Source organism: Emys orbicularis, chromosome 5, assembly GCF_028017835.1.
Source record: "Emys orbicularis isolate rEmyOrb1 chromosome 5, rEmyOrb1.hap1, whole genome shotgun sequence".
Lineage (NCBI taxonomy): Eukaryota > Metazoa > Chordata > Testudines > Emydidae > Emys > Emys orbicularis.
The window spans coordinates 27,100,355-27,677,070 of record NC_088687.1 but is presented as its reverse complement, the minus strand read 5'-3'; the positions used below and the strand labels follow the sequence as shown (position 1 = coordinate 27,677,070).

The 576,716-nt window shown below is 41.4% G+C and overlaps 3 protein-coding genes across 3 annotated transcripts; 1 reads left to right on the top strand and 2 right to left on the bottom strand.

The window, feature by feature from the left end:
- Window positions 1-124,824: 124,824 nt before the first annotated feature.
- On the bottom strand, window positions 124,825-130,248 carry NKX6-1 (NK6 homeobox 1). The gene is made up of 3 exons (XM_065405500.1): window positions 129,693-130,248; window positions 127,946-128,118; window positions 124,825-125,076 (listed from the first exon to the last, which is right to left on the bottom strand). Exons 1-3 carry the CDS (start codon window positions 130,246-130,248, stop codon window positions 124,825-124,827), a joined length of 981 nt encoding a protein of 326 aa, XP_065261572.1.
- A 47,999-nt stretch (window positions 130,249-178,247) lies between these two features.
- CDS1 (CDP-diacylglycerol synthase 1) lies at window positions 178,248-231,808 on the top strand. Its single transcript, XM_065405146.1, has 13 exons — window positions 178,248-178,358; window positions 197,236-197,363; window positions 199,965-200,061; window positions 208,838-208,935; window positions 209,133-209,272; window positions 211,099-211,157; window positions 216,101-216,183; window positions 219,110-219,197; window positions 222,852-222,920; window positions 223,840-223,992; window positions 228,378-228,497; window positions 229,709-229,812; window positions 231,670-231,808. Exons 1-13 carry the CDS (start codon window positions 178,248-178,250, stop codon window positions 231,806-231,808), a joined length of 1,389 nt encoding a protein of 462 aa, XP_065261218.1.
- An 11,041-nt stretch (window positions 231,809-242,849) lies between these two features.
- Window positions 242,850-484,456, bottom strand: WDFY3 (WD repeat and FYVE domain containing 3). The gene is made up of 66 exons (XM_065404726.1): window positions 484,382-484,456; window positions 448,877-449,087; window positions 438,475-438,598; window positions 416,243-416,352; window positions 413,277-413,438; window positions 410,700-410,892; window positions 407,187-407,373; window positions 403,218-403,384; window positions 399,007-399,474; window positions 396,558-396,659; window positions 383,716-383,909; window positions 377,227-377,684; window positions 375,658-375,741; window positions 370,153-370,330; window positions 368,348-368,562; window positions 366,120-366,232; window positions 363,740-363,971; window positions 359,344-359,444; window positions 357,546-357,764; window positions 354,470-354,651; window positions 351,461-351,692; window positions 348,317-348,477; window positions 346,364-346,475; window positions 345,756-345,946; window positions 342,463-342,615; window positions 338,162-338,235; window positions 337,901-338,062; window positions 336,267-336,361; window positions 334,129-334,249; window positions 332,291-332,508; window positions 324,792-325,027; window positions 321,521-321,655; window positions 317,792-317,971; window positions 314,806-315,039; window positions 313,525-313,624; window positions 309,960-310,120; window positions 307,971-308,200; window positions 307,187-307,296; window positions 298,442-298,624; window positions 292,720-292,877; window positions 291,222-291,299; window positions 289,345-289,572; window positions 282,690-282,743; window positions 280,139-280,307; window positions 279,000-279,163; window positions 274,014-274,162; window positions 273,400-273,520; window positions 272,860-272,945; window positions 270,256-270,336; window positions 268,733-268,787; window positions 268,260-268,379; window positions 266,325-266,442; window positions 261,942-262,048; window positions 260,946-261,099; window positions 258,515-258,606; window positions 257,975-258,187; window positions 254,416-254,563; window positions 253,057-253,211; window positions 251,626-251,784; window positions 249,484-249,663; window positions 248,108-248,290; window positions 247,319-247,415; window positions 245,067-245,396; window positions 244,286-244,397; window positions 243,693-243,890; window positions 242,850-242,970 (listed from the first exon to the last, which is right to left on the bottom strand). Exons 2-66 carry the CDS (start codon window positions 449,054-449,056, stop codon window positions 242,850-242,852), a joined length of 10,587 nt encoding a protein of 3,528 aa, XP_065260798.1. The 5' UTR covers window positions 449,057-449,087; window positions 484,382-484,456.
- Window positions 484,457-576,716: the final 92,260 nt, after the last annotated feature.

Sequence of the window (576,716 nt, the reverse complement as noted above, 5' to 3'; positions counted from 1 at the left end):
CCCCGTCCGCTAACATTTCCGACGAGGAACCGGCCGTGGACAATATCCCATCCTCAGAGTCCACGGTCAGTGGTGGGGTAGTGGTGGCGGCCGCACCTAGGATGGAATGCAGTGCCTCGTAGAAACGGGATGTGTGGGGCTGGGATCCGGAGCGTCCGTTTGCCTCTTTGGTTTTTTGGTAGCCTTGTCTCAGCTCCTTGATTTTCACGCGGCACTGCGTTGCATCCCGGCTGTATCCTCTCTCTGCCATGGCTTTAGAGAACTTCTCGTAGATCTTTGCATTCCTTCTTTTGGAGCGCAGCTCTGAAAGCACGGACTCATCGCCCCACACAGCGATGAGATCCAAGACTTCCCGATCAGTCCATGCTGGGGCCCTCTTTCTATTAGATTGCACGGCCATCTCTGCTGGAGAGCTCTGCATCATTGCCAGTGCTGCTGAGCTCGCCACGCTGTCCAAACAGAAAATGAGATTCAAACTGCCCAGACAGGAAAAGGAATTCAAATTTTCCCGGGGCTTTTCCTGTGTGGCTGGTCAGAGCATCCGAGCTCGAACTGCTGTCCAGAGCGTCAACAGAGTGGTGCACTGTGGGATAGCTCCCGGAGCTATTACCGTCGATTTCCATCCACACCTAGCCTAATTCGATATTGCCATTTCGAATTTAGCGCTACTCCTTTCGTTTTCGAGGAGTACAGAAGTCGAATTTAAGAGAGCTCTATGTCGAACTAAATAGCTTCGTGGTGTGGACGGGTGCAGGGTTAATTCGATGTAACGGCGCTAAATTCGACATAAACTCCTAGTGTAGACCAGGCCTCACAGTATATAAGACCGACAAAGGAAGCATTATTTATCCCCCTCTTATAGAGGGGGAAATGAGGCATGGAAAGACTAAATGACTTGTCCTGGATCACTCAGGCAGTCTGTGGCAGAGCTAGGAAGTGACTCCACACCTTCTGAGTCCCAGTCCAGTGTCTTCTCCACAACACCATCCTTCCTTTCAATATTCATATTTACATTCAAAATGAACTAAGTTAATAATTACAATTGCCACTTAAAAATGGAACCTTAACTTGTCCATTCTATGTTTCAGTTTTATAGGGCTGTATATTGTAGTTCTGTGGACATTAAGTCTTCTGTGGATTATAACTCAGTTAATGGTGTGATCACTGATGATCGGGGCTTAAATTCAGCCAGAGCTGTTGGGAGCAGAATGCCGGTAAATATTTTCAAACCTTCTGGAGTTTTTATAGCGGGAGGGGCGGCTCCAGGAAATACTCTATAAGAATTTAAGCCCTGATGATGATGACTGTCAGACCATACATCTGAGCCAGCATCCCATGAAATGTACTTGTCTGATTTAAACTTTAACTTTCCTTCTTCTGCATTGTCAAAAAATGATGAGTGATTATTGGATGCCTCCATTTTGGGGTGCCCAATTTGAGAGACTTTATTAGGAGCCTGACTTTTAGGAAGTTCTATCTAAGCAACCACCCTCTGAAAAATGAGTTCTCCTTAAGGAGGATCAAGTTGGGCAACCAAAAACCAAGGCACCCAACATAATTTGTCACTTAAAAAAAAAAATTAGACCTTTATTTGTTATTTGGAATCTTACAAGTTAATTATGTTTTTGTGTTTTTCGAAAGTGACATGTGCTTGTATGGCAGTAGATAAGTAATACTACTAATAATCAATGTTTAATTGTAAAAATTAATGCAAAATGCTGACACACTTATGTTGGATATGTCTATAGATTTAACTTTAGTTTGTACAATAGCTCCCTGCTTGAGCAAATAACTAAGAGGGCTATTTGAATACTGAGGCTGACGACTGAATTTTTATCTCAGCACATAGTTATTATTGAGTTAAATCCATCTTATCTGATTGGCTGCTGTCCATATGCCCTCAGCAACATGGCCACCTCATTTTTTGATGCCTCCACACCGTGTCATCTCATTCAACCTTTTCTCAGGCCTCCACTCCCAGCCAACCACCCAACAGGAAGTAATTAATTTTAAATTAAATTGCACTTAATATCTGGTGTTGGGTACAATGACTGGGTAGGGAAAGGATGGGAAGTTCAGGAGGACATGTTTGTTCTTGGTATTTAGATGAGTAGTTTTGAAGGCAATATCAATAAACAAATAGAGCAGTTCCTGAGGTCTCACTGACTGAGGGCCATTAACAGCCAGTCAGAACATAGATCTGCATTATTTATGGTAACAGACAAATAAACCTGCCATTGTTATGCAAACCAGAACCCTCTCGAGAATTTTTAATTTAGTCTCTCCGCATGCTGTGTATTTAGACATTTAGGTGCATTTGAGGGATTTTTATGCCTTGCCACAAAGAATCAATGCTGTCCACTTCTAGACACAGGATACCAGACTAGATGGACTATTAGTCTGTTCTGATATTGCAACAATTCCTGTGCTCATCTCTAGATAAGATTTCCTTTTTCAACATACCATTGTCCTCTTTTTATTGAAGTTCTTCCACCATAGCTGGAAAGATACAGACAATGCCCTATGTGCCATTCCCTAGCCCCCCATCAGAAACAAAGCTTCCTACAACAAGAGAAAGATGAAGAGCTGAAGATTCCATGAAATCCACTATGGACTTCGTTCTGCCACTGTAATGAACATAGGAAGTACATAACTATATTGATGGGTGCTAAACAAGACCCTGAAGACTAGTTTACATTAGGAAGAAAAGGTGTGTTCTTATCATGTGTTAGCTAACACATGGTAACTAATAAATTGTAGAATCCTAGTGAAGACAAGGCAGCCATAGTTTCAATGTATGTTCTAAAGCTGCCTTGTCTTCACTAGGACTTTACCACTTATTAGCTTACACATGGCAAGAATACATTTTTTGTTCGTAGTGTGGGAGCACCCTAAGGTCTTCTCTGCATCCAAAAGTTATACCGTGATAAGTTCAGGTAAGAATTTAAACCAGTATACTTATACTGGTATAACCCCAGCATGGACACATTTTATTCCTGTATAAAAGTGCCTTTTTATGTTTTGTTTGTCATTTGGGAAGAGGTTTAAGGTACTCTTATACCAGAATAAATATGTCCACACTTGCTAAAACCAGCAAAACTTTCCTGGGTAGAGAAGGTGTAAGATAGAGAGAGAGAGAATAACAGATAGCCAGTGGTTTGTAACAATTCAGAATCAAGCCTCACACAATTCCTGCCAATATAATTACCCATATAATTATGTACAGTCTGATCCTGCAGCAGTGAAGTCAATGGGTACTTTGTCATTTACTACAGTGGGCTCAAAAGGAAGCCCTCCATTAACATTAGCAAAGTATTTAAATTAAGTAATTGACTAGTGTTGGGAATGGTAGCTTGTAAATAACAATAGAGGGGTTTTTGTCCAAGGGAGATAGTTACCCAAATTCCATTGAATTTCAGTGTGAGTTTATGGCATGCCGGTGTACAATCCGGACCAGTGGGGGGCTGTGTCACCCTTGTCCTGTAACCTGAGGTGCCTTGCAATGCCTTGCTGTTGCAGCTTCCAACCTGGACTGCTCACAATCAGCCACCAGCATGCAGTTTCACTCCCAGATGTGTTTGTGTAACTGCAGCCTCTCACCAGCCTTGGTTATATTGCAGGGTGACTCCAACACACAGCCATTCCTGGACTTTCCCCCAAAAAATGTATGTTTTGTATTGCCCAGCCCTCTCCTGGACAGTCTAAATATATTAAGTCTGTTATTCCTTTAAGAGAATAATATACCAGTTGATTTCCTTAAATGGAGTTGCCCAGACACTTCAACTTAAACACATTGGATTAGGTAAAACAATAAAACAAGTTATTAACTACAAAGAGAGAGATTTTAAATGAGTACAAGTAATGAGGCATAAAAGTCAGAAATGGTTACAAGAAAAATAAAGATAAAATGCTTTCCAGTTCCTGCCTTAACAAACTATATTAGATTCAAGCAAAGTTTCTTATGACATGCTTCCAGCAAGATTACTGACCAAACTTTCAAGTCAGTACCACCACCCCCACTACCCCACAAATGCTGTTTCCTTTGTCTTCTCAGATGCAGCCCTTTTTGCCAACTTTTGCCTGGGCAGGACTGAGGGGTTTGGAACATGTATTATAACTTCACATACAATGTTGCCACACCTATTTTATCAGGACAATACTGACCAGCAAATTATGAGTTTTCAAATGATAACTTACAAGTCATGCCTTGTACAAAGATTGTTACAATAGTGTGTAGGGGTGTGAATACACAGTTAGGCACCTAACTCCCTTAGGGTATGTTTTCACTGCAAAAAGAGCTGTGTGTTTACATCAAGATAGCTAAATTGAGTTAGCCATCTCCATGTAAAATCCTAGTGGAGACAAGGCACAGGGAGGTTTTACCTCAATGTAGCTAATTGTGGTCAACTCCCTCTACCACCACCACCTGGGGCTTATCTTCATGAGCTACATCAAGGTAACATCGACCCATGACTTGTCTTCACTAGGATTTTACTTCAAGGTAGCTATCTTGAGTTATCTATCTCAATGTAGAAACACACCGTTTTCACCTTGAAGACATAGCCCCGGGTTCTTTGAAAAACCCAACCAATAGCAATGTATTATACTTTGTTACCACCCCAAATGTGTTTGGTACTGTAAAAATACATAGGAAAACCCAGTCTCTGCACTTAAGAGCTTGCAATCTGAAAAAATGAACAAAAGACAGAGATTGGGAAGAAAGTGGATAATGTCTTCAGGGGATAAGGTGATAATAGGCCTTGCTAACTCGGTTATTGCTTATTTTAATGTATTTATTTCCATATTTGTTTTTTTTATATGATAATGGTTTATATTGGAGGAGACGGCCTCTTAGTGGAGTTGAAGAGTGGGAGAGGAATGCTGAAAAGGGATTGTGGGAACAGGACTCTGATCCCACAACTTGTTGAGTGTAAGTTGTCCCCTACCTCTGTGCTCAAACTAAAGCTCCCTTACACCACTCTGGAACCCAAATCATAGTAACAGCTACTCAAAGGCCCCTTCACACTGCTAGAGTGGCGCAAAGGGCCCACAGCATAAATGAGAACCAGACCTCATGAGGCTCAGCACAGTGAATAAAGAACTCAGCACACAATTTGCAGGATGGGTGCCTCAGAGAGGAGAAGGGGTAGAAGGCCAGGGAGGGAGATGGAAAGGGGAGAGGAGAAGTGTGCAGATAATACAGCAAGCCTGCTGTAATTTGCTGATTCTGGGGTCTTTTCAGTATCCCATATGTTTTGGCTTTTTTTTTTTAAGGCAGAATTGTTGACTGCTTTCACCAGCTCTGAATCAAATGCTTAAGTGAGTGATAATAACTCATCCCTTGCGGTGTGAGGTGTTTTTTTTCTCCTCACAATTATAATTTGTCTAATCTGAGCTCTTGCAGCCAGAGCTTAATATATTTAACTTTATTGCTTTTCATTTTTGTGGAAATAAATTCTTGTTCACATTCTGACATTTAAATTAAAGGGTGCACACTAAATCTCATGCACAACAATAAGAAATTAAGAGAACGTTCCTCACTAAATGAGCGATGTTGTTCTAGGGCCAGAGCCTTATGCATATTTAAACCACTCCACATGAGGCCAACCTGTGTTCAATACGTCCTTAGAAAACACATTTTCAAACCTAATTCCGCAAACGTAGTTTCCAGCCCCATGTAGATTGGACATGAGACATCAAGGGAGATTAGTACTCAAATCCCAGTGCTGGAACTGCAGTATAGGAACCTAATCAATGAAACTCCATGTGGGTGTGAGGATCTGTCTGCACTAATCCCTTTGCAGATTTGGGCCCTAGGCCACTGAATCATTTTGACAGAGAGACAATATGATGTAACGCAGATCTAAAGTGACATGGGGAGAGAGCCCAGTCTGAATGTGTTAGAACTGCTGCAGTATCAGCAACCCAAGCATTTAAAAATAATGAGTCAGGAACCAATCATGAGATTGGCTTAAAAATCATGAGCTTTTCAAAAATAATATAGGTGGTGTTCTTTTTTAATTGGCCCTCTAGATTCTAAGCCATTTGGGTGCACTCTGGTCATGATTTCCAGCTGTGATCTGCAACTGCTGGAAACTTTCTCTTTTTTTACTAAATGAAAACAGAGATTCTCATATAATCCCATCTCTCCAGGAGCTGGGAATTTAAGAAAAACAGCAAATATAATGAAACTTAGATTGAGTGTTGACAGCGCTGCAGCAGCATTATTTTATGCCAGTGGGGCCTTAGGCAGGTTTTTTTTTTTTTTTTCTTTCTTCTTTCAGGAAAACTGGTTTATCTGGTCACAAAAAATGTGCATCATTTTCGGGAGATCCTTGGGAGGTTGAGAGCCATTCGAATGGCTCCTAGGACTAATTCATTCCCTACACCCCTGCGATCGCTGGCTGCCATGAGGGCCTTTGGTGTAGTTGATGCAAGTTAGATTACTGAAGGAGCAGCCATGGACACAATAACCCCCAAGATCAGGGAGGCACAGAGATAGCTAAAAGCCACCTCCCATAGGCTGAGCACTCCTTGTCCAGAGCCAAGGGTCAGGGCCTTAAATTTTGTCACTGGTTACCTAGAAAAATATAGTGGGTAAAGCACATGTTTGGATAAATAGTTTATCCTAAAGTCACTCATTTTCAAGTTGAATAAAACAAAACATATATTCCAAGATCACCTCATAATAAGTATTGACATTATCCATCTCTCTAACATGTATAAAATAGAACAAGCTTCATAGAACAAATTTCATGGTTTAGAATTACAAGAGGAGCTGGTAGTCATGCATTTAGTTCAGGTCGCCTGACACTTCCCATTGTTTCCCTTGTTTTCCATAGCTTATAGCTTTGCCAAACTAACCATTTGGGCTGAAATGTTCAATGCCAGGTATCTGCTTTGTTCTGAATATTTTGGAAAGTTTCAATTAAAACAGTTCAAATGTTTCCAAGAACAAGATTGGGGGGAAATATGTTGTTTTGCCCACATTAATAAAAGCCCTTACAACCATTTAATTGAGAAGTCTCTCACTCCACTGCATTAGGCCCGGCTTGACAAAGTCCTGTCTGGGATGATTTAGTTGGAGTTGGTCCACCTTTGAGCAGGGGTTGGACTAGATGACCTCCTGAGGTCTCTTCCAACCCTAATCTTCTATGATTCTATGATTAGAGCAGGGACTTGAAATTTGGCGGGCAGGTGGCCCTTGTGTTAAAAATATACATTTTTCTGTGAAAAACTGATCAAATATGGCCAAGTGATAAGCCTCTGCAAAATCTAAGTTTGCATATGCTCAGTAGAGGCTAGTTAGAGTTTGGTAGCCAAATTCTCTGAAGATTCCATTTGTAGTGAGCCAGAACAGAGGGGCCCGGGCCCCATGGCCCCCACACTTCTTACAGGGCATATGGGAGAGTGGGGGGAAGGGGCCTCGGGGAGAATGGGTGGGGCAGGAGCAGGGCCACGGTTCAGGCGGCAGTGCCCCCTACACACTTTTAGGGTGCTTCCGCTGCCCCTGTACTGAGCATGCTCCATCTCAGGGATGCAGGGACTGAGCAGGACTTTCCCTGCACTTGCAGCTCCGGGGCTGGGCACAGGGACACAGGCACTGAGAGCAGAGACTCTCTCTTCTGTGCTTTCAGTGCTCTGTTTCTCCCCCTCTGCCCCACCCCACAGCCCGGTACACTGGCAACATGGAGGGGGATTCAGCCCGAATTGTGTGCACAACAGGCAAGATCTGGACCTGTAGGTAGAAGCTGAGGGAGGAGATTGAGACAAGTAGCCTGTGGGTGGGAGACTGGGAATGTGAGCTGACAGAGTGTGGAGGAACAGGAAGTCGGCAGAGGGGCAGAAACTGGGACTGGCTGGGGAAGAAGACTGGGAGTCAAGGGGTGGGAAATGGTAGTGAGGCCCTGGGAGCCAGTGGGGGAAGGGTGGAAATAGCTGTGGGAGAAGTGGGAAACAGGGAGAGGAAACTGAGATAGGATGAGGAGCTGGGGGTGGGAGAAAATTGGGACTGGCTGGGCAAAGAGATTAGGACTGAGATGAAGAGTGGAGGATGGAGATTAGGACTAGCTAGGTGAGGAGGCTGGAATGAGGAGTTGGGTGGAGAGAGGAAGGAGGGACTGGGATGAAGGGAAATAGACAGGGGCAGAAGGGTCTATGACCACTCCGGCATACTGCCCACCAGAACCTGGAATAGAACCCAAGGTTCATGAAGCTCAACATTCTTCTGCTATTAGTATATATCTGAAACCCACTGACAAAATGTGTCTCATCCCCCTCTAATAGTGGTAGTTGATCTACATAGAGGATGACAACTATGATGAGTTATCCACCCCCAACAAGGTGTGAAGAGGTAAAATAGGCCAATTAACCAGGCTGTTTGCAGAGCATAGCATCCCTGGGCTGGAACCTGGAATGGGGGTGGGAGGGCAGGTTCCCCTCCGGGCCACTGGGAAAGTGGAACAGACTGAGAAGTGGATCAGAAGACTGCCTGGAGACAGTTTGTCTAATGGGACTTTGTTACCCCAGAAGAGGAGTACGATAGTGACCTGGCTGGAGGGCTGGGTCACGAAGAGGGAGTACCCTGAGTGTAGAGAGAGAGAGACACATTGGTGTGAGCACTGATACCCAGATGAGCCACAAGGAGGCAACCCAGTGGTGATGAGTAGTGAAACCTTGTGACAATAACCTACTACTGTTATCAGTTGTTTCATTAGCTCAAATGGCAGGGCTCTGTGCATTGGAGCTAACGTTTCAAAACCATGCTGATAAACCATGTGGGTGTCAGCATGATTCCACATGATGGAATTTGGGGGTTTTCGGATTTCTCTTTTAAAAACCTGGGATGTTACATCAAAAACATACATTAAACAAACAGCAAAGTGGAAAAACCAAGTACTCAAAGTCAGGAAATGCCTGAATTAAGGTTGCATCTCAAATAGATCATCAAAAATTAGTGAACGCTTTTGACCTTCGTATCTCTGTGGGTATGTCTACACTGCAATAACAGACCTGTAGCAGGGGAAGGTCTCTCAGCCTGGGCTCCAGCCCCAGCCTGCATGTCTACACTACTATATTTTAACCCGGTGAGCCCAAATCAGCTGAGAGTTGATTCCACAGGTTTTTTTATCACTGTATAGACATACCCTGAGTATCAGTTCCTTATCTATAAAATGGGAATAATACCATCCTCTTGCCTCTCAGAGGTGTTGTGAAAATAAATTCATTTCTGCTTGTGAAGTACTCAGACACTAGTGATTATTAAAGACTGAATCATAATGCGCACACACACAAAAGACAATTGAACTAAGGTGGCACAGACAGGAGATGCCAGAATTAAGGGTAACTTTGGAGTGTTTGACTTTGCAACCCTAATGTTCTTTTAATTTAGTCTTTTGTGTTGTATAATAAATGTTATTGCACCTTTATATAAATATATTTAAATTCTAGCAGCGCAAGGGTCTTAGAGTGTGATGCCAAGAAACATCTAATTTTTGGGTCCCAAGCAATGCAATAGGGCCTATGAGGCCATGATGTGCTTTTACTCTTGAGATGTAACTGACCAAACTGTTAATAGCTTGACGAGGGGAATTATCCATCCCTTAACTTAAATAGAGGTTTTACATTGTCCTCCTGGCTGATGTCTTGGCAGATTCAGCTGCAGACAAAGTTATTGCCTAGAAAAGTTGGTCTTTCCCCACTGATGGTTGTCCTTTCCATGTGCTCATATAATGTGTATGTGAGAGAGTGGCACACAAATATCAAGAAAAGACTGTACTCCTAGGAAGCTCCAGTTAACAAAAATGTTAGGCCAGAATTATCATAGGTAGCTAGTGCCACCAAAATGGTCTCTGTGATACTATCTACTTTTCATAGATTCCAAAGCCAGAAAGGACCATTTTGATCATCTACTCTGACCTGTTTAACACAGGCCATGGAATTTCCCCAAAAAAATTCCTAGAGCAGATCTGTAAGAAAAACATCCAAACATATTTGCATATCTTGGGTCAAATTCTCTGCCTATGTTACTCCACTGACTCCAATGAAATTATTCAGCAGAGAATTTTGCTCCATTAGTATAGGGTAATTTGATCCCATCCCTTCCCTCGTCCCAAAAATATTAATATACTGTAAGAGACAATCACCATGATTTTAAAAATTGGGTCTCCAAAGTCAGGCTCCTAATATAATGTTTAGGCATCTACCTTAGTAGCTTGCTTTTAAAGGTTTGTGTCAGAGTCTGGGTGATTAGGAGTTTTAAAAAATCAAGATGCTGATTGAGATGCCTAAATATGGATTTAGCAGCCTAACTTTAAACAACCATCTTGTCCAATAAAAAGATATGCCAGTCATCAGTTACTTAGTTCCCTCTCGTCATTCCTTATCCTCTTGCAAATATAAACTGGCTGAATCCCTGCGATAATACTACCTTGGCCACTTGAGGGCATCAAAAATAAACACAACATTAAAGCTACAGTGAGAGCAATTACTAGCCATCCCTAGGTTTACTTAAAGAATGGCACTCAATGTTTGGGTATGAGGTTTTTCCTATACTTTCTTAAAGACTGCACAAGAAAAAATAGAGGAATTGCTCCTATGCCACCTAACTTTATTACTGTGTCATAGAGGATTACACATTCAAATCAAATTCACAATGTAACTGGATTTCAGGGTCTTAGTTTTGTTACGTTTCCAAATACAGAACAAAGTGGTGAAAATTCAAGTTGACTTTCAAAATATTTAATATATTTCATAGTAGTGTAATGATACATTTAAAATTTGAGTTAAAAAGCATGACTAAAATCCAGAATCCAGTGTTTTTCAGTGCAAGCCTCTGTTGTCTATGGTGTTTGGTATTTAGAGAAGGATTTTGGTAGTTTTTCCATCAAGCAAAATTGTGGATCTAAGTGCATTTCTCTGGCTATGTGAGCTAGAAGATGAACACACTGGTCTCACTGCATATTCTGTCTCTCCAAGATTTATCCCTTTGAATGGTTACAAAGAAGATGCATTTTGAATCACTACATGATTGGGGCAAATCTTCTAAATCACTGCATTCTCTTAAGCTACACTCTGACAGTGAAAACAATTTTTTTTTTTTTTTGGTCAGCCAGCCAGCTAACAGCAGTAGCAATCTTTGCAACCAGTAATACCCATCATCAGCCCAAAATCAATGGGTTAGAGGGCACCCATTGGATTATCAACAATATTAGAGGCCAAAAGAAAGGAGAATGTTATTAGGAATCAGTGATGATAATATCTGAGAAGTGCTGGGGGGAGAGGAAGCCCCCCCAGGAAGGGGAGAGGCTGGGAACTATTTGACTATAGCATACCAGGGTATAATATTTTTTTCCTTTCATGACTGCAGCTCACTGGGGAGGGGGGGAGGAGGGGAAAATAAAAGTTTAGCTTTAAAAATTGATTCTGTGTTGCAAAGAACATGAAGTTGAAGGGCTATTAAGAAGTATTCTTTAGAGAAAGTATATTGCATTACCAATCCCTTGTGGTTCATGTGAAAAAACCAGTTGCATATCTGAATGCAAGAGTAAATTAACACGTGCCTGTGACGACTAATGCTGCATAATAACTCCACTTTAAGCATCTAAAAACTGAGTTCAGAGATAACTAAATGAGAGAGAAAATGTAGAAAGAGAATTACCACTATTATTTTGATGTTTTCAAGGACAAATGGTAGACTTTGTACCTAATATATTTGAATGAAGGACTAGATAGTTTATGATACTGGAAATGAACTCGAGGGACCTTCACCTCTAAGTTGCTGGTTCAATGCCTTTCTTGATGCTTTGGCTATTTTCTACATGGTTAAAGATGCAATTGCTTATGTAACTGGGTGTGATACAAGAGATATCATTTGGCACAAACAAAACTCAGCCAGAAGAAAGCCTGATTGTTTATGAAAAAAGAAAAGGGGGGGGGGGATAATCCTCTTAATTTGAGGGGTATTCGTTCGAACATGGCCACAAGTCTCGTGGAAGTGAGGCCAATGCTGGTCACAGTCCAGCCCAGGTAATAGGAAGGCATTCCCCACGCCATTTTAAAGACAGGCTTGGGTGGAGGGCTTGATGAGCCTGGCGCAGAAGAATGGAGCAAATAGATAACTAGGGAATACAGCCCAGGGGGAATTGTGAGAAGGCACTGGAGGACTATCTGCACCCGAGTTGCTTAGCCTGCGTCCACACTGCAAAGAGCGAGGGTTACCAGCCCACATGGCAGTGCACACTCCCAAGGGTGCACCATATTCATACTGAAGTTTAACAGCAAATCATGTGTAAGAGCCGTAGATATGCCATTGTCTGATAACTTGCTTGTTACTACAGGAGCACCTACTGGTGCCCCACCTGAGATCAGGGCTTCGTTGTACCAGGGGTATGCATATGCATAATGAGACAACCCCTTCCCTAAAAAGCTTATTCTCTAAATAGACAAGAGATCGGGGGGCAGGGGAAACAGAGGCACAGAGAAGTGAAGTGTCTTGCCTAAGGTCATACAGAATGTCAGTGCCAGAGCTGGGAACAGAACCTGGCTTTCCTTACTCTTAGTATGTTCCCTGTTCACTGGATCAGACTGTACCTCAAGCTTAATGAGTATGTTCTCCTTTCTTTCCCCCTGCCTCTATCCTCTCTATAAATGTCACTGCACTCCATAGTGCTTTAATACACAAGGCTTTCACTTCTGAGGACTTGTGGTCGACATGGGCCTGGGTCACACGGGTGAAGAGGGCTCAGCTTAGGGTCTAGTGCAGGGGCGGGCAAACTTTTTGGCCTGAGGGCCGCATCGGGTTTCGTAAATTGTATGGAGGACTGGTTAGGGGAGGGGGTCATGGCCTGGTCCCCACCTCCTATCTGCCCCCCCCCCGGCACTCCTGCCCTATCCAAACCCCCCCCCCTGTTCCCTGACGGCCTCTCTGGGACCCCTGACCCATCCACACACACACTCTCCCTGCCCCTGACTGCCCCCGGGCCCCCGCCGCTCCATCCAGCCTCTCCTCTCATTCCTGACGCCCCCCTGGGACCCCTGCCTCATCCAACCCCTCCTCTCATTCCTGACGGCCCCCCTGGGACACCTGCCCCATCCAACCACCCCTTCTCCCTGTCCCCTGACTGCCCCCTTCTGCCCCGTCCAACCCCCCTCCTTCCTGACTGCCCCCCGGGACCCCTGCCCCCATTCAACCCCATTTCCCCCCGACCACCATCCACACCCCCGCTCCCTGACCACCTACCTGAACTCCCCTGCCCTCTATCCAACCCCCCCGCTCCCTGCCCCCTTACCGCGCTGCCTGGAGCACCGGTGACTGGCGGCGCTACAGCCACACCACTCGGCTGGAGCCAGGCCACGCTGCCGCCGCCGCCACCACCACCACGCAGCACAGAGACCGGGTCAGGCTGGGCTCTGCAGCTGCACTGCCCCAGGAGCTCATAGCCAGGGCCGGCTTTAAGCCGATTCACCCGATTCCCTGGAATCGGGCCCCGCGCCTAAGAGGGCCCCGCACTCGCACCTAAGAGGGACCCACTCCGGGGGTCTTCGGCGGCATTTCGGCGGCGGGGGGTCCTTCGGTGCCGCGGAAGACCCGGAGCGGACCCCCCGCCACGAAGTGCCGCTGAAGCCCCGGACTGCCGCCGGGTATTGGAATCGGGCCCCAAGGGTCATAAAGCCGGCCCTGCTCATAGCCCCGCTGCCCAGACTATTGCACCGGCGGCGGAGCGAGCGAGTTGAGGCTGCGGGCGAGGGGGAACAGCAAGGGAGGGGCCGGGGGCTAGCCTCCCTGGCCAGGAGCTCGGAGGCCGGGCAAGATGGTCCTGCGGGCCAGATGTGGCCCGCGGGCCGTAGTTTGCCCACACCTGTTCTAGTGAATATTAGTTACCATCACAAAACCACTACACGGTTTGGCATGGTTTCTGTGCTAGCACACCAGGACCAGAATTAGCAGAGGTTGTTTGCAGATCAAAAGTGAGGTGTGTTGGCAGGATAGCATGAGGAAGCTTTTTGTCTGCCTGTATCATGCTTAGTTCAGTATTTTGCTATTGGTCTGTCACTTAAAAAGAAAAGTGATCCCCCCACACTTCCACCCTTTGTGCATGAACTCTGTATAGTGACATTTGCTGGTATAATCAAATCTGCAACTCTGATACAAGCTTGCTCACAGCAGTGTTCTTCCAGTGTATGTGCCCAGACAACAGCCCCAAGCTGGGGCAAAGAAAGTGGATATCTACTTCTTGAAGGTGAATCCTCTGTCCCTTTAACTCCTGTTTTGTTTTCTCTGTTTGGGATCCCAGGATTTTACAGGCGGCCTTTCATATTCTAGTGTGTTTGCCAGATTGTCCCCTCACAGCCTCTAATTGTGGAAAGAACATTGCTAATCAGCTGGAATCCTCAAGTCACTATTTTATCTTCATTCGATGACATTGACAATTGACCAAAATAGCAACATCTGTTAGTGCAGGAGAGAATATAAGATCGCTAAGTACAGGGATTGTGTGCCTGGGATTTGTGCTGAGCTCTGGCAGTTTCAGAAGCCAATGGGTCATGTAAGATTCCTACATAACTACTCCCTTCTAAAAACTAGTTTTCAGAAATCCAGAACCTGTTTGGTTTAAAAAAAATGCATTTTAGAAAAGCATCGATAAGGGGGGGATGTCCACAAGGAGATTTGGGTGTAAGATTGAAAGCTGTGTTATTTCATGATCTATCCATGTCCTCTACATGAAGCAGCCTTAAAGGGAAGGGTTTACTGACACACGGTTATTATCAGAGGCCTGCTCACCATGGAAAAATCCTACATTAAAAAAGGAGATCTGTGTCTCTCCCTCCCCACAGTTTCACAAACAATTCTCCCAAGATCTGTCCCGTGCCAATAAAACCAGTCATCGTTGATACACTGGCTACTGAGACACTTAACCTGCTCGATCGCCTTTCTGAAGACACCTGCCTGAGCAGCAGACTAAACAAACAGGGATTCTCAACAGCACAAAACTTGGCCTCTTTCACTAGGACTCCCATCTGTTAAAAACCATTGTCTGAGAAAGTGTTCAGTTAGCTGGGGAGGTAGAGCTATTGCACACTGAACTGCCCCCATTACCCATAAAAAGTCCTCTTTAGCATTTTCTTTTCTCCCCTGTTTTCACTGCCTGATTTATTCATTGGTTTCACCTCTTCTCCCCTCCCCCTTTGGTTCATAAGGAGGGCCTCGTTGTCTTCTGTACCTCGGGGGTCATGTCTTTTCAGTCACTGGGACAATACCCGCTTCTGGCATCTGCTTCCAGATCCAATCAGCCATATTGTGATCACATCCTGCCAGAGAATTGTTCCTGCTTTTGCTCGGCTTTGTTGCCAATTTCATGCCATGTATTGCTCCGTGTTTTGTGCTTCATGAAGCTGTCACTGGCATAAAAGTGGCCTGACCAGGGTCGTAGTAAAAGGGGTGGGAATGAAACATCCACCAAAATGTTGAGCAGGCCACCCACTGGCCGCACACACATACACATACATACACACACACACACACACACACAGAGGCATGCAGACACACAGAAACACAAACACCATGCTGGGCTAAACGGGCAGCCTACCGAGCTGCTTTATGCCACTCTGAAGGAGTGAGAACTCTTACAAGGAACCATGGGGTTTATTAGGGGAAACAAAGATCAAGAGCACCTCATTTTCCTGCTACTTCTACTGGCTCTTGCCCGTCACTTACATCATTTCTATAATACTTAAAACTGAGTGCTAGATGGGATTGATTCCAAGGAATGAGAATCCTCCTCCCTAATTTAAAAAGTTGAGTTAAAAATAGTGATTACTGTTGTGATTAGTTCAATTAATTCATGTTTTCAGATACAGTAACTACTTTTGGATGTAAGGGGAAAATAATATCTCAGTTGAAAAACAAAACAAGAAAAAATTGACACCAGTCGTTTGCATCCCTGCGTCCAATATACCAATATCCCTTCTGCTGTGCCACTCAGGGGTTTCAATGGGATATGTCAGAAATCATAGGTCTGCTATGCAGAATCCTAGATACTCTGGCAGTTTGGTCTCAGATCTGCCTTCAGGGAAAGTAAGCTTTAGTGCTGCATTTTATGTCAATAAATATAATTGGCCAAATTTCTCTGCTGGAGTAAATGGATTCTTGGGGGGGTGGGGGAGTGGATTGTTTTTTGTTTGTTTTGTTTGGGGGTTTTTTGGGTGGGGGGATGAGGAGGTGAGCTAATATTCATTGGATTTTATCTTGTCTTTCTCCATTTGGTGGGTTTCCTGATAGTTCCTAATAGTCTTTCTATCTCCTGCCTTCTAAACCAGCCTCCAAACCTTTGGGTAAAGAGCTCCTCTTTCCTGAACATAAAACTAATCTAAGCAGGGTCAGAAGATTTTTACTCTAGGTCCTCCCTTATTACTCCCCACTGCATCTCCTCTCTCTGGGCTAGAAGCTGCCACTCTTATTCAAATTTTGTAACACCTTACCTTGAAAGTAGCCCTAGTGAAACCCTAGTCCACAACAGCTATGTGTGGACTAGGGTACTACTACTCATTGTGAGTAAGTGGGGCAGAACTGGCCCTTTGCTAAATTGCCTCATGTGAGCCAGTTCATCTGCAGCTGAAAGTGAGCTGGGAAGCACGGGTAATCCATGCTTTCCCGAGAAACAAGTGCTAGGTACCAGACAGTGACCCACATGGCACCAACATGAACTCAGCCCACGATCGCATCCCCTCCATAGTGCTTGTAGTTTAAACCTCCTCACAGAGCCAGAGGGCCTGATTCGCTTTTCACTTGCACAAATGTAAATCGGAAGCAACTCCAGTGGAGTTGTACCAAGGCTTAATTGTTGTAAGACCGAAGAGAAACAGGGCCAGAAGTTGGACTTTCCACAAACACCTGAGACCTTAATCGTGCACCATAGAAGTTAATGGGACTTTTACCATTGACTTTGATGGGAGCAGGATCAAACCCTAAGAGACTTAGAAGAACAAACCCCAGTGATTTCCAATGGGATTTGTGCTCCTAAATCATGTAAGTGCTTTTGAAAATCAGCCAGACTTTAAATCCCTCTCACTGAAACCAGTCTCCTTTCCGTCTGGGGACATTGGCCACATGAGTCCATCTCTTGTTTTAATTACAGTTCTGGAAGAAAAGAAAAGGCAAACAAATACCAAGCTCTCAAAATGACCAGATAAATGATCTACCTTCATGATTCTCACAACTTAATGTCTTTTAAAAGCTCACTAGCAAAGGACGTAATTACTGCAGAAACTTCTGATCTTCTCCACATGCTCAAGATTTCTAATCTTGCTGCTATAGGTTTTATTTATATTTAATAACAGCGTTGAACCTGCAGCAGGAGACCTAAGGAGGTGTAGGGGAGTAAGAGACAGCTTTGTGTTCTCTCTGTGGGTGTGCATGTGTGTTAAACAATTTCATGGACATCTGTCATGCACAGTTAACTGTGCATTGCTGCATTTTAAGTTGTGGGCCCAGGCTTGGCCGGCAGTGATAAAGTAGCTGGCAGTTTTCAAAAAGCCACTGGATAACAGAGCATGAATCATAAAACACACTACTGTGTAGCAATATCCAAGTTCATTCAATGCAATGAAACCATGCAGAGGACCTTTATTCCCAGCTAATTATGTGGAAACGTCTAAGACAATAAAGCATCTGGTGGTCTTTCTTCCCCATTTCAATTTTTCTCAATATTGTGACAGGGGAAAGCATTGTGCCTTTCCCAGGATAGTTGCTGTGAAGAGGAGTAAAAGCAAGGGTCAGGGAAGAGCAAATAGATGAATTTATAACTTTCTTTTTATTTATTCCTTTCCCATTGTTTCTCTGGAGACTCTTCCTTCACGGCTGTATTTTCAAACCACTATTCTCACTGCACTTTGCCTGAATACTTTTTTTTTTAAATACCACCCAAACTGCCAAGCTCCTCTGTGTTCTCCTCCTTTTCCTTCCCCCGATGCATCCAAGAATCAAAATCCAAGTTTGTGATCTCAGGTAAAAAGAAAATAATGGATGAAGTTAAAGTATGTAGATGTTTTTAAAAAGGTGTCTGTTTAGTTGAGTGGAGAGTGGGGAGTTTTACATTTATTTATTGCAAAGGAGGTGTAGGCAATATTATCTTTCCATCAAGCACATTTATCACGCACAAAAAAGTTGGTAAGTTGCCTGATTAGAGTCTGAAGAATGACTAAACAACTAATATAAATGTATGCAGTGTTGTTATAGCCGCGTTGGTCCCATGATACTAGAGACAAGGTGCGTGAGGCTAATCTTCTATTGAACTAACCTCCTCTGGTGGGAAAGACAAGCCTTCAAGCTTACACAGCACTGAAGAAGAGCTTGGAAGCTTGTCTCTCCCACCAACAGAAGTGGTCCAACAAAAGACACCACTTCACCCACTTTGTCTCTCCAATATAAATGTGACAGTCATTTATTTCTAGGTAGGGAATTACTTCTACACCACAGAATTCCCCCCCCCTGCCCCAAGCTATTTTGTTTGTTGGCCCTCAGGCCAAGATTTTCAAGAATGGGTGCACAAAATTAGGCTTCAAAGTCTTATATAGGCACCAAACCATTGGCTTGATTGTCAGCATAACACTTCCTTGGATCAGATCAGTGAATTTATTTTTTTTCCATTCCACCCTAGAGCTATTATGATGAAAGGAGACAAACCAGTCATATTCAAGCCAGAAGCCAAGCAGCAAAGTGGGGATCTTTTGGGAAGTGAATGATTAGCTAATTGTTAAGGTATCCGGATGAAATTAAAAAAACAATGTAAATTTGAGTATCAGAGGGGTAGCCGTGTTAGACTGGATCTGTAAAAAGCAACAGAGAGTCCTGTGGCACCTTTAAGACTAACAGATGTATTGGAGCATAAGCTTTCATGGGTGAATACCCACTTCATCAGATGCCATGTAAATTTGAGACCAGTTTGTGTGGTGCTATTATAATATCACGTAACAAAACCAGCGATTAGCATGCTAGCCTGTGACTCTGGAGCCTGGGTTCAACTCCCTGCTTGTCCACACACTATGTGACATTGGGTAAGTCACTTAGGGCCAATTTTTTTAAAGGTTTTTAGGCACCTAATGGGCTTTTCAAAAGCATCTAGCATCATACCCATTGACAGACACTTAGAGGGTTTTGAAAAATCCCATTAGGTACCCAAATAGCTTTAAAACCTGGTCCTTAGTCTCTTGGTACCTTAACTCCCCATCCGTAAGATGGGAATAATGAGTTCCCTACTTCGCTGGGCTGTTACGAGGATAAATACATTAAAGATTGTGAGGCACTCGGATGCTACAGCAGCAAGTACCTGAGCTAGAAAACAAAACTGATGTGCCTCAAACTGCTTAATCGACTGGTTCTTTTTGAAGCATAAATATTATTCCACATTTGTGCAGAGCTTCCTATCTATTTGGGTGACCCCCTCCCACTACCCTAATATCTGAGTATCACAAACATTCATGACGTGAACCTTGCAACACACCTGCAAGATAGGAAAATACTTTTATCCCCATTTTACAGATGGAGACCAGAGAACAGAGATTAACACTTGACTTGCCCAAGGAAGTTGGGGATTTGAAAACAGATCTTTCATTCCAGACCTGAACTACAAGACCATGTTTCATGTTTCTTGGCTTTCATTATATTCTTCTCTTGCTTTCTCTCCTGCATTCCCCCCCCCCGCTTCTCTGGACTCTTGAAAAACTTGCCTTCTTTCATTTTGCCAAGAAACCAGGTTTGCAGCCTACAGACTGTACAACATTCAGATGTGCCATTAGTATTGAGACACCTACTGCAGCCAGACGTCCCTGATAACCTTAAATTGAAAGACTATGCTGAAAACTGTATTGAAGATGATACACCTGGTCCTCTTTTGAACTAAAGAACTTTGCCTCCATTCACAGCTGCCTGGTGCTGACTAAAGAATGGATGTCACGTCAGTGTGGACTGGAGCCTGATTCAAATCCCATTGAAGACACTGGGAGCTTTTCCATTGTCTTCAATGGGCCTTACAGAGCTAAGTGGAGCTGACAGGGCTGGCAAGATGCCTGCTGCCTAGATGGATGCCCAAAAGGAGGGAGGGAAGGGCCTGACTCACAACCAGAGCTGGTGTTCAGCTGATGGCTCCTGATTGCTTGCTCTTTGTTTCCTTTCTCTTTCATTTTTCTGTGCCTTTGTCTGGAACTAAAGGTTATAATTGTGGTAAATGATATGCATGAAGAAGGGTTGGCTCTGGCTAAACTGTGACAGGACCGCATACTTGTGGTTTTCAAACTCCCCTACTGAATAACAGAACTGAACTTTTAATATCAACATGATGGTGATAATACCTAACTCTTGTATAGTGCTGTGATGGAATGTGTACCCCACAGCAGCCCTGAATGGGCTAATGTGGGCCTGAGAGGCCAATTAACATACATAACTGCACCTGGAGGGAGAGCCAGGCTTAATTGATCATGAAGCCCAGCTGGGCAGGAGTAAGCTGCTTAGTAACTTAGACTAAAGAGAGGAAGTTTGTAGCAGAAAGGGGTTTCAGGAAGAGACTACAGTCACTTGTCTGGAAATAAAGAGGTAGTGAGGAGGAAGACCTGGGATCCTAGCCAGACTAGGAAAAGGTGGGGAAGACAAGCTGGGCAGCAGGGGAAGGGAACACCCATGGGTGATAGCTTTGACAATGGAGTTACGCCCAGAAAGAAGCATAAGGCTTGGGAAACTGTGCTATGGAAGAAGGCCCAGGGGAAAGGGAACAATAGAGGGGCCTTCAGGAAGGAGCTTGTACCCTGAGACTGTCCCAGGAGAGGAGGAGACTTCTAAAACAGGCCTGGAAGAAGAGAGGCTCCAGGGAACAAGCCCTGAGGGTCAGTGGCTTGGTAAAAGCTGGGCCTCTAGGGAGAAAGCCCTGGGTGACAGAGTGAGGAGGCACTCTGCAGAGCCCAGGAGTGGGGTGAAGAGTGTGCACAGGATTGATTCTGAGATGGATAGAGCTTTCTAGTTTCTTTGAGTTGGGACACTAATACCACCCAAGGCAACCAAACTTGGCTGGAGGGCCAAGCCACAGGAGAACCCAGCAAGGGGCAGATGGTCAGTAGGAGGTGCTGCACATGAGGACCGTCTACAACATTGCATCCTGACCCAATGGGGCACTATGCTTGGTGAGTACCTGACCTTACAAGTGTTTTTCATTAGCTGTCAAAGCTCTTTGCAAAGGAAGCCAGTATCATGATCCCCATTTAACAGATGGGGAAACTGAGGCACAGAGCAATGAAGGGATTTACCCAAGGTCATGCAGCAGACTGGGGCAGAGCTGGGAATAGTATTCAGGTCTCATGAATCCCAGCCTAGTTTTCCTTTAGCTTGGTCATTTTATCTAAACTCATGTCCCTGCATGGCCTGAGCTTATGAGGACAGGGTAACCGTTGTTCCTTTAGTCAATCGTTCGCTAGTTAAATGTATAGCTCTCCTGGGATTTTTCAAGACTGCTTTATTAGATAAGTGGCTGAAATCCAACCCTGAACTTTGTGTCCACTGTCTGCCTTCCTGATATCCCCTCCTCCCCCTGCATACATTTACCTCCACTTCTCCCAGCCTCTATCACAGCTGAACACACCACTGTTTGTTTGCTCAGTGCCAGAGGATCACCTTCAACTCCTCCCTCTTCGCTACCCCTCACATCCAACTGGTGTCCAAGTTTTGCTGCATTTTCACCCCATTTTCTCTCCGCCCACACTGCCTCTCATTCATGCCTGCCTCATGTCCCATTTTAATTACTGTAATCTCCTCCTCATTGAAGTCCAGCACCACATTGTCCGTACAGAATGAGCCCCTAAGATCACCTTCCTCATCCAGGGTACCAAGCACATCACCCTCCCTCTGCCTGGCATCAGATAGAATTGTCCAGCTGGGTTGTAGCTTGGTGGGTGGAGGTGTGTATGGGTGAGTTGGTTGGCTGCACCTCTCGATCCTAGTTTAAAATAAACTCTGTCCAATGCTTAAGTTTCACTACAGGAACTTAACTACCAGCTTCCCAAAGGAGAATGCAGCAGCTGCCCGTGCAGAAATACTTATTCACGTGGCTCCTCAAAAGCTGCCATTTGCCTATTGGAGATGGTTAGTGAATGGGGAGAATGCACATGTGAGTTCCCTTTGCAAACCCCAGAATCCAGTCAGTACGTGGGAATGCTTGGTTTTGTTTGTTTTGGGGTGGTGTGTTTTTTTTGTTTTGTTTTGTTTTTTAGAAGCACGTTGAGTGGCTGTGCATTTCTGCTGCTGGCAAACCCATTTCACCCTTCTTTGCAAATTTGACCCTAAATGTATTGGTGTTTCATCTGTGATCCTCCCCCGCCCTCTCTGAACACTTAAAGGGGTAGAATTCACATTTCCTCTTATTTGGCTGTCTGTTCTCCCCCCATCTTTCCAAATGAACAATTACAATTCTTTACTATGTTATTTCTTGTCACACAGATTGATTCCAATTAGTGTCTGCCTGGGAGGCTTGGGTGTATGAATCGGTTTGTTTGATGGAGCTACTCTCAGGTGATTGTTTCGGGTCAAGATATTTATAAAGCTTTTTGAAACTGTACCAAAGGGAAATGAAAGCTCCCGCATCCTGGACTAAATGACAATTTCTCCTTTCAGTGGGCCAAAGAAGGCAGGTTGTTCTTAATTAATAGTGACTGAATGTGCAGAATACCTCTCCAGTGAGTGTACATGTCTCACTTCCACAGCACTTCCCAATGACAGGCAGCATCATGCTGAGCCTTGTTAACAGTTTCATGGCATTAGGCAATGGCGCACAAGCATATATCACCGAGAATCTCATTACAATTAACTCCTTCAAGGCAGTGGACAAATGGATTGGGAAAGATAATGAAGACCTGTGCATTCTGATGCAAAGTAATTTTGGATTCCTGCAATGGGGGAGTCCTACTGTCACCAGCCTTGTTCCATTATAGGGTGGCATTCTAGAATGTACTGTGGGTACACCAAGGACCTGATCCACAGCCCACTGATGCCAATGCAAAGGCTTCTACTGATTTCAGGTGGTGCCTCTGCAAAAGCTGTTCTTTACCCTTCACTTTTCAATGTTTTTGCATGTCAATATCCCTTAAAGCCCACTGCTGTGTTATCTAGCATAGCCATGGGGAAATAAGAAGCTCATACTAATGAAATGCAATATAACTCAAACCTTAAACCACGGAGGAAAACAAACTGCAAAAAATAATTGCTGATCTGCACTGCAGCTCTCCCATCCAGTACAGATCTCGCTTGTGATCACAGCATGAGTGTAGAGCGTGCACCATGGCAGATCTGGTGGAAAATTGTGCCTACAAGTAGAGAAATAATGGTAGACAGGGAGCAAACTGTGTTGAGATAAACACTTCGGCCCTGTCTACACATTTGGAAGCCTTTCTATGAGAAGTGGGCTAGAAGGGTGACAAAATGACTTCCAAATGAAGAATAAGCAGGGTCAAACTCTGCTAGGAAATCATTTTGAAAGTGGTTTTACAGCATAGCTATGGGCTCTCTGTGTTGGCCAGATAAACCATCTTAGCACCTCTTGAGCAAGAATTGTAACTTTATAGCAAATATATATAATAGTCACCGCCATGGGGCCCCTCTGCTCCCACGTAAGTTGAATCAAACTCCCATTGACTTCAGTGAGGACTGGGTCTGGGGTTTCCAGACTCAGTTTATACAGGCCTATCAGTCTAGACAACACTTTGCATTTTAAACTCTTTTCCTTCAGGCTGGGCTTTGGTTCATTTGCTTCCAGTGCTGAGTTTCATAATTAAATGAAGAAATCCATTTTCCTTGAACTTTCTAGTTCATTATAACCTTGGGTTATATGGCCATCACTAGAATTCTCTGAATCATCACTTGGCTGTGGTCTTGTCTTTGCCAGTTCTACTAGTAAAAGACCTAGGTGGCTTCTCTCATACACAGGTGTGTACTTGTCTGAGAAAATGGGATAAAGCAGAGGTGCTCAGCTGGATTTTGTCTTCTCTTTTCCCCTTGCTACTCAGAATCCTCCTAATCATGCCCCTGTTAGTTTCCGGAATAAGTGGATATACTGCAATTGCAGGTGAAGGCAGAAGCACTCTCCTGTGACATCATTGTCCTAGCTATTAAAGCTAGACCGTTAAGTATTATTGTCCTCAGCATTCTCACTCTGAGACACAATTCTAACTGCATGGGGGAAGGCGGGTACTTGGACTCTGTCAACATTCACGACACAATTCTGTGTATCATTAATTGCCTCTCCTTGCACAATGCAGGAATGCTGAGCCATTATGAGTGGCGACTTCTCTGCTCTGCCAATGTCCTTGCTGCCTGCATTCTTAATACTTGCCTCTGGACATTGGCCACATTGGGTACTCTGTGGGATTTTTTTTCTGGGAACTAGCTGTTTGGAGTGTGTGTGGTGGTGTGTGGTTTTTTTTTTGTTGTTTTTGTTTTTTTTTTTGCTTAACAATCATAGGACTGGAAGGGACCTCGAGAGGTCATCTAGTCCAGTCCAGTCCCCTGCACTCATGGCAGGACTAAGTATTATAGGATGGAGCATGCTAATGGAACATGCTATTGGACCACAGTGTCATCTCTCTATGCATGCAATGTGGTACATGCAGATGAAGAGGGAGATTCCTCAGTGCTGGACAGCAAAGATGCTTGTGTGACTTTCACTTCCCTTCCAATAATGTAAGAAATATTAAAAGAACATTGACATATTTAACAACAGTTAAAAGCCAGAGAATTCTAAGGTAATTTTAAAAAAAAATTGATCAAAAAGGCAGGTTTTTTGAAGGGAAAATATTGGTACATGAAACCTAAATTATTTGTTTTCCAAAAACTACCTAAATTAGTTCACAGTTTAGATAATAGCTGTGTTAATTTAGTATATGGTAGTCTCTTGCCTGCTGGAATAACACCAAACTTTCTTCTGAGTCTTTTAACTGCACTGGTTCAGCATAGGCGCGCTGCAGGAATACTTTCTGCTTTAAGAGCTGCAGGAGTTCTGTAGTCCTTAGAAAATCTGCCTCAGTGCACACCGAGGTCAACATTTCTGTAACACCTAATTCCAAACATCCAATATTCAAAGGCACTATTTTTATAGAGGGTTGATGAATAAACTACACTTGGCATTTATGCCAATGCAACATACCACTCCAAAAAGACATCAGAAGACTTTTCAAAAAGTATAAGCCTCTTTTTCTTCTTCTTCCTGTATCTTAAAAACACCATGTCCAATTTATTTCAGTTTTAACTTATTTTTGGCCAAAATATATTCACCCACCCGAGGACCACACATGAGAGGTTTCAGATGGGTTGGTTTCCTTCTGGCAAAGTGATGGGATGCCTGGGCGGGCATGTGAGTGATCACAATTGGGCCTATAATGGAAAGCTAAATGAAAATTGCTTTTGTTTTAAAACCAGATGACTTCCTCTGTATCTTGAGAATTCGTGTTGGGTTCTGAAATCCAACAGTGGCTAAATCTGACTCCCCTAGATGTTATCCTGAGTTTAACAGAGCACCTAGAATGCCTGTAACTTGTCGATGGACTTTTCTGATGTTCCTATTTCTGTAACTTCAAAATATGATGAACTTTGGCCACATTTTGAAGAAGGTTCTCTCAGTTCCCAAAATCAAATGAATAAACCCAATGTGAAGCTTCTAAACCTCCTTGCTATGATATAACCAACACTTCCCAATCGGGGAATAGAGTGAGGCTCAGCACTTCACACTGGTCTGCCAGCATAATTTGGCCATAAAGCCAAAGTAACCCAGTGAAAGTGTGCTCTTCTGGTGGCACAGAGCCAGCATCCAGGCTTTTTCACTTTGTTGCTGGTAGCATGGTCCAGACACTCCTATGCTATGCCTGTTGCGGCTGTTTGCAGCTGGCATTAGTACGAGCAGCCCTCCAGCTGCTCTGACTTCACTCAGGGCACTGGCTGCAGTAGGACAGGGGGGATACAGAAGTGCACTGGAGGCTTCCTTTGTAGGCACACGCCTTGACCCATACGTCTGGCAGATCAGCCAGACCCTATGATCTGGCCCTGAAATGTTTATACTCCTCTCCAAAATGGCTCAGCCAATTCACCTCAAATTCAGCACCAAAGATCACCTCTGCCTCCTTTTTTTGGCCATCCAATTATATTTTTAAAAAGCCTCTCTGGGGGGTTTAGAAAGGCTGTTCTCCCCACCGGACCCTCATGAAGATGTGGCTTGCAAGTGAATTCCTCCCATCAGCTGAGTTTGCAGCTCAAAGCAGAAGGGGAGAAGGGAATGGGGGGGGGGGGGGAAACCCTAACAAGGAGGATCTATCCTTATGCTTCTTAGGCTCTGGGATGAAAGGATGACTAAGTATAAGCAAAAGATCCCCAGCTGCTTAGCCTGGGTTAGCCCTAAAGGGCATATAGCACTTATTTATTATAGAAGCTTCTATTACTTTTTGAAACTTAAGATTATAACTCATTTGTAAGTAGGTTTACCTGTTTTAACCATGGAAATGAGTTATTTATGTTCCCTATTAACAAACTATATACAGTTTTATTATAGGCTTGGTTACAAACATTTTTGGTGTGAGATTTAAGGTACAATTGACCTGTGGTAAGTGACTGGTCCTCTGGGACTGGGAGTAACCTGAATATTGCTGTGATTCTTGGGTGGGGCGGGGGTGTGTGTGTGTGTGAATATGGGAATTGACCTATAAAGTTGTCATGAAACTATATTTTAGTATGATCATTGGAATAAGTTTACTGATCGAATGACTGTATGAAGTTTAGAGAGACAAGGTGGGTGAGGCAATATTTTTTTTTGACCAGCTTCTGATGGTGAGGGAGACAAGCATTCAAGCTACACACAGCTCTCCTTCAGGTCTGGGAAAGGTAATGCCTCAGCTAACGACAAGATCAAACAGATAGAATATGTTCTAACTACTTATGCCAAACTAAGGGACCATTCAAGGTGAAGTTCAAATTAATAAGTAATAACAGCAACTGTTCTGTCTAGAAGCTGGGTACCAGAACATCCCTGCTGTACTTGTTGTATACTCTGGCTCTGTTCTTTTTTGAAAGTAGGAGGAATGTGATGAATTAGGGGGGTTCTGTGTGACTCTTCTGAATTGTGGATGACTCTATGAAATTACTATCATGGAAAGTCTGTATACATGTGGATCCACCATGAGTTAGCAGGCTTGTATCATATGTCTGCTGGGGCAGAGACAATGGTGAGTGATCAGCACTCAATGATTGTCTATTCAAAGTAAAACACCTTTGGGATAACGGGTTTGCTTTAGCTGGGAGAAGACACTTTCCCCTTTCTGAAGGGAGGTGGGTTTGGGAGCAGTGGAAAATTACCAGGAGTAGCACAGAGGAATTGAGTGACCCAAGTAGATAAATGCCCTCACAAGAAGAACTGGAGGGGAGAGCGGTTTTTGCACCATGTTAAGATGAGAGAGGCTGCTGTAGGAGCAGAGTAGGCAAGAGGGTAGAGGACCCTGTCTGATGTATGGTGCATAGGCAGTCCCCAAGGATTTCCAAGGGAAGGGTGGGCTAACAAGGGACATTGCCTTTGGGATGTTCTATTGTTTTTGTATGATCTGTACTTCTGGGCTTCTTTACATGATTAAATATAAAGAGCATAAAGGTGTTAGGCTGTACAAATTGTATGTATATTGACTGCTTCATAACTACTGTGCCCATGAGAGAGTTACTCTGGAAACCAGAAGCTTCACACCTTCTGGGTGGAGCTCTGGGACAGGAGTGTGTTTTAAGGCGTGTCTGGGTCAGTGCTGTACCCAGAGGGGCTAGGTGGCTGGACAGCAGGTTGGTTCCAACACTCACAGGGCATGCCAGATAGATGAGCTGTGCCCTGAAAGTGTGCTTAGAGTCCCCGAGAATGACACGGTGGATGGGTTCCATTCAGGCTCCAGGAGCTCAAAACACCCTGGAGATCCAGAGTGCACAGGCTTGGATTCCTCTCTCAACAGTCCTAACGGGTGGCCAGGAAGGGGCTCTCGCTGGGATCTGTGGTGAGCCTTGTAGGAGTGTAAACTATCACAGGTGGCATCAGCAGCAGTCTAGAAGCTGGAAGAATGGTAGAGGAATGGAGATAATCTATTCCAGCAGCCAAGAAACTAGGGGAGTGGAAGAGTATTGGAGGCCTTGCATGCACTTGCAGCAGTAGGAGGTTGAATGTAATTAGCATATGAACTTGCATTCAGTGTTTTTAAACAAAAATAAATGGGCACCGCCAGAGCATTCCCTTGTAGCTGGACCTCTTCGTTATACAAGAGCAAATCATTTATTTGAGATCGCCAGGAAAATGAGCCTGCAACTGATCAGCTTTGTCCTTGTCCATCTTACTAAGGGAACAAGGACTAGGTTTGCGCACCCTGTGAGCCCTATATCTGGCTGGTGGCTGTGCCACTTCTTTGTTCAATTGGAGATTGGCTATAATTAGGGCCCTACCAAATTCACCGCTGATTTTTGTCAATTTCCCAGTCATAGGATTTCAAAAATTGTAAATTTTTATTATTTCAGCTAATAAATCTGAAATGTCAGTGTCGTAATTGTAAGGGTCCTGATCCAAATAGGAGTTGTGGTGGAGTCGCAAGGCTGTTGTAGGGTGGGTTGTAGTACTGCTACCTTTACTGCTGCTGGCGGTGGCTCTGCCTTCAGAGCTGGGCAGCTGGAGAGTGGCGGCTGCTGTCTGGAAGTCCAGCTCTGAAGGCAGAGCCGCCGCCAGCAGCAGTGCAGAAGTAAGGATGGCATGGTATAGTATTACCACCCTTACTTCTGCGCTGCTGCTGGCAGGGCACTGCCTTCAGAGCTGTGCACCCAGCCAACAGCTGCCACTCTCCGGCCACCCAGCTCTGAAGGCAGCACAGAAGTAAGGGTAACAATACCGTGACTGCCCTTAAAATAACAGTGTGACTGACACACACACACACACACACCCCGCAACTCGCGTTTGGGTCAGGATCCCAATTTGAGAAACGCTGGTCTCCTCTGTGAAATCTCTATAGTATAGAGTAAAAGCGCACACGACCAGATTTCATGGTCCGTGACATGTTTTTCACGGCTGTGAATTTGGTAGGGCCCTAGCTATAATATTCATAAAGGAGACTACTTTAACAAGAGTGTTGTGGGAAGGACATACAATTTGGAGAGAAAGAGAGAGACTTCAGTTTGTAGACACTGCTGTTAGTGTATTTGTTAACTTTACTGTTAAGATTTAGTTCCCTGATGTATCTCAGCTCACATAATAGTCTTTGTACAACTATAATGCATTGCCCTCACATTTCTCTCCTCTCTGCATTCTCTGCTTAACCTCTTCACCCTTCCCCTCATCCTTGCCTTCTCAAGATTTCTCCCACTGTTTTGCTGCTAGAAAGCACTTTGCTCACTCTGTCAGCTACTTACTTCTCTCTAAGTCACTTCCTCTTATTTTACTTTTCAGAGTCCTCCACTTTTTTAAAGTAGTACCTGTGTGTGTATACATTTTTATTCCTTTGGTAGAATTTTTTTCTCCTGCTGCTGCTTAAATTATTATTATTATTCAGTGTCTCCACTCAGGGATTGTTCCATGTTGTCTCCTGCAGTAGATTTTTTTTTTTTTTGCATGTTTCTTGTATGTTTCATAAATGTCATCCTTGTACCTCTTTCCCCATAGGTCTCCATTCCACAATATTCACATAGTCAGAATATTCACTGACTTCAGTGGAATTCTTGTTGCGATAACGACTACAGAATTAGGTCCTCTGTTTATTTGTATCCCCTTTTCAACCTCTGTTAAAACACTGTGCTTATTTAGCGTTTTATTTCACTCTTTCTTTTAACATATTGAGTCAGGGTCTGATTCTGGGGCTGCTCTGTGCATGGAACTCCTGTTTCCCATTATCTGTTTCTACACTAGCAGTTTTCTTCTATTCTTCCGCCTCTGCACTAGAGACCGTAGTAGCAATATTGGAAGTATTAAAGTAGACAAGTCAGAGGTATTACCACCAATGTGTCACCTACAGCTGCTCTGGATTACCCCATGGCAAAACCACCAGCTGCTACCATTGGGCACAAGTTAGACCTTATTTGCTCTAATACTGTTCAAATTCAATTAGCTCCACTTAGCCTATAAGCAACATAGGGAGCTATTTAGGTGAGTGTAGGTCTCCCTGCTCATGGAGCTGCTTTGGTAGAGCACTTCTGGTGGGAAGATTGTGCCACCGCTCTCATCTCTAAGTAGTCCAAGGAGCCTGTGCAGATCTGTAGGTTAGTACCATGGTAATAGGGCCAGGTATTGGTATTAAAATATAAGCCAGGCCCTATTGGAAATAAAAAGTAAAACAAGTGTTTGGTTTGAAAAGAGTCACCGCACACAGGCAAGGGTTTGGAAGAGTAGAAAGCTCACAGCATTCAGTAGCATGGAGTCTGAGTGTAGTGGTACAGAAGTCTACATATCCACACCAGGACTGCAATTTTGAAGGCATGGTTTTAGTCTTGAAATTAAGTGGTGCTATTCTGGCTTTCTCAGCTGTGAATGGAGAGACCATCCCTGGGCCTCAGTGGCCCATCTGTAAAATGATAAAATATTTGCCTTCTCCTACCCTTTGTCTTGTCTACTTAACCTTTTGGGGCAGGGACAGTCCCTTTTATTCTGTTTGTGCAGTGGCTAGCACAAAGGCATCTTGATCTCAGTTGCTGCCTTCAGGTGCCAGTGTACTGCAAGTAGTAGTCATGATTATGGATTGCAAAAAAGTTTTTAAAGGGAAATTGCTGAAACATGTAAGCTTTACTGACCTATCAAAAGCAAAATTAAGTCACAGGCCCTGCTTTCTGACTTGCACGAATGTAATTCCACCAGCGTCAGCGACTCCTGATTTGCATACTTCACAGCAGCATGTCAGGCCCATGCTTCATTTCCTCTCTCATATCCTTGCTCATGCTGGAATTTATGGGTTCTCTTGCCCTCAGTGTTTTGGGGGCAGGGGGCTCTTACACTGTAGAAAGGTTCGATTTTCTTTTTTTTGTGATGCTGTCTCTGACTTTCCTCCTCTATCACTGGTGTTTGAATAGTACTTAAGGCCCAGGACTTAACAGGCCCCTATGGTGTGTGAACAGTACTCCGTATCTGGGACTCTTAGTAGGTGTGGGGCCTATTCAAACTTGACTAAACCTTTATAGGTGTTCCTCTTGTCTTCGATAGCATGGCAGTCCCCCTTCAACAGGTGACTTTTTCAAGTGAGCATAACAAGGGACTGCATGTCGAAGAGGGGGGTGGAAAATTATGCTCCCCTTCCCATCCTCTGGAAGGAAAGAGGGGGTTAGTTTTAGTCTTCCCACACACACACACACATCAAGATGGTGGGAGTTGGCAGTGTGCCAATGGAGGTAAGAGTCTGGCACAGTGAGAGCCCCTGTGTGCGTGGATGGGGGAGGGAGAATGTGCCATTGTATGTCATGGGGAGGTGGGAGCACAGCAGAAATCTGACAATGTGGGCCAGAGCCTAATCTGGTGTAAATCAACATTGCCACATTGAAGTCAATGGAGCACCACTGACTTACACAAGCAGAGGATCTGGCCCTGAGTTGGCATGTGCACCCCTGATTCCCCCATTCCATGCCAAGATGGCTCAATGGGCCCAGAGAATCTGGTCTAGATCATCGACCTAACCTCACCCCTACAGGAGCAGCCCATCTCTCTGGCTGGGGCATGCCCCCATCTCACAAGCCGAGAGACCTCATCTTGGTTATGGCACACTGAGCAACAAAAGAACTGATACTCTCTAGCTCTCTGAACTACAAGAGAGTGCTCATCCCCTGCTTCCTTCAGAAGCACCAGGGCAAGTCCCTACCCCTTTCCCTCCCCTGTGCACCTGAGCTGCAGAGGGCAGGATTGTGTCTTTGGCAATTACACAGCAGCTGTGGGAAATATTTCAGCAGGATTTATTTCTATTTATGTATATGACAGTAGTGCATAGAGAGACCCAACTGAGATCAGGGCTTCATTGTGCTGCCCTCCATCACTGACAGACCCTTTCCCTTTAATTTGATTTCAATGACTTTGGGGCAGAAAGTAAAGTTAGTTGGAGGGGAGGGGGGAAAAGGAGGGGTAGGAAGGAACAAGGAGTAAGAGAAATGAAATCAGGCACGAAGGCTACATGGAGTCTTTTATCAGGTACATCTTAGTTTTTCAAGTGCCTATCATATCACACAAACTGCTCTTGAAGAGCCCTCCATTTACCCTCTCCCCTAATTAAATGTGCACTTCATTAATGTAAATTGGGGGTTTAATGCTCTTGTTGAAATTCTGAAGAAAGTGCTATGGCCTTGCGAAATGCTTAAGCATCATTGCAAATTAGATTAGGGACCAAGAAAGGCAGTAAAATTAGAATGATAATGGTTGATGTGGCTTCCTGACAGGCATGACTATTCAGGGATCAATGGGATGGAGAACAGTTTCCCGAGCCTAAAGTGAAAGGCAGGGACAAACGTCAGCCTACAGATGTGGCTTTTGGAAGCTCTTTCAATTAGTTTAATTTGGTAAATGGTGGGGATTTAGAGGCTCTTAGCCAGTCATACAAGACCAGAATACATTGAAATGTTTTTCACTTTTTAACATAAAATAGGATTGGCTACCTTTGCATTTCTTAAAGCTGGAGGGGGGCGGGTCTCAAGTGTTTTTTGCAAACTTAAGATTTAAAATAGAAATGCTGATTTCTGAGCTCATTAGACTTTTTTTTTTTTTTTTTTTAAATGGAGGTAGGACCAGCAATTCTCCAGCTCTACCTTTCTCTCTTGAATTCTCTCCATAAGAGAGAGAGCTGCTTATGGACCAGCATCCCCTCCCAAGCACCCCAAAGCCTCTCAGAATGATTTATTCTGCAGACCACCAAGAAGGGCTCCATGGACCATAGCTTGGGAAGCACTGATGCAGGGTGTTTCTTCCAAGCTCCTTTCATTGCAATGCATGAGGAAATGAAACACAAATGCTTCAAGCATGAAACACGACGATGGGCTTAATCCAAGTCCCATTGAATTAAATGAAAAGACTTCTGATGCTATTTTTATTTTACTTAATTTTTTTAGCTTTACATAACTCTGCACAGCAGCTGAAAATAAGTTGCCCTTAAGATTCACAACAGCCCTGCTAGGCATGTAAGGATTTTTATTCCTATAGGCTCTATTTTCCAGATTGGTAAACTGAGGCGTAGAAAAATGAGTTTTCCAAGAATGCACAGCATGTTCGTGCCAGAACTAGGAGAAGGACCTAAAAGTTCTGACTGCTATTCTTACTTCAATCACTAAAAAATGCTATCGCATGTTTTCCTGAAAAGCTAATGTCCCAGAATAGACTCTACATGCAACACATCTTTGGAGGCTTGAGGTCTGGAAACAGCAACAGCCCGATATTCCATCAGAGGCACATGCATATCATTGAGATCAATAGGATTTGCATATGCCAGAGTAGGCTGGTGTAAATTGGTGTGGCTAGCTCCACTGAAGTCAGTAGGATCTAGCCTTCAGAATTTAGTTCTCTGCAGGAGTTTGGCTAATAGTAGGTATTACCCACCATCCTCCAAGCCTCTCTTGACAAAAGAAATCAGGCTGATGAGAATGTTTGCAAGCATGGCAGATTCTAGTCACAAGACTTGTTTCCTATCTGTCATTTTTGACTGAAAACCTTGACTTGCTGGATGCTGATAATGATCCTTTAGCTTTACCTGAAGACTTCTGCATCTTTCATGAGAGGAGAGGTAGAAGACAAAGCATTGAGAGAGTAGGTAAATATTCTCATCTCCCTTGTGGCTTCCAATACATGTTCAACCTCATGAAAGTCTTCACGTTTTGCCTTACCAATCCATATATTCCTTTTTATAGATTCACTAAACGTTTACTAATGGTCTCACCTCAATCTCTTTTAAGATAATATTGCAGAGCTGCAACACTGAAAGAGACAAAGCACTAATTGAAAGCTGATTGTCAAACATCTTGAAACAGACACACACAGCTTAAAATAAAAAATTAGATCTTATCATGTGTGTCCAACTTGCCATATCTGACAACTAGTTCTCCCTTTATACAGTACCTTAACATACTTGCCTTTTAACGACGTTTTGGATTTAGCTTTGGTCTCCAGTTAAAGGAATTAGTTCCCAGAGGACATTTAACCACATCACCAAAGAGAACCTCCCAGCTGGCAATCCTAGCTCAGGAAAGGCCTGGGTCTAAGACAGCAGTATTTTTGCAGCTCAAGAATGAGATGCATTGTCAGCAGAATGAAGGAAACTTGCACAGTGCCTGACTCTAGCTAGCGCTATTGGTCTTTCAATTTCATTAGCACTAAATTCACCTTTAAAAAATTTAATTTTTAAAAACTGCTTGACTTGGCAAGGGCACCAGCTAAAAGATCAAGTTACTGTTTGTAAATGCCAGACATGAATTAATTCTGCAGTGCACTTGTTCTCTGACTTTATGAAAACATATCCCAATTATTGACTACCTTTTTTAAGCTTCAGTCCTTTGTCCACAATGAAGCTTCTGTCTGGCACAATCAGCTGGCCTTCTGAGTAATTCCAAACCTTTTTCTGGGACCCCTCTGGCTGTTGTCCTCAAACTATGTGCAATGAGTTACCAAATCTCTGCTGGCTACTAAGTCAGAAAATAAGGAGTTTATTGGTTGCTTTCTACAGGCAGTTACTTTCAGGGCAGTTAGGGGAAACCCCAAGAAGGTAGGAATTACATGATCTTGTAAGTTTACATTGAGTCAAAAAGAGTGATTGATCATGAACTTGGAAAGAAAGTTGACAATAAGGTGTAGGGGTGTGTGTGTGTGCTCCATTTAGCTTGCATCTTTGAATTATTGAACAATGGAGGCAACTGGGGTTTTGCCCAAGGGGAGGTCAGCCATATCACCCCCAGAGAGAAAACTGTGATTTAAAAAAAAGAGGCACATGGTTGGTGGGGTTTTTTTTTGTTTTTTTTTTTTTAAAGCTTAAAAATGATAGAAAAGAATTTGAATGTGTCTTTTGAGTCACTCACTGTGCTGAAAACCATTGCTACAGAGAAACAAAATAGGTGAATGTAAGCCATATACAACAACCAGCAGGCAGAGCAGATGGAAAAATAAAAGGAAGGGGACTATTTATCCTCAAGTGTTCTTTACACAAGTGGTAAATAATGTGGTGTTGTACTGTCTCCCCTGCTACCCTAAGATGGTCTGCTCTGCAGGACTGAGGTTCTCCCTTCTATTACTGGATGATTAGGTGTGGCCCTGTGGAACACTCTCACTTATTCAGCTGTTAAAGCAGCTTAAACCCTCATAAGAACATTAACATTTGGGTGCCAATACCAGATTGACCTTTATTCATAAAGTGCAAGTAGTTTGGAAGTAGAACAGATTGGTTGCCAGCGATTGCCTTTTATGTGCAGTTTAGAGGCTTTGATTTCTCTCCCCTTTCTTCCTTTAATCTGACATCACTGGCTTGAATATGTTTGTGCTCTAAGTAAACAAGGCCAATCCAGGCCTCCCTTTTTGAAGAATAGGTGTGGGTGGTGAGATGACTTTAAAAAGGTTTGCCTTTGGAATTAAATGATTTAAGAATGGATTGGAAACACCAGCCCTGAATGGAGCTGTATGTAGATCTTCAATCTGAACTCCAAATGAGTCCTTAGCATACCCAGCTATTTAGTGAAAATAGCCACGTACATGGAGAATAAGAATGTAAGGATTTATATTAACTTGCCTGAACTCTTTACTTCATGACATACACACAAGAGAAACTGAGACTGAAGTATAACAAAAAAGGAAAAAGTATTTGAAATTGCATAGAATAGCTTTGCCTTGCATTCCTGCTATCTAGAAGTATTGTGTTGCTTAGTTAACTGCTGCTTAACAGAGGGTTTCATTCTGTTGTCCCTAAGGACATGTTTACATTTACTGCAGTCCCTGACTCCTTACTTCTCTCCCCCCCCCTCCCCCACCTTAATCATTTTGCATGATAATAGGGCCAGGTCATGGCTGTCCCTTATGCAGCTGCCCAGGGAGTCTTTGAAAGTCAAAAATAACATTCTGAGTTAACCAAAATTAACTATGACTATTTCAAAACTGATAAACACGTTGGCTGGATTGTCAAACAGCCTATGAGAATTAGATGCTCAACTCCCATTTACTTTGTATGATTTGGGTGTCTAACTGCTAGAGGCTCCTTTAAAGTTCCAACCTTTAATAATAATTAATTAATACCTAGTTTTTATATAGCACTTTGCATCCATAGATCTCAAAGCGCTTGACAAAGCTGCCCTTTGGCAGGGCTTGACTGTCTAGGAATTTACACGTGAACATGCATCCTGCGGACAATGAAACTATTTACATGTTTGAAGTTAAGCATGTGCTCTAGTGCCTTATTTCACTCTGTTTTGGTTTAACTCAAACTGTAGGAATTTTTTCTCAGAATAAAAGTATATTTATTCATGCATTTTGGCAGTGTTTTGCTCTTTCCAGTGCATCTAACTGCAGTGTCTGCAATTATCTCCAATGGGGTTAAGGTTAGAAAAATGTCTTCACCACCTTTAACTTACTAGTTTTTCTTAAGATCATCATCAACAACCCTTCTGACAAAAGCTTTAGAAGCACTGAATAATTTTGCCGAACATTTCATTGCAAGAAGCACATAGTAGCACCTGCCACAGTTAAGGTTTGTTTCTGTTATAATCCCTTTATAGCCACGTGTTACACTCCTTGGGGGTATGCAGGGTTGTGAGGCACCTCGCTACCACCCGTTCTTAGTGGGTGTAAAGCTTGTCTATGCCTGCCAGATGTCAGCTACTGGCCATAGGCAGCACAAGTTACTCCCCTCTCAGCCTATGCAGGCTCTGGTCCCTCTTGCAGGCTAGCAATAGGCACGCTCTAACCCCTGCATCATCAGAGCATTCCCCTGTGGTGACCAGCCCTACTCCATTGGACACTCTCAGAATTTCCAGCTCCTCTGTTCCTAAAGAACAGTGCACGCTAGCTTACCGGTTATACTGAAGGCCAGGGCACAGATCAGCTTAACTCACAGCACTTCAATTTGCTGTCTCTAAAGAAATCAGTTTGTTTAACGAGGAACAGAGATTCCAATGAGAGGAAGTAGGATTAATGGAAACACAGGGTTGTATATAAAATCATAACTTATATTCTAGAGCCTGAACATAACTAACAAGATGCCCTTTTGGCTGAAATACTGCTTACCCAAAGTCCTCCTTTCAGCATTTTTCAGCTGGGATGGCTGAGACTCTCCTTTCATGAGAGCAAGCCCACTGGCAGCTTGACTCCCCAGGTCAAGGATATCAGAGCATCTCTCTGCACTCTGGGATAAATTAGACAAGTCCTTTGTTCTTCCCCAGTAAACAGGGTCTTTTCTCTACCAGTTCTCCTGAACTTCCTGCAGTCTTGTCATTTAGTATTTGACTTTGTATGCAAATAAGACTTCCATTGTAAGGGACATAATGGTCAGTTAGGTGGGAATCAGTTAGCTCCCTGTCTGGTGGAACCTGCCTTAAGGTATGTTACCTATGGGTGACCTTTCTTAAACTACAAGGCTTTAAGAACATAATTTCCAACATGTATACATATCTCCTTACATGTTATCTGTACATACATTTCACAAAGAAAATGATCAATGGGACAGTGGCTTTCAGTAGAAACTTACATGACACTTTTTGGTGAACTAGAATGTAAACATGAGATCATGGGGATCCCTGTAACCCTTGTACATCCCTCTACCAGTTGGCATCAGGTGGGTCCTGGGGTCATAGTAGGACTACAGCAAATACAGCTGAAGTTTAATATTAAGCATGAGCACAGTCTTCAGTGAGGTTCAGTGCCTTTGTTTGGTTTACCAAAGACATGACTATCTGAAAATAGCAGTGATTCTGTTCATTTTTATATAAATTAAAAAAAAATAAAATAAAAAAAGCTACCCCAGAACCATTCTGCCTAAGTGGAATGTAATGTGATTTTTCTCCCCTCGATCCCCTAGTAAAAAAATTTTATCCCACTGTAAAAAAGTTCCTCTATTCTAAACTTTGGACGGAGTGGGGGGGAGAGGATCGTTGTATATCCATGGCTGTTTAGTCATTGGTCTTTCTATAAAGCCTGTGCTCCTTATTTTCATTATAGATTCATAGCATTTAAGACAATAAGGGACCATTAGATCCTCCAATAAAACACAGGCCATTAAATTCCACCCAGTTATCCCTGTCCTGCATCTTCGTTTGACTAAAACATGTCTTCCAGAAAGGCCTTTAATCTTAATCTGAAAACCTCAAGAGATGGAGAATACATATCAACTCGCTTTTAGACCAGCCCTATGATCGTTTCTCTCTCGTTTTGACTCACAATGATATAGGAGTGGTATTCATTGCTCCAGAATTCTGTGGACAACTGCACAATGAATTGTGATACAACCTTGACTCTTAGTTCAAACCATAAGTCCTGCCCCTCCTTCCTCATCCCCACACCCACCCCACTGCTTTCTCAGACCACGTTATCCTCTGCAGATTCTTAGCAAGACTGCTGTGAAAAATATTCATTCCACTAAAAGGGTTTTTTTAGAACTGAGGGAATATATCTACCTAGCTGAAGGGAAGGCTTGAATGAACATTTCAAGTCTTACTTGTCACAAGCCATTAGCTGAATTGCCTAAAGAAATCCCCTGACAAGTGTAAGTGCTGGTTGTGTGTTACAGAGCTTCATGATATTGCCCACAAGAAGAAATTATTTTACAGAAGCCCCTTCTGTTTAATAAAGTGATTTGTTCCAGTAACAGTGATAATAAAATTGCTGAAATGAAACAGGATTGTTCAGTGAGGACCTGAATCCAATTTGCTGAACTAGTACGATTACACTTTTATCTCTCTGTTTACTCATTTGTAGAACTGCTACCAGTCTTTTTATATGCAATTAATAGGATTAACGGTTCTCAGACCAGGAAGACCGTATCCAGGAGTACAGCACATTAGTTTGCATGTCAAAGACATGTTGGCCTCACTCAGGATATCTTGCTAGAGTACAGTGCAGAGTAACATGCTGCTTTCCTCATTACTCTCCATAACCAGTAGGAATGTGTCATGGAAAATTAAATTAGGCCAAGGAGATCGGGTCAAATTCTGTTCTTGGTTAGATCAGTGTAACATCAGTAGAGTCATTCCACATTTGTTCCTTTCTGCTGTACCTGAGAGCAGAATGTGGCTCATTTTTTATTAGCTCTTAAAGAGGATAATATATCATTTTGGGGGGGAAGTGATTACTCCCATAGGAATTGCCAAGTACAAGGCCTAGGAACCACTTAAGCCCTTTTTGGAAACTTAAGTGGAACTCAAGTGGTTCCTAGGGCTTGAGCTATCCCTCTGCACGGGAGTCAGTTTTACCCATGGTGAGTATGAATAATTGGGGGGCAGGGGAAGGAATTTTGATGCTGAAATTGCTTCTTGAACAGTATTATGCTATAAAGCATGATCGTTCTGGTGGCCTCCATGTTCGTTGGAAGGTTTGGTAGCCTGAGAATGTGCATCAAAAACAAAGTACATCCCACCCATTATCACCTCAGAAAAGACATAACTATGCCAGAGTGCGTATAGCAGTCAGAGGAGTCTTGTGATGTGCACTGTGCCTGGGGTGGGGGGAAGACATTGGAGAAAGCTACTGGGTGTATAGGCACAGCTAGAAATGGTTCCACTTGCTCTTGTTGGGAAGATTAAGGGGCAGGTAACTGTCAATTATAGAGACAAGGGAATTGTCTCACCTAGAGGTGGACTTCACCACCACTGAAGTCAGTGGAAAGACTCCCATTAAATTCAGTGATGGTGGATCAGACCCAGAGGCTGGATGAACTTCCCAGCTGCTGTAAAGTTGTATAACTCCACTAAAGTCAATGGAGCTATGTTGATCAGGTTGTTGTTGGAGATGATTTGGTTGGAGAGTTATACTGGCTTCAGAAGGCCAAGCGAGAGAGCAAGCAAAAGTGCAGTACGTTATCCTGTGGCTGGCCCAGGTTTATTAGATTTGTTTCCATAATAAAATGACATTGCATATTCTCCCTGCAAATTCTTGAACTTCAGCTAAGATTGAATTTCTCCAATTTGGGAGCTGGAAGCAGATACACTTCACCTTCCACGAATGCCAGCTACCTGTGCCAAAGTGTACTTATGTTTATGTTGTGATCCTCATCCAATATCCATTTGCTGGCCCACTCTTTCCAAGTCCAATAGCTATGGGATGGATATTTGAGCATTTAAGTTGGCAGCATTTGGGGCTTGAAAAACAAAAGCCGCTACTCTTATGGTATATTGGCAGAGAAATGGCAGCTTACCCACTCTATAAAGCTTGCTATGAGCTTACCTTTGATACAAGACCCTTGTAATCCATCAATCACTTCAATCCAATTTTAGTTCCTAATGAAGGAATGGAGAAACAGTCCAGTTAGTTATTAATATTTACTTATATTCTAATAGCACCCACAATCTATGAGATACTGCCCACGCTCAGCAAGACACAATCCCTGCCCCGAGGAGCTTACAAGGTCAGAAAAAGTGAACAATCCAAAAGCTTAAAGTAACAGACGCCAACCTGGAGCTCTGATGGGCTCCCATATTAACCCTGGGTATATGCATATTTAACTGTCAACTTGACAGGTTAAGCTGTTATCTTTCATGAGCGTATGTTTGGGCCCATATTTGCAATAGACCTCTGTACCCAACAGCTGCCATTTAGGTACCTAAATAAGTGGATACATTTGCAGAAGCTCAGCTCCTGCTGAGTTCAGTGGATGCTGTTGAATGCTGAGCACTTTTGAAACTTGCCCATTTCATTTGGGCCCAGAGCTCCAAGGACAGGTTTTCAGACATGCTCAGCGTTCAATGGGATTTAGGCTCTGTGAGTGTGTCTACACCGAAAAATAATAATAATCTACACTGGCCTGTGCCAGTCAACTCCAGGCTCGGAGGGATCAGGCTGCAGGGCTGTTTCATTGCTGTATAAACGTCCAGGCTCAGGCTGGAGCCCAAGCTTTGGGACTCTCCCCCCCTCGGAGGGTCCTAGATCCAGGGCTCCAGCCCAAGCCTGGAAGTCTATGCAGCAATGAAGCTGCAGTGAAGCAGCCCTGCGAGTCCAAGTCAGCTAGCACGGGCCAGCTGTGCGTATCTAGTTGCTGTGTAGACATACCCTAACACACAGGCCCGTTGGTCCAAACGGGAAAAGGGTTCAATGTTCTTTACAAGCAGCTCCTGTCTGACTTCACAAACTCCCTACCCCTAATACTCCATTTTCCCAGCATTTATTCATAAAGGGTAGCATGTGAGGTCTCTACTGAAAGCTTGTAAAGTATCTATACTCCTAATCATTGTGAGATGGGTGTACAGGTAATGTTTAAGGCAGAGGTGGGCAAACTGCAGCCCGCGGGCCACATCCAGCCTGCGGGACTGTCCTGCCTGGCCCTTGAGCTCCCGGCCAGGGAGGCTAGACCCCGGCTACCTCCCCTGTGGTCCCTCCTCCCCCCGCAGCCTCAGCTCACCATGCTGCCAGCGCTCTGGGCAGCGGGGCTGCGAGTTCCTGCCGGGCAGCGTGCCTGCGAGAGCTGCCAGCCTGCCCCGGTGCTCTAGACTGTGCGGCAGTGTGGCTGGCTCCGGCTGGGCGGCGCGGCTGCCAGTCCTGGTGCTCTGAGCATCATGGTAAGGGGGCAGGAGGTCCTGAGGGGCAGTCGGGACAGGGAGCAGGGGGCGGTTGGATAGGCATGGGAGTCCTGTGGGGCCTGTCAGGTGGCAGGGGTGTGGATAGGGGTTAGGGCAGTCAGGGGACAGGGAGCGGGCGGATGGGGTCCTGGAGGGACGGTTAGGGGCGGGGGGTCTCAGGAGGGGGTGATCAGGGGACAAGGAGCAGAGGGGGTTGGATGGGTCAGAGGTTCTGAGGGGGGGCAGTCAGGGGGCAGGAAGTGGGAGGGGGAGGATGGGGGCAGGGGCCAGGCTGTTTGGGGAGGCACAGCCTTCCCTACCCGGCCCTCCATACAGTTTCGGAACCCCGATGTGGCCCTCAGGCCAAAAAGTTTGCCCACCCCTGGTTTAAGGACTAACTTAACTTATTGATGATTATGTCCTTATGGTCTTGGAGTGAAAATGAGTCACTAGGGAATCGTGTCCCTCGGTAATGAGGGAGATGTCACCCCTCCCTGGCTAGCCAATTATGTCCTGTATTTCACAATTGTCCACCATTCCAACAATCTAGACAACTCAACGGAAAATCATCAAAGACAAACTATAAACATCAAAAGCACTTGGACGTGAAAAGGAATCGTATGACAGTGAGGGGAGTGCCATGTCTGTGAATTAAGACAAAAGGCTGATGCAGTATATCATTTGTGGCCATTCACTGAGGAGACATCTTGTTGAGCAGGGTGGTGGTCCATGAAAGACAGGATCCTGGTCTCTGGAAAACCAGCCAGCTCTGCAACACACATACCTTTGGGAGAGGGGAAAACCTACTTTATTAGATAGGAAATGTAACTATTAATAAGCGTTGGCCATAGTTTGCATTTAATAGTTTTGTTTAGTATTATAACCATTTGTTTCCATCACTTTCTGTTTATTTCTATTGGAACCTCTATTCTTTCTTAAACAAACCTTTTGTTTTATTATACGTGCTCACAAATACTGCATGTTATACAGGAGCGGCGATTTAAGGTAAAACTGGGGTACACTGCTCCTTTGGGAGCTGAGGATCTGGGCTTTCTGAGAGTTGTCAGTGTCAGGGACTAGATATCACAGGGCAAAGCTTCAAGGACATGGGCTGCACCTCTTGTTAACTTGCAAGGCATAGACTGTGCTGGCATAGCCAGGAGGAAAGTGCTTGAGTGGCTAAAAGGCTGGTGGTTTTGGGGACCTAGTACCCCGCCACCATAGGCAAGAGTCTCTCACTAGAGGCAAGGGATAACAAGGTGACTTGCAGTCCTGGTTACCCTGAGAACTATCACAGGCACCTAAATGTCTTTGAGGAACCAGACCTTAGTGTCTAAAAGGGAGCTGACTCCTTTTTTAAATCTGGCCCTATACATACAGTGCAGCCACAAAACAAGACACTCTAATCACAAAGCTGCCTCTGCTATAATCTTTCTGTACTATAGCTCAAGTCTTCATTCAAACACATTGTTTCCCTACACTTTTTTTTAGCAGGGAAACCCCTAAGATGCCCTAAACAGCTTAATGTGGTCTCATCCAACTCACTGAAATCAGATTCCCATTGACTTCAGTGGAAGCTGGATCAGTCTAAGTTACAAATTACAAAATACAAAAACTGGTTTTGTGGCAGCACAAGATGGGGATGTTCGCTCATGCTTCCACAGCCCGGGCTGGCAGAAGATGAGAGTTCTGAGAAGGCAATGTATTCAACCTTCTCTGGCAGAAGGAACCAATCAGATGGGCCACCATTATCCCCCAGGCTCATGCAACATGTGCTTTTTTTTCACTCCTCATTTTTCTTAAGCCTTGAACATGGAATACCCTCTCACATGAGTTCTCTACATTGCTGAGTCGTCCTGTTACCTGATGGGATTGCTCACATGAGCTCTCGTCAGTAGGGGTTGACAAGGCCATCGCCTCAGCTGTGAAGATGATTGCTGTGTTTAAAGTCTACAGCCGTGATTTACAAAAATGACTTGTGATTTTCAGTGCCCAACTTCAGAAGCCTGATTTTCATAAAGCGCGTTGCTCGCTTTTTTAAAATGTAGAGCCCATTAAGGTGTCTCAAGTTGAACAACCAAAATCACTAGTCACTCTTGAAAATCTCATCCTAACAACGTGCCTAGGAAGTTTAGAAAAAGAGAATTGCTTCAAAAAGCAATAAGGAAACCATGCCAACTTTTTCTACATAGAACTTATCTGATAGTGTGATGATGGAGAGTGGTGGCTTCAGGTAGTGGGCAAATAACTTGCCTGCTATATATTTACTGCAAAGGTAACTAAATAAACTTTTCAGATACTAGTTAGCTGCCAATATTTTCATTTGACTTAATTTCAAGGACCTTAAGAACCTTTAGGATTCTCTGACCAAGAAAAGTGCATGAAAACCATGGCAATGCTGGAGTCCTATAACAAGGGCATATTACACAAGAACAATTTTTTTTTTAAAGAAATTAATAAAAACATCAGAAGCAGTATTAACCCAATGAGGTTGGGGAAAATTCAGCAAATCCTTAGAGAACAGGCAGAAGATAAAAGAAGGTAGGAAAAGAAACAAAAATCCATTCTTCACATTTTGGCTTGCAAGTATTGCATTCAGTGCCATTCTTTAAACAAATTCCTTCTTAGACTTCAAACCACAGATTGGCCACTTCAGCTGTATTGGTTTTAAACATACCTTTATGATTTGATCAAGCAGTAAAATGTAAATATTTTTACTCATGGACAAGGGAAGAAAAAAAGCCTATTTAAGATGGTTGATGTAAGTTTCTGAAATAGCCAAAAGAAAAATGTGTGTGTGTGTGTGTGTGTAAACAAAATACGTATAATAAGTAGCCTATTACTTCACACCACTAATAATAAAAATAAATCCCTTGATCCACTTTCTCCCTGAATGTATGAAGAAAAAATATGGGCTTTAATACATATCTGTAAGTTAACATACCTGGGTTCAATTCCTGGCTCTAGCGCACATTTTGTGTGTGACCTCTGTGCCTCACTTGCCCATGTGTAAAATGGGAATTATAATCTATCCTTTCTACCTTCTTTCTCCTACTTTTTGTCTGTAGAGCACCTAGAACAATGGGACCTCAATTTTGTTGGGGACCTCTCAATACCATAACAGTATTGTGAACCCCAAAGGTTCAAACATCAAGAATCACTCCCTACAAAATCATGATAGGGACGGTTGTCCACCGTTACACTAAGCCCTGTGTACATCTGAGTAGGGAGCTGAAAGATTAAGTTGAGTAGGGAATTGTCCAAGTTGCATTACAATTTGCAAATAGAACATCCTGGATATTTATGGGGGGGAAACTATTAGCCTGTGGGCTCAGGTTTATATGATGCAGCCAGCCTTTGTCAGGTGGAAGAACTTGATTTTTTTTTTTTTTTTAGTTTTAATGTATTTCTGGCATGGGCTCTAACTTTTAAGTAGAGAGCTCGGTGGGGAAAAGATATTATGGCAGGCCACTTCTGAGTTTTGATTTGTTATAAATTGGCTCAGTAATCATTGTCTATGTCAGGGCACTCAGGAACCACCACTGAGGCTGCATAATAGTAAGAGATCACTTTTTGCTGTATACTAATTTCAACTGTTTCTGTGCCCTGATAGAATGATTGCATCTATACCCAGCTCAGAGAAGTCTTAGAAAAAGGATGACGCACATAGTTTAAGCCATAGCTCCAACTATATGGAATTTCCCCCACAGTGAAATCATTAGATAAATCCAGAATGCTATAGAGGCAGAGAATCTATTGGGCTATTGGAGATGGGAGGTCTTAAACAGCTCTAGAAGAACGAGAGTTTTTTTTTTTTTTCACACTCCATGCTTGTTTGTTTTATGATGAGTCAGAAGAGCATTAGAACCATCTGTTTTCTGTCTCCACTGAGATGATGGCTAGTAGATATTCCCTGAACTCCCAGCTTCTTCACAGAATTCATTGGTTCTGTGTTGAGCCATGGGAAGTGACGCTTCTGGGTAGGGAGCTGAAATATCTGTTGAAGGCATTCACAGTCTGAGGGCATACAGGCCATGCAAACGTACTTAAATAGTATGTAGCTTGTGAGAGAATCCGCAACTGCAAAGATATATCAACGGGAAAACTGGGGCACAAACAATTTTAGGGCCAGATTTTTAAACGCATTTGAAAGCAATGGGAGTTAGGTGCTTTTGAAAACTGTATGAGGCACCAATCTTCATCTTTAGAGGCACCTAAATACCTTCAAAAATCTGCCTTTTAATAACTGGTCTGAGGTCATACAGTGAGCCACTGGCAGAATATAGCCCACGTCACCTGATTCTCAGTCTAGTGCTCTAATCACTAGATCATGCTGCCTTTCTGAACTCTAGATTCCTCTTCACTAGTCCATGATGCCTACCATCTCCCATAAAGGTTTTACAATAGAAACCTTACAAACTGATTAAATGAGTAATAAAAATACAGCTTAGAAATTCATTCTAAGTTCAATAAGGCAAGCTACATACAATGCCAGCCCAGTTCTCAGCTATAAGCTTTCCTGGATGGCTATGTTAGAGTGCGGGCAACCTACAAGCCTTGGAGCAGTAGATTACTCACTATAAGATGTCTTCTGTTACCTGGCACTTTCATAAGGAGCTTTACACAGCCTGTCTCCATCATTGTCAGCATTCTGATCAAGAATATTTCTAATTTATTGGTGCTAACTGCCAATATTTTTTTCTTTTTGTACTGAAGTAGTGTCCACTCCGAGTGCTGATATGATGATGGTATATTTGCCAATGTATTCTTATAGCATCCAGTTTAGTTACATTGAAATTAGTTTAATTTAGTCTTATGAATATTGTGCATTATTTATATAGAGTCCATTCCAAAACTCACTGAAGTCATTGAAAAAACTCAGCAGGCCTGGGCCCCTGCTGCCCATAATGAGACATTCCGTTTTGTCAATGCTACAGCTATGCATTGCTTTTGTTCTCTACTCCATTCTGTGTGCTGCAGTGATTCATATGCAGACCATTTCAAGAACTTTGTGACACTTTTGCTGGTGAAGTGAGCTCTAGCAGAAGGAGCTGAGCAGAGCCCTCCTCAGTGAGGACCACATTGGATGTAGGACTAGATGGCTTGCTGCCGTCAGCATCCTTGTTGAGCAGGAGAGTTCATACTAATCTCCAGTGAAATGAAGGCCGCTTCTGGCTCACTGGTTTCAAGCTATGACAGGACTCTGACTATAGATTCTAATAGAAGGTGGCCGAACCAAGGATGTTTGCCAACATAAGGGTGAATGCACAAACATGCTGGGTCCCTGAATATCCACTGGAGAGGCAGTGTGGCCTAGTACATCAGGCATTCAAATGGGACTCGATACCTGATTTATCGCTTCTGCATGAACAGTATAACAAGGTTATACTATACCCGTTGTCATTATTTGTATTACAATAGCACTAACGGGCTGCCACAGAGATGAGGGCCCATTGTGCTAGGCACTGTATAAACACCTAGGAAAAGACAATCTAATTAGACATGGGAGACAAATGGAGGGAGGGGAAATAGAGGTGAAGTGACTTGCCCAGTATCACACAGCAGATCAATGGCAGACCCAGGAATAGAACCCAAGTCTCTTGACTCCCAGTGCAGTGTCTTATCCACTATTAGACTGTACCACCTAACGGGGGGGGACACGCATTTGAAGCTAAATACATGATCTCTGCACACCAGCATGCTGCTTCTCTCTAGGATTTCATACCACTCCCATCACCACTGTATTGAGTACCTTTTAGCTATTCTCATTGGCCTACCTATGTTGCTGTTTGCACAACTTCCTATCTAGTCATTATGATGTTAAAAGAGAGCCAAAAAAACAAAAATAAAGCAATCAGGACCTAGTACATTAGAACTGAAAGGTTTTCCCTGCAGTCGTGTTAATCGAATGGGCTTTCAGTTGCATCCTTTATTTCAATAGGATGTAACTGAGGCCAGAATCTGGTCCTCAGTGTCGCTCTCCCTGAAAGTCTTGGCACTCTTCTGAAAGGCGCACACGCAGCCTTGTTCCTCAGCATGGGCAATAGAAGGTGCTGTTAGCATATTTAAACCCAATCCTCTACTTACTGTCCCATCCAGAGTATCCATACTATTCCATGGAGCTTTTGTGAGCTTGGAGAGCAGGAATCTCAAGGTCAGCCCCAAAATTCAAGTTAAACCTACATGGTAACATGATGTACTGAGCGAGCAAGCCATTGGGATAGGGAGTTGGAGCCTGCTATCAAGAATTAGCTACATTTATTTTGAATAGTTTGTCCCCTCTCTATTTCTATCACTCCATCAAAGTTGTCAGCCAGCTCCAGGCACATGATTAGATATTCAAAGATTCCAAGCCCAGATGCCCAGAACTAAAAGAGAAAATGGGGAAAGAGACCCACTTTGTGCCTTGACATCCTCCCCCTTATCGCATTCTCTCCCAGAATGTGAATAATAATTTGATTGTCCAGCGCCTGAGTGGAAAGATGACACTTTATGAGGTTAAGAATATATGATGCCTAAAAATGTGATAATTAGCTGCCTGAATTGGACCTTCTAAGATCTCACTGATTATTAAGCAGCTTGCTCTAGTTTCCCTTTACCTAGCATGGCAGGAATGGATGGTCCACACAAGGTAGGATCAATTGTAAAAAGTGGAATTAGTCATTCTAAATCATGCAGCTGTGGTCGAAGGGAGCTCTTCTAAAAATCATTAAACAATCATGTATTCCTATTGATTTATTCAAAATACCTTGAGGGAAAGCAGATTAAACACAAGGTAAAAGTAAACTAATGCAGATTAAATGGATGAAGGATGGGCTGATAGTTCCCTAGGTAGTTTTTTGTACTAATGAGAGGAAAATTATATGTACACTATTACCAGGATAAAAGGGTCTATTAGAGGTCTTTTTCTTGACATATTTATGTATTTCAAATACTAAGTAGCACAGTGAATTAAGTTTACTCTGGACATTTGTTATTTTTATTGCAACTCCAAGTGATAAACAGGGTTTTCTGTTGAGGGCAGCATGCTGCTTTGCTCAAAAAGCACAGCCCTATTTACACAGCAAAATACTGAGACCACTACTGCTTTTTGGATGTCATTTATTAGCAACCCAAATGCATTTTTATGGCCATCTCTTAAAGTTCACAAACGGTGTTCAGACTGAGGGTGTGGGGGTGTACACACTGTACATAACCCACTTCCTTTGTATTTCATCTCCCACCTTTTCTTGTGTCAAGTTGAATTCATCCAAAAGCCACCTGACTAATGAGATGATAATACGCTGACAACACCCTTTTTTTTTTTTTTTTTTTTTTTTTAAACCCTCCACTTACAACACATCTCTGAAACACAATGGAATACTGAGTAGATGACATGGTTGGAACAAAATGAAATTATAAACTTACACAAAATCTTTGCTCAACCACTCCTTGTGTTGAAGAACAACTAGTTCAAACCTTTGAAATGGCAGCATCAGATGTAACTAAAAATAGTACTTATTTGCAGCAACTGTATTTAATAAAATCAAACTCCCACTTCAGTTTGGCCAATTTATAGCCTCATTTTTTACACTCAAACAGAATTTTCACTGATCTTTAAATGGCCAAACCTACCTGTCTGTTTTTGCAAAGTCTGGATAGGAAGGTATACAGGTTTTGTTCTTCATAGAAGGACAGGTCAACATGACACTGACTGTAACCTAACTGTTGTATCTACAGTACACCGTATTTTTCAGCATTGTTGCAGTTTGTAACTCTCAAAATCAATCTGTTAAAAAAGTAGAAAAACCTTAATGAAAGGAAATGAATACAGTATAGAAAGTAAAGTCACCAAAAATGGTTAATCAGAAGTTATATTTACCAAACATAATGAACACTGTCCTGCTGAATTAAGCCACATGAGTAAAGCCAGGGTAAATACTAATAAGTTGTATTTTAGCACAAATATTTCCAAGAGGCAAGTGTGTGCCTGATTATGATTATCACAATTCATGTGTGGATTAGTTACATAAAACATGTGGTATCATTTCTATTTCCTTATTGACTGATTTATGCGATTTGGATTGGTCTACAGAAATGTCACATATCGCAACGGAATATAAAATTCAGAATTCACACTGGAATGGTTAGTTAAGTTTCTTATATAAGTTACAATTAAATTACTTACAGATACATAAGCTGCAGATGTTAGTTACAGAACTTGCAGTGTAAACTGTACATCCTCTGTTACATTACAGTATTTTTCAGTCCTTGGCTCATAAAAGATGAAATTTACAGAGCCAGAACTAGGCCTATCCATCACATAAACCCTCAAATAGGGTAAGTATAGTAAATTTCACCCAAGAAATTCAAGAATTATGAATAACAAATACATTATTTGCCAACCGCTAAAGAAGACTAAGAGACAAATTCTTACTACTTTGAGGATTCATGGATGTAATTGAAAGCAGAAATTGGGCCTAAATTAGCCTTAATACAAAGGAACTTTGTTTTACATGAAATTATGACCCCACTGAAGTCAAAGGTAAAATTCCTGTATCTCATTAGTACCATTTTTCTCTTCTGTTGGCAAGAGACCTATTTCCCAGCACCCACAGCTACATTTGTAAGAGAGAATGAGAAAATGGCTCAAGACTGCCAGCGAGAATGGTTGGGGCATGTTCTCTCGCACAGTTCACCCTCGTCTAATGCCCGTTGGTAACGTTATTTCTACAGCTAGTAGAAAAAATTTCCACCACTCTATTTTTTGATGGAAAACTGGGTTTTCATCTAAATGTTTTCATTAAGTGTCTGCTTTCCATGGAAAACTTCTGAGTGTTCATTTAAAACCAAAAACTTTTTGGCAGAAAACCAAAACCTTTTTTCAATGCAAAGTTGAAATTTTCCACAGGGCAAGGATGGGAGGGGAACATTTTCTGACCAGCTGGAATTATTTCTCTAAATTTAAACAAAAATCTAAGGCCAGCTCTACATTACAGGCCTATAATGGTATAACTATGTTGTCAGGGGTGTGAATTTTTCACCTCTGAGTGATGTAGTTATAGCTAACTTCTCCCGAAAACATAGCTACCGCCTCTCATGGAGGTGGATTAACTCTGCCTACGGGAGAAGCTCTCCCATCAGTGTAGGAACGACTTCACTTGCAGCTGTGCCAAGGCAGCATTAAGTGCAGACCTGCCCTAAACCTAATAGTTGGTGAGGTGATGAAATGGTAGGGTTCTATAAACATATGGCACGGGAGTATGGCTTGGTCTACACTAGAAAATTAGGTTGGTTTAATTACAGTGGTCAGGAGTGTGAAATAGCCACACTCTTCTGTTGACCTAGCTTCCTCTCTGAGAGGTGGATAGGTAACACTGATGGCAGCACCCCTCCTGTCAGTGTAGGTAATGTCTACACTGCAGCACTACGTGGGAGTTAAATTGTTGCAGCAGTTACTTGGCGGGGCTGAGGAGTAAGAAGGAATAAAGCCTCTTACTTGGTCCCGCTCAGATGGTGACTACAGCCACAGGGAGGAGAGAGGGCGCTTGACCAGTGCTTCCCACTGCTAGCCAGAGGGCAGGGAGGGGGCAGAGAGAGGTAAGGAGTGAGAGGAGCACTGACTCCACCCCCCACAAGCACACAGTGGGGCACAAACAGCTCTACAGAAAAGGGTGAAGTAAATTACTCCTTCCGCAGAGCAAGAAGGGAGCAGGGAAGGATTTGTGACCAATTTGTTGTCTGGTCTGCTCCTAGGGTAGCACAGCTACACACTGCCCCTTATTCAAGACAGATGTAAACTTACAGTCTAGCTCTGTTCCCTGATGGTTCTTCATAAATATTCATCATAAATATAAAATTATACATAATCCTGTAAAGATGAATAGAGAAGGAAAGGTCTCTGTCTTGAGGATTTTACAATCTAATCTAACACTTCTACAATATGCTAGCATGATTTCTGCTGATTTCTCTAATTTATTCTACCTCGTAACCAAGCTCTGGGAAGCACAAGGACAAAAGTAAAAATGTATACAAACAACTAATATTACTGTGTATTTAGTGGAAGGCAAAAACATAAGACTTCTATTTCCTTGTATCTCAGAGCATCCAGGCAAAGATCCAGTCGGGGTGGGGTGGAATGTAACTTCAGACTGGGAGATATTTAGATGAAATCTCCTTTAAAATAACCTCAAATATAATCTGGTAATGGTGAAAGAAAAAATAACAGCAGCATTTGTGCAACTCCAAACAGCAATTTAGCCACGAGCACTGCCCCCATTTCGGGGAGTTGGGGGGAAACCATGCCAGTTTGTAGGTCTAGATTTTTAGTCAGGTGGGGCCATTCTTGGAAGCTGTCCTGCCTGCAAAGAATCAGCTCTATTCACCACTGTTCTTTTTCAGAGCTTTACTGTTCACATTCCCTTAGAAGATCTCAGAGTTGTAAAATAAACACTTTCAAGATTGTTTTCTTAAAGAACTGGTCCAACATTACCTTTTTAAAAAAAAAAAAAAAAAAAAAAAACACTCACTTTCCAGAGCCCTCTGTTCAAAACTGTTGCATTTAACCTGAAACACATCTTCAGTTTTCACTTCTTGAGCTTGCTCATTATTTTTGTTAGCTTAAGGGCTGGTATTTTCCATCAGATTCCCTCAAATGGCTGTGTTGACCTCGTAAACTCAGCATCTCTGGCATCACTCCATTGTGAGATATTTATTTATGTATTTAAGATCTGTGTACAGACAGATCGGGACCTTGGCTTGCAGGAACTTAGTCAGCAGGCAAGATGTGGTGGCAGCAGCTTGAGCAATCACGTGACTGCATTCCCTGTGCAACACACAACAGGTATTACCATAAGTTAGCAATTATAAACTACCTTATAGGGAGTCATGCAAAACCTCATGGCTGGTAGATTAGAATTCAGGATCCCAGGAATTCCTAGACTGAGGAAGTAGAATGAACAAAAACAGCCACCAACCACCTTATTAAAATCTAGAGACAAGAAGAAGCAAGAGAAAAAAGTAGGAGTTTTGGGATAATTAGTCAAAATAAATCAGCAAGTCTGTAAAGAGATCAACAGCCCAGTGGATCCTGGGATTCACACATCATAAATCGTTTGCCTTTATCCAGCCAATCAGAATGCAATTGTGCTCAACATGTGAGAGTCATTTTTAAAGGCCAAACTCCATATTAAAATATTTGAAACATGTCATTGCTTTTTAAAATATATTCCAATTTTAACATAATTTATTACTGTGTCAGTGGCTGTAGTTTTGTTTCTCTTGGCTGCTCAAGCACCAACCAGCATCAGCTCAGTTTGGATTTGGTTTTTTCATGAAGCAAGGCTGTAGTCAGAAATTACCACTTTGGGTTGCAGAGTAGCAGCCATGTTAGTCTGTATCCGCAAAAAGAACAGGAGTACTTGTGGCACCTTAGGGTATGTCTACACTACGAGGGTAGTTCGATTTCACTTAAATCGAATATGTGGAATCGATATTGCAAAGTCGAACGTGTGTGTCCACACTAAGGACAGTAATTCGACTTTGTGAGTCCACACTAACGGGGAAAGCGTCGACATTGGAAGCGGTGCACTGTGGGCAGCTATCCCACAGTTCCCGCAGTCCCCGCTGCCCATTGGAATTCTGGGTCGAGCCGCCAATGCCTTCTGGGTAAAAAAAAGTGTCGAGGGTGCTTTTGGGTAATTGTCGTCATCCGTCCGTCACTACCGCCCTCCCTCCCTCCCTGAAAGCGCCGGCGGGAAATCAGTTCGCGCACTTTTCTGGTCAGTTACAGCGCGGACGCCACAGCACTGCGAGCATGGATCCCGCTGCGACCATCGCTGCAGTTGTGGCTGTTGTCAACGCCTCGCAGCTTATCATCCACCTTTACCAGAGGCAGATGCAGATAAACCATGCGAGGAGGCTACGGCACCGCGGTGAGGGCCTGAAGTCTGAGAGTAGCACAGGCCTGTCAGAAAGCACGGGACCCAGCGCCGAGGACATCACGGTGACAATGGGTCATGTGGATGTTGTGGAACGGCGATTCTGGGCACAGGAAACAAGCACGGACTGGTGGGACCGCATAGTGCTGCAGGTCTGGGATGAATCCCAGTGGCTGCGAAACTTTCGCATGCGGAAGGGGACTTTCCTTGAACTTTGTGAGTTGCTGTCCCCTGCCCTGAAGCGCAATGACACCCGGATGCGAGCAGCCCTGACTGTCCAGAAGCGAGTGGCCATAGCCCTCTGGAAGCTTGCAACGCCAGACAGCTACCGGTCAGTCGCGAACCACTTTGGCGTGGGCAAATCTACCGTGGGGGTTGTTGTGATGCAAGTAGCCAACGCAATCGTTAAGGTACTGCTCTCAAAGGTAGTGACCCTGGGAAACGTGGATGTCATCATAGATGGCTTCGCCGCGATGGGATTCCCAAACTGCGGTGGGGCTATAGATGGAACTCCCATCCCTATCCTGGGACCGGACCACCAGGCCAGCCAGTACATCAACCGAAAGGCCTACTTTTCAATGGTGCTGCAAGCACTGGTGGACCACAGGGGACGTTTTACCAACATCAACGTCGGATGGCCGGGCAAGGTTCATGACGCTCACGTCTTCAGGAACTCTGGTCTGTTTAGACGGCTGCAGGAAGGTATTTACTTCCCAGACCACAAAATAACTCTTGGGGATGTGGAGATGCCTACAGTGATCCTTGGGGACCCAGCCTACCCGCTAATGCCCTGGCTCATGAAGCCCTATACTGGCGCCCTGGACACTGAAAAAGAACTGTTCAACTACCGGCTGAGCAAGTGCAGAATGGTGGTGGAGTGTGCTTTTGGCCGTCTCAAGGGGAGATGGAGAAGCTTACTGACTCGCTGTGATCTCAGCGAAACCAATATCCCCATTGTTATAGCTGCTTGCTGTGTGCTCCACAATCTCTGTGAGAGCAAGGGGGAGACCTTTATGGCGGGGTGGGAGGTTGAGGCAAATAGCCTGGCTTCTGATTACGCCCAGCCAGACAGCCGGGCGATTAGAAGAGCCCAGCGGGACGCGCTGTGCATCCGGGAGGCTTTGAAAGCTAGGTTCCAGAGTGAGCACAGTTACCAGTGACTTTTCAGTTTGTGTACAGAGAAGCTGAACCTGCCCCCGTTTCTTTAGCCAGTTAATGTTGACTATCCTCTCCAGTTACATACCCCCTTCACCCCCTTCCAAAAAAATAAAATCAGTTTTATTTTGTTAATGAACACCGTTGTCTTTATTACTGTTTTCGCGGGAATGTTTTAAACCTGGGACGCAGACTGTGGTGGGGAGCGGGTGTAGTGTACTGATGCAAATGATGCTTCTAAACTCCAGGAATGACAGGATTCGCAGTGGTGGACTGGTTGTTTCAATGGAGCCTGCCAGCCCTCCTGAGCGGGACTGCGTGTATGTGGGGGGCTATGTGACTTTATGGCAGGGGGAGGAGGGTTACAGATCCCCTGCTGCGTGGCTCTGTGATCCAGGAAAAGGACCGCTGCATAAGATCTGTAACTGCCCTCCCCCGTCACAAAGTCACAGAGCAACCCCCCCACCCCCCCCACAGAACATGAAAACCACCTCCCAGACTGACCAGGGTAACTAGTCACTGCACTGTGTATGTGCCCTGCTGCTGGACCTGCCCCCACCTCTGTACCCTGCTAAAGGTGACTGTCCTGTCCAATTACCAAGCCCCTTCCCCCCCCCTTCAGACAGACTCTCCTCCAAAAGAACATGATGGAAACAGTAATGAACAGAAACGTATTTTTTATTAACAACCAGACAGGAAACTGGGGGGTGAAACTTGGACGGGGGCTTGGGTGAGGCGGGAAGGAAAGGACTTTTCAAATTTTGGGGAATGACAGCCTTCTGGTGCTTGAGCAGTCTGCAGGGGTGGAGTGAGAGTTTTCACGGACTCTGCCGCCCCTCCTTCTTTGGACTTTGGGCGAGGGGGGGTATGGGACTTGGTGGCGGGGGAGGGCGGTTACTGATAGACTGCAGCGGGGCTCTGTCCTCCTGCCTCCGTTCCTGCAGAACATCAACAAGGCGCCGGAGCGTGTCCGTTTGCTCCCTCAGAAGTCCAAGCAGCGTTTGAGTCGCCTGCTGGTCTTCCTGCCGCCACCTCTCCTCACGTTCCATGTGTGTCCGGTGCATTTGGGACAAATTCTCCCTCCACTGGTTCTGCTGTGCTGCCTGGGCTCGGGAGCAGGCCATTAGTTCTGAGAACATGTCCTCTCGCGTCTTCTTCCTCCGCCTAATCTGCGCTAGCCTCTGGGAGTGTGATGCCAGGCTGGGTTGGGAGACAGTCGCAGATGTGGCTGGTGGAATGAGAAAAAGGTAGTGAATTCCTCCGAAAGATAAATGTAGTTGTGAACAAAGAACATAGTCTTTCTCTGTGAACAAGACCATGCACTGCACCTATCACATGCGCACTCAGGACAAGGTCGAATTTTCGGACCTCGCCTTCAGTGCCTGGGGTCTTGCACTGCCGATCTGGGAAGCGGGGCAGGACACCGGAATTTCTGTAGCAGGCAGACATGGTAAGCCGTAGACTTGTGGCTGCTTAAAACTTTAATAGTAGCACTGGCCTCCTTTCACATTGAAAGCAATGCCAGTCTCTGCTGCCAGCAATTGGCCAAGCATGAACTCTGCCCCTGTCCCACCCCCTCGCGGCTGTCCCAGGGAAAGATCCCTGTATGCTGCCCCTCTCCCGCCTCCAGCGCGTGGCTGTAAACCGGCAGTTACAGTTCTGTAAAGGAACGGGCAAGCAGTCCCAATACTAACAGTCCCCTACCTAATTCAAAGCAGGTCATCATGAGCGACATCACACTCATGAGGATCTCAGACAGCGATAAAGAATGAATGCTTCGGGAAAGCCTGCAAAGACCAGGGCCGTATGCCGCCATGCTGTGCAAGGCTATGATCCCGGAGTACTTGAGGATCTCCTGGCGCGGAATCGTCTCCTACTTCGGAGGACCCAATAAGGCCGCTCTCCCCAGGAACCTGATGCAGAGGCTTTCCAATTACCTCCAGGAGAGCTTCCTCAAGATGTCCCTGGAGGATTGCAGCTCTATCCCCGGACATATAGACAGCATTTTAATATAACTGCACTGGCAGGGACTAAAGAGTGGAGCGGCTTGGGCAGCAGAATCATGCAAAACCGGACATTGTTAGATTTTTTTTTAAATAGTTGGGACTGAATAGTTAAGCGCCTAGGGCAAACAAATCATGAAAAACACATTGTTGTTATTGTTAATATTCCAGTTCTGTTAAAAATAAATGTTTAGATGTTTAAAACACTTACTGCTTGATCCTTCCCCTGAATCTGTGTCCGGGTTAACGGCTGGGGACGGTTGGTAGGGGATCTCTGTAAGGGTGATGAAGAGATCCTGGCTGTCGGGGAAATCAGCTTGGTAAGCGCTGTCAACTGCCTCGTCCTCCTCATCTCTTTCCTCATCTTCCCCGTCCGCTAACATGTCCGAGGAACCGGCCGTGGACAATATCCCATCCTCAGAGTCCACGGTCAGTGGTGGGGTAGTGGTGGCGGCCGCACCAAGGATGGAATGCAGTGCCTCGTAGAAACGGGATGTGTGGGGCTGGGATCCGGATCGTCCGTTTGCCTCTTTGGTCTTCTGGTAGCCTTGTCTCAGCTCCTTGATTTTCACGCGGCACTGCGTTGCATCCCGGCTGTATCCTCTCTCTGCCATGGCTTTAGAGATCTTCTCATAGATCTTTGCATTCCGTCTTTTGGAGCGCAGCTCGGAAAGCACGGACTCATCGCCCCACACAGCGATCAGATCCAAGACTTCCCGATCAGTCCATGCTGGGGCCCTCTTTCTATTCTGGGATTGCACGGCCATCTCTGCTGGAGAGCTCTGCATCGTTGCCAGTGCTGCTGAGCTCGCCACGCTGTCCAAACAGGAAATGAGATTCAAACTGCCCAGACAGGAAAAGGAATTCAAATTTTCCCGGGGCTTTTCCTGTGTGGCTGGTCAGAGCATCCGAGCTCGGACTGCTGTCCAGAGCGTCAACAGAGTGGTGCACTGTGGGATAGCTCCCGGAGCTATTACCGTCGATTTCCATCCACACCAAGCCTAATTCGATATGGCCATGTCGAATTTAGCGCTACTCCCCTCGTTGGGGAGGAGTACAGAAGTCGAATTTAAGAGACCTCTATGTCGAACTAAATAGCCTCGTGGTGTGGATGGGTGCAGGGTTAATTCGATGTAACGGTGCTAAATTCGACATAAACGCCTAGTGTAGACCAGGCCTCAGAGACTAACAAATTTATTAGAGCATAAGCTTTCGTGGGTGTAGCCCACGAAAGCTTATGCTCTAATAAATTTGTTAGTCTGTAAGGTGCCACAAGTACTCCTGTTCTTTTGCATATTGGGTTGGACCATTCAGTCAAGAATCCTGTCACCAACAGACCAAAAAAGTTAATTTTCATTTAAGGTTGCAAATTAACAGTAAAGCTAACATGAATTACACTTTTTTTAAAAAACCTATGCATTTAAAAGTATAGAAATTAAGACCTCCTGACACATTTCCACCCTGAATCATATGCATTTCTACAACCCCTACAAATCACCACCTACCCACCACTTATTACCCACATACCCTCTTCCAGTTCAGCCATCCATTTTGGGCAAGAGAGAAATGGAACAGCCCTGAGTGTATTGTTTATGTAGGTCTCTGAAAGGCAGTTGAAATGAAATGTACTGGTGTTTGTGTTGAAAGTAGAGAAGAGCTTGAAGAATCAGCCACAGGAAGAATGAAATGCAGCAACTGTTTAACAGTGCACAGTAACATGGCATGTCAAGAAGTAGAGCGGCAGTAAGAAAGAATGTCATCCAATTAATCAGTTCATAATTAATAATACTTTGCACTTATATAACATTTGCACAACACACTGTACAAAATTAACTAAAAATTTAATCCAATGGACACTGCAAGGGGAATATGGAAATATAAGAGTAGGCAGAATATAGCCAAGATCGCTCAGGCTAACCCTACTCTTGTTGAACGTGCAATGGAGATCTTTTTAATGACACAAAGGCATCAGAACCTTGGTTTTATAACTTATCTACAATATAGCACCTTCTGCAACACAGTGTCCCCTCACACCCTGCTGGGTTTTTATGCAAGTTCATAGTAATTAGCTCAGCACTGGGAAAACAATAGCTGGCAGTTGTCAGAGGTCTGTCATCCAAGTACTGATCTTGTCCACTCTTGATTTGCTCATGAGATCTGCTAGGGATAGCATCACAAGGCTATAAGGTTGTAGTTCATAACAACTGCCATGTATCCACATAACCAATTAAAAAAAAAATCAAATAGCACAATTAACATCAGCTATGTTTTCATGCCAAATGCTTCCTCAATCTCTCTAATGACACCTCCTCCACTTCAGTGTACTGAACAGCCTTTGGGAGAACTGTCACAGCAATGTGAATTATTAGGAAACCTGAAGGATGAAGCTTGATGTTGGAGGGTATATGTTACTCAGCATAACACAGGCAATAATTCTATACACCAGGGCCTTCCATTGAAAGGTTTTAGGCAAAACTCATATTGATTGACAGGAGGTATTTTGTGCCTTATGAGTGAGGCAGTAAGTTGGTCACCGCCATGGCTTCAGTGACAAAAGACATGCTATTTAGGGCTTTTTCATAAAAAGGTATGTTTTTTGTCATTTCCACAGCTCCATGAATTTTCACAGATTTCGCTCTCTCTGTGACCAGTGTACTGGAGCAGGTTGTTCAAATGGTTTTAAACTATTAAATATTGTTAAATGCTTTAAAATATTTTTACTGTAAAACAAAGTAATTTACCTGACTTTTCTTTTAATTTTCCATGTCCAACAACTTGATATTAACTACAAAGTCATGTGCCATGATTTTTCCTTTTGGTTAAAAACTAGAATTACGGCTTTCTTTCTTTCTTGCTGTGACAAAGCCATGACTTTCCCCCCCATTTTTTTACCATGGTAAACAACCAGACTTACTTGTAGTCCATCTTTAGCGGCTATCTTATCAGCAGACAGCACAGAACATATTAACAGCATGTTTTTCTCCGAGTTAAAACTGGCAAGGCTAGTACTGTCTCTGTGATGAGTCAGTGCACCCTTTCCTTCTCATATTTGCGGTTCCTTTCTCAACACATGAGAAATTGAAGGTCTAGCTACTGTGGCAGAACAACTATCCCAGTCTAAAAACTGTCCTATGACATCAGAAAATAAAGGAGTCCGATGCTAGAGTGTGTGTGCTGCTCCACCTCCTTAATCTAGGTCAATCTGAAAGAAGAGATGACATGATCCTCCTGGGGAAAATGATCAAACATAGCATGTTTAGATCCATTCAAGACCTGAGCCAGAGCTTTTTTCCCCATTGACTTCAATAAGCTTTGGATCAGGCCTTCATCTCTCATGTGGTTGTATAGTTTGCTTCTGCCTTGTTGCCAATTATCATAGATATTTGTGTTTGCATAATAGTTTATTTTCCCTCTCAGACCATCTTTCCCTGCTACCCTGATCCTGTGGCATCAGTTGCAATACCAAGTTCTAAGATCCATTCATTTCCATGGTTAAAGACATAAACACATAGCTGTGATCTCACTGCAGATTTAAGAAGCAAAAGCAAACCCTGGCTTGTGTAAGGAACAGAACTAATATTCAAGCAAAACACCTTTAACAATTGCAAAGGGAAGTACTGAAGAAATGAGTGGCAAAGTCAATGACTTCTCATATAAATACGCTGTTGTTTTAAGTTTGTCACTTCACAAACGTCCTTAGTCAAAGTCATCTAACACCTTCTCCTGTTTGAAGGTAAAGACAAGCATATAAAAAGAGTCCGCTTTTTTGATGGAGAGGTAATTCTTAAAGCTCACATTCAACATTCATTGATTATTTTTTTTTTTTTTTTTTTTTTTCCTGCTGTAACTTTAATTCCACCTTCTGATACTCAGTCCCACAGACATGATATAAACTAGCTTGGTAGAGAAGTAGCTTAGCAATGTTCTCAGTACTGAGTGGAAATGAGGAAAGGAGATTGGTGAGGCAGTTGTGGGGGGGGGAACAAGAATGGACTGTTAGCCAGTCTAAGCAAATAACACTGAAAAGGTCAGAGTTGTAGAGAACATCATTGGGTCTAATGTGGGCATTACCAATCTTGAGTCCTATCCTCATTACCAAGGCCTAACAAGGACAGAAAAAGCCACAACAGGACACCGTTCCAGTCCTAAAGAGAATTTGAAATTATGCTCATTTAAAGTGTCATTCTGCTCTGTAAAGGGACTCTCTAAAAATATCATAATGAGGTTCCCTATTTCTCTGGTCTATATCAAATTTGCATACAAGTGTAAAGTTGAGGTTTTTTTTTTTTTTTAATAGCTGCCAGTCAATACAACCTCAGTCTAGGATCTGAAGGACAAGCTGGATCCTTCTTCTTGCCCATCCATCACACACCTGACAAGGGCACATCACAATGTGGCCCATTATTAGGGACAGGCTTTTAATCTGTGTGACAGCGTTACAAATACTTGTTCCAAAGAACATTATTTATGTAGGGCTGGACTGTGACTGTACCTGGAGTCCTGAGTAAAGGGCGTCACAGCTGCTCTCCTGGTTCTCCCCCCTGACTCTAGGGGACAATAATCTGCTGTTGGCCTATACCAGGAGCAGATTAATTCCTCCTCCTCATTGTCTTCACTTCACTGGCCAGTGAGTTGGGGAAGGGGAACCAAGCTGGGCTCAGATCCCACCCCTCTCAGCCCACTCCCTGTCCACCTGCATGCGGCGGGGGTGGGGGGGAGGAGGAGGCAGAGGAACAGCTCATGGAGTATGCTCCTTCCTCTGCACATGGACTAGTGACTCAGAGAGGACACGAAAGGGAATGTATGGGCACCTTACACCCTTCTATTGCTTTGCATGGCAACTCATAATTTTGCTCCTAACATTAAAGACAAGTAAATAGGGCTAAGCAAAGGTGTGCCATTCTTCTCACCTGTATCATATTTAAACGGGGGGGGGGGAGGGGGAGATCTTTTTTTTTTTTTTTTTTTTTCCAGTGCAGCACAAATTATATGGACATTTCAAGTGATTAAAAATAATAGAATAGGGAACTCGGGAGAGTCTGAAGCCAGTTTGCGAAACCTCAGTTCTATTTCAGCCAGGCCATATATTTTATGTTCATTAAGTTTTAACACCTCCCTGTCGCACCTCAGCAGCTTTCATTTTCTCAGAATAAATTGTTAGCATTTGGGGAACATTGAGCCAATGCTTCAGGAAGCAGGCTGAGAGCATCTTGCTATGAAGGGGCTTTTTTTGCCTTTGCAATATAGTTAAAAGGAGAGTACTTTGGCGGGTGGGGGAGGAGAGGATGGATCCAGGGACTGGATATTTATTTTATTTTATTTTTTATTTCAATTTATTTAGAGTGTGCCAGGCTGGTGCTCTGGGTTCATATATGAAATTTAAAATAATAAGGCGAACCAATGGCCAAAACCAGAACTCCAGGCTCCAGTGAGTTATAGTCTTAGGTTTCAAAAACACTAGAAGCTGCTGTAATGTGCAAGCTCTATATGTCCTTTAGGGCTAACCCATGCTAAATACCTGGGGATCCCTTGCTTATGCTTAGAAGTCTTGCCCGGAAGGCCAAGCAGCATAGGCATAACAATTTCTTCTTGACAGGGATTTTTATTCCCTTTCCCCAGAGCTCAAACTGATGGGCGAGCATCTGTGCACATCTCCTCAGTGGAGGAGCAATCAACAAAGTATTTTGTCCACTAGTGTTGCACAATGGCCTTGTCTGATGCCAATGGGCCTTCTTTTGTTGGGCGGGAGATGACCTCTCTTGTGGTAAATTAGTATTTCACAGTTAGGCTTTTCTCCTGACTGTGGTGGCTTCTGGTTTCATAGCAAACATTTTATACTTACAGAGCAAAAAAAAATTACCTTATAACATGAGGTACAGATATTATAAATGAGATTAATGCATGCAGCAACTCCCAAGTGTTTCATAGGCTCTAAACACATTCTTATCATTCTAATATCTATTTTTTAACAATACTAACTCATAGGTGAGCCAGACTGGTTTCCAGCTATGCATTTGTCAGTGTTCAGCGAGGCCTAGGGGCTTTGGCATGAGCTGGCACCTGGTCTGATAGCATCACACACATGTCAATAGTAAAATTCATTAATAATAATATACAATAATAAAAAATTATTATTCCCTTCAAACAGATGTGGTAGGTTGATTCCTGACACCCTTTCAATTACAAACACACACACATTCCCAAATGTATCTCTTCCATGAAACACTATCCTATCTGTAGAATTCTTAAATATCTAGCCAAAGTCTAGCTGTGGTGTCAACTTACTCTAGGACCACCCAACCCTTGCAACTGAGTAAATTTTCAGTGTAGATACTATGGCAGAGACATCAAACATTTTAATTGGCTAAAAAAATGCCAATAATGCAAGTCAAAACTGGACTTTTCCTGGTGAACCAGTGGTGAATTTAATCCTTAAGTATGTCCCTCACCATTGTTTAATTGTTTCTGAGCCAAGTTCAAGATACAGGTGGATAGCCCTCTCTGCCTTATTGCTTCCTTCACATCTAGCTGAAATGGCAATGACTCTGACTTAAAGGGTAGCAAAACTATCACTGAGTAGTAGAGTGCACCTTTAGACACTGTCTGATAGATTTTCTAAGTCTCAGAACCATCATCCTGATGTGTATGTCTCTGTCTGGAACTGTATCATTACTGGATCAACAAGATATGACATGATGCAATCTAGTTAGCACCAATATGATCAAATATATTAAAGGCAGGAAAGTGGGGTGTGGGGAAAAGCTGAGGTTACTGATTAAGGCAGGAAGCATAAATCTGTAAAGAAAAATATATCCTAATACCAAGTATGATTTTGTTCATAAATGAGAGCTTTGTCTTATTAATAGTGTTAGTTATAATTACATGTGGCTGTGGTCAGCTGGGGTACAAGGAGGCTGACATGTTGTAGATTTCCTACTCATGCATTCAATACAGTTCTGGCCAAAGCATGCACACCACATCTCACACACACGCATCTGAAAGCAGAAGAGATGCTGTACGTCAGAGTAGCTCACGCTGTTTGCCAGAGGTCTTAAGGGGATCTTCTATTTCATTCGGTAGTAATGCCCTTTTTGTTGACAAAAGTAAATTGATGACAGTCAAGAGGGAAGCATTTGGTGGAAAAATTCTGTTGACCCTTCTCAGATTGAATTTGACCACAGAACAGGATACCAGCAGTTGCAGAAATGATAGATTATTGTAATGACCGGCAGAATGGCCTTTTGGCATGTTTAAATGGCAATAAATTTCACCAGGAAGAGGGCAATTTAACTACTTTAGGGCAGCAAGGATCCTCTTTGTTTGAGGTGTAAATAAATTGCGGTTCATTAACAACACACACATTACATGCATGGCGCAATGCAAAAGCCAGGGATGTTAATATTTAATTTAATTTAAGCAGATTTGCTTTGCCTGCTTGAGGTTTTCGTTCCAGAGTGTGAATTTCCCTGACTTCTGGATGATCATTTTCAGGGGCCCCTTTCACCCCCAAGCTATACAGAGAGAGAGAGAAGCTGTCTGGTTGTCCCTAATATGGTAGGTTGGACAACAAAGAATAAATATGAAAGCTCAAAAACTCAGGTGGTGTAAATCAGTGTGCTCCATTAGCACCAATTTGCACCAGCTGAGGATGTGGCCCCAAGTGTAGCTCATCAAATACAAGCTGAATTGCCATGAGAAATACACTTGAGAGAAATTGTATGGGGTGACTCCAGATTTATACGGGTGTTAGGGAGGGGAGAATTCAGCCCACTATCTTTTACCTTAACTCCAAAATTCCCTCTGTCCCTTACTCATTAATCTGGCACAGTTTTCTGCTGAACTCTGCCATCCGAGAAGCGGGGCAGAGAAAAGTACCCAATGAAGTTTGACATTTCCTCAAAAGCGATTGTATTAAAATCCACTTACATTTACATCGCCCTCTCATTTTGGAATGCTAATAAGTCATCGCTTCATCAAAGTAAAGGGAGTGAAATCTAATCAAGCCAAAGACCAGCTCATGTTGCTGTTAACTGTGTTCCTAAAACATCATTTTAAAAGGTTGCTTTTAAATATAGCTTAAAATGGAAAACTTAACAAAAATTTATTAATAACCCTGTTACTTGGTTGCTTACCTCCATCTGTAATAAGTGAATTTTATTTCTTTATTAAAGATCTGGGGGCAGAGTTTCAGACAGTATCTTTTGGAGCCATGACAATTTACATCAGCGGAGGATCTGACCCTTCGATTAATATTTGAGATATGCCAAAGCAAGAACACTTCACCAAGCCCCATTCCCACCATTTGAAACAACACTGCTTTTGTTTTGCAACACCAAAGCTCACCTGGGGCGGCTTTCGGAACTCAAACTGTTTCCGATCCAAGTAAGACACCCAGGATTTTTTAATTAACTACATTCAAACAGATTCTCTGTCACAGTGAATTTTGGATATTAAATCATTTACATTAGTGCAAAGAATCAAATCAGAATGGTATTTTTCACACCCCTTTGCACTAGTGCAAATAAGAGTTGTTTGAAATTTTTCCGGCAAAAAGGTGTGTGTGTGTCGGGGAGGGGGGGTGGCTTTTTTTTTTTTTTTTTTTTTTTTGCAACAACTAGTTGACATTGTCAACAATTATTTTTCAGCAAAAGTGTAGCACTTTTTAACAAATACTTTTTGTCATTTTTTTCTATTGAAAACATTATCAAAATAGTTATGAAACATTTTCAAAAAAATTGTAGACAGTCATGTCAATAACATGCTTAGTAAAACAACTGAACATTATTTTTAGAACATTATGGACAATTGGGGGGGGAAATGAAAAGTGGTTCAATTTTGGACACTTGAAAAATTGATTTTTTTTCCAAAACTGCTTTTGGATTTTTGAACCAGCTCTAGTGTAAATGACTCAACAAGGTGCAGATCAATGGAAAATCAGGCCCAATTATTGTAACTAGATAAGGAAAACAAAGTACATTAACAACAAAAACTAATCAAATTAGCACAATGAATGATTGTGCAAATTAGCACAAAGGCATAAACCGTTTGTTTTTTCTTTTAAATCAGGCATATGCATTTCCCTATTTTTTTTTTTTAGCTTATTTTCCTTAACAAATATTATTTGCCATGGCTACTGTGAGGAAAATCTGACCCATTTTGCTGCTTTCCCCTCTGTCTCTCTTGCATTAAGCTACTTCTTCATTGCAAAAAAAAAAAGTGTGTTTTTACATTAAGATAGCTATCTCAATGGAAACAAGACACAGGTAGTTTTTAACCTTGATGCAGCTAGTCAAGATCAACCCTGTACCCACTCCCCGGAGTTTCGTTTCTATCTATTCTAGACTAGTCTATTCTATTCTGTTCAGGTGTTCATACTGTGCTCATCACTGTAGTATCTGAGCATCTTCCAGTAGTGCATTAAGCAATGAGACTAACATCTGTCACAGATTTAACACGTAGTAGCACAGAAGTATGGGAAAGTGGGTTAGAAAGGCAGGAATGAGACTGTAGTTGAACTCTCTCCTGACCAAGGCAAACTCTTGAGTAGGAAGTAAAATCATAGCTCTGATTAATACGGTTTCAAGCAGCTATTACATATAGACATATTCTCCTCTCTGAGAAAGCCTGCATCTGTACTGCCGCCCCTCCTCTCTTAATAGGACTCCTCTGTTAACAAAGTGTGTTTGGATTGGTGGGGGTGGGGGGAGCAGAGGATTGAAAAAGATATGTGGGTTGAAAGGCCCAGACTTAATGATGTCATTAGAGTTTGGCATGTGGGGATAACAAGCAAGGTTACTTAGATAAGATAAGATAAATTCAAAGGGCCAGAACCTCATTGTTTTAACTGGAAGCCAAATGGGCCAAATGTGAATTAATCAATTTGGGAAGTATTCAGATACAGTCACTTGTATCAGTCTTACAAGCCTGCTTATGTTTTATGGACTTGCTTCCACAAGTGTCCTGGCAATATTCTTTCCAGATTCCTGAGTAGGACTTTGCAACAACCTAAGTAGAGACTGCTGCAAGAGACTCTACCCCAGATTTACATTGACTCCAGTGCATTCTGGGAAGGGAACAGCACTTTGGGAGCCTAGTCAGGATGTAAAAACTGTGTAGACACAAAGCTAATTTTTTTTTTTGCTGGTCCAGCATTGTATGATCAGAATTGTGCATAATATTTCGTCTTTTTTTTGCTTATTGTTACCACAGTATCACCTAGAAAACCCAACCAAGCTCTGGCCCCATTGTGCTAGGCTCTGTACATATACATAGTAAGAGACAATCCCTGCTCCACAGATAAATAAAAAAGGCAGACAGAGGGAGAAAGGAATGATCATCATTCCCATTTTACAGATGGAGAACTTAAGACACAGTGAGTTTAAATGATGTGCTCAAGGGCACACAGGAAGTCTGTGTCAGAGCCAGGAAGTGAGTCCAGATCTTCCGAGTCCCAGTCCTGTCTAGGACCTTAGCCACAGAATCATCCTTCCTTTTCATTCTCTGTGTTCCTTTCCTGTTCAGGAGATCTGCCACATTAATCTCTCTAATTAATATGCTTTACCTGTAAAGCCAATAAAACTCTTTAATCATTTAAAACAAAAAACCAACACCAGTCTGAAAACTGAAGATTGATCTCACAAAACTCCAGGCACTTGATGGTTTATAGTTGGGTGCCTTCTATATAGTTCCAGTGAGGAAAATCACATTGTTAGACTCACACCTTTTGGTTGCAGTTTAATTTAATTCATTCTCTTTGTGCCTATCGGTCATTAAAGGCTTGTGCCATCTGAAAGGTCAGGAATTTTTATCCTTGATGATAACATGTGTAAATAAAAAAAAGAGAAAAATACTTGTATTTGAATTTAATTTTTTTCTTCTCCACATTTCAAGAGAAGAGAATAACTATCCGACATGTTGGTTCTGAATATGTGTTTTTAAAATCATTTTGTATTAGATTTCTGTACTGATTCTATTCCATCTCATCTTGAAGTGTATATTTTGTTATTTATTGATGGTTTATATTTATATTAATAATTATTTATATTTGCTATTATTTATACTTATTGTTTATTTATATTTATAACACACTCCTCATACAATATTAACCAAACTATAACATCGACACTGATGGCTGTTTTTTTTCATTACCATCTCATAAATATTTCAGATTAGACTGCCCAATTCTCCCATTTTATAAGCACTTTCAAAAGTGCAATGTTATGAAATACTGTCAATACTGAGTCACATATTCCAAGTGTGGTTTGTTATACCAGTCCATTCTTTTTTTACATGTGTGTTACATTATTCTATAACGTGCAGAAAATGTGTGTGAAATGCTTATAGACACTTTTATAGATTATAATCAGGTTGCTATCAAATAATCTAAGATTTAATAAAACTCCTATAGGGGGTGGGGGACTGGAAATCATCTACGTACTTTTCCGCGTGTTGATAAGAATAGAGGTTTTCATTGCAGACTCTGATTTCCTAGACAGTTCCATATCTTAAAATGTTTCCGACATGCTTTTGACTTCAGCCTTAGTAACATAGGAATTGCCATACCGGATCAGATCAGATCAGCAGTCCATCTAGTCCAGTATCAACTACTTCCTAAGAAGATACAAGAAACCCTGCAGTAGGCAGTTATGTCCCCAGGGAAAGTTCCTTCCTTACCCCCTCAGTTAGTGATTGGCTTATGCCCTGAGGCATGGGGGGTTTATATCCCTTCCAAAAGTCAGTTGTGACTTTCTGAGCTGGAATTATAACGATGGCAGGTTGTTGTCCTGGTCCTTTTCATGGCATTTGCAGACTCAAAGCAGAGGTATCGTCTCCTGACACTGCTTAGCCTGCGTGGAAAATGCTTAGCTTCTAGTTTCAAGAACACTTCTTTTAAGGTCTATGTTAGGAAGAGGCAGTAGCAGCCCCTATAAATTAGGCTTCCTACCTCTTTCCATGGTATAATTCTATACTTCAGTTATCATGACACTATGATTTGGAGCCAAATCCTTAGAGATGCTGGGCACCTGAGACTCCGTCCTACTTCCATTAAAGTCAATGGAAAAAATCCCGTTGACTTCAGTGGGAGAATGATTGGACCACTGCTGAAATTAATGAGAGAAGTTTAGCACCACTCCACATTTGGTGTGTTGCACAGATGTCGTTATTGGAATGTGCCAGGAGTATATGTGGCAGTATAGACCAGATGTGTCTTTGCAAATTAATGAAAGGCCTTTTGAAATGCTTTTAAGCAAATGAGAGTTAAGTTCATGCTAATTGCATTAGCCCCTATGGGGAGCTTTATTTCTTTAGAGCTTCATGTAGTCGTTTTCGGTCCCATTTTCAGAGGTGCTGAGCACCTCTGCAAATCAAGCTGTTTGTGCATCAAAGGGAGACTGTGGCAGGTGTATTCAGTTTGTGCATTCCAAAGGAGGGAGGGAGAGAGAAAGAAAGAAACCCTTTAAAGTTCGTGGGAGTCTTGCCATTGACTTCAAAGAGCTTTGGATCAGGCCCTAAGAGATGAGGAGGAAGAGAGTTAACAAGAAAGGTGGGGTGAAGGAGGAAGAAAGAATGGAAGAAACATGGGGAGATCAAGACAGAAACAAAGAGTCCGATCCTATAAGATGGTCAGCGCTTCCTGCAAGGTCTTCAGCCTCCACCATTCCAACTGAGGTCAACAGAAGCAGAGGGCATGAGCACCTCTTGGGAGATGCTCAGCGTCCTGGAGGATCAGGCCCTGAGAGAGCGAGAGGAAGATGGAAAGAAGGAGAGCAAAATTAGATGGCTTCTCCATCACCAATGCCACCTTCTTCATCTTTGTCTTGGTCTACTTTCTTTTTTCAGATGGCACTTTGACAGAAGATTAATTCAAGTCAGCTGCTGAAAATAATTATTGCATTATGGGAGCAGTAATCATTATTTAGAACATGATTAAATATGTCTGCATCTATTGACTCTGCCTATGATTTATGTGTTTGTTTAGTCAATAGTCTAATGTAAATGATGTAATTAATTATAGATGGTGGTGTCAGGTCATTGGTAAAAACAATCTGATGAGAACAAGGACTCTGGGTTTTTTTTCATGACAGACGCAGAGAGGAGGGAGGGAGGGACGGGCAGAGTTGAGGGAATTCCAGGGGAACTTTTTCATGTGTGAATGGCGGCTTGGCTCTCAATTTGCATGTTGTCTTTCTCTTGTTCAGCATTCGTTTAGAAATTGAAATAACTTGTTAAGCAAAGGGGAAGGGAACACATGATTGCAAAGAGGACACCTGGGACTAGTGACGGCGAACAGCTAAAGAGCCAGCTGCTCCCTAACATGAGAGAGCGTGCCACTATCATTTACCGCTTCATAAAATTAAATGTTTTCCAAATTAAATCAGTAGGCAGCATGCAGGAGGGCCTACTATCTCTAATAACAATTTTTCAATCAATATCGAGGGCCCTGCTGATATGAAATCAGAGCGGAGGAGTGTGGGATTGGCTGAAGGATGGGGGAAGGGAGGAGGTAGGTTGGGGGGAAGGTCTGAGCACTGCAGCTTTCAATCAAACCAAAAGTTTAAAAAAAATATATATGCATGGTGGATTCTCCATCACTGTGAGTCTATTCCCCATAGATTTTTCTCTTAACTGATAATTCGGTCAGTCACATTCCTCAGAGGGAGGTCATAGGTCACCCCAGCCCCTGTCAGGCCTCAGAGAAACCATTTCCATTTTAATGCCACAGCTATAATCTATCAAAGATGTGATGTACAAGATACAATGAATTTAAGTGGTCTTCATATATCACTGAGCTTTCATGCCTTCACCTGGGTAATAGTCTGAATTACTCTCCCTACCTCACAATCTGTCACCCCCAGTAAAATAACTGCCACACTGGTGTTAATGGCAGGTTTGTCCAAATTGGGGCCATGATAGCTGAAGACATTCTACATCATAAACTTTAGCATTCAGTTCTTTGCCCGTAGGCATCAACAATGTAAAGTTATTCTGTAAATACTTTTACAGAGAGTTATTCTGCTCATGATTTTATTTATATGAGCTAAAATAAATTTAATTGGGCCAACACAGAAAACATCTCGGCATGCATGTGCACATATCCCTATAGACACACATGGGCACATATCCACATGCGCGCACACATGCTCACACACACCCGGGTGCGCTCATGCACACACATACATACATGCACAGTCTGACAGAACCAACAGCTTTTCCCTACATTATTTCATTTCGATAGAAATATCCATTAGGAAATAAATTAGAGTTTGCTGGACATGTGGCTTTCCTTCCAATTTAGCTGTTAATCCCTCTTTTTAACCACTTAATTGCAAAAATGGGTTATCCCTATCCATGGGTTATCCCTATCCATCCATCCTTATCAAACTTACTATCTTTATCAGTATCAACTAATATCAACATGTTGAGATGTTATATTAGAAAACAATGGGATAACCTAGGCTGCCTTCCGTAGTCCTATGCAAGATAAATTGATCCCAAATTCAGCCTTGTACTCTCAGATCCCAGAGTTCTATCACTAGGGAGATATGCTATGGCGATCCCTCCTATAATTACATGTGGATGGACGGATTTGGAGTTCTAAACATTGAATAAGCCCCCATCCCAAGCTCTAGGCACCTTAATGCAATTCAGAATTTCATAATATCAAAACATTTCAGTGCCCCCTCTGACACAATGGACTGGGCAGTTGTTCTCGAGGGGGAACCAACAGGAAGCAAAAATACAATCCCCTCCCTGAGGAATAAGGTAGCTGCTATTAGATCACAGAAGGCTAGATCGTGTCTATAAAGCAAAGCAATAGTAAAGGGGCATTGCAGAAGCACACTGCCCCAGGGGGAGCACTGAAACACCCCACCTCTACACCCTTTCGTGGGATTCAGCTTCCTTCCCTCTCTATGCACTGACTTCATTTCTTACTCAGACCTCCCCACTCCCTGTGAGGCACTGTATGCTCCTAGGGGAGTAGGGCGGAAGTACAAACCTAAGGTAGCACGGAAACTGCAATTTTGCCTTACACGTATGCAAACTGCGCAGGAGGCTCCTTGTACCACATCCCAACTTTGCAGCCATGTATAGGCCAGGCAGAAACTGTCCCACTGAGAGTATCCCAACATGTGGCTGTGGTTTTGTATCTGATACTGGAGTTAGGTTACATGCACACCATAGACATCTGTGTACTGAGGATATTTCCAAATATACCATAACATTTGTTACATTGATTATCGCAATGCTGTTCACTCCTTGCACATACTGTGAATATGGGCCCAGCTCTTAAATGTCCCTGAAGTAAGGCAATAAATAAGGTCATTACTGTGAAAGGCCATACCTAGCAAAGACTAGCAAATTCTTTGGTTGAATACATCCCAATGTAGTAGGGAGACACTGGGCCAGATCCTCAGCCTGTAAATTGGCATAATTCCATTGAAAACAAAGGAATGGTGCCAGTTTACACCAGCTGAGGAGGTGTCTACGGGAGACAATTGCAAAGAGCTGCCAGAAAAGATTCTGTACAGTTTTTAATACTACTTAAGTAAAGGCTGCCTACAACTTTGTTGGTTTTGTTGAAATCCAGCCGCCCCAAAAATGCTATTATTTAATGTGGGTTTGGGCAGAACATAGAGCTAGAAGAATTATTTCCTGATACAGTTGTTATCTTTATTTCCTGGTCTAAACCACTGGGTATTGTTGCTGTTTGCTGGTAAACAGTTGCTGAGTTCTAGCCCAGATGTAGCTTCATTTATGTGGTGGATGAAGCCATTCTGATGTATGCAGTTTGCAGAGTACTTTGGTATCTTTTCTGATGGAAAATGCTATAAAAATATAAGATTTTACTGTCATCATTTTATTTGTCAGTCCATACTGAATTCAACTGTGCTGAGTGCCCTGATCTCCTATTGACTTCAGTGGGAGCCCAAACTGTCACCGGAAATGCTCAGCAACTCATGGGATTGGTCCCGTTGCCTTGTGCAGTAATAAGGAATAGCAAATGAGCCAGTGCATTCCATTTTCTAGCAGTGGTTCTATTAAAGGTAAACAGTGCATTGGGCATGCTCAGATACTCCTGCAGTAAGCTCCATTTGTTTCCACTTTATCTGAGCTTCTGTATTGAATTGTAAACCTGAAAGTGACAAATTAAAAATGTGCTCCCAGCTAGTCAAAACCAATGAAAGACCGGTTACTATTTGCCTCAGATTGGGGGTGGGGGAGAAGGCTGGTAGAGTATGCCTTAGGCCAGGAGTAGTCAATTTATTTTTTGTCAAGGTCCAGATTTCTTTGTCAAGGTATATTCAAGGTCCAGAATCCAGAGAAAATTAAAAAAATAATGATGACGATAAGTAAATAAAAAGATTTTGGGGTCTGTTCAAAAGTGTCTGGTGGTCCAGATTTGGCCCACAGTCCATCTATTGACTACCCCTGCTTTAGGCTCTCCATTAGCATCTCTGAACTCACAGTGAGAGCCACTGAAACTTAAGAAGTTAAAGCTCCCTGGTATTTGGGCTCTATTTAAAAAAAATAGACCTTGTAAGATGCTTGTATGTCCACTTATATCTTACTCGAATTGTTCTAGGTGTACAAATATGTATATAGAATGATATATATGCATATGGATATAGATGCATGCCAAGATTTTCATTTAATTTCTGGTGCCCCACTTGAGACATTTCAAAGGGGTCTGTTTTTTCAGAAAGTGCTGAGTACCCACTCCATTAAAAAAAACAGGTCAATTTAAAGTGACTCAAGTTGAGGCACCCAAATTTCCTAGTTACTTTTGAAAATCTTGCACTATACTTATAATTCCATATTCCCTGGGCCTTATTCTTCCTCACCAACACCAATGGAAATCAGGAGTAACTCCTCTGATATCAATGGGTTTACCAAGATAAAACTAGTGGGAGGGGTGAATCAGGACCATTTCTACTCGTATTTATTGAATCCAAGTCCCCCAAAAAGAAATAGGAAATAGAAACAAACTTTGTCTTGTAGTAGCTCAAGGCCAGATTCTTATCCAATTACTCATACTGTGAAACACCTGATTCCACAAGTAGCCCTAGTGAAATTCAAAGGAGCTACTGGTGGAGTAAGTTACTGTTAGGAGAATCAAAATCCAGCCCTGAGAACCAACAGCTAACTCAGGAAGAAGAGGATAAGGATTTAGGTGGAAAGGCTACTCATGAAGAAACAAACTGGTTTGCATTTCCCCTGATAAACACACAGGTTGACAAAGACAACAGTGTGTGCTGATAAAGCTTGGAACTTTTTCCTGTGGGAAAAAAACCTTACCTTGTATTTAAAAAAAAAAAAAAAAAAAAAAAAGACACGATGACTATGCTTCTTATGTGACCCCAATGTTTGCTCACTTTAGAAGTCACAAAGCTCTTCTCAGTCTCTCAGGGTCAAACCTGCAAACAAAAATCAAGTTGGATGCTGTGTTTTCGTCCCCACAACTTTTACATATGTCAGCATTAGATCCCATTATCTGCAACATTCGAGCATCAAAGAAAATATTTGTTGTAACAAATGTGACTCACGGCTTGACAGTTCTAAGACCTATTTTGTCTCAGATATTTCCAAGATATTTTACATTGCTTATAATGTCAGGAGATATCTCTGTGTATATAATGTTAGTTAATGTGATTATTGCGGCAGCAAAATAATGTCAAGGTAAAAGATCCTTTGTAATTCTTTTTTTCCCATAAGTCAGGCTCCAATTTAGTTAAGCACTTTTAGTTAAGTACTTAAAGTTAAGTACATGGTTTAGTTAGTCTTTCCTGATTCGTGATACTTTCCTGAATCAAGGCCTCAGTTTCCTCTATGTTCTTTTACAGCTAGGATATTATTTACAATAAATTGAACCCTTTTCTCTCTTGACATATGACGCTGATCTATGACTTTACTTTCATTTTGTCCTGTTAACTAGAAACCCACTTCATCATGAAATATGTTCCTCATACTTTCTCCTATGTAGTGAGGGAAAAGCATTGATAAGCATCATAAATTGTAAAACATTTCTCAAAAGCTTCCTACAGGAGAGGAAAAATAAATGCTAATCAATGGCCACTCACTCGATAAAATATACTCATGATTCATGGAGGAGTACGTGGTGCTGGGCAGTGGCGGGAGCAGCCAGCGCCACACCCCGCCTCTATCTTTCTTTAATCTAAACGCTGTAGGATGCTGTGGAAATAAATCCTCTGTCACTGGATTAGGTGATGGTGTGAAATGTAGGATTGTCTCACATCTATCTATATTATGCTGCATGCAGTAAGGGATTCCAACTAAAATCATATGAACAGTAGTGGACTTCTCCAAGCAGCCCTCCTCAGCATACCTAAAGGATGCTTTACAATAAACAACTTGTAGTTCCTGTCAGGTTTGGCCTTTCAACCTCCACAGAATTTCAAGTGGGAGTTGTTTCTTTTAAAGTTTTAGGGTTAAACAGACAGATTCACCCCAGGGTGTAAACCAGCATCTGCTGGGTAGTGCACTGACTGAGTCTACTCATGCCGCAGCCTCCTGGGTGGAATGTAAAGCTGCCTGTCATGGCGGGAACTCTGAGGGATGGCGGCAGTGGGAAACATCACCTGCTCTCTCCTGGGAATGAATCTCACCTCTAACACCCAGGCCTGGTCTACACTACGTGTCTAGGTCGACTTTAGCAGCGTTAATTCGAATTAAGCCTGGACACGTTCACACGACGAAGCCCTTTCTTTCGACTTAAAGGGCCCTTTAAACCGGTTTCTTTACTCCACCTCCGACAAGGGGATTAGCGATAAAATCGGCCTTAGGGGGTCGGAATTGGGGTAGTGTGGACGGAATTCGACGTTATTGGCCTCCGGGAGCTATCCCACAGTGCTTCATTGTGACCGCTCTGGACAGCACTCTCAGATGCACTGGCCAGGTAGACAGGAAAAGACCCGCGAACGTTTGAATTTCATTTCCTGTTTGCTCAGCGTGGAGAGCACAGGTGACCATGCAGAGCTCATCAGCACAGGTAACCATGATGGAGTCCCAGGATCGCAAAAGAGCTCCATCATGGACAGAACGGGAGGTACGGGATCTGCTCGCCATATGGGGAGATGAATCAGTGCTAGCTGAACTCCGAAGCAGTAAACGAAATGGCAAAATATTAGAAAAGGTCTCCAAGGCCATGAAGGACAGAGGCCATAACAGGGACGCACAGCAGTGCCGCGTGAAAATTAAGGAGCTACGGCAAGCCTACCACAAAGCCAGAGAAGCAAACGGAAGGTCCGGGGCAGAGCCGCAAACATGCCGCTTCTACGCGGAGCTGCATGCCATTCTAGGGGGTGCAGCCACCACTACCCCAACCGTGTGCTATGACTCCCTCACTGGAGAAACATACAGGGAAGCGGGTTCGGGGTACGAGGAAGATGAGGATGGAGATAATGTAGATAGCTCACAGCAGCAAGGAAGCGGAGAAACCGGTTTCCCCAACAGCCAGGATATGTTTATCACCCTGGACCTGGAACCAGTAACCCCCGAACTCACCCAAGGCGTGCTCCCATCCCCTGAGGGCACACAGGGGACCTCTGGTGAGTGTACCTTTGTAAATATTACACATGGTTTAAAAGCAAGCGTGTTTAATGATTAATGATTAATTTGCCCTGGCAATCGCGGCCAGTACAGCTACTGGAAAAGTCTGTTAACGTGTATGGGGATGGAGCGGAAATCCTCCAGGGACATCTCCAGAAAGCTCTCCTTCATGTACTCCCAAAGCCTTTGCAAAAGGTTTCTGGGGAGGGCTGCCTTATCCCGTCCACCATGGTAGGACACTTTACCACGCCAGGCCAGTAGCACGTAGTCTGGAATCATTGCATAACAAAGCATGGCAGCGTATGGTCCCGGTGTTTGCTGGCATGCAGACAACATCCATTCCTTATCGCTCTTTGTTATCCTCAGGAGAGTGATATCATTCACGGTCACCTGGTTGAAATGGGGCGATTTTATTAAGGGGATATTCAGAGGTGCCCATTCCTGCTCTGCTGAACAGAAATATTCCCCGCTGTTAGCCACGTGGTGGGGGGGAGGGGTGAAGTGATCATCCCAGAGAATTGGGTGTGGGGGGGAGGGGAGTTAGTTGGGTTTGTGCTGCATGTTAACCCTGAAACCGCAGCCCCTCCTTTTACATTGCAAACCCATTTCAAATGGCCAACCCAACGGGTGCTTGGTATGGGAAATGAGAGCAGTACTGTTTGAAACCATTCCCACATGTTAAGAAGGTTAAAAAAGCCAAAAGACTGTGTCTTACCATGGCTGCCTGCAAGCCGAAATCTGTGGCCTGGCACTGCGTGAGTGATCTCTCACACCAAACCGGCAGGCCCTCAATATAAGAGGAAAAATGCAACCTTGTAACGAAAGCACATGTGCTGTGTAATGTGAACAGCAAAATTTAACGTGAAAGAGTGTACCCATTGTTCTCTAAAATGTGTCTTTTTTAACCACCTCTCCCTTCTCCTCCACCAGCTGCAAATGTTTCTCCTTCACAGAGGCTAGTGAAGATTAGAAAGAGAAAAAGGAGGACGCGGGATGACATGTTCACAGAGCTCCAGATGTCCTCCCACGCTGACAGAGCACAGCAGAATGCGTGGAGGCAGTCAATGACTGATTACAGAAAAGCACAATATGAACGAGAGGAGAGGTGGCGTGCTGAATCGCGGGATGAACAGAGCAAGTGGTGGGCTGAAGATGATAGGTGGCATCAGCTTGCAGACAGAAGGCAAGAGTCGATGCTCCGGCTGCTGGAGCATCAAACTGATATGCTCCAGCGTATGGTTGAGCTGCAGGAAAGGCAGCAGGAGCAGAGACCGCCGCTACAGCCCCTGTGTAACCAACAGCTCTCCTCCCCAAGTTCCATAGCCTCCTCACCCAGACGCCCAAGAACACGGTGGGGGGGCCTCCGGCCACCCAGTCACTCCACCCCAGATGATTGCCCTAGCATCAGAAGGCTGGCCTTCAATAAGAGTTAAAGTTTTAAACTGCAGTGTGTCCTTTTCCTTCCCTCCTCCCCCACCCATCCCGGGCTACCTTGGCAATTATCCCCCTAGTTGTGTGATGAATTAATAAAGAATGCATGAATGTGAAGTAACAATGACTTTATTGCCTCTGCAAGCGGTGCTCGAAGGGGGGAGGGGAGGGTGGGGTGGTTGGCTTACAGGGAAGTAGAGTGAACTGGGTGGGGGGGGGCGGAGGGTTCATCAAGGAGAAACAAACAGAAGTTTCACACCGTAGCCTGGCCAGTCACAAAACTCGTTTTCAAAGCTTCTCTGATGCGCACCGCACCCTGCTGTGCTCCTCTAACCGCCCTGGTGTCTGGCTGCGCGTAATCAGCGGCCAGGCGATTTGCCTCAACCTCCCACCCCGCCATAAATGTCTCCCCCTTACTCTCACAGATATTGTGGAGCGCACAGCAAGCAGCAATAACAATGGGGATATTCTTTTCGCTAAGGTCTGAGCGAGTCAGTAAGCTGCGCCAGCACGCTTTTAAACGTCCAAATGCACATTCCACCACCATTCGGCACTTGCTCAGCCTGTAGTTGAACAGGTCCTGACTCCTGTCCAGGCTGCCTGTGTACGGCTTCATGAGCCATGGCATTAAGGGGTAGGCTGGGTCCCCAAGGATCGCGATAGGCATTTCAACATCCCCAACGGTTATTTTCTGGTCCGGGAAGAAAGTCCCTTCCTCCAGCTTTCGAAACAGAGCAGAGTGCCTGAAGACGCGAGCATCATGTACCTTTCCCGGCCATCCCACGTTGATGTTGGTGAAACGTCCCTTGTGATCCACCAGGGCTTGCAGCAGCATTGAAAAGTACCCCTTGCGGTTTATGTACTCGGTGGCTTGGTGCTCCGGTGCCAAGATAGGGATATGGGTTCCGTCTATTGCCCCACCACAGTTTGGGAATCCCATTGCAGCAAAGCCATCCACTATGGCCTGAACGTTTCCCAGCGTCACTACCCTTGATATCACCAGGTCTTTCATTGCCCTGGCAACTTGGATCACAGCAGCCCCCACAGTCGATTTGCCCACTCCAAATTGATTCCCGACTGACCGGTAGCTGTCTGGCGTTGCAAGCTTCCACAGGGCTATCGCCACTCGCTTCTCAACTGTGAGGGCTGCTCTCATCCTGGTATTCTGGCGCTTCAGGGCAGGGGAAAGCAAGTCACAAAGTTCCATGGAAGTGCCCTTACGCATGCGAAAGTTTCGCAGCCACTGGGAATCGTCCCACACCTGAAGCACGATGCGGTCCCACCAGTCTGTGCTTGTTTCCCGGGCCCAGAATCGGCGTTCCACGGCATGAACCTGCCCCAGGAACACCATGATTTCCACATTGCTGGGGTCTGTGCCTTGTGAGAGGTCTATGTCCATGGCAATTTCCTCATCACTCTCGTCGCCGCGCTGCAATCGCCTCCTCGGCTGGTCCTGGTTTCGCTTTGGCATGTCCTGGCTCTGCATATACTCCAGGACAATGCCTGTGGTGTTCATAGTGCTCATAATTGCCGCAGTGATCTGAGCGGGCTCCATGATCCCAGTGCTAGCTATGGCGCCTGGTCTGAAAAAAGGCGCGAAACTAGTATCTGACGGACCAGGGGAGGGAGGGAGGGAGGGGCGAGTGACGACATGGCGTACAGGTACAGGGAATTAAAATCAACAGAGGTGGCTGTGCATCAGGGAGAAACACAAACAACTGTCACACAGAATGCCCCCCCCCCCAAAGATTGAACTCAAAACCCTGGGTTTAGCAGGCCGTTGATTTCACGGCGGGAGGGGGAAGCTAATGAATACAGAACAAATCTATTTTTTACATCTTAAGACGACGGTGCAGCATGACTGATAGCCCTCGGCATCTTCTGGGTGCTTGGCAGAAAATACTGGGCGCTTGGCAGTTAGTGTACTAAGACTGATAGCCACTGCAGTATGATGACGATGGATACCAGTCGTAATATACTATCTACTGCCAAAAGGCAAGGGGCTGCTGCTGTGTAGCAATGTAGCCCCACGTCTGCCAGCCCCACGTCTGCCAGCACCCAGATCGCCCTCGGCCTCTTCTGGGTGCTTAGCAGAAAATACTGGGCGCTTGGCAGAAAATAGCATACTACGACTGATAGCCATCATTGTCAAGACAGTTCGATAGGACTGAGCATGTCTGCCCAGGTGCCCATGATTGACAGCCACTGCAGTACAATGACGACGGTTACCAGTCGTAATAAACCATCTACTGCCAAAAGGCAAAAGGCAAGGGCTGGTGCAATGCAGCCCTACGACTGCCAGCCCCACGGCTGCCAGCACCCAGATCGCCGATGAAGGCTACCAGTCATGCTGCACCGTCTACCGCCAAAAGGCTGTTAGCTGCTGCTGCTGTGTAGCAATGCAGTCCCACATCTGCCGGCACCCAGATGACATATGGTGACGGTGAGCTGAGCTGAGCGGGCTCCATGCTTGCCGTGGTATGTTGTCTGCACAGGTAACCCAGGTAAAAAGGCGCAAATCTATTGTCTGCCGTTGCTCTGACGGAGGGGGAGGGGCCTGATGACATGTACCCAGAACCCCCCGCGACACTGTTTTGCATCATTCGGGCATTGGGATCTCAACCCAGAATTCCAATGGGCGGCGGAGACTGCGGGAACTGTGGGATAGCTACCCATAGTGCAATGCTCCGGAAGTCGACGCTAGCCTCGGTACTGTGGACGCGGTCCGCCGACTAGAGCACTTAGAGCATTTTATGTGGGGACACACACAATCGGCTGTATACAACCGATTTCTATAAAACCGGCTTCTATAAATTCGACCTAATTTCGTAGTGTAGACATACCCCCAGACTCTCAAGGGCACAGGGTGGGATCCAAACCTCCCTGCAGCAGTGGGTTTGAGTCTGCCCCCAAAGTTGCCAATAGACATCTATTTATTTACAACAATATCATGCTTATGACTAAAAAGTTTGAAAATTAGGAAATTTGGAGTTAAGGTTAAGAGCAAATGTGAAATTCAGAGAACTAGAGCATTCAAAGACCAGCATACCAGAAAGTCTGAAAACACTGTGTTATGGCTCCAACAGCAATTGCAATTCAGCCCCCTTTACCTTTATTTGCCCTTCCCATACTGTGGTGAGAGAATCCCACTAGCTGCCCTTCACCCACTATTAATTCTCATGCTGCCAAAACATTTTTGGTATCCGGAAAACTGAAATTTGCTGTCCACAGTGCAATAGAATGAAAAGCCAATTTTAATCAATACTGTAACTCAAGCCTGTAATTCTTGGCCTTGAGCAAATAGGTTCACCATAAGCTGGGGGAGGGGGAGGAAGGAGAAGGTTCATATACACCATATACTTGTCACAAACTTGCTTTTTTCACTGATTGCACAGAATTTAAACTGCAAGTAGCTTATCCCTGTCCTGGCTCTGTGGAGGTATAATTGAGCTAGCACTAATACCATCACTTTCTTTTTGGGAGGGAAAGGAAGCCTGAGAAAGAGACCATAAAAGATGAGACAGCAAATACGGCAATAAAAAAACTGCACATAACTACTTACAAAGAAACAATTTCCATTTACCGAAGTGAGAGCCATCTTTATTAGAATTCAGTATTTCAGTGCAATACAAATATATAGCATGTGTGCTCTTTCCCAGAATTTCACTCTTCGTTCAAATTAGAATTTGCCAATAAAACTCCAGTAGTGTTTTTCTTTTACTAGTGTCACTAAACAAAATAATTAGAAAATTAATTACTAATTCCACAAGGAGCAGCAATCATTTCTTTTTCTTAAAACAAGTAAAAAGCTGTCTCATTTATTGATATTCCATGGCAGAACAGCCCCCTGGAGAAGCTACTCTATATGCTGTGAATGCATTTTTGAGGGGGGGGGAAACAGCTAAATCTTAAATGGGCTTGTTCCGGTATTTTAAAAAAATGCTATTCCTTATTATTATTTATTATTTATATAATGCAAGTGATGTTCATGACACTGAACAGGCAAGTAATAATGACATGTTCCCTGCCCCAAGGATTACACAGTCAAAGGCCCTGATCCTGCAAATGCTTAAGCACCTAAGTAACTTTACTCTTATGAGCCTTGATTCAACAAGGCAAATGAGCACATGCCTAACTTTAAGAATGTGAGTAGTTTCATTGAAGTTAAGATGTCATGTTAAGCCAGTGCTTAAGTACCTTGCTGAATCGGCCCTAAGCAGTGCATGCCTCCCTCTTGCAAATACTCTTTCAGACGCGCACAGGGGACAATCCTCCTAAAGATGCCATTATGAATCATGTTTCTGGCTGAGATTTTCAAGGGAGCCTAAGGGAGGGAGATGCCTAATTCTCATTTAATTTCAATGGAATGTAGGGCCTAGATTCTCAAAGGCCATTGAAACCAATGGGAGTTAGGTGCCTAACTACTTCTGAGGATCTGGACCTAGATGGCTAACTCCTTTAGGCCCCCTAGAAAATCCCAGTATTCCCTTTTTTGGTTTGTTTCTGCTAGGCTCATCTGTTGCCTTTTCAGAAGTTCTGTGGCCCTTTAACCCAGCCTTAAAATAGCAGAGCAAAGATGTGAAATCATCCCTTCCCCACCTCAGTTGTGATTGTTCCCTGGCACCTCATTCATCTTAATGAGATATGAGCTAACTCAGGGACAAGCACAATTTCTTTTTCGCCTTTAAAAAAAAGTAAGAAAAACAAATGCAAAAAACCACTTAATGCAATATTAACATTACGTTTTAAAACACACCATATTCAGGGAATGTGTAGGTTAAGCTTATCTTAGTAACATTCTTTGCCCAAGTTGCATGCTGTGTTTGATTGCTAGTTTGGCTAGTAAGAGTATATCTATGTTTATACAGGATTTATCACTCTGATGGGGCAGTCTGCCCTTTACAGGTAGTACTGCCAACTGGTCAGTCCTTCCCCTCATGTGACATGGTCTTTAAGAGTATGGGGTGGTCTTACACACAAGACTCGAGAAGATAGTGGGAAAGAGGAAAAGAGCCCTGGGAAGAACCAGCAGTTAAAAGGAATCCTGTCAGAGGCAACACAGGAGAGTGGGGGGGGTGTGCACAGGGTCACGTTTCCCCCACCCCCAGTTTCTTGGGTGAGCGCAGCTGAGGGGGACATGCCTGGGAAAGGCACCAGCACCTAGCTCTCCCGCTGTGCACCGCTAGGAGGTGCCCGGAGCAAGGATGAGAGACGGGGCTGGCAGCATGGCTGAACCAGAGGCAGCCCCTTTTTGCGGTGTGAGGGAGACCCTGGCTCACATTTATCTTGAGTGCACCAGGTTGCAGCCCCTATTCCAGCTCCTCCGGAACCTTCTCTTAAGGTTCTGGCTGCACTTTTCCCCGCACTTCCTGATCTACGCACATCCTGTCCGTGGCCCCACAAAATTGCAAGAACTCCTCATCAACCTCCTTCTGGTGCTGGCCAAAGTGACCATCTATGATACTAGGAGGAGAATGCTGGATGGGAAAATGCTTTGCGACTGTGGGGCCTATTTCTGTTCCTCCCTTCAATCATGTGTTTGGGCAGAGTTCCTCAGGGCCACATCCGCTGGCTCCTTATGTACCTTTGAGGAGCAGTGAGCGCTGTCCAGGGTTCTCTGCTTGGTGTCCCCCTCAGCCTCCCTATTTTTGGCTCTATGACCTCACTCCCATTCCTGTTTTCTAGTTAGTTGTCCTCCGGAATCATTTGAGCCCCGGGTTCTATCTCTCTTCCCCTTAGGCTGGGGGAGGGGCCTTCAGATGTGGGCAGGCTTGCAACCACCCGCTCCCAGAACTCAATAGGTGCTCCAGAGGGGCGCACACAGGGAAACCCGCTGAGTCCCATCCCTTCCTTGCCTGCAGCCGCAATTACCACTGCTCAGCAGTAGGTGTCTGAAGCCAGCTCTGGCCCACGCTGTGCCTGCTGCAGGAAGGTGATGGAAGGAGTAAGTGAGGAAGGAGCTGTGAGGGGAGTGGGGGCAAGACAGTGCCAGCTTGGAGCAGGTGTGGGAGGCACAGGGGCAGTAGGAAAGGGCCAGAGGTGAGGCATGGGGTGGTCATGTGCCCCCCTGAACCTTTAAATTATGCCCCCACCATCACCAAGAGTTACGGGTCATCTCTGAATCCTGTTAGTGTATCTTTAAGGGTCTGGGACTTGGGTGACCAGGTGTCCGGTTTTCGACTGGAACACCCGGTCGAAAAGGGATCCTGGTGGCTGGCTGTTGACAGTCTGGTTGGCAGCGCCGCGCAGTGGGGCTGGCAGGCTCCCTGCTAGCCTCCACGCTGTGCGGCTCCCAGGAAGCAGCTGACATGTCCAGGGGGCTCCACATGCTGTACCCGCCCCAAGCGCCACCCCCGCAGTTCCCATTGGCTAGGAACCGCAGCCAATGGGAGCTGCAGGGGCAGTGCCTGTGGATGGGGCAGCATGCAGAGCTGCCTGGCTGCGCCTCTGTGTAGGAGCCAGAGGAGGGACATGCCGCTGCTTCTTGGGAGCTGCTTGAGGTAAGCGCCGCCCGGAGCCTGTCCCTCTGACCCCCTCCCAAGCCCTAACCCCCTGCCCCAGCCCTGATCCCCCTCCTGCCCTCCGAACCCTCTCAGCCTCAGGTAAAAAGGCCCAGCTGGAGGAGAAGCTGGCTAAAGCCCTGCGGCTGGCCTGAACCACAGTGCCAGCTCCACAGAGGAGAGCTGTGGGAAATTCCCACCTTACAGCAGACCATAAGGTCTGACTATAAAGACAGTTTGGAAGCCTGCCTGGTATGTGCCAGAGGCTGAGGGGGAGGCCTCGTTGTGTTTTGTTCTGCCTTTGGGGTTGAATAAACTAGACCCCGGAAGGAGTGCTGTTCAATATACAACCCTTATTGGACTATTAAAGCCCTCACTCAGGCAAACTGAGGCAGGGACACAAATTTCAGTGTGGCGCTGGGATGCCAGGGGGCATTGCATGGGTGAGGGCCCCCACTACAGTCATACAGATTTTGTTGGGTGTTTTTTCTTCTTTCTTTACAAAAGCACCTATCCTTTAGGAGCCTAAATCCAGAGCCAGCCCTAGACCAAATGCCGCCCCAGGCAAGGAGCATCTTCAGCACCCCCTTCGCCTCCATTTGTTAAACTTTTGAATACCTTATTTTTTTAGTGCGTTCATAGCCCTTTTCACGACTGTGATGCGCAATTTGCATGTATTATTTATCCCTGTCATATAAGATGATAAATTTTGCATGCTAGGATCTGTAAATCTGTATTTATTCATGCCATATATAAGCAAATACAGAACACCTGAAACATGTTACTTCAGACATTCTATTTTCCCTTTTGTCGCTAACAACAAAAACAGCATCGCAAGCCTGGAACCCCAACCTGGGTCGCCTGCCCCTAAATCCGGCCCTGCCTAAATCCCATTGAGAATCAATGGGATTTAGGGTCCTAAATGCCTAAATCACTTGTGAAAATGATCCTTAGACTCCTAAATCAGTTAGGTGTTGCAATGCTGAGCACAGCAACATCTTGATACCTCTAAAAATCTGTATCTAAGAACCTAAAGGACAACATAATATAAAAATACTTATTATTTAATATTTGATTATGATACCACAGGCGTGCAGGGCAAGTAAATACACTGCCCCGTCGTCAAATTGTTTACAACCTAAAACACTGATTCTGTAAAGGGATCTGTACTGTTGGACACTTGAGCCCATGCAGAATCCCATTAAAGTCAATTGGACTCTACATGAGGTATGAGGTTCCACTCAGGTGGATGGTTCCCTTTGCAGAATCCGGGTCCAAATTGACTGACAAATACAGCACATTTGGATAAATAAATATCTTAAGACGGACAGAGGACAGAACACTGAAAGAAGATTACAGAGCTGCTAAGGTGGCATATGACGCATACAGTTAGTTCTGAGAGCTATTTTGTTTTAGCTCTAGCTATAAGTGATATAAAATCTCAACCTCTTGGCTAACATATAATCTAAAAACACACCAATGAAGATGATAGCTATAAATACTAGGGCTGCTGAGAGAAACATCCATGGAACCATATTCCATCAGAATATGCAGTTTTGTCAAAATCAAAATGCTGCATGAAATCAGGTCAGCTTCACCACAACTTCATTTCAGAAGAAAACTGGGGAATGGGGGCAAAGGGGGAAGTTCCAACAAAGTCAAAACATCCCATTTTGACATTTTTGGAACAAAACATTTGGATTTTTCATTTTGAAATGACTTTTTTGCTCTGAATTTTTATACAAAAGAAAAAAAAATCTATGATATAAAACTTTTTTAAAAAATGAAATGCAACATTAATTTGTTCCTTTTCGTGTTAATTGGCCAAAACAAAACATTTCAATCAACTCAACTCAAAATGGAAAAAAAATGTAGGGATTTTCCTTCACGAAGAATTTCAAAATGTTGGGGTTTTGTTTCTGTTTGGAACAAAGCCAAATTTCAAAATCTGAAAATCATTCAGGAACTGGAACTTCCGCCCTCCACACCGCTCTAATTGATAGATAGACAGTCCTTTTCTTTCCCGTGGGTTGTGGATATAGCACAGTTTTATTTTAAATGTTGGTTCTTAAATGCCTGAGAAAATGGGGCAGTCACAGAGCCATGGCTTTAAACAAACTTTATTTGGGCGCTTGACTGACTGGCAATTGTGGGCAATCATTTTAGCTGTCACAAGGCCCGGAGAAATGTGTGAGAGCTCTTCCATGAAATGTTTATATTTCATAAACAAAATGATGTGCTTAACAGTCAGAGCGATGGGAGGGTTCCGGCTAATGCATTTTCCAATGTGTGAGGCAGATTATTAATGCGCTCCAGTAGCTGTTAATTTCAGTTTGCTGGAATGATTTATGGGGAGGTAAAGGAGAGAGACATAATCTAATTGAGATCAGAATCACTGTTCTAGTAGAGGAGCACCAGCATGGACCTCAGCCACAGCAGAATGATTAATATCTAATAAGCAAATAATCCATTAAATTATTATAAACATCACTTTTGACAACTCTTTTGTTGGCAAAGGAAAAAAGCAAACAAACAACCAAAACCTGTGTGAATTTTTCAGATTTTTCTAATGTATTATACAAGGATAAATGTTTGCTTGAGAGGAGGGAGAGGGTATCCCGTTAGGAGAAATCATGTGCCATGATCAATTTTAAGTAAGCAGTGGAAGTATTTATGCTATAATATGAACAACAACTGAACGATCAGAACCAAATCAATCTAAAAGAGAGAGAGAAAATAATCCCTCCTATCTGGAAGCTCCGTAGCTCAGTTCTCTGCCTGCAATTCCCTGGTCATTACTGCTCAAGTTAGCAAGACATTCCTATACCTTTTACGCAGTGCTCTTTGTCTGAGAGATGGAGGGATGGGGATGTTCAGTTTCTCTTTATTGCAGACCTTTGTAAACAGTTGGTGGTTGTGCTTAATCTTCAATATGCTGCCATAAATGACTCTGTGTGTATGTGTACATATACCTGCAAACAAACAGTTCAGATGTATTTTTAAAAAAATCACTAGATCCCAATGTAACTAAGGAAATGCAATTGCATGCTTTGGGCCAAATCCTTTTCACCTTCTCCCCATGAACGTCAGGATTATTCACATTCAGAAGGATTGCAGGACTGGCCCCTTCTTCAGGAACTCCAAACATATTACGTCCACTTCTGTATCTTCCTTGGGTTCACCTCCATTCTATACTGAGTCTGGACCTGATGCTCCCCGGCATACTCAGCATAGCTCCATTAAATCAATGTACTCCAGCTATCACAGAGAAAGTCCCAGTTGTGTGTGCCTGACTTTATTTCTCTATCTCTCTATACAGTTCATGTGTGATGTCTATTTCTGTTACAAAGTTTGACACTGCATTGTGCTCAGGAAGGACTTGATCCAAAGCTAATTGAAGTCAATGGGAGTCTATATTTCCTACTCCACCTGTTCTGCTTTCCCCGTCTCATAGAGACATAGGACCTCAACAGCTTGCCATGTTTTTACTTAGTCCATTAAAAGGGAGCATTTCCATAGTTATGTTTTTGTTTTCATTCTTTGACCACTAAAGTAAAAAGGTGATTATGTCTATATCCTACTATTAAAAACCCAACTCTTGAGAGGAGAGGAAAGGGGACAGAATAAGTAGACAATTGATTGTGTGAAATTCAGTTCCCTCAACATATCAATAGTCACTTTTGAAAATTCAGACCGTTAGGTTGATAGAGTAGTTTCTATAGAATCCTGTTAAATTACTATAGAACCCTATTGGTTTCATCTGGATAGATGATGACTTTTTCAAAAGGGTAAGTAGGCCTGATAGAGAAGAACTTTCTGCTAGTGACTAATACATTGGGGAAAACTGTTGAAGAACAGTATGTCTGTGTGAAAATATGATCCTTGTAATGCTGCCAAGATCAGGGAGTTCTAGGGGATGATCACTGAGCTGCCTAAGGGTGGTCATGGAAATTAAATTGTCCATTAGGCTGTTGTAATTCATCCCCTTTTTATAAGATAACCAATACTAAAATAGGGGGGTAACTTGCTATTTCCCCCCTTTCTTATATCCCCTTGCCTTACACCCAAACATTGTGTACCTGTTAAATTTCCAGGGACAGAGGCTCAGCCGGTATAAATCATCATAACTCCAATATCACAGTTTATGCCATCTGAGGAACTGCCCCCCAAAGCCACGTTCCCTGTGTTAGAAAGGAGAATATCGACATTATTCAGCTTTAACAAGAGAGCTGCCTCATGCCAAATTTTCTTTTTAAATCATGCAAAAACCCAAAAGTTATAGGGTAGAAATAAGATCAGTAAAGAGCTTAAAACAATCAAGCAGAGAGAAGGTAGCCTAATCCCAACTACAAAAGTGTCCTAATCCCCAGTAAAGAATAACAAGATAAACAGCAAAATTTTGGCTATTGGTCCAAGCTTCTAGTCTGCTTTACATTAGCCGGATGAATACATTCAAAGAATGAAACACAGGCTTTGGACTAGGGATCAGGAATTCCTGTTTAAGCTGATCTAATTTCACTTGCAAGGAACTTCCTTTCCCTTGCTCCCCACTAAAAAAGTTGTTAGGAATAAAAATAATAAAATTCACACACCACCTTTCTACCTGTGCAGATAGAACACTTCTGCTACCTCGTCCTTTGTGCTGAAAGAGATCAGTCTTTGAGAGGGATGGACAAATAGGGCCTGATCCAAAGTCCATTGAGTTGATGGAATGCCTCCCATTAACTTCAGCGGACTTTGGATCAAGCCAATAGTCACCCCTGTTGACTATTGTCATCCACCGACTTCGAAGAGCAGAAGTGGAATGAGAAGAAGGGAGACGACCTCCTGGATCCACATTCCAGTCTTCTCCAATATTTTTTCTCTTCTTCTGTTATATTTGTAGGGCTGTTGAAATTAAATTGAATATATGTGACTTGAGTCATGGACTTTCCGTGAAAAGCTTTTCTATGTTCTACTTACTGTCTTAGAGCAGGCCAAGGATTATGTTTTTCAGGGCTGTACGTGAAGTAAGAAATGTGTGGGCCCAGCCAGTTCCCTCTCCACCCACCCCAGGGTCCATCCTGCAGTACTATTAGTGGAGCTGTTGCTGCTAGGCCAGATGTGTACGCATGGAGATGCTGGATTGGTAAAGCCCTTTGTGAGCAAATAGGGCCCGATCCAAAAGCCCATCAAACCCAATGAAAAGTCTAGTAATATATGTCTGAGTCCCCCACTGCTTTTAAGATTGAACTGCTGCCCATCAAAGCATAAGTTTACACATTTTTATATGGAGATGTTTTCTGAGAGTCAAGTTTCTACCTTACCTTGGATATGTCCCTATGAGATTTTCATTAGTTTTCAGCTGAATATTGAATCCTTGTGTCCCAACAATGGTTAGATGCAGCCAGTAATAGTTCTCTTGAGGTTAATGAGCAAAATAATCAAGATTTGAGCTCTTTAATGAGCAACACTGTTAAACACACAAAAATAATGGCATGAATGCCACTAATATACATATTTTCCTCTGAACAGCAGGGGCATGCAGCTGTAATCAGACACTGGAATGATTATTTAAAATCATACCCTTGCCTTGTCTGGTTAATTCAGTCTCTGATCCAGTGCGCTGCTCATCCTAGTATTAACTCTGAGAAACTTTTTTTTAATCATGTGGAATTTCTGTTTATTATTCTGAATGTTGCATTTGGCTCAGTTTAGTGTATTGCACCATCATACAGTCATAGAGGTTACAGCTGGAAAAGACCTCGTAAATCATTCAGTCCATTCCTCTGCCAGTGCAAGAGCATTCTGTGCAATGTATCTTGCAGTGTTTTGTCTAGTCTAGTTTTCAAGCCACCATGTGAGAGGTGCTATTGGCTGAAGGTGAGAGGGGAATTTCGAAGTCTAATTGAGATGTGCAGTGTCTTTCAGAGAGGGATTAGATGATTCTCACAGAGCTTTCAGCTAAGCAGTAGGTCACTGGTTCAAATCCAGTTCAGGTTGCTAGTGGCTGAAAGTTGTTACTATCTGATGATTGTTTTGGTGCACTCTGAAATAAGTTTGGTGGTTTCAGTTTGCTTCACTGTAAAGAGTGTCCACATAGAAAAAACAACCACCACCATTGGCATTAATTAGCATCCTTCATAGCAGCCTCACTCATGAAATCAAGGAGACTGAACTACCCTCTCAGCTCTACATTAGTCCCTCCAGACCATAACGGGTACATTAGCAGATCATGGGGGAACAGAGGACTTCCATCTTCAGGACATTCAATACACCACCTTGTCATGAGCACATCATTCAGCCTTTAAAAGGTTGAATTCCAACATTGTTGCACATTCAGAGCCAAATCTCACCCTTGGATCTATGTGAGGCCCCACAGAAGTCAAAGGGACCATGCACAAATTTCCAATGGCTGGATTTGGCCCTGAGGTATTGCTCACATAAAAATGAATGTTATCACTACCCACTACAGGTCCTTTATAAATAACATTAAGACAGGATTTTCTATTCAAGATCATTATTGTTCCAGTACAGACTTGTGATATCAATCAATTTTGTCTTCAATTTTCTGTACCCACAGATCTGAGCTGACGGACAAGACTACAGTGGTTTTAGTACTGAAAATAAGTGTTGGTCCATATAGACTAAGGTAAGTGTATTTATGCACTAACAATGCTATTGAATGTTGCCCTTGAACATAGCCTAGTGGTGAGCAAACTTCACAATGTTTGTAGAGTTCTGGTCCAGTTTGGATAAGCAACACACAAAAGTGCCGAAGTTTGTCCAAAGCTTTTACAAACTTTTCAGACCTTTGGCGTCTGCAAAATATGGCAGAATATCTTTAGACAAAAGGCATTCTTTAGTATTTTCTGGTAGTATCTCATTCTGGTTTGGCCAGCGGCCAGAAATAATGAGGCACAGGAAAATGTAAAATAATGAAATACTTCATTGAGGTTTGGTTCTGATTCATTTCTAGAAATGATGGTTCCACTAAATGGGGGGGGAGGAAAGGGAAGGGACAGTCTGGTATTTTTCTATATCAGTTCATCCTATGAAAGGCATTTTATCTCCTACCTACAACCCCCTGAAATGGAAATATGCTGGGCACAAACTGATTCATAACAAAATTTAGGTGATTTGTGGTCATCAAATATACTTTGACTGACAATTTTCTACATCCAGTAAACCAGTGGTTCTCAACCAGAGGTACGCATATCCCTGGGGGTACGCAGAGGTTTTCCAGGGGGTACATCAACTCATCTAGATATTTGCCTAGTTTTACAACAGGTTACACAAAAAGCACTAGCGAAGTCAGTACAAACTAAAATTTCATACAGATAATTATTTGTTTATACTGCTCGGTATACTATACAGCAAAATGTAAATACAATATTTATATTCCAATCGATTTATTTTATAATAATGTGGTAAAAATGAGAAAGTAAGCAATTTTTCAGTAATAGTGCGCAGTGACACTTTTGTATTTTTATATCTGATTTTGTAAGCAAGTAGTTTTTAAGTAAGGTGAAACTTGGGGGTATGCAAGACAAATTAGACTCCTGAAAGGGGTACAGTAGTCTGGAAAGTTGAGAGCCACTGTGCTAAACCAGTGCTTGTTTTGAATATACAGTTATGGTTATCAAGAACAATGCAATGATCTTCAGTTTCCCCAAAGGTGCATATTTCTCTCACTTTTCTTTAAATATCCCCTGCTGCACAAGAATCTTAGAGAATGGATGAAGCAAGGACAAGCTTCAGGTTATATAAGAAAGCATATCAGAGGCATGAATGGATGTCCATTTGATGTAGTTGTTTTAATTTTTAATCCTGATCCTTATAGAAATGCAGGCTCCATAATATCAAGTACTAAAGTAACGTTCTCTTCGATTAATTCCTGATATAGACATGTATGTTTGATGTATAAGCTTCCAGTACACAGAAAGGTAGAACGCTATTTAAAATATTGACCAGATATACAATAATAGCTCTGCAGAATGAATGAATTTCTAAACTAAAACAATCTATGAATGCAGCAGAGCTTTCTAAAACAAACTCCTCATCAAAATGACACTATTTATTTTTAAGTCCAATTATTTAATGTTCCCCTGGAATTGTGTGTGGTCCATACAGTTGAGAGATAGGGTAATCGAGTAGTTATAGAGCAGGAGGCTGGGAGAAAGGACTCCTGGATTCTGTTCCTAGTTCTGCCACTAACTTCCCCTGTGACGTTGAGCAAATCACTTAAGCCCGACTTTTGAGATGTGGGTGCCTGCAGTCAGGCACCAAAAATCCATATTTGGACACCTGAATAAGTGGCCTAATTTCCAGGGATGCTGAGCACTTGCAGCTCCCATTGAGTTCGGTGGCAGCTGTTAGGACTCATCATCTCTGAACCCCTCCTCACAGTTATTTAGGTGTCTAAATACGGCTTTAAGTGCCTAACTTTTAAGCCCACACTTCTGAAAGTTTTGGCCTCAAATTTTTCATGTCTCAGTTCATCCATCTATATAAGGTAATAGTATTGAATCACTTCACAAGGTACTTTGAAAACTGATATATTGATATTTGTAAAGTGCTTTGAGAGCCACATATATGAGGCATTAATGTCCTAATCCTGCATCTGTTGAAATGAATATAAAAAAAATTCTCTGGCTTCAACAGTGTATCAGTGGGCCTTATATAAGTGCAAAATGACATCATCATTGGTTCATCCAGGTATTTCCACTACATAAGTCTGCTAATACTGTTCCTCCTCCTCTGCATTTCTGTACTTATATTAGGAAAATGAAGTACACTAATGATGGACATTTCCTCATGAAAAGACAGTTCCCTGAGTGCTTTCATGTGAGATTTTAAATAATGCCTATGAGAAACTTACACATTGATTTTCAATAAGGCAGAGACTCCTAAGTCATTTATTTTCTTTTGAAAAATTTACTCTATAATTGTATCTTAGAAGTTGTTCTTAAGTTATTTAGATGCTTTTAAAAATTCTTTTTCTCTTTGAATTCTATAACAGGTAAAAAGTTAAAAACAAAAGGTTTTTTAATTAAAAAATACCTTTTTGAACAGTTAAACCTATTCAAAGAATACAGCTTTGGAGTTTGGTGGGTGCCCATGTATCAGATTCAGATTTCCATTATACTCACAAAGGTCCCAGTTGATGAAAGCACTTAAGCATGAGCTTAACTTCAAGCATGTGATCAAGTCCCATTGTCTTCAATAGGATTAAGCATATAGGAAAGTGTTTTCCTGATTTGTGGCCAAAAGAAACTTTTAAATTGATCTTGGAAATAAAACATGGATTCAGAAATTCACACTCTAGAACTTCTGATTGATTTGCCATGAGGGAAAAAATCCATCCTTATTCTAGGAATCTCACACACTATTTCTTTAAATAACCCCATTCTCACCTTAGCATGTACAGCTCACTAGCACATACACACTGCACCAGGAAATAACACCATTTTCAATCCATAACTACGTTAATTAAAGTTGAATTTGACCTTTAAAATACTAAAAATACAGTTGCTATTAGTATAATTCTTCTTATTCTTAAACTAAACTGTTCCCATTGTAAATTATGGGGCTAACAGCTGGCTTCCAATGAAGTCAACTATTAATTGTATGTTCACTACACTGCCTCGTGTAAATCAATATGAGAAATGAGCAGTCTCCTTCTACTATACAGCACAGATACCCACAGTGTGAAGTAATTTAAGGGTGGCTGTCAAATCGCTTGGATTAGGCACCATCCCTCACTTCTTTACTATAGACATAGTGAAAACAAGAGAATGGAAAAACTTTAACCTAGAGAAAGCTTTCTGTAGTCTATGAATTACAACAGGACACTTCTGTGGCTGTGACCATGAAACAAAAGCAAGGGTTATTTACACAAATATCTGTGTCATCCATTGTCCGCAAACATGCCATTCTAAGTCTGCTGGTTTTGTTGCCATATATATATACACCAGGCACATGGGATCCAAATAGACTGTATCCCTGTGGCGAGGAGGCAAGAGTTTTGAAGTTTAATGATATGGGTTCCGCTGAAGTTAATGGAGTTACTCCAGGTTTACAGCTGTGTGCATGTGATCAGAATCTGGCCCACTGTGGTCCACGTGTTCTGTCACTATTTCATGCTCGTGGTTGAATATGTTTTATAATGATGTTGTTATTGTGGTAGCGCCTAAGGGACCCAGTGATGGGTCAGGCCCCATGGGTCATAGCTGCTGTAACAGAATGAAGAATCAGGCCCATAGCACTCTGTAGCATGTCTATCCTGAATTTGCAAGGAAGAGGTTATAGGCTAATTATATTACATCCAGTGCATTGCAGGCTTTTTCTAAAATGGGCCAACTGCTGAAGTTGTAACTCAATTTTCATTCATTCTTTCAGTGGAAGTTTTGCCTGGAGCAAGAGGAAGGCAGGAACCAGACTGGGGCTCTCAGAGTTACAATCTGGCTCCTGCCCTGCTCCCAAGAGTAGCATTGCTACATGCTGCCAGTTCCTCAGGTTACAATCCAGCCCTCTCTTTTTCCTAAATTTAATTCAGTGCCCTGGGCAAAATGTCACAGAAACGTTGCTACTGAGTCAACATAGTTTTTTCATCAGCCAGGAGCTCCCTGGTCCACTTTCTCAGTTCAAGAAGAAACAAAATATGAGAAAACTATCGAGTTTCAAGTGAACCATTATGATGTACCAGAGCATAACTGCACAAACCATGCTTTCCGTAGTAGATTGGATTACCTGTATATTGTACAATAAATGGGTTAGGAATCCAAGCAGTAGGTGCACTGATCTTTTTCTTTTTGTGAAATTCATATGTCAAGAAGTCTTTGACAGACATTATTTCCATACTTAAATTGAACAATGAATTGAAACTGGCAAAGAGAAAGGGAGGGAGAAGAATATATTCTATAGCTGTATCTTTTAAATTGCTTTATCTATTGATAGTTTTGTCCCATGCTAAAAGCAATTTCAACAGTATAGAAAGCACAGCCTGAAAAACTGAGCTCTAATTAAATCAGTAACGTTACATTATTTCCTGTGAACAATGTGAGTCTAAAGTGATCTTTCCATGGAAAAATTAAATCAAGCTTTATATGAAAGTCTGCCGTTTCATATGTATTTCATATCCTGTGTGTTCATAACAGCTCTGTGCTGTACATAACAGCATCTTTGCTACAAAAATAGCCCTAGAAAAAGAATTCCAGAAACCCATTCTGACACCCTGTTTGGAATTTAATTTATGCTGTGAGCTTCTTAATCTTTCCAATACAGTACTAGAATAATATTTAATCTACAAAAAGGTGGTTCACCTATAAGAGATGTAATTAAGGCATCTGCTAAATTACCAAATAGCCTTTTCTTGGTATTTATTTACAGAGCAACCACTTGAGCAGTACTCAGTTATTATGATATTTTGCTTAGGGTTAGTCTGCACTGGGGAACTACATAGTATGAGAATACGTATTGATTGACTAATACTATCTTAACATGACTTGATGTAATCCACTAGCCAGTGCATTCTGTGCCAGATCCACGGAGGATGTAAGCCTGTTACAGCCCCGAGCTACAGAGTCTGGCTCTTTACCTCAAGCTGTAGCAACTCATGCTTTCCGTTCTGGAGTTCCCTAGTGTGTTGGCCAATATGACTGCCATCATATCAGGTTTGAATCCCAGATGAGCCCCCACTTATGTGACAGTTGCTATCTTGGCTAACACACTGGAGATTGAACGGGAGACCTGCTGAGCTGGAAAGCATGAGTTGCTACACTTTAAGATAGACAGCCAAGCTGTCGAGCTGAGAACCTGTAACAGAGTCCTATACTCTGTGCATCGGGCGCAGAGGGAGATGTGTAATAATGCACACTGATTAGGGGGTCCCATTAAGCACTCACTATAGACGAGAGCTGTTGTGTTTAACTGCAGGGTGACACGACGGTCCTTGTCTACACTGAGTGTTTAACGTATGGGTTAGTTAATGTGCTCCTACATAATGTCATCATTTTCCAGTTGTACACCAGCCCTTAGAGCGAAGTGGAGTGAAATTCAATATGTTTCAAAGCATGTTTGCTCATTTTAAGCCTTGTCTATGCTGGGGAATCCAGACATCAGTGATCAACCATTGGTATATTGGCACTGGTGCATACACCGTGTGATGGAGTTTACAGACCTCACACTAAAGCTAAAGGAGTGACACAGCAGTACTGGGCCAAGAAGGTCCCACCCCTCAGCTGCTGCAGAGCATGCTCCAAATGGAGAACCTGTTTAACAGGGGACTCAGAGTCAGGCAGGAGGAGAGAGACGGAAACATTGTCTGCAGGAAAGAAGGTGTAGCTCCTGGTTTTGAGGCAATTATTCTCAGTGGAATGAGATTTTTTTTTAAATAAATAATAGTGTGTGTTATTTACCACCTTTCATCCAAAAATTTCAAAGTTCTGTACCCACCTCATTTAATCATCTTGATATGTGTTAGGTAATTAACAGTGTTGCAATTTTATCTACAGAAAAACTGAGCTGTGGAGGTTAAGCAATGTGCTCAAAGTGAAGGAACAGGACAGGCATTGCTGGGAATCTAATCTAAGTGTCCTGCCTCCTGTTTTATAAACTAGAATACAGTGCACATACATAAATGCAATAAGGAAGAAAAATGTATAATGAAAAACAGAGACACTGACAAACTTCTGTATTCAGTGTCCCGAAGTTGCCCAAGCACACTTGGTTTGCTAATCCTCCATTTGTGATTCCACAGAAAAAGAAGAAGAAGGGGGAGTTCACAATTCACAAACCAATTTGTGTTGTTTCTGCAACACTGCAAAAGTGCGACTTATGAATATGCTAATGAAATTGCAATGAGAGTTTTGGCACCATTTCATCACCTCATCTAGATTAGAGAGTAATAATATTATGGCTTTACATGTCTTCAAAAAGCGCTGTGGTGGTGCAAAAAAATGTGATCTGCGATATTTATAATTCAAAAAAAATTATACCGGTGCTACCATAAAATAATAATTTTTACATGTAAGGACTGGTTTATGGGTTGACCAAAGGGTAAAAAAAGAATTCATATTAAAACCATATTCCATACCACTGCCACAAAATCAGTACAAACAGCTAGACTCTTACTTGAACTTTGTACTTGCTCAAGGGAGAAAGAACTCCCCTTTTACTTCTGTGCTGGCTACCTGGATTTTAGGTCTAGCTGCACAGAATTAAGTGGAAAAAAGAACTAGATAAATTAATGGAGGATAGGTCCATCAATGGCTATTAGCCAGGATGGGCAGGAATGGTGTCCCTAGCCTCTGTTTGCCAGAAGCTAGGAATGAGCGACAGGGAATGGATCACTTGATGATTACCTGTTCTGTTCATTCCCTCTGGGGCACCTGGCATTGGCCACTGTCTGAAGACAGGATACTGGGCTAGTTGGACCTTTGGTCTGACCCAGTATGGCCGTTCTTATGTTCTTAGGTTCTTATGACCTACGCAATTGTTTATGCTCCTGCTCAACATGTTTATGCATGTAAATGAGTGGAGAAGGGATGAGGAGGGGTGAAGAATGGGCAGAGCACTGACTCCAACCCTGCTACTTACTGTCCAGAGTAACAGAGCCAGAACAGGATAGAAGAGTATTTACTGGTGGGATAGGTCTGCAGAAAATTATTACACATGCCCCCCTGGGGAAAGGAGGAAACAAAGATGAACTGTGATGCAGTGGAATGGCACAGAGATGCAATGCCTCCTGAGGCTACTCCTGGGTTGGCGCACCTAAAGCACCCGCTTTGTACAGGGCTATACCTGAAAGCCAAACATAACCCAAAGTTGGGAGAAGACAGTAGGCTGGGCAAACATGCAAGAAATCAGAAAGCTTGTTTCAGAAAAAAAGGCACAATGATGTATAAGAATTACTGAGCCCTTGGTTCTGATTATTATACACCAGGAATAAAATATTATAACCTAATTATAAAATGGCTTGGATGAAAACTCTGACTGGATTGACTGAAGAGGCTTTCAACACATGTAATCATCTCCCAATAAACACTCTGCTTGGAACTATTCAGCCTCTTGCCCAATCAGATCACTATGTCAGAGCTGTGTCTCTGTCAGAAAAAGGCTAAGATTTTCAAAGATCAGCGACTAAAATCAGGCTTCTAAATCCATATGTAGGCACTAGAAAAGTAGCCTGAATTTCCAGAATGCTGAGCACCCCTCAACAGTGGTGGGGCTAGGCATAAGTAGACTAAGCAATTGCTTGGGCCCCAAGCAGCTCAAGGGGGCCCTGATTTAGTATTATCCCCAAAATATCATTCATCTTATTTAAGGTGGACTTTTTAACAAGTGTACTAGTATGTGTTTTGTTGGCATGTTTTATGGGTTGTGGAAATAATGCAATTAGTATTTTAGAGGGTATGTAAGGGGGCCCCAAAAATATTCCTGCTTAGGATCCCCAGTGAGCTTGTACCACCTCTGCTAGCATTTCCCACTGAGTCTCCTGTCTTTTGTAAGGTTAGAAAAACTTGGCTAAAAGTACTTAAATTAAAATCCTTTTGGTAATTTTAAAAAGTACTTGCCTGCTCTTTTCACTCCCTCTTTCTCCTCCCTCACTCTCCTTCCCCTCTTCCCCACCTCACGCTTTCACTCCTTCTTCAGGAGCACCCTGAACAAGTGTGAAAGAGGAAGTCCCTACTGCTGTTCCCTGAAGTGATCAGCAAGAACATGATTTCAAAGCCTATCCAAGATGCATACTGGTTAATGAACACACACACTGCCATTTATTGTTGCTTACTCATGCAGTGCCAAGAAATGGTTAGTCCAGAGGTTCTCAAACTGGGGGTCGGGACCCCTCAGGGGGTCATGAGGTTATTACATGGGGGGTTGCAAGCTGTCAGCCTCCACCCCCAAGCCCCGCTTTGTCTCCAGAATTTATAATGGTGTTAAATATACGTAAAGGTGTGTTTAATGTATAAGGGGGAGTCGCATTCAGAGGTTTGCTATGTGAAAGGAGTCACTAGTACAAAAGTTTGAGAACCGCTGGGTTAGTCAATCAAACTGCTCAAGTTGCTGAACACTCTTGTGACTCTGGCAGACCAGGTGCCTGTTCATGCCAAGGTCCCTATGCTCCCATATGGACAAATACAGAGCTGAAATCAGTCTGGCTCACTTGTGTGCTAGTATTGTTAAAATAGGTATTAGAGTTATAAGAATGTCTGTGTTTATAGTGTTTAGACTTTATGGCATGCTTATGAGTTGCTGCCTGCATTAATCTCACTTTTAACATCTATATTGCATATTAATATTTGAGAGTTTGCAATGTAAGCCTCTGTAACTGTAAAACATCAGAGAGGAGAGAGAGACATTAACTAGTGTGTTACGTCCTGTCCGACAAGGAAGGCCCATCGACAGCAGACAGACTAGAGTTGAACATTAAAGAGGACAAAAAACTCGTTGTTTACTATCCCCACCACACAAAGAAGATGAGTTTTGCAAGTAAATTCCTCCCATCAGCTGAGTTTGCAGTTCAAAGCAGAAGGGGGGAAAGGAATAAAAACCCTAACAAGGAGGAACTGTCTCTAATTGCTGCTGGGACTCGGGGGGCACAGTTTCTAGGCATAAGCAAGGGATCCTTAGCTGCTGGTTATCCCTAAGGGACATATAGAGCTTGCTTATTATAGAAGCATCTATTACATTTTGAAACTTAAGATTGGAACTCATTTGTGTATGTATGTTTACCTGCTTTAACCTTGTAAATAACTGCCTCTTGTTTCCTTTTCCTATATAATATCTTTAGATAGTTTATTATAGGATTGGCTACAAGTGTTGTCTTTGGTGTGAGATCTAAGGTGCAGTTGATCTGGGGTAAGTGACTGGTCCTTTGGGACTGGGAGTAACCTGAATATTGTTGCGATTTGTGGTGTAAGGGACCATCTCTCACAAAAGCAAGCTTGCCTGGGTGGCAAGACAGATAAGAGTACCCCAAGGGACTGTCTGTGACTCCATGTTAAGGCTGTTAGTGCCTGAGGAGTTCACACTTGATAATGAGTTGGTGAAACCGAACTATAGAACTCACAGCCAATTTGGGGTTTGTGCCCTGGTTCTTAACAGTCTGCCCTGAGATTGGTATTCACACTCTTGAGCCACTGCAGGACAGCTTGACAATTTAATACAGTACTACTGTAGGCTTGGAGAGAGCGTGGTGTGAGAACCTCTGGTCAAATCTCAGACACAGATAGTCTGAGACACTGTGATAAAATGTGCAGGTCTAACAATAGACATACATCTGTCTCAAACACAATAAAGACAACATCAAGACTGCACAATTAAAATCAGGTAATGCAAGTGAAGGTTCTTTCAGCATGCTGCAAATTCTGTACGTTAACACTGACACATTGCCCATCCTTTCTACATTGCACAAGGTGGTGATATATATTTAACAACAAAGGTATGAATCCTGATCCCACGGAAGTCCATAAAAAAACTCCCATGGACATCAGTAGGAGTAGCATTGAGCCTTTAGAAGGAAAACAGAAATAGAAATGATAATATAGATCAACCCTGCTCACCTTGCTCACACAAATAGTCCCAGTGGGCCAAACCCATCCCTTTTGCAACTGCAGATCAAACAGTCAGGAAATGCAAAAGTTAAATTTCCCACAGCAATATTCATTTGGCATATAAGGGCATGGCATTTTTTTTCTAGCCTCCCTTCTTGCACCTTCAATTTGCAACTGTAAACTCCCAATGGAATTATACCAATGATGTGGTTAGCCCCTTTGTTTCAGTGATGCTACCCCCTTGAGCAAGGGAAACAGGAACTGGGCCTCTGAGACAGATTTTTATAGCTTGGCTTCCTTTTTTTGCTCCACAACTTGTGAGTGTGTGCAATGGAGCGAGAGCAATTTATACCAGATGACATCTAGCAAAAATATGTCTACACCAACATTTTCAAAAGTGATCACTAATTTTGAAGGCACTCCAAAAATGAAGGCACCCAAAATCAGTAGACCCTCTTGAAAATTTGGCCCTAATTTTTAACGCTATCAATCTATTAATTTGTTCAGAGTTAAACCTACATACACACACACACAAGACTTAGCATTTTAATATTATAAGAATGTGTGGCATTATATCTAATGTGCCGTTGTCATATCATGGGAGAGGAAAGGAGTCATAGGCTGAATTCAGAAGTGATGTGCAAGGTGATGTAAGTGGGAGCAGGAAAAGCAACTAACAGGAGGATGTAAGAAGCTGTAGGTCAAAGCTTTAACTTACATCTTCTTCCTGCCTTGTGAGGTACACCAACTTACACTACGAGCCTGTTTCAGACGGGCTGAGCACCCCACACATCAATGGAAGCTGCAGGTGTTCAGCATCTCTGAAAATTAAGCCCCAGAGGTCTGATTCTGATGTCACTCACACTGGCATAGAAGCCAATGTAGTTACACTGGGGTAAACAAGTGTGTGAGGAGAATCAGGCCATAAGAAACCCTAAAACATACATAAGACCTATTTACCAATGTATAATTTACTTCACACCTTACACAGCACTTCTGAATTTAGCCCAAGGTTATGCTCTAGCCAGGCTTCTGATCTGAATAAATCTTTTATTGGCCAAGCAAAATTAACATATTCAGTGTGAAGTGCTGTGTTCAGCTGTTATTGGACATAGTTTGTAAGGGGAAAGGTTGGAGAATATATTTGCCTGTTCGTTACTGGGGGGGTATCTGGGGCATCTAATAGAATCATCCTTAGTGGTTTATTTACTAACCAACGTAGTTATTCTTTTCATTACCTTCACAATGTAATAGTTATTTTATGGAAGCTCATTAAATTTAATGAGACGCCACCAGATTTTATTGCCTTCTAATAAAATGCATAGGGGGAGTTGTTTTCTTCCTGATTCATGCAGCTCTAGAGTACCTTTTAAAAAAAAAATCAGGTATTCAGCTGTATTGTGAGCAGGGCCCCTGGAATTCACTCTGGTGGTCTCAGTGGAGCTTTAACAATTAACAACCATTCAAATAAAGATGTGTAAAGGGTTATGCCATGTATGTATGTATATATAAAAATTGAACTCCCTCCATATTAACAGTAACATAAATATTTTACTCTATCCTGGGGATCATTTCAAGCCAATGGAACAAACAGTTCTGCCAACATTGGAACCAAGTTATATAGGTGTACAGGAGACGCACAGTAAGGTGAGACTTATCAACCAGAGGAAAAATAAGTCACAGGTCAGAATCCTCAGCTGGCGTAAGTTGTCATAGTTCCATTCCATACAATGGCCTATTTGAGGTATTTACTTTCTAGTTTTCCAACAGCACTGAATGCCTCTTGTTAGTGAGATTGTAGAGAACTTGATCTTTGAAAAATGCAGAAAACTAACAGAAAGAAAACTGGGAAAATAGCCTTCTAAAAGCACACCCAGCTGCAGCTATGCAACAAAATGGGCATGTATGCTCAGTCACCCTACTGAAAAGTGCTACCACTCTGCAAGATGATTCTATTTAAAACCTACTGAAGGAATAGAATAGAATTTTTTTCAGTACGGTTGAATATAATTCAAGCTGATTAACCTAATGAACATAGAGAAGTGCAACTCAGGTAAATCTTTGTCCCAGATTTGAACAATTTATACCATAGAAGTGCAACTTCAGGGCATGTGTATGCTTGAAGCTGTAGAAGTAGAATATTGCGGTAGAACTTAGGGGACTCAATCAGAAATCAGCACTCTATTGTGCTAGGGGCTGTACAGATACATAACAAAAAGTCCCTACCCCAAATAGCTTATGGTCTAAGTAGGAAACAAAACACCATAGATGGATATGACAAGGAAACAGTGAAAGAATATGATAAGCAGTGGTTACAGAACACCAGCTGCTCAGGTATAAAATGATATTGTTGTAATAAAACCTTATAGGGTAAAGAGAACAAAAGTTCTGAAAGAGCAATCCACTTTTCTATTGTGACTAATATTACTGTGAACTCCAGAAATCAATTTACTGAGACAAAATAGTGATATATATAAATGAACTTTACTGATCATGTTAGCAACTGTGTAGCAAAACAACTGAAATTAGGAAGAGAAAACAACTTACTTAAACGTGTGTAGTGAAACATTCTTATTGATTCCCTGTTGCACAGTCCAAGCAAACTCCTCTCTTTCATATAAAACTGGTTGAATTATCATTCTGTATATATTATCCAATTAATTTAGCCCTTTTTGCTGATCAGAAATGGTTCACAAACCAACCCTGATTTCTGCAGATGTGCTTGTTATGTAGACGTATTCAACAAATAGTTTATGTGAAGTTTCAACCTATGGGTCATTCCCAAATGTTTGTCTTTAGCTATTCCTTAATCATAGTGTGTGACTGGTTGGGTAAGTAACATTCTTATGTTCCTGTTTCCTGGTCAGCTGACTCAGACTTTGTATATACGGATAATAATGAGTAGTGATTAATGCACTATGAACTTGGAAAGACAAAGTCATGCTAAAAATTGTTAAACTTTTGGGATTCAGAAATATTTTCACAAATAAACTAATGGCCATCTGGATGCTGGGAAACAACAAATATTATCACCCCCTGACTAACAGCGATGGTAATTTGTCATATGTATTTATTTATGATAATATTAGTAAATCACATTTTGTATTATTTGACCCATTCTCCATCTATCCTACTGCCAAGAAAAAAATATTTTTGCAACTATTTATTTTTGAGGGGCAAAATGAATATATTTGTTTGCATTTTTTTTCTTAGAAAGAGATGTACCTGTAATTATCATTATTTACTATTACTTGTATTGTAGTAGCTCGTAGAGGCCACTAGTGTGATAGGTGCTATCAAATATATATTACAAAAAGATGGCCCTCTTTCCCAAAGAGCTTTCAGTCAAAGTACAAGAAAACAAACCTTTCAAAAGAAAAAAGGAGACATTGGCTAGAACTGAGGAAAAATGAGTTCCACCATTCTCACTGGAGAACATCTGACCTAGGAGGGAGTATATGATATGTGGCCACTCTGGAAATGTATATGTAGAAAATATATTGTATTGAAATGCAAGTGTGGTCAGGGAAACAAGAAAAATGGATATGTATCATTGTAATGATCTGAACTAATTCAATTGAAAATAATTCTGTTGCATTGATAATAAAAGACAATAAGCATCTCCAGAGTAGAAAGTAAACCAGAGGAATGTGTAACAGGTGCTTTAAAAATATTTAGGTAAATGAGGGAGACATTAAATAGCAATATAGAGAGCACAGTAACCAATATATTAGGGGGGAGGGATAGCTCAGTGGTTTGAGCATTGGCTTGCTAAATCCAGGGTTGTGAGTTCAATCTTTGAGGGGGCCACTTAGGTAGGTATCTGGGGCAAAATCAGTACTTGGTCCTCCTGCTAGTGAAGGCAGGGGGCTGGACTCAAAGACCTTTCGGGGTCCCTTCCAGTTCTAGGAGATAGGTATATCTCCATATATTATTTTATTTATTATTTTTATATATTCTAGTTTATGAGACTAAATCCCAAACACCTCCAGACTCAGAAGTGGAACATTGCTAATCACAGTCAATTATCTATGGATCACTGTTACTTTATATTCCCAATAATAACAATGGCACATTTAAGTTATCATCATCTCCTGTACTGACATCTTTTTTTATCTGCTAAAGTAGATGTAACATTCTAAAGTTTCATAACTTATTCTTTATTTCCTGTCCTAATTGATTCCATACTATTGCGGTGTGATGTTAAAAATTTGCAATCTTTCAGCCCAGAGATGGATTCACTTTCTTGATTAGCCCAATCCTGCTCCCAGTAAAGTCAATGGCACAACTCTCATTGACTTCAGCAGGAGAAGGATTGGACTTAAAATGTTTAAAGTACTTTGGAAGTTCTTTGCAATACTGGCTGACAAGTACCATGTAAATGTAAGATCATTATCATTGTGTGTGAATAATACAACTGATGCAGATAATCCTTTAGTTACTGCAAAAACTGCAGTCATAACAGAAAACAAATGCCTGATTTTTTTTAATCTGAGTGTCTAAAATTAGGCATCTAAATCCACATTTAGACACCTAGATTAAAATGGCCTGATTTTCATTCCGCTCCCAATGTTGGCCTGTGTTTTCATATCTGATCATAACACCCTAACTCACAATAACTGTATAAGTGAAAGAACAGAATATGTGACAGAAATTAGTATGACAGGAAACACAAGGAGGAAACTGATGTGAAAATGAGCTTTTAGCTTCATTCTTCTGTGTATTGTTAAACAAGGAGGATTTAGAACAGTTTTAACAGAAGCATCATTTTTAAGATAAGAAAATGGGCCAAATGCTGCATTCACTTATATTAGTGTAAATCAAGAGTAACTCCAGTACCTTCATTCATTAATTGAGAGCAAGATTTTGCCCAACATCTATATTACATCCTTATCATAAAGGGGGAAGTTAAGAGGTATATAAGACAAACCTGTCCATCCTCATTAGAGTAAAGTTGAGTATAGTCTATTCTTGTTTTAATGCAGTGATCTAATTAACCTTTAGCCAGAATTAAAATGACCTTGATTTGGCCTTGTGACCTCAAATGCTTAATGTAGTTAACTTTAAAGAAGCTTTTTGGGACGGCCATGAGTAGCATCTGTTAAAATGGGCAAAAGGTTGAATCAATTTACTTACATTGCTGGTGCATGTGCTGCTTATGTTTTTTTAAAGGGACATAATCTGTAGTAATAACAGGAGTACTTGTGGCACCTTAGAGACTAACAAATTTAATATACTAATTGCATCTAAGGTGCCACAAGTACTCCTGTTATTTTTGCGGATACAGACTAACACGGCTGCTACTCTGATAATCTGTAGTTTCATTTTAAACATGACCTGAGCCTTGTGTTCAAGAAATTATGTATGAAATATGAAGAAGGAAAAACCATTGCTTCAGAATTGTTTGTATTGTCTCTTCTTTTGCCTTTTTAGCAATAAGCCTATTTTCTTTTTAATCTTAAATTCTGCCTTATAACAAATATTTTTAATGTATTCTGCATATGCTTTGCCTGTTTTCAGAGTAACACATGAGGCCAATAGTACTTTCATTTGCACCAGTACAGCCGCAATGAGGCCCTGATTCTGGCAAGCATCCATATTTAGGAAGGGCACGTAAGCATATGCTTAATTTTAATTTTAAGTTCATGCTTAAGTCCCATTATGGTGGAAGCAATGTATGCATATGCATAAAGTTAAGCACATGTTTAGGTGTCTTTCTTAATTGGAGCCTTAATGTAGTAGAGTTGTACTGGTGAAAGTGAGCAGAATTTAACCAATACATCAACTATCAGGGGAAAAGCTTACTTGAAAGAAAAATGATATCCCAGTTGTTTTCCCTATTTGATATTTAAGTGTTCAGATTTAATGCTGATCATTATTAAGCCACTAATGAGCAGCATAAGCCACATTTATGTTGGGATATTGCCATAGGTAGGGATTGATAACCTACAAACAATGTATGTTTTAATATTTTTCCAGTCAATACAAATATGGAGGTTTATTGCATATTAAGGTGAGGATGAGGGTAATTAACCCATTTACCAAGGCCATGGTGGATTCTCCATCACTGACAAGTTTTAAATCAAGATTGGATTTTTTTTTTCCTAAAAGATCTGCTCTAGGAATTATTTTGGGGGAATTCTATGGCCAGTGTTATACAGGAGATCAGACTAGCTGATCACAATGGTCCATTCTGGCCTTGGAATCTATAAATAGTGTAAGTACAGCAGAGCTTTTCTAACACACAATTAGTATATTAAAAGGATTGGATTTTTGCAGGATTGAGTCCTAAGGGTGAAATTCATTGATGCTCTGAAGGGCTAGAGCGAGGCCTTCTGCTGTTCTTAAACCCTGTATAAGGACTCTGCAGAAGTCTCTCAGTGGTGCCCCCTACACACTACAAAAGGGGTTTCAGCACCAGCCCCACATGGGCGGTACAGAAGGCTCTATTTGGCCCAGGCCAAGGCATCCATGTTTACGTGCAGATCCAGCAACTACAGCACCCCATGCTGCTGGTGTGGAAGGGCTGCAGTTCCAATTCCAGACTGCAAGTTGAAATTGTGGCCTTGGGGGGTGTGGAGGCCTCCCACAATCCACACACACACAGTCTGAACACTCCAGCTTTAAGTAAGATTTCATTCTAATATTCCATCCATACTAGGCTTTTTCTGAAAAGATTCCCACTGTTGATACTGACAGTCCACGGGCAGGTGCAAAAGGGAGAGTGCTAATGTGGACATGGCTCCATGTATGTATTTTATTCAAGATTTGAACAAATGTAGTTTGTTTTAATTACTTATGAGAGGAGCCTGCTAATAAATGTACTGTAGAGCAGCTAAGGGCTAAATCCTCCTTTACATTACTCAGGTGAGCAGTCCCATTGGACAGCATCCTGCAAGCCCTCCCATATGCAGAACTCCCATTGCCTTCTATGGGAATTATATGTCAGAGACTTTGCTGCATCAGGCCCAAACATACACCTAGTTTTGGATGTAAATGGTTGGGTTACTGGATTAGTAAAGTTAGAAATTGTTATGCACAGCACAGATCTGCATACAAGGATGTATATCTCAAAAGAGAAATATTTGTAAAGTGCTATTTTATATATAATAGCACTTTATATATATATATTAGCCTTTGGGCCAGATTCTGTTACCCTTGTACTGAGTAGTACCTTGCTTGTGTATTTGAGTAAGGTGCTACACAGTGGGCCTAATCCTGAGTTCACATACACTGATTGTGTAACACCATAACTTCATTGCACCTCTTGAGTTACTTTTGGTTAATATCAGTTTTAGTGGGATCACAATCAAGCATAGTATGTTTAACAGTAACAGAATCTGGCCCAGTAATTTGCAAGTAAAGAGCATGCTCATCTTACACCCAAAGAAACAGTACCATGACTATGAATTCCTGCCATTTTCCATTCAAAATGGAACATTGCTTTGCAAGACATGCCAAGTTGCTCAAACCAGTTTATCAAATTTCGGAGGATTTAATCCTGCTTCCATTGAAGCCAGTGGCAAAACTCTCATTGACTTCAATGGAGCAAGATGTGCTTGTGTGCATGTAAGCTGAAAGATGTTTCGTTCAGTGGTGCTTTGTTTAGTAATCATATGAAGATGCTTTAAACAGCAACCTACCCATGAATCCTTCAGTCTTTACTCAGGTTAGAGCCACAGGATCTAGTCCTCCATCTAAAAATGCCATCCATGAACTACATACCCACTTCTTTAAAAAAAAATACACACACACCAATGAAATAAGCTCACACACAAAAAATCCCCATATGCTGTTAATATGTATTTGTAAGAGTTCTTATTTGACAAAATGTAGTCTCATGCTTACATATCCTGCTCCTACTGGAGTCATTGGGAATTTTGTCATTGACTTGCATGCAGTGGAAGCAGTCTCTTGCCCAAAGCATCTGCTTATTGGAAACATACCCAGATTCTTCCTCTCCTCTGTAATAATTGTTAAGCTATTTAGTCAATATTTGGCCTGTGTGTTCTTGCCCACATTAGGCAGGACCACTTATGCCTACAATAATCATCTCAGGCCATCACTCTGGCTTCCTGCTTATCTTAGCTAAAATGTTTACATAATTATCTACATTAGCTTCATTCCGAGATCATTTATATCAGTTATTACTTATAGACTGAAAATTTCACTCTGTCTGTTTTGATGGCTTCCCTCCCCTCCGCCCCCCAGTTCCAGACCTATTTTTTCAAATCTATACCGCTGAACTTTTCTTTTCTCTGCAGTCAGACCATAAACGCCAGCTATTTGTAGTACATTAACATAGTACATTAACATTTGTAATGTAGCAATTCTTTTACATAATCGATACCATCAAGTCCCTTTTCTTGGGGACCCTCGTGTTTATTTACATTTATTCCACACACGTCAGTTTCCATCACGAGCAAAACCGATTTTCTTGTCCTACATCTGCTCTCAGGATAACCTTAATTCACCATAAATCTCTTTGTGTTCTCTACATAGTTAGACCCCAGTTTGTTATGATGCTGTAATCTGAGGTGCTCTGGGTCCTTATCTGTAAAACAAGTCTTTAGTGCACTCAAGTGTGAAAGAACAGGATGGTTATGATATTAATTGTTGTTATTATTTACTATTATTTATTTTGCAGCAGTTTCTGTTTATGATGTGATGCATTTGAGCCCAAGCACATTAGGTGCATTATTCATTGGGTACATTTGTCAGAACATGCATGTGTATAAAGAACTAATGATCCATATTAAATTAATGACGCTATAAAAAAGAAAAATACCCCATACATGCAGCTTATGACGGCAACTCCAGACTTTGATAAACCATAGAAAAGACCTAATCAGATGAAGCATTGGACTGTTCTGTCTCCAAAATTACATTTCTTGAAATGTGCTTGTACACAATGTTGGTTTTATTAAAACAAATTAATTCAGTCATTAAGGAATCATACGGCAAGTGTCTCATAAGTCAGGACCTCCAGTGTAACAAATTGATTAAATGACTATGTAATAGTCTCTTTAAACAAATCTAGTGTAACAAGTTAATAGATCTGCTCAATTACCATGCTGGGGTGATGAGGATGTGGGCAACTCTCTCATTAAATCTAGGAGATTGTTCTCGGGTTTGTGTGTGTGTGTGTGTTGGTTTCTTGTTTATTACCCTTGGAAAATTGATTGCTGATCTGGCAAATAAAATAAAAAACCAGATTTGACGGTGCTGACCTGACGATGTGGGATATTCGGGGAGGGGGGGTTATAAAGAAATCTTTTCTTGTCATTCTTGGCGAGAGGGAACTGCGAGGGAAGAACAGCATAGCAGAATCGGGGGAGGGATAAATTCGGAAAAGAGATCATAAGTTGTTATAAAGTTCCCAGGGAGATTCTCTGTACCCTTTGGGTTTTGCATCTGTGCCTTTCTTGTAAAGCCACAAATCTCCGCAGTGACCCTCCCTCCCTGTGCAATGCAATGAGACAGATGTTCAGGTTTTACCTTCCTTACGCCTGTACTAACACACATGATCTCTCTTTCTTCCCAAGTATATAAACTGGAGAGGTTTGTGTGAATGAAACAATTCGCCCGCGGCATGAAATAACAGGTTTGCTTGGGAGGTTAGAGGAGACCGTCCCTAAAACAGCACAAAAACCGCTAGCCTTCTTCCTGGTGTTTGTGACCCTGTAATAAACACAAAAGCTACCGCGTTCCTTAGTTTATTTATTATTTTCTATCCACGTGCCTCATTTTTAACTCACTTTAGGACATCCCCAGAAGGGCGGTGGGTCTAAAAGCGGATAACGTTTGTTTAGGTTCTTTGGTAGTGTTAATTGCATTCAGTACACAGAGGATAGGTAGATTGATTCCATTGTTCTCATAGCAAGTGCATTTGGCTTTCCTCCCACAATCAATAAGAGCTGAAATTGACGTTTCTAAAGCTGTTTTTACTAAAAATGTAACGTCGACTCCTTATGAATGCTGAAATAATTATCGTGGACAATGAAACGCACTAATGGCACTGGCGAAAACCAGCCGATTATATCCATGGTTCATCATGATACACTAATCGATTCAATAGTAATATCTGTGTCTGAGTTCTGGGGAACGCCTCTTTCACACCATTCCTGCAGAATACAGAGACATATGGCGGAATCAGAAGGGAAGGTCCCACTGATAAATCGATGGCAGGATCTGGCACAGTTTGGTATTTAGGCAATTTAGGTATTTTGCCAATAATGCAGCTTTGATTCCTCTGACACCCAATCTCCAAAGGCACTGAAAGAAAATCTATTACCCCACTGCCATTTTGTTAAGTGTTTGCTCCCTGTTGTGACCCTGCCACTTTATCTGTTGATTTTTATTTTCTGAGTGCATGTTGCCCATATGTTATTCTAATAGTTGCTATAATTCTTGAGCAATAGGGCTCCTATTTTACTGAGCTGAATTAAAAAGAATGCACTTTAATAAAAACCTGAGCAATACACTAATGGCTTGACATTGATGTATTTGCATAAAGATGAATTATATGGGCTTGCTTGACACAACTTTTAATAAATGATTGAGGAGGTTATTATAGGGATGCACTATGGTGTGTGTTAACAGGTTATTTTAGTACAGTCAGTGCAAAAACTGTGAGCAATATAGTGTGGTGATAGAAATCTTTTACAGTCTCTGGGGTCCTTTTTTGTTTTTAAACTTATCTCTTATGACATTTATGGGGATGGCTATGCCCCTATACCTCAATCGCAAACTGCATTTTATTAACCATTGAGAACATTAACTATGGGTAGAATAGAGAAAAAACAAATATAATTGTTGTGTGTGTGTGTGTATGTATATGCGCACAGACACATGTCTTATATGTGCACACACATCTTATACATGTATATGTATACCACATATATACAGAGGGAAATACTGTATAGCTACTAATGTATACAGAGACTTGTATAAACTCTAGATAAATAGAGAGAATTTTTCAGCTATGAATAAATAACCCAAGTAGTGCATATGTTCAGATCATAGCTATTTCAAGTGCCAACCATTGGTTGAAACACCCCTTTGTGCAGCTTTGTCTTCCTTATAAATACTCTGCTCAGTATATGAGGCAAGTGAATACAAAATCTTTTTCCTTTACTGCAGAACATTCAAACTTAACCATAAAATTGTTTTGTTTTAAATACATTATTAACAAACTTGTTCTAAATTGTTATGCAGCTCAGCACACCCGAACTATTCTCCTTGGTTAGATAAACTCTCGAGAATAACGATCAGCAAAGTAGTAATACAAGACACGATTTCAAGGAACAGTTTGCAGTGTATTTTCCTCTTCACTTGCACTATATAGCAGTGCGCAAATGCTCTTAACTCAGGCGAATCTCACACTGAAGGCAGTGGGAATTTTGCCTAAGGACTGCAGGATCGGGTCCAGAAATTGTAACATGCCATGGCTGTTTTTGTGTGTGTCGTTGTGATGGATGCAGAATTTTCTTTGCTGCTTTTTTTTAAATTTATTTATTTTAAAAAGTGCCACACACCCGACTCACTGTAAGTTAGCCTCTGTAATTTTGTTTCTTCCCATGGTTAGTGGGCAAGAGATAAAGTAAAGAAGGGTGTGAATCAAAGTTTTCATTTTCATGATGCCTCACTATATCGTTCTGATATAAATAACCTTTTTCTCATAAATAATATTTGATTGACTGAGGAACCTCTCCCTTGACGCTTCGGCTGTGATTGTTCTGGTTCCCAGTAGCTCTGTACCAGCAGCACATCCACTCAGACTGCTACTGAACAGATGTTTGTATCCCTCGCAGAGATTTGTAACTGATGTTCAAGACAGCTGGTAAATGTTGCCAGAAACATGTATCTAGAAAATACCTATCTGTGCAGAAGGTAGATGCTGAACTGAAATTAGAATAGAACAGTTAATCTTACTTTTTAATTTGTTTTAAACAACCCTAGCTATTAACACTGGAATATTCTGCATCTAGATTTATTTTCTCCATTGGCCTAAATATGGAAAATGGGAGGGCAGGGCGTATGACTAAAAGCTCTAAATGTGCATTTTAAACTCCGTTTTCTCTGGGGCACTGGGCAACTTTTGACACGATATGGTTATTAAAAATCAAGCAACCAGATGACTGTCAGGGGGTATAACGAATGCCTTTAATGAAATGACATCACCCTCGCAAACATGGGAGTCCTGCCACGAATGTGGAGTGTGCTTAATATGTAAGAGTTACAAATTAATATCATAGAAAAGTGATAAATGATAATGGGATTTCAGTAGTTCATAAAAGGCAAACATGCATAAGGAAAGGGCGAATGAGGTCAGCACTCACTGAAATAGTCAGATCTGTCCTACCTTAGTTGTCAATCTAGTCATGTCTTTGAATATCAGCACTCTTTACATATGCATTAACTTTATATATTATATATACTAAAGGTTATTTGTGAGAGTTGCAATTAGGATAAATGAATGTGAAGGCCTTGTCCTTGGGATTATGAATGCACTGATTTAAGACTTTGAGATAATACCAAGACATGCCGTTTAAAAGAGATATATGGCTAATTCATTGTTGCAATATGTTTATTGAATAATTTTGATATTGTGCTGAGCTGCAGCTGTAAATAAATGTAACTCTGCCATCAATTTCATCTGAAAGGAATATTTCACTATTATGTTATTCTGTCAGGTTTCATGATTGTCCAGCCTGTTTATTTCATGTTTCAGCCGGGGTATATTTAAAAATTCTTATAATTTCCAGTGGAGCAATTATAGAGTAGTTTCGTATGTCGCTCCTGGGAGGCTCCTTTGATACAGCAAGAAGAGGGGAAATTTTGGTCATCTAGATTCACCTTTAATTTTTACATATCAAATATATTAAGAAAATCTATTGAACAAAATGTAACTGAACTAAAAAGTTCTATCAACCATGTTGATGTTAAAAATTCTGTCGAGGGCCTGCGTGTTTTGTATTCCATTTATTGTGGATGTGAAAGAGCTCCTACAGTAGAGGAAAAATATAGGTCGAATCCAGCCCAAGCATACTAATTTCAAAGGGCCCAATACTGAACTCAAATGGTGAGTTGTATTTGAGACCGGGATTTGGCTCAATCTGTATTTCCTCGGTTTTAGGGAAACTAAGATTTGAATTACTTCTTGGCTTGGACTAGCATTGCTAGTGCTTTGAAGCTTGTCCTGTACCCTTTGCCTCTGGGCAAGCAGGTTTACCTTTTCATTATTCACTTAAAAATGGCTTTCCAGCAAAAGAAAAAAAGAAAAGCCGATTGTGGGGGCTATTTCTAATTTCACATTCCCTTGTCCAGCCTCCTGGATGTAAGAAACCAACTTTTGCCATCAGGGGCGCTGGAACAATTTATATAGTGGGGGTACTGAGAGCCTTTGAACCAAACTGTAATCTCTGTATATGGCGGAAACCACTTCAAGCCAGGGAGTGCAAAAGCACCCCCCTCGCCCCTAGTTCCAGCACCTATGCTTGCCATGCATGTTCTGCCCCTTCCGTTTGAAATCAACCGCTCTGGACCTCACAGGTAGGCGCTGGGGGGGTGGGGGGGGTGCATCCCCACAGTTTGTGTGTCAGAGAGATCGTGTCTAAAATCGTGGGTTTTCTGTGAAAAGGCCCCGCTCTTGCATTCCTTGGAATCATGGAGAACTTGGGGCTCGAAAAGAACGCAGATTCGAGTCCCATATTGGGTCAATTCTTCTCTATTGTGAATGCCTCTGCCCAGAGGGAATACTGTGTCCAATCCTCACTAATTGGAGTTATGCCCTCCCTTGTAATTCCTTTGGTGTCTGTATCATACCTATGTAAAAGGTCCGAGTAAGGTACTCAGTAAATAAAACGCCATCTTCGGAATAATATTTTGTTCATTTTTAAAACGTCTCTTTCTAGGATTTGCCCATAAAACTATTTATTATGCAGCAGCCCTCCTTTCAAAACGAGCAGTCATCTTGGGGAGTGTACCCATGCAATTGTGCAATTTGGAGCATAATAGAGAACAATACATGCATGGCATAAAAACGTTATTCACATTGGTGTCAACATTATTTACAGGGCTGGCTGCGTACAGTGAACAGAGCTTGGATTTTATAGACAGCCTTCCAATGTGTGACAGCTTCAACTTATCTACCCAGAAAGGGACCCAATAAGGATTTAATTAAAGTGAGCATTATTTATTATTTCCAGCAAAGCCACAGGCGATCCGATCTGAAGAGCGATCGCTTTATTTTTTGACAGCTGTTCGCTGTCTCTCCTGGATTTCTAATGTAAACATTCCCTATCCACCCCCTCGCACCCGCTACGGGGGCGGGCATTCCCAGAGATAGTTTTCCCGGTAGCCCAAGGTGAGCAGACATGCAGTGCTGCATGTCAGGATAGACTGACAGCTTACCAGGTTCAACATACCAGAGTTTGGGAATGAAAGTAAATTCTGTATGGGACATGCTGGAGCCTGCTGTTGACGTAAGGCAGTATTATAGAGAGTATTAAAAAAGAAATTGAAAGTTGAGGCTGGTAAAATCACAAGTGGCGGATCATATTGACCTCAGTGCAGGAGGTAGGAAAGTGGGGGGGGGGGGAGGAAGGGAGGGTCGCCTTTGTTAAGAGGGTAATATGACTCTGTTACACATCACTCCAGCCTCCACTCCTTCCATCTAGAGTGGCTACAGCAGGACTCAATGTAATAATAATGGAGTGGCTGGTCATCTCTCCCATTTTTTGTCAGGGAGGAAATGCATTCAGTGTCAGGCAGCCTGTTGGAATTCAGCTAACGGGTCTTGGCAGCTAGCTAGTTGAGAGAGGAAATTGAGCCACTATTAATTGGCTCATATCTTTGATGAGGCACAATTATCTTCCCAGTTGAGGAGGGGTGGGAAAAAAGCGATCCTTGAACTGTTCTTGCAGATTGATAAAAGTAAGAGGACGTTGGGTTGTAAAGTTAGGAGCAATATATATATGGCAATCTTAAGGAAATGCCCTCCGCCCTTCAAAAATACATCCTTGGAATAGACAAGCATATCTGAAGACCACAAATTTAACATACCTCCCTTTTTTTCTTTTTTGAATGGACTTGCTGGGTATTAGGAATGGAAAGCCTGCATTGTTAAGTGGAGGGGCTCACTACCGGATTTCTCTGTTTGTGTATTTAATCCAAGAAACGATAACACTTTTTTTAAAAAGTGAATCCTTCATTTTTCTCGAATTTTTCCAAAAAAGACACACACACCCATGAAATTCGAGTTGGGGGGGTCTTTTAATGAGGAGTCAAGGAAATCCCTCTAAATTTACCCAGCTCTAAGGTTTTTCGATGCTCACTATATATTGCATTATACTCATAATTAAAAGCTGGGCGCGTGTTGGAATGATGTGCATTACTACGAATAGCAATTGAAGATTTTATTTGAAATGGACTGTTTTATGGCTGAAGAAATCTGTATACCTTGCCTTCCGTGTCACCCAGAGAAAACCGCGGCCATTAAAGTTTTGCAGAGAGCTATTTTTCATTTTTCTCTTACAAATCACGGAATTATAGAACTAGGGAAAGAGAACTTCATTTATATCTTTTTGTTTGTTTGCTTGCTTGCTTCTTTTCACTTATTTTCCATGGGCCTGCTCCTGCTAACTCAACTGCAAAAAAAAAAAAAAAAAAAAAAAAAAAAAAAACACCATTGGCTTCAATGGAAGCAGGCTCGAACATTATGTGGATGCATTGTGTACATTTACTATTTAGCTCTTGCTGAATTCTCTTACGCATACAGAGGGGGCTCATCTACTAGACTACAGGGCAAAAATGAGACGCAAATCAAGTAATGGGGCTTTTTATCCCATCATTAACAGGAGGTTGTACATCCAGAATTACTTTGGAATTGTAATATGCTCACTCCCAGTGAAGTCAGTGGGATCAGCAACTGGCCTGTAATTGCCGTTCACACCCTTTGATTCATTTCCAAAAATTGCACGCACAACAGTTTCGTTCCAGGGAATGTTATTTGGCAGTTCCTGGTTTTGGTGCTTTTATTCTCCACTACTCCTGGGAAACGATTAGGGCTGGGAGGTTTAGGTGCTGCCGCCATATTTCCCCACGGAAAACCCACCCTTAGGAAGCTGTCCCATAGCAGAGACGTCACGTACCCCGATCCTTATAGCTTTGTCACTTGATGTTAATTTCTCCTCTTCGGCTCTGTCAGGACACGGAAGGAGTTTGCTGATCACAGCAGCAACAGCGAAACAGGAGGACCCTTGTGCCCACTGACCTCAATTAGCATATAATGAACATGCTCCTGAAGTGTCTAAGCAACCCGGGCCTTCGCTCCAAATCGATACCCAGCCGTCTTGACTTATGGGCCGCTGTTCTTCCTACAGGCGCTCCCACGTCAATAACAAACAGCATCCTCTGCTGGTAGCCCCATCATCCCCCTGGTGAGGAAAACAAGCTTGAGCACATTTCCCCGCTACTCAGAGGAAGCGAGGGAAAGTCGAAGTTGTTGCTCTTTGAATAGCCACACGTTGCAGCAAAACGTTTCTGGTTAAACAATCTGCTTGGACGCAAGTTGATATTTTTGGGATAGCCATTCCTTGTTTCCTAGAAACTCTATGGTCTGTTCCACTGTGAATCTATCCAAAGAGCAACTCTTGTGACCGAGCAGGGTATTCGAGTAAACCTTGCATTTCCCAAATACTGTAGTAACTTTTCTTTCACCGCGCACCACATAAGGGCTCGTTTGAATTGCGCCACTATTTTTACTATGAAAAGACAATCCATCTTTCCAGTCTCTCCGCAGGCTGTACATCCCCATTGGCAATAATGTGAAATTGGCACTGTGCAGGTCAGGAGTAGAGTTTCTTTGGCTGACAGGATGAACTGTCAGGAAGAAAACGTTCTTATAGCGCTTACTCCAGTAATCAATACATATTCTCATGACTTTTCACCATTATTTTGCAAATCGGGGAGGCACTGACAGATTTTTCTCTTTGTTTGCTCGGTTTAAGTATAAGAAAATGAACTACCTCGTTTTTCCTTTAGCCATAGTCTCATCCTCCAACACATAAGAATGGCCCTACTGGGTAAGACCAATGGTCCATTAGCCCAGTATCCTGTCTTCCAACAGGGGCCAGTGCCAGGTGCTCCAGAAGGAATAAACAGAACAGGTAATCATCCAGTGATCCTTCCCCTGTCGCTGGCTCCCAGCTTCTGGCAAACAGAGACTAGGGACACTTCAGAGCATGGTTTTTATCGCATCCCACGGTGCCACCAGGACATTTATTAGATAAAGATTGGGATTCGTGTCACCTTCACTTTAATCAAGTAGCTGTTATTTTATTAACTCCAACAGAGTATGACCAGATCAGTTACCTTGCCCAAATTTAGGGCCAGATTCCGATAACCCATTACTCAGGAAGAGTAACACTACTCCAGGTGTAAGCCCATAGAAATCAATGAGACTACTCCTGGAGTAAAGTGCTATTCAAGTTGAGTAAGGGTATCAGATTCTGCCCCTTGGTCTCCGGTGATCCCAAAGCTCCTTTGAGATCAGTGGTCTCCTGTATCTCCTTATGCCATGAAAAACCATGAGCTAAGATTCCCTAGACTTTATTTACCCAACCAAGACCCTGCCCATGGGCCTATCAGGAAGGAACTCCTAGTCTGTACTTGACTGTAAAGTTTTACTTTGCCCCAAATGTAAATCCTTCAACCCTGCTCTGTGCCTATGTTTTAGGGAACCCAGGGCTACATTTTCCCCATCCTGTGCTGTTAAGGGCTCCTACCATATGAACGGTGGCAATCAAATTCCTAATCTAAACCATTTTGTGTGTACACCAGGTCCTGAAAATGTCAGGTCAATATAACTGTCCCCTGCCACCCATCTCACAGAAGGTGACCCTGGCAGCGAAGGCATCCATCCCATCCCACAATTTAGCATGGGGGCACAACGTCTTTCCCACACTAACTCTGCTCAAAGGGCAAAGACTAGAACACAAGCCTGTTTCTATGTACAGTAATCTTGCCCAGCCACAACACCAATCAATCACCGAGCTAGACCGACCTGATCTGGACAGCAATGCAGAAGGAATGGGGAAAAGTGACATGGTAGAACAGAGCTTGGAGGACCACATACAACGCAGCCCCGGTCCATTGCCCTTCTCACTCTGGCCAGCTAATGTCCAGAGATCTGCCAATCCATCCCGGGGCAAATTCTGGTGCCTCTTGTCTGGCTGGTCTGAAGATGGGAAATCTCATGTATTGAATGGGACCACACCACTCCCCTTGGAGTGCGAATCAGTGTAGCAGTTGTGATGGATCCTGAACATTGAGAGCCACCTCCTGCTTCCATAGATGCCATTGACTCGAGCTGGACTAGAATTTGTCCTCATTATTACATGGGTGCTATGATGAAGTCAATACCAAATAACTCCTGAGAGCTGAATGTGTTTCATCCTCTGCTTTTCCGTTTTCATTTCTTTCCCCTAACCTCCCCCTTGGCACATTAGCTCTATATAAATATGTATGTCTCCACTGGTGGCAACTGCCTCGCACTGGGCTGAGTCCCAAGGCAGCACGGTCACGAAAATGGGGAGCATCTGTCCAGCCTGGCACAGCTCACAGAGTAGTTTACTGAGAGAGATCAAAGCAAAGAGGCCGCTCCAGGGCAAACCGCTTTACCATGCAGTGTCTTTGCGTGTATGAGATGGGTCAGCTATGTGCAAGACCCTACAAGAACAGAGCGCTAAATGCCCTGAGGGGGGGAAAGCACTGTTTTATTCACCAGATCACTGGGACTCTTGCTCTTAGCTGTCACTTCCAGTCATAACACGTTTGTGGTTGACAAACAACGTGCCAAGAAGGGGATGCTTGTGTTTGCCACTGAAAACTTACCCAGGAAGAGGCAGCTCGTTTCACACCTAACTTAAAATGGAACAGACAGGGCCAAAACCCGATACATCGTCTGTTCACTCCAGCACCCCCGTGAAATCCGTGAAACACAGGCAAGCGAGCAGAGTTTGGCCCACAGTTTGAATTATGAGCCCTGATTTGCATGTACTCAGGCAGACGTTCCATTGACTTCAGTGTGAGCTTTGCCTGAAACGAGAATGCAGGATTGGGCCCTTACATGGAATATATATATATATAATTCTAATTTATAACTTTATCTATGCATCTCTATATAGGTACTTTTACAGCTATAGGAACAGAGACATTTTTATATAAGTTATACAGATGCATGCTATAGATTTGTTCTATTTTGACAAATATTTTATGACTAAAGAGTAAAATAATGACTTTACGAAACTACCTTTTCTAATAGACTCTCCAATCTATTTCTGAAATAATCTCCATTGTTGCAGATAGCCATGGATGTTGTATAAATAATATTTGCGTTTGTCAGTTTTTAGATCCCGGGGTATCTTTCATATTGCTGAGAAAGGTAGCCAAATTACAACCCCATTTTAGGATTTTAACACACTAATGAACAGTTTTTCCTGCAGTTTGCCTTGCTATCATCAGTGAGGGGCCTGAGAGCAGACAGATACCCAGTATATACGATGCAACAGCTGTGTCTTCTGTGTAAGATTGAGTATTGTATGTAAAAGAAAGGGATGTTTTTGTTCGGCTCAGAATATTATCGGTGGCTTATGATTGTTTGATCAAAATAATACTGATTTCTTCTAACTCAAAGATTAATTGGAAATTAACGCATGGGGTTTCCGTTGCGACTTCTCTAGCTGATTTGTATAATGGTCGTGTTAAAAAGCATGATGGATCCCATCAAAATACTCATGTTAAACAGTGAGAAGTTTATCTCGCAGTATCTTACTCGTCTGCTCTCAGGAGGATACAAATGTCAAAGAATAAGGCAGGGTAAATACTGAAATAACAGACTTTATTTCCCTCAGTCAGTCAGGAAAACACACAAGATAGAGGAGCTGGGTTTACATCAAAGGTGGCATTAAAAAAAAAAGTTGGCTGTAGACAAAGCTGTTGAGATTAGCCTGAAATAGGGAGTATAGATGAAATCTGCTACTTATCTCGGTTATTATTATACAGCGCTATTGTCAATGATTAACAAAAGAGTTCTGTCTCTTTAAACTGCCGAGTGCTAGAGTTCCCAAGTGGAATTTCACTCCTTTAATGTTTGTGATGATGACAAACTCAATGGACAGGAAGATGTTGATCTCCCCTAAATTGATACTGTTTTAATGTACTCATCTACATAGGATTTCGGATGAACAGTTAGACACTATTACACAACGCTACTTGTCAGGAGCACCGTGCGAGACGGCCATATTAACACACGTCATTTAATTATTTATTTAAGTATTGCTCGGGCTGATTGTAATACAATAAATAGGTACTCATATAACGCACAGCTAAAAGGGCAAGGAAAGTGCGTAGAGTGGGGAAACAAATGGCAACCGACATATTCATCTGCTCTCAATGTTTGGTGCTTCAGGATACCACGGGGGGCGGAGGGAGGAGGGATATATCTAAACAGGCGCATCGTGACCTCTGTCAATCTCTAGAGGAGCTTTCCTCAAACCTCAAATGTTACTGGCTTTAAATTAGCTTAAATTAAACTCTACTTAAATTGAGACTATTCCCGTGAGTCGAACCAGCAGGATTTGCCCCACTGGTGGACAGCGAATAGACACACTGGCACGTCGTGTAGGTGTTTGGTTTAAGCACGATTCTAGCTTATTTAATTGAGCAACATGCTAACTTGGTTGTTCGATTGCTCTCTTCTGTTTGACAAAGCAGGCGTCTATGTTCTGTTTTACTGAGATCTATTCAGTGCCGATCGCAGATTTTAAAATTTCAGCAGGTGTACTTTAAACCTTATAAAAACCACTGACATTTATCCCTAGTTGTTAGCTAGGATATTTGTAACAATGATCGTGACATTATTTATTAGCTTTCTTCATAAAAGTCCTATACTCGATGTGAAGGATGCTTTGCATCCCGCTCTAAGCTCCATTTTGTTTTCAAAGCCTTAACCACAAAGAAAAAAGTGAGATCATATGAATAAACTGTTCTTTTCTCAAATACCCTAGACAAAACCAAACTAACCAAGCGATCAGAGTTGGGCTTTTCCCCCTATAATTCTAGTTTTATAGTGCCAACTGCAAGTGATGGCCAGCTGGGTCTCTGTGTAGAAGTAAATTAACTGGAAAGCCAAAGTCAGTGCTGCAGTCAACTGGAAAAAAAAGGAAATCAGTACAACATTGCCCACTGTATACAAACCATTGCTCAGTGACACACAAAGTGCGGTATCAAGAGATGTACAAAAGGAGTGTTTTTGTCTGATACAGATTTTTTGCTCAGGGCATATAGAATTACAACTGCTCTAGCTTTTGAGGGAAAATAGAATCGCCTTGGGAAATAGAATCGCATGTTTACAAACTAAAATCACATGAATCCTGGTCTGGGGTTGAATAAACACCTTAAAGCAGAAGCAGTTATCTGAGAAAGAAGTTGCTTTATTGAAGCTACTCAAGACTGAGTAAAATGAACAGAATGTAAGACATTTGTGTGGGGGATGTAAAAAAGGCAGCGCGAATTTTGAAATAGTCACACATTTTTCTCTTCCAGATCTGTTGGCTCGGTGGTGTGGTGCCGCTGAACAAGGGGCTTGCCTCAGTGCTAAGAGAGAGTCATATTTACAACTGTAAACAGTGATAGATACCTTGACAACGGTGAATGGGTTGTTTGTTTTTAAATCACCTTGTTTTAAGAATAACTGCAAAACTGGAAGCATTTTGACTTGATGCCCTGTAAACTGCTCAGAGTCAGGTTTTGTATATGTTATAAAGGTTTTAGGAAGAAGTGAAAATCTGAAGAGAATGGCAGGTTTATGCTGCAGATAGTGAAGCAGCAATTTTGAAATATTCTGAAACCATATGCTCCACAGTCTCCTTTTGGAAGAGCAGACTGGAATTTAAATGCTATACCTTGGTACCTGGTAAAAGCTGTGCTGGGGAAATATTGAGAGAAATAAATGCACCTCATCATTTAGATTTGCAAAAATATACCGGTACATAAATTCGTCTGGACCCGATCCTAAACGCCTTACTCAGACAAAAGGCCTACTCAATATACAGCGTCTGGCCCTCTATAGTTTAAGTTAAGATGTTGCTTCAGGAAAGTGTTTCCCTGCTTTTGTTTAATAATCAAATACCTCATATAAACTGACATAATACTAATATTTTTCTAAATTGCAGAATAACTGATTCCTTTGCTCAACTCTCAGCGTTTATATTTGCTTAAATTCAGCCATAAAAGAAATAACAATAGTTATCCACTGTCTTGATATGGAAATGATCATAGCTAAACAATGTGTTCCGATTTAAAACAGTTGTATATTGGATCTAATTATTTACTTTAGCCCCCTAGCTAGACTCTTATTAATAGCTTTCTTCCTGGAAAATAGTATATTTCCCATAATAATGTTAACATGTCATCCCTGATAATGGCTTGTGTTGCTTGCTGCTTAAAAAGTTAATACACCCTATATTGGCCTGAGATTAACCTATCTCGGATATATATGGAAATTATGACTTCCTGAATTCTCCAGAGAGGTTCTACAAAAGGAAAAGAGCTCTCACGAAAAAAACCCCAAAACACCAGGAATAGCAACTTTATATTTTCCAAATAAACGATCGCTTTTTTTATTTGTATTACTCTTGAACCTTCTGGAGCAAGTGACATTTTACATAGTTTTTTTTTTTAAATGCTCCTGAAAATGAACAAAAGAACCCAAATTATCTTTTTTGTACTGTCAGTTTTATTATTTAATCTCTGATGAGATCAGATTATCTGTACCCTTTAGTCGAGGCAACAAACGTCTTTAAATTGGTTTTAATTGATTTATCTTTTTTTAACAGAAAGTGCATTACATTTAACTGGTCTTGCAAAGGGCTCTTCTCTTTACAAACCGAATTATTTTAATATAAATTAATTAATAAATGTTAAGATGCTAATATATCATTATTATTAGCTTTAAAAAGAAAACAATTTACATTCTATAGTATTATTTATAATACAAAAGAAAACACACTTTAAATTCAATTACAGCATCTAAATGATTTTTTATATTTTCGACTGAAAGTGGTTGTAACAATTCCCACCAGCTACTTTTAACACGCATTTTATTGGAAACGGGTTAAATTAAAGAAAACTATTTAAATTTTCCTCACCCCCACCGCCCAAAAAAGTATTTTAAAAAAATACTAATAAATAGCATTAAGGGCGGGTGCAATTTCAGAATGGGAGAGAGTGTTCCAGCAAAGACTTCCTCATACTTGGCAAAACATCAGTAGACTGTTTCAAATCTCTTAATAGAGGCCCTTAATGGAGGGCCTCCGTTCAAATTAGGAGGGAATCAAGGTCTGCAGGAGAAAATTCAGACTAAGCAGCTAAGGTGTGGGAAGAGACCACAAACGAATCCCAGCGTTTATATTCCACAATTCACTATTCAAAAGAACAGATCTTTAAAAAGCCAGACAAGGGGGTGGTGGGGGTGGTGGGTAGGACCCAACCCAACCCTTTCTATTAAAAAAAAAGTATTTTACATTTTAAATATTCACAGTAAAGTAACTTCTATAGTCAGTGTGACTCACGATTTATTTACAAAGAGCCTTCAACAGGTTGCTTTAGTCCGCCCAGCAGGAGCTGTGTGGGTGGAAGTAGGTCCCTCCTTCCCCCCTCAGCTGCTCTGGAGTCTGCAAAAGAAGAGGGAGCACTCAGACAGCTCCCCTGCGACCCTACAATAACAGCGCCAGCACCAGCGGCCAAGGGCCAGGCGAGAGGAGCAGGGGAGCGCTGGGTTTGGATGTTTGTTTACTCGCCGTCTTTTTCTGCCTCTTTCCTCCTCTCCGTCAGCTGATAAAGTCTAGAAAAATAGATATGTACATCTCAGAAAATAGCAAGCGTCCTCCGAGTCCGCCTGGGCCCCGGCCCCCTCCTCTGAAACCCCCTTTAAGAGGAGCTCTCGTTCTCAGACGTGTGCAGGAGCAAGCTGCTGCTGCTCGACTTGTGTTTCTTCAGCAGCTGGGTGATCTTCTCGTCGTCCGAGTTGGGGTCCAGAGGCTTGTTGTAGTCATCGTCCTCCTCCTCGTTCTCCGAGGCCCCCTTCAGCCTCTCGGTCTCCGAGTCCTGCTTCTTCTTAGCCGTGGCCATCTCGGCCGCATGCTTCTTCCGCCACTTGGTGCGCCGGTTCTGGAACCAAACCTGCAGGGGCCCAGCAGCAGCGAACAGAGAGAGAGAGAGAAGGGGGGATTACTGACCCGGGCCAGGTCAATGCCAGCCACCACATCTATACTCTGCTTGTGACCCTCAGCGTCACCGGCCGCCTTAGCGCCACTCAGGAGCTGCTGGTAGCACCAGGCAGCCTGCAGGATTCCTACCAGAGTTCTTGTTATTTCTGCCACCACAAAATTAGTAGCATCCCTAGCACAGCTATTACTCCCACGGAGGTACCAATCTCCCCATCACAGAGTTGTGGTGACTAGTCCTACCATCCACTTAGTCGTATTCATACCACGCTGATCACCGCTAGCGAACAGTGATTAGTATTTGTACCATAGTCAATTACCACAGCAGAGGTATTAATAGTCATTACATAGTATTGTTTTCTTATTTCTACTAGTGTTCATCCCCTATGTATTATTACTAACATAGTTATTTATATTCATTCCATAATTATTATAATAGAATTATCATCAAACATACTATATAATTACTACTGTTGTAGCGTTAGTCTTGGTATCTTAGTTATTGCTACTATAGAGGGATTAATATTCACACCATAGTTATTACTATTCTTATTGCCACCGTGTTATTAGTATCCCTGATATAACAGTTATTAATATGCTATAGAATTATTATTGTTATTATGCCATAAGTTATTAATAAATAATTATTTTATTACCACAGACACTTAAGTATTCATATAATAGTAATTAACCTAAAATTATTACAATTATCACCATACAGCTATTACTATTACCATATCATGGTTGATATTTGTGCTATACTTTTATTATTACTATTACTACCGATTAATTAATATTCATACCATATCTATAATTATTAATATTAAGTTACCAGTATACATCTCATACTTATTATTATTGCTACCATTGAATGCTTAGTATTCATATAACGGTTATTATCATTGTTATCATTCTAAGCTATTATAATTATTACTATATTGTTGTTATCACCACAGAATTCTTGCTTTTGCTACAGCAGAGTTATTATTGGTAGTTAAAGAATTTTTCAGGGTCCAGGCATATTTCAGTTGCTTTTTCTTCTGATGAAGGAGCATTTTGTGCGGTTTTGGTTCACTTGCTTTTGATTTTATTTTATTTTATTTTAAGAGGAGTTTCAAAGCGAGCCTTGGAGACTTTTAAACAAACCTTTGCATACTAATGGGGGGAAGAAATAATTTAACTCCTCTTAATTTTCTGTTAAGATCTACATTTATTCTTTTCCTCCTCTTTCCCCTACTATGTTTTTGCCTGTTCAGTTTGTTCAATCAAAACTTAACTAACATGTATCAAATGGGGCATTTGATGGGGCACCATCTCCCATGAAAACATATGCGTCTGTAGTCCTAAATGTAATTCAAGTGAAAAGCAGGTGCTTCTAATGCTCTAAATCCAAACAGTCAAATAGTTAGAGATAAGGCTAACGGGTCACAGAAACTTACTCTGTGCAACGTCATCAGGTTAAAAATGCAATTTTTTTATTGCTATGGCTTTTAAAGATGAAATTACATTTATACAATAAATTAAAAATAGATTCAAAAAAATTGTTGTAAAAGAAAGGAACAATTTACAGGTTGTTTGGGTTTTTTCCTCTCTAAAATCCAAGTCAGGAATCCTATTATTCAAAATATAATTTCAGTGTCGCAGAACGATTCCTATACATGGAATGAAAGTATTCATTTGAAAGAAAACAAATCTAACTACATGTCTAGTACACTCACTGACTACACAATACTTTAATCCTGCGCATATGTGATAATAAACATTTTACATTGAATAGTTCTCTAACGTCCCCTCTTCTGTTACATATTTTATCTTAGAAAGGGCAGAGTAAGAGGAGGGGGGTGTTATTTTCATTGTACGGGCTGTAACAATTTATTCACAGCCATTTAGACATATTTACAGTGACAAATGAGGGTCTCCAGATAACTCTGGGAGAATGAGAATCCATAAAGAGGCCCCTTAACACAGAAACTGTTAAATTTGTTAAAAAGCTGCATAGAGAAATTATCTTTAAATACAATTTCCTGAACAAGAAACACACTGTAGCCAGCATTTGCTTTTTAACTTCTCAAAACCGTACCTCTGTGAAATATTTGTGTTTAACTAAAATAAACAGATCCGCCCCACTTTATGCTTGTTAGCTCAATTCCTTTCCCATTCAAGACAAGATCTCTAAAGTTTCAACCATGATCCAAAATACGCGCAAATTTGTGTTTTGCCCTTAGCCAGGCGAACGATATCACATTTTAACTATTTGTCCTCATCATTTCAACATCTAATGACCAAACATTGCATTGATACCGGGTCAGAAAATGTATTGTCCAAGTGTTAGCCTTCTAACACAAACTACACTTGTTTGTAGTTAAGTATTCAACAATATTACTCCTTACCTCTCCCAATTTTATGGCACAGTAAACATAATATTTTGGGGTCATTTTATAAGCATTCCTAATTTAAAAATATTTTAAAATAAATTACGATTTTAAAAATTATACCATATTCTCATAAATAACACCATAAATTATAAACTGCAAATAATTGCCCACCTAAGTGCCTTTTTTAATATACTAAAAGGAGCCATTTATGCAAAGGATTTAGCTAGCAATAATATTTTGCAATGGCTTTGTTCTGGCAGTAATGGTGTATGTGCAGAGCATACGTATCCATTTAAGATTAACCTGATTTCAAAGGCATGCGCCTGATTCCTTTTGTTCATCAATATCTTATATCAGGGCTCCTTTGTATATATATTTTTCACACTCCGCCCAGTCTCAGCAATGTGTGGGCTTGAGTCTCTTATCTAACGTTTGACATGATTATCTCACCTTGACTTGACTCTCTGTCATCCCCAGTGAATAGGCTAGCCTGGCTCTCTCTGGTCCTGCTAAATATTTGGTCTGCTCAAAAGTCTTTTCCAGGGCGAAAATCTGCTGGCCAGAAAAAGTGGGTCTTGTATGTTTTCTCTTTCCGTCTTTATCCAGCAAAATTGAACCTTGATCTGGAAAAGAATGAATGCATAGACAGATATGTTAATCTGTTTATTTGGGAAAGTGCTTAGCTATGAAATTTGCTGTCAAGGGAAAGGGTTTTTTTTCTATACATGGAGGACCAAATTCACTATTAAAATGTTGCTAGGTTCAAAGCGATGCATATCTTTTCCTGACGCCCCTTTATTTTGAGAGTCTAAATTTTGAGCAGGCAAAAATTACTCTCCCACAAAAACGGTAATCGATAAAAGTAGGTTACTATAAAGGGTTCTTCTTGGGGAAAGTTTGTGTATGAACCAAACTCAAAAAAGGGGAGGTGGAGGAGTAGTTGAATCAGAGATATTTCAACTTAAAAGTCCTTTTAGGAAAAATAAAATGAGAAAACTGTTTTTGTAAAAACTTCCCATTATTTGTAAGCAATAGCTTGACATTTTAAATGCTTTCACTCACTCACTCACTCACTCACTCACTCACTCACAGAGAGAGAGAGAGAGAGAGAGAGAGCTGTGAGTGTCTACATTGCCAACAAGTCAAATAATGCATGTAATATATTTTCATCATTTAACATGTGCTTTCAGGTGTTCAGACAGTAACTGTTTGTTATTGGAAGGATTCTAGTACTGTATGTACAATGATCAAAACGGTTTTAGGAAAGCCAACCCCTTCAAGTGTCTGGCAGCAGCAAATCTAAGCTTGGAACATCACTGTGCTCAGTGTTACAAAAGTCATCAGTAATTAGAAAACCGTAACAGGAAGGGTACCCAGTGTCGGAAGTGTCGCAGCCTCAAAATAACAAGAGAGAAAAAAGATGAGGCATACACGTCCCGAGTTTATAAAAGCCTCTCTCTGAAAGAGCGGTGGAAGAAGGATTTGTCCCTTAAAACTTTTATCCCCGAGAAATCTGGGACACTACAGCTTTTCTTTGCCCTAACAAACAGACACATCTCCTAACTAACCCTTCTAAATTTTTGCAGAAGGTGCCTGCAATTACAGATGGGAGTGAATGCTAACGGGTATACGCCAGAGGGCATTCAGACAGCATGAAGTAGGAGTTTGTAAGTAGAAAGTGAGAGATGAAGCATGAGCAGGAGAAAAAGTAAAAGCAGCGAAAGCAGCACCGTGCTCCTGAACCAAAATGCAGCGAACAGGATGGTGTGGGTGAGTAAAACAAAACCACTTGTAATCGATTCACCACCGATCATACTCCTTCCTAAACAAAATCACTGGGGGCAGCATTTCCCCTTCTTTCACTCCCCCAAATAAAAGTGGGATGGGGGGGGGGGTAAAAGGATGCACTGAAGTACGGCAAGAGCTCAATAAGTTAGTTGTCTCTCCCGCTAACCAGCGCCCTGCAGCACAGCGGCCCGTGGCCGGGAGGGGTGCATTTCAACCAAAGTCTGAGCAACAGGACTGAGAAGGAGGAAGAAATTGGGGGAGGAGGGTGACCCTGGCCAGTGCCGGAGCTGCCCCAGGGCAGGATTGGGGGGGGGGGGCGGATGTCACCTGAACAAGTGGGGGCAATTGCCGGTGCTAGGAAAGCCGCCCACCCCCCCACCCCCGCCACAGCCGGGGCGGCGGTACTCACGGGGGGTGCAGGCGAGGCGCGCGTCTCTCCAGGGGGGGCTCTGCATCACCCCCGGCCAGAAGATCGGGGTCCTGCCGGGCAGCTCGGCCAGGGGCTTGGGGTAGCGGCCCACGGCCACGGCGGCGGCGCTGGGGCTGAAGTAGAGCCCGGGGGGCGGCGGCGGGGGGCTGAGGCTGCTGAAGCGGGGCAGGCCGGCCAGGAGGCCGGCGGGGGACGAGGAGGAGCCGGAGGGCGACGAGGAGGCCAGAGCGGCCCCGGCCAGGGGCATGGAGGGCCGGCTCAGGATGTCGTTGATGCCGTGCGGGGTGGCGGCCGAGAGCTGCTGCGGGGGGCTGGCCAGGGCCGGCGGCTTGAGGCCGGCCGGGTTGGGGGAGCCCAGCGGCGGGGACGGGGAGGCGGAGGAGGAGGAGGAGGAGGCCGGCCCGGCGGACAGCGGGTACGCCGGGTACAGCGGGGTCTTCATCTCGGCCATGCTGTGCAGGGCGGCCAGGGGCGGACTGCCGAGCAGGAAGGCGCTCTGCCGGGGGCTGCCGTCCATCTGCCCCACCGCCAGCATCGCCGCGCCGCCAGCCGCCGGGGGAGGGCAGCGGGGCGCCCGCGGGGGCTGCGCGGGGAGTCCGGGGCAGGGTCCGGCTGGGGAGTGCGAGAGGAGAAGGGGGCGGGCGGCTAAGCCGGGGGCTTGTCCTGCTCGGAGGGTGCAGGGGGACAGGGGCTATGTCCCGGCAGAGGGTGCAGGAGCTCACAAGGAGAGGGCAGGTGCCCTGCTCGGGGGGGCCGAGGAGGAAGGACCCGGTGGGGGTGAAGAGGGAAGGGGAGCCGCAGGAGGCAGAGAGGGGGCAATAGGATCGCGAGGGCGGGCGGGGGAGTCTGTAAATGCGAAGGCGAGGACCGCAAAGAAGCAGCAGCAGAAACTCTTCCAAGTTGCTGTGTGTCTCTCTCTCTCCAAAGAAATGTTCGCCCGTGGTGCAGAGGGGGTTTCACAGTCTCTGTCAGCCCCAAAGTCCTGTCTCAGCCTCCCACACACAGGGGAGGGAGGGGGAAACAGAGTCCTCCCAGCCCCACAAAATACTTAAAAAAAAAAAAAAACCACCAAGCCCCAGCTGGTAGAGAATGAAGCCAAGCCACAGATCCCCACTCGATGCCTGTTTGTTTAAGGGAGAGCGGTCAGTTCTCTGGAGCCTCCTCAGCAGCCCCCTGTCCTCTCCGCTCACGCTGGTGTCCGGAGGATTGTGCCTTCCTCAGAATAAAACATCAAGTCCGAAGAGGTCTTCTGCTCCTCCACTCCGATCCCTGATCTGGATGCTGCATGCAGGAGAGATCCCCTCCTTTCTCCCGAGACATCAATGCTTTACCATTGCTTCTCTCCCCCTCCCTCCGGTCCCTAATATCTGGTTGTGAAATACAAGTCTGGGGACTTCAAGGAGAGTCTGGCTCTGGGTTTGCTGCTGCTGCTTCTCTCTTCTCTGTCCCAAGCATCACTTCTGTGACTGTGTCTGGTTTGCTTTCGCGGCTGGATCTTCCTTTATTTCCTTCTCACCTTCCTCTCATTCCCCCCCCCCCCCCCGGACTCCTTGGGCTTGGTTATTTTGGTGTCTTCCTCCCCTCCCAGCTAAAGTCTCTCTCTCTCTCTCTCTGCCCCCCCCCCCTTCTGTGGCTGGCTCTGACAGTTCAGATGAAGCTCTCAAAGGTAATAAAACATTTTCATCACTCTCTGCCTCCTTTAGCTAAGGGGCAAGCCGGGAACTCGGAGAGGCGTCAGTCAGCAGAAGCAGCAATCAGAGGAGGGGCCGAGACTGACGCCTCCTATAGGACCCGGCCCATTGTGATGCCCGGAGAACCAGCGCCGAACCCAAACCCCCGCCTGACTGGCTGATGGGCTGGAGCGGAGAGGGCCGGCCGAGCCTGCTTATCTGCATATTGACCGCGGCCCCAGCGGTTATAGGGTATGGGGAAGGGGCTGGCAGAAAAAGCTGCTTGATGATCTGCTGGGGGTGATGGGAGCCTGACTCTGCTGCGTGGGCTAAAGGAGCTGGCAAACAAAACGAAAGGAGTCAATTTGTGCTTAACAAATAGGGGGCTGGGGGAAGATAAAAGAAAAGGGGGGAACCCACCAGCAGTCATTTCATTTTGAATATTCCTCTTTCTTTCTTTCTTTCTTTCTTTCTTTCTTTCTTTCTTGACAGACTGTCTGGTGAATAAGTAAAACAGACCCAATGGCAAGCAGCAGCAGGCACATCACAGGGTATAGATCCTTCTGAAAGGATTAATTAAGTGCCATATGGGGTCCCCCAGAATCGTGCAAATTAATTTGTTGCTCGTTAAACAAACCTATAGATGCCTGAAGCCTCCTCTGAATGAACTGTGCAAAGCCAGAGTCACCCCCCTCACTCCTCATTCAATCGCTTTCATTCAGTGTCACCCTTTCGTTCCCTCTTGCATTTTCAACCCCTCTTGTTTAAGCAGAGGGACCATAATAATCATCATGGATGTGTTTATCCCATATTAGCGGGATAGGAACTCAGCCTGTGTGTATGTGAGAGAGAAGTTTGGCTTCTCTTCAGGATCCCGTTGCTTATACTTTCTTTTCTGATTATTTGTTTATACTTCGGTAAGCAGGATAACACAAGAGTCAGATTCTAAAAAAAGCAGCAACAATGCAATATACACAACAAAAACTTTTTTTTTTATCTGAGCCAACCGGGGGCGGGGGGCGTTAGGAATAAATGAACGAGTGGGTAAGTGCGATGTGTTGTTGGCGATGATCTTGTCCCTTTTTAGTAGGGTTTCTCTTACCTGTGGCTGCTTTCTGTTGAGTCTAAATATGCATTATTATAATTATTTTATAATTTTAGTTTAACAATTATCGAATGCACACCAACGTTTTGTTATTTCAGGCAGCCATTCTTAGGGTCTGCCGAGAAATAGTTAAGTCGATACAAAAAAAAATCATCGTGAAAACCAACAAACAAAGTACATATCTAATTATGACCCCAAAAGAGGGGTTGTTCTAAAGAATCTGTTGAGGTTAGACCTTGTTTTCCTTGCACCTCCTAAATAACAAAGCGCAGTTTTCCTGGGGGAAACACCATCAACTTCGGAAGCATTTGGAGAGGGTTTACTAATCATGCTTTGCCAGAACACTTGTGTTGGTCTTTTTTGTTTGTTTCTGTAGCTTTGTGTCGTGTTCTGTACATCAGCACGATTCTATTTTTCTCTAGATATCTTCTCATTCTAAAACACCTGCTCAGTTTTTCACATGGTCATTTATCTGGTCTCTTGAGTAGTGGCGGTCCGAAGATTTCTCTCCCCCGCCCTTTAGTAAGGAGGAAAAACAACAAAGCTCTCCAAACCAGATAACTATACCAGTTATAATTACGTGTGTGTGTTGGAGTGGGAGGAGGGGTTGCTAAACGTGCTCTACAGCCGAACAGTTTAATCAAGGAAAGGATCTGTTTGTTTCATAGGCGGTGACTGTCCCCTTTGCCGATTGATAGATAATAAAAATTTCAGTTACCAGATCTGCGGGGCTGGATCTTTCTGAAACTTTCTGGTTCGAAGCTCATCAGACAGTCTCGTGTTGAGCTTTCTTTTTCTTCTTCTTCTTTTCTTTTTGCCAAACACCAATTTCCCCCTCCGAACCTCTGCTCCTTGGGCCGGGGAGAGGAATTCAGATGAGCGCCTTATTTTTAAACATCCTTCTCCCACTGCCACAAAAATAACAATAAACCCAGTGGAAACTTGTCAACGCCAGATCCCACATTGTTCTAATTTCACTGAACAGCGTCAATATTTTGTTGTTCTTCTCAGTCATCTGGGGCTGAAGAAAGACATTCCCCATTTGCAAACTTTGCCTCTGAGCAAAGTCCCATATAGAGACAAACAATAATATATGATCATCCTAAGCCATTTGAAAACAAAATGCAGCTCCCGTAGTTAGTATCTCAAGGATGGAAGAGGAAAAGGCGTGCTCATTGCAGATCTTGGAGGGGGGGGGGATTTGTTCCACTGAGTGAGAATATATTCCCTTCTATTTCTGAATATCCATTATTGTTCACAATTAATCTTGTTTTATTTTCAAGCTAGAGGAAAAAAGAGAAATTAAAATAATACTTCATCCTCAGGAAGATAACGGGTTATTTTATTACCAGCGCTTGTGTGTCAACCAAACACCCATCTTTATCCAGTTTAATTAAAACAGCCACACTAACTTCTAGTGATATACAGACAAGACCAAGGTCTTAAATCTGACTTGAAGGGGATAAAGCACTTTTCAGACATCAGAAATTATCTTTCAAAGTCCTTAAGAACATCAAATAAGGACATCTGACAAGAGTAAACATTATAGAAACAAAACCATGCTTGCCAGGTTTGTATTAAAGTTATATATAAATGACACACACACACACACACCCCCCGCCGCCTCCATACACACACGTCATTTAACATGTAAAAGTTCAAAAGAAAATCACAAGGAGTTTAGAATGCGTTCGGGGCAACAATCTTTAAAGGGATCTTATATTTTAAAGTAACTGATTTGCATGCTAATTGAAAAAGAAATTAAAGCAGTTTTAGAATGTCAGAGACTGTCAAGTGACCGAAAGAATTAAAAGGTCTGGTTACTTGCAAATCTTCCTTTGAACCTAAAGGAGCTGGCTTTGCGAACCATGTATTTTTTTAGAAATCCTAACTGGGGAAATCTTTCTACCTACTCACCTCTTCATCTCATGCTTTTGATTTTCATGAATCAAAGTTGACAAAGACATATAAGTCGGTAGTGGAGGGAAAGAAGCAACCCCATTCGTGACTTATACCAGAGCTTCCCTAAGAAATGGAAAAATAGAGTGCATCTTATGTTTACACCATACCAGACAACGTTTATTCAGAGCAGCTAAACGTATAAACTTTTTGCCATACCCAGAGTAGCTCCTATAGTTGCAGCTACAAGATTTTCATTTTGGTATGAGAAATACCAAATTTTATTAAGGCTCCTAGGAATGAAATCAAGGTCTAGAAGTTCTTCTAGTGACTGACAAGCCCCCCGCCTCCTCCCCACGGTGATTGCTTTTATTCAAAGCATCTTTGTGGAACGTTTAATGTATTGCTGTTTGTAAACAGTGTTCATGATCTGTTTCTGAAGAAGCTGGGGATATGGTCGGAGCCGTTTCTATCAGAAATACTGTCACACATTCACATACTGGGGTATGTAAACGAGTAGAAACCTACAGGTTGCAAAGACACTGTAGGCATGACGGCTTCGTGACAGCCAAACATGGGCATATTAACTTTTTGATTATACTTACCTTTTTGATACCAGCATTCTGTGAAAGAGGCTGAGCAAAAGCGGGTCACTTATTTAATGATCGCAACGCAAAAGTAGGGAGAAAGTAGTCACGATATCTTCTAAACAGCATCAAATATCGTCCTTAAACTTCTTACAGCCATACATTATTAAGCTGACTTTAATACAGCCTCTGGTATTATATGTTAGAGAAACGGGGGAGGGGAAAGGGGGCAAGTGGACATCTTGGAACAAAAAGAGTGGCGTTTCACCAAACTGAGGATACAGGAGCTCAAGAAGCTTTGGAAATCAGGCATTGTAACACAGAACAAGCCAAGCAAATTACCTGAAGAAGAGCTCTGTGTAGCTCGACAGCTTGTCTCCCTCACCAACAGAAGTTGGTCCAATAAAAGATATTACCTCACCCACCTTGTCTATTAGAGAACATTTGTTTTGAGTTTCAGATCATCCCCTTGAAGTTGTCACCTTGCTTAGGCATTCCCTCCAGCTACAGTAATACATATATTTGCTCACAAGGGGCTGCAGTGGAGCATTTCACTAAATATGTTTGGAAAATATAATCCTGGTGGAATGAAATTGGTCTTTAGAAAGGGATAGGTTTTAGATAGCGTGGACTCCAATAAAAAAAAGTTCAGTCTAATAGTTCAAGTTCTGTATTATGTTCCTTGAAAGGCAAGTATATAATTTTAATTGTAAATCGAGATCAAATATGCATCTTTATTATTTAAATGCTTTTATTGTCACCTTCCTTTGTTGGGGCCAGGGAGGGTAAAGGAAGGAACTAAGTTTAGGAAGCCAATTAAATTCAATTGTTGCCATGGTGGAGTTTTAGTAATAAACGTACCTTATACTAATATTCAAATATTTTATTGTTTGAAGAGGAAAGCTGGTTTATGCCTGGGCACACAATGTAACTTGTATGTTTCTGACAAGCCTCAATAGGAACCAGAATTATCTGAATACTGAACTGCTGAGTCCCCCTTGTGGGGAAGCAAAGGGAAACAATTAGTAAGCAATAAGTGTTTACAGACATTAACTAATGAAATCCTCACAATGTTCCCATGCAGTAGACTGGTAAATGTTATCATAGTTTATTTGCAGAGGGTGAAATGGAGACAGACAGGTTTAAGTTAGTCAACAATTGCAAAAGTATCTGCTAACTTTGAGTGCCAAACTTCAAGTGCCCAGAGGCTGATTTTCAGAGGTGCTGATCATCCACAGAGTCCCCTGAGCTACTATTGGAGTTGTGGGCGCTCAGCACCTCTGAAGAGCAGACTCAAGATGCCTCAAGGTGATACAGAAACTGAGGCAATGTAGGGAACACTTTTGAAAATCTGGGCTCAAGTGATTTTCCCAAGGTCACAGAGCACTTGATTGTCAAAGCTAAGACTAGAATACAGGAGTTCTGGGGTTGCAGGACTGTGTTCTTTTTTCTAGACCATCTTCCAGTAGAAAACTTACTAGCTTTCCTGCTTACAAAATAAATATGTTCTTTTTGTAGTTCTAAAAGGTTTGTATTTCATGTAATTGTGTTACTTTTCTTCTAAAGGATTAGAGTTTGTCAAACTGCATTTTTTTCCAAATGTCCATGATCTAAACCAGGAAACTAAATACGTATTTTTTCTTTCTGTGCTTTGCCATCACCACATGTTCTTCCTTGCAAGTAGTCAGTTACTTTTTAAAAGCGACAGATACCGTTTTGGTGTAGCAGAACTGTAAAGCCTGTGAATTATTTGTTGCCTGCCCTAGATACTGAGGACAGCCATGCAAGAGGAACCAAGCCAGGAAATCCTAATGTTCTTCTGGGTGCTAATTCCAACTCTTAATCAAGATCTGATTACCAAAAAGGAAGACAGAACATAAAAATGCTATAAAGGTATAAAAATTTTCACTCTTGTCCATAATTCACACTGTAAATGTGTCCATTATGACAGTCACTATAGCAAGAAAATTGTGATGTTGTTGCAAGATTCCCTACAGCAGAACTCCTGCCAATTATGATGAATAATCTAGATCCATATGATAGCTCTATAATGCCCTATAATATCATGGTACTCTAATTCTTTCCCTGCTTCCTCAAAAACATGGAATGCTGAAGAACACTAAAAGGTAATTAAAAATAGTTAATAGGTTAATCACACTTGGTCTTATATTTATCTAATACAGAATACTGATTCTTTAGTGATGTAGCTCTAAAGCATTATCATGAGCCAAGAAAATGAATCAGACATTTAATGGAGATGTGGAAACGGAAATTTTCTTGTAAGATTACAAAATTGTAAGCCAATAATACACTAAAATATAATAAAGTTATTAACATTCCATGCATGAATTGCTATCCTCGGTGTCCTTTTTCACTATGTAGATGAAGTTGCTGCAACGTTCTTATATGGGCTGAAAATTATTCAGAATGAAGAAACAAAGGACCAGATTTACCAGTATGGGCTGGCTGTTTTACACCACTCCAGCCCCAGAGAATCTGCCCCCAATTTTTGATAATAGCTAAACCGAGCAGCACCACTTTGTTGGTAAGTTCACTGCAAATCCATACATTTGTCATTTGGAGTCAAATCCCACAATGCTCATTACAGGCTATGAATCAGGGCTAGTTTAGCCAAAGCTACACCCCCATTTGACTGGGCTCCCTTGTCTGCAAAGCCCAGACTTTGCAACAGAGTCTTCTCCTCAGCATCACTATGCTCCAAATTCCAAAGCTACACCCCCATCAGCCTGGGGACAGGTTACTCAGTCCCAGTGGGGTGGGTGAATAGGTATTTTGTCCCGAACTGGAATACACTTGTTGGTACAGGAAGGTAAATGAAGTTTTCTGTATGAAAGAATGGGGAAACTTATCTGTGATGTGCCCCAGCCCAGATGTTCAAGTGTCCGTAATTTTGGTTGCCCATCTTGAGAAACGTAGGGTCTGATTCAAGAGATAGTAAGCACCTGCAACTTACAAAGTTTCAGTACCGGCCCCACAGTTACACATTTTATCCACTAAAACTATACAACTGTTTTTCAAGTTTTAAAAGTACAACCTGGCTTTAAAAATATCTAACCCTGTTACCTTGATTGTAATGTAGAATTGCCAGTAATTAGTGATTGGGTGAACCCGTTAATTTTGAAATCACCAAACTTCCAAATCATTTAGCTTTGGTATTTGGTGAATACAGAATTCAGTTAACCTGGGGAGGAGCACGAACAAGCAAATAATTGGAAAAATACAGTAGGGGAGTAAAGTTGATTTCTTACTTTACAGGGTGAAAGCTAAGTTGTGGCATTTAGCCATAAGCTTTAAATAGGGTAGTGCACAGCCATGCCACCCCTTGTAGCCTTGTGTGTCCCTCTGGCCCTGCACATCCCAGCAAGGACAGCACACAAGCTGACCCTTAAAGTCAAGTATAATTGCTCTTGGTGATATTACCTTCTTTCATATGTCTCATGGGAATGAAATACTGCTGACACTTGAAACTAGGGGTTTACTGGAGACGTTGACCTGAGTATGATATTATCATTTTTATGTTACGTATTTATTCTGAAAATGCATGAGTGATTTCAAATCATAACAAGTGTACATTTCCAATCAGTGAGCCAGATCCTATAGCCATTCATTTTCATGGGAATTTGATGCCTAGCAGGCTCAAGATTAGGACCAATTTTGAAATCTCTTATGTTATGTAAAGATAAAAATTAACAGTTCACTTTAATTGTCAAATAATTGTGTATAAACAAATATCTAAGTAATTCTAGATGAGACAGGTAGCACTGCCTTTGTTTAAGGTTGTCTGATGCTTCCCATTATAATAAGACCCTATTTTCAGTTGCTTATAACTTTGCCAAACTTTAAGCGTTCAAGCTGAAATTTTCTATGCTCAGTGTCTGGTTTCAGTCAAAATGGCTTAGCTATTTCTGAGAACAAGGCTAAGGAAAAATATATTGTTTTCCAAGGTTAAAAAAAATAATCTCACTGCCTTTTCTTTGAGATGCACTAGTGCCTGCATGCTTTGGAGCAGGGGCTTGAAATTTGACAGGCATATGGTCTTTGCATCAGGAATGTGCCTTTTCCTGTTCCTATTAAAATCTGCCCCAAATTGGCCAAGTTATTGGATTTTGCAAAATCTCAGCTGGCAAATGTTCAGTCAAGACTTCTTAGAGTGTAGCAGCTAAAATCCCTAAAGATTGTGTCTACAGTGAGCATGCTCCAGGCCGTCACAGCTTTCAGGGCTGATTAGACTGTGTATGTTCCATCCCGTTAGAGCAGTGGTTCCCAAACTTTACCAGCTTGTGAACCCCTTTCACTAGCACGTCAAGTCTTGCGAACCCCCTCTTAAAAATGAATATTTCCAGGGATTTTCTCCTTTGCCTGAGTATAAATTATAAAAGCAGTGACCTTGGAAATATAAAATTTGTTTTTATGACATGCTTATTACACACTATTTATTATTCATTATTATTTATCATTACAGTATTTTTATTACATTATGAAAACGGCAACACTCTTCCAAGATCTCACTTTTGTAGCTTGTATCACTTTGAATAAGTCTGTTATAAGACAAGGCTCCTATGTTTCATCAAGGAGTATCAGATGTGAAACAGCATGAAGGTATTTAAGAAGCCAGCTCAAAAGAGTTCCTCCTACACTAGCATTCAGGTCTTGAGCAGTCCAGGCAAACAGCGCACGTTACAACAAAGCTTAAACTTGTTCTTCATAATAATTTTAAAAACAATACTAGCTGCCTATTTAATTTTAAAAACAGCAAAAAATATTCACCTCCCTTTCCATTTCTTATAAGGAGTCTTGAAGTTTAAATCTCCTCAGTGTGATAGATATGCTTGCTTTGATCTGCTTAGCTCTTGGAAGTCCAGGGGCTGCGGGCTGCTGGCCCTGTGCTGCCCGGGGTCCCTAGGGACAGCTCTGTCCGCCATTAGGGAATTTTTTCCCGGGAACCCCCTGTAACATTTCGTGAACCCCAGTTTGGGAACCACTGCGTTAGAGTGACTTAGCATGCTTCAGGCCCAAGAGTACAGCAGCAAAGGCAATTCTAGGGAAAGTCTGCTGGGCTGGGCTGTGGTAAGGCCGGGCACCAGAACTGAGAGCAGAGAGCCTGTCTCTCCTGTGCTCTTTCAGTAAGAGAGGGGAGGGTCCTAGCCCCCAGGCTCCAGCCCGAGTTCAAATGTCTGCACTGCAATCTTACAGTCCCACAGCCCAAGCCCTGTGAGCTCAAGTCAGCGGTCACAGGCCAGCCGCGGGTGTTTAACTGTGTCTCAGTTCCCCATCTGTAAAATGGGAATACTATACCTCACACAAGTGTTGTGAAGATAAACTAATGTTTGTGAAGCACTTAGATACAATTGTGACGAGCACCATAGACAGTGACGGATTAGCCACTGGGCCACTGGGGCCCATGCCCAGGGGCCCCGGACAATTGGGGGGCCCTGGAAAAATGGGTGCCCTCACACCCCTGACCCCGCTCCCCGGCAGCAGTGCTGGGTTGGGTGGGGGAAGCCCCCATGGCCCAACCCCGCTCCCTGGCAGAAGCATCATTGCGGGAAGCCCCGACCCTGCCTGTGGCCCTGGTACTGGAGGAGCTCTCACTACCTGCTGCGGCCTCAGGGCTGGGGGAACTCTCACTCCCCACTGCAGCCCTAGGGCCATGGGGGGGGGGAACAGAGCTTCTCCAGTCTTGGGGCTGCAGTGGGTGGGGGGGTAGAAAGGAGCAAACAGGTTGCAGGGCCACAGTTCTGGGGGAGGGCGGAATGGTGAGGGCACGTGGAAGGAAGGGGCAGGGTTGTGGGCGAGGCTGCAGCTGGAAGGGCTGGGAAGGGGCCCCCCACCTGCTCTGACCGAGGGCCCCATGAAACCTTAATCTGCCTCTGACCATAGAAGCACCCATGAGGAAATTAATATTTCTATCTTCAGACCAAGGTTTGAATAGTGTGCAGTAAATAAGGCCTATGGTTACACACTGAATAATGAGAAGAAAACAAAATATAGAATGGCTGCTCATTAAGTGAGCACCATCCATCCTGTGCACTGAAATAGGCAGGAGTTCTGTAGAAAAAATAGTATGTGATCATGTAATGAAAGACTGTATGATAACGTATATGCACAAGGGAACTGACCTTAATTCTGGCATTTTCTAACTTTTGAATACTTTACTTTGAAACTTCAATTTCTTTTACTGTAGCTTTTTGAGTGTGATATTGGATATAAATTACAAAACCAAATAAATAGCTGTCACCTCCCCATATTGTTTTTACTTTTTCTACAAGACAGTTGATGTTTAAATAATGCATCTTGAATTCTATATGTTAGCCTAATGTAATGGTGTTAAGCATGGAGCAAAGTAGATTTAAAAAGCAAAAGTAAAATAATAAAAAAGGAAATGTAATATAAGCACAAGGAAGGTAGTACTGAGTCCATATACAACAGTCAAATAACATATTTTTGTAAAGAGTGTTTTTGTTTCATGTTTTGAACAGTGAAACATTTGAAATATCTTAATCTGTATAGAAAGATAGCTATTCTAACATCTTGGTTGGAATTTTCAAAGCAATCTAATTCATTTAAGTAATTAAAATTAATGGAAGATGTGAGTCTAGATTGCTTTGAAAATCTCAGACGTTGAGTATTGTTTGTGCACACTGTCATCCTTTTTTTAAAATCTGCTAAATTTAGATTTACTTTATTGTTTAATTAGTTATGGGCCTGAGTCTTTATTCCTTGGGATCCAAATGTTTCTGTGGCTTCTAAGGGAGAATTGGGTCCTCAAGGAATCCAGGATTGGGTCCAGAAATGGATGTTTAAAGTACTCTTCTGTGAGCACATTGATGGCAATTTATTGTTGCAAGTCCATAGTTTTATATACAAGATTTAAATAGGGAGTTAATGTTCCTCACACTGTGGCCTAAACTATTTTCTCATTTACACTGACGCTGAATCCTGAGTAAATCCAATTAAGTCAGTGAAGTTGTCTGGATTTACATTAGGGTAAGCAAGAGTAGAATTTGGCCCACTGTGTATAAAGAAGGAACATTTTATCAGCATGTCACTTTCATTTTTATATGCTGTAGTTTAAGTACTTCCTTCACTTTCCCTAAAATGGGATAAATACATTATGCAGCACAAATATTTTATATAACTTCAGTCATACAGAATGTTTTTTCCTTGTCTGGAGCTTTTTAAATCTTCAGATAGCTCATAAATTCTTACTTAGAATAATTACTTACCCCCTCTTTCTTTAATCACTTGTCCTGATCACATCCTCCTGGGGGAAAACCAGCAGTAGGGGACTAAAAGGGAAGAAATCACTGAGGTTCTCCTTGCAGAGTTTCTCTCCAATTAGGTTGTCAGGGGAAGGTGGAGTTTGTCTCCCACATAGAATAAGCTGTAGGGCCTGCTCCAAACTCTATTGATCCCTCGGGATCTGCTGGGTTCATGGGAGATCTGCAAGAGGCTAGGGCCATCCATATGGAGGCCCTTCTCCTTTGTACTGCTCTGGGACTGCAGTGATTCATGTCCATCTCCTTGGCAGTGCTCCCCATGCTGCCAGGGCTTCTGCAATTGATGGCTGGCTCCATAATCTCTTTAAAGGAGGGGATCCTCAGCAAGAATGTGGGTGGGGGAGAATGGAGCAGTGATACAGCCTCAGGCTCTATTAGAGGGAGGCACTGGTATTCTAGGCCCAATTCTGGTTTCACTGGCAGCTGCAGCTTAGTGGAATGTAAAATTGGTCGTTTCTGTTTGTTTTATGGTATTGTATGTTTTTTTATTTTGTTTTCCATATGCAAAGCATAAAACATGCATGTTCCATCTAGGTGACTTCTATTTTGGAATAGGGAAGATGAAGTAAGAACAAATAGAAGCTCTCCAGAAGACAGAAAGTTGGCCAGGTCTCACTCTCTATCTTCTTCCTTCTTTCTTTCTTTTTTTTCTTTCTTTGTAATACCGTAGTGCATCGGAGCCCTAATTATGGACCAGGCCCCCACTGTGCTAGGTGCAGTACAAACGCCAAACAAAAAAAGACTGCTCTTGTCTCAAAAGACTTGCAATTTAAGTAAAAGGCAAGAGACAACAAAATACCATTTCAGCAGCCAGGCAAATTTCTTACATTTAGTATGCAGAAATCAGAATCATAGCTACAAACAGTACTGTGATTCTAAGCAGTGCTTATCTTGTAATGAAAGAGGTGCTGGGGCTCAAGCAATTTTTTTATATTCATAACTGATGCAGGAAGCCCAGAGTTGCCGGGGCTATGAACTGCCCAGCCTAGAGGTGCCAGAGCTCCGCTCCGGCAAGCCCTAGTGCAAATGAAGCACTGCTTCTAAGAAGTCTAAAACAAAGAATTAGAAATTGCAAGACTGTTGAAGGAAATATATATTAGACTATTTTTTTTCAGTTTTCCTTGATCTAATTAGTTACACATTCGTCTGCTGAAATCCTGGCTCATTCCAGTGCAACACTGTTAGCTAATTAAAACCATTGTTAATCTTGTGGAGGCTGCAGACATTCAGGCCTTGTTCACAGTGTAATTGAAACCATGGTAGCTACAACTGTGGTATTACTGCTTATCAAGATTCTGTTTATCTAATGTAATTAGAGTATAAAAGATTTCACACCACACATATGTCAATTGTTCATAAATACACCTGTTCCTTCATGCTAGTACTGAGTGCTGCCTCCGAAACATTTTCATCTTTAGTTTTCCACAGTATGTATTCAAACATTTCTCTGTAGTTCTGCAGTTGGTATAGAAATAATCAGTTACAATAGAATGTCTCTTTGTTTTGTTAGAAACTTTGGAAAGAAGTTTAAATGATAGCCTAAGGTGACCAATAGAGAAAAAGAGAGAGTATGTGTGTGTGGTGGTGGTGTTTTTTTGATGGAAATAATATTGGCAACTGTGGTTGGGGTACCTACCCCACATAAGGCCTGTAGGGGTTAAAGTGTCTAGGCAGGCCAATTACCTGCCCAGGCTGCACCTGAAGAAGGAGTCAGGGAGCAAGCCACTAACTGAAAATGGGCTCAGCTGGGCAGGAACAGGAGGGGCCTGTATAAAGTCCAGGAGCTGTAAGCAGCAAGAAGCTGTAAGGAAATAATCTATAATTATTTTCTGGAAGGAGGAAGCTTGAGTTGGTAAACCCAGAAAGTGGGGGGGAAGCTAGATAAGTAGGTTGAAGACCAGGGAAGAAACAACAACAACAACAGCAAGCTATAGACCTTAGCTGCTTGTTATAGGGTCTCTGGGCTGGAACCCAGTATAGAGGGTGGGCCTGGATTCTTCTACCAGCCACTGGGAAGTGGCACAGAGCATTGGAGACATCAGCTGGATGCTGGGTCTGGAATGACTTTGACTTCCCTGGATGGGGAGGATTTTAGTGATCTGTCTGGAAGGCCAAGCCCCAAACAGTAAGCTGCAACTCCAGGAGTGAGAGGTGAGCAAGAGAGACAATGGGTGGAGAAGATGGCTAGGAGGAGGTCCCATGTGCAGTGAGTGGACCCTGTGACAGCAACTCTCACAATTTAGCATGTGTGGTTTTTTTGGTACTTAAAATCCCAGTCCCTGGAATTACATAAGAATTTCAGCTCTCCCTCTTCTTAAAAAATAAGTAAGTTTCTAGTCCTGATTGCAGAGAGCAGTTTGAGAACATAGATCATAACTCTTAAAAAGCCAGGAGGCAAATACAGAGAACCCTGTTTATTTTAAAATCTTACGGTATTTTTTTTTAAGACCATTTTTAGGGAGTGACTTGTGATTTTTGAGTTGTTGGGTTTGGAAATACTGAAGAAGGGAAGTATTCGATTTGGAAGTTGGACTTGACTATATGTGAGCTCTTTCCAGCCTATTTCTGTGTATTTAAACATAATTGGGCCTGATTCTCCTTAATACTAAGGCCCCTTTACGCAAGAAGCCTTCTCATAAATGTGAATGAGGCTCCGTCACTAACAAAGATCGAGTGTGGTTAAACTAGCCAGCGTGGACAAGCATATTGGTTATAATTCTGTTATAAAACCATGCTATATGCTTTCCTATAAAGATAGATAGATAGATACAGTCATCTACCCAACAATGTTCAAACAAAGCTATAAGAACAATATTGTTCTCCATAATGATCAGGGAAGCCATACTAGAAACCTGCTAGCAACAATCATGCTTAAACATGGCTGTTGCAAGTATGCTTTCACCATAATGTGGGCAAAGCATGTTGGTATATGTCCTTCAAAGTATTCATCTGGTTATGAATCTGGAAAATGCCAGTCTTCTCAAGGTTAACTGTTGCAATGTCTTTTTTTATTGGAAATTCCTGTGCAGAAATTTTCAGTTACACTATATATCCCACAAATCTGGGGGTTAAATATGGACTATTTTAATTAGAAAGCATAAATTTAAACTAAGCATAAACCTACCAGTTACCCCCTGGAGCCCGGATCCTGCAATTACATTCCCACAGGCACATTCCCTTCAGCAAGGTACTGCATAGATGCAGAAATCGGCCTGTGTGGATGTAAGTATGGATGGGGGTCTATATACTAGCCTTATTACATGTGCAAACTTCATAAACAAGAATATTAGATGGTCTTTTAGTCCAAAACTAATATCTCAGTTTACAGTGGTTTCACATTAATGGCAAAAAAGTACTGTAAATTAACTGACTTAACTGAAACTCTATGTAGTTCTTTTGTTTGGAAAAAAGATATAGCAGGCCATATCTTGCTATCGATCTTTAAGCAGAGCCACATCAAAATCAATGGAGAGTTCAGCTTAGAAATTGTTGGCATGGTGTGGCCCAGTGTCAGGCAACTGGAAATCATTAAATTGATGATCTAAGTGGTTTGTATGTGGGGGAGAAGCAGATATCGTGCACTTTTTATGACTTAAAAAAATCATATTTCAGCATTTTTTTCCCCCATCACATCAGGGACTCTGACAGGGCTGCATTCTGCATTCAGACTAAATCATACAGAAAATTACTAAGAGGGAGATATTTCTTGTAACAGATGAAGTCTTAAAGCAAAGAGCCTGTCTTCTTAGTTGCACATTAAGTGTAATATAGTAAGAAATGTCCATTGGGTTTTGTTTTATGTATGGCGGGACAGTTGGTATAGATTGTCTATGAAGTTTTAGAATGTTCTCAAGAAACCAGATGTTACTTTGTAAAATCTCTGAACAGTGGTGCTAGATTTTTAAACTTACTCTGGATTTACACCAGTGTAACTGAGTAGAATTTGGCCCATGTCATGGAATTTGATGGCATGTGAGAAGTTATAACAAATTATTGGTCCTTGTACATTAAGGGCAATATTTTGGCTGGCACTTGCAATAAACCCATAACTAGTGGCTGGGACATGAGGCAGAAGTTAGTTTTGTTATTCAAAATGTCTCAGAAGGATTGCAGCCCAGAACCACAAATGGTAGGAGTCATGAAAGGGCTATTTTAGGATTCAGGAGACCAGGGTTGCATGTTTGTGTGTGTGATTTTAGGTTCCTGAACCCCCAGTAGATTATTCCTGCTTATAGGTCCCAAGTCAGGAAAGGCATGCTTAATCAGAACACCACTTAAGCATGTGCTTAACTTTAAGCCTGTTCTTAAGTGGTTTCCTGAGTATTGATGGATAGAACTATGTGCTTTCCTGAATCATGGCCTTAGTAGAGATTGTAAGAGGGGGCTGTGGGTGGGGGCTGGTCTTGGACAGAGTACAGATACATAGAAATTCTCATTTTGCAGCACATCAGGATTGCTGAGTGAATTGATCACAAAGTATTTATCAAATTTTGTTCACAAAATGTCCATAAGTCAGTTTCCAACTCCTGCAGTTATTCATTATTCAAAACTATGAATTTCCTTGCAGTTTTATTCCTTGGGTGATCAGTTCCTGAACCATTTGCTGCAAATATTCAGTTTTCAAACTTCAAAATTCACACTTCAATGTTTAGCTATACAAGTCATGTGGTATTATTTTTGTTCCTAGGTAGGACGATTTACGTAACCAGCCAACACTGCAAATTGCGAATCACAAATAATATACAAATCGGCTTTCAGCAAATATTCAAGGATTTGAGATTAAAATTTGCTTTTTGTACCAATGTTCATGAAGCCCGAGCATGTCAAGTGAACATGGAAATGTTTCAAACATGGTGGAATTATTTTAAAATTTAAACAATATTCAGTTTTCCTCCATTGTTTATTAATTATGGGGGTTCATTATGTCTCAACAGATACCAGCTAAAATGTTGCACTGGTTTAACAAAAGCCGATCTACATAATTGTTGGCAATTCAATTCAGAAAGGATTCCTCAGACTGAAGCTCCAGTCCATACATGTGTATGCATGCGCTTAATTTTACTCCTGTGAGGAGTCCTCAAAGTATATATGTGTTGGCAGGATTGGGACTGATGTATCTTTTCTGATTTGATATATATATATATTTTTTAATTCACTCAACATACCTGGCAAGACAGGGAGGAAAATAAAGTTTTTTTTTTTTTTCCCCTCTCCATAACTTTAATACTTTGTTTCTTCATTGCAGAAATAGCCACATAATTCTTAGCAGAGCTATTTTAATTCTGTTAAAAAAATTTTAACTACGTTCAGTGTGTAAATCCTTAGCAGAATTTAAGGATGCTCCAAGCCTTTGGCTTCTTTTATTATGTCTCATTATTTTACTTATACAGTTCCTAAATGACCTGTGGTGAAATTCACATGTAGGGTGATGTGTCAGAGCAAGGCACCATTTAGAACTGGCACAAAAGGCTGCACTTGGGGGTTGTGGGTAAAGCAGCCATTAAAAGGTACCCACTACACACTGTAGAAAGGGCATCCCTGAAGGTCTCCCTGAATAGACTGCTACTTAAGACCAGATAGGGTTAGACTGGGGACAGGCCAGAGGAGAGGGATACAGATCCATGTTTTCAAAGATCCCATAGCCCTCACACAGCCGACGAAACTTGGGCAGAAGGGATATTATCCAGCCCACATGCTGGAATAGCAGCTGGGAAGGGTAGCTGTGCAGCATCCTTACCTCAGTTTGAGGGCTGGATTCAGACATCCATCCACACACAGCTTGAATACTTGAGGTCTATGTGGTTGGAGTAAAATATACTGCATGTGCAATTTGTATGATGACTTATTAAAGGCTTACAGTCCTCCAGAGTAAATTAAGATCTTGGAAATATATTTTCTTGCATTTAAAATGTTTGTGGAAATAGCAACACTTTAACTGAGAAAATAAAATACACTAAATTACAAGTGCTATAAAATGTATCGTTTGGGAATTATGGTGTTTCTAGCATTCAGAGATTAATGGAATGCTATATAATTGTTGTAATGGCTCCACCTAGTGAGTGTTTTTGTCACTTCCTATAGATTATCTATTTGGCTCTCTGTTTTCTTCAAGGCCTGGTCTACACTATGATTTTAATTCGGATTTAGCAGCGTTAAATTGAATTAACCCTGCACCCGTCCACACAACGAAGCCATTTATTTCGAAATAAAGGGCTCTTAAAATCGATTTCTGTACTCCTCCCCGATGAGCAGAGTAGCGCCAAAATCGATATTGTCATTTCGAATTAGGGTTAGTGTGGCCACAATTCGATGGTATTGGCCTCCGGGAGCTGTCCCAGAGTGCACCATTGTGACCGCTCTGGACAGCAATCTGAACTCGCATGCACTGGCCAGGTAGACAGGAAAAGCCCCACGAACATTTGAATTTCATTTCCTGTTTGCCCAGCGTGGAGAGCACAGGTGACCACAGATAGCTCAGCTCATCAGCACAGGTAACCATGCAGGCCGATAATCGAAAAAGAGCACCAGCATGGACCGTACGGGAGGTACTGGATCTCATCGCTATATGGGGAGAGGATTCAGTGCTAGCAGAACTTCGTTCGAAAAGACGAAATGCCAAAACTTTTGAAAAAATCTCCAAGGGCATGATGGAGAGAGGCCACAATAGGGACTCAGATCAGTGCCGCGTGAAAGTCAAGGAGCTCAGACAAGCCTATCAAAAAAACAAAGGAGGCAAACGGTCGCTCCGGGTCAGAGCTGCGGACATGCTGCTTCTACGCCGAGCTGCATGCAATTCTAGGGGGGGCCGCCACCACTACCCCACCTGTGACCGTGGATTCCGGGACAGGGATAATCTCATCAGCTACACCTGAGGATTCTGCGGATGGGGAAGAGGAGGAGGAGGAGGACGAGCTTGCGGAGAGCACCCAGCACTCCGTTCTCCCCAACAGCCAGGATCTTTTTCTCAGCCTGACTGAAGTACCCTCCCAACCCTCCCAAGCCAGTATCCAAGACCATGACCCCATGGAAGGGACCTCAGGTGAGTTTACCTTTTAAAATATAAAACTTGTTTTAAAAGCAAGCGTTTTTTAATGATTACTTTGCCCTGAGGACTTGGGATGCATTCGCGGCCAGTACAGCTACTGGAAAAGTCTGTTAACGTGTCTGGGGATGGAGCGGAAATCCTCCAGGGACATCTCCATGAAGCTCTCCTGGAGGTACTCCAAAAGCCTTGCCACAAGGTTTCTGGGCAGTGCAGCCTTATTCCGTCCTCCATGGTAGGACACTTGACCACGCCATGCTTGCAGCAAGTAATCTGGTATCATTGCATGACAAAGCCTGGCAGCGTATGGTCCCGGGTGTTTGCTGGCATTCAAGCAACATCTGTTCTTTATCTCGCTGTGTAATCCTCAGGAGAGTGATATCGCTCATGGTAACCTGGTTGAAATACGGGAACTTAATTAAGGGGACAGAGGTGGCCGTTCCTACTGGGCTGTTTGCCTGTGGCTGAAAAGAAATCCTTCCCTGCAGTTAGCCAAGCGCAGGGTGGGGGGAATTGGCCCTGAGCTTTTCGCGTTTGGCTAGCAGGGATCTTCCCTGTTACCAGCCACGCGGTGGGGGGAGGGGTACAGCGATCATCCCAGAGAATTGGATGGGGGGGGGGGTTAGTTTGTTTTCTGCTGCTGAAGGTTAACAGGAAAACCGCAGCAGTCAACGGGCTTTGCTTGGTATGTGGGAAAGGAGGGTGCAGAAGCCGAAAGACAATGGCTTACCATGGCTGCATGCAAGCTGAATTCTGTTGCCCGGACCTGCGTCTGTGATCTCTAACACCAAAGCCACAGGCACTCAATATTAAGATGGAAAATGCGACCTTGTACTGAAATCACATGTGCTATGTAATGTGAATAGTGTTTTTCACCGTGAAAGAGTATAAGCATTGTTCTGTAAAATGTATCATTTTAAAAACTTCTCTCCTTTTTTTCAACCCTCCCTCCCGCAGCTGCAAATTTTTCAAGCCTCCCTCCTCCGTCCCGAAGGCTATCTCAGATAAGGCGGCGTAGAAAGAGGACGCGAGACGACATGTTCACAGAAATAATGGAATGCACCCGCAATGAAAGAGCTCATTTGAATGAGTGGAAGGACACGGTATCTAAATTTAGGAAAGATGCCAGTGAACGTGAGGTCATGAGGGACGCTCGAGATGAGAGGTGGCAGGCTGCAACGCTGGGGCTGCTGCGTGATCAAACGGACATGCTCCGGCATCTGGTGGAGCTTCAGGAACGGCAGCAGGATAACAGACTGCCGCTGCAGCCGCTGTATAACCTCCCTCACCATGTTCCATATCCTCCTCACCCAGACGTGTAAGAACGCGGGGGGGGGGAGGCTCCGTGCACCCTCCCACTCCACCCCAGTGGACAGCCCAACCAAAAGGCTGTCATTATATTGAATTTTTTCATTGGCCTTTTACTTCCCTCCTATCCTCCTTCCAAACCTCACCCATATTACCTTGTTGGTTCTCTCCCTATGTTTATAATCACTTAATAAAGAATACATGATTTTTAAACGATAGTGACTTTATTTCCTTTGAAAGCAAGCTGGGGGAAGGGGGAGGGTGGGTTCCTTACAGAGAATGAGTCAATAAAGGGGGCGGGTTTTCATGAAGGAGAAACAAACAGAAATTTCACACTGTAGCCTGGCCAGTCATGAAACTGGTTTTCAAAGCTTCTCTGATGCACAGCGCTTCCTGGTGTGCTCTTCTAATCGCCCTGGTGTCTGGCTGCGTGTAATCAGCAGCCCGGCGATTTGCCTCAGCCTCCCACCCTGCCATAAAGGTCTCCCCCTTACTTTCACAGAGATTGTGGAGCACACAGCAAGCAGAAATAACAATGGGGAGATTGGTTTGGCTGAGGTCTGAGTGAGTCAGTAGCGATCGCCAGCGACCTTTTAAACGGCCAAATGCACATTCTACTACCATTCTGCACTTGCTCAGCCTGTAGTTGAACAGCTCCTGACTCCTGTCCAGGCTGCCTGTGTATGGCTTCATGAGCCATGGCATTAAGGGGTAGGCTGGGTCCCCAAGAATAACTATTGGCATTTCAACATCCCCAACGGTTATTTTCTGGTCCGGGAAGTAAGTCCCTTGCTGCAGCCCTTTAAACAGAGTAGTGTTCCTGAAGACGCGAGCATCATGAATCCTTCCCGGCCAGCCCACGTTGATGTTGGTGAAACGTCCCTTGTGATCCACAAGTGCTTGCAGCACCATTGAAAAGTAACCCTTGCGGTTTATGTACTGGGTACCCTGGTGCTCCGGTGCCAAGATAGGGATGTGGGTTCCATCTATCGCCCCACCACAGTTAGGGAATCCCATTGCAGCAAAGCCATCCACTATGACCTGCACATCTCCCAGAGTCACTAGCTTTCGTAGCAGCACCTCAGTGATTGCTTTGGCTACTTGCATCACAGCAGCCCCCACAGTAGATTTGCCCACTCCAAATTGATTCCCGACTGACCGGTAGCTGTCTGGCGTTGCAAGCTTCCACAGGGCTATCGCCACTCGCTTCTCAACTGTGAGGGCTGCTCTCATCTTGGTATTCTGGCGCTTCAGGGCAGGGGAAAGCAAGTCACAAAGTTCCAAGAAAGTGCCCTTACGCATGCAAAAGTTTCGCAGCCACTGGGAATCGTCCCACACCCGCAAGACTATGCGGTCCCACCAGTCTGTGCTTGTTTCCCGGGCCCAGAATCGGCATTCCACGGCTATAACCTGCCCCATTAACAGCATGATCTCCAAAGCACCGGGTCCCGCGGTTCGATAGAATTCCATGTCCATATCCTCATCACTCTCGCCGCCGCGCTGCCGTAGCCTGCTCCTCGCCGCCTGGTTTTGCAGGTTCTGGTTCAGCATAAACTGCACGATAAGGCACGAGGTATTTACAATGTTCATGACTGCTGTCTTGAGCTGAGCGGGCTCCATGCTTGCCGTGGTATGGCGTCTGCACTGTTCACCCAGGAAAAAGGCGCGAAACGGTTGTCTGCCATTGCTTCCCTGGAGAGGGGGGAGGATATACCCAGAACCACCCGCGACAATGTTTTTGGCCCCATCAGGCATTGGGATCTCAACCCAGAATTCCAATGGGCGGAGGAGACTGCGGGAACTATGGGATAGCTACCCACAGTGCAACGCTCCAGAAATCGACGCTAGCCCCGGTACATGGACGCACACCGCCGAATTAATGTGCTTAGTGTGGCCGCATACATTCAACTTTATACAATCTGTTTTCCAAATTCGAATTATATAAATTCGGATTAATCCCATAGTGTAGACATACCCTAAGTTAAATGTATCAAGTTCTTTGATATGTGCAGAGCTTTGACTGGTCAGGCAAAGCATTTACCTCTGCTTAACATTATAAATTATGTGTGGTTTTGATATGAGTTGTAAAAGTAAAGTCCTGACCACCCATAGTCATTGAAGTTCCCTTGACTCTTTTTATAACAGTAGAGTAGTTAATTTTAGTGTCTGGCTAAGTTCTCACTTATGTTACATTTATCCACCCTGAAGGGCCTGATCCAGCTCTCATTGGGCCACATTTATTATTGCAGTATAGTACTTTAGCACCAGCTAGGCTAGTGTAAAGGGACTCTAGGTCAGACATAAACACAGCCAGGAGAATACCCTGGTGCAGATGGCCTATATGCCATGTGCAGAGCCAGCTTCACCAGCAAGAATCCCTACTCCCAATGCAGGAAATCTAAGGCTTCAGTCCTGCAAAGGTGTCTGCCATTATGGACCCTTATACTCCTATGGAATCCCATTGTCTTCAATGAGAATTTACAGTGGTGTAAAGTCCTGTGCTGGAATCCCTTTGCCGGAATAAGGCTTGAATAGACAATACACAGAAAATGGAGGAGTGAAACAAATGGGAACCATTTTTAAGCTGTTTAGTCTCTATTATATTGCCATCCAGCTCCCAACATTTACCTAAACTAATTTATGACTTATCTTTATAACTAACCCTATTTTTCCCAATCCTGACCACTAAACTTTGTTTTCTAGCTGCCTACAATACCCAATAGTTACACTTTATAGACAAAGTACCCTTTCACTACGAACAGCAGGTGTTCTCCCACTTCGTGTTCGCTTCTGGCCCAGCTTCACACAGCAATACCTAGTCAGTCTCCAGTGCCTTTACCACACAACCTCCTGCCTTTGGACAAACTATCAATAAGAGCGGGAGTGATACTAAGCATGTTTGAATCAGTGTCCTGACAAAATTCCCGCTGTGGTAATTACATTGTACTCTAATCCCCCCTGCAGTTTCAATGGGATGCAATGATAGTCTTTACTTCTTGTCCTAAATAATGGTGTAGTGGTGCTATGTTGTATCCTACCCCAGATGTGGGTATACTGCTTTTTAAGCTTATTAAAACAAAAAGTGGGGGGGGGGGAAGTATCTTAACCAGCTTAATTCACTTCCACTCTTGATGCTGCTCTGTGTCATCAAGGGCTGCTGTGTCCCAGAGAGGAACTTTACTCCTGGAGGAGGAGACGTGGTGTTTGCATCATTGTTCTCCACCAGGATATGCCATTGGAAGAGAAGCTTCAAACTGTGGTCAGAACTCTATAGAAGTCTTGTTGGTGGAGGTTGCTGCCCAGTAGTCCTGTGAATAAATTAATCCTCCAGCATCCCTGGTTGTGTTCCTTCCTCCACTAGTATCACCTACTTTCTGTGATACGCTGACTAGCTACAGGGCACAAGGGCACTGTAGTGACACCTTGTACCATTGCAACTGCCCGCTGGGTAGATTTTTGCCACCAAGAGCCAAAGGGGAAGGTTAGTGAGAACTTGCCCACTGTTTGATTTGCTGGGGAAGAAGGGGAAACTGAGTTAGTGGACAGGCCTGAAGCCAGAGTGGGCAAGTCCCTCCTACGTGAATCAAAATCAGCTGCTACAACTTGCCAACTCTTGTGGCTTTTTATTGTGATTCTTGTGTTTTTTCTTAAATTTCCACATTAGTTGAATGACACTGCATGTGACTTTCTCCATGTTAAATTCTTTCCCCACCTACCTGCCCCTCAAAAAAGATAGATAAAAAAATCCATCATTCTGTAGTCTCCTCCTCCCCATTCAAATCCACCCGTTTGGTATTCTTCTCACACAAATTCATGCACCGCTCCATACTCATCAGTTTTGATTTACCATCATGCTCCTAGCTCAAGTTTTGTGCAGCTTTGTATGTGACATTTCTCATAGTTACTGACTTCTCCCTTGGGGTGGCCTGGAGCAGTGGGAAGGAGAGTGGCAGGGTGACTATCCTTTGCTAAAGCCTGGGGGTTTTGTGGGTACTTGTAGAAGCTAGTGAGGAGCTTACTTGAGGTTGTCAGGGGCAGTGTCCCCCATTCTGCTTCCACTTATTTGAGTTTCTCAGTGTTATGACAAATAGCTTCCCAGTGGGGGGCATATCTAGGGAGTTCAGAGAACTTCCTGGCGGTGTTTGATGAGCAAAGACAGTACATGTAGAGGAAGGCATAGAGCTTTAATGTTGCATGGTCTTGGTTTTATCTCTTTATGCTTTCACACCGAATACTGTTCCCCATTTGGCTCCTTTCCCAGTGGAGTAGCTAAAATGGAGCCAGTGGTGCAGCCATGCCAGGACCTACAAGATTATGGTGGCCCAATCAGAGAGAGCAACACTTCACTCAAATTTGGCCCTACCGACCCTTCATCAGACAGAGGAACCACCAGGTTAAATATGACTCCTAGTGCGACCAGATGCATGGGGAGGCGCCACTGCCATGGAGGTGTGGTCCACTTGCCCCTCTGTTGTGACAGGGAAATGGCCGAGCCAAATTTGAGTGGCATTGCAACCTGATGCATGGTGTCACAGCGCCATTCACATCTGCCCTGGTTGCCCTTCGATCATGACAGAGGGAAGGTTGGGCTGAACCTGAGTGAGGCTGTGACCAGGTGTGCCAGGTTGCAATGCCACTCATCACTCAAATTTGGTCTGTGCCGTGTGAGTGTGGGCTGGGCAATGGGAGCAAATGAAGCTGCTGTGTGGCCAGGATTGGGAGGTGATGCCCTTGCCCAGGATGGGAGCAGAGGGCTGAGTTGGGGGGGTACCGGTGAATGGCCAGGATGGTCCCAGGAGCAGCTGGGTGGTGGGACATGGGGTGAGGTGGGGAGTTTTGGGGAGGTTGGGGTGAGCAAAATTTGTCTTCTGGAATCAGGAAAGGGGTTCTTAACCTATTCTGCATCTGGGGTCTTGTGACACCAGTGTCCTGTCCCATCAGGCCCTGTTCTGTCCCTCAACCTCCTGCATTCAAGTCACTGCTTTCTCCATGGTCCAGCAGGGGCTGCATTGAGAGCCCTGGAGAGACAATCTTCTCCCTTTTCAGATCTGGCACTCCAAGCATCCATGGTGGCTAGGAAGAGCAAATGCAGGAAAATTACTGCTTCCTTTTGCAGCATGCTAATTGCATGAACTCCCAGCTGTGCTGCCGGGACACATGATGGGGAGGGGCAGTTGAGTGTCATGCCCGATGTGTGTGACACACACAGGTCTGCAGCAAGCTTCTTCCCCTAGACACTTCTTGGAGGCTTCCCTATCAGGCAGCTGTTCTCTGCAACAGCAGTAGCTGTAGTGGCAGATGGGTATCCAGTAGCCTCTGTTACCAATGACTGGCAGGTCACTGGCTGTGGGGTGCTTGGATGGGTGTGATCCTCTTTGTTAGTGGACTGAGTGGAAGCTAGGGATGAGTCCTCTTTAGTTCTTGAGGTAGGTGGATCTCTCCTGACTGCTGGCTTTTCCTGGACCTGTGTTTGGAAGTCTGTTAGAGGAGTATGCTTCCCCTTGCTGGATGAGGAAGGGTGGTAACTGGAGAATGAGGTTCTGGGCTCCCTCCTCATACTAATCTTCATATTCCACATTGGGATTAGGCAGACAGTCACTGGTAAGGAGAGAGGGAGGGTACAGCAGTCTACCGCAAGACAACAGAAGCTGCAGGAAAACCAATTAATCCTGCTGCCTCACCTCTTCCTCACTGTTTATTACTGTAAAACCTTGGCCCCCTGGTAGGGTGCAGGTGATACATTGTGTGTCCCTAATGGACTCATAATTATGGTGGAATGGGTGTGTATGTAGGAGGAAGGGAGTTCCCTTGGTAGCAACTGAGTGAGAAGCAGCCTGTTCAGTCACAGCTTCGAGGGTTAAGTGTTGAGCAGAACTAGTGTCTGTATTTTGGGGCAAGCTGCATAACAAGTGTGGGTGTGGTGTGGTGGTTTGTTTTTTTTTTTATACTCTCCTTGTGGCCAAACTGATTTCTTGTTCACCGTGATTACACAGGACTATGGAGAGGGCCAGCTTAAGAATTTTGGGTATGGTCAGTGAGAGGAAACACATCCACTTTATGAAGTTTGGGGGTGAAGGTCTAGATTAGTAGCAAGCAACTTCTCCCATGAATCTCTGTGCAAGGAGGAAAAGCAAAGGAGCAAGTTAACTCCTTCACTCAGGTAGTGGTGGCCTGTGGAGGGGAGACTTCTAATTTGCTTTGTGTGTTTTGAGCCTTTGTGGCTTGTGTTTTCAAGCTTTCTCTAACTAGGAAGGATTGAAACCTTTTAAAATGAAAGCTGAGGTTCTTGCATAAACACGATTCCAGGAGCCCCAGCCTTAAGAAAAACACCAAATATTACACTTAGTAGAGCCACTGTGGTGGGGTGTGCTCCCCAGACTGGCCCTGCAAGAGCTGAAGGGGGCCAGGTGGGCCCAATCAGCTCATTAGGCTGCAAAAGGTTTTTTTTTTAAAAAGCTGGAGGCAGCTAATTAGAAAAGCTCACCTGTGAGAGACAGGCAGGGCTTCTACAAGAGAGGAAATTGGAAGCAGAAGGGGCTGTAAGGCAGTAGCCTACAGTCACTACCTGGGAGGAGGGAGCTTGGGCTGGTAAACCCAGAAAGACGGGAAGTTAGATAAACAGGCAGAAGCCCAAGAAAATAGCAGCTAGGGTTAGGATCCTACAGACTTCGGCCGATTGTTATAGGATCTGTGGGCTGGAACCCAGTGTAGGGGGAGGGCCTGGGTTCCCCTATGAGCCATTGAGAAGTGGTGCAGGGCATTGGAGATGTCAGCCAGACAGCTGGTCCAGAAGAACTTTCCCTTCCCTGGAAAGGGAGGACTTTAGTGACCTGCATCAAGTCATAAACAGGAAGCTACAGCTTCACAAGTGAGAGGGGCCACAGGGGGAAAAATGACAGGTAGATACACCACCAGAGGAGGCCAGCGTGTGGCCAGAGCTAATGCCAGGAGAAGGTGCCACCAGCGGTGAGTGAACCCTGTGACAGTCAGCAAATGTGCAACTTGTTAGGAATTACTAAAGTGTTACCTGTGACAAATTCATTTTGAGTTAAATCCCGGAATACTCATGCAAGTGAACTATAGGCAGAAATTCTTATGTCAGTGTGAACTGAAGCAACCAAATAGACCTTAAAACCTACACATCCTCCCAACAAAATGGGAACAAACCAGCCCTTCATAAGAACTTTCGGGTTTGTGACAAAGCACTGTAATACTTTGCTTAATTATAACCTACTTATTGTCCTTGGTTTATAAAATACACAGCTGAGAATGCCATAATGCTCTTTGCCTTTCCCATGGGAAAGGCAAGATTGTTTTGCTGGCAAAACAATCCTATTCAATTCAGTGGTTATGTCCACTTACACTTCAGTTGAATTTCTTTCAAAGACTCAAAAGTAATGTGGTAGTTTAAAAAAAAATACATAAAGTATTTTTATTGAGCACTAATAGTTAACTTATTTTGAATAATAGACAAAAGCCTAAGCTATGCTCTAAACACTAAATATAAACATTTTATTGAATTTGATGTGCTAGCTCCCTCAGCTAGGTATATTATGGGTAAACATTATGAAGGCTAAAGACCACCTTTTGCTCCTTCTCTCACCCCTCCCCAGACAAGTGGCAAAACACCCATTGACTTCAGTGGGAGCAAGAATTAGCCTATTATTGCTCAAATGAAAAAAATCTAACACTCATTTGGATAGAAGAGACAACCAAAAGAACATAGAAGATTGTTCCATGAAAGTCTAGTGTAAGAAGGGTATCTGGTATAACTTTGACAATTGCTTTAAACTGAGCAACTAAAATGGTGTGTCTTAGTCCCATTGAAGTTATGCCAAAGGGATTTCTGTGCACAGAGCACTAGCAGGATCAGGACCATAAACAAAATACTTTGCTGTAACAATTTTAGTTCTTATTTACATAATTGGTCATCCTTAACTAGGGTCAGATCACTCCCTCCCAAGGTAGAAGACTAAAGTGAGGAGGAGACTCCATAAGGTTACCTTGTAAAGTTTCTCTGACATTGTTCCATCAGGAGTTAGGGGGCTCCCCACAACCCAGAATGAGTTGTAGATCCAGGCCCTGCAGGTCCTAGGGGATCCACAAATGATGAGGATCTCATGCTGGCTCTTCTGTCTGGGAAAGATCTATAGAAAGGCCATGATTTTTTGGGCATATTCCATGGGTTCCCCTCCCCCCCCCATCCTATAGAATTTAATTAAGAATTTATAACTTTGCTATGCCGTCTCTTAGGATGGTTCAAAAACCCCTAGAGAGAGAGCTTCTTTCTATAGGACTTTCGACTACATTCTGTTGGACTCTATTATTTTATTCCTACTGAATTCTATAGGGCTTCTCTAGAATTATGCCTGTCTCGATGGCAGTTCTAATGGAACCAGATTACGGAGTACTCCCTAGCTGTGACTCACTTTACTAGCATGGTGGTGCCCTGCAGAAAAGGTAGTACAGTCTTTTCCTAACTAGTCTCAGCAGTCCTGCTATGTGCCCCAACCCCTTCAAGAGGGGCCTGCCCCTGGCTTGCTCCATCGTCATAAGAACATAAGAATGGCCATACCGGGTCAGACCAAAGGTCCATCTAGCCCAGTATCCTGTTTACCAACAGTGGCCAATGCCAGGTGCCCCAGAGAGAGAGGACCTAACAGGCAACGATCAAGTGATCTCTCTCCTGCCATCCATCTCCATCCTCTGACAAACAGAGGCTAGGGACACCATTCCTTACCCATCCTGGCTAATAGCCATTAATGGACTTAACCACCATGAATTTATCCAGTTCTCTTTTAAACGCTGTTATAGTCCTAGCCTTCAGAACCTCCTCAGGTAAGGAGTTCCACAAGTTGACTGTGCGCCACACAACCTCTGCAAAAACTGACTCTATTGAGATGGGTCAGTGCCATGGACACAGCTGACTTTCCCCTTCTTCCATGCAGAAGGTGTGGAAGGGTTCTTCTATGTGCAAACTCTGGGGCACAATCAGGCACAGAGTTCTGGGTTGTTTAAACCATTGGCGTTTGAGCCATAAGTCTGTAGCGTTCACTTTAATTTGATTTCCCATGCAGCTATTACACTTCTGGAGATGGTCCAAATTTAATTTTGGTGTCCTTTATTTAAATTAGACTAAAAACCATAGAAGGGGGACACTTAGCACCTTGGAGAGTTGCAAGATGATAAATGACAGTATATCAAATAGATGTTTTTATTAAAATAAAAGGATCTGAATGAATAATACAATATACAGTGCATGTCAAATTCTACAGGAAGGGTGTGTTGTGAATTCACTGCATGTTCAGGCAGCCGGAATGAGCAATTTCAATAATTAATTTCATGTCTTATGTGAGAAAACAATAGCAGACTGCCAAATGCCAGTCAGCTGAGAATCATGTTTTCAGAAACAAAGAAATAGCATTTCTCAGATTAAGATATGGAGGAAAAATGTCTAATACCTAATCTTTTATGTGCTGGAAATAGTTAAATAGATATTATACAACAGATAGCTAAAGGAAGAACATCTGAAGAAAACTATTCATCTGCAGTCAAACTTTCAAAAGTGGCCACTGAGTTGAGATGCTTCACTTCAAACACCTTGACTATGATTTTCCATAATAGGCAGTATAACACTTCAAACACCCCACCACTGCCACCCACCAACCAACCAACAAAAAAACCTAAAACAAAATATTTGCCTTAAGAGAACATTAAGGTTGCAAAGCCAGGCACTCGAACTAAGAGATGCCAGAATTAAAGTTACCCAATCATTCTGACCAACATCATACAGGAAGCCTGTGGCACAAAGCCAGGAATAGAACCCTACTCTCCTATAACCCAGTCCAGTGCCTTAACTATAACAGAACATCCTTTCTCTTCTTGCGACCCACTACCTTGTCCTGTGCACTGAGTGAGGCAGTAAGTTCTGTGATCAGGTAACTAAAGATATCAATGCCCACGTACAAGGAAGCTAAAGTAAGGTTGCATGGATGCAGGGTTCCACCTGCATGAAACGGTTGCAGGATCAGGGCCTAACGATAAGACTAGTCAAGTATAACATAGCTAAAAAAGATGTACGATCACTCTGGTCAAATGGTGATGCATGGAAATAATTATTGACTATAATCACTTGAGTGCCTTATATAGGCCTACTAAGGGGAAGAGAGAAACATTAAGTGACACATTTGCTAAACAAACACTCGCCATCAGTAAAGAGCACTGGAATTTATCTTGCTGAATTTATTGACTTTAAAAATGTATAGACACTTATCCCATTCCTTGACAAAACACTAAAAGTACAGCAAGACACATCATAACTGATATACGAAGTACAAAAAAATCCCTAAAAACCGCTCCCCAACACAACCTCTTTGAATACCCATTCAAAAGACTGGCTCCAGTGGATGTAGGGCTCCATCTGCATGCAGCTCCTTCCAGGATGAGGGTCTTATTAATTATACCAATGGAGAGGACTGGATCTCTTACTATGTTGGTTATATGATCAGAAAGTATTCAGTGTCAGGTGCTTCCAGAGCATGTGAATTGAAGTTCCATGTCATCCATACTTGACTCCAGCATATCTTGGAGCATTTAATATGTTTTAGATTGTCAAGTGAATAATACATCAGCATTAACTGCTTGTTAGTTTATTGGAGCCACAATACATCCCTCAATATAATCTGAGACAATGTTTTATGACTAATTTCTGACCCCAATTTTCCCTCACCCCATTTTTGGAATAGTTTCTCTGTAGGGAATCTGATAGTCCATAAAGATTCTGTCTAGTGCAATGTTTTACAGTATTAGTCACATTTAGTACTATCCTAAAGGTATAACATTGCTGTTTACTTTTTCTCAGATGCAGACATACAACTACATTGAAAGTATAATATAGGTAGCAGTGTCCACTTTGGAAAAACTTTGCACGGCAGATGAGATTTGCGGTCTCCACTCTGTCAGTAAGAAGCTGATTTTATTCTATATTTGGGTATTAAGAGGCAGATATTGATATTTAGTGCTTATTTTGAACCAGAGTATGGCCAGCATAGCTGAGATAGATGCCCCAAAATTAGAACTTTCCATTGGTAAGAAGAATTATATTAACCTATAATTAGTTAGCCTATGCTAGTCTTTGTATTGATTTTACATAAGCACTTTGACACAGAACTTGGGTTTTGTTTTGCCTGCCTACAGAAAATTAGGAGTTTTGTTCAGATGGGGGGGGGGGGGGGGAATGCTACTTTTGATAGCATCCTAGGGAGCCAATTTATTTTGATGAGGCTTGCATGCCATTCACCACTAACATACATTCTATTCAAAGTAGTTCCTCCTCTCTTAAATTTTTCCAGGGAAGGTAAAACACTATCACTTTCTGTGTGGGAGGAGATTCTATTCTTCTGGTTCCTTAAAGATAAAGTAAGATGTGTAATTGCTCTGGTGTCTTGAATTAGGGCAAGGGATAAGGCTAATCTCCTGGATCAGTTCGCTTGCTGGCATGTCTGTTAGGACAGAAGCTGCTAAAATCATGTGGGGAATTTAAAGAGGGGGAAAGACAAGATAACAACTAGAATTATGTAACTTTTAAGGTCTGATGGACAATAATACTGACTTAGCATGATAAGTGAGAGGCATGAGCAGTGTGTAAGAGTTTGAGACATTGACCTTGAACTATGTCATAAAGAGACCTAATCAACCTATCTAGAGCTAGATTGTAACTTTGTCATAAGCCCTGTGTGGGGAGTGTTGTGTAGCTTTGCCACCCAGGATTGGCACAGGGAAGGAATCATGGCTCCGAGTCACAATTCCCAGCAGCAAATTTTCTGCTCCTGTGCTGGCTCAGGTCTGCTGGCCAGTATATATATTTTGTGTGAGTGTGTGTAGGGAGGGGTGTGTTCGGTCATCAAGGTTCTACCCAGTTCCCACATGCTTTTTACCCTTCCCCTCAGAAAAGGAACAGCAGTGTGTGGTGCCTTCTTAATTCTGTCCACTCAGGGTCATGGTCCAGGAAGGCTGTGTAGGAGTGCAAGGGAGGGTTTTACTCTCCATGTGTCTGTGTGGGTATGCGGTCCAAGGCACTATCTAGCCCTTAATGTTACTGTACATATGATCTATGTACCTTTTGTCATACATTTAGCTGAACCCTAAAACACTCAGGTCATCCAAAAGACTGGGGAACATATGTCATATGCCAGATAGTTAATAAAGTTCTAATTAACTTGATGGATAGTCTGCAGAACTTGAGTAATACAGGGTGTCGCTCTGGATTCCTGTCTGACCAGTTTTACAAGGTATGGTAAGGAAATACCTATGACTTCTTGAGACTTGCAGGGCAGCAGGGAGGTTTTACAGAGCCCAGGATCTTATCTTACATTCTGCTTGTTCACTTATTCTTCCCTCCCTGATACTTCACCTCTCAGTGTCCTCTCTTTTTTTCACCAGCTTGTTTAGATAGGATTTTTTTTAAATTTACTCATTAAAACTCCCTAACAAGGTCACTCTAGGTTTTGGTCATGTAATCATATTTCACCCAGTAGGATGACAGATGAGCAATACTATAGGAATGAGAGTGGATGATCAAATTTGGGACAACAGAGACCAGGCGCAGAGTCCGGGCTGGCGCCTCTAGTGTCTGCTACTCTGCTGAAGAAATCTGTACACACAGCATCTCTAGATCTGTCCCTACTCATAAACTAGCTCACTTTCTGATGTCACTGTCGCCACTCATTCACTCACATGCTCTCTTGCCCCACCAACATTCATTCACTCACCTCCTTCAATTTGCCCCACCACAACTCATCCATTTGCTAGCTTTTCCCCAGCCCAACTCACTCATTTTCTTTTTGCCACCCCACCTCCCTGTTTTTCTTTTTCTCTTCCTTGCACCCACTCAGTCATTCAGCTTAGAAGCCTCTTTCTCCATGTGGCTGCCTGGGAATTCCCCCCCCCCCCCTGAGCTGGGGAGGACATGGGAGAAATAGGGATTTTCTCCTTTCTGGGGGATGTAGATAGTGGTCTTCATGCAGACTTGGAAAAGAATAATTCTTCTCCCATAACTTTCTGTACACAGACAAAAGGGGTCTTTGAAGTTCAGGGATAGGAGTAGGGGCTAGTCATACTCCCAGTGGTCATGCTTCCTAGACCAAAGAGGCATAAATTACATTATCCTGTATCCTTTAATTCCTTTGTGCCCTGGGGGATTCACCCCTAAGGGAAGGAAGACAGTGTTGCAGCCATTGGTTGCCTTCTGCTGAGGGGAAAAGGAGCTTCTACTTCTGTCATGCAGTTTTGAGCCACTCAAGACAGCAAGTGCCAGTCTCAGGTTAGACTGTTAGAAAACAGGGCCGGCACCCCAAACTGGTGGTATATTCTATAATTATATTTCATCAGGCCAGTAACAAATGCGCACTCCTGGATCACTATACCAGTTTTATCATGGACAGTCCCCTGAGACCCTCCAGCCTGTCTTGCCACCCAGACAAACTGAACTTAGTGATAAAAGGTTATTAAAATCTTTAGCTTACTCCTAACCCCAAAGGGTCAGTCACTATCCTCAGGTCAATGGATACTCTGTCCCTCACCAAAGACAATGCTGGCAGCCAATTTCTCTAGTAAACTAACTAAAGGTTTATTAGTTAAGAAAAAGAAATGAGTTATTGAGCGGTTAAAGCAGATAAAATTCATTAACAGGTGAATAAATTTGTAAATCCAAAATGATAAGAGATGTAGTAGTCTGCTAGTTTTCCATAAGTCTCTCAAGGTTACCCAAAATAACTTTGGGGATCTCTGTCTAGCAACTAGTGTCCAAATAGTTCAGAGATGAAGGATCTTTCCTTGGATCCATCTTTTATATCTTCATACAAAAAGCTAGCAACAGGTTCTGTGCCCACGTGGACCTTCCTTTGTTGGCTGTGTGTGAGGAATGCAGATTGAGTCTGTGAATTTCCATTGTGAACTCAATGACCCTTGCTTTGAAGTTAGCAACCTTCTTCACGTTTCTAAAGGCATGGCTACACTTGCAGATGTAGAGCACTTCGAGTTAAACCAGCCTTCGTAGAGCGCAGTAGAGAAAGCGCTGTAGTCTGTCCACATTGACAGCTGCCAGCGCACTGCCGTGGCCACATTAGCAGCTCTTGCAACGGCCACAGAGAGCAGTGCATTGTGGTAGCTATCCCAGCATGCAAGTGGCTGCAATGTGCTTCTCAAATGAGGGTTGGGTTGGGTGGAGTGTGACAGGGAGTGTGTTGTGTGGAGGAGAGAAAGTGGGTTTTGGGGGGGCTGAGAGCATGTCCGCATGCTGTCTTGTAAGTTCAGAGAGCAGCAGACCTCTCCCTCCCCTCCCGCCTCTCTCTCTCTCTCTCTCTCTCACACACACACACACACACACACACACACACACACACACACACACACACACACACACACACACACACACACACACACACACCATTCCACAGTAATGGTTGCTTTGTCTCGGAGCAGATAAGCAGCCGTCTGTCAAATGAAGCTTTCAAAGGGCATATCCAAAACAATGACAAGAGTGGCCACTTGACTTAAGGGGATTATGAGATGTTTCCAGAGGCTGATCAGAGCGCAGTAATGCAACACCTCGTTCACGCTGACGCTGGGGCGCTCCAGCGGGGGCGCATCAAACGTTATTCTACTCGCTGAGGTGGAGTACCAGGAGCGCTCTAGCTGTGGAGTCAGAGCGCTCTACGTACCTTGCCAGTGTGGACGGGGAGTGAGCTAGTGCGCCCGGGGCTCCTTTAATGCGCTGTAACTCGCAAGTGTAGCCAAGCTCCAAGGCTCCAATGGTGTTTGATGGGCAAAAGTAATTATTGGGATATACACTATATAAATTGTGTGATCGTGTAGCACAAGAAAAACAGTTTAGTTTAGAGAGAGATGACTATTTAAACGTGCTTGCATCTTAAATAGTATTCAAAACTGGGTCTAGGCAAGTAGCCTTATCTTTACCTATTACCAGTCTTTTCTTTTCTTGAAGAAGTGCTCTAGTTCCATTATTGGGAGCAGGGTTTACAATGTCTTCATAAAGTCCTTAGAAGGCTTGCCACTGCTTTCAATAGGACCAGAATGTGGCCCAGAAAAGATTATGAAAGAATCCAGAAAAGTTACTATTCACTGAAAGGAACCAGACACGTACAATGTAAAAAATACATCTGTAGAGAGGGAGCAAGCATACAAGTATACCATGCTTCTGGAACTGAGAGGTGTCCATGTTGTCTGGACTTGGCTTTTTCCAGTTTCTTCATGGAAAAATTAAGGCTCAAAGTACATTCTGTTTAGTGTCAAAGAAACCTCTTGTTGCTTTGTGTAAGTTACTGATGCAGAGCACAGATTTGTTTTGGACTTTTAGCTTCTTATACTTTCTAAATATATCATCTAGGCAAGATTCTCTATCCTGATTTTTTTTTTCCAGTTAACTTCCTAACACGAGATGGGCAGAACTCCAAGTGCTAAAAGAGGTTTGTTCCCTAAGGGAAAGGGTACTGTTGCTATTAGAACCTTCCAACCAGTTCCTCATTGACTACGGCTAGCGAAGGAGTTTCCCATAGGCGCTGTGCCTCTTCGATCACTGTTTTAGCTCTTTGATCTATCCAGCTCTGACCTGCTTTTTGTATCTTCTGTTTTCTGCTTTCTGTTTTGGGTTTGGTTGATATTTATTTATTTTTATTTTTATATTAAAATTTTTCTTTGGTTTGCTTCTCTAGATCTGTTCAGCATAGAAACTTTGGTCCCTGGACTCAGGTCTTTCTTCAGAACTTCATCTTAGTACTCTAGAGCTTTGTCTCAGCACTGTGACACATGTGCCTCAGTGCTTTGAAATGCTGTCCCTCAGTCTTCAGTGCATTTTTGCCTCAACACTTCAGTCTCTGTGCTCTGAAATCCTTTCCTTGTAATCAATGAAGTGCAGATTCTTTTCCATTCTTGAAACAACATACCTCTTTTTCAGGATGTCATCCACCTTGTATAGTGCCCATGTTGCAAGCAGACATTCATCATAGAAGAGCACACTTCCCACCTTCTGCCTGGATATGCAGGGATACCAGATGTCTCAAAATAGCACCATGTGTCATCAAGTGTCGTGGGGAATGTCCCACATTCCTCCATAAGGCAATTACGAAGAAATTCCTGTGAAGAAAGTTGTGCTATGGAAAATCGCTTCCACACTGGCAGAGACTCTCTTTCCTAGGACAAAAACCAAGCACTTGAGTAGATAGTGCATACTCTCATGTGTTTGAGTTGGCATCAGGTGATAGATGATAGTGTGAAACCACTGGTTCAGAGCTCGTTGCCTGCAGATCCACTTGGCAGCAGGCCTTTGGATTCCACTGGGAGGCTCAGAAAGAGCTCAGTGAGCTGCTGTACACCAGAGAACCTCTTTGGGGAACAGAGGTCGGTCTTAATACAAAAGTCCAATATGACAAAGACCAGCAATAATAAAGTTTACATACAAGAGAACATGATTTCTATGCAGCAAAGTAGGGTTCAGTTTACCTTACCGCACAGCAAGGAAGAGCTTAGTTCATCTTTGCACACAGTACAGTTTAGCAGCAAGATATTCTTAGTACACTTCCCAGCAGTTCACTAGCAAAACTGCCTCTGAGTTCTAGAATCAATCATTAAACGCCTGCAAGAAAGCAGGACAGGAAGCCCTGAATCTAAAGTGTGAAATGTAATTTCATTTATGAAAATGTTTTCAGTACTTTGGATGTTTGGACAAGCACTCGTTTCCTCTCTCAACAAAATCTAAGAGCCATTTGAGTTCTATGTTGCTGCTGACATGAGCACTTATTTCCATTTGCAAGAGCCCTGTGAAAGTAATTGGAGAAAATATCTAACTTTTTTTTAAATGACTTGATCCTGTTCCCACTGTCAACGGAAGTACTACCACTGATGGCAGTGAGAGCAAGGACAGGTCCTTTGTCCAGTGATTTCTCCACTTAATTTCAGTGTCTATTGTAGTTTGTGTGTGCAGCTGCATTTTTAAGGAACTTCTAGCTACAACCGCTTGGGGATGGCTTTGTGCCTCAGGGCTCTCTTAAGAGAAGCAACTAGGACTGCGTTTATCTGTAGAGGCTATTGCATCCCCTGCTAGTATCTCTTAACAGATGCAGCTTGAATATGTGTTTGGGCATTTTGCTTCAGCTGCTGATGTTTAGCTCCCCAACAGCTTCTAAGAAAGCTGTCACCTCTGTCCCTTGGACTACTTTCCTTTGGGACAGCTCTGGTCACAGCAACCATTCATCACTGGTTTTCCCCATGTAGTTAAACAGCTGACCCAGCTAGTCTGACTTCATCTGCTTTACTTGACCCTCAAAACCCAAGTTATTTCCAGTTTTCCAGGACAGCTGACTACCCTGCTGTTTTGCACTGCTTAGAGTTTAACGCTAGTCCTTTTGCCTGTTTTTGTTTTGGTACTTCTGACATTTAAGTTGACAACTGTAATAATGTTACTCCTTTACAGTAAAAATGATAACCCTCACTGAGGGCATAGTCAATTGTCATTCTGTATCATTCTGCCTTTTTCAATGGCCATCACATAGTTTTAGTGATTTCCCCCCCCCCCCTCACAAAGTAAATGGTATTCCCCTTACTCTTCCAGCCAACCAAGAATTAGATGGGAAAGGATCTGGTTTAAAAAAATCTATATAAATGCACTGACATATAGGCAGACTTTATAGAAATAGTGGAATAAATTGGTGAGTTGAGATAAGATTCTTTCTTTTCTTCTGGCTCCTGTCTTTTTATTGCCTTTTGTCACTCATATTTTATTTTGTGTATAAAAATTAATTTTATTCTCTGTATCAAACTTCTACTGTGATGTTTGGGTTTTTTAATTGTATAACATAAAATAAAGATTTTTTTCCTTGTAGATGTAGGCAGAGTGGTTAGAGGAAAGGCTGTGTATGGGAACTTAGGGCCATGCTTCCTGACTTCCAAGTAGTTTTAATTATCATGTTCTAATGAGTCTCCCTGTTTTTAAGCATATGTATACTTCCAGCTTTAACACTCTATCTGGGAACATACTGTAAATGCACTGAATGCAAGGGATGATTACACAACTCAAACATTCAGACCATTAGTTTGCACTATATAAGGATTACAAAAACTTTGCTTCAAACATTTCCTCTTGGCACATACTCAATTACAGCATTATAATTGAGTGGAAGTATTTCCTCTTATGTACAAGAGGGCTAAAATAAAATCTCTCATTGAGGACTGGAGAGATGGATCCCTAGCTATTGAGGTCCCCCCCCCCTTTTTTTTGGCTATGCTTTACGTATAACTAAGATCTATTTTTTTTTCTAGTGTTACCTAAGTGTCTTTCCTTGTCATTGTATGGTGAAAGAACAAATTTGTGTAACATGCTTGAGCGCATACTTGATTCATGGAAGTTTGCTTTCATTCTGCTTGGACACTGCCTTTGGGTTTTAGTCCATAATTCTCAGGTCATCTCCTTAGTGCTTCTCAGATCTGTCTTCACAGTGCGAAGGCAGGAGCAAAGGGCTCCAATATCATATTTGGCCAATAAGTAGAATAAGAAAAAGATTGTTTTCCCATCATCTGTCTGTTTCTAACCAAATGCAAGTTCTTAGCTAACCTAATTCTTCTTTCTCCTCATTCATGGCAAAGCTAGTGAAACTGCAACACCATATCAGGACTCCTGGTGTGAAGTAGTTTAGCTTCCTACAGAGGAGGCAACTGCATTTAAAGCGTGTACAGTTGCTTTTGAATGTGTAAGTGCTGAGTAGTTATCCTGAGGGGATTCTATGAAATGGGAGGGTAAGAGTTACTCTTTCCACTTTAAAGTTTTTTTTCACCACTGCAGCAAATACCAGGAGCAAATGCCAAATAGCTACCGGTGGGGGGGAATATTCTGCCACTTTCTGTCCTGTACAAAACAGTTTCCATTCATATTTTAGGACATCATCAATGGTTCTGAGCTTCAGACAATCAAAACTCTCCTCCAGACCCTCCTTCCATGCTCTCTTGATTTTTGTAACCTGTTCCTCTCAGCCTTGAGTGTGCGTGCTCTCTCTCTCACATCCATCCCATATAAAATAAACCTGTTTAGATTCTTAGTTGTTTATTGCTCTGATCATATCCCCTTCCTGCTTTTTGGAATCTTTCTAGTGGTCCCATTTCACCACCTCAAGTTTCTTGTCCTCACCTTTCATGCCCTTCACAACTTTGCCTCTGCTTGCTAACTGTGTCTCTTATGTCATCCTCTGCCACATCCAGTTAGCAAATCATCCCAGTCAGATGTCTTTTTTTGTCATCTTCACCCACAAAGGTCTCTGCTTCTTCTGTGCATACAGGATAGAATAGAACACTTCCTTGAAGGCCAATAACCTCTCCTGCAAGACCCACATGTATCACACTGTCTGTCTTTAAGAGATCATCCAATTAAGAGAGGCTAGGGTGCAGGGCAGATGAGAATCAATGATGCTTGAATTTTAAAAGCACATGAATATTTGATTCTCTTCTCCTTCTTTGTATGACACTTTTTTTTTTTTTTTTTCAAATTGTGAGCCCATTGCGGTATGAACAAGTCTTCGTTTTGGGTTTGGATAGCACCTAGCACGATGGGACACAAGTGCATTTAATAAATATTTAAATAACAGTGGTTAATCTAGCCTCTCATAGGGACCACATGCAGAATTTCAGTACCTACCCTAGCAGCTAGAACAGAATTCAGCACTGCAGTAAAAACTTCCATATGTGAATCCCCACTCCACCACTAGAGTTAGAACACCCAGTTGCAGGCAAGCATCCTATTCCGAAGTTACTAGAGCTAAGGTAGACAGGAACTGGAGGCAGCCCAGTAGAAAGCAGAGTGTGTTTCAGTTCAAATATGTGTTTAGGGAATAGTTAAAAAGCTTTATGGATCAGGCAACTCAAAGATGAGTGGCCTAGAGCTGTGCAATAGTTTTTGAGGGATGAGTGAATCTATAAAGTATATTAATCTGTAATGACTGTGCTGCTTATATAGTAAGAATACTCAGCACTTCTATACACTTTCCATCCAAAGATCTCCTAGCTACTGTACAAAAGAATGTTTAAAAAAATTGGCCACCCTTGTACCAATTTGATTAACAATGCTAATGAGTTATGTACATAGCATTATTTATTCTTCTGCATTAGAAGTGTTACCTGTTCTGATATTTTTCAGGACTCAGTAGGACTGTTATACAAACTGGACAAGTAGGATGTGAAGTGTCCTCAACTACTATAAGCACTAATGTAATGTCGTCATATTTTAGGCATCATTTTCACTATGAAAAAGTTAAGTATAGTTAACTAATGTGAGTTAAAATCCTAGTGGAGATATGGTAGCTCATAGGTTTTTGTATGATGTGTCAGGGTAAATTAAAGATTATTTATTGTTTCAACCTATTTCACCCTGCTAATTCATGTGATACCTCCCTGGACCTAGGCCGTAGTCAAGAGCCTACTTTCTTGCATAGTGAAAACGCATTGCCGAGGTGCTCTCTCTTCTATCGTTGCTGGGATGTTTTGGACACATTCCAGGGGGTGGGCACAGGAAACTTATTTGGGGCTGTATAGTAGCAAGACCGCACTTTTGGGAGGCAACTTCAGCTGTGTGCTCACTATCTTGTTGCAGTGTGACATTGGGCCCTGTTGGCATGAACGCTAAACGAGGCAAGCCTCTTCCACGGTGAGCCATCTGTGCTGCAGCGTTGTCCCTGCCACCCTGTGCTGGGTGGCAGGATGGGAATGTGCCCCTCTCTTGCCCCAGCTGTGGGAGGGGGGGACAGCCCAGAAGTCTACCAGGAGGAGGATGGCCACCTCCCCTCTGGCTGCAGTCTGGGCCTAGGGAGCATCCCGAGCTCGCTGCCCGATCCAGCCCCAGCTACCCACCCCAAGGCCTTCCTAGCTGCGCCGGGGCGGAGCTAGGGCCTGGGCGTGGCCTGTGACCTCACACAAGGGGTGGGGCGGGTCGCGTCGCGCTGGAAGCAGGCTGCAGCCGCTCGTGCACACAGCCGCGCACCTCGCCCGCGGTGGCTCGTGCAGCTCCTTGCGCACCTGCGTGGCCGCGCCCCTCCAGCGCCCCCTCCGCCCGGGACCCGAGGCGGGGGGCGAGCGGCCGAGGCACCCCCCGGTGGGGCTGCCGGGCTCTGGTCTGGGGGTGCGGGGCTGGCGGGCGTGCGCGGGTCCCCGGCCGCTGGACCCTCCGGCGGCATGGCGGGGCTGAGGAGCCGAGGGGCCGGGCGGAGCAGCGGGAGTGCCGGCGACAAGGTGAGCGTGGGGGCGCGGCCCGGCGGGGGGGAAGGAAGAGGGGCGAGGTGACTCTCTGCGTGGCCTCTGGCCGGCCGGCTCGCTCCCCCCGCCTGGCAGCCACCGCGCCCCTTTCCCCGCCGGCCCTGATGGCTGTACCGGGGGCGGTGAAAGGGAAGGGTGGTTCCTACACCCGCTCTCCCTGCTCCCCCACACATCACCTTATCCTGGGATGGGGGGAGGAGGAGGAGATTTATCTCCTCCCTAACCCCCCCCCCATTATGAAATTGCTGTTCAGTCATGACAGGGTCACACTCTAATTTGCACCAGCTGGCACCTTTCCTTAAAGTCTGTGCACTGCTGGTGGGGCGGGTAAGGGTTCCCTGCTCTTCCACAGTCCCTCTCCCTGCCTCTTTCCACGCAGGCCTGAGAGGTTGAGAGTAGATTTAGGAGAGTATTCAGCTCCTTTCTGGTTCTACAGCAAGAGGCCGGTCGGTGGTTCCCTCTCTACCTGCAGTCTTCATTCATCCTGGCGGATTGTTTCCTGCAGTTAATCACTCCTCCCGCTTCAGTGCATAAAGCAGTTTGGGAGACATAAACTGCAAATTCAGGGATCTATTGACCTGGTATGTTGGGAAGGAAGAAAAACATTTACTGCTGAACTTGCCCTAGCTAAAGGTTGTCAGCCCTGCTATGGCAACTCTCTGTATTTTATGGTTTTATAACTCTGATAAACATTTACTTCTGGACTCTAATGTGACTTACAGTATAACATTTCTGTTGAGGAAAAAAGTTTTCAAAATATTAAGTCTCTGTGTAGCAGTGTTCATTATATTGGCAACTCTTACCCCCTTCCCCCAAATGATGCAGTTTTGTTCACCACTCTAAAACAGATTAAAAACAGAATGATTATCATTATGACTAAAATTAAAAGGACACTCTAATTTTGAAAAATACAGTAGTTGTGTAAATGTTTTTTTGTAATTTAAAACCGCTTTGGATTTAAACATTCAGTGTTTGCAACCCAAACATCCCAGCATTTTTCTAATGTAGGTGAACTAGACAGTGAAACTGACTAGTGTTTTTGTTTTCACTTGTCACCTTGAACAATATTATCAAGCAAATCATGAAAAACAAACAAACATAACTCATTCAAAAAGAATCAGTGTTGGGTAGCATAAACTGAAGGTGTAAGCCAAGAAGAAAGCTAAATGAAGTAATGACTTACTGGGAATCTATAGCAATCTGCCCAAAAGGCTTTCTTTTGTTTTTCTAAACATGCCCAATTCTTTCAACCTTTTTCCATAGGTCATTTTTTTTAAAAATAAACTTATTTTTCTTGCTCTCATCTGGACTTCCTCCAGTTTGTCCACCTCTCCCTTAAAGTGCAGTGCACAAAACTGGACACAGTACTCCAGCTGAGGCCCCACCAGTGCCAAGCAGAATGGAACAGTTACCTCCCATGTCTTAGCTACAGCACTACTGTTATTACATCCCAGAAAGATATTTGCCTTTTGCAGCAACATCACTTTGACTCATTCAGTTTGTGATCCACTGTCACCCACAAATCCTTTTCTGCAGTATTGCTTTGTAGCCAATTATTCTCCATTTTGTATTTATGCATTTGATTTTTCTTTTGTAAGTGCAATACTCTGTATTTGTAGAGTCAGACACAGATGTTGAGATTCAGCACAGAATCTGCTGTGCCAGCCCTGCCTTTAGCAGACTGTTTCGACAGGTGTTCAATAACCATGACATGAGAACATACACTAGATTTTTAGTTCACAAAGTGGTGGTAATCCCCACTGTCCTTTACAGCTGCGCGACTTGGGTGACCTATAGAAAACACCTGAAAAACTTGGAACGCCAGCACCAGCACTTTCTCAGGAAGATCCTCAACGTAAACTGGGAGGATCGCTGCACTAACATCAGTGTCCTCACCGAGGCCAATGCCTTCAGTATTGAGGCCCTGATTATCTAGCACCAGCTGAGGTGGAATGGGCACTGTGAGCTCATGCCTGATGCATGCCTACCAAAATAATTGCTATACATCCAACTTACCAAAGGAGAAAGGAAACAGTGAGGCCAAAAGAAACGCTTTAAAGACACCCTTAATACAAACATCAAGAAATGTGGCGTCGAGGCCACGCACTGGGAGACAGTAGCCCAGGTCAGGGCTAACTGGTGAAGACTTGTCAGAGAAGGGATGATCACTTTTGAGGAAAATTGCATTGCCCTGGTCACAGAAAAATGCCAGAAGAGAAAGGACAGACGACTGTCATGGCCCAAACCTGCCTTACAACATCACCCGCAATGAGTTTGCGGCTCAAGGATTGGACTCCTCAGTCACCAAAGGACCCATTAAAGAAAATAAAAACCTGTGGAAGAGATCACCCTCGACACTGAGGGATTGGTGACGACTCTGTATTTGGGTTTTTTGGATTTCATCTTATTGCTTTCAGACCAATTCTCCAATTTATCAAGATAATTTTGAATTCTAATCCAGTCCTTCAAAGTGCATGCAACCCCTTCCATACAGCTAACGGTCCCGGTCCTTGACATGTTGGTTTGTGGGAAGCAATGAGACCACTTACAGTAGTAGTGCTAATTCAGACAAGTAAGGGTTTGCAGGCCTATATTCTTAATAGAGGAGGCCTCTTCTGATGCTTTGGCTTTGGTCTGTATATTTAAGCTATTAAAAACTTGAAAGAAATGGCAAGCTTTGATATTTGTTGTTTTCATAGTACCTTGTTCTGAAGTCAAGATGTTAAACCTATGTATGTCTGGCCAAATGCACCAGGATATAGCCTGATGTGACTTTTGATTTCTGTGGAATATTAGTAGAAAATAGAAGTGCTGCAGGACAAGCATTGAAACACTTAATGCTGGTGGAGTGGTAATACTTTAATTCCTTTGTCTGCTAAAATTTATTTTAATCTAAGTAGTTGAAAAATGTCTTTTTTCTGTTGTTCCCTGAAATCATTTTTGTTTCAGGAGTACTCTTATTGTGCCCACAATACATTCTAGCATTAGCAGAGTGTACAAAGGCCACAGCAACGAGAGTATTTCTTGTGTGCGCTTCAGTTAGCTAAATGCTTAATGTGGTAGGGAGGGGAGCAGGGTATAATAGTTTCACTGCAGGAGTTTTGGGTTTTATTGATTTATCTGCTACTGAATGTTACCTGCCAAAGGTATCCCTATCTCTGGAATGGGGAAAATACAGTGGGTGTTGAGATCTAATTAAACGTTCATGAGGTGCTTGTTGTCTGCGTCTGTGGGCTTGTCTACACTTGAAATGCTACAGCAGCGCTTCAGTGTAGACGCTACCTACACTGATGGGAGGGGTTCTCCTGTCTGCATAGGTAATCCACCTCCCTGAGAGGCAGGAGCCAGGTCCATAGAAGATTTTTTTTCTGTCGACGTAGTGCTGTCTACATGGGGACTTGGGTCTTCTTAGCTGTGTTGCTCAGGGTTGTGGATTTTTCACATCCCTGATACATGGCTGGGTCAATCTAAGGCCAGGTCTACACTAATCCCCTAATTCGAACTAAGGTACGCAACTTCAGCTACGTGAATAACGTAGCTGAAGTTCGAAGTACCTTAGTTCGAACTTACCTCGGTCCACACGCGGCAGGCAGGCTCCCCTGTCGACTCCGCGGTACTCCTCTCGTCTAGCTGGAGTACCGCAGTCGACAGCGAGCACTTCCTGGTTCGACTTATCGCGTCCAGACAAGACGCGATAAGTCGAACCCAGAAGTTCGATCGCTCGCCGCCGAACTACCGGGTAAGTGTAGACCTACCCTAATTTTCTAGTATAGCGCAGCCCTAAATAAGGGTGTGCAGTCCCTAACCTCTGTACTATGGAGAAAGAACTGAGGTGAATTATGAACCTTGCTGTACAGGGTCTGCTTAGCAGACCCCTATAATCCCCTAAATTTTGTTTTGTTTAGGGTTTGGGTATCTTATAAAAACAAATTAACCCCCGCCCCCAGTTTGCCTAAGGAAAGCCTAAGAAGGGCTTGAAGGGCTTGCTTCACTTCAGTTAGCTCCTGTTACTCCACTCTAACTACCCTAGCTCAAGTGAGAGTGTGACTACACTGCCAAACACCACTCAAACTAGACACAGTAACTGGATTAGCAGAGTGATTCGATTAGCAACTGGTGAGTGCTCGAGCTTCAACCCAGCCCACTCTGACAGCTTAAAGCACCACATTAGCTACGCTAGAGACTAGTGTGGACAGAAGACTGTGTAGGGGCAAAACTAGTGTTTACAGTTCAATCTAACAATGCAGTAAAGACAAACACTAATATGTGCCTCTTGTCTGGAGTCAGGTGTGCAAGTTTGTAGCCTGGTGTGCTTAGATGAGGCGTGGACTCATCACAACTGTCATTTTTGTCCTTCTGTTATCCGTTTGACCCTCACTTTTATTGTCACATCCTTCCCCTGTCCCTGTGGGGCAGGGACTATATCACACAGAAAGTCACAGGTTTCCGTTAAGTCTTTTAGAGAGTCTATGTTGTCCCTTCTCCAGGTGGTGATGAAAGCAGAAAATGCAATGACATATATGGCAGCCTGGGCCGTGGTAAGCAGGAGAAAGAGGGAGGCACACGTTTTTCATGCATGACAGGTGCCATCGCCTATCATTTTTGAAATATTCAGAAAAAACAAAGCAAACTCTTGGGTAAAACCTGGAGTTGATGTTTAAAGACTATCACTCACATTGATTTAAAAAAAACCACTGAGACTGTTGAAATTTCCACATAATTCCCCTCTCTCCTCACCCCCAATAACCAAAAGTTGGAAAGTCTGGAAATTCAAAGTTAATTCATTTTTAAAAACATTTCAACCAAAAACACTTGAAAATATGGAGATATTTAGGGTCACCCAAACATCCTTATTGTTACTGTTTCATAACCATGGCTTTATCCAGAAACCTTGACAATATAAGCCACAAATGGCTGTTGGTTGTCTGATAAAATGAGTCAAATTAACTTGTTAGACTACTTTATTGTTGATCTAAGAGGGTTTTCACACTACCATTGTTTACATTGCAACCTTGTGTGACTCCTGACTTCTTTGGGGCCATAAACAGAAAGATTTGCACTTAACCACATTGAATTAAAAAAAAAAAAATCATATGTGTAGGGGAGGGAAGGAGAATCATTTGACTTTGATCTCCTCCCCATTCCCACCCCCAAGGATACATCACAATTCCCCATCTAATAATAGTTTAAATCAGGGGTTCTCAAACATTCATAGTTTAGATTCAAATTTAAGAGAGTATCTAGTTAACTACCTCCTCTCCCACTTGTGACTGCCAGGCAGATTCTCTCCCATTTATATGCATGTAACATACCTGTAACAACTACAGCAATCTAATACTACGAAAGTATTTAACATTTATTTCCTCTTTTAATGTAATCTGTGAACTGGAATTGACAATAGCCAGCACCATGTGACCAGACAGCTTTCTGTGTATCACTAGCAAGTGCTCTGTGGACCAGTTGGAGAACTCCAGTTTTAAATAATATGAAAACAAAAGTACTTCTTCATACTTAACCTTGTTTTTATTCAATATGGTTTATTATAGCATAGTTGCTTGTACAAATTGTATCTCTAACGTCTATCTTAGAGACTGTTAGGCAACTGCTCAAATAATTATTGAGCAAGTCCTGCTACAGAATGCTATCACACTAGCAAAAATAAATCTACAAACCGAAGATAAAACAGAACAGAAATCTCTGGAGCTTTTTGAACAGTGGTGTTTCTGTGGGAGTTTGGTCTGAGAGGATAGTGGTGATTTTGTGTTTTGAAGGTGCGGTGATTTCTTCCAGGTTGTGGCTTGATTCAGTGCTTGCTGATATCCTGTAACATGGGGGCAGTGCTGACCTAGTTTGGCTAGGTTTTAAAGCCAATCTCTGGGGAACATTGGCGCAGCTAGCAGTTAACAGTAGAGTTTCTATGGGACTCTGTTTTTCTCCCCACCCCTTTCCCCTTCTTTCTTTCTTTTCTAGGAATAGGGTTAGGAAGAGAAGACAGTGGTTACTGAGGCAGCTGTAGAAGTGACCCAAGGAGGAGAGGAGACAAAGAAGATGGTTAGGTGCAGAAGCTGTGGGATGTATATCATCCTTGAGTGCATATCTGACAGAAGCTATGTATGTGTGAAATGTCACCTGGAACAGCTCATGGCAGAGAAGATCCAAGGATTAGAGATGCAGTGGAGATGAGGGGATTTGAAGGTATAATACAGGAGAGGAGAGCAGAGGTGGTACAGACCTCTGAATATTTGTGGACACCTGGCAAACAAAAGGAACTGGAGGGCATTCTGCCAGAAGAAAAGGGTGATCCATTTGAAGAATGACCCTGAGGACAAGGCAGAGGAAGAGACCAGCTAGTGGTAGTGAAATCCAGTTGAGTAACAGATTTGCTGAACTAGTGAATGAGGAGAAACAGGCAGAAGATGGTGTGGTGAGGAAGAAAAACAAGAAAGACAGTCCCCGCAGAAGAGAGGAACACATGATGGAGATACTTGGGGACTGGAGCCTAAGGAAAAATTAGGATGATGTATAGGGGACTGCAAGAGAGAACATAACACCAAGAAGAACTAGGTGACTGGGGACTCCATACTCAGAATCTGTGTGATTGGGGACTCCATACTCAGAAGAATTGACAGTACTGTCACCAGATTCAGGGAATAGAAGAGTGGTGCCTGCTAGGAGCAAGGATACTAGATGTTGATATGAGGCTGAAAATGATCCTGATGGAAGTGAGGGGGGAAAACCCACTGATTGTGCTGCATGTCAGGCTGAATGACACTGATTTCCACATGTATAGGGAGATGTGTTTGAAAAGAGAGGCTGTGATAGATTTTGGGAGGGTGGGTGGGGGGAAGAGAACCTCCATTGAGATGAATATGTAGTTTACACCTCCTGGGTGTCATTAACCTGAGAACATCCCATTGGGATGAATGGCCAGATCACACCTCTGTCATCCTCTTGTATTTCAAAGGATTGGGCAGAGTTGCCTCCAGGCTCCTCACATTCCATGAATTACCACCTTCCCTTATCCTTATGGTGCTTCCAGCCCTACTGGGGCATTGGGATCCAGGAGATGGGCAGAGCTGGTAGCATTCCAAGGAAGGCTTTTTGTTTTTTCCATACCCCAACAAGTGCCTGCTTACTATCACCACTTCCTCAAAAAACAAGGGAAATTCACTGCTTGAAAACTTGATTAATGCAGAGTTAAGGTAGACCAGCAATGCCTTGTACCCTTCCAGAATATCAAATGCACCTGAAAACTAGAAAATAAAGAGTTAAATTAAAACAAACAAACATCTGAAAATCAGGGAATACAGAGTTAAGGTAATATCTTCCACACCTTTATCTGTCCAACTGTGCCTGTCTTCTGATGCTGATAGTAGGCAACCAAAACAAACTGGACATACCCCTAACAAAATCAGCCATTTTTTGTGTTGTGTTGGATACAACACAATGCTATACCATCATTCCTCTTCATACACTCTTACTGACCCTCACTTTGCGTTACTAAGATTTTTGGGCAGTGAATAGTGGAAGCCTAGTGCTATCATGCTTCCAAATGCTGCTGAAAGGCATAGGACCAGGGTGTGTGCTGTGTCTGACAGGAGGCACAGAAGAGAAGGCTCATCCCAAGCGAAAGGGACGAAAAGGGGTTTTAAGTATCTTAAATTCTGAGATGCCCCAGGAAGTGGAGCTTTCCTTAAAATAAGTTAGAGTGGACCCTGGGAGCTTTAATTTATGGTAGCTTTACCTAGCTCCCAGCATAGAGCATTGACCATTTCCTCACAAACTCAGCAGGCCCCTATCTTGGGGGTTGTGAGGAAAGTGTGTGTGTGGTGGGCGTGGGGAGGGGAGGTGGGTGTGGGAGGACTTGGAAATCTGATCTGGATTTGAAGTTAAAATTCCAGATTACTAATTCAGATTCACTGTCTGTTTCTGGCTTTGAAAATAGAAGTAAAATGACTTCTTCATTGGTAGAACTGAAGTAATATTTATGAGGCTGTTGAAGATTAATACTGGCAGCCTTGAAAATAGAACCTCATAAGGGCTTATCCTAAATCAGTGTTTAACTGTGGCTCCTCACTCCTGGGAGTGGCAAGAAAGGCAGTTGGAGGGGGAGTCATGAGGCATTGAAAATTGTAATACAGTCCAACAGTGTTTGTGTGGTAAAGTGCCTAGCACCGTAGAGTCGTGGTCTATGGCTAGGGCACCTAAATGCTGGGATAATACTATTCATAAAGGCAAAGAAAATCTCACTCCCTGCACCACCCTTAGGGTATGTCTTCACTAGCAACGTTAAAGCGCTGCCACAGGAGCGCTTTAATGTGGCTGTGTAGTCGCGGCACCAGCACTGGGAAAGAGCTCTTCCAGCGCTGTAAAAAAAATCACCCCCACGAGGGGAGTAGCTGGGAGCACGGCTCCCAGTGCTGGCGCACTGTTTACACTGCCACTTTACAGCGCTGAAACTTGCAGTGCTCGGGGGTGTTTTTTCACACCCCTGAGCGAGAAAGGTGCAGCGCTGTAAAGTGGCAGTGTAGACAAGGTTTTACCCTTCAAGGTCAAGTATTCTGTCAATTTCTCAAAACACACAGGCAGATTATATGGGATTATCTTTATCACTGATTCTTTTTGTGGGGGTTTAATAGTTAATGGAAGGGAGTTGTGAAGATCTGACTTTGAATAAGGGATTTCCAAATTGACCAATGCCATCCGATGATATTACAAAGTCGGATCTTAGATCTACACCAAGTGGTATGTTCCCATAACTGTTCTCTTCTACTGAGGCTATTGATCTGCTCATTATTACAGTCTCTTTCCTGAGAATGCAGAGGCCTTTTTTTTTAAATGCTGTTTTCTTATAAATTATAGCTGAAATTCGAGTGACAGCTGTATTAAGGTGCTTATTAATTTACCTTTCAATCCTTGTTTAGTCATAACCTTTTGTAAATTTTATTTTCAAGCTGAAACTCTCCAGGATTTCTCTAGTGGGGTTTTTGAAAGTTTGATTCAAACTATAGTTGAGCCCTTCTTGAAAATAAGTGGGAAAACATTCTCCATTATATTAAAACAAAACAATCCTTCCAAAAACAACCACCCTCAAATATGATTTCTTGTAACTTTCTGAACAGCTGTTTTGCACAAATGGCTGGGGCTAGAATTGAAGTGGAAGTGTTGACTTTCTCATTGGAAAACCACACTGCATGTGTGAAATGTTAGCACTAAGCTCATTCATAAAATGAGCAGCCAAGGGGCATGGTGTTACCTGATTAATTAGCTGTATACTGAAAAATGTACTGAAAGAGGCACTAAATGAGGTCTGGTTACACAAAAGCCCTTGCCTTATTCACCCTACATCTTGTACTTAGATGACTTTGTGGGTCACTATTTACCCATGCATATGCAGAATACTACACCACTATAAGATTGTACATATGAATCGACCTAAGATTTCTATACTAACCTATAAATGAAACACTTCCTTGATTGAGTTATTAAAGGAAAAACTAATTTGAAAGAGAATTAAGGTAAGCTGCCACTTACGTATTTCTCCTAAAGAAGCTTCTACCTCTGTTCTGTAGCCTTTTTGAGAAAGCGGTATAGCTGTGGCTGCATAAGCTAACTCCCCAAGTATGTATCCAGGATACCAGGTGGGATTGTTCTCAGGCAGAGTGGATCGCTTTAAATCAACGCAATCTTAACCATGATTTAAATCAGCAAGTAGAAAACTTTAATTTAAATAGTCCATTTTAATCATGATTTGCATTTGTACTTTTCAGTTATTTTCCTAAACAAAGGTTGATTTGCATTGATAACCATTAAAACATGTTGATTTACAACTAACTCCAGCCTTTAGGCTATCATCCTGGTTAGCAAAAAAACAAAACCAAATTTAGTGATTCCACACACTTATTTAAGCAATTATATAACTTGATATCCATTTATTCAGATTCCTAATGTTTATATTCTATTAGTTAGAAAACAGTGAATGATGCATTTCTTATATATTAGGTTGATTTTTTTTTTTTTTTACTTGTGATTTGTATCAAACTATTTGAATGGAAATTCAAATTAAATTTAATGCACAAAACATTTAATTTTTATTAAATAAAACTACTTTAAGTCTTCCGGATACATAAGAAAAATGTTTATCAAAACAAGTTTTTCATTTAAAACTGTTGTATTAAAGAAAGTATCATCTGTAGTTATTGAGCTGAACATATTTTTTCTGGTCATCATTATCCTTCAAGATTTTAGAACTAGTAATCTCATTCTCTCATGTAGCTTTTATTCATAGATTTGAAGAGAAAAATAAGCTTTCCTATATATATATATATTTTTTTTGATGCCCAGTTGGTTTCTTAACTGAATACACTAATCATTAAACTGAGCTAGCTGAATAAACTGAAATGAAGAAAATATTCTCTCTGCACCTGCAGAAGAGGCCATTGTTGGCAAAAGCTGGTTTAGTACTTTAACAGACTCTGATTCTAGGCACTTAGTGAGTGACACAAACCATTAAGTTAATGGAACTTTCTTTAAATCTTGATAGCAAACATACTGCTTAGTATTATTTATATTTATTTTTAAAAATTTTAATTATAAGTTTAGGCCTTAAAGGTTGACAATTTTAAATTTAGTTTTATTTGTGTTTATTTGTAAAAAAATAACCTGTATTTAATTTAAACATATATTCATTGTTTTAAATCCACGCTGTTCTCGAGTGGCTAGGCCCTACTGCTGCAGTTACAGCTATTTTTAGCAAGCTAGTACAAGTATGCATACACATGATGCAGTCACACCTCTTGATTGCAGTGCAGAGACACTTAGAGGAGTCAATTTGGCAGCTGCGAGAGTCCCTTTTAAGAAGGTCTGGGTTCCGTAGCAGAAGTCTACAACTAAAATGACACTCCTTAATATAAAAGAGTGGATTAAAAAGTAGAAATCTCTACCCCCAGTAATCCTGACCAAATTGTAGTGACTTCAGACCATGGTTCTTTTAACTCAAAAATGGCAACCTGCATACCTTACAAACTTAGTTTTTCTACAGTCTTCTTTACCAGGACCCCTTCAGTTGCTGTGACTTTCACAAGTTTTATTTTACAGCTTGGAACTTCAATCTCAGCCTTTTAATACATGAATACTGCTAGGAACGGGGTTAACTTTCTATTAAAATATCAAAAAACATCCTTGATCTGCACATACAAGAGTGTGGTATGCTTGTTTACGTGGTACATAGATCTATGCCTAAATTCATTTCAGATAGCTTGTTAGTGACCATCTCAAGGTAGGGTAAGCCCCCATCCCGCATTGGGGTGGGACAGTCCTGAAATACAGAGCTCAAGTCCCAGTCCTGGACTGAATGACTCTGGGACAGCATTTGTGCCGGATTCACTGAAGTGCTGCTCTGCACGTGCCCGAGGCTCATGGGTGGTGCCAGCTTCTTCCCGGTGGGAGTAAAGGAGAGTGTGAGGTGGGCCTTGCCCCCCCACTTGTCATGAGGCCCTGCTTCCTGCTCATCCTCTTTCCCCCTGGTGAGGCCAGAAGCAGGAGCTGGACAGTAGTAAGAGCTACCAAGGGAGCCTGGGCTGCTGTGGGGTGTCCCACACTGTGGGGGGCAGGAACACGGGCTGCCCCCACCCAGGGAAGATGGAGTGCTCCCCAGTGGCTCATGCTCCCTGGGCAGCTCTTACCATGGCCTGGTTTCTGGCCTGGCCAGGGGGTGGGGTCTCAGGAAGAGGGGGTTAGGGGGCAAGGGCTCAGAGGAGGAGTGGGGCAGTCAACAGAGGGGGCAGGACTCCTGTATGTGTCCTGCTTTTGCCTTTTGAAAATGTGGTCACCCTGTCTTACAGGAACAATGAAATTAGTGGGAGCTTGGGTCTTCAGGACCTCTGAAAATCAGGCCACTTCTATTTAAGACCCCCCCCCCCCGTTAAAAAAAGGGGGGGTTGTGAGGGTAGCACTAGACATGAAACACAGTTGCAGGCATGTGAAGAGGATTTTGTTCAGGATGGAAACTCCTAATGTCCACGTTGTCTATGAACTTTCATAGAGACTTTCTAATCTTCATTGATCTGCCAGCTGACTGCTCCATGTACTCTTACTAAAACTCTCATTCTTCTATCAGAACCACCATTTCCAGTGCAAAATGCTCATTCTTCTGCCTTTGGTTTCCATATCTTCAGTGGCACTGGTATCATCTAGTCTAGCTGGACTGCAGCACCTGAGATCTCCACACACATGCGTTTGTGCTAAAGCTAGAAAAAGCCTCATTTTCCACAATGTGTTCTTGTTAACATAACCATTCTCTCAGACATATTTTCAAGATGCAGGTGACAGTTAGTAAGCTATTAAAGAACAGATCCAAAGATTTGTCTCCTAAAATGATTGAGGGATGATGGATTCATGACTGACTGTTATTCTGGGATAAATTATGCATGGAGGTACTCTAAAGGTTCTTCCTGCAAGTTTGGGACTGCTTTTGGAAATCTCTAGCTGGGGAGTTGAGATCACTAAGAGGGCTGCAAATGAAAAACCATGGTATGGGGCGTGTCATAACATGAAGGGTACAGGCTTGGTTGTAATTAGAAACTTAACCAGATTTGTCTGATACAGTTGTGCCCTATTGAATACATTATTTCCCCCCCATGAAGGACAGAAAGGTCTCTTTCTTTAAAAGCCCTCAGTTGCTATAAAATACACAATTGACATTCTTAATGGCTTTTTTTTTTTATAAACACACCCCAGAGTTATAATATGGTTATGGAAGCTATTCCTCCCTAGGAAACTTACTGTACATAATTCAGCTAAAAGTGCTATTTTCACTGTTCAGGTCAACAGCATGAGAAATGGAGGTATTTAAGGTGTGCAGTTGGAACACAAGCAACTGATAGTCTCTCATTTAATATATTAAAAAAAAAAAAACTTTTCCCCATCTCTTGTCTTATACTTTTATTTCATTACTTAGGCTATTATCTAATATTTTTACACTATGCTAGATAGCATTTGATTGTCAGCATTTCCAGTTTTGAAATGCTAAGGTGCTAGATAGGTCTATTAATTACTGTAAACTTTAGCATAATTAAATGGATTTGATTTAGTTTTTTCCCCACCATTTGTACTCTACACAATAGAAGCAATAAAGCTTTGAAAAAACCACCCAGAAGTGTCTGAGTCAGATAAGCTACAGGCTTAGAATGCAAATTTGCAAATGGCTTGTATAGCATTTTGACATCTGTAGCAAGCCATTTTCACAACAAATACGAATTTGACCAAGAGCTTAAAAAAATGCAGCACAGCATTAATTACCTGTAGCTAGGTAGCCTCTGTCAAGCTGTCTGGAGTGGCTCACGACTGAGTGCCAGCCTCAGGGCAGACTGTCAAGAAGCAGAGCACAAACTCCAGACAGGTATCAAGTGTGAACTTCTTATGCATTGTAACAGCCTTAATATGGAGTCACAGACAGTCCTATTGGGTGCTCCAGTCTATCTTGCCACCCAGGCAAGCTTGCCTTTGTGATAGATGGTCCCTTATACCAAAAAATAATATTCAGGTTACTCCCAGTCCCAAAGGATCAGTCACTTACCCCAGATTAATTGTACCTTAGATCTCTCAGCAAAGACACTGCTTGTAGCCAAACCTATATTAAACTAACTAAAAGTTTATTAACTAGGAAAAAAGAAATAGTTATTTACAAGGTTAAAGCAGGTAAATGTACACATACAAATGAGTTACAGTCTTGGGTTTCAAACAGTAAAAGAAGCTGCTATAATATACAAGCTCTGTAGGTCACTTAGGGCTAACCTGAGCTAAATAGCTTGGGGATCCCTTCCTTATGCATAGAAATATTGTCCTCTCCATATTCCAAGGAGCATAATGATCAGTTTTTCTTGACAGGGATTTTTATCTCCTTCCCCCAGAGCTCAAGCTGATGGGATAAGGGTTTGTGCACTCTCCACTTCATGGGTGTTTGGGGGGGGGGGGGGGGGGGGGAGGCAATCGACAAAGTTTTTTGTCCACCAATGTTCCACAAGGGCTTGTCTGATGTCTATAGGCATTCTTTTGTTGGGCAGGAGATGACGCCTTTTTTAGTAAACTAGTATTTCACACTTGATAATGCTTCTCTCCTAACAGTGGAGGTTTACAGTTTTACAGCAAACACTTTTACCTTATAATAGAGGATACAGATATAAGTGAGATTAATGCATGCAGCAATTTACAAGCATTTCATAAAGTCTAAACACATTCTTATAGTTTAACATTTGTTTTAACAATATGAAACACACACAGGTGAGTTTCTAGCTATGCTTTTGTCAGTGTTCAATGAGGCCTAGGGGCCTTTGCATGAACTGGCACCTGTTCTGCCTGCATCACAGCCTCTGTGCTTAATACTTCAGAAAGCCAAGCTTGCCGTTTCAACAAACTCAAAATAATGTCAGCTAAACAGTAGGGTTGAGTACTTTTGAAAGAAAAGGCAGGCAGGCTAGCACAAGAGGATATCCAAGTTTTCCTTTCAAACAATGGAAGTAAATTGCCACTTTTCTCCAAGTACCGCTAATGCAAACAGACTTTATATAGGAGGCAGGGGGGGGGAAAACTGTGGAGATAAGAAACTTGAAGCAATGAAACCGCAGACCGCAAGACTATTTGATCAAAGTAGCTACTTTCTTGGCCGAACAACCCTAGCTACCCGATTTACCAAGAGTAGTGTAATTTCGTTTATAGAACCTCTGATGTATTGTGTCCAGCATTTGGAAGTGAGTCTTCTAAATTCCTGAAAACAAGAGCATGGCTTGATCTAGTAAACTAGGTGTAGGATGCACACTGCATAGTTAATGTTTGCTTGTAAAACACCATGGGTGCCTGTAGTGCTAGATAACACAGAAGAAATTACCTTTCTGGAGGAGTTTACATTCTTAAAGTAGATTTCATTTATCGTATTTGTGATTATTGTGACAAAGTTCCTCCTCTACCTTGGTGAGTCCTGCGCTTATTGGCGGATTTGTTCGCTTCACAGATTCACCCTCTGGGTCAGGAAACAGTCCAGAGACCTTCCCCTCTGGTAGAAGCTATAGTCCAGGTCAATTCCTCCTGTGTTTGATCAGGAGTTGGGAGGTATGGGGGGAACCCAGGCCCGCCCTCTACTCCGGGTTCCAGCCCAGGGCCCTGTGGACTGCAGCTGTTTAGAGTGCCTCTTGGTACAGATGCACGACACCTACAACTCCCTGGGCTATTTCCCAATGGCTTCCTCCCAACACCTTCTTTGTCCTCACCACCGGACCTTCCTCCTGATGTCTGATAACGCTTGTACTTCTCAGCCCTCCAGCAGAACACCTACTTACTCTCAGCTTCTTGCATACACTTCTGCTCCTTGGCTTGACTGGAGTGAGCCCTTTTATAGCATCAGAGGGGCCTTAATTAGAGTCAGGTGCTTAACTGCCTCACCTGACTCTTAGCAGGTTAATTGGAGTCAGGTGGTCTATTAGCCTGGAGCAGCCCCTGCTCTGGTCACTCAGGGAACAGAAAACTACTTATCCAGTGGCCAGTATATCTCCCTTCTGCTACTCTGCTGTTCCCAACTGGTCTGGTTCTATCACAGTATCTTATTTTTATTTCATGCCTATATTGAAAAATACATCTTGCTTCCTCTTTATGATGCTGAGATTCTCATATGGTAACTTTGTTAACCTCCTTGAATACTGTACTTCTCTCTTGAGTCTCTATCCACCATATATCAGTTAATAGTGTCTTCCAGAGTTTTACTCTCCTCTTCCCAGCATTGTGTTTAACCTTTTTAAAAATTAATTGAAAAACTCTTTACCTACCAAATGTTAATTTTGGCTTGTGTTTTTGCTGCAACAGTTAATTGTCTTGTTGCAGCAGCCTTAAGAAAAATGGGTCCTTGAAGAGTTAGATTCCTTCACTTTTTCACTTAAAATGACGTATTGCCTGGTTTAAGGAGCTGAAGACAGAGAACATCAAATTTATGAGAGAGACAAGGTGGGTGAGGTCATATCTTTTATTGGACCAACTTCTGTTGGTGAAAGAGACGAATTTTGAGCTCCACAAAGCTCTTCTTCAGATCATGTAATTTTAGTCTTCACAAATTCTGGCAATACTTGCCTTTATTGCTATTCTATTGTAAGGGACAGAGTTTGGACACAACTCGCAGTCCAATCTAATAATAGGGGATGGTTCCACTCTCTGGTATCCACACAGACATCCTTTCACCTTTTTCAAAAGTGACAGACACTTAGGAGCCTAAATTTCAGTGAAAGTCAGTAGTACTTAGGCTTCTACATGACCTTTGATAATGGGACTTAAAGCAGCATAGATCAAAGCACACTATAGAACTTTTAGTGCATGACAACAGGATCCACATGGACACTTAGGTCATGTCTACACCACAGAGTTAAGTTGACTTAAGTTACATCAACAATCATAAACCGCTGTAATTACATTGCTTATGCATGTTCACACAACACTCTTTGTGTTGGCAGAGTGCATCCATAGTTGGTGCGCTAGCAGTGCACCATAGGTAGCTATCCCACTGCAAATTGTCACCGTCTGCCCCTAGGGCTTCTGGGAATAGACCCTAGTGCATCATGGGGCAGACTCACTGCCCCATGATGCAGTTTTCTCCATCCCATCATTCCATGGGCTTCTTACTACATTTTGCGCCATTTTTCAACTGCCCCTGTAAACTTTGCGCCCGCCATCTGTGTCTGAAAGCACAGATCCTGCACTGCTCTCCAGTCTTGTGATGAGCATTATGAACACACTGCAGGATCAGCCGCATTATTTCATGAGCTGCAAATCTAGAAATGAATCTGTGGTGCCTACCCTGCTGTGTGCCATGGAAAGAAATAATTCAGGATTAATGTTGGCATGCATGAAGCAGCTGCACACGGTGGACTGTTCGTATTGGGCTCAGGAAACAAGCACTGAGTGGTGGGACTGGGTCGTGATGCAGGTATGGGATGACAGGCAGTGGCTGCAGAATTTTTGGATGCACAAAGCTGCTTTCCTGGAACTGTGTGCTGAGCTTGCCCCTGCATTGCGATGCAAGGACACTAGAATGAGAGCTGTCCTCATGGTGGAAAAATGAGTGGCGATCACTGTGTGGAAGATGGCAACTCCAGACTGCTACTGGTCGGTTGGGAATCAGTTTGGAGTTGGGAAGTCCACCGTGGGGGTTGCGGTGATGCAAGTGTGCAGGGCCATTAATTGCCTCCTGGTGTGAAGGACTGTGACTCTGGGCAATGTGCAGGAAATAGTGGATGGCTTTGCAGCAATGGGATTCCTTAACTGTGGCAGAGCGATCGATGGCACGCATATCTCCATTTTGGCTCACACTCCATCGCAAGATGGTCTGATCAACAGAAAGGGCTACTTTCGATGGTATTGCAGGCACTGGTGAATCACCGGGGTTGTTTCACTGACATCAACGCGGGCTAGTCAGGGAAGGCGCATGAGGCATGCATCTTCAGGAACACTGTCCTATATAGAAATCTGGATGCAGGGACTTTCTGTCCAGACCAGAAGATTCCAGTAGGGGATATGGAAGTGCCCATAGTGATCCTGAGAGACCCAGCCTACCCCTTACTCCCGTGGCTCATGAAGTCTTACACCAGAAACCTTGACAGCAGCAAGGAGTGCTTCAACAACAGGCTCAGCAGGAGCAGAATGACCGTGGAATGTGCTTTTGGCAGATTAAAGGTTGACTGGTGCTGCCTTTTTGGCAGGTTAGACTTCAGTGAGGAAAATATTCCCATGGTCATAGCAGCCTGCTGTACTCTTCCCCCTTGATTTCAAAAATGTTATGCAAAGTTTCCCAAGGGGTAGAGCATTGAGGTGGATCGCCTGGTGTCTGATTTTGAGCACCCAGACGCAGAGGGGCTCAGCAGGGGGCATTTTAAGGCTTTGAAGCAGCATTTTGACAATGAGCCCTAGAAATGTCTTTCTGTAATGAATTCAGGCAGTCATTGTTTACTTGCCATCTTGAATGACCCTTGTACAGATTGCTGCCTGAGCCTTAATCATAGTCTGCATATGTGCTGATTTGCTACTGTGTATGAATTTCTGCTGCACCCACCGTGTGTAGGACACAAATAAAGAATTATATTTCTGAGACTACATTTTTATTAAACAGAAATACACAGATTTCCATTTCCTGCCAGGGACTTGACACTGAGCAGCACTCTCTCAAATGAGGCTCTCACAGCTGTGTATAAATCCAGCTGTTATGGAACTGGTCCCTAGGGGTGAAGTGCAAAGGGTACTGTGATGGGCTGGCACCATGTGAGGAATGTTTGTGGAGAGTTTGACGAGGGCATGGAAAGCAGTTCTGTATGGGCTGCGGGGGGGAGTCAAGCACACATGTTCCAACTGCAGCGCAGTCAGGGACCTGAGCATCTCTGTTTGGTCCTCCATGAGCTTTATCATCCACTCATGCTCCTCTATTATTCGCTCCTGCCCCTGTCTTCGCTGGCCCTCAAGGGCACATCTGCAAAAGCAAAAAAAAAATAAAAAAAATAGAAAATCAATATTGTGAGTGCACTCTGTCTTGAATCATAGAGGGTGCTTGTAACTTTTTTCTTGCTTTCCCTTGGCAAGTACGCAGCACGGTGAGAGCACTCAACATGGTGAGTTCAGCCCGGGGGGAAAGATGCAAGATGGGGAAAAAGGATCTGGGTGGTTTCAGAAGGGGATCACTATTCTGAATACTGGCACCATTTTCCACAGGCGGGGTGATTGAAGCTGATCTCTCTATTGAGGGTAACCAGTGATGCAAGGGTGCATCTCCTGCATGTGTGTAGCTTCAGACCAGGTCCATAGGCTGCTCACCTGTGTGCTGCTTTGGTTTCTGCAGAAGTAATTGACGATTGGCGTGGCAAAGTTTCCTACAATGGGAGAAGAAACAAAGCAGCTCTGCCAAGGAACCTTTGTCAGAGGATTGCAGAATACCTTCATGAAAGTTTCCTAGAGATTTCTACATAGGATTCCCAGGAAATCCCGGTGTGCATTAACAAACTTTTCTTCAGGACCGCCACTGTGTAGATGCACAGGGGAATGAGGAACAGATGGAAACAGTACCTGTGACGGGTTGGATCACAGAAACCCCCTTGGGAGCTGCCACCCAATGTGCCAAGACTACCCCTGCTTCTGTTTTCCCTGCCAGCTCAGGATTTCAGCACCCCGTCTCGCTGAGCCAGACACTCCAGTCTGCTCTAACAAAGACTCAGGGTCCGAATCACTTGTCCCAAAGCTGCAAGTTTACCTGAAAACCAGCTCACAGGAGTGTGCTTGTCTTTAGCACTCAGATGCCCAACTCCCAATGGGGTCTAAACCCAGATCAATCCGTTTTACCCTGCATAAAGCTTATGCAAGGCAAACTCATAAATTGTTCGCCCTCTATAACACTGATAGAGAGATATGCACAGCTGTTTGCTCCCCCAGGTATTAATACATACTCTGAGTAAATTACTAAATAAAAAGTGATTTTATTAAATACAGACAGTAGGATTTAAGTGGTTCAAAGTAATAACAGACAGAACAAAGTAAGTCACAAGCAAAATAAAATAAAATGCGCAAATCTATGCCTAATCAAACTAAATACAGATAATCTCACCCTCAGAGATGCTTCAGTAAGTTTTTCTCAGACTGGACACCTTCCAGGCCTGGGCACAATTCTTTCCCCTGGTACAGCTTTTGTTCCAGCTTAGGTGTTATCTCGGGGATTCTCCATGATGGCTCCTCCCCCTCTCTGTTCTCTTCCACCCCTTTATATATCTTTTGCATAAGGCGGGAACCCTTTGTCTCTCTCAGTTTCCACCCCCCCTCACTGGAAAAGCACCAGGTTAAAGATGGATTCCAGTTCAGGTGACATGATCACATGTCACTGCAAGACTTCATTACTCACTTGCCAGCACACATATACAGGGAGACTCACAGGTAAACAGCCATCTGCAGACAATGGGAGTCATCAAGATTCCAAACCATCATTAATGGCCCACACTTTACATAATTACAATAGGCCCTCAGAGTTACATTTTATATTTCTAGTTTTAGATACAAGAGTGGTACATTTATACAAATCGGATGATCACACTCAGTAGATTATAAGCTTTGTAATGATACCTTACAAGAGACCTTTTGCATGAAGCATATCCCAGTTACATTATACTCACTTATATTTTTATAAAACCATATAGACTGCACAACGTCACACCCTCCTCCTGAACTTACTGCCAGAGACTTGGACACTGACCATGGCAGAGGCAGTATACCTAAAATTCGTTTTTGGGCTCCCCTATGGGGCAGACACTCCTGTGTCCCCCAAAAGGGAAAGAGACCCTGATCCAGCTGTAGGCTCACAGCTACCAGCTATGAGAGACCTTTCGCTGGCCAGCAAAATCCCCCCCCTTTCACTCAGGTTGGGTTTGCTTCCAGCTAGAGTCCTTGGGGTTTGTTCCCACCGCAGCAGTCACCAGGACCCCAACTTCCAACTCCAGGATACATGTCTCTGTGCACCTCTTCCACTCCATTACAGCCAGGTCATGCTTCTGGGTCTTAATTGCTTTGTCTCTTAAGTCCAGGCTGGTGGGCAGCCTTTTCTTTTTCCAGGGCAGCCTTTTCCCAGGCAAATTGTACATCAATTTCCATTTGTCTTCCCTTGAGACCATCACTTGATGAGCTGGGATACCACAGAGAACACCCTCCTGCCAGAACAGGCACCCCTCCCCTCCTGTCTTGCTAGGTTAGACACTCCAGTCAGCTTCAGCACAGACAGAGGTTGGGCCACACCCATCTGCAGTTCACTGAAACTGAGATGTACTCAGCTCAGGGGCTTCTTAGTTAACAGAGACATTTCCAGCGCCCATTGTTCAGTCTTTCTGGGCAATTTGCAACTTGTGTAGTTTTAGCTTCTTTTGATCTTCATTCTTACTTATTTTGCTTCCTTTTCTGTCCCTAATTTCCTTTCCCGAAATAAGCAAACAGAAAATAACAAACCAGTAACCACTTTGTCTGTTCTTCAGCCACCACACTTAAAATTCACTTAAAATCACTACCAGTATCTCAAAGCAATCAGCTGTGCACAGATCCTGCTCGACTACGCCACTGTGACGGGTTGGATCACAGAAACCCCCTTGGGAGCCGCCACCTAATGTGCCAAGACTACCCCTGCTTCTGTTTTCCCTGCCAGCTCAGGATTCCAGCACCCTGTCTTGCTGAGCCAGACACTCCAGTCTGCTCTAACAAAGACTCAGGGTCCGAATCACTTGTCCCAAAGCTGCAAGTTTACCTGAAAACCAGCTCACAGGAGTGTGCTTGTCTTTAGCACTCAGATGCCCAACTCCCAATGGGGTCTAAACCCAGATCAATCCGTTTTACCCTGCATAAAGCTTATGCAAGGCAAACTCATAAATTGTTCGCCCTCTATAACACTGATAGAGAGATATGCACAGCTGTTTGCTCCCCCAGGTATTAATACATACTCTGAGTAAATTACTAAATAAAAAGTGATTTTATTAAATACAGACAGTAGGATTTAAGTGGTTCAAAGTAATAACAGACAGAACAAAGTAAGTCACAAGCAAAATAAAATAAAATGCGCAAATCTATGCCTAATCAAACTAAATACAGATAATCTCACCCTCAGAGATGCTTCAGTAAGTTTTTCTCAGACTGGACACCTTCCAGGCCTGGGCACAATTCTTTCCCCTGGTACAGCTTTTGTTCCAGCTTAGGTGTTATCTAGGGGATTCTCCATGATGGCTCCTCCCCCTCTCTGTTCTCTTCCACCCCTTTATATATCTTTTGCATAAGGCGGGAACCCTTTGTCTCTCTCAGTTTCCACCCCCCCTCACTGGAAAAGCACCAGGTTAAAGATGGATTCCAGTTCAGGTGACATGATCACATGTCACTGCAAGACTTCATTACTCACTTGCCAGCACACATATACAGGGAGACTCACAGGTAAACAGCCATCTGCAGACAATGGGAGTCATCAAGATTCCAAACCATCATTAATGGCCCACACTTTACATAATTACAATAGGCCCTCAGAGTTACATTTTATATTTCTAGTTTTAGATACAAGAGTGGTACATTTATACAAATCGGATGATCACACTCAGTAGATTATAAGCTTTGTAATGATACCTTACAAGAGACCTTTTGCATGAAGCATATCCCAGTTACATTATACTCACTTATATTTTTATAAAACCATATAGACTGCACAACGTCACAGTACCTAGTTTTGGTAATTTCTATCCCTTTTCCCGTGTGCACCAAGTAACAAAATAAGACGCCTCTACCTCATGTCACTATGTAGTATCAAAGCAAATTGAGTACATTCCGGAACTCCACGCTCCTGCTTCCGGTGTGCCAGAGCCGGAATACTGAGACTGGCTAGACCCCTCTGGAGTTAAAGAGGTCCTGACTCACCACACCACTGGACAACCCTGTTGCCTGTCCCATAATCTCCTCTAGCTCAACCTCCTCGTCCACCACTTGGTTCTCGTGGTTGATTCTGCTGGCTACTGCCTCCAATGTCCCCGAAGTATCCATGGGGCTCTTGGTGGTGGAGGTGGGGTCACCACCGAGGATGGTGTCTAGCTCCTTGTAGAAGCAGCATGTTTTCAGTGCTGCACCAGAACAGACGGTTGGCCTCCCTTGTCTTCTGGTACGCCTGCCTCAGGTTCGTGATCTCAGCACGGCATTGTTGCTTGTCCCTTTCGTGTCCCTTCTCCTCTATGCCACGAGCAAAGTTTCTACAGCTGGATCGGAGCTGCGACTGGACAGCCTCCTTTACCCACAGACTCAACAGATCAAAAAACTCTGGTGTATTCCAGGCGGGAGTGCGTTTGCTGCGGAAAGCCAGCATGGTCATTGGGAAGATGCTATGTGAACTCTCCACACTGAGCAAACAGGAAATAGACTTCCAAAATTCTTGAGGCTTTAAAGGGGCGGGGTGCATGCCTGTGTATCTGGCTGCAGGGCAGCGGAGTTGAAACTGCTGACCAGAGCGGTCATGATGGGCATTTTGGGATACCTCCTAGAGGTCACTGAGGGCGACATAAACAAGCGCAGTGTCTACACTAACATTACATTGCTCTAACTTGGTCACATAAAGCTCTATGCTGCTCGTCAACGTGTTTTTATTATGTTGGCATAGCAGGAGAGTTTAATCAGCCGGAGGAGCATTGCAGTGCATACACCTCCACAGTTTTTGTCGACAAAAGTTTGATTTTTGTTGACAAAACTGTGTAGTGTGGACAAGGCCTTAGTGCACAGCAAGGTAATGTGACGTAGATTTACACCCTAGCTTGCCATGTATTAAGTGTTCATATAGACAAGCCCTATGCCATCTAGGTACTTCTGAAAATGTTAATCTGAGACTAAACCTTTTCTAGTTTTTAAATGCTTTGTTAAAAGTGAACTGCCATGTTTTTGGAAGCTGTAGAGATGGATAAATGAATAACTAAATTGCTATTTGATGAAACGTACACAAGCAGTGATCACTGCAGTTAGAATATTGCCTAAAGCTAGGCAAGCCTGTTAACCTTCAATATAAATTTTAGGCCTGACTTGCTAACCTATTATAGAATACTGTAAAGTGGAGAATCCCTCGGATAATTTTGAGAATGTAACCACTTTACACGTATATGGTTTCTTTCACAGCTACCAGAGAAATCTTATAGATTAAAGAACTTGCTTTGATTATACTTTTTCTCCACAATAAATCTAGTAACTCCCCATGTAAGAACTACTCTGTCCTGTGGCCTTGGGGTATAGAAAAACATAAACGTTGTTCACAAATATGAAGTAAAACAAACCAAAACCCAGTCAAGAATTATTCATTAGAAAAGGGCTAAACACAAACTGAACGAACATTTGCCAAACATCACTCTGTTATACACTCTTTTGTCTCACCCTTTGTCTAATCTACTTAGATTACTAGCTGTTAGGCACTACCAAAATATAAATAAGAAACCTAGTGCAGGCAAGGTGGGTGCGGATATCTTTTATTGGACCAATTTCTCTTGGTGAGAGAGACAAGCTTTCAAGCTTACACAGAGCTCTTCTAGGACTGACATGGCTACGTAACACTGCTTACAAATCTAGTGCAGGCTTTTAGCAGATGGGGCAAATAATACAATCCTAGTTAATATAACATCACTGGTGAGAATGACATGACAGGGGAGCCACCTATTGAGTGGGCAAAGGGTGATGAGGGCTGGTGCTTCGGTTAACTACCACCCTCTCTCTGTAGGGTGGGGAAGGGAAAGGATGGGAAGTTCCTAAACAAGACTGGGGTTAGAACTGAATGGGAAGCTAGATATGACATTGAAGATCTGTGTAAACTGTTCTCCCTTCCTGCAGCTCCCATTTCTCAGCTTTCCCTTTCTTCTGCACCACTGAAAAACCTGTCACTGCCAGCATGGGGTTTTTAAACTAAGGTGTCTTTAAGAAATATTTTGGGGTAAGATTGAGGGATAGGAAGGTAATGGGACAAAAGGAGGAAGGAAGGTGGGTAAGATTGGTGGAGTTATGAGGTGGGGGAGAAGGGAAAATGAAGAGATGGATAGGGAAGGTGGGGACTAGAGTGGAGTTTTAAGAAAGCGTAGCTAAACTGAACTATGCTTGTTTGATCCCTCTGTTTATGGCATTGGAACAAATCCTAGCTGGCAAGATGGAATCAAAATTGTGTGTAGCTGACGTGAGAGGACGAGGTCAGAAAGATAGCGGACATGCTGAGATAGAGACTGACAGCGTGCCTTCTGTTTTTGCTGTTGAAGTGGGACTTGCTCCAGGGAAGTAAGGCACCTTGATCCTCAGAGCCTTGGATAAAGATGTGGGTGTTCTTGTAGTATATAAATAAATAAGCCACTGTTACTACTGATTTCTTTTGGGAAAAATATTGTCTTTAGACAGCTACCCTGTCATCTTGAAAGAAACTGATTATTGGTCACAGCTAGAGAGTTAGATTGCAAATTTTTCAGTCTATGTAGATGTGTCTGAGAAATTTATGGATACAGAGAATGAGCCTTGAGGGTGAGACTACTTGAAGGTGGCAGGTACCATCACAGCAAGTAAATAATTTACCTTCTTATGAACTGTATAAGCACATAGTCAGTAAGCCAAGTTTCACTCTGCCTAAAAGTCTATAGTTTTGCTGATCTGCCATTTACATTTTCTTAGAAGCAGGTATTTCCATGTCACCAGCCAAATGAATCTTTGAGACTAAGCATATACTACCTTCTGGAAGGTTAAACAATATTCTTTTATGTGCTTTGTCATAGGATGTAGTTTTGGGTGAAAAGTGTGGAGATCTAGATCTCAGAAATGATTCAGATATTCCAGAAGTGCCGCCATCAAGAGACAGCACTCCAGAAATTCTCAAGAAAGCTCTGTCCGGCTTGTCTTCTAGGTATGGTAAAACAAGATTCTTAACACATTTGGGATAAGAGTGTTGAGATAGCTGCTGACTAAAAAATAATTACAGACAAAATTGAAGTCATTTTTTTAATTAATGAGGGAAAACAGTATGCCACAAAAATAGTTATTTTTTGGATTTAGTATTATGGTATCTGGGCTATATTCATGCTTGTGTAACAATTTTCATACAGCTACTGTGCTTTCAAAAGTTGCCCAGCTGCACCCATTTCTAAATGACTGAGGTAGCTTTTAAGTTACGATATTTAACAATTATCTGCAGTTGCTCACTATTTCCTATCTTGGTACAACAGCACAAGCGTCAGTAGTTTATAGGGACTGATGTTGCAGGACCTTATTTATTTATTTTTAAAGAGAAAGAGAGAGAGAGAGAGAGAGAGAGAGAGAAATAAGAAGCTTTTGGTTTAATATGCTGACCAGGGTGGATTTGTTTTAAATCATGATTTAAATCGCTAGTCAGGAACACTTGATTTAATCATGGATTTCTACATAAAAGTGCATTCTTGTTGGTTGTTATAACCTTAATACATATTCTTCACAACTCAGAGAGAGATGTAGGTTTCATTTTTAGAAGGTACACACTAGACATTTTTAAAGTGATTTATTTTGAAAACTTTTCAGATTAGTTTTACAGCTATATTAGAAAATGAATGATTGATTGGTTATTTCATTTACCAAAGGTAATTGAAGCAGATATTTATGAAGTCATTGGGAGGTGAACTATCTCCAATTCAACAGGTTAATCATTAATATTTGGAGGATTGGTTGTTGTTGTTTTTTTTGTGGGGGTTTTTTTTTTTTGGGTTCCATCCACTTTGAGGGAATTCTTAGGAAAATCTTCTTTCTTTTTTTTAAAAGCTTTTGATAGTGATAAGGATATACCACTAATATGAGCAAAGAGGTCCTTTGCTGAGGTCAGTGCAGCATAGGGTACTGAAGTCTGTTGTTGTGCAATGGTTCTGCCTTTGTGTAAGTACTGATGGCAACTTCATTTAGGTGGCCTTAATGGGTACTCTTCACTTGCCAATAAATAAAATCCTTTCAAAGTAAATTACACATGTCTAACACAAACTTAAGTTCAAATTAGATTTTTAAAATTGACTAAATTGACAGTGTCCCTTTAAGTTTAGTCATGTTTGTCTAGACATTTCGTTACTTGTTCTACAAGGTACATGTAAGATTGTTATGAACAAGAGTAGAAAGATTATTTTTTTTTTAATTTTTTTTTTTTATTGAATGTGCCTACACTGGGTAAATAGTCAGGTTTTTTTGGTTTAACCTGTACAGCCAGTTTCCCCTATTTTTCCTGTGGGTTTTTCATACCATAAGGAAAAGACAAATGCACTGGAAAATAGGACTATAAACCCACAGTTTTTTACAGGGATACTAGAGAGTAGGTATAGTACTGGAAACTTTAACTCATTGTTAAAAATAAGCTGGATTTTAGGTTGACCGTAGTCCTTCAAAAATAAATTGGAGCCTGTTTTAAGAGTAAACAAAACATGAATTTTTAATGAATGTCCTACAACTATCTACCGTATATACTTGTTCATAAACTGAATATTTTTGGTAAAAAAGTGACACATCAAAGAGCGGGGGTCGGCTTATAAACGGGTCTACACCAAAATTTGATGATTTTAAACTCTATGGAATCATTGAATTGAATATCTAATACAATGTCATTTTGTTTACCTGGAGCGTCTGCAGGCACGGAGCCCCTCAGCTCCCTGTGGCTGCGGTTCGCTGCTCCCATTGGCTGGGAATGGCAAACTGCAGACACTGGGAGCTGAGGGGCTCCGTGCCTGTGAACGCTCCAGGTAAACAAAACGTCCGGGCCCGCTAGCGGCTTACCCTAATGGGCCAGGAGCCAAAGTTTGCCAACCCCTGAAATATAGGGTCGGCTTATGAAAGGGTCTTACAGTTTTTTGCTATTTTTACCTAACCATCTTGCGGGGTTGGCTTATAAACGAACGGGCTAATGAACAAGTATATATGGTAGTTTTTAAATCCAGTTGCTGAACAATTGTATGAAAAGCAATCTTGATTTTTTTTTTTTTTTCTTAGACCAGTCCGTTTGAATCCCCTTTAAGAAAAGAATCTTAGGTTTGGAGAAAAATGTTTATATGCTAACAGCAGCTTTCCCCTTATGGACCAGATTGTGGCCAGATCCAGTATGGATGTGCAATAGGAGAAGGGTAGAAATAGCCTATCCCATCTCCTCCCACATGCATATATGTCAGGGCTGATATTGCAGTCCTAGTGCTCAGATGAGCACAGGATTGCTCCCTACTAGTGCCTGTGTGTGTGGTGCTAGCCACTCCACATAAGGGGCAGGGCTATTACCTCGGGTCCCTTCTACATCACCCAACAAGAGCTGGCTTCTGCAAAGAGGAGCATATGCAGCACCACTTCAAAGCTTGTAGCAGTAAGCATGCTACCCATGTTGCCACAATTTGTAAATTGCCTTGTTAAATGTTCAGTTACTAAAGGAAGTACTATAAATGGTATCTATTACTATGAAGAGACTGTTAACTGTACTGTTTTCTTTAATTGTCCTAATATGTTTTCTTTGTAGATGGAAAAACTGGTGGATTCGTGGAATTTTAACATTAGCTATGATATCGTTATTTTTCCTGATCATATATCTTGGATCATTTATGCTGATGCTTCTTGTAAGTTTTTTCTAAACACATTTTCCTGTGTCAGGAATGAATATGAAGGCAAATTATATAGAACTTTTAAATTGGTGAGCAATTTACCTTGTATTTAAGTGAATTAGTACTTGTGAAAGGTACGGGATTGACATTCCCACATGGCTTTTAGGGACTGCTGGCTTTGTTGGTACTTTTATGTACTGTACATTTCAAGACTTCTTTTATTTATCCTTTTTGCTGTAGAGATCCTTGAAAATGGGACTGAAACTATTACAGTAAATTTCCACTTCTAAAATTTATAGATCATTCTCAGCCCTCCTTTGACATGATTTGATTTCCCATCTCTCCATACATAGTGGCCTGATTTTCAGCAGTCATTGGGTGTCCTATACTAAGCTTGCCAAAACTGACAACCTTAAAGAAAACATTAACTTTGAAATCTGACTTTAATGAACTGATTTTTGTTCCTTGATACTGTCTCAGCTAGGATAGTTCAAAAAAGTATTTATCTGGTTCATTTTTTTTCTGTGAAGTGCTAAAATAATTAGATTTGTGGAAATGTGTTTAACATCTCTTTTTAGGGAGTCATAATTAATAAACTGTTGGTTCAGTTCACTTCAGATTTTCTAGAAAAAGTTCACTGTTGCCTCAGACGTAACATACTTTAGGTTATAGGGAGATCAGTATCAGGATTATAACAGACTCACTTGCAACTTTATTTATGGTGTGACTGCCATTGCTCCATATGCAGAGCATATTTTAAGTCATGTGTGCAAACAGGTAGGATTAAGGATGAGCCTTCAACCTAAATTAGGTATTTCTGACTTCTCAGTGTTTTGACCTTATAACTCCATTAACACATTTTTTTCTCCTTATTGAATATATACAATGGGTATAATCAATGGATTGTATATTCATGGAGTTTTTGAAATAATTTTTTGTAGAGAGCTATATTCTTGGCCTGAATTAAGGCTGAGTTTTTGCTTCCTTAGCAGTGCAAATAATCATACTAGCCATCCTAAAAGTTGCATTTGTGATTACCCTTTCTACGCTGTGTAAGGGATGTGCTGATGGCAAAGTGCGGATCCTGGACTGTTACAGTAGTCCCAGTGGGTGGCTGTGGCTGGCATTGTCTAAAGCAGCTCCCCTAGTTTGTTCTAAATTATGCCGGGAGACATTTTGGCCCCAGGTCAGAGAAGTGAGAAGGTGGATTAAAACCACCTTTCCTCTTCGCTCTCCTCAACTGCACCAAGTTTGGACTTGGCTCAGCTGAGCGAGAATCCAACTGATAATGTTTTTCTCATCTCCCATTGTATCATGCCCTCAGTCTGTTGCTCTGTTTTAACCATTCATATTATATTTCTTCCTGTCCTTCTTTTCTCTTGTAGGCATCCAGCATCTTTTTAATTGTTGTGCATAATATATTTTTAGAATAGATTTTACATTCTCTTTCATAGAATCATAGAATAGAATCATAGAATATCAGGGTTGGAAGGGACCTCAAGAGGTCATCTAGTCCAACCCCCTGCTCAAAGCAGGACCAATTCCCAACTAAATCATCCCAGCCAGGGCTTTGTCAAGCCGGGCCTTAAAAACCTCCAAGGAAGGAGACTCCACCACCTCCCTAGGTAACGCATTCCAGTGCTTCACCACCCTCCTAGTGAAATAGTGTTTCCTAATATCCAACCTGGACCTCCCCCACTGCAACTTGAGACCATTGCTCCTTGTTCTGTCATCTGCCACCACTGAGAACAGCCGAGCTCCATCCTCTTTGGAACCTCCCTTCAGGTAGTTGAAGGCTGCTATCAAATCCCCCCTCATTCTTCTCTTCTGGAGACTAAACAATCCCAGTTCCCTCAGCCTCTCCTCATAAGTCATGTGCTCCAGACCCCTAATCATTTTTGTTGCCCTCCGCTGGACTCTTTCCAATTTTTCCACATCCTTCTTGTAGTGTGGGGCCCAAAATTGGACACAGTATTCCAGATGAGGCCTCACCAATGTCGAATAAAGGGGAACGATCACGTTCCTCGATCTGCTGGCAATGCCCCTACTTATACAGCCCAAAATGCCGTTAGCCTTCTTGGCAACAAGAGCACACTGTTGACTCATATCCAGCTTCTCGTCCACTGTGACCCCTAGGTCCTTTTCTGCAGAACTGCTACCTAGCCATTCGGTCCCTAGTCTGTAGCAGTGCATGGGATTCTTCCGTCCTAAGTGCAGGACTCTGCACTTATCCTTGTTGAACCTCATCAGGTTTTTTTTGGCCCAATCCTCTAATTTGTCTAGGTCCCTCTGTATCCGATCCCTACCCTCTAGTGTATCTACCACGCCTCCTAGTTTAGTGTCATCTGCAAACTTGCTGAGAGTGCAGTCCACACCATCCTCCAGATCATTAATAAAGATATTAAACAAAACCGGCCCCAGGACCGACCCTTGGGGCACTCCGCTTGAAACCGGCTGCCAACTAGACATGGAGCCATTGATCACTACCCGTTGAGCCCGACGATCTAGCCAGCTTTCTATCCACCTTACAGTCCATTCATCCAGCCCATATTTCTTTAACTTGGCGGCAAGAATACTGTGGGAGACTGTATCAAAAGCTTTGCTAAAGTCAAGGAATAACACATCCACTGCTTTCCCCTCATCCACAGAGCCAGTTATCTCATCATAGAAGGCAATTAGGTTAGTCAGGCACGACTTCCCTTTGGTGAATCCATGCTGACTGTTCCTGATCACTTTCCTCTCCTCTAAGTGTTTCATAATTGATTCCTTGAGGACCTGTTCCATGATTTTTCCAGGGACTGAGGTGAGGCTGACTGGCCTGTAGTTCCCCGGATCCTCCTTCTTCCCTTTTTTAAAGATGGGCACTACATTAGCCTTTTTCCAGTCATCCGGGACCTCCCCCGATCGCCATGAGTTTTCAAAAATAATGGCTAATGGCTCTGCAATCTCATCCGCCAACTCCTTTAGCACCCTCGGATGCAGCGCATCCGGCCCCATGGACTTGTGCACATCCAGTTTTTCTAAATAGTCCCGAACCACTTCTTTCTCCACATAGGGCTGGTCACCTTCTCCCCATATTGTGCTGCCCAGTGCAGCAGTCTGGGAGCTGACCTTGTTTGTGAAGACAGAGGCAAAAAAATCATTGAGTACATTAGCTTTTTCCACATCCTCGGTCACTAGGTTGCCTCCCACATTCAGTAAGGGGCCCACACTTTCCTTGACTTTCTTCTTGTTGCTAACATACCTGAAGAAACCTTTCTTGTTACTCTTAACATCTCTTGCTAGCTGCAACTCCAAGTGTGATTTGGCCTTCCTGATTTCATTCCTGCATGCCTGAGCAATAGTTTTATACTCCTCCCTGGTCATTTGTCCAATCTTCCACTTCTTGTAAGCTTCTTTTTTGCGTTTAAGTTCAGCAAGGATTTCACTGTTTAGCCAAGCTGGTCGCCTGCCATATTTACTATTCTTTCTACACATCGGGATGTTTTTTTCCTGCAACCGCAATAAGGATTCTTTAAAATACAGCCAGCTCTCCTGGACCCCTTTGCCCTTCATGTTATTCTCCCAGGGGATCCTGCCCATCTGTTCCCTGAGGGAGTCAAAGTCTGCTTTTCTGAAGTCCAGGGTCCGTATTCTGCTGCTCTCCTTTCTTCCTTGTGTCAGGATCCTGAACTCGACCATCTCATGGTCACTGCCTCCCAGGTTCCCATCCACTTTTGCTTCCCCTACTAATTCTTCCCTGTTTGTGAGCAGCAGGTCAAGAAAAGCTCTGCCCCTAGTTGGTTCCTCCAGCACTTGCACCAGGAAATTGTCCCCTACACTTTCCAAAAACTTCCTGGATTGTCTGTGCACCGCTGTATTGCTCTCCCAGCAGATATCAGGGTGATTAAAGTCTCCCATGAGAACCAGGGCCTGCGATCTAGCAACTTCTGCTAGTTGCCAGAAGAAAGCCTCATCCACCTCATCCCCCTGGTCTGGTGGTCTATAGCAGACTCCAACCACGACATCACCCTTGTTGCTCACACTTCTCAACTTTATCCAGAGACTCTCAGGTTTTTCTGCAGTTTCATATCGGAGCTCTGAGCAGTCATACTCCTCTCTTACATACAACGCAACTCCCCCACCTTTTCTGCCCTGCCTGTCCTTCCTGAACAGTTCACCTTAGAGTGTCTTCTACCCGCCACTCCCTTTCATTTATTTTATGTCAGACATCCCTGAAATATTCTATTATGGCTGCAAGAGCTGCTGTAAGTGCATCTGGACAATACCACTGTCGCTTATAAACAGTTGTTAGTAGTTTGGAGAGGACCTTGACAGCTGTGTATGAAAGGTTAGATATTCAAAGATGCTACCTGAAATCAAGGTCTGATTCACCAGCAAGTGGTATCGATTTTAAGTCTTATCTGTTGAGAATTGTGCCCCCAGTTTAGTCCTCCTCTCAAAGCTGCCTTATTGTAAGGTTAAGTTTTGTTAACTATTCTTCAGGAAACATGTAACAATGTCCATGGGTCATCTTTAAGGCTTTAACCCAGTACATTGGGGTCTAAAAGCATGGGCCCCTACAGCTTGAGCTAAAGGAACAGATCCATTAGCTTGCCGGCAATAGCAGTCTCAAACTTTTATATGTGGTACAGCTACTGAAGGTCTGCTAAGGGCACCGATGAGCCAGACTGTTGGCATGTGTCAAGTAAGTATCTTTAGAAACTGAAGGAAGCTTTGATGTCTCAGTGCAATTTCAGTTATTTGCATGTAGAAATTTCTTTTTCATACCATGACTACTTAGAGTTCTAAAGGATTTGTATGTTGAGAGTGTCTGAAACCTTCTTCATAATAATAACAGGAGTACTTGTGGCACCTTAGAGACTAACAAATTTATTAGAGCATAAGCTTTCGTGGGCTACAACCCACTTCTTCGGAAAGCTTATGCTCTAATAAATTTGTTAGTCTCTAAGGTGCCACAAGTACTCCTGTTATTTTTGCAGATACAGACTAACACGGTTGCTACTCTGAAGCCTTCTTCATAAAGAACTACTTTAGATCAACATGTGGGATTTTCAGGCTCAGAGTTGGCTTACCTCAGCTTCTATTGAAAAATCAGAGATTTACTTGGGATGTCACGTAGGTAACTGTGGCTGAGTAGGGTTGACACACTAGGAGAATGTACAATATGTATTTGAGAGTCTTTCTGAGGAGGTGGGTGAGATTTTGATGTATGCAGATATATAGTTTTACATTGTATTTTGGGTTTGGGGTTGTTTTTTTTTTAATTATTGTCCCTTAGCAACTCTAACTGGTTTTCAGTGTGTCTGAGTATCATTTTACTTGGAAGCTTGCTTTTCTTGTGTTAGTAACTTTTTTCTAACAACTGTTAGTTGCCAAACTTTATAAAATGCAGAATGCATTGGATCAGTTTCTAAGACAAGGTGGTTAAGTTAGTGTTTTCATTGATCTCTTACTTCCAATATCTTTCTCTTCTCCATTATCATTCAGGTAAAACTTTGCTCCATGTACTGATGAACCTTTTTGTTTCTCTACACACTCACCCATTATCTATTGATGCAGGTCATAGAGTTGTTCCTCATGGAATTTTTTCTCCTCTTTGTACAGCATTGTACAATTGGTTAGGTGTGTGATGGGTTTTCACTTTCTTTTGAAGCATCAGGTGTGGGGCCTCCTGAGAGAGTTCTTTATATAGGCATGGCATGCCTGTGTGCCTGTTATGACAGTCACCCCTAATATAAACAAATACATTTTACTCTAGCTTTGAAACATGCCTAGTCTTACTCAAAGCTGTATCAGTGTCCTATACAACCTTGCAATAAAGCAGTAGACACTGAGTGCTTCTTTTCTGTCTTAGCAAACTCAATTTAGGTTGAGCAGTCATGCCACAAAACTCTTTGGAAAATGTCTTTCAAAACCCCCTCCTCCCCTCATCAAAGCTGCAGTTTTCTTTTAAACATCTTTTATTAAGCCTGGAAAATAAAAAATAAAAGTTCCATGTATATCAGTAATGAATCCAAATATTCTAATGTTTTTGGTCAGAAGAAATTTTCTACTTTACAGTGGAAGAAAACAAGTAATGCTCAGTGGCTATCTATTAGTTTTTTTGGGTCCATGAGGAATGTGTTTTTTTGGAATGTGTATAACAGAGCCTGGAGATGCATGCACTTGAAATCCTATACTATGGACTTTTGAAGAAATTAACCTGGGTGTTGGCACCACTGTATCCCAAGTATAGACAGTGTTCCAGCAGCTTATGGCATTTTTAACACAGTGCAATTATCTGTGATCTGTTGAAAATCATCTTTAATTTACCTGATAGTAAAAATGGGTCTGGTTGCAGGAGCCTTATGTACTTTTACAGGCAAATGTTTAAAAGTGATATTTAATAGTTCAAATGACAACTTCCCTGTATAAATATTCAACTTTCAAATTATCTACAGTCTTTAACAGTATATATGTGTTTCAGTTTTTTAAATAAAATAAAATACATAAATAAATAAATAAATAATGGAGATATCCTATCTCCTAGAACTGGAAGGGACCTTGAAAGGTCATCGAGTCCAGCTCCCTGCCTTCACTAGCAGGACCAAGTACTGATTTTTGCCCCAGATCCCTAAGTGGCCCCCTCAAGGATTGAACTCACAACCCTGGGTTTAGCAGGCCAATGCTCAAACCACTGAGCTATCCCTCCCCCCGATATGATACAAAAATTATTCATTAGAAAAAATTGGTAAATATAACTTTTCCAGCCTTGAGACGTAATAGTCTGATATATCATTTTGAACAAATGAAATGGGGTAATAATTGTACCCATTAGTTCTTTTGAATTTGACCCTAAATAAATGTCTCTAGCTGCCCAGATAGGTCATGGGAGGAGGAGGGGGAACCCTATTTTGAAACATCTACGGAAGGTGTGACATGTAGTGAGCCATTGGAATGCTTTTTTTATTAGTATTATCATATCCTATATTTACATCTTGTAGATACTGTTTTCCTCTAGTTTCTAGGAAAGGGGATCTGTAAATGCTGTAATTCATTCTTTTAATGAATGGAGTTTCTTTCTTGTAATAACTACTTTGAGTATAGTAGTATCTTTGCATACGTGTTGATTTCTTCCTTTGAGTCTTCACACTCTATGCTGATAGGGTTGTAATGAGGAAGGAAAAATAACTGTTTGTTTTGCCACGTGGTTTGGTATATTTACCTTTTGAAGCATGCATGACACAGCCTTAACTGTCAAGCCTTGAAGCAAAAAGTAACAGTATAAACTTATTCCCATGTTACACCACACAGCAGAAGTTTCAAGGCTCAGATCTTTTGACAATATTATAAAGTATCTAGAGATACTACATTTGATTGACGACATATTCTAGCACCTGTTTTATAAAGAAAAATGGCTCATGCAGTAGAAAGACTGACAATTTTATTTCCAACAGAGGAGGGAGAGAAATGTTTAAATCTTGATAGAGGTTCTGAGGTAAAAAATTTACCTGCTTAGTAGGGCTTAAAGTGCATGGAGGGTTTGTGAGGACTGGTATCTAAATATTTAAAAGTTTAGAGGGTCAACATTGAGGTCCTGGCTATACTGTGAAAAAGTAATATGTTAGTTAACATGTTTTAACTATCATTATGGTAAATACAATGTTAAATATAACAACAAATGTTAGCAATGACCAGCTAACACACTTTAAATGAGTGTGTCCACACTAAGACATAACGTTGTATTCATTAAAATGTCATATTTGTGTTATCAATTTATGCTTTTGCCAAGTGTAAACAAAGGTGTATGTTTACACATTCAGGAAGACAGCGCTGATCTGTTCAGCTTGTAATGTTCTCTTAGTAGCCGGAAAATCCTAGAAATGTAGGGTATGCCTACACTGCACAAATGTCTACACGGCACACTTAGACTCTTTTCCTGGTTTTAGCCTTAGCCTCCCTGCTATCTACATAGAAAAAACTCTGATCTGGGTTTGGAGGTGCTTTAAGCCCAGGCTAGCTTATCTGGTTGGGGTATGGGTTACAACCGGGATCCGCTTTAACTCTGGCTGGAACTCTCCTACTTTGCAATGAGTACACAGGCTAAATCACTGAAGTGCTGATAGTCCTCCAGTGTCTTCCTGCGATTCTTCCTATAGGACAGAGAAGGTCTCTTGCAACTGATGCAATTGACTGGGGAAAACAGTGACCCTAGGTCCCTCTGCATAAAGAAGATATGCCCCCAGACACACATGGGTGGATGCAGAGACAGTGAGGACACAGAAGTAACTCTGGTAGGGCTTTGCAATGGGGATGCTAGCATGTGAGCTAGACTAACCCATGTTAACTGTGTAGTAATAGACACAGATGTCCAACTCCTGTTGCTCTTCAGTGGGAAATGGGCACCTAACTTTTCTCTGAGCCTTTGAAAATCTCCCCCTTAAATGCGAAATTAAATTTGGTTTAAAAAAAAAAGGGGGGTTGAAAACCCTATTCATCAAGAAAGGCTTCTTACTTGCCATTTGTGAGTGCATTTATCAAACCTTTTTCCTAAAAATGTTGATAGCCTCAGTAGGTTTCATGGTAAAACAACTAAAATCAGTCCCCAGTGTTTCATTGTATAGAATGCCTCATATTTTTTATTTGTTGAAAACAGAATGTTTGTTTCATCCTGTAATCCTTTTTGAAATTATCCAAACCGCGTATGCAATGACTGTGCAACAGACATTTTTAATGCAGGTATTAATATCTGTTAGTGCCTTTAGAGAACTGTGCACTTAGATAATAATTCTTTCTATCTTAATTTCAGGTCTTGAGCATTCAAGTAAAATGTTTCCATGAAATCATTACTATAGGCTACAGAGTCTATCATTCCTATGAATTACCATGGTTTAGAACCTTAAGCTGGTAAGTAACAAGCAAGAATTTCAATCAGTGGAAGTATTGAAATTTTGTTTGCATTTAATTTGCCCATTAGCATCTGTTTTATTTGCCTCAATTTGTACTTTTTGATGATTTTTCTTTTGTTGAAAGAATCTAACAGTACAGGAGAGAGATTTTAATAGTCCAGAAAAAATAACCAGTACCTGTTGTATATGTTATAGGTACTTTTTGTTGTGTGTGAACTATTTTTTCTATGGAGAGACAGTGGCAGACTACTTCGCTACGTTTGTTCAGAGAAGAGAGCAACTTCAATTCCTAATTCGCTACCACAGGTTTATATCTTTTACACTCTACTTGACAGGTGAGTTTTTGGGAAACCATTCCCAATTCTATCAATGGTTAATGTATTCTTATTCAGTGGTGGTGATCACATTTTTACATATTTGTTTGCACTTCAAAAGTTCATTTAATTTCCTGTAGCTTTCCTCACATTCCATTACTTTCTCTCCCCCTTGTTAAAGGAAACCAGGTGTCTGTATTTGTTTTGCCAATGAAAAATTGAACATAAAGCTTTACATTTCATCAGATTTCAGGTGGTGGTTGCTGACTAAAAGGGGGTTGCTTAGAAAGCAGAAGATTGTGGGGGAGAGGGAATAAGGCTTCTCATGAATGAACATCTATTATTACTGCTGGAGGTGTCAGACTACATGCTTTGTACTTTTTCCTGTTTGGCTAGCCAAGTCAAGGGTGATGTTTCTAAATACTGTGGGGGCATAGTGATAGTTGAAATAGTCTGAAGGGAGTGTGTGTTATGGCTCTTTAAGAACATAAATTGGTTGAGGAACACTTCTAGAACACTTAATACTGGCTGCGAAGGCAGGGTTCTGTTTTGACTTACATATCAACAGAATTTTTAACCTAGTTCCAGTGGCAAAGTTGCTTGTGGGAAGCCTTTGTCTTCTAATTTTGCTCTCAGTTAGGAGCATAGAAATTGCAATAATGGACCAGGCTAGTGATCCATCTAGTCCAGTAACCTGACTCCAACAGGGGCCAGTACCAGATTTGTCTGAAAAACATGCAAGAAACCCCGAAGTGGGCAAGTATGGAATAACCTGCCCACAGGAAGAGCCGTTCCTGAGTAGTTATTTGAAGTAAGGTGTATGAGTAGTTCAGATTATTACTTTCAATGTATATATGACCTTGCTTTTGTCAACACTGAATTTTATCTGGCATTGTGTTGCCCATTAATCTGTTTCCTTCTTCTGAAGCACCCACAGTCACCTTTCACCTGGATTTATTTTGTCATCTACCTATTTTGCCATTTACTGTTCCTCTTGTGTTTCAGATATTTCATAAAAACACATTAAGCAATCTTGGCCGTAATATAGAACCTTGTGGCACCTCACGGTTTAACCATTTTCCAGGTTGAAAATTGACCCACTGTTACTCAGTAGTTTGTCTAAGAGACAGAACAATTATGGATCATGGTTTTCATCCGTGACTCCTTAATTTCTTTAATATCCTCAAGATGTGAGCTGTATGGGGGCCACTAAAGTATCTTTGTGGGGAACTAAGGGCCCCTGAGCTCTGCCCAAACTCAGGTCATGCACAAGGCTGTCACGGTGGGAGGAAGAGGTACCGCCATTTCTCATACCAGCCAGGACCAGAGGGATATCATTCCCCTGACCATCAAGCCAAATTCCTGTCCTCTACATCCCTTGGCCATGGGTTGGTGGTGGGGCTACGCTATAAATAAACAAAATACTATTTCTATTTGTTTCATACAAATATAACACTGTCTCTTGGGCAAGGGACCTCAGACCTGGCATTCTTCTTTAAATTAGCTCTAATGAAGCGAACATCAGAATAAGATAGCTGTCACTTGTTTTGGAGGAGTTGATTTTAAAGGTAGTGTAAAATTAATGTATATGGTGACTGTTTTTTGCTGATAATTGAAAGTAACAAAGTAGACATGAAATAATTAATATTTTTATGCCAATGAAATTAAATCTCAGTATATCATTTACTGGATATACTGAAATCCTTTAAACTAAAAGCCTGATGGAAGAATAAGCCTCTTCACAGTAAACTAATTGTTGTATATCAAGGTTCTGTTTATCCAATGTAATTAGAATATAAGATTGCACAACATGCACCTTTTTTTTTTGTTTGTTTTTTGTTGTACAGGTTTCTGCATGTTTGTACTGAGCTTAGTGAAGAGACATTATCGTCTGCAGTTCTACATGGTGTGTATTAACCACTTCTTTATAGTCACTCACTTTGTCATAGAAATCATCAGCAATGTTAAAATGTCTGTCTTGTAGTATTGCATGAAAGTTAGAAATATTTAAAAACAAAACTTTGGCTAGTATACTCAGAATAATTGTTTGGAGCAACTATATTTGGGGCAGGGTTTGAGTTAAGGACCTTTCCATCTCTCTAACTTAATATTGTATTGCAACATATGGCCTCAGTGAATACAAGGCTGTAATTTGTGGTGAATTGTTGATATAAAGTTTGATTTATTCCCTTTCAGTGACAGATTTTTAAAGTTAAAAATGGGTTACTAATTAAAACATGGAAGTAGTACACTTTTATCCTTGGCTCCTAAGGCTGCGAGATACTTGGATTATAATGGAAGGTGATTCATGCAACTCCAGAAGCCTCTCTCAGTGTGCCTCTGGTCTAGTCAAAGGGTAGTGGTGCTATGGGGGAAGCTTAGCTCAATACGTTGGCTGGAAGGTGGTTATTGTGGCAATTAAAGGCGAGCTGGGAGTATGCTCTGCCAGACTAGATTGTCAATCACTTAAAAAAAAAAAATGAACCTATGTTTTTATTTCCATCACTGAGTATCTGAGACTTCCACACAATAAACAATATCCAAAAGGCTGGTTTTAAAACCAAAATCAAACAATCCCCACAGAGCTGTTTAGATTATTTTCAAGAATGGTTTAATTCCATCTCTGTCAGACAGGGAAGCTTAGAAATAGCCTTTATAAAAGCCTGTCCTTATCTTCAAGGGTTTTGGGTCCAGACTCCCTAAACAATTACAAAAAGTTCCGGGACTGCAGTCAGCAACTCTGGTCCTCCAGCACAATAGAACGTCTTCTGCAAGGGTAAAGCTCATCGGTACAGGAAACAGAGCTTTCTCTGGGGACGATCCCAGAATGGGGAATAAATTCCCACAGGATCAAAGAACCATCACAGACCTCACCGCTTTTCATTCTAAGTGCAAAGTGCACTCCTTCAAGAATACATATAATTTCACACTACTTTCCCCTAGGAAGAGGAAGGAAGAAAGAGCAACATGTGACAAATGATAGTCATATCACTTATGCCCTTCTGGAAAGTGTTCAGATGCTCTGGTGGTGAGGGCTGTTTAAGAACCTGAATAGAATGGAATTGGACTTGTCTGGAAAGAGGAGTGTAGCATTTGTCTGTGGGAAGGAGCAATCTTAATTAGAGGGGGGAATATTTGCTCTTGGGCCGTATTCTGATAACACAACAAGAGAGTAATAAAAATTTTACTGGATACCAAACGGGGGAGAGATCATAGTTCTTGGGTGTGATGTTACTTGAGTGCTGTAATTTAGATGACTATCACACCCACAGATTATATTTTCCAAAGCTTCCAGTCACTTTGAAAGATCCCACCATCACTCACCCCAAAACACACGCTTGCTTGCTCTGTCTCACGAAAAAAACATTGAATGTTGAGCCCTTTAAGGAGGTACCATGGTCGCTCTCACAGGAGAATAGGAAATAGCATCTGGTAGGGGAAACTGAAGAAAATCCCCACAAAAACACCTGTTTTTAAAAGTTGAATAGCCTGTTAGTCCCAGGTGTCTAGAGTGCATAACATTAAAAAGGCTTCATTGGTCAGCCCTGGCCTTTTCAATAAATAAAACTTTAAAGCATCTGCTTTTGGTAAACTTGTCTTGAAATCTATGTGTGGTAGCATATGTACTGATGCTACAAAATACATGCTAATATAATATACTAGTGGAGATGAATTACAGTGTGCTTAACAAAATGACATTATACTCTAAAAAATAACACATTTCTCATTCTTACTAGTCCTAGCTTTAGAAACTTAGTTTCAATAGTCTGTAATAAGAGGGCTGACCGTTTGTCATGAGACTTCCATATCTATGTAACATGATACTTCCTCTAACTCAGGGGTTCTCAAACTGGGGGTCGTGAGGTTATTACATGGGGGGGTCACCAGCTGTCTGCCTCCACCCCTAAATATTACTTCTCCTCCAGCATTTATAATAGTGTTTAAACATAAAAAATGTGTTTTTAATTTTGTAAGGGGGGAATCGCACTCAGAGGCTTGCTGTGTGAAAGGGGTCAGCAATGCAAAAGTTTGAGAACCACTGCACTAACTCTTCATTGCCATTGTAATGTTGTAATCCTTAATTGTCTATTATATGTATATACAGAATATCACAGTATCATATTCTTTGTTTCATTCACGTTAAAATACATGTATCTAGTTGCAAATAGAAATATGGACATTTTTCATACTTAGGCATTGCTATAGCCCGTGCTGTATGAGATAATTGCTCTCAACTTTCAAATTCTCCTAAGTGCATGTCATAGGGCAGCCTCACCTGGGTGCCCTCCAGTGCCAGGCCATGGTATGACAGGCATGGATGCCTCAGTTTTCCCTTCAGAGACCCCAGAAATAGTCCTTAAGTATATGTAACCCTTTCAGGTTAATTACAAAAGTCCTGTATCCATAAATCATAACAAAAGTCCCGCAACCATAGTCCAGACAGTACATTAAGTAGATCCATAGAATCTCTCTGGGTAGAAATTCCATGCTTGAATAATAAGAGTAGGAATATATTACCAACCACCTGGCCAGGATGGTGATGGTGACTGTGAAGTGCCCAAGGAGATTAAAGAGGCTTACAAAGACAGAATATACAATAATAATGGGCTACTTCAACTGTCCTTCTATTGACTGGGAACATGTCACCTTGGAAGGGGATGCAGAAATAAAATTTGTAGACACATTAAATGACTGCTTCCTGGAATAGTCAGTCCTGGAACCTACAAGAGGTGAGGCAATTCTTGAGTTAATCCTACATGGAATGCAGGATCTGGTCCAAGAGGTGAATATAACTGAGCCACTCAGTAATAGTGACCACAATATAATTAAATTTAACATCTTTGTAGGGGGATAAAATGTCAAAGAAACCCACCACAGTAGCATTTAACTTCAAATAAGGGAACTACACAAAAATGAGGAAGCTAGTTAAATGGAAATTAAAAGGAACAGCAAGAAGAGTGAAATGCCTGCAAACTGCATGGAAGTTATTTTAAAACACCATATTAAGGCTCAAACTAAATACTCCAATTTAAAAACAAAAACAAAAAATGCCACCATGGGTAAACAACTGAGTAAACGAAGCGGTTAGAGGCAAAAAGGCATTCTTTAAAAACTGGAAGTGAAATCCTAGTGAAGAAAATGGAAAGGTGCATAACCTCTGGAAAGTCAAGGGTAAAAGTATAATTAAGCAGACCAAAAAAGAATTTGAAGAGCAACTAGCAAAAGACACAAAAAATGACGACACTTTTTTTTAAAGTAAATCAGAAGCAGGAAGCCTGTCAAACAATCAGTGGAGCCACTGGACAATTAAGGTGCTAAAGGAGCACTCAAGGAAGACAAGGCCATGGCAGAGAAACTAAATGAAATATTTGTACTGGTGTGCACTGCAGAGGATGTGAGGGAGATTCCCATACCTAAGCCTTTCTTTTTGGGTGACAAATCTTGAGGAACTGTCCCAGACTGAGGTGTCAGTAGAGGAGGTTGTGGAAGAAATTGCTAGATTAAACAGTAATAAATCACCAGGACCAGATGGTATTCACTGAAGAGTTATGAAGGAACTCAAATATGAAATTGCAAAGCTACTAACTGTGGAATATACTCTATTGCTTAAATCAGCCCCTGTACCAGATGACTGGAGGGTAGTTCATGTAATGCTGATTTTTAAAAAAAGACTCCAGAGACAATCCTGGCAATTAAACTTTAGTTACCAGGCCGATTGGTTGAAACGATAGTAAAGAACAGAATTATCACACGCACGATAAAGACAATATGGTGAGGAAGAGTCAACATGGCTTTTATAAAGGGAAATCATGCCTCACAATCTACCAGAATTCTTTGAGGGTGTCAACAAGCATGTGGGCAAGGGTGATTCAGTTGATATACTGTACTTAGACTTTCAGAAAGCCTTTGACAAGGTCCCTCACCAAAGGTTCTAAAGCATAGTAAGTAGTCATGGGATAAGAGGGAAGGGCCTCTCATGGATCAGTAATTGGTTAAAAGATAGGGGTTGGAATAAATGGTGAGTTTTCATAATGGAGAGTGGTAAATAGTGGGATTCCCAAAGGATCTTTACTGGAGCTAGTGCTGTTCAACATATTCATAAATGATCTGGAAAAAGGGGTGAACAGTGAACTGGCAAAGTTTACAGATGGTACAAAATTACTCAAGATAGTTAAGTCCAAAGTTGACTGCAGAGAGTTAGAGAGGGATCTCATAAAACTGGGTGAGTGGACAACAAAATGGCTGGTGAAATTTAGTGCTGATAAATGCAAAGTAGCGCACATGGGGAAAAATAATCATAACTATACCTATAAAATGATGGGTTCTAGATTACCTTTACCACTCAAGAATGAGATTTTGGAGTCATTTGTGGATAGTTCTCTGAAGACATTACTCAGTGTGCAGTGGTGATCAAAAAGCTAATATAATGCTAGGTACCGTTAGGAAGGTGATAGATAATGAAATAGGAAATACCATAATGCCACTATATAAATCTATGGTACGCCTACACCTTGAATACTGTGTGCAGTTCTAGTTGCCTCATTTAAAAAAAGATATATTGAAATTGGAAAAGGTACAGAGAAGGGCAGCAAAAATGGTTAGGGATGTGGAACAGCTTCCATACAAGGATAGATTAAAAAGTCCGGGACTGTGATTGTCCATGATTGTGATTGCTGTGTTTCAGAAATTAATTTAAATTGTTATACATTGTGTGCATACATCTCTTGCATTGTCACTCAGCCTGGTCTTTCCTTTGAGCTCCTGTGCAGCTTCTTTAGCTGAAATTCGGTCTTTAACTATGTGTATTGATCTGTGTTTTCACTAATTATGTTGTTGCACTGTTAACAGTTCGCATGGACTCATGTCACTTTGCTGATCACTGTAACTCAGTCTCATCTTGTCATCCAAAATCTGTTTGAAGGCATGATCTGGTAAGGGAACTGTAATAAGCAGACTTGTAATTTTATTGCATATGTATGTATTTCAGTTTGTGTAACTTAGGTCTTGTAAAAGCACTATCAGATGTCTTCATCTACCTGCTAGTAGAATTTAGTCCATTTTACAATTTTGTTGGCAGAAGTCTAGTAAGGACTACTTTTTATAACATTTTAAAATATCAGAAATTAGTAGAGGACCGGACTCTTTTGTATGCTACATTTTTCTTGCAAATCTGAGGGCCTCTTACATTGTAAGTCCAGGAGTAACTCCAGTGAAATTAATAGGTTTACTCTGGTTTTACACTCATGTAACGTTGCGCAAAATCTTGGTCCAGAGAAAAATGTCTGCTAGAGGCCAAGGTAAAGATTTTTTTAAAAATGAATATCCTAATGTAGGGTCCTTAATCCACATTTTGGTGCCTATGGCCCCACATCAGCAAGATATTTAAGCACACGAGTAATCCCATCCCCGGGGCCGGTGCAAGGAAGTTTCGCGCCCTAGGCGCCTCCCCCCCAGCCCTGCGGCAGCTCCCCGGCCCGGGGAGCCGTGCGGCAGCTCCCCACCCCAGCTCACCTCTGCTCTGCCTCCTCCCCGAGCATGCCGCCCCCGCTCTAATTCTCCTCCCCTCCCAGGCTTGCGGCGCCAAACAGCTGATTGGCGCCGCAAGCCTGGGAGGTGGGAGAAGTGGAGCGGCTGCTGCGCTGTGAGAGGGAGTCTGAGCTGCACGTGTCAGCGTGCCGCCAGCAGCCCAGCCCAGGAATGCTGTTTAAAAAAAAAAAAAAAATTGGGGGCACCGCTTTTTGGCGCCCCCAAATCTTGGCGCGCTAGGCAACCACCTAGTTTGCCTTAATGGTAGCACCGGCTTTGCCCATCCCTATTCAGCAAAGCACTTAAGCGTATGCTCAAGTCCTATTGAAGTCATTGGGACTTGTCTTTAAAGTTAAGCACATGCTTAAATAATTTGTTGACTAGGGATGGTATTATTTGCATGTTAGGCACATGTTTAAGTACCTTGATGAACTGAGAGCTAAAGTAAATGTGTTCTGAGTTTCAAAATTATGAGGACCCAGCAGCTCTCATTGAACTAACTGGGAGCTGCTGGTTGCTTAGCACTACTGTAAATAGGACACTTATCTAGGAGCCTAACTTCAGGCACCAAATTTTGAAAGTCTTGACCCAAATAATGTATAGAAAACCCTCCTAAAGCAATCCTTTATTCCCAATCTTCTTTGACAATTGTGCCAGAATGATTTTCAGTAAAAATACTAAATTGTTAAGTGTCCGGCAAGGATAACTTTAGTACACAAACAAGCTCATCTTGTATTACTTGTCAGACTTTGTTTTGTTGTACATGAAGTTGAGCTAAAATAACCAAAAAGTATTTCCATTTTTTGGTACACAGTGGTCATGTGAACAAGTCAAGCTTTATAGTAAATTATGCTTTTGTGTTTTATCAGTTCTTCTTTTTTTAAATACTTAATTTCATATATAAGTAGTTCCAATTATCAAGAGTCAAAATACTTCTATTTTCTATTTAAATTTTAAGTGAAACTGGTTGGGCCATCTGAGGATCAAATAAATCCCTACTCACTTCTGTGCTGGTGTTAAACTACAATGGTGTAATTAAACTTTACTACTGCAAACTAAATTGCTTACTAAAGGTAGGGAATATCCTTTCACTCTGCTGAACACAGATTGAATTTTGGGCTACATCTTCAGTTGTGAAAGACTAAGCAAGCACGCAGGAGCTCATCTGTGGGCTTCAAAGTGCACTGCCTTGCATGAATTGCTTTTTACTTTCACAGTACACACAAAATTGCAGTAATTGTGGGATTGATTACAGATGAAAGATGCAGTTGGAAAAAAACAACAAAAAAACCCCAAATTTGAGTGCACTTGCATAACAAATCCCTTAACAAGTTTTAAAACTTCTTGTATGAACCAGTGTTTTGGGATATTCCACAGCCTCCCTAGAAAGCCTATTCCAATGCTTCTAAGGGAGGTTGTGAAATCCCCATTATTGGAGGTTTTCAAGAACAGGCTAGACAGACGTCTCAGAGATGATCTAGGTATACTTGGTTCTGCCTCAGTGCAGGAGGCTGGACTAGATGACCTCTTGAGGTCCCTTGAAGCCCTATATTTCCATGATTTTTCTGAGTAAGCCTATTACTTATAATTAAGTGATTCTGTCAAAGTTCAGCCTGATTCCTTTTCTGCCTATTACAGCTTTTGTTGGTGAGTTCCAGTTACTACTGAAATAGTCATGTTTTATGTCTGTCTGCAGAAGTGCCCACTATTGTGTCAATGTGTATTTTAACTTTCAAAAGGAGTAAAGGAAGACTAATAGACCTACAGGAGAAAGTAGGGAGAGAACTCACTGGAGAATGTAGTATATAGCATCTGCCATAATCTATTACAAGTATTCTATTATTGCGGGGACAGAAAGGAGACCTTTAAAAAAAAAAAAAAAAAAAAATTATAGCTGTCCTTAGATTTTTTTTTTTTTTTTTTAATAAGGAAGTTGCTTGGCTTGATGTGATCGTGTCATTATCTTGTGACTCTGTTCCTGTTTGTTTCTGTTTTTGTTACGTGTAGTACCGATATTCAAATCTGTTATGATACAAAAGTCTTCCAGCTGATGTGCAAATTCAGTACTCAAGTCAAAGGTGCTATCTCTAAATACTTTGGTAGGTCTTGCTTGCTTTGTTGAATAGAAGCTAAAATAGGTGTAGCTAAACTTCTGGAATTTGCAAAACCAAGCAGGTTGGCTTAACTAGAAACTTACTACATGTTGTCAGTGCTTGCTGAATAAAGCAAGAGAATAGTACCATTTTGGGGTTTAAACAATGAATATTCTATGTGGTCTTTCAGTTTTAGGTCAGTATTTCCCCCCTGAAATCTTTCTATTTTATTCCTTAGGTTTCTGGTTCCAATCTCAAGTGTTATCTGCAATGATATTACTGCTTACATTTTTGGATTCTTCTTTGGGAGAACTCCATTAATTAAGGTATTATCATAACAATTTTCTACTCTTTTTTTTAATTTATTGTAAATAAGTAGATACAACTGTCCTGGAATTACTAGTATAGCAGACTTGCAACAATCTAACCTTGGTTTTCACACAGACATTCCAAGGTTCATTCAAAACTTATGGAATAAAATTTCTCTAGTATTTTGCCAGACTGAATACTCATTTTAATGTATAGACGTTATGCTTTTTTAAAACGTAGTCCATAGTGTGGCCAGATGTAGGCTTTTTTCCCATAGATCACAAATGGGAGATATTTTGTGCGGAATGAGATCTCCACCCTGTGAGGAGTGCCATCTTGGGACCTCATTGCCGCACAGGCAAACAAGAAAAATACCCCGTACTGCTCCAGAGCAGCTCTGGGCCAGGCTCAAAAAGCTACACCTTTCTGCTACTTTGGATGGGCCACCTCAGATTTGCCTTTCCTCTCATCCCACTAATACCACGAGTTCTGTGAAAAATTTGCAGGCTTGGATTCTCTTCATTGTGCCCAACTGGCCGAGACTGTATTGCTTTTTGAACCTCCTGAAGATCTCAACCCTTCCTCCCATCAGCATCCAGCCATTTCCAGATCGACTGATGCAACACAATGGTGAAACCAGTAACCCCAACCTGGGCCCTCTGCTATTCATGGCCTGGTATTTGGATGGGCATCAGATGTAGAGTGCTCATGTTGGTGGCGGTCCAATACATTCTCTTCCAAAGCAGGAAGGATTGTATCAGGAGATACTATTTGGCCAAATGGAAATGTTTCTCCTCTTGGTCACAACAGCATCAGTTATCTCCAAAAGCCATTGGGTTTCCTGTCATTTTAGACATCTATTCACCCTCAAGACATTGGGCCTATCCATCAGCTAGGGTCCATCTCGCAGCAATCACTGCCTTACCTTCTCAGGTTGAGGGCCATACTACCTTCACTCATCCAACAACAGAAAACTAACACCACAATTGGATCTTAATGTTGTCCTTTCAGTCCTTACTAGATTTCCTTTTGAACGAATAGCCACCTGTTTCATGTCCCACCTCTCAATGAAAGTTGCCTTCCTAGTCCCTATCACATCAGCCAGAAGGGTGAGCAAGTTGGGAGCACTCATGGCAGATCCGCCGCATACCACTTTTTATTAAAGAGAAGGTCTCTCTTCGCCGCTACCCAAAATTCATCCCTTAAGTAATTTATGAGTTTCACATAAATCAAATCATCCACTTACTGGTATTTTTTCCAAAACATCATGCTTCTGGTGAGGAGAAAAGGCTCCACTGTTTTGAAGTCTGACAGGTGATGGCGTTCTATTTGCAGAGAACAAAAGCAATTAGGAAAACACCTAGACTATATATCTCCTTAGCAGAGTAATCAAGGGGTCAAGCATGATTTGTTCAAGATCTTCACAAACATAAACACATTTTTTTCTCTTGGTAATAAATCTTTGGTATTTTACTCGTTTGCAAAAAAAGATTTTGCTGTTATCTAGTTCTTTATTCTTCAGTGTTTTTGTTTTGTTTTGTTTTTTAGTCGATAGTCAGATTCCCCAAATTGTGCTTGGTGACATTCTTATGGAACTAAGTTAACAGGAACTCTCTTCTTTAGGGAAGTGGTGATTTAATTAGATGAAACCATTGCTTTTTGAATATAATATTTTGCATATAGCAGTCTTAGCTCAACCCTCTCATGAGCTTGGGTTTTTATAATTAAACCTGTACAGTTAGGGCTTATGGAAAGGAACTGATGGTTAGAAAATGACAGACCTTATTAGTCGGTCTTCCTAAAGGTTTCTCCTTGTGTTAAGGAGCTGAGCTGTTAGATCTCTATAGAGCTTTATGTAACTGTCTTGATACAATCTACTTGAGGAGTTGTGTACTTGAATCACATGACCAAATGTGTAATTTTAGGTGATTGTTCTACTGGTGCAGGGAAGATAAGGTAGTTCTTCATATTCCAGTTAGCTAGGATAGCAGTCATTTGGGGTAAGTGGCTGTCTGTGTGTTTGTGTTTGGGGTTTACTTGTGTTTGTCTGTCTATGTGTGTTTGTTTGAAGGACCGTATGCTGTGGCCAGCAGTTGGAAGCTGTGAGCTTCTAAACAAGGGCTGAAATCTAGAAGCCTCTGTTCATTGGCTGAGCCTTAGTCAGGGGGCGGGGCTATCAGGAAGGCCAGGGCTTTATAAAGCTTATAATAGGGAGTTTCGAATGGGAAGGGGGCAAGGTACACTTGCCATTCTTTAAAACCTTTAGACTAAACTGTAATCAAAACTGTTTGATTTAAACAAACCCCCTATCATTAACCTAGGTAGCTGTAGGAGAGAATGCAGGCAGAAGCCCAGCAGCAGAGTGGGGGCTATCTTGTTTATTGCGCTCAGTGTAGCATGTATGATTACCTGCCCTGAGGTACAACTAATCGGAAAAGAGATCTTGGGGTCATCGTGGATAGTTCTCTGAAGATGTTCATGCAGTGTGCAGCGTCAGTCAAAAACGCAAAAAGGATGTTTGGAATCATTCAAAAAGGGATAGAGAATAACACTGAGAAGATCTTATTGCCCTTATATAAATCCATGGTACGCCCACATCTTGAACACTGCGTACAGATGTGGTCTCCTCATCTCAAAAAAGATATACTGGCATTAGAAAAGGTTCAGAGAAGGGCAACTAAAATGATTAGGGGTTTGGAACGGGTCCCATATGAGGAGAGATTAAAGAGGCTAGGACTTTTCAGCTTGGAATAGAGGAGACTAAGGGGGGATATGATAGAGGTATATAAAATCATGAGTGGTATGGAGAAGGTGAATAAGGAAAAGTTATTTACTTGTTCCCATAATATAAGAACTAGGAGCCACCAAATGAAATTAATGGGCAGCAGGTTTAAAACAAATAAAGGAAGTTCTTCTTCACACAGCGCACAGTCAACCTGTGGAACTCCTTGCCTGAGGAGGTTGTGAAGGCTAGGACTATAACAGGGTTTAAAAGAGAACTGGATAAATTCATGGAGGTTAAGTCCATTAATGGCTATTAGCCAGGATGGGTAAGGAATGGTGTCCCTAGCCTCTGTTTGTCAGAGGGTGGTGATGGACAGCAGGAGAGAGACCACTTGATCATTATCTGTTAGGTTCACTCCCTCTGGGGCACCTGGCATTGGCCACTGTCGGTAGACAGGATACTGGGCTGGATGGACCTTTGGTCTGACCCAGTATGGCCATTCTTATGTTCTTATGAGAAGCCTTCTTTTGTTTTCCCAGCTGATCTTTCTTTGCTTGAAAGGGCATGTACTGCCTATCTTGTTCTTGGAAATGGCTGAACTGTTTTAGCTGAAGCTTACCAAAAAAGAAAAAAAATTCAGCCTGAGGCAAAATTCTGGCATGGAAAATTTCAGCCCAAATGGTTTAATTTTTGTCAAAATTGTAAGCGACTGAAAACAGGGTCAGTGCTGGGCAACCTTAACTGTAGAAGTCATTCTGTGATGTGCTTGTTCACTTACCTACACGTATGCCCACATAGACAGTTATTTGCATGGAAATGTCTGCACTCAGTAGTGCATGTATACTTCGAAAGCCAAGCCCTAAGTGTTTAATTCTGGTGGTTGTGCAACAAAAGTATCATGATATAAATTGTTAATTATATCAACTCCTTCTCTTTTTGTGATTAGCTGTCTCCTAAAAAGACCTGGGAAGGGTTCATTGGAGGTTTCTTTTCCACTGTTGCATTTGGATTTATTGTAAGTAGCTGCAGGATTTTCCTTTTCTAGTTTCAATCTTTAACTTGTGATTCTTAAATTTGACAGCAGCATTGTTTCAGTTGTCAATCTGCTATTATGGTGTATAGAAGTGGTGATCGCTTGTTATCAAGAGAATTCATTCCACCACTGATAAGTAATTGCAAAGCATATATCATTTTCTAACTACAGTAAATGGTTGCGGAAACGCTAAACTTTTTTGTACTAACCATATCTGCCAGATTACATATTGTTTCCTATTCTTGGTAAGAGTTTGTATCCGTTATAAATGTTATAGTTCTGGTGAGAATAAATATACACTTATTTTGTAATTGAAATCTATTAATGGCCTTCTTCACACTCAATAAAATGACAGTGATTTACATTTGTTTGATTTAAAAATGCCATCTTTCTTGATACAGTATCCATGCGTTTAGACAGCTAGCTTAAATTTATGGTATGCATGAAATAAAATAACTATAGATTGTAGTTAACGTATATAACTTATAACAGAGGCTTGTGAAAATCACAAAATCAAAAAAATTGTAGATGTGCTTTGTTTCTTAAAATCAAGATTTCATTTAAAGGTGAAGTGTAAGAAACAACACATAGTCATTATCAGCGTCTCCTGATGTATTGTTGGTTGTAGTAAGGAAACAATCAGCTGGCATGACCTCAGGGGATCTAAAAAAAAAATAACAAAAGTTAGTGATATTTTAGTAATGTGCTGAATGTCCATCTTAGCCGGCTTAGTGAGGAGTCCCCAATCTCAGAAGGGATGTTCTATCCACTTTGGAACCATTTTGTAACCAAATACTTTTTAACTACTGTCAACCATACATCAACCATATGAAAGCAATACTATCAAGTGTGACTTCAGCAAGAAATAAATACATCATAACTCTCTTGATTTGCGTTTCAGTTTGCCTACCTTTTGGCTCAGTATCAGTATTTTGTATGTCCAGTGGAATACAATAGTGAAACAAACAGATTTGTTACAGAGTGTGCACCGTCAGAGCTCTTCCAGATACAGAACTACTCTGTACCCCCATTTCTGCAGGATGTGTTGGGAAGGGTAAGGAAAAAAAAAACTTCCGTTAAAATTGAATTTTTATTTGCCTACTTTTGTACATTAAATATTATTGTTAAAGGTGACCTAGTTTGTCTCAAAAGCCAGGGATTGAATGAATATGTAGAAGGAAGTAGTGTCACCCATGGGTCGGTGGAGGGTGTCACTCCAGAACGTAATTGAGGCATATTTGGTGGAGTTGTGTGGGGGATCTTGCACTCTCACAACTCATGCTGTACATCTCATGGAAATGGAAGACTTTGATTTTATAACCAAAATATATTGTGAGAGAGCAATCTGGTGTCATTAACAAAGTTTATTTCTGCAAGTCAGCCGTTCTGTCTTGTGATGAATTGTACACAAAGTTTTACTTTAAGAGTTAAGGCCTGATTCTTAGGCCCATTAGAACTTGAGTTAAAACTCCAAAAAGTTTGGCACATTTTGTTTGGGAAAGAGATTGAAAAGGAAACAGTTACGGCATTTATCCAACATGTGCGCAACATGTGTTAGGCTGGACATCACCCTCCTGTCCAAGTCAAGCACACACAAGATGTTTGAAATCCTTAATTCTGTGTAGAATAAGGGAAAATTACTGACTGGTAACTCTGTGTGACTTAGTGATCTCCTTCCCTCCTCACGCCCATCCTACAGATTCTTTGGAGTGAGCTGTTGTACCTCCACCTATAAGGAAACAGCAGATTGTCAGTCAATCCAGTATAAAAAGCGCAGCTCCATTCCCTTTCCTTCAATCAGAAAATTCCAAAGCAACCAAACAGAAACAAAATAGAACAGTCCATCACTCCCCTCCTTCGAGGGGAAGAGGAGAAGACTATGACAAAAACAGAATTACTGGTAAGTAATTTTCTCTTGTTGTACGTCACCTCCTCTTCCCCATCCTCAAATTCCTTATGCTGAACTGGTAAAGGAAGCGCTAACAAAGCACTGAGCTTACCTATACGTTGTCGTATCAACCCTTACCTGTCAAATGGAGCATTTTAAACAGAGAGCAGGTTCAGTGTATGCTACAAGATAGAATGTGTGAAGAATAGCCAAGTCTCTGCCTTTAATACACATTTCTGCCAGGAAAGCTGCAGTTCTTTTTGTGGAATATCCTTTTATTGGTAGCAAAAATCCCCCACCTTGATGTTTTCTTCTTCAGTATAGTCCTTGGAACATAAACCATACTCTTCATGGCATCTGGTTTTCGTGATGTAAATTGCACTTCGGTAATCTTTTGTCCTGGCATTGTAAAAATTTGAAAGTTCCTTAACATCTAATAAATTAAAACACCGTGGAAACAAGATGGGAAGAATCTAACTCAGAGGTGGGCAAACTACGGGCCACATCCGGCCCGTGGGACCCTCCTGCCCGGCCCCTGAGCTCCTGGCCCGGGAGGCTAGCTCCTGTCCCGTCCCCTGCTGTTTCCCCTCCCTGCAGCCTCAGCTCACTGTGCCACCAGCGCAATGCTCTGGGCGGTGTGGCTGGCTCCAGCCGGGCAGCGCGGCTGCCTGTCCTGGTGCTCTGGGCGGCGCAGCTGTAACGCTGTCAGCCACCGGTGCTCCAGGCAGCGCGGTAAGGGGGCAGGGAGCGGGGGGGTTGGATAGAGGGCAGAGGAGTTTGGGGGGTAGTCGGGGCGGGGGTGTGGCTAAGTGTTGGGGCGGTCAGAGGCCGGGGAACAGGGTAGTTGAATGGGGGTAGGGGTTCCGGGGGGCAGTCTGGAAGGAGAGGGGGGGTTGGATGGGGTGGCCGGGGGACAGTCAGGGGCGGGGGGTTCAGGGGCCATCAGGGGGCAAGAAGCGGGGGGGGGGAGGAGGGGAGGGTTCGGATAGGGGGCGGGGCCGGGCCATGCCACGCTACGCCACGCCTGGCTGTTTGGGGAGGCACAGCCTCCACTAACCGGCCCTCCATACAATTTCGGAAACCAGATGTGGCCCTCAGGTCAAAAAGTTTACCCACCCCTGATCTAACTACAAACCACAGATTGTTTCAGATGAGAGTATTAACTTTTGGATGAATGTCCAATCATCTTCCAAAAATGGAAGACAGAGGAATTATAGCTAAAGCTGCCACAGTAGTTCTCATATCACTTAAACCATGATTATGGCTTTTAAAAAACAAAATTTAAGGGGATAAAAGGACTCATTCCAATAAACTCAAAGTGGGGGAATATATCATCGCTTTGAGGCCTAAAATAAATCTCCTTGAAGGACTACTTAATGAATTGCAAACCTTCATAAAATAAAAGCTTGGCCCTTAAGAGCAATATAAGGGTGAAATCTAACCTTAGTGTGCAAGCTGAGGCCCCTGACTAGAGAGATGGCTAAGGGAATTTGTTTTCAGTTTCTTGAGAATTCCCTAGAGGAGGACACCTAGCTTCTGCACAGTGCCACCCATGGGAATAATCTGGCATGTGTCACAGAAGCAGTTTGTTCAACAGTCCACCTCAAGAGAACCCCACTTATGTATGTTACTCTGTCTAAAGAGTTATAGAATTGGCCCAGATTCATAAAGGGGAATCTGCCCTCTATGAAGGGATGTGGTCTTAGATGTACCCTTGCTGCCAGATTCTGTACATTCATGGAAGGAAGCCAGAATGGTTTCTGCCCAGTTCATTTGACCTTTCAGTAAAGAAAGAGGGAATGTAACCCAATCCTGCAGTGGTCCAATAGGAAACTATATGTTTGCATTGACAAGCGGCTATAGCTCCAAACACGGTACTAAGTCAGTTTTGTCAAAGCTCTTGCAAGTCAGTTGATGGAGAGGGCTTTAATGTCTCACATGTCCTGTTGAACACAGTCATAAAGGCATGAACTCCATTTATCTGGTTTTAAAATTTTGTACCCAGTTGTCCTTCCCTGCAGGCATCATGCTGCCCACTGCCAAAGCAAGAGGGGTTTTGCTCAGAAACCAAACTGGATGATCTCTCACCACTGTTGGTGTTTTCCTGATTATTAATATTCAACACAAACCCAATCACAGTTGTTAATTGCATACTTCTGCAACAGAATGGACTTCCAAAAGAGTCAAAATCTAAAGGACTTCCTGTCATTCAATCAGGTTGATGTTTTAGATATTGTTTTGTCCCGACCAAAAACCTCTGCGTTGAAGCAGTCTCCTGTGAGCCCCCAAACCAGGAGACTGGTGGCTGTGATACAAACTGGGAATATACAATTTAGGAATGCTAGGCCATAATCCGTATAGACACCGATTAGGAGGTCAGGAATTCTCTGGTATTTAAATAGGTCATCACGAGCTCTCTTCTCTGAAGGACTGGGTGCCATGACTGTGATCATAGAGGACTGCAGGAGAGAGGCACATTTAGGATATTAAGTTGTTACAGAATATCCCAGCAGTCTCTTAATCTTGAGGTAAGAATGGAAGTCTGTAGACTAGGAATCTCTGCTGATAATAGAACAACTTTCCTGTCTGACGTATCTAACAGACCAGAAGCTCAATTAAAAAAAGTATGCATGAAATCAGTCAACGAAATGAGTATAATATAACAAGTTTGAGTGCAAAATATAAGAGGGAAGAATACATTTTCTTTCTCTATAGAATTCATGGCTGGTGAGAATGGAAATCTCACCAGCTAGGAGAGTTCTTGCAGTAGCTACTTTGTAATTTTCTAGAGCTATCAAAAGGCATAAAGTACATGGCTGCTTCTGGGACCTGGAGCTTAAGGAGGTAATCATTCCCCTCCTGCTGGAATGATTGTTGCATGAGTCCTCCATACTGTCACCAGCAAAGCATTTGAGAGGCATAAATATGATAGTGAGTTACCTGGAAGGGAGACACTGGGTTATTAGAGGGCTTTCAAACACTGGCAAGAGTTATTCTTTCCGGAAGTTTGAAGGCTAGTAGGCAAGATCTTTTTTTCCTTTCCAGTAAGAGGAAGAGACATTAGGAAAGAAGGAAACTGGAAAGAGCTGAGATTGAGAAGGTATTGGAGCTGCATCTTATATACTAGGATGATTAACCATAGATTTCTTTCTTTCTTTCTGATAAATGGAGATACAAATCAGTTTAAAGAATCTGTAGAATTGGGTAGGGAAGGGGAAGTGTTATATTTGACAAATCCCTTGTTATATCTAAGATAAATATTAAAATACTTCAGTAATACTGAGCAGGGAATTCTTTTCACATTAGATAAAATATGTATTGGTGTGTTCTATAGCATGTCTATTTCCCCCTATGCAATGAAGGCAAGTACCTTTTATAATAGCAAAGTTGGAAATTTTCTGTGAATCACGTTGGCTTTGCAACAAAATGTATTTTCTCTGTTAGTAAAATAATGTTAAGGTCTTTATGTTGAATGTTATATTGTTTGGCCTTGAGTATCTGGAATAATTGTAAATTAATGTATACTATTGCTAATAGTTGTCTTCTTGCAGGAAACAGTGAATATGTACCCATTCCAGATGCACAGCATTGCTTTGTCAACATTTGCATCTTTAATTGGGCCATTTGGAGGCTTTTTTGCTAGTGGATTCAAAAGAGCTTTCAAAATCAAGGTGTGTACAGATTTTTGTAGATTTTTAAAAAACCTATGAAGACTTTGTTGGAGCCACTTCCTAGAATTTTAATTAGATGACTTCAGAGTATAATGATCTAGACACACTTGTTTTCTACTAAACCAGCATGATGTGATAACAAGCTACCATTAGCCTCTGAAACAGTATTCTTCTTAATCAGAGATATGTTGCAGAGTATGCATTGGCAAATAATGTTCTTAAACTTCATACGTTTTCAAGATGCACTATGATTTCCATGCTGGCAAATCTTAGCACTTTCTGGATTCATTGTGCACACATTTTGGTATCTGTTTACCTTTTGCGAGTTACTTCATTATATTTGTTTATATAATGAGGTAAGAAATTGTGTTATACATAAATATTTATATGGATGGTAATATACATGAATACGTGCTGACAATTTGCTAGAATGTATCATTGATTATATCTACAATAAAGTTTGCATGTCCTTTTGAGCACTGCTTCCATTTCAGATTTTCTTTTGTAAAATTAAAAATAGTGTTTGAATACAATGCTTATCCAGAGAGTGATTGCTTATACCACATGAATTTATAAAGACACAACATTCTTTTTAATTAAGGACATTTGGAAATCAATGAAACATATGGGGGATTTGCAAAGCTGAAGTAAAATAAACAGTAATATGGACCCTTGGATCACAGGATGCCTTTTCCATTTTAACATTCAGGGAGCATCTTGTGGAAAGATGTTTTTATGCAAAATAAATGCTTCAGCAGCTGCCACTCCGGTAGAAAAAGGAGATAAAAGTATTCAACTGTGGGAGGTATTAGAACCTATACAGACAAGATGCTAGAAGATGATACTTAAAGATTAGAAGGCTTGGCACAAAATAGGACGATGAGTAGAGGTAGATGGTCCTGGTCTAGCAGTTCAGTGCCTAATTTGTTCCCAGTTCTGCCACAGACCTCTTGTGTGAACTTGGGCAAGTCACTTCACCTCTTTGTTTCCGTCCTCTTCCTCCTGCCCTTTGTCTGTCTTGCCTGTTTGGATGGTAAATTCTTTAGGACAGAGACTGTCACTATGTGTTGGTAGAGTGTTGGTAATATGTCGGTTCAGTTGGTACAGCATGATGGGGCCTATATCTCAATTAGGCACTGATGTAATACAAACAATAGATTAGTGAGGTATTGTACATGAACATTTATACTACTGCATTTTTTTCCTTAAAGGATTTTGCAGACACTATTCCTGGCCATGGCGGAATAATGGATCGCTTTGATTGTCAGTACTTGATGGCTACTTTTGTTCATGTGTATATCACCAGTTTCATAAGGTATTTTTTTGCATATATAAATACATATAGTCAATATAGAGATCTAGCCAACTTTCTTCCATTACATGTAGTTCTGTTCTGCTGGTACAGTGAAGGTTAGCTTTAAACACGATTTATGCAGTTACGTTTGATCAGAGGGATCTCTTGAATATTGGAGCCATTGTTAAATCTCATGAAATTTCTAGAGGTCTTGCAACAGGCTATGTTATCCTCCTCTTTTACTACTAGTTAACGAAAAAGTAAGAGTATGTACCCAACTGAATATAAAGAAAATGAATCTGAAATTACCCCTCTAAATTCTGATTTTTATTTGTGGTAATTGGAGCAGTGGCAGTTCTGCTGTCATTCCCTTTATAGTTTCTGTGGCTTGGGGAGAATCTGTAGGCTTCAGGTAAATAGAAGAAACTATCAAACTTCTTCATTTTCAGTTATCTGACTTCTAACTTCCTGGTTCAGATTTTTTTTTTTTAAATATTGTTAATTAGGACATCTCACTTATTAGAAACATTGCCAAATTATCTCTCAGCCACAGCAACTTTGAAGGGGATGCTTTTAGAATAACAACTGTATTACAGGGCAGCTTCTTTCACTGTAGTTCTTAAGATGGTTGGGGATAGACTTTCAAATTTAGGGGTGTGTAGTTGTATGCATCTCACTTATGCTCACAATATCCAGTATGCATGTGTACATTGGGTATTTGTTCATAAGTTAAGAATACGCAAATGTGTGGACTTAACTATAGGTGGCTGATGCATGTCTGTCACCCTTTGTCATAAATACATTTAAAATATTTTAAATTACACTTGAAATTTCCTGAAAATAGAGTTATGGATTGATTCTTTCCAATTCTAGAATTGGAAAGTGTCCTATTAAAGAAACTTTATGAACGTATTGTCCTCTACCATGCCTAGCCTAGTGCCCATTTATTTGGGTAGTATACAGCTTATCCAACAACAGGTACAGAGCAGAAAACGGCTTTGTCAAAATGGTCTGCAGAAAGTGACCCCTCGCTAGCAAGAACTTAATCTCAGTGGCAAGTAATGAGAAAGGAGGCTTCAGGTTTTGTTACAAAGGATCAGGCATTACACCATGAAAAATGCTGTTTTCTGCCTATTTTTAACTGCTGAGAATTATGCTTGTGAAAAAGGAACATCTTGTAATCATGTCAGCAATCAGCAAGCATAGTCGAGTATACTTGTGATTTGTTTCTTGGTCACTGAAACATGATCTAACTATGTTTAGGAAAAAGTCACAAGAGACATGCCCTACCAAACACCTATCGGAGGGCCATAATCAGAAATGTCTGTTTTCCTATAATTGATGTACAAAACACCATTTGAGGTTTTTGTAACATGTTTAGGCTGAGACTTGCAGCAGAAAGGTTCTCTCTGCCCTTGGATTTCTTGTTTCAAGATCCTTTCCCAGTGGTCAAAAGACATGCAACAGGCATCACTCCGACACTCATCTTACATCACTTGGCTCATTCTTCGGCATGTAGCTTGTTAGCATGAATATCCTGGAAGGTACATAGGGTGAGAAAGTCAAAGCAAGCAATTTTGGAATCGGTCACATTCTCACCACGACCAGCAGCAGCCTTTATGCATATTACATTTGTGGCTTACCCAGTTAAGACATCTTATTACATTTTATTCAACAGATACAGTCGGAGAAAGCAGGTTTCAATTATGCTCACCAGATAACACACATGTTCTGGAGAGATCATTACCCTAGAAAAACCTCTCAAAAAGCAGACACTGCATTTATACCGTAGGGAGAAAAACAAAAGATGACACTTCTATATGGTAGGTTTAGAGCTTTTATTGAATTAAATTTTTTTCCCTTAAATTTCATTGGCAGGGGTCCAAATCCCAGCAAATTACTGCAACAACTGTTGGTACTTCAGCCAGAACAGCAATTAAATGTATACCAAACCCTGAAATCTCATCTAATTGAAAAAGGAATCCTTCAGCCATCACTGAGGGGAAAGTTGGACTGAATGGTGGACTTAACAAACAAAAACAAACAAAAAAAAACAACCTGCCAGAAAAGCACTGAAAAAAACAAGATACAACTTTGCATAGTAATCGTGGTTGAACAAGAAGTAGATAGTAGTTTTGAAGACATGAATGTTTCCTGAAACTACTGTGAATATTTAATAAGACATATAAAATTTAAGTTTGCTTGTAAAATAACTGTTTATTTAACATGTGTTTTAGTTTCTGAAGTTGATGGTGTGAGCGCTCCTTCGGTATCCAGCCTGACAGGTTAAATAGTTTTTAAAATAACTATTCGTTTTCAGCAGTTTTATATCACAATAACTAAACTGAGGAAATGTTAAGACTGTACTGGCACTGTGCAACTTTTAATGTAGCTTATCAGTACAGTTGTTGCTTTTAATGCAAGTTTTATAGTACTATATATCTTAGCAATAATTCTGTCATACTTAGTCTCAAATGGTTATTGAAGAATAACCAAACTGCAGTAAAGTGGTGATGTTTTATGTACTGTGCAATTGATTACATCACTTGCCAGAAAATAGTATGCCTTGAGAGTTGCTCAGAAAGTTGAGGCTGGAATTTAGAATAGAATATATCAGGGTTACTGCTGGATTTGTACCATTATTGTTTTACTGAAAATGGCTAAGGTTAACCAAGTTTCTAGTTAATGGCTTTGAAAAAAATTCTCTAATGAAGTCAGTGGATCCTTGCAAGATTAAAGGCACCTTTACTGTTGAGGTGCCTGAGCAGTAGTCTCCTCTTTTGGAAGAATCCTTCTGGATTACAAAAACAAATTAATGCATCCAGAACTAGAGTGGAGATTAACTAACAGATAGGGTTCTCCAGTCCAGCAAATGGACATCATTGGGATGTGAATCTAGGATTGTTGATCGGTCACTGTCTGAAGTGAGCTCATTCTAGCCTTATTTCTTGTGCCTCGATTTTTTTTCATCTGTAAAATGGGGATATTTCCCTCCTTTATAAAGCACTTCGAGATCCTTGGATGAAAAGTGCACTATAAGTGCTTACTTATTAATATTTTTATTATTATTCCCCTGAAAGCAGTCACTGTTATCTGACTGACCAGATGCACAAAGTTCCAGGTGGAGATGGTGAATGGTTCTTCTGCCATCTGTTATCAACAGTTGAGTAACTCTAGCTTCTCAAGTAAGTTTGGGTAACAATGTAAGGATTCAGTTGAGAAATATATACTTTATAGATAGCTGCTCTTTCAGTAGACTTAATTAAGTATGTGTGAAAACAGTTGACACTGTAAAATGGTTAATGTTAGCTATTTTCATTTTACATAATATCCTTTTTATCATGTAGTAAAATCTTAGTAGAAATAAAAATACTTTTTTTTTGGGAACAAATGGAAACTATTTTCTTCCCATAATGTACGAAAGCACATGAATGCCAGAAAGTTTCTTTTGGTATACTAGAGACTCTAACTTGATGAAATTTAATTTCCCCAATCCTAATGTAAATAAGCTTCTGCACTCTGACTATATTATTTTTGTGAGGGGTTAAAAATGAAAATCTTAAAATTGCTTGGTGCTACTTGAAAAAACAATAGAGAAAGCAAATAGAGATGTTAACAAGCCTTGTAGAATTCAAAGTTTTTGTTTACATTAGAATAGAATCTGAGACCACCGTATATTCTGTTTCAGGATTATATACTAATTGCATTTAGGCCAGGGTAATCTGTATATAATCTGTAAATAGTAAAATAGTCTTATATACTGTTATAAAAGAGAGATGTTCGTTCTAATTCCAAAATAAAGTTTCCATTCAGTGGTAATGTCAACACTAAATAGCTGAGGGAACAAATTAGTATTACATTTTTATATTCTACTGTAAAAGTACAGTACTTCTGTCAAAAAAAATCTTCTAGAGCAAGAAATCAGCTTTAAAATCACAATGCAAATTGTCTTCCAGTAGTGATTAGCTGTGCTTCCCGACTCCCAATTTTTTGTTTGTTTTTTAATAATAATAAATAATAATAATAATACTGAAACTAAGCACATGTAGGACTCTTTAACTTGAAAACAAAATGCAACGCAACCTGAAGGTTAAAACATAGCACAGCCAAAATTATGAGCTATGGAAAGATGCTAGTAAGCAGTTCTAAAAAATATTGAAAGGAAGTAGCGTTTGTTGAAGCAGGAAAGGGTGACAGAAATCATCCATAAACATTGAAATAAGGCTTTAGTTAGGTAATGGTATCTTGGTAGATTCTTCCAATAAGAAACACAGCCTTACTGGAGTTGGGTATAAATTTATCCTATAGATACGAGATTATAATATTTAATTTTAACATAAATGAAATGTTTGAACTCTTTTTAGTGTAATTTTTATAGGATGTATATTAAGTAAGTAGAATATATTGTAGCATTGAATACAGTGTATCACTTGAAGTCGATGAATCTTTATTTTCACTGTAAAAAGGACAAAGTTACAACCAAATAATTTTCAGAAGCATTAATGGTTAACCACTTAATCTACTGTTGTAGATTTGTTATCGTTTACTCTGATAGGCCCTGATGTAAATCTTTGCAGGATTAGGTCCTTAATTTTTAACTTGTGAAATGCCATAAATATTTCCTCTCGCTGTTCAATGTGCCCCCTCTGCTCACCCTCACGTTTCTTATGTATTAGTTCTATTAATATAGGCATACAGCTTGAATTGGAAAGTCTAAATTTTACACCAGTGATTTCTCTTCACTTTGCAGTTCTGTTGGGCAAGGCTGTTGTAATTATCTTGTTCAGAAAAACAAATATAGAAACAATGTATATACTGTAAATGGTATTATCATATTATGTATGTTTTAATTGTTTGAATCTCTTATTAAAGCTAGGATTGGGAAAATAAAGCTGGGACAGAAATCTTCTATGATCTGACTTTTGCCATTTTTTCCTCTATAGCAAACACATTTTGGCTGACAATCTCTTAAAAATGCACCTTTCTATTGTTAAAAGTAGGGCTGTCAATTAATCTTAATTAATGCCTGCGATTAACTGAAAACAAAATTAACATGTTAATTGCATACCTCTGGGTGGGGGAGGGAGGCATCAGCTGTGGAGGGACCTGACAGTGTCCGGTCAGGCGTAGTAACCCAAGCTGCCATCAGAGGGCGGGAAGAGAAGAGCAAAGGAAAGAGGAAGTGGCTCCTATCCCAGCTCCAGCAGAGAGGTAGGGATCCGGGCTTCATTCCCCCTGCCTGGCCCCTCACTCTGGGGACTGACCACCCCCATGCCATGTCCGATTGCCCCGGATGGCCCCTCGCTCTGGGACCAACCATCCCTTCCACCCCTCCAAAGCCTCCCCCATTGCCCCTGACCAGCCCCTCTCTTGAGGGACATAAAGTGTGCTAAGAGTGGGATGATTTCTTGCTGATGGGAGTCTTGTGATCCTGAGCAAATTTGTACCGTTAAGAAAAAGTGGTGTAAGAATGTAATATGCAGTGTAACTTCTACACTTGTTTTTGAAAATAAGATGTTTCTGATATATTCTTGCAGATGATAAATGGTCCTATAATGCTATTGCAGCCATTCATGGCTGATGAAAACGATAGACAATGGACTTATTTGCACTGCAGTTACTTGACTCCTTGCAGTAAAAATGTTTCCCTTTTGGGCTCTACCGCACTATAGTGAGACATTTGGAGGAGATTTCTGTTGGCAACATGGCCCACTTGATGAGAACATCCTTTGTGCTCTGCTTCCAGTGTTCCTGATTCTCCCCACTTCTAACAATCTCTACTCTCAGAATTGGCACTGCCAGCTGGGCACAAAGTCTCTCTGAACTGCTCAGCTATAAGGCAAAAACAAGTGTGGCCCAAACAAATTCCAAGTGCTGCTCCTATGCACTGGGAGGGAGGAATATGCTACTGGCTGAACGTTGCAGTGCAAAGCCCATATCTCCCTTTTCTCCTAGCCTATGTGGAGAGAGTAGGAACAATTGTATGCAGTGTTGTAGCCATGTTGGTTCCAGGATGAGAGGCACAAGATGGGTGAGGTAATATCTTTTATTGGACCAACTTCTGTTGGTGAGAGAGACAAGCTTTCAAGCTACACAGAGCTCTTCTTCAGGTCTGGGAAAGGTACTCAGAGTCCTCTGGAGTGTTTTATACCTCAGCCAGCCTGTTGCTCTGTAGCCCATCTACAGAGGGCTGGCATGGCAACTGCATTCTTTGAAGGCTGCATTCTTTCAGTGAGTCACAAAGTCGGTCTTGTCAGGAGTTCAAATTAAGCAGCTCTTTCTGTTCTGATGGTCATCACATGGGAAAAACAGCTTCTTAGGTTTCTGTAATTGGATGAACTAACGAATGTATCTGTCTAACTTGTGTTCAGGCCAATTAACCTGGTCCCTTGAATTTTTATTATTATTTTTTTTGGTGGCGGGGCCGGGGAGGGCATTCTTACAGTGGCAACTACTTCCTGGCCAGTGAGGATGGAAGCATCTGCTGAAGTGGTTAAGGCTGGGCTGCCATGTGGTCTTCCTCACATACACTCAAGCACTATCAGCTGAACAGTCTATCTTCACAGGACATCTCTTGCTTGCAGGGCACTACAGGATGCATATTAAGGTAAGCCTTCATCTATGGCATTATTTGCTGCAGCTGCCAGTTCTTCCTACTGTTTTTTCACACTATAGGAGAAAAGGGATGTATATGACAAGTGCAGAATAACTTACCAGTAATTCTTTGTTATAGTCTTCCTTCCTACACCACTGTCTTGGCCTCCCTCTGCTTTGGAAATATTCAACTGGAAAGGGAAGGGGGAATGACTGGGCCTTATATAGGGAGAGTATTCTCAAATTCTTTGCCTCCTTGCTTTCAAAAAAGAGGGAATCCAGGATGCCAGTTGTCCCTATTGTCTTCTGGTGGAATGGGAGAAGACAGAAGGAACTACCACTGAGTCATTTTTCAGTGTATGGAGGAGTGATGATTTAGGCTGTAACTTATTACAGACACTGTTTACTTTTTTTCTTTTAAAAATACATTCTAAGTGGATTTCTGTAGCAATGTAGCAAGCTGAAGGGATTCAAAATTGTGTTGGGTCAGTCACTCGCTGTAGCTTATGAAATTGGGTATGTAACTAACTTCTCTTGGTTGAGTAACAAGGAATGTGTTTCCCTAAATAGTGTTATCTCTGAATGCTCTTGAGCCAACTGTTTGACTCACTACTGAACACATGGAAGTTGTGTGCATTCTTAGTGATTGACAAGAGGAGTTACTTTCAAAAATACTAGTTCAGTAACAAGTTGTCCTGCTGTCAATAGCATATTTTGTGCGCGTTTCTTAGGTGAAATAGGGTGATATTTACCAGTTGATTGAATTAGGATTAAACAAAACCTTGTGATGGACAAATCTTTTGTCCAGCTTTTACTAAGATTTAGTTTTTGCAAAAGATGGGGGTGAGGTTATTTTCAAAACCCATCTCCTCTATGTAAAATTGATATTAGGCCAGGTCTACACTAACCCCCCAGTTCGAACTAAGGTACGCAACTTCAGCTACGTGAGTAACGTAGCTGAAGTTCGAGTACCTTAGTTCGAACTTACCTCGGTCCACACGCGGCAGGCAGGCTCCCCCGTCGACTCCACGGTACTCCTCTCGCCAAGCAGGAGTACCGCAGTCGACGGCGAGCACTTCCGGGTTCGACTTATCGCGTCCAGACGAGACGCGATAAGTCGAACCCAGAAGTTCGATCGCCAGCTGCCGAACTACCGGGTAAGTGTAGACCTACCCTTAGATACTCTCAAGCATCTCAGTTTAATGTCCCTTCTATATCAAATGCGTCCTCCTTTCTGAGTGTTAACTTCGTTGCAATTTCAGATGAGACCCATGGATGCTGCATTGCTAAGCTTATGTGTTAAGTGTATAGCTAGCAAACCAGTGCACATTGTTTTTTCATTTTTATAGATGTTAACACACCACAAACATCAATTAAAAAAATGTTCCAATAGCTGGTGAAGCTTGACTGATTTTGACTGGATTCTAAAAACCTTCATAAAAGGGGAGCAATCTCAAGTTAAGACAAGATAAAAGGAATGTTTTAAAGGCGCACCAACTTAAAAGGTAGTCAGTTCAAGCTAAAAGAATTTTAGATTATAAAACCATGAGTGCTCAAGGATGGATGTTAATCAAATTTTCTTTAACTGCAGTTTTCTGACCCACTTAAAAAGGGCAACTGACTATAGAAAAAGTTGGGTGAGAATACATTTTATTGGACCAACATCTGTTGGTGAGAGAAATAAGCTTACACAGAGCTCTTCCTCCGGTCTGGGAATACAGTCAAGTTTACATTGTCTCGGCCCCTTGCCACTGGAAAGGTGACTCGGCTGTGGAATTTGAGTGACAGGAGGAGGTAGTGATCAAATAAATTCAAGCTGGCCAGACCAGAAGATTTTCATGTAAGTGAATGACTACTTGGAAGTATGTGGGAGTACGTCCAATTTTGGACAAGTGTAATGTAAAAACAGAATCCCTGGCAAAGCTATTAAAAGTTGCTTATGCCACTAATTGACTGCATCTTACTTACACCATTCACAAAGGGCAAACGCAGCTCCTCTGTCTGATGGCACTTAGTGGAGAAGGGAGTGTGTATCTGGATTTTGTAACAACCTCATGGATGGAAATTTGCAAAGCTGCCATCATCTTCATAAAACACTGGCCCAGAAATGAGCAAGCAGATAGAGTGGGGATACTTTAACTTCCTACAAACATTTTTTTTCTTCATAATTCTCCCTACATCTGTTCAGTGGCTGCTGCTTTCCAGAGGTCCAGAATTGTGGGAGATGCTGGGCTGCAGAACCGAACATTTCTACTGGTAACTTCCTTTCTGCTAGCAGCATCTCCCACAGTTCTACCCATCCTAGGTAGCTCATGAGTCAAAGATCAGATAATGAAGTGGGATTGTTAGCATCTGTCTTGGTCTAATGTACAGAATTATCTCTATATTTGTTGTTCATGATATGCAAGTTTTATAGCTTTGGAATAACTTGTCTGGTGGCAAGCAGGAGCAGAAGGGATATGGCCAAAACACCGATACAGTTCCAAAGCTGCAGCTCACGGCGAGCAGCCAGAAGTGCAGAACTGGGGGAGATACCATTACCGGTAAGAAATTTTCTATTCCTCTCCTCAAGATCAATCATTCACTGTACCAGTTCTGGCATCAGTGCATGTGTGTTGGAGTCAGCCAGCTATTTGGCACACTTAATCCTGCAAGCAAGTTTTAAGGGCTAGCATGTGACTAATTAAGGGGGGAAAAACAATATCAAGGTTGGTGAAACATGGGCTCGCTCTCCAGCAAACTGTTACTGATATAATTGTTGGGGGAGGGGGGGAAATTCCCAAAGTTGTCTTAGAATTTCAGCACTCTCTCACAAGCTAAGGTTGAATGTTGCTTGGGGAAGGAGGTTAAATTCAAATTTGATATTCCTTAAGGAACCAAGCATAGTCATTCCCTTCTCAGTTTTCCCTACATTAGGGTGAGATACTATTGTTCCCATCATGGCCAATCCTCTAGGTTTCAAGGCTTATGATGACACTTATAAATGTTAGAATAGAAAACCCTTGTATTTTGTTTTACGAATTACCGTACTCACATTTGGAAAAAAGTTCAAATAGGACTGGTACTCCTAATATGTGGTCAGTTCAACTGCAACCATTGCTTCCTTATTCAAATTCTTTCAAGATAAATGCAAACCAGCCTTTTGGTGGTAAATAGCAGGTATTTATTTGAAATGAAAAAAATACTTAAGTACCTGAACTATTGCATTTAATCATGTATTGTAATTGTGTTACTCTACCTTTTTGCATTGGAGACAAATATACAATGAACATTCAGATATCACAGATTGCACACTAGATAGTAATTCTTCAGGCCTTTTACATAACCACCAAAAAAAAAACAGATATTGGATTCTGCAATATAGTACAAAATTCCACACTCCAGTCTTAGCCGGTTATCTTCAATTTACTCCTGTTGCTGTACAAATAAGTTGCCATTTACTAGGGCTTACAAGTTAATAACAGGACAAAAAAATATACATTGCACTGACACAAAAAGTCAGCTGTGTTAATAGTCATGCAACAAGTAACCAAACTTGCTGAAATTAAAAATACTTTCTAAAAACAGTTTTAACTGCATAAATATTTTGTACACAGTTCATTTACTGAAACAAAAGGAGTCTTTAAATGATACAAAGCAAAAATAATTTTCTACCAATTTTATACATAAGAAAGTGCAAAATAACTTATCTAAAGTGTTTTGCTATTGAATGTGGGCTGGAGGCAGCCAAACTCATCTTCATAAGCATGACATTACAGTTGCACACTACATACAAGTGTTAGAGTACATGAATTAATAAGTATACTACAAAGAACAAGGCCCGAGAAGACAGGTGAGGTACTCGCAGAGAATATAGACTGCTAATGTTAGTGTACTTATGTGTTTTTGCTCCAACAAACTTTTATAGGGAAAACAAATCTGTTTGGAGAAACAAAGTAGGTATGTGCATTAGAAGCTAAAAAGAAGAGACTATCCCCAATTGAACAAAACAGTTACCCAGAGCACCAGAGGAAATATGATGAGCTGGTGTTTGTACTGCACCTCCTAAATGCAAGAAGTTGTTTTGGAAGAGTTTGCTATACAGTGCAGGACAGGAATTAAGCCTGCAGAGTGGGTTTTATTGATTTACTAAATGTAAATTAAGATTAATAATACAGGATGCGGGGGGGGTGGGGGAGAAGGGTAGCTTTTTAGTGCAGTGCCAACTGTAAAAAGTAGAACAACACTGGTACAAAGCATCTATAGTTGAACACAGTTAATGGTTTCAGTGAAAGTCCTGCAGTCTTAACCCAGCACGAGTTCTATAGGCAGCTTTTATTTTAGTGGCATTTAATATTTAGTTTACTTCAATCACCCTTTCTAGGAGAAAAGCTCTGTGTTTCCAAGGGTTTATTGTGTTAGCTGTAAAAATTAATTTGGAACTAAGATAGTGAGATCTCAGCCCATACAAAACCAAGTTGGAAACAAGGGGAAAAGATTTCAGTGGACTCAGGTGCATTTAAGGGTTTTAAAGTAGACAATGTACAGGTTATTAACCCATAATCTGGATTATAGCATCAAAGCATCATAGAAGTATTAATACAGAAATGTAGGCTCTCTGTACCAAAAGCATTTTTTTTTCTTAAAGATAAATTTGTCAAACTGGCCATGCAAGGCAGCTACTGGCTCAACTGATCTAACTAAACCTGCATTTACTCACTCAATAGTGTGGAAGAGCTCTAAAAAAAGCCTTTTTGTTCTCTTGGGGACCTAGTATACATACCAAAACAGGAATTTTATCTAATTGTTACAGTCCATCACATACTTAACAAACATGTATCAAAATACCTATTTAACTTTCAGTGCATAAATGTGTTCCAGGGTAAATAGTAAAATAACACAAATCAACAAAAGCCAGGTGCTTCAGTTAACACATGACTATCTTTTGGGAAATCTCATACCATCGTAGAGGTTCTAATATTTTCAATGGTGCAATTTAAGGTTTGTGTTTGATTTAGCTATATATATTGTAGGCCAGATTATGCTGTCACTCCCACAGAAATTAAGGTAATTCCATTGTTCCAATTACATCACTCATGGCATATCCACTGATGCAAGTTTGGCCCGTTTCTTGTTGACTTGGGTCATATTCTCACCATTATTTAAAAGTATTCTCTGTTTGTGAATATACCTAAATCTAGACCAGTTTTATCACCCATTTACAAAATATATACATACATTTAAAAAAAACAAACAAAGTATGATTTGTGGGCCTGTCTTCTGCAACTGTTCTACTCACTGTGGATGCCAGTGTCTGTCCCATATGTGGTGCAAAATAAATTACTGATTAAAAATACTGTAATTAAATTCATATTAAAACTTAATGGAAAACTATCACTCACTGTCTTGTCACTGAATGGTGAAGACTTAAAAACAGTTCTGATATTAATATTATCCAGTTATTGAGCAAGGATTATGTTCAGTAGAACAAAGGTGCCAAAGAAAGAGAGACTAAATTTTATGCAAGAGAAGTTAATTTTGAGTTACATGCAAGCCAATTTCGATTTAAGAAGGTAAAAGCTGGTTCTTGCATTGCATGATTCAGCTGCTTAACTATAATAAGTACTGAACAAAACAGCAGCTGTAATGTATGTATAAAAGAGGCCTTATTAAATATGAACAATGAGGTGGTAAATAGATAGGTATAAAATGCAACTACAGAGTGTATAACTTAGTTCCTAGTTATTTTACAATTGGAATAAAATATTGCAAGTCCTATTCCCCCAAAAAGTTTTCCTTTAAAAAAAAAATCCATGTCATTTCTACAAATAGCCTTGTTTAAATTAGGATATTGCGGGCAACTGAAAGAACAAACATGCAGAGACTGAATTTTAAACAAAAATACAAATAATGCCATTTGAGTTTTTTTAAACATTCATATTTAAGTTGATAGATGAATAAAGATGCCACACAAAGTATAGTGGTTAGGCTGAAGTCCCATGTAACAGGCAGTTAAGTTCATATTTAGATAAAAAGGCCATTATACCTATTTACATTATACACAGTTGCTTGTGAAGAAGGCAGATTTACAACTATCTTCTAAAAAGCCTCTCCCCACCCCCAAATAAGGATGTCTACCTCCACAAGAACAGATGGTTAGTAAATGAGGATTTTTCTCTTGATAGCCATGTTAATAGGGAGATTTGGGTACTGAAAGTTTTACTGTATTTGTGACTACCAATCCTGTCTTTCTGGTGCTTGCTGCCCATTTGACTATTTATTTGCTAGCTGTATAATTTCAATCAACATAAATGAAATCAATGATCCCTTTTTCTTTCAGTACTTAACACAGTACAAAGATAAGTGTAAACGGACAATATTCTAATCCCTTCGAAATTCACTGCACGATTCTGTAATTAATTCAGTGAGTTACTGTGGGGCTGAATTGGGATCCTGCAGAGTCTTTAGTTTGTGTCAAAGCCTCATTAATTTCTAGGCCCCTCCTCAAAACCCCTCTCATGTTGCAGGTTGTAGTAACAGGTCTGACAGACTCTCACTGGTGATGAGATTTTCAAACGCTTGATTTCAGATTGAAATCGACTGCACCTGAAAGAGGAAAATAAAATTGTAAGTGTTCTTCCCCTAACCACACCCTCTTATTTATAGTCCTAAAATATCTTACAGTTAGTCACAGCAGGGACCAAAGACAAGCTGGGGGGCGGGAGGAGGAGAGGAAACTAGCTTAAAAAATATAGCACAATTGCATTGGGAATAGAACACCTGGACCTTTGTTTGTGCAGTGACTGTACAAAACCACTACAAGAATAGGTTTCAGAGTAGCAGCCGTGTTAGTCTGTATCCTCAAAAATAACAGGAGTACTTGTGGCACCTTAGAGACTACAAGAATAGTTTTAATAAGGACTAGTCCGAACAGTCTTTGTATAGATATAAGCTGTGTCCATTTCCAAGGGTTGCATCAATTTGTGACTGTTTTAGAAACGTATTGTTAATCATATTCCAATGCATGGCTTAAGTGCTCCATATATGGAGTTAAGATAGTAATTCTAGTTGAAGAAAATACAGCTTGTGTGCTTTTCCATAAAACAAGTGGGATTTAAAGTTGCTAGTTCAATTTTTAATCAAGCTGCTGCTGCATTAATGATTTAAAAAAGACGGATGGGCCCTGTTTTTTTCCAACTATTTCCATTAAAATTGTGACACAGGTAGTGTTTTCATAATTTTTTTTTTTTATTAAGAAACCTACATTTTCACTTTTTAACACTCTCCTGCTAGGGTGCTTTGTACAAGGAAAACGAATGACTGCTTACTTCTGACAGAAGAGTTGTCCACAGTTTCTGCAATGGTGACGTCTTTCCGTGAGAGAAAATCGGACTGAACAGCCCGAACAGCTGTCTCCTCCCTCATCTTTCACCCAATGGTCAGCTGCAGACCGGCCAGGTTGATCACTCACAGACCAGCTGAACACTCTTCCTCGACCATCGCCTACTAGAATCCTGCTATGGTCCCTGCAAGAACAGGAATGGACATTCTAGCCACATCATACCAGGTTTGTTCACCGTTACAATCTCATCACCTATGTGCTGTACATGTCAATGACTTGTTCATACCAAATATTAAACTGAGACCAACAGAGATGGCAAACACAAATTAGCCTGGTCTTACTGGGGAATACAATTATGAGAGGGCATAACTACAAGCTGTATTAGTTATAATGAATCCGGTTTTCAGCGATGTGCTTTTTATTCCAGTACTGGAATAAACCAGTTCTAAATGGTGCTCTTCTGTCAGGTTTTCACTGTATCTTAAAGAGTAACAGAATGTAGGCCCCCCCCCCAATCCACCCACCCAAACTCATTCATTTTGAAAAACCATCTTAAGCAACAGTGTTTGGGTTACTCACTTTGAGATGCCTAGTGCTGTGATCTCTGCTGGATGTGCGTTGTCTTTGCGATCAAATGCTGTGTGCATAGTTAGTTTGCTTCTAAATACTAACTGACGCTCCCATCTGTATCCTAGAAGTGGGCAGGAAAAAAGAACAGTCCTCTCGCTATTGCTTTGTCATCACACACCAGATTGTATCCTATCCCCATGAGAGTATGTGGGTAGGGAGAAGGAACAATCTTCCTGGAGTGGCCCCCCGGGCAGCATGTCTCCAATACAGGTCTATGCCTGACTGATGATACTTTGTCAACATTTTAATCTGTTTCACTGCACATAAGAAAGGAGAGGACTTATCCTATTATGAAGCTCTACACCAGTGTTTCCCAAAGGGAGAGGAGGAGATGCAAAGGTCTAGCCAAAGAAAGGACACTGACACAGAGGAGGTATGAATTAAAATACCCAGGTAGGCTTTTAGCACCACAGGGCAGGGCTGCAGAGCCATGACTGATTTCACTTTTTCTGTAAGATGGACTCAAGTCTTCAAAAATTTGGGAAACACTGCTTTGCATGAAGAGCTGAAATAACATGCACCTTAATGTACTACAAGTGACACCCTTTACTGTCAATTTTTGAGTTATGACTAACTAACCAGAAAAGAAAATTCAGGGCTTCTGTCTGCAAAACTTTCATGCTTTAACTCAGAGTGCCTAATGCAGCAGGAACAGAAGCATACAGCCTTAAGGCGCATTGTTTACAACACAGAGTTAAATAAGGGAGAATGTGATTCTCATTTCATGTACCTGGTTTAAGTTTGCTGTAGTGCCGTACTTCTACATGGTTTGGGTTTGGGTGGTTAACCTGAGCATGGGGATGCACTTTAGTTTGCCCCTCAGAATAGTTCACAAAGATAAAGCCATCTTTCTCATCCAAGCTGAGCTGGTCTGACCAACGTCTTGAGTCATCGGAGCCACTGTCTGCTGACCATGCTGCTGTCGCCCTGGATGATGATGGTACAGGCCTGTGGCTGGTGCTGTTTGGTTGACTCTGGCTCTCCCGTGGTTTAGTGTCCTGACTGATACACTGATCATCTGCTTCAGAGTCACTGCTGTCCTCATCTTGGGCTTCCTGCCCTATTTTATATGGCACAAGAGAATAGAAGAAGTTAGCACAACAGAAGTAGTTAGATCTCATTCTTTTATAAAGTTGCATTGCTGCAACATCTACAGAAGAACCTAGTGGGTGTAACTGAGGTCATCACAGACAGGTATATCATCAAAGCAGTGCAGGGTTCTAGCTATATGTGACCCATATCAGTGGCTATCATACAGCTAATCTGTGTCCCACTGAATATTCACCCCATAAAACTACAAGATTACCTACACTCTGCTAATTGCCTGGAAATACCATTTCTCGAGAGATACTGGATCAGATTTTCAAAAATGCTTAATTGACTTCCAATGGTATTTGTGCTACTAAATCACTTCAGTGATTTTGAAAATTCCACTCATCTCTTTCCCTGGATTTCTACCCCAAGATCTAAAACTTAGTTACACTCTTCCAAATCTAATTCAGCCAAACTGAGGCTGCAGGCTGTGTCAGGGAAGACATTGCTCTTTCAGTATCATCATCATCATCCTTTATGACTCTTTTGTGAGTCTCTTGTGTGTGATAAGAATTTATTTTCCCATCCTATCATTGTAGCATAAAAGCAGCAACCACTTACCGGAACATGCACCACCCCAACCCTGAATTTTACAGTTCTAAATCCTGTATTTAAAAAATTCATTATTTTACATGTACATACCACATAATGCTTGACGGAAAAAGAAACAGGAGCGATAATTTCAGTAGTTTACAGCTGGCATGATACAGAACTACCGAGATTAGAATGACTATTAAAGGTGAACTAAAGTTTTAAAATCAGTATTAAAAAAACCCCATGTCTAAGCTCCCAGCTGCCTACTCTTATTTCAACGGGCTATGTTTGTAGCATTTTTTACAGTGAATGCTAGGCACTGTTGTATAATTAGGGTGAGGGGTTAATGGAAAATGCATGTGGATATGATAAAGTCCTGGCAGGTGAAAAGTTCAGTTTAATAAACAACCCTGACAATTACTTTAAATTCAGATTTATTCAAATGTCCCTTAGAGTACCTACAGTTAGAGACTTTAGTTACTTTTACGCAGGGGGTACTTACATTTGATCTCACAAGACATCTTAATCTAACATTTATTTTGAATATGAAGATGAAAAGATAGCCATCAAGAAAATGGCCATAGTTAGTGTGCACTGAATTATTTGTGAAGACAAGAATAGTATCTGCTCCCAGTAGTGTAACTCTGCTTTCTTAAAAAAAAAGTATGCTCTATGAATAGGTTTTGGCTCAGGTATCTTATGTTCCTGTTTATAGGGAAGGAAATGATTAACTGTTATTGGGTTTTTTTAATACATCCACCGTTAACAGTGGAAACTGCACAAAGGGATCAGATAATATGAGCTGGATTTTTTATATTAACCCAGGATGGCCACATGTGGCTCTTCAGAGGTTAATATGCGGTTCCTTGTATAGGCACCGACTCTGGGGCTGGAGCTACAGGCGCCAACTTTCCAACCCCTGGCTCTGCCCCCACTCCACCTCTTCCTGCCCCCTCCCCTGAGCCTGCTGTGCCCTTGCTCCTCCCCCTCCCCCCCAGAGCCTCCTGCATGCCACAAAACAGCTGATCGGGCAGTGTGGGGAGGGATAGGGTGGCAGCTGATGGGGGGGCTGCTGACCTATTACTGTGGCTCTTTGGAAATGTACATTGGTAAGTTATGGCTCCTTCTCAGGCTCAGGTTGGCCACCCCTGTATTATCCCATGTATAAAACAGGAGTAACCATTGAAGTCAATGGAATTACACAGGTGTGAAAGGAGAATCAAGTCCTCTCTCTATTAGTAGACACAAAATGTGTGCTGTACCATGGTCTAAAATGTGTATCACCATTCCTGTGTTTTACAGCTATAGTATTTTACCGAAGTACTGAGACAATTAAACAAAACAAAAGCAAAACACCTATTTGTGCTTCTGGACAATCCTCTTGCATTTCCAGGATCTCCACAGGCTCGGGAGCTGGTGTTTCAGGTACTTGCAAAAATTCCATCCGCCAGAACTTTGGTGTGGGAGGGGGAGACAGAGGAAGAGAAGCATAAGATAAAACATTTATATCTTTATAGGCTGCCTATAAAATACTTTATGAATTAAGTCACAGTATAAGAGCAGACTATCCACATTGCCCATCACCATTTACACTATAAATCCACTTTTTAGGGGGTAGGTACCACAATGGGTTCCCACCTTTGGAAATCAAACCTGGATCGCAAATGAATGAATTCTGCAGCATCAGCCCAGTTTTCATGAAAAAGTCACCACCTATGGCAATTTGACATGAGCAAGTCTCTGCTTAGGGATTGCAACAAAACAGGAGTGTTGCAAGTGGAGATACAGAGCTGCTACTAGCTCTCTCCTTCTGCAAGAAAAACTGGCCCACTGAAGTCTTGCAAAAAAAATTAGGGAATGAGCTCCTTAGTCTTCAGGCAGAAAAGTAGTTCAGCAGTAACCAAAACAGACTGGAAAGGAGTTAAAATTTAAAAACACAGACACTGATAGCTGTCAATTATCACGTCACCACACACGCATCAAAAAGCAGAAGGAAAAAAAACCAGCGTGCTACAGACTGTCAGTCCAGAAAGGGCTGTGTCTCTCTGCAGTTTACATCTATACTTTCTCTGCAACTTCAATGTTATTTTAAATCCCTGGACGACCCCTAGTGCGAGTACCTAAGCAGAGACTCCTGCTACTTACTCGGACCACTCCGTCTGAATGTCCTGTCACTATGACGTTCTGTGTATCCCACTCGTTCATCTCAGACACGCAGCAGCATAGGATTTGCTGGCTCCGCCCAGTGAAAGTGTTCACGCTCACAACAGGGTTTCCATTAATACTCCACACATGGATGTAAGTGCCAGCACATGACACAATATCACCCTGACAAAGAGAACAAAACCCAAATCCTTTAAATTTCAAGCGGGATTTTGGGCATTTACAAAGATACTTCATTTGAGCAGAAACATAGGATAAGATTTTTTTTTAATGGGTGCTTAAAGTTTAGACTCCTAATCCATATTTAGACATTTGAAGAGGTATCCTGATTTTCTGAAGTGTTGAGCACCCAGCAGACCTCTGATTTAGGTACTTAAATACAGGCTTAGGGAGCCTAACTTTAGGGCATCCATTTTTGAAAACCTATGTCAGAGAAATACAAACCTCACGGAGACCTATGATATGTAGGTAATGTAGTAAGTTGATTTGATCTCGAGCCCAACATCTTTCATGACAGGACTATTCACATCAGTACATGTTCAGTACCTTGTCCAGTCTAGTTTTACATGTCCCAACCTATGGAGCTTCCTTTTCTGGCTTGCAGCTTTATACTACATTAACCCTTACTTGTTATCTTGCTTAAAAAGGAGTTCAGGCTTGTTTTCACTCTAAGTTACCTTGCGTTACCCTAGCACTAAACTCCAACTAAAGCTGTGTGTGTGGGGACAGGAATCAGGTTAGGAGCAACACTCGAGTTATACCCCAAGCTAACACTGCAGTGAAGACAGGCCCTTAGTATCTCAGGGTTGATGCTTATAACAGAGCAATCTTCACTACTACATCATGCAGAGGGATAGGTCATGGTAGTTGCTATTTCAATACTATAGGATTTTATGATATGTTGCCCTTTCTTTATGATTGAATAGACTCCCTTCACTGCACGAATATTCCTCTTTTGGACTACACTGCTCAACAAGCATTTCACATTTTCACTAGGGTCCAAATTTCATTAGGTGGTTTGGAAGCAGCCAGTTACATGGCTTTTGGGAGTAAGTTGTACAAATATCCCCAAAGCCACTGAAGAGTTTTATGCTTTCCTTTTGTTTGAACAATATATGGTTCTGCTTAAAATATGTAACAGTATAAAAAGGACTTAAATCAACAATGCTGTAGATATGTACATGTTTTGGAACTCTTGTGTGCACACATTCAAATAAAATCAATTAAAAAAGAAATTGGATTGACCTGCATGAAAAAGCCTTTTGTTATCTTGTCAGAAAAACAGTTTAGGAAAGTCTTAGTTATGATACAAATGTTTAAGTTTCTGAACATACATCATGCAGTGTATTGGTTCTTACCGTTAATTCATTTATACAAAGTGCTGAAACTGGAGCCCTGTGACCTCGGAGCTGTGTTAGAAATGATAATTTGTTCAAATCCCATATGATGCAGGTACGGTCACGTGATCCACTCACAATTATGTGATAAGCTAGTGATGCTGTTGAGCATGTGACAGTATCAGTATGACCAAGCAATGCCTAAGAACAAAACCAAACAAAAATCACTGACAATTTAAAAATCAAGATTGGATGTTTTTCTAAAAGATCTGCTCTAGGGATTATTTTGGGGAATTTCTATGGCCTGTGTTAAACAGGAGGTCAGACTAGATGGCTTTGGAATCTATGAGGCGCAGCACAGAGTATATATTTTAAGCACAGGAATTCACTACAGTACATCAATTCATACAAATGGAATGGAGAATTTATTTAGATACACTGGGACTTTCAAAAAGCAAATGATACATGTTTAAGATATAAATGGATTTCAGATAATAGGAGTATTTAAAAAAGAAGGGTTTTACAGTATACTGCAAATTGTCAACCATAACATTCTGACTATTTTATTCAGTTTCTTGCATAATTGCCTTTAGTACAGACTCATAACAAGACACATTATTAGGCTACTAGCACACACCTTGAGGGTGTGGTTCACCTGAGAACTGCACCAATAATCTAGTAATACTCAACAGGGCGCAGTTGATTGCACATACATATATGACATATACACAGTATGAGCTCATTCATTTAAAAAACAAACGCACACCCTATTCAGTTTATAGAGGTTTTGTGAAATAGCCTTCCACAATGAAACACAGTTCCTAACAGACACACACAAGAAAACTCCAGGGAAAGTTAAACACATTTCTCTCCCCTCGTTTTATTATTTTAAAAAAGTTTGACCCCTTCTGCTTCCTCCAAGCCCATACCAGGATCTCAGCTGTCTATTTTCAGTATCAGTGTATGTTCCAGTGGCCATTTAAAATTTCCTATAATATAGCTCAACTGTGAATATTAGATAGCTCCCTATTTAATTATTATAATAGAAAATTAGTTAAAAAGGAACTTTGGGCCATAAACTGTGACTGAAAAAGCAGCTGGCAAAATGGAAGCAGGGGAAGATCAGAAGAGTAATTTTCTCCTCTGAAAACACTCCTGCCTTTACATCTTACTGTTATCCAAACAAGAGCCCAAGAACAGCTCTTGATTCAGGTTTTTAGTTAACTTAAAAGGTAGCTTTTCTAGTGCTCTAGATTGCCCAGCCTGAAGCAGCAGAGACTAGAGGAAATATGATCTTTTCCTGTAGGGATCCCAGCTGTGCACTGCTAGGAGTTGGTGTACCACAGTCATCACCAAAGTAGTAAAATGGCCACTCAGGCTATGGCTTTGGATAATGAGTGTTACACACCATACTCTAGTAGCAAATGAAAGTTATTTTAACTAACTTGTGTATTTGTTCTCACAAGTTAGTTAAATTGTACCTCATGAAACACTCCTGGTTATAAAGATGAGTTACCTAGAACTATGAAATACCATTTGTACAACACTTGGGAGTTGATTCAGTGGTGCAGGAGATTTTATGCTAACTTAGAGATAGTTGGCTTAGTCTAAGTATGTTATCCAAAAAGCAATGTACTGAGGCAACAAAGCAAGAAACATCATAAAACTTTTCTAAGCAAATACACCCTGCTCCCCCAACACAGCACTACCAGGTTTTTGCCCTAAAACCATTATTTTCAGTTAAGTAGAAAATGTCAAATTTTGAGGAGAAGGAGTAAAAGATTTCAGTAAAAGGGGTCTGACAATTCAAGTGGTATTGGAGAGTCTATCTGTGAATTTTGCAAGTTGCTGGATGCTATTTGTGCAAATAGGTTAAAAAATTGGTGATTACACACCATGCAGTATTTCAGAAAAGTGTTCTCTCCCCGCCCACAGGAACACTTTCCAGTGACAAAATACCTTCATATTTTCACCCCCCCAAAAACACTTTTTGCTTGGGGTTCTTTTTAAAGCAAGCTACTGTTTCAGCTCCAGAGTGGTTTTAATCAGTGACTCTAGAATGGTAATCTGTTCAGTTGGAAGTTCTACTGCAATGTGGAGCCACTGAGTCCCCTCCCTTCTTCCTCTGACCTTGGAACATGATTTTATTTATTTATTTTTTACCTGTTTCAGAGTGAGTGTTTTAGCTTTTTCTTTGGAGGTGCCCATCTCCCACACACAAACCACCGTGCTTATTCCTCCAGTGATGACCAGTTTGGGGTTTGGACAGATTGCACACAGAATCTGTCCCCATTCTGACAAACATTCATAAACAATCACTGCCTACAAAATAAAAAATAAAGACAAAGTGAAGAAGGCATACAGAAAGTGAAGGAGGCATACATCTAGTCTTGCAAGTTTGTTGTTGTTAGCATTAGTCTTTTCAAGGAAACTTCAGCACAGTCACTGTCATTTAACTGATCTTTTTCCACTGATAACTGAACTCAAAAGTTGGGTCAGAAGAAATATATGCAAGTAACTTCAGTTAAAAAAAAATTATTTACATAGTTTGAATGCCAAGAAACAAACAACACAATTTACAACTGTTTAGGATTTAAGATTAATCTATACTAAATGTTTATCATGCAATTAAATTGGAAACAATGCCAAAGCATATAGTGAGAACATTACATATTTGTTCCCAATGAGCACTGGCGCTTGCAGTTAAAACAGTTGTTTTCCTGCTCTCAACTCCCCACCTATCCTGCTGCAATTCCCAGACTAGTAGCCATTATCAGGCAATACTAACCACTTCTCCAGCAGCACACAAAAGGGTTGTTTTTGGCCGAAACAGGCCTGAACAAGAGCCAATCAGATGCGCCTGAACGTTAAGAAATCTGGATCCTGACCCGGATTTTAGGGATCAGGTTCCTTGCCAGGGCCAAATCCTGCATCTATATCATTTAACAGGCAAGGCTACCAGATCGAGCCTATTATGCTAGGTACTCATTAATGTACAAGAAATAACCGTCGCTGCCCCAGTGAGCTAACAATCTAGAAGACAAGACAAAATAGGAGTATGAAAGAAACAAGTGAAACAAAAAAATAGGATGTGTACAATTCTTAAGCCAATCAGGAGCATCAGTTGCATCTCACCACCTGCCTAACCTTAGCAGGTTGCAGTTTTCTCAAGAGAGTGTTACATTACTCTTCTTGCCGTAAATGGGAATTTGCCTGAGTAAGAATTAAATAAAAAGCGAGTCTGATCTTCAATTTTTGGCCCCTAGTTTACTCAGGAGAAAGTCTCTCTCTCCTTTGGGTTTTCATTCTACTACCTTCAGCGCCAATTTCTGCCACAAGATGGTGCCACACCGGATACTGTAGATTTACTGTAGAAACCCTGCAGTTCGTTCTTGTTCATTGTATTATGGAAATTAACTTTTTAGTAGCAATAGGTAAACTTGATTTTCCTATCATTCTTCAGGTGAAGACTTCAGCATAAATACAGCACAGACAAAATTCTTTCCCTTGTATGTACAATATATTTTCAGAGTTAGATTTTAGTAAAGAACACATACTAGAACATCAGGAAAACTTAAAATTCAGATCACAAACCTTGTCCGACTCATAGGTTCCCAGTCTACAGCTGAGGTCCGCATAGCCCCAAGCAAAAGTTTTATTCCAGGTAGGTGGAATGAGAACCTTATTTTGCTCTACTGCCAGAATTCCTTTATCTGTGCAAACTATCTGTCCCACAGGCTCCTTGAGTTCTGAATAACAAACAACAATGTGTTTTATGTTACTGCAAACACACAAAAGCACAACCATTACATAAGCCTCACTGTATAATATTGTTTGTAATTATGTGACAGCCCCCTCTGATCACAGTACAAATACCATGATGCACCATAGAAACTGAAATCGCACACTGCTTATATTATATCATGTGGTCTTTCAGACAAAACATAGAAGTAAGAGCCTGAACACTTCTGGTCATTAAAGAGGACATGATATTTTTTTGTACATCAAAAACATTGATTCTAAAATCCCAGCCAAATAATTTCATATGCCACATTTCAAATTTGATAATTATAGTCTGCCTGCCTAGCATTTTCAAATAGAGATGGCTATTCTTCACTTGCTCTCTTAGGTGACAGTATAATGTTGCTGTGCTCTGTTAATCAGCTGCTCCTTTTCTACCCCAGAGGTGGAGCTTTTCAATCGTGAATGAAGTGATCACTATAATATCCCTTACCTAACTCACAGCGAGTTAATGTTTGTAAAGTGTTTAATATCTTCAGCTGGAAAACATGATATACGTGCTAAATATAATTTATTAATGAATATTTTAGAACACATCAGTACGAACCCAATTAAATTTAAAAATGAGTTATTAACTATTTTGATAATTTTACTATCTTCTTGTGGTTGAAAAAATTAAAGCCAGACATGAGCTGGACATGACACTATTGCTTCTGTGTGCTATTGCCAGTACCCAAAATGTTCCTTGGAAGTCTTGAGAAAGTACTTTTCTCCCATGGTAACACACAAAAACTGAGGTTACGTGGGGCACTCGCTAGATTTAAACATTTTAGGTTGTAGGCGGGGCACCTCAGTAGCAGGTTCTCAGCTCTGGAATTTGCTTCCCTTGATGGTTTCAGACAGTTTGTTGAAATTAAACACAAGGTGTTAACTTTTAGGATGTGGCTTAAGGCTCATTCTTTCCCCTTCAGGCCTTGTCCATGAAACAGTTAAATTTAGTTAAAATTGGTACAACTTTCTTGCATAGACAAGGCCTAAGGCAAGTGGAATTGGGGCCTCTCGGAATCTTAGAGGATTGAAGTGTTAAATCTGGAGCTCTAGTGGAGTATGAAACCCAAGTGGTAAGAAAAATCAGAAAAAGGAACATTTATTTAGCAAGAACTATGAACACTCTAGCAAGAGACCAGGAGTAAGTACTGTGGTGAGTTTTACCTTTTACAGGTGCAAGGGAAGGCCTCAGGTTGTCTAAATGATGAAAAAAGATCTTGTCACTTGTGAAACCTGGGGGGACAGACATTCCAACTGCCTCTCCATTGATTCGGCTTCTAACTCGCTTTGGTGGGTGTGGTTTTTTAAATAGCTGCAATATGTGGGTTAGGAAATAAAACACGAGTTAGTGACAAGATTATAGATTCTCATCAGTGAAGACTTTTAAAGTTTACCAACAGTATCAGATTTACTGTAAAAAAATTCTATAAATTAGCAAATGTACATAAAGTTCCTCTTATGTTATATAAATGTTTTTGTTAAATATTCAAGAAAAATACAAACCCAAACTAGAATGCAATGAGCGATTTTCCTTTTTAAAAAACAATTAAAATAGCCAAGTTGCTGTTTAAAGTGATTTTACATTCTTATTTCAGACAAAAAGAGAACTTCCTTTTGGCTTTGTAACAAACTGCTGATGCAGCAGTATCATAATATTGCTATCAGTATGATAAATATACAGGTAACAGATATTGAAGAATGCATCTAGTTTTCAGAAGTCTCTGCTGAAAAATCCAGGGCAAAAATAAGTTATTCTCCATCCTTTCACTTACTGCTATTGTTGGATTTTTACATTTAAAGTATGCAGAATGAATGAGCAAAATTCTCTGTTGTTGAGGTTATTAAAATCAGCTCCCTCTATAGTGCAGTCTGTGTTCTGGAACGTATGTTCTTTGTATGTAAGGCAGCTATATCTTACTATAAAGATTGAGCTTTTGAACCCTGTCGGCCAAGGTATATCCAGTTTAAAAGTGCATGTTTCAATGGGTAGGAACAACGTATCATTGGATTAAGGACCACCTCTAAACTGCTAGCTAATAGCAGAGGGCAATTTTGTGAAGGGAAGCTAGATAAATGAATTTAGATCTATGAATATTACTACATTTATTATAATCTGAACTACAAACTGGTACTTTTTCAAAGTTAAACTACATAAATATATCCCACAAACACCAGGCCACGTTGTTGGAATAACACAGACAATCAATGGGTAGAAAAAAGTCTGAGTGGGCAGGGAGGAGTTGATTACAGATGACACAGAAGAATCAGATTCTGCCTCATGATTGTTCTCAGCCAATCGTGTGATGATGAGTCAGTAATTTTCCAAAGTTTACCACCTTCCATGTCAACACTGATCTCTTGAGCAACGTTAAGCAATTGGACTGTGGTTGGAAATGGCCCATCAGAGGTGAAGACATAAATGCTCCATGTTCACCAAAATATAAAGTCAATATAAATACTCCATTTCTCTGATGGTGGGTACTATATATATGCTACGTATTGTATGTACTTTCACATAATAAACATTTTATTTAGAAATGTCTTGTAACCTCCCTTATGGCCATAATTTCTTTTAAAATTATACTGAAAAGGAGAGAGCAAACTATTTTCATATTGGCTTTGTTTCATTTCAGTCACTACACAGCCACCACCTGTTCAGTAATTCTTTCCAGGATAATTTACCAAGGAAGTTGGGGGGCTTTTGAGGCTGCCAGCCCCTGCAGCACATCGGTGTGTACTTTCTTGTAAATTTAATAAATTGTTAATTATAGACATCTTAACATCAGGGCCTCAAATCCAATAAAATTTTAAGACTCTTCTTAAAAATCTCTCTCCTACCAGACTTAAACTAAATCTATTAAATCTTACTTCTTTGGTCCCACATATAGCACTAGCATGATGATGGTAAACATAAGAGGAAAAAGCCCCACTGTCAGTACAGCAAAAATACATATAAAACCAACAATGAGAGCTAGGTGAGGGAGAGATGTTGGAGGAAGATTCAAGAACAAAGACTGGGTTAGCAGTTCATTAGGCATTTTTTCAAGAAGAAAAAAATAGGGCAATTAGGACCCATCTGGAGTGGGGCAATTATGTGAGGGATAGGCACGGGGTCTAGTGAAGGGGTGGGCAAACTATGGCACGAGGGCCGCATCCGGCCCTTCAGACATTTTAATCCGGCCCTCGAGCTCCTGAGGGGGGGAGTGGGGTCAGGGGCTTGCCCTGCTCGGCACATGCCATGACTCCGCGCGGCTCCCGGAAGCAGTGGCATGTTCCCCCTCTAGCTCCTATGTGTAGGGGGAGCCAAGGGGCTCCGCACGCCGCCCCTGCTCCAAGCGCCACCCCCGCAGCTCACATTGGCCAAGAACCATGAGCATTCATGGCCCGCCATACAATTTCCATACCCAGATATGGCCCTAAGGCCAAAAAATTTGCCCACCCCTGGTCTAGTGGGGACCATCCAAAGTTCCAGACTAGCATCCACATTTTAGGATGCTTATCCAAACTCAAAATATTGAGGAATTTCCCCTCACTGGTTTTCTATATATTTTTGCTATACTGACAGTTGGGTTTGCTGCACTTCTGATTTTGAAATATGACAGACTGATGCAACCTACACTATTCCTCTGCCACCTTTGGGAAGGTATTAAAAGTACTTGTATATTCCCCAGTCCAAGCATGGGAAATACCTGCGGATATCAATAATGACTCACCTAATGGTAACAAAGCAAAAGGAAACTTTTCAGGGGGTACTTATTGTACCTATTGGCAAACCCAAACTCCTTTATCCAAGGGAAATACAATAAACTTTGCTTTTAAGTATTTAATAATTTACAATGACCTTTCAAAGAGAATTTCACCACCCTTCAAAGCTTCAATCCTTTTTGTTTTTAAAGGTTGCCTCTAAATTCTGCCAGTTCAATTCTAGCTAGTGACTTATGCCAGCCCTGCCAGAACCAATGTTTTTAAAGCAATTATTTAATAATTTATTTTCAACAGCTACAGTACAAAAGAAGAAGAACATAAGAATGGCCATCCTGGGTCAGACTAAAGGTCCATCTAGCCCAGTATCCTGTCTTCGACAGTAGCCAATACCAGGTGCCCCAGAGGGAATGAACAGAACAGGTAATCATCAAGTGATCCATCCCGTTGCCCATTCCCAGCTTCTGGGACTGAGAAGATGCCAAAGAAAACTAAGCAACCACGTTAAAAAGAAAAAGGGAAGTGATGTATCCCTACCTAATTTTGCTACAAGACAACTTGTACAATTAAACTTCCTGTGCACTACGTTGCAACTGTATTCTATCACATAGCAAAAAGCCAGGGAAGAATTTATACTGCACTACCCTTTTGCAGTAACACACTGGCTCTCTGATGATTTGTTGTTTTTTTAAGCTCCTCCATAAGCTCTTGCCTCTACTTTTGGAGCATGAGGAAAAAGAGAGAAATCTCAAGTCTTACTGACAAAACCCAAAGTTTATGTTAGATGCATGTAACGGCTTGAGAATGGATTCACCTGTAACTGAGTCTGCATTTCTGCAAATGTATTTACAACCACAAAACTTGAACTTAAGTTCCAGACAAAGAACAGAAATGCATATTAGAAACTTAAATACCATATATGTTTTTACTGGAATTGCCTTTTTATATGAAAGCGTTTGGAAATGCTTGGAGTTGAATATTTTCTGGCATATAGTTACAATAGGTTAAAGAACATCCTTACCTGTTTGGGTATCTGCCCAAAGTTATTAATGAATCCTATGGTAGCTGTCTCTTTTAATGGGTCATTTATGTTGTAGATATCCACTTGCCCCTCATAAAAGAGATGATGGAAGACATTTACAGCTTCTACTGCAGCAGGGCCTTGCTGTTTATAACCAAAGATTAAGTCAATCCATTCATGCAGATGTGCGCTCACAAAATCACATTCCAAAGCCTGTAATTCAAAATGTATGCATTAAACTGAGCAGATAGTCACTGACTGAGTCTATTATCTGACTGTGATGGATGAAATTACACAAAGTTTTTGATATGTTTAAAGGAAAAGCAGTATAATAGCACCTTATTAGCTGCCTCAGCCAATACAGATACCAAGAGCAAATGGAGGACCATTGGTTCTTTAGTCCATCAGCATAACAGGGTACCTCCCCAAGATGCACATCGAATAGAAAAGTGATGACAAAGGATGCATTGAGCTCCCTAAACTGGTATTTAAGTCCAAATAAACTTTCTGTGCTTTTTACATTATTAAAATGTTTATTACCTCCCGATGAACTCTAATAAATTCACGAGGATCTCCCTTTGCCCATGGGGGAAGTATCACATCTCCAAGCTTAGTACCATTCTGTTTGCAACCTACAAAATATATTGAAGTTTTAAAAGCAAAAAAGACAGTGATGCATCTCAATACGAGAAGAAACAAAAATCATATTACAGTTACAATGGCACATGCTTTATATAGTTAGTGCTTCAAGAAATTTCTCAGCATTTTTTTTACTGTTGTTTCTATAGCCCCTTAGAAGCCCGAAAGTTGTCACCTTACTAGAAACATGTTTCTCCATCATGTATATATTTTTTTATATAGGGTTGTTTTGTGAGAGTGCTTGAACTAGTTGTAATTTTTTAAAATATAAAATAAAGGCACTTAAAGTTATTTCAGGGAACAGGGTAGAGAGACAGAATTATATGTTCCTTGCGCATATATATATAAAAATAGATCATTTCAGTTTCCCATCCTTAACAATGCGCCTTTAAAAGTAAGTTTAATAGGTTATTAGCTATGAGGATTTATTTGATGGTTATCTAACCTTCTGAGAATTTTGAATAATAGTCCAGTTACCTTAATAGTTTTCACTACAGAGAAGCCAAAGTCTTTAGCCCTTCCTAATAAAGAGGTTTTTAGAACTTTAATTTCATCTTGCTATAGCTATATTTTCTATTTAAACGGTTCTGTGCCACAGGGTAGATACTTTGTAAGGAATTATGTCTTTGTAGAATAATGGAAACAGCCCACGCAACAGCCTCTTGCAGCCATACCACAACCAGGATCCTTTCTGAATATTTGGCTTGTACTGAATGACTGGGTTTTTTTTTTTGAAAAACAACTTCAGAAAGCTCTACTCCATCCTTTCAAACACACACACGCACAAGTTTTAAAAATACAAAATGAGAAATATCAGAATATGAAGATAAATTCCTCAGATGGAGTGACATTTTGGATGTTCATTTTAGTAGACTTTCTTTCAGGTCACTTTTTTGAAAGTTTTACACTTTTTGAAAGTTTAAACCTGTCTGATTTTAAGTAAGGGAGGACTAGCAGGTGTCAAATTACTAATTACTGAATTCAGTGCATTTTCAGTGATTTATATGCCAACAGGCTGTATAATGGAGGAAAATAATCCTGAGACGAAATGGTATAAGAGCAAACAGTAAAAAGGCATCCCACTGGTAGAATCTCACCATGATTCATTTTCTCCATATAAGGAAGACTTTTTAAACTACCAGAATATATTCATATACTGTGTCCTCTGCTGTAAACCTTGAAGGACTGTTTCTTCAACCTTTATTCACATTGAGAAGTGCTACAAAATCCCACTCTTGAGTTCATGGGATTATGCTTGTAAATACCACTCAATATATATAAGGCTTGCAGAACTGGACCCTGAATCTTTTACTCACTGAAGTTTCAATTTTGTTGAAAAAACAAATAGAAAAGGGATAGAAATGGGAGTTTCAGAATATAAGCTAGCCTGCGATAAAGGTTAAGAGGAAACTTTCCCTAAAATCATATGTCTAAACAGGTACAGTAATTGCTATGTTCTTGTGTCTGAAAGTGTCAGAGATCCTTGGTTCAAGCTTCTAAACTCTTAGGAAATATTCTGCACCAATGATTTTGATTTTTAAAAGATGCGGATGGTTAGTAATCCGTGTTATTGAATTTGCAGCATAGAATTTGGAAAAACTAAAGAGTTAATCTCATAACAAAAAATATGATGCTATGGCAAAACTAATATTTATCTCACATCAGTTATTTTATCTTTCAGTGGTGTGATCTGCCAACAGTTCAGTGAAATTTCACTGCAGTTAAATAAATAACAGTGGAAATGATCTATCAAACTTTCAGCTACTTTTCCTTAAAGAACTTCACTCCTAGAAGTCTAAATATCAAAATGGACAAACACATTATACAAACCCGAGGTTATGTCTGTCCTTTAAACACATTTGGCCTGAATATTGAAACACTACTTTAAGACTGGTAGATTATATGGCAGAAAAACAGTCATCAGAAATTCTCCTACCAAAGCAGGATTTGCTGAACGTATGAGTTCTAACAAAAATGCTTCCCTTGGAAATATAAATTTATTGTTCAATTTAATTTCTAAAATGCAGTTTTATATGAGTTGTTAAAATGAGTATTTGGTGTTTGAGAAAACATCTTAATTCATCTAAAAGAAAAAGTCAAGAGTTACAAACGAACTGTCCAGATTTCCCTATATAATTGCTCATAAACACACAGCATTGGGAAATACATATTCCCATAATCAAAAGATAATTAAGGCTCAGTTCCAGTAAGCCATCTGCCATTTTCTTACCCTGTTACATAAATCTTTGTTACATACATTTTACTGAACTTGTTTTATGTCTGGACCAGTTTTCACATTCATAACACAATGCGATCAGCAGCTTTTGCCTACCTAGATCAAAGTTATTGGAGTTGAGCAGAAACTCCGGGAGGTAAAAGAATTCTGGGATGAGTTCCTTTACATCTGCCATGTTGTGCTTTGATGCTGAATACCAGGCTTCACGCACACTGTGAAACATTCTGTCAGCCAGGTCAAAGTGGCCACCCTGTAGAATGAAATGAGAAGCATCTTTATACCAGAACATTTCTCAGCACAGCAGACTCAGCCAAGGTCTATAAAACTGTAAAGTAAAACCATTTGGTAACGTTTTATCTCAGTCAAATAAATACAATAATAAAAAAGGAAAAAACCTCTCCTGCAACAAAAGGGTCTAAAACTATGTTTTCTTCTACTGGTTGCTATAATCTTTCTTTGCAATAATGCTAAATATGAAGCATAAAAATATACATCTACAGGATTTTTTGTTTAAAAAAAAAAAAAAAAAAAAAAGATCTAGCCCTATTCCAAATATTAGTCTTTTTGGTTGAAATGCTGGCCCAAAGAAAATAAATGTTCTTGCCTGATGGTTTCCAGCTAAGAAAATATTTAAAATGTAGCACTGTGAACCCAATTAATTTTCAAGCTGTCAGAAAATTCCAGGCTGTGCTAATGTTTGGTTAATTTGACTCTCAATACTAGACTGACAAACTAGTTTAACAAATTAGTCTTTAAACACTTGAGAACCAAATGAGGGAAACTGATGCATGAGTTCTTTTAACAATAGATGAACAAAGTTGGATTTGAACTATTACTTTATTAAATAAAATCTGTTTTCTCTCTGTTGAATTTTCATGCTGCGTACATTTTTCAAAATGTTCAGACTTCCATCTGAAGGATCATATACATCTGCCCATAAAATCTCTTTGCTATTCTAAAGAGAATAACGATCACAGCACTTCCTTTCTTTTACCATGCTCAGTGAGAATCGAGTTACAAGATGATTCACATTTTTACCCATTTTCAAATTTAAACAAGACAGAAAAAGAGAAAAATGAACACACAATTTACCTGTAACCGTAAGAATATCTGTGTAAAGGGCTCCATTCGGACAAGATACGAGGCCACTATCATGGCAGATGAATAGTGAGTACCATAATGATAAGCTGGAGTTTCCCCTGATAAAGAAAAATTAAAAGTTACAAATGAAGAGGAAATAAAGAGGAAATGTTCATGATAAAATCTGCAGTAAATTAAGAAATTAATAGGTTTAAGAAGTGCTAGACTGTGAGAACAGTATGACCCTGAACACATTAAAAATTGGTATTTGCAGCTTTCATATTTGCGGAACTAAGACTATTTAAACTTTATGATTTGACATTGAAACCACTTACTTAAACTTTGGCAGTAATCCACTAGTCATAATTCAACAGTCTTTTGCCCAGCAACACTGCACATTTAGCAGTTTTATACTTTGAATAATTGAAACATTCGAAGACAGCTACAATTACTTCTTCTAAAGGAGAATTTTTACTTTTAGCCTGTTCTATGATGTGGAATTAAAGGCTTAGTGCTCTAATATTTCTCAGAATTGCTGACTACAGATTTTGTAAAGATTTTATTTTATTCATTTGCTGGCAACAACAAGCCATCTGTACAAATGTCTTCACACAATTCTGCTGGATGTTCATAAATGGAACTCTGCCACCTGCTGGTATTGGACAGTACAGTAACTTTAAAACAACGGTCCTCAAATTACTGGTAATGACCTATTAAAGTTGCAGTTAAACTAAGGGCTTGGGAAAGCCAACAGGTGTGAAGGAACACAAGGTTTGGATGGAGGCATCTCTGAGAGGAGGATTTATTAATGGGGATTCTCTATATCCTAGTAAAGAGGAGAGGATAGAAGTTGATAAAGTAGAGGTAGGAGCTGAAGAGAAACAGTCAAATGAAAGTCCCATTCAATTACATTACAGGAAAGCAGACAGCTAAATATTGACAAATTTTATAAGTGCTTGTATACAAATGCTAGATGTCTAAGTACGAAGATGGGTGAGCCTGAGTGCTTGGTATTAAATGAGAATGTCAATATAATAGGAATCACAGAAACTTGGCAGAACAATGATAATCAATGGAGAAGGTAATACCAGGGTACCAAATATATTGGAATGACTATATGAACACAGTCAAATATAGTAAAAGTCTTAAATGAATCAAGCTGTACCATAGAATTTCTATGGTTAGAAATTCCAGGCTTCAATAAGACTATAGCGGTAGGAATATGCTACTGACCACCCAACCAGGATGGTGATGGTGAAATGCTCTAGGAGATTACAGAGGTTACAAAAATAGAAAATTCAATAATAATGGGGGATTTCAACTATCCCCCCATTGACTGGACACGTCATCTCAGGAAGAAATAAAATAAAATAAAATTTGTAGACACCATTAATGACAGCTTGTTGTAGCAGCTAGTCATGGAACCCACAAGGAGAGAGGCAATTTTTGATTTAGTCCTAAAGTGGTTCATTGGATCTGGCCCAAGAGATGAATATAGCGGAGCCACTCGGCAATAGAGGCCATAATGTAATTAAATTTAACATCCTGGTGGGTGGGAGAGGGGGATACCAAAGAAATCCACCACAGTTGCACTGAACTTCAAAAAGGGGAACTACACAAAAATGAGGAAGCAAGTGAAATGGAAATTTATAGGAACTGTCACAAGAGTGAAATGCCTGCAAGCTACATGGAAACTTTTTAAAAACACCATAATAGAAGCTCAAATTAAATTTATACCCCAAATAAAAAAAATGCCACTATGGCTAAACAACAGAGTAAAAGAGGCAGTTAGAGGCAAAAAGGCATCCTTTAAAAATTGAAAGTCAAATCCTACTGAGAAAAACAGAAAGGAACATAAACTCTGGCAAGTCTAGTGTAAAAGTATAATTAGGCAGGCCAAAAAAGAATTTGAAGAGCAACTAGCAAAAGATAAAAAAAAAAAATTGCTGTTAATTTTTGTACCTACATCAGAAGCAAGAAGTCTGCCAAATCATCAATGGGGCCACCACTGGACGAATAAGGTGCTAAAGGAGCACTGAAGAAAGACAAGGCCATTGTGGAGAAGCTAAATGAATTATTTGCGCTGGTATTCACTGCAGAGGATGTGAGGAAGATTCCCACACCTAAACCGTTCTTTTTAGGTGACAAATCTGAGGAACTAGGGTAGGAATAAAGAGTCACAATGGAAAGAGGATCTGTTCTGGGACCAGTGCTGTTCAACATATTCATAAATGATCTGGAAACAGGGATAAACAGTGAGGTGGCATAGTTTGCAGACAATGCAAAATCACTCAAGACAGTTAAGTCCAAAGCTGACTGTGAAGAGTTTTACAAAGGGATCTCACGAAACTGGGTGACTGGGCAATAAAATGGCAGATGAAATTCAATGCTAATAAATGCAAAATAATGCATATTGGAAAATGTAATCCCAACTCTATGTACAAAATGATGGGAGTCTAAATTAGTTACCACCACCGAAGAAAGATGTTGGCCTCATCACAGATAGTTCTCTGAAAACACCTGTGCAGCCCCGTTCAAAAAAGTTAACCAAATGTTAGGAACTATTAGGAAAAGGACAGGATAATAAAACAGTAAATATCATAATGTCACTATATAAACCCATGGCACGCCTAAACCTTGAATATTCCATGCAGTTCTGGTCGCCCCATCTCAAAAATATATATTTTAGAATTGGAAAAAGTACATAAAAGGGCAACAAAAATGGTTAGGAGTATGGAACAGCTTCCATTTGAGGAGAGATTAAGAAGTCTGGGACCGTTCAGCTGGGAAAAGAGACGACTAAGGGGGGATATGATAGAGGTCTATAAAAAGCATGAATGGTGTGGAGAAAGCGAATAAGGAAATATTATTTATCCTTTCACATAGGTAGTCCGTTTAAAACACATAAAGGGAAGTACTTCTTCACACAGTGCACAGTCAGCCTGTGGAACTCATTGCCAGGGGCTGTTGTGAAGGCCAAAAGGTGCAAAAAAGTATTAGATAAGTTCACAGAGGATAGATCTATCAATTGCTATTAGCCAACATGGTCAGAGATGCAACCCCATGCTCTGAGTGTCTCTAAGCCTCTGATTGCCAGAAGCTGAGACTGGATGACAGATCGATCACTGAAAAAATTGCCCTGTTTTGTGAATTCCTTCTGAAGCACCTGGCTCCGCCCACTGCTGGAAGACAATATACGGGGCTAGATGGACCATTGGTCTGACCCAGTATGACTGTTCTTATGTTCTTGAATCATCAAATTCTTATCATCTGAAAAAAGGGCATAATAGGAAGGGAGTGCAGTATAACAATAATAGTTTGGACACATGCACAGATCGTATTTTTAATATTTAAGGGAATTATTCTAAAATTGAGAAAAAATATCAAATCTAACTCAGTTCTAGGGGGCATTTTGCGTACTTTAAAGGAGTAATATAAGGAGACTGATTGCATTTATTGTCTTCTTCAGATGAATGATTACTTAGTAAATACATGCACTGAGAACTGAATGAATAAGCTGTATAAGATCTATCTATGCAAAAAGATTCCTAATTCTTTGCCTTGTTTATTTTACTTCAGCAGTTCTCAAGCTGTGGTCTGTGAAGAGCTGCCTGCTCATATGATAGTGGTTTTTATTTATTTCTAGCCGCTTGACTACATTAAAAACTGCTCAAAATATATTGCTTTCCTAATATTACTTTTTCATGTAAACAACTAGTTCCACAGGGATGCTATGCGATCACAATCAGGAGGGTACGTGGTCCATGAGATACTCTCTCTATTAACATGCAGTCTGTAGTATGGAAGAGTTTGAAAACTCCTGCGTTATTTATTTATTTATTTATTTTTTGGGCAGCAATTAGGATTTCTTAATGTAGTATTCTGCATCTCCTTGATGGACTGAATTATGTCTCTCCTTTTTGCACTGGCACAGGCAGAAATGCCATACAAACCAAGTGGGGCATTCATCTCTGTGCTGGTGCCGAGCTTGGTGTAGGCACCAAAGGGGGAGGGTGTGTACATTCCCAAGAGCAGGTAAGAACAGCTCTGAGGGCTGCCTTCACTTGGGTCATTGTAACTACCAGGGAAGACGGGGCATAGAAATAACCAAGGCTTTAGCAGCCTCCCACACCAGTGACACCTGTGTGGGAAGAGTAGATCTCTAAGCCGGGGTATTCCCCAGTGGGGGCCTTGGAGTTGCTTTGTGGCCACGTTTAAAAAGGACACTGGCATAAAGTGGCCACACCACAACCCTTTGTGCCCTCCCACAGGATCTGGTATGCACATACGCAAAAGATGTTTAGGATGTTCTTGGAGGAAGACGACAGGCACACTGACTAACTTAAAATACGCCCATCTCTGCTCTTCAAGATCTGCATTTGTACAATCACTTACCATTAGGATCTTCCCAATCTTTGTATCGCTTTTTGTACTGTGCTAATCTTTCCTCTGTCTGTGCTCCCATCGGTTTGGCCAGGTTTCTGAATGTCTTGGGATTAGTAAGATCCAGTTCCTTTTAAAATAAACAAATACAGATTCTTAAAAGCACTCTGCACTGGCTGATCAAGGCGAGCAGCCGTATGAGCTATATAGTATTTATCTCTTCCTTGTAGAGCCGCATATCGTAAGCAGCAGCAATGATTTATCTCATCTACTTAGTTATGCTTTTCTAAAGAATTGTTTAGCCTAATTCAAGAAGATATCTTTACTACATTCTAGTAGTGGGGGTGCTTTATGTCTCCCCCGCATCCCTGCAAAAGCTACCCTCAGCAGCAGGTCTTCATCACAGCACCTTATGCCCACCCTTAGGTACAAACTGACTGGCCAAAGGTACTGCCCAAACTAACATTAATATCATTTTCCGCTTTTCCAAAACTAGGTTTGTCACTTTCATAAGGTTGGGGCTAAATTTCTTGAGAGACTGTCTCCCAAACAGGAATGCTTCCGCTATGTCAGGGGTTCTCAACCTTTTTCTTTCTGAGCCCCTCCCCCGCAAATGATATAAAAACTCCAGGGCCCAGCGGGGGAGGAGGGACTCCGGGTTGGGCGGGGGCAGGCCCCTCAGACATAGGTGTAATTTGACTTCTATTTGGGGGGGGGGGGCAGAAGGCAGGGGCCAGCTCTGCACAGCAGGGTCTGGGGAGGGAGCTCCTCCTCTACCCCGACTCACCTCAGCAGGCCACCCAGCCTATCTGGGCTGTCGGGAGGGGGAGGGCAGCGGAACCAAAACTTATTACAAAGGGGGGGGCAGCGCTCAGTTCAAAAAGTCTGAAAACAACTCAGGGTGCAGGCAGGGGGTAGCTAGGGGCTGCGTGCAGGCAGGGGGGTAGCTCAGGGTGCAGGCAGAGGGTAACTAGGGGCTGCGTGTGGGCAGGGGGGTAGCTCATGGTGCAGGGAGGGGGTAGCCAGGGGCTGTGCCCGGACATGGGGGTAGCTGGGGCTGTGCGTGGGAAGGGGGCAGCTCAGGGTGCAGGGAGAGGGGTAGCTAGGGGCTGTGTGCAGGCAGGGGGTAGTACAGGGTGCAGACGGGGTAGCTCAGGGTGCAGGGAGAGGGGTAGCTAGGGGCTGTGTGCAGGTAGGGGGGTAATACAGGGTGCGGACAGGGGGTAACTAGGGGCTGCGTGTGGGCAGGGGGGTAGCTCATGGTGCAGGGAGGGGGTAGCCAGGGGCTGTGCCCGGACATGGGGGTAGCTAGGGGCTGTGTGCGGGAAGGGGGCAGCTCATGGTGCAGGGAGATGGGTAACTAGGTGCTGTGCGCAGACAGGGGTAGCTTGTGGTACAGGGAGGAGGTCGCTAGGGGCTGTATGCTTCAGCCCTGTGGGGGGAGCCGGTGATTGGGGCTTCAGCTGCACGGGGGGTGCTGGGGCTCAGGGTCTGGGTTTGAGCTGCAGGGCTTCGCAGACCCCTGGTTGAGAACCGCTGCGCTATGTCACAAAAGCCACTGGGAAACATTCTAGAGAACTACGGCAGAGATTTACAAGAAACAAATTTATGACACAAAGCATCACTGCGCATGTGTGTCCATGTCAATCACCAGGCCACCATGCAAAAAAACTTCGGCCTTGGTCCTGCAACGAGCTCTTTGTAGACAGTCCTCCTTGTCTGTGCAGAGTCGCATTAACTTCAATGGGACTCTGCACAGTTCAGGGTCACAGGTCTGCGTGGAGCTCATTGTAGGAATCTGTGTAGTAAGAAAGTAAACTGAAATTAAAGATTTGGAAAACTGAATACGTCCCAGCTCCATTGAGGTGAACCAACTATAATGTTGGTGCACCTTAAAAATAAACATGTAAAAATATTAATATGACATAGATAAGTTTTCATATTTACCGCCGAATCATAGTCTGCAAGGATCCAGGGGAAGACAGGGTACTGCATGAGATCATTATAGGATCTGCCAGCCAGAGTGTTCAAGTGCATCAGGTACTGGAAATTACTGATTTCTCCTCTCTTAAAAAGAATAAATATTAGCATTTTAGTTCATTTTAGAATAATCAAACACTTAAATTGGCAGATCTTCACTGTGGTCTGCTCTCTAACAAGGTACAAACTACAGCATAAAAGATTTGTGGAAATACTCTCTGAGATTTATTGCATTGTTTTGTCTCACACGTCTAATGGTGCAAACAATCTTGTTTCTTTCAAAATACTGCAAAGCAATTTGCTGTGGAGAGGAGTGTTCCAGGGTACTATATTTTTCAACTTGCTGAACATGAGCACATTTTATTCAAATATTTCATTGCATATGACTATAAATTTTGGCTCTTCCTACAATATAAGCACAGTAGAACTCTCATACTTACCTCCCATCTTTGTGTCACAGATTTCTCTCCCACTAGAGTGCTAAGCAAGCCAGACCTAATAGGAATAAGGGATGTGTCAGTATTTTTCTATTTAGCACAATATTGTGGCTGCATCTTTGTAATATGGTACAAAACTTAAAGCATTAGAATTTGAATATCTACATTTTACTCTCTAGTAGAGTACCAATGATTACCACTACTATACCTTAGCAATGTTGTACAACGCCTATCAAACTGACACCCACATAAATCAGTGCACAAATGTTAGCTGACTTCTGAACAAAGGTAATTAAAACATTTAACTATGCATTTCAGTGCAAGGACAAATTAACCTTATAAGACCCACATTATGAACAGTTATTTAATACGTTGGATCAAGTTCTTTTCATGCTGAAATCTATTTCACAGTAAACAAATTAATTTATTAATAATGTTAATTCACATAATATCCATAACTTTTGTTGGAAAACAGTGGTGCCAACAGGATTTGTAAGTTAAAGGCAATTTGTAAAATCAAAAGTTTTATGTGAATTTCCCTTTTCTTTTTCTCACTAACAACTTCCTGATGATCAGCATTTTTAGACCTAGCATCTCCAATCACTCTTGTTGGTCTGGCTCAAGGCAGTGCAGTTCAGCACGGAAGATACATAGTTCTCCAGAAGATCCAGAACTTTAAACAACATAAGTCTCTATTTAAAAAGACAAGGTGGGTGAGGTAATACCTTTTATTGGACCAACTTCTGTTGGTGAGAGAGGCATGCTTTTGAGCTTCCACAGAGCTCTTCTTCAGGTCTGGGAAAGGCACTCAGAGAGTCACAGCTAAATACAAGCTGGAACAGATTGTTTAGCACAAGGCGTTAACATGTAAGAGACTATTCAAAGTGAAGTGGCCAGTTAACACCTCTGCAGTCATAGGACAAAAGAAGGGGGTTAGTGGGTTACAGATGGTTGTAATAAGCCATAAATCCCGTGTCTTTAAGACCACAATTTTTAGTGTCTAGCAAAATTATGAATTTAAGTTCCCAGGCTTGTCTTTTGAAGGTTTGCGCAGGTTTCCTCTGAGGACAAGAGCTGATAGGTCAGATATAAAGCGATCACTCTGTGAAAAGTGCTCATCCTCGGGTGATAGGGTGTTTTTGTCTTATCATTTTTCTGTAAGAGTTCATTCGATAGCGTAGCGATTGTCTGGTTTCACCGACAGTTGTTATTGGGGCACTTAGTGCACTGGATGAGGTACACCACATGTTGGGGTGTGTGTGTGTGTGTGTGTTCAATCATTGTAGCGGTGGAGATATGTCTGCAGACTTTGCATCTGTTGTTACAGCAGGGTCTGGTGCTGCTTTGAGTTGGTGGGTCCTGATCTGTAGGGAGCTTGTTTCTGATGAGGAGCTTGGTGACATATTACTTCACCCACCTTGCCTATCTAATACCCTGGGACCAACACGACTACAGCAAACACTGAAAACAACAGTCTCTTCACTTGACATTCTGAGCAATAGATTTTTAGGAAAAGAACCACATACCCTTGTTCTACACTGGTGTTAGGTCTCTGTCCAGACACAGACTCTGAACTGTCAGTTAAAGATGGAACCACAGCCAAAAACCTACATTAGTTAAAAGAATAAAATTAATTACATTTATGTTCCATGTGTACCTTTTATTTAAGAGAATCCAAACACCAAAACTCAGTTCAAGTGGCAACTTGATTCCAAGCAGCCATGTAAATTCTTTAAAAAAAAATTAACTACTCGCTCTCGCTCTCCCAATCTCCTATCTGCAAACAAAGTTAGACATTTAAATCTCGTATTTAACACATGTAGCAAGTTTAGCATTTCTGGATATCAATAGCAGACACTAACTTCCTCCCCCTGGTCTCAATTATGTCAAGAGGAATTGTCTCTCTCTGCTTCTGATTGGGGTGAACATGATCCAAAACACAGAATTTCCCTTCTTCAAGAGAGGATCTGGAGCTCAGGAAAGATGACCAGGTGGGGAGTTTTTTCACTTTTTTCTTGTTTTCAGGCATTCTGAGAAGGATTCTCACCCTTGGTGATGCACCAGTCTATTTCTTATTTGGGGCTCATGTGTGAGTGTGTTCCCCTATGCTCTTTAGCCTCTAATATGTAACTGAAGAGATGATACAAGGGATCATCCTCCTCCTACACCAACAAGCAAGGTACCAAGTTAGTCATCCACTTAAATATGGACAGGACTCTGGAGCTTTAACCTTTGGATTGGACTGGGATGGGAGAGGTGAGGGAATTTTTGAATTTAATCTCAAAGAATTCTTGAAGGATTCTGCTTGCTGCTGCTCCAAAATATGCTCTAAAAAAGGGACTGCTGAACTGTTGCTCTGTTTGTGCATCAACAGGTGAAGAATATGACACAAGGGTGATGCAGTATGGACAAGCCACAGGGCCCAATGCATAAATCTGAACTGCCTCCTGTATTTGCATTAAAGAGGCACAGTTCAAATGCATTGATTAGGTGAGAGGTCATAACCCAGGAAAAACTAGTAGTCCACTAGTGTGGGAGAGCCATGCTGCCCAACTGCTCTGGCAACTGCAACACAATGTCAAACTAATAAAAATGTTATACCTTAGCTGAATATCTGTTAGTACTGCAAAAAGCTGTGGGTGTGTCTGTGTGGAGAAAGGTAATTCCATTTTGTGGAGAATTCAGATATTTCAAAATTTGGTTTCATTCTGATTCTGAACAACCCCCCGCCCAAATTTCAAAAATTCCCCGTGAAAGGGAATGGGGCCCTGACACTGAGGCAGTCCGCCTGACAGGCTGCCCCAGAGCCATGGACCCCAGAAGCGGTGAGGTTCCTGACTCTGTGCCAATCCATATGGCACACTGGTCCGGTGCTGCAGACCCTGGAAGCCCCAGCTAAAGAGCTATGTACTCTGGAAGCCTTGGGGTCTCTGGTCAGCTGGGCTGCACAGTGGTAGACTCTGGAAGCTTGGGCTGCTGAGAAGCCCTGGACCCTGGAGGCCTGCAGTCCTTGACTCAAACTCTGAAGCAATCCATCTGGCGGGCTGCTGAGGAGCCTGGAAGCCCTGGGGTCCCCAAGTCTGACTCAGCTGAGGTAGCAGATAGGTAGGCAGGGTTCCACTGGACCTTCATCAAAATCAAACCGTTTTGGTGGAAAGTTTCAATTTTGATGAAATGGAAAATTCTGATGAAAAAGTATTTTGTCAAATTTTTCTAACCATCTCTATTGTCTGCACTAGAACAGAGGTTGAGGTAAGATCGGAGTGTTTTAGCTAACCACAAACCTTATCTCCAGCATAGTTGTGGGCTAACACTTTTAACTTTGACTCAGCTGGTTGAGGTCTACAGGTTTACTCTCTGTCTGAGAAGGACCTAACGTCAACCTCTTTTCTAGTGTAGACAAACCAACACTCTTTTCTTTTTCAGACAGCAAGATGTTATAGGCATGAAAGGGTGGGTTCTCATTTTCTCATCCAACCTTGAGCTGCATTCCCTCAGAAACAAATATAAGATGTCTAGATGTCCAGTGGCTTTCCTTTGTTCTTCAGATCTCACTTTTTGTCTGAAATCCACAAGCAAACTTATTTTATCTGTACACACAGCCCTCTTCTCCATGTGCCTGGAACTGTAAAATCTCCTTTTCCCATCCCAAAATTATTTATTTTATATAACATATCCGGGTCACCAGAGAATAATCCAAACAAAGACAGTATGTTCAGCCAACACTCAGGGACAAGGAATGTCAGTCATTACAAGTATATCTATACTATGTGCATTACATATAAACAATGCAGAAAACTCATCAAATGTTCCTAAGTATTTCTATTGTGCCCTTCCCTGTGCTATGTGGGCATCATATACAATACAGTATCTACAGACCATGGATTAACTAACTGGTACAGTTTCTCTGTGGTGCCTATAGTATGGTGTTTTCAGAGCCGGATATATCCTGCAATGAAATTGATTAAATCTGTAATGTGGTGTGGTCTCCCTTTTCCTGGGGCTTATGTCCATTCTAATATAGCTATCAAAAATAATTTCAAATATGTTTGAAACTTTTTTTAAAAAAACAGTAACACTACTAATCATGCTCAGTTTAAATCACTGTAATTTAACTCATTTTGGAATACCTTTGATAGACTTTATTTCTAACTCCTTTCTGGAAAGCTAGAAGATAGTTCCGTCCATCTCCTGAGAAAACTTCAACAGCAATTGGCTGGAAAGAAAGGACAGAGGAAAAATATGGATATCAAAGGATGTTACAAACAATAGGACTAATGAATTAGTGTGTCACCTCTTAGAATCAGCTGTTGTAGCTCACAAGTGAAATAAGTTTGGTGATCTCAGTTTAACCATAGTGAAAAGTTGACAATGATGACACCAACTAACTTAAAAACTGTCCGAATCAGTGCTGTCAGTCTATGTCCAGAATATTAAAATACACTCTGTCCTCAAGTAAAAAGTATATATGCCAACATTTTCAAACTTGGATGCTAATTTTAGGCAACTCAATCCATATTTTGGGACTCCAAATGGCCTCACTTTCAAGCTGCTGATCACCCCCAGGAATTATTATTATTATTTTTTTTTTTAAAGTGACACTTTCAATAAACAATAATGCTGGCTAAATTCTCTCCATCCCCATCCAATCGAAACAAAACAAGAGTCACCTGTAATAGGTATCTCCTTTTATGTACTTCCTTGATATCTTCATATGCAAATATACTGCATGTTCTTTTGAGCTGACTTGGACCTTGCCTTGCTCCTCTAGGTATAATTGGCTCATGCATACTGTAGGTAACCAGAGGAAGGAAAGTTAAAAATGACCACCAATGTATATCAAAAACTATTTTTCAACTGTATGGAGTTTGTTAAGCCAGGCAGACTGCAACTATAAATCTTATTATTTTTAAAGTCACCACAGAGGAAAATCTACTATTGTAACTCAGTGAACAAAAGTTTAAAATGATTCTCCAAGCTTAACTTAATTATCTTTATTCTGAACTACAATTTTCTATGATATTTTATTAGTATAAGTAATAAAACCAAGAATAACAGAGCCAAAATCATGACATCTATGCTCTGAAAAAGAAATTAGAGTTCACGGCTAAATAACACATGATTTATACATAATTCTGTGCATATCAATCTACAATTGTGGAAGCAGGTGCAGGTGCATGACCATTCTAAGTTTGATATTATAGAGTTTTGTTCTTCAATCTTTCACACAATGTTTCTTGTCTATTTACCAAACAAGCTAAACTGACTCTCTTAATTCACTCACTTTGGAGGCAGTGTCTCAATATCCCGTATTTCCCTGGTGGCTGTCATCGTAAACCCATCGATCACATAGAAGTGTTCTTTACCAAAGAGAAGGAGTCCCTCACTGGTGTCTAGACCTTGAACTCGAGCACAGCGGTACATGTGCTGAATCTGTAATGAAACCCATAGGATTAGCAAAAGCAGCTTAATTTAGCTCAAGTTCAGTCTGTTCACTTGTTGGAAGTTATGGCTTGTTCTCCCAGACAATATTTTCTTATTTTAAGTACAGCAATTCTGTGCTACTTGTTTTATTAGTTAAAATATATGACAAAGACGCATCAGACAAATGAACTAAAAATGGGGCTATAATAAAACTGTGTACAATTCAGAACAAATTATATATACCCATCAATATACATGCAATCATATACTCTTTTCTTTCTATTGTATTCTGTATCCATAAAAGAATAAAAGCAGGGATTCAATAAAAGGAGGAGAATTTACTAGGACATAAGAGTCTGTTACGAATATTACCTAAAACAGTTGTGTTCCATTTGTTTAAAAGATAACCAACAAAATGTAGATTAAAATGGGAGACTATTTTTCTCCATTATCCCACAGAATAAACACCAAACCAAATTGTGGTCATCTGTCAGAAGAACCAGCAGGAATGAAACGATACAGACACTGACAAAGGGTTAATGGAAACACAACAAGGCACTACAACAGACCTTAAAACATGTTTTAATCTGAGATTCAGGCAGTGTATATGAAAACTGAAGACTTTTCCAAGCTTAGTTCGATATACAAATTAATTTTAATTCTACCTTGTCTACAAGCCAAGTAGTACTGGACAATGATCTTCAGTTAAGAGGTATTCTAACTACAATAATAGCAATAGTAGGTTACATATGATTGTTGAAGAACTTCAATTATTTTCTGTTTGTTTCCCATATACCTTAAGATGAACAACATAGACTGGATAGCAGGTGTACTGAAATAGTGTAGATTGGTTTTCTGCAATACTTCAGGCTAATTATCTTAATAGAGTTTTTTTCTCTCTCTTTTAAGAAAGTTGTTCAGTCACATAGTGAGCCAGTCCACTTCAACGGTGAGCGCAGCATTCTCATAACTACCAAATGAGGACTGGACACAATGCTCATGTGCTAATGGAACTTCCTGCTCCAATTAATTACCATTTTTTAACTTAATTATATTGAACCACCATTACAGTGAGAAATAAGCAACCTGGAAAGTTCCAGTTTGTAAAGTTCAGCCATTTTTGCACTAAATTATTATGTGTATATGCAACTGTCTTTACCGAGCAGAAAGTTTTTTTTTTAATTTAATCTAACTCAGAATTGGATAAATAGATTTTGCTTTAATTTTCTTTACAAATGAACCTTTGACATAGGAGGAGGAGTTTTTAAAATATATTTAGAACAAAATATCCTGACAATGGTATTGGTCCTAGATGGCAATGGAGAATTATCAATAATAATGCAGAAAAAGTGGAAGTGTTCAGTAAATATTTCTGTTCTATATTTGGCAAAAAACATGGTATAGTCTCATCCTATGGGGATGACAACCCTCTTTTCCATTCCATTAGTATCTCTGGGGGATGTTAAACAGAAGCTACTAAAATTAGACATTTTAAAATCAGAAGGTCCAGATAACTTGCATCCAAGATTTTTAAAAGAGTTGGCTGAGGAGCTCGCTGGACTGTTCATGTTCATTTTCAGTAAGTCTTGGAGCATGGAACAAGTTCCAGAAGACTGAACGAAGATAATGTGCTTATTTTCAAAAAGGGTAAATGGGATGACCTATGTAAATATAGGCCTGTAAACCTGACATCAATCCCAGGCAAGATAATGGAGCAGCTGATATGGGATTTGATTAATTTAGAATTAAGGGAGGGTAATGTAATTAATGCCATTCAACATGGGTTTAAAGAAAACAGATCCTGTCCAACTAACTTGATTTTTTTGGATGAGATTACAAGTTTGGATGATAAAGGTAACAGTGGTCTGGAGATCGGGGTATCGGTACCAAGAGGTGCTCAGTACCCATGAAGAGCAGGGACTCTGGCTCATCCATTATTGAGAGGTCCTTAGTATATCTGAACTCCTGTGGTACCCAGTAGAGGATCAATACTGACGCGGTAGCTGAAGCCAATGGTACCGCCAATGGTGAGAGTACCAAAGTAGACACCCGGGTGTCTGATGTCATCACTTGCTCAGTGCCGAGGACACTGCATGCATGGGTACTGAGAGCTGGGCTGAATTTGTAGGTAAAGATGGCTGGGCGGAACTTGATGGTGCCAGTCCCAAGCATCTACGTTTACCCTCTTTGCTAGTAGAAGGTACCGAGGCCCTACTGGTGCTGTGTCTCTCCTTTGTGTTCCAGGACTTTATGGCCCTGCTGGTACCGGAGGAGTTGTCTTTTGACTCAATGGTATTGACTCGAGAGGTCGGGGCTTTGGAGACCATAGATCTCACCGGAGACCTTGACTTTTTCGGAGCTGGCTCCTTTTTCTGGAAGCCTTCCCTGAAGCTTCCTAAGTTTTCCTTTTCTCAAGGGCAGCCTGCACCAAGGTAGAAGGGGCACTGGATGTAGCTGGAGACAGATGTACTGAAGGGAAGAGGAGTCTCCTGACCAGACTCAGGTGGTATCGGAGTTTAATCTCCCTGTCTTTCCTTGTCTTGGACTTGAGGGCCAGGCAGTAGTTGCACTCCTGGGAACCATGGGACTCCCCCAAGCAACAGACACACTTAGAGAGGCCATCACTCACAGGAATAGCCTCTCAGCAGGAGAGGCAACGTTTGACACCAAGTGAGCCAGGCATGCTCTGCTAGGAAAAACGTCTCCCGAGAGGAAAGAGGGTAAAACAATCCTCCCACTACTTATCTAACAAACTTACTATAAATATACTAACAACTAATTATAAAAATTACCTCAACCACTATAGAAATATTAGGATAGCCGAGGCACACTCAAAGTAGACATGCTAGGGCTGCATCTCAGGCCCAGGCAGTTGAGAAGGAACTGAGGGCAGTTTGCCCATGCGCCCCTATATAGCCTCGGTACCCAGCATGAGGAGACGTAGGGCACATGTGTGCGCTGAACGAACACTGGTGACTGAAAATCTCTGATCAAGGGCTTGAGAGACGGGTGTGCACCTGAAGTCGGACACCCATACGGACATTATGCGAAGAAGCAGCAACATATTTCACATTCAGCACCATCACCCTGTTCAGCAAAGCAAAATCATGCAGCATTCAATACATGAATCATGCAGGAGTCAACAATCTACTGTAGACTTAAAGGGAAAAAATTCAAAGTGGTGTATGAAATTAGGAGAGAGATGCTTGCTAGTCAGGGTGCTGAAATCTCTTTTAGGAAAATTAGCGCAATAAGTATACTCCTTCCATAGGGAATAAGAACAAATTGTCCCTACTTTATGGCACTCGTGATGGTATGTTCATTCATATTTATAACAATCACTTGGATATGTCAAAAAACTAAACAAGATTTATAAGGTGATACATGCTACCAGACTGCTGTAGCAGACAGTTGAGGAGAAGTCATTAGTGGTCAGTTTTTCACATTTTGAAGGTAGGAGCAGCAGCGACAGTGTATGTATTCATGTATACTCTCTCATATGCTGGGGGCCACTGCAAAGATTCAACTCATCTCAGCAAGCTCAGCAAGAGTATGGGAGGAAGGTCGCTGATGGCCTTTTTACCCTTTTCTTTAGACACCACCTCATATAATCCCCAATGCACACCGGTGAAGAGGCATAATGTGGTTTATGTTTTGTTGCCCTGCTGGTACACAGGTCTGAATCAAACATATTGTACTAGTGCTATTTTCTTGCAAAGGTCTGCAACTGGACAGCATAAAAGCATCTCATGTTTTAAGCAACGTTCAATAACAGACAAGAAAAATACAACAGAATACAATCAAAGTGAAACAAGTGCAATGTCTGGGCTTGAATATATTATTTCAATATTAAAACAAATTAGTCACTGTGAAAAAAAATACACTCATGAAGTTGTAAGGTGTTTACAGGAAAATATATTTCTATGCTATCAAAAAAGATAAACCTGTACTTTCCCATTTTCAGTACCATAACTGAATTACTGCAATAAAACAGATTTAAACAAAATAACTAGCTATGCTGTGATCACAAAATGCAAGCTAAACATATTTTTGTTTTAAGAATATTACACATGTTCACAGTGAGCTAATCATTACTCAAGTTTCCGGGGCATCATTTTCAAACTGTAGTCCATCAGTGTGTCACTCATCCTTGAGTGCATGCTTGTTCAGAGGTTCTCATCAGCCCAACAAAACATGGAACCCAAAGCAATCACAGAGCAGCCTTTTAATGTTCTCAAGAATAAAATACATATTTTTAATGATTTAACATTTTAGGCTGGCTTAAGGTGAAGGAAGATGAATTTGAATATAAATCAAGATTGTTATATTAATATTTTCATATCTGTTGTATGTAGTTCTCTGTAAGTAATGCTTATTTGGCACATTAATTGATATTTAAATATCCTAGACATGAGATGGTTTGCATTTTTGGTTCTGAGACGGATACCTCTCTCCTTGTGTAATATCACGGTAGGTACAGACACCTGGGACGCTTAATCTAACAACTCTTTGGTTTAATAGAAAGGAGTCTGGAGGTAGAATGACCCATCCTTGGCTACGAATGCACTTGCCCACTGCCCACCAGAGCTTATATTTGGTGACCATCTGGCATAGTGTAAGATCTGCTTGTTCTCCAGGATTGACATTAGGAGGAGGGGTTTATTGGAGATGTGTGGTGGATGAAAAGGTGGAGTTAGGGAGGTCTTTTTAGGACTTTTTTTTTAATTCTCCTTGATATGTATGATCAATGTTCCTGTTTTAAATATTCACACCTGGAGAAATCAGAGAAAGGGACAAAGTAGAAATCCAGATAAAGTAAATGATCAGTATTTCTGAAGTACTGTACCTTCTCTCCTTCCTCGAGCAGTCGAAGCAAAGTTGTATTATCAGTCTTTTCTTCTTCATCTATAGAACTACCCTCAGCTATTTGATCCTGCAGTTGCTCCTGGTTTTCCTCATCTCCTCCATCAGGTGCAGAGCGAGATCTCTTCAGAGGAGGCTTTACCAGACCTGCATAGTAATCAGAGAGACAATCAATGTATTGACAAACACTGCAGGGTTTTGGGGGATACATATCTGGAGTCCAATAAGTGGGAATGTAATCAAACCGGCATAAGCCAATAGCAGTGCTAGTCAATACAGTGCCCGTTTCCCCTCACAGTTTGCCCACTACACCTCAATCTTGATCACCAATACTACTGCCTTTCCACTGCGGGAGCATGTCCTGAACTTACACTTTTCCCCTTTTTACCCGCCCTGTTCTAGCTCTTAACTTTTAATTTTACATATTCGAGCCTGAACATCTTGGCATCCCTGCTGTCCCAAATGACCAGAGCCAGGTGCACGCATGGTGAGGGGATGAGGTGAGATTCTGGCAGCTGAGACAGAGAATTTGAAAGCCTATCACCAGAGAAGAGCTGTTAAACCTTAAAATCCAGACTATTGAGCTGACACACTATTTTTTGCTTTTTTCTGTTCCGTGAAGCGTGTTGTGGTTGTGTGTTCTCTTAACATCTCTGTAATTTTCTGTGATTTCAAGCAGATTAGTCAGGACTTTTAGATCAAGAAGGGACACGACAGTGACTTAAAACTAAAGTCTCCCCCAACTCTAACAAGTTCTATGAATGTAAAGGAAAGGGTCTCCCCCCCACCCCCCCAAGAACAACTGTTTATCTAATTCTTTCCCAGTTATTTTAAACTCAACTGTCTTGTACGTGTGTGCGTACATACATTTTTAAAAGGTTCTTGTTGTCTGGCTGATGATAGTAGTAGCTGAAGTCACCTTGCAAAAACATGTGGATCTCAAAATTAACTGCCTAAAGTTGTGGCAGTAAAATGGGGACCTACAGGACCCTTATGTTTAATTTATACGGCACTGGTAATTTGAAGAAATCCAGACTCATTCATGGAGAAGCAAGTTTAAAAAAGTTAAACTTTTAACATCAAATAGGCTATTTCAAAATACAGACAGAACGATGAACTTACCTTTAACTCTTGCAATAGTGTCTTCGCCGTGTTCTGGCTCCTGCTGAGTGGCTTCACCTTCTGAACTCTCTTCTATAGTATCTTGGAAAACAGCAGGATTTCCAGAAGCCAGGCGCATGTAGTATTCCTTGCTGTCATAGCTTATAGCTCTTCGGTAACGAGTAGGTTTCTTAGAAGTAAATGAATGAAATATTTAGTAAGTCAACTCTAATAACTGAAATGAAATTTTTCCAAGACTACTGTGTGCACAGTAAATGCTCAACAATATAATGTATTTATCTGTGGTCAATCATAAGCCAGTTAAAACGTATGTATAAAATGTAAGATTTAATTCCTAAATGGATTTAATTCCTAAATAGATTATTCAGTCACAGAAATGATGACCAAACTTGAAATATAGAGCTTTTAAATGTGGCCTGTGTGTTATGAATTGCCACAAAAAGACAAACTTGCATTTAAGATTTATTTATCTATTTTGTCGTTCCCTACAATATATGCATTAGTTTAAATAATATTCTACAACAAAGAAAGGTAAAGATGTGTAGATACTGATGTGCATTAAATCACACAATAGCCAGGGAGTTGGATTTAAGACTCAGAAACATTTAACTAAGGTTTAACTAATATTCTACAAACCTGTGGTGGCAGGAGAGTGGCCCTAAGATGGTCATCTTTAACTAATGTAACTAATTTGCAGCCTGTCTCCTTGGGAGAACTATTGCAAATTATCTCAGTAACTCCAGCTTCTAACCGGAGATTCTGGCTATAAATGTATGTTACACGTGTTTCTTTTGGAGGTTAATTCTTGTGTTAAACATCTGATTACAATGACTTTATTATAATTAAAAGGACAAATAACAAAATCAGGACAGTAAACATGCTCGGGTGATCACAGAAGTAAAGTTGGGGATAAAAAAAGGTAAGGATGAAATGAGCAATGTGCCTCTTTCCGAAGTGAAAAAATGAACTAATTTATGTGGATGTGGAAAAGTTAGATTTGGAACCTGTAGTGAAGGTTTTCTTCTCTGGCTATTGCTGGAAGAAAAAAAAAAGCTAAAAACCCCAGCTCTTACACAAGTTAAGTTCTGGAACTTTAAAAAAATCTTTATTTGATAACACTTTTTCCATGAAAACAAATAATTGTTCCTGTCCATTCTAGAACTATTAGCATAAACCCAGAGTGGTTCCATACGCTACCATCTGCCAATCTAATGAGTGTAGGTATTCCTTCATGTGCTCCTGTAATAATTATTTGAAAACCACATTTTTTTGTATTTCCATTAGTCTTCATGTAATTCGCCTATTGATACTGGGCAATACAACAACTCATGTAGATAAAATAGCACAGCTATGAACAGATGTGCTAAAATATTAAAAGATGCAGGTTACTGATATGGAGATTTCCCAGTTAATACTATCTACTCGAAAACGTAAAGATGTAAGTTATCTGTTTAGAGTCGCTGACTCATGTAGGAGAAGAGTGACAAACAGTGTGTCATGGTGCTTTAGCAACAGATAACTGGATTATGGCTGTTACAATGACAGTGTTTATTGCCATAGTATTTTTCTGGAAATAATCACTCAACAAGCTACTGGGGGAGGGGGATCCAAACAATACCCCCACGCCCCAAAACCACCAAACATTTAAAATGACAGAAATGATAATTGTAACTATATAACCCATTACATTTAACATCTTAAATAATAACCACTTTTATTTCATATATTTGAGCTTAACAACATGTCTAATTCAAAAGAAGTGAATGAATCCCACATACCATACTTAGTGATGGGCACGACTGAACACAGTTGCATATGAAAGCAAAATTACATTTACACTTGTATACAGAATGGCCAGTAATGTGTAAGTTCCAATTTCTTTTTAGGTATGTTTGATATTTTGAAACATAATACCAGTTCATTACATTATGCACCTTATTTTCTAATGACAAAGTTGTAGAAGGAGGAAAGGATTTGGGGGAAAAGGGAAAATCAAAATTTTGATTTTGGTTCCAACAACAAAATGGATACAGCCCCACTATTCCAAAAATATTATTTCTTTTTTATGGGGAACACTTTCTAAACCCTCTACTAGCACAAGACACTAATGAAATACAGTTGGGAAAGGCATGCTCCAAATGTCAAAAATGATCAACGAGCAAATAAAAAATATATTTTAATAGTGGTGTTAGTTTTCCGAAGTGACACAAAATTACCACGTTGCCCATTACTAAACATGTTTCATAGTCCATTAATTCAGATCCCAAGCCAATACACATTTACAGTGAGAACAGTGAGAGTACAGCCCAACACAGCCTGTTAGTGTGCAGCAAAGAAGGCAAGAGCCACAGAACGTTATAAGAAGTGAAGACTGAAGAAAACACAGCAACATCTTCTAGGTGTGAATATTGGAAATCTTTAATCCTGAAAATATTTACTGAAGGAACAATGTTGAAAGCCAATCGTAGAAGCCTTGTTAAGTTTGCCTAGCATGCAGAAAAACATTTGTATTTGTTTGACATTCTTTCAGTGGGTAATTTTGTTTCTTTACCTTTTGAGGAATGGTATCATCAGGTGTCTCAGGAGGTTTACTTGAGAAGTCAGACTGAAAACAGGGCATTAAGTATAAACATATCAGAAAAAAATCACTTTTGGGAAGAATGCCTGATGGTATGTTCTCCTCTTTGCGTGTACGTGTAACTTCAACTACGAGTGAAATATACTCACTATCTAAACTAGCCTAGTGTGGTCAGAACTTTGCATTATTAGTTGGTTTCATTCATAATTCTTTAAAAAACCTTGAATACTCATTTCTATGTGATTGGGATTTTCTCAAGAAAATAGAGACTTCCAAAATGAATATGGGGAACACATACCTTCTTTGAGAACGAATTATCCGTGTTACAAAAGGGCACATGTGCATACAAATACACTGATGCATGTGTATTAGTATTTTCATGTGTGCAAGTCAGGTGTGTACACTAATCTAGGTCAGTCTATATTAATGGAATATGGTATCCATTTTGCTCAGAATTACTGAAGTGGATGAGATAAATTACTTTTCAATCAAAATCTCTCAGTAATTTACAGTGGTGTAACAAGGCCCTAGAGGGCCATGTGCAATAACAGATTAGGGAAATCCTTCCCAACTCCAAAATCTAAAATTTTGATTACATCCAACATCATGATCCCCAGCATCCCCCACCTGCCCCACAACCCCCCACCCCCAGCACTCCCCACAGCCCACCAACAACTCAGTTCCCAGACTCTCACCCACCATCCTGGGTACTTCATTGCCACTCACTGGCACCCTGTCCCGCAAAGCACAGCGTTTTGCTCCCATCCCGGGCTGGGGTGGCCCCCCCCCACTCCTGGCTGCCCAGCAGCTCCGCTTGCTCTCATCACTCTCCCACGGTGAGAGCCAAATTTGAGTGATGAGTGGCGTTGCAAACTGGCGCATGTGGTTGCAGAGCCACTCAAGTTTGGCCTGGCCAGGTTCCAACACCACTCAAAATTTGGCTCAGCTGTCCCTGTGATGATGGAGGGGTGGCTGGGCCAAACCTGAATGGCGCTGCAACCCCTGCGCACCCTGTCGCATACCACTCAAATTTGGTCTGGGTGCCCCTCTGTTGTAAGGAGTGTGGCAAGGCCAAATTTGAGTGAGTGGCACGGCGAGCCCATGCAGCAGGTGAAGTGCCGGAGCGCTGCTCCATCTTGCTGGGCCCAGCGTGACTGCACCACTTGCACCTTTTTTTAGCTATGCCACTGGTAATTTAATATGCACGAAAACTTTAAGAACTAATTCCTCATGCAATGTTTTGAAAATGTACCACTCTACGAAATTAATACAACTAACAGGCCTATACCTTTTGTTCCTAATATACTTAAACAATTTTTTATTGTCCTTAATTCTGCAAGCCAGATTTATCCTTGTGTCCTTTCCCTTCTCTTATCAATTTTCCACAATTCTTAGCTTCTAATTCCTCTTCATTGCTATCGACTTCTCCCTTTTCCCAATTATTATTTTAAAATGGTTCTTTCACTTTCCCTCCAAGACTTAGTGGATTTTTAACTAGCATAGCCTTCTTTTTCAATTGTGAAATTGTGGCTTTTTAAGCATCTAGTAAAATGGTCCTAAACAGTTTCCAATTATAATTGACATTTTTTGTTTATAGTCTCAACCAATTTGGTTAAATTGTATTCAAATTTGTGAAACTGGCCTTTTAAAGCACCAAATGTGTATATATATTGCTGGTTTGGACTTCACATTTATGATGTGTAAACAGAATAATTAGGTTATGATCACTTGCACCTAAGTAATCACCAATTTTTATTTCTGTTATCAATTCCTCTTTATCTGTCAAGAGGTCTTATATAGAATTTTCCCAAGGTGGGTGCAACATTTTTTGAGTTAGGAATTTGTCATCTACAATTTTTAGAAATTCAAAGGGTGTCTTAGTATTGGTAGCATGAGATCTCCAGCATACATCATTTATGGGAGTTTGCCTGGGATCTGTCCGAGAGGAGGTACGCTAAGTGCTGCATTAGGGGGGCTGTATTGGTGCATATCTGAGTGTCTGTTGCGGGGACGGTTTGTCAGTTTGACCGTGTGCTTGATTGTCTGTTTGAAAAGTGTGAATTGGGAGTGTTTTGTTCCAGGTGGGCCTTGAGTGGGCCTGATGGTTATAAAAAGGCAGTCAGCGGCGAACAGCGGAGGCTAACAGAGGGAGTTCGCCTGGGGAGAGCCCACTGAGGTTTTCATCTTGCAGGCTTCTATGAGTAGTTACTGCAACTGCTGAGGAAGCTCTTAGAAGGAAGGTAATATGGAAGGTGAGCATTCAGTTGTTGTAACCTGCACAGGTTGTGCCATGTTTGTCTTTCTTCCACAGGACAGAAGCGATTTTGTCTGTACAAAGTGCAAGCTTGTCTCCATATTGGAAGAGAAAGTTCGAGGTCTGGAGAAACAAGTATCACCCTGCGTTGCATAAGAGAAAATGAAGATTTCCTGGACAGACATCAGGATATGCTTCTACGGGCACAATGTTCTGAAGAATCAGAACAGGCTGCGCAGCGGGGACAGAGAGACGGTGAAGAAATTTGGCAGCATTTGATCTCCAGAAGAAGAAAGAGGAGCGTCCATGTACCAGCAATGGAGATACAGGTGAGCAACCGTTTTCATGTTCTCTCCACAGGTACTAATGCGGAGAGTGGACTAGATGATACATCTGAGGGAAAGGAGCAGAGGACACTCCACCGATTGGAAGACATGAGATGCACTGTCCTAGGGATGGGGGTTCCCCGACCACCGCTCCCAAGAGAAGGAGGAGGGTGGTGGTGGTCGGGGGACTCCCTCCTCAGGGGGACTGAATCATCTATCTGCCGCCCCGACCGCGAAAACCGAGAGGTCTGCTGCTTGCCAGGAGCTAGGATTCACGATGTGACAGAGACTGCCGAAACTCATCAAGCCCTCGGATCGCTACCCCTTCCTGCTTCTCCATGTGGGCACCAATGGTACTGCCAAGAATGACCTTGAGCGGATCACTGCAGACTATGTGGCTCTGGGAAGAAGGATAAAGGAGTTTGAGGTGCAAGTGGTGTTCTCATCCATCCTCCCTGTGCAAGGAAAAGGCCTGGGTAGAGACCATCGAATTGTGGAAGTCAACGAATGGCTACACAGGTGGTGTCGGACAGAAGGCTTTGGATTCTTTGACCATGGGATGGTGTTCCAGGAAGGAGGAGTGCTAGGCAGAGACGGGCTCCACCTAACAAAGAGAAGGAAGAGCATCTTCGCAAGCAGGCTGGCTAACCTAGTGAGGAGGGCTTTAAACTAGGTTCACCAGGGGAAGGAGACCAAAGCCCTGAGGTAAGTGGGGAAATGGGATACTGGGAGGAAGCACGAGCAGGAGAGCGCAAGAGGGGAGGACTCCTGTCTCATACTGAGAAAACGGGATGATCAGCGAGTTATCTTAAGTGCCTATACACAAATGCAAGAAGCTTGGGAAACAAGCAGGGAGAACTGGAAGTCCTGGCACAGTCAAGAAACTAGGATGTGATTGGAATAACAGAGACTTGGTGGGATAACTCACATGACTGGAGTACTGTCATGGATGGATATAAACTGTTCAGGAAGGACAGGCAGGGCAGAAAAGGTGGGGGAGTTGAATTGTATGTAAGAGAGCAGAAAAACCTGAGAGTCTCTGGATTAAGTTTAGAAGTGTGAGCAACAAGAGTGATGTCGCGGTGGGAGTCTGCTACAGACCACCAGACCAGGGGGATGAGGTGGACGAGGCTTTCTTCCGGCAACTAACAGAAGTTGCTAGATTGCAGGCCCTGGTTCTCATGGGAGACTTTAATCACCCTGATATCTGCTGGGAGAGCAATACAGCGGTGCACAGACAATCCAGGAAGTTTTTGGAAAATGTAGGGGACAATTTCCTGGTGCAACTGCTGGAGGAACCAACTAGGGGCAGAGCTCTTCTTGACCTGCTGCTCACAAACCGGGAAGAAATAGTAGGGGAAGCAAAAGTGGATGGGAACCTGGGAGGCAGTGACCATGAGATGGTCGAGTTCAGGATCCTGACACAAGGAAGAAAGGAGAGCAGCAGAATACAGACCCTGGACTTCAGAAAAGCAGACTTTGCCTCCCTCAGGGAACTGATGGGCAGGATCTCCTGGGAGAATAACATGAGGGGCAAAGGAGTCCAGGAGAGTTGGCTGTATTTTAAAGAATCCTTTGAGGCTGCAGGAACAAACCATCCCGATGTGTAGAAAGAATAGTAAATATGGCAGGCGACCAGCTTGGCTTAACAGTGAAATCCTTGCTGATCTTAAACACAAAAAAGAAGCTTACAAGAAGTGGAAGATTGGACAAATGACCAGGGAGGAGTATAAAAATATTGCTCAGGCATGCAGGAGCGAAATCAGGAAGGCCAAATCACACTTGGAGTTGCAGCTAGCAAGAGATGTTAAGAGTAACAAGAAGGGTTTCTTCAGGTATATTAGCAACAAGAAGAAAGTCAAGGAAAGTGTGGGCCCCTTACTGAATGAGGGAGGCAACCTAGTGACAGAGGATGTGGAAAAAGCTAATGTACTCAATGATTTTTTTGCCTCTGTCTTCACGAACAAGGTCAGCTCCCAGACTGCAGCAGTGGGCAGCACAGCGTGGGGAGGAAGTGACCAGCCCTCTGTGGAGAAAGAAGTGGTTCGGGACTATTTAGGAAAGCTGGATGAGCACAAATCCATGGGGCCTGATGTGCTGCATCCAAGAGTGCTAAAGGAGTTGGCAGATGTGATTGCAGATCCATTGGCCATTATCTTTGAAAACTGATGGTGATGGGGGAGGTCCCGGATGACTGGAAAAAGGCTAATGTAGTGCCCATCTTTAAAAAAGGGAAGGAGGAGGATCCGGGGAACTACAGGCCAGTCAGCCTCACCTCAGTCCCTGGAAAAATCATGGAGCAGGTCCCTCAAGGAATCAATTCTGAAGCACTTAGTGGAGAGGAAAGTGATCAGGAACAGTCAGCATGGATTCACCAAGGGCAAATCATGCCTGACTAACCTAATTGCCTTCTATGAGGAGATAACTGCCTCTGTGGATGAGGGAAAAGCAGTGGATGTGTTATTCCTTGACTTTAGCAAAGCATTTGATAGGGTCTCCCACAGTATTTTTGCCGGCAATTTAAAGTAGTATGGGCTGGATGAATGGACTATAAGGTGGATAGAAAGCTGGCTAGATCGTCGGGCTCAACGGGTAGTGATCAATGGCTCCATGTCTAGTTGGCAGCCGGTATCAAGAGGAGTGCCCCAAGGGTCGGTCCTGGGGCCAGTTTTGTTCAATATCTTCATTAATGATCTGGAGGATGGCGTGGACTGCACTCTCGCAAGTTTGCAGATGACACTAAATTGGGAGGAGTGGTAGATACGCTGCAGGGTAGGATAGGATACAGAGGGACCTAGACAAATTAGAGGATTGGGCCAAAAGAAACCTGATGAGGTTCAACAAGGACAAGTGCAGAGTCCTGCACTTAGGACAGAAGAATCCCATGCACTGCTACAGACTAGGGACCGAATGGCTAGGTAGCAGTTCTGCAGAAAAGTACCTAGGGGTTACAGTGGACGAGAAGCTGGATATGAGTCGACAGTGTGCCCTTGTTGCCAAGAAGGCTAACGGCATTTTGGGCTGTTTAAGTAGGGGCATTGCCAGCAGATCGAGGGACGTGATCATTCCCCTCTATTTGACATTGGTGAGGCCTTATCTGGAGTACGGTGTCCAGTTTTGGGCCCCACACTACAAGAAGGATGTGGAAAAATTGGAAAGAGTCCAGCGGAGGACAACAAAAATGATTAGGGGCCTGGAACACATGACTTATGAGGAGAGGCTGAGGGAACTGGGATTGTTTAGTCTGCAGAAGAGAAGAATGAGGGGGGATTGGATAGCTGCTTTCAACTACCTGAAAGGGGGTTCCAAAGAGGATGGATCTAGACTGTTCTCAGTGGTACCAGATGACAGAACAAGGAGTAATGGTCTCAAGTTGCAGTGGGGGAGGTTTTGGTTGGATATTAGGGAAAACTTTTTCACTAGGAGGGTGGTGAAGCACTGGATGGGTTACCTAGGGAGGTGGTGGAATCTCCTTCCTTAGAGGTTTTTAAGGTCAGGCTTGACAAAGCCCTGGTTGGGATGATTTAGTTGGGGATTGGTCCTGCTTTGAGCAGGGGGCTGGACTAGATGACCTCCTGAGGTCCCTTCCAACCCTGATATTCTATGATTCTATATTGAAGTCCCCGTGACAACAGTTTTTTCTGCTACACAATATAGACAGATGCTTAAGGAGTCGGTCATCCTGTTCTCTAGCATCACTGGCGGTCTGTAGCAGGTACCTAATAGTACCCCCTCTTGTGCTTTATCTGTTCAAACATCAATCGATAAGGATTCAAGGTAATTTGCTTCTGAGATGTTAATGACTAGGAAAAATGTAATATTTTTGACACTGTGCCGTTTCACTCTCTTTCTGCCCACTTGATCCCTCCCACATAGGTTATGGGCAGGATTTTTAGCATTCCAATCATGCTAATCTTCCCACCAGTTTCAGTAATACCAACTAGACTGAATTCATGCATTGTGATGAGCATTTTTTTTAAACAAACATTGCACTTCAGAATAAGAAGGCTTAAAAACTATTACAAACACTCAAATACTGTACACTTACCAGTAGATTTGTCTCTTGTTCAGTTTCTGGCATGTAAGGATACTGAATATAAAACATGTCATTTCGTACCATCTTCTTCCTCATTCTGCAGGGTCCCTCTGTCATCTCCAACATACATTTATCCAGATGGGAGCCAATGGGAGGACCCCACAAACCTCGCTCCCTTAATAGTTCATACTCAATTTGAGACCACTCTTCTGTCACATATTTTAATGCATTCTGCTGACGCTGTAAATACAAAGGTTTACAGGTTAACAACCAAGGCAAAATAACATTTCAAAAGAGCTTCTGGTTTCAAAGAAATGACTGTGGTTAAAGTGCACAACACTATATAGTTAATACAGAGTTTGATTTGAAGTTATAGTAGCACCTCAATGCTATTTTAATTACATTTCCAGCAACAATTTATTATGGCCAAGGTTTATAGTGCATTTTTTGTCAGTGACAAATGGGCCTGCTTCTCTTTTTCTTTTTTTTAATTAAAGCTACTTGTAAATGATAAACATATAAGATGCATAACATTAATGCAAGTATTGTGGAAAGGGCTTTGTTGAATGAAGAAATTAATTCTATTTTGGATCCCTTCTCTGACTGTCCATACTTAAACATAATACAGATATTACATTAACTACTAGCACTATATTAATAGTTGGTTCCAAGTGGCTGTTCCTCTGGGAAGCTGTTTTCTCAGATTTACAGAATGCTGCTCAGCAAGTGATCCTAACCATAAATGTGATTTGCTAGCTGCCTGGACGAAAATGCTAGGTTCTGTGATTTCATTTCAGGAGGAACAGATCTCGTAGAGCTGCTACTTTCTATAGATACCATGATTAGAAACAACTGCTCTAAAATCTTGTTTCTGTTATAAAATGGAGTACTGTATGTATGGAATGTATGTATGTATGTATGTACTACTACTGCTACAAGACTGCAGAAACGTTAGGACAAGATACTCTGTCCCAACTGTCGTAAGAATACTTCTAATATTGGAGAAAAAATATTTTGAAATCTGCTCTAAATCATGTATAATTTCCTGTGGCTCACATTACTTTTCTTGTGGGACTGCCACACTGGAAACCCCAAACCTTACTTCAAAGATGAACAACCTTTCAGCTGGAGTGTGATGGGATGTTGCTTTTACCAGTGAAGGAATTGCTTGGCTGGTTAATGGATGTTTAAGTACTGCAGACATCCTTACTAGAGATTATTTCATTTTTTAAAGCATCTACATGTAATTTATAATTTCAACTTCCCATCTCATGCTTTGAGTATTATTATAAATATTAAAGCAAAAACTGTAAACATTAAAATAATCAATATGTAATAAACTCATTGTCCATGACAGAGAAATATTTCCCCCCGGGTACAATCTCAGAAGTGGTCCCATGTCCATCTGACTACTCTTTACATGTTTCCACAAGTACCACCATTGCCATGCATGGTTTATATAAATCAGTCAATGTGTAGAAAACTATTTTCAAAGTATGCCTTTTATTAAATTACATGACAGGGGCAATGACTGCTACACCAAAAAGCTTTTCCTCATTAATGTATGGACTCATGCATCTTTTTTTAATTTGATGTATAAAACCATGCTAGTAACGGGCAGTGGTTCAGAGGACAGAACACCAGATTGGGAATCAGGAGGCCTGGGGTCTAGTCTCAGCTCTGCTGGGTGACATCGGGCAAGTTGCTTCAGCTCTCTGTGCCTCCATTCTCTCTCTCTCTCTGACATTGCCTGTCTTATCTGTTTCAAAGTTAAGCTCTTTAGGACAGGGACTCTTTTACTAAGTGTTTGTACAGTGTCTTAGGGAGATAGTATATGCAGTTTAATAGGCTCATCTTAATTCTAGTTAATTCCCTGGATACTCCCTTACCTCTTGATACTCTTTGTACTGCATGTCTACCAAGTCCCGAACCACTGCAATGTGAGTGAACATCCACTGGGAAATTTCCTAATCATAAACGAGACAGAACATATAGAAAGCAATTTTACAAAGGTACATTTTTATTGCAAAATATATGGATAAAACACCTTAACTCTCACACAGAACAATTTCTTCTTAAAAATATATTAGATTGATTTCAAACCATTTAATGCAACCATATTCTTTAGTTTAGTTTAGCTCAGAAAATGGATCGTAAGGAAACACATGTTGGTATTATTTAATGGTGACCTGCAAATACTTTGAAAACATCCCAGAAATACACCAAATACCAAAGGGCAGGGGGCATTCAATAAATAAGTGATTTAAAACTTCAGTTAATTTAAAAAGAAAAAAGTTAACTCTTATGAATGGTGCCTTGTTTGCAGACTATGGAGACTGAAGACCTCTGTGTTCTGTGGCTTCCTGCCAATGCATGACTCTTCACCCCATTCAGTTCTTGGCCCCTCTTCCAATCTGGCCATCTAGGGTTCCAGTTAGAACACCTGTGATGTTTTTTCAGGTATGAACACCTGTTCACCAGGAAATGGACTAGACCACCAATTCATTTCACACAGGCCACTGAATACCTACTAGGCAACCTAGGGTTTTACTCTTCCACACCATGAGTAGCTCCTAAGGAAGTCAGATGGGGTTACTTGTATCCCAGAGGAAGAAAGAATCCATTAGCAACCTGCTGAAACATCCAGATCCACTTTTTTTCTTCTAACATCCAGACTCATTCATGATCATTGAAGAGATACCATAGCGCACACTACACTGGTGACAGCAAACAACAATGGCACTGCTGGTTATTGTAGGGCTGAATGGGTTTTTTAAATTTATTTTATTAAAAAAAACCAACAACAACGCTGTGCTGTTTTGTAAAGTTAATATCTTAAATATATTCTATGGTTGAGGTGCTTCAGAAGTCAACAATTTTATTGTGACGTATACAGGGGGATATAATCTTTTATTGAGTTCTATTCTGCAGTAAAGAAAATACGGCTGAACAGTGTGAGGCTTTTTAAAGGAAACCTACCGTCAAACTTTACTAAACCATACAACACTGTTAAAAACCCAAGCACCTATCTTGCTTCCGTGGGTTGGCTCCAGTTTACTACCGTTGGATTTTGAAAATTGGGATGACGTAACATTACCAGTTTAGGGCCCAATCTATCCAAGCCCTCAAGCACAGGCATAACTTAAAGCATGTAAGCAGTTCCATTGACTACAATGGAATAACTTGCTGCCTGAAGTGCTTACTAGCGTGCCTTATGGAGCAGGAGTGAACAAGTCTGGATATTCAGAAAGGGGGGAGAAAAAGGGTACTTTTTTCTCCTCTATCCCTTGCTACTTGGGGCATTCACCACATACAGTAAAGTGTGAAATTGCTGGATTTTTCTCCCAAGTATTTGCAGGTGACCTTTAATAAAACAATACAAATTACCTGCGTAGAGAGATTATGTTTGTTGAGCCCACTCTCCTTTCGGTTTCTTCTTGATCCAGTTAACTTGGAAAGGCCAAACCCACTGCTGACCCGTGAAAGCTTCGATTGTGTGGTTGGAACTAAAGATTCCCCTCTACTGATGCATTTCTTCTCATGAGCTATAATATTAAAGAGAGTGCTGATGTTACTTCTCTGAAAGAATTATCACTTTACGTAGCTAAGCACTATTTCCCCCCCTTTTTAAATTAAAGAAATGACCAATTTTCATATACAGTTCGATAGTGTTAGCCATAAGTCAATGAGGTTCTTAAGGAGTGGAACAACTGCTTTAAAGCATGATGGGTCCAGACAGAATGCTGAACTCTGGGGTAGGTTTTGTTCTATGCATTTATGTTCACTGTACCAATGGAACTTTCCCAGTTTGTTCTTGATAAACATTTATCCCATAGCAGAGAAATTCCTATTACGCTGCTCTTTCCATTACCCTCCTGTCCCTTGCAAAAATTTGAAAATCTTGCTCTCCCGTTGCATTCCATTCTGTCCTGAAACATGATACGAGTTCCCCACATACCTATTTCTACTTATCATACCTAATTCCATCCAAGTGTGGAAATATGGCACAGAAAGGTACTGCTAAACTAAAAAGTTTTCTCAAACTTTACTATAACACATGTTCAAGGCAAATTATGAAGAAACAATCAAGAGTCTCTCTAGCATGAAGAGAGAAAGATTTCTAGATGAAATTGGTTGTAAAATAGAAATGGTGCATTTAGAAATTAAATTTGTGGAACAGATGCAGATATTTTTTTCTCTTCTTTCAGAAATGTATCATTTGGGAGACAGCAAAAGTAGAATAATCAATTGTGTATTCAGTATTAATTTGAAGACTCCGGAGTAAAAATAATGGAGGTATGACCAAATATTTTTCCATCTCATTTTCCTTACGCTTATTTGCCCCCTCTTGAAGGAGCAGAGGGCATTTCCAAGGCGGCTTGTTTTGGAAGACAGTAACCAAAGGACAGTTACAGAGCAGACAAGTTGCATTCTCTCTTTCACGTTATAAACAATGGAAATAAGTAATAAGGAATGCTTCTAACAGATTTTGGATAGGTTGGGACTACCAAAATATAAACAGTAGCACATTTATATTGTGGCAATCCCCAATAAGCTGCTTTCTAAACACAGATGAAAACACCCAGCCCCCTGCCCTGAAGATTTTCAAAATAGAAACTTACAGCTCAGCTGCAGTTCTCAAACACTTTCCTCATATTTATGTTGTTTTTACTTATATGGAACCTACATCAATTCACAAATATTTTCAATGTGTGTAGAACAGGTATGATTGTTACACACTTAAGATACCCGACACAAAACCAGGAAAGCAAGGAAATGAGAAGTGAAGCCACTTAACAGTGCACAGCTTCTTGTACTCTACCCACAGGCACAGACCTTATAACTACCGTACAACACAGTCTACACACCCTTAACCATGCCCCCTAAGGGTGCCAGCCATCCAACATGCCTTTTACCAAACTACCCTCAAAACACACCAATTAACAACAACTAGTGTTACAATGGGGTAGCATGATGGAGGGCATGTGTGCAGAAGGGATGCTGAGGGAGTAGTCTGATGCTGAGATTGGTATCCATAGAGTCCAGGGCTGGACTAAGGAAATCTGGTGCTGAGACATACCATGACACTGTCCCTTCTGAAGCCCCCAAACTGTACCATGGTACTGCCACCTCCCACCTGAAGTGGAGATGACAGATGCTTCTGGGAGTCAAGGGCCAGCATGAGGCCAGCTTTCCCTTCTCCCAAAAGGGGCAACAGGGACCATCTCCCCTTGAGAGTAGCAGCAGGGTTCCCCTTCATCTCCCCTGAAGAGGGAGGGGTAGCAGTAGGCTGCCTCCCCCCCAGCAGCCAAGACACATTTGCATGGGTGGGGTGTGGGCCACACGGGGAGTTCTCTGTTGAGGTGGCATTGGTAGAGTTCCCCAGCGCTGTGGATGCGCTTGAGATGCACCCCTCAATCTCCTTGAGGGGCACACCTCTTAGAACCATTGTTTCAGGTTGTCTGCAGACTCAGGCAGAACACTGTTTCAGTTATGCTTGGCTTGTGTTTTCAAGCTTTTCCTGAAACTAGAAACTTATTTTTAATTTTAAATAAATGGAAGCCTAGATTCTGACTTAATCACGTATCTGCAGGAGCTGGAGCCTAGGCACAGGCCTATAGTGTCTATGCCTTAACTCGGTCGTGCTATGAAGGTTGAGTTCAGACTCTGGTGTATGGTAATTGTAATAGCAATGAGTCCTGTGTCTACACGTGGAGGAACAGATGACGCATACTGGTAAGTAGCTTATTTTTTATTTTCCTTGATTTTATGGTTTTGCATCATATGTTATGTGCATTGCTACCTTAATCACGGAAAGTCTGTCCTACCCAGGGCTGTCTCAGTAATGGAGCTCTGATTACCAGAGGAGCTTGCCTGCCCCCTTCTTCTTACTGCTGTAGACTTTAGGAAGTGGGATATGGTGGAAGAGAGAGAACTGGGGGTTGTGGCAGGGAAACAAAGAAGGGTGAAAGAAGCAGTATTGCCAAATCTAAACATCTAGAAATCATGTATTAGGTCCCCTGAGATCAAGAAACTGACAAAATAAAATAAAATAAAATAAAATAAAAATACATCAGCAGCTTTAGAAGTACTACTACTACCACCAATACTACTCCACTTTTTTTGTTTGCTGTCTAATTTTTGAGCCATTGGGGGAAGCAACTACCATACGTGATCGTTTCAGGTTCAATATTCAACCTTAAATTCACAAACAAATATGTGATCCTGCCTGTTAGTTTCTTTAAGGGGACTCCACTTACCCTCTCTTGACACCAAGCTTGGGGGAGCTGCCATTTTATCCCTCTTCATCCCCTCTCCACCAGCCTGCCTCCCTCCTAATCCTCCCTGCCTTTTCTTTGTATGTCCCATTCTTCCACCAAGGCTTCTACATAGAGCCTCCTGTCTACCCTGTTTTCTTTTCAAAAACTACCTATTGTGACGGATCTACTGAAGATTCACTTCTCTGACAACTTTTGTGTAAACACTCAATTTCCACAACGAAAGCCCAGCCAGATGTAGAAAACCAAGAATTATAAGATTATTTCAGAAAGCCACCTTAACAACCAGCCTCTGCATAATTAGTTTTTAATGCCTGCCATTTATCGTTTTAAAAATTAAAATGATAGCATGGACTAATCAAGACAAAATGTTAATGAAAGTTTTGGCTGGGTTACAAAGTATTTGGAATGGCAAGGTGTGATGGAAAAAGTTTGAGGAAAAGAACCATGCAAACCGTTTTTACACCATGCCCGTCATCAAGGCCAGGTTACACTATACCATCTTGCTACACGAGGAATATTTGTCCATTTTTCCTCATCTTAACTGGTTTCACAACCATATTTAATATTCTCTGTATCGAAAAGACCTAACTAAATTGGGAAAACTTAGCACTGAAATGAATGAGTGGGAGCTTGGACTCTCACTATCCTTTCTGGGATGCTAACAGGAACCTACTGCTAATCTGGATTGTTGTCCTGAAATTCCACTGGTCACTCATTTCTTTTCAAATGTGAATAAACAATAACCCATAGAGACTAACCTTGGCCAATAAAACAAAGCGAAACCAGCAAATAGTTCAGTGCTATGGACCTCAGATGCCTCTTTCAGTCTGCAGTTATAGCACTGTGATACAATGCTGAAGATATTTTAATTCCCCATCCTTGTTTAGTGAACAGCTAACACAGGAACAGTAGCGTCAGAGTTGCTGACAATATGACTTACTGATGTTCAGGCCCCAGACTTGCCTCCAATAGTATTTTTGCAAAAATTATACTGGGATAAATTTTATGAAAACAATTCTGAAGGTAAGAGTTATAACTAATCAGACTGGCATGCACAGAATAATAACCATTGCTCTAGTTCTATAATATAAATGACCTTATAAGATAAATAGTGATAAAAGATAGGAATATAATTAATGCCAGTCAACATGGTTTTATGGAAAACAGGTCTTCTCAAACAGACTTGATTTCAGTCTTCGAGAAGTATACAAGTAAATGTAATATACTTGCACTTCTATAGGGATTTAAAGCAAAGTGGATTAAGAACTTGAAAACTGCCAGATCTCAAACTAGTCTTCAATGGCAATCATCATCCAATGGGAGTGTTTCTAGTGGGGTTCTGCCAGGATTAATATTAGGCTTACATTTTTTAATGTTTTCACCAATGATTTGGAAACAGAAAATCACTGCTGATAAAATTTGAGGATGACAAAGGTTTGCAGAAAATAACCACGAGGACAGATTACTCCTACAAAGAGATCTGAATCACCTGGTAAACTAGGCCCATTCAAACAAAATGTGTTTTAATAAAGACAAATGCAGTTTATACATCAAGGAACAAGGAATGCAGGCCATAGCTACAGAATAGAGATCTGCATCATGGAAAGCAGTGACTCTGAACAGGATTTAGGAGTCATACTGGACAAGCAGATCAACATGAGCTCTCAGTATGATGCTGTGGCAAAAAGGGCTAATGCAAGCCTTGGATGTATAAACAGGGGAGTAATGAGTAGGAAAGGGGAGGTGATTTCACCTCTGTCTATGGTATTGGTGAGACTGATAATGGAATATTACATATAGTTCTGGTGTTCACATTTTAAGAAGGATGTTGAAAAATTGGAGAGGGTGCATAAAAGAGCCACAAAAATGATTCAGGGGCTGGAGAAAATGCCTTCCTGTGAGATAAAGAGCTCAAAGGGTTAGCTTATCGAAAGAAAGCTTGAGACGTGATTTCATTAAAAGAGAAGAAAATTTTGTCAATGGAAGAAAATACCTGATACTAAAGGGCTCTAATCTAGCAGAGAAAGGCATAACAAGAATTTTGCGGATACAGACTAACATGGCTGCTACTTTGAAACATCACAAGAACCAGTGGCTGAAAGCTGCACTAGGACAAATTCAAATGGGAAATAATGCACCACGTTTTAGCAGTGAGGGTGATTAATCATTGGAACAAACTACCAAGAGAAACGGTGGATTCTCCATCTCTTGATGTTTTCAGATCAAGATTGGATGCTTTATGAAAGATATGCTTTAACCGAACACAAGTTATGCTTTGGTCAAACAAAAGTTCTTGGGCTCAGTACAAGGGTAACTGGGTGAAACTTAATGGCCTGTGATCATATTAGATAATCGAATGGTCCCTTCTGACTGTAAACTCTACAAGTCTAGGAATTTAGGATGTTACACATGTTTTTGCTGCCACAAGTACAGGATAAGTGCATTATTCACAAGACGTGGACGTATGACAAATGAGTTGTACAGGTCTTTCCAAACAAGAGACTTTTTTTTTTTAACCCATGCCATCATGTTTTATTTATTCTACAAGTGCATCTTATTTTGTCTGTCTTTTATTGCTAAATATCTGTTTGTGTAATAGTCTTCAATTTGTACCATGGTTTGAGAAACATATGCCAGTTTGTTAGGCAGAGGTGTTGGTGTGATTGTAGTTATATCTACCAATAAGTGCTATAAGCGTATATGCAGAAAACACACATCCTAAGTTCATTATTAAGGGTATGAAACAAATGAGACTGAATATCTGGTGTAGAAGATAACAGACCAATTTGATATATTTTGGAATAATATATCTTCACATTTATTCTTACCCAAGTGATTTTGCCAGCATTTTAAACTTGCTTCTTCAATAAAAGGCCTTGCTACAACTATATCCACATGGCCACGGTCATTGACAGGTAGTGTGACTTTGAATACCTCTTCTAAAACTTGTTTCTTACTGTGAATCAGCTCTGTCCATACTCTGTTTATGGCTTTTAAAAGAAGCTGGCGACCTAAACAGGTAAAAAGATCATAAATAATTTCCCACTACATTTTTGCAGTTTTACAGTAAGTATTAATGAGCTGAGTGAATAATTCATACAAAAATATATATCTAACAAAGAAAGCTTTGTATTCCCCACATGCAGAATGTCTGTGACCAGATTGCTTTTTCCTCAAATTCTTTGAGAGCATTTGACCAATTTTTTTTTCTCCTTCCATGGATTGATGATCACAAATACCTCTCTGAGCCGTCATCATTCCAGCTGTGTTGATTTAGTTGTGTTTTTTTTCAGATAAGTCATACAGCATTGCTTCTATTTCCTGATTGGATGAGTGAGCCAACAAGTCCACTACAAATATACTGACATGCGTATTAAAAATTTGGTTTCCAGAAATTCTTACATATGTAACTTTTAAATTCATATTCATTCTGCTAACCTTGAACTCATAAATGTTTGTGGGAAGCAAACACAAATAGGGACAAACACAGCCAAAGAACATTCATGTGACAACTCAAAAAAAATTATTTACAATTTTTGTTCAGAGCATTCAATACCTATAATTAATTTGGGACTCAGTCTTGTTTTCTGAATCATGTCTTCCTTTCCACATTAACTATTATCTTAATTTCATACTTTTATCTCCTCCTCAAACTGGCACCCAAGTAAGTGAGGTAGCTAATATTTTGAGACTGTGTCAGTATATTTCTGGTTTTATTAGTAGTGATACAATGTTCTAGTTGAAGGCTGTTGTCTATATTCTGCCTACGAAAGCTACCAATGAAGAATACTGAACGCGTGTATCAACAGTAGCGTGACCGGGATTAATTGAGCTCCCAACCAGACTTTCTTCACTAGTATTACAGCTCACCACCATTAGTCTGTGTGATTGAGTGTTTTGTGCCCTTGAGATATTCCCGGGAATAAGAAAAATGACAAAAAAGAATCATTAAGGACTTAAACGCCTCCCATTTTAAAATAATGCTTTTGGTGATATGGACCCAAGCATTTTGGAAAGGGTTTGGTCAACTGGGAAGAGACACGGCAGAAGTGGTCACTCCCCTTCGGAACCGAGAATGGAACTCAAGATTCCAGAGTTTCGCCATTCCTCCACTGTCAGCAAAGAACTGTGAAACCCACTGGGCAAAGTGTGTGTCTCCATCCACTTCTAGTGCTGGTTCACATAACAGTAATGGGTTGTCATCCTCTGTCAGTTACTCCAATAGCTCAAGTGGCACAGGTCTGTGTGATGGATATAAAGGTTCCAACCCTGCTGATGAAGCATGGGGATGTCAGTGTGATGCCACATGACTGAATTTGTATTTTCAGCTTCCTTTTTTAAAAAGTTAGGAAATTACACCAAAAAATCCTTAAGTTAAAAGAACGTTACTAAGCTTGCAACATCAAGCACTCAAAAATTAGGAAATGCCACAATTAAGAGTGCCTGTGCAACCTTAATTCAGCCCCTTTGTGCATAAGCACTTTGATACAGTCTTTGATTACATGATCACATGCTTTTATTTCCATAGGACTCCTGCTTCATTCAATGCATAGTACGGACCTGCTCTGGAGAGGAATCAGAGCTGTGTTAGTAAAGGAGGCTGTTGTCTATAAGTTCCCTGCCTCATTTGTTGTACAAGTTGAAAGGTGTGTAGAGAAGGAGGCAAGGGATTACAGGAAGAAAAAGGATAATCTCATGGTGAAGGCAGTTGAATGCTGCCCTGGACAACTGGATTCTATGCCTGCCTTTGACAGTGAGTTCCAATGCGACACTGCGCAAGTAACTTGCACCAAACTTTTCCACAGGAGATCACGGATTATGCGTTTCTTATTTTCTCAGTGCCTGATTTGAGATCCTGGGGTCTGATGTGCTGAGCATTCAGAACAGCAATGGAAGCTGTGCTTTGAACATACGGAAATCAGGTTCTAGGTGTCTCAAAAGGGCCACCAAAAATTAATGGATATACCTCTATCCCAATATAACGCGACCCGATATAACACAAATTTGGATATAACGAAATAAAGCAGTGGCTCGGGAGGGGGGGAGGGGGGGAGAGGGCCTGCGCGCTCCGGCGGATCAAAGCAAGTTCGATATAATGTGGTTCCACCTATAACGTGGTAAGATTTTTTGGCTCCTGAGGATGGCATTATATCGGGGTACAGGTGTACTTCTGACAGTCTCTTTATGCCTCAGCTCCCCATCTTGTAAAATGGGGATAGTACCCTTTAGTCTCACAGAGATGTTGGGAAAAAGAAAGGTTACTTACCTTATAGTAACTGGAATTCTTCAAGTTGTGTCGTCCCTCTGGGTATTCACTGTGGGAACGCATATGCTCCTGCACCCAGAATAGGAAATTCTTCAATATTAGCGTCTATTGGTCCACATAGTGCCTCCTCGTGCTTTCAGCCAAGGACATAAAAGGCAGTGTGAACTGACCACCACTCCAGTACTGTCTCTGCCATGAATCACGTGATGACGCGAGCAGAGGGGAAGGAAGGCAGGTCATGAATACCCATAGGGATCATACAGCTTGAAGAGTTACTGTAAGGCAAGTACATTTTCTTTCTTCTTTGATTGCTGACCCTATAAGTATTCACTGTGGGTAACTCCCAAGCATACTTGTTGAGGATCAGGGTGCAAGGAAGTATGCTGTACCATAGAGTGGGGGATCACGGAGGCGAAGGACAGCCCCTCCCAGCCATAGCTTGGACATATCTCTGAACAGGGGATTTCCTGTAAGGAGGCTATTGATGCTGCTTCGGCTCTCACAGAGTGGTCCTTGACAATTTGAGGAGGATGGGGTTTCATGAGATCATAGCAAAGGATGATGCAGGAGGAAGTCCATTTAGAGACCCTTTGGGAAGAGATAGCTTTCTAATGTGACAGACAAGCTTGGGCACTTCTGAAAGGGAGCCGTTCCATGCTGTTAGAAGGCTACAGCCCTGCACACATCCGAAGAATGAAGCCTTGTCTCTCCTATGTTGTGGTGAGGCTTGGGGTAAAACACTAGAATGCAAACAGTCTGGTTAAGGTGAAACTCAGAAGGAACTTTAGGTAGGAACTTTGGATGTAGTTAGAAAGAAACCTTGTGAAAAACTGCAAAAGGTAGGTCCAGCATAAGGATCCCAAGCTCTCCAACCCTTCTAGCAGAGGTAACTGCCATCAAGAAGGCGATTTTCATAGAAAGGTGAAGGAGGGAACTTGGAGGGTTCAAATGGTGGTTTCACGAGTGCAGAGAGGAAGAGGTTCAGATCCCAGACAGGGACTTGTTTTGAAATGGGAGAGAATGTCCTTATGATGCCATCAGTTGCTCTGCAGTAATAGGGTGAATAAAGACTGAGTAGCCCTCCATCTGGGGGTGGGAAGTGCTGACGGCTGCCAAATGTACCTGTGGGGAGCTGACTGATAAGCCGGTCATCTTGAGTGAGAGAAGATATTCCAGAATGACAGGAATGCCCAGTGCCACTGCATGTAAGTGATGCTGCTGGCACCAAAGGGAGAATTGCTTCCACTTTGCAGAGTAGCATTTCCACGTAGAGGGTCTCCTGCTGTTATTGAGGATGGACTGAATTCCCTCATAGCATACTCTCCCTATGCATGTAGTTCATCAACAATGATGCTGTCAGCTGTAGAGATGTTGGGCTTCAATGTTCCCTCATTCTGGGAAAGCAGGCTCCAGAGTGGTGGCAGGTAGATACATGGGTGAGAGGCTAGCTGTAGTACGGCGATAAACCAGATTTGCCTCAGCCACCAAGGCACCATAAGGATCACTATTGAGTTTGATCTTCCTGAGTACGCGAGAAAGTGAAGGTATGGGAGGGAAGGCATACATCAGTGGTTCTGACCACTGCACCAGGAAGACAGCCCTTCTGATAATGAAGCCTTGGGCTGCCTGGGTGCAGTATGCCAGGTGCTTTTTGTTGTCTCGGGATGCGAAGAGATCCCAAGATGGAAACATTCATTGTTGGAAGATGTGTTGTGCTATTGACGGGTGATGTTCCCAGTCATGTTCTGTTTGTAATGACTGCTGAGACTGTCCACCAGTGAATTCATCACCCCTCAGATGTGTACTGCTCAAAGGGTGATTCCTTGACTGATGCATTGGTTCCAGAGGTGGACCACTTCTCTGCAAAGCAGGGTGGATCTTGCTCCTCTCTGCTTGTTTATATGGTAGAAGAGGTTCATACTGTCTGATCTGACCTCTAAGTGGGTGGACTGAATGATGGGTAGAAATATCTTACATACCTTGTGAACTGCTCAAAGCTTGAGTAGGTCAATATGTAGCCTGGATTCCTGAGGAGACAAGCCTTGGCCTGTTTGGTTGTCAAGATGTGTTCCCCATCCTAGTATGGAGGCACCCAAGATGACTGCATTTGTAGGTGGTACAGAAATGAAAGGGAACCCCATGCATACTTTGTCCTTGTTCTCCCAGCAGGTGAGCGATGTCAACATGTCCCAAGGAAGAGAGACTTTCTTGTCCAAGGGAGTCCCTTTTTGAGGCAGACTGACAATAACCAGATTGAAGGCATTGTAAGTACAGTGACATAAGCGCACATCACCATGTGGCCCAACAGGAACAGGTAGAATAGGGCTGCAGTCTGAGGTGAAGCTGGTCAATGAGATCCCTCATAGCAAGGAATTGTTCCTGAGGTAAGTAGGCCCTCACTATGTCTGAGTTCAAGTTCACCCCAATGAATTCTATGGTTTGTCTGGTGTGAACATGGACTTGTCTAAATTGGCTTGCACTGCAAGTGAATGAAAGAGTTAAAATGAGATAGTGGGTGTTGCATGTACCTCCTGGTATAACTGACCAGCAAACAGCCCGGTCATCCAGCAAAGAAAGTACTGGTCTTCCTGGTCTGCGAAGGTAAGTGGCCACCTCTGCAACAACTTTTGTAAATACCCATGGGGCAGCCGAGAGGCTGAAAGGGAGCATGCTGTAGTCAAAGTGTTCTTGGCTCACTATGAAGCACAGAAATCGTCTGTGAGCGGGGTGAACATCCACATGAAAATATGTCTTTCCAATTGAGGGCTATATACCAGTTGCCTGAATTGATGGAGAGTATTAGAGAGGCCAGAGTGGTCAGTTATTCTGAACTTTGAGTGTTGTATGAAGAAATTCGATTGTCTGAAGTCCAGAATGGGCCTCCAGACGCCTTTCTTTCTGGGGACGAGGAAGTACCTAGAGTAAAAGTCTTCCCTGTGTGAGAGGGTGGTATAGTGTCTATTGCCCCCAATTGAAAAAGGCAGTCTGACTCCTGTTTCAGAATCCTCTCATGAGAGGGGGTCCCTGAAAAGGGACAAGGAAGGTTTTTGTCTTTTTTTTTGGAGGGGGGAGGGAGCCATTCTAGCATGTAGCTATTTGATAGAACGTCCAGGACCCACTTGTCCATTATAATAGCATGTCACACCAGGAGAAAGGGTGTGACAGTGGGCAAGGGAGACTGGCTGTCAACCCATAGATGTCTCATCTAAACAACTTTCTAAGACATGGCTGCAAAGTAGAGGACAGGGGTTCAGGTGCCTACCCTGACATTTCTTGGAGGTTCATACATCATTTGTAGGAAGAAGGCAGTGGTCAATGCTGAGGCAGAGGCGGCCTGGAGTATTTTCTACAGGGTACCAGAGTATAAATAGCCAGAGGAGGGTAGCTTGAGAGTATGCAGCAACTCATTGGTTTGGTTACTAAAGAGGTTGCTGCCATCAAAGGGAAAGTCCTCAATGGTGGTTTGGACCTCTTTGGGGAACCCAGAGCCTGCAGCCATGAAGCCTGTATCATGATTATTGAGATAACCATGGAGCCTATTACTGTGTCAAGGGATGCCTGAAGGGAAGAACTTACTACTAGCTTTTCCTCATCCAGAATGGCCTGAAAGTTAGGTCTGCATTCCTGAGGAAGTTTACTCATGAACTCTAAAATCTTGTTATAATTCAAGAAGCCATACTTCAACATCAAAGCTTGGAAGTTTGCTGTTCAGAATGCTAAGCTAACTGAAGAAAATAGATTCCAAAGGAATCAGTTATGTCATTTGGCATCTTTATCTGGTGGAGTGGATTTGGGTTGGTGTCGCAGGCTTCTTTTGTAACTGCCTGGACTACTAGGGAATTGGGATTAGGGTGGGAAAACAGGAATTCCACTCCTTGGGTGGCAACAAAGTAGTGTTTTTCAGCCCTCTTTGGGGTCTGGGCACAGGTGGCAGGAGTGTGCCCGATCACTCTGGTAGGTTCCATGATGGCCTCTTTTATCAGGAATGTCACTTTGGAGGGCATTGTAGCCTGGAGGATATCCAGGAGCTTGTGTGCCAGATCCTGGATCTCCTCTAGTGGAAACTGGAGAGCATCTGCAATTCTCCTGAAATGATCCTGGTACTGTTTAAAATCATCTGGGTGTAAGGGGGAGGCTGGTGATACTATCTTATATGCAGAGGATGAAGAAAATCAATCTGGTAGCTCTGGTGGTATTGGCGGTTCTGGCTGATCCTCCTCCATCAGCTGCTTCTGTGGGGGCCACCATTGTTTACCTGGTGTCAAACACTTCTGGGCACAGAATGTTGGGTCCCATATTCTGGTGAAAGAAGTAAGGGTCCCCGGGGCCACAACAGGAATGATGGGATGGGTCACAGGGATATGGAGATGGACCTCACAATGGATACCATTGGTCCCTGGGTCAGAATTACTGATGGTGGGGATGCAAGGGAAGGTGGCTCTCAAAGCCCCGTCTGGGCTGATGGCTCTCCGTTGGGTATCTGGAGAGACCATCAGTACTGGCTCATTTGCAACCGATGAATAGGACCCCTCACGTTCCAATGGTGGGGCTGCGGGATCTAGTTCCAGCTGACTGGGACTACACACAGATGGAAAGTGAAGTGGATGAGGCCGATCCTCCTGTTCCTGGTACCAGCATTGAAGGGGAGGGGACCTTCTACAGCAGGATTGATTCTAAGAGAATCAGAGACTTTGGGTCCACATACATAAATAAGTCCTCCAGGAGAGCATAGGGAGTCCTCTTTGGGTGAGCTGCCCATAGTCTTGGGCTTTGTCTGGACAGTATATGCCTTCTTGGAGGTGGCAGATCTGTGTGGGGGAAGTACTGTCGGAGCAGGGGAAAAATGATCCCTTCTGACCTTACTGGAGTTCTTAACGGTCCCTCACTATGTGGTTTCAGGGTACTGCCTTTTCTCTACAAACTCCGGGCACACCCATTCCAGGGCATGGAGTCTCGGGCAGTGTCAGAGAAAGGGGCAAGATAGACTCTTTTTCGAGGATCCATCAATAGATTTATCCCTCTTCTTGCATTCGCTCTTATATTCCTCATGCTTCTGCTTGGTACTGAATACCCATAGGGACCAGCACTCATAGAAGATTAATGTTTGTGAAACACTCAGATGCTATGCATTGAGTACCTTAGAGGGGAAAAAAAACCATGAGGAAATCAGTAATGCTGTCTTCAGAGGAAGGTTTGAATAATATGCAGTAAATAAGGCCTAGGGTCACACACTGAACAATGAGGAAAAACAAAATACTGAATAGCTGCTCATTCACTGAGCACTGTCCATTCTGTTCACTGAATGAGGCAGGAGTCCTGTGGGATCATGTAATCAAAAACTATCATAATGTATATGCAAAAGGGGGTGGAATTAAGGTTGCACGTACAACTTTAAACTCTGACATTTCTTAACTTTTGAGTCTTTGACTTTGCAACCTTACTAATGTTCTTGTAGCATAGTTTGTGTATGTAATTATATATATAACCTTCATGAAACTAGAAATGCTCACCTCACTGAATCTTCTCCTCTAAGGGTTAGTTCTGTCAAACTGATCCTGGTGAATACTGAGAAGGTACAGAACAGGAATGGGGTGGCCACTCTCTCTCTGGGATAAGGATTGACTGTGAACTTAACTTTTACACTGATGTCCCTTATTCCTAAAACTGCTTCTTTCATATCTTCCTATTTCTCCTGTTTCTTTTCTTCATGTATGATTAGGGGCTCTTTGGTTCTTCTCTCCTACCTGCTTCTCATGCATCCTACCTACTCTCTTTAGTGCTTTTCAACACCCATCTGTGATAATCCCAGTTTCCCCACTCTGGACCAAGTTGGTAGCTAATTTCCAGTGACTGACAGATCCTGCTGTTTTCACTGAATTATATACCTCATGCCTAACCCTAGTTATTTCTTACCTCTGTTTACTTTTGTGCTAACATACACAAAACTATCGATTCATATTGGACTAGCCTCTGCGCGCCTCTCTCTCTCTCTCGCTCTCTAAACAAATTTTGCTTCTAATTAGTATCGTTAACACTTTTAATGGCCTTTATAGACATATCAGGAAGGGACGGAAATGTTTTGATAAATAGACAGCTGACACTGGATGCTTCTCAATATTTCTGTGAAGTGTTCTACATTTTTGATATGTTTACCATCTCAGATAACCACCCTCTCCTTCTGCCACACCCCCCACCAAAAAATGGGAAGAAGACTGGTGGTGAGGAAGGGAAGGAAGGAAGAAGAATAAGAACATTTTAAGAATCTAGTGTTAATAGATATCTGAGGTTTAGCTGCTTTTTTTATTACCTTCACTAATATCTTGATTGTAGACTCCATCTGGTTCTATGTCAGAGGGGATCATAATGTGCCAAGTGGTCATCCTGGCTTCCGCTTCCAGTCCAAACCCATCAACACCGCTACAATAAATTTAGAATGAACAGAAGCAGATAGGGTTTAAGAACTGAAGTGGTTAATCTTTCTGTGGTATCATCAAACTGAAGCAACGTGTACTGCTACACGGGCAGAGACATGTTTCCGGTCCCTCTTGTTTTGGGGATATGCAGCTTCACTCTGAGCTGCAGTTTCATGAAGAAGGGCATGATTTTCTACTAAAGTCACTGGGGAAAGATAGGGTGGAACTTGTACAATTCAAATTAATGACAAGTGTCAAACGGGAAGCATTAGATTCCTGCTGGTATTAATACTCAAGAGACTTTGGATAAAATACAAAGAACAAACCAGGAAAAAAAATTCACTGGAAGAATATGAATATCCAGAAAATTCAGATATTTTACACTATTAAAGCTTAATAAGGCTGATGAACAAGGTATATTCATGTACCAATATCTTAACATAGTTGTGGAAAAGGAGATAGGATTATACCCCTAAGACTATTACCCAATTGTAATTTTGTTCAAGATGAACCATTTCAGTTATCTTGCACTTTCCTGGCATCAAACATTATAAACAGATATCCACAATTTTGCCAACTGTTTGTGATTCATCAGTAAGCAGCCATAGCTTAGAGAGGAAGAAGAAACACTGTACAAGACTGACTCTAGTATGATGAATTTAAGTCTGAGGCACTTACCTTCCCATATGCAGATTAATCAGGCAATGAGCTAGACAGCAGATGAACTCCTGATCATGGTTCCCGGGTCCCAGAATTAGGTTTCTGTTCACCGTAAGGACCCTTAGAGAATCAAGGAGAGCAACTTGCTGAGGGACAGTTTTGTGTGCCCTTGAGAACTGATACAAGATGGTCCTATTCAGGCAGTGATAAACAGCATCCAGTGATAACCCCTGAGATCTTCTTTTTGACTGATGGAAAGTACAAAACAATTAATATAATGTCAGATAGTGAAATCTCCACACAAACTTATTTCTTCAAATCCTACACTGATTTTTTTCAAAAAACTTTCATTTTACTAAAAGATCTTTGTACTGATTAATTCCCCCGCTCAATCCCAATATGTATTAATGATTTGCCTGCCTGGAAATGAGAACTGAAGTCATGCTGATAAATGGACTGATAAGAATTTTGTTTTATGGCAACTTCTATGTTAACTTATTGAAATGCTGTGTTCTAATTTCCACAACAAAGCTTCTCAATGAGATTCAGTGGAAGAGGAGGAGGAGGAATCTTTGGACTCATCTTACTACAGAAATACTCCCACAAATTCATAACAGTTTTAAATCTAATTAATCTGAAAGCAAGTTAACTAATCCACTTATAAAAATGGTTCCCAGCATCAGAGTCTTATCTATGCTGCAGCAATGGTTTTAAGCCTGAATAATCAGGAAAATATCCCTAGAATAGACAAGACCTCTCTCTTCATCAGGCACTCAGACACCAGAGAGATGAATACAGCATACTCAGACAGGTATATGAGTCAACCCTACTATCAAAATATTGTATCATATCAGAACACTGACCTACTACATATAAACACCAACAGGTCATGCTATGATGGTGCAGACTCAAAAAGGGGAAAAAAAGAAAAAGGCTGAGGAGAAAAGCCCATATATTTCCAAAGACAGAGCACTAACAAGAAAACTTTCATTGCTCTTTTAGTCTCCTCTCCCAGTTTGGCATGAGAATGTCTAAACACTATGTATGCAAACCTGCAAATCCTTTGGTATGTAGCAGCCTAATACATTTCTCTGGAATCTTCATGCACTAAGGGCTTGCAAAATGACACCTAAGATTGTTCATATCTTCAATAATATAACTGCCAAATAATTTGTGGAGGGCCCAAGATGTTGGGGATGAAGGGGGAAATCTTGTCCTGAGTTGTTTCCATTCATCTAGGCATTTATATCATGTTTATCATCATCACACTGCCAAAGAGAAAGATAAGGTGGACAACCGTCTCTTTCACCACGCTTGCTGTTAAGGGGGTAAACTATGCCAGTCCAAGTTGCAAGGCAAGACCGCACAGGGCTCACAAAGGGAGAAAACTAAAAATTTGACTTTCTTGCTTATGTTATATTAACTTAAAAAGCTTTGCAGGCTAAGGAAGTTCTAGTTTCCTTCAAAATACAGGCAGTCCTCAACTTTACGACGTTTGATTTACGACCAACAGCACTTTCAACGTTTCTGAATTGACACCCTGATTTGACTTATGACAATTGGTTTCGACTTTATGACGCTCAGTCCTGCAATGGACTGTCTTGCGGTTCCGAGTTACAACGTTTCGACTTACAACGCAATTTTCAGGAACCAATTGTGTCGCAAGTCCGAGGACTGCCTGTATTAAGCTAAACTCCATTTTAAAATGCGCACGCTATTTAAAAAATATTCTCTTACAAAAGACACCACACCTTGGAATCAGCACCAGTAGATGAAATTATGCAAAAAAGCCTAATTTATTTATTTAGATATTTACAAGCTACAAAAGAGCGTGAGTGTGCATCTAATGCTCTGGACAATCTTTTAAAACTAATTAAACAAATATGCTTTCTCTGGGGCTGGGACCATCCTTTTGTTCTGTGTTTGTAGAGCACTGGGGGGTCCTGGACCATGACTTGGGCTCCTAGGCACTATAGTAATACTACTACTACTATGAAGAACTGTTACCTGTGCAATTAGCTGAATGATGAAGTCTACAAGAAGTTTGGATTCCTTGTTGAACATGCCCTGCCAAAGCTTATCCACCACACGCTGTGTGAAATAAAACACATTGTTCACCAGCACCTGGTAACTACCACCACTTGTAATAGGCAGAGATGCATCTTCACCTAAATTACAAAAGAAAACAAAATTATTTAAACAACAGCAAAAAAACCCACTCTCCAACCACCTATGTGTGTTCAGCATGCCCAATAGCTTTCTAAAGACTAATTTCTTTATTCTGCAACCTGGAGAAAGTGCTAGTCATCTGAATGAAATGCTACCTGGAATTGTTAGTCAAACAATAGGAGCTTAATGTTGTATGCAATATATTTATTGAACTGTAATAGTGGCAATGTGAAGCGGGCACTGAAGGCATATTTTTAATCACAGACCAAAACAAGGAAGGAAGAAAAACAATGCCATATGTGCATATTAAAGGATGTGTTAATATTTGTTGGGTAAGGATTTACTCCACCAACTCATCTCTCTCTAAGAGGACAGAGCAGAGGCACACAAGTACAACTCCTTGTGCTCATGACTGAGTTCATGAAGTCAATAAGATGATCTTTTGTATCCGTTATTGGTCTGATATAAGAGAAGCATCATGGACACCTGATTTTGTTCACCTTCTGGAGCGTGATGGCTAACAAGATCAGCACAACATCCATGCCATACCCAAGTCTAAAGCTACTGAAAGGATTCAAGGAAATCGGAGGCCTCCACACAGTTGCCTCACCACAACCTCCCCAATAACATTTTTCCAAAGAAGGAAATTCAGATAGGAGAATAGTTGGTGAGACTGTTCCCATCAAGAGATGGTTCCTTATGCATGGAGACCTCCTATCCATCATTTGAGGATTCCTGCATATTGGTCTCCCAAAGGAAGGCACTAAATCTCCATGAATGATGCACCTCTATATTTCTCTCTTACGCATACACAGCACCTAGCACCGGGGACCCAAAATTGCTACTGTAATACTAACCACCACCAAGTTAATTTGATACATCAAGTTTATAATAGGAAGGTATATCTGTATTTTGTCTAATGCCCAATGGTGTGTGTATTCACCTGCTAACATGAACACCTATACTTCATTTGCACATGAACTAACACACTGTTAAAAAACAAACACCACCTACGGCCAAAATATATGCTTGTGTGGGTTTCTTCCTCATGACAGGAACAACAATTCCACGTCTGAGTTCACCAGCAACAAAAAGTTAAAGTGAATTAGCGTTCTCAGCAGGATGTACATCTGCTGACAGAGATTCCGAGAGGAATAAGAATTCGGAGATGAATGCACGTAGGGAGCTGGGGACTTTCAGATGGAGTGTACTATTTACTAGAAATTGGTCTGTAGACTGTCATGTTGATATTGTTCATATTAAACTAGTGCTAAACAAAACCATTTCCTAACAAATAACAGATCTTAGTTTACAACAACAGTCAAAGTCCCCGGGGTGTCTCATGCAGTCATATGCTAAGCACAGCCCTTGCCAGAAGCTCTGCTAGTTTCCTGTTTCCTTACGACTAGCTAGTAGCTAGCTCTTATACTGCTGATGAATGGAGTAGAAGGAAATAAGGATTCCTCTTCCTGCTTCTGCAACCGCATGAGGCTGGCCATAACAGCAGTCCCGACACTTGGGGAATATAGGGGCAGTGCCTCAAACTGTTTCCCCCCAGGAGCAGTTGGGTGAGAACCAGATGAAGCCATGGCTCTGCCCTCCACCCCAAAGGAGATGGTCAGGCACCCTGGATGGGGATAAGAGCATGCTACTCCCTTTAAATGGGTTTGGTAAATCACTTCCCCCTCAAAAGCAGCCGCCAGCCCTCAAGGGATGGTGCCGCTCTGAGTCGCAATGCCTTCCAGTGCTCGCCCACAACAGTAGGTTTATGCACAGCCCCTTACCATGGGCTTCGTGCACATAGCACAATCTAGTCCTTTGTCAATACATACAGTGATTTTTAAAACAGTTGGTATCTTGCTCCCCACTGGCCCTCACCTGGTAAAAACTGAGGATCAATAGGAGTTCTACGCCAACTGTATTTTATTTTTTAATAGAGAGCTTATTCTGAGGCACTGTAACAAGCTGACAGTGTTTGCCTCAAACTCCCCACCATTAGCAGGTGTTGATCTTGCTGGGAACCATTAAGTGGGTTGCGTTCACTCACTGGTGCAGTTGACTTGTTACCCCTCCCCCCCTCCATATACAAGGGAAGTGAGAACATTCCTCATGCAGACAGCTAGAATGTAGAACAGACAAGTCTTGAAGAAAGAAATCCTGGGGCAACCAAGCCTGGGGAGAAGGCTTCAGTTGAACTGACGTAACTAAAAGGGAAGGCAAATCTGAGGAGAAGGTTTGATATGGGGTTTCATGTACTATTATTTTGGAATTACTGTTAATAAATTGGACCCTAGGAGGTATAACTTTTTGGATCCTGCAAATATTTAGTTTTGTTTAAAAAGAGATAAAGTCCCATCCCTGCATGCTTCTCCATTCTCTCTGGTTCCAAAAGAAGATACTATCTCCTACAGATGATTTCATAAACAATAACCATGGAAAAGGGAAGCAACACTTGACTGAAAATAGGCTGCTGCCATTTTTAATAACAGCCTCCACAAAATCTGCAATTGGTGAGCAGGGGACAGTGACAAATTTGTTCTTTTCTGACACTCCTAAAACCAGACTAGGAGGAAAGGGAAGGACAGGGGAGAACTTCAGTCTCACCCTAAAGAGATGAGAGGAGATAGAGGAGTTAAGCAGAAAACCCACAAAGGCCTCAGAGATCCAAGTTCGGCCACGGAGGAGGGATTGGGGAATAGGGCAAAGTGAGAATTCCTGGGGAGTTCAGCTGATGAGTATGAAGTCAACCTGGGCACTAGTCTCAGAGCCATCTCAATGATCATCTGCCTCTCCTCTGTCAGTCCTTCATACTGCCATCTAGATAACAAGCTTTTCAGGGAAAAGGACAGTGTCCTGTTGTGTTTGCTCAGCTCCTTCACAATGAGGCTCTAATCCCACAGAGTTCTCTTGGCTGTTGCAGTAACATAAATAAAATAATAAAAGATGGGAAAGGAAAAAAGGCCAACTTTTAGCAATCTAAGCCCCAGACACAACTAAAACTGGGGGAAGGGCAAGCCCTCTGTTGAGGGGAAGAGAGCATAATTGATGGTGCAGGGCAGGGATGATAAAATTCAGTCCCATTTCCTCTTGCCTCCTTTCTCAGCCAAATTTTTTTTGGTTCATAATTGTAAAACATGCTTCACCTGTATAACACTTTTTCAACTCCCAACGGTTCACAGATTGGGCATGATGGAGATTTGCTGTCATGAGTGTAAGAAAAGTAATATATCCCCTTACATATCAAGGGACAAAAAGATACAGAAGATAAGGAGAAACATATCTTAAGGAAAGGGGGAAGAAGAGATTAAAAACAAAAACAAAACCACCAAAGACTGATGTTGGCTTTGGTAATGGAGAATGGATGACATGTGCATCAATAAATGAAAAGGAAATAAGAAATTACCCAATAAAACATCAGCTGCAAGTAAGTGGTCCATCACACTGTCCAAAATGTAAGTCTGAAACTCTTTCTGCTGTGTCCTTGTTGATCTTTCAGGGGAAGCCTACAACAGATAATCAATAGGTAGAGAAAGCTGCTTTAAGGAAAGAGCCGCAGAACAGAAAGAGATACCATATGCTGACAACTATGGTTATTCCATGGAAATTTTCACCTTGTTAGGTACATAAAATCTAAGGAGGTTATCAATTATTTATTTGTTATAAATAAAAACATCTAATTTTCTGGAACACACATGACTGGGACCCATCCAGCTTTGGCAAGAGAGGGACTGGATGATCTTTCTCCCATTAATGACTTCTAAGCCTCTTGGACTACATTTATCCAATTATAACCCTGCCTTACTTTTATAGGAGAGGCTTTAATTTAAGTTTAAGGATGGAGTTCAATCCATGGGTTGCACTGTATCATTTTATACTGAATAGAGTGAGTGTTATTTTCATTTCCATAAGGCAGATTTCTGTTTTGCCAGCCTATTTTCTCTGTAACAGAAACTACTAAAATATTAACAAATAATTTGTTACAATATTTGTAATGGGAAAAATAGACTTATTTCCTTAGCTCACACTGGCACCCACTAGTGTGTGTCACACTTAAATTAACTATTTGAATGAATATAAACCCAAAAGACTTTTTTTTTTAATTTCAATATTAGCTTTGGGATAGCGACACAAACACACTTCTGAAGCTCACACAGAGAAACCATGAAGGTTATGGAAAGCGACACTGCATACAAGGCCTCTTTTTCTACCTGCTCTTTAAGAGGCAACAGTTTTATTACAGTATATTGCTAATCCTACCTAGCTGAATGTTCTCTGCCTTCTCTCTCTGTTGGCGTACCCCAGGACTGTAATATCAGTACCCTTCCCCCCCATGCCACACTGTCTGAGCCAGCTCATCAGCTTAAATAATCAATTACCACCTACATATGGATGTCTTTTAAATAACCTCTCCATGCTTGACTGGGATTGTATCTCTTTTAAGTTATTTTTAAGCTTCAAGGTATTAAACAACGGAGAGCAAAAAAACAAAACGTTAAAAAACATGAGCACATAAAGTGTCTCTAAACTCCATTGGTGGATGTTAAATGACAATTTAAAACCATTATATAAATCAACAGTAGTCCTGATATTCAACATTTAGTACAACCTCAAAAAGCAACTGCATACGAAAAAAGTTTCATATGAAGTTTACTATGTAAAAAGAGCAGGAAAATAGCAGTCCTACCTCTAGCAGGAGGTCTATTAGTGGAGTCTGCTTGCTAGCAGGTGTGAGGCAGAGGTTATCTATTATGAGCACACGCATGAAGTCAAACACAAACTTCTTGGCAGGATGGTTGGTTAGGTAGGTCTTGGAGCCCACATTGCAGTACTCTGATTGGCTCCTGTTCATGCCAGTGTCGGCTGCAAATGCTCTGAACTCTTCAGCTGGGGATCCAACTTCATCATCAAGATCAGTAACCTGTGAAAAAAATTAACATGTTAAAACTCTACAACTTTGTCATTATTTCCTTAACTGCTACTGTTTTTTTCCATATTATTTTATGTTAGAGTTATTTATTTACCCCATAATTCTGTTTCTCTGAAGATACCTTTTTTGAAAGATGGTCATTCCCAGGTCTCAGCTCCCCAGTGTGAAACAGGATGAACTCCCCAGCTCTCTCTTTTTTTAAAAAAATATATACATATACATACATACATTCTTTTGTGATAATGAAGGGTATCATGGCAATTGTGAAAGAGTTCCTTGTAATGTATTATTACACCAAAACTATATAAGCAACATAGCAAGATTCCTAATAATGAACTTTAAATACAATCTAAGGGTACGTCTTCACTACCTGCCGTATCGGCGGGTAGCAATCGATTTATCCGGGATCGATATATCGCGTCTTGTTAAGACGTGATATATCGATCCCCGAACGCGCTCACCGTCGACTCCGGAACTCCACCAGAGCGAGCAGCGGTAGCGCAGTCGACGGGGTAGCCGCGGCCATCGATCCTGCGCCGTCTGGACCCCAGGTAATTCGATCCAAGATACTCTGACTTCAGCTACGCTACTCACGTAGCTGAAGTTGCGTATCTTGGATCGATCCCCCACCAGTGTAGGCCAGCCCTAAGAGAGGCATTCCAGTTTAGGAGGATTTCCCCACCCCCACCTTAAATTCACTAATGGGTACAAACTGTAGTCTTTTGACAACAGTTGAGATTTACCAAAAGTGAACAAATTTCTAACTCTAGCTAAGTATCATGCACATATGGAAAGTATAATACATATTTGTTACTTAAGGGGAATAAAAGTTTTGAAAGACTGACCCAGGCACTGTTTTCACTACTATCCATAGACACTATTCAGGTTTTTCAAGTTATCTTAAGATCACAAAGGAGTTGGGCAGAGATATTTTCCTACTATTCCAACATTTTCCCACATTATACACCAAGTCATTCCTCTCATTCTAAACAGCCTTACAGGTATTTCATTTCCATCATGCCTTCGGTGGGAAAAAGGTAAGAGAGTTGTAATTTCACAATTAGCAATCTGTTTTCTGTAAAGTAATTTACAAGACATTTATAATTTCATAATTAGCACGCTGCTATATGCAATATATTTTCAGTTCATGTTAACTGAACAAATCAGTTGAAGTGAATGAATTATGAGTGCACCTATTTCAAAAAGACACACTAGTCTGTACATTTCCAACTCTGTGCCTATACCTGGGTATGGCGACATTATGTCAATAGCTACATCTACTAGAAGTAGTTTGTGAAGAGATATTATTCTCCATTAAACTTCTTCACATCTCTGGTTATATTTTTGTCAACATTTCAATCAATACAACTGTGCTACAACATCAGCCATGGATAATCACTCTTTTCCTTTCCCTTATTTGCTCTGTAAGTATGATGGTGTGATCTGTAATGTGACATTCAGAGTGAAGCAGCCAACAAGGAGGAAATTCCAGCAAGCGGCATGTAAAGAAGGCAACACAAACAACGAAACTCCTACCTCCTCTTCAGGTTGGAATGTAACATCTATGGGTACGTCTACACTGCACACTCCTTACAGCAGCACGTAGAGTATATACACTGCATATCTTCTTTGCATGGGTATAAACAGCAGTGTAGATGGCGAGGCACTGTTAGGTGAGTAAAGACATGCCCCAACCCTTAGGGTCTGTACCCCACATAGCTCTCTACACACCCAAGCAGTGCCTCAGCTGTCCACATTGCTATTTTTAGCAATGTAGTATCACACTGCTGGGTGGCTTTCCATTACAGGGAAAGGCTTTGGCAGCGAGGAGGCAACAGGGAAAATCTCCAGCAGCTCCCTTGTGCTGGAGTCTTTTCCCATTGCCTCCCAACTGCCAGAGCCTTTCACGGACATGTGTAGCAACACACTGCAGTGTGGATGCAGCCTGCTTTTCACTATGGCATGTGGCTATATGTACCTACCGCCTGCCACCGCCAGTGGTTTGCAGTGTAGATATAGCCTCAGATAACAGAGGAAGGATGGTCTTGTGGTTAAGGCAGTGGAGAGGGATTTGAGAGAACTATGGTTGTAGTTTCAAGGCTTTACCACATGCTTCTTCTCTGACCCTGGGCAAGTAAATGAAGCTATTTGTGTCAGTTTCCCTACCTGTGAAATGGGGCCAATATTGCCCCATCTTACCCAGAAGGGGTGCTGAAAAGGGTAAATTCATTAAAATCTCTGAGGTGGTCAGACAATGCACCAAAGAAAAATATTCTATAAAATGCATACATCTCCCCCAGAGCAATGGATTGAAATTTCATAGTAGATTGTGCAGCAACTGACCTCCAATTTAGCGTTAAGTTTTTTTTAGTCATTTGTTCATATTATAGATCAAGGCCTGATTAATTTCATCATCTAATTAGACATAAAATATTTTCTTTAAATGGTGAAAAATAACACGCTCTTGGTCTAAGAATCTAGGTATAAAAGTCCATCTCAGATCAGTAACAATCCCTTTAAAAAATGGAGTTCATAAAAGAAATGCCAACAGGACCTCAGAGAAGCATAATGTGACCCTGCCGTAACAACCACTACATACCTACTTCTATCTTATGAAGAAGTCTTTAACTTGTAGCCTATTCACCGTGGCTATGCTGTCAACTGGCTAACATTTGAGGGAACTGACAGGCAAGTGAAAACTCAATAGCCTAGCTGGAGTGTATTCTATTTTTCAGTTACCTACCATCTCAGAGTAAGGTCGGATGTTGAAAGGAAACACGGTTGCTGCCAATGCACACAGGAACTCTGGACTCATCCACATTGAAGTCAGGTCTGGAACATTGTGATACAAATATCGAAAGAACTGCATCAAGGTCACCGGATATTCTCGAAGCCAAGAGCCTTCTTCCTCTGACTGCCAAGGCTATGTTGAAAAGAAATTGCAAAAATTATTGTAGATGGCAATAGTTAAAAAAGAACTCTCTTTCTAAAGTACAGTAGCTCCTCACTTAACGTTGTAGTTATGTTCCTGAAAAATGCAGCTTTAAGTGAAAGTGAAGTGTTAAACGAATCCAATTTTCCCATAAGATTTAACGTAAATGTGGGGGGTTAGGTTCCAAGGAAATTTTTTTGGGGCAGACAAAAGGCATTATATACTGTACAGTACTGTACTGTGGTTGGGAAGTGCCCCTGGCTTACCCCACACAGGCACAGCCCGCTGCAGGCAAGGACGCTAGGAAGCACCTTTGCAGCAGCAGCGGCAGCTTCCCCAGAGAAGAACAGGCTCGGACTTTGCCAGGAATGTTCCAGGCCCGCCTCTTCCTGTCCCCACTCCACTCCAGGCCCACCTCTTCCCACCCCCACTCCACCTCCTCTCCAGAGCATGCCACATCCCTCCCCTCCCCCCCCAAAGTCCTAAGCGCCACCAAACAGCTGTTTGGCGGCGCTTAGGACTTTCTGGGAGGGAGGGGGAGGAGCGGAGATGCAGCGCTTCCCCGCTCCTGCCCCTCCCTCCCAGAAAGTCCTAAGCATGAAGTGCTGGGAGGGAGGAGGAGGAGCGGAGAAGCTCCGCGTCTCCACTCCCTCCCCACCCCCGAAAATCCTAAGAGCCGCTAAACAGCTGTTTGGCAGCACTTAGGACTTTCTAGGAGGGAGGGGGAGGAGCAGAGACACGGCGCTTCCCCACTCCTGCCCCTCCCTCCCAGAAAGTCCTAAGCGCTGGGAGGGAGTGGGGGGAGGCGGAGAAGCAGAACTTGTGCAATGCTCCCTTGTAAAGTTGCTTTCTTCCACAGAATCTTACAAGCAGGCAGCCAAACGACGTTATAAGGGAGCATTGCACAACTTTAAATGAGCATGTTCCCTAATTGAACAGGGACGTAACACTGAAACAACGTTAAGCGGGACGACGTTAAATGAGGAGTTACTGTAATGTATTTTCTTAAAGAGCAATAGCTGTGTCACAGTGCAAGCACAAACGCCACTTGACAACTACTGGTATGTCTAACCTATTTCATGTTATGAAAGAAAGGAAATAACTTTCCCCATATAAATGTAACAAATTTCTAGCTAAGTTAATATTTAATGCCTATCGGCATGCAAAGAATATCATATGATTTTTTAAATGTAATATTAGGATATTATATCTAAATCTATGCTGCCTACACACACAATTATTCATAGTGCCTTTAGCATGCAACTGCAGTCTCAGAATTGCTATCTCTTGGTGCAGTTGCACCACACTGAAAAGAATACCAATACAAGGGGAGTAACATGAACATAGGCTATCAAACACGAGATAGAGCAGAACTCTTAACATAACCCTCCCAAATAATATTACATTTCTTAAGGCAATTCAAGATGAAACTCAGTCTCTTGGGTGGTGGGAAAAAATACATATCTTACTGATGAAGAAACCAGAGACTCGGTCCAAGAAGTTTGCTGGGAGATGCTTTCTAAGGGGGAGGGAAAGTGGCAATACAGATGGAAGAATACCACCATCCAGGGCCGTCCTTAGGCATACGCGGCTGTGTAGGGCACCTGAAAATTTGGGGCACCTCCGGGACCGTAAGTGCCGAATTCTCATCTTGCCAGTGGTGCTCGACTGCCCCACTCAGCTCCAGGCCCCGCCCCCACTCTACCCCTTCCTGCCCCTGCTCCACCCCCGCCCTGCCTCTTCCCTGCTCCTCCCCTCCCTCCCGGAGCTTGAACACCGTGAATCAGCTGTTCGCGGCACTCTGGTATCACTGGGAGGGAGAGGGAAGAGTTGGCAAGCGCGGGGCCACCAGCGCGAGAGGAGAGGGGCAGATGGTTGGTGCCGGTGGGTGCTCTGCACCCACTAAACTTTCCCCGAGGGCGCTCCAGCCCCGGAGCACCCACCCACAGAGTCCACGCCTATGACTGGGGCAGCAGGTAACAGCGCGTCGGCTCCCATACTCCCAGCGCATGCTGCAGTCTTCTTACTAGGCAGAAGGCAGGTGCCGTATTCACAGAGCCGAATGTACTGGTGTAGGGGCACTAGTTGCGCCGGCATCGGGGCACCAGTATAAGGGCACCAGTATTCACAGAGCCAAATGTGCCAGTCTGGGAGTCTCTTCTTGCAGCTCTTGTGACCATAATCCCTGGTGGAGTAGCAGAGTGATGTGTATCCATTAAAACAATTCTCTCTAAAACGCAGATTGGATAATTTCTGCAAAAGTGAAAGAACTATTGCATGGGAGATCGTTTGAACAGATACACACACCAAGCCTAAGTAAATATGGGAATGTCAAGCTCTCTCTTTTGATGAGTTTAGAATCAGCATTTAAAAAAAAATACAACCCACATTTCCTGGCACCCAGTGGATTTCCACCAGCATGAAGCTATTAATAGTCAGTGGACTTGTCTGTATGTGGATGCTTCTTCATGCACAAATCTTTAACTCACATAGCTCCCAGCAGATGGGCACTGAAGTCTTAAATATTCCCCAATGATGTAAATCAGAAAAGAAATTTCCTAATCTCTGCCAAGGGCATTTTATCATCTCCACTTTTTTGTAAAGTACAAAAAAAAATCCAATTTTTAACGTGTGTGAGTGAAAGTACTATTAATCTTACAGCCACTGGCACAAATGAATGAACTGTAGGCCAAGGACAATTTTAGATGAGTAACAAAAGGCCAACTATGAGCAGGCTTGGTAGGATTCAATTTAAATCATTAGTCATCGGTAAACATTGATTTCTCATGTCACACAAATTGACGGCTGCGCAGGGAGCCCTCTGAAGTGCTGCTGTCATGGCCCCACTCACTCACTCACAGCCAGGAGTATGGGGGCCATCATCGGGGAGGAAATGTTCAGTAGCAGCGTGGCCTCCCCTGTGGCCAGGGATCCATTCTCCTACTTGAGGCCCTGGCTGAAGTTCTCTGTTCTGCCCCACCAGGTCCGCAGCCTTCCCCATACCTTGCACCCTGCAGCTCCAGTGTCATGACCATGCTCATTCACTCATCGGCTTGGAGTGTAGCCATCCCTGGACGGGAGCCATTCAGCAGCAGGGTGGTTTCCCTTGCACCTTGGAGCTCGTCCTCTTCCTTGGAGTCCTGGGGGGTCATTGCTCCACCGGGCCATGACCACAGGCCCTCCCCGCACCTTGTGCCTGGATGTTTCAGGTCCCTGGAGCCCTTCTGTCAGTGCTGGGAGCCCACTGCAACCCCTGTCAGCTCTGCCCTAGCCCTAACACCAACCCAAACACCCTTAATTTACCACAACTTTTAAAATAGTTAAAAATTTTAAAAGATGCTTAAAAATAAAAATTGATATTGTCAGATTAAAAAAACAAAAAAAACCTCTGCCAACCCAAACTATGAGACAAATTTATAATTCTGGTTTGCATCATTGTTCAACGAAAAACTAGCCTTTCTAATCTGTCTTTTGCATTAAGGAGTTCAGTAGAGACGAGGAGGTGTGTATAAATGGGCCCCAAGGGGACTCTATACTTACTGAATTGAGCATGCTCCTGAGCATTCCCAATAATAAAAAGGCAGCTTCTGTGCAAACATTGTTGATTGAAGACACCACAGTGCCACTGGAGGCAGGAACTCCAAATATAAATGTCCAGATAGAATCTAAATCAAACTATTGGAGGTGTGAGGGAAGAAAAAGAGAAAAGCCAAAATTAACCTTTGTTCCTATGCAATTTGATTGATTTTCTGCTTTTCTCTATTACCAATGATTTGTTCACTTATTTTGACATGATATATCTACCTAAGTACACTAAACCATGTTCTCAACAAGCTTCAGCCTCAAAGAACTGCATGAAAAGATCATGGAATTGTTTGAAAATCATCACAAGGATTCGTCTGAAAATCCCTCTTCCCGATGAACTGACAGAACTAAACATCTCTTTTTTCTGAGTCTTTCACAAGACTGTTCCAAATCTCAAGCAAACCTATCAACAGAATGCTGTACTAATGCTGTCACCTCAACTTACTTGATCAGTTTTCAGAACAAAATCCACAATGTGCTGCATATTTAAAAAATAAACATGCTTTTCCATCAAGTTTCAAGAATGCTATTACAAAACAAAACAAAAAAACCATAATTAAACTGAAGACCAGACCCCCTCCCCAAAACGATAAGGTTGTTTAAAAACCCTGATCAACCTCTGATTTTAAATTGCAATTAAAAAAACAATTGATTTTAAATCGAAAGTTGCACAGCTGTTGTACTCCTTCAACTAAATTCAAATTCATCTAAAGGAAAACCAGAATTTGAGGGATTTACCTCAATATAGGATAGACACAAGCCTTACTGACCAGGGATATCATGCATTAATGTTTATGCAAATCCAGATGTTCAAAAGAACATCTTTATCTACAGATACTGCTCAAATTTTTGTCTTCTATTTCCTGCTTGTAAAGGGATGTAAGTGCTAACCAAGTCCATTCTAAAGTGCAATTTGTCAGTTTAGAGTAGGAATTTTCCCTGAGGACCACAGAAACCTAGTCATCCTAGTTTTTTTTAAAATACACGAATCCCTGACACGCATATATTGTACCAAAGACTTTGAAGAGCAACTAGCAAAAGACACCAAAAAAATTTTTTTTTCTAAGTACATCAGAAGCAGGAAGCCTACCAAACCATCAGTGGGGCCACTGGACAACCAAGGTGCTAAAGGAACGGTCAAGGAAGAAAAGGAGAAGCTAAATGAATTTTCTGCATCAGTCTTCACTGCCGAGGATGTGAGGGAGATTCCCACACCTGAGTCATTCTTTTTAGGTGACAAATCTGAGGAACTATCCCAGATCGAGGCATCAATCGAGGAGGTTTTGGAACAAATTGAGAAATTAAACAGTAATAAGTCACTAGGACCAGGTGGTATTCACCCAAGAGTGCTGAAGGAATTCAAATATGAAACTGTCCAACTACTAACTGTGGCATGTAACCTATTGCTTAAATTAGCCTCTGTACCAGATGACTGGCAGATAGCTAATGCAACGCCAATTTTTAAAAAAGGATCCAGAGGCAATCAGAGGCTGGTAAGCCTAACTTCAGTAGCAGGCAAATTGGCTGAAAGTATAGTAAAGAAGAGAATAATCAGAAACATAGGTGAGCACAATATTTTGGGGAACAGTCAACATGGCTTTTGTAAAGGGAAATCATGGCTCCCCAATTTATTAGAGTTCTTTGAAGGGGGTATTTGGAATTTCAGAAAGCCTTGACAAGATCCCTCACCACAGGCTCTTAAGTAAAGTAAGCAGTCATGGGATAAGAGGGAAGGTCCTCTCATGGATCAGTAATAGCTTAAAAGATAGAAACCAAAGGAGAAATGATTGGTTAGTTTTCACAATGGTGATAGGTAAGTAGCAGGGTGCCCCAAGAATCTGTACTGAGACCAGAGCTGTTTGACATATTCATAAATGATCTTCAAAAAGGGGTGAACAGTGAGGTGACAAAGTTTGCCAACGATACAAAAATCACTAAAGATAGCGAAGTCCAAAGCTGACTGAAGAATTACAAAGGGATCTCACAAAACTGGTGACTGGATAACAAAATGGCAGATGAAATTCAACGTTGATAAATGCAAACTAATGCATATTGGAAAACATAATTCCAACTATATACAAAATGATGGGATCTAAATTAGCTGTTACCACTCAAAAAAAGACCTTGGAGTCATCATGGATCGTTCTCTGAAAACAACCTGCTCAATGTGCAGCATCAGTCAAAAAAGTTAACCGAATGTTAGGAACCACTAGGAAAGGGACAGGTGGTAAAACAGAAAATATCAAAATCCCACTATATAAATCCATGGTATACCCACACATTGAATACTATGTGCAGTTCTGGTTCCCCAATCTCTAAAAAGATATACAACTGGAAAAAGTACAGACACAGGCAACAAAAATGATTAGGGGTATGGAACAGCTTCCATTTGAGGAGAGATTAAAGAGTAGGACTGTTCAGCTTGGAAAAGAGATGACTAAGGGGAGATAAGATAGAGGTCTATAAAACTATGAATGGTGTGGAGAAAGTGAATAAGGAAGCATTATTTATCCCTTCACATAACATAAGAACCAGGGATCACACAATGAAATGAATAGGCAGCAGGTTTAAAACAAACAAAAAAAGTACTTCACACACACAGTCAACCTGTGCCAATTCATTGCCAGGGGATGTTGTGAAGGCCAAAAGTGTAACTGGGTTTTCTACATAAAGTTAGATGCCTTTTTAGAAAAAAGATTTTAATTTTTTTTTTAACCTTTTCCTACTAAAAACATAGTATGTAACCCCAGGAAAACACTTCTAGAAATAAAGCAATGTTTTCTGAACAGAGTTTCCAAAGCCATAGTCAATGACATCATCCCTTTGATCCCGTTCCCACAACTGTCTTTGCAGGCAGGCCCTTAGTGCCAAGATAGAGCCCACGTCGTCATACAGGCACCAGGGTCAGTTCATATTGATCTGAACACAGAATCTGGGACTCAAGTTGCTATTTCTTATAAAATCGCCCCCCTATATATATATATATATATATATTTATTTATTTATTTATTTATTTATTTTTTTACAAGAAATCTATTCAGTACATAATAGCAGCAGCTATGACAAGTTTTTGTTATATGTCAGTGCAATTCATCACAATTTGAATCCCAAACGTCTAAATATAAAGCTGATAAATTAACTACAGAATCAATTTGGGGGCAATTAATCCATTATTCTCTTTGGTGTTACACAGAATTATATTGATATCTTTCTAGATAATCCCTACCTGGCAACCCTGATTACATCGGCTGCTGCTGACAGGTGCACTGACCTGCAGGTTTTCAGGCAGCTCAGTGACTGGCTGCTGCAGGAAAAGTGCCATGAGGAGGAAATAGAGTGCAGGTACATTAGTATGCTTAGGGAGAAATGACTGAAGAACCGGAAAGCCCGGAAAATGACAAGCATCCCGGTTAATTTCCCTGACAGTTGATCTGCCGCCAGCACTCCTGCCAACATTGAACCCTAAGAGAAAGGGAAATAAAAAAGCCAAAAGTGTTAACATGCAAATTACCGGTTTATAACATCACTTTTTAGTAAATTATTCAAGTACAGAAGGGAGCACTTTAGAAGTGAACAATAGTAACAATGAATTTATACATATACACCACATTCATATTAACACCAACTTGCTACATTTTTCAATTATTAAATCAATGTCAAAAACTTAGTCGTAAAATCCTCACGATATCAGATGGATGTTCCAGTACAAATTTCTCAGTAAACACAGCAATTGTAACGCTACTTCAAATAAATGGTCCACCTAGACTCTGAGAACAGCCAGTAATGACTCTTCAGAGGAAGGTTTAAAACTCCTATAAAGGACACCATACAATTACATTCCAGTGGCGAGAGTTTCACCGTAACCCCAAGTAGTTGGCTTATGTTGCAAAGCGTGAGTCTGACTGCCAGTGAGAGTGAATGGAATTTAAAGCATTTTTCCAGATATTTCATATATGACTAGTTTTAATTTTTACTAATTAAATCAACTTGGCACGAAGGTTTAAAATACTCTTAATTTACCTTTATTTCCTACCAGAAAATGGAGCCAGAGTTAAGTAAAAGCTACCGGAAGCCACGAGAGCCAATTTATATTGCACCTTTAATACCATTTCCTCCCAGCTCCAAAAAACGTTCAGTGATTGGGAAAAGTACTGAATGGACAGCACTGGTAAATAATGTACTCTGAAGAAGGGTACAAGTATAACAAACAACAGTGAGATGCTAGTTCAGTTTTCATGACTACTCAGATACTTGGCCTTTCTGCTGACATTATCATCAGCAAGGCCAGTTAGCTACAAATATAATTTGCGATGTAAACTTTTGTTCACTAGAAACAAACTCATTTTACATAGTCTATCAAAGAGCCATCAAATGGTAATGAAATGTTCACTACTAAGTCATGTGAAATTCACAAACGTGACCCTTTAAGTGAATAGTTTCATATCTTATTTCATTAGGAATCTTTGAATTTTTTTTTTATTAAAAAAAATTGTAGACATATTCAGACAAGATAATCAGATATATCACTACCACTAGTTTTAAAAGTTTTGGACCAGCAACAATTTTAAATATCTCTATACCTGGGGTCTGGCCAGGTACCAACTTTGATATAATTTAAAACAAAATGAAACAAAAAAAAAAGCCCCTCAATTTCTTTTTAAGTTTAGTCTCTATTTGTGATGTCCCCAGAACTTCTGACTGAATGAAAACTTTTTACTATATAGTTGGCTTTCTACTGTATTTACAGTGAATACTAAATAAACAACAATTGTCAACACTCTAAAGCATCAACAGTTCTGAAACCCTAAAAAAAGAAATGCAAATACAAATTATGTCTAACATTCATATATTAGAAATACAACGAATTATGATTAAAGATTACCCAAACAAATGGTATGACATGAATGCTAACAAAAATGCTCACTCTCACAACACAGTTTCAGATAAATTCTATTTTTCATAATTTTCTCCTACTTAATTAATCTTTTATTAATAACTGAAAGTTTAATTATATTTTTCCAGTTTACTACCCTGAGGGAAATGTTATGGGAAATAACTGTAAACAAAGACTTAACAGTTCCTTAATAGGAATAGCAATGTAGCATAAAATGGTTTTACAGAGAGGAATGACCTGGGTTTTAAATTTCGCTGAGAAGTACAAAATATATATTTCATCTTGTAGCTAGAAGAAAAAGCACTATAAAGAAAAATTTTAAAAAACCAAAGTATGCTTTCAATAAAAGTTTATACCTTTCTTTATTCAAAAAATGAGGATAAGTTCTTTAGTGCAGAATGAGACATTTTACTATATAGTGAAATGACTTCAGATGTAGATGTGGTGGTTACTTTAGCAGACAAACATAAAAGGTATTGCCTACAACTCTGTTAGGACTGACAAAGTAAGGGCCTGATCCCAAACCCATTAAAGCTAGTGGAAAGATTCCAATTTCAATTCAACGTGCTTTGGATCAGACCCTAAACTGGGAAGTCATTTGAGAAATTCACTCTTCATCAGGTTGGGAGAAAGAGCCATATTGGATAGAATATAAACTTGGCAGGGTACCAATTCAGACTTCATAATTACGTGCAGACGCACATCAGATAAGACAGATATACATCTTTTGGTAGAGATACAGAGTATGTCTCTACTTCAAGCTGCAGGTGTGATTCCCAGCTTAAGGAGAAATACTTGTGGTAGCTCTGATTGAGCTACCGGGGTAAATACTGAGTGTAGCAGCAGCAGCGCGAGCAGTGGGATGGTCTAGCCGCCCTGAGTATTTACCTGACCAAGACCCTAGGTACGTATTTGAGGCGACTAGCCCCTACAGCCGCTTGTGCTGGTGTGGTTACACTCCATTTTTAATGTGCTAGCTCAACCAGATATACCACGAATATTTCTCCTCGAGCTGTGATTCGCAACTCCTGCTCAAGGTAGAGACATACCTATAGACTTGCCTTCTTTGGGGAGGAGGAGGAGCAGAGTGGGGGGGAAATAGTTTTTGTAATTTTTGCTTCATTATAAAAGGTCTGAAAGATTTTTGTTAACCACATACAATATTGATTTTTACATTAGAAATTCAGGTCTTGTCTAACCTGGAAAATTCTATAACTAAAGAACTAGTGAATAAAGACATCATTAGTCAAGAGACTGAACGATGAGCAACAGAGGGAAAGGGATTTTTTCGTCAGCCTGTTTAAAAAACCTGTTTGTTTCGTTAACTCCTACTTAACCTAATGTCTAACGAGCTTTTTGTGTTTTTGTTAAAGATTCAACATCCCCACCTCTTTAATGAAGCAGCAACAGGGGCAAAACCCCAATTATTTGAAAATCCCTTCCAAGTCACCTCTTCAGAACACTGCCCAGATTACGAGAAGACATTCCATACGTTGAAAACAAAACAAAAGATGACAGCAAGACAGCTATGGAATTGGAACCACGCCACTTCTCAGTGTCTCTTTTATCCCACATGACTCTGGTCACTCATGGCCTGATGCCAAGATTGATTCTTTAATGCTTGCCTTGTTTATTAACCCCCGTCAGTTATTGCAATAAAAAGATGATCTATAACTTGCCTTTGTTCAATTTCTGACTGCCACTGTAATTCAAAATATGATGGAAAAGTCCTATAGTCCTATGTACATGTTTATGGTACAGCATTCAGACAATTATATCATGATAACTTTAAAGGAAAACTGCAGTGAAATATTAAGTAGTTCCCAATCATTAGAACTACTACAAAACTAGCTAGTGTTCAGTCCTACAAAGGGAGCTGTGCAGGTGAACCTTTACAGCCTCATGGAATCCTATTATCTTCAATGGGATTCCATGAGGACACAAAAGATCTATACCCTAACAGATTTCCTCTGCAAGACTGGACCCAAAATTACTAGTAACTATTTATTTTTAATGGCCGGTATATAAAAAAATAAATGAGAAACAACAGTGATCTCCCAATCCAAACTCTCAAAAGCACTTCCCCCCTCTCATTCAAATCTCTCCTAAAACCCGTCTTTCCACAATGCTCATAAGTGAGTTCATAATAAATAGTTAAAACTATAAAAACAGCTTTTCTCTTTTCTGCATTTCCCTGGGTATCCTGTCTTCTCTGTGTGTCGAAGATTTTAAGCTCTTTAGGACAGATTTTTTTTATCTCTGTGTATTGTACAGTTCCTAACACATTGCCAGCATTAAACAAATAATATTAAAGCAGGAGGCAGCCATATTTCCAGAAAGAGAATATGGATCAAAGGCAGGAAGATCAGAGCCAGGAAGATTTGGGCCAAAAATTGTTTTTCATCTGTGTAATAGACCTTATTTTCTATTTTTGGTTGATACTTAATGTAGAAATGGCTCTGAGGCATGAAATTCAGATCCAGATGCAAGCTCTCCCCAAGTATGGAGGTGCTCAAATGCAAAGTTCCAATCTGAGGCTACCTAAAATTCACAGATGGCATTTGTGTCATTCCTCATTCGATAGAAGAATTTTGAATATGCATATGACCTACAAGTTCACATTAGTATTATTAGGCTGAGTACAGTTCAGTCCAGAATAAAAGAGGAGTGATTCATATCCTCTTTCATAAAATTCAAACTCTAAAGAGTTTAACTGGTCTGCCAAAGGTGAACTTGCACAAGTCATTCTTACTCTCAACATATATAAAGAATATGCCATCTACATACTAAAAGAAAAAAAAACTATTTAAAACAAAAAGCTTGTGTTCATATTCTGTGTGCACGACTGCCCTTGTGAGACTTGTACACAACAATGAACTAGGGCTTAAAACTTGCAACGTTCGCATACCAGATGCAGTAAACCTAATGTACTCTCATTACTTGAAAGCCACACTGTGTATTCCATCTAAATTTTAACTCATTCTCCAAGTTATTCTTTTAATAGGTCTTATTTTCACTGATTAATTTTTTCTTTGTGCTTTTTACCTGCCATCATTGCTGAACAGAGGCTCACAGATAAAGACTGTAACCTTCACTTAGTTATGTTATAGGGGATCTGCTGGTAACCAGTCTTCTATGCCGGGGTGCTGAAACAATCTGTATAGTGGGGGTGCTGAGAGCCACTGAACAAAACTGTAAACCCTGTATATGATGAAAACCACTTCAAGCCAGGGGGTGCAGCAGCACCCCCAGCACCCCTAGTTCCAGCACCTATGCTTCCATGTCAACCACCTTTAAATCAAATGTGTCTACACTACCACTTATGTCAGTATAATTTATGTCACTTAGAGGTGTGAATAAGCCACCCCCAGAGCAACATAAGTTACACCGACCTAAGCGGTGGACAGTGCTATATTGGCGGGAGAGCTTCCGCCAACATAGCTTCCACCGCTCGTTGGGGGGTGGATTAATTAAGTCAACAGGAGAGGTCTCTCCCATCAGCTTAAAGTGGCTACACTAAAGAGCCTACAGTGGCGCACTATACAGTGTAGCCATACCATTAGTTATGGCTGTACTTAAACTCATGAGATTTAAGTTTTAGCCCAGATTTTGCACAGATGGACCAGCTGTGCAATGTTCTCTATGTTACTACAGACCATACAACCAGTCTGAAAATGTATTCGTCTGTCCACTAGGGATGAGTCACCTTGATGAGCAGGCAAGTCATCTTGTGCTCTTCCTCTTACTTACATATATAAATATACATAACACTTCATGAAGTATGCTTATGTGCCGAAGGAAGAGCAGAAAAAGGCATCTCCAGCAAGTTGATGCTGAATACTTCCCTAATGAGAACAGAGTTTTGTCACAATCTCCCCCTTTGACAGGAAGGAAAGAAGAAAGAACACTAGCCTCTTCACTATAGAATAAAAACAGATAACTACAGGGCATAATTCAGAACTGCAGGAATTTTTCCTTACCACTGCCACAAGAGTATGTGTCAATACTTCATAAGACTTGTTAACGCCAAAGCTTCCCATGTAAAATTCCATATTGCTGGACTGGACAAATGGTATGCATATTACTATATGACTGTCAATTGTAATTTTGTACATCTGTTCTAGACTGTGCTTTATGAAAACTTTCTCTCACCCAGTGGGCCAAATCCTAAAATAACTTACACCATTAGTAACCCCACTGACTTCACAATGGAAAAACTGTGACTGAGTCAGAGGATGGCACTAAATAGTCGTCAGTTGTACTGATTTGAATATTTTGAACTGTCTGAGAATTAGCTCTTTGGAAGTCACCATTTCTAGTAACTTGAAAACCAGGCAGATGAGTTAAACATTGTTATGTATTTACTAGCATACTATATAATAACCAGACACTTTTAGAAGGGTTACATAACAGTTGCTTGAGAAAAACAGAATGAAAGTTTTTTATCTGCTCAATGAAATGATTGAAGAATTATCTTGTGTTTTTGATATAATTACATCAGACAAAGGCATATTGCTTTTCATTTGTTGATTGCCAAGTGCTTTGCACAAGTCAGGTGAACTTTATCAACTGTATTTTATGCATGAAGTAACAGACAAGTTTCAGTGACTTACTCAAGGTCACACAGTGATTTAGTTACAAAGTCTGAAATTCAATTTCAGTTGTGTGATTCCCAGCCTCATAAGTAGAACATGCTATCTCCCCTGAAGGGATGCCACATTGCAAAATCAGTTCAACTGCCATTGACTTCAAAGGCAGCAGAGTTAGACCAACACTAAGTGCTTTTGAAAATCCCACTCTTACAATTTAATTTAAGACAACATTACTCTTTTCCCCTGAAGAAATCATAAGCAGAACATAGGCATGTAGCTTTTTCTTTTCATCTTGATTCAAAACCACTTTAATAAGTTAAAAGCGTTAAGCTTGTCCACATGCAAAAGTTGCACTTGTTTATACTTAAATAAGTTTTCAAACAGATTTAATGAAGTGATGCAAACCCGTGTGGACACACATAGTCTGGTTGAAGAATGAGCTAAGAATTAAACCTGTTGTTAATTAACTTAAGCTAAACCGAAACAAGCCTCATTTGAACCAAAATATGATTGTCCATATAGCCTTTCACTCTAGTTCTACTAAATCCGTTTCAAAACACACCTTAAGTTAAACCAGTGCAATTTTCTCATCCACACAAGCCTAAAGCTGGCCTTTGTCCTCCTCCTCAGCTGAGATGATTTACACTGTACAGCTAGCACTGTTTACCTGTAAAGAATCACATTTGTAATGAAAGGAAATGCTATATGCTGGCATTCAAGCTGAAATTCCCCCAAAAGCAGAAGGCCAGCAAAACAACACAAACAGTGCAGTAGCACTAGGGGGAGGGCAATAATCAAATAGGACATCCTCTGCTATACACAGCATCCACCTAGAGAGAGTTGGTGTTGGCCATTGTGGGCAAGCTGGAGGTGTTCAAAATTGATCCAGTGGCCCACAAACCGTACAAAATCTAGTTATTTAGGCATTGTGCAGGGAGGCGAGGGGGCAATTTCACTCTAAGAGAAAATTGTATTGAAACTTGCATTATGATGTGGCCATACCACTTTTAAGAGTAGTAAAAATATCACGCTTTCACTTAAGAAAACCAAAATTCAGTAGCCTAAACAAATAATGGGAAGGAGCAACCAAGACAACCAACACAACAAACCTTTTAATACTGAAACTATTTGATAACACTCCGTATTATAAGATTAATTTTGTAATAGTAACATACAATTCTTAGACGATAAAAATATCAAGAGACACATCCTTAAATCATCAGAATTGAAAGCTCATACCTAGCACAGTGCCAATCTTATTTGTCAACACAGAATCTGTCTGATCAAGCCAGCCTCCACCGCTGAGGCCTTCTTTAAACTTGAGGAGTATAGGCTGATTACTTAGCAAGACCACAAGAATTCTCATGGCTGCAGTAACTGTGGTAGAGTGCAGATGTTCTTCCATAAACATCATAATCCAATCAAAACCCAGGGTCCTGACCAGTTCTTCAGATGCCCTAATGAAAAAAGGTAAAATATGTAAAAGATTTCCTATAATGGACAGCCTGGCAAGAATCAAAGCTTCAATATCAGACACAGAGAAGAACATCAGAGAAAATTAAAATCAGTCAAAGCATGGACCGGTTTCTCAGGTGAGTGCTACCTGTTACAGAAGAAGGAATGGTCAATCAGATTTCTTTAGCAGTAACTACTACAGAGTTGTCAGTATTTGGTTCAATGGAATGGGAGGATTGAGAATACAGTCATAGTCATTGGGACTATTACAATTGGCTTTGAGATTACTCTAAAAACTGATGTGAAACTGGGGGCTAAAACAGGAAATTTATGTCTACAAATTACAACTTCTAGATAATATAACTGTTTCTTATGTGAGTCATTTACAGGTTATAAAGTTATACAGATGTTATTCAAAAAACTGGAAAACATTAAATCTTTGTGCCATGCACAGGCAGAAGGAAAGTGTTAAGCAGAAACTTTAGAAAAAATGTAGAATATATCATTTACAAATTTGGGATGACTAAATTGTTGAATTCCCAGATTATGGTTGAGCTTTAAGATTTATTGCCTAAAAGCTATGGCAGAATTTGAATATGCTAAGTAATCCACAAAAATACATCAAGCTGGCTTGGTGCAGCCACTCGATGCAGTGATTGTTAGAATCCTTTAAAACAGAAGATCCAAACTCGACACAAAGGGTACAAGACCCTTTTCGCTCTCCTTTATGGATCTGTTGTTTCATGAACTGTAAATCGATCGGGCTTCACCTGAAATTTTAAATATATTTTAATGTTTTAGGATTAATGAAGTTACTGAGAATCTTTTTATACTGGGATTATTTGATAATTAAATTTTAAGTTTTCTGGAATTTGATTGCCCTTCTCGCTGTGACCGTGGATGGCTTATTTTTTTATATTTTGTATTTCCTTGATCACTGTATATGAAGTTGTTATATAAAAGTTATAAATAAAGAATTAAGGAGAGCATTAGGAAATCCCAAACCTGGTTTTGTGTAGATTAAGGGTAAAAAAACAACAACCACCCAACAACAGCGAAGTCACACAACTGAACACCACCTCCCTCCCCACCCCCACCTTTAAAAATGAACGGATGGAATCACTGCAATTGTTATTTCATGAAATAAAATGCAAAAAACTTTTGTTTCTCTTAGGGAGAGTCCACATAATTCTTCTCTGGTGCAGCTCCATCCTGTGGTAGCAATAACAGTGGACTTTGTCGCTCAGACAGGGTGCAGGTGTTTTTACCATCATACTGTCTAAACACAATTAGAGGATGATTTGGAGGACGCAGAGCAAAGTTAGATGAGACAGTAGTAAAAAACACTGTCCACTGTTGCTACCATACGTGGGAATACATGGTTGAAGAATTACATATCTGATTTTTTCTAGTGTAGCCAAAGCCAAATCCTGCTTTCAGTGACACCAGTGTATATTATGAATAATTTCACTTAATTTCATGGAGTTCCTTTGGATTTATACCAGTATAACTAGTGACCAGAGTGTGGCTCAGCAGACTTTCTCCCCCTTTACCTGTTATCATAAATCAAACCCACTGTTACAGTCACCTCCTTTTCCATCAGATGAGCTATTTGTACTTACTGCAAGTTAACACTTGTCTTTTCTTTAGACGTGTATACAAGTTTGAGAAGGATATCTAAAAGTCTGTTCCGCAGAAGAATAAGATTAGCAGAAGCAAGGCCTCCAAAATCATCCTCTGTTCCTAAACATAAAATACAGGAATTAAGTGAAATATGAAGCAGATAGCTTTAAACAAGCGCAGTTGAAAATAATAAAACCAGACATTAAAAGCAGGGTGAACAATAGAAAAAAACAAAATACAGTCAGTTTGGATATATAGAATCATAGGACTGGAAGGGACCTTGAGAGCTCATCTATTCAGTCCTTTGCACTCATGGCAGGACTAAGTATTATCTAGACCATCCCTGATAGGTGTTTGTCTAACCAAAAATCTCCAATGATGGAGATTCCACAAACTCCCTAGGCGATTTATTCCAGTGTTTAACCACCCTGACAATTGGGGAGTTTTTCCTAAAGTTCAACCTAAACTGCCCTTGCTGCAATTTAAGTCCATTGCTTCTTGTCCTATCCTCAGAAGTTAAGGAGAATAATTTTTCTCCCTCCTCCGTGTAACAACCTTTTATGCATTTGAAAACTGTTATGTCCCCTCTTAGGGTATGTCTACACCCAGCCGCTAGTTCAGCGGCTGGGAATCGAAGTTCTGGGTTCGACTTATCGCGTCTTGTCTGGACGCGATAAGTCGAATCAGGAAGTGATCGCCGTCGACTGCGGTACTCCAGCTAGACGAGAGGAGTACCGCGGCGTCGACGGGGGAACCGCGGCGTCGACGGGGGAGCCTGCCTGCCGCGTGTGGACCGAGGTAAGTTCGAACTAAGGTACTTCGAACTTCAGCTACGTTATTCACGTAGCTGAAGTTGCGTACCTTAGTTCGAATTGGGGGGTAAGTGTAGACCAAGCCTAAGTCTTTCTTTCTACAGTACCTTCCTTCACTTCAGCTTGTGAACCTATGTGTGCACACAGACGAAAATCAGGTTTTTACCTTCTGCAGGAAAAGCATGTTTTGAGGGAAGTTTAAAAAAAAAAAAAAAAAAGGGGGTGGGTGCATAGAGGTCCAGAGATAGGTGTTTGCAGAAAAAAGAAGAGTGGGAGCGATCTACTGCAAACAGGTGTTTCTCGGACATTTTGTTTGAATGGACCAAACCTTAATAATCGACCTTAGAATCCACTTGTCTACCGATTCATGATATACCAAATCACTTCCCCACTCATTGAATTGTGTAATATCCCTGTGACAGCTACAGCAAACACTTACTTGAAAAATAATGCTAAAGGAAGATATTTCCATATTTACTTCTCTTTTAATACAATTTAGTAGCTGGAAACAAGGAAGAGAAACATGCCCAGTAACATCTCACACAATACATAAAGGATTCCTGTAATGCTAAACAAAGGATCTCTATAGATACTAAAGGCAAATTCCTTTAAATAAGGGGAAAGAAAAACAAAATTCAGAGATAGAAGTACAATACATATTCTTTAATACCTGCTCAATTGCACAATCACTACTACAATTGTACTGTTTTTAATTGCAGCTTTTAATTATAGTTACTAATGATGGATCAATAAGATCTTGGAACTTTCAGGACAGGAGGAAGTTTAAGATGCCAGGACTATACAGTGGCTTCATTTTCCTGCTTCAACCTTGTGACAGGAGTTTCACTGGAATTTCTTATGTCTGTAGCTTTAAATAAAAAATGTTTTAAAAGTACCTAACAAAGTGTTCAATTGCAGAGGAGACATAGGCAATTATTTTTTCTGCATGAAAAAAAACAACAGACCATACTAATTGATGCTTTCACTTCCTTTTACTGAGTGAAAGAGATGCCACATTTGGAGGACAGATGGCACCAGTCATCTCTCTCTCATTTAAGAGGTAGAGATGCCCAACTGTTTTTGAAGAAGTGAGTGGGAGGAAGTAGAAAGAAAATATAGTGTTAAGTGAAGGAAAACAAAATGAGAGCAGATACAAACAGGTTTTATTTTTGCACTGCTTGCTTTGCACACAAAGTTTAAAACTAAGCTGGAGCCAGTATACTAGAATTAAAATGTAGAGATCATCGTCAATAACAATTTAAGAGCATTTAAGCACACAGAGTGTGTCCCAGATGATTATTTCTCAAGCACTGGAAGCTACTTACCAGTTTCAAGCTTTTCTTCATTGTTTATCTCCATGACTACAAACTTCTCACAGACTGCAAATGTAGGCAAAGTGGAAGATATGACCTGTCCAAACCTTTATGGATAGAGAATTACATTGTGTATTTCTGTGACAGATGGACTTTAATCTGTCAATAATTCACATCTAATAGAATAAAAATACTAGAAAGATAAAAGTATACCAAAAAAGTTAATCCCATCACTTGTAAAGACAAAGCTTGCCTCAATCTAACATTGTTGGTCAACTGATATGCAAACCAGAATGCAGTCACTTTGACCCATTCAGATAGCTAATGTACTTACTAGGTAAAATACATTGAAAATGCTAGGTTTTAAGAGAGGAAATTTGGAAATACCTCCAGATCCAGACCAAAGGAATGTTAAAAGGTATAGGGGACAATCATTGCTCAGAGACTATAATATGTTCCCCAAGATAGTATACTTTATCAAACATTACTCTTTAAAATGATAATGAAATCTTAACTGGCATGGGTGATATGATAATGAATGATCTCACCCCCACTGGCATAAAAAATAGCCAAACACAAATGTGATCTCAGAAAGGGCGAAGAATGACAACTCCTTGGAGGGAAGAGACTGTTTTAGTGACAGGACACCTAAGGAAAGGGACAAAGTAAGATATTGCATATATCACTGTAACTAATCCAAGATGTACCTACCTATCTTAACTCTTACAGAGTTACATATACTATTTCTTTTATTTTAATCTTATTTTGTCTCTCTTTATTCTTGTTTTGCTGACAAGTCACTGTGGGAAAAGGCACCACCTACCCTGGAGCTCTTAATTGTGGCAACACTCTAGGAAATGCCACCGAGGGTCTGGATGCTGTACAGGGAAAGCCAGTGGCCATGAGGAGTGGTAGGAACAAGGAACCAAATGTTACAATTTATTCATTTAGTAATAAAATTTAAGCTTTGCCCTATAGTATCTGTGCAAATTCTGTCCTGCATAGTAAAAATGGAGCCAGGCAAGATGTTTGATCCTATTCAAATCTTTGGTTTTACTGGTTTTGCTCAAGAAGCAAAAAGGCCAAAAAAACTAACCAGCCTCCCTGTTGCAAAATACTCAAAACACTGCAAATTTCTACCCATATGCAATATCATAACATACAAGTGGCAAACTTTATCTTATCAGAGAATTTTACCTGTTAGCTAGAAGTAAGTCTCTCAGATAAGAGTGATAAACGTTGGCAAATGCTGCATTTTAACAGTGAGCAGTATGACAACTCTATGGGTTCTGAAACAATGCCTCAATTTAAGTAGAAATGACACAGACTTAACAATATCCAAGGAAGTTTCATAATCTCACATAGTAGCTGTGGAATTAGAACACTGTGTTCCTTCATTACTGCCCTACATTCTGGAAAACATTTTAAGGTGTATCAGTATTCAGTCATTTCTGTTTTGACTTGGATTTAAGATACAAGTCGATGCGTTGGCTTTAAACTATTTTCTATGTTTGGTTCTGCCATTTCTACTGGAACTATTCCATACAAAAACTCTTTACTTTAATCACCCTAGAAGAATTACTATCAGCAGGTTTCTTGCAAAAGCACCAGTATCTTTAAAATAAATCAGTAAATGTTTGTGCTACCTGAGCAGGTCACTGCTGCTGGGGAAGCCCTGAAGCAAAAAGCTCAGTACATTACTAATTGCAGCAATAGTGGGCTGGGACAAAGACATATCTCGAAGAGTCAGCAACAGTTTGGGGATTAGCTGGAACTCCCTCATTAATTTAGCATTCTTTGAAGCTTCACTGAAAGAGAGAAAAGATTTAATAAAAATGAGAACATCTGTGTATTTGTGTAATTTGTTATCCCATAGGCCTTATTATGAAGCCAGTTTCAACTAATACCTGGACTCTGTGAGAAGTTCAATGAAGTGCTCAAATAACGAAAGATGAAGCTCATATGGTGCATGAAGCCAGACCTGAAATACAGAATACACAGTGGTACATTCTGTATACAAATCTATATTCTTGGTTAAGTTAAACAAAAAGTTAACATCCTATTTAATATACCAAGAGATAGACAAGCCCCAGCTTACTGCTTTATAAAAAAAAGATGTACAAAAGACTATAGAAGAACACAGGGCACCAAAAGTTATCTCTGTGTATAGTAAAATGGGAGTTAAGTTTAATACCATCAGAGTTTAATATCATAAACTTATTAGTTTTCGAGTTGCTCTCAGAGTCTTTCATGAAAAACATAGCAGAGATGACTCAAACTGAACAGTTTAATGGAGAACAAGATCTTTGACACCACAGCTGTTACTTTGTTGAATATATTATCTCTGTGAAACCACTGGACAGCAGGATCTTCAACAAAATACTTATTATTTTGATGATCTTATTCTTTGTGAAAGGAGATATTGCTCTGCTGAAGATCCTACTCTATGTTAATCTGTTCAGCTGGCTCAAGACATCTAATGCTGAATCAGCAGAATAACGCTTGTTGAAAAAATTTTGAACAAACTTTTTTTGGTTAAAAATTACTTTTTTCAAAAAACAATACAATGTTGAAAAAAGCGAACTGGTTTTCTGGAAAATAAAGGCAATTTGACAAATCTCAAACAACTCTATTGTTGCTCTGATTCAGAAGTGGAGGTCTGCTACATAGGTAGTTCGATCTGTTCACATCTTTGCTTTTTTGGATTTAGGTTAGATATAATATAAACAACAATATTAACAGGCACACAATACTTGTGTGTATTAGCATATTTTAAACAAGCAAAAATGGGCACAAACTCATTTTTCTTTTCTGTAGATCACCTGTGAAAGGTTGAAGTCAAAGGATCAACTTTACATTTCCTGGCTACTTATTCATAACCTTAATATATTTACGCATGATAATACACCTTGATGGATTTTCAAAGCACGTCACTGGCACTAATAACAGAGCTGTAAGAATTCCATGAAAGTTAATTAAAAGGAAATGCTACAGGAACAAATAGGCTCAATTTTCACACATGTTCTCCTTAATATAATGTCCCCAAATGTGTATTTAGACACCTAAATTGACACATAGGGATGAAAACTGGGCACTTCCGTGCCTTAAGAGCTGATTTGAGCAAAATAGAATATCCTATTAGGGAGTTAACATTTGAAAATAGGGATTCACAATTAAAAAAATAGCAAAGTACTACAGAAATAAGATTGTTAACTCAGCTCGTGTTTTGCATAGGTAAAAAGCAGAGAGATCTCAACAATGCGTGATCAGAGTCCTGTGTATTATCTTAAGAACATAAGAATGGCCCTGCTGGGCCAGACCAAAGGTCCATCTAGCCCAGTATCCTGTCTTCCGACAGAGACCAGTGCCAGGTGTCCCAGAGGGAATGAACAGAACAGGTAATCAGCAAGTGATCCATCCCGTCGCTCATTCCCAGCTTCTGGAAAACAGAGGCTAGGGACACCATTCCTGCCATCCTGGCTAATAGCCTCCATGAATTTATCTAGTTCTTTTTTGAACCCTGTTATGGTCTTGGCCTTCACAACATCCTCTGGAAAGGAGTTCCGCAGGTTGACTGTAAATTGTGTGAAGAAATACTTCCTTTTATTTGTTTTAAACCTGCTGCCTATTAATTTCATTTGGTGACCCCTAGTTCTTGTGTTATGATTTTATAGACCTCAATCATATCTCCCCTTAGCAGTTTCTTTTCCAAGCTGAAAAGTCCCAGTCTTATTAATCTCTCCTCATATGGAAGCTGTTCCATACCCCTAATTATTTTTGTTGTCCTTTTCTGAACCTTTTCCAATTCCAATATATCTTTTTTGAGATGGGGTGACCACATCTGCACACAGTATTCAAGATATGGGCGTACCATGGATTTATGTAGAGGCAACATGATATTTTCTGTCCTATTATCTATCCCTTTCTTAATTATTCCCAGCATTCTGTCTCTTTTTTGACTGCCACTGCACATTGAGTGGATGTTTTCAGAGAACTATCCACCAATGACTCCAAGATCTCTTTCTTGAGTGGTAACAGCTAATTTAGACCCCATCATTTTATATGTATAGTTGGGATTACGCTTTCCAATGTGCATTACTTTGCATTTATCAACATTACATTTCATCTGCCATTTTTTTACCTACTCACCCAGTTTTGAGAGATCCTTTTGTAGCTCTTTGCAGTCTGCCTGGGTCTTAACTATCTTTAGTAATTTTGTATCATCTGCAAATTTTGCCACCTCACTGTTTACCCCTTTTTCCAGATCATTTCTGAATATGTTGAATAGGACTGGTCCCAGAACAGACCCCTGAGGGACACCACTATTTACCTCTCTCCATTCTGAAAACTGACCATTTATACCTACCCTTTGTTTCCTATCTTTTAACCAGTTACCAATCCATGAAAGCACCTTCCTTTTATCCCGTGGCAGCTTACTTTGTGTAAGAGCCTTTGGTGAGGGAACTTGTCAAAGGCTTTCTGAAAATCTCAGTTCACTATATCCACTGGATCCCCTTGGTCCACATGCTTGTTGACCCCCTCAAAGAATTCTAGTAGATTGGTGAGGCATGATTTCCCATTACGAAAACCATGTTGACTCTTCCTCAACAAATTATGTTTATCTATATGTCTAACAATATTGTTCTTTATTATAGTTTCAACCAGTTTGCCCGGTGCTGAAGTCAGCCTTACAGGCCTGTAATTGCTGGGATCACCTCTGGAGCCCTTTTTAAAAAATGGGTGTCACATTAGCTATCCTCCAGTCATCTGGTACAGAAGCTGATTTAAATGATAGGTTACAGACTACAGTTAGTAGTTCTGCATTTTCACATTTGAGTTCCTTCAGAACTCTTGGGTGAATACCATCTGGTCCTGGCGACTTATTGCTGTTTAATTTATCAATTTATTCAAAAACCTCCTCTAATGATACCTCAATCTGGGACAGTTCCTCAGATCTGTCGCCTAAAAAGAATGTCTCAGGTTTGGGAATCTCCCTCACATCCTCAGCCATGAAGACCAATGCAAAGAATTCATTTAGTTTCTCCGCAATGGCCTTATCGTCCTTGAGTGCTCCTTTAGCTCCTCGATCGTCCAGTGGCTCCACTGGTTGTTTAGCAGGCTTTCTGCTTCTGATGTACTTAAAAAAAAAAAATTGCTATTAGTTTTTGAGTCTTTGGCTAACTGTTCCTCAAATTCTTTTTTTGCCTTCCTAATTGTATTTTTACACTTCATTTGCTAATGTCTATGCTCCTTTCTATTTTCCTCACTAGGATTTAACTTCCACTTTTTAAAGGATACCTTTTTGCCTCTGACTGCTTCTTTTACTTTATTGTTTAGCCATGGTGGCTCTTTTTTGGTTCTCTTACTATGTTTTTTAATTTGGGGTATACATTTAAGTTGAGCCTCTCTTATAGTGTCTTTAAAAAGTTTCCACGCAGCTTGCAGAGATTTCACTTTTGGCGCTGTACCCTTTAATTTCTGTTTAACTAACCCTCTCATTTTTGTGTAGTTCCCCTTTCTGAAATTAAATGCTACAGTATTGGGCCGCTGTGGTGTTTTTCCTGCCATAAGGATATTAAATTGAATTACTAGTATATTATGGTCACTATTACCAAGAAGTCCAGCTATATTCACCTTGGGTAACATCTTATGTAAAATGCTTTGCTATTCTTCACACAATAGCATAAGATAGGGACAGAATAACTGCATGTAACTTTGGATTACTTTTATTGGTTTAAAACTGCAAGCTTAGGGTTCTTTTTGTAGGCCATGCATATGGAACTTTAATGGGGATCTGATACACAGATTCGAACATGCTGTACTGGAATTTTACCCCATTGTTATTTTCAATGTATCTTTTGTATCTCAATATATTTACTACATAAAAACATACAGGTTAGCAGAAACTGCTGTTCAACTGCTAACTGCAATCCTCATCCTCTTCTACAATGAAAAGGTATATCTTTTGTATCCAGTAATAATTTTATTAGCAGTGAAGCAATTGCAGCAGGAAGATTACCATGAGAATTACACTATGGTAGATCAGAGGCTCTCCACAGTTTGTCCGCTGTACTGAACTATGTATAAAGTATAATATTCTCACAATAATCACCTTCTCTGTTGTGATTTATTGCCAAGGTATTATATTAGCACCTGAATCATTAACCATCCAAATAACATTTCTCGTTGTCAGGGATGCTATACGTACTTCAAAATCACATAGCAGATCCTGGAAGGCAGTTGAATTTGGAATAATGGAGGTTTCATGCCCACTATCCACAGTTCCCACCAAGGAAAAGGTCAAATGTAGAATATGGCTGTTCAAAAGGGAGCGTTTCTTCTTTAGCAACATTGCCAATAACTGGGGGAAAAAATTAGCAGCACATGAACATTCTTTCTACATCATTGATTCGGTCAATAATCCATATTACAAATATTTTGCAGACAAAGAAAATATGAATCTTATCAAAGCACAATGGAACCAGCAAATGTGGACACAGTAAATCCACTTTAACAAAAGGAAGCTTTTATAAAACGTAGGACCAATAAACTTCCTTTAACCTTGTAAACTTGAAGGGTGTGATGAAAAAGCAGGAAGATGGAATTAGGATCAACTGGAAAAAGGCAAGAATGTGGAGCTGGAGGGATATTTCCCTGCTCCTAAACTATCTAATATTCTTTGCCACTGGCTGGGGCACACATCTAGCGCTGCACTGAATTTGCACTGCTGTAACAAGTACCGTATCAGACAAAAGGATTATCCAAAAACATTGATTCAATATGGCAAGTGAAAGGCCGATTAATGGCCAAAGCAAAGAGGGCTTTTCAAATCTGAAGTCTGACAATTAGGAAGGGAATATCAGGGGATTCAAAGGCAAGTTACAGAAGTGCTTTATATCCAAAATCTGAACAGTGCTGAATTCTAACTTTTAGTGACCCTAATCTAGTAATTCCATAAAACAGATCATATGCTTTTTTTGTGGTCCTAGGATTGCCATTTTAAAAAAAAGTATCCATGAATTATGGTTCTTTATTAATCCCCACCAAAACACTAGGTCAGAACACCAGTAGACACTATTTATATCCTAGAAGATTTTAAAAACATAATGGCAGATTTGATGATTGTTATGTAATCAATAGCTCTAAAACCTTGATATTCTGGGTGTTGTGCCCAGTGAGCAGAAATGGTCTATTGAACTGGATTGTATTAAATATGCAAGATCCATTACAATATTTGAAAGCAAACTAGAAAGTACAATACTGAAACAGCAGTTTTTTCTCTTGGGGCATTCTTTTGGAAAAAGGCCACCCTAAAAAAGTGTTAAAATAATGTTAAATGTCTTTTTTAAACCCATCAAAACTGAAGATTGCTTGAATGAAGCCTCTCACTCAGCCCTCAACTCAGCAATTGAGGCTAAGTATTGGCAGGGTCGTACGTGATCAAATAGATTCTATCGGAACAACAGGACACCATTATTTGACAATGGGGTGAATGCCTTAATAAAATATCTGGGAATTATTTCTAATTCAATAACACCCAAGGACTTCAATGATGACTTTGAAATGGGCTGGTACACAGTACTATGACATCCTAGCACAAGCTGCCATCTTGTGCTCCAGAACTTGCAGTTACTATAAGGCAAGCAACTATCTCTTCTTCAAGTGCTGTTCCCTATGCATATTCCACTGTGGGTGATTGACAAGCAGTACTCAAATACGGGGAGGGGGGGGGGGAGCAAGATTGTAGACAGCAGAGCTGAACAAAGGACTGCTGTTCCAAAAGATGCACTCGTAGAGGAATCCTGTACAAAGGCATAGTGTTTCACAAACATTTGGACTGAGCTCCACATAGCTGCCTTACAAATATCAAGTAAAGGCACCTCGTGAAGCAACACCACAGATGTTGCTTGCCTTCTTGTGGAATGAGCTCTGACCCCATAAGAGAGAGGAAAACTAGACAGCTGACAGAGCAAAATCCAGTCCAAGATTATTTCAAGATTCTTTAAGAGGATACAGCTTGACCCGTGACCCTTTCTGCTATGTCAACAAATAGTCTATGGGACTTTCTGATTGTTTTTGTTCTCTGCAGGTAAAAGGCTAAGGCTCACCCAACGTCGAACGAATGGAGCCTCCTTTCTTCTGACGATGTGAGAGGTTTTGGGAAGAACACAGGTAAGGAGATAGTCTGGTTCAGGTGAAACTCAGACTACTCTGGGGGTGAATTTAGGGTGTAAACATAATGAAACCTTGTCCTTATGGAATACAGTGTAAGGAGAATCCATCATCAGCACCCCAAGCTCACCAACCCTCTTGGCTGAGGTGATGGCTACGAGGAATGCGACCTTCATGGATAGGAGAGACACGGAGCAAGAAGCTAATGGTTCAAAAGGAGGCTTAGTGAGTACTGAGAGAACAAGGTTCAAGTCTCATTAAGAAGTAGGCTTTTTTATAGGCAGAAATTTACTGATTAGGCCTTTCCAGAATCTGCTATTCAGAGGGTGTGCGAAGCTCTAATAGCCCCATGAAAGCACATGGTATACACTGATTGCTGCCAAGGGGACCCATAAGGAACTGACAGATAAACCTGATGTCTTCAAGGAAAGAATATAGTCCAGAATGAGAAGAATATCTGTGGTTTCTGGAAAAGTGCACCCAAAAAGAGAAACGCTTGTACTTGGTTAGGTAGCAATTCCTAGTGGAATCCTTCCATTAGAAAGGATATTCTGTACAGCTTGAGAACATGATTGCTCTAAGGACAATCCCCATCCAAAAAACAGGCTCAGATGTAGTAGCCATGGGTTGGGATGCCTGATCTTGCTATTCCTGAGTCAGTAGATTGGGAAACGTAAAAATGATGATCGGTGCCTGAGATGACATGTGTAGGAGATTCGGGTACCAAAACCGTCCAGTCCTGCTGAATCACGCACACAACTTGAAGCAGGAGTGGAAATGGAGGAAAGGCATAGTTCCGATGATCTGACCATGGAAGAAGTAGAGCATCATCCTGTGAGTGGCGACCCAGCGCTCTTCTGGAACAGAGTATGTTGCACTTACTTTTTGTTTGGGAGGTGAACAGATCCCTGGTGGGGGAACCCCATAGATTGAAAATATTGTTCACCACAGAGTTGTGAAGCTCCCACTCATGATCAACTGCAAAGTGTCTGCTGAGAGAGTCTGCTAGCACATTATGATTTCACTATGGTGCTCATGGACTGTCACATTGGCAAGTACACAGGTTGAAGCCACATTTGTAGATAATGAAGGGGGAGTGCTACAAACTCTTGGCAAGTAAGCTCTTAGCATGATGGAATTTAAGGATGCCCCAATGAAGTCCAAGACCTTATTTATATTATTCAACTGATAGTAAGGCAAGCTTAAAAACAGCAATTGATACTAAATATAATAAATAAAAAGCAATTTTTAAGTGCATTGAAATGTAAGAGTGCCAAGTTACACAGAAATTCAATCTACCTGGTCTGCTATGTCTAACTTCTTACATACCTGATAACCTTTGATTCTTTCCATTTCTTTGCTGGCTAATGGGTTGCTCTTTACGACACACACTAAGGCCTTCACAGCTGCATATAGTCCTTCTACATCTGATGCCATGGCTACCAAACCCAGAATAGCAGCAGCTCCACCAATGTATTGTAATGTAGTGGCAACAGGCTTCGGGACAAATGTTCTTACTCCTAAGGTGGTAAAAATAAAATTATTAAAACCTACCTCACTTTTTGTACACGAATCATAAAAAGTACAAGACAGACATATTTTACTGTCAGTTTAATTAAAACAAAAATAAAGTTGATGAATTCTATTAAGCCCATAAAAAGGAAGAGGAAGAATTATGTTTAAGTTATTTAATTGGCTTAATGAAAGCATAGGTATTGTGGAAAGTCATTGTGATGTTTACATTTTTTAAATGGCAGAAATTAAACAAAGAAAACACATTAATAAAATAAATGACATGATTAATACAATAAAATAATGTAGATGATCTTTATTTGATGGATACTTAATCATATCCACCTTCTAGACCTTTGTTCTTATATACTGTAAATCAAAAATATTTAATGCAGTAAACACACATTAACATCAAATTATCTCACCCAAATATCCTATCAGAGCTGCTCCAATGGTGCGTGCAGGTCCATTCAGATGTCCTGCTGAGTTGTGCAGTAGCTTCACTGGTGTGGCATTCTCATGAGAAGAAACAGCCAGCTTGAATAAAATACCATGAAAGAAAGTGATTGAGTCAGAAGATTTTTGCTGTTGAAAATGATGATGTCTCTCTACAACAGTATCCTGCAACATTCCAGGCAAACCTTAGGGAATTAAGTTAAACCTTTTTGAATTATGTTTAATATCTTTGAGGGCCCATTGTATTGAAAATGAAAATGTTTGTATACTATTGTATGGAACTTCTTTAGGAGCAGGAAGGATTGATGCAATCTCTGGGAGATATTAGGTATTTTAAAGGATTTTTGGGGACACCATGTGTGAATTTCCTAGGAAATAGTTAGGAATGAGGGGAATGCAACTGATCTACTTCAAAATCCACCCTTTTGAAGCCATGCCCTGAGGGGAAAAAAAACCCTATTGTTTACTGATTACCTGCTCCTGGAAACTCCAGATCAAGCACTCCTGAACTGTATAAAGATTGGACTACTAACTTTTCGTGTGTGCTAGTTCACAGCTGAAACTGTTCTGAACTTGTGAAACATAACGGATCCTTTTGAGGGGGTCTGAAGGTCTCCCCTGCCAGAGCCCACATTGGAGACACTGGGAGTGGGGGGGGGGGAGGGGGAAGAATCTCTGGTAAATTTATTAGCAAGTATGTAGGTAAGTATTTATTGTTTTTAATAAATTTTCTTTGTACTGTTTATACCCTAAGAATAAATATGTTTGCATAGGAAGTGCGGAGTGATACTTTATAACTGTGGTCAATTACACTGTGTACCATCCCTGAAAGGAGAAGCAAGCAGGCCTGTTTACATACATGGTCTTTTGCTGTGAAGCCAGGGAACTGTGCAGCCTGGAAATGTTACAGTCAGAAGACACACACACACAGGTAGAAAGGCAACGGCTGGGGACTTGGACCCTAAGAGTGGGTGCCCTTCCTGGATTACCGAGGGGCAATACAGGTGCAGCTGCCCTGAACTGTGACAGATGTGACAATTTTTCTCTCTCTCTCATGGTAAAGAATGGATAAGGTTTAAAAATAAAATTAACTTTCAAATAACCCAAAGAGGCCACTAAGATAACTTATCACAGAAGTTGGACAAGCCCTAGGATTTCCACTGACCCTAATTTCTATTAAACAAATTACAACACTTAGAAATGGTGATCCCATAAGTAATCAATTCAGTGATAGGTTAAAAAAAATTAAATTAGCTAAGAACATCATTTGTTAGACTGATTATCAGTTTCACAAATCAGAGTAAAAATTAGAGACATAATATTGCTCCAAGTAAAGGAAATTAGTCAAAACTGCAGTTGTCCCTATGACATTAACTTAGAACCTTCAAACATTTATGGACATGAGGGTTAGTGGAACACCACACATTTGCACATTCAGAAGGTCGGGACATTATAATGTTTACTTCTATTACTATCAACTTTCTTGTTCTACACTATGGCCTTAAATATTTTCATTGGGAATTACAATGAGCATCTGCAATAAAGGGAAAAAAGGAATAAAACTGTCACTAGTAATTCTAATGGAGAGGATCATCTAAGAGCATCATCCCATAAAATGGTGCAGTGCAGTTTAAAAAACTTACCTAAGAGAAAAATGAACACAGAGAACATTTTTAGTAAGTAGGACCCAGATCCACAAAGGTATATAGACACCTAACTTCCACAGATTTCAATGGAAATTAGGAGACTAAATACCTTTGTGAATTTGGGCGTAGGTGATGGCTATCACAGCAGCGTAGAGCCCAAATGTCAGACAGAATTAAAAACAAAAATTAACAGTGAAAATATGTAGAATTATAAGTCTGAGACCATTTTTAACCTAGCAAATTTCTGAAGTTAATACCATGTGTTTTCTAACATACCTGTTTGGCAATAGCTTTACTATCCAATTTGTTGTAAACTTTCCTTATTCTTGCCACTGTAAGTGAAGAAACTGAGAGTGCATATAAACCAAAAGAGACTTTCTCCTCTGGTACCAAAGATACTGGAGATGGGCTGACTCCTTCCGATTTAGAATCTTTACCTTTAAGATAAGAAAAACTTATTTTAAAACCAGAACTGTTTTTCTGTACAGTAAATTTTTAAAGTAAAATTGCAGTACACTTTACGCTAGAGAAAGGCCTCCAAAATAAATTCAGTGGCTATGAATAACCCTTCTAAAGATAGAGTCAACATCAAACAGCACTGTGTACAGTCTGAGCCTCTATACAAGAAGGCATAGAACTTGTGTAACATGCCCCCTATTTTTAAAAACAGCAACAAGTTTATTTTCCTTCCTATTCAAAGGTAAATTATATTCATCCTTAATGGCCAGTTCGCTGTCTGTGACCGAAAGTACAAATTCTGGCTTCCCCCTCCTCATTCATTCAAGATGGGCAACGAAGTCATGCTGTTTCCCCCGTTTCTTTCTGACCCAAAAGAGAGCTGTTAAGACCACCCCACTTACCTTGCTAAGAAGGCAAGTCTGTTACCAAAGCCTGGTCTTAGAAAATTCACTAGGATGGGAATATGCACTGCTGTGATCAAGCCATGGAAACCAAATTAGCCAGTAAACAGCAATATTATTTGCCTATCTGTGGCTTGGTTTGTGACAACCTGACAATAACCTCTGCTAAGAGTAACACTCTAGGAAAGGAGAATGAGATCCAAGGCTGAATTAGAAGAGGGATCTGAAGGCCCAGAGGAAGTAAAAAAGGCAAAGAGAATCCACTGCCCTGGAAGGGGATGCTTCTCACAAAGTTCTGCTCCACCCCTGCACGGTAGAGCTGCATCTGCAGTGACTAGTGAAAAGGTGCAGTGCAAATCTTGTTCACTTAATGTCTCCTCTCTCTGGCTCAGCAAGTGTCTAGGGCTCCAGTGGAGTAGGCTCTAAAACTAACTTGACAGGGAATTCCTGTGGTTCTCCTAAGCCTCCTGGATACCAAATTTGATCCTTCGTTCATGACATATTTTGATGCCTGGGGGGGGTCTTTCCTTTAACCCATCAAGACAATGAATGGAAAACTATTCCCTTGAAGATTTCTAATCTAGGTATACCTTGAGGACTCTTCTGGGGTCCAGATTGTGCCAGGTTTTTCTCTTTATGGCTTAAGACTGGGACCAAAACTTAGAAAGAAGGCATCCTGGTTAGCTGAAAGAGGGACAGGACTTTTGGCAAAATATTTGACAGGGGCAAATGACCTAGAGATAGCAGTTTATCTCTCTGTAAGACCAAACATAGAGGATTGCAGGAAAACAGAGAGCTCTCCTATTCTCCTAGGTAAGGGATTTGGTCTCCAACAACTACCTTCAGGGAGAAAAATGCAAATCTGCCAGCATGGAGGCTTGAAGGCAGTTTCATACAGGTTCAGACTACGCAGAGACACTGGGAAGTTAACCAGATTGAGGGCATAAAAAGGCACCTACCCTTCAGGGAAATCTGATACCAAGGAAGAAGGCCCCACAGTTGTACCATCTACCAAACCCCTTACAGTGCTTAGCACAGCACACAGTAAAGGAACAAGTGGCTAGGCTTTGACAAAAACATTCTAGCCTGCCTAGCTGGAAAGAAAAAAAATCTTTGCCTTCCATCACATGGAAAAACTCAGCTTATGCAGTAAGAATGTGAAAGTGGTCACTTTTTCATGGGTGCCCTAAAACACCCCCAATGAAGCAGCTCAGCTTCAGTGAGTCAGGAGAAAAGACTCAGGAGTCCTGGGTCTGCTTCATCATTGGACCCTACTGAATAAAGTATTTGCATAAGGACATAGGGCTCTTTACTTCTTGCACCAGCAGGTCCATGTGCCAACCATGCCTTGGTCACTTTTGGCAATTAGGTTTTAAGAAGTCTTGTGCTGAGCAGTTTTCTTTAGGACTCACCACATGAGCAGGACAACTATAATCTAGAGAAAAAATTAATGGAATAGCAAATGGGTCCAGAGCTAGAGTTATTAGGTCTGGATACCTGCTGCCAGAAAAAGGAGCACTTGACACTGAATTTTGTTGTGAACAGGTCTATAAGAGGGATTCCTCAAATCTTGCGAACTGGTTGGAAGGCCTCTAAGATGAGCTTCTTTCCTCTTTGAGAGTGACAATTTTGTCCTTCTCAGCTCCAGACACCACTTCAAATGCTGTCTCTCTGCTGCAACTTTTGGGACAGCCTTTGGCCTCATGGGAGAGATTCTTTTGTCCTTCAGGCAAGATCTGTGGTTATTTTTTTCTGTCACAGCTCATTTCACCCACTGCCTCACTCCTCTGAGATAATGGAGGTTTTTCTCAGTGACAGCAGAAAAATGTTACAGTCCCTGTGGGAAAAAGCTACTGTAAGAAGCAGTACAGTTGATTTTTTTTTCTTTGTTGGTTTTTCTTTTTTTTCCTTTAGCCTTTTGTGCTTGAGCGTTCTGTGACTATCGGAGGTAGCCATGGAAATTTCCTTCCTGCATGTTGTTTTCGGTGAGGTAAGAATCTAAATGCAGAGGCAAAAGAGGGAGTTCTACAACACAGGAAAATCCTGGATGATGGCTGTTCATCATCCTGTCAGAGCAAATGAGGAGGAACCCACTGTTTCCCAATCACCACACCATCACCACATTCCATTTCCAAAAAGAACTCTCGAAAATGGTTACAATACCAATGTAATCATTGCTCGCTTTTGTTTGCAATAAACCCTTAAAATTTTTGTATGCGCTACATTTTGTCCAGTGTAATTTTATTCTCAGTAGAGCTATGTTTAGCCATTATATTTCAATATAGCTTTGTTTAAATCAGTGGATCAATGAAAAGAATTATGCTATTATATATTAATGCTGGAGACCAAGAATTTATTCACAGTCCATATGTTAAAACAATAATTATGAGATAATTCTGAGCTCTTAAGAGTTTGGTTCATAGTAACATCTTTTCCTATGAGTTGCCCTCACTTTTCTCAAACAGTAAGTAAATGGGCTTCCATTGTTCACAGGGTAGATTCGGAATTTAAAAAGATAATCCTCTCTAAAATCATTTACAACAAATTCATTTGTACTTACATGGGATGTACACTGCTTGAAAGCTTCCAACATAATTTGGTCCCAGCTCAAAAATGGTGCTAACACTTGAAAGAGGCAAGACTTCCTCTAAGAAATGTGTTGGTCCCAGACGCCAAACCAAGGAGGAGATCTGGCGTTGGGCAGGTGGTGTGCCAGTATAGGCATAAACTGTGCTGACTACTGGTGGATTAGCAGAACCTGACCCACCTGGGCTACTGTGAACATAGTGAAGCTGTAAAAGAGAAACAAGTGGCAAAGCTGTTAGGAGGAGTACAAAGCTATCACAAAAAGAAAGTAAATAACTTGGAAATTTAGAAAGCGTTTCATGTGTTCAAATATATATGTAAAACATTAACTAGTTATGGCAACATTTCTCTTGAGATAATTGTGCCTATGCTGCTAAAGGGAAATTGAAACATAGAAGTTAAGTAACTTGCACAAGATTACTGACTTTGTGGCACAGCCATGCTCAGTGGCACTGGAACACTTTTTATAGTGGGGGTGCTGAAAGCTTGCGAAACTGCAAAGCCCTCTGTTTACCTTGCGCCCGCCTTTACCTCTGTCCACGACCCCCCCCCGCCCTCTAGAACTGGGGCTGGGAGCAGGGACATGGCTCCAGGAGAGGGGGACGCAGACAGAGGTAAGGGGGCCAAGGCTGGGACCACAGCTGGGGCAGATGTAGAGCCTCGGGCACGGGGCTGGCGGGAGCAGAGCCCTGGGGTCGGCAAGGGCTGAGCCCCGCATAAAACCTGCGGGTGCTGCAGCACCCCCCCGCACCGTTCCCGCGCCTATCGCCACGCTGTGTCCCAAAACCAAGCTCATTCTTAAAGAATTTTAAAGAACACAAAACTTCAAAATAAGCCAAATGTTAGGAGTTGTTACATACTGATACAGAAGTTACTCTAGATTCATTGTTTTATTTACTGTCTCTTTTCTAGCTCTCATCGCCATTTTATCTTTGTACCTAAATTCTAAAAAACAGAAACAAAAAACAACAAAAACATAACACGCCAGACTACATCACTAGAACACAAAATTACAGCTACAGTCAATATTTCTGAGATAGCCATAAAATGATTTTATACTCTAGTGATCCCTCCACTTATTCTTTGAAAATTAAAGAGAACAGCAAGGGTAGTTCACACCCTGATCATGCTGAGGCACAAATAAGCAAAGTTATTTCATTCCAGTGACAGGGAAACAGAACCAAATTTGCCTTTCTGATCTAAGGAATAAACACTGCCCCTTATATAGTAAGTCCAACCACTAAACAGATACTTCCCAATACATACAGTAGTACAAAGGTTTTTTTTTTTTTAAATATATGGAACAAAGTCTGAAACAATGGTCTACAAACTTGTATACTAAATGAAATTTAATGCTACAATTTGGTATAGACACTTGAGGTCTTTACATAAAATTTAAAGAAAGGACTGCCATTATCAACCAATTTCCTGCTCAAATTCATCATTGTAGCTTCATGCAAAACTCTGGCATTTACATTTAAGGAAAACAGAACTGCTTAGAAGATAAACAGATTCTGTAGCACACAAACATACGTCTACAATTATACACTGGAAATTTCACCAGGCTTTGGGAAAGAAAAACATTTTTGGAAGACAGCCCTTTTACAGTGTTTCCAAAGCTTTGTTGCACATTTTCTCTTTTCAGTAACATGGTAGGGAGAGCTTTTTCAATTCTGCTTCTTTCAAATTTCATATCAGGAGTATTTTGCTTCACACCATTATAGCATTCACATAAATCAAATCTGGAAGGCTTAAAGAGGCTGAACTGTTGATCTCTCACTTCACGGAAGAATCCAAACAAGAGATCTGTTCTAGTGCCATACAACTAAGCTCTCCTTTACTTAAAAACAAAACAAAACTGCCATCTTTTATTTTACACAAATTAACTAGATTCATACAGCTGGAAAAAAACATCCTAAATGAGAAACGTGGGTTACCCTTACACTAACATAGACTAGTCATCAGATTAAAAAAGGGTAGTAATTTGTATGAAATACTGAAGTTCATCAAAACTATTATATTCCTCATTTTGCAGGATTAATACAGAGTGCCAGACATATGTTTATAGTTAAAACATTGTTTCACCTGTAACGTTTTAGGTCTGTTAGAAGGAATGTCATCTTTTCCTCAACACCGATCCAGTTCCCTTAAGGCCTAATCCTGCCCAGTGTTGAGTTCCCGTCAGTCCCAATGACTTCAGTACAAAGTGAAGAACTTTTAGTACACCTTGCAGGATCAAACCCTTACTGATATTTGCTACTCTGCCTTAGGCTTCATAGTTTAGCCACTTGGGTATCAAATTCCTGACCTGTACTATTAAGCATGCCTCATCCCTCAATAAAAAAAAGAATATAAGGAGTGCTTATTGCAATCCTTCTATTTGGATTGCCTAATGCTTTCCAGGCTCCTCCCGAATACACCACACCCTGAACCCAACATATGGCCACACTGGGCCATTCCAACCACTGAAGATACCACATGGGCAAAATCTCCCAGAGGGAAAGGCAAGAGAGTGGACCAAGCTCCCCCCTATTAAACTTCAGACTCAGGATGTAGCCTCAACAACCCACTCCTTCCCTGGGGTAACAGCCTTCTGCTGTCTAATGTAGTTAGTCCAATAGTTTAAGCTATGCTGCAGTTCTGAAGGTTCAGGATTCAAATCCTATCAGTAATGAATGATGGTCCCCATTGTTGTTAGAAAGCACATAATAGATTTTGTTTTTTACCGCTTTCCTTTTAATAGTAGTAGGACTGAATCAAGATCGCGTAATGAAGGAGGATGTTTGTAGAACCCCCTGCTTCATTTGTTACTGATAGTGCGTGTAAGGAATGATGCAAGGAACTTAGAAAAAGTCTTTTCTATTTGGAAGCAATGATGCTCCATCACCCTGGGCACAAGTAAAATACATCAGTACGATGTGAAAGAAAATATAGCAAGTCTAGTGGAAAAACACAAAGTTAAAATGTAAAGTTTTTACTCCACCTTCACAGTATTAACAAGCAGTCCATCAATGTAAAGTGCAGCTGTACTGTTTTTCAGCATGCCTTTACTCATCACCAGAACAAGATGATGCCACTGTCCTTCCACTATGAGGTCACCACAGCGAAATCGAGCACAACAAGGAAGAATCTCATAGAAGGATGATTCTTCACTGAAGTCATCAACTAAAAAGAAAGGAATATTAATGGGAAATGGTGGCTATCATAACAGTCTACTCCTCTATTTCCTCAGGCTTTACATTAAAATACTATAAATCAATAAATTAAGGTTGACATTTCAGAAAGCAAATACATTTGAAGGCAACCAAAAACCCAATAAAAAGTTACATGATCTGAGTAAATCATCAAATATTGCTTTACTTTCAATTAAAATGAAAGAGCGAACACAGAATTTTTCAAGTTTACTTTATTGAGCATGTATTTTCAGAGTCTGATAATATGAATTCCTTTACAGAGTTGCAGAAAGAGAAACTGGTATAGCATTATTAGTTTTAACAGTTTCCACACTTATGTTTCTTTACTTTTTATCCAAGAAAATCCTAAGTGCACTGATTAATTTTTTTTACTTCATTTCTCTTATTGTTCTTACCTGCTTTGAAACAGTAACTTGAAGCCCTATCTCCTGCGGCAATATTTTTCTTCATTTTCATCGTGGAAGTACATAAGTGACACAAAATGATGTACTATCAAGACTCTAGTACTTTCTATATGAGTATGAAGGGTGGAGTTTTCAAAATTGCTCAACATTGTCCCAACTCAAATTCCACTGAAGTCAACAGGAGTTTTACCAATGACTTCAGTGGGAAGAGATGTAGGACAACAATTTTGAAAATCCCACTCTAAATAATCTTACACAAATATAGTACAAAGGACCATCATTAAAAACTTTATAAGAGATGGATTAACTAGTGACCAAGTCATATAAAGGTGGGACACAGATGAGGAGTTTTCATAAGGTCATAGGGAACTTTGACCTGTGATATTGGTTCTCTCAGATATGTCGATAATGTTTTGGTGAGGTTTTTTCTCCCTTTTCAACTACTGTACAGAGAAAACGGAACTGCCAACTTAAACTCTCAATTTCGACATACCTTGAAATAACAGTTCAATAATCTTTTATGAGATTAAGAAAGATATAATATAAATCAGAACATTGACTAAGGCCACTGGAAAAGTACAGGAAATTTTGCCAAAATTTGAATAGTTTTTGCCTCAATCTGGAAATTGTCTTAAAACCTGAGACTTCTTTCAAAGCAAATTTACCAAGTAAATATGAAAACAATCAGTTAGTTGCATCAATTTTATTTAAAACTATTAAATAATGATTTTTAAAATTCCATACAAATATTATGTAATCAATCTTCAAAATGTGTGTGTAACATAGATGAGACTTATTATCCCCAATTTATATCTGGGGAGTCAGTGAGTTTAAAATAATTTGCCAAAATTAACACTGCAGTTTAGTGTTTTAGCAGGATCAGAACTATACTGTGCTCTTTCCTAGTTCTTAACTCTTCAAAAAGAACTGCTGATTTCATTTTCAAAACATTGAATGTGCTGTATTTTAACTGAAACATTGCTCATTTTGTGTAACAAGCATTTTTAATTTAATTTTGGAAGGCATGAACAATTCCCAAGACCCAATTACACTAGCTTCTTATACACTCACTGCTCCAAGCTCTATTTTAGATCTGGGAGTGGTGGTGGTTTCAAAAATGGAACCTCTGGTAGGCTTGTTATATCAGGTCTTAGGTACTTATTTCCTTCATACTTTACAGCAACACTAGCCAGTCATCAGAAAATAAGTTAAGCCTTAGGGTGACACTTTACCGGAGCAGATTTTCCAAGCCAATTAAAAAACAGTGTTTGTAACCTGTCAGAAAACTTCAGGTCTTTTCTGACAATGCCTTTTCAAATCCAGTACTTCTTGGAAGAGTGAGAGACATACCAATTGAAGCATGAAATGTTCAAGTTTGACTTACATGCAGACAAAAGAAATTATACAAACTTATCAAGATTTATTTCTCTCCCAAGAAGAAGAGTCTACAGTCTCAGAAAACAGAGGTATCACCACATTGTGTGACTGAAGAATTTTAGAACCCACTGTGTTATGGCTATTAAGTCTTTCATTTTTATTTCTTGAACTTCTGACATTTGTAACAATATGAATATGAAATTAATGTAAAAAAGAGGAATACTAAAAAGTATGATCTGCTCAACTTTCTACAAGTAATTCATATCATGACAATTCTTAATGCATGTAGCTCCAATGGGAATAATATAAGTTTTTTAAAAAAAGGACAGGAGTACTTGTGGCACCTTAGAGACGAACAAATTTATTTGAGCATAAGCTTTTGTGGGCTACTGCCCACTTCATCAGATGCATCAGATGAAGTGGGCTGTAGCCCACAAAAGCTTATGCTCAAATAAATTTGTTCGTCTCTAAGGTGCCACAAGTATTCCTGTTCTCTTTGCTGATACAGACTAACACGGCTGCTACTCTGAAACCTATACGTTTTTAGTAACTAGCTGAATTTACTTTTTGTCCAGAGTCTGGACTACCTGTTCATATTGTTTCAAGCCCATTTAAAAGACAATAACACTGTTAGACCTACCTGAAAATAATCAACCCTTTCATAGCATCTGAGTTCAGTGCTAAAAGGATACCTTTTACCCTACTTTTGAACCATTAACCTCTACTACATGTTTATAGCCTTGAAAGTTGTCCCTTTTAAGTTTAATCATCTCTTCCAGAAGACTAGGAATTTACCAGCATTATTGACTCAATCTTCTCCTTGAAATCTTCTCCTTGAAATCTGTAGCACTAAGGTTGAGGGTCATTTTATTTACATTCACACACCAACTTTCAAAGGTACCCTTATAATTCACAGAGAAACAGAAGTGTGCTTTGCATTTCATTTGTTGCAAAAGTCATTTAGAGGAAGAAATATTTCAGTGAAAATTCCATCAACTGCAATACCTAGACATCAACTTAACTATGAAGATATTCTTATGCCTCCATAATACTATCAAAAATATGAGACTACAGCACCTCTTACCATAGTTTTGAAGCAGTTCTTCTTTAGTTGAAACAATTAGTGATCGGTCTTTTGCTGAGAGGATAATGGTAAGGCATACATAGTGCTGCTCTGAAGAGTTTGCTCGTCGCACAACAGTAAATAGTCTGACTGGATGGTTATTAGGAGGTGTACTAAAATGCTCAATGCAAAACCAAGTTGAATAGCTTAAACCAGATGGTGGAGGAAAAAACCTTTCCCCTAAAACAAAAAAACAAAATTGTATTATAGTTGTAGCAGCAATAGTTAAGGTTGCACAAGCATTTCCATTCTGAAGTTCCTTTTGGCAGTTGCTTATAAGCTTTCACTTTCTGGGCTGAAATTTTACAAGTCTGCTCTCTGGCTGAGGGTAATAATATTTACACATAGAGAGAGAGGGGGAGGGGGGAGAGAGAGCAAGAGCTATTTTTGAGAATAAGGAAAGTGAAAAGAGCCCACTTTTCCAGTTTATAAAAAATACTCCCCCTCCCCTCCCCTACCACTCAGTGTCAGTTCTTTGGAAAAAAATAATTGAAATTTGACAGGGTCATAGTCCTTAGACACTTTCAGTGTCACAGTGAACTTTGTTTTGATTTGACAGGGCTATAATTATTACCAAAAAAAAAAAAATCACAATTCATCCACATGTGGGAAACTTTTAATTATGAGACTTCTGTACATAAAACAGCATTCTAAAAGGAAAAGGCTGTAGTGTGCTTGAATGTGTATGGAATTTGGTGACTCATGCCTCAAAGGGCCTATCTGTATGAGCTTTACCTCATTTCATTTGATCCCTTAAAGTTCACATTGCATGAGGCAGCTCTCTAAAGCAAGTCCTTTAATCAGGGAAAACAAGGGAATTTAAGTGCTGTCCGCTAAACAGTTCTGTATTATAGATGTGCATTCTTAACTTTGGCACATGCAGTTATCTCCACAGGATTCTTGATTCATTCAGGTTGGACAGTATTCTGTCAGCGAATGTTAGGGGTACTTAATGACTAAGACAGGAGTCCTATGAATCTGTTTCCCATTCTGGGCTAATTCTGTTTGTAATTACAATAGTGTACATTGTAGTACATCTAGTGAAATGAAGTAAATGAACTAACGCAATGTAAGCAATGCAGCACAGCAGAATTGAGCCGTAAGTGTACCAACGGTATGATGTACAATGAAGGCCTCCACTAACTGCCACAGAAGTCAATAGGAATCTTTCCATTGACTTCAATGAAAATTGGATCAGGGCTCACATGTGACAGAGGTCTACTCCTTAAAAAAGGAAGATCAAAATAATCCATGTACCATTCATTCTATTCACTGAATGAGGCTGGGATCCTGAATAAATAACAGTATTGTGACGATGCAACAATGATTATTGTATAAAACAATTAAGTTTGAATGTGTGACCTAAATTACAGCACTTCCTGAGTTTTGGCTGTTTAACACTGCAATCTTAATGTTCTCTTAACATGTGTTCTGAAGGAATAAATTTGACTATGTTGTATTCATACACACACACACACACACACCAGTACATTTGCATCACATACATTCCTTTTACACAGTTCAACCTTATGCTGAAAAATCTTTCACTGTAAAACATTTCTACATTTTCTATTTCTTTTTGCTGATGCAGTGGAAAACAATAGAAAGGTATATAAATAAGATATAAGAAGAGCTCTAGACTATTTGAGAGGAGCACATATAATACTGCTATCACTTTGTGGTTAACAGAGCAATACAGCAGTCATAAATAGTACAGAGTCATTAATATATAATCTTGTAAACAGCTGTATGTACTTACCAGTTCCAATTCCACTGACTACAGCACCATCAACAAGACCTGTTGTGACAGCATTATTTGTAGGTGCATTGTGGGGAGCCAAACTTGGCAAGAATAGACAGCTGTTAAATAAAATATCTCTATATTAGTGTTTGTGATAGCCAAATATCAATGCAATTTTCCAATCTCTACTTTATAAGTAAACAAAATCTAACCTGGAAAAAGATGCTGTAACATGCCCACACTGTACTTGAATTCACTTGCTTACATAGAGAATACAAAAAATGTATTACCCCTTAATTTTCTTTCCAAGACTGAACTCTCCTCAAGACATTTTGTCAGTGCCTGTCTTACTGTAGGTACCAGAGGCAGTTGACACTTGTCCATGAAGCTCTAGGGCCTCTGTCCAAAGCCACTTTACACTGATACTGAAGTCAGTCATAACTCACCCCAGCCATTAGGACTGGTGTAATTTGTGTTGGGAGCTGTGTCAGCTAAAGAATCAGAGGGATTCAGGGTCTCACCCTAAATTCTTATTAGATTTAATACAAACAACTTCAACAGCCTTATTTTGTTAAATTCCACCATATCCACCTAAACAACTTACACTGTATATGTCAGATACCTGGAGCACCTTTGTGTCAAAGTATACTTCTGCAGGGAAGTGAAAGTCAAGTCTATCGTCCTTTAAAAAGAAGTATTAATGGATGAACAGATTTCCTCTGTGGTGGCTGACAACATTTCTCAGGATGCCACTATGGAATGCGTTGAGTGTTCCCTGATCCTTTAAAGTAATCAGTTTATCTACAGATAAGTATTCTTTAGAGAGGCATCTGGCTAACGAGCTGTGGAGGATTTATATTCCTTCAGGCCCAAGTATTTAGGATGGTAGGAAAGGAATAAAGTGTTTTCCTGGACTGGCAAGTTTTGACAAGATGTATTTCCACTGCTCTTCCCACATCTAGGATGTGCTGTGTTTCTTCTTTCAATTGCTGAGGCCTTGGGCAAACCGAGGGAAGACTGATTACCTCTGAAATAAGGAAGAGTTTATACTTTGGTGACAAATAACTTTGGAGTCCAAATAGCTACTGTGTCCTCATGTAAAACAGAAGGGAAGATAGAACTACCTTGCTGGTTGAGATGGTCGTGCTGCCCTAAGAAACCTTCAATATAATGAGGTCACCTAGGAGAGAGACAAGCCAAGCATGCATGTATGACACTGCCTATCTTAAAGGCCAGCAATATGATGGTAGGTGGGTGGTAGTCTTAAGCCAGGTCTAAACAGTCTGGTGAAGAATACAGAAAAGCTGGAATATCTGTTCTTTTGTGGTGGTGATCATTTTGATATTAGTAAGAGAATTGTACCAGAACAGTTGCATATGTTGAGGCCAGGAAAGATGTTATCTAATTTTGTTCAGAACTTGACATCCAGTAGCCAAGCTTTTCAGTTCAGGTAATCTATGTCTGGAGGCAGGAGCAAGAACTGGGATAAGAGATCCTGCCTACTGGGAAGGTGAACAAAGACCTCTGTAATAGCTCCACTTGGTTTGAGTAGCATGGTCTCTTTGGCAAATCCTTGGTTAAGGAGAATGATCAACACACACCCGTCCCTTTCTAACCTTCTGAATCACTCTTCTTAATGGTGGAGAGTGAAAGTGTAGACAAACTGGATTAGGACATCTGTGATTCAGGCCATCTGTTTCCCATAATCACAGTTCTGCTTCCCTGATCTGGGGAAAAGTAGCTTCACGTTTGGGTTTTTGACTTGATGCAAATAGGTCTAGCTAGGGTAGCTCTCTGGATATCAACTGAATAATTCTTGGTTCAGAAACATTTTCAAGTTATCCACCTGCTGAAGACATAGCAAGTCTGCTTTTGTGTTCTGGTTTACCTTTATATGGATTACCTTGGTGCAAGTTAGGTGAACCTTCTACCTGCAAGAGAATCTGCATCATGTTGACCTTTACACTTGAACTTCGGGTGACCCACCAGTGGTTTACATATGTTATGGTTGTGTTTACTGATTGAATCAGGATGTGCTTCCTTCTCAGGTGATCCTGGAAATCCTGAAGAAGCAACCTGACCAACTCATGTCTAAAACACTGGTACTCTGGAGTCTTAACCTCAATATCCTCTTTGCATTGTGCTCCAGGTGGGCTCCCCATACTAAAAATAACCCTTTGATCTGGCGAGGCCCCTGCGGAAGATGATCTAATCAGTGTATTGTCTAACATATATAAATGGGTCTCAACTACTTAACCTGGCTCTTATCACTAATAACTTTATAAGCATTCTGGGACGGGGGCGGGATGGCTCAGTAAGGGAGCGGGATGGCTCAGTGGTTTGAGCATTGGCCTGCTAAACCCAGGGTTGTGAGTTCAATCCTTGAGGGGGCCACTTAGGGATCTGGGGCAAAATCAATACTTGGTCCTGCTAGTGAAGGCAGGGGGCTGGAATCGATGACCTTTCAAGGTCCCTTCCAGTTCTAGGAGATAGGATATCTCCATTAATTTATTTATTTAGAGCAGACCAACGATAATATTTTGTACTGATTGTGATATCATAGGTGAACCAAAGAGATTGATGACAAGATGTGACTGGAATATTCAGATCAACTCTTGACAGAGCCACTGAAACCTGAAAGGACTCCTGAAGAAATCACAGTGATAGTAAAAAGCTACAGTCATCATCCTGAATTTTGTCATCTTCTTTCAACTATTGTAGCCTCTCTAGGTCTAACATATTCTGGAACTCGGTTGAGCTTTTTTCTTATTATGAACAACATAGAGTAGGGCAATGCGCACCCTTCATCTTGAGGGACAGGTTCTACCAGCTCTAGAAACTGCAAGATTGCATCCAGGATAGTTTAATTATATGTGCCTTGTGAGGTCGGAGTGGGGATGTAAAAAGGGAAGTGGAGCAGTCAAACTCCAGAATATCCATGATATACTCTCAATCCAACCTGTCTGAAATAAATTGGAACCAGGCACTTGATAATTGGGATATTCTGTCCTGTAGGCCTATTTCAGGACGGAAAGCTGGTTGCAGTCAATGATACAAACTATTAGGGCTGGAAGGAGGGATTGAATCTATTCCCCAATCTGAGCTTCCCTCTGGCTTTCTGAATTCAAGTATTACCCCTGAAATAAGAAAGTTCTCCTTCTTTGGTAACTTTTTTCTTTTCTTTTTTTTTTTTTTGGGGGGGGGGGGGAGAGATAAAAGGTAAAGGAGCTACTCCTCTTGTCTGAAAGCCTGTAGTCCTTTCTGAGAGCAGCTTGTCCATGTAACTAGAAACCTTCTTGGCAAGCTTCTGCCCAAATAGAATTCCATCTGAGAAATTAGAGACAATGGATTTTCTTTGAATAATTATCCACCATCCAGGGTTTCATTCAGAGTTGTCTGACTTGAGACCGCCTGGCAGTATTTTTAAGCCTGCGTTAGCTGACATGGATCTCACTGCCAGCCAAGTGGAGTCCACCACAAATGCAGAAGTAAAATATATTTTCCTTACAAATTACTTGAATTCATTCATAGTGGTTTTGAAAGGGTCTGGCTCTTCACAAGACAAATATGAAAAATGTTTTAACTTCTTCTATCTTTTAAAAAGCAACCTAGGAGAAATGTTTTTATTAGAAAATTGCTGAGTATTATAGCACCACATCTTAAGCTTCCAAGCACTTATATAAACACTAGCTGATTCATAGATTCATAGATTCTAGGACTGGAAGGGACCTCGAGAGGTCATCGAGTCCAGTCCCCTGCCCGCATGGCAGGACCAAATACTGTCTAGATCCTCACAAACAGTCCCACTTACTAGATGGGGAAATGGCATCAAGGAGGTTAAGTGATTTAACAAAGGGTACAGAGGGAGTTAAGTCCTGTCCACGGATCACACCTCTAATTACTGTGATCAAATTGTTCTACAATGATTTGAACTTACTTACTGGCTCAATTTCCTTTTAAAAGTTGCTGCTTCAAAACAATTTTAGTTCTATTTCTAGTTTGCCTATAATTCTCTAGTATATAACTCTCAACCAAATCCTTCCAGGTTTCAGGGTAGTTTAGGATAATTTTAGGGACACAGGCTTCATTTGAATCCTGGCAGCTGGCTTCTTTGTGCTAGTATATGCTTGTGTTTCTTCTTTATTTGAAAAGATCCCACCATGCACATGTAAATGATCATCTAAGTAAGCAGTATTATCAGTGGCATCCACACTTCCACAGGTAACAAAAAGTGCTTCAAATTCATTAGTTGAATTCAGCATCCTTTGTCTGAAGGCATTGAGTATGTAGTTCTTTCTGTAGATTAATTGTTTTTGTTTTTTAAACTGGTCATTAAAAATTGCACACATTTCTTTGAAAGGAAAAAAGAAATAAGATATTCTTTACACTATTTGAAAGTGTGGCAAGACCTTACCCAAATCCTTCAAGAGATGTGTCAAATTCAATAAATGCTGGAGTAACTGACGATCCGTGAAGTCTGATATCATGTGGGGTTGTCATGGAGACCAAACACTTCACCCTCGTCAGGGGTACTGTGCTTCCTTCTGCTGGCTTTAGCAGGCTCCTGCTTATGCGGTAGTGGTTCTCTTCATGCAAGCTGAACACGCTGTCAGAACCCAGACCCTCCATTGATGTGACCATACTACCTACAATAGAAGCCAAGAAAAAATATATATATATTGGCAGAAGAAAACATTTTTTCAGGCCCTCATTTATTTATATACTTTTCATGCCCCTTTAACTGCAGTATGAGTGCTTAGTAGTCATCAGCTCCTCTGTGAGTAGCATTACCCTCATTTTAAAGATGCTAAACTAAAGCAAAGAGATTAAATATCTTGCCCAAGGTCATCAGAAAGTTTGTGACAGAGATGGGAACTGAACCCAGATCTCATAAGTCCCTGTCCAGAGCCTCAGCCACAAGTGTCCCTTTCCTTCCTCTCAGATTTTCTGTTGAAACAGACTTCCTGATGCTCCCGTTCTAATACACTCAGGTTTCTTTTGGGTACTGAAGACAAAATGCAATTTTATTTTAAGATTTAATGAATGAAAAGATAGTATTTTTCAAAGATTCTTGAAGTCTTTTCTGAATATATAAGTAACATACTGCTAAAATAAGTCAAATACATTTTCTCACTGTACATTGTACAATATTACTGACCAGTAGTTTTTCAAATTATACCAAGATAACAAACTGAAGTTCTTACTACTAGAGTTACTTGTGTTAGTCTCTTGAAAATTTGTAGATTATGCATGTGCCTGTCATCCAACAATGCCTAGCACGTGCTACCAAAGACAAATTTAAAGTATGCCAATGATGTAGACTATGTTGAGAATGAATTGATACAGAATAACATTCTCTATTATCTTTCATGTATCATCTAGGATGCAGAAGATAAATAATTTTCAGCAGAGCTAGGGAAGTATAAATGCCATTTTAAAAAGCACTGGTAAAACTTCATCTGGAATACTGTGTATAATTCTCGTCACCCTCTTTCAAGAAAAATGACTTGAAATTGGAACCAGTGCAGAGAAAGACTACTAGAATGATCAGTAGAATGGAGAGCCTCTCTTTTGAGAGGAGGATAAAAGAGTTTGGTTTGTTTCACCTACCAAAATGAAGGCTGGGAGTGGATATGATTGCTTTCTATAAATACAACAAAGAGGTAAACATTAGGGAGGGAGAAGAGCTATTTCAGATAAAGGACAACGTTGGCAGAAGAACAAATGGCTATAAATTGGTCATGAAGAAATTTAAGATGGAAAATAGAAGAACGTCTCTAACCATCAGAGGAGTAAGGTTTTGGAACAGCTTCCCATGAGGAGTAGCGGGGGAAGACAACCTAACTACATTTAAAATGGAGCTTGATACACATTTATGAACGGATTATATGATGCAGTGGCCTGAAGTGGGGATGGGTGGGGGCGGACGGGGAGTGGGAGGGAGAAGTGGACTCAATGAGTCAGGATGTCCCTTCCAGTCCTATATTAGTATGTCAAAGACAATGAATAGTGAACAATTATATTCCGGAACTTCCTAACTATTAAAAAGATATACCACCAATTTAAAAACTAATCAGTTTTTAAAAACTGAATTGCAATTAATTTCATGTACCCTGCCAATTTATATGGATTTTCAAATCACAAGTTTTATTTTTGAAAAAATGTTTTTTCAACACCCCCTCATGCTCTCCCTCTCACCTTTTGCCATTTGAAAGACAGAGGAAAGCTGAAAATGGCCCTGATCCTGCAGTTATGCTAGTGCACATCTTTACAATCACACTGAGTCCCACTTAAGCAATGGGAATTGTTTCAGGGATCTGAGTTAGTGCACCAATTGCATGGCTGGAGCATAAGCAATTATTGCAGCAGAAATAGTGAAAGGTGATGATACACAAAGGGCTGTCACAAATACACAAAGTATCTTTGAATTACTGTAATCTTAGATGCTATTTGTAAAGGTAAGATTAAAAATCAGAGATGAGTAATAGTTAAGTAGATTGTGTCCCTTAAAGTTATATACTCCTCACAGGATTTATTTATTTAGTAAGTTAGTTTAAGTGGTGACAGATCCCATACTGTTGTTAAGACCTTTTGTGAAAATAATGCTTTTTAATTATAATTGGATAGCTACTTTTCCCCTTAGTAACTAAAAAAAACCCCACCAAATCATTCAGATTATTTATTTCATTATGTGTCAATGTCTCTCTGGAAGTTTACCTATAAATTTTTATTAGATATAAATCAGATTTGCCGAGGAACACCAATTAAATATATTTCTGATGTTGAACACTTACTTCTCATCTCTGGTTCATAGCTTAATGAGCTGGGTTTGTGCACTCGGTACAGTTTCAACAGCTTTTTGTCCCAAGCGCCACAATTCAAAGGATTTGCCAAACGTAAAAATTCCCTGGGTAAGAGAGACAAAGAAATTATACAAAGCAAGTTGCTTACTTGTTTTCATTTTTAAAGTCTGCAACCAAACACAAAATAGAAAACATTAAAACTATTTAAATAAAATATGAATTCCAAAAACAAATACTGACAGCAAGCAAAAATATTTTGATTCAAAACTATTTCTATTTTTAATTAACTACTGCATACACAATGTGTATGTGTGTGTATACACACACACACACACACACACACACACACAGACAGAGTGGTGGTAAATTCACTCACTACCACAAAATGTTATGATTTCTAGTTATTTGTGATGCAATATTTTGTAATAAACCATTACATATTTTTGGATAACCACACTGCTAAAATATAGTAGTAAAAACATACATTCTAGTCTTTAAAGTAAGTAGACTTTTCTCTCAGATTTCTTTTTTTCTTTGTTTGGTGAAATTATAGCTCATTATACCCTAAAGATTTAAGTCACTTGTTGTTCTTCCAGAAAGGTACAAAATGGGCTGCACATTTTATCACCAGTGTGCCACAATGTTGACAAAGGGACCACCTCAAGCAGACAACAGCGTAGTTCAGTCTGCAGACCGATTTAAATCCTCGATCCCTCAGCTGAGAATACCAACTGAAGTTGTAGTTTCTGATGTGGATACACACCACTAAAAACCGGACTGACACTACATACCGCTTCTTACAACCAATCAACAATCAGACTGTAAACCAGTTAATCTGGGCTAGATCTGAATGGACAATCCAGCAGGGAAAAGTTCCATACATCATTACTAGCCACCTAGTTAATTGCGTAACTTACTGTTTTCAATACTGCAGGCACTACTCAATCTATCCAAGATAGATATATCTCCATAATAATAAAAGTATCTCATAGAACTGGAAGGGACTCCGAAAGGTCATCGAGTCCAGCCCCCTGCCTTCACTAGCAGGACCAAGAACTGATTTTGCCCCAGATCCCTTAGTGGCCTCCTCAAGGATTGAACTCACAAACCTGAGTTTAGCAGGCCAATGCTCAAACCACTGAAGTATTAAGCAGGGAACAAACAATATCAAATTCTTTTCTATTGCTAGCTTAGCCCTGGTCTACACTACAAACTTATATCTGTATAACTATGTCGCTGAGGGGTGTGGAAAATTCACATCCCTGAATGATGCAGTTATACCAACTCAACTCCAAGTGCAGACAGTGCTATGTCAATTGGAGGGCTTCTCCCATCAACACTGCTACCACTTCTCAGGGAGGTGGAGTACCTACACCGACAGGAGAAGCTCTCCTGTCAGCATAGGTAGTGTCTTCACTAAGTGCTACAGCTCTGTTAAGTGTAGACAAGCCCTAAGAAAGGTGTACTAGAGCACCTGCATTAACATGGAGGAGGAAAAAAACTAACTTTAAACTGTAGCAATCACAGTACATTCTGTTACCAACAAGAAACGTCAGTGACCAAAGCTTGGTCATCAGCCTTTCAATGTGTTTTATTTTTCTCTCAGAAATCGTGTACGTTACGCTATAGCAAATCTATTTTCACAAAGACCAGAAATTGTCACTAAACTATAGAGTAAGCCAGTAATAAAACCCCCCAGACTAGAGAGGTTTGTCCTAGACATTTCTCCTTTCAGGCACCTCTTTCCCCCTCATACATGAATTAAAATAAAGAGCTAAAGAAAAGGGAAGGTTTAAGTCTTATCTAGTTTAAGTTACTTTATACTATTTAGAAAGTCTATAAAGAACCTTCTGTAGCAGTGGCTACTTCTTTTTGGTTCTTTTCACATTTTTAACCAAGTTTCTCTTCCCTGCCAGCCAAACTAGAAGTTGTAAGGACATGTATTTCAACAGTATAATTTAAAAATATCAGAAAGGCAGCTTAAATCTGAACATTGAAAAAATACTATATTCACAAGGTAACATTCTTATTAACAACAGCAAGGCTATATCCAACAGGGTCACTATCAAACACAAACAATCACCTATTTTTTCTAATACTTTACTAAGAAATCGAAGTTGCTGAAATTGACCAACCAACATCATTTATACACCAAACTTTTTGACAGATTGGACCCACCCAATGTGAACATCAGTGACCTGAAAAAAAATCTTTCTGACCTCAACACCATTGGCTCCAGTGCCTGAGAGGCCAGCCTTTCAAACATCCTCTGGAGTGGGGGATGCAATGAATGGTCCTCATCAGCAAGAGCTGCACTACATCTCTGTAGAAGACGTGCATGGAGTCCAGCTTCACACATTACTTGCTGGTTTCTTTCTGTATGCACCAGGGATTGCAATATGTTGGCCACTGCAAGCTGAAGATCCAATGCATGCTGCAAAATATAATAAATAAAAATACCCATATACTAGAAGGGAAATAATTAGCACAGGATGTCCTGTAATGCAATTTTAAAAATGAGAAAAGAGAATCTAATTTAAGTATTGTTTCCCTTCTCTTTGAAACAGGACAAATAAATTAAACAATGCATTGATTAGAACTCTGCCAAGGAAATTTGCTCTGGTGCACCTGATGAAAATAACTTCTGCTTTAAACAGAAGTGAGCAGACTTAGAAATATGTTCAACTTGCTTAGAAGTTTTATCCTTATCAGCTCTAAGCTGTTGCCAAAAACAGTCTTTCCCACATCATCCACGGTAATAAACTTTGTGCCACATGCAGCACATTTGTCGCTACAACTGTGAACACAAAAAGGCTTCCAAACTCAAAAGAGAAAAACAGCAAAATGTTGTCATAGCTATACATGCCTGACAGTTTTTGGAGCTTCATTTTGATAAACAAGGATCTGTGGGGTAAATATCTGAACTGAAATCTCTTTAAAATAGTTAGCAAAAATATCACATAAATCCTGTTTAGTAAGATGAAGAATATATACAACTATAAAATATTGGGTTTTAATACTTTCTACACTGCTAAACTTAAAGATACCCTTAGCTGTTTCTAATGGAAGATAACAAAAAAAGTTGCCATACTGGATTAGATGACTAGTCTATCCAGTCTAGTGTCCTGCCTCTCCAGCATATTCTCCAGCATAATACAGTATCTGATGCTTCAGAAAGGAAAGCAAAACATTCATAACACTTGCTAACACTTTTACTTTATGAGATTTAATCAAAAAGTAAAAGAGGACTAAGAACCAAAATGATTTATACTGGTGAAATAATTTTTTATGTAAGCAATTATTTATGATGCTCCTTCTACTCAACTGTATTGATTACCTTAATCTTATGAATGCAAGTATAATAAAAAGGACAAATAAAACTCATAATATACCGTAAACCTTTGCTATATTGACAAAAAGACATGTATTTGGTCTATTATCTGAATCGTACTACACCAAAAAGCATGAGTAAAATAATCTCTGTACCAACAGCCATATTACTTTTACTACTAAGGATTTTTTCCACCTTTTTTTTTTAATAAATAAAGAGCTTATATAAATGCTAGGTTGACAGTTTGGGAGACTGAAGTCCTCTTACATAACCACTAGAACATGGGTAGAAGGACAGCAGCTGTGCAAGCTTCCTCACACTACCCTTCCAATGTCTTTTACCTTGACCTAGGGGTAGGTTGGAGAGGAGCAGGGTAAAAGATTGTAGAGTCTGTGCCCATTTCCTTGAAATCTCTGCTGGTTCTTTCAGTAATAATGGCAATTAGTGCCAGTTATGCATATGGTCTAATTACATAATCTCTTACTCTTTGATATCTGGACTACAACTAGCACATCTTAGGGGGCACTAAACCACCTCCAGCTATTAACTTTGATTTAATCAATACCTTCGTTCAATTCACTAATTCCTACACTAAATTTCAACTAGCAACATACAGACAAGAGACACTGTATCCTTTTACTATCCATTCCCCTAGTCAGATTCAACATTAAGGACTACAGCTTATTTGCTTACTTCTGGCTGTGCAGTTGATCCAACTGAGGCTAGAAGATCCAACATGGCGAGCATAGCTCCAGGGTGAATGACGACAGCATCAGAGCTTTGCAGCAGCGTGGGTCCTGTGTGGAGCTTCACATCAGCTATGTTTTTGGGAGGGTACACAGGTGGAGTTGAAACAGAATGATATGCATGCCTATAGGACAAGAGGAAAGAGAGCTTTTATTATACCCATTCACTATTAGCTCTGCACTTCTCTATTAACTATTGTAACATTCAACTTGTACATAGAAAATTCCCAATTAAACATGCCAGATGATTTCCTCTTCTTGAAATCACAAGTAGATATTCTTCCAGGACTAGTGGGGAGAATTTCACTTCCATAATACGTTCCAGCTCCGGAACGCCACTTCCTGTTAGAAAAGAGATAATATCTCCCAAGAAAAATATATTTCCTCATAAAAATTTTCACTTCAACATAGAGTAGAATACATTACACACAATAGTATAAACGGTCCATAAATAATGTTTAGACAAATGTTTGGGACAAAATCAATTTTCATCATCCGTCACCCAGTTTTTCCCCTCTGTAACGGCTGCTTCGAAAACAGAATTACAGAATTGAATGCAATTTAAACAATTAACTCCCAAGATTATGAAGCTTGTTCCAACTATATACTCAGGCTAGCAGCCTATACGTTCTCACTCTCCCAATGAGTTCCTCTCATCAACATTAGCATTACATGGAGCTTCTGTGATCCAAGAGGACTTCTGCAGGTTCAGCATGTCGACACTAGAGAACAGATGCTTTGAAGGCATAAGCAACCACGTATGTCTATAAGCCCATAACCGTTTTGCATTCCAATGAGATTCTCAGCAGTAACAGTTTCATGCCATACTTCTGGCGCCAAGACTATTGCAGATTCAGCAGCTTGGGCAGTAGGGCAGTTCAGAGAACAGATGCTTTGAAGGCAATGATTTAGATGCTAATATTGCTCATGTGGGGCTTCTTTGCTTGACAAGACTGATAGTCATTACAAAAAATATGCAACATATGTATAGTATATGTGCATCTTCACGTAGAATGTGGGCACAAAGCATAAATACTAGGTAACAATTTCTTTGCAGGTCACAATATTCCCTACTACTTTATAGATATCTACTTTTGCCTTCAGAACAGTCTTCAAAAAGAGTGCTATCATTTCTTTCTTGGAATGTGAGCCTTTAAAGTGGAGGAAATTGTTAATACTTTGATTCCTCAACCCCTATTTAAAAAACTACGATATATTTCTTTATATGTGATAAATCAAGTAATTCTATGGTAAGGTTAAAAATTAGTTCAAAGACATATCCCTCCCAAGAAGTTTTGAATGCTGCCCAAACCACTTTTGAAAGTATTTTCACAAATTGTGCTTGACTCCAACCTCCATTTAAAAAAAAAAAAAAAACATGTATCTCTAGTATGGCCAAAGCCCAAAACACAAAGTTATTTCAGGGTATTTTCTTATTAGACTAAGGGCTTGTCTACACTACCACTAAAGTCGATGTAACTTACGTTGCTCAGGGTGTGAAAAAGCAGCCCCCCTGAGCAACGTAAGTTACATCAACTTAAAGCCGTGTCTACACTGTCACGTCAGCGGGAGGCACTCTCCCGCCAACACAGCTTCAGCCTCTCATTGAGGTTGAGTAATTATGCCAACAGGAGAGCACTCCCTTGTTGGCATAGTGCATCTTCACCAGACATGCTACAGCAGCACAGCTGCACCGATGTAGCGCAGTAGTGTACACTAGCCCTAAATTAAAAATGGCTGGCAGTTTTATCATGTAAATGTTTATTAATTTAGTACTTTTCTCCCTGGTTTAATAGGTTTCTCAATACTTGGATGATTTTTTGAGGTTAAAGATATGGGTAATTCTTTAGCTGATAACTTTTTTCTGCTTAATAGGAAAGGTCCTGCTTCTTTACAGTAAACACTTGTAAGTTTCAAGTGTCAGAGTTCACAGGCATTTAATTTCTTAAGGATTACAAGTCCACATATATTTAAGTGTTATATTAAGACTTTTTGACCAGTATTTCAGAACGGATCCATAACTGAACTTCACCATCAGAGTAATTTCAAAAAATAATTTTCCACAGAGTTTCAACTTGCCTAGATATCATTCCTTACAGTACTGTCATATTCTGTGGCTGCCAACACCATCCTTTTGTTGTTGCTGTTGTTGTAATTTATATTACAGTAATGCCTAGAGGGCCCAGTCAAGATCAGGCCCATCATGCTAGGAAGATGTATAAACACAAAGATATGACCCCTGCCTCAAATTGCTTACAGTCTAAGATGACATTCAAGGATGTAGGGAAAGGGATGCAATCAAACATATACTATTTTCTTCTTTGCATTATAGAAAGCATGAACTATCCCCATCTGTCCCTCAAACTACCCATAATTAATTGGATGATTTCCAGGTCTGGGTCTGCTTAAAATATTCAAATGTTCCTTTTTAGTTTTCTCTACAATGGATTCCTATTTCCAGAAGGCCACAAATACCAGTTCAAGAATACTTATTAGAATGGAAAGATAAATTACAGCTCAGAAAAAAATATTACAAAGGTATTCACTAAATTTAGTTGTTCCCTCTCCTATTTCACCTCCAGAACCTTAGGTACATCACACCTAGCTGTGCCTAGCACATATTTTTTATAGTGGCCCTCTAGGAGAGAAGAAAAGAAAAAGACAATAGGAAAAAAGTTAATGTAAACAAAGAAAATCTACAGGTCTTCCTAGACAGAGACAAGACTGAAAAAAGTCCAACTCAAACTTAAACTATTGGGTTTAATTATAACTATGTGTCAACAAAGATAACCACAGAATCATAAAAATGCAGGCCTGAGGGACCTCAAGAGGTAATCCAGCCCAGCCCCTTGCTCTGAGGCAGACCAAGTACACCTAGACCATCTCTGACAGGTGTTTGTCTAACCCGTTTTTAAAACCTCCAAGGACAGAGGATTTCACAACCTCCCTTGGAAGCCTATTCCAGTGCTTAACAATCTTATAGTTAGAAAGTTATTCCCAACAGATTTAGCCAAAATTGAGTAGCATTTGTTGCGGATAACCACTGTAGAAGTCTGTCTCAGAGTGACTGTTATCCAAAAGTTTTCTAAGTTGGATAATGGATAAAAAGTATTTGTAATGAAAGGTACACTCCCTTTTCTATTTGCCTTTTGATCAGGGTGTCAAGACAAAAAGTGTTCCTCTGCACAGATCTGGCATCCTCTTGAATGAGATGACAGTTCAGATAATGTCCAGTCAGCTCTCCTACTTCTGAAATTCCCAGAAATCAAACTAGCACTAAAGCAATAATGCATGATCTAATCATACAGATGGCTGAAAGCACAGTACTTCTATGCTATATAAAAACCACTGTGTACCGTAACTAAACATTGACTAGACAAGTTATCTGTATTCTGTTTATACAAACAATAATATTTAGGTGGCAACATCTTTTGGGTAAACAAGACTGAAAATCAGTGCACTGAATGTTTGTGTATATAATTAAGAGAGCTTAAAAACTGTATATAGACAGAACTTTTAGACATTTTTGTACATAGATTGCAAATAAATTTATTTTGTTCATATAACGCCATACTCTGTGCTTGTTAGTCTGTTAACCTAGGATGTAACAAGTTATATAAACTAGATAGCAGAATAACAGACTATAGCAAGTAGGAAATCAGTGCAGGAAAAAGGAAATGTAAAGTGGAGAGAGAATACTGCTTTTGGAAGAGCATTTTGGCTGAGATTTTCAACAAACAAGTCTAAACTTAGGCTCCTAATTAAGTAACTTAATTTAAAAAATGGTGATCTGCCACTAGTCAACCGGAGGGAGGTGCTTGGGAAAAATTGGGCATATATATGCCTAAAAATAGACTTTTTAAGAAACTTGGCCTTTATGTTTAATTATTTGTACCTATGTTTTTATATAAATTGTTTTGTATATTCTGTAAATTAACCCAAGATGATATCAATACTTTATGTGAATCTTTTCTTGAACTTGTTTGACAGAATATACATGACAATGGAAAGGCACAATTTGTTTACAAATCAAACATCTATAGAAAATGCATTCAGTTCTCTTAACAAGTGTCTTCAATGTTAATAGCCAAACTAAATGATCTGATAGGTTGAACATCCTATCTTGATGCTTCTATTTTTTAAACATCCAAAGGACTGCCACATTTTCACTTTGGGAAGACTTAAAAAGATTAAAATATTTTTTTAAATTAAATACTTTGGGCTAGCTACAAAGCTGGCACCTTCTTAGTCATTATCCTCTGGCATCAGCTGCCCTTAAAAGCCTATGTTTGGCAGACTAAATGCATTCTACTGGCAAGATTGTGCTTTTTGCATATCTGTGTATTTCAAAAATTCAGTTTATAGGAGCAAGTAATGCCATTTACACCTAAGAGAATAGAACGATGCAGATGAAGAGAATACAAATCAGTAGTGGAATAGGTCAATCTTATGGGCAAAACACTAGAAGGTCTCCACAGGAAATCTCTTTCTTTCAACATGTGCGAGAGAGAAATGAATTTGGCAGCAAACACTTCTCTCTTCTGTAACAGCGCAGTTTGCTCCTAAATGCCTTAGTATCAGAAAAGAAAAGAATTGACAGTCTGAGAGGTGCTAGATTATTAGACAGGAAGTCCCTTCCAAACCAATCCCAGAAGAATACCAACAAGTGACTGTTACTTCACATAGAAAGGTGAAAAAAAGGTATTTTTGTGGTAATCTCCTTTACTGCAAATATTGCAAAACAGGTTTTAAATGCAGATCTACTTCATTTTTTAAATAAAAGTATTAAGAAAGAATTAGCTGAGAAAAAGAAAACAGTGAGAAAGGATTTCAGAAATTTAGTCTCAGAAATTTGGGAGATTTTGGACTCACTTTCCAAGCCATTTAACATTCACATGCCTCCACAGTTGTCAGTAGTATATGTTCCAAAGGGTTTATTATTTTCATTAGGCAGTAATTGTAGGCAATAGACATATCATAATAGTACTCAGTTTACTGATAAAGTAAAAAATATATTTTCTGAGAAATTCATTCTGGATTTTTTTTTTAAATGAATTTATCTACTACTGCATTCTTGGACTTGATCCCTGGGAGCTGTGTCTGTACCTCCAAGATGATTTCTTATAAAAATATTTGATTTGTTTTGAAGAGGTGCAAATTAACTGCTTTCAGAACTTAGCCATTTCTGTCTCGGATTCCACGTAACTTAGTGTTATGTACTAGAAGCAATTTTTAAACGTAACTGTAAATTTGTTACATGATGCACAAATAAGTACCTTTTAGCCCACGAGCCACCTAATTCTTTTACAAGTTGACAAGTTGTTTTCCTCAAAGAACAAAGAAAGACAGACAGTACACACCCCGCCACAAAAAGCAGCTTAAGAAAAAAAGCAACAAGAACAGTGACAAGAGAAACCAGAAGAGAGATCAACTTCTCTTAAAGGATCAGTACCTTTTCCTGGACAAAGCTGGCGTACCCCAAGGAGAGGGGAGAGAAGTCTCATTTGTCAGGCAAGGAGGGATCTGTTCTGCACGACTACAGACAAAACAGACAGGGGTGGGATAGAGAAGTTAGAAAAGAAAAGGAGAGGCCAGAAGCTTGTTAGTTTTACAATACCACCAACCAGTAAAAACCTTTATAGGATCCATCCTACAGAATCAGCAAGGACAACAAAGAATGCTACTGAGGAACATGCATCAGGTAAAACAAACAGACGTGCACCACTCCACAATAATTAGGGGAAACAATTTTTTTTGCTCATTACTCAGCAGATATGGTAATCTACACAATCAAACCAGCACATTAAAACATCCTTCAAGGGTAAGTAGAGCAGGAATTGACAATAGGTCATTTCTGAGCAAATAAAAAAGTTTGATTAACTTGCATTAGATGGGATTAAAATAATATTCTGAGAATAAACTCTGCAAAAACATGACCATCAGATGGTTTAAGAAAGGAAGAAAAAGTGTTGATTAAAGAGGAATGGAAAATAAAAGGAAATTAGAAAGGAATGCATTTGCAATGACACTAGAGATTTAGTTACCCATCCTTGATTCATCAGATTCCACAACTAGCCAATATTACAGCATGTATTGTATACATCACCAATTGGTTAATTCAAAAATGTTTCAATCAAATATTTCGAAGCGATTTTAATACAAAGTAACTAGGATTTTTTATGCTAATTTCTTTCAAGATGAAGGGATACAGATTTGCTCTCTTACAACATTAAAGGCAGTAGGCAAAATTTTCAAAAATGAGAGCTTGAAGTTATGCTCTTAAATCCATATTTAGACACCTGAAGAAGTGCTCTGAGTTAAGAAAACCTGAGCACTCTGCAGCTCCTCGCTGACTTCATCAGAAGCTGCCAAATGCTCAGCATTTTTATTAGGTCTCTTATTTAGCTTCTTAAATATTACTAGGAACCTAACGCAAGACATCTAATAAATATGGAGTTATTTTGTAGGGGACCATTAAGAGGTATATTTACTATATATGATTTTAAAATCTCAAGTAGTTAGCGGCCTCCATTGTCTCTAATGCTAAATAAATTTTAAAAAGCTAAATGGCAATTTCAAGGATGGCATCTCTACTGTCTAAAATAAATTTGTCATATAACGAACGATCAAATAACTTGTTTTTAGTGTATCCCATTTTTATGGCAATCAGAAGTTGGTGTGTACTGCAAAGTAGCATATTTCTAATTTTATGATATTATGGACAAAGATCAAGTACTTATGGATAATAAAAATACTGGAGAAGCAGACTACTTGTTGACAGTTTTAACCCATCAAATGGTCTTAAACTAAATGTGTCTCTGTTGCTTGGTGTCATGACCTAAGACATTCAACATTAAAGGTCATGTTGCCCATTCTTGAAAATAGCAATACGAGAGGTTTACATATGAGTAGAGGAAAATGTCTTGCTCCACTTTGTGGATGAAGAAAAAGGTGGAAACATCAAATCCTGCAAACACCACATTTCTAAAACCAGTCAGTTTTTAGGGAAAACAGATCATACCTGTCAAAAGAATCTGTGGCTACTTTGTAGAGATAAATAAAGAGTTTACTGCAATGCCTTAGTGTGGGTGCCACAGAGTCCATGGAGATTAGGTCATCCTCCAGTAGTCTTTGAAATGGTTGTGTATTTGAGGGGAAGACATTCAAGGGGCTTATTTTTCTTGAGTCTGAGAAGCAGCCAAGCAATCGAACAGCATCTGCCAGCTTTTCATACTGGATCTCTGTTTTGAAGAAATGCGAGTTGGCTGGCTCATAGCGCATTGCTGCAGTCAATGTGCAGAACACAGTGTGAAGCAGTTCAAACACTTGATTCTGGTTTACTTTCTCCCAGCCATTCTTAGGTGGAGAGCACAAGGATCTTTCCATAGCAACAAGTAAAGATGTGACATACACAAATCCACCAACTTTTCTAAAAACAGTTCTTGTGCGATGACTCTCTCTTAGTACTGAGAGCAGGGCCTATGGAGAGTCAAAAAAGAAAAAAGCATTTTATTAATACCTTATAGCACAGCATAAAAATTTCTTGTCTGATATGCTAGCACAATTATTTATTTGTATTATGGTACTGTCTAAAGGCCCCAAAAGACATTGGCATTTTACACACCACACAGACAAATACAATATAAAGTCCCTGCTCCAAAGAGTTTACCAACTAAATAGACAAGGTAGACAAAGAATAAAAGAAATCAAGCATTATCTCTCTTTTACAGGTGGGAAACTAAGGGCCAAGATCACACCAGAAGCCTGAGACAGAGTCAGCAATTGAACCAAGAATACCAGTCCAGTGCCTTAACCATAAGATTAGGTATATAAAGCATAAGGCATTGGTATGTAGAGACAGAAAGACAAAACACAACCTTTCATGTTAAAGCATTGTAATTTATATATCTACAAATAAAAACAAACTAAATGGTTGCCAAACTCTGCATTTGTACTTTAATAAAAGATCAGGCTATGACTTGTCCAGTGATGGTCCGTAACAGTGAGATCTAGATATTTTTACCTTAGAGTTCCCCATGTGGCTCCCATTGAAATCTTATGCATAAAGTTGATGACTGAGTGCTGTCAACTGTATAACCATATCATTGCCCTTAACCATTGTATTGCAACTGGTGTTAAAAAGGAATTGAGGGACTGTTGGGCCCACCCAACCCTTTGAGCCCTCACATAGGGGCCGTGAGAGTATCTAGGGCACAGGTGTAGAGGCAATGGACACTGCTGGCTAAAAAAATCCAATCTCACATCCATAGGGCGCATGTGCACCAAGAGCGGAATCCATGTGGACAATCACTCTAAGAAAGTGGCTTGATTTTTCTCTACTTATGAGGTAACAATGAGTTTGGTTGAGTAAGTGCTGAGATATTCTATTAGGCTTGCTGAAGAAAATTTAAGCTTCCTTACTAGTGTGACTTTTCATCAAATAGTGTCTTTAAAGATTTTATTTCCCTTTTAAAAAGGCCACCATAGAAGATGAAAAGACCATTTTGTAAAACTAGGTTGCTCTATGAATGTAGTACTCTGTGGCTACTATGAGGTTTAAGTGGTGAAGGATGATTTTATTTTATTTTTTAATTATGAGCACATTGTGGAGAGTATGAAGATTTTGACTACAGTAAAACAAGTATTAGTTTTTGGAATTAAAAGGAGAGGATGAACAAAGAATTACTCTGTCATGATGAAACTGGAAGTTAAGCTTTACGCGGAAATAACTTACACCTCACTTTCCCACCTGGCAAAGTGGTGGCAATTAGAAAAGAGTATGTGACTGACAGAAAGTATAAGTGTCACCTTGGAGCTGAAAAGGAGTTTGCATTATTGTTTGCAGAACTACAGAATGCCCCATTCAGGAATAAACTCTGATTTGAGGTTTAAGTCTTTATCAATTGGTATAATTGAAATGACACATATGATAGCAAGTCATGAGGATGCCTTGCTTCATAAAGAAGTCAAGAGCTTCCAAAGCAGCTACCTAAACTCTGAGATGGCTTCAGATTGGGTCCCAGTTTAAGCTATTGTACAGAAATTAAAAGAGAGATTTGTATGACACGAAGAGGTACAATGCTCCAAACAATGAAGCAGCCAAAGGGTTTCTGGACACTTTGGAAGCCTCTAAACATAGAATCCAACTCCTTCTCCCAAAGCTAAAAAACAAAGGTAAAAAGTGTTAAAAATCTTATTTCTGAAACTTAAGTGAACAGACATAATTCTGAATACTCACAGGAAGCAGGATGGTTGACTAAAGTGGTGTAATTTTTACATAGATAGCTTTTAGGGTCCAGCCACGTTAAGGTTTTTGTTCACACATTTAGTCCCTTGACTTTGTTTCAAGAGCGGATGGAAATCTGACCCAGTGCTGGTCAGAGAACTCATTCATCGCTGACACCGTTCAGATCATAAAATCAGGTTCAAGGTCCCTTTTAGAAACATTGCTAACATGCTTGCCAACAGGATCCTTTAAGAACAGTTACATGCTCAGACAGGATGGTTTATGTTGAAATCACTTAGAAATGGAATCATATTCTCTGGGGACAGAAATGAGCTTCTCAGCTTCAATCTTTTTGACTTTTATAATGATTATGGTATTCTCTACTTATGGACCTTGTCAGAGAAAAGCCAGAGTAAGATTTTATTTAAGGATTCACAAGTTGGAAAACTATACACTTTTTAACCTCTGTTTTAAAAGTAACTACAAAAAAGTAGCAGATTTTTCATCTTCCTACTGGATATCAGGAGACTTGGCTTTCTATAAAGGGAACCACATTATTCTCACTAAATAATCTGCCAATGTCATCCAAACATGAGATAACTTTAGGAGACTACATGAAAGTTTTAACCAAAACTGTAATCCCAACTCCACATTCTTAACCTTTGCTTTGTGCTTGCAAGTCACTGAAGGTGGGTCAGACTCCTCAAAGTCATTGGGAACGGTGCTGACTAAGCATTCATATAGCAGGGAATCGTGTGAGTCTGAGTAAATCGAATAAAGAAAGAGAGCTCAGCAGGCAAAGTGTGGACTAGAACAATCAGACAATAAGTTGAGGTATTGAACAACCACAGGTGGATTTAAGGAAATTGAAATGGCTCAAGCTATTGAGCAGAATTTGTGGGAGCACTGGGGGCTGAAGAGATTTCCAAGGCAAGAGGAACCAGAAATCTGGCAACCATTTTGACAGTGGCCCTTTGAAATAGCAAAGTGGTACAAGACTCCCACAGTTAGACAAGTGCTTACCTACCTCTAACAAAGCTATCAACACCTGGGCTGGACCAAGATGTTATGGCAGATAGTAGCCTGTCCTGACCTGCCTGTGGAGCACCAGTACTGAATGGGGCAGATGGCTTGGGCTATCTGAAACTAACTTCTGCTATTACGTATGTAAGGACAAAAATTAGAACAGAAAGGGGAAAAAAATCCCACTAGTTAACAGGAAAAAAAGGAAAGTCGAACCTAACTGTAGGATTGTGACACCAGCCCTTGAATTCTAGTACTAAATTGCCTCTGTTGTATCATTACGGGGGAGAATTACCCAGTAAATTCATGCCTCTCACTGTGAATGAGAATTCCCACAGCCTATCAGCTAAAACAAGATGATGGCTAAACTGAATGTTAGCACAAGCAAGTTCTAATGTAAGAGCCAAAGACTGCAAACTATGCGTGGTCAGTCTATAAATTACTTATTGAAAATGTTGTTTAAAAAACCCCTACAAATATCAAAACTAAGTTCTGCAACATAATTCACTAGCTTAACTAGTTTTCTGTCTTTCGCTGAATTTCTTTTACTTGACATGCTAACTGATTGTCATAGAATCTTAGAATCATGGGACCGGAAGGGACCTCAAGAGGTCACCTAATCCAGTCCCCTGCGCTCATGGCAGGACTATATTATCTAGACCATTCCTGATAGGTGTTTGTCTAACCTGCTCTTAAAAATCTCCAATGATGGAGATTCCACAACCTCCCTAGGCAATTTATTCCAGTGCTTAACCATCCTGACAGTTAGGAAGTTTTTCCTAACGTCCAACCTAAACCTCCCTTGCTGCAATTTAAGACCATTGCTTCTTGTCCTATCCTCAGAGGTTAAGAACAACAATTTTTCTCCCTCCTCCTTGTAACAACCTTTTATGTACTTTGTATTTGAAAACTGTTATGTCCCCTCTCAGTCTTCTCTTTTCCAGACTAACCAAACCAAATTTTTGCAATCTTCCTTCATAGGTCATGTTTTCTAGACCTTTAATCATTTTTGTTGCTGTTCTCTGGACTTTCTCCAATTTGTCCACATCTTTCCTGAAATGTGGCGCCCAGAACTGGAAACAATACTCCAGTTGAAACCAAATCAGTGCAGAGTAGAGCTGAAGAATTACTTCTCAAGTCTTGCTTACAACACTCCTGCTAATGCACCCTAGAATGAGGTTTGCTTTTTTTGCAACAGCATTACACTGTTGACTCATATTTAGCTTGTGATCCACTATGACCCCCAGATCCCTTTCCGTAGTACTCCTTCCTAGGCAGTCATTTCCTATTTTGTATGTTTGCAACTGATTGTTCCTTCCTAAATGGAGTACTTGGCATTTGTCCTTGTTGAATTTCATCCTATTTACTTCAGACCATTTATCCAGTTTGTCTAGATGATTTTGAATTTTAATCCTATCCTCCAAAGCACTTGCAACCCGTCCCAGCTTGGCAACCTAAACCTCCGTTGCTGCAATTTTAGCCCATTGCTTCTTGTCCTATCTTCAAAGGTTAAGAACAACAATTTTCACCCTCCACCTTGTAACAACCTTTTATGTATTTGAAAACTGTTATGTCCCACCTCAGTTTTCTCTTCTCCAGACTAAACAAACCATTCCCCCCCCACCAATCTTTCCTTATAGGTCTTGCTTTCTAGACCTTAAATCGTTTTTGTTGCTCTCCTCTGGACTTTCTCCAATTTATCTACGTTTCCTGAAATGTGGTGCCCAGAACTGGACACAATACTCCAGTTGAGGCCTTATCAGCCCAGAAGGGAGTGGAAGAATTACATCTCGTGTCTTGCTTTCAACACTCCCTGCTAATACATACCAGAATGATATTCGCTTTTTTTGCAACAGGATTACACTGTTGACTTAGGGCTCCTTTGAGCAGCCTCTTTAACAAAGTAATTTTCAGATTCTGAGAGAAAGACTATAGGGGAGAGACTATCCCTTTGCTTCTCAGATAGTCTGAATTATTACCAGTAACAATAAGAGTTCATTATCAGACTGTTCCTGATGTATCAGTATTTTCTTAATAGGTAAATAATTGCTTCTGTAGTTGATTAATTGAAACTTGCAATTTGATAGTATGGTATTTGTATTCAAGTGAAAAATCAAAGAAACTCAAAGCCTTAATGTGACACCATTCAAGCTCTCTCGAAGAAACATGTTTTCAAAGGTCATGTTTTCATGTGTTACATACCAAAACATGTAAATCATCACCCTGGACTGTAGACTTTACTATAGAAAGTCTAACTGAGTGATATAAACATTATACACAATTTCACCACTTTTCTCTATGTTTAGTCTTCTACAACTCTAAGACGACTACCTAATCTCTATATAAGAGACCTTAACATTTTTAAGGCTACATTAATATACACCTCACCTAATGAGCTTGCAAAAATCTAAGGAGTATGGTATGTAAAACTAGTAGTGAAAGATGAATTCTCCATATTTTCTTATACTTATTGGACACATTTTCACCATGGTCAGGGCTTGTGGTAAACAGAGTTGGGCTGAGAAAACAGTGTTCAGATCCATATCAGGTTTAAATTAGAAGTTGAGCCTCAGGGATGTATCAGGACTGGCAATGAAATATTGTGAACTGTTTGGATTAAATGAGGGCCCCCTCTAACTGAAACCTCACAGGTGTATCTATTCTTATGAGATTTCAGCTACATTTGAACTGGAAATTAAACCCTTTCTAATTTAGAATCCAACACAAATCAGGCTAAAATTAGAGGAATGAAACAAGCCTCCAGCTCAAAATCTGGGGGTTTGTTCTCCGTGATCTGATTTTGGCCCAGATCTAGTTATAAATTATTCATTTATTAATAACTCTGGCGATGTTTACAAAAATGCGATTTTGCTAAGGAAAAATTCAACAATGGCACTAAAAATATGCTTCAGTTTGTGTGTGTGTGTGTTATGTTGTTTTTTTAATTGTACCTAAATAATTTCTTAAAGCCAGGTGGAAAGAGACTGCTTTTAGAACTTCATTTCCCATCCATCAGTAATTATTACACCTAATATTAATACATGTAATACATACTGGTACTCTTTTTTGCCAGTTGTGTTTAAAAATTTGAGATCTGATTTGTATATGATTTTAATTCTAAAGTCACTGAATTGTTTTCAATATCTGAATACCATCATACATAAAATAAAAGTAGTTCTACAGTGTATATTTAAAAAAAATTTAAATTAGAATTTCATAAGTAGTTTAGGAGTGGAAAGTATTAAGTTTTATTGCACTTACCCGTAATATATCTGTCTTCAGTTGTAGTTCTGTAGGTGGAGCTGAGTGCATCAGCCCTAATAAAGTGCCCATATCATCATCCCCACTAGGTGATAACACCAATTGCTGGATAATCATCAGTGCATGCTGTCGGCACTGTGGATACTTCACTATATTGTGTACACACCTTGCACCACCAAACTCCCTGAAAATACCTATAGCATAAGAAGAAAAAAAACGTGGGAGAAAAAACACAATGTTTCTAAGGTACTGTGTCAAAACCTTGCATTTGTTCAAGTGCATTATCAGAGTATAACTGAACATAAAATGCTTCATTCTTCACCAGTACAGATTCAGTGACCATTTTCATCGATCACACAGAAGTTTACAACAGCTTTTTATATGAACATGAGCTGATCACAGTTAACTGGAATTCTAATTATATTCTCCCCTGGAATATTTTATATTAAAAGTTACTGTTGGAGTAATTTTGTAGTCCAATTCTAAGAATTTCCATGTCGCTCTTACAGAAGGCTTCAAACTGATTATTCACTTCTTCCATAGATTCTAGGACTGGAAGGGACCTCGAGAGGTCATCGAGTCCAGTCCCCTGCCCTCATGGCAGGACCAAATACTGTCTAGACCATCCCTGATAGACATTTATCTAACCTACTCTTAAATATGCTTTCATGCTACAAACCAAAGAGTGATGGGATGGACCCATATTATTTTTTCTCTGACCCATGACCACAGAGAGGGTAAACTGTTAAAAGCAGTGATTGTCAAAATATGCTTGTAGTGTTCTTAACACAATAGGGCCCAATTCTAATTAGGCTTCTGGGTATTACTGTGTAAGAAATAAATTAGTAGTAGTAATAATTTTGAAGATGGGCTCAGTCCTTCCACAGCCTATTTCCCTGAACACGTACAAATCTAATCATTCAGGAAGGACACTTACATTACATCGAATACAGGGATTCTCAAACTGGGGGTCAGGACCCCTCAAGAGGTCACGAGGTTATTACATGGGGGGGGGGGTGTCGCGAGCTGTCAGCCTCCACCCCAAACCCCGCTTTGCCTCCAGCGTTTATAATGGTGTAAAATATATAAAAAAGTGTTTTTAATTTATTGGGGGGGAGGATGTCACACTCAAGAGGCTTGCTATGTGAAAGGGGTCACCAGTACAAAAGTTTGAGAAAGGACAGTTACCTGTTCCGTAACTGGCGTTCTTCGAGATGCGTTGCTCCTGTCTATTCCACAGTAGGTGTGCGTGCTTGCCACGTGCACCGGTGCCGGAAGTTTTTCCCTTAGCAGTACCCGTAGTGGAGGAGCACTGCTGTGACCCCTGGAGTGGCGCCTCTATATCGCGCTATAAGGGGAGCTGCACACTCCCCCCACCCTCAGTTCCTTCTTGCCAGACAACTCTGACAGAGGGGAAGGAGGGCGGGGTGTGAAATAGACAGGAGCAACACCTCTCAAAGAACGCCAGTTACGGAACAGGTAACTGTCCTTTCTTCTTCTAGTGATTGCTCCTGTGTATTCCACAGTAGGTGACTCCAAGCTATATCTGATGGAGGTGGGTAGGAGTTTAAAGGTTATCGGGACGGAGTACCGCCCTATCAAAGCCGGCGTCATCCCATGCTTGGGAGACGATTGCATAGTGTGAGGAAAAGGTGTGGACCGAGGACCACGTGGCAGCCCTACATATGTCCTGGATAGGGACGTGGGCTACATAGGCGGCCGACGCGGCCTGCGCTCTCGTGGAATGGGCCTTTACGATAGGTGGCGGGGGAAGCCCTGCCAAGTCATAACACGTGCGTATGCACAAGGTGATCCAGAGGGAAAGGCGCTGGGTGGAGACCGGTTGCCCTCTCATATGCTCAGCTGACGCAACGAACAGTTGCGAGAATTTCCTGAACAGCCTGGTCCGGTCCAGGTAAAAGGCCAGCGCCCTACGTGCATCTAGCTTGTGTAGGCGGCGTTCCTCATTGGATGAATGGGGCTTAGGACAGAGTACCGGTAGGAAAATGTCCTGTTCCATATGGAAGGCGGAGACCACCTTGGGGAGAAATGCCGGGTGCGGGCGAAGCTGGACCTTATCCTTATGGAAGACCGTATATGGGGGTTCCGAGGTCAAGGCCCTAAGCTCTGAGACCCGACGGGCTGAGGTGATAGCCACCAAGAAAGCCACTTTCCAGGACAGGTGGGACCAAGAACAGGTGGCCAGGGGCTCAAAGGGAGGGCCCATGAGGCGAGATAGTACTAGGTTCAGATCCCATTGCGGGACCAGGGCCCTGGCGTACGGGAACGTACGGTCCAGCCCCTTCAAAAAGTGGGAGGTCATCTCATGGGGAAAAAAACGAGTGACCCTGCATCGGAGGGTGAAAGGCTGAAATGGCCGCTAAATGTACCCTGACGGAGGCCGGAGCTAGGCCTTGGATTCGAAGGGACAGGAGGTAATCTAGAATAAGTTGGAGGGATGCGGATGACGGGGAAGCGCCCCGCTCCCCCGCCCACCTAGAAAACCTAAACCATTTGGCCAGGTAGGTCCGTCGAGTAGACGGCTTTCTGCTCTCCAGCAGAATTCGCCGAACATCCTGCGAACACCTTCCCTCCTCCTCGTTCCATGGAGCAGCCACGATGTCAAGTAAAGCGTGGCTAGGTTGGGATGGAGAAGGCATCCCCTCTCCTGGGAGAGGAGATCCGGGCGAAGCGGCAGCCTCCACGGGGGGGGCTGCTAACAGTTGCAGGAGGGTCCCGTACCAGTTCTGGCGGGCCCAATCCGGGGCTATGAGTATGACTCTCGACCTGTCTGCCTTTACCTTCTGCAGGACCTTGCCTATCAGTGGAAATGGTGGAAAGGCATAGAACAGCTGGCTGGACCACCGGAGGAGGAATGCGTCCAAGATCGCCCCCTTTTCCACCCCTGCCCTGGAGCAGAACTGGGGGCAGATACGATTCTGGGCGGTAGCTCCCCACTCTCGGAAGAGTTGCCGGGCAACCTCCCAGTGGAGTGACCACTCGTACTGGTGGGAGAAGACCCTGCTGAGGCGATCGGCTCGCATATTGTGCGTGCTGGGTAGGTAAAAAGCCCTCAGAGATATCGTGGGCTATGCAGAATTCCCATAGGTCCAGGGCTTCCTGGCACAAGGCTGAGAAGCACGTGCCCCCTTGCCGGTTGATGTAATACATTGCGGCCGTGTTGTCCGTAAGGACTCTTATCATCTTCCCCCCAGGTGTAGGCTGAAGGTTATGCACGCCAGGCTCACCGCCCTGAGCTCCCTGACGTTTATGTGCAGGGACAATTCCGAGGTCGACTATCTGCCCTGGGTTTGGAAGCTCCCCGCATGGGTTCCCCACCCCAGGTCCGAGGTGTCCGACACCAGATCTAGTGAGGGAGGGGTCTCTCGGAATGGGATCCCTTGTAACATGTTGGCCGGGAGGGACCACCATTGCAGGTCGGCCACTACGTTGGGAGGTAACATGACAACCTTGTCCAGGCCATCCCTGGCTTGGGAATATTGGGAGGCCAACCAGAGTTGGAGGGGTCTCATTCTGAGCCTGGCATGTCGCACCACAGAGGTGCATGCTGCCATGTGGCCTAAGATTTGAAGGCACACTCTTGCCGTCATCATGGGGAAGGCCGTGACTGAAGCTATGAGCCCGCCCTTTGCCTTCAGGATCAGGAAATAGCAGGAGTAAAAGCCCCTACCCCGGAATTCCCGAGGTACTTTCTCCACCGCGCCCAGGGTGAGAAGGCGTGTCACCTCCTAGTCTAGCAGGAGTACGTGCTCCGGATCCCCAGGAACCTCCGGGGGCAGGGGGTGGTGGAGGTGGGGGGGAGGGGGGGCGAAGCGAACTGCAACATGTAGCCCGTGGAAATGGAGTTGAAGACCCATTGGTCCGACGTTATACGGGATCATTGCACTCGGAAGGCAGATAAACCGTTACAGAACACAAACTTTATTAACTGGGGGGCTTCCCTGGCAACAGGCCCGGTGGCCCCCCCCAAAAAGAGTCAAAAGCGCCTCTTCCCCTGCCTCTTGCCACTGGTGGGCCCAGGTCGAGGGGCTGAGCGGGATTGATGCTGGGACCTGCGTCTCTGCTCCCTCAGTCTTTTAGGCGGGGGCTCATATCTGCCTCTAGCCGGAGGAACCGAGGTCTGTGGCCTGGGTTTGTCCTTAGTTGGTCGGACATATAGGCCCAGGATATGCAGGGTGGTGTGGGAGTCCTTCATCCCGTGTAGACGGGTGTGTGTCTGATCCGTAAACAGGGTCTTCCCGTCGAAAGGCAAGTCCTGCATGGGGACTGGGACTCCGCAAACAGCCCTGACAGTGAGAGCCACGACACCCTGCGCATGGCAACAGTGGAGGCCATTGAACGGGCTGCTGTATCTGCCGCGTCCGAAGCCGCTTGTAGGGTCGCTTTCACCGCCGCCACGCCTTCGTCGACCAAAGCTCTGAAGTCCTTCTTATCCTTTTCCCGAAGAAGAGGTTCAAATTTTGGCAGAGATCCCCACAAGTTAAAATCATATCTGCTCAGGAGGGCTTGGTGATTTGCCACCCTGAGCTTGAAGCTTGCCGATTGGATACCTTCGGCAGGAAGGTTTATTAATCCCTTGGCGTCTTTATCCTTGGGAGTGGGCGTGGGTTGGCCATTCCTCTCTCGGTGGTTTACCGACTCCACCACCAGAGAGTTCGGGGCAGGGTGAGAGTACAAATATTCCTGCCCCCTTGCTGGCACAAAGTATTTTCTCTCCGCCTTTTTAGAAATAGGTGCCAAGGACGCCGGGGCTTGCCAAAGCGAAGTCGAGATATTGGCCACCCCTTGGTGGAGAGGAAGGGCCACATGGCCAGGTGCCGAGGAGGACAAGACATTGAACAAAGTGTCCAACGGCTCCTCCATCTCCTCAGCCTGGAGCTGGAGAGTCGAGGCAACCCGCCTAAGGAGCTCCTGGTGAGCTTTAAAATCCTCCTGCGAGGCGGGTGGTGGCACCGCAATAGAGTCTTCCGGTGCCGGTGACGGGACCGGATCTGCCCCCAAAGCATCAGGCGGTGCCAGTGGTTTGACCCCCCAAGTCTGAGCCCAGGTATGGTGCCGCTGCCTCGGTGCCGGGTGACTTCTCCCAGTGCCGAGGCGGGGACGTTGAATGCACCTGCGATGCACCGGCCACCGAACGAAGTCTCGCCAGTGCCGGCAGTTGGGGCCAAGGCAACCACTGACACCACTGCCCTTGCCAGGGTGCTCCTTGCCAGTGCCCCACTTGGGGACCTAGCGGAGCCGCTTGATCGTGCAGGGCGGCGCGGCCCGGGGATGGGCGGCTGGGTGCCGAGGCTGACATAGCTGAAGAGCACAAGGTGCCGAACGAGCGACGGTAGCGTCCACGGCCACGTCAGTGCCGGCCTCGAGATTGAGATCTCGACGAGGAAGACCTGTACGAGGTACTGCTTCCAGACTCACCATGGCGACCATGGCTACGACAGCTAGCTGCTGGTGAGGGCCGAGGGGTGCTTCGTGAACTACGCCTGTCAGAGCGATCACTCGAGTCTGAGCGTCGGTGCCAATGGCGTCGGGACCTGCTCCTATAACTCCTGTAGGAAGAGGAGCGTCGACGCCTCCTGCCTCGGTGCCTGCGACCCCTCCTGGTAGCGGAGGACCCTCTGGACTCCCTCTCAGGCGAGTCAGCCGACGGAGTGGGCATCTGACGCGGGCTACGAGATGGCCTCGCAGAACGGGCAGGCATCTCATCCTTGGAGCGGGGGCTATGCTGAACCGGGGAGGGTCAATGAGCTCCCAGCGGCGACTTCCCTCTGGAGTGAGGGCCCATCCCACTCGGCACCGGAAGGGCAAGGATATCACGCTCTGCCTGCACTGCCTCCGGTGTCGACAGTATCCTCACCACAGGAAAGGCACGCGCGGACAGGACCGAACTACTCCGCTCAGCACGAGTCGGAGGTCTGGGTCCCCAGGGGGATCATGGGCTGCCCAACTCGGGTGCGGCCTCACCCCTGTCCTTTTCTCGGCATTGCTGAGTCTTCCCTTGCTTCTTAGCGGGGGAGCGGTGCCGACTAGTTGGTGGGGCGTTGCTGCGCACCGACGATGCGCCCGGCGCTGGATTGGGTCAGTGTGCTGGTGCCAGGGCCAATACCGACTCCATTAGTAAGGCCCGGAGACGGATATCTCATTCGCGTTTCGTTCATGGTTTGAATGATCTGCAGATTTTACACCGCTCACTTACGTGAGTCTCGCCCAGACAGTGAAGACACTGAGTGTTAGGATCGCTCCTGGGCATAGAACCGCGACAGGAGTCGCACGACTTGAAGCCTGGGGCACGGGGCATGCCCCGAGCCAGGCAACTAACTAGAATTCAGACTACTAAGAAAAGTTGTACTACTAAGGTTAGCAGTGCTGTAGCAGAGCTGGAGCACTAAGTTCCGACTACCTTCACTGGGGGCAAGAAGGAACTGAGGGTGGGGGGGGAGTGTGCAGCTCCCCTTATAGTGCAATATAGAGGCACTACTCCAGGGGTCGCAGCGGTGCTCCCCCACTACGGGTACTACTAAGGGAAAAACTTCCGTCACCGGTGCACGTGGCGAGCACGCACACCTACTGTGGAATATACAGGAGCAATCACTTGAAGAACCACCCCTGATCTAATACTTTAAATAAATAAACATAATATAATATCAATAAATGTAAATAAAAAACCCAGTTACGTTGTCTTATTACCTATCTCCCTCCCCGCCGCCCTTTTTTTTTTTTTAAAGTAAGGGTTAACAAAAATTTAGAATTTTGTTTTCTTTAAAGGGGGGGGGAGGGTGTCTCAATCATTCCTCCTTTCATTTCCCAATCACTAAACAAAAATGTCTTTAATCCTTTGGTTCCACTCATAATACAATACATGTGTTTACAGAAGGCCACCTTTGTAAGGCAGGCCAGAGTTGGGGAAAACTGCAACCTCATCAAATCTCCAACATCATTTTGGATTGCCTCTAGGTAGGGAATCCTAGCAGTTGCTTTTTGTATTTTAAAAGCTCTCTTTTTTACTTTTGGGTCTGCCACACTAAGAGTGATGGACCATACAGTATATATACTGCACCAGCCCCGGTGACCACCTGAGCAGCCGACGGTGCAGCTGGCCCCGGGGCCACTCTAGCAGCAACGGTGTGGCTGGCTGCAGAGTCACTCCAGCGGTGGCCGGTGTGGCTGTCCCCAGAGCTGCCTGAGCAGCTACCTTCTTCTTTCTATCCATTTCCAATTTGTTCCCTCCAGCTCTATCTTATGTCTCTTGGATCTGATACTAATATTAATGAACATGGTAAAATGGGAGGCTGATTGCCCTTTGACAGAGTCACAGAGCTAACTGCACCTCTCTCTCTTTTGTGATCTCTCTGGATATGTCTATACTACAATTAAAAACCAACAGCTAGCCTGTGCCAGCTGACTTTGGCTCGTGGGGCTTGGGCAGCAGGACCGTTTCACTGCAGTGTAGACTTCTGGTCTCGGGCTGCACCCTGAGCGCTGTGACCCTCTCACCACGCAGGGTTCTTGAGCCTGGGCACCAGCCTGAATTCGGAAGTTTACTCTGCAATGAAACAACGCCACAGCCTGAGCCCCATGAGCCCAAGTCAGATGGCATGGGTCAGCCACAGGTTTTTACTTGCAGTGTAGACATGCCCTCTGAGCACACACTGTCAGGTGTCAGGCCTTGTGCCTTTACATATCCTGGGTGGAATTTTACAATTCTCCTACTTCTAGACTTGGCTACAGTATCTTGTATGTACCATTCTGATCCTGCAGTTCCAACTGAGATCAGGCACCTGAGGTCTTCCCTTCAGGAGTTGGTGACCAGGCAGCCTTCTTAAAATAAAAGTATGATTTTAGCAGTAGGAACAAAGCTTTGAGAGAAAATGCATTTTAAAAACAGTCTACATATATGTCATCTTACCTAAAGCCCTATCATCCTGTGATGGTGATCTAAGCAGGCCTACCTTTTAGAGACAGTCCCAGTTGGTGCTGTATCTCAGGCTGGTTCCCCTGAACTACCACCACACCTCTTTTGAGAGAGGGTGCCTTTCAAACCCTGCTATAGTTCTTTGGTTCTTCTGTGTTCTCAGGCTTTGACCCTTGTTGTCAAAAGCAGTCCACCTAGGCTCCCTAGGAAATCAAGCCAGAGTTCTCAGAGCCAACAGTTCCTGTTTTGTCCTTTAGCAACTCTAAAGTGTTTGTTGTGGGGTAGCTTCTTGAGACACTTTTTCCATCCTCCTCATTTTTCAAGATTCATTCCTGTTCATTCCCAATACAGTCACCTAGCAAACACCCCTAACAAGCCCACCATAATATTCATAAATTATTACAGACTGACTCAAAATCCATCAGACACACCATTCATTATTATATACTTATATCTCCTCTTAATCTCAATTTAAATGAAGTAATCCTGATTCTTTAAATCTCTCCTTGCATGGAAGCTCTCCAGAACAAGTATTTTTTGTCACCCTTCTCTGGTTCTTTTCCATTTCTGCTGTGCCTTTTCTGAGAGGAAACAATCAAAACTGAACACAGCATTCAAGGTGAAAGCATATAATTGATTCATATAACACAATTATAATATATGCTGTATTATTCTTGATAACCTCCTTAATAGAGCCTAACTTGCTTCTTTCATCCATCAGTGAACAGATATTCTCACTGAGTCGCTCAGCATGACTGTTTTTTTCCCCTCTTAAGAGTTACAACTTATCAGTATGCTTGAATAATATCATTTTCTCTTCCAAAGTGCACTGAGTTGCATTTGTCTGCTTTGAATTTTATCTGCTATTATATTTTCCAATTACCTACTGTAGTTCCATTAGTTTCTGGTGGAGTTCCTCACAATCTAGTCTTGTCATACTTACTTAATGTTAATAAATAGCAACTTTGGGCACCATATTAGGCACCCTTGTCTTCCATATAATTGACGACCATAAAACCTACAATAGACACCGGGATTTTCCAGTATTAACCTCTTTGCATGCTGACAAATAGGCCACATTTTACTACTTAGTTTCCTATATCTTGATTTTATGTTCCACCTTACACTTTACTTTTTTCTTCACAGCCTCCTACTTTGCCTAAGCTACTATTCTAAAACCATTTTCAGTGGATCCAAGGTTAGCAAGACCTATTCTACCCTTACAGATATTTTGATGGAACAAAAGTCAGGAATTCTAAGATATAGTAACTGCATTTCAGACACCTTGCTGAAACCGTCACACATTATTCACATGAATGTGAGCAAGTGTTAGCAGGATCAGGGCCTTAAATTAATAAGGGGGAAAATATCTGCTACATATACACAATATAATATTTTCAAATGATTCTTAGTGTTCTTAATTGCCAATAAAATTTCACATAAATTGTCTGACATTAATTCAGCTTTCAGGTTCCCTTTTTTCCACCCCTAAAGAAACAATCTCAGTCATCCAAATGTAAAATAGCACCTGAAACAACTTCTGACTAGTAACCACCACATTTTCACTTTTGCATATCTCCAAAATGGAAAAACAAAATTTTATCAAAACTTTCCAAAACAAGACATTTATTTCTATACTCAGACTAAACAATGCAATAGGTCAGCCTGATACAGTAATTTTTACAGAAAGCTAACAAACACCTAAAAATTCAGGCTCATAATGGAAATACTTTCTTAATCATAATTAAAATAAATCTGATTTGTAATCTGTAGAAAAACTGGTAGCCGCCCAACACAAAACTCTGCCGAGATTTAATAGCAAGGTATTAATAAGATTTCCATTACTTTTACAGAGTGAACTTTAAGACACTTGAGTAGATCATGAAATATCACATTAAAATTGAATTATCAAAACAAATGAACAGTAAACGTTCTGATACATTACTCTGATTGCTTTTTAAATTATCTGTTTACTTGCTAATTTGCCACATTGAGTAATTCACAATATGTCTTCCAGCCATGGTAATTAGCAAGGTTCTACTGTAACAGACTTAGTGCTACATTATCAACTAAGGGGAAATGGAATTATTGTTTTGCACTACACAGTTTATGGAAGAAATTTTAATCTTATAAATACATTTTTTTACACAATGTAGGGACTATCCAGTGTACTGAATTTAATTTTCTATTCTGTAAGTTAGGGATAAATATATAAATGTATGATTGGGAAAAAAATAATCACAATTTAGTTAACAAGGTTATCTGACGTGAAACCAAAGACATATTCCACTCTGTACTTCGCCATCAACAAAATAATGTACTCCAACTACAAACTATTCTACATTGCTAAGTATTTTAAGCTTTCATTTTACTAACAACAAGTTGCAGGAGTAGGACAGCCTGATAGATAGTTACTGTCAAAAAGGTAATTCAGTGGGTAACTATTAGGAATGTTGTTGACAGGCTGCCAAGCAGAATTATGTCAGTTTGCATTTGGTGCAGGTGTGAAGTGATATCCACTATGGAAACACTGTATGGTAGGTAACCTATTTTATAAGAAGAGGACAGAACATTAATACAGCATCAAAAGAGATACTCATACCCTAACTAGGAGAGATGTAAATTCACTATGTTAAGGAAAATGGTTTTTTGTTTTTTGTTTTTTTAATTTCAGACATTTATCACCTATACTCGTAACATTTATTGAGCACTTGAAACATTTAAAGTAAGATACCACAAACCACATTAAAGGTAAATAACATGGTACAGTAATCATCGTTCGTTTGGGTGGTTTTTTTTGTTTATTTGTTTTGTTTTTAACAGCACTGACTGTAGCTAGACTCACATCAAAATTACAGAAGTAATCATTTTAAATACACATGCATACATTCTTCAACGTAAAATCCAGAGAAGCTTCCACTTTCCTGCTTGTAGGCCAGAAGAAAGAAATCAAGTCAGGAAAAATTTAATTCTGCTTAAAAACCATTATGACAAGCACTGGAAATGTTTCACATTTTTAGCTAAGTTTCTATAAATTTTTACAAATTATTTCCTTGTAAATGTGTTGGAACTTTTTTTTAAATTTTATTGTTACTTAGTCTCCACCAGTTTCAGATAAAACTAGATAGCTCCCACAGCCCAGTGAGAAATGACGCACCTTTGATTTCTACTCCCCTTCTTTGCTTGTTATAAGGATAGATCATTCCTTCAACGGTCATTCTTCCCACCCTATGGCCTGACATCAGCTTTCCCCCTCATATAGGCTTCCCATCCAAAGCCTATTTAAGTCAATTATTTCAAAGGGCAGGTGGTGTAGGTTACTTAAAACAGAGAGCGTGGCACACACAAGCATACAAAGCCAAAATACAGAAAATACTAATTGAATATTAAATATCACTGCAGTTTACAGGTTGTTCCCATTCACTTGGGATTCATTCTTCTCCCCTACACCTAAGGAACATTACAGGTTAGCAGGCAAACAATGTTTTATGAGCAACTGGTCTGCTTTCAAATTTATCTGTATCCAGAAAACCTAAATCAGAGACTGATCAATACGCCCTGCTAAACTTTTTATACACAAAACAACTCATCTGCCTGTAAAAGGCTTCTGAACAAAGTACCATGACTGAAGGATTAACATGATGCTTTCATCTGACTGCAAACTGCTGTTAAACACAGAGGCTGAATTTCAGAAAGGAAAAAGGAAACAAATAAAAAGTTACATTCTAGCAGTTAAGACCGTGTGCACAGCAGTGCTTTGCCAACACAGCTGGGTTGTTCTCAAGCTTAGTTTAATTTAGAAAGTCAAATCATGATCATTTTAACAGCTTCTAATTTCTCTTTGCTAAGTAAAATAAAAGTAAAAAAGGCCTAGATTCTTTGAAACACAGGTGAGTTTTGAAGAAAAGAAATGGGCAGGAGTAGAGACATTTTAAAGAGCTTTAGGCCTATAGCTGCTAATTTCTGTAGTGTATTTTTTTTTAATTGGTCAGCAAGAGGCAGGATTTAAAAGAGTTATCAGCTTCCCCTCCCTCTTATTTACATATAGGGCACATATATGTAAATTAGATACAGATTGAGGATGGAATACACAAACAACGAGGAAGCACTCCATGCATCTGAAGAAGTGGGTTTTTTTACCAAAGAAAGCTTATGCCCAAATAAAGCTGTTACTCTTTAAGGTGCCACAGGACTCCTCGTTGTTTTTGTGGATACAGACTAACACGGCTACCCGTCTGATACACAATAAAGTAACCTACATTATAATGCGAGTTTGAAAATGGCCTAATTTTCAAAAATACACATGTAATTGAGCACATACCTGGTACATGCAAATTGGGAATAAGCTCAAGTAAATGGCAAGGTGTGTTTAGTTAGACATCTATACATTCAGTTACTTGATTTGTGTGAATATCCAGTAATTTAAGTAGCAAATAAGCTATTCAGTAAGGTGCTCCTATTTTATATTATAAACTATACATATAGTTTATTTTTAGTAAAAAGTTGAATAGGTAAACCTAACTCTAACTAAACGGACTGAAATTGTTCATAGTCCTTTCATTATGTTGTTTTAACTGCATTATATAGATTTTTACTCTTAAAAATATAACAGGAAACAAAGTAAAACTATGAGGTCACATTAAAGTATATTTTCAATTCCTGCAGCACACGACAGTCAATTCATGACTCAGGGAAAAGATCATCAGTAGACTTTGACCATAGAAACTGAATGTAATCATAAAGTGCTGTACTATTAATATGTTGTATTTCAAGGTCAAAATTATTATATGTGATGCAGACAATCTTACATTTAGCCCAATCAGTCAATACCTCTCATTTAAATCATGTCTTTTTAAGTATGCACTTCAGAGTCCACAATTATCATAACTGACGTAACTTCTATAATTACCTGCATTTGTGTTTGATCCTTGAAGTAGTACTGTCAAGGTCTCCATAACCAATAAAGCTAGCTGCTTTTGGTCCTCAAAAGAACTGAGGTTTCTTGAATCCCCTAGAAAATAATTTCAAAAGCTCATTGCACTGAAAACAACAAAGCTGACTTTTTTTTTTTTAAAGATTAAAAAATAAAGTTTTGTTCCTTTCATCAATCCCCATTTTTTTTGGCTTCCACACAAAAAACATCCTCTAACAAACTTTTAAATCACATTAAGGGCATTTCCACACAAACACTCAGGAAAGTTGCCACAAATTAACTTAAGGTGTGAAGTTAAAATACATTAAATCCATCTGTAGATGCTCTCATTCAGTAAAATTGCCTTAGTTTGTTTTAGCTTAATCCACACAGGAATTTAATGTGCTTTAATTTCACACCTTTAGTTAAGTCATCTCAATTTTCCTCAGGGCTTCTCTAAACAAATATTTTGTTCGCAGCAAGATGGGGTGTAAATCTACCATGCACTAGTGTGTCGCGCACTAACTGTCTGCATGGACCCGGCTGATGCCCACTAACAGTTCGTTAATGTGCTATGATCTACCCTACTTTGAAACGGGAGTAGATTAAAGTGCACTCTAATGAACTGTTAGTGGGCATCAGCAGAGTCCACCCAGACAGTGAGCATTAGGCTAGTGCACAATAGATTCACATCCAAGCTTGCCGCAAACTAAAACGTTTGTGTAGATAAGCCCTAACAATTAAAACCTGCAATAGGTGACACAAACCATTAACCATTTCCAAAACAAAAACAACTTTTATCACCACGTTAAAGACTCATGCTCTCATTCTACTGAAAGAAAACATTTCACTCTCCACCCAAGCATGAAAATACAGCTCTTTTTGGAAAGTTAACTTAAAAAAAAAAATCTATTAAAACAGAAGAGAAGCAGGAGTTTGCAATAACCAAATAAAAGAATCCTCTCATTCTTTATATTTAAAATAAGACAGTTACCAAAGTGGTCTGAAGCGCGCACACACAAAAATTAGCATCTCTCTTTTGTTCTCGGACTTACAAGCAGCACAACTAATCATTTCTTACAAAATGGTATGCAAAGTTTAAGTCAGAAATTTGTTTTAAAAGTGAATTATCACAACACATGAAAACAGGTTGACAACTGTGTAGTAGACATTGCACCTGTATCTCTTATTTCAGTGTTTATAATTCTACTTCCTGATGCTGTAATACCATATATTTTTAAGTGTGCAGGGTTTGTCCTATTCAATTCTTAGATAGAGAAAGCTTCCAAGAACAATCCCAGTGCACTGCATTAAGTGGTGCTGGTGATTCATCAAGCGTGTGAGCTGAACCAATGCCAAGCACAGTATTTTAGGTGTGTTGTGCTGCTTGATCGAAGAGACATCTTAACTGCTTTGGTGGTTATTAAAGATCCCATAGCACTTTCACAAGAGTAAGTGTACTGCTCCTAGTGACCTATCCAAATGTCAATTTGATCCTTTTGTTGACAGACTCTAGATAGGCACTCTTAAGAACGGAAGTGTTTTTCAGTGGGAGCTGCAGGCTTAGGACTTCATCTAGTAGGCCACCCCCACTCAGATTAACAAATCTCTAGGACATGGTGCAGGGTAGATTTTTTATCAAGTATTTGATTATGAACTATTGCTGGTTACTTATTATGGTCTGAGCAGTTTAAAATGGTTTATCTAGATATCACATGCTGAGATGCCACAGGTAACAGATGCATAAAATTCATTAGACATGTTATAGGCTGAATGGAGACAAGTAAAATATAGTTTCAGCCAGAAAACAATCAAGTTACCCCAATCTGTTACATGGCATAAGTGAGAAGTGTTCAACACCTGAGATGGATGAAGAACTTTGTTTGTGTGTTTATAGCAATACAGCCCACAAAGCTTGAAAGGGCTCTGCAAACATGGACCCTTACTCTCACATGGAGAAAAAGTGACTCATTGGGACTTCATGCAAGAATAAAGGTCTGTGCTTCAAAAGTACTTTACTATGTTAGGGCCACATTGTAAACTACTGTGATAACTGGGATGAAAGACAGAGGACATTCCCCACTTATTAATTTTTGCCCTGTACTAGAATAACCTAAATATAATGTTACATTAAGTATTTTTTTTTTAACGTGGAAAACTCCAGCTACTATATATTTTTAATAAATATTTTGCACTTATATAGTACCTTTCATTAGAGGACCTCGAAGCACTTTCTAAAGCTTGATAAACATTATCATAATTTTACATAAGAAAACAAGCACAGAGAGTTTAAGTGAGCTTCACAACATCACATAGTAATTCATTGGCAGTGCTGAGAACAGAACCCAGGTGGCCCAACTAACCAGAACTAGCCCTGCTAACCAACACTAGTCTCTTTTAGCATCCAAAAACATGTACATAAATAAAAGCAAAGAAAACACTCTACCTTGATCATTCAGAGCCTGAGTGGGATCTTTCAAAAGGGCTGCATATTTGTGCAAAAGGTTTACCATCACCTCCAGAAGCCCCACCTCCCTGAAGACATCCTTAAAGATGTAGTCATGACGGGTGAACTTAAGAAGTGTTTTCATTGCAATGATGCTACACTGGTAAGACGTGCTGGACTTTAAGAGGATGCTGACACTAATCAGTTCTTTACAAGGAATATAATTCAAGCTAAAGACAACAAACTCCAGCATCTCAAAGTATTTGGTCTGCACTTCTGGAAGCTTGGAAATTTTCTCTGCAAACTGGGACAAGGTGTGCTGTGATTCCAAGATGAAGTAGTTGGCATTGTCCGCTATGTAAATATTTGTAATGGCATCCAGAATAATTTGTGCAAGATAGTTAGTTTTTGCTTTCAAAAATGCATTTTGAAGGACGGAGAAAGCTTGTATATTCCTCACACTATGACCTACAATAGGAAACAAGGGGAAAAAAACAAAATTCTTTATACCCATTTGCTTGACCATATTAAGGAAGAAGTATGAATTAAACAAACAAACAATTTGTTCTCTGTAGCCCAACAAGCAGAAACAAATTCTACTAAAATGGATTTTTCAGAGCAAGAACACACTAAGACATCCTTTAAACGAACTCCTCCCACTTATTTCACAATTCTGAATTGAAAGTTCTATTATTTATTGTTGCTTAAGATGGCATTTCTCTTTGAAAATAAACTTTGGTATGTGTACCAACTGAAAGATATAGTATTTTAAATGATCAAAGGGTAAATGAACATGAAAAAATCTGAATGCAATTTAACTGATTAAAAATCTGAATAGGTCATAGTTGAGATAGGAAATTTACTTCTTTGAAAAGCACTATGTTTGATCCATAATGGAAAACTTTGCACCAACTGTAACATGTTCTGTGTGCCAATCAGTCACCTATAGTAATGCAAGCAGACTGAGTTTGGAACGATATGCGGCAGCAACTCTCTCACAACAACCTCTCAATAATATCACAAGTAGTAATGCCAGTCATAACAAAAAAGTGTTGATCAAATTAAAGCTCAGTAACATGCACATTCTTTTAACTTCCCCCACCTCTGAACAGTTTGGAAGTCACTTGTGGAACAAAGAGAGTTAGACCAGATTGCAGGACCAAGGGGTTTGGCATTACATCCCTGAGTTGGCTACAGATGCTGCCAGCCAGTGGTGGCCCTCCTTTAGGAAGGCTATTCTTACCCAATTCCCAGGGATTCTTTCAAGAGCTGGGATTGGCTGGCCAACAAAATGCCCTCCTTTAAAGTAAGAGCAACAGGCAGAGAGTGTCCTCTTTTAATCTACTCTTTCCTGCTGCAAAAATCTATTTCCCTCTACCCTTTTTTCCTTTGTGGTTATTGTCGCAGAGGGCCATAAGTTGGCATGGAGTTATTTGTTGTATGGCTGGTTAAGAGGGGATGTGGAGTTAATAGTCATAAGCAGATCACAGGCACTTTTGGCCTTTGACGCAATTGTGCTGTTCACTTTGTGCAGACACATTGAGCTTTGAACTGATGGTACAGGCACGTGGTACAATTAACTTGTCTTCGATTCATATTACCTCAATGTTGGGAGGCTGGTCCTGGAAACATGGGTTAGACTTCCCTCAGTGGTGATAGAATTAGTGTTTGGTAAGACCAACCACAAACAAGCTAAGGTTTTGTCTACATGGGGAAATTCTGTGGCACAATTATACGTCTGGAGTTTAATGGATCCTTGGGCGTATGCACATATGCAGATTGTGTATATGGACAATCACTTGCAGAAGAACAGGATAGTTTCTCTGTCTTATATCTGGGTACAGAAGGATGAGGAAAAGAGGAGAAAACCCTCAACCTCCATATCCAAATGGCTATAGATATTGGAAGTACACCCTCATTCATGAGTGAGTTTTCTGATATAGTCAAGATTAATAAATGCAAAATGTGAGCCAACATCTGCAATATTTGAAAAGATTTTTCTTGCCGTTAATAGTTTTGCACTGGACGGATACCTCTCTAATGTTGTAATACTCTCATTACTCCAAACATCAGAGTACACTGGGATCAGAGAATATAATTGCTGCAAACACTTTCATGAGCTGTGTTAAATTTGTGTAATACAATACTTGTCATGTAGTCTAACCTATCATACACAGAATTATACTGTCTGCACTAAAAACCTACATACTACTATTGGCCTTCTAACAGGTTTTCTTGGGCAGGATGGGGATGTTTGAGAGGAGTGGATGAGAAAAGATTAAAAGGAATTACATAGTAGTAAATTAACGGTAAAAATTTGAGAAAGCCAGTTAACTTCTTTAGTAACCTCTTTAGGTAACTTAATTATCTACGTAAAGGCTATAAAATGTACAAAACAACTTTAAAACAATTTAATCACACACTTGCAGCTTTTTGTGAAGAGTTCCATAGTATTAAGTGATCTTTAGTTTGAGAGCTGTGGCTTTGAATCTCAAGTATGAGACTGCAATCCAAAAGTGCGGCATCTATTAAAATTCAGTTCCAAAAGAACTTCATAAAATCTTCTAAAAATAAAAACTGGAACTACTATGTATTATATACATCACTGATCTTCAGATAAAGTTTTATTTTCAAATACTAATTGAAAACATTTGTTTTAATCAACCTGTAATTTGTTTTTAGATTTTTCAAGAGAGACAGAGCACAGATTTATTATGTTTGCACTGAATACTATCTTCATTTGTTATGCTCCTTTAGTCTCTCAAACAAAAGTGACCGTTATTTTAATGCCACATTTCATTCTTTCCTTGAAGACTGAAAACAGAACCTTTTGAAATGTAATATGCAACAACTGTATATACTGTACAAGCATCCAATAAAGATCATTAATACCAATATTGCATTGCAAAGCCACACATTAATTTTTCTCTTCTAAATTACTAGTTTTTCCATGATTGTTTTAAAATGAAAGATGTTGAAAAGTTAATTGAGAGCTCATGAAATGTGCAAGAAAGATGGACAGCTACAGAGCCTAAAAACCGGTACTGTATCCAGGGAATAGGCATAGCACAAGCACCAGAATCAAGACCCTCCTCCATGAGCCTGTAAAGTATTAAACACAGCAGGAACCATTCTGCTGGGCAGAAAGGGACAAGCCACACATGGAATAACTAGCAGATCTACTGCTTGAAGGATCCACAAGCCTAACTCTCACTAACATATGAGGCCTGTCGGGGTCCCAAGTGTTATTAAAACTTACAGATAGTTGAATTGGAGCAGATTAGCTTCTCAGCCACTCCTCACCAAGGTTCTAAGGCCTTGTTTACACAAGAACTTACACCAGTCTAACTAAAGGTGTGTTTTTAAATCAAGCTAGTTAAACTAGTGCAAAACGCATGTGGGCATTCTTAAACCAATTTAAATCTGGTGTGTATCCTTTTAGCTTCATTGAGTAAAAAATCAATTTTAAATTAAACTGACATTAAACAGGCTAAATGAATTTAAGAGTCTCCACATAAAGGTGTTGAACTGATTTAACTAAATCTGTTTATAAAATCAATTGCAAGTAAACGGGTGCAACTTTGTGTGTGTGTGTGTGTGTGTGTGTGTGTGTGTGTGTGTGTGTGTGTGTGTGTGTGTGTGTGTGTGTAAATCTAGGGAAAGAAACAAAGAAAGAAAGAAAAGGGAATATTCCCTTTAAGTTCCTACTACTACTTAAACCTAGTCTCCTCACCCAAACTCATATTGATTTAGTTAAACTGATGCTAACCCCTCTGTGGACAATTCATTTCTGTTTAAGAGAAGATTTCAGTTTAGCATACATTTCTCTAATTGACTTAAGCTAAAACAAAATAAACTTGCTTTAAAATGAAAAAACCCAAACAGTATCCACAAAGCCTTTTGCACCAGTTTAACAAAATCAGATTAAAATCATGCTATAAATTATATGTATCCAAACTCTTAAGATCTGCAGGGAGGATCTATTTAATTTGTACTTTGAAGAGGGGTGATTCAGCATTTGGAGCTAAATGAGGAGAAATTGCCTCCCTTATTTTTATCTGGATACTAGCAATTAAGCAAAATCACCTTTTAAAGTCAATATTTAATTCTGATGTTAGAAGAAACATGAACTGTAAATGGTTTCTGTAGTGTATCAGAAATTTCTCCCCCAATAAGACTTCTGCTCTGTGTGATACAAACAGTAAACTCACCTTTGCCTGCAGGTTGTGGGACTGCAAATCCAGGCAACAGAAAAGGTGCCCCGGTAGTAATACCAGCTGGTTTTAATTCATTGACACCATATGTTGTTAGTGAAGTTATCAGATTAACCAAATCCTTCAAAGCATCCTTGGATTCCGCCTCTTTTGCCTGTTCTAATCTAAAGAACATACAGTACAACAGATCATATTAGCACATATTCACTTTAACATAAACCATTCACTCAAACTCATGTGAGGTTTATTTATTTAGTTAGTTTTGCTTTTTCTTAAATTAAGGAGAGATGTTAATTTTAGAGGCAGATTTAGTGACCGAGAATTCTGAAGCCAAAGGCTAGAGTTCACCACATTTCCATATTTTAAACTCTCTTCTAAGTTTTATAGTATTCAATTGATTAAACATTATTATTTGTATTATGGTAGCATTTGGAAAATCACATTGAGATTGGGGCTTCAATATGCTAAACACATAGTAAAAGGTTATCCCTGACCCAAAAAATACTAACCAGACAAGTCAACAGGGGACATGAAAGGAAAGGAAGTATCATCATTTTACAGATGAGGAAATAAGACACAGAGTAAATACATAAAAGGAGTACTTCAAAGACAGCTGTGCAACATACAAAACTTTATAAGTACACAGCAGAAGAGAATTGCAGAAGTTTTATATGAAACTCTCTGAAATGCAGTTCTTTGTAAAAAAAAATTACTATACCAAGAATATAATAAACGATATCACTACTAACAACATTAGTGTACAAAGGTATTTTGTTATATTCAGTTACTGTAAAAAAAATAAAAAAGGTATTAAAATCTTCACAGAGTGGAAAAGGCTCAGCATAATTAGGGGCCAAAGAACAGGGGACAGCTTTAGGATGAAAACAAAATAATGTATCCTAAAAATAATAAATCACAATATACAGTAGAACCTTAGAATTACACCTCTACCCCGATATAATGCGGGCTGCATACAACACGGTAAAGCTCTGACATGCTGTTCTGAGCAGCGTGTTAAGGGTGCCGGGCCAGTCCAGGGCCGAGGGGTTGGATACGGGGCAGAGGGTCTCGGGGGCGGTCAGGGGCTCCCCCCCAGGGCACTTTTGGGGGCCCCACAGTCCCAGAGTGGCCCATGGGATTAGCAGGGGGTCGGGAGCAGCCCGCTCTGCTTCCCTCACCCCAGCCCCAGCCGTGTCACTCGCGGGAGGAGGTTTGGGGGAAGGGACACCCCCCCCCCAAACTCACCAGCAGCGGCGGAAGCGGAGCAGCCCGGCCCCAGCCCGCTCCACTCCACCAGCTCCCAGCTGCAGCGTTCTGCTTCCTGCCGCAGGTGAGTATGGGGGGCGTCCTTTCCCCAAGCTCCCCGCACTCACCTGCGGCGGGAAGCAGAGCGCCGCGGCTGGGAGATGTCAGAGTGGAGCAGGCTGGGGCCGTGTCGCTCCGCTTCCCGCCGCAGGTGAGTGCAGGGAGGTTGGGGAAAGGACGCCCCCCGTACTCACCTGCGGCAGGAAGCCCCACTTGCCCCCCCACCCCTCTGGGCAGCCCTGATCATAACATCATTAATAAAGATTCATAATAAAAACAGGCAGACAATTCTGGTGTGCCAGCCAGAAAATATCCTACTCTCTTTGTCACAACTGCACTAGGTCTGCAGTGCTAACAAGCAAAAAGCACTTAAAATGTTCTCTGTTTTAATTAAAAAAGAAAGCAGATGTAACAATATACACAAGGAAGAAAGACACATCTATTGACTAAGATGCTGCCATTTTTATGTAATCATTTTCTGATGTAACAATTTTCAGTGAAACTGAACTGCAAAGTGTATTCTAGAAGGAAGCTTTTAATTGCAATGGGCTTTTCTAAGACTCTGTTTATGACAATCTACTGAAAATGATTTATTTTGTGATACTGCTAATGTGGGGGGTTAAAAAGAAAAGATCAGACATTTCAAAAGCAACATTTACGCTAGAACAACAATCATAAGGCATAAAGTTAGCAGCATTGCTGCAGGGTAGACCGCTTTTTGATTCTTTCATTGGGCCTAAACACATGTCACAAACAAGGCTATAACCTCTGCATGATGCCCAAGTTCATGCAGCAGAAATAGCCAATGTAACTGAAAACTTCAGCCAAAACTGTCATTTTGGGTGCCTAAACCTTGAGAACTATATCTCTACACAAGTACCTAAAATAAATGGGCTTGATTTAGGGAGGTGCCAGCACAGAGGTGGGCAAACTATGGCCAGGGGGCCACATCCGGCCCTTCAGACATTTTAATCCAGCCCTCGAGCTCCAGCCGGGGAGCAGGATCGGGGGCTTGCCCCTCTCCACGCATGCCGGGGATCCACGCGGCTCCAGGAAGCAGCGGCGCGTCCCCCCTCTGCCTCCTACAAGTAGGGGCAGCCAGGAGGCTCTGGTTGCCGGCCAATGGGAGCTGCGGGGGCAGTGCGCAGAGCCACCTGGCTGCATCTCTGTATAGGAGCCGGGGGGAGGACATGCCGCTGCTTCCAGGAGCTGCTTGAGGTAAGCACCGCCCGGAGCCTGCACCCATGACCTCCTCCTGCGCTCCAACCCTGATCCCCCTCCTGCCCTCCGAAACCCTCGGTCCCAGCCCGGAGCACCCTCCTGCACTCTCAACCCCTCATCCACAGCCCCACCCCAGAACCCGCACCCCCAGCCGAAGCCCTCGCCCCCCTCCCGCATCCCAACCCCCAATTTCGTGAGCATTCATGACCGGCCATACAATTTCCATACCCAGATGTGGTCCTCGGGCCAAAAAGTTTGCCCACCCCTGTACTAGCATCTACAGCAGGGGTTGGCAACCTTTGGGACGTGCTGGCCGCCACTTCCCGCAGCTCCCATTAGCGGGAAATGGCAAACCGCGATAACTGGGAGCTGCGGGGGGCCATGCCTGCGGACAGTCAACGTAAACAAAATGTCTCGCGACTCGCCAGCGGATTACCCTGATGGGCCACGTGCCGAAGGTTGCCGACCCCAATCTACAGCTTTTACTGAAATCAATTGGAACTTGGCTGTTTAGCACCTTTGAACATCAGGACAGTTATTTAGATTCACAATTATGGATTTTAGTGCCTAACTTCAGGCACCAAGTTTGAAAATTGTAGCCTTCATTTTCAAATAGTTTTGGCTTTTTTATGGCAATACATGCTTCTTACAATCTGAACTTCCATATAGATTGGCAAAATAGGTGGAGCTTGCATTCAAAACAAACAGACATGGTTTGGCAACTGAGGGAGCTATTACTGATTTCTGAATTTTCTGACTGAACATAAGAACACAAAATATATCATGCTTCATAATAAAATTTTGTTCATGTAGACAATTTTAGTTTTATGACAATACTTTCTAATGTACTAGTAAATTTAGAATAGTTTATTTTGTAAAAAAAGTGAAGTTTTAGTAACAAGAGCCTTAACGACAGCACCTTGCTGTTAAAGCTTTCTGTCCTGCAAGGTTCTACTATCATTGTGGATTAACTAGAATGTAACATACAGAAAAGGAAATAGAAAACTATTTTATGTATTATTTGTTCACTCCTATTTATTTGCTTAGCTAATTTGCACAAGCCATAATGTGCATCCCAAAACCTGCTGGCTTGTCCAAACTTCTTAGTAAAGATTTTAACAGATGCCGTAATAACATCATATAATTAAGGGCTTGTCTACATGGGATGTTAGCATGCACCAAGCCACAGTGTGAATCTACAGCACACTAACTTGCTGTGCAGTAACGTCCCATGTGGACACTGTTACAGCACTAAAAGTTCTGTAATGCACTTTGACATACTCCCATTACAGTGTCAGGATCATTATCCCCATTTTGAATAACCTTATCATTTACAATATCCTCACTGCATTTTGTTAGATCCTAAAAATGCATTCAGGTATATTAACATGCTCTCCATCTGTTAGAGAATCTGTTGAGAAAAAAATATTATTTGCATACCTGAGCAAGAGATCACAGAGGAAGTTATATCCTTGCCATATCCTAAAATCATCCAACAGTGTTTGTGATACATCACTGGAATCTTTGAGAAAGCAAGAAAGCCCAGCAAACATCTCAACTATTTCTAGGGGAGAAAGGTCATCAGATTGCTGCATGTTCTGAACACAGGTGGACAAACATTCTTTTTCTGTAAGGACACAATTAAGAAACAGTTTTCCCCCATCATTATACATATTTAAAAACATCATTTCTGATTATTAAAATATACTTAGAAATGAAGTAACAGTTATGTAATAGTTTATTATCACACAATATTTAAAGGGACACTGAGCTTGAAATCTAGCCAGTTTCGGAAGTGGCTTCAGGATACATCTAAACTCTAGTCCTGTTCACTCTCCCCTTTCTCTCTCCCCCATCCTTCCCTTTTGTCTTACAATCACATTTTATTATATTTAAAAAATAGGTAAATATTTTTCTCCCTCCTATTGCTGTATGAAAGACCTAACTGACAGACTCTACAGAGGAAAAAGTGAAATTGACTATACACTACACTGTCCAATGCACAATGTAAACCCATTGAAAATAGAGCAATTTATTTTTTACTTGAATCCCCTTTAGTCATAATAATCTTACGTATTACAACACAGAAGATAATTTCAAAGAGAAGTGTGACTTTTAATGAAGCCCCTTTAAAATGTTTAACAGCTCCATGTGGCATTTATCAAAACTGTCAAACTGTCCAAGGAAGCAGTCCTCTTATCGAGTAAAAGTCTAATAATCAGGAGGTTCAATGCTGAGCATGTTGATAAAAACCATTACACACTTATTCCCAGAAGCTAATTCCAGAAGGGGCCCAGCATACATTTCATTAATTCGCACTTTAAATTTTAATATAATGAAAATAAAACAAAGATTAAATTTACTATTTTGAAGTAAAATGTCAAAGGAAAAAAACCCTGATAAATTACAATAAATCAATTATAAAATATCTTCCTTCCTCTAGGTTGTTAAAAAACACCATGTCTACTATTTTACTGACTCAAGGGAAAACCCTTAGTGTTGTCTCTTGTGATATGCTTGGATACAGTATTCTATGTCTTCTTTCATATTGCTATTCTGGTAGGGAAATAGTGTGGCTGGACCTTCTGCATGGCCAAAGATCCTTGAACACAAACAGGGCAATAAGTCTTATTTCAGCTCCCATCCTGCAGTGACACAGATCTGGGTATTATTAATCCATATTCACTTGCCACATGGACAAAACTCGACCAACAGCTGCCCCATATTTGTGGCTAGATTTATGGGTGCATTCTTTATTTCACGTGCCTTGCATCAGTTAGCCAAGCCTTAGCTCACCATCACCTGGCAGATACAGAATATCTTCCTAGGTGGGTACATCTACACTGCAGCTGGGAGTGAGCCTCCCAACCTGGGCAGACAGACTCACACTAACTGAGCTCAAACTAGCACACTAAAAATAGTGGTGTGAGCATTGTGGCTCTGATGGATACTTGGGCTAGCCATCAGAGCTCAGACCCAAGGAGGCAGGTGGGCTTGAGAGCCCAAGCTGCAACATCCATCTCTCTCTCTCCCAGCTGCAGTATGGATGTTCAAAACAGGCACTCAGAAAGAACATTCCTTAATGTATTATCTTGGATGACATTACACAAAATGCTATACATCAGACACAGACCACAGATCACGTAACTCCCTTCCGAGACACTGTCATCTTTTAATCAGGTTTACTGTCATGAACAGGTTCAGTTCCAAAAAGAGGCAGTAGAGACTTTTGCTTTTTTTAAGCCTGATACATGATTAATTATTTAAATGATAAAGAACACTGCACTATCAATGTGTCTCTTAATAGGCCAACCAGGTTATATCATGCAACATGCTATCAGTAAAACAACAGACACTGGTACAATCACAAACTAGATATCTTCTTTTCCTGCCACATACACCAAAAGATACATTATGGATGTAACTGGGAACGATTGTCCCCGCTTTGAAGTCCTATTTGAAAATGCTTACCACTGTTGCCATTAGGCTCCTTACTTTTTTTTTGGTCTTTGAAAGCAAAATGAGGAACTCATTTGGTTCTGGTTTTTTATTTTCTTTTTAGGCTGAGTTGGGAGTCTTCTGTAATTTGTGAATGGCTAGTGTGAGAAATATTGTAGACCAAACTTCCAGTGGTGTTGCATGAGATATATGGAAGCAGGGTTACATATTTCAAAAGCTGCTACCACAATTTCACAGTCTTAAGAAGATGTTCTCCATGGAGTATTCACAACCAACTTAATGTTACCGATTGCTAAAAGATGCTGTGCCTGCCCTCCCGCCCGTTTAAAAGTTTAATTTATTTTAAAAGATTATATCATTTGAGAGCTACTCCCTGTAATGTAAATGCCGAACACTGGCAGAACCAGTATGTACTTTTATACTACTAACTACAATTTTTTTTCCCTCAAGTATACCAGCTCAATGTTGGGAATACATGTGTCCATCCTTCTACCTAGTTCATCTGCATTCAAAGCTGCTGCCATGCATGTTACTCTATCTACTGGGTGGAGAATCTTTATGGCTTGGTCTGGCAAATTCCATATCTGTTATGTGATGGGCTAATAGCACTTATTCCTGGTCACGAACATTGCCATTTGAAGATCCATTAGGGATAATGTGAAGATCGTGTGCAAACCATGGAAATCACTACTTAGACAATGGAACCATCTGGAGAAGTTATACTTCCATGGGCAACAGAGCTATTATTTGTGCTGCTTATCTCAGACAAGGCCAAAAGAGACATGCAGGAATGACTTTGCCTCATTACCTTGATATATCTGAATACTCTCTCCATATTTGTTTGTTTGTTGGTGAGATTACACTAGTTGTTTTAAATAATGCACTGTTTATTGTTTACAGCAGCAACTTTCATGGATCTCTGAATGTTCAGGCAGAGCCTGCAGAATACAGGGCATTGGTTCCAACTCCTTGTGTCCAGCTGCGTTCACAGATGTCCAGGGACTTTATTTAAAAGTATAGTGCCAGTACACGCTGCTGGAAATGAGAAGTGCCTAGCCTGCCTGCCTCCACAAGGGGCTACTGCTACATCAAAAAGCAGGAGAGAAATAGGAGCCACCCCTCACAAACTGATGCCACCAGCACCAGTTACAATCATCACAAATAGCTTCTTAATATTACTTTTTTAATGTAAGCACCCTCTTCACTAACACGTTCCACATTGTGAAAACATTTGAGAACCTGTGCTCTGCAACATTAAACTGAAGGGGGAGGGGGGACATGGGAAGTTGGTTTATCTACAAGAACCTCTCTAATCTTATTACAGAACAATTCTGATGACATTTTAACCTTAAGTCCACAGATGTATACAAATACTCTTAAATCTTCCTAAGTACATTAGTTTTTGCTATATTATATACAGAAACTACAGGATGAAGGGAGCAATACATAAACTGGAACAAAAGAATAAAAACAATCTCTCTATAAGATACACACCATGAATGTATTTCACTACATTGACACTAAGGCCATGACGCGATATGGTCATTAGTACTTCCCCTGCACTCTTCCTCCAAGGCAGATTATAGGGAGGGCACCATGAGGTTATTGCACTAAATAAAAGCTGGAGATCATCCTTCTGAGCCAGTTCTTCTGCCGGCGACACAAAACTGCACAATTTTACTAGGATCTGAAACAATAAGGGATTCAAATTATTAAAACAGCACAGGGACAGTAAAATATTTAACAGCAGAACTCTACACTGGTAGAGTTCATTGGTACTTTTATACAAACTGATCACAAAAAAAGATCATCCAATTAGAACTGTTATATTCATTAGCAAAGTAATGTGCAGTTCTTTACCTTGCATATTGCTTCCTGAATAGCCCTAATTACCTTCATCCATGTTAAATAAGACTAAGATTAGGTCTTTAAATGTTCATGGTTATTCCACCCCTCAGGCCCATTAAAATGTAATGAATAGGGCTAAACTAGCAGACTACTTTAAGTGTTTTATGCTGCCACGTGGGGCTCAGAGTTCGAGTCCTAAATATGCTCCATTTATGCACTGTCTGCCAGAGACTAGAATTGTTGCCTAGACAGCATGTTCAACTCTTGCAACAGGGATAGAGGCGTTAACAAGCTAACGACTCTAATGCTTTCTAATGCATGAAGAGCACTGATTGGCTGGGAAGGGAGGAGCAGCATCCATGCCTCCTTGGACAAATGAAGAGCAGGCAAATAATTGGGGCGGGTAAGGTTACTTTTTCTGGGTATGTCTTCAGTGCAGAATTAACTTGGATAATCAGCACCCGGGTCTGAGCATTTGAGTTAGCCTTGGCCAGAAGTGAGCAGCCACACTGCAAAGCCCTACCCGAGTTGCTGTGCTGCCTTGTATGTGTTACTAGGACTTCTGGGGCCATATCCCATGGTTCTTTAGTGCTACAGTAAGTGAGCTGCTCTACAATTCTTTCACAATGAACTGTGGGAGAACTTGTTCTGTTCTTCTGGGCACATGGGATGAATTATGGGAAGGCATCGGAGGACTATCAGCATTTGAGTATGTAAGCCTGTGTCCTCACTGTAAAGTGGGTAGATTACCAGCCCAAGTGAAAGCAGAACCCAGGCTCTAACTCAGACCCCAGTCATGCCAGCTAGTCTGGATAGAAAATACTCCTTTAATTCAGGAAAGAGGTTTTCAAGAATGGATAGGAGGGGGGTTGGGCAGCACACAAATAAGAGCCCATGAGACACTGTCTAACACCGCAATGGCTTACTGTATCTCAAATATATTTATGTATGGCCAAACTGATAAAGGCTAAGATTTGAAAAGATCACTAGGAAGATGAAGCCTCATCAAAAAAAACCTTTTACAAGACAAACAGCCAAAGGTGTATTCATGATATTTCAACTCTTTCAAATGGGAAGTTAGCTTTCCCTTTACAAACTGAGACAACCAAGTGACTCAGTCAGTTTTATCTTCCATAAACAAGGTACAGAACCCCTGCTTCTTCCTTTTATTCAAAGTGTCATTTATAAAGAACAGCACACCAAAAAGTTGATATTCCAGGAACATTTGTTCATTAAGTGCAACATCTCAACATTTTTAATTACTCAAAATTTATTACCAATAAAAATGTACTGTGTTTAATGTATCGAGTCAGATATTTAAACCCATAACGCCAATCCTGAATGGTACTGTGTGCCAAAAGGAGTTGAGGGAGCACAGCACCTTGCACAAAAGAACACCGGAGCTAGCATGAATAGATATATCCACTGACATATAAACAGTTTATAATCAGATGCTGATAGACAAACATAATACAACCTTTTCTAAGGTAAAAAAATATGCTGTCTACCCTCTTCCTTCCATTGACAAACAGAGTAAAGATAATTGTATAAGCTATATAAAATGCAGCTGTAACATCCATCTTTATTTATTTAACTGAAAAAAAATAAGAATAAAGTGGTGAAGTTAAATTCCAAGCCAAGTACACAGACTAAACTGCAATAAGTTAACCGATTCATTCTGTTCTGCTGAAAAGGTCTTAAATTAACTCATTCAGGAAAGCCACAACAGTGACTTCCCTTTTCTGCCACACGAAGGTGATTTATTTCCCTATTAGAAATAAAGGTGGCATGTTTTTAAATAGTCCACTTATTAATATCAGTGCTGCTTATTTTTACTGTACTTACTCAAATAACTGTCATGGCTAAAGACATAAAAGACAATGGGGGGGAGGGAAGGGGCAGGATGGGAGGAAGTGGTCTGCATGTCATCCCTCTTAAGCAGCCCAGTACAAGTGCTACACTCATTTATGAGGACAAAATATTTTCTGAGAAAAAAAGTACTCAGTCTCAACTCTGCTGGCAGGGAAATTCATTTTGCTAACAGTTGTCTCTGTTAAGAAACAGAGAAAAAAAACATCAAGTGTAAAGTTACTGGCCCAGATCAACAGCAATTTCTGGAGATATCTGATAAAGCCTCCTCTTTCCATTTTTCATACCCTCCACCCCCTTTTTTAAAGAGAAAAAAGTCTGTCTACATGTTCAACACCTATATTATCTTCTTACTTGTACAAAGACTTTCTGTAGTAACGTTCGGCGCTCTGCTAGAGGTAGCTCATTCTGCGCTCCTCCAACTACCTCAGGCACATGTGGAAGGTCAAAAAACAGATATAGACATTTAACAAGCGTGGAAGGCACCGACATCGTCGTCATGCAGTCCACTGTTTTCTGAAAAACAGAAAAGCCAGTAACATTTCACCATATTGTAACAGTGAATTTTTTTAAAATACAACATAATTTTCTTTTAAATTCAAGACATTCTGTATTCTTTGAAAGAATGATTTAATTATGCAAATTATTGCCTTTAATGGAAGTCACACAGAAAGAAGCTTGCATAAAACATTGAACTTTTCCTTCCTATAAATTTAACAAGCGTCCAAACTGCAGTACTGATGAATCATGTATTCTTCAACATTTACAAAAAAGGGGAAAAAAATAGAGGAAAAACAAGACAACACTCAGAGAAAGGTCTAAATATATCAAAAGTAATAAAATAATCATTAATTATTCATATGACAATAGCACTAAATGATCCAAATAGGATTAGAGCCATAGGAAGACACAATCCCTACCACAAGACAAGACAACAATGTAACAAACAGTAAAAGGGAATGGAAGACAAAAACAACAACGATAAGAGCTGATTTATATCAGCTTGATGGATCTTAGCGATTACAAACTATAAAGCTTTTTAAAATAATATAAAAATCAGCAATCCCCTCAGGCACTCAATCTAGACCTCATCAATTGGATATTTCTTGCAGTCATCACAGAAGTGTGATTGGATTGGAAGGAGAAGGTATTGGCTTTATGCTGTTTCATGCATACAGAACAGCGTGGAAGAAAATGTGAAAACATTTGGAGGAGAATGGAAAAGTTGGGAGGTGGGGTCTGGTATTATTTGTAAAGTAGGTGGGATGATTTGGTAAGATATATGAACAGATAATCAGGAAGCAGAGAGAAGACAGCATGCAATTGTCCAATGTGTCAGAAGGGCAGCCAGCAGAGCCTCAGTAATATAGCTCATATTGGCTTTGGCTTCACTATCTCTTTATATAGTGGGGCCTCCATGAATGGGGTACTATTTATTCCCAAATTCTTTGTCTTGTAAGATGCTCCAAGTAGCCTGCAAAGATATCCATGTGGGACAAAATCAAATTCCACATGCTCTGCAGGAATCAGCATACTGAAAGCAGATAATTCTAAGTTAGGGTACTTAAGGGCTAACAAATTTAATGATCATACATAATTCAAGAGTATGGAAGGATATAGAATAAGGATAAGAGACAAGGACAGTTGGTCAAGGTGCCATCAGCATCTCAAAGACTAATATCTGTTATGGATATCTTAGGCTGTTGCATGTTCTTTTCTTTCATCCTCACAGTGAGATCTTAGTTTGGTAGCAAAGATCATTATATTCTTTTCAAATATTCCTAACTATTATTTTTCTCACTAATATTTTTCAAAGTACACATTCCCCATTATAGGTGGCTTGATAAAAAATATTTACAAATATTTTTCCTAGTAAGCACAAGGAGTTCACTCCACTGTTATTCATGGGGCCAAATTACAAATTGTTTCTGAGTGTTCAGACTATTGATTTATTAGTGAAAATATTTCCAAATTCCAAAGGTTTCAGAATATAAAAGATTTTTTCCCAAACTCATCTTACCAGAAATGTATTTTCTCCTATTTTAATTGTCTCAAGGTAGGTCTACACTACAAACATTGCATCGGCACAGCTGCACTTTGATAAAGATGCTCTAAGCCGACGGGAGACAGCTCTCCCATCGGCTTAGTTACTCCACCTCTGTGAAAGGCGATAGTTATGTCAGTGGGAAAAGCTTTCCTGCTGACATAGCACTGTCTACACAGGAGGTTACGGTTGGTATAACTACGCCACTCCAGGGTGTGTTTTTTTCCCCACACTCCTGAGCGACGTATTTATACCAAATTTGTTGTGTAGTGTAGAGCTGACCTCAGTTTATCCAGTCATGGAGAATAAACACCACCACGTGACTTAGAGCTTGCCTAGAGGGTGAGTTAGTGCCTGGCAAGCTGGGGTGTAAATCCACAAAATATTAGTGGACCAAGCACCAACTAGCTGCAGTAGCAGGGTCCATAAGCACTAGAAGTTCCCTAGTGCGCTCTTTGACATACTTCCATTTGAAACAGTAGTAGGCTAAAGCGCATGAGAGAACTTTTAGGGTGCAGCAGCAGGGTCCACATGGAGAGTTAGTGTGCTGTAGATTTACACCCCCACTTGCAGCAAACTAACTCTGTCCAAACAAGCCCTTAGAGAATTAGTCATGCACTACCACAAATAATTAGCAGGGAAACAAACACTTCATGAACAACTTATAGGTTGAAATTTGTTCACAAACTATTCAGTGAATATTTTAAAATTTTCGCAGAAAATGAGATTAATTCAAAATGATGCATTAACAGAAAATAAAAAAAACAATATTTCGCAATTATTTATATCTTTAACCAGATCTAGTCCCCAAAGAGATAAATCAATACCTGATCACAAGGGTTTGCTTGGTTTTTGTTTCTAAAGTAAAGAATTTTTGAGTTATTCCAGTTTTAAAATGACTTTAAGGAGCAGAAAGCACTTTTTAGACTCTGTGAAACTTCTCTTAAGCCACTTCTGATTTATTACTTCTTTACCTAAAAATTATTTAACTGTGAGCTAGGAAAAAAGACATACATTTCAGCCCCAGAGAACTCTCTTTTAGGCAACTTCAATTCATAACCTTAGCATCACTACAGAGACACTATAATAAAATTAAACCTCAACATAGAAAGGAGATGTAAAGGAATTTAGGACCTGTAAGCTTTGGAATTAGGGCACTGTAGGATGTTCCCATGGCCCCTTTTCACATGTGCTATTTAACGAGGAATGCTGCACACCTGGAAACATTATTTTGGTATTCCTGCTTTGGTTTTCATGATAATAAAGAAGAACTAACCTGTCCGGATGAAGCTAGTAAATTAATTGTAGTGAGCAGCATCCAACCTCTACTGGCTTCTTCACTTTGATTGATCTCCAGGAACTGGACTATGGCACGACTTGCAGCCTCTGTTGAAAAAAAGCAAGGCCAACTACGTGAACAGATGCAGCATGGAAAGTGGATCTTCTTTACAAACGCCACACAGAATTTAAGTTAAACTCTGAATTTTCCAGTGTGAGTACATTCGAGAGCATAGTGATTGTCTGGTTTCACCTACGAAGCTGCTATTGGGGCATTTAGTGCACTGGATGAGGTACACCACAAATGCACCACAAAACCAATGATATGTGTGATATACAATCAATGATATTTTGATCATCTGGACAGATGATAAAAATGATAAAAGACAAAACACCACATCACCCGTGGGTGAACACTTTTCACAAAGCGATCACTATATCTGACTTATCAGTCCTCATCTTCAGAGGAAACCTGCACAACACTTTCCAGGGACAAGCCTGGGAACTTAAATTCATAATTTTGCTAGATAATAAAAATCATGGGCTGAATCGAGACACTGGATTTATGGCTTATTACAACAATCTATAACCCACTAACAACCCTCCCCCCGCAAGCTGCTTTGCCCTCCCTCCTTTTCTTCCCTATGACTGGAAGGGTATTAGCAGGCTACTTCATCTTGAACCGTCCCTTGAAATATTTGTTAACTACTTATGGTAAACAATCTGTTCCACCTTGTATTTAGCTGTGACACTCTGAAGTCTGGTCTACACTACAGACCTATGTCAGTGTAACTACTTCGCTCAGGGGTCTGAAAAATCCCCCCCCCCCCAAGCAATGTAGTTATACTGACCTTAACCCCCCCTTGTAGACAGCGCTATGTCGATGGGTGAGCTTCTACCACTTCTTGTGGAGGTGGATTAACTACGTTGACAGGAGAGCTCTCTCCCATCGGCATAGGAGCATCTTCATTTAAGTGCTGCAGCTTCACCAATGCAGCATTTTAAGTATAGACCTGCCCTGAGTAAGATTTCCAGACCCGAAGAAGAACTCTGTATAAGCTCGAAAGCTTGTCTCTCTCACCAACAGAAGCTGGTCCAATCAAAGACACTCCCTCACCCACCTTGTCTTGTTTTCAAATATTAACTCCATTCAGGGCTGGTGCAAGGAAGTTTCGCGCCCTAGGCGAAACTTCCACCTTGCGCTACCCCCCACCCAGCTAACCCCACCCCCCCGCAGCAGCTAACCACGCCCACCCACCCCCCACATCAGAGGAGCCCCCCCCGTGGCAGCTAACCCCACCCACCACCCTCCCCAACCCGGGGAGCCCGCCCCCCCAGACAGCAGCTACCCCTGCCAGGGGAGCCCCCCTCCACGGCAGCTAACGCTGCCGCCGCCCCCCCCACCCGCCCGGGGAGCTCCCCCACCATGGAAGCTAACCCCGTCTGGGGAGCCCGCCCCAGCTCACCTTCGCTCCGCCTCCTACGCTGAGCACGCCGGCGCCGCTCTAATTCTCCTCCTCTCCCAAGCTTGCGGCACGGATTGGAGGAGAATTAGAGCGGGGGCTGTATGCTCAGCGGAGGAGGCAGAGTGGAGGTGATCTGGGGCGGGGAGCGGTTCCCCTGTGGGCCCCCCCGTTACTGCGGGTGGCCCTCCCCGCGCCCCCTCACCCCAGCTCACCTCCACTCCACCTCCTCACCTGAGCGGGCTTTTAGGCGCCCTCAACCACTAGGCGGCCACCCAGTTCGCCTAGTGGTTGCACCGGCCCTGACTCCATTTATTTCACATTCTGACCATAGTCAGCTCTTCACAGCAGAAATTACCACAATAAACATCCAATGCTATCCTTCATATTTTCTGGAGAAGCTACAATATAAAGTTAGCAAGTGTGAACTATGTTTGTTTTAAAAGGAGAAAATCTATTAATTTTTCTTCCATATTCATTAAAATTTGCTACTATCCTCCCACTCTCATTGGTTATCATGGACGGCTTTTCTTTGTGGTTAAGTTTTTGGTTTTAACATTTTTCAGAAGTGAATTCTTGAAAAACATAAGGGTCCCAAGCTGAAAAGTTCAGATATGGATATGAACTCTTCCAATATTAGGGGGTATTTAGATCTGTCATTTTGGTTCAGCCGACCTCTAATAAAGAGGCTAAAACTCGAACTAACAGCAACAAAACGGTAAGTAGTAAAATAATACACAGGTCAGCGCATAAAACCATAAAATGTTTGCCTTAATGAAACATTAAACTCCAACATGTATTAGGGCATTATAAACTAAGATATACAATACTTTTGAATTGGATAGTCTATTTAGTCTCTTATAAATCATTCTCTCCAAGACTTCTCTCCACTGTCAACTTTTTCCATACTTAGTGCACAGAGAAGCCATCTTTCCTGAAAGTCTGACAAACCCAGTTAAATATCCACCTCCCCAATTAAAATAAATGAAAAGACATGGTGAGTTTAAAAGGTAATAGAAGAATTAAGTGCTCACATTTGTTCTGCTAATGCACTCTATTACCCAAGCTGTTGGATCACAGCTTTGTTCCGGTAATTTCTGTACACACAGTACTGGAAGCACTGTTTCCGTTGACAGAGAGAGGAACCAATGGGCCAAATCCTGGGATGAGATTCATCAGCACAAAGCAAGGCTTAAAGAATAAGTTAAAAGGTAAAGTGATTTAAAGCTTGACTTTATACTCTTCAATTCTGCTCTGTGTAGGTTCAATCCCCATGCTAGGCGTTAGAGAAGACTGACGGCCCTCCCCAGTCCCCCAAAATTGTAGACCCAAAGCCAGTTAAGCAGATGCATAGGGATAATTAGGCTAAATTCTTCTAGAAGGCTCAATACAGATTTCAGAGCAACCTATCTTACATTTGAAACTTATGGTATCCAACCACTCAACAGTTACATCATTTGTGACATCAGCAATATTTGGGAATCAGGGTAAAAGTTTCAGAAGTACCAAAGCCACTTCAAGTCCCATTTACAAAAGTGACTTAAGGAATCTAAGGGCACGTCTTCACTACCCGCTGGATCGGCGGGTAGCAACCGATCTATTGGGGATCGACTTATCGCGTCTAGTGAAGACACGATAAAATCGATCCCTGATCGCTCTGCCGTCGACTCCGGAAATCCACCGCGGCAAGAGGCGGAAGCGGAGTCGACGGCGGCGCAGCCGCGGTCGACTCGCCGCCGTCCTCACAGCCAGGTAAGTCGACCTAAAATACGCAACTTCAGCTACGCTATTCATGCAACTGAAGTTGCGTATCTTAGGTCGACCCCCCCCTGTAGTGTAGACCTAGCCTAAGGGATTCAGGTACTTCTGAAAATTTTACTCTTAGTGATGACATTGAGAAAAGTATCATTTGCCTAGACACCATCAATGTGAATTTTGAGACTGAAGTCTTACATCAGTAACTCTGAATCCTTAAACATTATTATTTATACCCCAAACAAAATAAATGAAATGGCGGATGTAATCTGGCATGAAAATATAGCTTGTGAGAAGACAAGCAGCTATGATTTATGTATTTACTGTCATTGGAGCAACTTTAAGAAACAAAACATCCAAGGTAAAGACAAAACAATCAAAAAGTGTTAAAAGCACAGACAGCCACAAGAATATTCATAACAAAAGCCAATAAAAAGGAAATAAAAATAAAATGGATTTACACAATCGCCACATGACAGTAATACTTCTATTGTAGCCTTTTATTAAGTGAACACAAAATTACTTATTTGATCAACACAACCAAACATAATAATGATAATATCCGCTGTCATTGAGAATCCTGCAGAGTTTCACATCCCTTGACTTCTCAAATAACTGAAGGAAGCCTGAAATATGTTACTAACAGAGAATCCTAAAGGTTAGTTATAGGCAGGACTTTAAAAATCCACTTATCTAGGGTAAGTAGCAATCTTTCCTGGGCCACTGTCATTATCTTATCCGGAATCCAAGCTTTCACTTAAAACAGATTTAAGTCTTCAACTCTTATAATTGCAATCAAGTTCACTGATAAGAAAGATACAGCTATACAGCAAAAGTGTAAAACCACCACCAGAGTATGAAGGAATGTAGGATTTATGTTTCTTAGAAAAATTAAAACAAACCTGAAGAAGAGCTCTGTGTAAGCTCGAAGACTGGTCTCTCTCACCAACACAAGTTGGTCCAATAAAAGTTATTACCTCACCCACCTTGTCTCTCTAAATAAACTAAACAGTAATAAGTCTCCAGGACTTGACGGTATTCACCCAAGAGTTCGGAAGGAACTCAAATGTGAAATTGCAGGACTACTAACTGTCATCTGTAACCTATCATTTAAATCAGCTTCTATACCAAATGACTGGAGGATAGCTAATATGATGCCAATTTTTAAAAAGGGCTCCAGAAGTGACCCTGGCAACCACAGGCCAGTAAGCCTCACTTCAGTACCGGGCAAACTGGTTGAAACTATCGTAAAGAACAAAATTGTCAGACACATAGATGAACATTATTTGTTGGGAAATAGTCAACATGTTTTTTGTAAAGGAAAATCATGCCTCACCAATCTACTAGAATTATTTGTGGGGGTCAACAAGCATGCGGACAAAGGAGATCCAGTGGATATAGTGTATTTAGATTTTCAGAAAGCCTTTGACAAGGTCCCGCACCAAAGGCTCTTAAGCAAAATAAGCAGTCATGAGATAAGAGGGAAGGTTCTCTCATGGATTAGTAACTGGTTAAAAGATAGGAAACAAAGGGTAGGAACAAATGGTTCTTTTTCAGAATGGAGAGAGGTAAATAGTGGTGTCCCCCAGGGATCTGTACTGGGCCCAGTCCTATTTAACATATTCATAAACGATCTAGAAAAAGGGGTAAACGGTGAGGTGACAAAATTTGCCGATGATACAAAACTACTCAAGATAGTTAAGTCTGGGGCAGACTGCGAAGCGCTACAAAAGGATCTCACAAAACTAGGTGACTGGGCAACAAAATGGCAGAGGAAATTTAATGTTGATAAATGCAAAGTAATGCACAATGGAAAACATAATCTAACTATACATATACGATGGGGTCTAAATTAGCTGTTACCACTCAAGAAAGAGATCTTGGAGTCATTGTGGATAGTTCTCTGAAATCATCCACTCAATGTGCAGCGGCAGTCAAAAAAGCAAACAATGTTGGGAATCATCAAGAAAGGGATAGATAATAAGACAGAAAATATCATATTGCCTCTATATAAATCCATGGTATGCCCACACCTTGAATACTGCATGCAGATGTGGTCGCCCCATCTCAAAAAAGATATATTGGAATTGGAAAACGGTCAGAAAAGGGCAACAAAAATTATTAGGGGTATAGAACGGCTTCTGTATGAGGCGAGATTAACAAGATTGGGACTTTTCAGCTTGGAAAAGAGGTGACTAAGGGGGGATATGATAGAGGTCTATAAAATCATGAGTTGTATAGAGAAAGTAAATAGGGAAGTATTATTTACTCCTTCTCATAATACAAGAACAAGGGGCCACCAAATGAAATTAATAGGTAGCAGGTTTAAAACAAACACAAGAGATTATTTTTTCACGCAACGCACTGTCAAACTCTGGAACTCCTTGCCAGAGGGTGATGTGAAGGTCAAGACTATAACGGGGTTCAAAAAGGAGCTAGACAGATTCATGGAAGATAGGTCCATCAATGGCTATTAGCCAGGATGGGCAGGAATGGTGTCGCTAGCCTCTATTTGCCAGAAACTGGGATTGGGTGTCAAGGCATGGATCACTTGATGATAACCTGTCTGTTCATTCCCTTTGGGGCACCTGTCATTGGCCACTGTCAGAGGACAGTATACTGGGCTAGATGGACCTTTGGTCTGACCCAGTATGGCCATTCTTATGTTCAAAAAAATGGCAGATACAGTGTCAAGGTATACATCAAAAGTATTGATATTGTTTCTGTACAAGGCACTGATTAGGCATCACGTTGAAGACGGAATATCTTACCAGTTTGGTCATCTTTCCCTTCAAGAGTTTTCATCTCCCAAAATGGATGCAATGTAGGATAATTATGGTAAATTTAGGGTTTCAGAGTATTTGTTAGGAGCAATGCCTAAAGAGGTTAAGCATATCCTCATTGGAAATGTGCTTTTCAAGTGACTCGATGGAATTAATAGAATTAAAAAGGAGTTCCGTGAAGTGGAGCAACAACAACAACAACAAAAAGTTAATCCTGGGGACAGCTAGTTTAAAAGCCTGAAGGTACAGTAAAAATATTAACAAGTTAAGCATTAAACTAAGTAGTCTGGCAAACTATTTCATGAAGCATGTTACACAAAATGAACTGCCAACTGAGGCCACTGAACTGAAACAAAGTAAAATTAAATTTAAAAGGCAGCTGAAACAATGAGATACACAGAGTTACATCTATTATATATAATTCAATTTCAGTGCACCTATGTTCTCTAGGCACATTATACCTACTTAAGAACCACTTTAAATGAAAGATATCAAAATGATATTTTAGAAAACTAGTCTTAAAACAAAAAGGCAAAAAACCCTTCCCAGATCTGTTAAGAACCTCCTTTCTTCCCCAGGCCCCAACCAATTGCTTCACCCTCATGCTCAAGTCTCTCAACATGTGCTGAAGGTCACCAAATCCAGAATCTGGCATATGGTGGCATGGGAAGTACATTCCAGTCAAACACTTCCAATAATCAAGAACACCCTGTTAATAAACCCTTCATGTTTTAAGCAAGAGGTTGTACACCTAAACATCCCAGATGATTGCAACAATCACAGCACCATTTGGAGAGAAGTGATTTCTTAAAAGCCAGGATCCAAAACATTCAGCACTTCATTGATTAAAATAATTTCAAGAGCCATCCCATTGAAGGGTGCTATACAACCACCACCACCACCCTGATATCAACTAGTGTAACAACCAGTAGTCAATCTCTATGTCTCAATTTCCCATCTGGGGATTGCAATCCTATTTCTCTCTCACATGTTCTTGTCTTCCTAACCTGTAAATTCTTCAGAGCATAGATTGCCTCTTACAAGTATTTGTATAGCGCCTAGCAAAATACATCTTCTGGTAATGACTGGTAACTCAAGGCACTACTATAACAATAATAGCAGATCACCGAGAACAAGTTTTTGTGTGAAACATTACCTTAAAAAAAGGGCTGTCTCATTCTGCACGAGCTGCAATTTCAACAGTTGGTATCCCCATCAGTGGAAGAAACTGATACAATTTCCACCCATTTCCCCCCCCCCCCCCAATTGTTGAGTCCATCCCAGAAGCATTATCTCCATCTTACTCAGTTTGAGACTCAGCCAGCTAGCCTTCACGCATGCAAAAATTCATATTTATCAACAGACAGGTCATTAAACTGCAACAGCAGGATTAGAAGAGAGAAATATAGTGCTGGCATCTGTATACACTAAGGACACTCTAAACCATTCTTTCTCTCACTAACAACCCCAATCCATCCGCTGGCCCCATATATATATGTTGATCAATAGGGGTATCCATATATAACTCCAAGGAATGGCATATATAACTCCAAGGAACTACTCTATAAAATCTCTCCGGAAGAAATAAATGGAGCCACTCTAAAGCACACTACTTATCCTGGATAAGATCTGGCATCATTCCTAAAGTAGTATTAAAGACAGCTCCTACATTATTTTGAAAACTCAGCACAGACCTCTGATCCATCACTAGGGAAGAGCTCACTTAACGAGCCTACCAATGAAGTTTCTGTACTAAACCCACACTGCAAACCTAAGGTCTCTAGGTATCACCGGAATTGCTTCTTAAAGATTTAAAATATATAAGCTCCTATGAACATGGGAAGATGAGGTAATGATTGGAGATGATGTCTGGCTAGTTACCATGAGTCCAATTTTTTTCTCCCTCTGAGCCTTGAATGAAATATAAACTGATAAATATAAAAGATTCAAAATAACCCCATATCTTCATATGTAAGAATGTCACAACTGTACAGTTCAATGTCTTGATCCCTTCAAGTGTTGCAAATCTCCCTATTCAATGGCAGAGTGTTCCCATTCCTTGCCTTGAATAGACCTGATAACACACTTTAAAGTCCTGACATTATTTATTACATACAGAAAAGCTTTTACTGGTTCAAGACCGAATCTTGTCCCACATGAGCCTTGGGAACGGTAATTTGGGAGGGAATCTTACATTTGGTTAAGTGTCTGTTTGAAGCTACTCAGAGGTTTGGCATATTGGAATAAGATCCAGGGAAAGAAATTAGTGGGCAGATGATGTGGACATTGACATCTGATAAATTTATATACCTATACAGTGTATCATATACCTGTGTTATTAAACATGTACAAGGTGTATGTACACATACACACACTCTGAAACAAGGACCTAGTTATAAACAGAGGTAGAAAGCTTATTCAGCTAAATGACCTCTTTTTGTACCGTTCTTATTTTAATATGTTTGGTCCAATTATAGTAACCTAAGTATATGTTGTATCCAATAATTCAAAATATATATGGTTTATACTCACTTTAATCGACAGCAAAAGTAATAATAGAGCAACAAATTATAGCCAAGACATTTTTTGTATTTGTCTTTTCTATTTCAGTTTTAAATTAAGTGCAAATATTGATGCTCATTCTGAAAGTTAATGACTTTTATTTGATCGGTTAATGACAACTCAAGAGATTGCTTACTTTTCATTCCACAATTTATAAAAACTGCAAGGTTTTAATAAAGCACTCCAGTTTTACTGCTATCTTTTGTTTAAATTTTTTTTGTACAAGTTCCATTATGAGAAAGCATTTTTCACAAAATGAGTCTCGTGTATTGATTAAAAAGAGAATTTACAGTCAATCTTCCCACTTGCAGATTAAGCTGAATACTACTTGTTCTACCCTGGGTGAACGTAGAGAGCAATTGATCACAGTCCTCTTTATATCAACCATTTACATATTTGAAGACTTGTGTCCCCCACTCCAAGGTTCTTTCAACCTTTCTTTATAGATAGAAATAAGAAATGTAGAAAACGATTTCCTCTGGACTCTCCCCCGTTTGCCCATATCTTTCTTAAAGTGCGGTGCCTAAAACCGGACACAGTGCTGCAGCTGAGGCCTCACCAATGCTGAGTAGAGAGAAACAATTACCTCTGATGTCTTACATATGACACTCCTGTTAATACAGCCCAGCTTGACATTTGTCTTTTTCACAACAGGATCACACTGTTGACTCTCATTCAATTTGTGATCCACTATAACCCCCAGATCCTTTTCAGCAGTACTGTTGGCTGCCTGTTAATTCTCCATTTAGTATCTGTGTATTTGAGTTTTCCTTTCTAAGTGCCGTATTTTGCACTTGTCTTTACTGAATTTCATCTTGTTTATCAGACCAGATCTTCAATATATCAAGGTCATTTTGAATTCTAATCCTGTCCTCCAAAGCTCTTGCAATCCCTCTCCTCTTGGTGTCACCTGCAAATTTTATAAGAGTACTCTCCACTCCATTATCCAAGTCATTAATGAAAATATTGCGTAGTACTCAACCCAGGACAAACTCCTGTGCAACCCCACTTGATGTGTCCTTCCAGTTTTACACCGAACCATTGGTAACTACTCTCAGTATGGGTTTTCAACCAGTTGTGCACCCACCCCCTTGGGAATTTCATCTAGACCATACAGCCCTAGTTTGCTTATGAGAATGTCAAGTGGGATTGCATGAAAAACCTTATTAAAATTCCCATCTCTTGTCTATTGCTTCCCCCCATCCACTAGGCTGGTTACCTTGTCAAAGAAGGAAATTAGATTGTTTGGCATGATTTTTTCTTGACAAATCCATACTACAGTTGTTACAGCAACTAAAAGCAACAGTGCAACTGCAGGGGTGCTAATTGACCAATACACACACAGGCTGCAAGTATTTTCACCAACAAATCCTGGAATTTTGTTCAGAGAAAATTATTAGAGATTGCTAAAAATGCCTAGGATTTGTCCGCACTAACACTGAGACCAATGCAAACAGTTGTAATACGGGCATTTGTATTTCTAGTGGAGACAAAGGCCAAGTGACCCAATTCTTCATTAACAGATCCGATATGATATATTTGAACATGGATTTGAAAATAACCCTAGCTAGATGAAACATTGCATCACTCCACTCCCCCAAGAAGAAAATAATGAAAACATATTTATTTCTAAATGGATAGGAAGTAGGTGCTCTTGAGATTTTTCTCACCTATTTAAAGTAGAATTTTACTACATGTTAACAAGCCAACAGCAAAAAAATATTGTTTGCAAAAGCAGTCTGATTTGCATTTAAAGATTAAGGGAGGAGCTTTTAGGTACCTAACTCCAATTGGCTTTCAAAATCTCCCTCTAAATGTGTGCTAGAATATTTAATTACCAGGTTGCCATATGTCCACTATTAGCAACAGCATGAAGAAACACTCCAAAGACTTCAAGGAGCCAAATCAAAGCTAGCTACAGATAATGAAGACTGCTTAAATTGAGCAAATAAGCATTAGATTTGATAATACAACACCATCATCTTTCATGGTAAACCAATAGAAAGGAATACATACATACAAAGCCACAGAGTTATACCATCACTCACTTGTTAACACAACAGCTTTTCTCTAAGTTCTGTCTCCGAAGTATGATTTGTAGAGCTTGTCTGAAGAGAGAAAAGTTCTAGACCTCCTGGTAAGGTCAGAATAAGATACTGCATTATGGTTTTACACTCTATTGTGAATGGTTATGAAATGTCTCTAAGGTTCTCTGTTCTCCCATTGCAGATTAAGAAGAATATTAGCTGCCATAAGATATGGGGATGAAATACATAGGAAACATGAGATTTTAAAATTAAGTACTGGTGGGTTTAAACTTTGTGGACTTCTACTCAAATCAGTTAACAACTGAAGAAGGGTGTGTTCCAGGTTGTGGTATAACACCTTGGAAGTGGAATTACCTGAAGGCATTGAGCCTCTAAAATCGTTGGAGGCCAGCTGGGCACACCGTTTTTCTGTAAAAAGAAAAGTATCCCTTGTTGCCAGCTGTCTAATTGGGGATTAACAATGCCACCAGATTTTGCTGTGGAATTCAACAGGGACATTGGAATCTATATTAAATTGCCTCTTTACCTAACTACTGCATTAGTGACTGAGAATATCTAAGTTAACATAAGTTTCATAACATTAAATGGCATTAGTGTAGTGAAAATGTTATCAGATATTATCTGATAACAGAACAGACAGCAGATGATTGTCTTCTAGATTACTATGTAAAAGGCTCAAGATATTCTAAACCACCTGTTCATGATGTTCTGAATTTCATGTGATGGTGGGTTAAATGCAGGGGTATTTTGGCTTAAGCGTAGACATAAGAACATAAGAATGGCCGTACTGGGTCAGCCCAGTATCCTGTCTACCAACAGTGGCCAATGCCAGGTGCCCCAGAGGGAGTGAACCGAACAGGTAATGATCAAATGATCTCTCTCCTGTCATCTATCACCACCCTCTGACAAACAGAGGCTAGGGGACCATTCCTTACCCATCCTGGCTAATAGACATTAATAGACCTAACCTCCATGAATTTATCCAGTTCTCTTTTAAACCCTGTTATAGTCCTAGCCTTCACAACCTCCTCAGGCAAGGAGTTCCACAAATTAACTGTGTGCTCTGTGAAGAAGAACTTCCTTTTATTTGTTTTAAACCTGCTGCCCATTAATTTCATTTGGTGGCCCCTAGTTCTTATATTATGGGAACAAGTAAATAACTTTTCCTTATTCACTTTCTCTACACCACTCATGATTTTATATACCTCTACCATATCCCCCCTTAGTCTCCTCTTTTCCAAGCTGAAAAGTCCTAGCCTCTTTAATCTCTCCTCATATGTGACCTATTCCAAACCCCTAATCATTTTAGTTGCCCTTCTCTGAACCTTTTCTAATGCCAGTATAGCTTTTTTGAGACGAGGAGACCACATCTGTATGCAGTATTCAAGATGTGGGCGTAACATGGATTTATATAAGGGCAATAAGATATTCTCCATCTTATTCTCTATTCCCTTTCTAATGATTCCTAACATCCTGTTTGCTTTTTTGACTGCCGCTGCACACTGCGTTGACATCTTCAGAGAGCTATCCATGATGACTCCAAGATCTTTTTCCTGATTAGTTGTAGCTAAATTAGCCCCCATCATATTGTATGTATAGTTGGTATTATTTTTCCCAATGTGCATTACTTTACATTTATCCACATTAAATTTCATTTGCCATTTTGTTGCCCGATCACTTAATTTTGTGAGATCTTTTTGAAGTTCTTCACAGTCTGCTTTGGTCTTAACTATCTTGAGCAGTTTAGTATCGTCTGAAAACTTTGCCACCTCACTTTTTACCCCTTTCTCCAGATCATTTATGAATAAATTCAATAGGATTGGTCCTAGGACTGACCATTGGGGAACACCACTAGCTACCCCTCTCCGTTCTGAAAATTTCCCATTTATTCCTGCTCTTTGTTCCCTGTCTTTTAACCAGTTCTCAATCCATGAAAGGATCTTCCCTCTTATCCCATGACAACTTAATTTACGTAAGAGCCTTTGGTGAGGGACCTTGTCAAAGGCTTTCTGGAAATCTAAGTACACTATGTTCACTGGATCCCCCTTGTCCACATGTTTGTTGAACCCTTCAAAGAACTCTAGTAGATTAGTAAAACATGATTTCCCTTTACAGAAACCATGTTGACTTTTGCCCAACAATTTATGTTCTTCTACGTGTCTGACAATTTTATTCTTTACGATTGTTTCAACTAATTTGCCCGGTACTGACGTTAGACTTACCGGTCTGTAATTGCTAGGATCACCTCTAGAGCCCTTTTTAAATATTGGCATTACATTAGCTATCTTCCAGTCACTGGGTTCAGAAGCCGATTTAAAGGATAGGTTACAAACCATAGTTAGTAGTTCCGCAATTTCACATCTGAGTTCTTTCAATACTTTTGGGTGAATGCCATCTGGTCCCGGTGACTTGTTACTGTTAAGTTTATCAATTAATTCCAAAACCTCCTCTAGTGACACCTCAATCTGTGACAATTCCTCAGATTTGTCACGTACAAAAGCTGGCTCAGGTTTGGGAATCTCCCTAACATCCTCAGCCATGAAGACTGAAGCAAAGAATTCGTTTAGTTTCTCCGCAATTACTTTATCGTCTTTAAGTGCTCCTTTTGTATCTCGATCATCCAGGGGCCTCACTGGTTGTTTAGCAGGCTTCCTGCTTCTGATGTATTTAAAAAACATTTTATTACCTTTGGAGTTTTTGGCTAGCTGTTATTCAAACTCCTTTTTGGCTTTTCTGATTACATTTTTACACTTAATTTGGCAGTGTTTATGCTCCTTTCTATTTACCTCTCTAGGATTTGACTTCCACTTTTTAAAAGATGCCTTTTTATCTCCCACTGCTTCTTTTACATGGTTGTTAAACCACGGTGGCTCTTTTTTAGTTCTTTTACTGTGGTTTTTTAATTTGGGGTATACATTTAAGTTGGGCCTCTATTATGGTGTCTTTGAAAAGTGTCCATGCAGCTTGCAGGGATTTCACTCTAGTCACTGTACCTTTTAATTTCTGTTTAACTAACCCCTTCATTTTTGCATAGTTCCCCTTTCTGAAGTTAAATGCCACAGTGTTGGGCTGTTGTGGTGTTCTTCCCACCACAGGAATGTTAAAAGTTATTATGGTCACTATTTCCAAGCGGTCCTGTTATAGTTACCTCTTGGATCAGATCCTGCGCTCCACTCAGGACTAAATCGAGAATTGCCTCTCCCCTTGTGAGTTCCTGTACCAGCTGCTCCAAGAAGCAGTCATTTAAAGTACCGAGAAATTTTGTCTCTGCATTTCGTCCTGAGGTGACATGTTCCCAGTCAATATGGGGATAACTGAAATCCCCCACTATTATAGAGTTCTTTATTTTGATAGCCTCTCTAATCTCCCTTAGCATTTCATCATCACTATCACTGTCCTGGTCAGGTGATTAATAACAGATCCCTAATGTTATATTCTTATTAGAGCATGAAATTACTACCCATAGAGATTCTATGGAACATGTAGATTCACTTAACATTTTTACTTCATTTGATTCTACATTTTCTTTCACATATAGTGCCACTCCTCCCCCCCCCCCCCCGCACGACCTGTTCTGTCCTTCCGATATATTTTGTACCCCAGAATGATTGTGTCCCGTTGATTGTCCTCACTCCACCAGGTTTCTGTGATGCCTATTATATCAATATTCTCCTTTAACACGAGGCACTCTAGTCCACCCTCCTTATTATTTAGACTTCTAGCCTTTGTGTACAAGCACTTTAAAAACTTGTCACTGTTTATTTGTCTGCCCTTTTCTGATGTGTCGGATTCTTTTTTATGTGAACGTTTCTTGTCTGATCTGGCCCCTACTTTATCCTCTTCCATCCTCTCCTCCTAATTAAAACCTAAAGAATCTCTATCAATAGACTCTCCTCTAAGAGAAGTCTCTGTCCGATCCACGTGCTCCTCTGCAGCAGTCAGCTTTCCCCCATCTCTTAGTTTAAAAACTGCTCTGCAACCTTTTTAATGTTAAGGGCCAGCAGTCTGGTTCCACTTTGGTTTAGGTGGAGCCCATCCCTCCTGTATTGGCTCCCCCTAACCCAAGAGTTTCCCCAGTTTCTAATAAATCTAAACCCCTCCTCTATACACCATCGTCTCATCTATGCATTGAGATTCTGAAGCTCTGCCTGCCTACGTGGAACTGGAAGCATTTCTGAGAATGCCACCATAGATGTTCTGGATTTCAGTCTCTTCCCTAGCAGCCTAAATTTGGCCTCCAGGACATCTCTCCTACCCTTCCCTATGTCACTTGTACCTACATGTACCACAACCACCGGTTCCTCCCCAGCACTACACGTAAGTCTATCCAGATGCCTCGAGAGAGCCACAACCTTCGCACCAGGCAGGCAAGTCACCATATGCTTCTCCCGGTCATCGCAAACCCAGCTATCTATGTTTCTAATGATCGAATCTCCCATTACTAATACCTGCCTTTTCCTAGTGACTGGAATTCCCTCCCCCGGAGAGGTAACTTCAGTGCGAGAGGATACCCCAACACCATCTGGAAGGAGGGTCCCAACTATGGGAAGGTTTCCCTCTACTCCCGTTGACTGCTCTACTTCCCTGGGCCTTTCATCCTCCTCAACAGCGCAGGGGCTGTCTGACCGGAGGTGGGACAAATCTACAGTGTCCCAGAAAGCCTCATCGACATACTTCTCTGCCTCCCTTAGCTCCTCCAGTTCCGCCACCCTGGCCTCCAAAGCCCGAACGCAGTCTCTGAAGGCCAAGAGCTCCTTGCACCGAATGCACACATACGCCACCCGCCCACAAGGCAGGTAATCATACATGCTTCACTCAGCACAATAAACTGGATAGCCCCCACTCTGCTGCTGGGCTTCTGCCTGCGTTCTCTCCTACAGCTACCTAGGTTAATGAAACGGTTTTGTTTAAATCAAAAAATTAGACACTTAAAAAAAAAAGTTCTCTGGCAAAAAAAGAATTCCTATGTAACATATTAAATTAACAGGATTCAAGACACAGGAGTAAAAGAATATTAAGAAACGATCTAACAAATGAAGGAATATCCTATGCATTTATCCACAGGGCATAATTTTGGGTTAAATAGAGTTGAGTAGATGCTGACTAGTTCACTCAATAACTGCATGATAAACTGAATTTTGCAAATTAGTGAGTAAGCATACAAAAATAATATATCACAAAACATACTATGTAGATTTGATAGGTGGTATTTAGCACTCATTATTTGCAGTCATGCTTTATATTGTACTACTTATGGGTTCTATAATTTATTTTGCAAAATCAACAGTTTTTCCCTAATTCTTGACAATACTAAATACTAAGATTGCTGGGTTACACGTCCACATTATGTGATATGCAGATTGCTAATTTTCATTGAACTAAATTTTTAGCATACGAACAGCGGATTAGAGAAGCAAACTGAAAATGGAGAACAAAATATATTTATCTCTCACTACATAGTTTCCAAAGAAAATTAAAAAACCTTCTAAAATTATAGTGTGTAACACAATTGCAAGAAGACATCATATATTTCCATCAGGTATCTTCTCTATTAATTACCTGCTGTGTGAGTTTGGGCAAGTCACTTCATGTCTGTGACTCAGTTTCCCCTTCTGTGGAATGAAGATAATATCTTTTATTCTTTTTTAAAAAAGATTATTGAGATCTACAGATAAAAAGTGTTCTATAAAATGTATTATTTTTATTATTGATGACTGGGTTTTTCATAGGAAAAAGGAAGTATGAGATATTTTGGAGTACCCCTGCAGGAGAAAATGGCCATTTCAGTAGCTAAACTAGCAAAAAAGTTGACTTTTGAAGTTTATTAGATGGGACTTGAAAAATGCACTTACCCATTGCACAGCAAAAACTTTCCATAGCAAAATGGGATGTTAAAGAGGAACAGGATTAAGGCAGTGGCTTCTGAAGCAGCTACCTTTTAAAAAAATTACATATCTAAATCTTTCAGTTGCTCAATGTTCACCATTGTAGTGCTGTCTTTCTGAGTCTGGAGACAGCTCCAATGCATCTGCCCTTGCTCACAGTTTGGTCCAAACTTCAGAGGTTGAAACTCAGATCGCACTCATCAGTTCTGCAACCAGAATTCAGAACTTTGCAGGCAGATGTGAAACTAACAAAATTCTCAAATTCAATCTGCTGCATGTGCCAATACAGTAACTCCTCACTTAACGTTGTAGTTATGTTCCTGAAAAATGCGACTTTAAGTGAAACGATGTTAAGCGAATCCATTTTCCCCATAAGAATTAATGCAAATAGGGGGGGATTAGGTTCCAGGGAAAACTTTTTTTTGCCAGACAAAAGGCATTATATACATTTTAAACAATTTTTAAACAAGCAATTTAATACTACGCTAGGGGGGAGTAGTGTGCACGTGCTGTGTGTTTACAAACATACTGTACATACAGTACTATAGTTGGGAGGTGCCCCTGCCTTACCCTACACAGGCACAGCTCACTGGCACTGGAGATGAGGCTGGCAAGGAGGCCGAAGGTGCTATAGGCTAGGAGAAGCACGTTGTGCAGCAGTGGCAGCTTCCCCTACTCTGCAAGCACCGGGGCGGGGGCTCAACCCTCAGCCCGCCCACTCCCTCCCTTCCCTCACGCCCGCACCCTTAACCCACCTCTTCTTCCCCCCCTCCTCCCCCTTTACTTCCCAAGCTGCGTCCTCGCTCCTCCCCCCTCCCTTCTAAAGGCTGCAGGCCAGCTGATTGCCTCCGGCAGGAGGCAGGGGAGGGAGGGGGAGCCTGCACGACAAGTCCTCGCTCCTCCCCCCTCTCTCCTGCCCAGGGCAATCGGCTGGCTTGCGGCATTTAGGGGGCAGGAGGGAGGGGGGAGGAGCGAGGACTCGGCGCACAGGCTCCCCCCCCCCCCCCCGCCTCCTGCCCAGGGCAATCAGCTGGCTTGCGGCGTTTGGGAGGCAGGGGAGGGAGGGGGAGCCTGCACACCTCGTTCTTCCCCCCTCCCCTGGAAACACCACAAGCCAGCTGATTGCCGCGGGCAGGAGGGGGGAGTGGTGGGGAGTAGGGAGGCTGCCAGCTGTGGAGAAAGCAGGCAGCCAAACAACGTAAGAGTGGAGCATTGCACAACTTTAAATGAGCATGTTCCCTAATTGATCAGCAACGTAACAACGAAACAACGTTAACCAGGACGACTTAAAGTGAGGAGTTACTGTACAAGCTGCAGCAGAAACAGAGATATTTGGGGGCGGGGGGAGAGGGAGAGGGAGAGAGAGAGACAGACCAACCTGAAAAAGGAAGCTGTGGAGGGGAGTATGGTAGGAGACACACCACATAGAGATCTGTATCATTCAGATCTACCAGTATAAAACAAACATAATACACCAGGTTTCTTACCAAGATTTAGATTTTACGCAGATCTAGGTCAAGTTTTGGCTGCTGAGTGGAAGGAGACATTAAACTTGTAACCCTTTTAAACACCTCTTACATCACTGAAAAAAACAGACTATGTAGCTAAACAAGGAGAGGCCAAGGGAATCTTCCTGTAGAAACTCGTAGGTCAGAAAGAGCGCGGTATGTAAATTTCAGAAAAATAGAAAGGCTGACAGCAGGGGCTACATAAAAGACTCCAGAATCTGCAAAACGTTTGATACATTACTGATGATGTGGGTGAAAATACCCCTGCTACAGGAGGTAGGGCTAGCCAGAAAAAAATGAGAGTTCACATATGATGATGAATAGTGCCAAAAAACTTGACCAGTTCAAGAAAAAAGTGGGAGAGTTTTCTATCAAAGAAATGGATAATGGCAACACAGAACTGAGGGGAAAGTTAAGTCAAATAGCTCTAAAAATTAAGGCCCTAAATCCTAGTGTTATCTCTGCTCAAGGTATAAATCAGAGCGGCAAGGTAGCACTGGGATGAAAAAGAGCCTGTAATAAAAACAAGAACCATTTGTAGTCTACTAGAGTAGTAGCTCAAGCAACAAGATCGATCCAGTCTGAAATTACTGTATTGGGAGGAATGTGCATGCCTCCTTAAAAATAGTGCAGTGGATCCATCTTCAGGGAATTCAACAGAGGCTTCCAAGAAATAAAAATAAAAAGACAAGACTTATTTTTCTAGATTTCTTTGAAAGTGAAGGTCAAAGAAGAATGAAGAGCACAGAATACATACACAGAAGCCTGCATCCATGACCTTAGCAGTAAGAGTGGGGGGAGGGTGTTTCAATTTTTTAAACCTGTCACGTCAGCAATCTTTTGTCTGTGGCTATTGGTGAACAAAACCAAATTGGCAAGTCTTACTTGATCCAGTGCTGGTGAAAAAGAGATACCTAAGAACACTGAAATTTTTTCATTTAAATCATTATTTGACACAAAGAGAAAGATTTATTTTCACATCTGCTCTATGCATTTAGGCATCTGCACCTAAGTTTTAGAACTAAACACAAGTCAATCAATCAACTTGTAGATCTAATATACTTAATTATTATACATTTCTACACTTCCAGCAGGGGTGGAAAGTAAAGAAAGTAATTGGCAAGAATCCAAGAGATACATTTACACTACTTTATTTATATATATATATATATATATATATATATATATATATATATATATATATATATATATATATATATATATATATATATATATATATATATATATACATACATATATATATACATATATACACATATACACACAAACAAACAAACAAACATGGACTCCTGAATCTTCAAAACCAAATCCTTTCATTTACAGTCTACATACATTGAAAGTGAGGAGAAAAAGGGTCACAGCAGTCCTTCAACAAGCCAATTCTGAACCTGTTCACTACTAAACTACAGCAATTTTAAAATAACAGTAAATAAAGGAGGAAAGTAAATGTGTTTGCAGTGTGGCTAGAAAGATTTTGCATGTGGATGTAAATGGTATAGCAGCATTACCCAAAGGATTCAAGTTAACTAATTTTTAAAATTATTTTTTTCATGCAGCCTTCCCTACTCTGACTTCCCTGTTCATTTCAACACCTGTAAAGAAGGAACTAGTAATCCACTGTCCATGGATAACTAATTTTTCCACATTTACTGGCAACTGACCATCAAAACTGTTTAGAGAAAATACGAAGTGGAGTGCTTTTAGAGGCACTCCTACCTTTGCACATTAACTCTCTTTATATAATTTTTTATCATAGAAAATATGCATTGAAAATGTAAACAAAAGGGGATGGTTCTTCTGAAACCCTTAATCACAATTCACAATCTCTGGATTTAAAGCCCATCAAAAGCATGAAATACAGTACAATGTCATAACTGTGCTTTACTAATCCATGCATTTTATAATCCATCTAAAATAATGGCTGTCTCCGCTTTGCACAAGATAAACAGACTGGTATTGTGAGGTCTCCTATTACTAAGAATTCATTATTTTTATACATTATAGGACGGTGTATATAGATACAGATATATATACACACACTTTCACTACTACTTGTGATGCATTTTGTGTTTGTTCACTTAGTGCAAAATTTAGTTATTAGCGTAGTTCAGTGTTAGTTTGCTGATGCGCCACAATATTCTGTATTGCCTATGAAAAGTCAACATTAAATATTGGATACAAGATCTACAAACCAAGTAGCATGCAAATAAGCCAAGTTCCATTTATACAGACAATTGTTCAGAACTTTTATAAACAGATAAAGCAATTTCAATTAACTAAAGGCAAGATTAGTACAGAGTTTTACCCAAAACACACCCTCTCCCTTTTAAGGCACTAAATTTCTCTTAAAATCATTTCTTCTCATACCTCAAAGCATCTAGATTTTTACATAACATATGAAATAATACACAACTAACAGCTTTTATCTATCTACAAGCATGTTTACAAACCAAATTCTCTCAAGATAAACATGCATAACGTCCACTGAAGTACCAGACTCATCAAAACTCATAGAATCTTAGAAATTTAGGATTGAAAAGCAGTTCAAGTCCAACCCCTACATGCTGAGGCAAGACCAAGCAAACCTTGAACATCCATGGCAGGTGTTTGCCAAATGTGTTCTTAAAAACCTACAATGACAGGGATTCCTCAACATCCCTTGGTAATCTATTCCAGTACTTAACTACCCTTACAGTTATTAGGGAAATCTTTCTATGTAACCTAAATATCCCTTGCTGCACATTAACTCTTGTTATACCTTCAGTGGACATAGAGAATAACAGATCACCATCCTTTTTATAACAGCCCTTAACCTATTTGAAGGCTGTTATCAGGTCCCCACTCGGTCTTCTTTTCTCAAGACTGAGCATGCCCAGTTTTTTTTTGTTTTTGTTTTTTTAAAAACACTTTACCTCATAGGTCAGGTTTTCTAAACATTTTATTATTTTCATTGCTCTCCTCTGGACCCTCTCTAATTCCACAATTTTCTTAATACACAACCTTGGAATCCTGTTAGATTTAGCCATTTGGAGTGGATTACTGTAACTCAGTCTACCTGAGAAACAGAAGGAAACTGCAGCTAGTCCAACACGCATCACCCCACTTCATACATGGCACAGACCATAAGCAGGGCCGGCTCCAGGCACCAGCCCACCAAGCTTGTGCTTGGGGCGGCACCTGGAAGGGGGCGGCGCGGCGCTCCGGCCGCCGGGGAGAGCGGGGCCACGGCCGGGCTCGCCGCCCTCCCCCCCGGCGCCCTCCCCCCAGCCGTCGGGGGAAGAGCGGAGCCCCCGCCGGGGCTCGCCGCCCTCCCCCCGGGGCTCCGGCCTGGGGCGGCAAAAAAGCCAGAGCCGGCCCTGACCATAAGAGCATTTTACGTCAGCACTCTGCCATCTGCACTCTCTCTTCATTCACCACCAGATCCAAACTGAGATACTGGTCCTCATCCTTAAAACATTGAATGGACAAGATCTTTACTCTCTATGCTGCTGCCTCTCCCTCAATACCACCAGAGATACAAAGGAGCCTTAGCAGACAACACATGGTCACACTATCAGAAGACTGAAGCAGTCTCTTCTCCGCTGTGAGTCACCTGCTAGGCAACTCTCAGAGGAAAGCAAGAAGGGGGGGGGGGGGGGGGAGAGGATAGCTCACTGGTTTTTGAGCATTGGCTTGCTAAACCCAGGGTTGCAAATTCAATCCTTGAGGGGGCCATTTAGGGATCTGGGGGGGGGGAAAAAAAAAAAAAAAGCTGGGAATTAGTCCTGCTTTGAGCAGGGGGTTAGACACTAGATGACCTCCTGATGTCCCTTCTAACCCTGATATTCTATGAAACCCCCATAGGAGCTCAAGACTTGCCATATTCAGGGTACAGTATAAGATTCACTTCCATGCAAAGACATTTATCAAACAGAGCAGAAGAGAAGCATGGCAACATTATTGTAGGTCTGAGGATTTTTGTCTTACTTTGAACAAACTTGCTATTATCTTGTGATAATAATTAGCTACAGTGCTTTAGAAATGCTTTTAGAGATTACACATATCTGAGTGTAAAAAAGTATAAAATACATGCTGTACCCTCCCAATACTCATTTTATAAGCATCCATACAGCTCTCACAGAAGAGAACTCATTGGCACATTACTGACTTCTGTGGAATGCATAACACACACCTCACAAGACCTAGTCTATCACCCCATGCACTACCTGTGGACTTATTTGATGCTCTCCGTCGAATTTCAGTCACCATCAATCGTGACACTTGTGTAGTAAACTGCAGAAGGTCCGAGAATTTTTCTGTCATTGTACTTGGAGGAGCATTTCCAAACACCTAAAGACAAGAGAAAACAGATTTTGTAATGTGGTAATATTTGTTGCAGTTTTTCACTTGCAACCAAATCTCTTTTAGCATTAGGAATTTAGCACACAATTGAACAGAAGTTTTTGAATTCAACTCATTACGTTAGATCAGGGTGTGACAAATCCATCTGTCCCAGTGAATAAGCAGACCTACTTTGTCAACTTTCGCAGAATCTAAACTTCCATTTTTTTTTTTTAAGTTAAGCTTTTACCCCTTTTGGTTGCAAAGTTAGCTTTCTAAATATGAGTGAAGCCAATGCAGTGTTGTCTTCCTGAGCCTGCTCCACTATCTTTAACACTGCTCAGAACTTTCACTCTGATACAGTTTTTTAACTTGCCAATGCTCTTTTCTGTTTCTCTTCTGCTATTCAGAACTCTGGGCAGCAATAAAATAGAAGTACTGAATCTCAAGTATCACATTAGCTTCATGATGCAGCACTTTGGGAAGAGACAGGCACTATGGTTATTCACGAGAAAGGAGGACCCAAGAAAAATGGAAGCTAGCAAAGAAAGGGTAGACCTCTTCTCTTTGCAGCAGCAGGGAGGTTTGAGGGAGGACAAAAGTAATAGGCATCCTCCTCACTTGCAGCAGTTTGTAAGCTCTGCAAAAGGAAAACTAGAAATGCCAAAGTTTTCCAGTTTTGATGCCTAAAGTTAGACACTTATGGCCTCATTACTCAAAGTTGCTAAGCACCTACACCTCCCACTGACACTAATGAGAACTACAGGTACACTACACATCCGAAAATCAAGCCATTAAATCTATATTTAGGCATCTAAATAACCATGCTCTGATTTTCCCCTTGAATATAAGGGGTGCACTTGGTGTTCAGTACTTTTGAAAATGAAGTTTTATTCAGATGGCCAAAACAAGGGTTATTTATCTGGCACTGGAGTTCTTTGAGATGGACTCTTCATGTTTACACTCTTGGGACAGGCACTGACCGCTGTAGCAGAACAGTGGAATCTTCTGTAAGCAGTGTCTGCTAGAGCACTCACGCACCCCTCTTATGCCTCCCCTCAATGTTCTGAACAGGCTATAAAAAGGAGAAGCAGCAGCAGCAACTGCCACCTCAGTTCCCTACACTGCTAATGCAGAGCATAGATTAACTAGGAGTCCACAGGCGAGGGAAAGAAAAGAGGGGAGTGTGAACACACAGAGTTTGCCTCAAAGAACTCCAGCTGCAGGTAAGTAACCTTCATTTCTTCTTCTTCATAGGCCCTCTGCATATACCCACTCTTGCAATAGTTAGGTCAGCAGTATAAGAAAAACAGATGGCAGGACACAGTGTCCTAATTAAATGATGACTGGAGAACTGCCCTGCCAAACTGGGCATCAGACCTAACAGCTGTGTCTTCCACATGGCCACTTTACAAATCCCAATTTGAGGAACATGTCTAAAACATGCTGTAGAAGTAGCAACTGCTCTAGTAGCATGTGTTCCATGAAACATTTCTATAACTCTCTTCTATACACTGTCTGATCCACCTAGATAAAATCTGAGCAGAAACAACACTAACTTTACAGTTACTCACATAAAAAGAAAAAACAGCTTATATGAAGTCCTATAAAGAATGAGTCTGTTCAGCTCTTCTTGAGCTTTCACAAGCTGGTCATCTACCTATGGGAAAACAAAATTCCCCTCATCTTCTCAAAAAAGCTGCTATGACAGAAAGACATTTTGTAAAAACTCTGAGTGCAGTAGAAAGACCAAAGAGCAGGGGTCTGTACTGGAAATGTTCTTGACCCAAGGAAAATCTAAAAATATTTTCTGTGAGTTACGTTGTATACAAATAAGCATCCTGGAGATCTAGGTTGGCCAATGAATCTAGATAGGTGAGTGAGGGTCTAGATAGGCGATAATCATCACAAGGGTCAACATCCTGAACTGGAACTTTCAAATGTACTTGTTTAATTTTCACAGATCAAGGATTTGTCAGAAACCTCCATTCTTCTTTGTAACAAGGAAATAATGGTAATAGAAGACCTGATTACTAAGACTTTCTAGAACTTCCTCTATTGCACTGTAAAGTAATGAATGAATGAATGAATGAATGAAAGAATGAACGTCTGCTCTTAAAACCCTCTCATGAGAAGACTCTCTGAAAAGGGAAGAGAGCAGGATTGTTATGGAAGAAGGGTCTGAAACTGGATGGTGTAACCCTCTTTTATTATATCCAACACCCATCTGTCCATAAATATCTTCTGCCATTTGCTGTGACAGTGGACAGACTGCTTCCAAAGGGTAGAGAAACGTCCTGTGTTAGTTTGCGGCTCTCACTCTTGATGTCAAACAAGAGGTCTAACCGTAAGTAAGGAACAAGTGGCAGAATTGTTCTTGGGTCTCATTTTAGATTTGGCTGATTGTTTTCTATATTGAGGTTGCTGTGAAGGATGCTGCTGCGATCACTGTTATTGATAGTGATATCTTTGAGTGTAGTAAGATAATGATGAAAATGGCAGCTAGTATGGCTTTGGTACCTAAATGCAGAAGTAGGAGTTTTCCTTCTAAAAGGCTGTCAAAGTCCCAAAGAACTTGCTGTTGATCTCATCTTTCATTTTCTCTAAAACTTCGTTTCAGAATGGAAAATTCTGAATCTCTCTCTCTCAAATGAAATCAGTCTCAAATCAGTTTCTGATTTCACTTCAAAGGGAAGAGAAAAAGAATGTAACCACATGCATCTTCAAGGAGTTATAGAAGAGACTACTAATCTTAAAGCAGCATCCGAGACATCGAAGGATGCTCGTCTAAGAGCATGTTTAACTCCATTTTGTCCCTCTTTAATAAGGACATTAGCTAACTTCCAATGCTCTTCAGGAAAATTCTTTATAAAAAATGAAATTTTATCCCCAAGATGAAATTGGTACCTAGCCATGACCACTTGACAGTTAGCAATCCTCATACTCAAGGAAGTAAAAACAAAACAAAATCCCAGCTTCCTTCAAGGAATCAATTTTTTCCCCTTCTCTCTCATTAGGAGTGGAGTGTAAATACCCAGATCTTGCAGAGGCATCTGCAGTACAAACAACGAAGAAATTAGGAGGTGGGATACACATGAAAACACAGGAAACCCTGATAAGGAATTGATATAATTTGTCTGCTTTTTTTGAAATGATGGGTTTATTACATACTCATTTCACTGGCTGCCACAGACCTTCCAACATTGGTACGGATACTTTGTTGGTAGAAACAGTACCAAGAATATCAAAAGACTAGATGAGGTGCTTCTTCTAATGCTACAGATGGTAGATTTAATTTTGTTACCATTCTGCTGACAAGCTCATGAAATTGAATAGTATCTTCTAAGACAGATGAAGCTGATACAATGCCCACATTTTCCTCTGTAGGGAGTCACCTTCTAATTCCTGTTCATGCTGCTAATGGTAAATCTCTTCCCTTTTCCTCTTCATAGAGTGTATCATGGACAATGATAGGTGACCAATCCCTTGCTGTCGGATACGAAGGTTTAGGATCCGAGCATCTCAGATGTGCTTCTACCTTGATACAGAACTGAAGGTGTAGATTTTAATGGGGGCTGGTAGTGAAACCTCAGAGTTGGCCAACACGGCACGGCACCCAGAGTGGCATCTGCCAATCACCCCAGTCCAGCACTGTATCATAGTCATGATGAGTAGGAAATTTCGGAAAGGCCATATGTGAAAAGTGTTTCTCAGAAGGTACAGATAAGGGTTGTGGTTCAGGATATGTTATCTAATCTGGCTCTTCCTTCAGAATACAGATCTGATCCCAGATCTGACAAAGGGATTATTTCAAAAATAACTGAAGTAGCGATGTGCAGCAGAGACAAAGGAGATACTGTCTTCCTCAGCAACCCAGTAGGAGTTTTACACAGTGGGTATAAATTATCTGTAGATCCATGTGGTGAAGTGCCCCTTCTGTCTCTTGTCTGGGGGGGGAAACTGAAAAGATTTTTATGTCCAAATATCATTTCCCCAATTTCGATGAGGAACTGAAAGGATCTGAGGATTGATGCGGATCCAAGTGTACTTGTGCTCTAACAATAATAAAAAGAACTAGGAACAATGAGATATTGTGTTCTGACAGCTTCCTTGGAACCACTGCATGGGAACGTTCTAATAACACGTTACCTTGAAGTCCAAGAAGACTTCAGATCTGTACTGAATTCTTGATCTAAAGGATCCAATGAATCCCCTGAACAGGCAATCTTCCTGGCACCAATAAGTAGCCTTCTTTTTCCTCGGAACTGAGAGTCCCAGATCTGAATAAACATCTGTCACATTTTGCCCTTTCCCCATAACTGCATCAGTCAAGGGATGTACCTTTCTTGTAGCTCAGTCCAAAGGTTGAGCTACTGTATGCTTGGTCATTTTGGAACTGGAGCACAGTGCAGAAGCTAATGTTTTCAACACACTTGGCTTCCTAGATCTGGCAGTGCCCGATGCTGATTTGGACCTCTGATTTTTCTTCTCAGAAACATTAATTGCAAAATCTTTTGAATTGGAGCTTTTGAAAGATTCCTGAAGTAAGAGGGCTTCAAGTCCATTCTGCCTCTTTCTTCTGGAAAGTGGGGCAAAAGGTGCCGCAGATGGTACAATATGAAGGAGGCTGTCAGGGTTCCCCCCAACTCTGAACTTTAGCGTACAGATGTGGGGACCCATATGAAAGACCCCTAAGCTTATATTCTACCAGTTTAGGTTAAAACTTCCCTAAAGCACAAATTCCTTTCCTTGTCCTTGGACGGTATTGCTGCCACCACCAAGTGATTTACACAAAAATTCAGGGATAGGTCACTTGGAATCCCTATCCCCCCCCCCAAAATATACCCCCCAAACCCCTTCACCCCCTTTCCTGGGGAGGCTTGAGAATAATATACCAACCAGTTGCCTTAGCAATATGAGCAGAGACCAGACCCTTTGTCTTCATAACACTGAAATCAATCAGGTTCTTAAATGAAGAACTTTATTTAAAAGAAAAAAGTAAAAGAATCACACCTGCAAAATCAGGATGGAAGGTAACTTTACAGGGTAATAAAAAGATTTAAAACACAGAGGATTCCCCTCTGGGCTCAGCTTCACAGTTACAAAAACAGGAATGAAACTACCTCTATAGCATAGGAAAATTCACAAGCCGAACAAAAGATAACCTAACTCATTTCCTTCCCCTACTCACAGTTTCTGTGGTTTTAGATGGATTATTCCAGGTATATTTTCAGGAGATGTTGTACCTGTTTGGCTTCTCACTCTGTCCGGAGAGGGAACAACACAGAGAACAAAAAAACAAATCCTTCCCCCCCAGTTTGAAAGCATCTTCTTCCCGCACTGGTCCTTCTGGTCAGGTGCCAACTAGGTTATCTGAACTGCTTAACCCCTTACAGATAAGGCAATCCAGTACAGTTGTCAAGAAGGGATCTGACGCTACTGCATCCATAAAGGTTACTACCCTTCCCCCTGTTCATGACAAGGGTCCTCTCCTAAACATTTTGAACATCAAGCGTGAACACCTGATGAAAAAAAGACCATGGGGCCTGATGAACATATCTTGAATCTGTGTTTCTTGATCTTTGAATCAGCTACTGATGCAGAGCTGATACTGAACTAAAACTTAACTGTAATACTAACTACTAAAGACTAACTCGCTACAAGAAAAAGGCACTTATCAAGAACTGCTACGATACACACAATCTGAAGAAAGTTCACGTCCGAGTCGGCGTTTGGAAGGAACTGAGGCAGCAACCTCCGCTGTGCCTCCTTTTATGGCCCGGCCATCAGAGCGCGCTTGAATGGTGAGAGGAGGTTTGGAAGGGTGAAGCAAGCACTCTATCAGGCACTGCTTACAGAAGGTTCTACCATTTTGCTGCACTGGTCAGCGTATATCCCAAGAGTGAGAATATGCAGTTACCAATTTTTTTTTTTTAAATGGCCAAACTCCTCTTTTCCAGCAACTGAAGTGCAGTATTAAATTCTGGTCACATGGACACAAATATGGAGCCCCCAAAATTGGCTCCAGCTTCAGCATCCTGGTGGAAGTCTCAGAACCCTCTCCACTTCAGGCACAGCTGCTGGCCTCTCTCTTTCCTGCTGGAAAGGCATAACGAGTGGGGTTCCGCAGGGGTCTGTTTTGGGACCGGCTCTGTTCAATATCTTCATTAACGACTTAGATATTGGCATAGAAAGTACGCTTATTAAGTTTGCGGATGATACCAAACTGGGAGGGATTGCAACTGCTTTGGAGGACAGGGTCATAATTCAAAATGATCTGGACAAACTGGAGAAATGGTCTGAGTTAAACAGGATGAAGTTTAACAAAGACAAATGCAAAGTGCTCCACTTAGGAAGAAAAAATCAGTTTCACACATACAGAATGGGAAGAGACTGTCTAGGAAGGAGTACGGCAGAAAGGGATCTAGGGGTTATAGTGGACCACAAGCTAAATATGAGTCAACAGTGTGATGCTGTTGCAAAAAAAGCAAACGTGATTCTGGGATGTATTAACAGGTGTGTTGTGAGCAAGACACGAGAAGTCATTCTTCCGCTCTACTCTGCTCTGGTTAGGCCTCAGCTGGAGTATTGTGTCCAGTTCTGGGCACCGCATTTCAAGAAAGATGTGGAGAAATTGGAAAGGGTCCAGAGAAGAGCAACAAGAATGATTAAAGGTCTTGAGAACATGACCTATGAAGGAAGGCTGAAAGAATTGGGTTTGTTTAGTTTGGAAAAGAGAAGACTGAGAGGGACATGATAGCAGTTTTCAGGTATCTAAAAGGGTGTCATAAGGAGGAGGGAGAAAACTTGTTCACCTTAGCCTCTGAGGATAGAACAAGAAGCAATGGGCTAAAACTGCAGCAAGGGAGGTCTAGGTTGGACATTAGGAAAAAGTTCCTAACTGTCAGGGTGGTTAAACACTGGAATAAATTGCCTAGGGAGGTTGTGGAATCTCCATCTCTGGAGATATTTAAGAGTAGGTTAGATAAATGTCTATCAGGGATGGTCTAGACAGTATTTGGTCCTGCCATGCGGGCAGGGGACTGGACTCGATGACCTCTCGAGGTCCCTTCCAGTCCTAGAATCTATGAATCTATGAATAAACCAGTATTCCTTGACCTCATTAGCACAATGTGCACACCCCCAACTCCCACCTCATTATCAGAAAGTTCTATTTTTAACTGTTTAAAGAGTTTGGGGTGAAGAGAAAAAAAAGTTTCCACAGAACATGCAGCTAGAAATCAAAACATGAGCATCATGCTTCTGCACCATTAAGAATGGTGTATGGAAATATGAAATTAAAATTAACAGAAAATAATAATTATTGAGATCAAACATTAAAAGACTGAGAAGATTCAGATTTTAGAGAGGTTGTAAACAAAAGGTGACAACATTTGGCAATAGCCTTGATTTCTACTGGGAGAGAGGATTCCAAAGAGGACAGATTAAAAATATCTGAGAGAAAGAATGGATGATGAGGTCAAAAGAAAATGGTGAAATAAGGAAAAAAGAGGGGCTTAAGAAAAAAATAGGGAGCTCATATAGCCCTGCGCAGATACTAAATTTGTATCTGCATCCAATTCACGATCTGCAAAAATGATCCATGGATATCTGTGGATTTGCAGGGCTCTAGAGATCAGTTATGGCTGGATTGAATTTACACAGCAGTACGCCCTACAATATGACAAGCTGAAAACTCGGATACATGATACCAATAAGTTTATGAGAGAGAAGAAAATGAATGAGTCTTCAGCACAGAAGTAACAAAACGTGGATGCAGATGAGGTCATCAAAGGAAAAAGAGAGGGGAACACAGGCAGAACTCTGAGACTTATACAGAGAGGAAAGGAGAGGAGCCTTATCAAAGATGAGGCTGAAAGAGCAGTCAGAAAAATTAATGGAGAACCATGAGAGGAGAGGCCCATGAAAACAAAGGAAAAGAGACGTCCAGGAGAAGGAAGTGATCAACCCTATCTAAGAAAGGCCAAGGAGGATGAGGGTGGAATCAAAAACCAGACAGTTAGCCAGGGAGAACCATTTGAGCAGGGCCGGCTCTGGCTTTTTGGCCGCCCCAAGCAAAAAAAAAAAACCTGGGGCGTGGCCGGAGCGCGGGTGCAGGGAGACCGGCTGGGGGGGAGGGAGGGGGGAAGCAGGCGGGAGAGAGAGAGAAGGGAGCGGCCAGGGCTACAGCAGGGGCGCTGCCACGCGGCCCCTCCCGCTGCGCCGCCTCCTGCCGCCTGCCGTGAGGGCTCCGCTCCGGTCAGCGGGGAGGGAAGGAAGAGGACTGCCCTGCAGGGCGCTCTGGTTCTCCGCGCCGCTGCCCCCTACAGGGCGGCCGGAGCGGAACAAAACAAAAACAAACAAACAAACAAACAAAAAAAAGCGTCCGTGCCGCCCTAGGATTGGGCAGAATGCCGCCTCGAACAATCTGCCGCCCCAAGCACCAGCTTGCTCAGCTGGTGCCTGGAGCCGGCCCTGCATTTGAGATATTAGTGAGAGAGGTTCTAGGGACAGGAGAGGGCAGCAACCAAACTGAAATGGATTTTAAGAGCATGTTCCTTTCAAAGAGCTTGGAGTCAATGACTAGTGTAAAGGAGACATGATTACAGGGAGAGATGAGGAAACAGAGACAAGAAGCAGAAGGAGCTAATGATGGATCTTGTTAATTTTCTCCTTCAAGTCTGCAAGGTCCTGGGCAGAGACACTGAAGACAGCTTGCTGTCTGTGTATACACACAATTATTGCAGTTGGTTTTAAAAGAAACTAACAGTTAATTTCATCAGCAACAGAATTTCTAGATAAAACAGGGTACAATTACAATCACAGTAATCAAATCTAGTTATTATAGGGATCAGGAAGGAACTTTCTTCCCCATATGTTTACAATTAAGTGATTCATCAGGTGCATAAGATATTATTTACTTTTTAAAATATCAACTACTGATGGATCACAGATTTGTTAGTATTACAGTAGCACCTACAAACTCCAACCAAGATCAAAGCTCCATTATGTTGAGCATTCTACACACACAGTCCATGCCCCAAAAGGGCTTATAACCTAAATAAACAAGATAAAAGGTGGGCGGGGAAATGGAGGCAAAGAGGGAACTCGGCCAAGGTCACGCAGCACGTTCAGTGGCAGAGCTGGGAATAGAACCCAGGGAACTAGATTGGGACTCAGGAGACCTAATTGATCATGCTATTTAATAGGTTAATTCAATATTACAAATCCTTTGTTCCTGAAAGAAGAGTGTGTTGTATGGTGGCAAACTGTGGTGCAAATGTGTGAACTGCCTAGAAAACTACATTAACAATGTATTTTGACATTGGTTGGTCATTCTAAACAGCATGTAACTAGTTTAATACATCACACTGTAAAAATGAAAAAACCTTTAACAAGCAAATTTTAGATTATCTTTTTGAGTTTGATAAATAACTTTTCTTTTCGGGTTTGCTTATTGAAATGTTTGATCTTCAATTTACTGATGCTTCCAATCCTCCCTAATAGTATATACAAGCACATAACTGCAAAAAACCCAAACAATTGCATTGCTAGATCTCTCTAGTAGATACATAATAGTATACTTCAGAAATATATGGTGCCTTCCAAAGTGCCTGAAACAGTCCTCAAAAGAACTACTCATATTAAAGTAGCACAATAACTGAGTGACAAAAGACTTCCCAGTGTTATAAAGAAAACCTCTCTGGGCAGGGGACTTGGGTTTTTCCAGTGCAATGTGGCATCACAACTGGCACTGGGAACTGAAAGAAATGTCAGCATCAAGTGAATCATTTCTGAGTCTGAATATAACCTGGGCTTTTGAACATGAAGACAAACTCTCATGTGAAAGCAAGATTTTCAAAATAGTTCTGGGACAATCTAGAAGCTAGTTTAGATCCCTACTTTAGAATGAAGAGTTAATAAAAGGGAACAAAACCTCAGGCTGCTATGCATCCTTAGAGATTTCCTAACATAACATTACTTTTAACATCAAAAAAGGAAAATGTTGGCAACTAAAAAATTTATCATTTCTGTTGTGTTTCCACTGTATATTCCCAATCCCTTCAATTCTAAAGGAAAACAATCTCCACTAAATTTAGATTATAAATACTCTTAGGACTTATCTACACAAGGAAATTAGTGTGGAGTGAGATAGGGTGTGAATGCGTCTATGCAGTGAGTTAGTGCAGAGTAGATAGTGCACATTAGCTACTCCAGGCTTTCTCCCCCTGTAGACAAGACCTTAGCCAGTTACAGAAAAGTCTCTCATCAGATCACCTGGCTTACCCTGTTAAACACTGGCAGCATCATGTAAAGTTTTTCTTCCTGTTCTTTCTGGGTCATGTGCCGAGGAGGATGACAAAGTTCTGTGAAGAGTCGGCGCAGGTGCATCAACCCTAGAGCATTATCCTGAGGGCTACACTCCTCCTGCCGTGGCCGGCCCATGATTCTCTTGACCATATTCATCTTTGCTGAATTCTGGAAATTTCTTTCTATCCTGTTTAGAAAGGAAAATGAACTACTTGAGTAAAACTCATACAATAATGACATAAAAATATTTTTCACATTTAAAAAATAAATAAAGCAAGTTCAAAAATGCACCCTCCCAACTTAATCATAAATACTGTAGTTAGATTTTTTTAAAGGCCTATATAATTTCATGTACTGTAACAACTGGTATGATGTGTTCCAAGATGGGGAAAAGTGGATCTTATGTTTCAGGCTTCAAGTTGATAGCATTTCAGTACTGCTGTTTGTAAAATATGAGCTCTTTTGGAATGAAGATGTTACAACTTTAAAATGCTACTGAACAGTCCAATACTTTTACTCCTACAAGTATACCATATGCCAAGTGTCCATTTTAATTTGAGATTTTATTCTAGAAAATAAATGTCCACACCACATTACTAATGTGAATTCATTCATTACTATATGAAAATAATTCTAATGGAATGTATTATTAGTATTTAACTTCTTAAAAGATAATGATAAAAGATTTCAGAGTCCAGAAAAAGCAAAAGCTGATATATTCTTCTCATAAACTGGACCTTAATATTTTTTACATACTTAATCTACAGTCTAGTCCGACACTTGGAAAAATGGTACAGTTCTATTACATGTCAAGCCAGGCCTACACAACATCCTGCCAAGCTGCAAGAGACCAAAAATCAGGCATGGACCAAGACTGATGCTAGCAAATAATTTTGTACAATCACAGAATTTTAAAAACGTAGGGCTAGAAGGGACCTGGAGAGGTCATCTAGTCCAACCCCCTGCACTGAGGCAGAACCAAGCATACCCAGACCATCCCTGACAGTAGTTTATCTAACCTGTTTGTAAAAATCTCCAGTGATAGGGATTTCATAACCTCCCATGGAAGCCTATTCCAGTGCTTAATTATCCTTATAATTAGAATGTTTTTCCTAATATCTAACCTAAATCTCCCTTGATTAAGCCAATTACTTCTTTTCCTTCCTTCAGTGGATATGGAGAACTATATGAAATATGAAATAATTCAGTGGACATGGAGAACTATAGATAATATAAAAAACATTTATAAAAACAAGGAGTTAAATTTTAAAAAGTCAGCCTTTTCTTTCAAATCTACAAGTCAGCAGTTGTCAGAGCATGCTGGAGAGTCTAATTGGCCTGTTGAATGTGAAAAGACATGATATGACAAAACCACAGAAGTGAAAAGTCCATACAGTCATTGAGTTTATTAAACCTTAAATCAGAGTGATTCATACATAGTATTGTTCAAATTGAAATAGAGTCAGTGCTAGTCAGAGCCCCAAAGCTATTCCCAAACTCTTGAATATGACTTAATTATGTTACTGTCATTAGTACAGTAATGTGAAAACTCAAAAGACACCAAAATAGAGTATTCTGTCTCAAACTGAAAAGGGAAATTTTAAAGGCCCAAATGTTCACAGTTGAACAGAAAAACTCATTTATTTCATTTTAATAAAACCATCAAAAATTATTTGCTTTAAATGAAGTCAGAAAACACTAGGAACTCTAAACAAAGTAATAAATCAGTTTCAGGCTGTCAAGCCTAACTGATAACAGCAGAGCAAAATAGTGCTATAAGGGAGACAGATTTGGATGCAATCTTGGGCCTTTTGCATATTGACTTAGTGGATAGTAGTTCCTTTCACATCCTTCTTAAGCATACGCCAACAGAAAAGCCATCTAGACTGCCTTGTTAAACCTACCCAAACAGTATGCTATGCAAAAAAGGAAGACTTGCATCTTCCTATATACTTCACCTGCTGATTAAAAACAAAAACAAAAACAAAAACTTGCTAATCAGAAGTCTTGATTAAGATTAGATACTGGCGTGAAGAAATATAAACGGCTATCAGAATATGGATATGCTGACAACAATCATGCACTGTACCTCTGTAGTTGGATTTATGTTTAAGGCAAGAGGCAATGGATTAATAAGATCTGGGTTCCAATTCCATCTCTATCTGAATTCCTATGTGGTCCTGGGTAACTCAAGCTCTCTGGACCTCAGTACTCTTATCCATAAAATGGAAATAATAAAAAGTTACCTACTTCATAGGGGTGTTCTGCAAATATATTCAGTAGTGTTTTGTGGCATACTGATACGACAGTGATGGAAGCCATATAAACACCTACACAGCTAGATCAGGAAGACTAGGTTTTCCTTGCCCAACTTCCATGATTCTATTCAACATCTCGGTCAGTCAATCTGTGATGCATACTGTAGGAATATGGGCCCACATTAGATCTGAGTGAACTATGGTTTTAAACTGAGCTTGGATGTTAGCATCAGTGGTAGGCCTAAAGCCTATGACCACGAAGAATGGGAAGGAAGAGTTGTTTGTGTTACACTTGTAGTGACCCTTGAAGTACCAGTGTTATCTTATATAAGGTTTGGGCTAATAGAAATAAAGAAAACATGATAAAATGGGTAAATAGTTGGCTATATAGATTTGTTTAACATATTATAAAGAAATGCTTCATCAGGCCTTAGCTAAGGTCTGATAACCAGCAATGGCATCACTTGTTTATTATAGTGTATACAAAGGAAAGGTTTTCAGGGGTTTCTTCGTCAGAGCTTTTCCTCACCCCTCTGGAGACACACCAAGATGAGAAGGTATCCCTCAACCTCTGATCCTGTTGTGAGTATTTGGGCCAATACTTTTAAATGTATTGTTGATAGGATAGAGTATAGGTGTGTACATGCTTATATCTGTATTTTGGATGTACTCTATACCAAGTAGCCTTTGGACTAATAAAGGAATGTTTGTGTGGACACCACGTCATGGAAAACCTTAATAAACTTAAGGAAATTATTTCCAACACATACAACAGTTAAACAATCACCTGCAGCATCCCAAGTATCTTACAATTCCACAGCCATTACTCTTTTAAACAGTTTTATGTGGGCAGTTTACTAGGCTTCTAAAAATATATATATATTAAAACAAATTCTATTATGTGGCATCACACAACACCCACATAAGGTCACCAGCAGGTTTGGAACTTTTAGATTCCCCTCACAGACCTCTGCCGCTTGTGCTAATAAAGTAACTGATAGCAATAATAGGTTGTTATTAGTGCTGTCAATTAATTTCAATTAATCACTCTGTTAAACAATAGAATACCAGTTGAACTTTATTAAATATTTGTGGAATTTTTTTTGCATTTTCAAATATATTGATTTCTATTACAACACAGAATACAAAATGTACAGTGCTCACTTTATATTGTTTTTTATTACAAATATCTGCACTGTAAAAATGATAAAAAATAGTATTTTTCAATTCACCTCATACAAGTACTGTAGGGCAATCTCTATCATGGAAGTTAAGTTTAAAATGTCTATTTTTTGTTACATAACTGCACGCAAAAAAAAAAAACAATGTAAAACTTTAGAGCCTACAAGTCCACTCAGTCATACTTCCTGTTCAGCCAATCGCTAAGACAAACAAGTTTGTTTACATTTATGGGAGATACTGCTACCTGCTTCTTATTTATGTCACTTGAAAGTGAGAACAGGCGTTCTCATGGCACTTTTATAGCCAGCGTTGCAAGATATTTACGTGCCAGATATGCTAAACATTCGTATGCCCTTTCATGCTTCAGCCTCCATTCCAGAGGACATGCTTTGATGCTGATGATGCTCGTTAAAAAAATAACACATTTATTAAATTTGTGACTGACCTCCTTGGGAGAGGACTGTATGTCTCCTGTTCTGTTTTACCTCCATTTCATGTTATAGCAATCTCAGATGATGACCCAGCACATGTTGGTTTTAAGAACACTTTCACAGCAAATTTGACAAAACACAAAGAAGATACCAATGTGAGATTACTAAAAATAGTTACAGAACTCGATCCAAGTTTTAAGAATCTCAAGTGCCATCCAAAATCTGAGAGGGACAAGGTGTGGAGCATGCTTTCAGAAGTCCTAAAAGAGCAACACTCTGATGTGGAAACTACAGAACCCAAACCACCAAAAAAGAAAATCAATCTTCTCCTGGTGGCATCTGACTCACATGATGAAAATGAATATGCGACAGTCCGCTCTGCTTAGGATCGTTATCAAGCAGAACCTGTCATCAGCATGGATGCACGTCCTCTGGAATGGTGGTTGAAGCATGAAGGGATATATGAATCTTTAGCGCATCTGGCACGTAAATATCTTGCGACGCTGGCTACAACAGTGCCATATGGACGCCTGTTCTCACTTTCAGGTGACACTGCAAACAAGAAGCGGGCAGCATTATCTCATGCAAATTGTAACTAAACTTGTTTGTCTGAGTGATTGGCTGAACAAGTAGTAGACTCAGTGGACTTGTAGGCTCGAAAGTTTTATATTGTTTTATTTCTGAATACAGTTATTTTTTAAACATAGTTCTACTTTTGTAAATTCAACTTTCATGATAAAAAGATTGCACTAAAGTACTTGTATTAGGTGAATTGAAAAATACTATTTTTTTTTTTACAGTGCAAATATTTGTAATAAAAAATAAATGTAAAGTAAGCACTGTCAATTTTGTATTGTGTTGTAACTGAAACCAGTATATTTGAAAATGTAGAAAACATCCAAAAATATTTAAATAAATGGTATTCTATTATTAACAGTGCGATTAATCACACGATTAATCACGATTAATATTTTTTAACGCTTGACAGCTCTAGTTGTTTTCCTTTATGGGGATGAAGCACACACTTGGCTATTGGGTTGCACAGGTATTTGATGAGAGCAGAGGAATGGTGAGAACCAGGAATCTTGCACTCCATTCCAGGCTCTGGTCACTCAGGGTATGTCTACATGGGGATAAAAAACCCACATCTAGTCCAGGTCAGCTGACTCTGGCTTGCAGGGCTCAGGCTTCTGTGCTGAAAAATTGCTACGCAGACATTTGGGCTCGGGCAGAATCCCGAGCTCTGGGACCCTGCAAGGATGGAGGGTCCCAGAGCTGAAGCTCCAGTCCAAGCCTGAACATCTACACAGCTATTTTTAGCTCTACAGCCCAAGCCCTGCAAACCCAAGCCAGTTGACCTGGGCCAGCGGCAGCCGTGCTGCGGGGCTTTTATCCCTGTGTAGATGTACCCTGAGAGCACAGGAATGGAGTATCCCTGCTCTCAGTTCGTGTGCCTGACTCAGCTTGGCCTGCAACAGCCCAGAGCTATAATTGCAGAAAGAGTCTTGCTCAACCTTGGGATTGAGTATACCTAGTAGAGATGGAATTTGGGGGGGAAATTTACCAGCTAAACTCTAAATTTCAATTGAGCATGAACACAGTGCACTTTTTCAAAGGTTTCTTAGCTATATTTGGGCAGATTTTCACAGGGACAGCAAAAGGCACATTACTAACAAAAAAGGGCTTGTCCCTGCCATGTTTCTAGTCCCTACTCCATAGCATAGGAGCACCAGAGCTATTCATAATAAAAAAAGGTCAATAGAATTTTTTTTAACATGGACAAAACTGTATTTTTTCCTAGCCTCCTGCTTGGAAACTGCTGAACCATTTTGTCAGAAATTAAAAAAAGCCTGAGGCACATACATGGAGAATTTCAACCTACATGGCTAAAGTGTGGCAAAGTTATAAGCTACTGAAAACAGGATCTTAAAATGGAAAGTGCTGGGCAAATAGGAGGTGCTACCGGTCCTGCCTATATTAAACCAGATCTAAAACCAGAACTGAAAGAAAACCTGACAAGAGAAACACCTGTATACCCACTTAATTAAGACCTTACTTACAAAATACTTCTCACACACTTCTTAAATGGAAGAAAAACTGAAAGTGTAGCTGCTAGCACAGGGGTTCTCAAACTGGGAGTCGGGACCCCTCAGGGGGTCGTGAGGTTATTATGTGGGGGGTCATGAGCGGTCAGCCTCCACACCAAATCCCGCTTTGCCTCCATCATTTATAATGGTGTTAAATATATTTAAAAGTGTTTTTAATTTATAAGGGGGGGGGTTGCACTCAGAGGCTTGCTATGTGAAAGGGGTCACCAGTACAAAAGTTTGAGAATCATTGTGCTAGCACATGGAGTCTACACACTGTTCTTAGCAGCCTATACACACACTATCCGGTGCAACTGCACCTGTTCTTAGGGTCTGACTTTTTTACCAATTTAAATATCAGCATCACTGCAAATTTAAGCCTCAATTTTAATCCCATGTTTTTCTGTCCTAGGGTTTTTCCTGCAGAACATTAGTGTCCCAGATCATAGTTCCCTCTGAGCCCTGCACTCCTAACTAGTGCCATATAGTCTGCATCTTTTATAATAAAAACTGATTCTCTATCGAAAATTTCAGCAATTAATAATAAATGGAAATATACCTATCTCGTAGAACTAGAAGGGACCTTGAAAGGTCATCAAGTCCAGTCCCCTGCCTTCACTAGCAGGACCAAGTACTGTCCCTGACAGTTGTGTGTGCGCGCGCGCGCACACCCCAGATCCCTAAATGGCCCCCTCAAGAATTGAACTCACAACCCTGGGTTTAACAGGCCAATGCTCAAACCACTGAGCTATCCCTGTCTGGTGGCTGTTCAAATAGATGACTTTCAATTATACCTATGCAAGTTTATGTAAAACAACACTCATTAAGATATATGATCTAACTGAAGTCGCTGTCCAACAAAAGCTAAAACTTCATAATTGGGTAAATAATAATGAACTACAATCTTACACCAAATGCTACTCACCACGAAGATAGCTCTTTATTTTTTCAATGTAACTTAAAAATATATATATAAATCCACTACTAGACTACAAAACTGCAAAAGTCAAGGAACTCCTTCATTTAAGACATTTAAATTGAGACTAGAATGGAGACGGCACTAAAAAGCCATATTTTATAGCATATTCTCCAATGTTTTTATTTGTGAATCACCAGAAAGAATCCATGGACAATAAGAAATAGCTCTGTGAACTGCAGTATGAGAACCATTAACTCTAGGGAACAAAACTACACTAGTATGAGAATGGATTACATGACTCAATAGGTATTTCTGATCTCTAACACCATGATTCATACTCCATTTGAATGGAATTTTTAAAACCCACTACAGTGTCTGGTGTTCTTAGAAGACTCTTCCGGGGAGGAAGGGCTACTATCAGAGACTCTCAAACGGAGCAATAGGAAGTCAGTCCCCAGAATAAGTTTTTGAGGGGCATTTTTGAAACTGTTCCCGAAAGAGTAGTATAAAGATTAGATAGTCCCCGAGATGATTTCCCTCAAGGAAGATGCTTTGGAGGAAGTGCCATGAAATCACTTGCTAACAGCTCTCAGAATCTAAATAAGAACCATATATCCCCCTTTATAATACTTCTTGACCTGATAAGAACTGAGTGAGAAAATCCAGCAGACACACCATTTGGAAAGCTTAACAAAAAAGCACTAATATACACGTCTACATCTGACCTACTTCTGAAAGTAGACACAGCTCTCTCATCCATGGTTAAAGACATAGTGATATCAAGAGATGCTAACTTCCACCAAAAGGATGTGGCTGACAGGAAAACAAAGTCCTATTTGAGAAGAAAATTTTTGAAGCCACTTCAGTTGCCCTTGCATGCTTTTGCTATCTCCATTTCTTTGACTAGGGCCATTCTTGCCTGCACGGGCTTCCTTTCAGATGCTTCCACTTCACAGTTAGAACATTTTTTTGTTCTAGGAGCAATGTTGGGCAGCAATATCAGGGCAGCTTTCATCACATGTGCTTCCCTTGAGAGTCAGAGATATGACGCAAGAGCAATGGAGTCATAGACTTTAAGGTCAGAAGGGACCATTATGATCCTCTAGTCTGACCTCCTGCACAACGCAGGCCACAGAATCTCACCCACCCACTCCTGTAATAAACCCCTAACCTATGTCTGAGCTATTGAAGTCCTCAAATCCAGGTTTAAAGACTTCAAGGTGCAGAGAACCCTCCAGCAAGTGACCCGTGCCCCACGCTGCAGAGGAAGACAATAGGTTCTAAATCAGTGGCAACATCAGCTTCTGCTAACGATATGGAAAAGAAAGCCTCGAAGCTAAAAATTAAATGCAAAACATACTGGAGATAGGCTTTTTGGTCACCCTATTGATTAAGATCTATAAGATGCTCTATAGCATCTAGAAACTGGAGATGCCGGACACTTCCAGGAGCCACGCAGAGCCAGGGCAGGTAGGGAGCCTGCCTTAGCCCCGCTGTGCTGCCTACCGGGAGCCGCCTGAGGTAAGCGCTGCCCGGGTGGAGGCCATACCCTGAACCCCATCCCACACCCTAACTCCCTCCCACAACCCACATCCCAACACCCCGCCGCATTCTGAGCCCCCACCCGCACCCCCTCCTAGAGACCACACCCCCACTGCACCCCAAAACCCTGCCCCAGCCCTGAGCCCCCTACCCTACTCCAAACCCCTCATACCGTGCCCCACCACAGAGCCCGCACCCCCAGCCAGAGCCGAGCCGGCTCCTGCACTCCAACCCCCTCAGCTTCAGCCCAGAGCCCCCTCCTGCACCCCAAGCCCCGCATCCCAGAGCCCACACCCCCAGCCGGAGCCCTCATCCCCTCCCACACCCCTGCCCGGAGCCCCCTCCTACACCCCGAAACCCTCATTTCTGGCTCCACCCCAGAGCCCACACCCCCAGCTGGAGCCCGCAACCCCTCCTGCACCCCAACCCCTACCCAAGCAAGTGAAAGTGAGTCAGGGTGGGGAGAGTGAGCAATGGGGGGGGGAATGGTACGAGTGGAGGTGGTGTCTCGGAGAAGGGGTGGGGCAGGGGCAGGGCCTCGAGGAAGAGGTGGGTCATGGGTGTTTGGTTTTGTGCGATTAGAAAGTTGTCAACCCTATCTAGACAAAGTGTCTACAGCAGATATACTTAGCTAGCAGAGTTTTGCAAAAGAAAGGACATTAATGTTAGGTAGACTTGAGAAGGAAATAACTGTTCAGTTCTCCTTTGCATGCTCCACCAGCATGGCTTCACTTAGGGGCCTGCCCTTAATGGAAGGCAGCTGGAGCAAACCTGCAAGGAGAAGAAATGTGTTGTTTCAGTAGTACAAAGCCAAATATGTTTATTCTCTGTACTGTGTCTTCCTCCTGTTGATGAGCATTCAGAGGTTTGGTTAAAATGGAAACCATTTTAATAAGACTCTGAAGGAAAAGCTGTTTTATTGTTTTCCCTCTTTGTCTTGTAAAGTAGTTGTAAACTGGAAAGTGTTCAAAGAAGGACCTATGAAGTTTGGCTATTGTTTCAATGTGTTTGCATCTTCATGTGGTACTTTGAAAAATATTTAACAACATGCCTCAAATGTTTTCAAATAAAAGCTTTTATCTTATCAGTACAAGGAAGGCGATGTTCAAAGTTTAGCTTTGCTGATAAAATAATCATATTATTCTATACTGTATTCACTCTAAGTCACTCTTCTTCCTAGAATGGGTCAGAAAAAGTAGTAAAAGACATTTAGGAAGGTTTTTTTAATTTCCCCTTTTTACAATGGCCTATATCTCAATCTAATAATTCAGTTAAAAAAAAACAACAACTAAACTTTACAAAAATCAGAGATACTGCTTGCTAAACTAATTCAGAAAACCTTTTCCCCCTCTCTTAATCCTAAAAGCTAAAATATTTTTAAAAGGCACAACTGCCTTTATTGTTGGCAATATTAGCAATGCTATTTTTAAATTTTAATCTGACCTCAATATCCTCATATCTTGACAAACAAATTATAAAATACATCAACCCACACTAATGCAAACAGTGCAACAAAGAAATGCAAGGCCTGGCTGCCCGAATGAGACAACATCATGAGAAGTGTTCCTTCTCAGGAGGAAGCTGTGTTGAAGATGATGAAAGGAACATGTCTGAACCTGCAGGATCTTCAGGTTGGCAAACTTTTTTATTTCATACTTTTCTTAAGGTCTGCCTGTCTTCCTTCTGGACTATTACTGAATTCTCATGTTTGAGCAAAAAATATATTTGTTACTCTATGGTACTTTCATTTTAGATGCAGTTGTGATAAAAAATAAATAGCTGAAATAGGCAGATCTTCCTTTTACAATTTCACCTTTAAAGTAGTACTGAGTGTCAGTGAATGCAATGAGTAGTACTAAATGAGCAGTATGGTAATAATTAAATAACTGCATTGACATTTTGTTTAGGAGAATCCATCCTCAACATACAGGATTCTGAAGACTATCCACCTTCAAGGTCACCATCATTTTCTATAGTTTCAGAGTTATCTGCCAATGATAGTGTTTCAGTCACATCATGTATGTCACATAGCCACAGTATATCACCTGTAGCAAAAAGAAAAAAAAATCTCCATCATCCAGAAACAAACACAGATAAGTTTGTGATAAGAACCAGCAGATTACAAAAAGAGGTAATTGATGAAAAAATTGCCCGGTTTATTTATGCATCACACTCTCCTTTCCGTATGATTGAGAACCCACACTTCATTAACATGGTTCAGTCATTAAGACCAGGATACAGTCCACCCAAAAGAGCAGCTGTCGCAGGCAAATTGCTGGATAAAGTGTACGAAAGAGAAATTGAGCAGTGTGCAAAAGGTCTAGAGGGTAAAATTGTTAACCTGAGTCTTGATGGGTGGAGCTATGTCCACAATGATCCTGTTGTATGTGCTTGTGTGACAACAGAAGAAGGGAATGTCTTCCTTACAGAAACAATTGATACATCAGGAAATGCGCACACAGCAGAATACTTACAAGAAGTAGCAGTAAAAGCTATAACAAACTGTGGGGAAAAAATGCAAATGTCTAGTATGCAGCTTGGTCACAGACAATGCTGCAAATGTATCCAAGATGAGAAGAAATTATTTACAAGAGAGCCCCAAGCTAATAACATACAGTTGCAGTGCTCATTTGATGCACCTCCTAGCCAAAGACTTCAGTGTTCCAGAAATAAAGGCTAATGTTGTCAAAATTGCAAAATACTTCCGTAACAACCACTTTGCAGCAGCTGCTCTGAAAAAAGTGGGAGGAACCAAGCTAACTCTCCCACAAGACGTGCGATGGAACTCAACAGTGGACTGTTTTGAGCACTATATCAAGAACTGGCCTAATCTGATGACAGTTTGTGAACAAAATTGTGAGAAAATAGATGGCACTGTCACAGCCAAAGTTCACAACATTGGGCTTAAGAGAAACGTTGAACACATGCCGAGTACCCTGAAACCTATTTCTGTAGCCTTGAACAAAATGCAGGAAAATAGCTGTTTTATTGCTGACGCTGTTGACATTTGGAAGGAACTGAATAAGATCTTAAAAAGAGATATATTCAATGACAGAGTTAAATTACAAGCATTAAAAAAACAAATGGGACAAACACTATCGCCAGCTCATTTTCTTGCAAATATTCTCAATACTAGGTACCAGGGTCAAACCTTAACTGCTGAAGAAGAGGAGTTGGCTATGACATGGACATCCAGCAATCATCCCTCCATAATGCCAACTATAATAAAATTCAGAACTAAGGGTGAACCATACAAGAAATATATGTTTGCTGATGACGTTTTAAAGAAAGTCACACCAGTGAACTGGTGTAAGTCACTTAAGCACTTGGATTCAGAGACTGTTGAAGTGATAATGTCACTTTTAACAGCAGTGGCTTCTTCTGCCGTTGTAGAAAGAATATTTTCTTCCTTTGGACTAATTCATTCCAAACTGAGAAATCGCTTGGGACCTGAAAAGGAAGAAAGCTTGTTTTTCTTTTACAGGTTATGAACAAACAGGAAAATGAAGGTGAAGACGACTGAGTTAGCTGCAGAAGCCAATAGTTTAATGTTGGCCTGGCTGACTTAGTCGATTTAATTTTTGTTTCTTTAAAAAAAATATTTCATGTAACTTTTAGTTAAAAACAATTTTAACAAAACAAACCTGATTTTAAAAAACTTGAATGTTTAATTACATTCAAAAATTAAAATATTATATGTTTGCTGTTGAAGAAAAAAAATCCAGAATACATAACGCTGTTGTTTTAGTTACAATTTAAATGTCTGCCTAGTAATGTTCTCCTCCTAATACAGCATGGTAAGAAAATCCTCCAAATATTAATGATTAACCTGTTGAATTGGAGATATTTATGAAGTTATTGGGAGGTGAAATATCTGCTTCAATTACCTTTGGTAAATTAAATAACCAAACAATCATTCATTTTCTGATATAGCTGTAAAACTAATCTGAAAACTTTTCAAAATAAATCACTTTAAAAATGTATAGTGTACACCTTCTAAAAATGAAACCTACATCTCTCTCTGAGTTGTGAAGAATAAGTATTAAGGTTATAACAAACAACAAGAATGCACTTTTATGTAGAAATCCATGATTAAATCGCATCTTCCTTAAATCAAATCCACCCTGGCAGACGATTTAAAAAAAAGAAAAAAAAAAATCACTCAAGATAGTTAAATCTGACTGAAGAGTTACAAAAGGATCTCATTAAACTGAGTGACCAGGCAACAAAATGGCAGATGAAATTCAATGCTGGTAAATGCAAAGAAATGCACACTGGAAAACATAATCCCAACTATAAATATAAAAAAGTGCAGTCTAAATTAGCTTTTACCATTTAAGAGATCTTGGAATCACTGTGGATAGAGTTCTCTGAAAACATCCAGTGGCAGTCAACAAAGCTAACAAAAAGCTAGGAAACATTAGGAAAGGGATAGATAATAAGGCAGAAAATATGTCACTATATAAATCTATGGTACACCCACACTTTGAATACCTCATGCAGTTCTGGTCACCCCATCTCAAAAAAGATATATTAGAACTGGAAAAAGTACAAAGAAGGGCAACAGAAATGATTAGGGGTATGGAACAGCTTCTATATGAGAGCCTAAAAAGACTGGAACTGTTCTGCTGGAGAAGAGACAACTAAGTGGTGATACAATAGAAGTCTATAAAATTATGACTGGTGTGGAGAAAGCAAGTATTATTTACCCCTTCACATAACAAAAGAACTAAGGATCACCCAGGGAAATTAATAGGCTGCAGGTTTAAAACAAACACAAGTACTTTTTCATACAACGCACAGTCAACCTGTGGAACTCATGGCCAGGAAATGTTGTGAAGGCCAAAACTATAACAAGGTTCAAAAAAGAACTAGACAAGTTCCTGGAGGATAGGTCCATCAATGGCTATTAACAAAGATGGTCAGGGATGCAACTCCATGTTATGGGTGCCCCTAAACCTCATACTGCCAGAAACTGGGACTAGATGACCTGGGATGGACCACTTAATAATTGCCCTGTTCTGTTCATGTCCTCTGAAACATCTGGCACCCTCCACTGTCAGAAGACTGGATACTTAGCTAGATGGACCACTAATTCGACCCAGTATTGCCATTCTTATGTTCTTATGACTACATGCATTCATTTTGTTTTTCCACATTTCTTCCTTCTTATCTACTTACACTGAAATAAATTATGTACTCGCCATTCCTCTCCTACCACTGAACCCCTTTCCAACACAAAAGATAATTTTATGTTTGTAAACACTTGACGAGACATCTTAGTCCAGTGGTTCTCAACCCACGGCCCAATCAGCACACAGCTGCTGCCCATGTCACATCCTCAGGGCCATACAGGTAGTATATATATTGTGTGGATGCAGCCCACAGAACACAGAGCACTCCATATGCAGCCCACAATGGTAAATAGGTTGAGAACCACTGGATTAGTCATTCATTTAAAAATGGCTATTACCCAAGAAAGCTTCATAAACTGTTTCCTCACTATTGAGGCCAAACAACTTTTGTAATAAATCAGGTCCAGAAAAGAATCATATCAAATTATGACAGAAAGAGTGAAAAAGATGTGGAAAGCTTCATTTATGACTCCTAAATTAGGCCATACATACTGACCATCTACACATGGTTCAAGGAAAGTAACATGGTCCAACAATAAACCTACCTCAACTCTGCATAGCTGGCAAGTTTTAGACAGCTCCATGTGTGACATTTCATGCAAATTATTTAATGATCTAATTTACACATCATAAAATTAACCTACAAAAACTTGAGTGTGGATTTAGCAGTAGTGAAAGGCATCAGCTTCACAGCACTGGTAAATATATTCCTCTGTTCATCTACAGGGCTGAGCCAGGTCAAGATTCCCAAAAACACAATGTCATGCCAATGTACCTCACCCCTGATGGTTGGCTGGGATACTTCAGACTCTATGACTCAAGCTGTTCTCTCTAGTGAGTCTGCCAATTAGCAAAACAACTAATTCTGGGGAAGGTACAAGAACACTGAATTCTCAGAGATGGAGGAAAATAGAATTTTGCATTATATCTGTAGCTTGATAACAAATTTAATTTTAAATTTTACATTTTAATGATTGAGTAAACACCATACACTGTTCAAGTAGTATAGAGGTGAACTGTTACTCATTTTGGAACACTGTATGCAATATTTGTACTGCCCATATTTCATTCAAAGTGTGGGCTCCCTGTAAAATGACCCAAAAAAGTGTGTCATTCAACATCTTCATTCAGATTAATGGAAATATGAATCACTATGTGGTGAATTGTCAAGTCTGATGTAATCATACCAATATGCAGCTTTTCTCTTTAATATTTTAAGATACAGCCCTGGTGTGAAATCTTAACCTTGACTTCAATGAAGCTCACATTTTACCCCAACCCTGGGAAGAGAGGCTTTTATTTAAAAACAGGAACTCAGTGTTACTGAATGGAGTTCGTCATACAGGGAGGGACACTCCTCCACAGACAAGAGGCCCAGAGAGACAAATAATGAAGATAAAAATAGACACAGTTTTTGCTCTGAAAGTTTTTCTTGGAATCATCTTTTCTTTCATTATAAAACAACTGAAAAAATCCGAAGTGTTGATTTCAAGAGCAAAATATTTGATTTCCAGTTCACCCAGTTTAGAATTATAATTTAGCACAATGTCAAACCATGTTACATCTGTTAAAGTAAGTTTACCAAATTAGTATTAGTCTGCAACATCCATTTACTGACTACTATGGGGATTAATGGTCAGCATTCACAAGAATCAGGGGGTAAGACACTGTACAACAACTCCAAATTACCAGAAGAGTATTAAAATCCATCATTCAGACACACGTTATAGCAAAGCAAAGGGACTGAAAAATGTCTGGTTTTAAATATATGCTCAAAGGCCTTATTAAGAACATAATGCATTTGCACCTGAGCAAAGTCTCTTTAAATAGAAGACTAAACGGATGTCATTATTGCTTACACAGTACACTAATATACTAAAGTGAATGTTTTGCTTTAAAAAGCATGTGAAAACAAAAATTTAACCTGTTAAATTAACAATTTATTCCAGTTATTGTTTTCATTATAAAGAAATCCAAATTATTTATGAAAAGGACATACTGACTCATTTTTGTTCATTTATGGAAGTGAACAGGTCACAAGACACAATACTGAATGGTTCTTTTGGATCGCAATAAGTATTCAGGTTACTATGACCTCAAAACATTTCTTACACTATCAGTGGAAGCCTTCACAATTACAAAAGTAGGATAGAAATATTTCCGTCTAACTTAGTAAAAATTGGGCATTTGTTTTCCCATTCATAGAAAACAAGTTTGAATCAGCCAATTTGTACTAAACAGGACAAACAGAAGGCTATCTTAGATTACAGTTTATTTTGCCAACCCGAACAGTATTGCACTGACTCTAAATCATTGGTACTCAATACAGGAAGAGCTGCTAACAATTCTTGGAAGACATTTTTGGTTAGAAAAATCAAAGCAGGATAGGAAAACTCACTGGGACCAAAAGGGATAAATGTGTGTTTGGTTAGAATACCGATAATGATAAAGGAGCAGAAAATAAAGCTTTCACAGGGAGTTCTTACATCAGCAGTAAACAGAAATAACAGGACTTAGCCAGAAATTATTCTGCTAGCATGAAAAATAAGACTTTTACTAAAGACTGGAATTTATGCTGTGGTCTACAAAAGTAAGCAATCAGAGGAAAAATATGTGAACTCTGAAGATGAGATAATTTTATCTCAATACCGGTGAAGAGTTATGTTAACTGTGGTTTGCGTCAAACTGTATGTACAATATCCAAAATATATTTTCTTTTCAGCTATTTGCAGTATGTCTGCTAAAAAGGCAAGCAGTTCTTTAAACTGAGCACACTCCTCCTCAGTTTCAAATCATGTCTGCCATTGGTCAAAATGTATGTAGTAACACCAGAGGAAAAAAAGTCATACTACCTGCAATGAAAAGAACAAAAGATAAAAATTCTACTGCCATGTCTTGCCACAGTAATAAATTTCCACTCGCTACTACAATTCTGTAGCTTTTTCTATCAGAAAGAACACCAGGGGATGGAAAATCCAAGATAAAAATGAAATTAAATCCCTCGTCATAAAGGAATTTTTAGATAGTGCCAAGCCCCAACCAGACAACCGAGCCAAAATGGTGAACCATGCTGGCTGGCTCAGAGGCTAAGCCTTTTTTAAGATGTTGCAAATTCAGATTCCCCCTAAATTTAGTGAAAGATGATAATGCAGAGCAATTTAAAGGTGGAAAAGTAGCTGAACTAACATTATAAAATATCAATAGTTTTCAGTCATCAGCTTGTTTAGTTATGCCAAAATTCCAATGCATGCACACAACAAAAAGAAAAAAATGCAATATCATCACACCTCAGAGGCCCCATAGCATTTTGAGGCATCTCTAAGTAGCTTGAAGAACCTTATCAACATATGCCATGGTATTTAATAGTGTGTCTTTAAACGTCTTTATAGGCAGGCTGGAGCCCAGAATGTTTACAATAATGCACAGCCCATTAAACTTCTAGGGAATGGATAAGTTGCTCATGGGATTTATTCCTTCTTGCTTCAAATTTTTAAAATACAACTATTGCAAGCCACCAAGGTTCACCATCTTGGCTCAGTTGCATTGGCTTGGCACAATCTACAAATGGGTACCCTTCCTGTAAATTAAAAATCACACAATAGAGGATTGCCCAAAGATTTAAATGCATCTACCTCAAACCCAATGTGACAAGCAGCAGCAGCAGCCTGGAAAAGTTTAAGGGATCCCTACCTATCATGTGGCTAGGCAGATTATATAATGAAAAGGAAGCTAGGTGCAGAGGGGAAGGGAATGTCCTCTTCGCCACCCTGGCTGGTGGAAGCAAAAGGAACAGGGGAAGCCTTTGGGGTCTGTAGCCAGCATTCCTGGGCTGAGTTTTATATTGTGTTTTTATGTCCTTTGCTTTCAAATAATAAATCATGCCCTGAGGCAAGGGCCTTTAAAGGACTTGGGTGTCCCTACCTGGGCTGGTAGAACAGCCTACCAGCATATACTCAACCCACTTCTTAACAGCCTTAGGAAAGAGGAAAAAAGTGATGGGTGTTGAGCAATGCAACAAGAACCTTTTCCCTCTACAGAGCTGAAGGATTACTACAAATCCAGCCCAGGGTTACTAGTGGCCAGAAGTTGTCGCCATCAGACAGCTGTCTGGTGGCCTACTTTTTTGTATTACTGTAGTGTCGAGGAGGACAGGCACAGTCCAGGATCACATTGTGCTAGTCACTGTACAGAGTAAAAAGTCCCTGCTCCAAGGAGCGTACAATCAAAGCATAAAAGACGAGAGACAACAGGTGGATACAAACAGATGGGGATGCACAGGACACAGGGAGACAAATTGGTCAGTGCTGGAAGCAGGAGTGTTGGAAGACCAGCTGCCCAAAAAGTTTTTATGCAGGCATCACAGAAAAGGAGAGTTCTAAGGAGCCATTGAAGGAGCGCAACGAGGTAGTTTACTGAGAGGCAGCATGGAAGAAAGCACAAAGGGACTTGTTTAACAAGTGGGTAAGGGAAGCTAGCATCATTGGCCAACTGGAGACAGGTGTCGACATTTAAACAGCATGAGAGATTGGCCTAGTGAAATGAACTGGTGGTTTCAGTCCTGTTCATAACAGGCAGGATCCACATCAGAAAAATTACCACTACTAAAAACATTAATTGATATTCTTATTGGCAATCTCAGAGACACCAAGAACTGAACATGTCTGTATGTTACCATCCATGCCCCACCTAGATTAGGATTAAAGAACATATTCACACAGCGCTGCTGGAAATCTTGTATTCATGCAATTAATCTGCCGTTCTAAGGAAAAAATAATAATTTGTACCATTTAGCTTTCTGCCAGTTTTCAAGTGTTTTACAGATAATTAATTTTAGCCTTAGACATACTTCTGTGAGGTAGGTGCTATGATCTCCAATACCAAGTGGATGAACTACCATACCGAGATTACGTTTTTTGTATGTCAGATAGAATGTTTGGGCCAAAACTGAAACTAGACCACAGGTCTTCTGATTCAGAGTTCTGAACCTTAACCACAAGATTTCAGTCTAAGACTGTCAGTTTCAGAGACAAATGGTAACATTTTTGATAAAGTCTAAAAAGTAGATGTACAGCTTCTATATTGATATTGATTTCCTATAGAAAAGTATTCCTTAATGCAGAGTACAATGGCCAGTGAGAGCAACTTGACACTCCATCTCTTAATCATTGATTCCTTCTGAATGCAAAATATTCAAAACACATTAAAACTGAAGATTTTCATACTGAAAATGGCATTGCCTTCCCCCAAAAATTATATGGCTAATCAGAAAACCATTTAACTCATTTTTTATTTTTAATAATTTTGTTTGTTACATCAGCTATTTACCACAGCTACCAATTTTTACAACTGGGTTAGTTGTCTAATTGCTCATTTTCTTCTCCTGCTTAATAATGAAACAAAGTCAAAATGGAAATTATGTTCCATAGCAAAGGATTGTGATAACAAAAGTTTATGGTGCTCGCTGCACGATCAAACCGAAGAAATTTTGAAGAAGAAAACTGAAGTCTGTAGCATCAAGAAGCAGGCACAGGAAAGGACTATTGAAAAATATGTATCTGTACATAAATGTTCACTTTTCAGCTGTCTTAATACTAATAATGTCTTAATATTAGGCATTGAGGCACATTTTAGTTCCAGAGTTACAGTACTTAGGAAACTGAATTGTTCTTGCTGTAGTTTAGAGCTAATCCATGTGAAAAGCTAAAGTTATAAATTCCCTTGGATTGTGAGCATCAGTGCAAAAATCTAGTTTACTTATAAACTTCCCCCATGTTTCTACAAACATGCATAAAAAGGTAAGTGGTAATATAGTGCATCTCAATATGTTGTTCTGCATAATAGCCAAGACAGCTCCAAAAGATGTACCTAACGACCAGAAAATAATATATGTTTATGAAAGCGATTCATGTACTAAATATTAAATGTCAAGTTCCAGAAAAATATCATGCAAAGAAAACCAGAATGATTGTATTTATTTATGTCTTATCCTACCTAGTATTTTTCAAATTCTCTGCAAGCATCTTACATTTCAAATCCTCTCTTTATAAAGACATTAATAACAGTAGACTATTTCCTCTGCAAAAGCATTACATAGATCTTCTATGCCTACAAGCCACTGCCAGCCCACCATTAAGTAAACATCCTTCTGGCAAGTCAGGCGAATTCAGAGCTTTGCACTGTGATCCCCAGGAGCCTGTTGTACCAGCGCACAGGCTGGTTTGATTAGAGAGGCACAGCAGATCTATCCATCACTAGCGCAGGATTCGTTAGCCACATGACAAGAAAGGAGGAGGAACCATCTGTGCTACAGGCAAGGGGTTCCTTTTTCTGCTTTCATAACATCCAAGCCATACTGATTAACGTAGTGGTTTGTTTAAAAAAAAAAAAAATCAAAGCAGGAGTAGGAGGACAGAAAAATTAAGAAACTATAATAGTATAAAAAGACATTACAACTATTAACTGCAGTTGAGTTTTACAAGGGTATGGCTTACAAATAAAGTTTAAGACCTTCTCCCACCCCCTAAAAGCCAGAAATCCTTTCTGAGGAGAAGTTAAGGCAAATTACTCTGAAAAGTACACAAAAAGGCAACCAATCCATGTAGGTCTTCCAATTCGGTTTGTGAGTTTTTGATGTAGCCAAGGAAAGGGTTTATTCATCCTAAATTTGCAATATCAATTTAATGGACAAGATAGCTGGCTAAGGTCAACTTGTGTACACACTGCAAGAGAAGAACTTAAGTAAGTGTTTAGATTTCCCAAAAAGGTTACTTCTCAATAATCATATTTACTGAAATATATTGCCTCCATAATGCCAATTTCTCCTATCCTATTTCTCTTGTTAGTATTTGTTCAAGGGAGAGAAAAGAAATTAGGAGGACTTGGGGCTGAGATTGCCTTTATAAACTTGGACACAAACTTTGCATTCCACAAAAAGGTGTTCAAACTACCTCAATGTCCACTGAAATCCTGGCTCTACCGAAGTCAATGGCAGGGTTGAATCCAACTTATGGGCACATTCATACCCAGAGTGAAGATCTGCAGAAGAAATTCGCACACACACGCACACACGCAGCACTCCACAGGATTTTGCTAGAAAAAAGATTTGCTATTATGAATTTCGACGTTAGCAAAGCCTTTTCCTGAAAATACAACCCTAAACTATTCACCTTCTCTCTTGTACAACAGTGTACAACATTTTAAAAAGAATGGTACATCAAATATGTTAATTACATTGCAAATGTAGAAATGCATCCTGGAATGACTACCTTATGGAGCTTGTTACTGCATTAATGCTTGAAAAATTATTTCAGTGTGTTTAAAAAAAAAGTCCAACAGGGAATCCAGCCACGTTTGGATGCAAAGGTCCTCAGGACAGCACCTAAGGAAATGGATTCCTCGTAAGTAAGAAAATACTTCATTAGCTGTTTAATTACTTGGTTTTATTCTTGTGTCTTATTTTATGTTCCCCTCAGGTTTTGCAATTAAGCATTCTTGTGAGAATGCACTTTTGAAAAAGCAGTTTTATTATTTATAATTTAACCTTTGCTCATTAAAATATTGTACGTGTGATAAAACAAATGAGCAAGTTAAAAAAAAGTTGCTAGACCAGAACAGTGAAATCTGAACATGAATGAATCATACAATCTTTAAATGTCCCTCACTAGGATTCTAGAGTGGTGTTAATGCAGCAACCAAGTTTGAGACAAGATTATTCTTAATCCCATCTCTCTACACTCCCTTCTCCGGTTTTCTTTCCAAAAAGCTGTGTGTGATTTGTAGGTGCTTCCTACATGACATAACTACCCTAAGCTAGAGAAACTATGGGAAGGAAGGTCCAGAGACACTTGTTTACCATATCCTGTGATACCAATGTAACAAAGCTGAAGTGGTATGGCTATGTAACAAGATCATCTGGCCTATCCAAGATCATCCTCCAAGGGACAGTACAGGGGAAGAGAAGAAGAGGTAGATAGAAGAGATGGATTGACAACATAAAAGACTGGACAGGAATGGACTTTGTGGAGACTCAAGCACTGATACACAATCATCAGAGGTGGAGACAATTGGTTGATTGCTCATCAATGATGGTGCCCCAATAACCAATGCGGTTATGGGAGTGATGATGATGATGCTTATTTTTAGCATAAAATTCTAATTTCCTCACCTCTGTGCTCTGTTTAGCTCTATTAACCCATAAGGGGGAGGGATAGCTCAGTGGTTTGAGCATTGGCCTGCTAAACCCAGGGTTCTGAGTTCAATCCTTGAGGGGGCCATTTAGGGAACCGGGTAAAAAATTCTGTTTGGGGATTGGTCCTGCTTTGAGCAGGGGGTTGGACTAAATGATCTCCTGAGGACCCTAACAACAACAAAAACCACCACCACTCTCAACTCCCCACTCACATGCCCAGATCAAAATTGGCTACTTCATTGATTGTGTTGTTCATTTCCCCTTCAGGAACACTTAGCCCCATTGCTATCCTATCCCAAAGAGTAATTCCTTTTAAAAATAATTACTTAATACCGCAGGTTATTAGATGGGACAAAGAAAGATGAAAGGGGTCAGAAACTAAGGCAGGTATATTAGTGATGAGTACATTGAGTTCTGAGGGCAGTAGAAACTTGGAAGAGAAGGATGTATAACTGCACAACTGTGGGTCATAAACTGTAGAAAAGAATAACTAAACTCTGATTTGCCGGGACAACTCAATTTCAGTGTAGGGTCCACACTCCTATCTCACAGCATTCTAAGCTTTCTTTTTTAAAGGAATAGTTAACACAATGCATTTGATTTAAAAAAATAATTAGAAAGTGTACTGTGGTTACAAGATGGAATCTGTTGATAGCAACCTCTATCATAGGACAGAGGTATTAAATTTTTATAATCCTGACCCACGCCAGGTGACCTGGGAAAAGGAAATGAAGAGCAGCTTCTTACCAGCATTCCTGTGAGTCATATATGTAGTCCATGGATGACTTCTAAAACCGTACTCTATTAGTACTGAGATGCAAATACAAAATTTAATAAAATTTAATTCCAATAAAATCAGATGTGGGCAACAGCATGGACATCTGCCATTGTTCTTTGCTCTTCCTCAAACTGCAGTATACAATACTTGAAGTTCCAGCATTTACAGCAGCTATAGCAACATGCACTTGATTACCTCAAGACAGCTCTTCAAGAAATATTTTTGAGTCAAGAGAACAAGCTGCGGGCTAGCTTCACTGCTTCTAGACCATTTTAATTGGTGCTGCAAAGGGAGGCATAGGACAGAGAGTTTATTTCCAGATGATTGCCTCGTTGTTGAACCTGCCTTATATGGAAGTGTCAGTAGCAGACCTGATTTTTTCATATTTTAAAAACAAGATGTAGCATGAAATATTCAGAGAATCCATGTTACCTAGGTCATATAATCTGCACACAAGTTTCTCTGCTGCCACTGTCTCCCCTCAAAAAGAGCTCCTAAACAACTTCATTTGTAATTTTTCCAAAAGCCATTCACACAGGAAATATGTGCCAGCAAGACACAGACCTAATAGGTCATGGGAAAGCTTTAGTGATTTCAGAAACAGAGACCAGGTTCTTGAAGATAAGCTTCAATAGAAATTCTTTTTGTACCTATACCTGTCATCCATAGATTAGAAGAAATCTAAAATGTGACACCATCAGTAGACAAATACAGTTACAAATGAACTGCAAATATTAAATTAGCCCTAGCATGTATTGCTCTTAATGAGATCATTCAAGTGAAACAGTGAACTTCTTGCTCTCTTGTATAATTGCACTGTATGGTGTGTGGGAAAGTTTGTTTACATAGAAGAATCTGGCAAGATCTGCTTTAATCTCAGTTAAAACTAACCTAAAATTTAACCAGTTGTAGAGCCAATGACTACACCATCAACAATAGTCTGAAGTACAGTAGTTAGTGTCTCTTGTGCACCTCTATGTCACGAATACTCTTGTTCAACTCCTTTCTCTTAAACACAGGCAGTCAATCATAACTCTCCAAGATAGGCTGTCATGGTTTGCAATAGGAGGAACTACCTGTAAAAGATATCAACTCCGTAGAACAACGGAGCAGCTTGCAGCACCAAAGTGGATAAACTGATTATCTAACGTCTTGAAATCAGCAGGTTTACCTGTAGTAACGTCCACTGCTGGTCCATCTATTATTAAGCATGACTGATTGTCTTGGAGTGCGACAGCTGACAGATAAATGTTTGCAGACAGCATGTCTATGCCCTTCATTTGAAACAATGAGGTGGACAATGTCATCAGTTCATGCTCCAGAACAGCAGTTCTCTACCAGGAGTCTAGGGCCTCCGGTGGGAGGGGAGGATGAGCAGGTTTCAGGGGGCCTGCCAAGCAGGGATGGCATTAGGCTCATTGGAGTCCAGGGCAGAAAGCCGAAGCTCCGCAGCGCAGGGCTGAAGCCCAGGACCCCAAGCCCCACCACTCAGGTCTGAAGCCGAAGCCTAAGCAACTTAGTTTTATGGGACCCCATTGTGGTGTGAGGCACCAGACAATTACCCTGCTTCCTACCCCCTAATGCCACTCCTGGCTTTTATATGCAGAAAAACAGTCATTGTGGAACAGGTGGGCTGTTGAGTTTTTAATAGCATGTTGGGGGGAGGGAGGGAGAGAGAGGGCTCAAAGAAAAAGGCTTAGAACCCCTGCTCTAGGACATACCTGAAGTTTACTTGCCAAGAAGATTCTTTGCCAGCGAGGAAACAGAGTATGTCTGCTTTCAAAATGCTTGCCTTTTTTTGTTTTTGTTTGTTTTTTTAATTACAACTGTGAGAACTTCATTAAACATTTCCAACAATGAAACATGAGACGATAGCTAGGTAGCACTATTTCATCTTGCACACTTGTCTATCTTCTGATCTCTAGGAAATCTCACATCATAGGGTCCATACACAGCAGCAGCAGCTGACGGCACTGCCTTCCTCGTCCTAAGTCGAGTGGCCAGCCTGTATTCATGATAGCCCAAAAGAGAATAAAGTATCATCCAGAGCCCTTGCTATTGTTTACTTAGATACAAAATCATCTATTCCTTCTTGAAAGCCTTCTTTCCTTAAGAACCATGCCTGTTTTTCCTGACTGGGGAATTAAGAAAAACTACCACCTGAGTAGTCCATAATGAGGAGAACAGAGGTTCTTTGTATCTGCAGAAGACTACTGAACTTTCTGGAGCTCTAATCCAAAAATGTGATATTCCCTTTGGAAAGAAAGACAAACGATTGTCTGCTCTGCTGACCACCTCTGGAAGCATAAGCCTGCCCTCAAGCTAGATGTGGATCTAGTTATATCAAAAGTGGAGGCTCACTTGAACAACAATTCTGATTCTAGACAAGGTAACATCATGGCAAATTTTCAATGCTTTTCTTTGGCTTTAGGGAGTTTGGCAAACTTACGTAATCATCTGACAGCTGCTCTGGAGTTATACACTGCATAGATGAAAGCCTGATGTGTGGCATCTTGAATCCCCACTAAACTTAAATTCAACCACTTTAACATGTTAAGGAACTGTGCCTTGCCTATGCTAGGCTTTTAAAATGTTAGTCAGCACATTAGCGAACATCCCACTTTAAATCCAAGTCTACACAAGGCCTCAATGAGTAGCTGTCTCTTTGCCTCTCTGTGTGAAGTCTGTCAGATCTTCCTCTGTGTGGGGATGGAGGAAATATTGCCCAGGAGGTGGAGTTAAGAGTAAGGTCCAAAACATGGACAGGTAGGGAATATTTCCTGCATCAGAGAACTGTGGCTGCTCCAAAGCAAGCAAGGAATGGGGACACAACACAGCCACTTTTTTCCTCAAATGTGTCTGCAGTAAGGCACAGAAGAAATCACACGGCAGAGCCTGTAAGTGGAGGATTTATTTTTGTTTTGCTTAAACTAAATAGCAGCCATTTAGAAAGAGGTGCAGATTCTGTTCTGTGCATACGGAAATGCAAGATGAAAAAGACACTAACAGCAGCCTGCTCTGGTCTTTCGGGATAGAGGCAGTGTTGCTGTAGATGCTCAAGAGAAGGAGACAGAGCTGCCAAATGAGATGTGCCGGCAAGCACCTGAAGAGAGGTGGAAGCCAGCCTTAGAGCTGCTGGGACTCCAAGGGGCAGAGCTGCCTAAGCTCCAGCTATCTGTTCTTTTCTTCTGATCCCCACTGGTTCAAGAAAAATTCAAATCAAACATTTTACACACGTTTCAGAAAGCTGTAGCTATCTTCTTAATATGGCTCAAAAGTTCCTGACTTGAGTGCAAAATATTATCCTTAAAACTACATTCAAGTTTAATTTCCTAGTACTTTTTGTCATTTTTCTAAAAAAAATAAAGGGTACCTTAAGCATTTAGCACACTTTTACCTATATTACAAGCTCTGCTTGTAATAAATTTAGGAGTCACACAGGATTTTTAAATTCTGCACAAGCAGGGATCAAAGTGTGCAGAATTTTGAAATTCCTCAAACTACTTAAGGATTTTATCATATTGTATACAGTCTCCAACACCAAAAAATACACTTTCTACACAGGTATTTGCCTATGAAGAGTTTTCTATGCAGATATTAAAACCACAGTTCAGGACATTAGCAAGAAGTTCCGCACACATGTGCAAAACAGTTCTTATTGTGTTGCTAATTGACTGTTTTCTTCTGACAAATCAGCGAAGAGACTATTTTCAGTAGAGATTAGCCATCTGGAAAGTTTCTAGGTATGAAGTTCAACATATGCAAAGTTCATTTTAATAATTTTAGCCTTTTTATAAACACTGCAGAAAGTATTTATTTCACCCTCATGTAACCTAAACACAAAAAACGGTTACCCACCTTTTTGTAACTGTTGTTCTTCGAGACGTGTTGTTCATGTCCATTCCAAGCAGGTGTGTGCGCGCTGCGTGCACGCCAGCCGGAAGATTTTCCCATAGCAGCATCTGTAGGGTTGGCCTCGGCGCCCCTTGGAGTGGCGCCTACATGGCGCCCTATATAGGGGCCCGCCGACCCTCCACCCCCTCAGTTCCTTCTTGCTGGCACTCTGTCGGAGGGGCAGGAGGGTGGGTATTGGAATGGACATGAACACCACATCTCGAAGAACAACAGTTACAAAAAGGTGGGTAACCGTTTTTTCTTCTTCAAGTGATTGTTCATGTCCATTCCAAGCAGGTGACTCACAAGCCTGAACCTAGGCGGTGGGGTCTGAGTTCACTGCGGATTGGAGCACTGCGCGGCCGAAAGCTGCATCATCTCTGCCCTGGTGCACGATGGCATAGTGCAACGTAAATGTGTGGATTGAGGACCACGTGGCAGCTCTGCGTATTTCCTGTGTCAGGACCTGATCCAGGAACGCAGCAGAGGACGCCTGCGCCCTTGTGGAGTGGGCCGTGATTGGCGGGGCAGGTACGTTAGCCCGACGGTAGCATTCTCGGATCTAGGTCATGATCCATGAGGAGATCCGCTGTGACGAGACTGGGAGTCCCTTCATCCTATCAGCCACGGCAACAAAGAGTTGGGTTGATTTCCTGTATGGTTTGGTTCTTTCAATATAGAATGCCAGGGCCCTGCGGACATCCAGGGAATGCAGCCTACGCTCCTTGCCGGAGGAGTGTGGCTTCGATAGAACACAGGGAGAAAAATGTCTTGCCCCATGTGGAATTGGGAGACCACCTTCGGCAGGAACGCCGGGTGTGGCCTGAGTTGGACTTTGTCTTTGTGGAAGACAGTATATGGAGGTTGGATGTCAGCGCTCTGAGTTCCGACTCCCTCCTGGCTGAGGTGATAGCCACTAGGAATGTGACCTTATATGAGAGATATAACAGAGAGCACGAAGCCAGAGGCTCGAAGGGGGGGGCCCCTGTGAGGGCGGAAAAGACCAAATTGGGGTCCCAAGCCGGGGCTGGTTGCCGAGTGTGCGGGAACAGTCTGTCCAGGCCCTTGAGGAAGCGACCAACCAATGGGTTCGCGAAAACTGAACCACCTTCCGCTCATGGGTGGAACGCTGAGATGGCCGCCAAGTGGACCCGAACCGAAGAGAGGGAAAGTCCTAGCTGTCTCAAATGAAGCAAGTAGTCAAGGATGAAAGGGATCGGGGCGAGCAATGGAGCCTGTCCCTGCTGTTCGGCCCAAATGGAGAAACGCTTCCACTTGGACATGTATGTGGCCCTGGTGGAGGGTTTTCTGCTACCGAGGACTTGCCTGACCTGCTGAGAGCATTGCATCTCCACAGGGTTTAGCCATGGAGCATCCAGGCTGTGAGGTGGAGTGACGCCAGGTTCGGGTGACGGAGATGGCCCCGATCCTGCGAGATCAAGTCTGGGAGCAGGGGCAGCGTGAGGGGTGCCCGTGTGGACATGTGCAGGAGCGACGTGTACCAGTGTTGGCGCGGCCATGCCGGCGCTATCAGGATGACACGAGCGTGCTCCCTGCGGACCTTGAGGAGTACCCTGTGAACCATGGGAATCGGGGGGAAGGCGTAAAGCAGGCCGCCTTCCCACGAGAGGAGGAAGGCATCCGTCAGAGACCCTGGACTGTGCCCCATGAGGGAGCAGAAACATTGACACTTCCTGTTTTCTCTCGAGGCAAACAGGTCTATCTGGGGATAGCCCCCGAGACAGAAAATTGAGCGTACTACATCTCGGTGAATGGACCACTCATGACCATGGAACGAGCAGCTGAGGGAGTCCGCCAGTCCGTTCTGCTCTCCCGGGAGGTAGGATGCTGTCAGATGAATTGCGTTCCATACGCAAAAGTCCCATAACGTGAGGGCTTCCCGGCACAGGGGAAAGGAGCGTGCACCTCCCTGTTTGTTGATATAGAACATCGCCGATGTATTGTCTGTAAGGACTGAAACGCACCTGCCCGCCAGGTGAGATTTGAAGGTCAGGCAGGCTAGACGCACCGCTCGTAGCTCCCTGACGTTGATGTGTAAGGAAAGGTCCTCTGGTGACCAAAGGCCTTGGGTCCTGACATTCCCCAGATGCGCTCCCCACCCCAGATCCGATGCGTCTGTTACCAAGGATAGGGAGGGCTGGGGGCTGACAAAGGGTACTCCCACGCAGACCTCCCACAGATCGAGCCACCACTGGAGGGAATCCAGCACTGTTCGGGGGAGCTTCACCACAGAGTCTAGGGCGTCCCTGGCTGGCCGGTACACGGTCGCCAACCAGGACTGGAGAGGTCGCAGCCTGAGCCTGGCATGGCTCACCCCATAGGTGCACGCCGCCATGTGACCCATTAACTTGAGGCCGTTTCTTGCTGTGGTGGTCGGGACGCGTTGGAGACCGAGAATGATTTCGGACATGGACCGGAACCTAGACTCCGGTAGGTACGCTCTGGCGTGTGTCGAGTCCAGAACTGCCTCTATAAATTCTATCCTCTGGGTGGGAGACAGGGTTGACTTGGCCTCGTTTAGCAGGAGGCCGAGCTTGAGGAAGGTCCGTCTGATGAAGACCACCTGAGCCTCCACCTGTGCCTTGGCACGGCCCTTGATGAGCCAATCGTCCAGTTAGGGGAACACCTGAATCCCCTGCTTGTGCAGGAAGGCTGCCACGACTGCCATGCACTTTGTGAAGACCCTTGGGGCTGCTGACAAGCCGAAAGGCAGAACTGTGAACTGAAGATGGGCATTGCCCACGACGAATCTGAGGTAACGCCTGTGTTGGGGGATTATTGCAATATGAAAATACACGTCCTTCAAGTCGAGGGCGGCATACCAGTCCCCTGGATCCAAGGAGGGAATGGTAGAGGACAGTGAGATCATGCGGAACTTGAGCTTCTTTACAAATTTGTTCAGACGCCGCAAGTCCAGAATACATCTGAGGCCCCCTTTCACCTTCGGTATTAGGGAATAACGGGAGTAGAAGCCCCTGCCCCTGAGCTCCTGAGGAACTTCCTCCACTGCCCCTGCTGCAAGGAGGGACTGCACTTCCTGAATTAGAAGTTGCTCGTGAGAGGGGTCCCTGAAGAGGGACGGGGAGGGGGGCTGATGGTGGGGAGGGAGGAGAACTGGATAGAATATCCCCTCTCTACCGTGCAAAGCACCCAACTGTCCGATGTGATTCGGGACCAGGCACGATAAAAGGGGGACAGACGTGACAAAAAGGTACGGTTGGTAGGATCCAGAGTCCTGACCGGTAGGTCGTCCCCGACCGTGCCATCAAATTGGGGGTCTAGGCCCCAATGGTGGCCTTGGCTGGCCGGATGACTGTTGTTGTTGCCTCCTTCTGCCGTTCCTGCCTCGCCTGCGCAAGACATCCGTGCGGTTCTGAGGCTGGTAAGGTCGTGGGGCCGGTTGCAGCCTGAACTGCCTACGTTGGGGGACTGGGGTGTGCAAGCCCAGCGAGCGAAGGGTAGCCCTCGAGTCCTTTAGGCTACGTAGCCTCTTGTCCGTCTTTTCAGAGAAGAGCATGGGCCCTTCGAAGGGGAGGTCCTGGATAGTCTGTTGGACCTCATGTGGAAGGCCTAAGACCTGAAGCCAGGCTCCCCGCCTCATAACCAGCCCAGTCGCCAGTGTGCGGGAGGCTGCATCCGCCGCATCCAGGGCTGCCTGGAGGGATGCCCAGGAGATTAACTTCCCCTCCTCAACTAGAGCCGAAAACTCTGTTCGCGATTCCTGGGGAAGAAGTTCAGCGAACTTAGACAATGCCATACCGGCTCACTATAGCCTGTTGGCTATACGTAATTGCAGTCCCCCTGTTGAATTCACCTTTCTGCCAAACAGGTCCAACTTTCTGGCCTCCCTGTTCTTCAGTGTAGACCCTTGGAACCCCTGGCGCTCCCTTTGGTTGGCAGCATCCACTACTAGAGAGTCCGGGGGAGGGTGGGCATACAGGTGCTCATGGCCCTTGGAGGGCACAAAGTAGCGCCTCTCTGTCTTTTTGGCCGTGGGGGCCAATGAAGCTGGCGTCTGCCACAAAGTGCGGGACGTGTCAGCTATTGTTTTGATCAACGGTAGGGCTACCCTGGATGGGCCCGAGGGGGCCAGAATGTCCACTACCGGATCCACATCCACCTCCGCTTGGATCGCCAGGCTCTGGGCTGCACGCCTAAGTAGCTGCTGGAGCACCCGGTTGTCCTCTAGGGCCGGTGCCGTTGAGGTACCCGCAACCGCCTCATCTGGAGAGGGAGAGGAGGAGATCACCTGCAATGGGCCTTCCTCTGTCCCCTCAGTCTCTGCAGGGGGCTGCAGCACATGGTACTGCGGTTGCGTGGCCGGTGCGGGCACGAGATGCGGCACCGCGGCCAGTACCGGGGTCGACACCGAACGACGAGGCGTGCTGGGCGGTGCCTGCGGTGTCGGAACCATGGTCCCCGCCGGTGTATGGCTAGGGGGTGCTGGGCTTTGTTGCGGCACACCCGTCGGACGGCGGTGCCGGTGGTGGAGGCATTTGCGCCGGAGCCACCGACGTCGAGGAGACCGATGCGGACCTGGAGCAAGGGCCGTATGCTTGTCCCATGGACTCATGATAGGCCCAGGGAGTCCAGATTGGCCACTGGGAGGGCGGTTGCCACTGCTGTTGCCACTGCGGCAGGTAAGGTTGTTGGCTCGCCTGTGAAGCCGACCTCCTGCTCCTCGATCTACTGGAGCGGTAGGACTCCGGCTCCGAATCTGAGGTCTCCGAATAGGAGAACCTAGGGGGAGCAGTACCCACTGCCGCCGGGGAGCGGTGCCGCTGGGCCGGAGAATGCTCTCTCTGCGCCGTGCCGCTGGGGCAGTGCGGGGCAGGGACTGAGGTGACATCATGGCTGGCTTGCCCCGTGATTGCATCGGGGGTCGGGCCATGGTCGGCGGTTCTTTCCACCGGTGCGGAGAGGCCGGCACCGGGAGGCTTAATAAGTCAGAGGCCGTCTCGAACGCCTCCGGCGTCGATGGGAGACGCACATCCTCACTGAGATCCGGGGATCTCGACCGGTCCGGACTCGACCGCACCCTCTCTGGGGCGGGAGTCGACGGACCAATGGGAGGATGAGTTTGTGGCACGGCATGTCCCCCCGCACTCGTGGACGGCGCCGGCCCTTTAAGGTCCCGGTGGGGTGATCGGCCCCTCACCGGCCTCTTCTTTTTAGCGGGCACCCGGAGACGATGAACAGTGCCTTACAGAGGCCGATTTTCTATGTCCCAACTCCCTCCGGTGCTGGGGCTTGGAGGTTTTGACCTGGGCCTCCTGTCTTGTTACCAGTGCCGGGGCACTGCGCACCGAGGATGAGGTGCCGGGTCGGCCGGCTCAGGGTCCGAATGTGGCCGCAGGGCCGCCTCCATCAGGAGCACTTTGAGTCTCTGCTCTCTGTCCTTAAGAATCCTGGGACGAAATCCCCTGCAGATACTACACCGGTCTCTTTGGTGGCTCTCTCCGAGGCACCTTAAGCAGGAAGAGTGAGGGTCACTCTTCGGCATAAACTTCCCGCAGTCCTTGCAGAGTTTAAACCCTGGGGACCCAGGCATGCCCCAGCGGGGCGACGAGTACGTTGGGGGAAAGCCCCCACCAACAACTATCAACTATCTACAACTAACTCTAATTCTAACTAAACTATATACACTGATAACAGGACACTGCTAAGTTTGCTGTAAGAGCGAGCAAAGTTCCAGCTAGCCGTCACCGGCGGTAAGAAGGAAATGAGGGGGTGGAGGCTCGGCGGGCCCCTATAAAGGGCGCCATGGAGGCGCCACTCCAGGGGGTGCCGAGGCCAACCCTACGGACGCTGCTAGGGGAAAATCTTCTGGCTGGCGTGCACGCGGCACGCACACACCTGCTTGGAATGGACATGAACAATCACTCAAAGAAGAACTATCGTTTTGTTTTCCAAAAAAGGAATGACCTTTTGGCTGAGATAAACAAAAGGCTTTTGCCCAAACAGGAATTTTTTCTAGGCTAACAAATCACTGCTGGAAGTGGGGAAGAGACATAATGAAAGTAACACCATAACTTTAAACAAAGCATTTGCTACCACAAAATGTTTTGTTAATTTTTTAAAATAAATAATTTATGCTCTGATCACCTGAATCCAATTCAGGAAAGATGGTGGGAATGTATAAATACCATTTTTATTTTTATTTTTTTAAAGTGTACCATAAAAAGACGACCATTAACAGAAGTAGTTATTTTGTGCTGGTGTAATCCTGTAAACGCTGCAAATTTGGGCTAATAGGGGTGTTCCCTGCTGTTTGGTCTTTTCTAGTATGCCACATCACTTTTCTGTGAGGTAGAAGAGTGTCACATACTGTGGCATACTACAGAATTCATGTGATAAAAAAGGTTTTCTTCTTTTGATCTGCAAAGAATCTGTGTATCACATGTGGTACCTATGAGCCTTGGCAGTTACTATTTGATATCTATAACATTCAGTAACACTGGTACTGAAGGAACATTAATTTAGCCCATTTGTAACATTTAATATACATTGACTGGAGTAAGGTTACCAACAGGCAATAAAGTGGTGACATTTATTTTAACATTGCTGCCATAGTGGCTCTCAGCACGTCCTTTATAAACGCTGTAAAAATTCAATTATCTGGCCAGGAACTTTTTGTTATTATTGCACACCTCCTTTTACTTTACTTTACTTACCAGGTTCCCAACAAATCTGTTTTGCCATATTTAATTTACATGAGCAAAATTAAGTGTTACTGAGTTAGATGCTTATATAAGCTCCTCTTTGACTTCACATGCTAAGAAAAAATCCATCAGGTGAAAAATCCATTTCATCCCCTTTAGTATTTCAAAAGTGTAAATTACACTAGCTAAATATTCAGCTTTTAAAAAGAAGCCATTATGTAGACTATCCTATTTGCACTAGGACTATGTTAATAATAAGAAAAATCCATATTAAAGGTCTAGCAATATTACAATGAATCCAAAGAAATTGAGACCTAAACACAAAATCCCAGTGGAACCTAAACTCAATGGGACTTTTACATTAACAACTTGGATGCTGGAATAGACAGCATACTTATAAAACCTGCAGATAATACCAACCTAGAAGGGGCTGCAAGCACTTTAAAATTTAAAAAACGACCAAGACAAACTGGAGAATTGGTCTGAAATCAAGATGAAATTCAGTAAAGACAAATACAAAGACAATACTTAGGAAGGAAAAATCAAATATACAAATATAAAATGGGGAATAACTGGCTAGCCAGCAGTACTGCAAAAAAGGATCAGTGGATCACAAACTGAATATCAATCAGTGTGATGTTGAGAAAAAGGCAATGTCATTCTGGGGTATATTAACAGGAATGTCATACATAACACATAGGAGGTTATTGTTCCACTCTACTCAGAATTGGAGAGACCTCAGCTGAAGTACAATGTCCAGTTTTGGGCACCACACTGTATGACAGATATGAACAAATTAGAGAGACTCCATAGGAGAGAGACAAGAGGTTTGGGGTACATTAACACCAAAAAGACCTGCGGCAGTCTCAGCCTGGGTTAACTGATTTTGGCTCACACCACAGAGCTAAAAATAGCAGTATAGATGTTTGGGCTCAGCTTCAAAACCCTCACCCCTTGACAGGTTTCAGAGCCCAGGCTCCAACCCAAGCGCCTACGCTGCCCTTTTTAGACCTGCCGCATGAGCCCAAGTCAGTTGACCTGGGCTCTGAGACTTGCTACTGTGGGTTTTTCTTTTTGCTGTGTAGACATACCCTTAGAAAACATGACGTATGAGGAAAGGTTGAAAGAACTGGGCATGTTTAGTCTAGAGATGAGAAGGCTGAGGGGAAATATGAAAAGAGTCTTCAGACCTTTAAAGGGTTTACATGAAGAGGACTATGATCAATTGTTCTTTGTGTCCCCTGAGGGTATGACAAGAAGTAATGGGCTTAATTTACAGCAAGGGAGATTTAGGTTAGATATTAGGAAAAAACTTTCTAACTGTAAGGATAAACTATGGAATAGATTACATAAGGAGGTTGCCGAGTCCCTGTCACTGGAGGTTTTTAAGTACAAGTTAAACAAACACCTGTCATGGAAGGTCTAAGTATACTTAATCCTGTCTCAGCATGGGAGGATAGACTAGATGACCTCCAGCCCTACGTTTAAATGATTCTAAATAAAAACCAAGCTCCTTACGTCAAAGAGAAGATATATCAAAGAAATATTAAGATTCCCACAGTATAGGCATTTCCTGTCTTCTCTTTTCTTTATACATAGATTATTATAGACAGGAGCAGAAGAAACTTCTCAAAATTAGGGGTACAAGTTGGTAGGCAAACAATACCATGTGTCCACAGGGTATTCCATTAGCATTGCTGCCCGTCAATTAAGAACTTCAGAGTCTAACCCAACAGCCCTGGATCACTGGCTTTGAGCATGTAGAAGTTTAAATGCAGTGTAATATGTTAAGTCGGGGTCGGCAACCTTTCAGAAGTGGTGTGCCGAGTCTTCATTTATTCACTCTAATTTAAGGTTTCGCATGCCAGTAATACATTTTAATGTTTTTAGAAGGTCTCTTTCTATAAGTCTATAATATATAACTAAACTATTGTTGTATGTAAAGTAAATAAGGTTTTTAAAATGTTTAAGAAGCTTCATTTAAAATTAAATTAAAATGCAGAGCCCCCCAGACCGGTGGCCAGGACCCAGGCAGTGTGAGTGCCACTGAAAATCAGCTTGTGTGCTGCCTTCGGCACGCGTGCCATAGGTTACCTACCCCGTGTTAAGTGAATAACTGCAGACTTAACTATGCATTTCTAATGCTTTTGTAGGACTAAATTAGCACCGTAACCTTACTTAAGTGTTTAGGTACGCCAATTTTAGATTTTCTGTGTTTGAAGTTGATACACTTTTCCCTTCTCTCTGACAGACAAAGTCCTTAGAGCTCCAGACTGCATGCAAAACCAGTCAAACAACTGCTTGTGGCAATTACAAAGCCAAAGCAATTCTAGCAAAAGCTTTTTAAACACACACAGCTTCCCTTCCCAGTCCCAGTCACTGACCTCTATAGCATTCCTGGATCACAGGTATTAGCTTCATGAGAACATGGTCCATTCCTCTCCCAGGATTTTCTTCAAGACCAAAACTGTGCTCCCACTAGTTAACACAAAAATAAAATAGAAAAAGGTTAGTATTAAAACCACCTCCACTAGCACCACACTAGTGTCTTGCCATTTTGACAGCGGCATCTGCCGGAACTGCTTGAATGGTCACAAACCAAAGACGTCTTTTATTTGGTCTCTTGCACAAAATTTTAATGAAGAACATGTTCACAGTCACTACACGTAATGACCGGCAAGACCTCACTAAGAAAATAAAATTGACTGTGAACACCTGAGCAGCAAAAAGAGTTATCTTGCTTGTCAAGCCCAAATTTCTGTTTTAATTAATATAGTAGCAATCTGTGACTAGCAAGAATATTACACATAGGGAGTAAATGAGGTCTGATAGTTATAGCAGACAAATGGGAACCAGGAGACGTGGGTCCTATTTCCAACTCTGCCACCGATTCCTTGTGACATTCAAGAATGCTGCCTATCTTTTGCACCTCAATTTGCCCAACTGCAAAATGGGTATCAGGTTCCCTCCTAAGATTTTAGAGACAGGTGGAAACAAGCCAACACATCATTGGTCACCCAAAACTAAGGTAGCTGAAAAAAATTAAAAATACAGTTCAAAAATATTTGTTTTGCTATTACTTTACACACAATTAAAGCTTAAAGGAACAGGAAAACTTTCAGGGAACTGAATGCATGTAGGTCAAAAATTACAGCGCAGTGGTTGCATTACCCTTTAAGGCTTTGAGAGCACTCTGGTATTAATAAAGCTTATCTAGCTCAGAGGATGTTGTGAAGCTTAATATTTGTAAGACACTTAGTTTTAAGTATTATCATATGCACTCAGACAGAGTCACTTGTCTGGTTAAAGCAATAAGTGTGTGGCTGTTTGTGGGAGCAATTGGGAGTTTGTAGTCTGTGTCAGAGCTGTTATCAGAATATGTGTTTGTATGCGCACACAGTCTGAAGTTTGTGGGAACCATGGTGTTTCAGTCAGAGGAAATGAAAGAAATGGGAAAAAATAATTGTTTCCCCTGTACAAGTTAATAAATATTTTACTAAAATGTCAAATACAAAATTCAACTGTCCTATGAAGAGTTATTTCAACAAAATTGGGAGACAACAGTCAATTATGGTAATGTGAAACAGAGGAATTTTGGTCAAGCTCTATGTTTCAACAATCACACACATTTTCAGAGGGAAGGGTTTGCCTTCCTAATCAAACCCAATCATTCCCAAGCAAGCACTCAAACACTGATCTAACTGTGATGGCTTCTCTTTCAAATAGCGGAGGACATTTCCTACAGAAGTTTGAGTTAAGGATATGAGGCCTTTTTCTTTCCTTTAGCCATCTACAAGAATTATTCTTATCAAATGCCTCTCTAGTGCAGTTCTGTTTGTATGCATAAACTGTGCTCCAACTCTGATTCTGGTTATTACTCCTGTAATGGTCTTCATGAAGTTTCCCTTTACCTGTTCTGTAATTTCCAATAATCACCCTTTATTCTACCAACAATTTTACTCTCTCATTCCCTCTTCAAATATTTTGCTAGCTAATTTCCATTGCAACTATGTGCTACATTTCAGATCATACTCCTCATATGGTAATTTTTTAATATGGAGATATACCTATCTCATAGAGCTGGAAGGGACCTTGAAAGGTCATCAAAGATCCCCTGCCTTCACAGCAAGACCAAGTACTGTCCCTGACAAATTTTTGTCCCAGAGCTCTACATGGCCCCCTCAAGGATTGAACTCACAACCCTGGGTTTAGCAGGCCAATGCTCAAACCATTGAGCTATCCCTCCCCGCCTTTCAGTTCTTGCAGTTTTTTAATAATATACAGTAGCTAGTACTTCATGAAAAAGCAAATATGACAAATGCCAAAAAATGTAATGTTGCTTCCACTAAATGAATTTATACTCTAATGAAGACTAAAAATTTATGCAATGCATGGCAGTGGCAATTTCTACAGAACAAACAACTTTACAAAAATCTGAAGAGCAACTAGCAAAAGACTAAATAACAGAAAGAAAAAAAAAGTGAGTACATCAGAAGCAGAACGCCTGCCAAATAATCAGTGGAGCTACTGGATGACCGAAGTGCTAAAGGAGCACTCAAGTAAGACTGCAGAGAAGTTCCAGATTGAGGTGTCAACAGAGGAGGTTTTGGAACAAGTTGATAAATTAAACAGATAAGTCACCAGGACCAGATAGTATTCACCCAAGAGTTCTGAAGGAATTCAAATGTGAAATTGCAGAACTACTAACTGTGGTATGTAACCTATCATTTAAACCAGCTTCTATACCAGATAACTGGAGGATAGGGACTGTGACACCGATTTTTAAAAAAGGCTCCAAAGGTGATCCTGGCAATTACAGGCCAGTAAGCCTAACTTCCATACCAGCAAATGGTTGTAACTATAGTAAAGAACAGAATTATCAGACCCATAGATTAACACAATTTGTTGGGGAAGAGTCAACACAGCTTTTGTAAAGGGAAATCATGCCTCACCAATCTATTCGAATTCTTTGAGGGGATCAAAAAACATGTGGACAAGGGTAATCCAGTGGATACAGTCAGTGTACCTGGACTTTCTGAAAGCCTTTAACATCATCCCTCACCAAAGGCTCTTCAGCAAAGTAATCAGTCATAGAATAAGAAGGAAGATCCTCTCATGGATCAGTAATTGGTTAAAAGACAGGAAACAAAGGGTAGGAATAAATGGTTAGTTTTCACAATACAGAGAGGTAAACAGTGATGTCCCCCAGGGATTTGTACTGGCACCAGTACTGTTCAGCATATTCATAAAGGATCTGGAAAAAGGGGTAAACAGGTGGCAAAATCTGCAGACAATACAAAAATCACTCAAGATAGTTAAGTCCAAAGCTGACTGTGAAGAGTTACAAACAGATCTCACTAAACTGAGTGACCAGGCAACAAAATGGCAGATGAAATTCAATGTTGATAAATGCAAAGTAATGCACATTGGAAAATAATCCCAACTATACATACAAAATTATGGGATCTAAATTAACTGTTACCACTGAAGAAAGAGATCTTGGAGTCATCCTGGATAAGTATCTGAAAACATCTCCTCAATGGGCAGCAGCTAACAATGTTAGGAACCATTAGGAAAGGGATGGATAATAAGGCAGAAAATATCATAATGTGCCAATATATAAATCCATGGTATACCACACCTTGAATACCCCATGGAGTTCTGGTTGCCCCATCTCAAAAAAATACATTAGAATTGGAAAAAGTACAAAGAAGGGCAACCAAAATTATTAAGGGTATGAAACAGCTTCTATATGAGCAGAGATCAAAAAGACTGACTGTTCAGCTTAAAAAGGAGACAACTGAGAGGGGATAAGATAGAGGTCTATAAAATCATGAACGGTATGGAGAAAATGAATAAGGAAGTGTTATTTACTGCTTCACATAACACAAGAACCAGGGGTCACCTAATAAAATTAAAAGGTTGCAGGTTTAAAACAGACAAAAGGAAGTATTTCTTCACACACAACAAAATCAACCTGTGGAACTCGTTGCCAGGGGATGTTGTGAAGGCCAAAACTACAATGGGGTTCAAAAAAAGAACTAGATAATTTCCTGGAGGACAGTTCCATCACTGGCTATTAGCCAAGAGGGTCGGGGATGCTCTGGGTATCGCTAAACCTCAGACTGCCAGAAACTGGGTGTGGATGATAGGGATTGGATCACTCGATGATTGCTTGTTCTCTTCATTCCCTCTGAAGCACCTGGCATTGGCCTCTGTCAGGAGACAGTATACTGGGCTAGATGGATCATTGGTCTGATCCAGTATGGCTGTTCTTATGTTCTTATTCATTTTTTATTCACAAAAATGTTCATATCGTGGGTGTGCAAACACATGCATGCAATTTTTAATGTAACAGCTGTTAGCTATCTGATAATGTCATTAAAAAGTCATTTTCTGATCTCCACCTCAGTCATTTTGTTTTCATTGATGAACTTTTATAAATTCACATTACTCTTTGATCGGAAAACATTAAGTGAAATCTCATTAACCACAACAGAAAAAAAATTGATTGCTCACACAACTAAGTTTCCTCTGTTCAGTAAGGCTCCCTGTTGCAGTAACTTGCTCCCCTTGTGCCACAACGATTTTTCAGCTTTATCTTTTCAAAGGAAAATATCAGTTTCTAACACAGTGAACTTATCTGTTAAAAGTCTAACTGACAATTCACTGCAGTTTCCACCCTGCTTCAACTTGTTTTTTCTTCTTTAGCAGAACAGCCTTGATCTATGGTAGTTCCTTGCAGAGTTCATTTATTAGTTACCCAACAGTAGTATTTTCCCACCAGAAAAATAAAAAGCACAATTTATTAAAAAAAAAAAAAAAAAGACAGACACTTGCAAAACTGGTTCTAATAAACTGCATTGTCATATTTAAAAATAAAAAATTACCTTTTTTTTTAATTAAAGAAAAAGTGTTAAAGCTCTGCCTTTAAACCAAAAGCAGAAAGCAAATTCAGTATTAAGCCTTAGGAGATGAGCCATACCTACCACATTGATGGGCATAGCCTAGTATATATTGGCAACTGTTTACCCACATAAAGTAAGTTATTCAGCCTCAAGACCTATTTCTGTTCTGATACACCCCTTAAAAACTTGCTCATTCTCTTTCTCCCACCAGCCAACTTTTCAAAAATAGTGTGCTATCTTCTTACAGAGGACTAACTATTGATTAATGTATAATTGCTATTTGCCGCCACTGTATTTTCCCCTGCTAATTTCTACCACTTAAATTACGCTGTAAGTTAAAATATGTACATTGGCCTCATATTCTATACCCTGTTTGTAACTTCCTGTAGGTTACTCTTCAGAGCTTTAACCTGATTTATTTTTAAATTATTTTTTCCTGATTTACCCTCTTGGGCTTAAGCACTTTATTTAAAAAGCCTCAGAACACCAAAAATATTGTTTACATCCCTCAGGACAGAGAAATACTCAGTAAATGCTACAACAAATCCAAAGTAGCATGTTGCAAGAGGAATTGTCACTGTTTCTTAGAAAAACAAAAACTAGTACTATATGGTATTGGTCTGTCACCCTGGCTATTTAAATACAGTATTCAGGACTAGTGAAATGAGAAACAAAATTAAAGCAAGCAAGGGTAAGAGAAAATGCTAAGCAGACCTACTGCTTATCTACATTTCTCACTCTTCTAATATGAAGTAGTTTTAAACTACTTTTCCATGTGGTTTTTCTGAAGAAGGATTATTTTTGATTAAGTCAGTGTTGCCATTATTACTTACATTACATTAACACCCCCAATTAGGCATCAGAGTTCTGTTGTGCTACACACTGCACAAGTATCTAATAGAGAGACCCTCACTGCCCTAAAGAGCTTTTGGCAGATAGTTTGTAGATTGCTCGCTTACTCTCCTCCTCAGTATTCTGTCAGCAAGTTACAGAGCAGAACTACACATTAGGAGAAGCTGCCAACTGCTTTGCAGCCCTCTGTACTACAATTAAAAATAGAGCACAAATCACAGTTAGAACTGAATGAGACTTCTGGACTCTAAATATTACTTCATCACTGGGAATGAAAAAACAACTAACATGCCAGAACATAACCAATGCCAGGTGGAGAGAAAATCCTGCTTGTATCTGGATCATAAAGGAAGCTCAGTTTGTGTAACTTCTACTTGGCCCATTATAGCAATAAGCCACTATAAGATGTACACCTCAGGTGCATTGCAAGGAACATGGCCAAAGGTTTGTGTCTTCAACCACTCCAGCCTACTACTGGATTCCCTAGCATGACTTGATATTGGACTATGCTGCACAATTTGAAATTTCATATAAAAAACAATGTAATGGAATATATGTAAAAGTATTGTTTCACGATTAACAGAATTTGATAGAAGCAGAATGATAAAGTATGGGTAACACCTTTCCTGTATACTTTTCGCAATATTTATTGTAAAACTAAACTGAGATTAAAAGTGTATCTTTTGTAATAGAAAGCAGAACATCAAAAGTTACTGGAAGGAACTAGAATTATAGGGTACAGGATAGGGAAGAGGCAGTTTAACATGGCCTCCTGTAACCTTCTCTTCCCGCTCCTAACCTCCACTAACTTGGAGTCAAGAAACTGAACAAATTACTCTGAAGTAAAGCTAGTATTTCAGCTTCCTTCAATGAGGGACCACGTTTCACAGCAGCCCAGCCACTTTTCTAGTGCTGCTACCAGATTGGAAGATGAAGTAGTGGTTTCTCTTATAAGTCCTTCTATTAGCGTACCTGTCACTCAAAGACTTCCAAGGGTACATCTTCACTACCTGCCGTATCGGCGGGTAGCAATCAATTTATCCGGGATCGATATATTGCATCTCGTTAAGACGCGATATATCGATCCCCGAACACGCTCACCATCGACTCCGGAACTCCACCAGAGCGAGCGGCGGTAGCGCAGTCGACGGGGGAGCCTTAGATCGAATAGGTAATTCGATCTAAGATACTTCGACATTCGCGTAGCTGAAGTTGCGTATCTTAGATCGATCCCTCCCCCCAGTGTAGACCAGCCCCAAGTGAGAACAACTTCACCTCCCGGTGCTATACAGCACTAATGCACCTGGACCTATTTGAAGTGATCCCTAGACTGAAGAAAGCTGAACAAGGAACTGTTCTAAGGGATACAGTTCCATTTCTTGACCTAGCAGACCTAGTTTAGATGGTGGCAAGAAAAAATATCTGAGTAGGGAGTGTGTAACAGGATCCCCAGGGTGCTACCTGGGACTGTGGGACCGCTTTGCCCCCAAACTCTCTCCAGCCTGGGCCGTCTATCACAATGCCTTTCTAGTGACCAGCAGCAAACCCCTCCTGGCGCTGTTATCACTCAGCACCACCACATGTGGAGACCCCACATCCAGCTAGATTGCATGAATGCTCCAGAGCCACTCATGAATCACACAGAGAAACGCACCAGAGCCAGATCCCCCCCGCCCCCACTCCCAGCACTGTACCTCAGGAGTATACCATCTTGCACTGCTCAAGATGGACAGTGCAAATTTATTAATTAGTTCACCACTTCATCAATGGAAAGTGGATATTCACCAGCCTTTGCAAAACCTGAGCAGATTTGCCACACACTTCATACAAACTCACTGGTAAAGATAAACAGTAAAACAAATGTATTCACTACAGAAGATAGATTTTAAGTGACTATAAGTTTTAGGCAAAAAGTCAGAGTTATTTACCAAAAGAAATAAAATATAAGCACACAGTCTAAACTCTCAACCCTATTAGACTGGGGAACAACTAGACTAAGTAGTTTTTCTCACCCCACTGGATAATGCAGTTCATACTACACAGATTTCACCCTTGAAATCTGGGCCAGTCCCCTCAGTTGAAGTCTTCAGAGTGTCCTTGTTGCTTGCAGCATAGGTGAGGGCAGCAGAAAGGTGAAGCCTGGGCCCCCTGTGTTCAGTTTTATACCCTCAGTCCACGTGCTTGTAGAACACAAGTCCAGGCCTGTCTGGGGGGCATTGATGAGTTTCCAGGCAAGGTTGAGCAATTCCCCTGGTGTGCCCCCCCTGCTGGACAATGGTTGTTGATGGGTTGTTTGACACCCCTCCTGGGTGTTGCCTACTTTCCTTGCTGTTGCCTCTGGAAAGCGAATATCTGGCTGATTCCCCAACTTACAGCATGTTTTAGTGACAACCATACAACATAATTTTCATAACTTCATATGCATTAATGATATACATATATGGATAGAGAAATTACTTTCAGCAGATCATAACCTTTCTCCTGATACCTTACAAGGCATGCTTTATATGCAAGATCACAATTATATAAAAATGAGGAATATGGGAGTTACAAGATGCTCCCCCAAAGTATAGAATGTCACAGAGAGGGTTATAGACTTTGGCTAATTTTGCAACTACATAGAAATTTAAATATATAATTTTTTAAATGACAGACTGACACAATACTCAATCCAGGTTGACTTCAGAATATGCCTTTGTGTTACTCAATAATTCTGCATTCTCCTTCGTAAGTAAAACACTTAAAAAAAGCAACAAGCCTACAAAGCCCCAGGGTTGGAGTACTATATATTTTTTAATGTGGGCAACATTAGAAAAACCGCATCACACAAAAAGCTAAAAATACTATTCACCACCACCACACATGTACCACATTAGTAAAAACCAGGGGAAACAGAGGAACCTTATACTGGTCCCCCATGAGAGACAGAGTTCTCTGGTACTAGCTCACTATGGCCTGGTCTACACTAACCCCCAAATTCGAACTAAGGTACGCAACTTCAGCTACGTGAATAACGTAGCTGAAGTCGACATACCTTAGTTCAAACTTACCGCGGTTCAGACGCGGTCCACACGCGGCTGGCAGGCTCCCCGTCGACTCCGCGGTACTCCTGTCGCCGAGCTGGAGTACCGCAGTCGACGGCGAGCGCTTCCGGGATCGATTTATCGCGTCCAGACCAGACGCGATAAATCGAACCCGGAAGTTCGATTGCCAGCTGTCGAACTACCGCGGTAGTGTAGACCTGGCCTATGAGTGAAATCATATTCCAGAGCAGAAAACCTATGCAAATAATGTCTTGCTTAAAACCTCCAGCAATATAAATCTAGGAATAAGTGACAGGCATAGCCATAAAGCAAGACAACTTATGCCTGTGCAGGCCTCAAACTAGGAGAAGGCCAAGTCAACTCACCTTGATATGCATCCAAAGCAAATAAGCCAGTCTTCAGAGAACTGCTGCAGCAGATTCCATAAAGCTAAAACTCTCAAGAAGGCAAGCAGCCAAACTCAAAACCAGTCCTCAAGTTGTCACCAAGGGTAGTCCCATTCAAGCTTGTCACAAAAGGTATGACTGACCACTGAAAGGCCCAGAAACACACATCACCTTATCAGATATAATTGGGGAAAAAATTGCTTCTTGCCATCAGAGAACCTGGGAGCCAAAAGCACCCATAAATTATAAATCTCTTAGGCCTGGTCTACACTAGGAGTTTATGTCGAATTTAGCGCCGTTACATCGAATTAACTCTGCACCCGTCCACACCACGAAGCTATTTAGTTCGACATAGAGGTCTCTTAAATTCGACTTCTGTACTCCTCCCCAACGAGGGGAGTAGCGCTAAATTCGACATGGCCATGTCGAATTAGGCTAGGTGTGTATGGAAATCGACGGTAATAGCTCCGGGAGCTATCCCACAGTGCACCACTCTGTTGACGCTCTGGACAGCAGTCCGAGCTCGGATGCTCCGACCAGCCATACAGGAAAAGCCCCGGGAAAATTTGAATTCTTTTTCCTGTCTGGGCAGTTTGAATCTCATTTCCTGTTTGGACATCGTGGCGAGCTCAGCAGCACTGGCAACGATGCAGAGCTCTCCAGCAGAGATGGCCATGCAATCTCAGAATAGAAAGAGGGCCCCAGCATGGACTGATCGGGAAGTGTTGGATCTGATCGCTGTGTGGGGCGATGAGTCCGTGCTTTCCGAGCTGCGCTCCAAAAGACGGAATGCAAAGATCTATGAGAAGATCTCTAAAGCCATGGCAGAGAGAGGATACAGCCGGGATGCAACGCAGTGCCGCGTGAAAATCAAGGAGCTGAGACAAGGCTACCAGAAGACCAAAGAGGCAAACGGACGATCCGGATCCCAGCCCCAGACATCCCGTTTCTACGAGGCACTGCATTCCATCCTAGGTGCGGCCGCCACCACTGACCGTGGACTCTGAGGATGGGATATTGTCGACGGCCGCTTCCTCGGACATGTTAGCGGACGGGGAAGATGAGGAAGGAGATGAGGAGGACGAGGCAGTCGACAGCGCTTACAAGGCTGATTTCTCCGACAGCCAGGATCTCTTCATCACCCTTACAGAGATCCCCTACCAACCGTCCCCAGCTGTTAACCCGGACACGGAATCAGGGGAAGGATCAGTCAGTAAGTGTTTAAAACATCTAAAGATTTATTTTTTACAGAACAGGAATATTAACAATATTAACAATGGGTTTTGCATGATTACTTTGCCCTAGGCGCTTAACGGTTCAGTCCCTGGCAGTGCAACTACTAAAAAAAATCTAACAATGTCCGGTTTAGCATGATTGTTCCGCCCAAGCCGCTCTACTGTTTAGTCCCTGCCAGTGCAGCTACAGTAAAATCCTGTCTATATGTCCGGGGATAGAGCAGAAATCCTCCATGGACATCTCCACGAAGCTCTCCTGGAGGTAATTGGAAAGCCTTTGCATCAGGTTCCTGGGGAGACCGGCCTTATTGGGTCCTCCATAGTAGCAAACATTTCCGCGCCAGGAGACAAGCAAGTACTCCGGGATCATTGCCCTGCAGAGCATGGCGGCATACGGCCCTGGTCTTTGCAGGCTTTCCCGAAGCATCCTTTCTTTTTCCGTCTCTGAAATCCTCATCAGAGTGATGTCGCTCATGGTGACCTGCTTTGAATTAGGTAGGGGAATCTTAGTATTGGGACTGCTTGCCTGTTCCTTTACAGAACTGTAACCGGCGGTTTACAGCCACGCGGTGGAGGCAGGAGAGGGGCAGCATACAGAGATCTTTCCCTGGGACAGCCGCGAGGGGGTGGGACAGGGGCAGAGTTCATGCTTGCCGGATTGCTGGCAGCAGGGACTGGCATTGCTTTCAATGTGAAAGGAGGCCAGTGCTACTATTAAAGTTTTAAGCAGCCACAAGTCTACGGCTTACCATGTCGGCCTGCTACACAAATTCCGGTGTCCTGCCCCGCTTCTCTGATGTGCACTGCAAGACCCCAGGCCCTGAATGCGAAGGCCGAAAATTCGACCTTGTCCGGAGTGCGCATGTGATAGGTGCTGTGCATGGTCTTGTTCACAGAGAAAGACTATGTTCTTTGTTCACAACTAAATTTATCTTTCTGAGGAATTCACTCCCTTTTTCCCATTCCCACAGCTGTGACTGTCTCCCAACCCAGCCTGGCATCACACTCCCAGAGACTAGCGCAGATTAGGCGTAGGAAGCAGAGGACACGGGAGGACATGTTCTCGGAACTTATGGGCTGCTCCCGAGCCCAGGCAGCCCAGGAGACCCAGTGGAGGGAGAACTTGTCCCAAATGCACCGATCACACATGGAACGGGAGGAGAGGTGGCGGCAGGAAGACCAGCAGGCGACTCAAACGCTGCTTGGACTAATGAGGGAGCAAACGGACATGCTCCGGCGCCTTGTGGATGTTCTGCAGGACCGGAGGCAGGATGACAGAGCCCCGCTGCAGTCTCTCTCTAACCGCCCTCCCCCGCCACCAAGTCCCATACCCCCCTCACCCAAAGTCCAAAGAAGGAGGGGCGGCAGAGTCCGTGAAAACGCTCACTCCACCCCTGCAGACTGCTCTACTACTAGAAGGCTCTCATTCCCCAAAATTTGACAAGTCCTTTCCTTCCCGCCTCACCCAAGCCCCCGTCCAAGTTTCACCCCCCAGTTTCATGTGTAGTTGCTAATAAAAAATACGTTTCTGTTAATTACTGTTTCCATCATGTTCTTTTTAGAGGAGAGTCTGTCTGAAGGGGAGGAAGGGGGTTGGTAATTGGACAGGACAGTCACCTTTACCAGGGTACAGAGGCGGGGGCAGGTTCAGCAGCAGGGCACACACACATTGCAGTCACTAGTTACCCTGGTCAGTCTGGGAGGTGGTTTTAGTGTTCTGTGGTGGGTGGGGGGTGCTCTGTGACTTTGTGGCGGGGGAGGGCAGTTACTGATCTTATGCAGCGGTCCTTATCCTGGATCACAGAGCCACACAGTAGGGGATCTGTAACCGTCCTCCCCCTGCCACAAAGTCACATAGCCCCCACACACACAGAGTCCCGAACAGGAGGGGTGGCAGGCTCCATTGAAACCACCAGTCCACCACTGCGGAGCCTGTCATTCCTGGAGTTTAGAAGCGTCATTTGCATCACTACACTACACCTGCTCCCCACCACAGTCTGCGTCCCAGTTTCAACACTTTCCCACGAAAACAGTAATAAAGAAAACGGTGTTCATTAACAAAATTCAAGTGATTTTATTTTTAAACGTGGGTTGTAAGGGGGGGAACGGGGTATGTAACTGGAGAGGATACTGAACATTTAGTGGGTAAAGAAACGGGGGCAGGTTCAGCTTCTCTGTACACAAACTGAAAAGTCACAGGTTACCCTGCTCACTCAGGAACCTAGCTTTCAAAGCCTCCCGGATGCACAGCGCGTCCCGCTGGGCTCTTCTAATCGCCCGGCTGTCTGGCTGGGCGTAATCAGCAGCCAGGCTATTTGCCTCAACCTCCCACCCCGCCATAAAGGTCTCCCCCTTGCTCTCACACAGATTGTGGAGCACACAGCAAGCTGCAATAACAATGGGGATATTGGTTTCGCTGAGATCACAGCGAGTCAGTAAGGTTCTCCATCTCCCCTTGAGACGGCCAAAAGCACACTCCACCACCATTCTGCACTTGCTCAGCCGGTAGTTGAACAGTTCTTTTTCAGTGTCCAGGGCGCCAGTATAGGGCTTCATGAGCCAGGGCATTAGCGGGTAGGCTGGGTCCCCGAGGATGACTATAGGCATCTCCACATCCCCAAGAGTTATTTTGTGGTCCGGGAAGTAAATACCTTCCTGCAGCCGTCTAAACAGACCTGAGTTCCTGAAAACACGAGCGTCATGAACCTTGCCCAGCCATCCGACGTTGATGTTTGTAAAACGTCCCCTATGGTCCACCAGTGCTTGCAGCACCATTGAAAAGTAGCCCTTTCGGTTGATGTACTGGCTGGCCTGGTGGTCCGGTGCCAGGATAGGGATGTGAGTTCCATCTATAGCCCCACCGCAGTTTGGGAATCCCATCTCGGCGAAGCCATCTATGATGACCTGCGCGTTTCCCAGGGTCACTACCTTTGAGAGCAGTACCTCAACGATTGCGTTGGCTACTTGCATCACAACAACCCCCACGGTAGATTTGCCCACGCCAAACTGGTTCGCGACTGACCGGTAGCTGTCTGGCGTTGCAAGCTTCCAGAGGGCTATGGCTACTCGCTTCTGGACAGTCAGGGCTGCTCGCATCCGGGTGTCATTGCGCTTCAGGGCAGGGGACAGCAACTCACAAAGTTCCATGAAAGTCCCCTTCCGCATGCGAAAGTTTCGCAGCCACTGTGATTCATCCCAGACCTGCAGCACTATGCGGTCCCACCAGTCCGTGCTTGTTTCCCGGGCCCAGAATCGCCGGTCCACAACATCAACATGACCCATTGCCACCGTGATGTCCTCGGCGCTGGGTCCCGTGCTTTCTGACAGGTCTGTGCTACTCTCAGACTTCAGGTCCTCACCGCGGTGCCGTAGCCTCCTCGCCTGATTTCTCTGCATCTGCCTCTGGGAAAGGTGGATGATAAGCTGCGAGGTGTTGACAACGGCCACAACTGCAGCGATGGTCGCAGCGGGCTCCATGCTCGCAGTGCTGTGGCGTCCGCGCTGTCACTGACCAGAAAAGTGCGCGAACTGATTTCCCGCCGGCGCTTTCAGGGAGGGAGGGCGGTAGTGACGGACGGATGACGACAGTTACCCAAAAGCATCCTTGACACATTTTTTTACCCAGAAGGCATTGGCGACTCAACCCAGAATTCCAATGGGCAGCGGGGACTGCGGGAACTGTGGGATAGCTGCCCACAGTGCACCGCTTCCTATGTCGACGCTTTCCCCATTAGTGTGGACTCACAAAGTCGAATTACTGTCCTTAGTGTGGACACACACGTTCGACTTTGCAATATCGATTCCACATATTCGATTTAAGTAAAATCGAACTACTCTCGTAGTGTAGACATACCCTTAGATGCAACATAGAAGAAACTTCTCAGGGGGGACAGAGTGACAAACACACAACTCTTGGAATCCTGCATTAGACTTTGGGACAGAAAAACAACTGCTCAATATCAACTACTGGGATCTTTCTAAGGCAAAAGAATGGACTAAAGAACAGTGATCCCATCTACCCCAGTCAAGGTTTGCAGGTGAGAACATTTTCCACAGTATCTTGTATCACAGGCCTCTGATCAACCTAAAAAGAATCAGCCTGACCTTTATCCATTCTAGGAGGAAACCAAACAACCAACAAGACTAGTGCAGTCTCCGCAATAAACACGGTCAAAAGAAATCATCATGAAAAAGGATCAAGGGAACCCGACTATTTACTCAGCACTATCCTGAGCATTAATTACTTCCCAAATTAAATTTGCATATAAGAACTAGATTTAGAAAATAAGATTTCTTGATAACCCCAGCAAGGTATTAAATATCTAAAAATAAAGTATTCCAAAATGTACAAATGTCAAACTCTTTATGACAAGTTTTCTGAAGAATATTTTGTACGTATTGCATTTGATCCCTGACTTGCAAAAATCATTATCTGTAATGTAATACTCTAGAGCCATCCATGAAAGGTCCTCTGTTTCTACTAGGCAAGAAACACTTGTACACCTCTACCCTGATATAACGCGGTCCTCCAGAGCCAAAAAAATCGTACCGCGCTATAGGTGAGACCACATTCTATCGAACTTGCTTTGGCCCCCCTGTTCCTTGTCCTCTGACCACCCCCTCCAGAGACCCCCGTCCCTAATCACCCCCAGGACCCCACCCCCTACCCAACCCCCTTGCTCCCTGTCCCGACTGCCACGACCCCTATCCACACACCCCCGCACCCTGACAGGCACTCACCGGCAGCAGCGGGAAGCGGAGCAGCCCAGCCCCAGCCCGCTCCACTCTGCCAGCTCCCAGCCACAGCGCTCCGCTTCCCGCCACCGGTGAGTGCGGGGAGGTTGGGGAAAGGACACCCCCCGTACTCACCTGTGGCGGGAAGCAGAGCGCCGCGGCCCCAGCCCGCGACACTTTCCTTGCCCCGCCCCCAGCCATGTCGCTGGAGGGGCAGTGGGGGGGGGGGGGGGAGCCTGGGGAAAGGTCCCGCACTCACCAGCAGCGGCACAAGTGGAGCAACCCGGACCTAGCCTGCTCCACTCCGCCAGCTCCCAGCCATGGTGCTCCACTTCCCGCCGCTCCGCTTCCCACCGCAAGTGAGCACAGGGGGCATCCTTTCCCCAACCTCCCCGCACTCACCGGTGGCAGGAAGCAGAGCGCCGAGGCTGGGAGCTGACGCGCTGATCTGCCAGAGCACTGCTTTACCGCGTTGTATGCGAACGCGTGTTATATCGGGGTAGAGGTGTAGTTGGAATGGACCAATACCTGACAATGTACACAATCATGTCAAAATGTTTTTTGTAAACCAGTCTCTGATCCAAATTTAGGTCATCTCTAAGAAGACATCATTGCAAGGAAACACTGACTGGCAGCACCAACCTAATAAATGGGCAGACACACACCACACTATCCAATGTTTTTAAATGAAAGAATCAGATTTTAATTTTACAAGGTGTTTTTTCAGCAGATCAAAAATACATTGGATAATATAAACAAGGGGAACCCAATTTCTTAACATGGGTACCTATTTCCCCAAATACAGACACTCAAATTAGGCATGTAAATTTTATATGACGAATGAGTATCCAAAGGCCAGGTTTTGATAGATAATTAAGATGCCCTTGTTCAAATACTAGGTCCACAATATGCACCCCACTAATTCTTATTTAAAAGTTTAAAAACAGACTTTACATATTTTTTACTTTTATGAATATGTAGACACTCCCTGAAAATATATAGAATATATTACTTGAATTAAATCAAACACAAAATAAGAAACAAGAAGAAAAAAAAAAAAAGACTTTTGCTTATTTCAGAAAACTAATGCCATGTTCATCCTTTAGCAGTCCGTATGGATGAGTACCAGGCCATAGGGAATAGTCAAACCTTGATTAACTGAACCCCAATTAAGAGCATCTTTGTTATCTAAGGGTCAGATAACTCCCTGGAGGTTTGACTGATATTCTAGTTTTTCAAGCACTGGAGCACCACTCCTGCAGAACCATGGAAGGATTCTAACTACTGTGTTTGAATTTAAGGTTTTGTTTGTTTGTTTTTTAATTTATTTACATTTAATGCCAGTTACCACAAAATAAGCAAAAGCTTTGTCCATTCTACTTAGTTTCCACATAATACTTTGCTAAATGTAGCTATAGCTGCTATGTTCTTATATAATGATATACTCAATATATCACTATGCTAGCTAGCCATTAATTCCAACTGCAACCCTGAACTAGTTTTTATTTATTTTAATTTAATTACCAAGTTACAATTTCCTAACAGTAACTGAAAGCTGACCTATATTGGGATGCCACAGGCTACTAGCCGATTGATCTCTTAGGATGTTGTTTTTATTGCCATTTATGATCCCTGTACTGGGTAACATGTCTTAACCCCATCCAGAGGTCATGGCACACATTCCTTTTACCAAAAAAAGGAAGCTTGAAGTGTGTGGATTCTCCCTCTTACCTCCCATTCTGTTCAGCAGCCTTCAGTCTTCCACCTGTCTCTAGATCCCTTTTTGCTCAGTCATCTGAAGCCTTTTACATCTAGATGCACCAAAACTTATTTTCCATTACTGTAACTGAAATGTTACAGTGCTGAGAACAAAAGGTTTCTGTGTAATATCTGCAATTCAGTTCTGTATTAAAAGATTAAATACAGTAATAAAGCATCATTGTCACAGTTACAGAACTAACTCCACTTTGAGGTCTCTGAGGACACCCCCTCAGTTGTCAGTTCTCATGCCTCTCTTGGAATGGAATTCCACAGTTCTCCCTGACTCTTATTTATCAATGGTGCTTACCCAGCAGTTCCAACTGAGTTCTAGCACCTCCCAGAGTCTCTGACCAGTCAGATACAATAGACAGGCAGCATTCTTAAAATCAAAGTATTCTTTATTTTAACAGCAGGAACAAAGCATGAAAACAACATAATTTTAAACAAATAGTCTACACCAGTGCTTCTGAACCCACGGCTCAACTGTGTGCTAAAGGCCGTGGGCTCCGGGTGGCGGGCTGCTGCTCGCATGGCATGGTCCTGAGTCAGGGTCCAGGCTGCCCCCCAGTCCTGCACGGTTGGGATCTGGGTCCCAGTGGGGTCCAGGGCCGGGGTCCCTGCCCCCTGTCTGGCTCTCTGCTCCTGGCCCCACTCTGTGAAGGGGTCTCTGGGTGGAGGGCTCTGAGCATAGGGGCTTGAGGGGGAGTTTTGGTCGGGGGCACTGTGGTTCTCAACCACAATGATAAATAGGTTGAGAACCACTGGTCTAATGCACATCTATCTTAACTATTTATTTTATTAATGGAGATATCCCATCTCCTAGAACTGGAAGGGACCTTGAAAGGTCATTGAGTCCAGCCCCCTGCCTTCACTAGCAGGACCAAGTACTGATTTTGCCCCAGATCCCTAAGTGGCCCCCTCAAGGATTGAACTCACAACCCTGGGTTTAGCAGGCCAATGCTCAAACCACTGAGCTATCCCTCCCCCCGGGAACTAAATGCTTCCCATGGCCTGATGCTAGTCTTGGCAAACCTAACTTTTTCCAGACACCCTTCAAGGGGCCGACGTATTAATCAGGCTCCCCGCGAGTAAGCCCCCAACCTCTCTTAGGAGAGAGAGAGAGAGAGAGAGAGACCCTTTTTAAACTTCCAGAGATCCTTTATTCGTCTACATTCCCAGGCTTTAGCCTTTTGGACAAAACTAGTTTTGCACATTGGCTGGGGAGAAAGTAAAATCTTCAAAGTTAACAGTTGGGCATTAGGTCTTAACCTTCTAGTGTTTGTACAAAAGCATCTTATCTTGCATCTCTTTTTTCTACTTGTTTTTCTGTAGAGCCCTCAATTAAACCAGACCAATACATTGAACAGTAACCATCCCAATAACCAGGTCAACATACAGTATTCATCAATTACAGAGCAGGTCCAAAACCATCAGTCATCTTTCCACTTATGTAAAAAAAATTAGCAAAATGTAATAACGACTCTCTTCCCCTATCCATCCTCTGGCATGGCTTTGTGGTCTATCCATGCTGATCATGAGTGTTATGCAAAATACTGAGTCAATTTTTTAACTCTCTTTTTGATCCAAGGAAAAAGAAGCAAACAAAGTACTGCAGTGCACATCCCAAGTGATTAGCGAGGACAACTTCTATAGTGAAGAAAAGTTATCTACCAATAAGAATCCCAACTACATGCTGCTACTCCTTCAGAAATTAACAGCCACAACACTTTCATAAATTCAGGGAGTTGGAAGAAGGGGGATCTTCAGACATCTGTAGTTTGTGGCAAGAACAACTCCAATAAAGGAGTGGAGAAACGCCCATCTTTTACACTGTACCGTAGCTTGTCCATTAAGAAATCCCGCTCAGACTTACTGCTAATAATTCTTGATATTGCCACTTAGTTACTCAAACAGAAAAACCCTTTATCACTTGTAAATGCACTGATCTATTTTACACTATGCCAAAAGAGTTCAAAAGCTATTACCAAGAACAATTACATGGAAACTGAACAGACTGTTTTCCAAAACACGGACTCCAAACCTGAGACCCAAGGTCTCCAAGAGTATACCATAGTGATGACAGACTCACTCCTGAAATATCAGGTTTGTTTGAGAATCTAATAAAAAAAAAGAGTGAATCACTTTTGAAAAAGATTTGAAATGACAAGAGCGTCAAACAGTGGATTACACATTCAAACAGACCTTTTCATTGCATATCAGACTACTAGGCTAGTCTCAATTTTGCACAGTATTAGCTACCACATAATACAAGCACGTCTGACATTGCAGCTACAAAGCAGGGGAAAAAAGCATAGTTAAAACCAAAAACTGCAAGACACTACATTCTATGTAAATATATGTCTATATTTACACACTCACATACATATACATCAAATCATATTGGTAGTGATATGTACATGCAATTATGTTGTCTACAATTTTATTAAGCAGAGGTTCATTCAAAAATATACTATGTGGATTTTAATGTGGAGCTCAGTCAAAACAAAAATCTGTTTAAAAAGCAGAGCTCAAACAAAGCTGGTATTAATCAAATGGTATTCTGGCATATTCTCCAACAAGACATAGCACTATTTTCTTTTCTTCCTAGGTTGCCTCTCTTCTCTTTCTAGATTTGTGCTACTGTCACAGCAGTTTTGGCCCAGGGATTTAAAAGGCAGATGCTTCATTGAGAAGGTAATGAAGTCCCACAAATCAACACTTAAACAGCCCTTTTGCTTTTGGAACACACTCCTGAGCAATCATTGCTGCTGGTTAGAAGAACTCATGCACTGAAGCAAGATCTGCCCCGAAGCACAGGCAGCTTAACATACAGAATGGGGACATGAAAAGAGAGTGATGGACCAAGACTGGGGAAAGCAATTACAGAGGAAGAGCTGAGAAAATGAGGACAAAAAGGAGGAAAAAAGGTAATATGGAGATTAAAAATAACATGAATATGGGAAATGAAAGGAGAAAATGGAGAATTAGTAAGAACAAGATAAGAATCTGAGTTAGTACATTTGTATTTAAAAGTATTTTGTCTCAAATTGTATTGCTGTTTCCTGGCAGAAAAGGAGCCAAATTCTGGTCAGCACAGGGTTGGGCAAATGAGAACTGATTTTTTTGCATTCAAACACCATGTAAACAGAGAACAAAACCCAACTGTTTGAATTACTTTTTCCCCTTCACTGAGTAAGAGTACACAAGCGCTGAGAAGAAACACAAAAGCACTAGTTTCAGCTAAAGACAGCCTTCCTTTGACGTAGTGTCCACTAAAAGAAGCATGTGATTCCTACCTTTTGTTTGCGCTAATAAAGTCAATTGTTATATTTTTCAAGACATAATGTTAGTGCTAATGAAAAGGCCCAATACAGACAGCACTGGAAGTTTAAGTTCCCCACTTTTCCTTGCCCAATTCCAGTAATTTCACCCTCCCCACTCCTTAGCTGAAGCAAGCAAGCTTTCACCTCTTCTTCCCCATACTTGCTGCAGAGGGGAGGCTGGTTAAGGAGGAAAGATCCAATCTCTAGTCTCCTGTGATGTTTACAATATTACGATGAAATGATGTATTTTCTGAATGCCTCTATGTGAATGCAGAATCCACCATTTGCTGACAAGGCTTTTAGCATGTACCCAGCAGACTAGGGACATGGCGAGTCATTAAACTTGATGTCCATGCGCTCCACCAAACAATCGATATGCTAAGACAGGTGCCTCAGTTGGGAAGTCAGTTTGACCAAGTGTCTAAACAGGAGATGGTGAAGTGGAATAAATGGATATTTCCAACACATGCCAAAGAGACAGAGGTGACAAACCCAGGGTTTTAAAAAGGTCTCATGTTGGGAAGGTTTTAGGAGGGACAGGAAGCCATGGACAGAAGGAAAGAGACAGGCATGTTTTCATAGCAAGAGAGTTTAGCTGTGGGATCAAGCAAGGTCAAAGCAAGCGGACGGGGAGAGAGGGGCTCCATGATTCAGAAGACAAGCCATATGCTACAGGAGAAGGATCCTGGACACCCTTAGAGAACTTTGATCCCAATCCAAAGAATGTGCCAAAGTGGAGCAGAGGAAACTAAGGCAGGGAAATGCATGTAGGGTTTAACATTTTTGTCTAGAGAGGGGTGTATTTCTCATGCTACTAAGTAAAGAGCAATGGTGTTTTAGAAGAGAGAGAGAGAGAGTGTGTGAGTGAGTGTGTGTGTGAGAGAGAGAGAGAGAGAGAGAGAGAGAGACACACACACACACACACACACACAACATGCCCCTGAAAGGGCTAAACTGTGAGCCCAGAGCACAAGTACGCACTCAGCTGGAGCTCTGAGAGAGGATACGTTTAAGTTATGGGAGAGTCTGAGGAGTCAGCACTAGGACCAATAGCTAGGCAGTTGGACCACAGGGGTGCTAGATGGAGGATCTTCACCCCAAGAGTATGCCTAGAGACCCCAAGCCAGGGGCAATGCCTGGAACTCAGTTCAAACTCTGGAGGCTTAGAGATTCAGCCTTTGGGTCCCTTCACAGCACTGTAGCTAGTGTTCAAGATAGGGAGCTCAACTAGATCCATACTTGTTAGAAGACGGTGAGGATGCATAAAGAGCTATTCTCACTCTCCCCATTCCTTTTTCCTGGGAATGAAGAGGAAAGTAGGAGGGAAATCCCTCTTTGGAGACCGGGAAAACTCACACTCCAGCTGGTTGCTTTGGATGAGAGGTTTTCATGTGTCTCACACATCCTGTCTCTGGCTAGTAGGGAGGATGGGAGGAAGGAATCCCATTCAACCTCTCCTCCCCCCTCAAAAATCCTGGTTGTTCAGAACAGGCAGCTCCACTCAATTTCTCCCTCTCACAAGAGGGTCCCAATCAAGTTCTTGGTGGAAGAGAGACTATTCTTCAGCACCTGAGCAGTGGGGAACAAGGCACCTATGTATGTCAACCAGAAATGGGAGTGGAATACCTGAAGGCCAGATATGCTGCACTGCCTAATCAGATAACTCACTTATAGTTTGACTTTTAAAGCCCAGTCGACAGAACAGGTACAGATGTCAGCAGCACACACTCCTCCTACCACTCTGCCAATGAGTTTCATTGCTTTTCTGGAGGACTCTAATGTAAGAGGATAGGCTCAGCCTCCAAACCCATTCATTCAACTCCTTCGCCTCTCTGCTAAGAAAGCTAGCTGTGGTAGGGATCCTGTACAATGAATAGTTTTCAGATGGTACACATTTCTGATCATTCCAACTTGAATCAGATTCAGATCAGTGACCAATATCCCCATAAACACTTCCATTTCCACCTTTTGATTGTTAATGTAACTTGTACACTGCCAATTATTACTGAAAAGTTGCAAAAAATGATAATGTAAATATATTTACTTTGATATTCTTTACTTTTACCAAATGTATTGTATCTAATAATACAGAGTTCAGTTAGACCATTTTAACACAAGAATAAATCAAAAATGTAGCAAGAAATAAATTTTTTATTTTACACAAGTTACCTGGTGTTTTTAACAATATTACAGATAACTAACAAAAAAATTCAATTTCTAGCCTTACTTCTGAATGTCCTCTTTCCAGTGATGTCACTATTTGAACAAAATGTTACAATTAATCATTCGGGGTTTTGTTTGTTTGCGAAAATCAAAAAAGTCTGTTTGAAAATTGAAATCACAAGAGTTCCTTTTTCTGCTTGAAGGGAGCCTTTCTTCCTGTTCAAGTTTATCTTACCACTTGGACTAAAGCAGTGGTCTCCAACCTTTTTACGCCCAAGACCACTTTTTTAATTTAAGGGCAACCCAGGATCAACCCCACCCCTTCCCCGAGGCCCCGCCCCACTCACTCCATCTCCGCCCCCATTGCTCGCTCTCCCCCACCCTCACTCAATTTCACCAGGCTGGGGCAGGGAGATGGGATTCAGAAGGGGGTGCAGGCTCTGGGCTGGGGCCGAGGGGTTTGCAGTGTGGGAGGGGGCTCCAAGCCGAGTCTGGGGCCAGGGCCAGCTCCAGGCACCAGCCGAGCAAGCTGGTGCTTGGGGCGGCAGCTTGTAGGAGGCGGCATTCTGCCCAATCCTAGGGCGGCACGGCCGCTTTTTGTTTTTGTTTTTTTTGTTGTTGTTCTGCTCCGGCCGCCCTGTAGGGGGCAGCGGTGTGGAGGACGGGAACGCCCTGCAGCAAGCCCGGCAGGGCAGCCTGCGTCCTTCCCTCCCAGCCGACCAGAGCGGTGCGTAGCCCTCCCGGCAGGGGGCACAGCTGAAGCCCTGGCCGCCCCCCTTCTCTCTCTCCCCCCACTCCCTCCCCCTCCCCCTGCACCCTGGCTCCGGCCGCGCCGCAGGTTTTTTTTTTGCTTTGCTTTGCTTTGCTGTTCTGGCCGCCGCGGTTTTTTTTTTTTTTTTTTTGCTTGGGGCGGCCAGAAAGCCAGAGCCGGCCCTGTCTAGGGCAGGGGGTTGGAGTGCAAGAAGGGGCTCTGGGCTGGGGCAGAGTGTTGGCCTCCAGGAGGGGGTGCAGGGTACTGGCTCTAGGAGGGAGCTCAGGGCTGGGGCTTGGGGTACAGGAGGGGGTATGGGCTGCTGGCTCCAGGAGGGGGCTCAGGCCTGGGGTACGACCTCCCGCCGGGCGACACTCACTGTGGGCAGCTCCTGGTCAGCAGCGCAATGAGGCTAAGGCAGGCTTCCTGCCTACCCCGGGGTCCTATACTGTTCCCGGAAGGGGCCAACACGCCCTTCTGGCCCCGGGGGGAGGGCGCACGTGGCTCTGCATGCTGCCCCTCTGTCGGTACCACCCCCTCAGCTCCCATTGGCTGGCAACTGCGAACTGTGGCCAATGGGAGCTGCAGGGGTGGTGCTTGCAGGCAGGAGCAGCACACTGAGACCCCTCCCCCCCCCCCCCGGCCACTTCCAGGAGCAGCGTGGGGTTGGGGCAGGCAGGGAGCAAGACTAGCGGCAGCCCCGCTACACCACCAGAGATTGCAATCGACTGGGAGAGTCCCCAGGATCGACCAGTCGATCACGATTGACTGGTTGGTGACTACTGGACTAAAAGGATCCCTCCATCACTGCGACTGATGAAGGATTTCAGTCAGTCACTCAGGGGGACAACACAACACACCAGCAATGCATTACATGCTAGCCAATTTTATGTAATAAACTTGGCCAGTCTGCTATAAACCCCTCCCTTCGCCCCATAATCACAACCCACTGCCCTAGTCAACTTTCCAGCTCCCTCCATCATAGAGACATGGTATATTATCTTAATTAGTAACTGTTCTGGGGAAGACAGTTTCCAGTACTATGGACAAGCAGCCAGTTGCCAATACTACTTCCTCTCTCCTTCCCCTTCATATCTTCTTACCCAACTTCCTCCAATTCTTTTAGGAGTGTGTTTCTTCCTTTCTCTGTGTACCCTCACCACCACCTCTCCCCCTTCCCCTTCCCCTCCCCCTCTCTCCCCCCAGGAAAATTTTATTTTATTTCCTGAAGGCACCAGCAACTGAAGAATTTACTATCTAATCTTGTCTGTGGCTTTACAAGTAATAAAGCCCTGCAGCATCATTATGAGCATGAAAATGGAATGAACTACAATCAAGACCAGTTATTTTCATACCGCACTGATAGTATTGGAGGGAAATATTGCATAAGAACTGATCACATGGTAAATCATCATGCTCCTGGTGAGAGCAGTATCTGAGATAGCAAGCACACTCAAGTCATGTCACAAGAAATCAAATAAATTAAATTCTTACCACCACTTAATTCTTCCCAAAATGCTAGATAAGTTTTTTAAATGAAATTGACCAGCAACATTTATATCAGACCAATTTTAAATATTTAATTGTCTCTTTTTAAACAGACACACTACATGTTTGTAATATAAAACTTCTGTCTCTACACAAAACAGTAACAAAGCTCCTTGGTCAGGGTTATGTTCATCTGATCTAAAGGTACACACACACACACACACACACACACACACACACCCATAATCATGTTTTGGTTTAATAAAAGTACAACCTTACAGATTCTATGAAGGCAATATCATCTGTCTTATTGGCAATGTCATCAACTGTAAATGTAGTAAATTGACATTGGAGAGTTGGTGTTTGTTTGTTTATAAAGGGAGGAAAAATTCTTCATAACAGACACAGAAATCATTTGGGTGGCCGTGAATAAACAAGTGCAACACTATAATCTACATGAAATGCAAGGTACCAGAATAATTACATTTGCTAACTGCATTTTACACAACAGAGAGGATTATGAAATCAGAACACCACAAAAAAGCAGTAAGTTCATCTTCTTGAGCTATGGGCATTTTATAGTGAGTTGCAGAAAAATCTTACAAAGATGATTTATAGCTATATGCTTTCCACTTTGAAACCTGTTAACAGATTTTTCTATTGTAATTCATATTTGTCATGAAGGTCTTTTGTTTAGTTAGGCTATTTAAATCAGAAACATTTCAGTCTTGATCACCTGAACAGCAATGTTTTCCTTTCTCTATAGAGGGACATTAGTCAGTTTGAAAAAAACTAAAGCTGACTTTCTAAAAAAAAAAAAAAAAAAAAAAAAAAAAAAGTCTAATAGAACAAACTTTAAATAGTATATCCTGACTGTTCTAAATTCTTGTTTAGAAAAATGTGTAAGGTTTTCCTACTCCCCATGGCTGTTTAGGAGAACTGGCCCAGGGGGGAGTGGAGCGGGGGGCTGGCAGTAACTTGAACACATTCAATGCTTCTCTACCGTAACCCATCTGAACTATACATAATATAGTGCAGGGGCAGGCAACCGACGGCACGCATGCCGAAGGCGGCACGCGAGCTGATTTTCAGTGGCACTCACACTGCCCAGGTCCTGGCCACCGGTCCGGGGGGCTCTGCATTTTAATTTAATTTTAAAGGAAGCTTCTTAAACATTTTAAAAACCTTATTTACTTTACATACAACAATAGTTTAGTTATATATTATAAACTTCTAGAAAGAGACCTTCTAAAAACGTTACCGGCACGCGAAACCTTAAATTAGAGTGACTAAATGAAGACTTGGCACACCACTTTTGAAAGGTTGCCGACCCCGATATAGTGGATTCCAATTACCACACTGCAGTTCCTTTAATATAAAAAAAAATTCAATAATGGATCTCAACAGTACACAATTATTATAAGATAACACTTCTGATAGTCACCACCCTCTTCATGTAATATTTCCTGTTATATTTTTACACTGGGTTGCTTTCACCCTCTTCATATCACCCAGAGCCTTAGGATAAGAAAACAAGTTTTCTTTTTTAAAAACAAACTAACATCCAAGAGAAAGATCTCTACTATATTATCCAAAGATAGTTTACTACCAGAAAGCGTTTTTCATCATCAAACTAATGGAGGGGGAGGAAAGGACACAACACTAGGAAAAAGTCATTATGTTTTCAAAAACGTGTTCTCTTTTCTACAGTAGTCAAGAAAGAGCTTCCTTCAAAATTGCTCAGTTACAAAGATAACTACTGACCATTCTGAAACTCAGTAATTAGAAAACTGAATGTCTAGGTTACTTCTCAGTAGTGAAGTTCCTCAAAGAGATCCAGGACACTGAAGTTACACGAGCTATGTTGTATGCATAAGAACTGTTTAAAAAATAAATAAATAAATAAATAAAATAAAAAATAGTAGTTAAATCCTATCCAAGGATCCCATCACTTGATTCAAGCTCATCAGAGAGCAGGAACCACATCTATGTAAGTGGAGAAAAACAGGCCTCATTCCTGTATGGGCAAACAGTAACCATTCCAGAAACGGGCTGAGTACTAGCCCTAGTTAGAGGACTGTTTAAATTAAAACAAAACATCTGACCTACCTTTTAAGTCCAAACCAGTGGTGGGCTGCGAGCGGCCCACGGGCCGCAGGTTGCCCAACACTGTTTCAAACCATAATGTAAGTGTATATTAAACACTGAACTCCGTGTGCCTGCTCTAGAAGTATTAGTTATAGACACCTTGCAGACGCATAAGCATCAAAGAAACCTTCTGACATGAAGATTTTAGTGTCCTTCTAGCAGGTCGCAGAGTGTTCAGTTATCCACACAAAGAGAAAATGTCTCCAGTGTCTTTCTTGACCCTAACCATCCAGTTATAAAAAGGACAAAGGAATTTTCAAAGCCCCTCTTGTTGTATTAATGTGATTGGCAAGAGCCCATTTCACAACACAGTTATAGAAAATCTCTCCCCTCAGTCTCCAAAAGAAATCAGAGGTGGCAACATAAAATAAAATAAAATAAAATACTGCCTGGTTCAAATGAAACTCTGAGATTACTTTAGGAAGAAATTTGAGAGTAAAAAGTAAGAATGAATGAATGGATGACAGCTTTGAGCTCATCAATTCTCAGGGCGAAGCTACAGCCATCAGAAAAGCATTCATTTCTCAAAGTGTGGAGCATGGCTTCCTGTGCAATGTGAAAAACTAGCCAGTGGCAAAGGAGAGAGGAGGCAGGCTCTCTCAGTGCTCCAAAGTCATCTTTTTCTTATTGTTATTTTTAATAACTATTAATACTAGTTATTTGTGGCTGCAAAGAAAAAATTCCAATTGTAACCAATACATTGTCTACCAAAGTTTGCAGTGCCAGAAACAATAGCTCTGAGTTGTGAACTGCACCTTTCATTTCAGGGAATAACAACTCAGATGCCAATTAAGTGAAAGATTCATCCTTCAGAGATGGATTCATTGAAACCCAATTGTGTGATTGAGATAAGAAACATGGAAACCAGAAATGACAAGTCCACATCAGTAACATTAGCTTGAATATCAATAATATGAGGGCTTGGAAGGATTGAATTTTTAATCAGTGAATGTCAGTAGACTGCAATTTCAGCATATCACACAAACCCATGAAAACATATTTCCATCAATAATATTCAAAATAAACTGATAGGGCAGCAAAAGAAAAATGCTGCTTGAGAACTTAGAGTTGATTTAAGGATATGTACTTTGTATATTTTGACATATGAGATCGACAATTTACGTTTTAACTGTTAAATCTTTCTAACTTTTTGAGTCTCAACATCTACTGTTATTAAATAATTATCTGAGTCCCCCTGCAACTTTGTGCAACTGTAAAAATGTAAATCAAAATAAAAGAAATCCTTAAAAATAAATATTGGTATTATCAATTGAAATTATAACAAAAATTAAATTCTGCAAAGTCTAATCATATGCACTCAAGTCTTTAGAAACTAAAGGAAAGGTATCCAACAGGGAGGATTTCTTCTCTCTCATCAGCATCCCTGGAGCAGATTTCACTACTTCTGAAACGAAGGACAGCCCTCTCACAAATCCAAAGATGACAGATTATATCATCTACCTAAATGCTTTCTCCCCCCAGTCAGAGGTGTTGTCAAAGAGAATACATCCTTTATGTCCCATCTGAAATGCTTAACATAGCGGACTAACAAACCCAATCTTGGTGGCTGTAAATGCTTGGTCACTGACTTATTTCTAGATGTGGATCATTAAGCATAAAACAACTAGAACCAATTTATTGCTCTTAGTTTAATCACATTTATGTGGAAACACTAAACATGTGACAAATAAGACAGCATGCTGAGACTTACAAAAAAATTAATAATAAATATACATTGACATTTTTAATACAGTATATTGTATATGCTATAGTGCATCTATCTGTACATGAAGAGTACTGCTGCAGTGTTATCATGGACCTCATTCACTTCTCTAGTATCATACAGGCAGATGCTTAGATGAGATATCAAAAGAGTCTGCCTGCACTGGTTTCAAAACACATTGGAAACTGTACAATGTGAAGTTATTGAATAGCATGGCATAGGACTGGAAATTGAAAATACATCATATCTAGAATTAAATTTATAGTTTCTACAGTACACTGATTAGCTCTACTACAACATAGAATCCATAAGATCATTCAGATATGACAGCATTAGATTTACAATTGTTGCATCTTACGTAAAGTAGTACTGTACTTTCATTTGGCTTCTAGCTGTTACAATTGTTTTTAATAAAGCACATTCCAACTCAACATTAGTTAGTTTTCACCCTGTCTGGACAGCGTAGAAGCCACCAAACACGTTATGCACCTCCACGATGTTCTATTCTGAATCAAATCTTGAACATTATGAGGAAGAAAGCTTGTAAGGGACAGGTGTCTTCCAAGTGGTCTTCTCCATCCTGCTTTCACTGGGTCAAATCCAAGTAAAAAAAATGATTCTCACAGGGAATTTGGTAGGCATTTGGAGCAAATGACCATACCACCTCAGAGAGCTTGGGCAACCATTTACGAGAGCAGGACCTATTCAGTTAGAGAACGGATGTCTTAATTTGATTTAAATTCAAACCGTGAGTGTGACCTTAACATGGAGTGAAAAATCTAAGGGTATCCCCACTCCAGTGCTTAAACAGGAAGAGGGGTGGGAGGGTGAAGGTGTTTAACTCTTTTTACATTGTATAAAAAAAGAGCTGAACAATCATAAAAGCATGAATGTAAACTGGGCTTGCCTCCACCTATGATGGTTGGAGCCAAACAAGAACTTTCCCAAAGTTTATGTGGGTGGGCAGCAGTAAAGGGACCACATCCAGTGGATTTTACAGTGATGAGATAGTATTGTGCATTTGCATCTTGCTGTTTGGAAAAGGGAGGGAGGGGGAGCATCTTTGTGTCAGTGAAGACAAAGTCTAAGACTGACTACAGACAAACCAGAGGAAAGGAGACATGCCTCAAGAGTTGGAAAAGGAGAATAAGGGAACACGCGTGGAAATAAAAAGATGACATCAGCAAGGAAAAAATTCACTCCCAAATAAGTTTTAAACATCAAGACAACAGCCTGAAAAAACAGGTAAATTTGCCAAACACGAAAATTTGCTAACAGAAAGAATATATAAAAATGTATGTTTAATACAACCATAAAAATTGACATCCAGTTTACTACAGCAACAAAATATATTTAGTTCATTGCAAAACAACTTTAAATGCCAGTTTTCAGGTGTATATTGGAATGATAAAGCTCTTTCCTTTAGCTTGATTTCTACAGCAGGTTACTTGAACCACTGTGTCTCTATTGCTGCAGTAGAAGAACTCAGTTCATGTTACTATCACTAAGACAGATGGGCAGAAATCAAACAGTACATCTTCATATTTACAAAAATTTAACTATACCATAATTCACACCAAATTTAGATATTTTACAGAGATTTACAATATAACTGGAAAAATAATGCTCATGAAAAAAGTAATCTATCAGGAATTAAGCATTAATTAAAGAGAGGCTTTTTATGAATGTTTTCAGATCACCTAGTTTTCAGCAGATAGAATGTGCATGGTGAAATCCTTTAAATCTTGTATAGCAGTGGTGATGGGGCAAACAAGGTTTGAACAACTAGGAAAAATCATGAATACATCACATATAGAATATTACAAGGGCAGTGCACATTTGATGTGCAAGTGCTGAATCAATAAGGATAATTCTGGCCTAATTAGTCCTCTCAAAGAAACAGGTCACTGGCTGGTATCAAGAGGCAGGACAGAAACAAGCACTATAACTGCTAAACTAAAACCAAAACCATCAACACAATCATTTTTCCTTGATTGCCTCTCTTTCTTTTCTGCTGAGAGTTGGCTCCTCTAACCTCTTGGTCAGAAGGTTAAGTTCATGTTCTGACACCAAGACTTGGGCTCACAGCACACTGCTGACTCTGTAGTGCAGCACTAGTGGCATGTTTCAGCATTAGTTGTGCATTCCTTTAGAAGAGATGTGAAAGGAGATGCTACTCCTGCCAGTTTTTTTTGAAAGAGTCCAGGCAGAACTTAAAGACCTCCCCGGCACTTTTCAAAAAGATAACATGGCGGTCCTGGCCAAAGATTTCATTATTAGTATAGTGTAGTTAGTGTACAGGGTGCTGTACAACAGATGAACTGTGCAAAGCAAGAAACACACCAGTCTCCTTCCCCTTCATCCCTGGAAACCTCAAACATTACTAAAACACACAATCATCAGTAAAGGCCAACGCCAGGAGCAGTACTAGGAAGCAACAAAGCCTGCCTAAAGAGAAAACTATGAAACATCGGGCTAATAGGAATATTAGGGGAGGGGGACTCCTAACCCCAGTCCTGGAAAAAACACACACAAAATGGCAGCATGGAGAGGGCAGGAAAAAGCGTTCTACCTGTGGTAGGACAGGCTGACAGAGAGTTGGACCAAGAAGCTGGCATCTTGGGAAGGAGCATATCCTACTCAAATAGAGACAAGTTGGTCATGATATAAGTTTATTGTACGCTTTTGAGGAGTTCAGGTGGCCATCAGTGAAGTGCCCAGTGTTCTCATTCCCTCATGCTTGAGCCACCAGTAATGAGCTCCCCATATATCTGCCATGAGAGGAGAAAGGAACTCAATGTGTGGCCCACACACTACTCCTCAGTTTCACTTCAGAGTAGGAGATTTGCACAAACTCTCTCTATAAGAAGGACAGTGCTCCTTAGCTTCACCCCACAGCCAGCTCTCATTGCTGCTGGACACTTCTCCCCACCTGCCAGCTGGCAAGTTCCTGAATCAGCTCCGTCTCCCCCCCCCGCCCCTCCTGCAACTTCCTTTTGACCACCATCCAAATGCCCAGCTCATTTGAAGCAAACTCAACTTGCTGTTCACACCCATAACTCTCTACAGCCAGGGTGGGATTCATGATACCCTAAAATTATATCATCATCCCCATTAGTAAGGATGGTCACCTTTGCATCCTAAGCCAGATCTTATTAAGAAAAAAAAAAGATATAAATGGTTCCAGTTGTCCATTTTAAGACACGGTGGGTACAAAGATAATACAAGACAGAATTCTATCTGGCCATTATAATTGGAACACTTCAGAGAATAGGTGGTTTATTTAAAAGTATTTTTAAAGTTTGAGGGAGGGAGCTTGGAGTACATTATTTAGGAAGCTGTTTTTATATATCAAGCCATGTGAAAGGAACTGTCTATCCAAGGAAGTTGAGCTATTAGTGACGGTTTAATGGTTTTCTCTGTTTGCCTACACTGTCAATGCAATAGGAGGAGCTAATTCATTGTTTATAGGTCACAGGAGAATAGTCTAAAAGGGAAATACACAAAATCAAGGTCTAGTTGAAGTGAACCCTAAGACGCAATTCAGCATTAGCTTCATAAAGCAACTGGGAAAAAGTCTAGTTCATTTTAAAGGCCGGGAACAACAACGTATCAGCTACCTCTTTATGAATTATTGGATACGTGTCAACACAAATGAAAATTAAGATGAGCTTGCTTCTCAGAATAGAGAAGAGCAGTTGAAGCTCTAGCATACCCTTTCAGATTTTCCTCAACATAGCAAATCTTAACTACCATTTCAGTTGAAATGGAGCATTTTGTCCTCTCAATCTTTACTCCATGATTTCATTTTTAATTTTAAAACTGTGAGTAAACATAACCCCTTGCTTTCATAAGAACTAACCAGCTACAGACATGTACTGTTCAGACTTTCCTATGGAGCTTCCAATACAATAGAACCTCAAAGATATGAACACCTTGAGAATGGAGATTGTTCATAACTCTGAAATGTTTGTAACTCTGAACAAAACATTATGGCTGTTCTTTCAAAAGTTTATATCTGAACATTGACTTAATACAGCTTTGAAACTTTACGATGCAGAAGAAAAACGCTGCTTTTAACCATCTTAATTTAAATGAAACAGGCACAGAAACAGTTTCCTTGTCAAATTTTTTTAATAGTTTACATTTAACACAGTACTGTACAGTAATCACCCCCCCTTTTTGGAGGGGGGGTTCTCTGCTGCCTGATTGTGTACTTCAGGTTCCAAATGAGGTGTGTGGTTCACCAGTCAGTTCGTAACTCTGAGGTTCTACTGTATTCTCAAAAATTGAAAGGAAATACCTCTCTTTCTTAAGAAGAGACCACTAATCTTTGTTTTGGGACGCACATAAATGGCAACATAAAACCAAACACCACATTTTCTTTTCTGACCAGAACAGAATTGGAACTGAGCTCAGATCATGTCTACACTACAAAATTAAGTCCATCTAACTCATGTCTGCATACAGCCATTGCAGTAATTACATCACGCATACGTGTCTACTCTTTGTTCCTTGTGTTGGTGGTGCACATCCTCACCAGGAAAACTTATATTGATTGTACTGTTAGTGTGGGGCATTTTGGGACAGCTCCCGAAAACCAGTAACTGTCCATGTAAGCAGCGCAGTGTCTAAACTGACACTGCATTGACATAACTACAGAACGATGTCCTTTTAAAGTTCGCTGGTTTCACTTCTGGATTACAAGGTAAGTGTGGCTGCTGTGTTTGGCCTTTTTATTTAATTTTAATGTAATAAATTAGAAGTCTGGAGACTCATTCACCACCACCAAACAGCAATGTCTAACTCTGAGTTAGATCTCATCCTTAGAAACCCCCCGGCTACAGCTAATTTAGGAACCAAGACAAAAAAATTGACAAAACGTAGTGTTTCAATTACTTGTATAATGTCTTAATGCCTTGATTTCCTGTTCCCCAGACCCTGTCAAGGAAAGGGAATGCAACACAGGAAATCATGCTAGATTCCTTTTGTCATAAGCAACAGATTGTGCAGAAACCACAGTATATTCATCTCTACGAAGCTGAAAGAGAGGTAAATGCTAAGTCAGACAACTATATGCAACTACTAGAATACAAATATATAAAAAAGATGAGTAATATACCATTTTCAACTTTGAAACACACTTGTCTTCCGAATTTCAATGCCATTAAACATAGGACCAAATTAATTCATACATCAGAAACCATTCTAATTATAGAAAAATCTATTTCTAAACATCAACAAAAAGCAGAACCGAGTTTCAACGATGCATGCTGAGACTTTCACATTTCCCCTCCAATTAACATTAAATCCACATTCTTTCTAATCTTGTTTAACAACCCCTTACTCTTTCATGGTTTTGGACTACCTAGAGCAAAAGTAAAATTGATGGTATTTTCTGAAGTAAAACTTTTTGACATAAACTCCATTTACTTATTTTAAGCATGGAACATAATAGCATTCCTCTAGTCACTGAGTCAAGAAACAATTCTGAGAAGAGAGATTTCTTTCCTTTTCTAAAAGCAGATCTAAGATATTGCAAGGCCTTGAGGCTATGAGAGAACAACAACAAAAAAGTAAGGTTAGATAAACAAAGTGATATACAAGGCACTGCTTCGTTAGAACATAAGATTTTATAAGTATGCTTATTTCAGAAGGGAGAGGGAGAATGGGAAGTAAAATAAGCAGTTGATTTAAAGAACCCCTCGTAACAATGGTAGCATAAGCACCATAATTGCAATTATAATGGAGAGTAGAGAAGAAAAGGTAGTAAGAATAGTGCAATTATGAATCTGCAAAAACCTACTATGCACGACTGCATGCAAATTTTCACAGGGTGATAGGTCAAGTTATTTTCTCCATAATAGAATGGCACATCTCTCCAGAGAACTAATTCCAAACACATTTTAATGGTTTACCTTCAGCTTTTTTTCTGTGGCAGAGCTGTTCTGGAGAAGTTGCACAATATTTTCTTGTAAGGGGAACAACACTTTTATTCTTATATCCAAAATTAATTATTTTTAATCAAACTTTCAAAAACAGAAAAACCCTCACCTTTGAGCAAAGACTAATACAATTCATCCTGAGAAGTGTAAATTTCTGAAAACAGAGAACTAAAATGAAAATGTATATGCAGCCACAATTATGACCATAACAGTTACTTTTTCTAAAATATATACATTGATTTGAGTTTTCCCCAATAATTCTATCTGCCTTTTCAAGACAAACACGAGCTAACATGAACATACTCATTTATAACCAAAGCTGATTTGTCTTGTCTAACCACATTAAATTGACACCGTAAGCTTACCAAGTTGCTTTGATCACATTAAATGTACACCAACTCAGCAAACCGCACAACCAATAAACTAAACACAATTTTAAAAAATCAAAATTGCTCTAAGCTACTTACTTGGGGTGTGACTAAGTGATCACTGGTACAGTGTGATCAGGATCACGTGAAACTGGAAGCATTCCAGCATCATGCATTTTCCTTCGGAAAAGTGCAAGGTTAGCTTTTTTTTTTTTTTTTTAATAGTGACCCCTCTAGCTACCACAAGAGCTTGTAATAAAGGAACAATTATTCAGAACAACTAGGAAGGTAATCCTTTCCCAAATAGCAGTTTTTAATTTTCAGATATATACCAGAGAAATCAAACAGGAATCAACAATATCTGTGGTTATCTACCTTTCCATACTGGGACCACCGTGGCACTCCTTTCCTGCCAGGGAGCCCGGGTACGTGCTTGGGTGGATAGCCCATGGTACCGCAGCTTCCCTGCTATTGGCACCTGAACTAACTAGATTGAAGCTAGCTCGGGTATGTCTATACATGCTGCAATCACACCTCTGACTGCTGTATAGTTATACTCTTCGCAGGGCCGGCTCTGGCTTTTTTGCCGCCCTAGGCAGGGGAGGGCGCCGAGCCCGGCCGCGGGCCCGCAATCCCCGACCAGCCAGAGCGCCGGGGGGAGGGCGGAGAGCCCCCGGCGGCCAGAACGCCGGCAGGAGGGCGGAGAGCCCGGCCGGAGCTCTCCGCTCTCCCCGGCGGCCAGAGCGCCAGGGGGAGGGCGGCGAGCCCGGCCGGAGCTCTCCGCTCTCCCCGGCGGCCAGAGCACCGGGGGGAGGGCAGAGAGCCCCCGGCGGCCAGAGCGCCGGAAGGAAGGCGGCGAGCCCGGCCGGGGCTCTCCGCTCTCCCCGACCGGCCGGAGCGCCGGGGGGAGGGCGGCGAGCCCGGCCGGGGCTCTCCGCTCTCCCCGACCGGCCGGAGCGAGGGCGGTGAGCCCGGCCGGGGCTCTCCGCTCTCCCCGACCAGCCGGAGCGCCGGGGGGAGGGCGGAGAGCCCGGCCGGGGCCCCGCCGCGCCGCCCCCCTCCAGGCGCCGCCCCAAGCACATGATTGGTGGGCTGGTGTCTGGAGCCGGCCCTGACTCTTCGTCCCTCATTGCAAGGCAAGTATTAATGACCAATTATCATTCTTTTACTTCTTTCCTGTACCTTCTACAGCATATTTTTTGAAGTGTGGTCTTCAGAAAAGGACAGAGTATTCCAGTAGTGGTCTGACCAAATGTGATACAGTAACTCCTCACTTAACGTTGTAGTTATATTCCTGAAAAATGCAACTAAGCAAAACAATGTTAAGCGAATCCAATTTCCTCATAAGAATTAATGTAAACGAGGGGATTAGGTTCCAGGGAAATTTTTTTCACCAGACAAAAGACAAATACACACACAGTATAAGTTTTAAACAAACAATTTAATACTGGTACACAGTGATGATGATTGTGAAGCTTGGTCGAGGTGGAGGAGTCAGAGGGTGGGATATTTCCAGGGAATGCCTTACTGCTCAATGATGAACTAGCAATTGTCTGAGCCCTCAAGGGTTAACTCTCACTCTACTGTACAAGGCAGCAGGAAAGGAGGGAGGGCAGACAGAGACACACACAGTGTGTGTGTGTGTGTGTGTGTGTGTGTGTGTGTGTGTGTGTGTGTGTGTGTGTGTGTGTGAGAGAGAGAGAGAGAGAGAGAGAGAGAGAGAGAGAGAGAGAGATACGCATTTCCCCTTTAAGTATGAAGAGTGGGGTCAGAAGTACACTGCCTTGTTAATTAGATCAGCAAGCTGAGACCCTACCTGGAAGCTCCCTCTGTCGTGTCAGCCTCCCCCCCCCCGCTCTATGGGGGACGGGGTAAGAGGGGTGCAGGAGCAGGGGGACACCCTAACATTAGCCCCCCATTTTCTCCCCCCCCCCCACACACACACAGCGCAAGCAGGAGTCTCAGGGAACAGCTCCAGGGCAGAGGGCAGGAGCAACACATGGCAGTTGGGGGGAGGGACAGCTACAATTGCTAGCCTGCTGGGCAGCTGCTGTACAGGGAACTTAGGGGAGCGGGGAGCTGATAGGGAGAGCTGATACGGGGGCTGTCGGTCACCCTGGTTTCAACCACCCACCAGCTAGCTGCAACGGACTGCTCCTCCTGCAGGCAGTGGACAAAGCAGGCGGCTGCCAAACGACGTCAGAAGGGAGCATTGCACAACTTTAAACAAGCATGTTCCCTAATTGATCAGCAACGTAACAATGAAACAACGTTAACCGGGAAAACTAAGTGAGGAGTTACTGTATTTGGAAGTAGTATTTCCTACCTACTTCATATTAACTTTGTATACATCCGAGAATCACGTTAACACTTTTTGCCACAGCATTGTACAGGAAACAAGTTTAGAGTTATGTAACATGCAGAAAAAACAGCTACTCACCTTCTCGTAACTGTTGTTCTTCAAGATGTGTTGTTCATGTCCTTTCCAATCAGGTGTGTGCACGCGCAAGGTAGCCATAAGATTTTCCCATAGCAGCATCCGTTGAGTCAGTCTGGGCACCCCCTGGAGTCGCGCCTTTATGAAGCTCAATATAGAGCCCTGCCAACCTGCTACCCCCTCAGTTCCTTCTTGCTGGCTACTCCGGCAGACAGGTAGGAGGGTGGGTATTGGAATGGACATGAACACATCTTGAAGAACAACAGTTACGAGAAGGCGAGTAATCATTTTTTCTTCTTCCAGTGCTTGTTCATGTCAATTCCCATCAGGTGACTAACAAGCCCAAGTTCAGGAGGTGGGGTCAGAGTCGTCCACTGATTGGAGCACCATTCTTCCAAAGGCCGCATCGTCTCTGGCCTGCTGGGTGATTCCATAGTGCCACAGTGAAAGAGTGAATGGAAGACCACGTCGCCGCTCTACAGATTTCCTGGGTGGGAACTTGCACCAAGAACGCCGTTGAAGAGGCCTGAGCCCTGGTGGAGTATCCAGTGATTGAATGAGCAGGCACCCCTGCCAGGTTGTAGCACTCCCAGATGCAGGACGTGATCCACGACGAAATCCGTTGAGAAGAGACTGGAAGACCTTTCATTCTGTCGGCCACTGCCATGAATAACTGGACGAACTTTCAGAACAGTTTCGTTCTCTCGATGTAGAAGGCTAGCGCTCTGCAGACATCCAATGCGTAAAGCCTTTGCTCCCTGCTGCTCAAGTGCAGCTTAGTGTAGAATACAGGGAGGAAGATGGGAGGTTGATGTGAAACTGGGAGACAACCTTCGGGAGAAAAGCTGGGTGAGGCCTGAGCTGAACCTCATCCTTATGGAATACAGTGTAAGGGGACTCTGATGTTAGGGCCCTGAGCTCAGACACCCTCCTATCTGAGGTTATTGTTCCCAGAAATGCCAGCTTGTATGAGAGAGAGAGCAGGGAGCACGTCGCCAAAGACTCAAATGGTAGCCCCATAAGTCTGGATAGGACCAAACTGAGGTCCCAAGCCAGGACAGGCTGTTGGACCTGCAAGTATAGCCTGTCGAGACCTTTATAGAAACAGCTGACCAACAGGTTGGCAAAGAGAGTGTCTCTCTGTGCCAGGGTGGAAGGCAGAAAGGGCAGCCAAGTGAACCCTTACTGACGACAGACAGTCCAGTATTAGTGGCATATCTTGGGGAACACCTTGTGAACGAGAGGGATGGGCGAGAACGTGTATAGGAGACGGCCTCCCCAGGGGAGAAAGGACGAATCCACAATGAAGCCTGGGCAGTGATTCAGGAAGGAGCAAAACTGGTGCCGCTTCCTGTTGTGTTGCGTGCCGAAGAGGTCTATCTGGGGAAAACCTCAGTAATGGAAAATTGAGTTCACAACATCTGGGCGAAGGGACCACTCGTGAGATGGTCCACCAGCTCGTTCTGTACTCCAGGGAGGTACAATGCTTGCAGGTGTATCGAGTGTTCTACACAGAAGTCCCACAGCATGAGGGCTTCCTGGCACAGGGGAGTGGAGTGTGCACCCCCGTTTGTTGATATAAAACATTGCTGTGATGTTGTCTGTCATGACTGATACACATCTTCCTGCTAGGTGTGCACAGAAAGTCTAACATGCCAGGCGTACTGCTCTCAGCTCTCTGAGATTGATGGGGAGAGCGAGATCAGTCTGAGACCAGAGGCCTTGTGTTCGGAGGTCTCCCAAATGTGCCCCCCAGCCCAAGTCTGACATGTCCGTCGCTAGTGAGAGGGATGGCTGAGGGCTGGTGAAAGGGACCCCTGCACATACTACCTGCGGGTCGAGCCACCACAGGAGGGAGTCGAGTACCAGGCGAGGTGGGGTTACAATCCTGTCCAAACTGTCCAGGGCTGGCCGATACACTAACACCAGCCATGACTGAAGAGGTCAAAGTCTGAGTCTAGCATGCTGTACTACGTAGGTACAAGCTGCCAAGTGTCCTAGAAGTTTCAGGCAATTCCATGCTGTGATGGTGGAGAACTGTCTGAGACCTCGAATAATGTTGCCCAGGACTCGAAATCTCGCCTCTGGAAGGAATGCCCTGGTGTGTGTCAAGTCCAGAACCACCCCTACAAATTCTAGTCTCTGAACCGGGGACAACGTTGATTTCCCCTTGTTCAGTAGCAGGCCCAGTTCATTGAAAGAAACTCTTATGAAGGCAACCTGTATCTCTAATTGAGTCCTGGATTGGCCCTTGATCAGCCAGTTGTCGAGGTACGGGAACACCTGTACCTGTCGCCTGCACAGGAATGCCGCCATGCACTTGGTGAATACTCAAGGTGCCGCTGACAAGCCGAACGGGAGGACTGTGAACAGTGGTGTTCACCACAATCCTGAGGTATTTTCTGTGGGACTGATTTATTGTTATGTGAAAGTATGCGTCCTTCAAGTCGAGGGTGGCATACCAGTCTCCTGGATCCAATGAAGGATGATGGAGGCCAAAGAGACCATGCAGAACTTGAGCTTCTTCACGAATTTGTTGAGTTCTCGCAGGTCTAGTATGGGCCTAAGCCAGCCCTTGGCTTTCGGTATTAGGAAATACCGAGAATAGAATCCCTTCTACTCCTGAGGAACCTCTTCCACTGCTCCTAGCAAAGGGAGTGAATGCATCTCCTGTATAAGGAATTGCTTGTGAGAGGGGTCTCTAAAGAGGGATGGGTAAGTGGGGTGGGAGGGCACAGAATTGGATGGAGTATCCCCTCTCTACCGTGCAGAGCACCCAGCGGTCCATGCATAGTAAAAAGGGGACAGTCGTGAGGAAGAGGTAAGGCGGGGCTGTCAAGGCTGTATCCCCACTTTGAACTTTAGGGTACAAGTGTGGGGGCCTGCATGAGGACTTCTAAGCTTAACTACCAGCTTAGTTCTGGTCCGCTGCCACCATTCCCTTCCCTGGGAAGCTTTTAGAAACCTTTCACCAATTCCCTGGTGAATACAGATCCAACTTCCTTGGATCTAAAAACAAGGAAAAAATCAATCAGGTTCTTAAAAAGAACACTTTTAATTAAAGAAAAAGGTAAAAATCATCTCTGTAAAATCAGTATGGAAAATAACTTTACAGGGTAATCAAACTTAAAGAGCTCAGAGGACCCCCCTCTAGCCCAGGTTCAAAGTATAGCAAACAAAGATAAACACTCTAGTAAAAGGTACATTTACAAGTTGAGAAAACAAAGTAAAACTAAGACGCCTTGCCTGGCTTTTTACTTACAAGTTTGAAATATGAGAGACTTGTTTAGAAAGATGGGGAGAACCTGGATTGATGTCTGGTCCCTCTCAGTCCCAAGAGCGAACAACAACTTAAACAAAGAGCACAAAACAAAAGCCTTTCCCCCCCCCCCCAAGATTTGAAAGTATCTTGTCCCCTTATTGGTCCTTTGGGTCAGGTGTCAGCCAGGTTACCCGAGCTTCTTAACCCTTTACAGGTAAAAGGATTTTGGAGTCTCTGGCCAGGAGGGATTTTATAGTACTGTACACAGGAGAGCTGTTACTCTTCCCTTTATAATTATGACAGGGGCAGATCCAGTTTTTGTTCTGGTACGCCATCCTCAACCACACCTTCAAAAGGCCTGTTTGGGGCTGGAAGGTGGTTTGGGTTAGCCAGAGTCCTGGCCTGAGGATAGGTGCAGCCTTTTCCTGCCACTCCTGTTTCTCCTCCAGGAACCGTCCTGACAGTTCTGCTGGTAGAAGCGCGGAGAAGGTCGCAGTCTAAAATGCTTCCGCTGTGTAGGGGAAATATGGAGGTTCAATGATTTGAGAGTGGCTCTCGAGTCCTTTAGGCTAGGCAGCCTTTTGTCTATTTTCTCTGCAAAGAGCTGAACTCTCGAATGGGAGGTCCTGAATAGTCTGATGGACCTCCACCGACGTTGCCTGAAACGTGACCTGTGGCTCGGACCTTGGCTTTGATGAAAAGCCCAAAGAGTCCAAAAGGGCCATTGCACCAGGGGCTACCATTGCATGGGCCACAGTGCCAGGTAAGGGTGCTGGTCCTGTCTTGATGCAGACCGTCTGCTCCTACTCCTATGAGACCAATAGGAGTCCGATTCCAACTCGGAGGAACAGCTGCTGGGTCTGTTCCGGTGCCGGGGAGTGGCATGCCGGGGTTGGAGATCGGCAGGGCATCATGGCGGGCTTTCCCCTTGAAGGTGTACGGGGAGCAACCGGTGCCGGCGATCCGTCCCGTCTAGGAGGGGAGAATGGTGCTGTGACATGGAGCAGTTCTTGGGCTGCCTTGAACGCCTCTGGAGTCGAAGGGAAATGCAGCTCCCGGCTCAGCCTCGGCGAAAGAAGAGGGTCTGGACTCAACTGCCCTTCCACGCGGGCAGGAGTCAATGCAACCATCACCAGTGGTGGAGCGGAAGTAGTGTGGCCCAACTCAGGTCTCAACGGCTGGCTCCTTAGGCCTAGCAGGGGGAGAACGACCCCTCTCCGGCCTCCTCTTCTTCTGTGGCACCAACAATTGAGAACAGTGCCTGCGTGTGGCATGTGAGCCACAAGTGGAGCCAGGACAATGCCGAGAGTCCCTGTCCTTACTCGGCACCAGTGCTCGTGCTGACGGTGCCGGAGTGCTTCGCACTAAGGAAGAGGTACTCAGCGCAGGGTCCATTGACCCGGGGTCAGACTTGGGACGGAGTGCAGCCTCCATTAACAGGACCTTCCGGCGCTGATCTCTATCCTTTAATGTCCTGAGCCGAAAGGTCTTGCAGATGGCACAACGAGCATACACTTGCTGCAGGCTTCGCGGGCTTTGAAGCCCAGAGACCCCGGCATGCCCCGATGTCGAGAGAGCATAGGAGGGGAACTCTCCTGCCCCCAAAGGAAACAATCTAACAGTAAAGGCTACTAACTATTTAATTAACACTACACAGCTAATGAAAACTATGTATATAGACTGCTAAATGCACTTGCCGAGACAAGAGTACAGGGAAGTTCCAGCTAACCGTCACTAGCGGTAAGAAAGAACTGGGGGGGTGGCGGGTCAGCAGGGCTCTATATTCAATGCCATAAAGGCACGACTCCAGGGGGCACCCAGACCGACCTGACAGATGCTGCTATGGGAAAATCTTCTGACTACTGTGCATATTCACACACCTGATTGGAATGGACATGAACAAGCAAGAAGGGTATTGGGTTCCAGAACTGTGGAGGTGCAATATGTCGCCTGAGGCAGGGTGGGTCTCAGAGCTGACTCAATCAATGAGAACACATTGACCCAACCCTGTGTTTATTACAGTCTGGAAGAGATGCAGGCTTGCACACTGACAGACAAAAGTCTGGGACTACAGAATAGCAATAAAAAGAGCACAAAATGTTATCCATTATGGAGGAGACAATCAGTGAGAGTGTCTCATGAAAAGTGGAGAAATACCTTATTAGGCAGGAAAGTTACTTGTTAAGAAGTGTAGGCTATAGATTGAGTGTTATGTTTTTCTTTTACCTGTAACCCTGTTTCCAAATCCTCTTACTTGCTTTTATTTGAATCTTTAACTCAAGATTTATTAATTAAATTTCAATTTGCATTTACTCCAGACATATCTGAGTGCTGTGTCCTAAGGAGACTGTTGAACTTAGGTGAAGCCAGTAAACTGGGGTGCACTTCTTCCACTGAGGCAATGGATGGGTACATATTGTGGGTGTCCAGATAAGGAACTGCACAATCAAGTATAACACAGAGCCCAGGGTGGAGAGCTTGTGCTGCCAGCAGCCAATTATCACTGGGAGGAATTACCTCGCTGGGCACAGACAAGGCTCCCTTACACTGAAATGAGGTGGTAGTGATTGACCCTGGACACTTTGGGGATACTCTGACAGTGTCACGGCCCCACTTCCTGTAAGCATATCCTACATGCTTTGTTCCTAGATGTATAATCTTACTTTTGATGAATAGGTAAGTTTCTCTCACTACAAGTCCTAAAAGAAATGCAATCATAAACTAATGTAACCTTGGTAATTACAGTAAACTAAAGTAAAGCTAGCAAGTTTTTAAATGATTGCTGCTACAGAGCATTTTCATTGGTTAGAAAGACATAAGGTAGGGATGGATTGACTTCTTTAAATCCCAAAATAGTATTACCTTTGCCGTATATCATCCTGTAATTTCACAATTGCTCAAGTACCGTTTATAGGTCTTATACTGTGAGGTTCTTGGCTCCCTGAACTCCCAATTCCACAACTAAGTAAAACATATTTAAAGTTTCATAATTCTCCTGTTAATAAATCCATAGCAGGTGGGCACAGATCAGCCATGAAGCTACTGCTCTAAAAAGCAATTGAGTTCTCTTGCCAATAACAGAATGGAAGTTTAAAATTAACCTCACTGTCACTGTTCTTTTTATTACCTATCTATTGTGGTAGTGCCTACAGGTCAACTGAGTATGAGAACACATTGTGCTAGGCAAGGTGGGGAAAAGGGATATAACATATGCACAGTGCTTTACAAACACTGATTATTTTTAATTCTTTTGGTGGAATTTTAGTTAGTAGATTAGCTAAACAATGACAAAAGAAGGGAGAGAAGGAGGGAAACATGGAGGACAAAGAATTGGAATAAGGCTGAGGTGGAGAGAGAAAGAGAAAGAGTTGGAGAAGCAGCCGATCATCACAGGAGATAGTGTCCAGAGTGACAATTGTAGAAAGACATGAGATATCAGTGTCCAGTTGTATGCTGCAATTCCTCCCATAGTTGCCTCTTGTGGTTGTTCCTGCTAGCTAGAATTTCTCTAGCCCAGAGCTGGCTCCTCCCTGGATCTTCTCTGTCCTCCAAGTCCTCATTTTACAGCAGGGAGGGAGGGTGGAGCAATGCATGGGCCCAAGGGCCCTTAAAAGAGGTGGGGTGGGGAGGGGAGTGTCACTCCTGTTGCTATCATCAGTGGTAAAATAAAATAATCTCAACTTCTAATTCTAATGAGTCCTGTGAGAGAAAAGCTCTTCACTCACTTTTAAAAATACCTAAAGAATCTAATCTTAATGGGAAAGCTTTACACATATAAAACACGAGTTTAGAATTAAAACTACCTGATGCCATTTTTGGAGGGAGAAAGCACTTGAAAAAAATATATAGTAAAATCTGAAAACCTATGCCTTTAACTATCAGTAAAATTCTCAGATGGAAATGTATGAGGAGGTTACACCTGTTTTAATCACACAAGATGTTGTGTAGATACCTACTCCATATTTACTCTTCCATTTACTTGGTTCTAACTCGGCTAGACATGCTCAATGTGTAAGAGTGGTCAAAGAAAAAAAATAGGTATTAGGCCACATAAGGAATGGAAAGGAGAATACTGACAAATATTATAATACCATGATACAAATTCATGTGATACTATATTCAGTTCTGGTAACGCGGTCTCAAAAAAACATGCATCAGAAGAAGAAAAGGTATAAAGAAAGATGACAAACAATATCAGAAACATGGAAAGATTTAAATATGAAAATACAAAAAATTATGACTACTTTGGAAAGAATGAATAAAAAACAGGCATGACAGAAGTATTCATAATAATGACTATATAAAAAAGGTAAATAGAGTGCTGCCATTTACGCTCATTCTAAGTAAAATGGTCATTAAATGAAACTGAAAGGCAGCATTATGAAAACTAATCAAAGAAAAAGTTATGTATAAAAAAGCTAATTAGTGAAACATTACCACTAGATACCATTGATACCAAGACCTTGGGATTCAAAAAAAGAATTAGCCATTTACGTGCATAATGAATAGGTCCATAGTTACAATGAATAGGAGTTTGAAAAACAGGGATATAAACTGGTCTTACTATACAGTGCTGAAGCTTGGAGTCTTAACCTTACTATCTGAACTCTAAGTTTTCATAAACTTCTTCCTTAGACAAATCCTCAATATCAGATATCCAAAAAAAATTCACAAACGAAGAACTCTGAAGGAAGACAAAACAGAAACCTATTGGACAAGAAATTACAGAATGAAAATGGAGATGGGTAGGATATTCATGGAAGAAAGACCCAAACAACAGATGATGTACTGGAACCCCCAGTGCCAGAGCTGATGAGGCAGACCAAAGATAACACGGAAATGCACAACAGAAGCACAATTGAAAGCTATTACAATGACATGAGAAGAAGCTATGACTGCACCAGGAGACCAACAAAGGCGGAAGTCAGTGGTGAAGGCCCTATGTTCTGCATGAAAAAGCAAGGCATAAGAGAGAAACTCTCATAGTTTCAAGGTATAAACCAGTCACTGAGAAAGCCAGAATTTAGAAAGCAGCTTCCCCTGTTGACAGGTGATTTCATAAGTTGTCCACAATGGCATTTCTTACATCATCTTCCGAAGCACCTGGTATTGGCCAGTGACAGAGCTGTGAAGGCCAAAAGTATAACTGGGTTCAAAAAAAAAAAAAAAAAAAATTAGGTAAGTTCATGGATGATAGGCCCATCAATGGCTATTAGCCAACGTGGTCTATCCTGTAGGTATCCCTAAACCTCAGACTGCCAGAACCTGGGACTGGACAATGGGGGGTGGTGGGGGGGGGGTTAAAGCACTTAATGAATTCCCATGTTCTGTTCATCCCATCTGAAGCATGTGGCAACTGCGACTGTGTCAGAAGACTGGATACTGGGCTAGATGAACCATTGGTCTGATCCAGTATGGCCATTCTTATGTTCCTAGTCAACAGAAAGTCTTACGTGTAAGGATTAAATTCTATGTTTAGTTCCCTAAATTGTTCTTTTGTTGAATTCACACAAACAAAAATACATTGTTGTAAAACTAGGCATATTTTATTCTCATACATTCAATTTAAGTGAAACTGAATGTATCTTAACTCTCAAATTGCCAAATCGGGGAAAAGCTCTCTGTTCTGGTAAAGTTATACAGTCTATTATGTCAGAACCTAGCTGCTAGTGTTCTTCTGTTTTTCTTTAATAAAACTGTTCCTTACAAATTTGTTTTATAAAACTGATTAACTTAAACAATCAAATTACTCTAAACTCGGATGACCAGATAGCAAGTGTGGAAAATTGGGACACTTCCCCTCCACCCCCCCCCCCCCCCCCCCAGGAATGGAGGAAGGTACAGTTGCTTATATAAGACTAAGCCCCGAATATCAGGATGGTCCCAATAATATCCGGACATCTGGTCACCTCAAGTTAAACCCCTGTTGACCAGTGTAATTGGTGTGGAAAAGAATGGTACAATATATTTTTTTGAAAATACAAAGGGAAAGGAAACATTAAACATAAATCAGGCCTTCACTTTGGATTTGGACAGACAAGGTTATCTTTTTCTACTATAATACTGAAAGTTGCTAAGTAAATGAATAAGAAATTACATATTTAGAGGATAAATATTCACAGTTTCTAAGACAACAACCCTTAATGCTTTTGAACAAAATTAAGCTTGTCCATTAATTCCTGACTATAACTGTACTCCCAGCAGACTTCTGTGCCACTGCACAATGCAGAATTTGAGGAGAATTAATGTTTTACACAGAATTTCATTTTTCCATGCAGAATTGGTATTGCAGAGCTTCTGGCCACCATTAGAGGCCGCTGGATCCAGCAGAGCTCAGCTCTCCAACTTGCGAATATAGGACACTGCCACGGGGAAGAGGAGCTGGAGGGTTCTGGGCAGCTGTTGTTCCCAACACATCCTGAAGAAAGTAGGCGGCATGCAGGAAATGTCATACAAGCCCAGGATCCAGCATCAGGCTTTCTCCTTCGGATCCTTGGGCTCTGGGGGGTAAGGGATGCCAGTATCTGGGCAGGGGGAGAGGAGGTGCTCCACAGCAAAGTTTCCCCCAAGATGTGCTCAGCTGGCACGCGTGACACACTCAGACTGAGGTGCCCAATAAAGCATAAATGAGAAACAGAAACTGAGTTGTCATAGGGGTTTCTTTAACTCTCTACTCCTGGGGGAATGTTTTTGTTGTCTGTATTGTTACAGATGTACTTGCGGACATATTTTGAAATAAATTACTAAAATAATTTTAACTGGTGTGATTATATTGTGTTATTTTGACAAATAAAACTTGCAGAATTTTAAAATTCTGTGTACATAATTTTTAATTTTTTGGTACAGAATTCCCCCAGGAGTATAATTTCTCCTAGTGAACTTTAGAGGTTCTTTACTGTAATTCAGTTTCTCAAAAGCCTGATCTTAATTCTCTCTTACAAAATATTAATGTTAATTTAATAGTAATTCCCTGCTAATACTTTTTCAACTCTATTCAAAGTTAGTATTAGGCTCAGAGGACAGTCATAATTTTTTTGCTTGTACTAGATTTCACTTGAGCCCTGCACAAGTTACATTCCCTGCTCCCCGTCCAGTCCTACCCCCAAACTACAGGCAAACTTCCATGAACACATGCTTCTAGTGCAGGAAAGGAGAGGGAAAGAGCATACATGGTTCCTTTGATTTGTGTTAGTTTGTTACGGTTATCTACTCTCATCAACAGAGAAAAGGCCCCTTCATCTACTGTACTGAATTTCCAACAGATTGTTTAGTTTAGTTATCATGACCTGAGGGTCTATATCATGAATCAGTCTGTCACAGAAAACCACTATAAGTGTTCAGAGCAACCCAGACTGTTAGCAAATGACACATTAATTAAGCTTCTTCCTCCCCTTCCATAAATTATGCTCCTTCTCTAGAACACAACTTTATCAAAAATTACAACACCAGTACACATTTTAAAACCCAGTGATACAATATAGTTACAGTCAAATATTTTATGGGGTTACCAAACACCAGATATAGCACGTGGAGGATTTCACCATCTCCAATATATCACATGCTTTCAAGAAAAACTGGAAGCATTGAAACCATCAGCCCTGTGCCAGGTTCCCTTTCAGGCACTCTGAGTAATTCATGAGGCTTCAAATTCCTTTTTTTAAAAACTAACTTTAGATTACTTCTGACACCATAACATAAAAGCACAATACACTGGCATCCTGGTAAGAGACTGGTCTTTCCCCCCCGCCATCTGACCATGGGTCAGGTTTTTAGAAGAGGTTAATACCCCGTCACATAACAGGGGTCAGTATCAACTGACTCTAGCAGCTACTGTTATTGATAGTCAAAATTGGCCCCAATTCTACACAAGAATTTTCTAGCCTGAACCCTGTGGAATTGCACAGAAGTTCTCAGGGACTTGAGGGTGCTTCTCATTGCAATAGAAAAATCATTTTAAATAAGAAACTGAAATTATAAAAACAATACTGTCAGGGGCTCAAGTCAAAGTCAAGTCTAATACCTGAAACTATTATTAAACTTATTTTTTTAAACTAGCTAAATTTCAAGTTGATGGTTTTGCTTTAAGTGTCTTTCTAAGCCTAAGGTCACATAGCTAAGCAGTGAGAATCGGGTAGAACCAAAATTTAACATAAAAACCCCTATGTTTTAAGGACTAAGTTACATTCGCATGAGCAGCTACAAAACCACTCCATTTAAAGAAGGGGGGGGAAAGCTTAAAAATAGAGTTTACTGTTTTTTTTATTTTGAAAATGTTTACACTTTTCTTTGTACATCCTTTTTTAAAGCTAAACAATAAATAGAAGAGAGGGGGAAATTATTTTTGCAAGTGGCTAAGCATGTTCTATCTTGCAAATAAACTGATTTGCAGCTAGCTCTGTGTTTAATTATTGGAGAAGTTAAGTACACCTCTACCCCGATATAACGTGACCCGATATAACACGAATTTGGATATAACGCAGTAAAGCAGTGCTCCGGGGTGGGGGGGGGGAGGGCGGGGCTGCGCACTCCGGCGGATCAAAGCAAGTTCGATATAATGCGGTTTCACCTATAACACGGTAAGATTTTTTGGCTCCTGAGGACAGCGTTATATCGAGGTAGAGGTGTAGTTATCAAGACATAATTCAATGACAGCTAGATATTTTTATTTTAGTTTGTTTTTAAAAATAGTAAGAATTCTCCACAGTCCCACTAAAAGCTAGTTGGTTGTTGCGGCTGGGTTTTTTTGTTTTTAGGGGGTGGGGGAAGGTTTGAGGGCATGGGCAGGGAATCAGATACCATCAGATGCCATAAGTGAACTCTGTGCTTCTCTGACCTAGTCATTGGATTAATGCTAAAAGAAAAACAAAAAACTACTGGGCCACATGATCTGCAGTACCAGCAATTTATAATGAAATACATTGTAGTTTTATTTTTTAATTCAAACTCAAATTAGTATATTTGTATGTATTACGCTTAATACATTGTGTTCTCATTTGAAACGTTAACACATATGGAAAGCATGTTACGCATAATCATTTCTAATAGAAATGAGAACTGCAAGTCAGTTTCATTTCCCCTCCTCTCCCCACTATTAAGATTACAAAAATCACTGCAGAAAAACAAAATAGAAACTAAATGTTAGATTTATTCTACCCATGCCAAAATATTTTGACACCAATCTTCATGATATGCCATGTATTAAATATTATTTAAAACTGGATAAAATTAACTAGCTTCCCATAAAAATTAACCTATCTTGGGAGAAAACAGTTATATGTAAGCAATGTTTTCCAGAGTTCATAAACTTTTATTATTTAACACACACCTATTGTGGGCAAGAACTAAAAATAAACAAATACACCACAATTCTGGTTCACTATACAAATACTGATTGTGTGCACTTGCTCCATGTCTTCTCTTGTCATAGAAGCAATTTTTTCATGCAAATATACATATGTGCCTTTAAGTCAACAGTAAGTCAGAGCCTCAGCTGCTTTAACCAGTCAATAGAGATATTCTAATTTATACCAGCTTAGCATCCAGCCAGTTTCCTAGTATGCCTAGATTCCCAGAACTCTACACATTCATGCTAGCATTATAAATTTTAAAGGATACTACGGCAAAGAGAGATCCATTTTTTTCTGACACAGCACTTTAAAAAAGACTACATTAAAGAAGAAATTGAAGGCAAAAATACTTAAATTACCAAAATGTATCACATTCAAAGTAAAATACACTTAAAAGAAAATGTTCCGATGTCGTACCTTTAACTCTCCATAAAAAGGAAAAGCTTGAAGAAATATTCCCTTGTTTCTTATTGCCCCACTCAAAATCTAAATTAAAAATGCATCTTTAATACTTTAGTCTCTTTGCTTAAAATTAACAAGAAACTTTCACAAACCTAATTAACAGGCATACTAACATCCTCTTAGACGACATCATCAGAGACTGAGGTTTTTATATATACATTGCTAAAAAGGTTGCTGACTACAGATCATGAGCAATTAAATTGTGCTGGCAAACCAAAAATATATCAGTTCCAGTATCCACATGACTATTTCAAAGAAAAACACTATCCAGTTTTATCTCAGAAATTTTTTAGAGAGACTAATTTTTGCCTCCACAAACCTAAGTTCCCTAATAATCTGAATTTAAATATTTTCACTCATTATTAACGAGAGAACGGGTAGTAAGAAGCAATGCTGTCAACTCTGGCAATTTTATCATCTCTCTCTCAATATATTTGGTGTTTCTCTTAAAACCCTAGAGCTTAGACTCATGTTATGTGAGAATCTCAGCTTTAATTTAAAAATAAAAGTACATTTCTAGACATTGTGAAGAAAAGCTTGAAAATACGACCTGAGTGAGGCCTAACGGCTCAAAAACCAGAAGGCAAATTAGAAGTCCACAATGATGATGGTTTGGTTTTTTTTTTGTTTGTTTTTTTTAAAAAGGGCACAAAAATAGGAACAATAGGAAAAGAAAAAAAGATGGAAGTTCTTGGTGCAATATTGGGGGGGGGGGGGGAATGTTGGCCAACCTTAGGTCCTCCAAAATCATGGGAGGCCTCAAGAAATCATGCCATCTTTTTGCCACTCAGACTCCCATTTGAGTCTGAGGCAATCAACCAACAACGTTAGTTTGAAATAAAAATATTAATCCTTTTAGTTACAAATTCAGGTCTTGAGATAACTTTTTTCCCTAGCAGTGAAGATTCCATAGTGTCTAGCATTCAAACAGATTAGAGAGGGAAAAGACCTATTAGGCCAACTACTTCAGCCCCATGGCAGCACAGGACTGTTTGAACACAGCATCTAGTGCTTTTTTCTATTTACTTAATAACAACTTGGAGTAATGGTTTTTACTTCTCCAGTTTAACAAATCTTAGTTAGTAAACTGTTCACCATGCTCAGTCTATACTGTGATTTGTTTGAAGTCATCCCATTATCCCTATTTTTTCTCCTTAATCCATTTTAAGCACTTCTCCCTTATTTGCATTTTACACCACCCAGCTTTTTATATAACTGCCTTGAAAAGTTGTCATTCAAATTTACCATCCCAAGAATAAATTCCTCTCATCCACACTTTATAACATTTATGATGAAAATTGCATATAATCCAAAAAATTGGTGACAAATTGTCAGCGTGTTGTACACTGTTTTCATATCTCCTTTAGACATCTTCTGGCCAACCTAGGCCTATTTAATTCCTGTCATCTCAAAACCTCCAGCTCCTATGTCACAGTTCAGGGCAAATGCACCTGTATTTCCCCACCCCCATGATCCTCCAAAGGCACCGCCTCTAGTCTGCTGGCTCTTCAGCCATCACCTCTCTTGGGTGAAAACCCACGGCGCGCTCCTTCCTGGGTATTTCCAGGCTGCACAGCTCCCTGCCTACACTGTGATATTCCCAGCAAGCCAGACTGCCTGAATAGGCTGGTATTTGCACTTTACTTTCTCCTCAAAGGCTATCAGAACAACTATAATCACCAGCACTCACAAGTTACCACACAGCTCTAAGGAAGCACACTTATTCTTAAGGTGAAAGCACTGCAGAGAAATCGTTTTTTAAAAAACTAGTAAGACTTCTTCCTATGTGCATGCTAAAACCTTGCCAGAGGTCACCCATCAGTCTTATGGGGCCTCAGTAGGCCAAAGCCCTTCCAACCCCTGCCCAGGAAGGTTAGCCCACCCTCCACCCGCTTTGGACAGAAAGTCCTGTCCATTTGCTCATTCAGAAAGAAGGTCAGAGTCAGTTTAAACTCAGGCTATTTCTCCAGAAATCCTTTATTTGTCTGGTGGTCTCTGGAGAATCCAGTTTGAGATAATACATGCAATCCTCTCCAGATAGTAGTACTTATCTGGAGATATTACATGAGTGAATTTGCTTAATCACCCCCCACTGTTCTTTGTTTCTGGAGGAGCTGTACTCACTCTCCCCCATGGAATTTCATACAATCCCTGGCCCAGAACGGTACTTAAACTTAATACAGTAGTATCTCCCAAAGATATTGCAGGAAATTGTCATATCTTCTAAAAAAAACTAGGCATATTTAATTCCTGTAATCTCTTTTTTTTTTTTTTTTTTTTTTTTGGAAAGAGTCCCCAACCCATAATCTTTCTGTCCTTAAAATTTTTTAAAACAGCATCTCCTTATCAGGATACCCAAATAACGCAGTACAAGTAACACAGAGATGAGACTTTATTTTAAAAAGTCCCTTTTGGCCTTCCTCTTTTTAATCTCAGTTCTTTTGTTGCAACTAATTAACCATAATGCTTCAGTTTCAGAAATTATTTTAAGAAGAGTTTGTCAACTCCAATGTTAGAGAAAATAAGCAACCTTTAGTTATCATGATATTCAACTTTATCAGCTGAAACAAACGAGTTTAAATAAACCTAATTCATCACTGTTTATTACTATTGAGAGTTTATGAACATACATGAACAACACTGTAGAAAAGCAAATCGACAAGCATGCTTACCCCCCACCACTCACACACACATATATTTGCAGATGGATGGCGGAAAGGAAGGTGGGGAATGGCAAGATGATCCAAGTAGAAGCAGATCCATTAACTTCCACCCTGGCCCTCCCCCCCCGCAAGCCACATCAATGCACAGGGTGGCTTCAGTAGATCTAGATGCCTCAGCATTCAGTGAGTAAAAAGGCTCCCACAAAATGTCTCCTAATCCTGTCCCACCTTCACAGTGCAGATCTAGAAAGCAGATCTAAGAAGAAGCTTCTTCAGAGTATGAAAACAAGCCGTCTCACACAGTAAATTAGCCAGTGCCCGTAACCAATAGCTTAGTTTTCCCCACATTGCACTATAAAAACATTCACATACTTTATTACAAAGGTCATTAATGTACCAGCAGCCAATTGTCTGCATAAATTAAGCTCTAAAAATGAAGGTATGTTTACACACACTGCAGAGTTTAGCATGACTACTGTCACATCCCCAGAATACCAGACATTCTGGTACTTCCAGGAACACCATGGGCCTATATGACCCCGCCCACAAGGTCACAGTGGCAGGGCAGAGTGTCACTCTCTTCAAAATGGCGTTGTGTGTGTGTGTGTGAGATACCAGACAAAACCTCACACAGTTTAATACCAGTACCAGACAGGGAACAACCCATTTAAAAACAGGACTGTCTGAATTAAAACCAAATGTACAGCCTGCCTAACTGTGATAGTTGAGTGCATCTATTTCATATCCTTCTTTGTAGCTTTTTTCCATACATTTATAAAAAGTTAAGAGGATGCCTTTTTACCATTCAACATTACCCTTCCTGATCATTTATGTTTGTCACATATACATCATTCGTTCTAAGCACAGTCATGTGCCACTGGTTCAAAAAGTAGAGTAGGTGTTAGTTGTGTGTGCTACAGTAAAGGGTGCAGAGCTGTTTCTCCTATAACTCCCTCACATGCTTATAATGAGGGTGTGGGGAGAGAGGGGGAGATCTGTTCACCAATGAGGAGTCTTTCCTAGGAGAGTGTGTTGGTCTAAACCTTTTTATTGGCAGGTTCTAGCCCTCACCATAGCAAACTTAATTTTCCAAATGTGAAATGAGTATTGTTTTCTTAAGTCTGCAGAAGAGACGGTTCCAGTGCCATTTCTTAAGTCTGCAGAAGAGACGGCTCCAGTGTCATTGCTACTGCTCACAGCTTTGTTAAGCTGGTGAAGAACAGTAAGTCAACAAGGTGTGCTGGTGTTATGCAGAACCCCATGGGTATCAGGAAAAAAAACGGTCAAAAATCATGTCAATTTCACAGCCCCAGGAAGCAGAGATAGGTGCAGCACAAGGTACTGGAGTTTATGGCAAACACCAGTCTCAAAAAAAAAAAAAAAAAAAAAAGCAGAGAGGGAAAGGTGGAATAGTTCCCTCAGTAGTTAGGATGATCTGGGGAGAGTTGGTTTTAGAAAATCCCCTTAAGCTACTTTTTAAATTAAGGGGGAAGTGAAAACCCACACTTTCCTAAGATTCTTAGGGGTAAGAATTTAAATATATAAAAAGCATTACCTATCCATATGCACTCATTACAATTTCTTCCTTACTATTTTCCCATTTTAAAAAAAATCACCAATCAAATTAGATACAAAAAGACCAGCAACAAAGCAATATAAAGGATTGAAATAAAATATTTAGGAATCAGAAAATTCCACTTACTAAGGTTGATCAGCCAACACTGTTCAGCCAAGTTAATTTTTTTAAATGGCATTTTCTGTTCCTCTTTTACTCTTCAGCATGATATGCAGCATGCAAAGTGGCCAAGTTTACATTGCTGGAACCAACATAATTTTTAGATTTATTTTGATTATGAAATATTGATCTTGCAACATTAACTTTAATGTAATGCTATTTTTGCATTTAATAGATGCAACATCTAAGTCAAATGTGTTGAGGCATATTGTGGCAAATGTGTTGAGGCATTCTCTATGAACTCTACCTTTCCACAACTGAGATTACTCAGTAAACAGACTTTATAACAAAAAAATCAATGTATATATAATCTATTCCCAGAAACCCAGAGTATCAATAAAACCCTTACGTAACATTTCTAATCAGTTATCAGATGATCCTATAGATGTTATGAGTTTGTGTTGTCTTAACTATTCAGTAGGGAGGACAGTTCAAACCTGTATACAGCAATTATCTAAAACACAGCAGATGAACAAGGGGATGCCCACCATGTGAAAGCTATTAATTCCACACAACATATGGGTTGCTATCAAAGCAGATATTCTCAAGGTCAAGAGCACAAAAATCACCCCCAACACACATTTTCCAAGCCTCACAGAGAATTCAGTATTTTTCTCCCAAATACAACTTTCCAACTTCAGTATTAATAGTCTGTGAAGAAGTTTCTTGCCAATACCTGCCAAGATATTTTCAAATGTTTAACCAAGTTCTATGCTTTTCATCAGAACTTATTCCACACACTTATGTTGACCACTCGTCCCTTATTTTAAGACAAGTCCTTATTCATTGATTTCTCCCTTAGAGAGGGATCCCTTAGCGTGATCACCCATCCATTATTTTAAGGCATATTAAATGTATTAAAACTAATATGCACTACTTTAAATGTTAAAATGAAGGGTCTGATAATTGTATTACACACTTGAGGGCAATAGATTGTACACTTGAGAGAAAAATGCACAAGTGAAATGATGTTTCCCTAAAACGCCCTTTAAATTAAAGTATTGTCCCTTATTTTTCATGTGGTTTTCCCTTATTTCCATCCAACATAGATGGTCACCCACTAGACTAGACAACCTCACAGATAACAGGAAACCAGAAAAAAGCGCCACTTTTTACACTGCAATGGTTCAAATACATCATCAAAGAATTTTTGTGCACAACCATCAAATTGGTAAACACACGAGTCCATTTAAGACTTCATCTATATCACATCTTACGATTTTATTCTAGCTCAAACTAAGCAGGGTATGAACTGGCCAGTATTACGGTGCAAAGCTTCCAAGGAAAGTAAGTTGCTGCAGTAAATAGCATTAATGATTCAGCATATGGCACTGAGAGCATATGGTAATAGTTATGCCAAGACAACATTAATATAATGCCTCAATATGGAGTTTGAAGGAACTGAATTGCTGGAGATGACACCTTTCAGATAATGTGCAAAACTAAGTCCTGACTACTTCTGGTTATTGAAAATCCTCAGTGCTTTCTGGAAGCATAAATTAATCCAGGCATCCTGGACAAATTCCAATTTAGGTAACTACAATCTCCCTATCTAAATATTACTCATGTAATTCCAATTCAATATGGTCATCTTCACTAAATTGCTGAGTATGTAATACTGTGCTATATTGCACTCCAGAGGTGGTAGCATTTCACTTTTGGGTAAACTTATCCAAGGGCTTGTCTACACTGGCACTTTACAGTGCTGCAACTTTCTCCCTCAGAGGTGTGAAAAAACACTCCCCTAAACGCTGCAAGTTTCAGCGCTGTAACGTGCCAGTATAGACAGTGCACCAGCGCTGGTAGCTGCACTCCCAGCGCTGGTAGCTGCACTCCCAGCGCTGGTAGCTGCACTCCCAGCGCTGGTAGCTGCACTCCCAGCGCTGGTAGCTGCACTCCCAGCGCTGGTAGCTATGCCCCTCATACAGTAGGGTTACCATATTTTAATTTAAAAAACGGAGGACACTCCACGGGGCCCCGGCCCCGCCCCAACTCCGCCCCTTCCCCGACCCATCCCCAAAGTCCCCGCCCCAACTCCGCCCCCTCCCCTGAACACTCCGCCCCCTACTCCTCCCCCTCCCCTGCTTCCCGCAAATCAAATGTTCGCGGGAAGCCTGAAACAGGGAGGCAGCAGGTAAGCTGGGGCTGGGGCGGTGGCGGGGCACGAGGAGGCGCAGCCCAGTCTGGCCCCCCCGGCTGAGCGGCTCCCTCCGGCCGCCGGCCGGCCCCGGCCAAGAGGCTCTGGCCCCGGCGTCTCCCGCCCGGCTCGGCTCGGGCCCTGGGGCGTCGGCCCTGGTTCCGGCCAAGCTGCTCCGGCCCGCCCTGGCCCCGGCGGCTCCGGCTCAGCTCGGCTCGGGCCCCGGTTCCAACCGAGTGGCTCCGGCCCGGCACCAGCCCTGGCCGAGCACCGCCGGCCCCAGCGGCTCCGGCCCCAGCAGCTCCAGCCCGGACCCAAGCCCCAAGACCCCTCCCTCCCTATTTTCCCGGACATGTCCGGCTTTTGGGGATTTCCTCCCGGACGGGGATTTGAGGACCAAAAAGCCGGACATGTCCGGGAAAATCCGGACGTATGGTAACCCTATCATAGAGGTGTGTTTTATTTGTTTTTAAGAGCGCTGGAAGAGCTCTAACAAGACTACACAAGCCACGTTAAAGTGCTGCCAGTATAGACAAGCCCCAAGTAGTTAAAGAATTTTGGGTTTCTTGATAAAATTATCTGTCTCTCTTCTGGTTCTCTGACCCTCACTACTGGATAGTTATGACTGCTTGGGTGACCCAAGTGATGAATTTCCTTGCTCACAAGTGTTTATAATTGAAGACTAATATTGCAAAAACCCCAAACATTTTTTTAAAAACACAAAACATTATTTTAGGGTTTTTAGCTCTGGAGTCATGATGGACAGATACTTTTAACTTAAAAAAAAATTCTAGAAGGTTGTCTGGACATCATTAAGTGCTGTATCTCTTATTGCCAAACAGTTTGTGCATTCTAGCATGCAACTCTTGATACATTCCTTGCATCTCAGTAGTGAATTGCTGAAGATACAAGAAGTGATTACTTACTGTAAAACAGCAAAGTGCAAACAAACTGCCACCACCACCACCAAAATATCAAACCAAATTTTTAAAAAGAGGAAATTATAGACAACTTTCAATTGCAAAACTCAAGACAACAATTAGGAAACTCATTAATAAATTATTACAGATTCTTAGGATATAAACATCTACAGAGACTAGTTGAAGACAACAATTATTTGGAATGTTCTGTTGTCTTTTTTTTTTAAACACATAAAAGGTATATGTTTTGAAGACGTCTACCTAAAGATACTGAAAATGGAAATCTGTGAAGAATTATACTATCTAGTGATGTATTTTACAATACAGAAGTGAAAGATCTGATCACATTTTTCAAACTGTAGGTTTTGAAATGATTAAAGTAGCTCAGTTTTAGGGGCTGCTAAAAAGCTATTATGACATAGCAAATTGTCAATAGATTTTCCTACAGTTTTAAGTATCTCCCAGGCAAGTGTGATTATAAAATATTTTGGTAAATTATAACTAGGGCCTGTTTGTCAGAGTAAATCATTTGAAAATAATCACTGTCTGGTCATGGAAAAAGAAGGAAGAGTCACATGCTTATAGCAAGAGGTGCCAAGAGTCAAAGACAACATTGTTTAAAACGAAGTGTCCTTTATTTTGCAATAGAAACCAATAAAAATAATTTACAAATATTTAAAAATCCCTACCCAGTGCCTGGAGGTTCACTCCAGCAGCAGTCAGAAGCACCAGACAAAACATCTGCTACTGCCTCCTCCTTCAGTGCTGCTTGCTTACATAGTTGGTCTGCAGAAGCCTAATTAAATATCATGACTTACCTTTAAAAACACATACATACAAGAAAAAAATTCAGGTCAACCCAATGAAAAACCACCAGCCATGGCTAATTGGCTTGTAACACAACTACAAAATAAAGAGGTCAGGGAGAGAAAGAGGTAAGGAAATAAGTTGTGGGGATTTTTCTCTGTGCCCATCATGTATGTACAAGACTCCTATTTAATCAAACATCCTGTCTCCAGCAGTACCAATACCCAATGCTTTAGAAGAGGTGCCCACACCCAAAAAGAGAGTCTATAATGCATCTAGTCAGTTGAATGACATTGGCTGTGTCTTTTTCCACAAATATTTACAAGCCTGGCCAAGGTTATTTTAGGAAGAGGACGTGTCTTCCAAAATGCAAAAAAATGGCAAAACTCAAGTACAATAAAAAGGGTGCCCATTTTAGCAGTTAGAAGCCTGTGCATACTATAAATCCGAAATCCAACGCACATCTGGTTCACTAAGTTTAGGATGAATATACAGCACTTAGCACAAGGGGATAACCCGATGCTGACTGGGCCTCAATGGACCACTCTAAAACAAAACAAAAAATTGAAGTACCACTATGTAAAAAGAAAAGCTTATCATGGGATTTCTCGTAGAGTAGAAACTACAGTTAAAGTCAACAGTAAAGACCCCTACTGACTTCAAGGAAGTCAGATAAAGCCAAAACATCTCCCCATCTCTGCCTTAGCCTATGCTAATGCTAAAATAACTGAAATTATATTTCCCCCCCCCCAAGATTTGTAAGATTTTATTTTATTTTATACCCTGAAATCATTCAAAACTTATTTTCCTACAATTTTTTTATCCACCCATATAACCAAGTGTAAAGTGGCATTTCCATGAACTTGAATTTACACCAAGATAGTCCTAACTTGTCCTATATTTGCCCAGCTATCAAACAAAATCAGACAACCCTGAGCTGAAGGCTACTTAGCTCACCAATCACTCCTAGTTAGATACAATTGAATTTTAAGCAAATCTTAAGATTAAGTAAAGAAAAAAAAAAAAGGACAACTACAAATCAACATTTCAATGCTAAAACTAATTACTGAAAAACAGCATGGACCAACTAATGATGATCTGTCAACCCATCTTGATATATTAGATATTAGCAATCCTAAAGGATCTTTATATCTTGTAAGATTTGTCAGTCTACTCCAGCTAGTATTAAATCGTTTAGTAAAATTACAAAGTAGTATTGACTCACATCAGTGCATCAACATTTGTTCAATAACATGCAACATGATTTAAAAACAAAAATATTTACAAAGTTAGTCTGTTCTTAATGCATAGTCTAAGCCACTATATATCAAGCATATTAGTGTGACCAATATCTTGGAATCCAAAAGTTCTGTTAACTTACAATTTAAAAAAAAAAAAAAAAAAAGATTCTAGACTCCAGAAGTACATCATTTTTCTACTATCCAGTAGTCTGGACTCTGGGTTCCTTGCTGTTCATGAAAACTGAGGGCTAAAAGGTGACTTCAAGTGTGTTAATCAGCAGTCCCCTTTTGAACCTCCAGAAGTGAATTATTCAGTGAGCCTGAGAAACAATCAAGATATTATATGTTGGGAAATGGAACAAGTGCTTCCCTGACTACACTGCACCAAGTGCTAAGACTTTTTAGGGGACATAAACAACCTCTGAAGGATACTAGATAAGATGCTATTCTTCTTGCTTACTGTATATTTCCTATGGTGGACACACTTACTACATCTTCTCTGCAGAGGAGGCCTGATGCTTGGCAGACCAATAGGTGGAAAACAGAAGGAAGACAGAAGGCTCTGGAATTATGACTCAATTGTTGTGATTTATGCTAGGAATTTTCAAAAGTAATAATTGTCTTAACTGAGCTATATACTCAATAAAATATTGTGAACTTTAGCTGTGTGTAAAAATGGAGTCTCAGTCTTGCTGTCTGCTCAACTACATAGTCCTGCTATCTAACTTTAATGATAACACACACTTGTTTTGTCTTTGTGTGTACACCTACACATTCTGAGGAAGAACATGAAACCACCACATCTCCTTGTCTGGTAAATGATACACACTGCATTAGGGTTTAGAAGGATTTGCAGGATATTTTCACTGGAGGATGTAACATGGCCACAACTGCCACAATTTAAGACTTATGTGGTTCTCCTAGACTGAAAGATTCTAAGGATGTTTGTTTAATAATACAGTAAGGTTGAAAGTGAAGAAAGTTACATATAACTGTATTATTGCTAGTTTGGTTTGTTTTTACTAGGATAATCATCTCAGGACTCCCCACAATTATGTTTTGAAGGCTTCTAACCACAGGAGATAGAAATGCTTATTTGAAACTATTCTTCCTATACAATCTAGTTAGACTAGTCCTACACATACTGCAAGAAGTGGGTTTGGTTCATTTACAGTATTTATACCACCATTCTGGATATTTTTACCTCCTGTGATTAGTGTACATTACCTTTGTTTATTGAAGAGCTTAAATAAAATGAGATGTTTGTAAATGATGCCTGACATAAAACACTTAACAATGTTCTTATGTTTTTAAACAGCTAAAAAGCAAAACTAAAACAAAAAAGTTATTACACAATAATCTTTTACTATTCACACGAACCAGGTGTCTCCTAAGGCTCCCAGGGTCTTTCATGTATTGAAAAGCTTAAAAATATTCATCCAAACACCTGAAGAAAAATGTGCCTGAATTTTCTATCAATTTTCTCCATCATTTTACAAATATTAATTAAAACAAGTAAAGGCAACATTTAGGCCCTGATTCAGCAACACAGTTAGCACATGTTTAAGTCGCATTTGCTTCAATGTAAATGCAAAAAAAAAAAACTTTAAAAAAAAAAAACCCAGAAAGCTTAAAACTGCATGTTAAGTTGCAAGCACGGATGAACCTGTCCAACTCCTCCAAAATATGTACTACACTTCAAAATACCATTCAGTGATGCTCTGCTGTTTTTATCTTAACTGCATCATGCCATAGAAGATACTTAAAATGTTCTTCATATAATACAGCTGTATGCTTTTTTTCTTAAAAGTGAAAAATGCACTTCTTGCTATCATATAAGTTCTCTCAACATTTTACAAGGACACAATTAGGAACTAACCCACAAAGACAAAAACATTATGCAATGCCTACATTAAAGTCTTTGATCATCACACTGTTCAGTGAAACATTTCACCTAGATTAGTTGTGAAACCTATAGAGCAAAAGGCAGATTTTTTTCCTTCTTTGCACTGCTGAATTTCTGCTTTTTTTAGGATGTTCCCCACATGGACATTCCCAACACATCACCAAGTCGACATATATGTGTAGACTCAACATCTGCACTGAGGACAGCAGGGCTCTAGGCAGGTGCAGGAGTCAACCTCAGCAGTTCAGTTTACAGGATTGTGGCCTAGAATTTAAATTCCTCTGGAATAAGCCACAAATCTGTAATTCAGCCTAGAACTGCAACTCTGGATAACGACCCCCCATAAATGACCCCCTCCAAATTACTCTTCTCTCACCCCCTATGGGGACATGAATAAAACTCCTCGTTGCTTTTAATCCAGGTTCCACTCCCTCCTCTCCTTCCAGGGCAACCAAGCCAGGAACACCCCGCGAGCCAAGCACTCCTGTGACACCCAACAAAGTACACGCCGGTCCCCGCAGACCAAAGACAAAGCTATTGCCCGTTAGGCTGCGCGGGGGGAGAACGGGCCGCGATATACCCCTTCCCCGGGCTCTACCGGGCAGAACAATCGTACCGGGGAACAACAAAGGGCAGCCGGCAGAGGGTTAATGAAATCACTGCAGGGCCGCGGCGCTGCCGGCGCTCCCAGGTCTGTCCCCCCGCCCCGCCAGCGGAGCCGGGCTTTACCTGCCCTTCTCTGGGCAGGACACACCAGGCTCGCCCCCCGAGCCAGGCCCCGCTCTCCAGTGTCGCCACCTGCCTCCCCCAGCGCGGCGCGGCCGCCCCACGCCCCTTGCCCAGGTATCCCTGAGGACCCCCCTCCCTAGCCCGGGCGGCTGCAGGGCGCGGACGGATGGAGGCAGCTCCCGACGCAGCATCCCTGGGAACCAGGGAGCGGAGCCGCCGCCGCGGCCTATGGGGGGCGCGGGAGACGGGTGGCTACCGAGACCGACAAAGCGCAGCCAGTTACCGCCCTCGGGGGGCCCGGGCCGGCTGCACACAAAGCGGCCGGACCGAGGGGGACGGGGCGGGCGGCGGCACTCACCGGGTGGGGGGTCCGAGCTCCGCCCGCGCGGCGGCGGGGGGTGTTATTTTAAATAACCGAGGCTGCGGCTCCCGCAGAAAATTCCCTGGCCGGCTCCCCCGCTGCGGCCCGGCGGGCACCGCGCTTGGCCGCCGCCGCTGCTGCTTCTTCCACACCCCGCTGGCCTCTCTCCCCCATCAGGAGCGGGCCGGGCCGAGCGGACGCGCCAGGAGCAGCCGGAGCCGCTCCCCGGAGCTACCGGTGGCCATTTTAATCCGCCTCCGCTTCCCGAGTGCCCGGCTCCCAGCGCTGCCTCCTCCCGCCGCTCCGCCTCCTGCCTGGCTCCCTCCCTCTGCTTCTCTCCTCCCCCCGCCTGAGTCCTCCCTGACCCCGCTCCAGTCCCCCAGCGCCTGGGCTCTCCCGGTGTTGTCTGGGAGCGGACCACCTCCCCCCTCTCCCCTTCCCGCCCCCCACTCCTTACCCTGGCGGCCGTGCTCTACCCCCGGCTTTGGGGGAGCTCGGCAGCCGCCTGCTGCAGCCCGGAGACCGCCCCCCGTTGAGGGCTCGCCGCAGAATTGGGTTCGGGTGCCCCTTCCCCTCCGGGCTACTTACTGCTCCTGGTGGCGTCTAACTCAGCCCTCAGGCACCCTGCCCTTGCCTCACGCCTTTCGCGGGGGCATCCCCGAGCGCTGCTCTGCGGCCAGTTCCAGCCTGGCACAGCAGCAGAATAAGCCGTTGGGTGACTGCAAAATGGTTGTTGACTGGACTGGGTAAGTGACTGGGGGAGACGCAGATGTTGCCCTGTGCCACTCGCAGCCCAAATCGCCCCTACTAGCCCTTGCAGGGCTCCCTGGGGCTGTCACGTTGAAAAAGACCGCATCAAAGTGCTGCAGCAAGGAGCACGGTAAACAGGATCGCTTTCCAGCAGCTCCCAACTACCGAAATATGCTGCTTTTCCTCCAGGAGGAAGCTAGATGCGCCCTCTTACTGTCAGTAGTTCGGCTGTAGCTCCGTCGGGCGATTTTTATTTCGCTCCTGTATCCTCAAGGAGCAGGTTCTGCAACTCTAGCTCATGCACATGAGCGCTTTTGAGCTGAAACACCCCGCATCTGTTGAGGAACGGATGTCACCGAAAGAGATAGGAGGTACTCCCCCTCGAGCATAAATACCCTCTCTACAAAGCTTACGAAGCAGTGCCTTCCCCTTAAGCAAGAGGAAAATGAAAATAGGGGCTTCCCCTAAACGTACCATATTTCGTATCCAATTGATAAGAACTGTATTTGGTACACGCAGTAGTGAAAATAATTAGCTGAATATTTTTACATTTGATCTTTACACATGACAGGATTAGAACTGTACCAGCTTTAGTACTATGCTTCTTTCTACATACTGATCTATGACATTTTAATACTTCAATTTTTATTCTGTTAAAAGTATGAGGACACAGGAAAATTGGTTTCTGATACAACAGCACCTTTAGTTAATTTCATAGTGAAACTACCTGGAAGTACTTAAGAGAAATAGACAACTGAAACAGACATGATCAGGTCTAAAGAACAGACAGACCCTCTCACTTACCAGTTATTGGTCAATGAGGAAAATTTAAGTCAAGTCTGAGAAATTTGTTTACCAAGTGAAAGAGAGAGAAGAAATAAAAGCAAGGATGATACCTATAAAACAAAAAACAATGAAGGAGCAAGCCCCAGTTTAATTTTGACTTAAAATAGTCCACCAATAAAAGGCAAAGCTTTTAACTTTTCTGTAAAAGCAAGTGCATCTTAATTTTAAGAAAGATATCAGCTGAACATGATTAATGTTACACACAAAAATAAATGTATTATTTCTACATTGTATGGCTGGGAGAAAGCATTATGCCTGAGAAACTCCCATTAATCACACTTCAGTGTTATTTGATGTTTCATAATTAAGGGTTAGATCCTGCCAGGTACCATACAGGGAAGTGACACTAAGTGGAACAAGGCAGAAACTCTTATTCGTGCTCAGCTACCTGCAACACCTGAAGGCTAGCTACAACATTAGGCCCTGTTTCAATCATTCGGATGCTCGGTTTATTAAGTATAGTTCCTAAGCAGATACATTTATTGCACAGGTTGTATAAGTAGGTCCATCTCAAGTTGCTTGAGAAATCAGGCACTGACAGCTCAGCTTGTATTTAGTCACCTAACTAATAGACTTTCAGAAGTGTTCAGCTCCCAACTCTGTTTTCCTCATTGGAAGCTCTTCTGAAAGGCAGATGTTATTTAGGCTACTAAATAGGAGCTGGGCTTTTTGGAAAATGTCCCCGCCTGTTCAGGCTGCCATGAACAACACGTACTATGCTATTATACACCCTGCTGCTATCCAGTCAAATCCTGATTCCATTAAAGGCAGAGGTAAAATTCCAATGAGCAGGAACAGGTTCTTGAGCATCAGCAAAGTGATCCTCACTACATATCCACTAGATCTACGCCATGGAAGCCTGTCTTTGCTAGGAGACTATTTCCATCAGAGAATTCATCTGCTAGAATCCCTGCTCTCAGTGTTCTGGCAGAAGCAAACTTCAGCTCTAAATCAAGAGAATAGACTGGCCAATGCTTTAGTCTCTTACGCAGAATACAATTCCCTCACTGATCTCTTACAATGCTTGCATCTCCCCTCATTTAGACCCAAGAGCAGTAGGCATACTAATAAAAAAGTTGCACAGTATGTTTATCATGTTTATCCTATGGCAATTTAAATATAAGCAGGGACAGAAAGCACTGTGTGAAATTAGACACTCAGGTTCTCAGCTGAAGAAAAGGTCTACCACCACTTCCTCAGCACCTTCCCATTGCAAACTACTTGTTTTAAACTTGACAAGTGAGCAGATTTCTATTTCCTAATAGCTACATCTCTCCACTCCTTAGATGTTAAAAGTAAAAAGCATTTCATTTTGTAGTGGAAACAAGACTGGGGTCTTAGCCACTGATCTCAAGGGATGTATGATCAGGCACATATATAGGTAAGGCAATTGTGAAATGTTATAAAATGGAATGCACTGAAAAAGGGGTGGGGGGAGAACTATGAGGGAACAAAACCAGGAAGAGTGATTTTTTGTTTGTTTGATGCAACAATGTGGGCATTTAGGCCAGCTGCTGGCTAGTTCAAGGAATGGGTTTATACTGCTGTCTCCTGGAGACATGTACACATGGCAAACATTGGTTTTAACATGCACCTACATCCGATGCATGATCACACTGAAGACATTCCCCTCAAATATAGTCCTGATCAGAAAAGACAAAAAGTCTGTTCCTATTGAAGAAAACAGAACTACTGATTTTGTCACTGGGAACAAGCCCATAATTTGAGGAAGGGAGCTTTGTGAAGGTCTGCACACGTATGTTACTCTTGTTACACAAGTCATGTTTAACCCCCCCCCAAAAAAGTTAGAATTTGTACAGCTATTTTCCCCTACTGTACATCCCCACCATGCAGCTTGTTATCTAAATTTATTAGCAAAAGTGTAGTCAGAGCACCAGCCACAATTCAATGCTTTTTGGAATAAAAATATTCAAAGTAGGCCTAGAGAAAACTAATTTATGCCTGCTGTGGTCAAAGTGCAAGGTAATCTGTATATTACACTGCAGCAGAAGTTTATTAAATAAACTAAATAAGTCTTAGTTCTATCACAGATGTGCTTAAAGATAATTTCATCTTTTCAGACATACATGAATATCAATTTCTTTCCCAGCCAACTTCAGGGTACAAAAAGCAAGTATCGCAGCACCAGCTCTGTGAAATACTCTTGTCTGAATAGGCCAGATACAAATAAAGCTGAACAAGCACACAAAACTCTCCAGAGAGCAGTGGGAGTTGCATGGACAATTTATACACCAGCTATAACAGTGCTACTGCATTCACAATGTGTTGTTTTACTCTCCTTTCTCTGTAATGCTCTATTAATAATTTTCCTATTTATAGTTCCGATATTTTGGTGAATTGTCACACAGCTTACAAATAGTAAGCTGAAAGGGTCCTATTGACTGGTACCAGACAATTTCTTTCCAATCTCCTCAACATCTCCTCTCCTCTTACAGAGCTCATTATGACTAACTGCTTATCTTTTTCAGAGAAGGTGCTATTTAGAGAAAAGAAGGTATTTCCAATAACATTTTTTTTCTCTTTACAAAGCAATTGTGCACAAGGGATTGCATTCATCTTTTTTTTAAAAAATACCATCATAATGTTATTTAAAAATTCTTTCCCCATTTACTACCACCACCTTAGATGATTAAAGTTTAAGAAGGAACCAGTCCTACTGTCTAATCAGGTGAAATCCCCATCAGTGTCAGTGGGCATTTTGCCTTGTAAGTCACATTTATGTTTGTACTGTTGACTTGTAGTGCTTCATCTGGTTTAGTCAATGAAACTAGACCAATCTGGATCTCATACATTAGCTATATTGCTGTGTTGGCATTCCCAAAACTGCAGGAAAATTACATTTTGAAAAAAAGATAAGTTCTAAAAAAAGTCAGAGTATTTATGATAGGGCAAATGGCAATGACTCCTACGTGTAAGTTGCTTAATGCTTTCTGTCATAAAGGAGTCCTGTGATTTTTTCTTTATGAAGCTCTCTCACCATAATTGTTTACAGACAGCCTTTGATATTTAGCAGGGGGAAATCTGTCTTTGTGCCATGAAATTCCAATCAGATTTGTCTGAAATATGAAGTATTAAAATAATTTCCTTCTCACCTGTGTGCCTCAGAAAAGCAGCCTGCCAAAGTCGCTCAACACTCTGAGACCAAACTCATGCTATTACGCAAGCAGGACCGCTACACTGGGAACACCAGGGAACTGCTAAAGCAGCAGGGGCGAGGGGAGGAGGAACATGGAGACCTAGGGCTGCTCCACCACCAGCTCCCAACTCCGCTTCTGTTGCCAGCTAATGTTAGTACCATAGCTCAAGTAGTACTTGCTGAAGGGTCAGAGCTCAAACCCTGCTCATGATTTATGGGTAGAAGTTGTTCCAGTTGCGCATGAAAGAAAAAAGAAGCTGAAACGAAAAGGAAAAAAAAATCTGTTAGTAACTCTAGGAAAATGATACAAACAAAAAACTGTTCAAAAACGTTGTTAGGGTTGCAAAGTCAAGCAGTCAAGACTTAGGAAAGGCCAAATTTACAGTGGCCTATGCAACCTTTATTCTGCCCCTTGTGCATATACACTACGATTCTGTCTTTAATTAAATGATCATATACTATTGTTTCCACAGACCCCTGCCTCTGTAAACACAGTGGATGCAGAAAGGGGAAAAATTAAGGTTGCACTGGCAACTGCAAATCTTTCCTTTCCTAACCTTCACATGCTTTACTTTGCCACATAAATAACTCTTAATACCCTTTGGGTATAATATTCTTATAGAGCAAAATTATGGTCTTACTGGCATTAATGCAAACCTACTCAGGTCAATACTCAGTATTGACTATAGGATTTTAGAATTAATAAGCTAATTTACGTAGGGGAATAACTTGAGCCATATGAGTTTGTAACAAAGGAAAAGAAACACCTTACTTTTGGATTTAAACTCTACTGCACAATGGCAACATCTATCAATTGAATATTCTTTTAAAGTTGTGAACAAGTAACCATATAAAATGGTTTCCCCCCTCAAAGAGTAAAATTCTTTATACCGCACAAAATTCTGATGATCCTTACTAGGGAGATTCCTACTGAACTAAAGACTAATGGTGAATACATTTAAAAAAATTGAAATAATTAATTGTTGCTAGAAACCAAGACATTGTAAAGAAGAGATCCTTTATGTATCTGTTTTGTTTCTTTTGGCGGGGTTGGGGACACTCATTGTTACTCAACAAGCAAGAACAGGTAGCAGTAAAAACAAACCAACAAACCAGAAAAAAAACACCAAAACCATATGTGATATGGAAGTTAGATGACAGCAGAAAAGACTAGATATACAGTGAGAGCTTTCAAAACCACATACTAAAGCAAATGGTCCACTTAGGCCTCAATCCTGTATTTTGTACACAGGGATTACTCCCATTGCCTTGAAAAAAGATCAGGCTCTGAATGAGGTAGAATACTGCCATCTGCTGCCTAGACAGAAAATGTGAGTTTGGTGTACATCCATGCTCAATTTTAAAAGCCAGTGATTTTCTATATGCAGTGTAATTGTAGCTGTGTTGGTCCCAGGAGATTAGAGAAGAGCTCTGTGTGGCTCAAAAACTTCTCTCTCACCAACAAAAGTTGTTCCAATAAAAGATATTGCCTCACCCACCTTGTCTTTTTGGAAAGGGATTCCATAAAACACTTTTCTTAAGAACAACTTCGCTAAGCAGCCAGAATTCATAAGATGCACAGACTCCATAAATAAGTCACCTACAATGTAGTTTTTGACTCCTCAAGCTGTGATCCTGTTAGCACTGAAACTAAAATAAGGCTAGGTAGAGTCACAGAGAAAATCCATAATATTGCAAGAAATTATCATCACAATAATAGTACTAAACCAATGGCTCACTATGGTAAGCCAAATTACACTTCTACCCCGATATAACGCAACCTGATATAACACAAATTCGGATATAACGCGGTAAAGCAGCACTCCGGGGGGGCGGGGCTGCTTGCTCCGGCGGATCAAAGCAAGTTCGATATAACGCGGTTTCACCTATAACGCGGTAAGATTTTTTTGGCTCCCAAGGACAGCGTTATATCGGGGTAGAGGTGTACGTGGTCCTTAATTGACCAAAGTTCTCATTGATGTCAATGGCAGCTTTGTTTAGTGAAGGACCACAAGTTTGGTTCAGTGTTAGGTAGAGAAGTTGTGGGTTTTGGCGGATATCCAACCAAGGTCCTGACCATTTGTAGGCAAAGACCTTTTCACAACAATAGGTGTTATCTTCTGTTTAATTTGCACACTCCTATACAATTTCATTAAAATCCCCATTTAGTTTCAGCTGGATAATGGGTCTTTCACTCTGTCTACAACTATTGTTTAACATACCTGTGTATTGTGAACCAGCGGTTACATTCCTCCATTTTAGTGATGGGTGAAGTGATCCCTCTATAGAGGTACAGTCAACTGTAATTATGGTTGTATTTCAGTTTACTGTAAGACCACATTTGGTCCAAATCTTGAGAAAATTCTCTTCTCTGAAAGATTCTCTGTTTATCTTTTAGGACTTGTATGAACTTGAAGAAGTCCTACTCAGCTGCTTTTACAGTTAGGTGAACAAAAATAAAAGTTTCTAGAGCAGAAAAAGTATTGGAGACTTGTAAGCACAAATAAATGAAAACATAGAAGATATCATCATATAGCCAACAGCATCCAAGGACACTGAAAGTGAAGGATCTATAAGCTAACTTTTCTACTAATCTAGTTCTTCTCCTCAGCTCTAGGGTGCCCCTTAGCGCCTGAATGCAGCATTACATGGCACTTAGCCATTGCAGACTAAGGAAGTGATCACTAGAGAGGGGTACAGAGGCATTCTCAGCCTACATCTATAAAAGCCTAAATCCCTTCTGGGATAACAAACAGTAACAAGTCCAAAAATAAAGATTCAAACATGTCTTCAAGTTTACAGCCCTTCCACCTTTCCCAAACTTCACTATAAAGCCCTTGTGGTGTGCTAATTAAACCCTAGTCCAGGTCTTCTCTGGAAAGTCTTTCCCTCAGTTTGCTTATGTGACTTATCTCCGCCTCTTCTATGCAGGAGGCAATTAGTCACTCACTCCCCCAGGGGCAGAGCATGACTAATTGGGTCCTTTTCCTGGCCTCACAAGTGATGGGGGTGAGAGGTTTAAGCCCCATCACAGAGATAAAGTCAAAAAGTTGAATCAGAAACATGGGGTCAAAGGCAAGAAGAGAAAGGCAATATAGTGTAATTCAAACCACAGATTTCATTGCCACTGGAACACCTTATCTACTTGAGGTCTTACATCTGATATTTGTGTACTACAGTGATGTCAGGAGTTACACATGAGGGCAGAATATCTCTCTTCTCTATTCCAGTGCAATAGACTCACTGAGGTCTCAATTACTGAGACAACATTGCTTAATCAGGTAATGACAACTGAAGTTTGTTAGGAAATTAGCCATAATATTCTTTATTACTAATTGTCATGAAGGAAAATCCATTGATAAGGATTAGGGATGGGCTCCTAGAACACTTCTGTAAGCTTGAAACTTTGGATCAGAGTTATTTTGGGAATTTTTAAAAAGTTCCCTTAATTATGAAAGTGCCATGCAATTACAGAGCATAGAGAGAATATGCATTTAAAAAAAGTTACAGTAAGTATTGTACAAATGGCACCCTCATCTTAGAAATAATAGTTAAAGTTTTCAAACTTTGGTGCCTAAAGTTAAGGATCTAAAGCTAAGCTTAGGAACCCAACTAAAAAGTGGCCTGAACAAACACCACATTCATTAACCAAATTGTGTTTGCACACAGGTCAAGCTTAAGTTCTTCCCAGTTTACAGAGTAATAACATATCCCTGATAAAGATCAAATTAAATATTTTATTTTGCCACCATGTTGTCAACAGGGAAAAAGGGAGAGGAATTAACAAGTTTAAGGGTTAACCAGAGTCTATGGCATTCTAAGTTAGTCCCTATGGTGTACTGATATCAGATAATTATTTTTGGCATTTTAAATGAAAAAAAGAGCAAAATAAAGTCTTTCACTGCCTCTGGTGAAACTTACTTATAACCACAATCTCCTACCAAGCTTTACCTACTTTAAAATCAAATTTAAGGAATGGAAGTTTTAATAAGTTAATAATTTCCTATCTTTTATACTTGTAATGCAAACGTTATGATAGTTGTAAGACTTCTGAAGGGTTTAATTCAGTAATCTTGCACTGTTACCTTGCGTAGCTGTAATAAGGATGGCAAAAACAGTGAGTGCACCTGTTATAGACTTGGCACTCCTGTGCCAGATCAGGTGTTCCTTGTTTGGCCAATTAAGAGGGTTGGGCAGCACCTGGGCCTGTGACAGGTCAAGGTAGAGAGGGTGAATGAGGGCTTTTTGAGAATACAGATTGAAGGAGTGGTGAAAGGTAAGATCTGTTTAGAAGAGACAGTCTATAGTGAATGGAAAGCTTGATAGTTGTTTCTTAGGAAGAGCGATGAATTGTTTAGGAAGTCTGTAGAGGGGCTAGTTTGCTGATTGTTCTGAACTAGTGCTAGGAAACTGAAAAGGGTTGAGGGTTAGGAAACCACTGGAAGGCTAGCCTTGGTCTTTCCTGAGCTGAAGAGTCAGGGCTGGGAGAAGGGAACAAGTTCACTTTCAAGCTTCAGCAAGGGCAGGAAAGCAAGCACTATGGCTAGATTCTGCAAACTTTACTCTTATTGAGTAGAATAGTACCTTGCTCCATTAGTGGTGCTATTGAAGTAAGTAAAAGTACATCTGGAGCAAGGCACTGACAGGATCTTTGGACTTTATTACCCAATTACTTGGGTGTTTAACAAGAGATCTGACTGAAATTGGTTGTAGCCAAGATGGTTAGTAGAAGACAAACTTAGATTAAACATTTATATCTTAGATACTGCCATTAATCTTTAGGGATTTTTTTTTCTTTCTCAGTGGAAAAAAGTCTTAGAAGGTGGAGAATTAAAATTCAGTAACTTCTATTGGATTGTGTCTTCAGGAAATGGTTTAGAAACACTGGCAGGATCTCTTTGTTGGGGGTTTTGGTATTTAGACAGCTAGCAAGCAAGCATGATAGGCAGAAGTGAGACATCAAAGAGAATTGCTTTTAATGGATGCAAGTTATTTGCTTATCTAACCGAGCTACTCATGCCTTTTCTAGTTTAGTTTGAGAGATGTAAAACTAGATATGTTCAGTCAACTGCTTTATTTCCATTTTTTGTTAAATTTATTAAACATTTATTAGGCTGATGAGGAGAAAAAGAGATTAGTAACTCTCTGTAGAGGCTATGGGAAATGGCAAAGTTTCTGACCTCTTTAGATCCCTCTGAGGCCATGTGAAGGGGTACAGACAGAGGTGTCCACTCCCAGAGAGTGGCATCACCAACAGGTTATGGCAGGCAAACACAAAGTGAGATGCTTAGAGGCAGCAACAGTTGTAGGGGTATTGTTCCTGAGTAAAGATGGTAAAATCTGGGCCATGAATGTAGTTACAGGTTGGAGTATACTAGTTAGTGTGATGGAACTACATTTATGTTTAGAAAACATTTAAATTGACAACCAGGGCAGTTGAGAAAACCTGCAATTTCTCTAACTGGTGCTCCATTTCTATTATGAATCTTTCAGAACAGAGGATAAGGCTGCTTTTTCAGTGAGGTCAGTGTTTGAAATGTAAGAATTTTCAGTGTTCCTAGCCCATACCTGTGTATTCTTTGGGAGCAGGTATGTTGCTACTGCAATTAAAAAAACCCACAAACAAACTTGTCGGAAGTTAGAGTTGGGATTTCTTGAAGTACAACTCCCACTGACGTTCAAAGTCACTATAAAACTATAGTAGGTATGAAAGTAGCTTATCTGCATGCTAAGCATCCTCCTTTTGTGTGCAAGATTCCACAGCCCATGTAAAAACAGTATTTGTTGCACCTACTAGAAAATTATAGCCTTAATATTCTCTCAGGATATTTCCTTCTGGAATAGGTACGGGCATTCATTAGCCTCCTGCCTGTGAATCTTTGTGTAAGAAGAATTTATAAGCTAGAAAAACAGAACAGGCAAGTTCTTTGTCCCATGGTCTCAGTTCTAACACATTAGATTTATTTAACTTTTGTATTGCAGTAATACCTACAGGCCTGAGGTGTAATGGCCCCAATGTGCTCAGCACTATACAGAGCACAAATCCCTGCCCTGAAGATCTTTCAGTCTACAAGGGAAGATGTAAACAGGGAGGAAAAAATAACTAGACAGCAAGAGTAGGGGTAGCCTCAATATGCTGTTACATTAAGGTTGCTAACTCTGACTGAAGCTATTCTGGGAGATTTTTTTCCAACATGATTTTCTTAAAATATCCTATTAAAATCTCCTGGATTGCTTTCAATAGAAACCAGGAGATTGATGCTACCTTTATCTCTTATCTATAAAGCAGTCCATGCCCCTCCAACATCAGTGCCTAAATCACAGATCAGGGCATCTCCTTCCTTTTGGGCTCTGGCTAGTTCTCCTGTGCAGTATGGTGCAGGCTCCTCATGGCAATCTAGGCAGGCTGCTCTCTGAGCCTGTCCAAGAACCAGCAAAGATTCTTCATCCTGCTGTGTCCTTGCAGCAGCAGCACATGCCCTGTCCTTCAGCCTGCCTAGTACTTTCTCAAAGGGCAGCTCCATCCTCCAATGGAAAGAGAGCTGGCAACAGGAAAGAGCAGTTGGATTATCTGCCAGCTCCATAGCCAGACAGGGCTCTGGACTGGAGGACTGGCCCTTTCACAGTGATATGTGCAGTAGGAGTGTCACAGTGGGGTTCTTGCTGGCCACAGTCAAAGGCACACCAGGTGCTTCAGAGAGACAAGAAAGTGAATTAGATGGACCCTGGGTCTGGTTGATTTTTGTAAGTGATACTATGCATGGCAACGATGTATAGTCCCTGGCTTGTCAAGGTCATAGAAGCTGAGGTAGGGGCCTCTTATCACCCTCCCCCCATTGAAGGAGGGGGAAAGTAAAATTTTAAACCCACACAAAGAACTCTACAAATATTCTTAGTTAAAAGGATTTCTTTTATAAGTACTCAAGTCTTCATTCATTCAACTTGAACAAGAGGGGTATAGCTGGGATGTTTTTCTTATTTGCAGCCTCCTGTTTCCCCTTAAAAGTGAAAACTTTTGTTCTTTAAATGCATAAATTGCTATAAGCTTCTTTTGTGATGTTCATTTGCAAATGTTTTGTGTGTAAATGCAACCATCTAGGGTGATGGATACCAATGCTCTGTGAATAGTAGGATTTGTGGTGACCTTGTCATAACTGGTTAATAAGCCACTTCAGTAGAATAACTATTTTATTAATCAGGAAATTAGTTATATGGTAATGGTTAAACCACTTCCTCAAAGTCAGGGTGGAAGGGGAACTTATCCAAGGATTGTTGAGAAGGAAAAGTCATTTTATTTCACCAGTTAAGTTTAGAAAGACTTATTGGTGAGACAGATTACTAGAATACTGCATACAGTTCTGGCATCCACAATATTATCATTGTCATTTGAGACTTGCTGATTAAGTCCTGCACAGTATCTGAGAACGTGGATCTTGAGCACTCTGCATCAATTCAGTACCATTTTGAAGGTAGGTATTTGTAACACTCCCACCTATGTTACATAGTGTGCAGCTGCTGCTCTCTAAACTCGAAGACTGAAGTGGCTCTTCTAACTGGGAGATGGATCTCTGTAGGTCACATGATGGCAAACTGTGTATTTCACTTTGAACACTTCTGAATTCTTCCTTTCCAAACCCAAGCCTGAAAGTGTATCGTCCTCAGTGGGCATTAGTCAAATTCATTCACTTATGTACAGCTGGGCACAATTCTACTAAAATCAAAGCTGTAGCTGTTTATACCAGCAGCAACTTATGATGTCTGAAGCTCCCCTTTGTTGGGGCACTTCTTACTGCTAAGCTTTCTCTTTTGGTGTTGCTCCTGCAGCTCTTTAGTAGTTGCCCTTTGTCGTAGTGCTCCTACATGCATCAGCTTCATAGCTTCCTTTACAGACAACAACCTCCACTTCTGCTGTGATAGTGATGTGTCCACGAACATGTGCTCTTGTAACTTCAAATTCCACCACTGACATAACAGCTATAATTTGTTTGATTAGAAGGATACCAGATTTTTTTGAAGTACTCTTGGAAATGCAAGACACTAAAGAGGATATAAGCTAAAAAACTTATTTTTTTTCCATTCACTTCATTGACTGTCTTCCCCCTCATTTATATTTAAAGCTATAAAGTTAATTGCCTTAAGGCCACTTCTGAAATGTAGTCATTACTTTGAAAAATATCTGCCATTTAACTGCTGAATCACTTCCTTCATGCTGGGCTGAGAGTTGTGCAAATAATTAGTCATTAGATCATCATGACAGCCAAAATGAAAAGGCTACATTTATCCTTTCACTTCAAGTAACTTTACTTTCATCAGCTCCACACACTAACTTAATATTAGCTTCATGACTGCGTAGCAACAATTAGTTTTTTCCCTAATAATTTGGGAACCATAGACAGTCAATAGAAATCCATGAATAGATGCTGACGTCTACAGATCGATACACTGCTTTCTTATTAAACCTACTCAAGTTGGTGTAAAAGGTGGTTGTTCTACACACGAGATACAGCTGAGAGTTAACAACTTCTACTGTAAGAGTTCAGAAGACTATGCACAACCCATGTCTAGGGATTTGTATTCATTGGGCTCAACAGGCTGCACTAATTTTGCTCAAAGAGCTCCCACTGAAGTCAAAGGGAGTTTTATTTGTGCCTAAGGACACCTATGCCTGTAAATGTTATACACAAACTGCTTAGCTTCGCCCACACATCACGGAGGTTAACAGACCAACCAACTAAAGAGCTATGAAGTGTGGGACACTATTTCCCTTCTCCCTCATGTACCTTTATTCTCATCATGAACAGCAGCCTTCCATTAGCCTGACACATGGACCTTTTTCATCAGTATCCCTTTTCCTCTATTGTCCTGTGAGTCTGCGCACCAACTTCCAAAATGGGTTGGTTAGGGAGGAACATCAGGGGACCAGAACTATGAAACTTTTAACTAGAAAGTTCACAGCCCTTTGAAATCTGTCCAAAGTAATGCTGGGACAGCCAAATGACAAAGCCTTGGAAGAGAAGTAGGAAATGCAGCTGGATTGTTACAGCATTCTGACTTTCCGTGCATAATATTCTCATAAGTACAAATGTTCTTTTTGTTGAACGTGTACCATGGAGATGAAACTACACTTCTGTAACACCTGATATGAACAATTCCAGCGGAGTTTGATATTGTGTTTAAGCACCTGCAGCGGAAAACAAACTCCTTTTATCTGCATTCACTGCTGAAAGGCTTTTGACTACTTGAAGCAAGAATCATCCCCAAAGGAACAACACATCTTGGAAGAATGTTTGACAGATGGAGAACTTGCATAAGTGGATGTGTGCAAGCATGAAACACATAGCCAAAAGATGACAGCTTTAACAGTATCCTCCTGCAAAGAGACTTGTTCTAATAGGCCCAATCTGGCATTCCCTTCATAGTCAAAGTTTTCATTGACTTTAGGGGAGAAATGCAAACTAAATTTTTTTTTAATTGATGTGATCAACTCCTTGCATCCCCAGAGGATGGTGCTTTTTGCTGAAATGCCATTTCTAGGGTGTAATGCAACAACTGTTTAAATATGACAGCATTGCTATGTGTATTGTCCACTCCACACACCTTTTTCTTGGATGGCTTAATGTCCATGAGCTCATGTCAAAAACTGAGTGCATAATCTCCCTAACCCTCTTATCACAGTTCAGGGCAACTGAAGCTGTATTTCTCCTCAGTGGTCCAGCTTGGCAGTCAACCTCAGGCTTCCAGCTCCCCAGCAGTTGTCTCTCTTGGGTGAAGACACATCTCTTTCCATTCTGACCAGGGTATTTCCAAACTTCACAGTTCCCTGCCTTCACTCTATTTATTAGGAACTGGGGAAACTTTTGGGAAAGGGGGAGCCTATACAGGAAGGATGGGCTCCACCTAAACCAAAATGGAACCAGATTGCTGGCACTTAACTTTAAAAAGGTCGTAGAGCAGTTTTTAAACTAAGGGCTGGGGGAAAGACAACCGGTGCCGAGGAGCACATGGTTCATACATCCCTTAGGGGAGGATCTATTAATAAAGAATCTTTGTCGTAGTGAGGACGAGAGGTTGGAAAATGATAAAATACAGGCAGGGTCTGATCAGAAACAGTCAAATAAAAAAGAGACCCATTCAATTACATCGTGTAATAGCAGACAGCTAAAAGGAGACAAGTTTTTTAAAGTGCTTATATACCAGTGCTAGAAGTCTAAATAATAAAATGGGTGAACTAGAATGCCTCGTATTAAATGAGGATATTGATATAATAGACATCACAGAAACTTGATGGAATGAGAATAATCAATGGGATACAGTTATACCAGGGTACAAAACATATTGGAAGGACAGAACAGGTCACGCTCGTGGGGGAGTGGCATTATATGTGAAAGAAAACGTAGAATCAAATGAAGTAAAAATCATAAATGAATCAAACTGTACCGCAGAATCTCTATGGATAGAAATTCCATGCTCTAATAATAAGAATATAGTGGTAGAGATATATTACCGGCCACCTGACCAGGATGGTGATAGTGACTGTGAAATGATCAGGGAGAGTAGAGAGGCTTTTTGACTGGGTACATGTCACCTCAGGACTGGATGCAGAGATAAAAAGTTTCTTGACACCTTAAATGACTGCTTCTTGGAGCAGCAGTCCTGGAACCCACCAGAGGAGAGGCAATTCTTGATTTAGTCCTAAGTGGAGCACAGGATCTGGTCCAAGAGGTGAATATAGCTGGATCGCTTGGTAATAGTGACCATAATATAATTAAATTTAATATCCCTGTAGCAGGAAAAATACCACAGTGGCCAAACAGTGTAGCATTTAATTTCAGAAAGGGGAACTACACTAAAATGAGGAGGTTAGTTAAACAGAAATTAAAGGGTACAGTGCCAAAAGTGAAATCTCTGCAAGCTGTGTGGAAACTTTTTAAAGACGCCATAATAGAGGCTCAACTTAAATGTATACCCCAAATTAAAAAACATAGTAAGAGAACCGAAAAAGAGCCACCGTGGCTAAACAACAAAGTAAAAGAAGGCAAAAAGGCATCCTTTAAAAAGTGGAAGTTAAATCCTAGTGAGAAAAATAGAAAAGAGCATAAACACTGGCAAATGAAGTGTAAAAATACAATTAGGAAGGTCAAAAAAGAATTTGAGGAACAGTTAGCCAAAGACTCAAAAAGTAATAGCAACATTTTTTTAAAGTACATTAGAGGCAGGAAGCCTGCTAAACAACCGGTGGGGCCACTGGATGATTGAGGTGCTAAAGGAGCACTCAAGGACGATAAGGCCATTGCGAATAAACTAAATGAATTCTTTGCATCGGTCTTCACGGCTGAGGATGTGAGGGAGATTTCCAAACCTGAGCCATTCTTTTTAGGTGACCGATCTGAGGACCTGTCCCAGATTAGAGGAGGTTTTGGGAACAAATTGATAAATTAAAAAGCAATAAGTCACCAGGATCAGATGGTATTCACCCAAGAGTTTTGAAGGAACTCAAATGTGAAATTGCAGAACTACTAACTGTAGTCTGTAACCAATCACTTAAATCAGCTTCTGTACCAGATGACTGGAGGATAGCTAATGTGATGCCAATTTTTAAAAAGGGCTCCAGAGGTGATCCTGGCAATTACAGGCCTGTAAACCTGACTTCAGTACCAGGTAAACTGGTTGAAACTATAATAAAGAACAATATTGTCAAACATATAGATGAACATAATTTGTTGAGGAAGAGTCAACAAGGTTTTAGTAAAGGGAAATAATGCCTCACCAATCTACTAGAATTCTTTGAGGGGGTCAACAAGCATGTGGACAAGGGGGATCCGGTGGATATAGTGTACTTAGATTTTCAGAAAGCCTTTGACAAGGTCCCTCACCAAAGGCTCTTAAGCAAAGTAAGCTGCCATGGGATAAGAGGCAAGGTGCTCTCATGGATTGGTAACTGGTTAAAAGATAGGAAACAAAGGGTAGGTATAAATCGTCATTTTTCAGAATGGAAAGAGGTAAATAGTGGTGTCCCCTAGGGAGTCTGTTCTGGGATCAGTCCTATTCAACGTATTCATAAATAATCTAGAGAAAAGGGGTAAACAGTGAGGTGGCAAAATTTACAGATGTTACAAAATTACTAAAAATAGTTAAGACCCAGGCAGACTGCAGAGAGCTACAAAAGGATTTCTCAAAATTGGGTGACTGGGCAACAAAATGGCAGATGAAATTTAATGTTGATAAATGCAAAGTAATACACATTGGAAAGCATAATCCCAACTATACATATAAAATGATGGGGTCTAAATTAGCTGTTACCACTCAAGAAAGAGAGCTTGGAGTCATTGTGAATAGTTCTCTGAAAACATCCACTCAATGTGCAGCGGCAGTCGAAAAAGCGAACAGAATGCTGGGAATAATTAAGAAAGGGATACATAATAGGACAGAAAATATCATGTTGCCTCTATATAATTCCATTTTAAACCCACATCTTGAATACTGTGTGCAGATGTGGTCCCCCCATCTCAAAAAAGATATATTGGAATTGGAAAAGGTTCAGAAAAGGGCAACAAAAATACATAGGGGTATGGAACGGCTTCCGTATGAGGAGAGATTAATAAGACTGGGACTTCTCAGCTTGGAAAAGAGACCGCTAAGGGGAGATATGATTGAGGTCTCTAAAATCATGACTGGTGAAGAGAGGGTAGATAAGGAAGTGTTGTTTACTACTTCTCATAACACAAGAACTAGGGGTCACGAAATGAAATTAATAGGCAGCAGGTTTAAAACAAATAAAAGGAAGTATTTCTTCACACAACGCACAGTCAACCTGTGGAACTCTTTTCCAGAGGATGTTGTGAAGGCCAAGACCATAACAGGGTTCAAAAAAGAACTAGATAAATTCATGGAAGATAGGTCCATCAATGGCTATTAGCCAGGATGGGCAGGAATGGTGTCCCTAGCCTCTGTTTGCCTGAAGCTTGGTATGAGAAACAGGGGATGGATCACTGGATGATTACCTGTTCATTTCCTCTGGGGCACCTGGCACTGGCCACTGTCGGAAGACAGGATACTGGGCTAGATGGACCTTTGGTCTGACCCAGTAGGGCCATTCTTATGTTCTTATGGCTTTCTCTTCAGAGATGGTTAACTGGTATAATTGCTGCAGTTATAAGGTTCCACATAGCACTTCTTATGCAAGCCTACTTTATTCTTTGAGTAAAAAGAATTAGAGAAAGTGTGTGTGTGTGTGTGTGGAGAACTTATACATGCTAATAAGCTTACCAGAATTAACTGCAATCCTATGTGGATTCTGGCAGGAACAGTCCTTCCAGTCCCCACCCAAGGGGACTCCTTTATGGTCACCAGTTCATCAGAGCTCCAGCACAGAACAAGCACTTAATCCTTCCAACCCTACCCTAAGCTTGGGGCCCTCTGTGGACCAGGGGTCATGTCTGTCTGTTGCATCAGGAAGAAGGCCCTGAGTCAGTTTTAAACCAGGCTAGTTATCCAAAACCCCTTTCTTTGTCTGTTGGTATCTAGAGAATCTAATGTGAAGCAGTATATATGTGAGCCTCTCCACATGGTGGTAGCTCTCAGGAGGTGTTAAAACCTGAGTTAAATTGTTTATTACACACCCGCGCCCCCCACTGTCATTTATTTCTGAAGGGCTGTGGTCCCCCAACCCCATGCAATTATATGCAGTCCCTGGCCCACTGTGATATGTAAACATAAGGTTTAAGATACAGTAAGATCTCCAAAAGACATTTCAGGAAATTGATACATCTGTCACAAGATGGCAAGGCAGTCATTCTGAACAATATTTGTTCAGGTATGAAGGGTGCTGTATGATTTGGCTCCTTGTGCTCTGAATCACTTGAAGAAGCTTCTGCACTTAGATCTTCTAATCCTTGATGAACCACTGACTCAGGATCGATTTCTACCACATCTGTTCCCCATAAGTAGTTGCCTGCTCCACAAGTGGTGCTATCAAGGTCAGTTCATGAAGTAAGGTACTCACCAGGAGTGAAATTGACCCCTGTGCAGAGGGCCCTACAAACACTATGCACCACAACTGTTACTTTGAATTGGACTGAAATAGTGCATTGGCATTTCACCTGCAAGGATTAATCTTTGGTAAATCTTTCCTCTGTAAATTAGATCTCACCACCTCCCCCTTGGGCCAATACTCATTAATCATTCATGGGGCTTAATTCACTGGTGATTGTGAGGAATTTTGAGGTGCTCGACTAAAATGCACCATAGAAAGGCAAACTATTTGCTAATTATATTACTGGATTGCATTGAAAATCTGATGTACAAATTTAGAACACAGAGCCAGCCTGGGAGGGAGGGACAGGCTTGTAATACACTGCTTAATTGGACTTCTTGAGGATGGGAACACCAGTGGAGGTGGCTGAAGCGTTAAAAAAAAGAGTTACTCTGGTTTTATTTAGAGAAAAGGGAGCCCCATCTTCTGAGATCTACTTGTATATTAGCTTGTCTTATCCTTTCAATTTTGACAGTAATCCCTTATTGCTATCCACACCTTTGAATGTTTTTACCAATTGATGAATAGCTAAATTTCACTTATCCAAGACAACCACCAATACAGTTCTATCTCCATTTTTAAGATATGGTTCAGTGTCTGAAAAATGATACATTAAACTCAAGAATCAAATCTTCTAGGTCACTTGAATTAAGAAGTGGTTCAATTATGGGTAATAATTTTACGCTCAAGTGCTCCAATTCACTCCTAATACCTAATGTAATTACTAGTGCTATCTATAATTTCCTGAACAGATTTACCATAGGTAGCAAGTAGTCCAAATTAAATTTACCTCCTTTGTTCTCCAAATTAAATTTACCTCCACAGATTACTGCTTTCTAGAAATTGAGTTTACATCTGGGCAAGTTTCCCCTGTTATAGAGTGCCTGGACAAGCAAATATCAGAAGAATGATTGATTCTATATACTTCAACCTTGTCTGTCTATTGGATTCTCCTTCCAGGCCAGCAAGTGTAAATGATAGTAAATTCATGTTCATCTCTTTGATTTCATTGACTAGGACTAGCTTGTCTTCAGTCTTCCTGAAGAAGAAGATTATTATGAGGGCTTTGCCACTGATTACATCCAATTTTGCAACTTGATATGTAACTTTATGCCACTTCCCTTACAATGCAAAATATTCCTCATGACTATTCACACTGAACCTCACCCAACAAATCAATTTCTGTATGACCAATGAAACTACCTGGCACACCTCCCAGATTGACAATACGAGTGTGTTATGCATAGTACATAAAATTGGTATTGTTTACCTTATAACTTTCAGTTTTGATTGGCAATCAGCAATTGACCTTTTCTTAGCAGTGGTTTACATGCAATATAGGTTGTATCTTAGCTTAAAATGGAAGTAACTGAAATAAATTCCATTGAATAAAAACCAATGAAGCATTCAGTAGGAAGAGACCAGAAGACTTGTCACTCTGATCAGTCCGATGGGCCTTCAGAAAAGGCAAGGTCAGCTTTTGGCACTCCCCATAAACTGAAAACAAAATAATTACTTAAGATTGATCTTTATAGTGTAGAGGATGAGGTAGGATACTAGCATCTGGGGAAACTTCTCACATTTTTTTTTATCAGAAATACAGATTTTGGTCACCTGAAACATTTTGTATTTCCAGAAAATTGTTTGAACAAAACAAACAAACAAACAAAAAAAGACTGTCAGCATTTTTGTTTGTTTGTTCATCAGAACTAAATGTTTAGATTCTTCTTGGCTAGGTTCTCAAGGATTTAGACACCACTCACAAAACCAGCAGAGCTGGTACGTCTCCCCGTTATAATCTTTAGCCTAGCAGTTAGGGCACTCATGTGGCTATGTTGGAGATGCAGGTTCAAATACCCGGTCTGGAGCAGGGTCTTACACTCAGTTCTCCCCACTCCCAGCGAAGTGCCCTAACCACCAGGCTACAGGGTATTCTGGGATGAGTCTTCATCTCTCCTTTGTTTCACTTTATATAAAAAAACTTGTATTATCATTGGGCTAGACAGCGAATGAAAATGACTATAGTGTGGTGGCTTCGTCACTTGTGGAAGTCCTGGGTTCAAGTCACCACTATGAAGTGGGGATTTAAACCTGGGTCTCCTACATCAAGTGCTTGAACCACTGGGCTAGAAGTTACTGGGGGCATGCACCACCACCTCTGGCTTTGTGAATATAGCCCTTCATATTTTATTTTATTTACCGGAAACAAGTTTGAAATGCCTGCAAATGATAAAAGACAAAAACACCCTATCACCTGCAGGTGGACACTTTTCACACAGTGATCACTTTCTATCTGACCTATCAGTCCTCATCTCAAAGGAAACCTGCACAACACTTTCAAAAAATGAGCCTGGGAGCTTAAATTCATAACTGTGCTAGACGCTAAAAATCTTGGACTGAATAGACAGACTGGATTGATGGTTTATTACAACAATCTGTAACCAACTAGCAACCCTCCCCTTGCTGCCTTGCCTCACTTTCCTTTCTCCCCTGTGACTGGAGGGATGTTAACGGGCCCCTTGACCTTGAATGGTCCCTTGAAATGTGTTAACTATTTATGCTACAAAATCTGTTCCACCTTGTATCTAGCTGTGGCATTCTGATAAGCTTCCCAGACCTGAAGAAGAGCTCTGTGTAAGCTTGTCTCTCTCACCAACAGAAGTTGGTCCAGTAAAAGATATTATCCCCACCCACCTTATCTCACACAACAAAAGTGTCTGTCAAAATGTTTCCTTAACCAAAATATTTTTTGAAACTGCCAGCAAACTGGTAAATAAAATCAGTTATTCACACAGCTGTACACTAGTTTAAAAAAATGACTGACCGCATTGAGCCACTCAGAAAAGTGCATGTAGAAAAAGATAATGGAATAATGCGCATTTAATCATCTGAGTGGCTACTAAGCTCAAATGTGCCTAGTTTGAAAAAAAGTATTTTCCTTATACTTGCTAGCTTTGCAAGTTTATTCTGGGATGTGACCACATAACTGCTAAAAATACAGACTTCTGTCAGCCAAGTTCTCCCTTCAGTAATGTTGGTAAGATTGTGTTATCTGCAAATGAAACCTATCATCCCATCAGTTCACCTGCAATAAGGAGGCTAATGGGGATTGGACAGGAATAACAATTAGTTTGAAGACTACAGAGGTTGCATAGGTGTAACCCAAGGCTGAATTTGGAATGCAGAACTTGTTAACTGCAATGATGTGCAAGACTGAAAGAACTCAGATTGACTTTCAGATCTCAGAGTGAGTTTGTGAGGCTAACAGATAGAAAAACTCTACTTGTGAACTGAGCAAATTTGATCTCAAAGCCACCAAAAGATAATCCACATGAAACCCAGTGCTGTCCTTTTTTAAAAGAGTAGAAGCAGGTTAGTTCCAAGAAAAGTGCGCTTGGTGCTCTCATTCAGTGTGGGTTTAACCTTAAATGGTTCAGTTTGCATAAGCATCTGAGTATTTTCATCACTGGTCACAAAGACTGCATTATTTGAAAGTCTTTGCTGAGGAAATGCCCAAGACTATCCAAGCAAGGGATGTAGCCAATCAGATGAATTACAGTAGTAGACCTGTGTGTAAACTCAAAATGCTTGCCCTGCTGGTTCTAATCAGGGCTACTTATCTGACTTTCTTGAATACTAAAGCTACTATTCACAAGTTAGAAAGATGTATAAGACAATTTATACTACTTCATAAGCAGCTGCACCCACTGTGGGAAATACACTCAAAGTAAAAAACTGTCTTCTGGTTCCATGGTTTGGAAAAAGTTATACCTTATTTTAAGTGCATTCATCCTTTTGAAACCTAGATTGCAAAATTAAGGGGGAGATTTCCAAGTTCCACTGGCTGTCACAAGTGCTGCTTAGATGCACACAAGCTGTTTTAGAATCAACTCTTGAATAAACAGAGCTAGTATTTCAAAACCTTTTGCTTTAATAGAAATGACATTCAGGGGGGGAAAAAGTAATGTACTCTTCCCTTCTAGGATAACCTAATTCCCCACCATCCCCCAAACCCCTATAATTAACATTCAGCTTAAGTCAGCAAAAAAAGGAAGATCATGCTTATCAAGTTGACCTTTTTATCTAAAGTGCATTACTGAATTAGAGGTAAAATAGCAGGTAAAAGCTTTTCTAGAAAAACTTATATTTCGGCAAAGTTAATGAAATGGATGACCTATTTAAATGAGTGAAGGGGTACTAGGGATGAGAAGGGAGAGTATTGAAGGAAGACACAGCTCAAGGTGAAGGGGACTAATGCATTGGGCAAGTCATATTTACTAGCTATGTATTACTAGTCTGAGAACAGAATATACCAATTGGCTGATAGTTCTATTTTGGGGACCATAAGTCTGGCAGAGTAGAGCGAGCAAACAAGCCAGTTTAGATGAGTTAGGCCCATGAAGAGTGTAGTGTGAGGACATAAACACAAAGAGGCATGCTTTAAACAGCATCTAGAGAACTCTTTAACCAGGAAGTTCCTAATTTATTTAGCTTCCCAATCTGGGTCTCTTCCGGTAACTGTGGAGGGCCATGAAATCTATAACCATTCCACAGATGGATTTGGTTCAAGCATTTAATTGTGTTTAAAAAACACCCAAGATATGAGCTGCAAGTTGTATTAGAGACCGATTTCAAGCAGCACAATAAGGAAAAAGATTGTGTGTAATGCAGTTAGCCTAATGTTTTGCAGCAATGAAAGTGTCAAAAAGGAATCGATGAAGCATCTATTGTGACTTCGCAGATAACATTTCACATTTGAAAGAGAGTTTTTCTTGTTTTATGAGGAAGGCTGCTAGATGAGAGTATGAATCAAATTTGTCTCAAGCTGCAGAGAAAAATATGCAGAAGCAGCACACTTAATTGTTTTATTAGTCTCTCTTTTCAGTGAGTGTCTATTACTGAATTGGCACATACTGGGATGCTCTACAAAGCTACCATGTGCTGAGAAGTTTGAGTACAACATTCAACTTTGTTCCTTTTCCTCATTACTTTGTCCTTTTTGTTCTGATTTCAGACAAGTCAGCATGAAGCGGTGACTGTTCTGTTCCAGTGAATTAACTTTCCTCTTCCATTTGATACACACAATTTCCCATCCTTTTCTATGTTTGCACTTTGAGCATAGGATACTAGACTAGGTGGACTGCTGATCTGAACCATTGCGGAAAGTCGCATTGGACAGGTGCCAGTACTAGCTGTTTCATAGGCAGAACTGCTGGCAGTTTGTAGTTATTGAATGATCTGCCATCTGGGAAAGTTTCTTTCTAATCCCTAACACTTACAAATTTGCTAATGTCACTTCCAGAGCTTGTTTGTATTTACCATTGTCTTTGGATATTCTTGTTATCTTTGCGACTGTCTAATCCTTTTTGAATCCTGATAACTGAATGACTTCCTGAAGCATATTCCACATTTAGTTAACTGGAGACTCACTCTTACCTTCCATGTCACTGTAATAGAAAGTGAGGGGAAAAAAGCCTTCACAGTTTCACTGGACACACAGTATTAGCTGTACAATAGGGGATGGAGTGTGTGGTTCAAGGGACTCAGTGGAGCATGACTCAAAAGGGGCAGGTTAAGTTTGTGTGGTGGTGACATTACTTTAATCTCATATTGCCTTGTTTTCAGATTTTAAACTTAGCCACCCTCCATGTTCTAGAAGGGTATGAAGCAGTAGTAGGCAACTTTAATCTTCGTTTAAACTGTGTCTGTGGGCAATGAATAGTTAACTGGTGCCCTCTTGAATTCTGAGATGCCTAAAAATTTTCACAGCTAGGACTGCATATTTGCAAACTAGAGTGCAAGAGGAAAGAGTTTATAGTGTGTCTAAAATGTTGTTGTGGTGCACTCCTTGGACACAGTTAAGCTTCACTAAAGGAAGGTTGTTGAAGGTCAACATGTGCAGTGTTGACAGCCAGAATTAGTTTAGAGTCTTACTACCAATAGTATTGTTCTTAGTTGATGTCACATGCAGGTACTTTGTGGTGTAAGGTTGCTAGGAAAGGAAAATTAAGTTGATACCTGAATGTCTGTCGTCATATACCTACAAAGCTGGCAAGATAGACAGCGTTTCAATATGGTCCCCTTTTAGAGGTGACCGTAACAGAAACAGAATGAATGTAATATTAAAATCTATTAAACAGTCTACATGGTTTCATTTTGGACTGAAACAAGGTTTCTAAATGTCTTAGGTTTTAGAACATGCCTTAACTTCAGGCACTTCTCCCAAATCCTTGGAGACAGAACAGACACTTAAAAGCAGGAAAACTAGAAATCAATTACGAATAAAGTCAGAAACCTTGAATTCAACTAAAAGTAAGTGTGACTCTAAGAGTATCCCACTGCCAGAGGGCAAGGGGCTCCTGGGTGTCAGGTAATAAGTTTCAGATGACCAATTCAGTGTATCCCCACTCACTGTGGTTACAATCTGTATCTAAAAGGTGTCTTGTAAGATATCATTGCAAAAATAAGTCATTGATCATTAATATTCTGGCATGATGTATGCATAGGCTGCATAGGCTGTGCACAAAAAGGCATGAATATATGCTAGAATTATATTTATGCATTTCTTGTCAACCACATTTTACAAACTCAATCTGTGTTAGACAAAGCAATGTGTATTTGCTTCTCAGCCAAGCCCGGGCTTCAGGCAAAGACAATGAAGATCCGTTTTTATGTATTAGGTAGAGAAACCTAACACAAGGGGGAGGAGACCGCAAAGGAGAGAGAAGTTTGGTCTGGGCATTACTTCTCAAAGGATATGTTGCAAAGGTTTCCTAGCCTATAAAGACAGGGGAGGTGAACCTCAAGTGATATACAATCAGTTGATTCAATTGTTTATAAAAAGTATGTAGAGTGAGCTCTCTTCTGAAAGATAATGACACACTGGTGATTAATAACGTTGTGAAATGTATTTATTAACACTATATGAAGCAATATGGATACTTAATGTCATTATACTTTAAAGCATGTGGCAAAACAAGGAGAAACAGGTTCCCTCCCAGACAGGTGTAGGTTTCTTGGGGGGGTTTTTTGTTTGCTTTTTCAGATGAAGTTACTTTGAACAATATTATTACCATCTTCAGCCCTACAACTCAGTCATATGAGCCTGATCTGGCTAATTAAGTTATGGCCATCTCAAATTCTTATTGGTCTCCTGGCACAGAGTAATATAGCCTCAGCTTTGGGTGTCAGTCTTGCCTACAGAATCCTATGTGCAAATTTCAGGAAGTCTCATAGGCCAACGTGTATATGGGATCCAGCTACTCTCACTCCTGCTCTTGGTCAGAGTTGTTGTCTCTAGTTCCATTCAGCTCAGGTGGAATAGGAAATACACAAATCAACATATCAAAGTGTTAGAATTGCTGTGAGGTATTATGTGGTTTGCTTGTCAGTTCTCAAGTGGAGATTTCTTATGGCATATCTTTTCCTTTTAATGCTTGAATATTGTACTCCATAGCTTCCTCCAGCTGTCATTCCAATGTGGGAGGCCACTGTGTATGTCTTAACCTAGTTTAATCCCTTAATAATCTTGTGGACCAAGTAAGAGGCATTAGTTATGGTTGACATCTGATCACCCAAACTGACCAATCATTTGCAATATCCAGTTAGCCAATCTTATATTTTAGAGCAATGGTGTTCTTTTGATTTATAAAAAGTAGCTTCCCTCAGAGAAAAGCCTAACACAAGTGTCTTGGCCAGGTGGAAATTTTAGGCTCATCTAGTTGAGCCATACAACCACAAGAATCCAGGCACAACTTCCCTTCAAGATTGCATCAACATGTGGGGAATACCAAAGCACCATGTAGTGGATAGGTCAGATGAAATTGTTGCTTATCTGCTGATTTCAGGTGAAGTCAGACAACACCAAAATAAGGAGCTTCTCATGTTCTACTACATGTGTACCAAAGAAAATTACCTGAAATTCAACAGGTATGTCAAATCAGGCTGAATGATGCTAGGTCTGTAGGGGACACTGTGACAAAGACGTTCCTCTGAACTCAAAGTTGAAGCCTAGTACAGATCTGTCGCATCTTACGCGCATTTAACATGCGCGATTTCAGCTTTACGTCGTCGGCAAAAAAAAAAGAGAAAAATAACAATTTTAATACTGTACTTGTAGTGCGGGCGATTCTGCCCACCATTCAACTCAATGTAATTTTAACTATACGCGGTTTTCGCTTTACGTGCTAACTGCAGAACGGAACCCCCGCGTAAGATGAGACTCGCCTGTATACAAATTGAGACCCCAGAACAAGGACACCTTAAACATTCATGGGCATAATGAGCAAAATCATCCCTAAATGATCAACTGAAGGATCCACTCAGAATATTCCTTGAGGACAGCACAGAGACAGATTGGTACTTAGCAAGAGAAGAGCTTTTAGTAATTTTAAGAGAGTCAAAGAAGCACCACTACTGAAATATTTTAAGACTAAGACAAATTTTCACAAGTACTTGTGCAGTGCAGGCCCGTAACTATTTTCTTAAGGCAGGCATGCTTTCAGGCACCTATAGTTTTAAGCAAGGAGCTGCAGAGAGGGGAGCTTGAAATTAGTAAGACTCAGTATTTCCCTTTTATTAAAAGGAAACAGAGTTTGACACACTCAGACACAGTAACCCAATTTTGCAACAGCTGGAGAATGTAGTTGTAAATTGCCCAGGTACTTCAATGTACACCTTACACTACAGAGATGAAATTACTGCATGTGATTGGATTCTGCACAAAGGACCCTGTATCATAATAGCACACAGCATGAGGTCAAAAGGCTAGATATGACCCACAGTATCAATTTAGTATTGAGAAGTGAGGGACATGCTGGGCTCTGTTATTGAGGTCAGGCTTGAATGCTGCTATTGAGGATAAGGCATCAAAATGTGATATCTGCAGAAAGTACAAGAATAAATGCTAGACAGGATGCTTGATTGCCCTTGCTGCAGACCAAATAAAGTTAATTGGGAAAGGCTACATCTTATTAGTGGGCTAAGTTTTAATTGAGCTCTTGGGCAACTCATCGATCACTTCACTCAGATTGGAATCTCCAGTGAGCTAAAGGGCTAGAGCCCTGTGGCCGGGTGGACAAGGTGCGGACGCCTCCTGCTGGAGGTCTCGTGGCCCTGCATCACCCTGCCCCAGAATAGAGCAGAGAGAAGTGTTCCAGACAGCCTAGAGTGGCTGCAGAAGAACGGCTAGTCAGAGGAGCTGCTGGAGCAACCAATAAGGGGCCAGAATGGCCAGATAAAAGGCAAGCAGTAGAGCAGAGCCTTCAGTTGCTGTGTGGTGCTTGATGAGGGAGGACCGGGTGCCTAGCTGGCTCGACAAGCAGTATGCCGTGGGCAGCTCACTGCAGAGAGCTCACCAGGCAGAACTGAGCTCAGGGAAGGCTGCCAAAGACCAGGTGCCTGGCTGGCTGGATAGAGTAGCAGTAGGACCATGAAAAGGTCAGTGTGGGCAGGCTGAGCCCAGGGGACTGAGCCCAGGATCTGGCCAGACCAGGCGAGGGTACCAAGATGGGCTCTGCTGGTCTGGTAGCAGACTGAACCCAGGGAGGACTGCTGAAAAGGACACCAGCTGAGGGTACTGAGATGGGCCCCGTTTAGATGGTTGAAGAAGGCAGTGCCTTTGGAAAGAAGCCTTAGAGCTATGGCTCCATACCAGGGCCGAGAAAGAACTTGGACTGTATACCCTGGAAGGGGGGACAGCGGGTGTGGCTCAGCCGGAGGGCTAAGCTGGCGAAGACCAGCCAAGAGAACCAGCAGCTGGGGCAGGGCTTGCAAGAGGCAGGTATGGTATGGTATACCTGGGTATGGTAAGTACACATTTATGGCCAAGGTGAAGATATTCTCCTGGATTCTTCTCATGCCTGTCACTTACTTACTGGGAGACAGCAGAAATGTCTTACGTTTCTTTAGTCTGAATACTTCATTTAATAACACCAGAAAATCAAAACAAATAAGCTATTCTCTAACCACTAAGTACTTAAATATTTCTTCAAATTTTATAGAAGCATAGGCAAACTTATATATTTTATTAATAACCATTTTTCCCCATCAATATTGAGGTTTACCCCCTGCTTTCCCACTAGTTACACTGGTGTAATTCCATTTGTTAGTGGTATTACTCCTAACTTACATGAGGGTAGGTGAGATGAGCATTAGGCCCATCTGTCGAAATATTGAGATTTAGGGGTTTTAAATGAAATTTTTGCTTGAAATGCATTAGCTTGGCAACAAAATTACCTAGCCAACTTATTATGGGCAAAGGTGGGTCTTGGGGAAGAAATTTATCTATTACACTCGTGGTATTATTTAAGCACTATCTCTTACCAATTTGATTAAAAACACAAATTCACTTAAAATAAGTTACTGGGGATTTGAAAGCTCTTTATTAACATTTTTGAGTTAACTCTCAGAATACTCATGTGATCCAAAGATTGTCATTTCCATTACAGAAGAAACCACCGTGTGCATGCTCAAAAAACAAAACCATGTTTGTACGGATCATTTTAGATGTAATGGCTGCAAGACCCAATTATAGCCATGAAAAATTCTAAGCCTTTTCATGTACCGCTAGGTGTGAAACTGAACACAGGTCTTGGAAAGAGATATAACATATATAACACAGTAGATAGAAATGTGTCATTTTGCAGGAACATTACAAGTGGGGGGGCCATAAGTATTCAAGCCGGAGAGTTAATTTAATCCCTTCTAGTAGGAATTATTTTGGGGACGTTTTATAGCCTTATACTGAAGGTCAGACTAGATGATCACAATGGTCCCTTCTGCCTTTTGAATCTTTGAATCATGTGGTGAGTGGAGGCAACAAGGAGAATAAAATGGAGATTATATCTATTCTTTTCCCTTCTCTGTTCATCTCCACAATAGAGAAGGAAAGAATCTTAAAGGAACTCCTACCCCAAAAAACAGGCCTAGAGCAAGCCAAGCAACAGACAGATTAACTGTAGAATTCCCAATCTCCTTTCCATAAATGCCATGCTAAAAAATCTGTACTGATGTCAAAGAAAATAATAAGGGGGGGGGGGGGTATGTGGGACGTTGTCCCAGAAAAGTTGTAAAATATCCAATGGATTACAGAAAGGAC

What these genes read in the sequence shown, in the direction of transcription:
- WDFY3 (XM_065404726.1), bottom strand. Translation starts at nt 449,056, where the DNA reads ATGAATATGGTCAAGAGAATCATGGGCCGGCCACGGCAGGAGGAGTGT. An exon ending in AGTCAGTGGAATTGGAACTG is followed by an intron (nt 357,765 to 359,343) that starts GTAAGTACATAC and finishes TTTTTGTTTTAG; the next exon opens with GGGAAAGGTTTTTTCCTCCA. An exon ending in CTCCAATAACTTTGATCTAG is followed by an intron (nt 258,607 to 260,945) that starts GTAGGCAAAAGC and finishes TATATTTTGTAG; the next exon opens with GTTGCAAACAGAATGGTACT.
- NKX6-1 (XM_065405500.1), bottom strand. Translation starts at nt 130,248, where the DNA reads ATGCTGGCGGTGGGGCAGATGGACGGCAGCCCCCGGCAGAGCGCCTTC. An exon ending in GCGCCTCGCCTGCACCCCCC is followed by an intron (nt 128,119 to 129,692) that starts GTGAGTACCGCC and finishes ATTCTTTTCCAG; the next exon opens with ATCAAGGTTCAATTTTGCTG. An exon ending in TGACAGAGAGTCAAGTCAAG is followed by an intron (nt 125,077 to 127,945) that starts GTGAGATAATCA and finishes GGGCCCCTGCAG; the next exon opens with GTTTGGTTCCAGAACCGGCG.
- CDS1 (XM_065405146.1), top strand. Translation starts at nt 178,248, where the DNA reads ATGACCCTGAGGACAAGGCAGAGGAAGAGACCAGCTAGTGGTAGTGAA. An exon ending in AACAGGCAGAAGATGGTGTG is followed by an intron (nt 178,359 to 197,235) that starts GTGAGGAAGAAA and finishes GCTTTGTCATAG; the next exon opens with GATGTAGTTTTGGGTGAAAA. An exon ending in GGAGAACTCCATTAATTAAG is followed by an intron (nt 219,198 to 222,851) that starts GTATTATCATAA and finishes TTTTGTGATTAG; the next exon opens with CTGTCTCCTAAAAAGACCTG.